Source organism: Mercenaria mercenaria, chromosome 7 (genome assembly GCF_021730395.1).
Source record: "Mercenaria mercenaria strain notata chromosome 7, MADL_Memer_1, whole genome shotgun sequence".
NCBI classification, from domain to species: Eukaryota; Metazoa; Mollusca; class Bivalvia; order Venerida; family Veneridae; genus Mercenaria; species Mercenaria mercenaria.
The window spans coordinates 75,119,797-75,696,512 of record NC_069367.1 but is presented as its reverse complement, the minus strand read 5'-3'; the positions used below and the strand labels follow the sequence as shown (position 1 = coordinate 75,696,512).

Genomic DNA, 576,716 nt, shown 5'->3' with positions numbered 1-576,716 from the left:
TAGTTTCTCATTTTAAAACATTTTTAGCACAAATTTAATATAATCTGTAATCATGTATAATGTCACTAGCGGAATTTTTCCATAAGTTTCCATCTTTAATAATTTTTAGATGATGATATTAAACGGCTTCTATTACATATTTCATAAATGACTGCAGTGCCATCTGCTGCCTTAACGATTTACCGTATATCCCAATAAACGCCCACGGGATGAAATGGTGTTTGTGTTTTACAGGCCAAATTAAAACATTATTTTAAGTTTTTGTAAGCTGTAAATCGAAATTTCAGAAATGAATTTTAACAACTGCTACCGGAAATAGATCTGATAACTCTGACATAGTTAAAATAATAATTTTGACTTTGGAAGAGGGGGTATATTGGGGAATATGGTAAGACTCTTACCTATTTATTTATACTCACACTGAAAGATCGAAAATAGGAAGAAGCTACCGTTTCCCTTTAACATTTTATGCTTGAAAATGATACTCTATAGATTTTTTCTATCAGTCTGTAAATTAGTTAATAAAATGAACGAACAAGCGTTGACATAAATATGACACCATACAATGTACGAATTAAAACTAAAGGTTAACTTTTGACATGGAAACTTCAAAATCTGTTCCGCCACGGTAGCCCAGTGTTAGAGCGCCCGCTTCGAGTGAGGGAAGTCATAGGGGTCGTTCCCTTCCCGCGTCATACCAAAGACGTAAAAAAATGGTAATTGTAGCGACCTCGCTTGGCTTTCAGCATTTAGAGGAGTCAGCTAGGTGTAAATATAATGTGACTTGGTGGAATATCACGATGGGTTCCAGTGAGGCAGCACTGCTACAAGCAGACGCCGTCGTTTATATGACTGAAACATTGTTGTAAAGGACGCTAAATCTGACTACACATACCATACACTCATGATGAAGACATTCCTATTTTTCTCTAAATGTCTTTGCCTGTATAGCAGTAAATCGTGCTGCATTGTAGTAATCCAGTTGTCTTAGTTATCGTGTTTGATGCAATACTTTCAGAGAGTTAATTTGCATATCTTTAATTGTTTATTTAAGAGGAGCGTTTAGAATATTTATTGCCTCTGAATCATAGCAATAAAATACTTATTAAATATAGAAGACAGGGATTGGCAAGGTATTTTTGTTTTGTCCACATGTGATACCTGGCATAGTATTGATATAAATAAACACAGAAAATGGGAAGACCATAAACTACTTGGGTACGCCTTTTATACGTCCACGAAATGTGATTAAAGACAAAGTGGGGGTGGCGTCCACTAAATTTGTCCGATTTCTAACTTCAGCAGTTCTCATACAATATTCCCCAAACTTTGCCACAATGTTTATGGGCATAAAAGTAGTATAACAATTGTTTGTTTTGGCGTTATTTGACTCCATTTAACCTTTAGTCTTTGGTACAGATTAACCAATGCCGAACAATTTAAAACCCACAAGTTTCAAACCAACTAAAAAGTTTTAAACACATATAATATAATGAGTTTACAGAATAAAATATATTGTTTGAAAGAAAGAAAATTTACTGATAATATAAATCCTCACTATGTTACAGCAAAAAACGGGAAAAGAATGATAATGGCTACCTGTTCGTCTTGTGGAAAAATGAAATCAAAGTTTGTTAAAAGTACTATCACAGCAGGTAATTTAGATATTCATAAAGCAATGTTACCTTTATTACCTAAGAAAGGTGTAACACTCCCAGGATATAATTATTGTGGACCAGGAAATCCTTTAGATAACGGACCTCCTGTCAACGAACTGGATGCAGTATGTATGGACCATGACTTTTGCTATGACAGCGGTGTAAAAAAGGGTACATGCGACAAAAAAATGCTTTCCAACTTAAATAAAACTAAATCAAAAACATTTGGAGAAAAGACTGCAAAACATTTAGTTGTAAAACCTGTAATTAAAACGAAATACAAACTTGGACTGGGACATAAGTCAAAAAACGGGAAAAGGGGGTAAAGTATACCCCCGGAATCACTACAGAGCCGGTAACTCTGCTCTACCGCTGGAGCGATGAATTAGCAGAAGAATTACACAAACCAATTAAAAGAAAATTTAGGAAACGAAGAGTGATAGTTAATGATATTGATGATACTTGGTCAGCTGATTTAGTTGACATGCAAGCTTTTTCAAAATACAATAAAGGAGTAAAGTACTTGTTAACCGTTATTGATATATTCAGTAAATATGCTTGGGTTATTCCATTAAAGAATAAAACTGGAGAATCTGTTACTGAAGCATTTAATAAAATAGTTTCAGAAGATAGAATTCAGGGACGAAAGTCCCCGAAGACTGCAAGGATTCCAACAAATTTATGGGTAGATGAAGGAAAAGAATTTTATAATAAAAAGTTTGGATCATTTTTGAATAAAAATAAAAATAACATGTACCATACATTTAACGAAGGAAAGGCTGTAGTTATTGAAAGATTTAATAGAAGTTTAAAAAGAATAATGTGGAAATATTTTACAGCAAATAATACTTATAGTTATTTAGATAATTTGCAGGATATGGTTGATAAATATAACAAAACAAAACATTCTAGTATAAAAATGACACCAACCGAAGCTAGTAAAAACTTAAATAAAGGTGCTGTTTACTTTAATTTATATGGTCGTTTAAAGATACCAAAGAGTAAAGCAAAATTTAAAATTGGTGATCGAGTTCGCTTAAGTAAACTAAAAAGACATTTTGAAAAAGGATATACACCAAACTGGACAGAGGAAATATTTATAATTTATGGAATTAATAATACAAATCCCAAAACATACACTATTAAAGATTTAAATGATGAAATAATTCAAGGTTCATTTTATGAACAAGAACTTTTACCTACTACACAAGAGGTTTTTAGAATAGAAAAAGTTATTAGACGAGACTATAAGAAAAAACAAGCTTTAGTAAAATGGAAAGGTTACAATGAAAAATTTAATAGTTGGGTACCATTTAGTGAATTGGAAGAAATTTAAATTAAAAAATATTAATATTAATTATATAAATGAGTAATAATAATCTAATTTCTAATAATAATGGAATAGAAACAATAGATCAATTAATTATTCACTTAACTAAACTAGCTGCTGCTTACAGAAAAAGTTATAAATTTTGTGGGAGAGTAAGTACTGGGTTATATATTACAGCAGGTATCTTTGGTTGCTCAGCTGCATTAGCACTTGTTCCAGCTATTCCTATATTTGTAGCAGTTGCTGGCGCTGTTCCAACAATAATTACCATATTTACTAATAGACTAAAACTTGACGACAAGAAATTTATTTTAAAAGTACATCATCACAAAATAAAACAACTTATAACAAAAGCACAGATTGGAAAAGTAAATAAAGAAGAAGAGAAAAAAGTTATTCAGGATTTTTTTACAATACTATTAGAAATGCAGAAAGAAAAAATTATTCAACACCTCTTGAAATGCATATGAAGGAATTTAAACTTAACGGATATAAAAGTAAAAAAGAAGAAGAGTTGTATTAAAGGTTAATAAAGATTATTAAAGATTATTAAAGATTTTTTCTATAAGTGTTTTATATAAATGAGAAAAATTATATCAGTTGAAGGTAATATTGCATCAGGAAAAAGTACGTTTTTAGATATTATTAAAGAATATAATCCTACTTTTAATATAATTCCAGAACCAATTCACGAATGGCAAAATGTTATGGATCCACGTGCAACCGAAGGCTCTAGCTTCGCAAGCGGAAATTCATATAACCTTTTTGAACTTGCTGCTCAAGAACCTTCCAAATATTTATTTCCTTTTCAGCTAACAACTTTAAACAGTCATATAAAAATGTTACCTTTTGCTAAACAGTTTGATGGTGTTTCTGTCCTTGAACGTTGTTATTTAACTAACAGTAACGTTTTTACAAAACAACATCACGACAACGGTGTTATAAATGATCCCGAGTGGGCAGTATACAATCTTTTCTTAACTGATCATATTATAAAACCATACGGAAAAAACCCAATTGATGGATTTGTTTATGTTAAAACCGACCCAGAAATATGTTTTAAAAGACTTCAAAAAAGAAACAGAACGGAAGAAAATAGAGTTGGTTTAGATTATTTAGAAAAACTACATAAATTACACGAAGAATGGTTAAACAGAATGTCTCAAGAAGGTATTACAATTTTAACAGTTGATAACAATTTAGAAAAAATGACTTTAAAATCTTATTCAAAAGATATAGATAATATAAACAAATTTCTCAAATCAATATAATTTCTTTAGGTGCGTTTTTAAAGATTTTTTTCTATAAGTATATTATATATAGATGGTTAATAGAAAGGTAGATAGAATGATTATGCCAAAATTATCTAGCACTTTAGGAGAAATAATGAATCCAGACAAAAATTCATATAAGAAAGTTTTTAAAAGAAGAAATGTTATTAAATCAAAACTTAATCAAATAGTTAGCGATGAATATAAAAATCATGTCATTGATAAATTACAAAATGTTATAGATCCTTATCTTTTAAAAAATAATTTATTTGAATGGAACTGTGGTTGTCTATTAACTGAAGAAGAAAATGCTGAAAGATTATGTGATTGTCCCAGACCAAATAATATTCGAAACAATCCTAAAAAAGTTATTGCAACCGATTGTGACACTAATGAAGAAAAAACATATAAAAGCACTTATGCAGCATCCAAAGACCTTAATATTAATTCAGGGTTAATAACAATGTGCTGCAAAGGAAAAAACCAAGTTAAAAGTGGAATATCAAAAACCAGCAGAAAAAGATATAAATTTGAATATTTTAATTCATCTTAAACTTTATTTATTTTATTATTTTTTTAATCCTTTTTTCCTTAGTGATTTTTTTTTCTAAATATAATATACAGATGGAAATTGAGAGATCTACAAAACAATATTATAAGAAATTTGAAATTAAAATTACATATAGACAAGATCCAAAGAATCAATTATATTTAACTATAAACAACTCTTATGAAATACTTAAATCTGAACTTAAAACTTTAAAAGGTATAAAAATAAACGTTGTTTTAAAATTAACTTTTGTAAAAATGAGTGCAACAGATACAATATATAAATCAGCTTATTTTCAATCAAAGGCTTTAGAAATTATTAATACAGATGAAATAAAAAAAAAATTCGTCAAGCTTTTGATGAAATAATAAATAGAATTGGTAATTGGATTTCTGAAGGAAGCGGCTGGAGAATAGAGTCAGTTGATGCTCATTATATAAATAGATATAAGTATAGTCCACTGGCTGCTTCAAGTTATTTAGAGTTACCAAAGAAATTACAACATCCAATGAAAGGATTAATAAATATAAAGAATGATGATAACGAATGTTTTAGATGGTGTCATTTAGCTTACAAATTTCATGTTGAAAAAGATCCTCAAAAAAATTCAAAATATAAAAAGCATATAAACGATCTTGATTAAACTGGAATTAAATTTCCTGTTACATTAAATCAAATACCTAAAATTGAAGTTTTAAATGATATATCATTTAATATATTTGGTTATGAAGAACCTACGGGAATTTATCCATTGTACATATCAAAATATCAATACGAAGAACACTGTGATATGTTATTAATTAATAAAGATAAGATAAATGGCGACTGTAAATCACCAGAGACCCCAGTCCAACATTATGTTTGGATAAAAGACTTTAATAGATTAACGAATAACAAAACAAAAAAAAAACAAACAAGAAACATTTTTGTAGATCTTGCCTGCAACACTTTACCCAAGAAAGAATATTAAATGAACACATACCAAACTGTTCAACTATTAATGGTACTCAAGGTGTAAAAATGCCAAAAGAGGGAAGTAAAGTACAATTTAAAAATTATCATAAAGGTTTAGCAGTACCTTTTGTAATTTATGCTGATTTTGAATCAATAACTAAAAAAGTTTTAACTGCTTTACCATCAACTGAATCTTCATTAACTGAACCATATCAAAATCATATAGATTGTGGTTACGGCTATAAAGTTGTTTGTTGTTATGATAACAGTTATACTAAATCAACCCAGATTTACAGAGGTCCTAACGCAGTTTATTAGTTTATTGAAAAAAATGCTTGAGGAAGAGGAATATTGTAAAGAAATATTTAAAGAACATTTTAATAAAGATTTGAGAATGTCTAAAAAAGACGAAATTGAATTTAAAAAACAAAAACGTTTTGTCATATCTGTGAAAAAGAATATATAGAAGATTCAATCAAAGTACGTGATCATTGTCATATAACAGGAAAATTCAGAGGAAGTGCTCACTCAGAATGTAATATTAATTTTAGACTAACACACAAAATTCCTGTTATTTTTCATAATTTAAGAGGTTATGACGGTCATTTTATTATGCAACAAATAGGAAAATTCAAAAAAGAAATCAATGTTATTCCTAACAATATGGAAAGATATATGGCATTTATGATTTCTGACTTGGTCTTTATTGATTCATTCCAGTTTATGTCTCAATCATTGGATAACTTAGTAAAAAATATTCCAGAATTTAAATACACATCAACTGAATTTGATAAAATATTGAATTATTAAAAACAAAAGGTGTTTATCCATATGATTACATGGATTCATTTAAAAAATTCAAAGAAACAAAATTACCTTCTAAAGAAGATTTTTATTCAATTTTAAATGAAACACACATATCTGACAACGAATATGAACATGCTAAAAAAGTTTGGAATAAATTTAAAATTAAAACAATGGGAGAATATCATGATCTATATTTAAAAACTGACGTATTACTTTTAGCTGATGTATTCGAAAATTTTAGAAAACTATGTTTAGAGTACTACAAATTAGATCCTTGTCATTATTTTAGTAGCCCTGGTTTAGCTTGGGATGCAATGTTAAAAATGACTGGAATTAAGTTAGATTTAATAACTGGTATTGGTATGTATCTTTTTATTGAAAAGGGACTGAGAGGAGGAATAAGTTATATTTCAAACAGATACAGTAAAGCAAACAATAAATATATGAAAGATTATGATCCTAAACTTGACAGCAAATACATTATGTACCTTGACGCCAATAACCTTTACGGTTGGGCCATGTGTCAACCTTTACCCTCTGGAAACTTTAAATTTATATCCGAAAAACAATTCAAGAAATTAATTGCAAAAGATAAAACTAACTTTATAGTTGAATGTGATCTTGAATATCCAAAAGAATTACATAACGATTATCCTTTAGCTCCTGAAAAAATTAAAATACCAGACGAATGGCTTTCCAATTATAGTAAAAATATTAAAACAGAATTTGAAATAGGAAAAAGTAATGTAAAAAAAATAATTCCAACTTTAATGAAAAAACAAAATTATGTAGTTCATTATAAAAATCTTGAACAATATACACAATTAGGGTTAAAAGTAACAAAAATACACAAAATATTAACTTTTGACGAAAGTCCTTGGTTAAAAAAATATATTGATTTTAATACTCAAAAAAGATCTAAAGCAAAAAATTCATTTGAAAAGGACTTTTTTAAGTTAATGAACAACTCTGTATTCGGTAAGACGATGGAAAATTTACGCAAGAGGGTTAATATTAAATTAACTCATGATGAAAACCTTTTATTAAAATATATAGCCAAACCTTCATTTGTTAGTTCAACGATGTTTAACAAGAATTTGTTTGGTATTCATAGAATAAAAGAAAGTTTGTTATTAAACATACCTTGTTATGTTGGAATGTGCATTCTAGATTTATCAAAATATTTAATTTATGATTTTCATTATAATTATATTAAGGAAAAGTACGAGGGTAATTGTAAATTACTATTCACTGACACTGATTCATTATGTTATGAAATAAAAACCAAAGATGCATATGAGGATTTTTAAAAGGACAAAGATTTATTTGATAATAGTGATTACGATAACAACTCAAAATTTTATTTCGACAATAATAAAAAAGTAATTGGAAAATTTAAAGATGAAGCTGCCGGCATTCCCATTGTTGAATTTGTCGGATTAAGAAGTAAAATGTATTCATATTTATTAGAAAACGAAGTAAATGTTAAAAAATTTAAAGGAATTAAAAAACTTGTTGTTAAGAAAACAATAGTTCATAAAAATTACAAAAATACTTTGTTTAATTCAACCCAAACTAATCACACCTTTAAAGTTATTCGTTCTGATAAACACAATCTTTCCAGTTATGTTATAAATAAAACATCTTTAGCATGTTATGACGATAAAAGATATATTCTTGATAATGGTATTGATACATTAGCTTATTCTTAAATTAACTCTTAAACTAACTCTTGAAATTAATTCTTAAATTAACACTTAGATTATAGAACCATAAATTGTTAACTGAATATTCATAACGTTTAAAGAATTAATATAAATAACAACATTTATTTTAAATTTATTAGCATAATTAATAGAAATAGATTCATTTTTTCTGTTATTTTTTACATTATAACTTTGAAGAATTACATTTTCTTTATTTTTTAGTTGTAATTTAGCTTCTCCTTTATCTAATTTAATTGCATCAACAAGAATAATTAAAATGCAATTAAAATTAATTCTTACATTATTACCATTTTGAACTAAACCAGGACTAGCATTTACAGTTTTCCATTGAAATAATCCACTACCGGTATCTTGAGTATAACATGTTAGAAACAATGGAGGTTTTGTTATTAATTGTCTTTCTATTTGTTTTTCTATTTTATTTACTTTTTCATTTATATTATTAAATATTCCCATTATATTAATTATTCCAGTTAAATAAAAACACAGTAATTAATAAAAACTAAAGATTAACTCAAAAGTTTGTTTCTATCATAACATGCATATTGATCCGATATGTAGAATCTGATGTAACTATCCGTCAAAAGCGTAAAATTTATTTCTGTAGATGATGAACTGTCATAAGGATGAATGTCAAACATTGTCCCTTGTTTTAGATAAACTTTAATTTTTTTCTTATACATAGATATTGTTTTGTCCGATCCAATGTCAAAGTCCTCGGCTACTATATTTACATTATCGGTAAATATACTAAGAAATGAATCAAAGCCAGCATTCCACCACCTATATATAAAATACGATACTGGGCTTTTCCTCAGTTCATCTTTAAACCCAGCCCCCACTAATAAAATCTTAATATCTATTATATAAATTCTGTTTTTTTTTCGACTATAAACACACCTTTTAAAAGTATATCTGGTAAAGCTATTTTATGTTTTTGGTTTATGCGTATAAAATCTTTACAATCTACGATATTTCCAGATCCTAACTGAAATGCATTTAAATAGTTCAGACCGGACATATTTTCATATGTTGAATGTATTCAGGCACCCAGACGGTCAAAATACTTTTTCATTTTTATGTATTCATGAAGACTGTATTTAAACCTTGGATCTGTTTCATAAAAAACTGTTATATTCAAAAAGAAACACTTCATGTTTTACTTTTTCTATTTCTTTTCCAATTCTTCTCTATCTTTTCTATCTTTCTTTTTAAGTTTAAGAATTATTTCAGCTAAATCATCAAGTCGTTTTGATGTAGCAACTTCAAAAGCAGATAGATTGTCAACAACACCCTTTGTTCTAGCTAATTGTGTTTCTTGTTTTAGAAAAACATTTTTTACTTTTGTAATTTCTTGGGTATTAGTAGAAATTTCTTGAGTATTAGCAGTGATTGATTCTCCTTGTTTAGTTGATATTTCAACTACAGAGTCCAGATCATTTATTATTTTTATAATTTTATTATTGAATTCGCTAATATCTTTTTCTAACATTTCTGTAAGTGTACTTAATTCCGCGTCCTTTAAATTGTGGCGTGTGTCAACAGTACTAATCAAGTTCCGAAGTTGTTTCTTAAAATTTTCTAGCTGATCATTAATTCTGTTAATTGCTTTAGCATTAGCAGTAATTGATTCTCCTTGTTTAACTGATTTTTCAACTACAAAGTCCAGTTCATTTTTATGTTTTTCAACTTTAGCATTAAATTCATTAATATCTTCTTGTAATTTTTTTGTAATATTACTTAAGTCTGCATACTTTAAATTATGACGGTTGTCAACAGTACTAATCCAAATTCGAATTTGTTTTTTAAAGTCATCTATTTTAGAATTGAGCTCTTTTTTAAGGTTATCTAATGCTGTGTCATGATCATCACCTCTTTGTGAAGCTGCCTTTTCCAGTTCAGATTTATATTCTGCAAGTTAATTTGAAAATGTATCAAGTAAATCTTGATTCCCTTTTATCATTTCAGTATTTAGTTTATTTACTTCTGCTTTGATTTCTAACTGATACATATTTTGTAACTTTTTCTCAGCTTCAATAATCTTGTCTTTTAGTTCTTCATGTTTAATCATACTATCTTTTAATTCCATATGTTGCTTGTGTAAAATGTTTAAATTGACTCTAAATACTTCTTTTATGTTGTCATCTGTCAAATCAGATTTCTCTTCAAGTTCTTTAATAGAATCAACTATAGCTTTCATTTCTTCTCCGAGTTTACCTTGTAATTGAACTATTAATAATGAATTGTTTTTTAAGTCTTTTGTTAAATCTTCAATATTCTTTACTTCTTCTAATGTCTGTTTTATACTTTTAATATCTTCAAGATTATAGTCATCTATTACACTTTGAACTTTTTTATACATAAACCGTCTTGAAACTGCATCGTTGGGTTTATCTGGATCTCCTAGGTTGATTATTTCATTACCTCCCATATCTAATGCTCTGTTCATTGTGTTATCAAGTTCCTTATTTCTGTGAAGATATGATTCCGTTTCCTTTTTAATTTTTTTGAATTGTTTTTTAGTAGCATAATCACTTAAATCAATATCAAATTTAACTTTACTTATACTTTCAGGTTCACTTATTTGTTCTATATTATTAAAAACTCCCATTATATATTACCAGTAAAGTTTTTTCTAAAAAACTTCCTTGGTTTGTCAATATATAAGAAATCATATTTTTGATTTGTTGCATTAGCAAAAGATTTAGGGTTAATATTTTGTTCATTACAAATCATATCATTTTCTCGTTTACCTGGGCTTTCAAATAAAATATAATGTGAACAGTTAATACGGATATCTTTTGGTGTTTTATAGTAAGACTGACTTAAATAAATAACATTACAGTTTTTGTGACGTCCTTGAATAAAGTATTTTGTTATTTCATTCTGAACCTTTTTATCTTCACATACAAAATCATCAAATATTACTACTTTTTGTTTTTCTGATTCAAGATTCTCACAAGGTTCAATTTGGTTGAAATCGGCCGAATATTTAAGTATTTCATTTGGATCTACTTTAAATTTTTTTGCAATTTGACTTAATTGGTTAATTAAATCTTGATATTTAGATTGTTCTAGTTTTTTAGCATATAAGTATAATTTATCATAATATATAAGAGGTTTTCGAAGTATATGCATTAATGTATTTGTTTTTCCAGATCCAGAAGATCCACATATTAACATTCTAAAACATGAATCTGGCATAAAAGGATAATGTTGTTTAAAGTTATTAGATTTATCATTTTTTGTATCATAATTTGGAATTTCCATTTATATATAATAATACAATATCTTACATTATTTTACATTATCTTACATTATCTTACGTTATTATATAAATGCAATCAAAACTAAATGAAATAAGAATAAGAAAAAACTTAGTCGGGCAAAAGATGAGAGCTCTTAGAGAAGAAATAATGAAAGAAAAAATTAAGAAAGCTACAAATCGGGATATGTACACTGAAATTTATAAGCCAATTACTAAAGGAATAGAAAGTCAAAAAGAACAATTATCAAGTCAGTTAAAAGCATTACCTGGAATAAAACAACAATTAGCGTTATTAGATAATGAAATAAAAGACATACAAACATACCAAGGTTTACCACGGCTATTCCAAGAACCGTTACCATCATTACCGGACTCCTCTGAACGTGTTAAAAATCTTGAAAAAATATTGGCAGATTATGAAAATAAAATAAGAAAAGAACAAGCTTTAAAACCAACTTCCACATCAATAGATTGGGGAGATGAACCTGTCGGATGGGTTCCTCAAGATGAACTTAAAAGATTAGAAGATTATGGAAGAGAAAAGATGGAAATAACTGAAACATCTGATGACACAACTGAAGAATTTGAGGCAAATTTAGATATAAATATCGATAAAAATGTATTATCAGATTGGAACTTACCTGTATTATCAGAGTTAGCAATAAACAAAGATAAAGATGATTGGATAAAAACAAGAAAAGAGGTTACCGAAAAATTAAAGAAATGTACCCGTAGAATAAATGAACACAGTAAAAAAATCCAGATGAAATAGTTGAATTTACAAATGCAGAACCTATGGCTGCAGGTCAGTATGTTTCGGAGTTAGAATTAGACAGAAAAAATCTTAAAAGATATGGTGAACGCTTATCAAAAATGATTAATGACTCAGAGGTATTTGGAAAAGGAATAAGATATCATAACCCATATAAAGTTTCACCAAATGGTCAATATGGAAATTTAATTATTGATCTTAATAAACTTTATGGTCAAAACAAATTAATTGCTAAAGATAGAATAACTGGAAAAGAAGTAATAAACACTAACGTAGATAATGATTTGATTGATTTGATTAATAAAAGATATAACAATCATTAAAAACATTCAATTCATTCTAGAAAAATATTTAAAGAATTAACAGAAAAATCAGGATTACCTATAAATAAAAGATCTATGAAATTTAAAAAAGTAATTAGAGGACAAGGTTATGACGTTTGTCCATGTAATCCGGAAAAATTGGTTAATAAGTTGGAGTTAATTTGTGGTTCAATTAATGCTGGAAATAATAATGAAGAACTAAAAAATGAAGGTATTAGAATAATTGATGAACTATTAAAGATGAATTCACTCTTACCAAAAAAACATGAAATGTTATATAAAAATTATATTTCTTGAATTTAAATTTTAATTATATATAAATGGAACAAAAAATAGTATTAAGTTCTGAAACAGTTAAAGATAATTACAAAAATACTCCGAGTGATTTTACAATCAGATTTAGTCGTTCTTTAATTTTAGATAAAAATAAAACTTATGTTCTTGGTTTGGATAGTATTAACACTATGACCTATTCTTGGCATAAAATTAGTGATGAATATGACAATAAAAAAATTCGTTATAATAATGGTAAGGATTGGAAAAAAAATATTTTTACAAATGGTTCTTACAGTTACACAGATATTAATAATTATATTAGGGAAACATTAATAAGTAATGGTGATTATGAATTTAATAAATCAGACATTGCTCCAATAAGTTTGGAATTTGATTTAAGTAGTTTTAAGATTTTGATTTCAATTAAAGATAATTTTATGTTGGATTTAGAAAAATCAAATTTTCATACATTGCTTGGATTTGAGAAAAAAATTGTAAACAAAACTGAATGGGGAACTACAACACCAAATATAACTAACTCTGTGGATACAATTTACATTCATTGTGATCTTATTGATAATTCACTTGTTGATGGTAATTTCAGTGATATTATTTATGCTTTAAGTACTGCAGATTTAACAAGAGCTTATCCATTTACAAAAGAACCACAAAGAGTTGGATATTCTGAAATTAATAAATATATTATAAATTCAATTAGAATATATATTACAGATGTATTTGGTAGAATAATTAATTTTAATGAGGTTGAAACAAGTTTTACACTAATTTTAAAAGAAATTAATTAATTATGAAATTATAAATTTTAGTTTTATATAATGTACAAAAAAGTTTATGACAAAAATAAAGGAATATTTATTTATGTTGATGCTCAGACCGAAGAAGAAATTATACGCGGAACAGGTATCTTTGACACTTTAACGAAATTGCTTTCAAGTTCAGCCGCATCTTCAATTAGCACAGCTGGAAAAAAAAGCTTTGGAAACAGCAGGAAAAGCAGCACTTGAAAGTGGAACAAAAAAGGTTGGAACAGAAGTTGGAAATTCGGCTGCTGATAAAATTATTGAAAAATTTAAAAAGAAACCTGCTCCGGCAGTTGGTAATTTAATTGCCAAGGAATTACAAGAAAAGAATAACAGTAAAAATAATGATAAAGAGGAGGATATTCATATGAGAATGAATAGAATATTGTCAGGATCTGGGACTTCAGCTCAGCATAAACGTATTAACAAATTAATTTATAAAAAATAAAATAATATATAATATATACATGTTTAGAACAAAACAATATTGTGAAAGATACGAACTAACTCCTATTCAATTAGATACAGCTTTAATATCTGTCTTGGGAAATAAAGTTAAGCAACAAAAAAAAACGGATATCACTTTACAATTAATGATAGAAGTTCATATTTTGATTGGTTTAATGGTTATTTTGAAGTAAGTTTTAAAGTAAATAAGCTTGCTAATGGTAATAATTATGGTGCTGGTGGAGATGATAATCAAATTGCTTTAATTAATAATGCAGTTTCATTAATTGATCAGTTAGTGGTTAAACAAAATGGAAAAATTGTATATGATTGTAATAATTTATATAAGGTAGTAAATGTAAAGAGTTTGGTTGAACTATCTGATGATTATGCAAGAACAACTGGAACAAACGAATATATTTAATTAGATACTACTGATACTGCCGAAAGCAGGAATGATCAAGCTGGATATAATAGTGGTTTTGCTTCTAGGAAGACAGCAACCGAAGGTGGTAATGGGGTAAATGCTAAGATTCCATTAAATAATTATTCATTTTTTCAGGGTTTAGAAACTAATATTTTACCTCCAAGTCAAATTCAAATAACACTGCAGTTGACAGATGATGATGAATTAATTTTTAGAGCTAATGCTGCTGATGCTGGCAGAGTAATTGTAACAAAATTAATTCTATGGGTTCCACGTTTGATTTTCAATGAATTTGGACTTAATTTAATTTCTGAAAGATTTACAAAAGCAAGATGGTCATATCTTCGGGAAATGATGACGCAATCAACTGATACACAACAGATTAATACAACTTTTAGAATAACAGCTGGTGTAACAAAACCACAACATGTATTTGTTTATTTACAACGACCTGATAAAAGTAATGCACAAAGACAGAATCCACATTTATTAGATACATTTAAACTTAATGATTTAGATATAAATTGCACTTTGAATTCCTGTCGTCTTGAAGTTGGTAATGGTGTTTTTTATCCAGAAACAGAATACACAAGTATATCAAGAATATATGATGATGTAATTAATTATTATTATAAACAAAATAATAAGACTACTGGAAGTCTACTAAATAGATCAAACTTTAATAATTATTTTGGATTTGTTCATTTTAACTTGGAATATAAAAAGGAAGTAATAACAGAAGATCCTAAACAAATTACATTAACAATTAAATTAAATACACTTCCCACTGCAAGATATCGAATTTACGCAATTGTATTGTATGAGGAAACAGTTGAAATAAATACTATTGGAAATGAACTTGTTTTTGTTTAAATAAAATAAATATAAATTATATATAATGGTATCAAATTATATTGAATATAAAGTTAATCTTACAGATGGACAAAAGAAAAATTTAGCACAAGCTTATAATAATAAAATTCCACATACTTTTAGATTAAAACATGAACAATTACGTGGAAACTTTCCTTTACTTTTAACAAAAACACAAATTAATCAAATTGAAAAGTCTATTAGAAATAACAAGGGATTAGAAATTACAATTTCAAAAAAGACAAATGTCCAGTCAAGGTCAAAATGGTGGAATTTTAGGAGCTTTGGCTGGTTTGTTAGGAAAAACAATTCTTCCAATGGCAGCGAAAATAGTTCCAAAAATATTAGCCCCTCTAGGCGTCGGCGCTTTGTCTGGGCTTGCCAGTACTGGTGTTAGTAAAATACTTGGAAATGGTATGATATCAGTAGCTAATGATAAGAAAAATGTTATATCACCATATCTTACACCTAATCAAAGAAAGCAACTAGTAGGATCTGGAGTGATTAAATTAACACAAAAACAAAAACAAGACGGTGGGTTCCTGGGTATGCTGGCTGCTAGTCTAGGGATACCTTTGATTACATCTTTGTTAAGTGGTAAGGGACATGGCCAGGGTTTACAGATTGATTCACAACGGAGACCTTACAGACGAATTCCTATATTAAAAAAAAATAAAATTTATAAACAAACCTATTTCTAACTTTGAAATTGAACAATGGGTAAAACAATTAAAAATTAAAAACTTTAGGGGTGTATTTAGTAGAAATAATTTATTAAATTTATTAAAATCAAAAGCAAAGGATGAGTGTGGAGTTATAAATTTGGACGACTCTGCTGGACCTGGAACACATTGGGTTTGTTACTTAAATAATATGTACTTTGATTCATTTGGACTTCCTCCACCAAAAGAAGTAATTAAATATATACCTGGGGTCAAGTATAACAACATACAATATCAAGACAAAACAAGTACACTCTGTGCATACTATTGTTTATTTTTCATAAAAATGTTACAAGATGGTATAAACATTTATGATTTATTGTATAAAATACTAAAAGTTAACAATCAAAGAGTAAATGAACAAACAATTAAACTTTATTATAAATTATTTTAATAAAATGAGTTAAAATGTATTAAAATGTATCAAGAACGTAATATTCTTTACTACTAACAAAATATTTCATAAGCGTTATATTCCATACTACTCCCAAAAGCGTATACGTGACGTATAAGTGACGTGCGTTTACAGTGTAAACGTTACTATAAATAAAGGTATGGATATATAGAAATTCGACTAATGTTAAAAATAAACTTGAACGGAAGTGACGTGCGTTTACAGTGTAAACGTTACTATAAATAAAAGTATAGATATATAGAAATTCCACTAATGTTAAAAATAAAATTGAACATGGTATACGGAAGTGACGTGCGTTTACAGTGTAAACGTTACTATAAATAAATGTGAACATTGTACATGGAAATTCCACTAATGTTAAAAATACTTGAACGGAAGTGACGTGCGTTTACAGTGTAAACGTTACTATAAATAAATGTGTACATTATACTTGGAATCCTTATATAGATTCCTACTGTTAAAAGCTGATTTTGTTACCAATTCAACTCTGTACATATTTCTTCAATTAGTTTCCTGTTTTTGATTAAAGTTCCAGTGTTTAAAGCACACTTCAATAAATTCTTATGTTTCTCAATTAATTCATAAACTAAAGCCAGGTTTCGACAGTAGGAATCTGTGTAATGTACACCTCTAAGATGAAAATAAAGTCCCAGATCACAATCCTTTGGGCAAACTGATTTTAAATCTTTAATAATAAATCCAATCTGATGTATACAATAAACAATATTCCGTTTGTTTCTGTATATCTGCTTGTCTAAATTTCTAATGCTTTCAATAGATTTGTCCTCGCTTGAAATATCCACATTAAAATTTTCTAAAACCTCCTCTTGTCCGAATGATTTCGTAATTTCTTCTTTAAGCTTTTCTTTTAACGTACTCCTTGTTTGTCGCTTTGTTGGCTTACATGTATCAACCAGTTTCTTGTAATATTTTGAACTGAATGTTGTAGCCCATTCTTGACATACAAAATCGTCTTTGTAATTATCTTTTAAATGGGTTGTTAATTCCGTCAAATCTTTTAACAGGTCTGCTGTTGTATTTTTATCCCTAAAACGAAACACAATCTAAAGAATTACATAAGTATAAGCAGGTAAAAATAAATTTATCTCTAAGAAACACAAAATAATATTTCTAAAGTTAGTGAATGAGATCCGTCAAAGATCTGCTAAAGCTTGAACATAGTGGCGTAAATGTGTTTTGAAAAGTAACTTACATTGTAATCGTTTTCCTTGTTTCTGTTCTATCGTTGTATGTATTATAAGTCAGCAATATAAAGTAGCAAAGAATGTTCTGGTGTTAATCAGTTAGGTTTGTGCTGCAAAATACGACCATTTTTCAGAAAATATCACGTAAATCCCATATAACATTTTCAGATAATACGTCAGTTATTTATAACCAGATTTTCCGAAAATACGATAAAACGAAAGTAAAGGAAATATGTCAGTTATTTATAACCAGGTTTTCCGAAAATACAAGAAAACGAAAGTAAAGTAAATATGTCAGTTATTTATAACCGGGTTTTCCGAAAATACGGGAAAACGAAAGTAAAGTTAAAACCTGTGGATTTTTAATTGTCCAGCATTGGTTAATCTGTACCAAAGACTAAAGGTTAAATGGGGTCAAATAACGCCAAAACAAACAATCGTTATACTACTCATAAATTCTCAGTCATGTTTGATAATCAGCTGAATCCTCTGGGTCTCTCTGGAGTTATAGCTCTTGAATTACTCAAAATTGCCAACGTTAATAGTGTCCGGTCTCTAGCTGGAGAAGTCAATATCCAATGGTCACGAAACTAAGTCATAATGCTTATGGACATGATATCATGGCCAAAATCGATCGTTGTACAGATTTTACAGATTATAACTGTCCGCAATCTTATATATGCTTTCACTGCTCGTCATATATGTATGTATGCCTGTTACTTAATGATGGGCCAATAGTCTTATAACTCTCTATTAGTCGAAATTGATAAACTTGACAACCAATCTGCTCAATAAAAGTCAAAAGTAATTTGCTGTGTAGGGCTTATATATGACAGTTTGCCACTCTTGTTTATGCTAAATATTTTCCATTTAACTGTCTCTAAATACACAAAGCGACATAAATGTGTAAATGCCATGTTTTAAAATGAAAAAAAAAGAACACATTTGAATATAGCCGCACTTTCGAAACTGATTCTGTCAATACATAAAAATTAACCATACATTCCTAACCGAATCTGTCTCTATGTAAATAATTTAGGAATATAACAGAACAGAATAGTTCTATTTATTTCAGTAATATACTTGTATCATACTGAAATAAGCCAACATACATACATATATATCTTAATATTTGTTCCTTAAAATCTCCAAGACATAACTCCTTGCGATAACTCGTTTTAATTTTCATTTAGTATTATCTATATTTATAAATTATGTAAAGCAGATGTCTTTAAGATGGAATCACTTGATAGTAGCAATTATTGCAAAACTCTAAACATACCTGTATGAGTAAAATAATTACGTTTAGTGAACTTTGTGCATACGTCTTTTTTGTAAACATTTTTGTGCAATAGAAATTGGTATCGATACCTATATTCTTTATATCGTTATAAATGAAATCTCTAGGCCTATATCGTAGAAAATTTTGCTTTGCACACAACCCCATCGCGATCAAAGTTTGATAAACACAAAATTTTGACTTTTTCCAACATCGATATAATCAACTTATATTGAATTCATAAATTCAAACATTGTTGGTGAGATCTACAAATAAATTGAAAAATATATAATAAATAACTTCTGTTCATCAAATGTTCATTAACTATGGAAAAATCCTTCAAACTTAACGCTTCGTCATGCTTTACATTACACACCATCACTACATCAGTAGACTGCATAGATGTGTAAAGTAGACACAAACATTTTTTTAAAGTTTTAATGTAAGATTTAAAGTTAGCATGTCAACTTTCTCTACTCAAATTAATTTGAAAAACGATATTGTATTTTTTTAAATATTGTTTGCATATCATTTTCAGGGATTAAGTCGCGGCGTGTAAACTTACTTTGAGTCAAATACGCGTAATAATACAATAATAAGGAACGTCAATGCAGTCGCGTATCAAGAGAGGTAGCACTTACTACAAGTTAAAGTAAAGTTAGGTTGAAAAATGATATTTTTAATAAAAATGCAGATGAAAAGATTTCATAAGTCTAGGACCTTTCGACTTCGGCCAAAATTGATTCGGGATCCATAATTTGCTTACGTTGGACCCGCAACAGCATATTCAAAACGTTCACCAACAGCGCGTGCTCACGAGAATCTCCTTGTTTGTACACGTTTTTTCTCTGTTTGTGCATGGTCGAAATCGGCAAAAAACAAAGGTTTTATGCTTGAATGCGGATTTGTTCATTTGATAAGATATTGAGATATACGAGGAACATTCTGAAAGTAATGATAATCTTGCTGGAAAACGGTACACAGTCTGTGTACAGATTTTGATTTTAGCTTGTCCCTTCAAAGTATTCGCCTTTGACTTTGACGCACTTCCACAGTTGAGAAATCCAAGAGATGAATGTTGCAGGGTAGTCACCCCTTGATATCGTCTTAAGTTATTGCAAATACCACTCCCAAGTGCTTTATTCGATGAATATTTGCGCCCAGTCAGCTGGGCAAGAGGAAAAAGTCACAAGGACTTAGATTGATGAATAAGCGGGATGATATATTTGTACCACTTTTTCATCTCTCAGAAACTTTTAAACGATGGCACTATTGTGAGCACCGTCATCATTATGGATCAAATAGATACCACGAAAACTAGTCCTTATACGCATTATTTTTGTGTTTTCATTTTACTGCTTTCAGTATTTTGTCTCTGTGTTCGAATTTGTACAACAGTACCCATTGAGTTAAAGAAGATGGAATACAAAACCTTTTGACACATTTAGTTATTTTTGTAATTACTGAACTACGGTGACCTTTTTTTGCAGCCACTGTCTATTGTCAACGCGACGCTGCAGCTCATAAAAAGTATATCCGGATCTCCTTGTGACATTGTGCGATCATCTAAATCGCAGTTTCTTTAGCAAATTTGACACTATCGGCTTTTTGCTATTTGGTTAATGTTTGAGGCACCCATCGGACACAATCCGTTCTTAAACCCAAGTGCTTGGTGATAATCTTATTATTCCTCCCCGTTTACATTCATATATCAAAGAAAAGACTCTATCTCGGACACCGTGTGTCTGGCGTCTTTTTAAATCAGACGTCTTACAGCAGCACTGTTTTTGACGTCACTGCTGTTTTGCGCCTGCCTTGACGAGCCCTGCCTTTAAGGACTGCCTAACCATTTTTGAATTTATGTACCCCTCTGTAAACAGTTTTCTCTGATACTGCAGACTTCACTGAGTATCTGTCGTGCAGTTATTTCTAAACAACAACGTACTTTAAGGGATATGCCATTTTGAAATATATAAATCGGGTGGGTGTGGTACATGACATTATTTCTGAGAATTACGAAGTAGCTGTAAAACAAACTTTATTCCAGTGTGACCGTGACAATATGTTAAAACCATAAAGTTTAATCAAAAGACCAAAGAGAGAAAAGTTATTAATGAAGTATTTTGGTATCACAACTTTCGGAACAAGTATTTCGTATGATCAGACCTAAATGCGTAAACTGTATCCGTATAAATGAGTTGAGGCTATTTGTCTGTTTCCAGATGTCTCGGGTAAAATTTTCCATTTGTGCACATGCTTTAACACATAAAATTAGTCTGAATAAAAATTTGCGAATTAAGGAGTGTGAACATTTTTTCAAGACGTTGGGGTCACAACATTTTTGTTTATAGTATGCGCAGTAGAAAAAAGCATGTGTGTAACTATTCGGTGGGGGCATAGATTTGGCTTATTCTGTCCGTCAGAGAAATTTTGTGTTACACATATCGCCACAAAGAATCAAACGACAGTCATGATATTGTATAGGCACTATATTGGCATTATTTTCTACTTGATCTATATAAAATTTGGTCAGAATATTTGTATTTATGAAGTCTACATCTATTTGAATATTGCCTTATCTGGGGTTAAAAACAAGGGCACTTTTTCAAATCAAAGAAAAATGTCGTTAACAATCTAGAGAGCTAGTGGTATACGTTTGACCCAGTTTCAAACTCGTCCGACATTTTGTTTAGACAAACATTATGACCAAGTTGCAATACAATAGAGCAAGCATTGTGATTTCTGGAATGTTGAAAGCGAAATTGTTTGCGTCGGACGACGTCGACGGACACATAACTACCACAGTAGCTCACCTTTACCACTTTTGGCGATATGTGTAACACAAATTTTCTTTGGCCGACAGACGGACGGATGGATAGAAAAAGCCAATTTTTACCCTCACCGCAAAGTTGTTGCATAATATGACAGACCTTATCATTATTATGGGCATGTTTTCCTGTTGCACATCATTTTACTTAATTATGTTGAGATGGTACCCTGGTGTCCACAGTCCACTTCGTCTTTATTCGCAAATGTCAATTAGCAAATGTCTATCAAGGTATGGTGTGCGAGAAATGTCTAAGCTCTTACGTTCAGGTAGCAGGGCACACTTCGAATTTTGGCCCCCATCAATATTTGTTATAAATAGAACTTTGTGATTTTGGATGTCTGTAAATTAAGGTGAGAGATAATGATTATTAATTCTTTAGAAAATTTATACAGCCGATACATGTAAAATTCTGATGTCAGTTGGAAAACTAACTGCTGGTAGCTTTGTATGATCAATGAGACACCTTTTCGCGGAAAAATTCAAATCATGGAAGGGTTCTGTGCTTGTTGATTGATACTCAGGAACATTTTCGCTATTTTGTGAAAAAAACGAGCTGGATGGGCCCCCATTCCGTTTATATCCTGGCGTTAAGTAAGGACTATTAAATTGAGAAATGCAATAAAATTAGGCATTGTTCTTGCAGCGGGATCATTGCAGGCTGTTCAAAAAGTGCAAAATTGATGATTTTGGCATGCTATTTTTCATGGATGGTGAAAACCTTTCGTTTTGATAACTTTCTTTATTCTTGTATGAGAATACTGATCTTGCCATTAATTAAAAGCACAAAACATGCACGCAATTTATAAAATGGCCACCCTGATTCTGCTCATAAGGGAAGTACAATATTGCGACTCGCTACATGTAAGACCGTCCGTGCCCAAAATTTTCGCATCTAAGTGTACCCTGCTACCTCAACGCATTTACACGGATTTTACCGCTCAGACAAATATACACATAACTTGACCTAAAAAGTACAATAAAAGAAAGAGCAGTATTAATTTTGAAAAATGTACTTACAGGCATATGCCTGATAATTCACATCAAAAATTCTGACCGTTTTAAAAGCTGCATTTTCAAGTACATGTACTGGTTCGAGTCGTAAATTCGGCCACTTTTTGCGGTTTTTCATAAATATTTCTTTCGTTATACAATTGATTTGTACAAAATTTCTACCATATGTGCTGTGATACAAGCAACATTGATTGTTATCATAAACGGCCGTTTAAAGTATGGTAAACAATAAATCGCGCTTAAAATAACAGACAGGTTTAGCCTCCACATTTTACCTTCTAAAGGTTGTAAATATTCGGCCACATTTTAAGCATAAAGTTGATTATATTTTCAACATTTTCTTTGAAATAAATTGATGCTACAGCCAAAATTGTTCTTTTTTCAACAAACTGCAATCAATTTTCAATAGCACACCTCACGGGAAATATTTGCCAACAGAGATTTAAAAAGCGCCTGTCATCCTTCTCACACCAGCATGACGTAGTTTAATTTTTACGTCACTGTTTATCACACATTCTAGCATAAAACTGCTTTTTTGTCACTTTACTGGGTTGTTTCAACAGGAGACTAAAGAGAATCTTGCGCTCACGTGCTGTTATAACACCTTTTTATATTATGCGCGTTCCGTGGCAAAGCATAAACGTATTACGGCCCCAAAACGGATAATTCAAAGGAAATGACGTCAACGTGAAAAACCAACGTAGACATTGAAATTCAATGACGTTGAGGGACAATATATTCATTTTCTTGGTTTTAACGCGTGTTATGCTAGTTAGCGCATGTTCTTTTCGTGTTATAAAGTTTAGATATGAATTAACCCTTGCCGGGCCTCAGCATAAACAAGCGCGTGCGATGACGTCACGTGACCCGCGAGACAAAATATTTGCTATTTAGAGTAGACAACTTTAGGGAAGGACAACTTTTTTCTACTCACCTCAACTTGTTATTTTTTGCCGACTTTGTTGCTAGCGCAAGTGCTTGTGATGACACAGATGCGTTCTAAAGCATCTGGCTCGAAAAAAAGCTTTAAAGTGGGAGGTCGAATATTTAAGACCTGGCCGAATTTACGACTCGAACCAGTAACTGCAATTTTCCACTTGGATAGATAAAGCATTTTTACAATAGATACAGACGGATTTCAGAAGTAATTGTCGCGGTAACAAAACATCGATTTCACTTCCTTAACCTCACTTGTGCTAGAGAATGCTACAACCTGCTAAACTTCAAAGTTTCAGAAAAATATTATTATATTCATTAGGCACTTTCGCTTTAATTTAAAAGGTAAAAGAAACTTGGAGACTTGATAAAAACTGAATAAAATATATACGATAATTCAAGTGAAATAATACCAATTTGCAACGTTTCGGACAAATAGTGAGAAAGTCAACGTCAAGTGCATATTATTTAGCATGGATGGTTTTACAATGTGAATACATGTCATTTACATTTAATTCCATAAGTGCATATAAATTAAACTAGGAAGAGCTTTCTCATAATGATTTTTTCATTGAAACATATAAAAACTGAAAACTGTATCGCGTAGACGTTGTATTGAAAGGAGGTAAAATATGGGTAAAATCTAGGTAAACCATTGACAAACTAGAGAGAAAACATGTTTGTTTTACAAGTATCAAAACTCTCGTGAAAATATTACATGTACACAATGGTGTTCACTCGATGAAATATATCTTTAGCTTGAAATGAAACATTCCAATATATTCTGTATGTCAAGATATTTGAATAGAAACAAAGATAAAAACGGAAACAAAGTTTATTTACTTGTTTAATTGTGTCAGGTGATGGTGAATATTCTAGCTTTTGTTGAAATTAAAGTTTCACACGAACAGCAATTGCATTTCTTTCAAACGAACAACATAAAACAGAATAATAGAAAGTTTTAATTTCAGTTATGTTCTAGCGTGTCACGAAATGTACAAAATTTGGAATCATGCACGATATCTCCTTAGCTTCTGAAAATACTGGTTTCCTTGTTTCATGATGCAAGTTAGATATGGTAAAGCATTTTCACAAAGTTATCCCATAACTCATGAAAGAAATTGTGATATATTGCAATGTACTCACTGTTGATAGTAAATGTGAATTTCAGGTAGTTCGATAGTTGCTTGAAATATTATAAACGAAACTTTTGAATAAATTGAAATATTAAAACAGCCTTAAAAGGATTAAACCTTAAGATCATCCAAGAACACATTTTTTAAAATTATATTCTAACAAGTATCAGGACATCGTTTTTAACCTTCTTGTCACATGAACAGGCGTAAATTGGTCTATTCTGTGTCTTTATTTTTTTTTTAAGTAGTAGACTTTAATAATCAATGTTGTTTCTGTCAACATAAGTAATACCTGCCATAAACAAAAGTATCAAAGTAACTGTTCATTTCATGGAAATGATCGAAGTGTGATTTTTAATGTTGTCGTTGCAGAACATATAAACGTGACCTGTTAAAACACGTGCTGTTTTTGTTTAAGAAGAAACAGATAAAGTAATTGTTTGTTTATGTACTAACGTTCTAGTAACCTTTGACACTATGTTGAGGACAGAGCAGGTTTGTTCTATATGGCGGTATGATGTTAAAAGACCAATCTAGTGACCAACTTTTCCCCTTCACATGAACTTAAAAAAATCATTCTAATAATATGGGACTACATGATGACAGGGGTATAATTTAGGCCTTTGTGTTTACAACTTCATCGGCAAACTTATTCAGTCAATCTATTTTTAATCCCCCGCCGTGGCGGAGGGATTATAGGAATGGTCTGCGTCCGTCCGTCCGTCCTTCCGTCCGTAACAAAATGGTGTCCGGTCCATATCTCCTAAACCCCTTGAAGGATTTTCATGAAACTTGGGTCAAATGATCACCTCATCAAGGCGATGTGTAGAACCCACGAGTCAGCCTTGCCGGTCAAGGTCAAGGTCACAACTCAAGGTCAAAGGTTTGAGCCTGCCATTTTGTGTCCGCTCTATATCTCATAAACCCCTTGAAGGAATTTTATAACACTTGGGTCAAATGATCACATCATCAAGACGATGTGCAGAACCCATAAGGCAGCCATGCTGGCTCAAGGTCAAGGTCACAACTTATGGTCAAAGCTTTTGAGCCTTCCATTTTGTGTCCGCTCTATATCTTCTAAACTCCTTGAAGGATTTTCATGAAACTTGGGTCAAATGATCACCTCACCAAGACGATATGCAGAATCTATGAGTCAGCCTTGTCGGCTCAAGGTCAAGGTCACAACTCAAGGTCAAAGGTTTGAGCCTTCCATTTTGTGTCCGCTCTATATCTCCTAAACTCCTTGAAGGAATTTTATCAAACTTGGGTCAAATGATCACCTCATCAAGACGATGTGCAGAACCCATGAATTAGTCATGCCGGCTCAAGGTCAAGGTCACAACTTAGGGTCAAATGTTTGAGCCTTCCATTTTGTGTCCGCTTTATATCTCCTAAACTCCTTGAAGGATTTTCATCAAACTTGGGTCAAACGATCACCTCATCAAGGCAATTTGCAGAACTTATGAGTCAGCCATGTCGGCTCAAGGTCAAGGTCACAACTGAAGGTCAAATGTTTGAGCCTTCCATTTCGTGTTAGCTCTATATCTCCTAAACCCCTTGAAGGAATTTTATAAAACTTGGGTAAAATAATTACCTCATCAAAACGATGTGCAGAAATTATGAGTCAACCATGCCAGCTCAAGGTCAAGGTCACAACTTAGGGTCGAAGGTTTGAGCCTTCCATTTTGTGTCCACTCTGTATCTCCTAAACCCCTTGAAGGATTTTCATCAAACTTGGGTCAAATGATCACCTCATCAAGAACTCATGAGTCAGCCATGTCAACTCAAGGTCAAGGTCACAACTGAAGGTCAAAGGTTTCAGCTCTATATCTCCTAAACCCCTTGAAGGATTTTCATGAAACTTGGGTCAAATGATCACCTCATCAAGACGTTGTGCAGAATTCATGAGTCAGCCTTGTCGGTTCAAGATCAAGGTCACAACTCAAGGTCAAAGGTTTGAGCCTGCCATTTTGTGTCCGCTTTGTGTCTCATAAACCCCTTGAAGGAATTTTATAAAACTTGGATCAAATGATCACCTCATCAAGACGATGTGCAGAACCCATAAGTCAGCCATGCTGGCTCAAGGTCAAGGTCACAACTTAGGGTCAAAGCTTTTGAGCCTTCCATTTTGTGTCCGCTCTATATCTCCTAAACTCCTTGAAGGATTTTCATGAACCTTGGAACAAATGATCACCTCACCAAGACGATGTGCAGAATCCATAAATCAGCCTTGTCGGCTCAAGGTCAAGGTCACAACTCAAGGTCAAAGGTTTGAACCTTCCATTTTGTGTCCGCTCTATATCTCCTAAACTCCTTGAAGGAATTTTATCAAACTTGGGTCAAATGATCACCTCATCAAGACGATGTGCAGAACCCATGAGTCAGTCATGCTGGCTCAAGGTCAAAGTCACAACTTAGGGTCAAATGTTTGAGCCTTCCATTTTGTGTCCGCTCTATATCTCCTAAACTCCTTGAAGGATTTTCATCAAACTTGGGTCAAACAATCACCTCATCAAGGCAATTTGCAGAACTTATGAGTCAGCCATGTCGGCTCAAGGTCAAGGTCACAACTGAAGGTCAAATGTTTGAGTCTTCCATTTCGTGTCAGCTCTATATCTCCTAAACCCCTTGAAGGAATTTTATAAAACTTGGGTAAAATGATAACCTCATCAAAACGATGTGCAGAAATTATGAGTCAACCATGCCAGCTCAAGGTCAAGGTCACAACTAAGGGTCGAAGGTTTGAGCCTTCCATTTTGTGTCCACTCTGTATCTCCTAAACCCCTTGAAGGATTTTCATGAAACTTGGGTCAAATGATCACCTCATCAAGACGTTGTGCAGAATTCATGAGTCAGCCATGTCAGTTCAAGGTCAAGGTCACAGCTAAAATCAAAGGTTTACCCTTTCACTATCCATAGCAGTGGCGGGGGATTTAGCTGTCTTTCAGACTGCCTTGTCAATATAGTTTTAGAAACATAAATAAATAACTAAGCTTACCATGTTGAAACAAAATGTGGTCCATACTCAACTTAATACATCGAACACTGTGCATATTGCTACATTCTTTCAACAAAATGTTTAGACATTAAACACATTGTCTTGGTCTAATATATGTCACTGTCAATTTGTTACTCACAGTTATTTTCATGCACATAATGTATAATAAACGCCATGGAAATACAAAAGAACAGAACTGGACAGAATTTTATTCCAGACTTGTACAGTCTACGTACAGTATAAATAGTAATCGTAATCACGTGAAAATGAATATATGAATTAAAAGACACACAACACTAACATTGTACAGGTACTGAAGCTGAACAATTATTACTCCATTGGGGATTCAAAATTGCCTTTCTTAATGACACGGCTTAACTTATTCGATAAATTTATACATAGAGGGTTTATTTCAATTATCGTTTACGTATATCTTGAAAAATTTGACATATATCCGTATACAAAATTATATTCATCCTCTAAACCTAAAAGCTTTATCATCTCGCCTTATAGGTAATTCCAATTCCTTTTTACCCGTTTTTGGTAAAAACAAGGATCATTATTATCGATTTGTATCGGAGGTTTTAGCCACCCAATTATACGTTGTATTCCTGTACTTTTATTTGGCCATGCATACCATGTAATTGTAATACCATGTGCATAAACTAATATGGACAACAAAGTGTATGTCTGTCTGGCTGACTGACAGTATCTCTGTGCGCCTGGTACGTTATTACTCGCAAACCTTCCAGATTGTATTCTAAGGGGATACGCAGAGACTCTCAATCGACAAAAATAAACTATAATTCCGTGGTAGTATATCAAGGTAATTCTCATAGCAAAGAACAGATGTACTATGATTATAGTAACTATGGACTGTACTTCTATCTAATGTACCAGCCCTATTTCTTGAAAGTATCTACAACTTGAAAAACGTAATGAAACAATTTGGCGGCCACAAAGTGATCTTATTAAAAGCATATGAAAAACCATAGTCACTTAACAACTTTTGACATTTGACATCCAGTTTTTAGTACCTCCATTACAATTATCTAGGTCTTCTTTATACAAAGTTGATAAAATGGTGTTTTTCTAATTTCGTACTTACACCAATATTTAATAAATCTAACATAACTTTATATACACAACGGGTATCGACCAAGCTCACCGCAAACAGCTGCTTAGCAGGTATTTGTTCTAACATTCAATAATCTTTTACAAAATTTTCGATGTATTCCTTCCAATTCCTTAGACTAAGTATAACCCCATATTTCAGTCGTAAATATTTTTGACAAGCAACTAACCAGTAATTAGACATTTGCGAATTAAGTGGACTGTGGACACCTAGAACGATCGGTTGTTAAAGGGGACCATCTACATGCCTGATAAACAACAGAGCTACCTCTTTCAGAGGTATACGGTAAGTAGCTTTGTCGCAACTTCCGAGAAAGCTCTGTGTTGCATTAGCAGTTTTGAGCAGTGTTGAATGTAACAGGATAGTAGTTATGTCCAGTTACGAGATACAATACAATTATCACATTTTTATATTTATACAGCATTTGTATAATACATATTGCTTATATTTTCTTATATTTATTTTGCTTGTTTTGTATTTAGTGCCGTTTTAACCAGTACTTCTGGATTCAGCACTAGTACTCACTTGTTCTCGGTAAGTTACTATAAAAAAAACAAAGACAAATATCAAACAGGGAATGCCACGTACCAAAAACGCAGGCTCTCCAAAACGAAACCCACAGCACGCAGACGCGTACACCACAATCACACACACACACACATACACATACACGCACGCACACACAAAGCCAACACATAAGGACAAAACGAACAAACAAAGGAACACAGTGGGGCACCGCCTTGGAACGGTCAGTGGCAAAAAAACACCACTGGGGAGCTTAAACCGGTTTATGGTGCGCACCAAACCTCACTCTTACTCCCACCATGTTTCAAAAACACGGGACTGTGTAAATAAAAGTTATCCCCTCCAGGTGAATCTCTAACACACGTAATGGAAACAAAAAGGCATGGCATGTAAAACACAAAAATGCTCGTGTATAAATATATAAAAAGCAAACCTTTAGAACCAAAAGTTCTGCATATTAGTCATTGTGTCAGAGATAGAAGACAAACGATTTCAGACACACTGTGAAATAGTCAGGGGGATCAGACTCAAAGCTCATGAATAATAGATCTGCACTTTCACTATTGACCTAAGCAGGCGGGCTATATTTTCTTAGAATCGGCATGTGCTACTTTTTCTATAAAATAAATTCAGTTACAGAAAATGTAATACGTGAAATTATCTTGTAAAAAGCAAGGGTTGCCTGTATTTTTAAGACGCCAACTTTAGTGGAAGTGGCTCTGAAACTTGTTAACACTACGTATTACACTTGTAAAATCATATCTGAATATAATGATACCCTAATTACTTTTCGTTGAGGACACGACCAGTTTGTTTGTACGTACAAGGGTCTTCTTTGATTTGACATAGCGATCTAGGTTTTGAACCCAGATTACCCATATTCGAACTTTTTCTAGATTTTATCAAGGCAACCACTCTTTCTAAATTTTATAAATATCCAGTGCAAAATGCAGCCCCTATTGCGTACACACGGTTTTCCTTTGATTTCACCAGGTGACCTAGTTTTATACCCAAGATGACCCACATTTGAATTTTGTCTAGATTTTATCCGGACAAACATTCTGATCAAAATTCACGAAGATCCAGAGTAAAATGCAGTCCCTATTGACCTAGTTCTTTACCCAAGATGACTCATATTCAAAGCGGACCTAGATTTCAACAAAGCCATTATTCTGACAAAATTTCATGAAAATCAATTGAAAAATACAGCCTCTATCGCATTTGAAAAGCTTTCCTTTGATTTGACCGGTTGACCTAGTTTTTGATTCCAGATGACCCATATTCAATCTTGACCTAGATTTTATCCAGACAAACATTCTGATCAAATTTCATGAAGATAGAGTGTAAAAACTCTTTGATTTGACCTAGCTTTTGACCCCAGGTAACAAATTTTCTAACTTGCATACACAAGCTAAATGTTGACAGACAGACAGACGACAGACGACGGACATCGAGCTATCACAATAACTCTTCTGAACGCAGGTGAGCTAAAACTTTAAGAGAATATACTACTATTCAAAATTTACAATTAAAGCCTTATGAAAAGTCTTTATCAAAACAATACTTGGCAAATTCATACATATGTAAATCCAATAGAACAGTGACTTAATATTATTTCAAAAATGGTCAACCCAAAGTAAATATTGTAAACTTTTCAATATAACATTAAAAATATGAACACAGAGTCTGTCAATGTAACACAGAGCTATCTCCTCGGCGGCATGACTATCTCCTTCACGACAGAGCTGTCTCTCACAATAAAAAGTGAATATTTTTACTCACAAACCATTTTTGGTATATATTTTATTTCCAAATGCATTGTATACTTCACAGCTATCTCACGCCTACTAGGTTTGCTTCTTAATATTCGTTAAAATGCAAATATTTGACAATGAAAATACTTTCATGACGAAACGGCCAAATTCACTGCTAAGTCAGCTTGCTGGTAAACATCACCACGACCACAAATTAAGAATAAATTAGCAAACTTTAAGTTCTCTGTAAAGTTAAATCATATTTACATCGCCTACCATTCCCCGATTTTTGATATTCGATACAATGCTTGTAAAAATGCAAAAATATGATGACATTCATCTTTGTTGATGCTCTTTTATCGCGACGTGCTCTAGCTCGGAAGTTGCGACAGAGCGATTTACCGTATACCTCTGAAAGAGGTAGCTCTGTTGTTTACCAGGCGTGATCTAGGCATAATTTAATCAAATGTGTTGTAGGAAAAAAGCATGCCCATAATGGCGATGAGGCCTGGCTTATTACGCCACCACTTTGTGATATGGATAGAGATTTTGCTTTGTCTTCCCGTCCGTCCGTCTTCCCGTGGGAGAAAACTTGTGTTACACATATCGCAAAAGGTATTTGACCTACCGTCATTACACTTTACTAAAATGTTCCTTTACATTAGGAATTGTGTACTCTTGCATAAAAACTACTTTTTTCACTGGAACATGGCCCATGTATTAACGGGAGAAAAACCGTGTGCAAACAAGGCAGTTTGCGTGCTGTTAATACATGATTTTTATTTTTGAAATGCTTTGTCAGGGATGTATTTGTATTTCTGCGCAGACTGACATCTGGTATCTGCGTTTTGATACTTCCATAATATTCTCTTCTTGTAGCATAAAAGATGCAATCTAATCCATAGTATGTTTTGCTGTATCAGTTACCAAAACCAAATGCACTACCCCTAAAATGTACGTACTCGCTCCACCCTTTGTTTACACCCACTTTTAAAAGTCGGAGTCGATTCATTTTTTGTTGATAACTGTGAAAGTATAAGAACTGCGTGTAACTTGCGCAATTGTTTCTTTTTAGGAATCATTTTAATGATTTTTGTAAGTTTCAGTCGGAATGTTTTTGTCTAATTTCGCGAAAAATTGGAATAAAACATTTAAAAGCTTGTCACTACGTTCGTACTCATTCGTACTCTAAATATGTTTGTACTCAAAATAATTGGAATGTAAAGTTATTACTTTTGAAATTGTGTTCCTGTTTACCAAATTTTTAAGTGATATGTAAAAAGATGCCTAATATTATGTTTGTAATAATGACAGATTAAAAAAATTGGTTAAAAACAGTCATTACATGCTTTTGGAAGTGTGGTTGATTTCTGGGCCCTGGTTATGGATATTTAAAACATGTTTACCGTTTCCAAGAACAACAGAATGGTAATAAAACATGTACCGGAATCGTAAAGTCATCACATATGAAAACAATGCATTTAGTCGTCGTGTAATGTTTTTTAATGCAAGAATAGTGACAATACACGTTTGTTTTGTGTATTGTTTTGTGTGACCTTCGCGGTCTCGGTCTCGGTCACAAACAATCCCGCGGGTTTCTACAGATGTTAATACACGAAAAAAAACATGTATTATCCCTACATTTGAGCCAAAGTGATCAAGGTAGGCAACAATTCCACTTTGAACACTACCGAGATCAGAACACTTGCCATAGAACTAATTTGTCATAGTGACCTAGTTTTTGATCCCAGAAAACGCAATATTCAAATTGATCTAGACTTCTTGAAGACAATTTTTTTAGTACATTCGCAAATAAAGTAGAAAATATTGCCCCTATAGCGCTAAGACGGTTTTTCTATGATTTAACATAGTTGTTGACTCATGCAAACAGTTTAGTCTCTAGACTGTTATTGTCCGTAAGTATTGACCTGGTACTCATGAATATTCCGTATGTTTCCGTAAATTATTATAATAGTGATATAACTATTGAAAAACCAATACCACGAATACATGATATTGGGCTGTAACCTCTAGAGTGTTGAAATGAAATTGTACACAGTGCTGCCGCAATAGTTCATCTTGAGTACTTTGTGCTAAGATGTGCTAATCACTCGGATGCGCAATTTCTATAACATTCCTATGCAATTTCATGACGGTCCCATGATTTCAATACTTTTACACAAACTTTATCTGACGGACAGACGGACAGACGAATAGACGAAGCCAAATCTATATCCTCACCTCATAGTGGAGGCATAATAACTATCACTGTTTTGGCATGTTTCCAAACCGCACATAATAGAATCAAATTATTTTGAGATGGCCCCTTTAAAAATCTATCATTCTAGGTGTTCTATAACAATGTCATTAGTATTCAGGATGCTAGCGCCAGACATAAAATCGATCATGCATATCTTATTGGCAATATGTCGACCAAAACAAGCTGTGAAATTTAATTTCTATGGCAATAAAATGGAGGTAAGTCAGAAGGAGCGTAGAAAGTTTGACGGAAAAAAACATCGAAAATCTCACCTACAGTTCTGACAACCTTGCGCCTAGTCTAGTACAAAAATTGCTGCCCCGCTTATCTTCCACATCACAAGAGTAATCGGTCGGCATTAAATTTCCTTCATTGAGTGTACGCACGCATTGAATGTACACTATTAAAATCATGTTTAACCTTAGGTAGCAGTTGGTAGTTTCCAGCCTTAGATGCGAATTGCCAGAGTCAAAATCTTAAAAATAAAGGTAAGTGTCAAAACTGAAGGTCCTGTTTTCATTCAAAATGATATTCAATGCGGATTTTGTGCTTTGGTGCTGTGTAAAGGACATTTAAAAAGACGTCTGACAAGTATTCAGCCGACCTGAACGGAATTAGTGTCCTGAAGTTGGTCAGATGCGAAACTGCGAATGTTGATTGCTGGCTCTATGTGCAAATGTCAAAACAACAGAGGCTTAATTCAAGAAGGAGTACTGAAAAAAGTAATCGGTTGACAGATACTTTTGTTATGCAGAATAGGTACAGGAGAGGCTTGTGTTCAAGGCACTGTGCATTGTTGGACTCCTGCTTTTCCCCTAACTTTTTGCCACAAGGCCATATACAGATCAGCTCACGCGGAAAACCCATTCTACTCGATCCTCGGAGGATGGCCAAAACGACCAAAGCTCCGACTCGAAGTTTCTTCGAGTCAGCCATTTTCCGTCAAGGAATTTCGCTATATGACTCCGAGGATTTATGCGAAGTCACTCGAAGGAAATCCTCGAAGTGACTCGAGATGAAATCCAATTGGCGGAATACACACCTATATCGGTTTCTTTTGTTTTCGAGTCACTTGACGGAATTCCTTCAAGTGACTCCGAGACGAATAATTAATTACCTATACAAATTTAAATGGGCATTAGAGTAACTTCGAGGACAGATTTCAGATTAATCGGAGCAGGGTGATTATATTTTACATAGTGATAAGCGAAATAACTTAGTATTTGTAAATAAAAATAATACTGTAGTATTTTTATCCTACTTTAAAATAAACCATTTTTTCTCTTTTATGATATTTTATCACTTTTTGAGTGGATACGGTAGTAGTATTTTTTATCCTATTTATAATTCCTTCCAAATGAATTTGTTAAAGAAAGACCATTTTCATGATGAAAATTAATCATTTCCCCTATAATTTTCATTAATTAATAAAGGTCACGTTTCTTTCACAGCCATTATCTAAATGTTTATCTAGTCTTATATAGTTTCTAATTTAGTCCATTTTACATCAATATCAATTTATTTCTTAATCTAATTTGCACTGTCAGAAACTATTTCAATATAATATTTAACAAATCACTATTTTTTAACGGCAGTTATTTGAAATTTTGTTTAGTTTTATATAATTCTTAATACTTCATACTCATCTCAGTGTTGTTATATTTTCTGGTCCTTCGGGATCATTGATTTCAACTCATTTAGATTTGAAGATTGAATACTGCTTAAGCCGGTGCTAGGGGGCGTGGGCAGTGTCATTACTGCTCATGAACAGACTCAATCAAACCGAGTCTGCAATTTTCACTGTTTGCATTGTTTTCGGTGCTTCCGAAAGATCTACTTTCCAGATTTTATTAACAGTTTACATTTCTAGCGGGCGTATTTTTAAAGTTTATCTAGTTATAAATTATTCATAATTTAGTGCATTTTCGTGACTTTATTTCTAAATTAAATTCGCAAAGTCATAAATTATTTCTATATCGAAATTTAATAAAGCAGTTTCCTTTAACTTTGGAAATTTGTTTAATTATATATGATTAATAATTTAGTCCGTTCTACATCAATTTACTTCTAAATCTAATTCGCATGTATTTCAATATTATACTAAACAATTACTTGAAGCGGGTGTTATTTTAAAGTTTATCTATCTATAAATTATTCTTAATTAATTGCATAAATTATTACACGACCTTTTTCCTAAATTTAATTCGCAAAGTAAGAAATTATTTAATATAAAAATTTAACAAATCACTTGCCTTTAATGGCAGTGATTTGAAAGTTTGCTTAATTTCGTATGATTAATAATTTAGTTTATTATACATAAATATACGTCTTTCTTAATCTAATTCGCATGGTCAGAAACTATTTCATTATCAAAATTCACAACAGTTTCATACATCCAATTAAAAGAACAAGCTAATTATATAAAAACAATCCGTCCAAGTAAGGAAATACTGACTCGAAGTTTCGTCAAATCATCTCGCGGCACTCGAAATGACCGATTTATTGTTTATTACAGACTCGTAGTCGTGGGGAGTTGCCATAAAATACCGGAAATCATTATAGTGTTACCTGTATGATTTCGACTCGGAGTTCCGTCAAGCAATTTCTCGGAGTGACTCGACGAAATTCCGCTAAAGTAATAAAACTATAACAGTCGGTACTCCTAGTCAGAATTAGGCAGTACTCGAAGGAATTCCTCGCTATGCAAGATTTTTCCTTCGAGGAAAAACGGGAAGTGGGTTTTCCGTGTGAGCTGATCTGTATGGCAATATTTTGGAAAATTTGTCCATATTTTCGCGAACCTATGATTCACTATTAGCTACCTATGGACTACAGAATAAATGGCAAATATTTCTATTGGATTTTAAGAAAGCATACAAATACATGATAGCTATATATCAAATCACATTATTTAGTTGATTTCTGCTTAATCGAAGGAAGACGGTCTCCGGCCGGCTTGCGAAAAGTCCCAAAACTGGCGTCTGCTACCTTAGTCAGTATACGTGTGTACATCCAATAGGTACGATTTAATACTGGTGAAGAGTAATCATCCGAGGACCAATGAAGTAGATATTCAGGTGATTCCCACGAATAATAGCAGACTCGGTTTGATTGAGTCTGTTCATGAGAGGTTATGAAATGTGCAACACCTCTCACGCCCCCTAGCACCGGCTTAAGCATAACATATTGAAATTTCAACAAAACCAATATGTGACATGATATCGAATTATGTATTTTTAGACCTCTACTCATTTTTAAAAGTCACAAAAATAAGCAAAAGCTAGTCTTATAACATAAACGGTCACTTAACACTCCAAATACAAAAAAGGAGCTGAAAAAATGGTCTCTTAATGCATGCGGTCTCTTAATAAGACGTGATCGCTCGAGCGAGTCTGACTGTATTATCAAGTATTAAGTATTGCTGGATAAAGAAATCATGTTGCTTTTTTGGCAGGACTTTCCTGGATTATAAATAAATTCGTTTGTTTGTTCATTTTAGACATTTATATGTATTTCTGTGTATTTCTATATTTTTCTTGGTTCGCTGTATGCTAACAAAGGATATTATAGATCTACTAAACTTTCACAAGAGCAGTCAAGTGCCGTGTGGCGGCCGTTAAAATTTTACCTATTACTGAGCGTAGTTATTTATTGCCCTTTGGGGATATGAAATTCATCCAACGTTATATTATTATTTATAATCGAGTTCCGTTTATGGTGTTGCACTAATTATAACCTCTCATAAACAGACAGTATTAGAATATCAGCACATAGTCTACGTATAGAAACTGGTAGATATTGCATAAAAGGATACAGCGGTATGAAAGTCTATGTCAATTATGTAACTAAGAAGAAATCGAGGATGAGTATCATTTTATTTTAGTAATTTCTAGTCACCATGAACTTTGCATAAAATTTATTACGTTATTATTACATCAGACTAGACCAAGTTTGTGCAAATTATTTGAATTATTGCTGTCAAACAATAAATCTGGTCTTGTAAATTTAGGTAAATACATTAGTCTAGTTAGCAAACAGACAAACTAGTAGCTCCGGATGGTATTGTAGTTGCTATTGCTGAGTCGTCAACCATGGGAAACCTACGTCTGTCGCGGATAACGCCATGGTGTAGGGGACATTATGTGTTGCATGCTGTGCAACACAGTGTATGTTGCCATGGTCTGAATGCGACCCTCTTCTGGTGGCTTGGCATCTCTGCATTTGGCGGTTACATAGCTCATTTACAATTACTCAGTTCATTGTCAGTTTTGAACTTTGATCAATATTGTAATTTGTATTTTAGTTATAATGCCTAAACAAGGTCAAATGGGATGGGTGTCAATTTGTTTTGTTCTTTAAATAATAGATTCTGTGTTGTTACTATGCACAAAGTCACTATAAAACGAATTGTTTACTTCTAAGGCTGTATTTTATACATCCTTAGAGCAATTGTTATTCTTAATGCATGTATTAATAATTGGTGAAAAGTTTATCAGGTATTTTTGGTAAAGTATAACCTATATAATATGTACAACGTATGATAGCATACCGTCATGTATGATATAACAACATCTGTTAGATGTGCGATCGTCTATTCTCCACACACAAAATATGATCACATTATGCTTTATGTTTATTTCATCTACTTTAGATGAGTTTGTCATGTGACCATGAAATTATCATATTTGAAATTGTATGTACGTAACGAGATACTGTATATGTATAACTTACTGAAATAAAATCATGTTCTGTTCTGTTCTGTTCATAAGGTTCCAGGGTCGTCCCACTGGACCAGCAACTATAAGCAGTGATCGGCGATCACGGTACATAAGGAAAATGAAAGTGGTTTCTGATACATGTCGCCAAAAGTCCATATCCATTACAAGCGATACATAACAGTGGCACCGACTCCTATGCGAGTCATGAGGATAAAGTACATAGGATGTGTATCGATGGAACAAGCTATATCAATCCGTTAATTCAATGATAATGGGCAGGGGGTGGAGAAGAGAGAGAATTTGTCCTCAAGAAGCGTACCATGACAAGTACACCAGACTGCAGAGGGGTGGACCTACCCCGCCTTCAGTCCGCCTTAATAACATAAATAAGAGACTCGCATACAAGATAAATCATCCCAATCTTAAAATGTATCCGGAACAATGCCAACAAAAATATTGTAGCAGTCTGCACTTTAATCTGTTCCAAAGACCAAGAAAAAAGTCTTGTTTTAAGTCCAAATATGTAATGTGTATTACCCGCAAAATCTCTAAAACGACAATCAAGTAATATATAAATGTTACGTACTTTAAAAAATGGAAAATGTTTTCACCTGGTTTAAAATATCGATTTTTTTACATTTAGTATACGTTCACACAGCAATGAAAATTACAAATGTGTATGAAACAGTGATAGAAAAGAAGAATTTGTTGAAAAATTGGTATCTGGTGATGTTTTAAAAACTGTTTTGATGAACATATTAATATGGCTAATTCCTCAAATGGTATTAATTCAGCTGAATTTCCTAATATTATTGAAGGGGTGGCATCCCCACTGTTTAAAGCAATTTGAAGCTCCCTAGTAGACATTGTCGGCTTAAGATGATGTGGACAATGAACTGTGAATGCGCTGTAAATCCAGGGGGTCTTCTCAAAACATAATTGTATTTTGTTCACTGTTATAGTAGCTAACAGTTCATAACGTCATTCAAGTATCATATAAACAGACTGTATAAAACTGAGTCTGGGTTATGTTTTATGCTTGTGTAGGAGGTAATTATTGGATAATTTAAATGAATATCACTAGCGGGTCCAGAGGGGTGCATCCGGCGCGTGCCCCCTCTAAAATCTCCGGAGCATAGGTTATTTGTCTTCTGGTCTGGGTAAAATAAGTGCAAAATATACATTTTTCTTGCTCGCTACGCTCAGGTACATAATTTGTCTTTTGTTCTGACTGAAAAATATAAAATATGGATTTTTTCTCGCTAGCTAAGCTCGAATACGTAGCTTGTCTTTTGTTCTGGGTGCAAAATAAAAAGAAAATATGCATTTTTTCTCTATCACATTGTTAATTTGTCTTCTGTTCTGGGTGAAAAATATGCATTTTTTCCCACTCGCTATGCTCACACATATAAAGTCGGACAAAGTTTGCACGAGCTCCTATCACGCTCTTTACAATTTTTATGTTAAAAAGTCCTAGGTAAACCCTCCCCATAAAAATCCACAGAAATTGGACTAAGTAATTCCGAAATACTTGCGAAGAGTAAGTCTGACAACTGATAAAACATGACTATAGTTTGCATGTTATTTGTATTGATTTTGTCGCAAAACCTGTCATTTGTCAATACCAAATAAAGTACCTCAGAACGCCCAGAATGCACCAGATGGATCCATTGTTTTCAAACTTTTCCGGGGAGCATGCCCCAATCCTCCGATCCCCCTACTTGCTCTATACTACAAATATTTTACGCCCCCTCTTACACCAAATCCTGTAACCGCCCCTGAATATTAGTACAGGAATGTTTTCATAAGACATTAGAAGAGATACTGTAACCAAGCACGAGTAAAGTGTTTTATCAAGAGCTCTCCAAATTATACATGTACTTCATAAGATTTCTTTAAAAGAAAATATAGAAAATCTACATAAGTTTCCCATTTCATTTGGTACATTTTTTTTCTGCCTTCATCAGATGTGCGTCCATCAGTCCGTTTTCACATAGCCTGATTTAGCTTCTCAAAATCCTCTGTTAGGATTTAAACGGAACTTCACAGAAATGATGTTTATTTTATACTAACTGATGAAATACTGTGTTTTATCAGTGAGATATAATCCATACCACTCACTGATATCACTCACTGTAAATGCCGATCTGCTTGTACATTGTGTATGAATTATAAGTTATTTGTTTAAAACATGATGAAAATTGTAGCCGCACTTTGTTCTTTACAGTATATTTCTTCAAATTATTTTACTAAATGAGAATTTCATAACGTTATGCAGCAAAAAGTAAAATAAAATGGAACTTTATGCTGTGTGCTTCTTTCTAACATCACAACATGTCTGACGTCATGTCTGTTTACGCGAGATATATTCCATATTCACGAAAAACAAACATATATATCGTCTATGTATAAAGCCTTGTTGTGCGTATCCTCGGACATTTATGAGGACTTAGGGTCCCTTAAATTTATTTTTTTTGAATAAAATTTGTCCGCCGAAACGCTTTATAATTAGCAGGATTTGAATACAATTTCATTGGAATGATCCGTAATAAATTCTAGCTGAACATGTATTGCAGGGTTTATATTTAAATGATCTTGTGCTAAGTAATGGCCCTTTGATTACCATATATAAAGTCTATGAAGAGATTTCTGTAATTCATCTTCAAACCTTCTGACCAGATTTCATTGAAGCTTTAAGGGATTTGCTGAAATAATATGTGCATATCGTTGATATACCGCTCGAAATATTTTTCCGGAGTTATGTTCATTATTGACTTTACTGCAGTGAAAAACAATTGTTTGGACTACTTCTCCTAATATACTGTTTGAGTGATTTGACTGAAACGTCTTAGGAATCGTTAAATTTCTAATTTTTCACAACTTACAGATTTTATGTTGAATGATTATAACAAATTTATTGTATTTCGTTAGGCCTAAAAGATCTCGATTTCCGGTAACATGCTCAAAAGAAATTAGGGTAGGTAGGTCGGATTTTTTTTTTTTATCAAGGGAGTCTTTTCGGAAATTATTTTTTGTGTAGAAAAAATGAATACAAATTAGGGGTTTGTGTCATTAGAGCATCAGGAAGTTGATTTCTAACATCACTGACCATGTGTAAAGCATAGAAAGTGCAGTTCGGCAACTTTTTGTCAAAAAGTTGAAAAAATTATTCTCCAAGGTCATAAAACATTTAGGGTCGGGCCAAAATTTTAAGGTAGGTCGGGATACCGGAAACAAACATTTTTTTTCTTTACGCCGCCTTATTTGAGTTAGAAATTCCTTTTTCATCATTTTGGGAACGCCATCAACACCAGTGGAATTAGGAAAATGCTCTTAGAAATTGTTTTATTTGAGAAAATTTGCAAATAAACAATATCTAAGTAAAGATATTTTTGTGTAAAATATTAATGGATTGCATTTCAGAAATTGTTCAACAGTATAACTGTTGTTTTAATGACCTAAATATACATACAAATAAAAAAAAATAAACTATTTTAAAACGGCAAAATTCCTAAAATGTAACACTCGGTTGAGTTAAATTCAGAACTGAAAAAAAAATAGTTTCTATGCTTTGAGATTACCTCTTTTTACTGGGGGCAGATTTATAGGGTATAAACACTGCTTGAATTTTTTGTCAACGCTTCAACGGTTTCAATGATAGTAGAAAGTGCTTGGTATAAAGCCTTGTTGAGCATATCATTGGAACGTACGCTCAAAATTATGTTTGCGGAGTTATTATTCTGAATTTGAAAAGAAAATGTTTTGAAACGCTTCCTAGACAGTCCGCATTCGATGTTCACAGTCAGACTTCACATAAACCGCCAATGTCTATTAACAGTGATTTTGAGATATGTATGAATAATAATTGTAAATTGTATACAGAAGAATGTTATTAAAAAAAGGCTTGCATTTTAAAAACAATGTATTTATAGACGAGGTAAGTCAGACCTGAAAAGAAGAAATATGGTATACGCAATATTATGTCGTGTATACGTAAACGATTGAAGAGAAACAGAAAAAACTAACCAAGGCAAAACATAAAAATGTTAAATTATATTGGAGTATGCTTAAGAAATGTGCAGGTATATGACAAGTTAGCCTAGCTCCCTGGCTGCATGGTTATTTTTTTATATAAGTACTGGAAACATTTTATAAGAAAATTTTAAGCTCTACTTCCCTCTTAATGAAGAAAACTGATATATGTAAATAAGAATAAACACAGGGACGGGAACCAGTCTAATGACAAGTTAACATATGTTTATGTTGATGTATTTGTCTGTTTAATAACAATCCTGATGATCACTTTTTCAAACCAGATGAGGATGTTTTATATTTTACTGAAAGATGTGAGCAAAACGGTTTTAATATTATGTTTCTCGAACTTAATATTCCAATATAGAATAATTGTCAGTCAGCTAAAAGGAATAAAAGTCATGGCCATGATAAATATATAAATAAGTCACCTTTCTTGTTCACACTTTGTAACAAAACTTTTGAGACAGGATATTTTCCTGGGTGTTGTTGAGAAGGATTTGTTGTGCCATTACACAAGAAATACAGTATTAATGATGAAAGTAATTATAAAGGAATTGCAGCAATACATGCAAGTGTAAAAGTAAATTGTTAACTCGTATCTTAGATAATAGGTTGTCCGACTGGGCTGCAAAATTATGGTGTTTATAGATCAAATCAAACCCTTTTTATGTCAACAATGGGAACAACTGATAATATTTTTGTATTACAAGGTCTAATTATTTGTATGTAAAAGAGAGATAAAGAACTCTTTCCTGTGCCTTTGATATTTTAGTAAGGCATTCGATCACTTGGTTAGAGTGAAGTAGTGATGCTTAGTGTCATATAGGTGAATGCTCATTTTCCTTTCTTTTTGCAATGTTTTTAAATGATATAACAGAAAGTATTTTCATAAATAATGGATATGAAGGTATAATTTACACATGTTTATTATATGCTGACTATATGCTGACGATATTTATATATCTGCAAGTAGCAGTCAAGAAGTACAAAATCATGGGATCAGTATTGTTCCTGCCACTCAACTGTACTGTCTCTAGTCCAGACAACGCCTAGATCCTATCAATAGGTCCACGTATGACAGTACTGGTTTACCCCCGGAAAGCGGTCCCAGAAGCGACTCGATCCGCACTTTCAGTTTCAACCAAGCCCCTATAAGTAAATACTTAAAAAAATCTACATTTAGATAAACAAAAAATTCAGAATTTCCCAATGCCCCAAAACGACTACATCTATGTCTATTGACCTCACTTCAAAAAAAGGACAGTGTTTTTATCATCTAAATAGATAACCTTGTTCTCCTTTTAGCATTACATAATCTTCAAAACAAGTAAAACGGTAAGACGTTAAATGCAATATTAACTTTAATTATTTAGATGGAATAAATTCAATATTGTGGGAGTCTATAATTTAACAATTTGACATTTGACATTTTTGTGCGTAAAAGTACTAATTAAAACATATTACCGACAACTTAGGTCCACACATTACATGCCACATTTTAGTACATTGGAGTCATAAAGAGTAAAGTATTCAGACATTTTCCAATGCTCATGGCATTAATTACCATCATGAGATTTACAAGAAGATATCGTTTTTAAAATAGTCATTGACGTAGGGGTGCTTTTCTTTAGCTAAGTTCGAATACGTAGCTTGTCTTTTGTTCTGGGTGCAAAATAAAAAGAAAATATGCATTTTTTCTCTATCACATTGTTAATTTGTCTTCTGTTCTGGGTGAAAAATATGCATTTTTTCCCACTCGCTATGCTCACACATATAAAGTCGGACAAAGTTTGCACGAGCTCCTATCACGCTCTTTACAATTTTTATGTTAAAAAGTCCTAGGTAAACCCTCCCCATAAAAATCCACAGAAATTGGACTAAGTAATTCCGAAATACTTGCGAAGAGTAAGTCTGACAACTGATAAAACATGACTATAGTTTGCATGTTATTTGTATTGATTTTGTCGCAAAACCTGTCATTTGTCAATACCAAATAAAGTACCTCAGAACACCCAGAATGCACCAGATGGATCCATTGTTTTCAAACTTTTCCGGGGAGCATGCCCCCAACCCCCGATCCCCCTACTTGCTCTATACTACAAATATTTTACGCCCCCTCTTACACCAAATCCTGTAACCGCCCCTGAATATTAGTATAGGAATGTTTTCATAAGACATTAGAAGAGATACTGTAACCAAGCACGAGTAAAGTGTTTTATCAAGAGCTCTCCAAATTATACATGTACTTCATAAGATTTCTTTAAAAGAAAATATAGAAAATCTACATAAGTTTCCCAGTTCATTTGGTACATTTTTTTTCTGCCTTCATCAGATGTGCATCCATCAGTCCGTTTTCACATAGCCTGATTTAGCTTCTCAAAATCCTCTGTTAGGATTTAAACGGAACTTCACAGAAATGATATTTATTTTATACTAACTGATGAAATACTGTGTTTTATCAGTGAGATATAATCCATACCACTCACTGATATCACTCACTGTAAATGCCGATCTGCTTGTACATTGTGTATGAATTATAAGTTATTTGTTTAAAACATGATGAAAATTGTAGCCGCACTTTGTTCTTTACAGTATATTTCTTCAAATTATTTTACTAAATGAGAATTTCATAACGTTATGCAGCAAAAAGTAAAATAAAATGGAACTTTATGCTGTGTGCTTCTTTCTAACATCACAACATGTCTGACGTCATGTCTGTTTACGCGAGATATATTCCATATTCACGAAAAACAAACATATATATCGTCTATGTATAAAGCCTTGTTGTGCGTATCCTCGGACATTTATGAGGACTTAGGGTCCCTTAAATTTATTTTTTTGAATAAAATTTGTCCGAAAGGCTTTATAATTAGCAGGATTTGAATACAATTTCATTGGAATGATCCGTAATAAATTCTAGCTGAACATGTATTGCAGGGTTTATATTTAAATGATCTTGTGCTAAGTAATGGCCCTTTGATTACCATATATAAAGTCTATGAAGAGATTTCTGTAATTCATCTTCAAACCTTCTGACCAGATTTCATTGAAGCTTTAAGGGATTTGCTGAAATAATATGTGCATATCGTTGATATACCGCTCGAAATATTTTTCCGGAGTTATGTTCATTATTGACTTTACTGCAGTGAAAAACAATTGTTTGGACTACTTCTCCTAATATACTGTTTGAGTGATTTGACTGAAACGTCTTAGGAATCGTTAAATTTCTAATTTTTCACAACTTACAGATTTTATGTTGAATGATTATAACAAATTTATTGTATTTCGTTAGGCCTAAAAGATCTCGATTTCCGGTAACATGCTCAAAAGAAATTAGGGTAGGTAGGTCGGATTTTTTTTTTTTTTTTTTTTTTTATCAAGGGAGTCTTTTCGGAAATTATTTTTTGTGTAGAAAAAATGAATACAAATTAGGGGTTTGTGTCATTAGAGCATCAGGAAGTTGATTTCTAACATCACTGACCATGTGTAAAGCATAGAAAGTGCAGTTCGGCAACTTTTTGTCAAAAAGTTGAAAAAATTATTCTCCAAGGTCATAAAACATTTAGGGTCGGGCCAAAATTTTAAGGTAGGTCGGGATACCGGAAACAAACATTTTTTTTTTCTTTACGCCGCCTTATTTGACTTAGAAATTCCTTTTTCATCATTTTGGGAACGCCATCAACACCAGTGGAATTAGGAAAATGCTCTTAGAAATTGTTTTATTTGAGAAAATTTGCAAATAAACAATATCTAAGTAAAGATATTTTTGTGTAAAATATTAATGGATTGTATTTCAGAAATTGTTCAACAGTATAACTGTTGTTTTAATGACCTAAATATACATACAAATCAGAAAAAAAAACTATTTTAAAACGGCAAAATTTCTAAAATGTAACACTCGGTTGAGTTAAATTCAGAACTGAAAAAAAAATAGTTTCTATGCTTTGAGATTACCTCTTTTTACTGGGGGCAGATTTATAGGGTATAAACACTGCTTGAATTTTTTGTCAACGCTTCAACGGTTTCAATGATAGTAGAAAGTGCTTGGTATAAAGCCTTGTTGAGCATATCATTGGCACGTACGCTCGAAATTATGTTTGCGGAGTTATTATTCTGAATTTGAAAAGAAAATGTTTTGAAACGTTCCCTAGACAGTCCGCATTCTATGTTCACAGTCAGACTTCACATAAACCGCCAATGTCTATTAACAGTGATTTTGAGATATGTATGAATAATAATTTTAAATTGTATACAGAAGAATGTTATAAAAAAGGCTTGCATTTTAAAAACAATGTATTTATAGACGAGATAAGTCAGACCTGAAAAGAAGAAATATGGTATACGCAATATTATGTCGTGTATACGTAAACGATTGAAGAGAAACAGAAAAAACTAACCAAGGCAAAACATAAAAATGTTAAATTATATTGGAGTATGCTTAAGAAATGTGCAGGTATATGACAAGTTAGCCTAGCTCCCTAGCTGCATGGTTATTTTTTTATATAAGTACTGGAAACTTTTTATAAGAAAATTTTAAGCTCTACTTCCCTCTTAATGAAGAAAACTGATATATGTAAATAAGAATAAACACAGGGATGGGAGCCAGTCTAATGACAAGTCAACATATGTTTATGTTGATGTATTTGTCTGTTTAATAACAATCCTGATGATCACTTTTTCAAACCAGATGAGGATGTTTTATATTTTACTGAAAGATGTGAGCAGAACGGTTTTAATATTATGTTTCTCGAACTTAATATTCCAATAGAGAATAATTGTCAGTCAGCTAAAAGGAATAAAAGTCATGGCCATGATAAATATATAAATAAGTCACCTTTCTTGTTCACACTTTGTAACAAAACTTTCGAGACAGGATATTTTCCTGGGTGTTGTTGAGAAGGATTTGTTGTGCCATTACACAAGAAATACAGTATTAATGATGAAAGTAATTATAAAGGAATTACATCAATACATGCAAGTGTAATAGTAAATTGTTAACTCGTATCTTAAATAATAGGTTGTCCGACTGGGCTGCAAAATTATGGTGTTTATAGATCAAATCAAACCCTTTTTATGTCAACAATGGGAACAACTGATAATATTTTTGTATTACAAGGTCTAATTATTTGTATGTAAAAGAGAGATAAAGAACTCTTTCCTGTGCCTTTGATATTTTAGTAAGGCATTCGATCACTTGGTTAGAGTGAAGTAGTGATGCTTAGTGTCATATAGGTGAATGCTCATTTTCCTTTCTTTTTGCAATGTTTTTAAATGATATAACAGAAAGTATTTTCATAAATAATGGATATGAAGGTATAATTTACACATGGCTATTATATGCTGACTATATGCTGACGATATTTATATATCTGCAAGTAGCAGTCAAGAAGTACAAAATCATGGGATCAGTATTGTTCCTGCCACTCAACTGTACTGTCTCTAGTCCAAACAACGCCTAGATCCTATCAATACGTCCACATATGACAGTACTGGTTTACCCCCGGAAAGCGGTCCCAGAAGCGACTAGATCCGCACTTTCAGTTTCAACCAAGCCCCTATAAGTAAATACTTAAAAAAAAATCTACATTTAGATAAACAAAAAATTCAGAATTTCCCAATGCCCCAAAACGACTACATCTATGTCTCTTGACCTCACTTCGAAAACAGGACAGTGTTTTTATCATCTAAATAGATAACATTGTTCTCCTTTTAGCATTACATAATCTTCAAAACAAGTAAAACGGTAAGACGTTAAATGCAATATTAACTTTAATTATTTAGATGGAATAAATTCAATATTGTGGGAGTCTATAATTTAACAATTTGACATTTGACATTTTTGTGCGTAAAAGTACTAATTAAAACATATTACCGACAACTTAGGTCCACATATTACATGCCACATTTTAGTACATTGGAGTCATAAAGAGTAAAGTATTCAGACATTTTCCAATGCTCATGGCATTAATTACCATCATGAGATTTACAAGAAGATATCGTTTTTAAAATAGTCATTGACGTAGGGGTGCTTTTCTTTAAGCGGGGTTGGGCGCAAGGGAGAAGGGTGACTTGCAACCTATCCCAAAATTTCCTGAAAAGATTAGAATAAAGTCGTTCTTCTCATTGTTGTCTCACTACTCTACGATTTTAAAGATGATGCCCTCATAACATGCTTGTCTTGTGGCATGGATGATGCCCTAATAACATACTTGTCCTGTGGCCAGTCTGTGGCCTGGATGATGCCCTCATAACATACTTATCCTGTGGCCAGCTTGTGACCTGGATAATTGGATTTTCCTGGAAGTCGGCGCTTCTGTACAGTATATTATTTTACATTCCAAACATAACAAAAAGTTACTGTAGACTGCATATAAAAACAAACGTGTCCTGAAGCATAATCCAAAACCCTACATCACTTTCAAATCAGTTGTCGATCTCTCGACGTGGTTCGGCATCCGATAGCTTCTTACCTCTTACTTCTCGTTTATATTTTCAATGTCTTTTTATAACTTTTCTTCCTAATTCAGGTTAAAAAATATTTGAATGTCACCATGTATCAGCTATTACTGCTTCCGTTCCACCTTTTGTTCTCAATTACAAACCCGGTGTCTGGATTTGACATAAACGATCCCGCAACAAACCTTGACTACTTCGTTCGAACCAGTGGAAACAAGAACCCAAACATCAACACTCTCGTTTCTTTCAATGGCACAGTGTTTTCGAGACAGCCGAACCAGATATTGCAGAAACTGGTGAACTTTGAAGGTTATAACATCAACCGTAAAATCTGGATTCCAAAGGGAAAGGGCGGATACAGGTCCTTATCCCTGGAATTTGTTGTTTACCGTGACCCTGCTACCATGGAGATCTTGAAAGTTTTTATTAATCCGATTACCTCGCAACCTAATGAGGTATTTTTTGTGGCAAACAATCCGGTGAATGGCATGTTAGACTTAGGGAATATCATTCCAGCTAAAATAATCCCAACGGGTATTGTGGATTTTGATCTAGATATAATTCTTGAATATCCAAATACACTTGATCGAGTATATTACGCTCCGTATTCTGCCGGACCAATTTATGACGCAGCTGAACTGTTCACATATTTTTCGAACGTTACGCTGCTTTCGACGGCGAAGGACATAAGCGTCGGAATGACCGGAACTTGGATTCGGAAATTCCAGTTTCTACCCTGGATGAATATGTCAAACTCGCCCGGAATTCTATATTACACAACACTCGCTTGGTCTTGCCATGATGGATTTTTGTGTGTTGCTGACGATATAAAGGAACTTGTCAGGCAACAGTATTCTCAGTTTATTGATGCGCCAAAAACGTTTGAAGTACCGAATGAAACTTCTTGGACACAGTTTAAAAAGGTAATTGACAGCAGACGACGACGAGGTCTACCGGAAATAATTTTACCGGAATTGGATTGTCGAGTCGCGGGCACATAGGGCGTTGGGCGATTGTTGATTGCAGCAAACTTCATTTTTTTTCCTTTTTTGTTTATTTCTTCTTTTACCCTTCCCGTTTCAAAAATCTCATAATATGTCATCTCGAAAATATACATACACACATACTCAAAATTTTGACCAACGCCATTAATTCTTACACACTCAAGGAAACGAATTCATATAAGTCGAAGACTTGTTTTCGAATCCTATGTATAATTTGCTTATATGTATCTATCTGTATGTATGCATGTATATACTCATTGTAATCGAAATAAATACTGTTTAAACCAAACGAGTATTGACGACAAAATACTGGTTAAAACTAAAACATACCAAAAACATAATTCTAGATACGGTCTACAAAAATGCTGTCGAACAATATTATAAACATAAAACAAAAAGTTGGGTGTACAACGTAAAGGCCTTGCTAGATGAATATGCATTCTCAGAAGTATGGCTGTACCCTGATAACGTTGACACCAAGTTTTTTCTCCAAGTTTTTAAAATAGAGTAATTGACTGTTTTAAGCAACAATGGATTTAAGACTTAAAAAGAAATAATACATCAAATACCCTATACGTACATATAAAAAGTGACTTAAAAATTAAATCACATTTGGAAATTATCTGTCAAAACAGTTTAAAATCATTACTTACAAAAGATTTCAGCGCATAATTTGCGAATCGAAAAAGATAGATACGGTCGAAACAGAATCCCAAGAAATGAACGTACATGTGTTTTATGCAATACTAACGATATAGAAGATGAATTTCATTTTGCGCTCAAATGCGAAATCTTCTCCGATATACGCCAAGACCATATATAATAATATTATCGAGTACGTCCGAGCATGTTCAAATTTGTCGAACTACTTAAATGTGATAAAAAAATCCACCATAATCAGACTCGCTAAATTCTTAAAACTTGCGACGACACGAAGAAATAATTTAATATCAACTCATACCACGATTAAATAGCACCCTAATTCCTTAAGTATCTTGTATATTGATGCTGCTAACATAATATGTCTTTATTTTTCTGTTGTTTTTTTTTTCAGTAAAATGTATAACATGTACAATGCTCACTTTTTGATTGTTTAATTTGTGTAAGACATAATTTGATAACTTACTAGAAACATACATGCTTTAGGATATATCCATTTTGCTAACATTAATGCCTTTATATTTTTCCCGTATTTTTCTCCTTCAGATACATGTATAACATGTACATGTACACTCATTGATTGTTAAATTTGTGTAAAGCTAAATTTGATAGCTTATTAGAATCATACATGTTTTAATGTATATTTATGCTGCTAACAATAATATCATTATTTCCTTTATTTTCATCTTCAGGTACATGTATAATCTCATTCTCCTGTTAACAGTACCTTATCTACCTGTATTTATTTTCTTTTTTCACTTTTTTCCAGTAGAATAAATAATAACAACCATTATGTGACCAACCATATATAACTTTTACAGTAGTGTACGCCTGTAAGGTGCAGAAGCAGTATTTCGTAACAAATAGAAGCTTTTTGTAAACGTATGACACATCTTTGTCTTCAGGTATTATTATATATATATATATCTATATATATCTATATATATATATATATATATATATTTTTTTTTTTTTTTTTTTTTTTTTTTTTTTTTAATCTAAATTGAGGATTAGAAGTGGAAATACACCTTCATATTCAAGGTATATTTTTAGGTTTCTGAAGTCCGTGCTCTATTTCAGTACATTGCAGGGACTTTCCGAGCAAAAATATCAATTAATGAATCTTAATAGACTTGTAAGTAGGTCGCGTCAACACGATTTAGACAAAAAATAAATCTTACTGACTGGACGATGTGACTGAATGGTGAATAAATGGTGCGTCGTTTTCACTACATTATCGTATGTTATGCTCGCATAGCCATGGTGTGTAAAATTTACAATAACTCAATAGTTTTCTTTATGTTTGCTTCGAAAAATATAAATTCAAACTGATGGTTTAGAGGTTTGTGTTGCGTAATTAACTAAATGCTGTTTTGTCCATAAAAAAATAACAACGATTTTGTTATTAAGGCTAAAATACAACACATTTAATGTATTAATTAGCCTACACTAATAATGCAGTAATAATGTTCTCCAGGCTATGAAGTACACGAACACATTAAGTCGTAAAATGCAATTAACAATAGCGATATTCTAATGTTAGGATATTTGACTTTAATGGAAACAAGAAATGTCTTTGAAAAGACAAACGGCGTAGAGGTAATAATGTTTGGCGCATGAAAAATCCAGAATTAAACAGAATGTACAGACAGAAAATATTTGGATATGCATATATACGAACACATTATTCATTTGCATATATTCCATCTAAGCAGCAAATTTAAATTATCAAGAGATATCCTTTCAGTGATAGAAGGTCAAAATGATTTGACGTCCTGTGCTGATTCTGAAATAATTTCGTGTTGGGTCAGAATCCCCCATAAGTAACCCACTAGCACAATATGTCGACCAGCGTACAACTAGTTGGACTGGAAAAGGCTAAAGCAGTTGACATGAAAATAAAACCCTAGCTTTTAAATCACTAGTGACCCCCATAACTCTAATTACTTGATTAAAGTCTCAGTTTAAAAAAAAAACTTAAAGCAAAAAATCAAACATTTGCAGATTGGGATACCTTCAATAAATGTTGAAATCATTTTTCATTTGGGTAAAGTAATAGGTAAATACTTACATAATATATGATGGAATACTGATTTTTAAATTTAATTTGCATATTGTTGTTGTTTGCATAGTCATTATTTTCATGAAATTAAAAAAAGAATCAGCTGACCTACTGGCCTCCATTGGTGTTGTTATTGTGTTTGTCTGCACTTGCCAGAGCGAGGCTCCAGTGGGGAAAGACCCCTGGTGTCAAATTATGTAGGGAATAACTCAGTTTCGTGAAATAATAACAAAGAATTGTTAAATTTCCTGCTTTATTTTCACGACGAGCATGAATTTGCCGTGTGTGCGAAACCGCGTACAGTCCGACACCGGGTACACTGACTCTGCAGTTACAACCAGCAACCACTCATTCATCCATAAGCGAGGTACGCAACGGGGGAAGAAGTTTACTTTCGATTTCGCTAGCGGTGATAAATTACTAAAAACTTTAAATTAGAATATATCGTTTTAGTTTAGGGTAACAAAACTGCTAAATATGTCCCATTTAATATGTGCCTTCTAATAATCAATGTCATTTAAGACTTAATAAATGGTTTATCTTCTCAGCGCGCACCTGTTCCGTGTACCGATTACTACAGAATCTAGGTCAAAATCCATGTTATTCAGCAAACGCCGAAAAAACTCCATCTTACGCCCCGGGATGTAAGATTGCTCTCGTACTGTAATTGACGTAGAAAAAACAACATATTTGAGCAAATTGGTACATAAATTGCTTTCACGTAAAACCGGATAAAAATCAAATACCGCAATAGTAACACTTTGTTCTTTATGGTATATTTCTCCATTCGCAAAAATACTTTAAGAAAAGAATGACGTTTCCCTGCAGATGATAAACAAAACCGGAATGTTTACGTTGTTGATTGCCTTTCTAACGTTATGACGCAGTTCTGTTTCCCGCAGTTCTGCTTACGCTGCTGTAAGAAAAAAACACTATAAATCACTCGTTCAATTTTATTTGTACTAACATTTGTTCAATATGAAGCATGTCACTGGCTCAGGGTGTAGATAGGAATATCCGGTTTAAGGAACCTCCATTACTGGCCATGAACAGACTCAATCAAACCGAGTCTGCAATTCTCACTGTTTGCATTGTTCTCGATGCTTCCGAGAGATCTAATTTCCAGATTTTATTTTCAACTACAGTTAGTGAAAGAGTCTTATATTGTCAAACGACAGAACTATGTTTTTGTTTTGAATTTGCGGTTTCATCTACATTAAGGTAATTTGCGTCAACAGACTTGATATACGCCTCACCAGACTTGATATAACCAAGGTCTTTAGCTGGAACATTTTGAACCTTTGATCCTGAACGACGCATCGAAACTATCGCAACTCTGTGTTCTGCTTGAGAAAAGGTGTGCACTTTCTTCCCATGCAAAAGTTCGCAGAAAACTGTTCGAAATGTACTGCCGAAAAAATAATAAACGAAAACATTAACTGCCAAAGAGAGATAATATATCAATTGGGAAACCGATTGCATCGTCAAATCTAAAGGCCCTGCTAAGCCTCTTTTGTTTTCGATAAACGCTGTTACCATAAGTCGTAAGCGTACAGCATGTGACGGCATGTTCAGAATAAAGAATACAAGCGTCACTGCAAGCAGCATTGTAGTCACCTTTGTCATTGGTCTTGAATACCTCCTTTTTCCCGGCGTAGAACTTAACCGCCGTCGGATTGTACAAGATGTGATCGCAATCTGTGTCATCAAGACTGACATGATCAGAGATGGAAAAACTAGTGTAAGTAAACTGTCTGCGTATACCATAATTTTGATAAAACCATAATGTTTTTCTTCAGGCATACATTCTTTATTCATTGTCCACAGTGGAAAGTTATAACTACACAAAACACAGACAAATAAAATTATCACGGCATATTTTGCGTTCGATGCTTTGCAAAGGCTTTTTACCATGTAAGGTTTACATATCCTTATGTAGTTTTCAAAAGTTACGAATACAACCAGCCAAACAGATATACATCCGAATATGTAAGTCAAAAATATTATAGACTGACATATTCCCTTAACTTTACTTAGTCGAAGGTCAAGCACTGAGGAAATCCAAACAACCAGAAGTGTTAGAATAAATCCATTGTCGCTGAAACTTCGTACCGCTAGATAAAGACTGCACGATTTTTTACGCATTGACTTTTGCAGAAATACTACAAATGAATACGTATTGCCAATCAGTCCCAATATGCATACAAAAGGCACTGTCAGTCGTTCCGCAAGAGTTATTGCACTGATTGAACTGTCAAAACTGTCGTTTTGTGATGAACCATTAGTCTCTCCTGACTCAGCTGTCTCGTTATCTATGGAAAACATCTTATCAGTAATAATTTGTACCTGAAAAAAAAATCTAGGCATCAACAAGACAGAGCACTTTATTTACGTTTTATGAGCCTAAGCAAATTTTTTATTTCATTTGACAATTAAGAATATGAAGTTTCAGAAAAACAATTTCTTAGATGTCAAAGCGGGTGAGATCACAAAATTTAAAGATGGTCGCCAATATGGCCGCCATAGCTTTTTAAATCCGTTTATTTACAATCCTAATAATATTCATATGAAATCAAATATATACACTTTATGTATCCAGTGCATGCATTACAACAGGTTATTTTGTATAGCAATATCATACGTAAACGTATTACAAATCATCTGCCAGTGGTGGGGCTATAACATATCGTTGTCTCCACCTTAAAGAAGTCCAGAAAACTAGTGTTTCACAAACGAACACTGTTTAGTATTTGCAAATCATTGTTTGCCGACCTATGTCAAAGTTAACTAGGATGTCAAATAAACACCGTGTCAAAACATCGTTGAAAACAAGGTTTTATAAATGTAGATTTTCTTAACAAAAATGAAAACTAAATAAGAAAAATTCGACAAATATTAAAATGAACGAAAACGAAAGTTTGTTAATCTTTTGTCTATAAGGTAATGAGTTACAATGAATTGAAAACAAATAAATTGATTCCAAAACTATCTTATCATTCAATAATTGTAAAGCAAATTCTATAATAATTGTTCCCATATCTTATAAAGCGTTATTGTCCCTGGTTTGCACAATTAAATTACGGTTGTCATTTCTAATTCTATAGCCGGTTTATACTTTCATTTTTTATTTGAACCATAACCAGACTAGTTTAGAAGTTCACATTTGGTCATATCAAAGTAATATTGGGATAATGCAAGCTAAAGAAATGTTCGGCCTGTTGGTTATATGTAAACAAACATATTTTTCTGCTTAGCATGACATATCTGGCAAGAAACTGTACCCTATGTTCGAGTAGAGGTATGCTACAGAGACATAAAGTTACCACGACGTTATTCCATGTACGCTTTTGAAATGACAAATATTGACAGGTTGTGTAAGTGTAAAAAATCGTAAAAATTGTACTATTTTTACCCATTTTAGGCATTATTTATAAACTAAGCTCATAAATTGAAATAAAAGGACAAAGACATTTGGGGAAAAAATTCTATGCAATAAAACAATTCTTATAATAAATGTTATAAATTTGAATACAGAACGGTTTCCTTTTGTAAATAAATTGAAATTTGATAAACTATGACGGCCATATTGAAAATTTGGTGATTCCACCCGCTTTGGCAACTACGAAATGGTTTTACTGAAACTTCATATTATTGGCTGTCAAATGAAATAAAAAGTTTGCTTGGGCTTAGAAACGTAATTTTTGGTGCCCTATCTCTCGGACTATTAGAAAGTATATTAACCTTTATCTTTATGTTTTGGAAAAGTATTTTAAATCTCTAAAAGACAACAGAAAACTGAACATAGTTCTAATGACTACAAGAAGATGTTAGTCACTGAAAGGAATAAGATAGCTTGCCCATCATTAATTTATGACCAGACTACAGCTAGTTGTGACCGCTGTACTAAGAGTAATTTTTTAAATATTTTTGATCAGCATTTAGACTATATTATCTGCTTGAGCGAAACGAGTCAGTTTTATGGGTCACCTTAATTGTCAACAAAAAAACTTGACATTTATAGAAATGTCTGTACCGAAACTTTTGTAGCAGACAATGAATTGTTTACGTACTTTCCATACTCCAAATAAAATGTTCTATGTGTAGCTGAACGTTTCACGAAGAAAATGTCAAGACATTGTTGAAAAATATTTCAAGTGAAATGTTTGCATTGAAGTAAAAAATATATTGATATCAATATAAATAACAAAAAGTAGTAAATTGTGTACATGTATGTTTTCCTCAACATTTTATGCACATTTAAAATTGTTCTAACTGCATTGCATACTTATTAACATTAAATTTTTCATAATTATTGTGCTACCAGTTAAATGTTTATAAAAATGTGTGTTCTTTAAAAATACTCTCGATTCTTGGAAAACGCGTTCAAAATTTGACAAATGCTTTAAAACTTCCCGAGTGGTCTGAGAATATATTATCACATGACGCACACTATGGGCATACAGGGAAATCTAAATGTAAGTCGCAGGCTATTTTGCTATAAATGTATATCTAACACAATGTTTATCAATATGAAATTCTTTCATTTTCCTGCTGAATTGAGTTGAAGTGTTGGCCATTTATCATGCACGTCATAGATTGCCAACACTGAACGTAGCCAGGTCACGCATTTGTCATTAATAACATTAGATATATCATATACGGCCATAACAAACAAAAAAAGAGCAACCTTTTGGCCTTTTTGAATTTTCAGTATTTCGTTTCCATACTCATGAGTAGTTGGCTTGTTATAACTAGCCTAGAGTTACCAGTATTGGTGGGGATAAGGATTCATCTCTTATGCATTTATCTAAACTTGGGTTAAACATATTAAAATGAACTTATTATGATTGTGCATCCTCAAGAGATCAAATTATTTAAAACCAGCTTTCAGTTTCAAATCAGAGCCTTTTTAATATCACGACCCCTTTAAACAGTATGTCTAAATACCGTCACCTGAATCAGTGTACTCACAATCCATATGGTTAAGTGATATTAAAATGGAGAAGTATGTCCAAAACATTAAAGGTGTCATAAAATGCAAACATTCTTATGAAAATGAATATATTTACTGGTATTTGTAATATTTGTATCAAGTAAGGTTAACCATAGCACTGGCAGTGGAAACCACCATGCAGCAGTACAAGGTGTGGATGATGGTGACATCCTGTGTAGAAACATTGTCCCAATTGAGTGAATACAAATGAGATGCAACTATTCAACTGCAATCTTTCCATTTTTGGCCGAAATATAAGATTCATTTACATCCACATATAAAACAAATGGAGTACTTTTTACAAGGAAAATATATAAGAAGATGAAATTTTGGGAATACCCTGTATGCTAATTCTGGGTAATGCATATTATTTTACCATATATTTATAATTTCGGCAGATGTTGAAACTACATTCTACAAATCATTGTTTCAATTGGTTAAAACGTGTGGAAAGTGGAAGAGATTTTGTAACAGTGGTAAAAGGTAATAAGAAATTCATGAAAATTTACACATGGGTATCTTACATCATCATCACTTTTTATTTAAGACACATTTTGCAAAGTTTGACAGCTGTGATGTAGTTAGTAAGTTTACACAACCAGTGCAAAAACTTATTATGTCATACGACTCCCTGTTCAAACAAAGCGCATGCATAAACAAAATACACCAATTCTGGTGCCCGACTAATTCAGGTAACTGTACGATACAGTAAAAAAAAATAACTTTATTTAAAGAGGATAACATATGGTCCTCTCACACAATACCGTAAAAGAATGCTATCCTTATTTTGTAACTTACACAGTAAAGTGAAAGACATGAATTAAAATTCTACCCTTAGTTTGTAACATAGACAGTGAAGTGAAAGAAATGAATTAAAAATTAATCTTTTGTGACATAAACAGTATGTAGTATAATGAAAACAGTTATATCAGGCAATATCAGGAAATGAAATTACATACAAGTGGTTAATAACTAAATGTTATTTGCAATCGGTGAACCAAAACACTTATGTGAGAAAAGTACGGGAAAGCATTGGATAACATTTAGAAAGCAATAATTGTGTTATTATGTCTGCATGAAATTTAACAAATGTAAAATTAGAAATAGACTGAATAATATATAACAATACATCGTATAAAATGTGAACACTGCAAAAGCGAGAAACACATAAATAAAAAGTAAAATAGAAAATGTTGTGGGAAATTGGTCATATGAATTACACATAACTTAACAGGTAAGGATAGAATGCACGAAAGCAATGCCACTAAGTAAAATTTAGTGAGAAACAAGCGAAAGAAAATGTGCAGAAAAACATGAATATAACTTTTTTATAAATGTAGATAAAAAAGCACGAATGATACAATGTCTGAGAACTCATGAATGGGAAGAATGAGCAGTATATTGTGGATGGTGCTGGTCAGAGACATGGAATGCGCAAATCCGGAAAATGGAAACGAACAAAATTAACAGCGCCTTTCCCGCTGATAATCTTACCCCTATCGTCGGATACGACTGCTTAAAGCCTTACATGATAGGCCCAGACGGGCTGCATATAGAGGTTCAAAGCCCCTAGTTATTACTGCCATCACTTATTATCAAAAAATACCACATACTATCCAACGAGTCTACAATACATAAAGAGCATGTACCAGCAAATATGGAAAATATTTAAATTAGAATGAAAGAGAGATTGCCTACATAGTTTCATTTAAAAGATACAGTTTAAGATGCTTTTTATCTTGTGATGATTTTACATGCCTGCCATATAAGACATAGTTTCCCATACCGAGGGTCAGTGTGGAATGAAAACTGAGCGTAAGTAACAAAATAAAGTTCAGTTTTTTACCTTTCACACAATCTTAATATTGACATCTTCTTGAATGACAATAATTATAGCCAAAAAACTTTAAAAATAAATGTTATCAATTATTTTTACACATATTTTATGTTACAGTTCCAGTACTTCTTTTTTTTCTAGATACATTTAAAGTATAAAATAATGCCCTGATTTTTTGTAAAGCTTTAGAACCAAGTTCTTCTTAAAAGAGAAGACAAGCAAAAATTATTATTTTAAAAGTATAGGTTACATAAGAATATACATTGCCAACACTATACTCATTAAATGATAAAATAAATGAATAAACCCTGCAAACTTACTTTTTGTAAAATTCTTATCCCTACCCAAAACACAGTGAAACACTAGCGCCGAAGTCTACCGTTACAACACTAAAGGTAATATCAATAATCTGCCCTCTGTATTTGAATTTTATCAGCATCGTTTAATATCGTTAAGAAAGCATTACTTAATCAAAACACGGAGAGTACTGCGTGGGCGGTACTTGGCTTTTTTACCAGTTTCGGCTGATCCTAGTTGGAGCAAGCTTTCATTTTTAGAAATTGTATATTGTGTAGGATATCACGTTTATGAAAATCAGTGGTGAAAATTGTGAGCAGAGAATGTAAAAGCAAATTTAATTGTCTCAAAAATTTGTAGATGAACAGGATCTGTCCATAAATCTATTCGATATTTTAGTAACATTTGTGAAAAGATCTTTTGGAAGCATAGAACGCAACCAAGCAACATAATAACTTACTCTATTGGATTAGGTCTGTTCATGGGAGGTAATCAAATGTGCAACAACACTCACGCAAGCTCCAGTTTAAGCGGAAATGTATTATAGTAAAAATGAAAGTACTTTATGATCCAAAAGGCCAAGAAAATATAACAACACTAAGTCCAAGTACGGGGAGACTTTTTTCAGCCGCTGTATGGCACTTGGAGACTGCTGTTGAGATAGTTTATAAAATCTGTGAAAAGATCTTCTGGAAACAAAGAACGCAACCTAGCAACAAAGCTAGCGGCCCCTAAAACAAATTTGAGAGACGACCTTATATTGATGCTACAGACCAAGATTAATAATGATCCATCTTGCGGTTCATGAGAAGAAGTTGTTTAAAGTTATTTTAGTTTTAGCTTTTGCTGCTCCTCAAAGGTGCCAAGTTGATCCATTTAAACAAGCTTGATAGAGTCCATGCCAGAATGCTACTGACCAAATTTTGTGTAATTCTGACTAGTAATTCCAAAGAAAAAGATATTATGTTAAAATATTGACGCATGACTATCTATCTATCATATTTTCTCACCCTGAACAAGTGCAAGTGAGCCAAAAATGGAACGAGATACTTGAAAAGCTTTAATTGTGCACCTATTCTACCGTAAAAAGATGATATCGTCAGATTCACTATTCGATTATTTGCTTAAAACAACAGAACTCCGTACAGAACGTGTGGCGAAACAAATCAGCAAAACTTTAAATGCCTTATAATATACAGGGTCAAAATGAAGACATCAAAGTTTTCCGGGTCCAAATGAAGGACACCGTGTCTCCAGGAAGAAATGGTATTACTGCTGAATGGTATGTAAAACTTTGGTATATTATTATATGAGATTTCTCAGAAGTTGAGGCGGAAATGTTATAAAATTATTCGTTATAAAGGTTTATGTATAAAGGCATTTTTTTCACTCATATGTATATATAAACATGCTCAATGAATATGGGCAAACATATTTCCAGTGAGAAGAAATATCGTGGACGAAAATACACAATATTCAGAAAACAGCTTTTTGGGCTATATCTTTCTCCGATTTAAACACTATTATAGTAGAAACTAAGTGGCATATCTTGAAAAGAAGGTGTCACAGAATATGAAAAAATACACTTGAGCGAAAAATATGTATATCTGTCTATCAAAAATTCTGTGTTAAGGCAGTTTTTTTATGGATAACTGACAAATCTTTCCTTTTTGTGTTAAAGAAATATTTTTCATTTACTCAAAAGTCTATACGGTCATTATATTATCACTTGCTTTTTCGTTTCGAGTAAGAGGTATACAAATATGACTACCGACAACAAGTTTTCAAGATGTTGTTTTTCTAGTTTGATGACTTAATTGTTATAGTATGTTTTAATCTCAAAAATATAAGAAAACAAAAGGCGTTACTCCCAAATAAAAAAAAAAAACAACCAAAAAACTTACATAATCAAGTAAGATAACTCTTGGTTGCTTGGTGACAAATATCTAAATTATAACTTTTTTCACTGGTTTTGCGTACATATTATTATCTTAGCCATAATAAAATTTGAATTTGTACTTAATTGTAATAGTCTTGTGTAATTCTTGTCTGACTGTTATGAATGTTAAATCCATTGTTAGATTTAACCGGTGCTAGGGGAAATGAGGGGTGTTGCACATTTTATTACCTCTCATGAACAGACTCAATCAAACCGAGTCTGCTAATATTCTTTTTTGGTTGCATTTTATGCTTCCAATGGATCTTTATATAGATTTTATTGCTACTAGAGCTAAAAATAGAAATACCTTTAAATGACGTCTTCTCATGAACTGCTTGATGGATCTTTATCAAACTTGGTTTGTATCATCATTGTAAGGTTTTCTCCAAAATTTGTTCAGTGGTGGTGTTTGGACCTTTTAGGGGCTGCCAGATTTAAAAATAGAAAAAAAAAAGCCTTTAAATGACTTCTGATGAACAGATGGCTTGATCTTCATCGACCTGACCTGTAGCATTATTGTAAGGTCCTCTCTAAAGTTTGTTCAAATGGGGGCACTTGGCCTCTTTTAGGGACCGATAGAGCTAATAATAAAACAAACCTTTCAATGACTTCTTCTCATGACCCGCTTGATTGATTTTCATCAAACTTAGCTTGTAATATCATCAGAATAGTTCTGCTTGGCCCCTTTTAGGAGAAACCAGAACTAAAATTTAAAAAAAAAACACTTTGCATCATGAGGTTTGTTCTAATGGTCACGCATTTTTGGGCGCCACAGCAAAATATAGAGAAAACAACTTTACATATTTTTAATGTACTGCTTAAAGACTTTTCACTAAACCTGGTTGGAATCAAGGTTAGATAGTTAAGGTTCTATTCATGTTTGATTTAAACATATTTTATTCCTTCCTTTTAATGACAACATATACAATGTACATATACAAAACATACACAAAACATTTAAGGAAAGGTTAAAGGGTTGGACCACAAGATCATCTAACATTAGTAATTCGGTCCGTCCCCGAAGGTATATTTAAAGGAAATTTATATTATTGATTGCATTGCATTGTCATGAAAAAAAAATGACAAAATTTATTTGGAAGAGAACGAAGCTAAGCGAAATGAATAACAATAATGTTGAAAAAGAAGTAAAAATGACCTAACTGTAGAAATTAAGAGAAAGCGAGATAAATGGAAAGATAGGAAGAGGGAGAGTTCGAAGTCCTGGGTCATAACTGGGGGAGGTACAATTGCGTAAAGCTAATAATTTAGCAGCAATCAGATATCTTAACGAAAACGATACATACCTTATGCTTGACATATTTTTGTGCTTCTAGAAATATTAGTGAATTTTCTTCTTCAGTATAATTTTCATCTCCAAACAAAAGAGTACGCGTATTCAGTGGATGAAAATACGCGTGGCGTTAAAAAGCTGTATTATTTGTAAAGCATAATATCTGCATTTAAAGAGAAAATGTTCAATAGCATGACCGCAGTCACATGCAGCATAGTCTCTAAAATGATTTCTATATAAATCAGCATTAAAATTACTGCATTTATTACGTATTTGATCATAGAAAACCGAGTACAGGCTTTCGCCAATGCAAAAGTATGTGGGTACAAAAGGAGGTTTGTATTTTAATTTAAGTTTTGATTTCAAAATATTGATTGTGGATGAATTTCTTATATCGGATACTATTCCATAAAGAAGAAGCTGATGGAATAAACTAATTAGCAAAAATTTGCGTACGACGAGCAACAGTTATATAAGCATCCCTGTTTCTCAGAAGATAGGGCACATCATTGGCAACTGTCAGGAATTAAATTTAATAGGTAGTCCGGTAAGGTACGTTGTTTGGCTTTATACATGGTAACAAGTTTTTGAATGTTTCATCTATCTGACAGAGATACCCAACCAATTTCGTTAAGATCCTATTCATGTGAAATACCTAGGCCCATTTGGGCTACTTTTCTATATTTTCATCTTTGGTTTTACCACGTATCAGACTACCTGCAATGATAGTTCCGTATCTTGACATACGATTTATCAAAACTTTGTCTAGCATTTCATGCGGGGCGTCCTTAATTGTGACATTTGTAATGATATTGTCAACATCACTGATTGCTGCATGTCGATTCTGCAGTATGATACTATCTAGTATTACTTTGTTTTTGCTTCAGTAATTGCAGCTGTGATAATGCATTCTTTCTCCTTTATTTAAATAGATTTTATATCCGCCACATTGATCGACTTTTTCACTGCTGTCATTAAATCATTGCGAGAAAGTCTTCTGATATATTTAGTCGAAAATTGTACAGACAAAGGCCTTGACAACAGACCCGACTTGTTGTATTTCTCCTGGCGCGAAGTAATCTTCGAATGGAGCACTTTATTAGAGTCTATCTCTATCTACTTCAAGCTGAAGGTTCGTGAAAATACAATTCTAGGCATAAACCTTTACCACTGCATAGCTTTTAATCCAATATATAAGTCTATGGCCACCATAAAAATTTGAAATCTCGAGTCCCACAGTTCTCTTTAAAAAAAAAACTATGCCGCCACGACAAGACCTATAAGTCTCTTTCAAGTAGGTTTGTTAATTAGGAAAGCTTTTGTGAAGTTTCAGTCCACACTATATATGTGTTACAGAGAAACTTTCCACAGCTAGTTGCATGTAAAACTTAAATCGAATTATCCAAGTCGATTTTTTTAAATTTACATGAAGTTCAAACAAGAGTTATTTGTTAACTGGAAAGCATAATGTTTAGATATAATACCATTCTGACGTAACACTTGGTAATTGTAATGAAAACTTTAACCAAATTTAAGTCGAAAAAGGATCATAATTTACATTTTATTCAGCTTAGTGTTGTTTTATTTTCTGGTCCTTTGAGATCATGGATAACATTCATTACAATATGATTCCGTTCAAGCAGGTGCTAGAGCTGAAGGATTGCATTACCTCTCATGAACAGGCTCATACCGAATCTACTATTATGTTGCTTGGTAGCATTCTATGCTTCCAAAGGATCTTTTCACAAATTTTATTAATGACTAGAAAGCTTTTAGGGAAGTTTCATTTCAATATTATTATTGTGGTTGTTTCTTCGATACAGCTTGATAATAAGTAATTGCCAAATATTTCTGTTAGAACAGTGGCCAAACATTACATTAAATTCAAGAAAGGTCTATCATATTAATATATTTTTGTAGGTCACTAGGAAGCCATGATTGAATTTTCAGTCCATAACATGTAGTGTTTTCGGAGATAGAGTTTGATGTCTAGTTACACCACATGGTTTTACTCAAATTTTCTGAGTAAACAAGACGACAATGAATGTATTGTACCGCTTATCTCACCTACTTCATTTCAAATCACGCAATTTTCAATCTGACCTAGATTTCATTAAGACAAACGTTCCGACAAATTTTCAGTATTTGTATATCAGGCAGAAAATGCGGCATTTAGGTTGTTAATAAGGCTGTACTATTACTTCACCAAGTAACCTAGTTGTTCCCCTAGATCAAATAATTTCTAACATAACCATCAGTCATGTTAGATGTTATAAATGCAATCATTCTGTTTCACTGAGATCAGATAAAAAATTGGCCACTGCAGTCTAATCTTATTTTGAGGACTCTGGGAGTAACCCTACTCCACCCAATACCAACAAAATGGCGGAAAGTAATAAGAAGCCTACTAACGCTGACATTGTCAAAAGTTTTGAGAACATTAATAATAGATAAGGAGCCGTTGAGAAGAAACTCGGGGGACTTGGTAAGTTAGAGAAGCGGATAGATACGTTTGAAAAGATATGAGGAGCCTGTGGGTCGCGATAGACGAGCGGGGCAAGCGAGTGGACGAGCGTGTGGCCAAGGTGGAAGACAAAGTAGACGGGACAGATATCGGGGCGGGGCTGATGGCTAACCGGATTTCGGATCTTGAGAAAGAGAGGGACTCTTTAAGGGACGATGTTGTGTATTTGAAATCGCAATTCAATTCGCAACAATCTTGTATTTACCGGGATACCTGAAGACGGGGGCCATGAGTCATTCGAGGTAACGGAGAGGAAATTATGGGACCACATCCATACGGTGTTGAAGGTTGCCAAGGAAACCGCTCAGGGTATCCGGTTTGAGCGGGTTCATCGCTCCCCGAGCGCGCCGACTCCTGGAAAGACCAGATCCATTGTGGCCAAGTTCACTTATTTTCAGGATAGGGAGCTTGTGAGCAGGCAGTATAAGGAACTTATAAGTACCAAGTACAATGTGTTTTAACAGTTTCCCCCGGAAGTGGTTGCAAAGCGAAAGAGGCTTGTCCCCAAGATGAAAGAAGCACGGAGGCAAGACAAGAAGGAGTGGATCGCGTATGATACGCTCTACATCGACGGTGTGGCCGTGAAGGAATAGGGACACGTTGAGGGTGAGCTGTCTGTGCTTTCCTGGAAGGTACAGGGACTTTTCTGGTCATAAACAGTAGTGTACCAATTTTGTAAATATTATTTCATCCCATGATATTTGTTTTCTCTTTGAAACATGGTCTTGTTCTAAAAGTAATGTTAACCTGAATGGTTACATTTCACATAATATATATAGAAGGTTTCAGCATAGAAATGCGCGAAGAAATAGCGGTGGTGTTTTAATTTATTATAAAAAACATTTAAAAGATGGTATAACGATTGTTAGAAATGATTTTGACACTATTACTTGGCTACAATTAGACAAAGAGCTCTTTCATATTGAAAATGATATATACATGTGTGGTGCTTATATATGGGGTGAGGATTCCCCCGCATACAATACGTTCAATGTTGATCTATTTGATTTGTTGGAAACTGATATATCTACTTTTGAAGAGCTTGGGAAAGTCCTTGTTTTTGGTGATTTAAATAGTCGTGTTGGCAATAAGCGCGATTTTATAACGCATGATAATTTTAAATCTTTAACTGATGATGTAGATTATGAGCCAGATATTTCCTCTGTCAGGGCCTCAGTCGACACCAGATTAAATCATTATGGTATTAAATTATTAGATATTTGTAAATCTACATGTTTACGTATTGTGAATGGTCTAGTAGGTAATACTGATAAATACACTTATTTTTCCCATAACGGATCATCGGTTATTGACTACCTATTAGCGCATGAGCGCAATTTTTCATTGTTAAAATATTTTACAATAGGTTCATTAATGAGTGGAGTGATTACGCTCCGTTACATTTTTCATTACATTGTAATAATAATACACCTGACCCTTATAGCTATTCTGATGTCAAATATAGATGGGATAATAATTTTAAAGCCCAATTTAGGGCTGGAATTATATCTATGTTAACTTACCACATTTCAATACTGTTGTAAATGATATTGATTGTACTAATAAGGAATCCGTTAACAAGGTTGTGAATTCTTTTACAAATATTGTAAGTAGTGTAGCGGACCCTTTATTCTCCAAACGTTGTACTTTTAAAGATGTACCCGTATTTGACAACGATTCATGTATAAAAAAATGCAGAATGGTTTGATGCAGACTGTGTTAATGATCGAACTCATTATTTAGATGCCTTGAAGTTGTATAATGTTAGCAAAAATGACAATAGTCGTACTGAGTTATGTCATAAGAAAAAAGTGTATAAGGACCTAGTACGCAAAAAGAAAAATCAACGTTATAGAATTAAAATGCAGGAAATTGAAAATCTTAAAAAGCAGAAACCAAAAGATTTCTGGAAATATTTTAAATCAAAAACAAAAACTGTTAAAAATGATATTTCACTAGATGAGTTTAAAATGTTTTTTGAAAATATTAGTAACAATATTGTTAATTGTACCAATGGTGAGGCTGAATCATTTTGTGATAATAATGACTTTAGTCGGCCTAATACTGTATATCCTGAATTAGATGATGCTATTAAATCATTAAAGCGTGGCAAACTTACTGGAAATGATTGTATGTTGAATGAATATTTTATTGAATGTGCAGATATTTTAACTTCTCATATTTGTGATGTATTTAATTGTATTTTGAACTCTGGTTATTACCCTGATAAGTGGACAGAAGGCATTATTGTACCTCTGCATAAAAAAGGCTGTACAAATGATGTTAATAATTATAGGGGGATTACTTTAGTTAGCTGTTTTTCAAAACTGTTCACGACTATACTAAATAGACGCATCGGGCTTCTATGTGAGAGTAATAATATTATTTCGGACGCCCACTTCGGATTTCGAAAGGGTCGTTCAACAGTTGACGCTATATTTTTATTGATGTCATTGGTTCAAAAACATATAAAAGAAAATAAAAGATTGTATGTTGTATACGTCGATATGTTGAAATGTTTTGATACTATTTATAGAAATGCGCTATATTTACAGGTGCATAAATATGGTATTCAAGGCAAATTATTAAATATTATTAGAGATATGTATCAAAATGTCAAATCATGTGTGAAACAATGTTCATCATACTCCGATTATTTTCGATATGCTTTTGGCCTATGTCAAGGGGAGGTAATGTCCCCGATATTGTTTTCTCTATTTGTCGAAGACCTATATAGCTAGATATTTACAAGATAGCTTAAATTCCGGTTTAAATATAGACGATGTTATTTTTATAATGATGATATTTGCCGACGATATGGCCATAATAGGAAAATCACCTACAGAAGTACAGCATCATTTGGACCTGCTTTATTCATACTGCAATACTTGGGGACTTAAAGTTAATACAGAAACTAGAATGTGTCTGTAGGACACAGGGTGTGCCCCCATTGGTATATTTGTCACAAATAAGGGGCAATTATTCAAATGTTTGCAGTCTTAATGGGGTATAGCCTCAACAAATATTTTATGAAAAGGATTCATTATTCTAGGCCCTATACTTTTTGAGCTATGAGCATCACAAACAAAAAATCCACTATTTTGGCTATTTCAAGGGCCAAAACTCTGTAATAAGCAGTAAGATTCTCAAGATGAATGTCAAGTGTGCAAGGTCACATCACAATAAAGACTCCAGCAAGGTTTCCTGAATTTACATCTAATACTTTTTGAGCTAGGCACATAATTAGGTGAAAAAGTGCATATTTTTACTATTTCAGGGGACATAACTTTAAAAACAGGGGGTGGAGTCAAATTAGAGGTGTGCAAGTTTATATCATGATAAAGACTTATGCATGTTTTCAACCATTTATATTAAATACTTTTTGAGCTAGGTGCGTCACAAGGTGAAAATGTACATTTTTGACTATTTCGGGGGCCATAACTCTAAAAATAGGAGGCGGACCCAAATGAAATATAGAAGGTGCGCAAGTTCATATCATGATTAAGACTCTTGCAAGGTTTCATGAATCTCTATCAAACACTTTTTGAGCTATGCGTGTCACAAGGTAAAAATGTGCATTTTTTGACTATTTCAGGGGCCATAACTCTGAAAGTAGGGGTCGGAGCCAGACGAAAAATAGGAGGTGCGCAAGTTCATATCATGATAAAGACTCATGCAAGGTTTCATCAATTTATATCAAATACTTTTCGAGCTAGGCGCGTCACGAACTTCGGACGGACGGACGGACATTCTAACGAAACGGTATTTATGTGTCACCCCCATTGTTCTCTCTATTGTTCTATCAGTCACATAAAAAGAAAAAAGTCACATAAACAGAACGGAATGAATGACATCAAAGAGAATTTACCGTTATGCAGTCACTTAACCATCATTTCGCGGGCACGGACGCACGCACGGACGGACGCACGGACAAGACCAAATCTATATGCCTCCGCCACTCATGGGGGCACAAAAACTAAAATTATGGTTTTTCGTAAGCGAGGGCGTTTGTTGCCTTATGAAAACTGGACCTACGATGGCCATCACATCGAGGTTGTAGACGGTTTTAATTATTTGGGTACAGTGTTTAATTACACTGGTAATTATGCACTAAACCAAGAATATTTAATCGGTAGAGCACTTAAAGCTTTAAATACATTATCAAATAAATGTAAAGAATATGATCTGAATCCACATATTATGTGCCAATAATTTGATGCCTTTGTAGGTTCTATATCATGTTATTCATGTAAAGTATGGGGCTATACCAAATCAAAAGAAATAAAACGAATACATCTCAAATTTTGTAAACGGTTATTGTAGGGATAATACACGTTTTTTGTGTATTAACGTCTGCAGAAGCCCGCGGGATTGTTTGTGACCGAAACATGTATTAACAGCACGTGAATTGCCTTGTTTGCACACGATTTTTCTCCCGTTTATACATGGGCGGATCCAGTGAAAAAAGTAGTTTTTATGCAAGAATACAAGTTAAAATTAACACATGTTCAGCTTTTGTTTATGGGGAACTCGGTAGATATCCATTATAAATTAGTAGATATGTACGGATTATTAAGTACTGGTTAAAATTATCAAGAACAAATAATATATTGTTAAAAGTTGCATATATGCAAGCACTAGAAGATAGTAATAAAGGATATTGTAATTGGGTTACTAATGTTAGAAAATTATTAACTGATTATGGTTTTGCAGATATATTTGACGATGTACATAATGTAAACATTGATGTATTTGTGCAAGTATTTAAATGTAGAGTTATAGATACATTTAAACAGGAATGGTTTGCGTCCTTAAGCAATAGTACTGTTCTTGATATGTATAAAGTATTTAAAAATGAATTTCAGTATGAAAAATATTTGAACATGTTACCAAAGAAGATTCGTTTGTATTTTTGTAAGTTGCGTGTGTCTGCCCATTCATTAAGGATCCAAACAGGCAGATATGCAAGAAACAATACCCCACGTTATGAGCGTTATTGTATATTTTGTAACCGACTTGATATTGAAGATGAGTATCATTTTGTGTGTTATATTGTTATTAAGCGTTATTATTATATTCACCCATCTGTGTTCAAATATCATCAACTTTTAAACTCTGTTAATAAATTTGAGTTGATAAAGCTACGCAATTATATCAAGGAATCATTATGTATTCGTAATGCTATTTTAAACAATCCTAATTAATAATTATGTTCATCCTCTGTTACCATATCATAGACTTCTAGTTACACGTTATTATCATAAGTATGTACATGTACATGTTCATATTTCCTCTATCGTATGACTAAACTTTTCATTTGTATGTTACACTATTACCATGTATATACACGTGACATGTTAAAAAATGTTTAAAGATGTGTTTAGACGATGTACTTATGCATAAGTCTTAATAAAAGTCTGTTCTGTTCTGTTCTTATCAAATATTTTCTGTGATATGACTAGTTGCTTCTTTACTTCAGATGACCCAGTTGCAGATTTGACCTAGATATCTTGACGATTTGGAAGAAAATGTGCACTCTAGAGTGCTAACAAGGTTTTTTCTATGATTTGACTAGTGACTTTTGAATTCAGATTGTCCTGTTTCAAGTTTGATCCGGGTATTGTCAGACAAACATTCGGACTAAGTTTTATGATCAAGCAGAAGACGTGGACCTTAGATTGTTAAGAATTTTTTTTTATTATTTGACCTTTTGGATTAGTTTAGATAATCCAGTTTAAGTCTTTCACAAAGGTTCACAGAAAAGAAAACATTTTGAAAATGTTTTATCAAAATCAGGAACAATGTTTACAAGGGTTTTACTATTTGATCTAGTTGCGTATTTTCCCCAGTATTAAACTTGTCCAATATTTTACAGTGGTAATTATTTTCCCCAAGTTTCATTAAGATTGGATAAAAAGTATAACTTCTAGAATGTTAACATTAGAAATGTTGATGACGCATCACAACAGCGAACATACTAGCTGACCTCCAGCGATCTGTACCCAGTCCAGCTAAAAGGACCATGATTTACACTAAATTTCACACATAGTTATCTATCTTGGTTATTCCAGTAGGTTTGATGCCTTGTGTAAAGTATCAATTCAATACCCGCAATTATTACTAAGATATAGCCTTGCTTGCTAACTTGAACCAAAGTGTGATGACGACTTTGACATCATACATACAGGAAGCTTTCTCGATATTCCGAATAATCGAGCTAAAACTGTCGAGTTTTTTATATAGGTATCTTTGTGATTAAAACACTCGAATAGACAGATAGTCACATTTACACATACTACAAATGAAACCCTCAGTTTCAGTTGAATATAGAGCAAGCGGTGTAATGATATTATGATAGGCACACGTTATATCACTTGGCAAAATGCCACTTGACACCTATCAGGCAGTGTCTTCACTTTCTCAATGGCGCTCTGTATATGTAAGTTTTTTGTTTGATTAATTAAGTTTCAGAAACGCATAGAATGTTTTTACATCACTGATATCATTTTACCATACATATTTATATTTTTTATAGTAGTTGCACGTTTTGTCACAAAAGCATGCATTGGTCATATTGATGAAAACACAGTGGGACACTATCTTGGAACAAGTGGCAGAAACAAGACTTGGAAGTTAAAATCCCTTAACGTAACTTACTCTGAAGTTACAGGTTAGCGTAAATAAGTCACCCGAGCCCATGTGCAATGGCTATAAATAAGTTCATGCTTCAAGAGAGATTTGGAATTTTAAAAAGTCCAAGCCATGGTTTCAACCTTTCACTTATTCATATATACTGTCACGTGCTATAACCTAATAACTCCATCAACTGCGCCACGTTTCCAACTACAATTATAATTATTCAAATTAGTAAATTTTCAGTAAAACGTGCATTCAGGTTAACATAAAATATAAAAGCACAGTATTTGTTACAGCAATCAGTAGAAAGTGATTTTTTAATATTTGACAATAAATATAGCTTGAACACATTGTTTAAAGGCTGAAAATTAAAATGTTATTTGCAAGAAAACTGAAATGTAAAAATATAACGATAACGAAAACTGATCGTTTAGCAAAATACTGTCTAATCCTGTATGTCATTAACTTCATTTCGTGACACACGTGAGGAGGCGTAATAGTGCGGTAATTGATATCGGTATGTAACGACACTCACAGAATATAATGCTCCATCAAGTTCCGCTTTCAAATAGTAAAGATTATTAATAAAGGAAAGATTAATTTGAGTTAATTAATGAAATAAGGTACTGTGATAGAAACTCCTCCTCTTAGATTATATTTGTGATCTGTTATAGATGAACTACAAAATAATTGTATTCTTTTGTGTCTCCATGACGGTAATTAAATACGATTTGCATTTTAAAAAATGAGAAATTATGCAAGTATATGTTTACAAATTGAAGAGGCATAGATATCAAGCTAAGACAATGTATTTAGTGTCGAAAAATGTAATGGAATTCATGAAGCAGTACGCGGAGTACTTGATGTATTAAGTTAAGTTTAAACCACACTTTCTTGTGAGATAGTTATTTATCTGGTTTTGAAAACTATATGAAAATGGTATTTGACCGAACAAGGTAGCAGACGGAGTTGTGAAAATATATTAATTCAGGAACAGCCTAAACTGGTCGCCTGTCATCTTCTAGCATAACTGTATTATACCTGAATTTCATGAAGTTTTTGTGTGAAAAAGTAGGTCATTATGTTGTAATAGGTCCTTAAGGACGCGCCACAAAATAACTGTATTCCTTTGTATTTTCATGATGGTAATTATACATGATTTGCATGATAAAAATGAGAAATAAAAGTATCTAGTTACAACCTGTACATTAGGCCAAGAAAATGTGTTTAACGGGTAAACATCTTTTTAATGAATATAGCAGTATGTACAGTATTTGATGTATTAAGACGAGTTAAGCCCACATATTGTTTCTACAAGGTAGGATTGTTGTTTACTTATAATTTTTAAAAAAAACTATACTGAAAAGAGACTGGCTTATTATGTTTGGGAGGGCCTGAATTTTCCACCTGTCATCTGGTAGTATAGCTGTAATATGAAATAAGGCACTGCCTCAATCAGGAATCGATCCGACTTCAACTCATCCTATAACATTTGAAAAGAACTGTCTAATGAAGGACCGAAGTACACATTTTTCAAGCCGATTTGATATATCGCATGTTACCGTAGAGGGATCGATCCCGATTTTCGTCGCTTCGCGCAGGATCGATTCCCGATCAATTTAAAGGTAGATTTTGGAATAAAAACAGCACTGCCCATATTTGTACTGATGTGCAAGACGTTGCGGTTTAGACAAGTTATGTGGACGCTTATTAGGCACAAGGAAAAGGCGAATTCTTCCAAAAAATCCAAAGTCAAATGCTCTGAGAACTATAAAATTCACTCATATTATTATTAAATCATGTTTGTTTGTTTTTTCGATTAAAGTGAGTGGCTAGTTTAATGGTCAAATTTGGTTACCATAGCAACCATGCACATATGCAATTATATGAGGTATAATACTGAAACTGAATACACTATACTTCAAACCAGAGCCAAATTTGATATATCAAAATTTATTAAGAAAATTAATCTTGAAACCACTAAGATCTGTACACAATGCCCAGAAATACTTACAATTTACTAAAAAGATAAATACTAGCTTACACATTGGTGTCAGTAGTTTAAAATTATGTAGAATATAATAATACATACACATCTATTCAATTACTTAGATAGAATTTAATCAATAATCAGAATGCCATTTTGTCATTTAATAGTTTCTGATATGTGATTCAAAGTATGAATTTCAACTTCAGTGACCGCATCACAGTGGTTTCACAAATACAGTATGAAGCATGGCAAAAGGGAATATCTATAGTACAGTACAACTGAGAATATATTTCAAATAACTAGGAAATAACAATTAAAAGCACTAGTAAAGTAATAAAATATATACATGACATGTTCCTTTCAATATTTATTTTATCAAATGTGTCTGTGATATCAGCTACTGAAATCGCTACTGCTGAACACATGTTTATAAACACAAAACTTGTGATACACTGTAAGAGTCACCAGTTGATTCTGACAGCAGGCATATACATACCAATAGTCTCCTGATGTTCATACATACAATAAGCCAGAATCAAAATCTCTCAGTCTTTTATTATACAGCACATTCACTGTCCGAGTGCTATAAAATTATAAAGCTTTAAAGTCGATATTGCCTTATTAACCGAACCTTCTTCGAATTTCATGGATTCAGTTCATCCCCTACGTCAAAAGACATAATTCACCATCGTGTTGTGGAAAAGTTGGGACAACGATTTTATGAAAAGAAAAGCTTCATCATAACATATCGGCATTAAAAATTATTAAACACGGGTGAATTTAGACTAGAATACCGAATGTTAAACATCCTTTCATCGTATATATGCCAGCAGATAATAACCTAGAGACTTAAAAAAGAAACCCTCACTGATTTACAAGTTATATTCCTTCTGTTGTACAAGAGGAAAGTTATCTTAGCTGGCGATTTCAAAACAACAGAAAGTATATGAGGAATCTTTCAAAATATCTGCAGCTTTATTTACCCTTCATGCAAAACTATTTACCAATTTAAAACAAATGAGTGAAATAAGAATTGCTTTTAAGACCGGTCGTAGAAATGTAGCGGTGTGTGTTACCATTGCAGCGGCTGATGAAGCATGTGAAGTTCGTAAACTAAGATTTAAAAAAAAATGATTTTAAACGGAAACAGCTGCATATTTTGCTATGAAACTTTACAGACATTATGGCTATAATACAGGTTAAACAAAATGATGTTGCTATCAATTAAACTGGCTAAAATTTGGTGCACTGGTTAAACCAATATTAGAGACACATCTTCCCAGTACCAGAAACATTGAAATTTGGTGCACACATGCAAAATTACATTATTGGCACGCGCATATCTATTATTTCATTTTGTAATGTTTTTTTCTTAAAATTTAGATTATTTTAACCTTTTTGATACTGTTACTTATTTTTAAGCCAAATTCTCTATCCAAAAGGACAGAAAAGGAAGCCATATTTATTGTTATCCACTTGGTTTGTCTTTTCTTTCACATTTGATCATAGTACACTCAAAAAATACTTTAACAGGTATCTTTGAAATCGATTTTATCTAATTCAGGGAATGAATGCTTCGTTGTATTTAACATTGTGATGATTTTGTATTTTGATGCATGTTGCAAGATTGTTTTACCTGTAAGTGTTTTCGGTCACTGAAATAAAAGTGCAAAAAATCCTTAAGTCACATGCCGGTTATTTGATATTACAATATCTACAGAAATAAATAGATAAAAAGTTGTTACTTTGGAAACAACATTTACTGGAGCATTTTGAAATGTAAATTTTCAAATTACCTCCATATAATAAGTTTAAAATTCCATTAATTTACAGCGAGAATTGTTTGTGAGAATAAATATTTTACTAAAGATAATTTTATCAGTTAATTATCAAATCTTATTTAAATTATTATAGCTTGACATAAAAACTAAAGGAAAGTGACCTTTAAGCAACTGCTCTTTCTGCACCAACAATTTGATTTGGAAATGTTTGCTTTCATTTAGTTTGGTGGAATACATCCAGATGTTGCAAACGAATGCCAGAAATGAACACTCAGACTGGATAAATTATGCTTTGATTTATACTTTATTTTAGGGGTGAGTCACTTTTTATTTTCCTGTCACGCGGTTAATATCCCATTTTTGGGGGCAATGCCCCCAGATTTAACAAACCGTCTTTCAATTTTCTTGTCGAGCTTATGACCAACCTGACAACACACTAAAAACAAGTTCCAAAGCATTTACCAAACATAACTTTAATACTGCATTTTGCAATTATATTTTTGATCCAGATATGATTAAATAGATCTACACATTTTATATTTACAACAGTATCTGAAGAAAACTAAACTGCATTATAAATATAAATTATAATAGATCTACTTAAGCGTAAGAATAATAAAGACGCTTGATTTGATCACGTGATCGGTTCTGAAACTGACACTTGTTTTGATCATGTGACCTATTCTGAAATCCAATAACTAGTTTCAATACGCTCAAAAAATGTGTTCTTGATTCTGCGTGAAAATAGCAACTACTAAGGAATTGCAACGCCACTGATAAGCCGATATATTATTGATTTTTTCATCGCCGTGCCTCGACACCGTTGTGGATGTGTATTATGGAGAAACTTTATCAGTTTGCGGCGATCACTACCGTTTTTTAGTAGGCGAATCTATAAATATGTGGCAACATCCTATAGATCCCGATTCCGATCTGTTAAAATATCTTTTCCGTGCAGGTGTTATTTCTAAAATATTATTTCAGAAAATACAGTGCTGAAATGAAATACTTTTCACATGTCTAAGAAAATTTTTTCAAGAGATATGTTATTTATAAAAATTAATACTATATAAATAATAATAATAAAAAAAAAATAAAAACAGTGTTTTACTTGAAATAGAATAGGCAGAAAAAATTCATTACTTATTCGTTAGTTTGAATTTATGACTTATTTGGTTAGGGGAAATTAATTTGACAGTTTGATCTTTTATAATTATCATATTATCGAGTCTAATAATCGGCCGTAGATTTTTTCTCTCATTGTTTAAATTCGTAAAATCAACTATGAACAGATTACTTCTGTTTTACACCAACTATTAAGAACATTTTAAAGCTTAAAGGCATATTTATGTACTAAGTCGGACCGTCCTTATTCGTGATTGTATATTATGTACAATTATATATTTTGATCTCGAAATCAGCTGTAAATCGTTAATCAAAATGTCTTGTCCACACAAGTTGCATAAAAATGAATTGAATTTCATATAGTTACTGAAATTTAATACACAATTGCACGGTGTATATCCATATCGGCGGACTCTTTGCGAAATATGCTTTATCGGCGGTTTCTTGCGTCGGCACCGGCGATTCTTTGCTATAAACAGGTTGGCAGTTATAAAAAGTCAGACATACACACCAAATGAATTAAGCTATAATGTTTTCAGATAGTCATTAGCATAGAGCCTCGCTGTGCGTAATGCAGAGAGCCTGTCTGTGCATCACAAAAAGAAGAAAAAAACTGGTATGCAGAGAGACCGCCGGTGCCACGACAAAACCGAAAGTAAGGGGTTTTGAAAAATTCCATTTACATTTCGGCATATTTATCTTTATTATTTGGAAGAATATTGATAAATGAATACAAATAGTGAGCTTGATATGTACGATATCAAAGCAAAAACTGGTTAAAGACTGTGGAAAAAGTCGGGCTAGTGTTCCATGTCAGTACACCATCAACAAATTTCATCGAGTTGCGGGCAAAATCGCTGATAATTAAAAAGTAAACACTATAAAACATAGAAAAGACAGTCTAATGTTCCGTGCTCTAGTTATTTTTGAGCAGCATACCTATGATCATGGATGGCAGCTCGATTCTTCGCCTCCCATATTAACCTGGGCACTGTTTATAGCAAAAAATAATCCATAGAGATGCTGTCAAAAGTTATGGCATCAGAATCTTGCGGGCATGCATTCATTTCAATAGCAACCACCACGCCACCGCAAATCAGGGGAGATATTTTTTTTACTTTTTCCAGAAGTCCGACCTCACTATAGGGCCAATAGAAACGCGCTTATTCTGGAAAAGTACAGCATTTCCCAAACTGAACATGTGCCCGTTTTTTTTTAGTCTAAAGATCAGAACATTATATATATGACGTGTTTAACATATAATGTTCGGGAAATCCTTGAAAAAGGACCGAAGAAAAATTCATTCCAAGAGTTTTATATCAAGAAACGCCATATACGCTGATCAAATGGTATTTATCTGCAAGAAAAATTATCGTTTAACGTAAAGAGTGCGCTAAATACCGTAATAATTGCGCGTACATATACGTATTTTATCATTTTTCAGACCGACTAATTTTTGCTATGGGAGGTAATCAGCCATTCCGCGATGACTTGCCACAGGTGACCGTTATATTTTGGCCTCATTTTCTTGGTAATTATCCATGTAGATGTACATTTATGTTACCAGTTTAATGTATTTCATCTATCTGAGGGTGCAAATGGTTTCTGATGGTGATATTCGAAGGCTGAACCACTAGAAATCTTGTTCTTTTTCCACGGGCGTTTCGTATCCTAATTTACTCGAACCTAACTGTATACGCCGGTTCGGTAGGTTCATTGATACAAATGTATGACGAATCACGGTTTTCATAGTGTTTAATGTATTTCTTATATTATGATATTGATAGACTGAAATACAGGTGTATATTAAATAGCCTAAAATTGAAACAGACAATGTTATTTTTATCAACAAACATAACAAACAATATGAATAATAATAGCATCATATATCATGTATGTTTTTAAGAAAACAGTTACTGAATATTAGCAATAGTTGGAATGGAAAAAGGTAGATCTATAAAAAATATTTTTACAGATGTTTGTGTGTTAACTTATGACGACTTCTTATTAAAATGATGATTATTTGTAACAAAAAACATTCCTGACTTTTTTAATTGATAAGTATTGTACACATTAGAAAACAGAGCCTAGTTTTTTTTTCAATGTCAGTTCAAGGAAATCCTGTTACTTTAAACTTTCACATATTGGAATATTTTGACTTTCTTTCCAAACTTTCATAAAGTGTTACAAAATTTAAATTTGCCTGTTTCTGTTAGACTGTCAAGAACACGTGATGTCAGGACATAGAGTGCAAACAGAAGTATTGAAGAAATTGAAATACATTGTATAGCTTTATCTTTTACATTTTATCAAACCTGGCAATGAAAGGTTTTTGTTTGTCGATGAACAACTGCTATTGAACAAGACTAGATTTTTTATCTTTACCTTTTGAACAAAATAAAGAAGTGTATTGAACACAAAATTAATAACTTTTATTGTTGTGCACTGTTAAAGTTGTGACCACTCCAGTTCTTGCCACACACAAGTGCATTACATAATGCCTGCATGTACTTCCCTGACATGAATTGGTTACATCAAGTCTTGGAACTGCAAAGCATTGCCCCCATCAGTCCTGTCAGTACTTTGATTAGGATATATTATCAACACTGGTATGTTACCAAGTACACTTCATAGTATTTAATATAGTCCGCATTGGTGGTAATCAAAGGGATATAAGCTTGAAAAATTAAAGGTAAAGACAAATAATTAATCTGATTTACCGCATTTCTGATAATTCTGTCATATAGTAACAGTATCATTCTCTGAAAGCCGTTACTTTCTACGAAGAAAATTTCTTTCATAAGGATGAAAATTAAGTCTTTGAGAAGCATAGAATGCAACCAAGCAAAATGATTGCAAACTCGGTTTGACTGAGTCTGTTCATGAGAAAACCTATAGCAACACTGAATCCATTTTAATGTGCAAAGCTAGAGAAAACAAGTTTTAACTTTTAATAAAGTTGTTATAATACAATAACTCGGAAAAAAGCCTGACGTCCATCCGTCATTTTGTCGTAAAGCTGTATTTAAATAATTGTATGTATCAGAAGTATCAGAATGATTTTATTTCCATGAAATGATGGGGGACATGTCGATCTGGGTGTTAAAGGTAGTGGTGCCGTATAGGGGACGTGTCGATCTGGGTGTTAAAGGTTGTGGTGTCGTATGGGGGACGTTTCGATCTGGGTGTTCAATGTAGTGGTGCCGTATAGGGGACATGTTGATCTGGGTGTTAAAAACAGTAGTGCCGTATAGGGGACGTGTCGAACTGGGTGTTAAAGGTAGTGGTGCCGTATGTGGGACGTGTCGACCTGGGTGTTAAAGGTAGTGGTGCCGTATGGGAGACATGTCGATCAGGGTGTTAAAGGTAGTGGTGCCGTATGGGGGACATGTCGATTTGGGTGTTAAAGTTAGTGGTGCCGTATGGGGGACGTGTCGATCTGGGTGTTAAAGGTAGTGGTGCCATATGTGGGACGTGTGCATCTGGGTGTTAAAGGTAATGGTGCCGTATAGGGGACGTGTCGATCTGGGTGTTAAAAATAGTGGTGCCGTATAGGGAACGTGTCGCTCTGGGTGTTAAAGATAGTGGTGCCGTATGAGGGACATGTCGATCTGGGTGTTAAAGGTAGTGGTGCCGTATGGGAGACGTGTCGATCTGGGTTTTAAAGGTAGTTTTGCCGTATGGGAGACATGTCGATCTGGGTGTTAAAGGTAGTGGCGCGGTATGGGGGACGTGTCGATTTGGGTGTTAAAGTTAGTGGTGCCGTATGGGGGACGTGTTGATCTGGGTGTTAAAGATAGTAATGCCGTATGAGTAGTAAAGTAATTGTTTGTGCGAAGTCAATCTAACCTCATTTGACCTTTTGACCCTTGGTCAGGACTGGTCAATGCCGGCCAATTTAAAATCCACAGGTTTTAAACCCAATTAAAAGTTTTTAAAGTTAAATTTAAATACATATGATATAGATGAGTTTACAGAATAAAATATATTGTTTGAAAGAAAGAAGATTTACTGATAATATAAACCCCCATTATGTTATAACAAAAAATGGGAGAAAAATGATAAAAGCTACCTGTCCATCTTGTGGAAAGATGAAATCAAAGTTTGTTAAAAGTACAGGGGGTAATTTAGATATTCACAAAGCAATGTTACCTTTATTACCTCAGAAAGGTTTAACACTTCCAGGATATAATTATTGTGGGCCAGGAAATCCCCTAGATAATGGACCCCCTGTCAATGAACTGGATGCAGTATGTATGGACCATGATTTTTGCTTGCCCAGCGATGAAAAAAAGGGTACATGTGAAAAGAAAATTTTTCCCAATTTTAATAAAAAAAAATTTAAAAACATTTGGAAAAAAGTTTGCAAAACATTTATTTGGGAAACCTAAAATTAAAAAACGAAATACCCCTTTGGATTGGGAAAAAAAAAAAAGTAAAAAAAGGGGGAAAAGGGGGGTAGAGTTACCCCGGTTTTCACTGCAAAAGCCGGAACTCTGAGTACCGCTGGGGGCGATTCTTTTACCCGGAAAATTAAAAAACCAATTAAAAAAAATTTAGGAAACGAAGAGTGATAGTTAATGATTTTGGATGTTTCCTTGGGTCAGCTGATTTAGTGCCTTGCAAGCTTTTTAAAAATTTTTAAAAAAAAAGGATTCCCAAAAACTTTTTAAAACCTTTTATTGATATTTTAAAGAAAATTTGTTTGGGGGGTTTTTTTTATTCCTTAAAAGAAAAAAAAACTGGAAAACTGTTACTAAAGTTTTTAAAAAATAATTTTAGAAAACGTTTCCATTAAATTTTGGGGGATTGGGGAAAAAGAATTTTATAAAAAAGTTTGAATCTTTTTTGAATAAAAAAAATTTTTAATTTTATATCTTTTTAAGGAATGAAAGGCCTGAAGTAATAGAAAAAATTTTATAGATTTTAAAAAAGGAAAAAAGGGGGAAATTTTTTACGCAAAAATTACTTAAAATTATTTAGATTTTTTGCAGGATATGGTCGAAAAATATAACAAAACAAAACATTCTATTTAAAAAAATGACCCCAACCGAACCATTTTAAAAATTTAAATTTAAAGGTACTTTTTTTACTTTAATTTATATGGTGTTTTAAAAAGATATCAAAGAGAAAAGAAAAATTTAAAAATTTGGTGTCGGTTCTTTTAAAACCCAAACTTAAAGCCCTTTTTGAAAAAGGATATACCCCAAAATTTGGGACAGGGGAAAATATTTTTTAATTTATAAAATTAAAAATTAAAACCCCCAGAACCTACTTTTAAGATTTAAATGAGAAAAAATTCAAGGTTCATTTTATGACAAGATTTTTAAACCTACTACCACAAAAAATTTTTTTTGAATGGAAAAAATTATTAAGGGGACTAAAAGGGAAAAAACCCGCTTTAGTAAAAGGGAAAGGGGTTTATTAAAAAATTTTAAATTTAGTTGGGTCCATTTAGCGATTTTGAAAAAATTTTTTTTTTTAGAAATAAAAATTTTAATTATAAAAATGAGCATAAAATTTAATTTCTAATTTTAATGGAATAGAAACTAGAAAATTAATTTTTCATTTAAAACAAAACTAGTGCTGTTCCCAGAAAAGTTTTTTAAATTTTTGGGGGGAAAGGGGGTAATTTCGGGGTTTTATATATTACAGCAGGTGTTTTTGGGGTTGCTCAGCTGCATTGGGCACTTTTTCCCAGCTTTTCCTTATTTGTGCAGTTGTGGTGTTTTTCCATCAGAAAATTTTCCTTTTTACTAAAAACCCAAAAACTTGACGAAAAGGGTTTTTTTTTAAAAACAAAATAAATAACAAAATAAAAAAAACTTAAAACAAAAGCAGGGGGATTGGAAAAAAAATTTAAGAAGACCCAAATAAAGTTATTCAGGTTATTTTTAAAATACTTTTAAAAAAATGCGAAAAAAAAAATTATTCAACCCCTCTTAAATTGCCCGGAAGGGAAATTTAAAAATTTAAAACGGATAAAAATAAAAAGAAAAAGGGTTTTGTTTTCCCTTTTAAATTAAAGTTTTTTTCTTTTAGAAATTTTAAAAAATGAAAAAAAATTATACCCGTTGAAGGTAATTTTGCTTCAGGAAAAATTTCTTTTTTTTTAGTATTTTTTTTAAAGAATAAACCCTTAATTTTAATTTTTTTCCCAAAACCCAATTTCCAAATGGCAAAATGTTAGGGACCCACGTGAAACCCGGGTTTAATTTCGCAAGTTATAATTCCTTAAAACCCTTTTTTAAAACCTTGTTTGCCAAAACCTTCCAAATTTTTTATTTCCTTTTCATTTAACAACTTTAAACGTCATATAAAAATGTTATCTTCTGCAAAAACAGTTTGGGGTGTTTTTTTTTCCCGGGGGTCCTTCCGTTTAATAACAGTAACTTTTTTTCCCAAAAACAACACCCCGGGCAAACGGTTTTTATAAATGCCCCGAGTGGGCAGTTTTACAATTTTTTCCCTTAATGATCATTTAAAAAACCATAGGGAAAAAAAACCCAATTAAGGGTTTTTGTTTTGTTAAAACCAAACCCAAAAAATTTTTTTTAAAGACTTCAAAAAAGAAACCAAAAAGGGAAGAAAACAAAGTTTGGTTTGTTATTTAAAAAAACTACAAAAAAATTACACGAAGAAGGGTTTTAAACAGAATGTTTCAAAGGTTTTAAAAATTTTTTAACGGTTGATAAAAATTTAGAAAAAAGGGATTTTAAAAAAATCTTTTTTAAAAGTTTGGGATAATAAAAACAAACCTCAAATCAATATAATTTTTTGGTTTTTTTTTAAAAAGATTTTTTTTTTTATATTTTATATAAGATGGTTAATAAAAGGGAAAGATAGAATGATTTTTTAAAAATTTGTTTTGCATTTAGGAGAAAAAAATAAATCCAAAAAAAAATTCATATAAAAATTTTTAAAAAAAGGAAATGTTTTTTAAATCAAACTTAAATCAAATTTTTTTAGCGATGAAAAAAAAAATCTTTTTCCTTGGAAAAATTTACAAATTTATAGATCCTTATCTTTTAAAAAAAAATTTTTTTTTGAATGGGCCCTGGGGTTTTGTCTTTTAAATGAAGAAAAAAATTGATAAAAGATTATGTGATTGCCCCTGCCCCAAATAATTATCAAAACAACCCAAAAAAAATTTTATTGAAACCCGACTGGGGTTTACTAATAAAGGAAAAAATATATAAAAGACTTACAAGATTTAAAAAATTTTGGGTATTAATGCGGGGTTTAAAAAAATGTTTTTGGGGGGGGGGAAAACCGGAAAAATTGGGGAAAATATAAAAAGTTAATGGAAAAAGATAAAAATTTTAAAATATTTTTTATTTTTTTTAAAAGATAAAAAAAAACTTTATTTTTTTTATTATTTTTTTAAATTTTTTTTTTTAATTTTTTTTTTTAATTTTTTTTTTGTTGAAGTTTTTTTCAAAATAATAAATATATAGTTTGGAAAATCGAAGTTCTTCAAAAAAAATTTATAAAAAATTTTGAAAAAAAATTTTCATAAAAAAACAAGATCCAAAAAATCAATTTATTTACCTAAAAAACGATCTTATGAAATTTTAAAATTTCTGAATTTAAAACTTCAAAAGGTATAAAAAAAAAATGTTGTTTAAAAATAACTTTTGCAAAATGGAAAAAAACTGATACCAATTTTAAATCCTTTTTTCCAATTTAAAAGGTTTAAAAATTTTTAAACCCAAACGAAATAAAAAAAACCTTCCATCAACCCCTTTTGATGAAATAAAAAATAAAATTGGGAAAATTGGTTTTCTGTTTAATGGTGGAGAATGACCCATTTGATGCTCTTTATTTAAATGGGTTTAAAAGTATATTCCATTGGCTGTTTCCCTTTTTATTTAAAATTAAAAAAACCTTTCCCAAATTAAATGAAGGATTAAAAAATATAAAAAAATGTTTGGAATAATGAATGTTTTAGGGGTTTGTCTTTTAGCTTAAAAATTTTCCCTGTAACAAAGAAATTTTGGGAAAGATTTTAAAATTAAAAAAAAACCATAAAACGATTTTGATTTTTAGGGTAATTAAATTTCCTGTTACATTAATTCAAACCCAAATAAGAAGTTTTAAATGTTTTTTCCCCCTTTTTTAATATTTTGGTTTAAGAAGAAAAATTGTATTTTCCATTGTACATATAAAATATAAATACAAAAAACTGTGACTTGTTTGCTAATTACAAATGATAAAAAAAATGATAAAAAAAATGAAAAAATTTAACCCTTGATGTTGACTGAAACCCCCAAAGAATTGTAGTCCCCCCCTTAAAGGGTTTGGGATAAAAGACTTTTTTGTTTATTGAATAACAAAAAAAAAAATCAAACAAGAAACTTTTTGTAGTTTCTTGCTCCCTTTGCTGTTTCAAAAAGAATTTTAAATAAAAATTTTAAAAAATTTGGGTTTCGCTTTTAAAGGGAAACCAAGGTTGAAAAAATTGCCAAAAGAGGGAAGAAAAGTAAAATTTTAAAAAATTATCAAAAAGGGTTTTTGCAGTACCTTTTGTTAATTTAGGCTGTTTTTTTAAATTTCAAAAAACTAAAAAATTTTAAAATCTTTCCATAAACCTAATTTCAAAAAATGAACCATATAAAAATCATATGGGTTTGGGGTTTCGGTAAAAAGTTTTTTTGTTGTTTTTTACATAATTTTTACTAAACCAAAACCCCAAGTTTTTATGAGGTCCTAATGCATTTATAATTTTAAATTGAAAAAATTTGTTTGGGGAATATGAATATTGTAAAAAAATTTTAAAAGGGAACATTTTAACAAAAAATTTTGAATGTCTAAAAAGAGGGAAATTTAAATTTTAAAAAAACAAATTTTTTGTAATATCTTGAAAAAAAAATATATAGAAGGGAAGTCCCCCGAAACTGTTCTTTTTCCCATTTATAAAAAAAATTCAGGGGGAAGTGCTCACTCAAATGTAATTTTTTTTTTTTAAACTAACACAAAAAATTTTCCGTTTTTTTTTCAAAATTTAAAAGGGGTTTAAATGGGGGGCATTTTTTATCCCAACAAATGGGAAATTTTAAAAAAAATTAATGTTTTTTCCTCTAGGGAAAGTTATATGGCATTTATGATTTTGGGGGGCCCTTTAGGGTTAATTCCATTTTATGTCTCAATCATTGGATTTTATAAAAATTTTCCAAAAATTTAAATATTATTCTCAAAATTTTTGATTGTAAAAGGGGGTTAAAAATTATTAAGAAAAAGGTGTTTTCCCAAGGGATTTTTTGGGGTTCTTTTTAAAAAATTCAAAAAAAAAAAAATTAAACCTTCTAAAGAAGGGTTTTATTAAATTTTAAAATGAAAACCCATTATCTGAAAAACGAATTTTAACTTGCAAAAAATTGTTTGGAAAAAATTTTAAAATTAAAACAATGGGGAATATCATTTTTCTTTTTTAAAAAAAATTTTGAGTATTACTTTTAGTGATGAAATTCAAAAATTTTGGGAAAACTATTTTAGAGTATTTCCATTTTTGTCCTTGTCATTTTTTTTGTAGCCCGGGTTTGTTTTGGGATGCAATTTAAAAATGCTGGAATTAAGTTGTTTTTAATAACTGATTTTGGGGTATGTATTTTTTTTTATTAAAAAGGGGGAACTGAGGGGATAATATTTTTTTAAAACAGATACAGTAAAAAAACCCAATAAAAATATGAAGGTTTAATTCAAAAAAAGAAAGAAAAATTATTATGTACCTCGACGCCAAAAACCTTTCGGTTGGGCTTTGTTTAAAACCTTTGCCTCTGGAAACTTTAAATTTATTTCCGAAAAAAAACAATTTAAAAAATTAATTTGCAAAAGGTAAAATAACTTTATAGTTAAAATGTTATCTTAAAATTTTATCCAAAAGAAATTAAAAAAAAAACCCTTAACTTTTAAATCCTTTAGCTCCTAAAAAAATTTAAAAAATACCAGATCAATGGCTTTTGTTTATGTAGAATATTAAAACAAAATTTTGAAATAGGAAAAATTAATGTAAAGAATTGGGGCCCAATTTTTAATGAAAAAACAAAATTATTTTTTCTTTTAAAAATCTTAAAACTATATACAAAATTGGGGTTTAAAATTTCCCAAAAAACAAAAAATATTAATTTTTGACGAAAGCCTTTGGGTTTAAAAAAGTATATTGTTTTTAATACTCAAAAAAGACCCTAAAGAAAAAAATTCTTTTTAAAAGGATTTTTTTTTAAATTTAAATTGAAAATTTGTTTTCCCGGTTTTAAGACGGGGAAATTTACGAAAGGGGGTTTAAAAATTTTAATTAACTCATGTTTTAAAAATATTTTATTTAAATCCCAAAACCCAAAACCCTTCTTGGTTAGTTAAAAAATTTTTAATCTCCCCCCTGTTTGGTATTCATAGAATAAAAGAAAGTTTGTTTTTAAACAGACCTTGTTATTTTGGGGTTTGTGCTTTCTAGATTTATCAAAATTTAAAGGTTTGATTTCATTAAAAATTACATTAAAAAAAATACGGGTATTGTAAATTATTATTCCCTGACACTTTTTTTCATTATTTTTATTAAAATTAAAAACCCAAAGATCCGTTTAAAATTTTTTTAAAAGGGAAAGATTTTTTTTGTTAATAGTGACCCCCGTTAAAAACTAAAAATTTTTTATTTCGATTATAAAAAAAAAGTAATTGGAAAATTTAAAGATGGCTGTTTGGTTTTGTTTTTTGTTGATTTGTTGGTTAAAAAGGGAAAAATTGTTTTCATTTTTAAAAAATTTTAAAAAAATTAAAAAGGGAAAAAAAACCTTAAAAAATAAAAAGGGAAATTAAAAAATTTGGTTTTTTAAGAAAACAATATTTTCAAAAAATTAAAAAGATACTTTGTTATTAACCCCAAAATTTAAACAACCTTTAAAGTTTTCGTTCCCCGATAAACCAATCTTTCCAGTTATGTTTAAATAAAAAAATCTTTATTTTTTATTTGATAAAAAATATTTTTTTTAAATTGGGTTTGGGTACATTTGTTTTCTTTTAAATTTTTTTTTAAGTTTTTTTTAAAGTTTTTATTAAGTTTTTTTTAAATTATTGGAACCAAAAAAGTTAACCCGAATTTTTTTAACGTTTAAAGAATTTTAAAATAAAAAACCCTCATTTTTTTAAATTTTTTTTGGGATAAAAATTTTAAAATAGAAATTTATTTTTTTTTGTTATTTTTTTCATCGTAATTGAAGAATTTCATTTTTTTTTTTTTTGTTGTAAATTTTGCTTCTCCTTTTTCTAATTTAAGGGATCAAAAAAGAATAATTAAAATGCAATTAAAAATTAAATTTTTAATTTTTTACCCTTTTTAACTAAAAACCCGGATTGCTTTACAGTTTTCCCTTGAAAAAATCCAAAATCATTTTCCCTTTAGTATAAAAATTTTAAAAAAAATGGGGTTTTCTTTTTTAAATTTTCTTTCTATTTTAATTTTCTTTTTCATTTATATTAAATTTAATTTCCCAATTTATTTAAATTTTTCCGTTAAATTTAAAATTCCCTTTTTTTTTAAAATAATTTATAATATTTGTTCCCTGACTCTTTGTTTAATTTTTTTGTGTTTTTTCCCAAAAAAATTACAAAGGGATTTAAACTTGTAACTTTTAATTAAAAATAAAAAAATTTTAATTTCCCCCAAAACCTATTGTTTTTTTCTTTATTTTTGAAAAAATTGGTTTTATTTTACATTTGGTATACACTGAATTCATTCTTTTGGGGGGGAAGTTTCCCCCAAAAGGGTTTTAAAGTATAATATTAAAAAAAAAAAACAAACCCCAAAGTTTCCCGGGCCCAAAAAAATCGTCCAAATTTATAAGCCACATTTGTCCTTTTCTTTTTTTTTAAAAATTAAATTTTTATAAATTTCCCTAAAGTTTTTAATTTTTTTTGGGTTTACCCTTTTTTCAATTTTTTAAAGGTTTTATATTGGGTTTTTTTATAAATTTTATTTTTTTTTTCTAAATTTTTGGGAAATTTGTCTGTAAGGTCTCCGTTTTAAACAATCTGTAGTCCCCTTTTCCCCCTTAACAAGATGTTTTTAAACAAAAGGGATTTCCCGACTAGCAGCCAAAATACCAAAAGCCCACGTCTTGTTTTTGTTTTTGTGTTAATTTAAACACTCCAGTTCCCAAATTTTTTTTTTGATTAGGTTTTTAGTTTTGGTGATATTATATTTTCTTTATTAGTAATGAAATATTTTCCCTTTCCCAAATCTTTTCCCAACCCAGTCCCCCCTTCTAGCCCCCCCAAAAAAACCCAATGCCAGAGGGGCTAAAAAAATTTTTTTTGTATTTTTTCTGCCATTGGAAAAATTGGTTTTTTCCCCAAAAACCAGCTAAAGCTCTAAAAAACCACCATTTTGACCTTTATGGTAATTTGTTTCTTTGAAAATTGGAAAATTTTTAATCCTTTTTATTTTCAAGAGCTTTTTTTTAAATTTTATTATTTTTTTTTTTTTTTTTAAAAGTAAAGGGGAAGTTTCCCCGTAATTTTTCCTTCATGTTTTTAAAACTTTAAAATATGTGGGAATTTTTTTTTTTTTAAACTTGTGCTAAATTTTTCTTTTGTCCTCTGTTTTAAAGGGTTAAATTTTTTTTAATTAATTTGTGCATTTTTAAATTTAATTTTTTTTAATTTATTTTATTTTATTTAAACAATAAAAAAGTTTTATTTTTCCCAAAAGGGATTTATTTCAAATGTTTCCCTTTATACAAAACAATTGGTAAACACGAATTTTTAGCTGCTGGTGGGGAAAATTTAATTTAGCTGTTAATGTAATATTCTTTTTGGGGGTCCTTTTGTAGGTTTCTTCCCTTTTTTTATTCCCAAGTTAAAAAGGGAAAAAATCCAAATAAAACTATTAAGTTTTATCTATTTGCAGACCCTTTCCCGTATCTTATTATTTTGTTTGAAAAATTAATTAATTTCATCACATATATTCTTGTATTTTCTTGTAATTCTGTTTCTGGTTTAAAAACACCATTTCCAAAAATTTAAGACGACCAAAAAAAAACTCAAAATGCAATTTTCATTTGCTGATTAAATTTTAAATGTATCTAATTAAAAAAGGATTATGTTCTTGGGGAATTTTTTGGTTTTTTTATTAAAACCAGCCCTTATTCTAAAGGTTTTTTTGTTTGTTGTGTATAAATTGTTGTGTCCCCCATTTCCCTAAAAGGTTTTGACCAAACGGGGTTTTTTTTAAAACTTTAGTAAATAAATTTGAAACAAAAAACCCCAAAATTTAATTTTAAAATTTAAACGTGGAAAACCCAAAATTAATTTTTTTACAAATTTCCTGGCCCGGGTTTAGCACATTAGCCTTTAAAAAAAAAATTTATCATCATCTGTCAGTGCAGTTTTATTTTTAATTTGACCCGGGGGTAAAATATTTTCTTTCTTAAAAAAAAAAACCCTGAAAAAAAAAAGAAAAATTATTTAATGGAATTTGCATTTCCTCTTTACACAATTGGGTTAAAAACTTCCCAGAAGCAAAACCCGATTATCATCAGCAGCAGCGTAGCAGTTGTATCAAATAAAAAAAATTATTTTTCCAGTTGATTTTTGCTTAAACTTCAATAGTTCAACCCCAAAATCTTTAAATTTATTACTTTTTAAAATTTTTTACATCCTAACAATTTTTTCCCTTTTTTTTAACCCTTTAATGATCAATTTTAAAGAAGTGCATTATTTTTTTTAGAGCAAATTTTATCTCCCTCAGATTTTTATTACCTTTTGCAAAACTTATTTACTTTAAAACTTTCTTCAAATAACCCTTAAACCAATCAAAAAAGGGAAATTCTAAAACATTTTAATTTTGTATACCCTTTTTTGTTTTTTTTTTTTTTTTAAAAATTTTTTCCCGGACAGATATTTAAAACTGTATCTAATTGATAGGGGTTTTTAAATTTATATCTTTTTGCAAAAATTCTTTTGTTCTAAAAATTTTATTTAATATATTTTTTTTTTTTTAATTTTAAAATTAAAACTTTTTTTTTTTATAATTTAAACTGTTAATTCGTTTTTTTTGGCTGAAGTTCCAGCCGAGCTAAAGGTTTCCCAGATCCTGACAAATTTCTATTTTTTCTTTATATGAAAATCCTTTCCCCATTTTTTTATTTTTATTTTTTTTAAATTTTTAAATTTTTTTTATTATTTTTTCTGTTATTCTTTTCTTTTAATTCCCTTTCAATTAAAATTTCCAACCCGCCCGGGGCAAAGGTTTTCTTTTAAATTTTTCAACAATTTTACTGCAGCTTTTTTTTCCCCAAATTCTTTCCCCAACCTTTTTTGGTTTCCCCTTTTTAAGTGTGCTTTTCCTCCCGTTTTTTAAAACTTTTTTTTAGCTGTGCTAATTGAAAATTTCAACTGCTTGAAAGCAATTTTTGTTTAAAGTGTCAAAGATCCCCGTTCCGTGTATGATTTTCTTCCCCCTGTGTGAGCATCCAAAAATAAATAAAAAATTCCTTTAATTTTTTTCATAAATTTTTTTTTACATTTTTAAAACCCAAATTTTTTAAAAAAAGTTTTTTTTAAATTTAGTTTTAATTAATTTTTTTTTAAAAATTTTGGGGTAAAACTTGTTTTTAAACCCCATTAAAATTAATTTTCTACCAAATATCTGTTAAATATTTCTAAATTTAAAATTTTTATTTTAATTTTTTTTCAGAATTAAACCCCCTCTTTGTGGTTTTTTGTAAAAAGGGTTAAACTCTTTTTAAATCTGCAGTACTTAAAGCATAGATTAAAATTTGCTGAAAATTTCCATCAACAGTGAATTATCAAAAAGATCCCCAATTAATGGAAAAATTTTATTTCCCCGAGTTAGTTTTATTTGGTGTTGTAGTTCCCCTTTTAGTTTTGGGCTAATTTTTTTTCTCAAAACCCCTAATGTATGAAAAATTTTATTTTTCCAAAACCAACATAAAATTAAACTGTAATTGAAATTTAAAACCCTTTAAAAAACTTAAATCAAAATTCCCCAAAATTATTGGACAAATTTTTGATTTTTCCCCAAATTTAAATCACCATGATTTTTTAAAAGTTTCCCTAATTAATTATTAATTTGTGTTTAAATTAAGAACCATTTGTAAAAAAGATTTTTTCCCTTCTTTCCTTTTGATAACGAATTCTTTTTTTTGTCATATTCATCACTAATATTTTGGGCCCAAAAGTAGGTCATAGTGTTTTAAAACTATCCAAAACCCAAAAACAAAGTTTTTTTTTTTTTCTAAAATTAAAAAAACACCCAAATCTGATTGTAAAATCATCGGTTTATTTTTATTTTTCCTTTTTTGTTTCCCGAACCCTTTAAAACTATTTTTTTTTCCATTTATATATTTAAGAAAAAAAAAATTTTTTTTTAAAATTTCATGTTGTTTTGGTAAAAAGAAATTTTTTTTTTGTTCTCAAATTTTTCAAAAACCTTCATTTTTTATTTTTTCATTTTTATTCCAGCATTAATTGGGAAACCCCAAAAATTAAAAACAAGCATTAAAAAATTCTTTTGGGTTTTAAAGGACAAACGTCAAAAATTGTCCCCAAAATTTTTTTTTAAATTTCATAGATCTTTTATTGATAGTAAACCCCCCGACTTTTTTGTTTTAATTTTTTTAAATATTTTTATTGAAATTGTTTTCTTTTTCTTTTTGTTTTTATCTTTTTTTAAACAATTTAATTAAATCATCATCTACTTTGTGTTTAAATTTCTTCTTTTTTCCCCGTTATTCTATCCCTTTGCAATTAATTTTTTTGACCAAAAAATTTTTTTTAAGTTTTAAAAATTAAATTACCCTATGGGCCATTTTTGGGGAAATTTATAGGGTTTTTGGGTTTTTTATTTTTTAAAAATATTTTTTTTTTGGAGCTAAATTAAAAATATTTCAAAACCCTTTTTTTTTACTTTAACCCTTCGTTTTGTTTATGTTTTTTAAATTTTTTTGTTATTTCCGTTTTTGGATTTTTTTGATCTTTATTTTTTCTACTATCAGACCGTTTTTGCTTCACAATATTCTAGTAAAATTACCTTTTTTATTTTGGACGTGTCTTCCCCCCTAAAAAATTTTATTAGGATTAGATTCACTGCAGTAAAAAAATCAAACATTTTTAGACGGTTTTTGGGAAATCCAAATTCTTTTTTAAAAAATTTAGGATTTCCAAAAAACCCGGCCCCTTTAAAAAAAAAAATTTTTCATGTATTTTTTTTCCCCCAATTTTTTAAATTCCCTCCAAAGGTCTTCCTTTTTAGGGGGACTCTGTAAATTTTATTGGGGTTTTTGGAAAAGTGTGGGCCCCTGGTATGTTTTTATGTCTTTTTATTTCTTTACCTAAAAACGCTAATTTTTTTTATTCCCGGTAATGCTTTTAACTGAATTGATAATTTTTTTCCTTTTTTTTTTTCTATTTTTTCAGTAATTTTGGGTTATAAATTTTAGTATAAAATATCCCCATTTGGGAGGCTTTTCTTATTTTTTCCTTTATTATTTCTTCCTAAGATTTTTCATCTTTTTCCCCCCTAAATTTTTTTTTTATTTTCATTTCCCTTAAATTTTTATTGCATTTATATAAAAAAAAGTTTAAAAATGTTTAAAAAATGTAAAAAAATGTAAGGGTAGAAAATATTGAAAAATGTAATTTTTATAAATGGGAAATTCCAAAATTTTGATAAAAAATGATAAATCCAAAAACTTTAAACAAATTTTAAACCTTTTAAAGCCAGATTCATGTTTTAGAATGTTAATATGGGGGATCGTCGGATCTGGAAAACAAATACTTAATGCATTTTACTTCTAAAATCTTATATATTTTTATAAAATTTTACTTAAAATTATTTAAAACCCAGAATTAATTAAAAAAAATTTAAATTAACAAATTAAACCAAAATTTCAAAAAAAAATTAAATTAGATCCAAATAAATACTTGAATATTCAACCGATCCCGACCCCAAAATTTAAATTGGAGAACCTTGAAACAGAAAAAAAAGTAGTAATATTTGAGATTTGTATGTGGGAAAATAAAAAGGGGTTTAAAATGAATAACCCAAAATTCCTTTTTTTCAAGGGCGCCACAAAACTTTTGTGTTAAAATTTTTTTAAGGTTTATTTAAATATAAAAAAACCAAAGGGTTTCGGATTTAAATGTTCCCCCTTATATTTTTTTTTGAAAGCCGGGGAAAATGGAAAATAATAGGATTTTGATGAACAAAAAAATAGATCCCTGATACTTTTGCTAATGCACAAATTCCCCCCAAAAAATGATTTTTTTTTTATATTGAAAAACCAAGGAAGGTTTTAAAAAAACCTTTACTGGTTTAAAATATAATTAAATTTTTTAATTGGGTTTTTAAAAGATTAAACAAAATTTTTTTAAAACCCGACAGTATTTTGTAAAATTTAAAAAATTTTTATATTGATTTAAATGATTATGCTTTCTAAAAAACAATACAAAAAAACTTAGAAAGGCAAAGGAAAACATAAACTTCAAAAAGAAATAAGGAACTTGGGAAAAACAATGAACAGAGCATTTGATTTTGGGAGGTAATAAAAATTAAAATAGGAAAACCAGTTAAATTTCCCCCGTTTTGTTTCAAGACGATTTATTTTAAAAAAAATTCAAAAAGGGAATAGTGCTATAATTTGAAGCATCAAAACTATAAAAAAGGGAAATTAGAAGAGAAAAAGAAAATTTTTGAAGAATTACCAAAATTTTTAAAAAAAATTTTTTATTAAAAGTTTAATTACAAAAGGTTTAAAATTAAGAAAAATGAAAGCTAAGGTTTATTCTATTAAAAAACCCTTTAAAAGAAACTGATTTTTTTTTACAGATACAACAAAAAAAATTTTTCGATTTTTTTAAACATTTTTTCACCCCAAATTCCCAAGGGAAATTTAAAAAAAGTATGATTAACTGAAGAACCCAAAAAAAGAAAGATTATTGGGAAACCGAGAAAAAGTTACAAAAAATGTACAGTTAGAAAACAGAACCGGATAAATAAAATAAATACTGAAAATGAAAATAAGCATAAAAAATTTTTTAGAATTAAATTTCAAATAAACTTGAGAATTTTAAAAATTTTTTTTTTAAAAAAAGGGAAATTCACAAAGAGGGGATGATCTTTAACAGCATTAGATAACCCTTTAAAAAAAAAATTAATTCAAAAAAAGATGACTTTAAAAAACCAAAATTTGAAATTGGGTTAGTATTGTGACCCCCGTCCCTAATTTTAAAGTATGCAGAAATTAAAATAATTTCAAAAAATTTACAAATGATTTAATGATTTAAGCCCAAGTTGAAGAAAATAAAAAAGAACCCTTTGGGCTTTGGGAGTTGAAACAATCAGTTTTAAAAAAGGAGAGGGTTTAAATTCTGCTAATACTGAACAATTAACATAATTAATAAACAGTAAAAAATTTTAGGGGAAAAAAAACTTGGAAACATGATTAATTTAAGGGCCCCATGACATACAAAATAAAGGGAAGGAAAATTAAGTAAACTTAAAGGGTTTAAATTAAAAAAAAGATATTAATAAAATTTTTAAAAATAAAATTTTAAAGATAATTTAAAGATAAAATTTAAAAAAAATAAAATTTATTTGGACTCTTGTTGAAATAAACACTAAACCGGGAATTTTTCACCCCGCTAATACTCAAGTAATTATGCAATACTAAAGCAATAACCGCTTTTTTTTCGGGGAAATTACCCAATACCCAAGAAAATTTCCCAAAATTAAAAAAAGTTTTTTTAAAACAAAAAAACACAATTAGCTAGAACAAAAAATTAAATGTTTTACAAACTATCTGTTCTGAAGTTGCCCCAAAAAAAACGACTTGATATTTAGCTAAAAATTCTTTTAAAATTAAAAAAAAAGAAAAGGAAAATTTGAAGAAGGCTAGAGGGGAAATGGGGCATGAAGTGTTTCTCTTTGAATATATAATAAACACCTTAGATTATGTAAAAAAGAAAAAATATTAAACCGCGTGGTGCCCCGGATTATTCCAAAAATTATTAATATGACGGGCTGGGGAAATATTTAAATGCATTTTAAAATTTTAACCCGGAATTATTGTAGATTATGAAGATTTTTTAAAAAACAAAACCCCGAAAATAAATTATTTGCCAAGAAAGTGATTTTTAGTGGTGTTTTTTAAAAATTAAAAATCCGGAATGTATATAAAAGATTTAAGATTTTTTTTAAAGGGGGCCAGGCCCCCGGTGAACCAAAAAAACCCATTTTAAAGCCCAAAATAATTTTTTTATTTGAAATGGAAGTGAATATATAAAAAATTTTTTTTGGGGATATATGATGTTTTTGATAATTTTAAATATCACTGAGGACTTTTTTCACTGATCAGGGTTTAAAAATTTTTTGTATTAAAAAAAAAATTAAAATTTATCTAAAACAAGGGGCAGGATTTGTTTTTCTTTTCCCCTTTACGATTTTGGATCTACAGAAGGGAACTTTTCGTTTGGCGGATTTTTTCATCAAATTCTTTTTTATTCGGTTTAACCAAAAGGACATTTATTGAATTTTATAACCCGGGGGGGAAGTTAATAACATACAATACAAAAACAAAAAAAACCTTTTTTGGTTTTATTGTTTATTTTTCATTAAAATGTTTCAAATGGGAAAAAACATTTTGATTTATTTTAAAAAAACCCGAATAAACAATTTAAAAAATTTTGAACAAACAATTTAAAATTATTTTAAAAAAAAAAAGGGGTTAAAAAGTATCAAAAAAATATTTTTTTACTACTTTTAAAAAAGCAACCCAAAACGTTATATTTCCCTTCTACTCCAAAGCGTATATTCAATCATGCATATGGCCTAAGGATACTCAAACGGTTTGGTGATTTCAACAACATCAAAATATCATAAAATTAAAATCATGTGTATGTTTTGGGTTAAACCTAGGGGTTTTGGGGATTTTCATAACCCCCCCTTTAAAAAAAATTTTATGATTTCAAACATGGCCCTACGATTATGGTTAAAAATCCTATGGGGGGGGGTTTTTTAAAAACCTTTAAAGTTTATGATATTCAACCATGCGGGAACATTGGGATAAAACCCCATGGTTGAGTGATTTTAACAAAATAAAATATTATGTATTCAACCATGTTAAAGGGTTTAAAATTCTTTTCTTGAAGTCTTCCGATGATTTTTTGTGTTTAAAAAGTTTTGTTGTCTTTATAAAAATCTTGGATTTTTTTTCCCTTTTTTAAATTCGTTTTTGGCTAAATAATATTTTGTAGGGAAATTTTGAATTAAACCCCCCCCCCCCCCATAAAAAAAAACAAAAAAAAATTTAAAAACCCCCTTTAACATTCTTATTTTACAACGTTTAAAAAGAAATTTTAAAAAAAAACTGGTAAAGAAATTAAACAATAATTATTTTTTAAGTTGTTAAAAAAACCCCCTCGGTTTGCCCCGGGTGAGGGGTCCGCTTCAAAGGGGGGAGGTCGTGGGGTTTAATCCCCCGGCCCCGGTTTTTTCCCCAAAAACGTTAAAAAAGGGGAAAAAGCCTTCCGGGCCTTGCCTCAGCATTATGGGGATAGTGTAGGACGGTTGGGGGGATCATGCCAAAGTGTCTACGGGTGATATTCCCGTGAGGCAAACAAAATAAAGTTGGGCATTGGGGGGTCACTGCTACAACAGACACTTTGTTTTTATGATGGAAAAATTTTTGAAAAAAACGTTAAAAACCCGAACCCCACACAAAGCTTTTTAAAAAAATAAAAAAAAAATAAAATAAAACTTACATTTCAGTTGTTTAAATTCCACTTTTTTCGTTATAATACTTAAAACAGTAAAGAATGTTATGTGTATTGATAAAACTAGTCGTAACCGGCTGATGCAATATTGCGAAATACTATAATGGAAACCCAATATCTGTTTACCGGAGGCTAAAACTATTTTGTAAATTGTTTTTCGGTCCGGGTGTAAAGTTTTTATTAAGGCTTTTTTAAGATATTTTGAAAGTTAAATATGTATTTTCTCAGTACTTTATGGAAGTTAAAAGCTCCCAGGGACTTACGTTCATCAAACCGAAGGTTTTCACAATGAGTTGTCAAAACCTGTGGATTTTAAATTGGCCGGCATTGACCAGTCCTGACCAAGGGTCAAAAGGTCAAATGAGGTTAGATTGACTTCGCACAAACAATTACTTTACTACTCGTATGGAGGACGTGTCGATCTGGGTGTTAAAGGTAGTGGTGCCGTATGGGAGACATGTCGACTTGGGTGCTAAAGGTAGTGGTGCCGTATGGGAGACATGTCGATCGGGGTGTTAAAGGTAGTGGTGCCATTTGGGGACGTGTCGATCTGGGTGTTAAAGGTAGTGCTGCCGTATGGGAGACATGTCGATCAGGGTGTTAAAGGTAGTGGTGCCGTATGGGGGACATGTCGATTTGGGTGTTAAAGTTAGTGGTGCCGTATGGGGACGTGCCGATCTGGGTGTTAAAGGTAGTGGTGCCGTATGGGAGACGTGTCGATCTGGGTGTTAAAGGTAGTGGTGCCGTATGGAAGACGTGTCGATCTGGGTGTTAAAGTTAGTGGTGTCGTATGTGGGACGTGTGGATCTGGGTTTTAAAGGTTGTGGTGCCGTATGGGGGACGTGTCTATCTGGGTGTTAAAGGAAGTGGTACCGTATGTAGGACGTGTGCATCTGGGTGTTAAAGGTAATGGTGCCATATAGGGGACGTGTCGGTCTGGGTGTTAAAGATTGTGATACCGTATGGGGGACATGTCGATCTGGGTGTTAAAGATAGTGGTGCCGTATAGGGAACGTGTCGATCTGGGTGTTAAAGGTAGTGGTGCCGTATGGGAGACGTGTCGATCTGGGTTTTAAAGGTAGTTTTGCCGTATGGGAGACATGTCGATCTGGGTGTTAAAGGTAGTGGTGCGGTATGGGGGACGTGTCGATTTGGGTGTTAAAGTTAGTGGTGCCGTATGGGGGACGTGTTGATCTGGGTGTTAAAGATAGTGGTGCCGTATCGGGGACGTGTCGATCTGGGTGTTAAAGGTAGTGGTGCCGTATAGGGGACGTGTCGATCTGGGTGTTAAAGGTTGTGGTGCCTCATTGGGGACGTGTCGATCTGGGTGTTAAAGGTTTAGGTGCCGTATGGGAGGCGTGTCGATCTGGGTGTTAAAGGAAGAGGTGCCGTATGGGAGACTTGTCGATCTGGGTGTTAAAGTTAGTGGTGCCGTATGTGGGACGTGTGGATCTAGGTGTTAAAGGTAGTGGTGCCGTATGGTAGACGTGTCTATCTGGGTGTTAAAGGTAGTGGTGCCGTATAGGGGACGTGTCGATCTGGGTGTTAAAGGTTGTGGTGCCGTATTGGGGACGTGTCGATCTGGGTGTTAAAGGTATAGGTGCCGTATGGGAGGCGTGTCGATCTGGGTGTTAAAGGTAGTGGTGCCGTATGGGAGAGGTGTCGATCTGGGTGTTAAAGTTAGTGGTGCCGTATGTGGGACGTGTGGATCTAGGTGTTAAAGGTAGTGGTGCCGTATGGTAGACGTGTCTATCTGGGTGTTAAAGGTTGTGGTGCCGTATGTGGGACGTGTGCATCTGGGTGTTAAAGGTAATGGTGCCGTATAGGGGACGTGTCGATCTGGGTGTTAAAAATAGTGGTGCCGTATAGGGAACGTGTCGCTCTGGGTGTTAAAGATAGTGGTGCCGTATGAGGGACATGTCGATCTGGGTGGTAAAGGTAGTGGTGCCGTATGGGGGACATGTCGATCTTGGTGTTAAAGGTAGTGGTGCAATACTGATGACAATCGGCAATATGTCAAATAAAGGATAAAAAGCTAGATCTTTATTTTGTTTATATAAGTAAATAAGGTGTAGAAAACTCGAAAGTCGAGAATGATTGGGTATCAAAAAAATCTTTTTATACAAGGTAGGGGGCATTTACATAGTTTTCACTCAGTCGTACCGGTTTTTTTTTTTTTTTTTTTTTTTTTTTTTTTTTTTTTTTTTTTTTTTCGAAGTTGCTGATATTGTATATCTTAAGAACAAAAGAATGGAGTTTAATAAGGATAAGAAACATTTATTCTTTTCATAGTTGGCCCCGAGTATAGAATGGGGAAGTTGTTGTCTTCTCATTTAGTTTTCATTATGTAATGTGTGATTCAAACATTATGTATAATACGTATGAAAAATATTCAGCGGTTTAGCACATTGCGCTCTGTGTGAATGCATCGTGACTTTGCTAACATTATATAATAAATTGCTAAAATTATGTAATAAACAAGACGACCGCAATCAACTCATTCTCACATACCAGAGACTCCCTAATTGATTCTGTGATGACTGAGAATTCAGTCAATTATTCCAAGGGTCCATAACTCTTATATAATATAAATAAAATGCTTTATTGCTTCTATACATACAAGTATTTCATATAATAGTGTATGCTCATTGGATGCATGAAATAGCATAAAAAGGCGAAAACAGTGGCATGCTTTATGTGTTAAACAAGTGCGGCATGCAACATTTTACACAACTTCCCAGTATCAGAAACCTTGAAATGTTTAGAATTTAGCAATATCGACAAACCCAGTTTTATTATGGTTTATTTGAAGAACATAATTTTTTTGTTAATATATTTTTAACATTATATTCATGGGTGTTTATTAGCATCATGTTAGAAGTAAAGGCAGCTAATAACAATCAAACGAACTAAACGAAAAATGACGTACTGCCGAACTTGAACATTTGATTTGTAACTATTTCTGTCTTTTACTCAGGGGATTTGTCAGTCGCTTCATACAGATATTCAACATTACATGACGTCATCATTCGCCCAGAACTTCAGGACACTATGTGAAGTTTTGTATGCTTTCTTTTACTACAGAATAGAGCAGATACAGAACAGAGAAATGGGAATAGGACAACGCAGAACCGCGAACAAATCCGCATGTTATGAACGTCGTCGCAGCTCATCGTCCCTTCGTCAGATTCCGATAGGGGTAAAATTACGTATCTGGCTAATGAATATTAATGGGAAACAAAGATATTTACATATATTTTAAAACGGGGTGAAATAATAAGGAAACGCTGTTTAAAGAGTAAATGCATAATTTCTAAACGCACAAGTAAATTACACTCATCCAGTTTTACCTATGCCTTGAAATATCAGAATCGCGTGACTTGAAATTGCATCTTATATTCATACCAAATTATACTTATATTCTGTTTGGGGAAAAAAGCCTAAACGGAATTTTTGGATTGCTAGAAGTTGTTCTGGTTATGCCTTTACTTTAAACGTACCTGTTCCGATATCTATTTTAAAATACGAATATCAAACCAGTTAGAAAGGTATTACAACGAAAGAAAATGCAGGATAATCATTGACTTTGTCTAGTGCAAACGTTCAGGTCTTTCCTGTCGATAATAAGCTGTAGCTTAAAGCTCATGTCTCTTCTTTCCATCAAACCACTCAAATCGCTCGAAGTATGCATCCTTACTTTCCTCGAACTTTGAGAATCTTGGTAGCAATGTTTTGGATTTCAGACGGTCAGTACTTTTATCATCTCCCAAAGCCCCGGCTTCAGCCTTTATTTTAAGCATTCCCAACTCCTGTTCTTTCACAGCTTGAATTCTTCCTCTTTGAAAGCTCGTTCTTCTTTCAAACGGTTAGTCTGAAGAAATATTTTCTCCTTTGCCGATTAAATACAAGTTGTATTAAAAATAACCGTGCAATGGTTTGTTTGTTCCTAATTTTACCAAATCAAGGGGGAAAACCTGACCTATAGTGGTCTGTATTAATTTTAAGTTTTATGAAGATCCATCAATGGGTTACTTTGGAAACTGATGGATTTTTAAACAATTAAAGGGCAATTACTCTACAGTCACTGAAGACATCCTGATAAAAGATGTGCAAGCACCACCGCTCTATAGTGACCCATATTTGTATTAAATTTCATGAAGATCCATTAATTGTGGGAATGTACTGGTTGTAAAACAATTGAAGGGCAATAACTCTGGTTTATGAAATGATCCTGAAAAAATTGTGCGTGCACCACCTCCCTATATTGATCGAACTACATTTATGTAAAGTTTCATGAAGATCCATCAATAGGTTACTTAGATACAGTCAAAAGTCCCTATATTGTACCGAATTAAGGGATAAACCCTGTTTATTTCCTGAGTAGGGATAACACTATGTGTAAACGAGTGTCATGTGCTAGTTAATAATTACGCAAGGTTTTTGTGATTCTAGTTAAAATACTTCTTGAATTTTAAGCTTATTTTATTTTTTCAACAAATCAAGGAAAAATCTGCTTCACTGGGTCAAGGGGATATATTCAACATGTGAACAAAGGTCATGTGTTATTCTATGATTATATGAGATCTGCTGATTCTAGCTTAATTCTTTTCGAATTATAAGAATTTTCATTTTTCAAACAAATCAGGGGCGAATATTTCTGCTTTTACTAGGTTCAAGGAAGGGTGTGGGGGGAGTACTTTTTTTAGCCATAAGCATTTACAATTTCGGACGCACGGACGTACAGCCGGATGGACAACGCAAAATTGTTCAGTCCCACTATCGTTGAAATAACCTGAACTATGTTTTGAATTCAACACTTACCAGAGATTTTTGTTACAGTCACATATTGTTATATGTCTTAAAACAGCAGGCATTGTGTAATTTTTCCTGCAGACAACTCGTAATTCATGTTTTATTATTTTTTCAGACTTTTATCAAAACGTGAAGAGTCATTTATACAGCTATGTAATATTTATTCAACACTACTTCTTTAAAGTTAAAAGCTTTTTGTTCAGCGTAGATAGTCGACAAAAGACTCCACCTGGAATGGCTGGAAGAACTTACTTCCAGTCGAGCTCGCTGCAGATGTTTTGTTTACCTGTATGCCAATACTGCTGGAAACAGTATAAAACAAGTAATTAAGTCATCCAGCACTGAACATAATTCGGGGTATCAACAGCAATCGGGAAACGAACCCAGATCACTGGCATCAAAGTCCAACCGGCTGAACACTGCGCCACTGAGTTTAGTGTTATGACGTGACCCTATATCCTGTCATCTGCTCTGACACTGCATAAATTTCTTACGTGCCTGACGTTCGAGTCTTAAAAGGCTACATCTAATTATTCAAAAAAATTTATGCAAGAAGATTTTCCTAATATGTAAAGTTGGGCACATTTCTTAATTTGATAAAAGAAACCACGTGTCCAAACTTTTAATAAAGAGTGAATTTTGGTTCACCACGGTTGTCGTTTAACATGCAAACAGTAGTAGTGAAAACATTATTTGGACACATATTGATCACAAAATCAAACTAACGCAATGCTTGTTGTTGACTTCGAAAAAGCGTTCGATAGTATAAGTCATAAATTTGTCTTTGATTCACTAACATCCTTCAACTTCGGACCTTTGCTATTACAGTGGATTAAATTATTTTACAATGATATGCAAAGCTGTATAACCAACAATGGCCACCTTTCGGAATTTTTTAAAATAGAACGTGGAGTTCGTCAAGGGTGCCCCTTATCTTCTTACCTATTTATAGTCATTATCGAGATACTTTCCATAGCAATAACAAAGAATAAGGATATAACAGGCATAATAATTAATGGAACTGAATTTAAAGAATCACTCTTTTCAAATCAGAGTTATAGGGATTGTTTCTCCTGGTGTAGACTTTGATAGATAATAGCTTTTTAAGGTTTCAAATCAATAGCTTTGATAGTAACAGAGATATTTGACTTTATCAAAAACTTTAACCGACGGCGACGACAACAACGGGGCGAGTGCAATAGCTCTACTTCTTCTTCGAAAAGTCGAGCTAAAATATCTATTTTCTATTAAAAATTATTGTATTACAATAAAACTTCACTGTTTTACAATATTTACAGCAAGACCATAAAACATTTGTCAAACCTATGTGTAGAGAATATTGTTTCTCAACTGTAACACCAAGTAACAAGTTTGAGCTATACATTTTACCATATCATTGTTGGAGAACAAAAACACTATTTTCTCATCATCTGTAAGATTATTAAAATTTGGTTCAACTTCTGAAGCAGTAGATAAAAATTCTAGTCTTAAGACTGAGTAAGTATCACAATACAACATAGCATGTGCTTCATTTTCTACTGATGATCTACAAAATGCACAACTGGAAAATTTTCATACCGCCCCGTCTCAATACGAAGTGGGGCCACACCACATCGAAATTTCGCATAAGCACTTTTATGTTTCTTAGGTATAAACATCCCTATATAAGGTTTCAGTTCATAATTTTGTTTAAATAACTTGTAGGTCCTTAGCTTATTGCCACCTCTAACACTTGTTCCTCTATCATTATTCAGAGAATTAAACCAGTCAGTCTTATATACAGACATCAATGTATTCTCAATCTTATCACAGAAATATTTAGAAGACATACGATCACAATCCTTATATAAACCTGGTAAATTTACCTATGTATATATTTGTGAAAACCATATTGCCAGTTTTTACAATTATTACTACTTTTATTTCAACAAGCTTTAAAAATTATTATTAATCATTATTCATTCTACTAAACCTATGCCATTGCTGAGGGATTACTCTCCGCTGCCTTATATGTGGTGGAAGCCATGCTAATTCACCATATAGGGCAGTATTAGGGGTATACTTTCCAACTCCTATGAAGAAACGCGAAGCTCTTTTTTGTACAGCGTTAATACAAGAGAAAGTCCTGTTACCCCACACAGATGCGCCGTGTGAAACAATTGGCCAATATTAAACCATTGAGTCATATAATTTTTAAAAACATTATATGGCATAAATCTCAAAGCTTTTGACTTAACAATCAACAAACCTAACGCTCTACTAGCACTTTGTGCTACGCACTTAGCAGTTTTTTTGAGAGCTAGATGTTCATCAAAAAGAAGGTCCAAATATGTGTACTTGCCAATTATTTCCAAAGAATGTTCACCACATGTAAAATGTGATCTCTCAGTAGAGACAAATTTAAAATGGACAACCTTGCTCTTCTGAGGATTAACAAACATACTATTCCTATTACACCACTGTGACAAAACATCAAGCATACTTTGAAGATCTTGCTCATTTTCAGCAATCAATACAACGTCATCTGCGTACAACAATATACAGACTCGTTCATTGCCAACCTGGACCCCTTTTCCTAGTGATTTGATCTGTACTACTAGGTCGTTGATAGATAGATTAAACAAAAGAGGTGATAGCGTACAACCTTGACGGAGTCCACAATGAACATCGAACCAGTATGTATAGAGTCCATTCAATCTTATACATGAAGATACTGACTGATACTGACTGATACAAGGACTGTATTGCTTTATACATATTTCCATGGATACCTAACCTTGAAAGCTTTTGCCATAAATTATCTCTATTAATAAATATATCGGTATTCATGTCTTTTGTTGTTTCTAAATGTCAAATATAAATTTCAAATCTTTATTTATCTGTGTTAATGAAGATATTCAAATTGTCCACCCAAATTATTCACAATACTTTTTTCACTTTAACTATTCATCCAAATTGTTCACTCCAACTGATCACCGAAACTAGTTCACTTTAACTTTCATTCATTAATATCATCGGTAAATTCTAAATATTTTAAAGAAACGTTTTAATCGAAAGCTGTGGGTTATTTGGTAACTGTAAATGTAAAGAATTTCAAATATGAGAAAAAACGGGGAAATCACGTCGGGTAGTCAACTAGGCGGCTATATGTCCAGCTGCAGGGTACCTGCGATTATTCGCTCAAATTGTTAAATGTAATCGTTAAAAATCATCCTAATTGTACACCCAAATTGTTCACTTCAACTATTCACCGTAACTATTCCCCCAAATTATTCACCCGTATTGTTTGTCTAATTATTCATTCAATTGTTCACCCTAGTTTATTAGTAGACTTATTCAACCGGTCATTTTCCCAAAAATTGGATGGAAGGTATTATAGTACCAGTGTTATAAAAGGGAGACGACAGTTAAATGTTGGCAATTTTAGAGGTATTACGTTAATAAGTACATTAGCCAAATTATTTAGCTCAGTGATCAATAAACGACTGTACGAATGGAGTGACAGAAATAATGTTATTTCAGATGCCCAGTTCGGTTTTAAGAAGGGCTATTATACAGTTGATGCAATATTTGCTTTACAATCGTTAATTGAACATTATATGAATAATGGAAAACGTTTATATTGCGGGTTCATAGATATGTGTAAGTGTTTTGATTCCGTATATAGAAATGCACTTTGGTATAAACTGTATAAAATTGGTATAAACGGGAAAATGTTAAAAATTGTGCGCTCAATGTATGACCAAGTAAGATGCCAAATCAAACACTGTGAACAATACTCTGACTTTATGGACATTGCTTTTGGTTTAAAGCAAGGTGAAATATGTTCGCCACTGTTTTATTCATTATTTATTGAAGATATTGAATTATTTTTTCAATGTAATGCGAATAATGTATTGTCATTAAAAGATATAACTCTTATTTTATTGTTGTACGCAGATGATATGGCTCTGCTGGCGGGAACACCGGAGGAATTAGAAGATAGTTTTAATGTTTTAAAATCATATTGTGATAAGTGGGGATTAAAAGTAAATATAGATAAAACTAAGATTATATTTTTTCGTAAACGGGGCAACTTACGAAGAAATGAAGTCTGGTTTTACGAGGGGAAAATATTAGAGGTAGTGAATGAGTTCAATTACTTCGGTGTTGTATTTAGTTGTTTTGGAGGTTTCAGTAGCAACCAGCAAATGCTGTCTGGAAAAGCTTTAAAGGCTATGAATATAATTTTGCATAATCTGAGAATGTTTGATTTTTTATTAAACACATCTTGTCAATTGTTTGATTCTTTTATTACATCTATTTTAAACTATATGTGAAATATGGGGATATACGAAACCGAAGGAAATTGAAAGAATACATTTGAAATTTTGTAAGAGAATTTTAAATGTTAAATTATCAACAAGCAATGAAGCCGTGTATGGGGAGCTTGGAAGGTATCCATTGTACATAAGTAGGTTTATAAGAATATTGAAATATTGGTTTAAAGTATTGTATTCTGAAAGCTGTCTATTCCTGTATATATGATGATTGTTGTAAAAATAAGAAAAATTGGTTGACTAATGTTAAAAACTTATTATATAAACACGGTTATGGGTATGTATGGGAAAACCCCTATTGTGTTGATCATAAAAGTTTTGTTAGTGTGTTTAAACCTAAGTTAACTGATCGTTTTCAACAAGAGCGGTTTCAAGGTATAGATAACAGCTCGGTACTGACGGTTTACAAGGCTATTAAAAACACTTTTGAGTATGAACAATACTTAAATGTTATAAAGAATAATAAAAATAGAATGTTGTTAACTAGGTTGCTGGTTTCAGCACATTGTCTAAGAATAGAAAGTGCGAGATATGGCCGAAATAGGTCAGAAAGAAATGAACGAATTTGTCAGATATGTGAAAATGGTAGTATACAAGATGAGTATCATTTTATTTTTATTTGTGATAATTGTAAAGGTATAAGAAAAACTGTTTTACCGCAATATTATATAAGAAGATCTAGCATGTTTAAATTCGTTGAAATGTTGATATGTAATAAGAGAAAGATGTTATACAATTTGTTTACATATGTTGAAAATGCTTTTGTTGTGCGTGAAAATTGTTAAAGAAATATACAAATGTAGTAAAAGAGAATTTTTATAAAAAATGTGGATGCAGTTTGTTTATATATCAACCTCTATTATTAATAACTATATATTTTGACCTTGTATTTGTATTAGTGACTATGTTTATTGGATGAGAAACTGTAAAGTTTAAATCCTAAATAAAATGTTCTGTTCTGTTCTTTACATAGGGGGTTCTCGTCCAATGTTTACCATGATTGTCTTTATTGCTCCGGAGTTTTATTATAATGGAAACTTAATTGAAATTGTTACCAACTTCACATATCTATTGTTTTTACATTTTACTTTAAATAAGTTTTTATATAAATTTACGTATCGGGCCCGAATTGAATTTATTTGATACATTAATTGCCTCAATATTGAATTATGGAAATGAAGTTATGGGTTTAAGTTCCAGTCAGTCTATTGTTACGGTCGCTTACGCAAAGCTTGTAAGTTTAAAACCAATCTCTGACAATTGCGTCAGAGAGTCGACTCTTTGGCTCAGTGGTTAGAGCCTTGGCCTTCCACCCGTGCGACCCGGGTTGGAATCCCACCTCAGGCACTTGAGATGTTTCTACATAGAATTCTATCCTCTTCAATTTCTATTACGCACTTAAGTATGTGTACATATGCAATATTGTAAAAAAAGTCTTAGGTGTTAATAAAACAAATCAAAATGATTTTATATATGGAGGGCTAGGTAGACACTTGTGATGGGCTGATAGCCTTATGGAATAAATTAGGAAGCTCTCTTTAACCCTTAAATTAGTCGAAATTGATAGACTTGACAACCCGTCTGCTCAATAATTAGAGTATTTTAAAAGTCAAAAGTAATTTGCTGTGGCGGGCTTATATTGTGACATTTTTCCACTCTTGTTTATGTTAATATTTTCCATTTAACTGTCTCTAAAGACACAAAGCGACATAAATGTCTCCATCCCATGTTTTCAGATGAAAAAAAAAATCACATTTGAATATAGCCACAATTTCGAAACTGATTCTGTCAATATACAAAAATTAGCCATACATTCGTAACCGAATCTGTCTATATGTAAATAATTTAGGAATAGAATAAAACAGAATAGTTCTATTTATTTCATTAATATATACTTGTATCTTACTGAAACAAACAAACGTACATACATACATATATATAATATTTGTTCCTTAAAATTTCTAAGACATAACATTAAATTCCTTGCGATAACTCGTTTCTCTTAAGCATACCTGTATGTGTACAATAATAACACTTAATGAACTTTGTACGTATGTCTTTATAAAGTGTACATTTCAGAACAAACTGACAATCAAGTTCACTTTTATTAATATCACATAACTGAGGTTAGAGTCCATGTACGAAACGTTGCGAATTGTTCCATTCCTGTGGGTTTTTTTCATGATACTAGTAGGATATTTAGATACGAGGACCATTCTAAAAATAAAGACAATCGTGCTGGAATACGGTACACAGTCTGTGTACAGATTTTGATTTTAGCTTATCCCTTCAAAGTATTCGCCTTTGACTTTCCTCAGAGATGAATGCTGCAGAGTAGTCTCCCCTTGATATGGTCTTAAGTAATTGCAAATACAACTCCACGTGCTTCGTTCGATAAATATTTGCGCCCAGTCAGCATCTTTTTTAACTTTGGAAAGAGGAAAAAGTCACAAGGACTAAGATTGATTTGTACCACTTTTTCATCTCTCAGAAACTTTTAAACGATAACACTTTTATGAGCCCCGTCATTGTCATAGATCAAATGCAGACCGCGAAGACCAGTCCTTGTACGCATTATTTTTCTGTTTTCATTTTACTGCTTTCAGTATTTTGTCTCTATATTCGAATTTGTACAACAGTACCCACTGAGTTAAAGAAGATGGAATACAAAACCTTTTGACACATTTAGTTCTTTTTGTAATTACTGGTCTACGGTCGCCTTTTTGCAGCCACTGTCTGTTGTCAACGCGACGCTGCGGCTCATAAAAGTATATCAAGATCTCCTGTTAGGAGTTGTGACATTGTGCTATTATCTAAATCGCAGAACTTTTTCAGCGTTTCTTTAGCACATTTGGTTAATGTTTGAGGCACCGATCACGCACAATTCATTCTTAAACCCAAGTGCTTGGTGAGAATCCCCGTTGACATTCCAAGACGCTATTTCGGACACCGTGTGTCTGGCGTCTTTTTCAATCAGGCGTCTTACAGCAGCACTGTTTTTGACGTCACTGCTGTTTTGCGCCTGCCTTGACGAGCCCTGTCTTTAAGGACTGCCTGACCATTTTTAAATTTATGTACCCACCTGTAAACAGTTTTCTCTGATACTGCAGACTTCCCATATGCAGTATGCATCTCACTGAGTATCTGCCGTGCAGTTATTACTAAACAACAACGTACTTTAAGGGCTATGCCATTTTGAAATATATAAATATATTTCTGAGAAATACGAAGTCGCTGAAAAACAAACTTTATTCCAGTGTGACTGTGACAATACGTTAAAACCACGAAGTATAATCAAAAGACTAAAGAGGGAAAAGTTATTGACGAAGTATTTTGGTATCACAATTTTCGGTACAAGTATTTCGCATCATCAGACCTAAACTATATCCGTATAAATGAGCTGAGCGCTATTTTTCTGTTTCCATTTGTTATTCCCTGAAGAACTCATTTCAGCTACACAGGTGTCAGTAAAATTTTCCATTTGTGCACATGCTTTAACACATAAAATTAGTCTGAATAAACATTTGCGAATTAAGACGAAGTGGAGTGTGAATATTTTTTTCAAGAGGTGGGAGTCACAACATGTTTTGTTTAAATTATGTGCGGTAGAAAAAAGCGATGATAAGGTTTCCTTCTTCTATTATGCCACCACTATGCGGTGGGGCATAGATTTGGCTTATTCTGTTCGTCTGTCCGTCAGAGAAATTTTATGTTACACATATCGCCAAAAGAATCGGACGACCGTCATGTATAGGCACTATATTGGCATTATTTTCTACTTGATCTATATAAAATTTGGTCAGAATATTTGTGTTTATGAAGTCTAGATCTATTTGAATATTGCCTTATCTGGGATTAAAAGCAATGTAACATTTTCAAATCAAAGAAAAATGTCGTAAACAATCTAGAGAGCTAGTGGTATACTTTTTACCCAGTTTCAAACTCGTCCGACATTTTGTTAAGACAAACTATGACCAAGTTGCAATATAATTGGGCCAGCATTGTGGTTTCTGGAATGTTGAAAGCGAAATTGTTTACGTCGGACGACGACGACGGACGACGGACACAGGACGACCACACTAGCTCACCTTTACCACATTGTCTCAGTTGCACAACTTCTAATTTTGAAGAACATTCTAGTAAGTGTAACGATAGCAGGTCAAATACTTTTGGCGATATGTGTAACACAAATGTTCTTGTGTGGACAGATGGACGGACGGATAGACAAAGACAATTTTTACCCTCATCGCAAAGTTGTTGCATAACAAGGCATGTTTTTCCCATCGCACATCGTATTATTTAATTAGGTTGGGATGGTCCCCTTGAAATAACTATCGTTATAGGTATCCACAGTCCACTTCGTCTAAATTCGCAAATGTCTATTATAGTTATGGTGTGCGAGAAAGGTCTAACCACTTTACGGCTCAGATAAATATGCACTTAATTTAACCAAAAGTCTGCAAGTACAACAAAAGAAATAGCAGCATTAATTTTGAAAAATGTACTTACAATCGTATGCCTGATAATTGACATCGAGAATTCTGGCCGTTTAAAAAGCTGTATTTTAAAAATACTGCAATTTTCCACTTCAATGGAAAGATTAAGCATTCTTACAATAGATATAGACGGATTTCAGAAGTAATTGTCGCGGTAACAAACATCAATTTCACTTCCTTAACCACACTTTTCCTTGAGAATGCTACAACCTGCAAAACTTCAAAGTTTCAGTTAAATATTATATCTATTAAGCACTTTCGCTTTAATTTAAAGAGTAAAAGAAACTAGCAGTCTTTGATAAAAACCGAATCAAATGTATATGATAATTCAAGTGAAATAATACCAATTTGCAACGTTTCGGACATGTTAAACAGTGAGTAAGTCAACATCAAGTACGTATTATTTAGCATGGATGATTTTACACTGTGAATACATGTCATTTACATTTACTTCCATAAATACATATAAACTACACTAGGAAGAACTTTCTTATATTGATATTTTCATTGAAACATATTAAAACTGAAACATATATCTGATAATTGCATAGTGACAGTACAAGTATGACGCAAGCATTGTATTGAAAGGAGGTACAAATAGGTAAAATTTAGGTAAACCATTGAAAAACTAAAAAGAAACATGTTTATTTTACATGTATCAAACCTCTCGTGAAAATATTACATGTGCACAATGGTGTTCACTCGATGAAATATATCTTAATCTTGAAAAGAAACATTCCAATATCTTCTGTATGTCAAGTTATTTGAATAAAAACAAAGAGAAAACGGAAACAAAGTTTATTTACTTAATTCATTGTGTCAGGTGATGGTGAATGTTCTAGCTTTTGTTTTGATTAAAGTTTTACACGAACGGCAATTGTATTTCTTTCAAAAGAACAACATAAAATGAAATAATAGAAAGTTTTAATTTCAGTTATGTTCCAGCGTGTCACGAAATTTACAAAATTTTGTATTATGCACGATATCTCCTTAGTTTCTGAATATAATGGTTTTGCAAAAAAAACCTTGTTTCGTAGTGCAAGTTAAATATGGTAAAGTATATTCAGAAATTTAGGTTTAGTAATTGTTATTTTAAATTAAATTACTTATTGGTGGGTACATAGATTATCCCACGTACAACAGCAAGAAACAACTTTACAAAACTGATATCGACGTCACTGCTGAAACATTTTCACCCATATACAAATTATCCCATAACTCATGACAGAAATTGTGATATATTGCCATGTACTCACTATTGATAGTAAATGTGAATTTCAGGAAGTTCATATGCAGGCTAAAAGATTATAAACGAAACTTCTGAATTTACTGAAATACTAGAACAGCCTTAAAAGGATTGAACCTTAAAATCATCCACGAACTTTTTTTAATTAATTATATGCTAACAAGTATCAAGACATCGTTTTTAACCTTCTTGTCACATGAACAAGCATAAATTGGTCAATTCTGTGTCTTTTTTATTTTCTAAGTAATAGACTTAAATATTCAATGTTGTTCCTGTCAACATAAATAATACCCTCCATAAACAAAAATATCAATGTAACTGTTTTAATTTCATGGAAATGATCGAAGTATGATTTTTAATGTTGTCGATGCAGAACATATATACGAGACCTGTTCACACACGTGTTGTTTTTGTCTAAGAAGAAACAGATAAAGTAATTGTTTATTTATTGTACTAACGTTCTAGTAACATTTGACACTATGTTGAGGCCAGAGCAGGTTTGTGATATATGGCGGTATAATGTTAAAAAGACCCATCACAACCCAGTGACCAACTTTTTCTCTTCACATGAACTTAATGAAAATCATTCTGATAATATGGGACTACATGATGACAGGTGTATAATTTAGGCCTTGTGTCTTTACAACTTCATCTGCAAACTTATTCAGTCAATCTATTTTCAATATAGTTTTAGAAACATAGATAAATAACAAATCTTACCGTGTAGAAAAAAAAATGTGGTCCATACTCAACATAATACATCAAACACTGTGCATATTGCTACATTCTTTCAATAAATGTATAGACATTAAACACATTGTCTTGGTCTAATATATGTCACTGTCAGTTTTTCATGCAAATCATGCATAATTAACGTCATGGAAATACAAAAGAACAGAACAGAAAAGAACCGAATTTCATTCCAGACTTATACATAAGTACTCGTCTTGTCTACATGCAATATAATAATAATCGTAATCACATGAATATGTAGAGAGCAAATGAATATATAAAACAAAACACACAAAACACGCACATTGTACAGGTACTGAAGCTGAACAATTATTTATGTATACTCTGTTGAGAATTCAAACTTTCCTTTCTTAATGACACGGCTCCTTTAATATATTTGGACATATTTATCAAGACAGTTCTGTTTTGACTCTTAAAAAATTCAATAAATTTATACATAGATGGTTTATTTCAATTATCGTTTACGTATAACTTGAAAACTTGGACATATACCGTATAGGAGAGATAGTGTTTGTATACAAATTCTATTTTTAGAACTGATAAGACAATGATCGGGTGGGCAGAAGCCGACCGTCCATGTTTTTTTGTAAACAGTGATGTTTTTCTAACGGTCTAAACTTTCTTAAAACACAAATTACATAAATAATTTTTTGATCAATGGAAAGGTTATAAAACAAGCAATTTATTGATTACTTTTAATTGTTATTTCGAAATAAAATGGATTAATTATGAACGCTTAACTTACACTGTTTTTCTAAAGGTTGTGAAAATCACTACGCCGCTTTTAAAATTATATGTCATTTAAAACGGTTATTCATTGAAAAAAGATATTTGGATACAAAAATATGAAGATTGTTAGTATTTCAAATCTTTTTGAATTTTGAAAATCCGTAAATGAGCAAAAAAGTTATTAAAAATTAAAAATTCTGATTCAGTACGCAAACGGTGTTAAAATCATTTGTTTTGCCAACCATCAGATAAACAGATGTTAACGCGTGACGTCACGGCGATCTCTCCTATAACGGGTTATTTTTACTGCTGTAAAAGTTTACGGATTTGGGGTAAAAACACATGATTTTATTTTATGCGATTTTAAAATTTACGAAATCACAAGATCTACCAGTTTACTTGACTTTATGTGGCGAATTTATACGAGGTAAATATTTACGTACAAAATTATATTCGACCTCTAAACCTCGCAATAATCTCGCCTTAAGGTGAATTCCAATTCCTTTTTATCTGTACTTTCCGTTTTTGGTAAAAACAAGTATCACAATAATTGTGTTTAACCTCACCAATTATACGTTGTATTCTTGTACTTCTATTTGATTTGATCATGTTGTTATACCATGTAATTGTTATACCATGTAATTGTAATGCCATGTGTATAACCTGATATGGATAATAAAGTTTATGTCTGTCTGTCTGTCCGTCTGTCTGACAGTATCTCTGTTCGCGTGGTATGTTATTACTCACTAACCTCCCAGATTGTATTCTAAGGGGATGCACAGAGACTCTCAATCGACAAAAATAAACTCTATAATTTCGTGGTAATATATCAAGGTAATTCACATAGCAAATAACAGATTTACTATAAGTATAGTTACTAAATACTGTACTTCGATCCAATGTACCTGCCCATTCTTGCTTGAAAGTATCTACAACCTTAAAAACGTAAGGTCCACAAAGTTATCTTTATTAAAAACGTCTGAAAAACCATTGTCGCTTAACAACTTTTGACATCGGACACCCAGTTTTTACCACCTCCATTACAATTTATCTAAGCCTTCTTTAAACAAAGTTGCTAAAATGATTTTTTTTTTAATTTCTCACTTTACACCAATATTTAATATCTCTAACATGATATATACAACGGGTATCGACCAAGCTCACCGTAATCAGCTGCTTAGCAAGTATTTATTCTAACATTCAATAATCTTTTACAAAATTTTCGATGTATTCTTTCCAGTTCCTTAGACTAAGTATAACCACATATTTCAGATCCGTATTTTACAATAGAGCCAACAAAAGCATCGAATAACTGGCATAAAGTCTTTGGTTTTAAACCAAATTTCTTACAATTATAAAATAAGGTATCTAAGGCTTTCAACGCTTTACCTATCAAATACACTTGGTTTAATACAAAATTACCTGTATCATTAAAAACAGTACCAAGGTAGTTAAAATCATTCACAACAGGTCCAGTGTTCTGCGGGTAATAATCGCCCAGGCTTACCAAAAGCATTACTTTTGTTTCTGTTTTGTTGACTGCGGCAGTATATGTGTAAAATCCAAATGTTTTTGTACTAGTAGTTCAGAAGGAGACTTGCCTAAAATGGCCATATCATCAGCAATAAGTAATATAATTAAAACAATATCATCAAATAAAAGACCAGAGTCCATAATACTTTGTAAATACAATTCTAAGTCCTCTACGAAGAGAGGAGATAACCTCCCCTTACCTTAATCCAACAGCATAATGAAAGTAATCAGAATAACTAGAACAAGATTCCACACAAGATTTAACTTTTTGATACATATCCTGTATAATTTTAAGCATTTTTTTCTTTGTATACCCATTTTGTTCATTTTCAACCACATGGCAATTCTATAAATGCTATTAAAACATTTCATCGTATCGACAAAAACAACATACAACCGTTTATTTTCATTGGGATACTTTTGTATTAAAGACGTAAGTACAAATATAACATCTATTGTAAACAGCCCTTTCCGAAAACCAAACTGAGCATCTGAGACAATATTGTTACTGTCACAAAATGATTCAGTTCGAATATTAAGTACAGTCGTAAATAATTTTGACAAGAAACTAACCAGTGTTATACCGCTGTAATTAGACATTTGCGAATTAAATGGACTGTGGACATCTAGAACGATCGATTATTAAAAGGGAACCATCTCGACATAATTTAATCATATAATGCGTGGTAGGAAAAAAGCATGCCCATAATGGCGATGAGGTCTGGCTTATCATGCCACCACTTTGTGATATGGGATATAGATTTTGTTTTTTTTGCTTTTCTACCCGTGGCAGAAAACTTGTGTTACACATATCGCCAAAGGTATTTGACTTACCGTCATTACACTTTACTTAAATGTTCCTTTACATTAGGAATTGTGTATTTGAGAAAAGTGGTCAAGGCGGGCAACAATTCCACTTTGAACACTCCAGAGATCAGAATTCTTGCCCAATCGTATTGTGGCTTTGTCAGAACTTTTGTCTTAACAGAATGTCGGATGAGTTTGTCACTGGGTCTAGCTGGTTAACAAAGCTTTCTTTAATTTGTCATGGTGACCTAGTTTTTAATCCCAGAAAACGCAATATTCAAATTGATCTTGACTTCATGAAGACAAATTTGCTATGTACATTTACAAATAAAGTAGAAAATGTTGCCTATAGCGCTAAGACGGCTTTTCTATGATTTCCTTTAGTTGTTGACTCAAGATAACCTAGTTTTGAACTTGACCCACACTTCAAAAAAATACAAACTTTCTGACCATTTTTATGTAGATCGGGTAGACAATAGGCAATAAGAGTGTTAAGAATATTTTTCTATGATATGATTTAGTTACCTGCTGTTCTGACTAAGTCTCGTGCAGAAAATATGGCATCTAGGGTGTTAAGAATTTATTTCGATGATTTAACTTATCGACCTACTTTTTTACACCGAAAAATTTCAAACATTACCTAGACTTGATTAATGCAAACATTATGACTATGTTTCATGCAAACAGTTTAGTCTCTAGACTGTTATTGTCCGTAAGTATTGACCTGGTACTCATGAATATTCCGTATGTTTCCGTAAATTATTATAATAGTGATATAACCAATACCACGAATACATGATATTGGGCTGTAACCTCTAGAGTGTTAACAATGAAATTGTACACAGTGCTACCACAATAGCTCACATTGAGTACTTTGTGCTAAGATGTGCTTAAAACTAGGGTGCGCAATTTCAATAACATTCCTATGCAATTTCATGACGGTCCCATGTCTTCAATAATTTTACACCAGTTTTATTGGACGGACGGACGAAGAGACAAAGCCGAATCTATATCCTCACCTCATAGTGGAGGCATAATAACTATACCTTATCGCCGTTTTTCGCATGTTTTCAAACCGCACATAATAGAATCAAATTATTTTGAGATGGCCCCTTCGATCATTCAAGGTGTTCACATTCCGCTTCGTCTTAATTCGCAGATGTCTGATAAGAACATATCTGTTTATATGCAATGGATAATGTCCAAGTTCGCCATAGGTTGCAGCGTTATATGCACTCTGTGGCAAAGCCGAGTATGGGTTTACAACTTCAAGCCGATTTTTCGAGATCTTAAGATTTTGACAAACCCCGATTTGAACATGCATATTTTACAGTAGAGCCTACAAACGAATCGAACAGTTGAAGAGATACAAATGGAGTTATATCATATTTGTTTATATACTTAATTAAAACATACGTAACCTGTAAAGATTTGCCAGCAGTTACAATACATTCAATACCAAGAAACGAACTAGTATAGTTAAAAACATCCCTGAATAATTGAAACTATTTACATCTTCTAAAGGTTCATTATTATAATAACTCTTCGCAATCTGATCGGTCCGCTCTTTTGAGAAGCAACATTACAGCTTTTGTTTAAGCAGTATTTATTCTAGGCCACTAGTAACAGCAATATTCGCAACCTCTCTAACATTTACCGACTCAGAATATTTTCTATTGAAGGCGGCTGTCATAATTATTTCTTAAGATACTTGTTTACACATGTCGCAGGTGGCATTAAATCTAAGTCCCTCGTAATTTAATATTGAACAGTGAACTTAACTAGCTTAATTGGCTTAATTGGCTATTAACCAATTACCAAGATGAACACTGTTGACTGGCGGCTGTTTCCTATTGAACCCCGTACCACTCAGACAGACCCTTATTTATTGTTACGTTCTATATCAATATCATTAGTATTCAGGATTCTAGTGCCAGATATAAAATCGATGTCATACTTGGACATAAAAACCATCGAAAATCTCACTTACAGTGCTGACAACCTTACGCCTAGTCTAGTATAAAAATTGCTGCCTCGCTGTTGCCATATACGTTATCTTCAGTTCCGCATCACAAGAGAAATCGGTCGGTATTAAATCTCCTGCATTGAGTTACGCATGCATTGAATGTACAATATTAAAATTAAGAAATAATAAGTTCCCAAACGTGGTTTATCGTAGAATAACCCGCGTTTTGAGATCTTATGCGTAAGAATATATCATTAAGGCCGTAGGCCTGAGTGATATATTGTTTCGCACAAGAACGAAAAACTCGGGTTATTCTACAATAAATCACACTTGGGAACTTATTATTTAGATTCTAACACGACAAACTAGTATTAAAAGTGTTAGAAAAAATGGTAACTACTTTTTACGACCGTGCTACGCGCCTGGATCGGATGACGTCATTGCACGCGAGTGGTTTATTGCAGAATAACCCGAGATAGATTTTGCTCTACATGTATGTAGGTTATTTGCTGGTCCTGTTAGAATTATGTTTAACCTAGCCCTAACCTTTAGTCAGTATATTGTACACTCAATACGTGTGTACATACAATAGGGACGATTTAATATTGGTGAAGAGAAATAATCTGAGCACCAATGAAGTGGATATTCAGCGTGATGATCAAGCAACGTTCCTTCGATCTTTTTTTGCAATGAGTATTACATTACATTCATGACATTTCTCATACTATTTAGTAAGAATAACATATTGAAATTTCAACACAATCAATCAGTGACATGATATCGTTTTATTTAGTGTTAGACCTCTGCCCATTTTTAAAAGTCACAAAAATAAACAAAAAGTGGTCTCATAACAAAAACGCTCTCTTAATACTTTAAATACAAAAAGGGAGCTGAAAAAGTGGTCTCTTAATGGATGCGGTCTCTTAATAGAAGTGATCGCTCAAGCGAGTCTGACTGTATGATCAAGTCACATTTCTAAGATATTGCTGGATAAAGAAATCATTTTGCTTTTGTCAGGACTTTCCTGGATTATAAATAAATTCGTTTGTTTGTTCATTTTAGACATTTATATGTATTTCTGTGTATTTCTATATTTTTCTTGGTTCGCTGTATGCTAACAAAGGATATTACAGATTTATTAAACTTTCACAACAGCAGTCAAGTGCCGTGTGGCGGCCGTTAAAATTTTACCTATTACTGAGCGTTGTTATTTATTGCTCATAATCGAGTTCCGTGTATGGTGTTGCACTAATCATTGCCTCCCATAAACATCAATATTGTAATTTGTGTTTTAGTTATAATGCCTAAACAAGGCCAAATGGGTTGGGTGTCAATTTATTTTTAAATAATAGATTCTGTGTTGTGACAATGCACAAAAGTCACTATAAAACAAATTATTTACTTCTATATTTTATACATCCTTAGTGCAATTGTTATTCTTAATACATGTATAAATAATTGGTAAAAAGTTTATCAGTGATTTTTGGTACATTATAACCTGTATAATGTGTACAACGTATGATAGCATACCGGTCATGTATGATATAACAACATCTGTTAGATGTTCGATCGTCTATTCTCCACACACAAAATATGATCACATTATGCTTTATGTTTATTTTATCTACTTTAGATTGTATGAGTTTGTCATGTGACCAAGAAATTATTATATTTGAAATTGTATGTACGTAACGAGATACTGTATATGTATAACTTACTGAAATAAAATCCTGTTCTGTTCATAAGGTTTCAGGGTCGTCCCACTGGACCAGCAACTATAAGCAGTGATCGGCGATCACGGTAGATAAAGAAAATGAAAGTGGTTTTTGATACATGTCTCCAAAAGTACATAGCCATTACAAGCGATACATAACAGTGGCAACGACTCCTATGCGAGTCATGAGGATAAAGTACACAGGATGTGCATCAGTGGAACAACCCCTATCAATCCGCTAATTCAATGATAAAGGGCAGGAGGGAGAATTTGTGCTCAAGAAGCGTACCATGACAAGTACATCAGACTCTGTAGGGATGGACCTACCCCGCCTTCAGTCCGTAACAATGCCAACAAAAACATTGTAGCAGTCTGCACTTTAATGTGTTCTGAAGACCAAGAAAAACAGACTTGTTTTAAGTCCAAATGTGTAACGAGCATTACCCGCAAAAATCACTAAAACGAAAATCAAGTAATATATAAATGTTACGTACTTAAAAAAATGAAAATGTTAAAATATCATTTTTTAGCTCGCCTATACGAAGTATATAGAGAGCTATCCTACTAAACTCGTGGTCGGCGTCGGCGTCCTTCCGCGTCCCCACCTTGGTTAAAGTTGTTTTTACTCTTCCTCTTTTTTCTCCTTATCTCTGTAATTACTGGATGGATTTGTTTCAAACTTAAAATAGTTATTCCTCATCATCACCCACATCATATGGCATAAGGACCATAACTCTCACACCAATATTTCATGAATAATCCCCACTTTTTACTTAGAATTTCAGGTTAAAGTTTTGATGCACTTCCACTCTATCTTAGTTATTACTAAATGGATTTGGTTCAAACATAAAATAGTTGTTCAACATCATCACTCACATCATATGACACAAGAGCCATAACTTTTGCACCAATATTTCATGAATTATCTCCCCTTTCTTTTTAGAATTTCAGATTAAAGTTTTGGTGCACTTTCACTCTATCTCAATTATTACTAAATGAATTTGATTCAAACTTAAAATAGTTGTTCCTCATCATCACCCACATCATATGAGACACGGTGCATAACTCTGGCACCAATTTTTCAAGAATTATGCCTCCTTTCACTTAGAATTTAACTTTAATTTTGATGCATTTTCACTATATCTCAATTATTACTAAATGGATTTGATTCAAGTTTGAAGTAGTTGTTCCACATCATCACCCACATCATATGACACAAGGTGCATAACTCTTGCACCAATATTTTATGAATTATGCCCCCTTTTGGCTTAGAATTATACTTATTTAGAGTTTTGATACACTTTATCTTTATCTCTCTTGTAACTTAATATTTGTGACACAGACTCAAGCTATTTTGCAATATCTTCATCCACCATTGGAGCCATTAAACACTCCAGTGACTGCTCCAGCTTCCTCAGATGTGCCCAATTTCACTATCCAGCATCGAAATAGTCGGGCGCGCTTTCTTCTGTGACAGCTCTTGTTTCCATTTAGTATGCGTTCACGCCGAAATGAAAATTACAAAAGTGTATGAAACAGTGATAGAAAAGAAGAAATTGTTGAAAAATTATTGGTATCTGGTGATGTTTTAAAAAAACTGCATTGTTTTGATGAGCATATTAATACGGCTAATTCTTCAAATGGTATTAATACAACTGAATTTTCTAATATTATTGAAGGGGTGACATCCCCACTGTTTAAAGCAATTTGAAGCTCCCTGGTAACAGTGATTTTGAGATATGTATGAATAATAGTTGTAAATTGTATACAGAAGAATGTTATGAAAAAGGCTTGCATTTTAAAAACGATGTTTAATACTTATAGACCTGAAAAGAAGAAATATGGTAAACGCAATATGTGTCGTGTATACGTAACTGTATATTCGAGTACGATTGAAGAGAAACAGAAAAAAAAACTAACCGAGGCAAAACATAAAAATGTTAAATTATATTGGGGTTGTGCAGGTTTATGACAAGTTAACATATGTTTATGTTGATGTATTTGTCTGTTTATTAACAATCCTGATGATCTCTTTTTCAGACCAGATGAGGATGTTTTGTATTTTACTGAAAGATGTGAACAGATCGGCTTTAATATTATGTTTCACGCACTTAATATTCCAATAGAGAATAACTGTCAATCAGCTAAAAGGAATAAAAGTCATGGTCCTGATAAATACATAAATAAGTCACCTTTCTTGTTCACACTACGTAACAAATTTTTCCAGACAGAGTATTTTCCTGGGTGTTGTTGAGAAGGGTTTGTTGTGCCATTACACAAGAAATACAGTATTAATGATGAAAGTAATTATAAAGGAATTACATCAATACATGTAAATGTTAACTCGTATCTTAGATAATAGGTTGTCTGATTGGGCTGAAAATTATGGTGTTTATAGCCAAAATCAAGCCCTTTTTAGGTCAATAATGGGAACAACTGATAATATTTTTGTATTACATGGTCTAATTATTTGTATGTAAAAGATAGATAAACAATTCTTTCCTGTGCCTTTATTGATATTTAGTAAGGCATTCGATTACGTAGTTAGAGTGAAATATTGTAATAAATTAAGTGATCAGTTGGAATGTATGCTTAGTGTCATACAAGGTGAATGCTTATTTTCCTTTCTTTTCGCATTTTTTAAATGATATGATAGATATGTATTTTCATAAATAATGGATATGAAGGTATAATTTACACATGTTTATTATATGCTGACGATATTTATATACATGTATCTGCAAGTAGCAGTCAAGAATTACAAAATCACGGGATCAGTATTGTTCCTGCCACTCAACTGTGCTGTCTCTAGTCCAGACAACGCCGAGATCATATCAATACCTCCGCATATGACAGTACTGGTCTTCTCCCGGAAAGCGGTCTCAGAGGCGACTCAATGCGCATTTTCAGTTTCAACCAAGCCGAAATAAGTAAATACTTAAAAATCTACATTTAGTTAAACTAAAAATTCAAAATTTCTCAATGCCCAAAAACGACTACATCTATGTCTATTGACCTCACTTCGAAAACAGGACAGTTCTTTTATCATCTGAAGAGATAACCTAATTGTTCTCATTTTAACTTTACAGAGTCTTCAAAAGCAAATAAAACGGTAAGATGTTTAATACAATATTAACTTTAATTAGTACGATGGAATAAATTAAGTTTTGTGGGAATCTATAATTTAACAATTCTCAATTTGACATTTTTGTGCGTTAAAGTGCTAAACATATTAACATCATTAGATTTACAAGAAGATACCGTTTTTAAAATGGTAATATTTTTCATGGCGACCAACACAAGACAAAACTGTCATTGACGTAGAGGTGTTTTTCTTAAAGTGGGAAGTTGGTCACAAGGGAGAGGGGTGACTTGCAAACCTTTCCCGGAATTTCCTTCAAAGATTAAAACAAAGTAGTTCTTCTCATTGTTGTCCCTCTACTCTACGATTTTAAAGATGATGCCCTCATAACATACTTGTTTTGTGGCCAGTTTGTGGCCTGGATGATGCCCTAATAACATACTTGTCTTGTGGCCAGTTTGTGGCCTGGATGATGCCCTAATAACATACTTGTCTTGTGGCCAGTTTGTGGCCTGGATGATGCCCTAATAACATACTTGTCTTGTGGCCAGTTTGTGGCCTGGATAATGCCCTAATAACATACTTGTCTTGTGGCCAGTTTGTGGCCTGGATGATGCCCTAATAACATACTTGTCTTGTGGCCAGTTTGTGGCCTGGATAATGCCCTAATAACATACTTGGCCAGGTTTTGTGGCCATGGTGATGCCCTAATAACATACTTGGCCAGTTTGTGGCCTGGATAATGCCCTAATAACATACTTGTCTTGTGGCCAGTTTGTGGCCTGGATAATGCCCTAATAACATACTTGTCTTGTGGCCAGTTTGTGGCCTGGATAATGCCCTAATAACATACTTGTCTTGTGGCCAGTTTGTGGCCTGGATGATGCCCTAATAACATACTTGGCCAGTTTGTGGCCTGGATAATTGGTTATTATCTGTACAGTATATTATTTTACATTCCAGACATAATAAAAAAATACTGTAGACCGCTTAGAAAGAAATACTTGTGTCCCGAAGCAGAAGCCAAAACCCTACATCACTTTCGAGTATGATGTCCATCTCTCGTCGTGGTTCGGAATCCGATAGCTTCTTACCTCTTACTTCTCGTTTATATTTTCAATGTCTTTTTATAACGTTTCTTCCTGTTTCAGGTTACAAAAATATTTGAAATGTCACCATGTATCAGTTATTACTGCTTCCGTTCCACCTTTTGTTCTCAATTACAAACCACGTGTCTGGATTTGACATAAACGATCCCGCAACAAACCTTGACTACTTCGTGCGAACCAGCGGAAACAAGAACCCAAACATCAGCACTCTCGTTTATTTCAATGGCACGGTGTTTTCGAGACAGCCGAACCAGATATTGCAGAAACTGATGAACTTTGAAGGTTATAACATCAACCGTAAAATCTGGAGTCCAAACGGAAAGGGCGGGTACAGGTCCTTATCTCTGGAATTTGTTGTCTACCGTGACCCTGTTACCATGGAGATCTTGAAAGTTTTTATTAATCCGATTACCTCGCAACCTAATGAGGTATTTTTTGTGGCAAATAATCCTGTGAATGGCATGTTAGACTTAGGGAATATCATTCCAGCTAAAATAATCCCAACGGGTATTGTGAATTTTGATCTAGATATAATTCTTGAATATCCAAATGCACTTGATCCAGTATATTACGCTCCGTATTCTGCCGGTCCAGTTTATGACGCAGCTGAACTGTTCACATATTTTTCGAATGTTACGCTGCTTTCGACGGTGAAGGACATAAGCGTCGGAATGACCGGAACTTGGATTCGGAAATCCCAGTTTCTACCCTGGATGAATATGTCAAACTCGCCCGGAAATCTATATTACACAACACTCGCTTGGACTTGCCATGATGGATTTTCGTGTGTTGCTGACGATATAAAGGACCTAGTCATGCAACAGTATTCTCAGTTTATTGATGCTCCAAAAACGTTTGAAATACCGAATGAAACTTCTTGGACACAGTTTAAAAAGGTAATTGATAGCAGACGACGACGAGGTCTACCGGAAATAATTTTACCGGAAGTGAATACTAAAGCAAACTTAACCTTCCATCAAACGAGTATTGACGACAGGGTGAAAAACTTTTTTAAACAGGAGCAGTCGTTACATCTTCTATTTAACGGTTCTGTTTATTCTGAAATAACTGGAAAAGAAAATAAGCAACTTTTTGGCGTTATCGGTGATATATTTGTAGGCGTTGTTGACATTTCTGCACCCAAGAACTTTCAAATTGTCCTCAGCGCAACCGGGAGCTTTACTGATCCAGTCACGAAGAATGTTATCCAAAATTGGACAAATCCTTTCACAAATGCTACCACAATTGTCCCTAATATAAAGTTTTCGGTTTCGAAAACGGTTCCTGTTGACTTTGTATATACAATTGACATACCGTATAGAAAGAGCGTAGGACTAATTGTTGCTCATTCGGAGACTTCCGACAATACACTGAAGGGAACAAGCAGTGAGAACTGGATTGTAAATATAGTTGATTTGATTTTCGGATATTCTGAACTAGAAAAGGATCCATCAGAAAGTTTTGTTTACGGAACTTTCGGATCCTTTTCGTCATGGCCTGTCTGGATGGGTATGGGAAGTTTACCTGGAAACTTAGTAACAAAGGCTACCGTATACAGAATTTGTGATTAGCAGTATTGCACGTCTACTGGTCATCAGCAAAGACTTGAATACTACATTTACATGTTATTAATCAGTAGTGTGTTATACGAATTCAATAATATACAACAAGTTTATACATAAAGTTTTGATGTTCATATATCGAACTGCGACTCTTGGTCACATGTTTTAGTCAGAAATGATAAGAAAATCGTTTTAAAATTGTTAAATTGTTAAAGTGTATACTGGCTTCTGGAAGGCTTTAGGCCATTCTAAATGCCACCTATTTATCTTCTATATACAGAAGAAGTTTATATCAAGTTAACAATGTGTTTTCAAGAAGGCAAGTCCTCCCAAGTTTAAGATCAAGTTAAGGAATAGATATTTTAATGTTTGTATATTATATATTAAGTATTTTACAGAATGTTCTGGTATACCTAATAAAATGAAGATAATTCCCGGTGGTTAATTTTTGGCGGTATTCCCTTTCATATAAAATAAGTAAAGAACCAACTGACTCAGTGTTTATATCTAAATACTATATTTTTTAGAAAGTTCATCTTTTTAAAAAATTTGCTGAAACGGCGCCGCACTTTATATTTGAAAGTCGCCATGGCGGTTCGTCAAAATGAAACCGCCACAATGATTTATGAAATAAAAAGCCTAAATTACATTAGATAGTGTTTAACAGATATAATGTATGCATATCCTAGAATTCGCAAATATAGAAGCATTTATACACTAAAAGCTATTATGACATATCAATCGTCTTAATCTCTGCCAGTATTGAAATGCGTTGTCTCCATTTTGTGGCTCGCCGTCTCCAAACGATTAACTTCAATGTCTTCTTTTTATGAAGATTAACGGGAACAAAAACAGTCCGCTAACACTAAAACAAACAGCAGCCATTACGAATGACCATGTATACGTATCGTGTCTTTCCTTTAGCCATGCTGAAAATGAAGTACATTCTATATAAACCACAGATTATTTATTTTAAATACATTAACTTTCGTGCATTCAAAAAATCAATAGATTGTGTCGCACTAGAAACAGGAACGTCTCCATTTAGAAGAGTCCAGGTAGATCGTGATGACGCTCTAACTGTACAAATCAAATCGTCTTAGTGGTCCAGCTTTGCACTTGAACTGGAAAACCTACGTTTTTGTTATAGATTACGAGTTTCATGAAAATATCGTGCAAAATATATCCAGATTCCAAAGTCGCCAAAACCTATTTAGCTCGCCCTCTTAGCTCAGGAGGGAAAACGTAGATCTTCAGGTCGCGGGATTGTTAGTTCAATCCCCGGGCGAGGCGTGTTTTCTCCGTGATGGTTTGATTAAACACACTGTGTTTGAAATCATTCGTCCTCCGCCCGTGATTCATGTTAGGAAGTTGGCAGTTACTTTGTACTGGTACAGGAACACTGTTAAGATTATCTGCCAACCTTTACATAACTGAAACAGTGTCGAAGAAAAGGTGTTCAATCTAAAACAAACATACGTTTCCCGTTGAAGTTTCCCTGTAAATCATTTGTGTATCTCTTGTAGGTCACTAATTGTAAGGCTGAGGCTAATTATTTTCATAATTGATTCAGTTTTCGATAAAACAGCTCATGTAGTATTCATATTTATAATTTGGTCATTTTTTCCTCAGTTATTTTTTTTCGCCCACTTCCGTAGAAGTTGACGTGCAAGGAACTATGTTTTACTAACTGAATGATACAAGAATGATACAAGAATGAATCCTTTATAGTCCTGCAAAGTTTTATGGAAACCTATCGTCTGGGAGATACTAACTTTTTATCAAGTTTAGTCATATACACATATAGCTAAGAAAAGCGAACAAACACCTGAAATTAGAGCGTGCGTTGAAGCATGCTTTTCTTTGGAAATACCTGTAAAGCAGATACTCAGTGAACAGTGTACTTCATACTGGGAAGACTGTAGTATCAGAGAAAACTGTTTACAAGTAGGTTCGTAAATTTAAAGATAGTCAGGCAGTCTTTAAAGATAGGGCTCGTCCTGACTGGCAAAATAAAAGCAGTGACGTCAGAGAGCAACGCTGCTGTAAGACGGCTGACTGGTGAAAACGCCAGGTACAGGGTGTCCGAGATAGCGTCTATTTTGGCTTGTCAGCGGTGAGAACTCGTGGAATACTCACCAGACACTTGGGTCTAAGAAAGGGTGCCTCATATGTTAACCGAGGAGCAAAAGTCCAATAGGACAGGAAGTTCTCAAATTTAAACTCTCGCGCAATGACACAGCTCCTAACAGTGCGTGGAAGTCAAGTGCGAATACTTTTAAACTAAATTTAAACTGTGTGTTGTATTCCGGCAAGATTTTCATTATTTTTAGAATGGCCCCCGTAATAAATTTATTCTAATATGACCAATCTGTTTAATTTTATTAATACACGATAACGTTGACGTCACGCCGACCTACTTGTATCGTCCGAGGAATAGTGCTAGTTTCTTTGTTCTTAAGACATATTAGGATCGAATATTTTTTTTATTATCTTAAACACTCCAAATTGGTTGAATACGATAAGCAAAAAGCAGTTGGGCTCTTGTGAAATCATTCTGCCTGACATGTAACCTCATTGTCATCTTTAAATTAATTAAAGCACACTTTAGCTAGATACCGTTTTTAATTTTGACACAGTTTCAAACTTTATTTAGCTGTTTAAGACAAACTTATCTACATTACAGTACTGACAACTTTTGTAAATATGATATACATTGCTATGAACTAAATTAATCACTTTTTTTGTAACAGTTAATCTCATGTTGTTCCTCTTTTATCATTTCCTATGCTTTTTAGGTTCAGGAAAATTGTAAATGACAAGCTGAATTTAAGAGATATGATACTGATCTGGTGGAGTATCTCTTCATTTGGGAAAATATGGTTATTTTAATCAAAATCTTGAGAGCTCTAAAACAGATGTGTTTCACATAGCACAGCTTACTTTCCCAGGCTGCCGTTTTAGGGTCATTCTCGTACTGCAGATTACACTTGCTGTGTAAACCTGTTTATGGATAAAATTATGTTCTTGCATTGTCACACACAGGTAATGGAGGAATTTCCTGCCGATTTTCTCAGCTATCTGTATTACCTTGTCAGTTTTTCAAGGTAGGTAATTATTACAAAAATCAGGAACTAACTACATTCTTTATATAAAATGTCATACCTGCTACTGGAATACCAATCACGTATCCAAAACCGCATATCCAGTAACTGAGGTAATATGCGGCTAGGTTGTAATCTTCGGATACTATTTCATTGATAACATGTCTTCTCAAGAAATAGAAAACGGCTGAAATTTAAAACAAAAGTTGAAGTAAATGTTATTTAAATAGCAAAAAACTAGTTCTGCAAACAAGGATCTGTGTTTTCAAACCGCAAAATTATACCCAAAGGTGTATGACCAAAGATGCTAGTTATTGAGGCTTTTAGTTTGAAGGTGAATGTTTTATTAGGGTCAAAGTCATCTCTCTATATAAAGGTCAGCTTGTATGTCTTGCCACAATGATTGTTGAGCGTGAATATGAAAAATACAATCTGGTTCGTAAGGACGGACGAACGAACAAACGGATGGGCAGTCAAATGTGTCCGGGGGAATAAAATCTTTTTATATGAGACTTTGAATTTGAGTAAATAAAATTTTATTTGTTAACTTGACAATGTAAAATACTGATTTTTTCATCTCAACCAGCTTTACTGTTTTCAATATGGCCAAACTTAAACGACATGGGTACTGTAAAGAGATAAATAATACAATACTGAGTTACATGGAAATTCAACACTCTGTCTCAAACTATCTTTTATCTGTCAACAGCGTATGGGGTAAAAGTGCCCAAAAAATGTTGCCAAAATTCTGAAATCTTACCGCAAAATATACCAAAGAGAAATGCGCTAAGGACCAAAACTCCATAAGTTGTGAAATAATGTACAAAGCCTATGACCAAGCCAGATAACAACATTGAAATGAAAACAAGCACTGTAGATCTACGTTCGAGTTTGTCTGCAAGAATCCGCCTGATAAACCCAGCAAAGATTATACCGACACAAGATCCAAGACCGAGTAATGATAATGTCCACTCTGCTTTGGAGTTGGAATATCCTGTAAAAATAAAATATTTTGGGTTAAACAGTATTTTATTGATACAATTATAATTGTTACAGTAAATTTGTTAAATGTACAAACACAGAGGATTGAGTAGAAAGCTATAAGCTTTTTTAGAAACTCTCTCCCTAAAAAGTAAAATATTTTGTGAACAATGATATTGTTGGAAAATTATGAAAATCATATTTCTATGGACCTGTCTGATAAGTTAATAAATTAGGGTAGTCTATAATACTGTATACCTGTTTTCACTTACTTAAATCTTCAAAAGTTTTATCGTTTTTGTTGTAATTAGAAACTAAATATTTTTAAAGGTATTTTCAATCTCTACGCAGATAAATCAATACTGATCATGCAGCTTGTAACTACTAGAAGAGAAAGGTTACTATGAAGAACAAAATGGTCACAGCTTTCATCAACTATTAACGGCAGTCTGCATGGCGACGTTCAAAGTCTACACATACTTGGATTCAGTGTTGTTATATTTTCTGTTCCTTTGATACCATGGAATCCATTCAATATCTATGTCATAGAATTCCGCTAAAGCCAGAACTAGGAGGTTTGAGGGGTGTTGCACGTTCCATAACTTCTCAATAACAGACTCAGTTAAACCGAGTGTGCTATAATTGTTACTTGGTTGCATTTTATGCTTCCAAATGATTTTACAGATTTTATTTTAGCAGAAGTAACCACTATACTCATAAGTTTCCATGTTTGCGGTTACCGTGTCACAGACTGTTTCAACTGTGTTACTTCTTTTGGATGGTTAAATGATGTAACCTTCTCTTACTGCATATACAAGGCTAGCAAATCAATTTGGTAATTTATACCAAATTCTGTTACATCGAATCTATTTGTCCGTTTTTATATGTGTTGGATTTGAATATTTTAATTTCTTTTAACGTTTTGAGTCGCAAACTCATAAGATAAAATTAAAAATACATGTATATAAATTATGTTGTACTAAAACGTGTAACATCTCTGAAATGAGCCATATCTAACTTGAACAAAAGAACAAATTACATAGATAAACTACCCCTTTCAATTGCTGAAACATTAGTATAAAGGAACTTACCATACTCTCTGGACACGTCAGGGTAGAAACAGATTGGAATTCCAAATCCAACTGAAAACAAAACTGACCCAATCAAATAAAGAATAATTTTTGCGTCACACAACATTTTGCCATCGTCAACACCTACAATAACATTTAGCAAAGGCTTTGTCGTATCTTCTTTACTTTCTGCTACTGGTTCATCCGGCTGCGTTGTGTCCTCAATTTCAGCAGTAACTTCAACAGGTTCTTCAGGAACAGGTTTATTTTCTTTTGCTTTCTCTTTTGGCGGTTCTTCTTCATCTTCAGTAGATGAGTCTTCCTCCAGTTCGGCGGACATAGCGTTATCAAATCTGATTGGTGAAGTTATGGGTATGATTATAGTTTCTTCTGTAGTTTTATATCTTGGAGCTCTGTGTCCATTTATTTTCTTTTTCTCGTCTTTGGGTATTTCTTCATCTTCAGGTTCCTCTTCACTCGGAGAACTTTGGCCTGCTGCTTCTAAGTCCATATTTTTGTCTTCAACAGGATTTACCATTTGTTTGTACGTGTTCTTATCTCTATCGAGAATAACATTTTTCACAAGTGGTTTAAATAGTAATCCACACACAATACAGTTCAGCATTAAAGCTGATAGAATCAAAAAGGTTCCGAAGAAGGAGTATGTATCTAAAAGAGCTCTTGTTACTAATGGAAGTATGAATACACCGACTGGAAAACCACATGACGCCAAAGTCAATGCGATCGTTCCGCCCTGCTGAAAATAGTCCTCAACCGCTACGAATGTAGCGATTGAAATCATTCCGTAACCACAGCCTGAAAGAAAATTATTTCACTTTTAACAACCGAAGTTAAACGTAGTTTGTAACGCAAACGACTAACTTGATATTAACGTGCTAATATCATTTATTTTCTACTGATGCCGGATGTTGTTTATTACAAAACAATGGCGTTGATCCTCCGGACTGGTATATTACTTAACCAAAGAGATAACCTCTGTCCTCACTGTGTATCCGGCAATCTGGTACATGTGTGGAATTTATCAGTTACTTAAAAAAAGACATACATTTGTTCGGTAATGTTACACACCACCAATGAAATGGACAAATTTATCACGACGAATTAGCTTACCTACTAGCACTCCAAAAAAGACGTAGTAATAATGAATAGAAGGTGCAAAACATCCTAAAAGCAGCCCAATGAATGCGATGACAGCACCAATTACTGTCACGAATCTGTATCCTAGCTTCAGTGCCATTGCCCTCGAAAACGGTGCTGAAAAGATAGCATTGGTAGTTAATTGGTCATGACATATCCTTTTTTGAGAATTGCTGTGATAAACCACATTGCTTCACCCTATTCCGCTCCAATCCCATATACACAGTCGTTTTCGAGAATGTGGGGTTAGCATTGTAAATTAAGGGATACAATAATTTAAAAGTAGTATTTTCTGCAGCTTATTAACAACATGGCTGGCTTGATTTAGAATCTACAGGTGATAGATTGCATTTTACTTAAATGGGTTTATCTGCGTATATAACAAGGTTAGCTTTTTGTAAAAGCTAGTTGAGACTGAAAGATCTTTAAAGAACATTATACTGGTATACGATCAAGCAGTTACAAAGAAATGGAAATAAATTTCGTTTAGAAAGAGTCTCTTTGGGTTTATCTATTGCAACGGCTATTTAGTTTATTAAAATCGCATAATTATTGCGAACTAATTTTTTTCTCCATTTAAAATCAAGCAAGATTTCGCTTTGTTTCGCTTCCTCTGATTGACCAACGGTTTTATTTAGACTTAATGATTGGATTTTGATCAGTTCATTTCTGTAATTCTGGTTTTAATCTAGTCGGATTCGATCAGTATTTTTTCTTTGGTCAGACCATGTCAAAATATAATTAAGTCTTCTAAATACGGACAATTTTTCGTTCAAATTACATTTTGCATTTATAGTTCACTGAAGTTATGTAGAAATTGAAGAGGATTTTCGGAAACATATTTGACGTTTACAAATTACTTTAAAATTTCTTTTTATTGTTTAAATATTGTACAAAGTTTATGATACCTTCGTTAGAAAATAAAAAGCCAAGTCTCTAGACTGTAAAACATAATTATAAACAAGCCAACGACGAAGGATTCGAAAGTCGCAAAAATGAAATTCGTTTTGACAGCTCAAACGACACTAGTTCTCAGCTTGCCACTGCAGCTGCAATTGCTCGTACAGATAGCAAGGTAAAACAGTCTCAGTGGGATTCTATTCGTTGTTTTATACAGAAATCCTGTCTTAATATAATGTTGAACCCTGTAGGGATTGAGGAATACAATTAATTTCGAACTGAAGGGATATTCTTATATTTAAATGAATCAGTGACTTTAATATTGTAAACTTTGTTAAAATGATGTGACCTTTTCAAATAATATTTGTCAACAAACCATAAATAATTTCCAAATAATTTTCACGAATCTGTTTTTGTCTGTTTGCGGTCAAGTTGAAGAGTCTACACTGAGTGTAATATAAGCAATGTAACATTTCGAAGCAAAATAAAACCACAGTATCTCACACAAATATTCTTTAAACACTTTGAATAGTTACAATATAAAAATAAATATACTTTTTACATGATTGATGGGACAGGATAAAATCTATTTACATTTGTATTGATGAGGGGGAAGTTTACTGAAGCGTCAGAAAACACTGATTCGTTTGTTACTTATACTTATAGTATTAATCATTTAGGATAGAGTTCGATATAAACACGTGTGATAGGAGTGAAATAACTACTTTTAACTTAATAGGGAGAGCACTTGTCTACGGATCACGGGCTCGTGAGTTCGATCCCCGGGCGAGGTGTATGTTCTCCGTGGCGATTTATAAGGGGAAGTTGTTAGTGCTGGTACAGACTCCAAGAATACTGTTTGGGTTAACTGTCTACCGTTATGTAACGGCGCTAAATCAAAAACAAACAATAGATAGCTGCGTTCACCCGTACCTAATTAATAACAATCAGCAAACTTGTTTATATTGATTTGCTCAGCTGACACATTAATTTAAATCATTAAACAAGACATAAGTTTAAAACTCGAAAATGCATCATTTAATGTAAGGATTCAAAAATTATTATAAACAGTGATAAAAACAAAGTTTTTATTCCAAACATCATATATATGATTTTGATATCTATAGTATTACCGCTGTCAAACAAGCCAAATATGAACTGAAGTATTTGTTTCTTTTGATGAATTCAACGCCGCGTTTAGACAACAGTTGAATCAGAAACGTTGGTTAGTTAACCTTACCAAAGTCAGGGAGTCCTCATATCAGCAGTATTAAAATGATCTTAGACGTGTCGTCACGTAGAACATGCCCTACACATGGAAGTCGAAACGATTACTATGAGCATACGTAGCAATTACTATGAGCATACGTAGCAATTACTATAAGCATATACAGCAATAACTATGAGCATACGTAGCAATTACTATAAGCATATACAGCAATTACTATGAGCATACGTAGCAATTACTATAAGCATATACAGCAATTACTATGAGCATACGTAGCAATTACTTTAAGCATATACAGCAATTACTATGAGCATACGTAGCAATTACTATAAGCATATACAGCAATTACTATGAGTATACGTAGCAATTACTATAAGCATACGTAGCAATTACTTTAAGCATATACAGCAATTACTATGAGCATACGTAGCAATTACTTTAAGCATATACAGCAATTACTATGAGCATACGTAGCAATTACTATAAGCATATACAGCAATTACTATGAGCATACGTAGCAATTACTATAAGCATACGTAGCAATTACTATGAGTATACGTAGCAATTACTATAAGCATATAAAGCAATTACTATGAGCATACGTAGCAATTACTATAAGCATACGTAGCAATTACTATGAGTATACGTAGCAATTACTATAAGCATATGTAGCAATTACTATAAGCATACGTAGCAATTACTATAAGCATATACAGCAATTACTATGAGTATACGTAGCAATTACTATAAGCATATACAGCAATTACTATAAGCATACGTAGCAATTACTATAAGCATACGTAGCAATTACTATAAGCATACGTAGCAATTACTATGAGTATACGTAGCAATTACTATAAGCATATACAGCAATTACTATAAGCATACGTAGCAATTACTATAAGCATACGTAGCAATTACTATAAGCATACGTAGCAATTACTATGAGTATACGTAGCAATTACTATAAGCATATACAGCAATTACTATGAGCATACGTAGCAATTACTATAAGCATACACAGCAATTACTATAAGCATACGTAGCAATTACTATGAGTATACGTAGCAATTACTATAAGCATACACAGCAATTACTATAAGCATATGTAGCAATTACTATAAGCATACGTAGCAATTACTATGAGCATACGTAGCAATTACTATAAGCATATACAGCAATTACTATGAGCATACGTAGCAATTACTATAAGCATACACAGCAATTACTATGAGTATACGTAGCAATTACTATAAGCATATACAGCTATTACTATGAGTATACGTAGCAATTACTATAAGCATACGTAGTAATTACTATAAGCATATACAGCAATTACTATGAGTATACGTAGCAATAACTATAAGCATACGTAGCAAAAAAATTACTATCAGCATATACAGCAATTACTATGAGTATACGTAGCAATTACTATAAGCATACGTAGCAATTACTATAAGCACACATAGCAATTACTATGAGCATACACAGTTATTACTATGAGCATACACAGCAATTACTATAAGCATACGTAGCAATTACTATAAGCATACGTAGCAATTGCTATGAGCATACACAGTTATTACTATGAGCATACACAGCAATTACTATAAGCATACGTAGCAATTACTATAAGCATACGTAGCAATTACTATGAGCATACACAGTTATTACTATGAGCATACACAGCAATTACTATGAGCATACGTAGCAATTACTATAAGCATACGTAGCAATTACTATAAGCATACGTAGCAATTACTATAAGCATACGTAGCAATTACTATGAGCATACACAGTTATTACTATGAGCATACACAGCAATTACTATAAGCATACGTAGCAATTACTATGAGCATACACAGTTATTACTATGAGCATACACAGCAATTACTATGAGCATACACAACAATTACTATAAGCATACGTAGCAATTACTATAAGCATATGTAGTAATTACTATGAGCATACACAGCAATTACTATGAGCATACACAACAATTACTATAAGCATACGTAGCAATTACTATAAGCATACGTAGCAATTACTATAAGCATATGTAGCAATTATTATGAGCATACACAGTTATTACTATGAGCATACACAGCAATTACTATAAGCATACGTAGCAATTACTATAAGCATACGTAGCAATTACTATGAGCATACACAGTTATTACTATGAGCATACACAGCAATTACTATAAGCATACGTAGCAATTACTATAAGCATACGTAGCAATTACTATGAGCATACACAGTTATTACTATGAGCATACACAGCAATTACTATGAGCATACACAGCAATTACTATAAGCATACGTAGCAATTACTATAAGCATACGTAGCAATTACTATGAGCATACACAGTTATTACTATGAGCATACACAGCAATTACTATGAGCATACGTAGCAATTACTATAAGCATACGTAGCAATTACTATAAGCATACACAGTTATTACTATGAGCATACACAGTTATTACTATGAGCATACACAGTTATTACTATGAGCATACACAGCAATTACTATAAGCATACGTAGCAATTACTATGAGCATACACAGTTATTACTATGAGCATACACAGCAATTACTATGAGCATACACAGTTATTACTATGAGCATACACATCAATTACTATCAATTACTATGAGCATACACAGCAATAACTATGAGCATACCCATCAATTACTATGAGCATACCTCGCGATTACTATGAGCATACCCATCAATTACTATGAGCATACCTCGCGATTACTATGAGCATACACATCAATTACTATGAGCATACACAGAAATTACTATGAGCATATACATCAATTACTATGAGCATACACAGCAATTACTATGAGCATACACAGCAAGCATACCTAGCGATTACTATGAGCATTCACAACAGTTACTGTGCACATACGCTGCGATAACTATGAGCATATACAGTAATTACTACGAGCATACCTCGCGATTACTATGAGCATACACAGTAATTACTATGAGCATACCCATCAATTACTATGAGCATACACATCAATTACTATGAGCATACACATCAGTTACTATGAGCATACACATCAATTACTATGAGCATACACAGTTATTACTATGAGCATACACAGCAATTACTATGAGCATACACAGCAATTGCTATGAGCATACCCAGCGATTACTATGAGCATACACAGCAATTACTATGAGCATACACAGCAATTATTATGAGCATACACATCAATTGCTATGAGCATACACAGCAATTACTATGAGCATACACAGCAATTACTATGAGCATACACAGCAAGCATACCCAGCGATTACTATGAGCATTCACAACAGTTACTATGCGCATACGCTGCCATTACTATGAGCATATACAGTTATTACTACGAGCATACCTCGCGATTACTATGAGCATACACAGTAATTACTATGAGCATACCCATCAATTACTATGAGCATACACATCAGTTACTATGAGCATACACATGAATTACTTTGAGCATACACAGTTATTACTATGAGCATACACAGCAATTACTATGAGCACACACAGCAATTGCTATGAGCATACCCAGCGATTACTATGAGCATACACAGCAATTACTATGAGCATACACAGCAAGCATACCCAGCGATTACTATGAGCATTCACAACAGTTACTATGAGCATACGCTGCGATTACTATGAGCATATACAGTAATTACTACGAGCATACCTAGCGATTACTATGAGGATACGCAGCGATTACTATGAGCATATGCAGCAATTACTACGAGCATATGCAGCAATTACTACGAGCTTGCGCATCAATTGCTATGAACATATGCAGCAGTTTTAAGGGAACAACTGCAAAATACTACGAGCATATGCAGCAATTTCAACGAGAATGTACAACAACAACTACGAGCATTCGCACCAATTACTACGAAAACATGCAGAAATGTCTATGAACTTTTATTCTTTATCTTATAGCACATATTAAACACATACCCACAAAACAGAAACAAGCAAACGCTATGGCACCAATGACAGCAGTTTCCAGAGCCTCAGTTTCCAATCGATCTATAAAATCTGTGTACAGTATACCAAAGCTGAACACAATACCTCCAGCTAGAAGGTTGGCAAGAAACGCCCCAAACAGAACCATCCATGACCAGTTTTTGTCAACTACAAATATTGTAAAGAAAACGTTTTATGGAAAGTAATGTGATATTTGTAAAGTTACACAAATATGTTGACAGTGCAACTGCTGCTGAACTACACATTCATTCAATTTTGTGATATACATGTGCACTGAGGAGATAAATTTACTTAATAGAAGTATTCTCTCTAAACACGGATTGTCTATAATTATCACACGAATTGAAGTACAATACAGTTTACCTACCTTCTCTAAATATTTCTTTAAAAATATCGTCATTTTAATCATCCCATATAAAAACAAGAGCCTTCGGGAAGTGTTATAGCTCAGATTTTCTAAGTACAAGAGCCTTCGGGAAGTGTTATAGCTCAGATTTTCTAAGCACAAAAAGGGCCATATACTTCTGACAAAATGAAACCTAATGATGATAAACAAGTGTGCAAAGTTTTAAAGCTGTAGCTCTTTTAGGTTTTGAGAAAAGGAGGACCTGAACAAAAATTTTAACCAAGGAACTCAAATTTTCTAAGTACAAAAAAGGGCCATAATTCTGACAAAATGCATATCAGAGTTATAATTCTTGGCTTAAATAGTCACCTAACGATGATAAACCAGTGTGCAAAGTTTCCAAGATGTAACTCATTTAGGTTTTGAGAAAAAGTGTACCTATATAACAAAAATTTTAGCCAATGCCCATGCGGACGATCAAGTGACGACAAAACCTCGTAGATTTTTAAAAGAAATAACAGACGAGCTAAAAATTAATAAATACCCAATCTCGCACAAAAATATCATATGAACAGCATTTATGCGCGTATCAGCAGTGCACATTCGAATGAGTATAATCGTCTGTAAAAGATGTATATTAAAATATCTGAAAAATGCTGAACAGAGTCTTGTCACGATTGATAGATAAAACGCAAAGAATTTAAAAGTAAATCGGTTTCATATGATTTACTCTCATTTATCAAATATGTTACAAACTAACCCGTAATGTAAAGGTGCAAAATTAACATGAATTCATTACCATGCTACGTTAAAATCATAACAAATCTTGCGTTTAATTCGAATGAAAATACCATACAGTCTGTAATATGCCAGAAATTCATTGGAAAAGAGCTACCTACTCAGCTACCATATTAATGGAAGTCGGCGGAAGGCCATGACGTGCGTTGAAACAAATTACTTTTAGCGTTTCTGTCTGATTAAAAAAAAAATATATTTTATATGTGGATCATCTTTTTTTCTTTTTGTAATGTTACTTTTTCTGTCCTCTTTTCGAAATAAACTGAGCTTTTACGTTCTCAAACTATCTCTTCAAATAAAGTGTTAGAACTTTTACAGAACTAACATCATACTTTTATCTACAGAGGTAGCTGTAAAAACTGCAACATTTTGTAGCATTGTCACGTTAACTGGCATATCTTTCATTCTAACAAAGTAGAAGATAAAGCTCTGCGCACATTCTGTGATAAACAACGGTTGACATAGCATAATGGCGTCAATTATGACGCCAAATTGTCGCATGACGCCCGGTTCATTGCTACTCGGAAAAATAAGTAAAACATTGTTTTTCAAGGTATTTCAATGAACATGTAAGAACGAAATTATCAAGGTCTTCGTGTGGTTTATCGTCTAATTTACCAATGTTCATAGTTCAGATGATTAGATATTTAATCCCTCATGGTTCAATTCTTGCGCATCTGAATTCAGTGATAAATTAGACGACAAGCCAACCGAATGCCTTGATTATTTGTTAATTAAACAACAGAGACTTCTCACTGTCCATTAATTAGTTACCCACAGCTGACCCACCCCCACCCATTCTACTTCCCTTATTGTTCATTCTCGGGAGTCAGCTGAGAAAAAGGAAGTGTTTTTGAATGTTATGAGGATGTGCAAACTGTCATAAATCGAAACAAGGACAAAGGCCCGAAAAGAATCACCAAATTGCACAACCGGGACGCGTTTTACTAGGCATAGACAAAGAACTTAGGAGCAAGGTGTTTCACGACATATTCATTTTTGTCTATTCTTACGCTGCGGTGAACACAAATAAGATGGATTTCTCATAAACTGAGCTAAGGACACCTTTTACAGTTGATACAAATAATACCCTATGAAAGAAATGCGTTTCAAAGTTCATACTCAGGAAAGAACTTAGGATGAAAAGTATGAACTTTTGTGAAACGGTTGAGGAATGGTTCTGATCGAACAGGCGCGTCGTGAATGCGAGTACAGTAGACAATAGAACTTAGTACCAGCGCAAAACAATGTATTACTTGTATGTTCCTCCATTGACAATAACTTAGAAGACAAAATAGACTGAAGTTCTTTGACGCAATTGTAAAGTAAGAACTGCGTTATGATAATGCAGGTAAAACCTTTGTTAATTTTTATATCTAAGATTCATCTACTTAGGCGATATTGGAACAGATAGTGGGCGTCTACGTTGCTTGTGTCCAACGTTTCCTACCTTTAACAATCGATTTAATACCGTGTAAATACACTTTCTATTGAATAAGAACGTACGTTTCTGAACTAGATATAGCATCCAATTCCAGTAAGTTTCAGAATTGTATTAGAAATATTTAGTTCCATATATTCTGACAGTAAGCACTGCCTTTGTGTTTATCAAAATTACGTAGCAAATTGTGTCCGTACCTGCCTGTTATTAAAATTGATAAAGCGTACTCATTCTCTGCTTTAGAACAACCAGTCCAATCTCAGTGCCTTGAAAATTCATGTCTGCATCATCAAAACATTTTAGAACATATTTTGGCATAGATTTCATATATAAAAAGAAAACGCTGGCAAAATTCATTTAAATCATTTCTAAATGAAAATACACATACCTGAATCCATTTTGTATATCCGGGACGATTTAATGATTGTTTCAAAGGTTTATATAACGTAAAAACGATGTTTTCAATATACAGTGATACTTCATGGTTGAATTTGCCCATTAAGATAAAACTGCAGAGCCTAAACACCTCCGCATTTTGCACATGACCAGTTAAGCTAGCGATGTAAAATCTCATTCATAAAAGGTTCAATAAGCTGGCTGATATTCGGGTGTAAGGATGCATTAAGGGGACGCATACTTTGAAATTAGAAAAAAAGTGGGTGGGGTTTGATAAAATTTACCTGCAAAAAAGTACAAGGTTTTGGTACATAAAATGGATACTGTTTCAACTGTTATAAGTACACAAAGGATTGCTCACAAAAATAAAGATGAGAAAACTAAAACAAGAAAGTTACTGTTGAATTACATAAGACTTATTGTGTACATTCAAAGTCAACAATTAAGACTTTTTGGTGTGAAAATAATAGTGCTTCACCTTGTCCAAACATTTATCAGTGTCCTACAGATTCTAATTTAAAGAAAGAATGTGAAATATGGTCACTGTCTTGCTTTTCATTTCGCATATGTAAGCTAAAACACATTATTTAGTTTGTTTACAAAGTAGTGCATAAGAAAAGATACGGTGGTCAAGGAATGCCACATTCCAAAACTAAAAGAATATATTCCCCTTAATACATTAAACATTTATCATTACAGAAGTCTAGTGGCTTACAATAAGGACCTAGAAATGTTGCCATTATTAATTCATGAACTACAATGCACTTAAATATCAAAACACATTCAACAAACTTTTGAAAATGTATTGTCTTAAAAATCCCTAAAATAAGGTATGAAATTTGGTTGAGAGGTCCAATCAATGTGTATATGTGCAAAAGTAGCATTCTAATCTTGTTCACAAAAGTTACTAATACACAGCAGGCATGTCAATGATCAAAACTGGACGAATATACAGTTATCCTCACTTTAATGTCATTTATAATTTGTCCTTGAATTCTCCACCATACTTTTCATAACTCTGTTTGCACGAGTTGCACGAGAATGCTGTCATTCACGTAAAAAAATGGGGTCAAATAAGTTGTAAATGCAATATCATCTAAACGTAATTAATGGATTATGCAGTTCAAGATAAACTTTATCTCATAACATAACGAACATGTATAATGTTGTAACAACAATTTTACTTACACTGATTTAAGTAGCAGTCGGTTTATAAGTGACTTTATTGATTCATTTTGTGTTTTGTTATTGTTGTCAAAAAGTATAACGGAAGTGCCTCACAACTGAAGCGGAAACCAGTTTGATGCGCAAAGTAGTCCAATGTAAGTAATATTTTTTGACAAATGCCCATAGAAATTAATAATTTTCTAATATTAATAACGAATATCTGAATAGGATTCATTATTTGATATGAAATTATAATCATCGACATGTTTTTTTTAAAAATCGTACACATGCTGACACCTAAGTTGTCTCCCGTTGTTTATTAGAGTTACCTTTCGTCCGGCGCAGTAATACATTTGCAGTGAATCGCCGAGAAGTCGTGGGAAAATTAAAAACCATGTAAATAAACTAAAATTAACCACCTTTTCAAGATGAATTTCAAGTGATCGCCATTATGCATTTAACCCGCCTGACCTGTGTAGCATCTTAGATATCTGTTCTAAGGTATTCATTGTGTAGAATGTCATGCTATGCCCTTGCAATGCTAATCCCACTCTGATTGTTTTTGTTTACATTTTTATCAATGAGAAATATGGCGTCCATCCCGAGCTGAAATGACGTGGCGTTAAATTTTTACATGTTTAAGCAAACCTGGTGTGTTAGAAAGAAAATCTCATCCCTTCAACATTATTTGGAACACTGTTATTGTAAAAAACCTGTTTTTTCCTTATACAAAAGCTTAATATTTTGTGTTGAATGTACTTTCACAAAGACCTCTATTTTCCTATTACATTCATAGTACCACATCCTTATCCACAAAATACTGATTATTACAGGGGTCCATCAGTATTATATCAGTTTAGGAATATGTATTTTATTTTCCCACCATCGATTTCTTGAATATGCGCCCCTTCCGTATTTCTGTATGAACCGTGAATGTAGCAATATGCGTCCCCTTAAATGGTGTGAAACTGGGATTTAAAGAAAAATGTTGGGAGACAAGATATTTTTGTTTAAAAACGTAAGTAAAAGCAAAAACAATATAATAAATAAAAACCCCGTGAACGAAACGGAATGAACCAGCTCTGTATCAGGCCTGCCTGACTGAATTTCATCTAAACTTTGCCATGACTTCCCATCATCAGCAAAAACTAAATGCTCGCTCCTTGTTGTTGCATCTGTATTTAAAGGTGATAATGTAGACAAGCGTATTACATTATGATGCAGATGAAGTGCACATTTATAATGTGAATGTAATAGGAATATTATGCGGATGAACAATTCTATACAGACTGGCGTGATTAGTTTAGTGTGATACAGTATAACAAGAACCTAGATGGTTCCCAAGAGGTACACAAAGACACGTTTGTACTTTTACTTTGCAAGTTTGCTATGTTTGTCAGAAACATGATTTTGAGTATTTTCCCTGCTTTTTTCAACAATTCACATGCCAAACATTTCAGAATTGCCGTATATTTATTGAGGAAGACTTGTGGTATAATGGTTTAAAAAATCCATTATACCAAATACTTCTTAGGCATTCTTTTTTGATAGCTTTTTCGGTCAATAGTTAGTCATGTACCTTAGAATATATTTCGCATTCCTTTTCACACTTAGCTTTACGGTCTAGAAATTAGTCATGTGCATTAAATGACAGGTTACATTTTATCGCCCAGCTAATGCATTGTCCAGCAATGCATGTTTCAAAATTACTAATTGTTTTGACAACTGACTAACTGGATAAATGACAGGGTAATTATAAACACCCGGTCATTTCTTTTATAAGCAGAAGTTTTGAGACAAAACTTCAGTATCATTCTGGTACTCAGTTAGGTTAGATGCGTATGTTCGATACTAGCAAAATGAATTACATGTAGTTAGATAAAGACCGAGGCAATTAACATTGAAGTAATTATGTCGAAGAATAGAAGTTCTGTTAGCAACTGAGAAAATGTTAGAGAATTACGAAGAAAGACATTGATGTAAATATTATCTTAGAATTAGTACAATATTAAATAGTAGTTATCATAGAGAACAGAGTTGTTGTTGTTGTTGATAGTAGAGTGAACGTTAGACCCTGTTACACCACAGACTGTAGTGTCTGTAAAATTTAATTAAAAGTTGATCTGTTTGGGGCTGCATTGAAAATCAGGATAAACTCTACGTTCGACAGAGATTATCACATGCCACCTCCATCATCAAGAAACCGCTGCTGGTCGCTACGCTCCTTCTCTCTTCGGTTTCTTAAAGCCACAACATCTATCCGATACACTGAAGGCAGTGTCAAGCCGGTGCGTCACGCTGAATGCCGAATGCTAAATGCCAGATACACTAAATGCTAACTGCAAGATGCTAATTTTCAATTAACAAAGGCAAAGTCTACTAATTACAAACTAAAAGAAAAAAAAAACACTAAACGTAAGACATGTATTAAATCGTGATATTATAATGAAAACAATACAGAAAGAGAGGGAGATGTTACACCATGAAAATACAAAACAAAGTAAAGTAGGAAACCTTCTGGTGCTTCTAGCATTGTTACTTCGCTAGTCCAATTATTAGGTATATAATTTACTTCACTATATCTACAGTGATCACTGTTTCGAGAGTTCCCTGTAACTCAAGACATATTCTTAGACATGGTAATCATATCTTGCAGATATGAATTAACAAGTCCAGTCATTAGCAGGCCCATGATCAATTTTTCAACAGCGTTTTTGACACTTCAGATAGTATAAATATACGTTCTCTTTAGGACAAAATCAGACGGCACTACGTTCTTATTCAAACGATGCTGCTGGATAAAATCACGCAGCGTTTGATTTTTACTTTAATTTTAACTGCTGCTGAGCAGATTTCAGGAACTTATTCTTCAAAAATTTCAGCAGTTACCGATTACGGATATGGATCTAGACTTCAGGCGGGTACTAATTTGGCAAACGATTTGGAAACTTTAAGAGAAATTTACGGACGATATGGTCCGGGAAAGCGCACGTCTGCTTCTGATAACTTACAAACAGATATGACACAATGGAAACGTACAGACACTGACTTTGGCTATGGATCACGACTCCAAGCTGCTGAGAATATCGCTAATTTGTGGGATCAGCTTGGACTGTTCAGTGAAAACGGACCCGGAAAACGAAGTGATATTCATGAAACAAATAAAAACGGACTTACGAAGCGCCCGACAACTGATTTTGGTTACGGGTCAAGGTCACAGGTGGCAAACAATGCCGCAAAAGATATATTGCGAGGAGATTTGTTTGGAATACACGGTCCTGGAAAACGGAACAACGATTTCGTTGGGGTTAGAGACAGTCCGAACTATGATATAATAAAACGAACAACATCTGATTACGGATATGGAACAAGAGTGCTAGCAGCCGAAAACATGGCGAAGGCAGCTTCTAATCAAGGGCTATATGGAGTTTATGGCCCAGGTAAAAGAAATTCCTATTCCGCAAAATATTCGCAAGTTCCATTATCTAACTATGACTATCTCAATGAATTGAGGAATATCGATACAGATTTTGGTTATGGTTCGAGAAGACATTTTGCTGAAAATCTGGCAAAAATAGCAGGGAAAAAAGACATCTTTGGGATACATGGACCAGGAAAACGTTCAAGTTGAAACTTTGACAGGCGTGCTTTGAGTGGCAGCATGAACAATGATAGTGCACACAGACCGAAAATCAGTTAGCAAGGGATGCAGTTACCTTAAAAACTAGTTTTGTTCATTTAGTTCGGGCTTTTAAGTAGATGGACATTTTAAAAATGAGTTAAAGTTTCTTGTAGTGAACAACACATTTATATACGAGCTATGTATTGTGCGATAACCATGCTCTAATTAAACCGAAGTATTTCATATTTGTCTTCTTTATCAGCTTTCACAAATTCGCATTTATATTAGTAATTTGCTTTATTTTAGTCATGACTTTAGACAAAATGCATAATTTGGAGTTGCTTTATTTACATAATAACTGTTAATCTTATACTATCAAAACAAGAGAGTATACAAATATAGAAAAAACGCATATAATAAACAACAAGAGACTTCTTGTTTGAGCTTTTAAGGATTTTTCTCCTTAATAAAAAGATACACGATGTGTCTTTTATCTTTATCATCATGATTTCATTCCTCAATTATTTATCTAGAATTTGTAAGCATTTTAGCAGGGGACACTGGCTCCGTTGCTGATATTTGTTTTGCCACATTGCTAATCAAAGAAAGTAATCTTTTTTCAGTTTAGAAACCATGTATGTCATGTTTTGATCGTTGTGTAACCTTATTTTCATTAATTACATGTTGCGCATATCTTATATAATCAAATTAATCTCTCCAAATTGAATTTTGATACTCGAGTAAGTAACTACAATATAAACGTTGTTATTCAGGAGGAAATAGAATACAAATGTAAGTCAATAAATTTTTACAGCTTTCTTGTAATTTTCTAATTAGTTGTAGACTGAATTATTCATTGATGTGGCTTCAAGACAGAAAAAGGCCCAAAAGTTAGCTGGCTATTACAACCTATGATATAATTCTTATATCCTGTAACCTGAAAACAAAGAACATGCAATCAGACAGTTTTGAAACAGAAGTGATCCTGTTCGTGTAATGTAGGATTACTTCATGTTTGATTACTTCGAACACGTGTTATACTATAGTACTATGGTGGGCTATCTACATATAAAAATCTTGAAACGATGAAAGTACGATGCCAAGATGTTGAAAAGTCGAAACAACATAGGTTCAAATAAAAAAAAATCGATGGTGAAAAGTCATAATTATTTCCTAGTGTCAATTTTTTACCATCGTGTTTTCGTTGTGTAACGATTACTGAATGCATAAAACGATTACTGAATGCATAAAGGGAAGTAATTGCATTAATATGCAAATTTGTAAACCTGTCAATTGTCATTGGAGTAAAATGACAGTATATAAGCACATCAAATCACCTTTGGTGATGAGCTAGCTTTTCACTGACGGGATTTGTGTGGCACTAAAACGTTACAAATGGTGGCCAGTGTGGGGGATGAAGTCAACTACCGGACTGGAGTTGCCTTACCCATGAATTTCCTAGGCCAAATCTCGGGACGAGATTTCTCGGAGGGGAAAGTAATGTAACGATTACTGAATGCATAAAACGATTACTGAATGCATAAAGGGAAGTAATTGCATTAATATGCAAATTTGTAAACCTGTCAATTGTCATTGGAGTAAAATGACAGTATATATGCACATTAAATCACCTTTGGTGATGAGCTAGCTTTTCACCGACGGGATTTGTGTGGCACTAAAACGTTACAGTTGTTTCGTGATTTAGACATTTAACCATCGTAGTTCGGACTTTTAACGTGGTGGACCCATCGTTTCACCGCCTTCCTGTCACTCATGCGCAGCGACGTTACGTTAGATACTGCGATTTTGTCCAATTTCGCGCATGTAATTATTGAAAATTACCCTCGTATTAAAAACTGGAAAAATTGTAATGTTTATAATTTATAGATGTTTTAAAAAAACACTAGTTCTTGATAAACTTGGCAAAACGTGACGAGAACAGGAATGTCGCAAGCCGCTTTGTATCTGTGTTATATGCCGCAACACCAGTTAAGAAACATACTAACAGTTTATTATTTTCTTCAAAAGTAAAATAAACAACGATTAACTACATGCATGTCTTGTAAACAACAGAGTCACAATTTAGACGACTTCCGGGAGTGAACACGTTTTTTATCACGCACATATTTTATTGAATTTTTAACTTTTTATATGATTGCACAGAGTTTTTACAGCACAGAAACAGTGTACAGGTGTTCCTCCAAAAGTCCAGAATAGGATTAGGACAATTATCCCTTTGGAAAATTCCCGCCATTGACGATCAGCTGGTCGATCAGCTGGTATATTACAAACTGGTTATATATGCATTACCATTAAGTAGGCAGTGTATTGGACTATATAATTTCGCTGAGACCCAATATTAGAGCCAAAGCAAAGTGTTAAACGGGCTCATTACAATAAAACTAACTTTTTAAAGTGCTAGTGTCAGACATTTGTCACACGTTTTCGCGATATCAGCTATACTTGAACTGTGTTTCTTGAAACCTAGATGCTGTATATTTAGAATACTGACAATTATCCATAGTGATATAGCTGTTATTCAACAGTGAATCTTAAAATTTTATAAACTTTTTTAACCACAAGTACATGTGGCAGGCTTTTAAAAGCATTTAAGTCTTTTAGTGATTTTAACTGTAAATATATGTAACAGAAGACTACCAACCTCAGCAAAATAGTTGATAAATTTTAATCAGCTTTTTATTAATCGGGTCTTACAACTTTTAATATTTACTGTCTTGCTTTACGCCTTCCACATATAAGATTGCTGATAATGGAGAATGATTCACAAATGAGCCGTGCCATGGGAAAATCAACATAGTGGGTTTGCGACCAGCATGGATCCAGACCAGCCTGCGCATCCGCGCAGTCTGGTCAGGATCCATGCTGTTCGCTTTTAAAGCCTATTGGAATTGGAGAAACTGTTAGCGAACAGCATGGATCCTGACCAGAAGTCGAAGAGTGAAAGTTTCGAGGGAACCGTACAGTATACACAAAGCAGTAGCGTCAATGTACAACGTAAAACAAAGAAGCTAGATTACGAAATAAATGCAAAAAAGACTCTTAAGCAAAAACAAGAAGCAACTAGCAGAGATATACAGTGTGATGTAGAATTCAAAAATGGGACAGTAGTAATAACTTTTTCGGCAGCAGCTTATGAATTATTTAAAAAGGCAATCTATCATCACTTGAATTCATCAACAACTGTAACATATACAGTTCATACCAAACTTAGCTATAGTAGTGTTATAGGTGCAGATGCAGTCACTGAAGAGTCCGTCTCAGTCCGACGGAATACTTGAGGAAGACAATTATACAAAATTAATATGTTTCACGGGTATAAGTATCTTGAATTCATTGCCACTCTCATAGAACTTTGCAAAGACATGAATTGTAGTGAATCAATAAAATCTATGGACAAAGAAATATTTGAAAAATGTGGTACAGTAATAAATTCTATGTTTGAAAAGAAAATCTGCAAAAAAACATCAAATGAGAAACTTAGAAAAGATCGGTGTTACACAGTTAGACAAGAGGACCATGATGGTCCTGAATCGCTCACCTATCTCCACATGACCCAGTGTTCAACTGAGTATGACATCGTTATTTCTATTATTTGACATAGTGACCTAGTTTTTGAGCACATGTGACCTAGATATCATCAAGATAAAAAATTCTGACCAATTTTCATGAAGATCCATTCAAAAACATGGCCTCTAGAGAGGTCACAAGGTTTTTCTATTATTTGACCTAATGACCTAGTTTTTGAAGGCACGTGACCCACTTTTAAACTTGACCTAGATATCATCAAGGTGAACATTCTCACCAATTTTCATGAAGATCTCGTGAAAAATATGGCCTCTAGAGAGGTCACAAGGTTTTTCTATTTTTCGACCTACTGACCTAGTTTTTGAAAGCACATGACCCAGTTACGAACCTGACCTAGATGTCATCAAGCTGAACATTCTCACCAATTTTCATGAAGATCCATTGAGAAATATGGCCTCTAGAGAGGTCACAAGGTTTTTTCTATTTTTAGACTTACTGACCTAGTTTTTGACCCCACGTGACCCAGTTTTGAATCTGACTTAGATATCATCAAGATGAACATTCTGACCAATAATCATGAAGATCTCATGAAAAATATGGCCTCTACAGAGGTCACAAGGTTTTTCTATTTTTAGATCGACTGACCTAGTTTTTAATCCCACGTGACCCAGTTTCGAACTCGACCTAGATATCATCAAGGTGAACATTCTGACCAATTTTCATGAAGATCCATTGAGAAATATGGCCACTAGAGAGGTCACAAGGTTTTTCTATTTTTAGATCTACTGACCTAGTTTTTGACCCCACATGACCCAGTTTCGAACTTGACCTAGATATCATCAAGGTGAACATTCTGACCAATATTCATGAAGATCTCATGAAAAATATGGTCTCTTAGAGAGGTCACAAGGTTTTTCTATTTTTAGATCTACTGACCTAGTTTTTAACCCCACGTGACCCAGTTTCGAACTTGACCTAGATATTATCAAGATGAACATTCTGACCAATTTTCATGAAGATGCATTGAGAAATATTGCCTCTAGAGAGGTCACAAGGTTTTTCTATTTTTAGACCTAATGACCTAGTTTTTGACCCTACGTGACCCAGTTTCAAACTTGACCTAGATATCATCAAGATAAACATTCTGACTAATATTCATGAAGATCTCATGAAAAATATGGCCTCTAGAGAGGTCACAAGGTTTTTCTATTTTTAGACCTACTGACCTAGTTTTTGACCCCACGTGACCCAGTTTCGAACTTGACCTAGATATCATCAAGGTGAACATTCTGACCAATTTTCATGAAGATCTTGTGAAATATATGGCCTCTAGAGAGGTCACAAGGTTTTTCTATTTTTAGACCTACTGACCTAGTTTTTGATGGCACGTGACCCAGTTTCGAACTTGACCTAGATATCATCAAGATGAACATTCTGACCAACTTTCATAAAGATCCCATGAAAAATGTGACCTCTAGAGTGGTCACAAGCAAAAGTTTACGGACGCACGGACGCACTGACGCACGGACGACAGACGACGGACACCGCGCGATCACAAAAGCTCACCTTGTCACTTTGTGACAGGTGAGCTAAAAAACAAATACATACCTAGAGCACAGTACTAGTAATGTTGACAATGAAACTTCAAAAAGAGAATCATCAGAACTACAGGTGGATCAATAGAAGGGATCCTGAGATATTTGTTGTTGTTATTATTGGCCACCTGTAGTTGGACAGAAACCGGCTTCAAGGTTCAAACGCCTGTGACCTTGACCTTTCACTTATTGACTCCAAACACTGTAGATGTCATTTACTTTATTTACTTTATAAGCCCAGTCATGCTACCAAGTTTAAAGGTTCTGGGTCAAGTGGTTCTCAAGTTATTGGACAGAAACCGGTTTCAAGGTTCAAGCGCCTGTGACCTTGACCCTTTCACTTATTGACTCTAAACACTGTAGGTGTCATCTACTTTATAAGCCCAGTCATGCTACCATGTTTAAAAGTTCTGGGTCAAGTGGTTCTCAAGTTATTGGACAGACACCGGCTTCAAGGTTCTAACGCCTGTGACCTTGACCTTTATCCCCAAAATCTGTAGGAGTCGTCTTCTTCTAGCTAAATCATGCTATCAAGTTTGAATGTTCTAGGCCAAGTGGTTCTCAAGTTATTGAGTGGAAACGGTTTTGAAGGTTCAAGCGCCTGTGACCTTGACCTTTCACTTATTGACTCCAAACACTGTAGTGTCATCTACTTTATAAGCCCAGTCATGCTACCAAGTTTAAAGGTTCTGTGTCAAGCGGTTCTCAAGTTATTGGACAGAAACCAGCTTCAAGTTTCAGGCACCTGTGACCTTGACCTTTCACTTATTGACTACAAACACTGTAGGTGTCATTTACTTTATAAGCCCAATCCTGCTACCAAGTTTAAAGGTTCTGGGTCAAGTGGTTCTCAAGTTATTGGACAGAAACCGGTTTCAAGGTTCAGGCACTTGTGACCATGACCTTTAAACACAAAAACTACAGGGGTCATCTACTTCATAAGCCCAAGCACGCTACCAAGTTTTAAGGTTCTTGGTCAAATGGTGCTCAAGTTATTGGGCAGAAACCATTACTTCTACCAACATACAGGTAGATGGACACACCGTCTGACAGGTGCAAAGCAATATACCTTGCTTCTTTGAAGAGGGCTGGGGAGTGGGGCAGAACTAGAGCTTAATACCTCAGACGCCACTTAGATACAGCGTATTTGGCCTTGATCTTGACCTTGAATATAATTGGCCTTGGCTGTGCTCTCTGCATGTTGTCTTGATGATGTCAACAAATATTGACCATGGACTGAATGACCTGGGTTGTACACACGGCATGGTCTTGATGAGGTACAAATTCTAGTTTCATGAGTAAGACACAATTAGAGCTAACCGTTCTTTGACTTCTAAATGTGACCTTGATCTTGGACCTAGTGACCTGGGTTGTGACTCTTTATATCATCTTGAGGTTAAAATTGATGCTAATTTTTATGACATTCTTTCCAGTGGTTTTGAATATAGGGTGGGCATAAATTTGAGCGGTTTGATTTTTTACTTCTGGGATACTGACTTTGAATGTAGTGACCTGGTTTATGCACTCTGTATGTCATCTTGATACGGTTAACAATAATGCTAATATATGAAAATCGTTTCAGTGGTTAAAACAATTTAGAGGAGACACAAACTTAAGCTATATCATGTTTGACCTCCAAGGGTGACCTTGATCTTGTACCTAGTGACTTGGATGTTCGCTCTGCAAATTGTCTTGATGAAGTAAATATTTGTTATTTTTATGAAAATCTTCCAAGTGGTTTAGAAGATATGGAGCAAACACACAAAGTTGATTTCTTTGACCTCCAAGTATCACCTTGACTTTTGACCTCCACATGTCACATTGACCTTTGACCTAATGACCTGGGTTGTTTGCCCTACATATCATCTCAGTGAAGTAAATATTTGATGCTATGTTTATGAAAATCTTCCAAGTGGTTAAGAAGATATGGAGCTCATAAAAAGTTAAGCTATTTGACTTTTGACCTCCAAGTGTGACCTTGACCTTGGACTTAATGGGCTGGGTTTTGCACTCTGCACATCGTTCTGATGAGGTTAAAAACTGGTGCAAGTTTTATGAAAATCTTCCAGGCAGTAAAGAAGATGAGGAGAGGACTAACAGACACATAGGGACATGCTTGAATCCAATATAACTGTATCTGGGCCTATAATAACAGACATAAAGTGAAAGTGCATCAAAACATGGATGCCAGCACCAAGGTGAGTAGGATAGCTCTGTATATACTTCCTATAGTAAGAACAAATCACCCTAAATGATATTGCCAAAACTGGATCATCATATAGGTATTTCATGAAAATTAGGTTATCATAGTCATGTTTCATGAAAGTAAATATTTCATGAAAATTAGGTCAGGTAAAATAAGGAGAAACTATAAATGCAGCTTAATATTTTTATTGATAGAATATATATCTCATTTTGACCTACAAATACAGGTGTAACACAGAAAAATTCAGCGTACAGATGTCAGCATTAATAACAAACATTACAACACTGTAAATTTCAGCAACATCAGAAAAAAACTTACCATTGCAACAATTCAGCAAATATCTAATATAACAGTGAATAACAGAAAAAAAAAGATTTCTATCAATTCAGATTTACAGTTCCAACAATTACATGTTTCACAACAACTATTGTTTCTTCTTTTTCCAAGGAAAAGTGCCGCAAAATATGAACACCCTCTTCTCAACAGTAATTTTAAAAAAGCTGACCATGCAGCATATATTTGGTTTCCGTGGCAACAAAATGGCATTTTTTAAGATATTCTGATTGCTCTTTTTTTATAAGAAATTCCAGGACATAAAATAAATATCATTCAATTATCCAACATGAAATCTACAGTACAGGCAAGATTATTACAGCACTTGAAGTTGTCCTGGAATTTATATTTTGTATTCATACATTCTGATGATATTTACTTCGGACCAATACAAGTGTTCAAAGCCCAGTAACAAGGCCATTATGGTATCAAAGTCTGACATATGGGTCCATCTGTAGTTGTGGAATAACATTACATATTTATTATTGAAAAAGTAAGTTCATTTGAACTTGACATAAATATGACTGTTTACATTTTTACCAAGAACATTAAATAAATCAATCTGATTGTTACGGTCACATGTTTGATTTGACAATATCTTATCCATTTTCAATACTTCATATTCAATAAAAAAAAATGAGTTATTGCAAAATTTTGCTCACAAAAGTCTCATCTTTCATTTTGCTTTACTTTACTGTAAGACAGTATAAATACATTAAGGATCTATTAATGAAATACACAGACTTTTCTTTAAATGTAGAAATAGGACATTCAGAGAAATGGCATCTAGAAAAAAAATCTTGACAAGATGTAAATGACAAAATAAAATATGTTTGTATATATGTTGTGTGATAAAAGAATGAAACAAACACAACACATGCAAAGCTTCAAAGCCACCTGCAACTCTGGGCAAATTAACAGCACCCCCACCCCCACCCCCACCCCCACACCCCATCACTTAAAAACAAAATCTGAACAAATTTATAATTATCTATAAAATAGAATATGGGTTCATCGTAATAACAGATAAAATTGCAATTTTTTCCAAAAATGTTTAATAACTGCAAGAAACCAGACAATACCAAATTTATGCATGAACTAATTCACATAGACAAAACAACTTGGTCATCACTAGGAGAAAGATTATGAGACTATTAAGTGTAATAAAGTAGTCCATGAAAAAACACCAAGAAACATTGCTACCAACACTGCTAATTTTACCCCAATTACAAAAAAGACTTTCTTCAAATCTATTTCAATGATAACACCATTGACCAGTTTAAACCAGTTCCCCTATCAAAACAAAAGGAAGGTTATTTTCAAAATAATATAATTTATAATATTGTCTATTTACATATATGTATTCATCATAGAATAAATATACCATATATTGCACATGCTTAAACTGGCCCTCATCCCACATGTTACAAAAAAACTTGTATAAATCTGAATTTTGTTAAAGCTAGATGTCTTAAATTATCATTAGTACTAGTAGAAAAAAATGTGTGTGTTTCTGTCTGTCATATTGACACAAGTGTTATGCCAGAAAGTGTCTCTAAGAAGATCCTTTGGCAGCATAGAAATAACAGCAGACTGGGTTTTTATTTGTTCATGGGAGGTAATAAAATGTACAATACACATGGCACAAGCACCAACCATTGTGGAACTCTAAAATAAGAAATATATTGAATGGACTCCATTTTTCCAAAGGAGCAAAAAATGTTACAACAGTGAGCCCATGTACAGGGGGACATTTTACTGCTGTCCCCAGCACAGTCTAGCGTACAGAGCAATATAACTAAAATAATCCCATTGCATCATAAATATCCAATCTAAGGAAATTTTGTTTTGCAAAACAGACTTTGAATTCAGTGACACACATAATTTATCACCTCAGTGCAGAAACTGGACAACTGATCCTATATGTGGATGCAGTTTTCTGCTATTTTGCCTTGCAATGATGAATTATGGTTCATTAATACTAGCTTGAACAGAATTCATTTCACACAAGCTTTATTGTAAGCAATTGTCACAACAATATGAACATTCTCTCCACTCCCATGTCATGGTTAATGATAAACAAAGATTTATTTCACCGAACTGTCTTACAGACAAGATAAAAGATTATCAACACTGTACAGGGAATATGCAACACAATTCATTCTATTTATAGATACAAGAACATAATTTATAATTTCCTTAATAACTTATCTGTTTGTTTTATTGTGTTGAATGCAATTTTTAACAGTATGTCAGTAATACATGGCCGTTGGTAACCCTATCTAATATACCTGGTTAGCTTAAGCTGTTCTTTGCAAGTAACTAACAACTTCCCCATGTAAAACAGCCGGTGTGGATGAATGACCTTAAATATAATTTCTTCAGTCAATCTTAAAGAACAGAAGACTTATCCAATTTTGAACCTTTTATTATTTTCTTTCTGGTCAATAATTTAAGCTTATACTGATCATGTAGTTGCATGTAAAAAACCTGCTTAGCAACTACCCCCCAAAAAATATATAATTTAAAATACATTCTCACACTTTTTCTTCTATATTACACCTGTATGGTCAAACAATACCTATTTATCCTTAAAGACATATTTTGGCATAGGACCTTAAACAAAAAAATACATAAAATATGACTACCTAAAGACAGCAGGCTATCTGTGCAACAGATCTTTACTAAATGTTTCAACTTCATAAATATATAATCACCTTGTAAGTTTTACTTAAAAAATTAATTGACAGAATCCTAACTGATAATTGGTTAATTTATCAAAGAAAGTGTCTCACTGACCAGGTCATCACCCAACAAGACATTTCACTCTCTGTTCTTATGAGTTTCATATCTGTTCTATTTTAAAGATCTTTCTGGAGAATGCAACTACCTTTCAATTTGTATTTGATTGAAAACTCATTCTGTCTTTACCTGCTGGTAAAAATAAATTGAAAATTACAGCTGCACTTGGTATGAAAATCAACGTAATATGTTCTTGGTCTATAACACAAAACACAAGCTTGCCTGTAAATCATAATCCTTTATCACCATTAATATAAATAGTACAGATTAATCAATCCAACAACCCCCTGGTTCAAAACTGTGTGCAGTAATGAACACTACAAAGCAGTCCACCGATATTTAGCAGCCAACCTGTATTCAGCAGATATTCACATTACTGCACACCTGCAAAACTGCAGAAGCATTCTGTCTTGTTCTCTACTTTTCATATTATAACTATATACACAATCAAACCTGGGTACAGAGACAATCTCAGGTGGAAAACTGGATAAATGGCCTTTATTCAGAAGATTTTTTTTCCAAGTATCATACAGTGAAAAGTGTTAACGGCACCAACCTCCAGGTTTTGGCTAAAAATGATTTGAAATTGAAATTTTGTCATATTATGAACACTTGAGTATGAGGTTTTGTTTCTAAACTACCTTAAAAATGCCAAACCAAGAAAATAAAGAACATGCCCGAGTTGCGGGCCACAGCAGCAATGAAATTTTTCCTGCCTTTCTGACCAATACTTCACGGAGAAATGGGTACTTACAGATTGTTAAATATATAGATTTATAACTAAGGCAGTTAACTCCAGAACCCTGTGGACATTATTCTGAACTTGGCCAACAGAAGGGTTGCAAATCTGAGACTGACTGAACTGTGTCTCAACAGTGACTTCAAAAGTTTGAAATAGAAAAAGTCAAAAACCACCTGTCCCCCAACATGGCATAAATGAAATGTTGCAGGCTCGGACTGAAGTCTTCTTTACAACTAATAAAAATGGTTAAGTATTACCTTGAAAAAGAAGCTCAGGTTGTCAATATTAATTATACTACACCTACTGTTAAAGATGCCTTTGTGAACATCTCTCTTTAAGGACAGGTATTTTCCTTCCAATTAAGTAACATTCTTAGTAAAATTACCTACATACAACATACACATTATGCCTTAGGTTGAGAGGTTTCACTGTACTGACAGTAACTGCTCCAACAGTCAGACTGATACAGTATAACCTGTGTTAAAGACACCTGGTATTTTCAAACTCTTGCAACTTTGGAACCAGAGCCTGAATGTTTCTACCTCTTTAGGAAAACTGCCTTTGATATAACAGTCTTCACAGCATTGTTCATTTCCAGGGTTTATATACCTATGATGAATTAAACATCACCACAGAAGTATGGACATACAAGATTTACCAACATGTAACAGTCTTTAATAGGGTACACACTCTGATAAAAGTCGTAAACATGGAAGACAAATTGTGGCAAGGTTTTGGGGACAAATTTGTGGACATTGAGTTTTAGAAACATACATATTCATTAAAGGACATAATGGTTCTATTTGTTTTGTTTTTTTTTAATCTGGAACAAGACAATACAGGCCAAATGGTGAATTTCCAACCCCTGCAGGAACTAATTCTGTTTAAAATGGGCACTGGGCAGAATCATCAACATTCTAAAAGCAAGCTGGATTACTTCCTCACAAGCAGAGCATGAATCCACAGAAATGAGGGAAAGTGCTTCAAAATCAGGATTTTATTTTTGATGAACAGATTTGCAGACATGCAGTTTTTGTGATGGTTAGATATGTAAACACAGATATCCTGCTACCTTATACAGATAATTCCTTAACAAAGACAAAGAAGAAAAACTTGCTTTGTACATAACAATTTGATAAAGTGAAAATAAGAAGATTAAAACAAACAAACAAAAAAACTCACAATAAAATGCCAATTATTTGATTGTTATTATGCAATATAATGCAAGTTTTAAATTAAAGACTGCATGCAAAACACAGATATTTTGGTCCAGAGATATGAAATAATTCAGTTTACGAAAGCAGACTTTTAAAGTATTTATCCTATCTTGTGATGTTCTTGTTTCAAGTGGGAGTTTACTATGAACATCGTATTATCTTCTAGATAATTTTTAACAAGTTCAGGTTCTAAATCTACAGTTTTGCACTTAATCAGGCACTTGTTTAAATATAACCAGAGCCAATTTAATTTGAAACTGCACTCCAAATGCAAACCTGATCAAATTAACATTTTTTTTTAACACAGGAGACTAAAGCTGAGGCTCTACAACTGGCCTAACAGAAACACTTACATTTCTATGATCAGTTTGTCGGACATAGTTTCTTTACAGTAAACTGTTCATTTTAGCAGCTTTTTTATATACATCGGACAATATAGATAATAACATCCAAATTTTGTGTAAAGATAGTACGATGACTAACGATGAGTCACCATTAAGGTCGCATGTTTCCATTTGTTCTCTGCAAACTACAGATATTATACGCAAGAACAATAAAATTAACTTTCAATCCTCATATTCAACATCAACAATCTAATCTGCTCTAACAGACTAATTTAAATGTGGCATTTTTATAATACTTAAAATTCCTTTTATGTCTCATCTCAAACACATTTACCAAAACATTACTTTTTAAGAAGGTAAGATAATAGTCAATTAATATTTTGGCCAGAATTCTGGAAGTATTTTGAAACGTCAGTAGTCAATTAAACTGCCAGACATCAAGATGATAGTTATATCTTAGTCTTTCTGTTGTTTCAATTCTTTCAATTTTACTAAAGTACATCGCTTAAAAAATTTGCCCACTACTTTTATCTGTACAATCACAATCTGTACCAAATTATAACAACAAATTAATAATGTTAAGTCTGGATTAACATTCAATAAAACAAATACTTCTACTTCAAGACCTTTATTCTTTTATTCTGTCCCTATATATCATAGCTTCACTGCAGACCTATTGTATCTTCTTCATTTAACTACAGTTAAAGTAGTCTTGTGCTGAGACAACAAAACCATCTTTTATTAAACACCTTGTCACTGTTACAAACTTACTTCCCATCCCACAGGGTTATCTAAAATAATTTGAAATAATGTACTTCAAAATAAAATAATAAATCGATAAAATAAAAAAACATTTCCGTCAATTTGAGTAACTTTATTACAGTACTTTAAGCATAAAATATATGACTAGTAAACACCCATTATCAGTTTACAAAGTGCATGAACTTGAACAGTCAAAAGAAAAAAAAGACAGAAAAAATTAGATATAAGATACATATCTGTACACGTTTTTTTTCCTCATATAATTAGTTTTACACATAGCATTTCACATATATATATATATGATATATAAATGTCACATTTAAGATAATATAGAAATGTATAACAGTGACACATATCGTACAAGAATAGTTGTTTTTTTGTATCACATTAATAAAGCGTGTAGCAATTACGAGACAGCTAAAACATTATATATATATATACATATATTATAGATATATATAATTATATATAGTAACTTTTAATATATTTCACAAGACAATCATATGTACATAAAAAGTCCAATTTCATTGAATCTGGAAGAATATTGGTAAAAGTAGACCCATTTCATTGTATACGTATTCTTGACTGAAAACCAAGAGAACCATCATGGCTAAGTCGCTCACCTAACTTAGACTCGAAAAAAGCCTTTTACCAAGTTCAGTGAACGTCCTTAAAGTGACCCGCAAGCTGAGGCTGAAAGGTATTTCTGTTTCTAAGTATGGTAGCCCCCTAATGCAGTCAACTGCAGCAATTCAAAACAAACCGGAGTTCGATGAAAGGTAACTTCAGATCAAAAAGTTTGAAAGTAGAAATGTTGGCAATCAAGACAGAGACACCAGAGCATCCAACAATACTAAAAGCACCCCCTGAACCCATGGTTCAGTTGAGCTAAAAATAAACTTTAAGTTTAATGCAATGTTGTCAAAACTACATTTTATATGAAACTGTATGCTACAATTATTATTGTTTATATAACTAAAGGTAAATTGACAGAAAACCCATGTAACTAACAATTAAATGCCATCTCATAATAGAATATAATACCTCTACTTCTGTACTCATAACCAAAAAACAAAAAAGAATTCTTCCTAAAAATAATATATCTTTTTCAATGATATCCATAACCCACTTTGTTTTCTCAACTTTTCTTCCAATTTATCTCTAGCGTACAATTATTACAAGATTTTGCTTACCCATATTGAAAAATATTTTGTCTTTTTTTTTTATTTTGTGTTGTAATTGCAAAAGAACATGGCAGTACTTTTTCTTAGGCCTATCCTAGGTAAAACTGATCTGAAAAATTTCAAATTTAAACTCCGAATAAGTACACAGCAGTATAACCTAAAAAATTTGTGCATCTTTTTCTAAAGTGTTTAGGCAATACCTTACATCCTTAAAATGTCAATTAATTTGGGCAGAATCTTGGTAATGGAAATGAAAACCTCGAAAAAAAAATTTCACCCTAAATCATAATGATGTATATATATTTTTCAGACAGTGAATCCAATCTCTGAAATACAACAAACGTTATATCTGTAAATATTTATACTCTCATTCAAAAAATGTCCAACTACATCAAACTAAAATGGCGAATTTTTCAAAACTTAAAAATGTTTAACAGACAGGCCAGACTGAGAAATGGAAAAAAGCTATCTGAAAATGACTTTTTTAAATCTCCAGGCAAAATAGGGCATGCTGATATAATACTATCTATACCGGTTATGCAGAAATTTCATTGCTTGGTTAGCCGAACCAAACTTGTATTATTATTTTCTCATAAATGCTTGTAGCAATTAACAGAATACCCCTCCAACATAGTCTTAACGAGTTAACAATAATTGCAATGTAACAAACCAATTTCTCACAGAAAAAATAAATATGGTTTAGGCAAAAATGTCCTTACTCCCCCGAAATAACAACAAATAAAAAAATAAATAAAGTCAGATCTAAAAAGGTGATTCTGGTCCGAAAAAAACCCACAACAACAACAATAATCCACAAATTCATAAAAGGATGTGGATACGATATTAATAATGCAAGCCATTTTAACCTTGGTCTATCTCTTCTATATACAACTTTCCTTGCCATAAATTAAATTTTAAACTAATAAGCAATATTACAATCTGTAAAATAAACCAGAATGCTTTACCAATGAATGAGAATGTGTCTTTCAGTAATAAATGAAGTCAGTCCTGTAACTATGCAATTTCATGCAATACAACAGTAAGATGGGTGATTTCCCCCACATTTTGATATGTGCATCTATAGCCAGATGCAGTCACAGTCGTGTGTATATTGTATACTGTTGTGAAGACAATCTTCATTTAAAGATATACCAAATGCCATTAAAAGTTTGATATAAATATGTTTGATGTTTGGTAGACGTTACATGTTTTACAGGGTATCATAATTTGTTACTGTCATGACAACCAGATCTATTACTGGTCTTGTTATTTATGACAGGGACTTGAAAAAGATAGTTAAAGCATTATGGAGTAAACAGAAAATTTGCTAATGATTCACTAATCAAACAACAGCATAATCAGAACTTGCATTTTACTTGGTGTTGAAAATTTAAGTAAAAAAAGAGCCTAGGAGGGGAAGAGAGTAGACTTAACTGAGCCGCGCCATGAGAAAACCAACATAGTGGGTTTGCGACCAGCATGGATCCAGACCAGCCTGCGCATCTGCGCAGTCTGGTCAGGCTCCATGCTGTTCGCTTTTAAAGCCTATTGGAATTGGAGAAACTGTTAGCGAACAGCATGGAGCCTGACCAGACTGCGCGTATGCGCAGGCTGGTCTGGATCCATGCTGTTCGCAAACCCACTATGTTGGTTTTCTCATGGCGCGGCTCAACTGTTACGTGGTTTTATATCTGTGCTCATTTTAATAACATGGTTTTGTTTGAATATGGTTGGCAATTACTTGATGGTACCTGGTTCTGAGAGTGAATCCCTCTTGTAAATAGATTATATTACAGCAGAACAGTCAATTGCAAGTCCATAGGTAAAAACACAGACTTTAACAAAAGCTTAGAGATAAAAGACAAACGGTAAATATGATCTAAGACAATACATTTTATTTTATTTTAATCCATAAAAAAGTCTTCCAGAAAGCAAAGTGTTTGTAATGTACATAATATAATCTCATTTTGTTTTTGAATTCTCTCCCTTGTGACTTTTTTAAAGAATGTCATCTCATAGCAATAACAATACTGTTTTCATATCTTATTTCATTTGCTTTTTATTAAATGCAATATTCCATCAACATTTCAGATATGTAATGGAAGTCAGTGATTGTGACCACTATTGCTGGTGTACCCATACTGACAAGTTTTCCTACAGTAAGTTACAACTTATGCGCATTAGTTGGACGTGCAGGAAGAATTACTTCAGACACAGGGATAATCATCACGGAGAACGTAATTCATAGATTTCTAGTCTAGTGATCTCCTGACTAACAGGCTAGCACATTTTTATTAAAATCTTTTATCCATTCTGTATCTATTGTGGGTAACATAATTATGTTATAATTTATTGTTTTGAATAAAGGCTACAAGGTTGAAAATTCGAAAACAAGAGCTGATTTTATATTGTATGTAAACATTTAGCTCCCATTATTGTAAATGCTGCATGTCTGAAAAAAAAATGTGTTAACTTAAAAAGAAAAGATTTCCTGAAAAGTGAATATCATGCAGTATATATATATAAATATTTGAAAAATAATATTAAGAGAAAACGGCCCCCAAATTTTCTTACAGAAAATGTGAATATACAGTCAAAAATTAATCCCTCCAAAAAATAGAACAATTAATACTCATGCACTTAGATAATACAATTTAGCAAATAACAGTTAAAGCACCTGGCCCGCAGTTTGTATAAGAATATTTGGCAATTAAAATTGTAAATACTTAATACGCATGATGATACCTCCCAAATCCCTTTAGAAAAACACTTAAATAAATGAATTTATATAAATATACACAAATGTCACAAGTGTGTTAAATGTTTCTTGTTTCTTTTAAAATTAAGAAAAATATTCACTTTACCCCAAACCCAAATCTACGCGCCAGTCACTTTAACCAAAACATAACATTTAAAACTTTTCCTTTAAATTACTTTACCCAAGGCTAAGCAATAATGACATTTACTCGTATCAACAGCTGAATACCATATTACAATACTTTATACATTAAAAAGACAACCACAAGGTAATGATCTATACTCAGCTATTAGGTTACTGGATAGAATCACAATCAGAAGAAGATACATGAAAATGTGGGCAATAAAATAACAGGCCCAAATGATGACTTAAAACCTTGGACCAGCCATAAATTTCTTATATGTAGAGGAACACAAAGGCATGATGTGCTTTATGTTGATCAACTTCAAAAAAGGGAGGTAAGTGTAAAATTCTTATCAACTACCTCCCACACTGAATTATTTCCCCCTGACACAGAGAGAACAATGACAACACAAGATTTGCAGCAAGCAAAACTGAGACTTGTATAAAAATGCAACAGGTTTTTTCTCTATATATTCCAGTTTGACAAAATCAAAAACAGAATTCCAATTCTTAAATATTATGGCAAATTGTTTGTTCCAAATCCATGTATGTAAATTCAACACATAAAAAACATGTGACATTACTAACAGCAGTTCACATTTTCCTTTGACAATAATGGATACAGTGTTCAAGTCAAAGCGCCTATCATCATTACAGTTAACAAAGTGTAATATATTATTGCTAAACCACTACTTGTTATAGTGCCTTACAACCTTAACAGATTCGCTTTTCTATTATCTTTAATATTTATATCTGGAATTATCCAGTATCATCATGTTTTTAACCTTTTATACTGCAATGTGACTTTAAAGGAAGAGAAAACCCTACTGCATGTTGCAAGTTACTTGTTCCCACATTTTTTTCTCCTTTTCTATTGCAATGTAATATTTAAGGAGAAGAAATTCCCTCATTTTACTATCTTTCTACACTGCAATGTGATCTTTAAGGAAGAGAAATGCCACATTTTTTATCCTTTTACACTGAAATGTGATCTTTAAGGACGAGAAAACACTTTCGCTTGTTGCTAGGTCTCATGATTGTATATATAGCATTACTGTCTCTTCTTATTTTCAATAATACATCGTCATTGTGCCTGCACATAGACAAAGATCTTAAGGGGAAAATAAAATTCACGAAAGAAAAAAGAAAATTTTAAATGCCGAGAAAAAAACGAACAATATGATCACAACATTAGTACAGAATGCCAGCTCTGCTAATTATATCCTTATGGTTTATATTCTCTGCTCCCCACTTCACTATCACACTTCGTCCCTCAGGTTTCCAGATCCAGATGTATAAGACAAAAATGACTGAGCTATATACGCTATTAACACTGCAACAACCATAATGCCTGCGACAAAAATGAACGCAAGCTGTTGGTCCGTTAATTGTTTACGTTCTGATACTTTTGTCTCCGCAACTTGTGAAATGATGTTTTTGACAGGTTCTGGACTAGCAGTGGAGAAATTCTGGCCAGGACTAAATGCCCCATTTATTTCACTGTCATCACTGAATTGTCTGATCGCGCAAACACGAACGTGATAGTCTGATTTACACTGTAGATTATCAAGGCTATAGCACGTCTCTGCTCCTTTATAAACCTGCAAAAACAAAATACATGAATTAAATTCTAAATGCTTCAAAGCTGGAAAATGTAAATGTAGAGAAAACAAGAGCTGTCTCCATAGGATGACACATGCCCCCGATGGCACTTTGAATGAATAGTTATGGCCGATGTTAGAGTTTAGGACCTTTGACCTATGGACCTGGGTCTTGCGCACGACACGTCGTCTTACTGTGGTACACATTCATGCCCAATAATTTTAAAATCCATGCATGAATGACAAAGATATGGACCGGACACGCCCATCAATGCACTATCATGAAATATGACCTTTAACGTCTAAGTGTGACCTTGACCTTTGAGCTACGGACCTGGGTCTTGCGCGTGACACGTCGTCTTCCTGTGGTACACATTCATGCCAAGTTATTTGAAAATTCATCCATGGATGACAAAGATATGGACCGGACACGAATGTACTATCATGAAAAATGACCTTTAACGTCTAAGTGTGACCTTGACCTTTGAGCTACGGACCTGGGTCTTGCGCGCGACATGTCGTCTTACTGTGGTACACATTCATGCCAAGTTATTTGAAAATCCATCCATCGATGACAAAGATATGGACCAGACACGAAAATTGCGGACAGACTGACAGACCGACAGATGGTTCAAAAACTATATGCCTCCCTTCGGGGGCATAAAAAAATCATGACCATGACAAACTCACCACTTCCAAGATGAATGCAAGAATTTTGAAAATTAATCATTACCATTTTATAAAGGAGTAACTGTAATAATAATCTTAAAAGAAATGAATTGTGATAAACTCATGATTTTTAAAACTGAATAATTGATAAACTTGTGATTTATTCTTCAATTTACAGTTATCATAAATCTTGATATACAGTCAAACCTATCTATAAAGACCACCCTTGGGAGAGCCAAAATGTGGTCTTCATTGGGAGGTGGTCTTTATTCACAGGTTAATATAAACTGTAAATATTAAAATGGGAAACAGCACATGTGGTCTTTAGAGACAGGTGGTCTCTGTTCAGAGGTGGTCTTTAACACAGGTTTGACTGTAGTACAATACATTTCTATTATCTAAATAATACTCTGACCTATAATGTAAATAAATGACTGCCTCATTTTAAGATATTTATTTACAAACATTTACCGCAAGAAAACTGATATGCCTGTCACTGGGTAATGACATCTTTTTTGTATATCTAACAGTTTTCACTTACTGAATGTCAGTCAATAGTCAAAACATTTTGGCAAACATCCAAATGCTAACAGATTTCACTATTGACCAGCAAGGCATTCTGTAAGCATTACGTGTCGTCAGAAATAAATTTCAAAGATTCTTTCCTCATTTTCTGACTTTACCCTAGCATATGTACTCTGAACTATGGATTAGTCAATAGCAAAACACTATGGATCAGTAAATTATACTGGGAGTTATCTAACAGCCTTAAATATGCTTCTTTGTGCTATCTGTGTCACTTGTTTTTGCTTGCTATCATTAATTCAAGTTTTACTCAATATTTTTACCGAAGCAACTACGCAAACGTTTTTGCAATGAAGCAAGCCTTTCACATACCTGTCTGTATTCATGGTCTCGACTCTGTAACTGCAGGGCATACACGATCCTATCATCTCCCATAGGTTTACATGCCTGCCATTCTACCATGCAACTTGTTAATGTTATGTTCTCGACTTTTGGTGCTGGAAAAATCAAAAACAGGCACATTCTATGAAATTCAGCACATTCTTAGCAAAAAAAATTTCTCGGTTAATAACAGTAACAGCACTTAATAATTACATCCTGTGTTCTGCTCATAAAGAAGTATATAAAAACCTCATAAAAGCCCACGAAATCTAGTAATCAAGACACTGTGTTATGAACTACTGAAATTCCATGAATCTGAAATTTTTCAAACCAAAGAAGCTTTACAGGTTTTACAAGCTCAAATATGGTAGGTAGCTTAGATATTACATTATCAACTAGAATGTGTCTGTAGGACACAGGGTGTGCTCCCACTGGTACATTTATCACAAATAAGGGGCAATAATTCAATGTTTGCAGTCTTAAGGGGGTACAGCCTCAACAAACATTTTATAAAAAGGATTCATTATCCTAGGCCATATACCTTTTGAGCTATGAGCATCACAAACAAAAAATCCACTATTTTGGCTATTTCAGGGCCATAACTCTGTAATAAGATTCTCAAGAGGAATGCCAAGTGTGCAAGGTCACATCATGATAAAGACTCATGCAAGGTTTCATGAATTTACATCAAATACTTTATGAGCTAGGCACGTCATTAGGTGAAAATGTGCATTTTTGATTATTTCAGGGGCCATAACTTTAACAAGAGGACCATGATGGTCCTGAAATGCTCACCTCTTCCCACATGACCCAGTTTTGAGTATGACATCATTTTTTCTATTATTTGACATAGTGACCTAGTTTTTGAGCTCATGTGACCCAGTTTTGAACTTGACCTAGATATCATCAAGATAAAAATTCTGACCAATTTTCATGGAGATCCATTGAAAAATATGGCCTATAGAGAGGTCACAAGGTTTTTCTATTATTTGACCTTTTGACCTAGTTTTCGAAGGTACGTGACACTGTTTTGAACTTGACCTAGATATCATCAAGGTGAACATTCTCACTAATTTTCATGAAGACCACGTGAAAAATATGGCCTCTAGAGAGGTAACAATGTTTTTCTATTTTTATACCTACTGGCCTAGTTTTTGACCGCACATGACCCAGTTTAGAAACTGATTTAGATATCATCATGGTGAACATTCAGACCAATCTTCATGAAGATCCATTGAAAAATATGGCCTCTAGAGAGGTCAAAAGATTTTTCTAATTTTAGACCTAATGACCTAGTTTTTGACTGCAGTTGACCCAGTTTCAAACTTGACCTAGATATCATCAAGATAAACATTCAGGCCAACTTTCATACAGATCCCATGAAAAGTATGGCCTCTAGAGAGGTCCAAAGTTTTTTTATTATTTGACCTACTGACCTATTTTTTGAAGGCATGTGACCCAGTTTCAAACTTGACCTAGATATCATCAAGGAGAACATTCTGACAAATTTTCATGAAGATCCATTCAAGGGTATGGTCTCTAGAGAGGTCACAAGGTTTTTCTACTTGAAGACCTACTGACCTAGTTTTTGATCGCAGTTGACCCAGTTTCAAACTTGACCTATATATCATCAAGATAAACATTCACACCAACTTTCATACAGATCCCATGAAAAATATGGCCTCTAGAGAGGTCACAAGGTTTTTTTCATTATTTGACCTACTGACCTACTTTTTGGCGGCATGTGACCCACTTTCGAACTTGAACTAGATATCATCAAGATGAACATTCTGACCAATTTTTATGAAGATCCATACACAAGTATGGCCTCTAGAAAGGTCACAAGGTTTTTCTTTTTTTTAGACCTACTGACCTAGGTTTTTGATTGCATGTGACCCAGTTTCAAACTTGACCTAGATATTATCAAGATGAACATTCAGACCAACTTTCATACAAATCCCATGAAAAATATTGCCTTTAGAGAGGTCACAAGGTTTTTCTATTATTTGACATACTGACCTAGTTTTTGAAGGCACGTGACCCAGTTTCGAACTTGACCTAGATATCATCAAGGTGAACATTCTGACTAATTTTCATGAAGATCTTGAAAAATATATGGCCTCTAGAGAGGTCACAAGGTTTTTCTACTTTAAGACCTACTGACCTAGTTTTTGATCGCAGTTGACCCAGTTTCAAACTTGACCTATATATCATCAAGATAAACATTCACACCAGCTTTCATACAGATCCCATGAAAAATATGGCCTCTAGAGAGATCACAAGGGTTTTTTCATTATTTGACCTACTGACCTACTTTTTGATAGCACGTGACCTACTTTCGAACTTGAACTAGATATCATCAAGATGAACATTCTGACCAATTTTTATGAAGATCCATACACAAGTATGGCCTCTAGAGAGGTCACAAGGTTTTTCTTTTTTTAGACCTACTGACCTAGTTTTTGATTGCATGTGACCCAGTTTCAAACTTGACCTAGATATCATCAAGATGAACATTCAGACCAACTTTCATACAGATCCCATGAAAAATATGGCCTTTAGAGAGGTCACAAGGTTTTTCTATTATTTGACATACTGACCTAGTTTTTGAAGGCACGTGACCCAGTTTCGAACTTGACCTAGATATCATCAAGGTGAACATTCTGACTAATTTTCATGAAGATCTTGAAAAATATATGGCCTCTAGAGGGGTCACAAGGTTTTTCTATTTTTAGACCTACTGACCTAGTTTTTGAAGGCACGTGACCCAATTTCAAACTTGACCTAGATATCATCAAGGTGAACATTCTGAACAATTTTCATAAAGACCCCATGAAAAATGTGACCTCTAGAGTGGTCACAAGCAAAAGTTTACGCACGGACGACAGACGCTGCAGGATCACAAAAGCTCACCTTGTCACCTTGTGACAGGTGAGCTAAAAATAGGGGGTGGAGCCAGCCAAAAAATAGGAGATATGCAATGTAAGTTTTCATCACTTTACATCAAATACTTTTTGAGTCAGGCATGTCACAAGGTGAAAATGTGCATTTTGACTATTTCAGGGGCCATAACTCTGAAATTATGGGGTGGAAGCAGATGAAAAATAGGAGGTGCGCAAGTTCATATCACGATAAAGACTTATGAAAGGTTTAATCAATTTATATGAAATACTTTTTGAGCTAGGCACGTCACAAGGTGAAAATGTGCATTTTGACTATTTCAGGGCCAATAATGCTAGAAATAGGAGGCAGAACCAGACGAAAAATAGATGTGCAAGTTTATATCACGATAAAGACTCACGCAAGGTTTCGTCAATCTATATTAAATACTGTTTGAGCAAGGCTCGTCACAAGGTGAAAATGTGCATTTTTTACTATTTCAGGGGTCATAACTCTGGAAATAGGGGGTGGAGCCAGATGAAAAATAGGTGTGCAAGTTCATATCATGGTTAAGACTCATGCAAGATTTCATCAATCTATATCAAATACTTTTTGAGCTAGGCGCATCACAAGGTGAAAATGTGCATTTTTGACTATTTCAGGGGCTATAACTCTGGAAATATGGGGTGGAGCGAGACGAAAAATAGAAGGTGCGCAAGTTCATATCATGATAAAGACTCATGCAAGGTTTCATCAATTTATATAAAATACTTTTTGAGCTAGACGCATCACAAACTTCGGACGGACAAATGGTTGCACGGACGGACATGACCAAATCTATATGCCCCCACCACTCATTGCCGGTGGTAAACGGCAAACAATCCTGTGTACAAATAAGTGTACAGTTAAACTTTGTTCGCTTAAACTTGATGGGACCAGCAAAATTTGTTCCAGTTATTCATAGTTCGAGCCATTGAAGAATATACATTATACAGGGACTTTGCTAGGACCTGATATGTGTTCAATTTAGGAGCGGTGCTCGAATGATCAAAGTTCGAGTGAACGAAGTTTAACTGTATATTATTTACAGTTGGTCTTTATTCCTAAACCATTTTAAACTCTTTACAGCTAAGTGATCTCTATTCAAAGGTGGTCTCTGGTACAGATTTGACTGCACGTAACAACCTTAAAAACAAGTTCCTTGTATGCATAGTTTCAGCTTTCTATGGATCAAGCTAGCAAAGAGGAGATTACTCTCTATGGAAGTATGTTTGGGATATTAAGCAATTTTTCAATCCTACAATGAAATGTCTCCTTTATCAGAGTACAATGCCCAGATATCTTCAGCTGTGGCCCTAGAATATCATGCCATAAACAAATTATACCTTACCCAATCATTTTCTAATGACAAGCGACTGATTCTAAAACTATCTTGTTAAGGTGATGTGAAAAGTGAGGAAGCTAGCAGTACCAGTCTTGGTACAACTGGGCTAGGGTCGAAATCCCATATCAGGAACTGAAACTTTACCTTTTAATGCTGGTGGTGGTGCTGTAGTTGTGGAGAATGTGTAAGTTTCTGAATATGGTCCGCTACCTGCATCATTACTGGCATAAATTCGGAAATCATAATTTGTCATCTCCGACAGACGATTTACCTTATACGTAAATGCCTGACCTTTGTATACCTCTTGGAAACTGAAATGAAGTAACCATGTTTTGTATATTTAACAGGTTGAGTTTTTCTGCCGATTTTACAGCCAATTTCATAGTTTACATTGGGCTGTACTGCCAGAACAAGTTTCCTACACTGACTCAAACTTGGCTGATCTGTTACATACAAGATCTGAAACTGAGGCTTTGAAGAAGAGAAAATACAGACTTTGTATATAACCTGCACAGAATTTATTAACTACTGAAATTACTACTAATAACAGCATAAAATTTATTTATTTTGTTGGGTTCAACGTCGCACTGACACAATTATAGGTCATATGGAAACTTTCCAGCTTTGATGGTAGAAGAAGACCCCAGGTGCCCCTGCATGCATTATTTCATCACGAGCAGGCACAAGGGTAGAACCACCGACCTTCCGTAAGCAGCTGGATACAGCATAAAAAGGTAAGAGTTAAATTATTTAATTTCATGGGCAAAACATTTTGTGGTTTTGGTCGACAAGATACTAGTACAAATGTAGTTGTTGAAATTGGACATGAATTTGTGAATTTCAACTTTTTTGGGATGAAATGACTTGAATTTCATCCATTTGCTGAGATCTAATTTCACAGACTGACACAGCCATGAAATGATGAAGTATCAATATTACATACAACCTGACTATGATGTTGCATGCATGACAGTCTACAAAGCAACTTGTCCTACCCAAAAAGTTTTCTAATTTTTACAGGCCAGTGAGAATTTTCTTAATGTTAATACTGTGATACAAACACTTACTTTCCGTCTTCTCGATCCATTTCCAGCGTGTAGGTAATGAGATCATTATTCCGACCTTCACCCCATTTCAATTTCATACTATTATGTGATGCTCCACAGCATTCTAATTTTGGTGGTCGGGGTGGTAATGCACGAGTTGTGAACTTCACTGGAGAGCTAAATGCACCTACACCTATACCATTTACTGCTTGAATACGAACCCTGAAAAAAGACAGGTCATGTGTTTTACCCATAATCCTTCCTAGAAATCATTTCATTTGTATACTGTGGATTTTAAATCATACATTGTTTATTAAAAAGAACTGAAAAGTCTGACTAGGTCAAACTACATTATGCTCCCACTGTAAGCAGGATGACAAATGAGACATTATTTCCCTTGCTTTTTTTGTTCGAAGCCTGGCTATCTCAAGGAAAATTGCTCAACACCTAAAAGGAAGCACATAAATCCTGTCTAAAACAAACTTATCCTAATATAACTGACAATCCTGTATAAGGAAAGTATACAAAATCACACAAGGATACAAGATTTTCAAGACTTTCTGTTCTAAAAGTAGCAACTGTATTTTTGCTTTTAAGGTAGTTCTGCACGTTAGGATCAAATTTTTTTCTACAATGTAGAATTTGATTAAACTCTGATTTTTCAAAACTTGCGAATATTCTAAGAAAATTCAGCAAATAAAAAAGACAGGGTTGTGTGGTTGATTTTTTGCTAGACTGATTTGAAAAATTTCGCCCTCACGCAATTTTTCATAATGGGAGTCTATGGGGAAAAACGCAATTTTCATAACATTTTTTTGAATAGAAATTTTTCTACAATGTAGATTTTAATGAAACTTCTCACAGTCGTAAATAAACATATGGCCTATAATATGGTGAAATAAAATGTATAGGTCTGTGTGCTTATTTTTGAGATATTTGGCTATGATTAAAGTAAACCGCCTATTTCAAGCTAATTTTAAGACATTATTTTGAATTATTTAACGTGTGAGATGTTTTAATATCACATTTTAACTTTAGAAAGATAGTAACAGTGCCATTTTAATACATTTACTCACGGGTTGTCCTTAACTCATAAACTGATTTTCGTTTCCGTATGCCGAATCCAGGCATTATTCTACGATTTCCGGATAAATGATGTTACGCCATCACTTCCGGTTTATCAAACGTGCAGAACTACCTTAAGGGGAAGTTTTCAGTCTGTTATATAATATTTCTACTCTAAGGCTTACATCTATAATCAAGTAGAGCAAAATAGCATCCTAGACTGAGGAGCAAAATAAATCTAGAGTTTGGAGTTAGCCTAAAAACTTAAAGACTATGACTGGTTGTTTCTGAACACAACCTTAACAAGAGCTGTCCGTAAGACAGCGCGCTCGACTTTTTTCAGTGCTTGACTCTGAATTAGAGCTTTGCCAGTAACAAAAATTCCAAGTTAAAAAGGGGCATAATTCTGTAAAAATTCAAATCAGAGTTATGGGAATTGTGTCTCCTGGTGTAGACTTTGATAGTAAATAACTATTTTGAATTTCAAGTCAAAAGCTTTAATAGTAACAGAGAAATTTGACTTTATCAAAAATTTTAACAAAAAAATCTAAGTTAAAAAGGGGCATAATTCTGTCAAAATTTAATCAGAGTTGTGGGGATTGTTTCTTCTGGTGTAGATTTTAATGGTAAATAAGAATTTTAAGTTTCAAATCAATAGCCTTGACAGTAACAGAGATATTTGACTCTATCAAAAAACTTTAACCAAAAATTCTAAGTTAAAAAGGGGCATAATTCTGTCAAAATTCAATCAGAGTTATGGGGATTGTTTCTCCTGGTGTAAACTTTGATAGTAAATATCTATTTTAAGTTTCAAGTCAATAGCTTTGATAGTAACAAAGATATTTGACTTTATCAAAAACTTTAACCAACGCCGACGCCGGGGTGAGTGCAACAGCTCTACATTTTCTTCGAAAAGTCGAGCTAAAAAGGACCAATATATAACTTTGAAAATCTATGCTAATATATATTTCTGGTTATCATATCAGGATTTTATGGGAAGCATTTTGACATGAATTTTAGGTGAAAATCGATATATGAATTTTGTACAATAAACATGTTTAACCCTTACCATGCTGGACACTGCCTTTGTGACCATTATAGATCATGATCAACCTGCACATCTGTGCAGTCTGATCATGACCTGCACTGTTTGCTATTTAGCCAGTATGTTTTTGGTAAGCACCCCTTTTAACAGTTAATGGTACAGTCCAAATTGAAAGCTGGACAAGTTCATATTAGAAATTTAGCATGGTATGGGTTAAGATAAACTGAACTCACTTGTAAGTTGTTTCTGGAGTTAACTCCTCTAGTGTATATTCCGTTACAGCACTAACACATATTAATTGTTTTTCTCCAATGTCTATATTATACGCATAAATTTCGCTTCCATTGTCATGTGGCTCTTTCCATATGAGTTGAACACTTGTGGCTGCAGAGGATGCACGTATTGAAATGACCGCCGAAGGGCTGGAAGGCGGAGTCTGGCATGTTGCCACTGGGCTGTACAGTCCGTGCCCCGCGCTATTTATTGCTTGGACCCTAAATGCGTAACAAGTTGCAGGATTTAAACCCTTTACTTCAAAGCTGGTATTTGGACCAAAGTACAACTGAAAAAAAAATGTAAAAGAATAGTAAGTCTTCATACCATAAACCATATTCTGAGAATTTTAAATCTATTTACCTGTTGGAAATATTGTACCACATTTATAAAGCACTGTCTTCATGCACATTTAGATGTTCAAAAGTGCTTAAAATGAAATGCTGAAATGTAAAAATTAAATGCTTTAATAATATTTAGCATAAACAATAATCATGAAGATACAGAGTAGGGAACCAGTTATAATTACCTGGAAAAAAGAATTTCCAAAAATATTCCCTATCTTATATTAAACATAAAACGTCATATACAAGTACTGACCTGTGAGAATTCTTGGTCAGATTTTAACTGCCATTCTAACCTATAGTCTGTTATTGTAGCACCATTATTTACAGGCCCCTCCCACTGCATGAGAGCACTGTGCGCTGACCGGCACATGCACAACGGCATCTTGGGAGGGTCTGGTACACCAGCACCGCTCACCACTTCCAGAGGCTCAGACCATGGTCCACCCTGATTATAAAAAAGAGAGACACATGTGATCAGTCAGAACAGTAAATCTTTAAACATTTAATCTTGTGCTGTATCAAAAAGTTTGTTTTTTATGGTGATGACATTTTCCACAGGTTTTTCTAGTCTCAAACCAGCAAAAACCTGATTCTCTACACATAGCTGGACACCATCTTGCATGAATATTGAAGAATGAATGATCAGGGCCAGGTTTTGCTACAGAAGTCCATAGTATAATCACTGGAAAATTCTAAGCAGATACATAATGAATAGTGACAGTCAGGCTAAAATTGGAACCCTGATATTTGGCCTTTTATGAAGAAATGTTGGTTTTTTATTTTGCAAATTTTCACATACTATAACAGTCAATACCATCTAATTTTTAAGAACATTGTGTATACCAGTTATGTATAATAGTGTGACTGATTGATTGATTTATTTATTTGGGTTTTGCAGTGCACCAACACAGTATAGGTTATATGGCACCAAACAGGAATACAAATTTTGGTTCCACACCTCATTTACATCGAAATAAAAACATGAGGTATGGAATCAAAATTTGCATACCTGCTGGAATCACAGAATTACAGCAAAACCAAGTGTTAAGACCCTATTAGACTCCTCTAATGTCCTAATGTTTTGCAAAACTGCATGCCATGTGTGTGTCAGTGGGAATAGATGTGGGGGGGGGGGGGGGGGGGTGAGGGCACCCAGTATACTCCATTCATGGTCTGGTTTTGGATCTCAAAAATGATTGAACTGTTTTCATCTGGATAAAAAAATAATCTCAGATTCTCCATGGCCCCAGGTTACAGAAACAAAGTTTTAAGACATGTCTCAACATACTGGCATTTGAACAGGTAATTCTCAAAATACTGGCATCTGATTGGCTAATTCTCCTCCATAAGTTCATCTTATTAAAGTGTTTACAGACAAACTAAAACAACCAATTTTACATCCCTGAGCTCCAGACAGGAATTTTCAAAAATCTGTTGAGATAAAATCAAAGAAATTTCAATGCTCTTACATAATATCATATTTCAAGTATATTTCACATCTGTTAGATATATCATATGTACTTTAAGATATTATCATATAATTGCATTCATACAGTTATACACAAAAAGACTGAGAGAACAACATGTACTGACTGCTTGTTAATACCGGAGATTGTACAATAAAAGAATGCAACCTTGTCATTGGTCAATTTTAAGACTGAGCACAGAATTACCCAATCAGATGCCTGAGGTCTGAGATTTCCAAGTCAGTCATAAAGCTGAGGCCTTGAACGAACACGATAACAAGACCTGCTTGTGGACAGCAATGCTGGGCTATTCAACAGCCTTGTCAACTGAATAAACAGAAGTCGAAAAAGGGGCATAATTTTGTAATAAAGCAAAATACAGTTAAGGAACCTGCGCAGTGTCAGTGAATAAAAGTGTGAAGTTTCATTCCATTCTCACATGATTGTGCTTACTGAGATACCTGCTTACATAACTTAAAATTTGGACGCCGACACAGACGCCGATGCATGGGTCTAACAGCTCTACCTACTCTTCAAATATTCCAACTACAAATGGAAGACAGAGTAGAGTAAAAGTGAAAACTTCCAAAACTGTTGATTTCACCTACACAAACCACTTCCAATATGACATGTATGGTATCCAGACCCAGACCTGCTGGTGAAAAAATGAGAGAAGCAGACAGTGCATCAATTCACAGTAACAGGAAGACACTGTTACATTTCAATTATTCTGCAATTCTGTTTCTGCTCCAAACACATACATACATTCATTATTTCTGTAGATGTTTTACAAACCTGACCACAGCTGTGCAAAAAAGTTTTCTGTTTAAGCTTGAAATCTCTCAGTTCAGGGTGAAAGTAAATATATCAAAATTTGTCTGCAATTTACTGAGAAATGAAGCTTACAAGGAAGTAGGACACACTTCTGTTTCCATGGTTGCTAGACAGGATATTACCACAAACAGGCCATAAAACTACAGAATAATGATTAACAGTTGAAAACATGACAGATACATCCTTTAAAAAAAAAATTCCAGTCACGTTAACATCAAAATTTTATCTCTTGAATACAGAGGACATAATTCCCGCTACACAGAATATCTGTTCATTTAACTAGTAAATACTGAAGTCTTTCAACTGACGAGAAAAAAGGAAGTATGCACTGATCCATCATGTTTAAAATATATATATATATTCTGTACCTACAAAAAATTTCAAAATTTGAATCAAAATATGTGAATAGCTTTTTTTCTCAAAGGCTCAATCTTTGTTATATTTCAATAGTATTTTCAGCTTTTCATTGTACACTAGATCAGAAACAGTCAAAGTGTGTATAAATTATAGAGAACCAATATAAGATATTTCCGACTTACCAAACAGGAAGATGTGAAAGACTAACGTTATTAGAACAAGAATGGTCATTAAAACTGAAAATCTATTTTAGCTTATGAAATAGCTTATTTGAAATATAGCTATTTCATCTGTAACAATATATTAGATGTAAATATGCAGCTTACTTCCTACTAAATTCCATGTTGAAATATCTGATGTTATGATAAATTGGAGTATAATGAATGATACAGGGTCCTTAGGTTAATATTCATGTTGGCAATTTTATCATCCATAATAATTATTTCAACCATGGATTCACCAGGTGAGAAAAGGAAAAGGCTGGGCAATGAAAAGATATACAAACTGATTTGTATTGTAAAGTAAAGACTTAATGCAATATTCTGAAATAAATTTCTTGGTCCCTCGAATATCGTAACAAGTATGGTTCACTTTATGTAGTTTTGCAACATTTACAAGTCACCTGCCTTCACTTTAGAATATAGCATTATATAAAACCTTGAATATCGGCTCAAACAGTTTTTCCACCTCTCAACATAGTCTAGAAAACTACAATCCAACCTTTCAAAAACTGCTGATGACAACACCGCAATAAAATCTGCACAATTTACAAGTTATCAGCTAATTAGCCAGAATAACATGTTGCACAAGAGAAAAGCTGTGGAAAACGTAGGACTATATTGCTGTATTAGTTTTAGCTTACCCCTGCTCTATTGAAAGCTCGAACTTGGAAGAGGTAGGGTCGTCCGGGAGACAGCCCCGCTACGATACAATCAAGGTCACGACCTTTGTAGACTTCTCGACTTGTGTTGTCAGGAAGAATCATCTGGGCCGCAAACTCTGTGACCTGGGCACCGCCATTATTATCTGGATATGCTGTTTTCAAGAAATAAAAAAATCATCATTACTCAATTTGTTCAAAGGTAAATACTGACCAACACTGACTATAAGATCAGCTACACAAAAACCCCTCTAAATCGAAGTCTCTGCAGTTACAGACAAAACAACTGACATGATGGATTTTACTTGCAACATGTCAACTTGTTTTAACAGTCATTTGTGCCAACTTATTTTAAAATCTGACCATGCACATCAAAGTTATAAACCACTATTGATTTTCCGAAAACGCATGCACACAGACAGGAGAAACACTATAAGCCCTATCTCTACTATTAATATTAATGAATGAGACATGAAAAAGTCTTACCCCATCTAAGATGTAATGATGTAGCTTTAGGTTTGCCCTGAAGTTTCGGGACTGAACACTGGCCTGGTGGTACCGACTGAGTTGTTGCAATACAAACTTCGGAAAACTGAAAAACAAAACACACTATCAGAGAACTTGAAGACTTGCCCAATAAGGCTCTAACCTCAGCTTATTTATATTAAATCAGTATCAATTAAATAATCTTAAATAGATAGCCAAGCTTTCTTCCCATCAAGAGAAAGAAGAATTCTGTACTTTTATCAACTAATAATGAAATTGACATGATTTTTAGGTACGACAGTCACTACCAATTATAAAAGATTACAATTAACACTTCAATAAAACAAGAGCTGTCTGCTGACAGCCAGCTCGACTATCCGAAGCATTGATAGAAGTATAGGGTCAAAATATTAACAGAGGTTTTCTGACAAAAGAAAAAGAATAGATAAGACAAACAATGTACCTGCATTTGTGGATTTGGATAAGTCTTGCACTATATGGCAATGTGTGACCATGATGGTAAGCAAGTGTTCAAAGTTTCAAAGCCATATATAAAACAGTTCAGACAAAATATGGAATGGTATGCGAAACTTAACTAATTTCTATGTCAAAAAAGGGCCATAACTGAGCTAAAGTCCTAGTCCTAGTTATGTGGACTAGCCTGTATATGTAACTATGATGGTAAACAAATGGTCAAAGTTTCAAAGCCGTATGATAAACAGGTTAGGTAAAATATGAACTGGTATGAAAATTTTAACTGATTTCCAAGTCCAAAAAGGGCAATATTTCAGCCAAAATAGTTGACCGAATTATGTACTCTTGCATACAGATGGGAATCATGACAATAAACAAGTGTTCAAAGTTTCAAAGCCACATGTCAAATAGTTTTGACAAAACATGGAGTGGTACAAGACAAAACATGGAGTGGTACAAAAATTGTACCAATTTCCAAGTCCAAAAAAGTCCATTATTCAGCCAAAATAGTTGACAGAGTTATGTACTTTTACCCATAGATAGAGACTGATATAATAAACAAGTGATAAAAGTTTCAGAGCGATATGTCAAACACTTTACACAAAATGTAAACTGGTACGAAAAACTTAACCAAGATTTCTAAGTTAAAAGGGGCCATAATTCAGCCAAAATCCTTGATGGAGTTAGGTCCTCTTGCCTAAAAGTGGACATGGTGATGGTACACAAATGTTTAAAATTTTCAAAGCTTTATCTCATAAGACTTTGACAAAATATGGACTGGTACGAAAAACTTAACCAAGGTGTGATGCCGATGCTGATGCCGACGCAGACACCAAGGTGAGTAGGATAACTCTACTTATTCTTCAAATAGTCGAGCTAAAAACAAAAATCACCATAACATATTAAATATTTCACTTAGAAAGAAAAAAATGAGGAAAAAAGAATTATATTCTACTGCAATGTCATATAGTTTTCTAAACTGATCTACATACACCAAGTTAGCACAATCGTTTAAATGACATACATATGTCAAATTATGTTGCAAAGTAACTTTTTCTATATACTTACGTCACTGCGACCTCCAACACTACATGCCGCTACTCGCACCCTGTACGTATGACCTGGGATCAGCTCATAGCATGTATGTTCCCTTTCTGTACCCTCAAATACCATCTCATACCCTGAAATACAAACCAAATAATTGCTTATTTGAACATCTATTTTTATAATCATTTTTGTTTAGACAGTCAAACAATAACAGCTGTCTGAGGACAGCAACCCTTGACTATTTTACAGTCTTGTCAATTGAATGAAAAAAAAAGTGTAAAAAAGCAAAATAGATTTATGGAACTTGTGCAATGTAAGTCAGGTCATTGCAGGAATAAGTGTGCGAATTTTCAATCCATTTCCACAAGTGGTTACTGAGATACCACCTTACAAACAAAAAATTAATCACATCGAGACGACAACACAGACGCCAACGAATGGGTGAGTCTAATAGCTGTATCTGTTCTAAGAGCAGTCAATCCAAAAACTGACAGCTTCCCTGATACAGGTGTACAGTCATTCTTTGTAGAAAACACATTCCAATCAAACACAGGAAATGACATATATATTTCAAGACAGGTGTTCAATTCTCGAATCTTACAAAAACCATGCATCTCAATCAAAGTAATCATCTATCTGCCCATTTTATTACATATAAATCTATTTTACCAGGAAATACAGATGCTGTCTGGTATTTTGAGACAACCATACAGTTCTTGTGCACATTTCAATCAAAGTGATTTTGTGTCAGAACATTTCATCACCTGTAAATTTGTATACCAGGAAATACAGATGCAGCCTGCATATTGAGACAAGGGTACAGTTACCCCACATATTTCAATCAAAGTAATTATCTATGTGAACACTTCATTTCATTACCAGGAAAGTGAAATATGCTATTTTGAGACTGGTGTAAAGTTCATTTTGTCAATATCAAAACACCAATCAGGTAAAATCATTACAATCATATATTGAGTATTTTCAGTGACTCATTAATCATCGTGCCATTTGCGCATAAAATATGATCATTCTTTTTCAGTTCCTGTTACTGTTGACATCATTCAGTATATTTTATTGTATGCATTCCAACACAGTTCATGTCACATGGTCTCTTTCTGACTTTTAATGGTTGAGGAAGACCCTAGAGGCCCTTCAAGCCATTATTTCATAAATGACAGAAATTTAAATAAAATTGTGTCCACAAATTAAATAAAATATTTACAGCTCTTTCTACCCCTACATAAATAAATACCCAAATTCTGTAGAACCTGTTTTTTGTGCCCACACATGTAGATAACTATAGAAATTCAATAACTATAATTCTTTGTACTTTACAGAAATTCAACTACTTAACTACAGTTCTTTGTGCCCACACATTTAAGATTGGGATCTCTATCTAGAGTTCTTTTTGCCTACAGACAAAATAAAGACAGAGTTTACATAACTACAGTACCTTGTATCTACATATCTGAGACTGCGTTTTGTAACTACAGTTCTTTGTGCCCACATAAAATGAGGACATATTTACTAACTACAGTTCCTTCAGATAGTTCTGTTTTGTTTAAAGCCACACTGACACAATTATATATCATATGGCAACTTTCCAGATTTACACTTTGGAGAAAAACTCCCGGATACCACTCTGGGCATTATTTCTGGGGCAGGTGAGCACCTGAGTAGAACTACCAACCTTCAGGAAGCCAGCAAAATAGCTTCATCACATGATAAAAATTGAAACCCCAAATGATGTTTAAATCCAACAGCAATGAGGGGTAATTTATCCTCAATTGCATTTTAACCACTTCTATGTGCCCTCAGATAAAATGGACAGAGATTTAATAACTACTGTTCCTTCTATCTACACAATGTAAGATAATTTTTATACTTAAGTTCTTTGTGCCCATGGATAAAATAAAGACAAATTCTGTAACTACAGTTCTTTGTGCCATACATTTAAGATGAGGTTCTATTACTATATAACTACAGTTCTTTATGCCTGCAGATACTGAAATAACATTTCTGTTTTGTATTTGTTGATTAGCACAATTTAAGTTCTAATGGCAACAGCTCCAGCTTTTGACGATGAACGATCGCTAAGGAGGTTTACTTGTATGAGGATGTGTTTAGTTAGAGAGAGGTTATTCCTTCTAGCAGCCATCACTTACACAAAATAGACATGTATTTATTACTGGTCACATAGTTCAGACAACAGACTTTTAAACCCTAACTTATAAATCCTCCAAAATGCAATACATTACAACCTTCTATCTACATAACATCATTAACAAACCAATTCAGTTAACTAAAAATTGGCTACAAATTGAAGAAAGCATAAAGCATGACTACATGCATGTATTTGAGCCGTGCCATGAGAAAACCAACATAGTGGGTATGCGACCAGCATGGATCCAGACCAGCCTGCGCATCCGCGCAGTCTGGTCAGGCTCCATGCTGTTCGCTTTTAAAGCCTATTGGAATTGGAGAAACTGTTAGCGAACAGCATGGATCCTGACCAGACTGCGCGGATGCGCAGGCTGGTCTGGATCCATGCTGGTCGCATACCCACTATGTTGGTTTTCCCATGGCGCGGCTCATTTAAAGTAAGCTAACCCTTTTTTTAACCACACATTTATCCCAAATACTGAACCCACTTTTTAACTTACCAATATTTCTATCTATATAAAAAACAAAAACCTAATGTATTCAAATGCACCTTCATTGTTTCAAAATGAAATTTGTCATGTAACAGAGACAATGTAAAGGTAATAAATTAGTGAACATTGCATTTTTTTAGTTTTGCTTCTTATTGTAAAGTCTGGACTCTGATCATAAAATACATTGTTATGTTAATTCATTAAGCAAAACATTTCCTTTTTCCCTGAAGCAATGGGTCAGACTAGAGCCGTATTTCATTGCCTATAGCTATGGGTCAGACAACTGTTGTTCGTGCAATAATTAATTACATCATTTGCATACCATTAAAAACATGTATGGTGAAAAACAGATTAACAGCAATTATTTACAACTTAATACATCACAGTTTTCTCAAAAGCAATACAGCACTTAGGTACAAAGGCCTTCACATTTGTACCTTGTATTTTTCAGTAGTTAACAACTATTTTTACATTTGTCTGTGTTTATATTGATTTAATGCCATTTGATCTTAGAAAATTAAAGACTTTACAGTGTTTAAGATTGTTCAACCTCTATACTGAAATAAAAACTTTCAAAACCAGACAGATGTAAGATTCACCTGAGTTACTGATACGAGTTTTTGGAAACAATCCACAAATTGCTCCTATGTTTTATATTACTATCATATCAACATGAAAATTTAGGTTCTACAATATACTATGCTATAAGTACTTGGATTCCACTAAATAACAGGCTTATGAAAAGAAACAAAAAGTAATGTAGACTACATATGGAGAAGGTGGGTTTAGCAATAAATACAAATTAAGAATCAATGAAGAATGCAGAATTGACATAACTCACAGCTAAAAGAAAGGGATAAATTTAGACTTAATAAACAAAACTGGTCAGGAAGGCGGGGTAGAAATAATATTTGTTAATGAAAGGGTTTGTAAAGAAGGTTGGTGGAGAACATTTACAACAAATCTACATTTATTTAAATAAATACCTGATCCTAGTAAGAAAGCATCACATAAATAAAATGCTTTTTTTACATATGAAGTTTAAAATTTGTTTTACTGTAGTATTTCGGTTATATAACAGTGGTTGTCAACTAACCTAACCAGTGGTCACTCATTTCTGTACTGATAGAAACTTCTCTGCAAGTAACTGACAATATCTCCACATGAGTAAAAGGTGGAGGGTGAAAGTTTTGCTGTCACTGACAGCATTTCCCTAGTCCTGGGATCATATCTAACCTGGTAATCTTGGATAAAATGTCTGATAGTTGTAACTGTCTTTCTTTTTAAAGCAATGCAATGCAATTTTCCATAAAGTGATTTAGAAGATACAGATCAAACACAAATTTAAGCTGTTTCATCTTTGACCTCTATGTGTGACCTTGACCTTGGACTTAGATCATACACTCGCCAAGTTCCCTTGATGAGCTTAAGCACTGATGCTAGTTTATTGAAAATCTTCCCTGCAGTTATGACCATATGGAGCAGAAATGAAGTTAAGCTATTTGCCTTTGACCTCAGTGTGACCTTGAACTTACTAACCTGGGTTGTGCACTTTGCACATTGTCTTTTATGAGGCTGTCTTTTATGAGGTAAATAATTCATACCAGTTTCATGAAAATCTTCCCACAATTTTTAGTACATGGAGTGGACATTTATTTATGCATATTTTATCTTCGACCTCTAAGTGTAACCTTGACCCTGGAACTAGTAACCTAGGTTTTAATGTTTTAATGATTGATAAAATGTTGATGATGAAAATCTTCCAGGAGGTTTAGAAGATATGGACACAAATTAATGAATGATGGGTCCCACCGAGTGTAATACAGTCCAATTTATTTGGTATCTGGAAATATAATAAATGTATTTTGTTCTAAGAGGTGTGCATGGAACTCTCATTTACAACCAGTTGTACACACACAATTTCAGACACAGCACATGATCAAAGCTTTACATCACTAATAATGTTGATTACATCTTATATACCTCAGATAACAGTGAGTAGATATAAAAGATCATACATTTAATTTTTTTCAAAAACAGATTTCAATTGTAAAATTTATGTTTTTCTAAGTAAGGAAATGCAAGTTTCATAGACAGGAGGAATTATACTCTTAAGTAAAACTGGTAAAAAACTCCATACAGATATTTCAATGATTATGATGTAAGTTGCCCTTTAACATTACTTATAAACTAAAAGGTAATACTGTGCAGTGGTCCCTTTTTAAGATGACAATACACAAATGAGATCTAGTTTACCTTTGCCATCATCTAACTCTACAATGTACTTTGTGATCTCTGCTCCACCTTCATCTTTTGGAGGATCTGGAAAATATAACACAAATGTTTCAGTTAACATTTTTCTTTAGTATTTCATTATTATTACAAAATATTTCATCCAAATGACATGGACTTTAAGGTTTTGCCCCTAATGGCTATTTGGTCATGGCATGACTTAGTGGATTTCAAATTTAAGGTTTAACATCTAAGTACAGCGCAATAGTGACAGTCTCTATATATATCACTGATGGCACTGCTGCAATCATCTTGTATTTTTTGTTTTAAGTCAAGTCAACACAGTTGGGCCATAGAGTGACTTTCCAGATTTAATGGATGGGGAAGACCGCAGGTCCCTCTAGGCAGGGTATTAGCGGGCTTCTGAATGGAACCACTGACCACAAGCTAGATAGCCAGATGGCTTCTTTGCGTACTACCCAAGGTAAGTTCAAACCCACAGAGATAAGGGGTAAATAATTCACAGCCTGCAACCTTAACCACTTGGCCGCTGTGACCAACTGTTGTGCTAAGCATGCACTGTCACATCTCCATTTTACAGGAATAACAATTAAGAAACATTCTAACATTCTTAGCTCTCAGACAAGATTTCTTGTTTCAGTTTTATATAGCCTCAATGTGCACTCTGGAAAAATTTCCCAAAGTTTTATTTACCAGCTTTACTGCAATCTGTGAGAAAATGAATGCATGAAAGCCGAAAACATGCAAAACATCTGCAGCCTATGAAGCTAGATTTTAAGATATGCAAGTAGTGAGATACCACAAATATTTTCTAGAAAATATGTAAACAAATTGTGCACATTTGTGAGAAGTTTTTTCCACTTAAAATTCTAAACTTCACCTTGCTAGAAACATGTAAACAAGTTCGTTGGATGTAGGTTATAATGCCATATGTCAGCACTCTGTTTACTTGTTTATTATGGATCTAACATCTCTTATAAGAAATATTTCAAAACTGTACAACACTGAAGTTTCTAAAAGCATAACCAATCATCTCATCTCTGAAAGCATAACCAACCATTATATCTCTAAAAGTATAACCAACCGAAAAGAATCAAAAAGCATAACTAACCACAGTATCTAAAAGTATAACCAATCATGATGTCTCTAAAAGCATAACCAACCATGATGTCTCTAAAAGCATAACCAACCACAATGTCTCTAAAAGTATAACCAATCATGATGTCTTTAAAAGCATAACAAATCATGATGCCTCTAAGAGCATAACAAACCATGATGTCTCTAAAAGCATTACCAACCATGATGTCTCTAAAAGCATTACCAACCATGACGTCTCTAAAAGCACTACCAACCATGATGTCCCTAAAAGCATAACCAACCATGATGTCTCTAAAAGCGTAACCAACCACGATGTCTCTAAAAGCATAACCAACCATGATGTCTCTAAAAACATTACCAACCATGATGTCTCTAAAAACATAACCAACCATGTCTCTAAAAGCACAACCAACCATAATGTTCCTAAAAGCATTACCAACCATGATGTCTCTAAAAACATAACCAGCCATGTCTCTAAAAGCACAACCAACCATAATGTTCCTAAAAGCATTACCAACCATGATGTCTCTAAAAACATTACCAACCATGTCTCTAAAAGCACAACCAACCATAATGTTCCTAAAAGCATAACAAACCATGATGTCTTTAAAAGCATTACCAACCATGATGTCCCTAAAAGCATAACCAACCATGTCTCTAAAAGCACAACCAACCATGATGTTCCTAAAAGCATAACAAACCATGATGTCTCTAAAAGCATAACAAACCATGATGTCTTTAAAAGCATTACCAACCATGATGTCTCTAAAAGAATAACCAATCAAGATTAACATTCTGACCATCAACACAGTCTTAAAAAGCATAAATGACCACAAAGTCTCTGAAATCATAATCAAACATGAAGTCTCTAAAAACATAACTAACCACAATGTATCGGAAAGCATAACCAACCATGAAGTCTCTGAAATCATAACCAACAACAAGGTCTGAAAAAAAACCACTAAGTAATCATGGAGTCTCTAAAAGAATAACCAACTACAAAGCTCAAAGTTTGAAAAGCAGATATGTTAACTATCAAACGTTGAAATTCAAGTTATGTAAAAAAAAATTACTAAGCCTACAGCAGGTGATGAGCAGCCAGCATCTCTTGTTCTCAGGAAATACAGGACAACTCCCCAACAAACAAATCACAGGATCATTTTAAGATTCTTTCAAGCTTTCAGTGATATGCTAGAGATTTAACTTATATTAGGTAAACATGTTTTTATTCTCTGCTGTATTAAAACTTTCCATCAATGTACTAAATCTGTATGTCTAGCTCTGCAATTAACTTCTGTATGATGCCTGATAACATTTTCTTTAAACAGCTATAAATAAAGGAGTGCTTGACTTTACAAGAGCTGGCAGAGGACAGCAATGCTCCACTGTTCAACAGCCTTGTCAATTGAAATGATATTAAAAGTTGAAAAAGGGGCATAATTTTTCAAAAATGCAATACATAGTTATGGAACCTATGGAATGCATGTCAGCTCAACACAGTGGACAAGTGTGTCAAGTTTTAATCCATTCCCACTGAGCTACCAGCTTATATACAAAACTAAACTTAACCAAAAATTACTAATCGAATAAGGGTCATAATTTTGTAAAAGAAAAAAAAAGAAAAAAAAAACAGAGTTATAGAACCAGTGCAATGTAAGTCAGTTTATCACAGTAAGTGTGGAGTTTCAATCCTTTCCAACAAGTTGTTACTGAGATACCAGCTTACATACAAAAAACACTGACATGGACACCGATGCATGCATGAGTCCAATAGCTGTACCTATTCTTCAAATAGTTGAGCTAAAATTTAAAGAGCCACAAAAAAGGCCATAATGGAGTCTGCTAATAACATGACAGGAACAATTTCCTCATTGTTACAGTAATTAGTATAAACTAATTAGTGTGGAGCTCGGGTTGAAATCCCTTGACAAATTAAACCTGGTTAATCTAAAAACATTTGCTTGGACTACAAAATGAAGATTCAGCCTTAAGTATATTAATCATTCAAATGACTTACCCCAAGTTATTCTGAAAAAATGTGGGTGAATTTTCCCTTTTATCTGTGGTTTGCTAGGGGGGTCAGGTCGAGCAGGAAGGGTTTTATATGCAACAATATCACTCCATTTACTTGAACCTTCTTCATTCCGTGCAGCTAACTGTAAACAGAAACAGCACAACATTAATTTTATTTTAACAAAATTCGTAAGTTCAATTATATACTTCCAAGTAAAGAAAACAGATATACGTATATTTTTAACATATACTTTTATCTGTTTACTTCTCTGATTACATATGTAGCCTATTGCTGGTTTAGATATGTATAGATTTACCTTCAACCTATTTATTTTACATAGGTTATAAAGAAAATTATACTACTTGTGTTGTTAACTACAATGAGGGTTGCTTTCTCAATTATGCCTTGGTAAAGGACTAGGTAGCAGGCATTCAAATTCAGGGATTTCTGGCTTGCACTAAGGCCTGGGTAAAGGACTAGGGAACAAGCAGTCAAATTCTGGGATTTTTGGCCTTCACTCTGCCAGGAGAACAGGCCTTGGTAAAGGACTGGGTAGCAGGCAAACAAGTTCTGGGATCAGGCCTTGGTAAAGGACTGGGTAGTAGGAAGACAAATTCTGGGATCAGGCCTCGGTAAAGGACTGGGTAGTAGGCAGACAAATTCTGGGTAGCAGGCAGACAAATTCTGGGATCAGGCCTTGGTAAAGGACTGGGTAGTAGGAAGACAAATTCTGGGATCAGGCTTCGGTAAAGGACTGGGTAGCAGACAGACAAATTCTGGGTAGCAGGCAGACAAATTCTGGGATCAGGCCTTGGTAAAGGACTAGGTAGCAGGCAGACAAATTCTGGGTAGCAGGCAGACAAATTCTGGGATCAGGCCTTGGTAAAGGACTGGGTAGCAGGCAGACAAATTCTGGGAGCAGGCAGGCAAATTCTGGGATCAGGCCTTGGTAAAGGACTGGGTAGCAGCAGACAAATTCTGGGATCAGGCCTTGGTAAAGGACTGGGTAGCAGGCAAACAAGTTCTGGGCAGCAGGCAGACAAATTCTGGGATCAGGCCTTGGTAAAGGACTGGGTTGCAGGCAGAAAAATTCTGGGTAGCAGGCAGACAAATTCTGGGATCAGGCCTTGGTAAAGGACTGGGTAGCAGGAAGACAAATTCTGGGATCAGGCCTCGGTAAAGGACTGAGTAGCAGGAAGACAAATTCTGGGATCAGGCCTTGGTAAAGGACTGGGTAACAGGCAGACAAATTCTGGGATTTCTTGTCTGCACTCACCTTTGTAAAGGAATGGGGAGCAAGCAGTCAGCAGTCAAATAATGGTCTTATCTTACTTGAGCAGAAGAGTTTGCTCTTCCCCTGTACTACCAAGCCTCCCACAGACAGATTCATATAAGAATTACATTATAGATTTTTCTATATATTTGAGTTGCCAATTTGTTTACAAAATGGCTGTAAATTTTAGTTCTGCAACTTCATCGTAGTCTGCATTTTCTTGTGGTGAAGTATTCCCCTGAATTATTGGACAAATTTTAGCAGTTATCTTATACAAGAATTGAAATTTCAACTTTGTTATTGATTATTGATTAAATCACATGTAAGACATGAGGCTGAATGCTGATTTCACAATTAGATATAATTACGAATGTGAAAGGAAGATTCTAATCTTCAGAGATACACAAAACACTGGTAAAGAACTGATGAAAATGAATTAGGGAGATCTACTAAATTTAATTGTATGTACAGAGTAACACAATTCCTAGGAACACTGGTATAGATAGGTTAGGCTCAAAGCATAAAACTCTTTACTTATACTATTTGTTTGTTTGTTTTGTTGGGTTTCATCTCAGAGCAATATAAATTAGATCATAAATTGATCAGGTTAAGGCTACAGGAACCCCTCTGAACATTATTTCAGGAATGGGAGGGCATTCAGGAAGAACCACTGACCTCCCCTGACCTAGCTGAATGGCTTCCCTTTGCGACAACAGATCAAACACAGGATAAATGAACCACTTAGCCTCTGAAGATCATCTTCAATTTTTAAAGTTCTTGTCCAGTTAGCTCCATAGGTACAGCATAGTACACTGAATCTACAGGTCCTTTGTTCAATTCCCGAACCAGACAAAATACTCTCCACGACAATCTGACACAAATAATCTCTGAAGTCGTTTGTCTTTAACCTCAGATTCATGTGGAGAAGTTGTCAGTTATTTGCAATGAAGTACGAAGTCAAGAAACTTTCAGTCAAGAAACTTTAGTTAACTTATCTGACCTATTGTTTGCAGTTACATTCGAGTTAAAATCACATCGGCATAATATAGTTCATGTAGTGACTTTCAATCCCAGCTGCCACTCCAGATGTTGTTTCTGGCACATGGGCAGAACCATCCAACTTCCCCTATCTAGCTGGACAGCTTTCTTGCATGATGAGCAAACTGATTGAAACTTACCCTAAATTTGTATTCTTTATTTCTTCTTAAGCCATTTATTCTATGTGAAAGCAGTGGACCATTGTAAACTGGGATGAAACCATGACCCTGCAGTAAAGAAACATCATTATAACACTGATATACCACTGTAATGGAAATAAACGGAAAGTTTCTCAAGAGGTAATACAGATACTGTAAAATCATTTAATTTCGTGGGTATGAAATTTCGTGGTTTTGGTCAAAACAGCAATTTCGTGGGGATATGAATTCGTGGATTTTAACTTTTGTACAAAAAATGAATGGGAATTTTACTTTTTTGATGGGATTAAATTTCGTTGATTGACTCAACCACGAAATCCACCAAAATTAGTCCCCCACGAATATTAATGATTTCACAGTAACAGAGAACAGACATGCTGTGATTTCATACTTGTAAATACATATGTTGTAAAATCTCTATAGTATCCATAACATCTGCTAAAATCTGTCTGATAAATTTTGCAGAGTTGCACACTTCAAGAAATTCTGCATCATCTGAGATTTAAGATTTCAGTTTTACAAGTATATATTTGAACATGTATAGCTAAAAAGTGTGAATATAGCAATGTTTAGAATTTTGGAACTTATGACACATATTAATGTAAAGAAAGCCTGAGCTTTCAGCTTTAGCATGAGCTGATACATCACAACACAAGCATGAGCTTTCAGCTGTAGTCGAAGCTGAAATATCAAAACACAAGCCTGAGCTTTTAGCTTCAGCATGAGCTGAAATATCACAACACAAGCCTTAGCTTTTACCTTTAGCATGAGCTGAATTATCACCACACAAGCCTGAACTTTTAGCTTTAGCATGAGCTGAAATATCACAACACAAGCATGAGCTTTCAGCTTTAGCATGAGCTGAAATATCACAAGCCTGAGCTTTTAGCTTTAGCATGAGCTGAAATATCACACCACAAGCCTGAGCTTTCAGCTTTAGCATGAGCGGAAATATCACAACACAAGCCTAAGCTTTTAGCTTTAGCATGAGCTGAAATATCACAACACAAGCATGAGCTTTCAGCTTTAGCATGAGCTGATACATCACAACACAAGCTTGAGCTTTCAGGTTAGTCTGAGCTTAAATATCACAACACAAGCCCAAGCTGTCAGCTTTACTCTGAGCTTATATATCACAACACAAGCCTCAGCTTTCAGCTTTAGCATGAGCTTATAATATTGTATCAAAACACTACCTTGTACTTTCAATATCACAACACAAACTGAAGCTTTCAGCTTTAGCATCAGCTGATATAATATTATCAAAACACTACCTTGTGCTTTAAATATCACAATACAAACTGGAGCATTCAGTTTTAGCATCAGCTGATATACAAAAACACTATGTTGTGCTTTTAATATCACAATACAAACTGAAGCATTCAGCTGAAATATCAAAACACTACGTTGTGCTTTCAGTATCACAACACGAACTGTAACATCAGCTGATATATCAAAACACTACGTTGTGCTTTCAGTACCACAACACGAACTGTAACATCAGCTGATATATCAAAACACTACGTTGTGCTTTCAGTATCACAACACAAACTGTAACATCAGCTGATATATCAAAACACTACGTTGTGCTTTCAGTATCACAACACAAACTGTAACATCAGCTGATATATCAAAACACTATGTTGTGCTTTCAGTATCACAACACAAACTGGAGCTTTCAGCTGTAGCATCAGCTGATACATGAATGTTTCATTTATATCTGACAGCTGATCAAGCAATTATAGATTTTCAATCAATGACAGCCCTACTTTAAACACCTCAATGTGTACTGCATATAAACATAATGAGGTTTCCCAGTATTTTACAGGAATTACTTCAAAACTTAAGAAAATCAATCCATTATTATCCTATGTACCGACTGTTAATTAAAGTTTAAATAACAAAGGGCTGAAATTAGGAAAATAATGTCTACAGTGATTATGTCTTCAAAATTATCGTTAGATCAGAAAACAGTAAGGTTAAAATAATTGGATCAATAGTCAGGCTGTTCAATACAGAGGCAATATACACAGCTGTTGTTTGAATTCATCTATTGCATTTTTTTAAGTCACACTAACAATGTTTAGGTCAAACACCTTTCAGCATTAAAGGTGAAGGAAGATCACGAGTGTCCTACTGGGCATTATTTCAGTTGGAGTCCAGAAATTGGGTAGAACCAGTTCTTCTAAAAACCAGCTGGATAAATTCCTCGCACGATCACCCAAGTATGGCTTGAATCAGAGTTGTGGGCCAAGTGATCTGGTCATTGACTATAACTACCCATACATAGAGGCCCCTTAAACCTGACTGCATAGAAATTTCTTACAGCATAGGTATACTGTAAATTAAAATCATGCCTGGAATTCAGTAAAACCCTAAGTCTGAAAATCTACACAATAAAGACCAAACTCTCCTTATTAAATAAGAGTTATATAGGGGAATGCTGGCAGTCAAAAGCTTGAAATAAGTATCAGTCCTGAAAAGTCCCAGATTTACTTACTTCACGTAAATGAAAATGACCTACTACACAATACTATCATACTTACAGAAAACTGGTCGTCGATTTGTAGGGCAAATTCATCATCATTTGGCCTCTTGATCCATGATATGACTAGTTCTGTGACATAACATTCTGACAACATTGGAGGGTCTGGTTGAGAAGGGGCAGACCCACTTGTACAGAAACTTACTGGTTCACTGTATTCACTGGAATTTGTAAAAAGTCAACGGTTGTAAACCCTGTTCCAAATGTTTAAAAAGTCAGCAATTACATGCTTTTGTCACAAACACATAAAGTACTTAAATTTCGTAACTCGGTACTATTCCAAAAATACTTTAAAATTTAAGACATCATTTTTGCTGGGTTTAGCTGGCACAGTGGTGGCTTTTCCAGCTTTTGACCTGAAGTGTTCCTTCACACATTACTTGTGGCATGGACTGGTGCCTACGTAGAACCATAACTTAATGCAAGCCAGCTGTATGGCTTGCCCATATGAAGTCTTGTACTACAAGGTTTAAAGCAAGGGATTCAATATGAAGACCTTTACTTGAGCAGACATTAGATTTAAACTAAAGTAAAAAAACAATTGTAGAAATGAATTTTGTTTTGTATAAGGAACATATAATATACATGTCAGCTTTCACACTCACAAATTAAACAAGTACTCTAATTAAACATTTGTAAACAGTGCCAAATATGAGCTCTTCTTATATTCAAAACCTTTATCCAACTCGGAGACAATTTCTATCTCATTAAAAATAACACTTTCAACTTTAAAATACCTATAAACAAGAGGACCATGATGGTCCTGAATCGCTCACCTCTTCCCACATGATCCAGTTTTGAGTATGACGTCGTTTTTTCTATTATTTGACATAGTGACCTAGTTTTTGAGCTCATGTGACCCAGTTTTGAACCTGACCTAGATATTATCAAGATAAAAATTCTGATCAATTTTCATGAAGATCCATTGAAAAATATGGTCTCTAGGAGAGGTCACAAGGTTTTTCTATTATTTGACCTATTGACCTAGTTTTTTAAGGCATGTGACCCAGTTTCAAACTTGACCTAGATATCATCAAGGTGAACATTCTGACCAATTTTCATGAAGATCCATTCAAGGGCATGGCCTCTAGAGAGGTCACAAGGTTTTTCTATTTCAAGACCTACTGACCTAGTTTTTGATCGCAGTTGACCCAGTTTCCAACTTGACCTAAATATCACCAAGATAAACATTCAGACCAACTTTCTTACAGATCCCATGAAAAATATGGCCTCTAGAGAGGTCACAACGTTTTTTCATTATTTGACCTACTGACCTACTTTTTGATGGCAGTTGACCCACTTTCGAACTTGATCTAGATATCATCAAAATGAACATTCTGACCAATTTTTATGGAGATCCATTCACAAGTATGGCCTCTAGAGAGGTCACAAGGTTTTTCTATTTTTAGACCTACTGACCTAGATTTTGACCGCACATGACCCTGTTTCGAACTTGACCTAGATATCATCAAGATGAACATTCAGACCAACTTTCATGAAGATCCATTGAAAAATATGGCCTTTAGAGAGGTCACTAATGACCTAGTTTTTTAAGGCACGTGACCCAGTTTCGAACTTGACCTAGAACTCAGAGACATTCAGACAAATCATACGATCCATGAGATATGCTTAGAGAGTCACAAGTTTCTATTTGACCTAGACTATTTTTGCCATGACCAACTTTCGAACCTGATCTAGTATCATCAGCGAACATTGACAATTATGAGATCTCAATATATGGCCTAGAGAGTCACAAGGTTTTTCTATTTTTGACCTACTGACCTAGTTTTTGACCGCACGTGACCCAGTTTCAACCTGACCCAGATATCATCAAGTGAACATTCACCAACTTTCATACAGATCCATGAAAAATATGGCCTCTAGAGAGGCCACAAGGTTTTTCTATTATTTGACCTACTGACCTAGTTTTTGACGGCTCGTGACCCACTTTCGAACTTGATCTAGATAGGGCTGTCATTGATTGGGTCTTTGGCATATCGACGATACTGATATATCGGAAGACAAATATCGACGATACATCGATATATCGATTATTAAGTTAGATTAAAAACCTGTTTGTTCATGGGCATGCTATGTACCTTCTTGTTAATGTTATGTTTAGTTTTATTGCCTACTTTTTATATTACTGTTTGATTGTGTTGTATTTGTATCTGTGAAATAAATAAAATAAATGAAAATTAATGAAATCTTTTATAGATCTTCATTGTGCCTTCACTCCTCTTTTGCATTTATCCTACTTTACAACCTAGTGAACTATAATACCAGGCACTGGAGTCGGGTTTCAAACAGCTAAAATTCTGCATTTTCTTCCACAGATATCTATTTATTTATTAAATTAATTAATTTATTTATTTACCATGTTTTTATTTATTTTTAGCCTGTTTCATACCCTGTCTAATTTTTACCTTGCACTTACATTCGGTACTGGCATCACGTGTTTTTGTTTTTTGTTTTGTTTTTTTTTTTTTGGTTTTCTTTTTTAACTTTTGCCCACGTTTTCGATGGGCCTCAAATGTGTAGTGTTTGGCTGTTTGTTTGTTGTACTGAAAGACATGTTTAAGCAACACCTTGTGTTTCTACGAACCCAAACAAAGCTTTTCTTTCCGTCTTTCGACTCTTTTTCCACTATTTAAGCCAGCGACGGCTTCCTCTTCGGCCATTTTTGATTGTTATTGTTACGGACACTAGCTAAATTCTGTACCTTTCTACTGAGTGATCAGCTATACGCGAACAAGTAAAAAGCCGAGATTGACGTAGAAACAGTATATACACTATGTTTTTACATGCACAAACAACGAAGCGACCTTTCAAGACAGGACAACGTAACTTTTTGCAAATAGATTCTGAAGTTGAGCCCTTTTTACTTCTACCCATATAGGTAGTGCCGGCTAGTGGGAAAAGACTGCTACGGTACAAGTTTAGACATGACCTTTTTTGACAACTTCCGTTACTTACGGCACATTTTTGCAGGCAGAAAAAGTTGTTTTAGAGGGTCTGAGTGTTTATCTTGACAGTTGTTTTTTCTCTCTGTAAAATATCGATTTTTGAAAATGGGAATGGATAATCGATCGACCAAAAAATATCGTTGATACATCGATATCGTTTCTATCGATGACAGCCCTAGATCTAGATATCATCAAGATGAACATTCTGACCAATTTTCATGAAGATCTTACGAAATATATGGGCTCTAGAGAGGCCACAAGGTTTTTCTATTTTTAGACCTACTGACCTAGTTTTTGATGGCACGTGACCCAGTTTCGAACTTGACCTAGATATCATCAAGGTGAACATTCTGACCAATTTTCATGAAGATCTTGTGAAATATATGGCCTCTAGAGAGGTCACAAGGTTTTTCTATTTTTAGATCTACTGACCTAGTTTTTGATCGCACGTGACCCAGTTTCGAACTTGACCTAGATATCATCAAGGTGAACATTCTGACCAACTTTCATAAAGATCCCGTGAAAAATGTGACCTCAAGAGTGGTCACAAGCAAAAGTTTACGCACGCACGCACGAACGCACAGACGACGGACGCTGCGTGATCACAAAAGCTCACCTTGTCACTATGTGACAGGTGAGCTAAAAACTGAAAAGTTTAAAATCAAGCCTACTCCAGACTTATTTCTCATCTGTTATTACTTCATTTTATTCATACCTTTTTCCAGTGTTATTTATTGCTGCTAAACGAAAGGTATATTTTGTGGCCGCTGTTAATTTTGACACTCTATATTGTTTCTGTACTCCATTATAAACTTCTACAAAATTGCCCGTTGAATCGCCAACCTCTGACTCCAAGACATATGCAGATATTTTGGAACCATTTTCATTTGGTGACTGTAAGAGATAATCAGACAATTTATCTAAAATAATCTACAAAAATTAGTGACCAAACTAGGCATATTTCTGTATGCCTGTCATAACATAAACTTGAAAAAAAATTAAAGTGTCTTCTTGAAAACTTTAATAAAATGAAACAAGATCAATGACAGACTGTTTTTCTATAAATCAATTGTGGTCTTTTACATCTTCCGCAGCCTTTGATACAGTGAAAATTATGACCTGTCTAGCTAAAAAGCTGCCATTATTACTGAAAAGACAAGAGACTCAAATATTCCCCATGCAATTTGTTTTGGCTAGTCTGCAACTTACTACATATGTCATGTAGATGGTAAATGGCTAATGACAGAATTGGATCCTGGTATAATGTGAACTAACGCCAATGAAGGATAGACAGTTTCAAGATGGCTGAATATGACCACTCAGAAACTGAGGCAACCGGATTTGAATGATGATCAGATCTAAATAAACCATGCCCAGACAACTACCACATCCATAAACCCAACTTGCAAGTATAAAACAGACATTCTGAAATCACAGTGTTAAACAACTACATCTAATTTTCCCCTCCTTATAAATTTTTAAGCCTTGCCGTAATGAAACATTTCCAGTAAAATTGCATCACTATGATCATCATTCAATACATGCCAACAAAAGCATTTATAAAATGAACACTTCCTGATTTCCTTCCAGACACAAACAAGCGATTATAAAAAAATTGTTTATCATTGTTATATCTTAAACAACAGAGGTGAAGCTCCGCCTAATATCTCATCAATACTCTTGGAAACAAATTTTATATAAACTTCTATGATAGCGCTTTGTCTTCAAAATCCCTGACAATAAGGAAGGATGCGTCTTGCTTTTATGGCTTTAACATAAAAAATATCTTCTGCTTTAAGTGTCTGCAGTTACCAGATGAAGCGAGGAACATTTAGCTGAGAATGGAGAAATTTCCACAGCTTAAGTTTCAATTCTAATTTATACTCGGACAAATTTAATGTTGAGAACAGACAACACCTAACCAGAAAGAAACTGCTCTCCAAACTTTGCTTAAAACTGGACCACTAAATATCATGTCAGACTCGTAACCCTAAGTATAAGTCAAATTCTCTATATACCAAACTTAACAGGGAGGTGTTTATATACTTTACCTATAAACTTGCCTGCTATGCACTACTCAAGCATCTATTACTTATTTCACAGATGATGTAATGTTTTTGACTTCCCCTGAAGAACTTCGGGTAGGGGTGATCAGATCTTCTTTTTTGTTTTGGGTTTAATGCCGTTTTTCAACAGCATTTCAGGCAGTGAACCTAACCAGTGTTCCTGGATTCTGTACCAGTACAAACCTGTTCTCCGCAAGTAACTGCCAATTTCCCCACATGAATGAGAGGTGGAGGACAAATGATTGCAGACACAGTCTTTTATCAAACCGTCACGGAGAACATACACCCCACCCAGGGAGTGAACTGACGACCCCGCAATCCGCAGATTTGCCCTCTACTGAACTAAGAAGGCGGGCTTGAGATCTTCTAATAGCCACTACTTTACATCCCCATTACTCCATGTTTAAAGGCAGTAATACTTACATTCCACTTGAGATGGAGGTAAGTTTTTGATTTTTGCTGCAGTTTTGGGTGTTGGGGTTGGTCTGGTTCACAGGGACTGGTTTTAAAACTGATTGCTTCCGTTGGAGACCCCCGTAAGTCGTCTAATATCGTACAAACTCTGAAAATGAATGAGAATAAACAATATAGATGGATTCTTCAGATTAAGAAATAATATATCTCATCCAGTGATTTGTCGTTGATATTATTCATGAGCAAATCACTAAATGAGATATATTATTTCGATTCTAACAAGTTACCAAGAATTTTTAAGTATATCCTTGACGACGCCCATCAAATATTTGCCTGATTTTTGTTGGTTTCTTTTCCAAAGCGTTGCTATGCCGTTTGGCAGTATGACGTAATAATTATGATGTCAGAACAGTGAATTGTTGTAAAATACAGAGTTTTTAGCCTTCTTTGTTTAATAGGAAAACAAATCGGGTCGTGTTAGAATTAAAGTTAGAACATTTAGTAACTAGCCCTGTCAAACTTTTAGGGTCCTTATACCTGGTTTACCATCCACCTTACAACCAATTACTCAGAATTTAAATTTTCCAGTATTTTGTGGTTTAATACCATAGGGTGGTGATTTTCAAACTTTCACTATGAAGGAAACCCTCAGAAAACCCTTCCTGACATGGACAAAAGACTGTCCTTGCCAAAGGTATCTTTCTCACATGCCATAATCCTACATTCCAAACTTAACCATCCAGACCACAGAATATATTGTAGCCCTGAAGGTGTGCTAGCAGAGACATCAATTGTTAAGTGTATCCAGTAGTTTTAAAGAAATATTCACACTCTCTACTAATGGACTTTGTTGCTTTTTGGATACCAGTGTACCAAGAAGGTAATTATAACATATGTCCATTAAGAGCAAATAAAAAAACCTTTTATACCCACTTCATGTCCAAAAATTCTATAAAAACTATTTTTCTCTGTTTGCTGTAAAATTTACCAAGGACTTTATTACATAACCATGCATCAAAGATATGAATAATACAAAGGGCATCTCAAATCTGATACCTATATTCCATTAACACAAAATAAATTTGAGCATAACGCACAGCATTGCATATATATTATGTTACCATCCACTTTAAAATGTCAGAAGTCTGCTCCGAATATAACATCATCCCATTTTGTATTTTCTGGCCATGCCAGATTAAGCAGGAGGGAATTTAGCCCTGTATTTAGGAAGATTTCCATTAGTTATTTCATTTGCCATCTCAGTAGACCTTAAATTCCCAGATGACCTTTTCTAACAATTTCATCTGACCCTTGTCTCTAAAACAAAGTCTGTCCACCTCTTTCAAACAGAGGAAAATCAGAAGAGTTCCAAATGAAGTCATTGCAGAAACAACAATGCTAACTGTATACACAAATGGAATCTGAACCCATGAAATATCTACTATCCTATATATTACTTACTTTAAATGGTATTCTGTGGCTGGTTTTAGGTCTTTTAAGGTTATCTCTGTGGCATCACCACTGAAAAATAAAGAAAAGAAATTAATATATATATACATATAATACCTCATCTGCGTACTTTCTTCTTTAATACATGTGACTTAATACGGTCCATCAAACAGCAGACAGTAGCATCTGGCTCCAGTGTTATATAAGTGAGTTTGGAGACCAGTCCAGAATGTTCTTGTCTTTGGTTAATTTCAAATTTGAATCCAGATCAACCAATCAGAAGCTGGAGAGGTAAGACTGGTCTTAAAACTCAAGTTTTATAACCATTGACCAACAACTACAGGCCTGTAACATGGATTTTTTTCCGTAACTATATGCAATTTATGGACTGGATAGTCCGGCTAAAAATGTGATTCAGACACAAGATTGTTGACCAGTTTTATGAATAAAGTCACAATAGAAAAGCTAATAGGTCCACCAAGTACTACATGAAAACAAAAGGTATCAATCGTAAACACAAGGATGCATATTCTACACATTTTGCATACCTGGCATAAACAACTCCTTACGTGAAATTTGCAATTTAAACAATTTTCTTGCACAGTTTGCGTAATTTTAAAATATTTCATTGATGGCAATTATGCACAATGTCAAGTACCTGTCATATTAAAATATGGTAATAATTAGACAGATTTCTTTTGCTTACTTACGTTTATGTCATGAAATTCGTGCTTTAGGTTTCCTCTTTGATATAAATGTAAGAGGTGTTTTGGCAAACCTCTAGTTTACTAAGTGCAATCATGGACTGAAGTACAGTGCAATCATGGACTGAAGAAGTGCAATCATGGACTGAAGTACCATCTATAAACCCTATCTCAGACAGAAATTACAGAGATGTAGCCTATATTTTGGGAGAACCCAATCATATAAGATCATTTCTGCCCTTTCCGAGGGAAAATTCTTTGCAGTTCTTCCAAAGGAAAAAGGCCCTTCTCCCTTTTTTCAAAATGATGACAGAGGGAATTTACATACGCAAGCATAAATTATAGTTGGAAAAAACGTCTAATAATTTTGCCGCCTCTCCAAGTTATTCTGTAATATTCACAATGTGCTAGGTGTTTAAGACTCCATTTGAGGCTATTACTTTTCTCAATTTGCTCTGAGGCCCCGCCACTTACCCCATTACCCAATTAACAGGTATGAAGAAATTGATTTATCCAGAAATGCAAACTATGGCAACAGGGGTACCTTTCCAGGGAGGTGTGCAACACCAAGCTAAATACTTTGTACAACATACCTGTATACAAGTTTATATTTGCCATCACGGCCTTTTTCACACAACATTAGTTCATAATTGAACTCCCCGGCGTCTATTTCATATTCTTTTGTGTCTACTTCAGGTGCTGAAAGCTGTATTAAAGCACTTCGAGACTCAATGTCTGTCACCTGCAAGAATGTTAGAACTTTATAAACAATTGTCTATAAGATACAGGATTAGAATGTCTATACTTAATGTGAAATTTGGAATCAATCAATAGGTAAGATTTCAAAAGAAGAAATATTACATGTGAATGATTAAAGTGAACCCCTACTGTTTATCTATGCTTCTTACTAAAGGAATATTTATGAAATGGAATACAGTCGAACTTTGTTCGCTCAAAATCAATGGGACTGTCAAAATTTGTTTGAATTACTGGCAGTTCAAACTACCAAACAATATACATTATATAGGGGTGTTGTTGCGACCTGAGGATGAGTTCCAGCGAAGGCTGGTGCTCGAATCATCTGAGTTTGAGAGAATGAAGTTCGACCGTATGTGTCAAATAATCAGAAATTCTCTCTTTAAACACAGAAAAGACAAACATGTTTTGATAACATTCTCAACACCATGCAATATTAGTATGAGTACATGTAGGCTTTATTTTAATAAACCTGTGAGGTGTCAAAGTTCACAACATCACAATTTACATCCAACTTTTACCTGTATTTGCATACACATTAAAATTACAGAACAGTTTAATACAGAGGCTTTTATGACAAGTTTTTCAATGAATTATTAAAATATTAAAGTGAAATATCTCTTGAATTTTTCAACCTTACACTTAAACAAATGTGTGACACAAATTTTTAAGGCCTTATTATGCATAGTTTTACAAAGTCTAAGACCATACCTCTGTTAAAATTCTAAACAGAACATCAGGTGCACAACTTCATTATGCTATATAACAATCCCCTAATGTTTCATGACCCTATGCCTTCGATTAAGTCAAGAGCCATAACTCTGGACTGGCTGAGTGAAATTCAAAACAAGACTCCAGGTACACACAACTACACATGCTAAATGATACTCATATAAGGTTTAACGACTCTTTAAGTCAAATACTTTTTGGGATACATTGGACAAAAACTTTAAGGGCCTTTTATGTATATATTTCATCAATTTATGGACCATAACTCTGGTCTAGCAGAGTGAAATCCCACTCTGGTTCACAAATTCACATGCAGATTAACAATCCTATCAGGTTTGATGACACAAGGTTAAATTCTTTTTGAGCCATGTGTGACACAAATTGGGACAGAAGGTCAGGCATACAGACAAGAGCCCCGCACCTATCCCCAATAAAATTTTGAGGCAAAAATAACCCCTTAGCTGGCAGATTACAAACATAAAAATAAAATGCCTTGAGCAGAAACATAAGTTTACTGAAGGTAACATGTTTTCCTTTCTCTTAAGTCAAAAGCATACCATGCTTCTAACCAACTCTCCATGCCTTTTTTTCATATGAGGTTTTTGACTTTGAAAGTATCAAATATTAAAACATGAAAATATCACATCAAGATATCTTGAAGGTTTTCAAGTGACTAAAAACTAGTGGTAGTGATATAAAATAAAGGAGTTGGTTAGTTTTTACACAGTTTAATTGGCTTTGGAAAGAGATGATTTTAAGCATCTATACAATTTGCACTGCAAGTCCAGTCTCAACGCTTTAAAGATTTAACCAGTTTGATGACCAATCTCAAACCTCCAGCATCACACTGGATGGAAGTAAGCACTATCTTCTTATGACCAATGGCTGCTGTCTTCAGACTGGCCCTCAAACACTGATTTTGTAGTTTTATATTTTTTGAGTTCCATTCCTCTACATTTTAACCCGCAGTAAGGCACCTTACAGTCTCAAAGTCACTTTCATAATGCTCTATCTCAAAATTAATATGAAATCAGCCACTACCAATTGAATGGGAAAACCAAATCATATATGTTCCTCATAATTGATCTTTTTGATATTTTTGGCAAAGCCTAATTGCTCTGGCCGGCATTTCATTCATGAAACAAGAGCTCGTCGAACACGAAATGCCCACCTTGATGCATTCAGTAATTGCACATGGAACAGAAATTATATGCTCACTGTAAACAAAAGTAAGATCAAAGTTCATTTCAGTACACAAAACTATGCTCGTGGTTCAAATTTGAAGGCTGTAGCTTGAGAAATGTGAAAGTACGTCACTAGGTCAAAATCAAGGTCAAATTTTATTTTGGAACAAAAAACTATGCATGTGGTCCAAATTTGAAGCCTGTACATTCAAAAATGTGAAAGTAGGTCACTAGGTCAATAACAAGGTCAAAGTTTTTTTCGGTACACAAACCTATGCATGTGGTCCAAATTTGAAGGCTGTAGCTACAGAAATGTGAAAGTAGGTCACTAGGTCAAGATCAAGGTCAACTCATGTCAAGGTTCATCTTGTCACTCAAAACTATACATGTGGTCCAAATTTAAATGATGTAAGTTATGGACATGAAGATTCTAAGTTTTTCCCTATATAAGTCTATATGAACCATATGGCCCCTGGGGTGGGGCCATATTTGACCCTAGAGGGATAATTTGAACAAACTTGGTAGAGAACCACTAAATGATGCTACATTACAGAATATCAAAGCCATAGTCTTTGTGGTTTGGACAAGAAGATTTTCAAAGTTTTTCCCTATAATATAAGTCTATGTAAACCATGTGAACCCTAGGGTGGAGCCATATTTGACCCTAGGGGAATAATTTGAACAATCTTAGTAGAGGACCACTAGATGATGTCATATACAAAATATCAAAGCCCTAGGCCCTGTGGTTATGGACAAGAGGTTTTTCAAAGTTTTTTCCTATATAAGTCTACATAAACCATGTGACCCCCGGGGTGGGGCCATATTTGACCCCAGGGAAATAATCTGAACAATCTTGGTAGAGGACCACTAGATTTTGCTACATACCAAATATCAAAGCCCTAGGCCCTATGGTTTTGGACAAGAAGATCAGAAAACGTCTAACTGTTCCTGGCCAATGTGACCTTGACCTTTGACCTAATGACCTCAAAATCAATAGGGGTCATCTGCTGGTCATGGCCAACCTAACTATCAAATTTCCTGACACTAGGCCCAAGCGTTCTTGAGTTATTGCCTGGAAACCATTTTACTGTTCCTGGTCACTGTGAGCTTGACCTTTGACATACTGACCTCAAAATCAATAGGGGTCATCTGCTGGTCATGACCAACCTCCCTATCAACTTTCGTGACCCTAGGCCAAAGCGTTCCTGAGTTATCATCCGGAAACCGTTTTACTGTTCAGGGTCACTGTGACCTTAGTCTTTAACATACTGACCTCAAAATCAACAGGGGTCATCTGCTGGTCATTACCAACTTCCCTATCAACTTTCATGACCCTAGGCCCAAGTGTTCTTGAGTTATCATCCGGAAACCATTTTACTATTCAGGGTCACTGTGACCTTGACCTTTGACATACAGACCTCAAAATCAATAGGAGTCATCTGCTGGTGATGACCAACCTCCCTATCAACTTTCATGATCCTAGGCCCAAGCGTTCTTGAGTTATCATCCGGAAACGGATTGGTCTACATTCCGACCGACCGACATCTGCAAAACAATATACCCCTCCTTCTTCGAAGGGGGGCATAATTAAGGAAGAATGGAAAATCTTCTGAAATAATAAAATGCACGTAATATTTTTTTATTTGTATAATTGTAGCAGCAGAAAAATAATGCAAAATGTAAAATCTTGTGTTGACAAGTTAAAGATAGTTTTGATCTTATGTGTTTTTATTTCAAGTCTTTATAATGGTTTTCACAACAACTGACATTTTTCACGCGAGTAACACAACGCGTAACATAATGACGTTAGCTGAATAAGCATGATGTCATTTGATGCTTGCATCAAGGAGTGAGCAATTTTGTTCTATTTCCTTTCAAATATGTACCAGTAAAATATTTTTATCAATTAAATGTGAGCCAGTCTCCTAGGATTTTTGTCGGATAAATATAATAATTTGTTCTTATTTATTAATGGAATGATGCCTGCTTTTCACTGCGAAGTAGTGTTGATGCTGGTAGTAACATCACTAACAACAACAAAACGATAACAACAACATTAAAACTGTGCTTAAGTAGAAAATATTTTCAAGTCCGACGGAATATATGTTATACTTTTGACATATATATATGAATACATTAACTATAGATGGAAAACTGTTTGGGTTTTCCCAGACGAAATCAGCGAACTGGAAAACATAAACATATCACTTCAAACCAAACGAGACTGAAGAAATTACCACTTCAAATCAAGGAGCATTATCTAAAAGAAAGGTTCAAACCATCCTCAGTATCTGTGAGAGGCACTCCATGCTAAGGAGACTGAAGACACAAATATTACCTTAACCCAGCATAAAGGTCGACAACTGACCTTAGGGGTTGGCATTTTGGATAATTGCAATTGTATGGCACGTCTTTCCTCCTCGATCTCCGAGTGATTTTCTGCTGAATGTGATTGGTTAATGCTGTTGGTTGGTGGAGATTCTGTGTCATTTGTGCCTAAAAATAGATTAACGATACTATCATATAAACAGCAACACTATATTATATGCTGGGTGATAATTTTTATGGATTTCATGGATGTACAAATCCACAAATTCCCAACAAACAGATGAAATTCACATATAACAGCTGTTTAGGAATGTAGAGAAATATTATGTCTATGAAATAAAACCATTTCACCCTAGTTTAGTCTAATTAATTTCACTTCAGGTGTAGACAAACTTGTTATGAACTATGTTAATGCTCCTTGAATGTTTCCCTGACTTTCTAAGCAGTGCTTGTTGTTTATGTAGTGAACTTGTAATGACAATGTAAAACATTTCTGTGAGTTTACCTATTCTTGCATGCTATTTTGTCATTTTTTGTTCATTAATACCATCAGATGGCTTTCAGTTACACCTGGAGAATGCCAGAGTATATAATCAAACTGAAACTACCGACTGTAGTTATGTGTCGACCACCCTAAGTAAAGAATCCTAGAGATTCCAACCAAATTAGTACTGTATACCCCTAAGCCGCAAATATGTATTTCACATACAGCAAAACACTGCTTTCTAGAGCGCTGAAGGCTCAAGCTCTTAGGCTCGCTCCAGCAATACAAGCAGTCCCTGGCCGTTTTCTATTTGGATCGCATATTCAAGCATTTTCTCTTGAGACACTGACTGGTGTTTTACTGTAGAGTATATCTTCTTTGTTTACCTTTTTATGTCACTCTCACATAATTCTGTTAACATAGCAACCATATTCAGCTGTAGTGTCTCATATTAGCTGAGAAATCAGACAGTATAAGTACACATGTACTTAAAATCCTAATTTCTGCCCAATTAACTGGGGGGGGGGAGTTCCAGACACACTCTTTGATTTATGACAATGCCTTTTTATCTTTTAATATATTATGTCTGTGAGAAAGAACAAAGACTTTCAGTTTACTTAGATGTTTTGTAATGCTTTGTTAATATTGTAAACAGCTAGACATTTTAAAGGTAGACTTCATGGAAGTTATAAAAATATGTCAATGCAACTAACAGCAGTCAGATGCTTTAAATTAAACAGAAACAGAACAGTCCCATTCGTTTGGTGACTTTGCAGCTTTGAACAAGCAAGACCGCTAAAGGCCTTTTTCTCCCGATAAAAGTATCTCCAATAAGCAGAGGCATTCCAAATTTTTTTAAAAAGTGAATCTTTTTTTGATTGCCAAATAATCATCACTATACTTAACAAAATCATGTTCTGATAAATTCAGGGCACGTAACTCTAGACACAATGGTCCTTTTTGGCCTACAAGAAATTACTGCCACATATACATTCGGTCAAAGTTCGATCAGAATTGCTGCAGAAAGGTAGATGCTAGACAATAAGAAATCAAGAAAGCTCAAAAAGCAATTTGTGCTCAGGTGAGCTAAAATCGTTAGTAGATCATCATTTCCTGTCAGATTAAACATCTTTTAAAAATTGTGCCAGAGACCACAGAGATCTTTCAGAGATTGGCTCCACTCCAGTTTGGGTACTACACACCTCACAGATGGCTGGAAATATGCCATGTTTACATAGGCTTTACTCTTCTTTGATGCCGAAAATGAAGAAAAAAAGCTTTATAACAGCAGAACAATTATGTTAATTGCACAAATATTGCATGAGCCACGAGATTTACAGGAAATTTCCCTGAATCAAAATCCTTTCTCACAGACTGTTATTCTTATAACCATAACAATGAGAATAAATATATCATATTTTAATCTTCGAGTAAGCCTACAGGTAACTCTAAGACTTGTTCATTCATTATTTATTCAGGATGCAATTTCCTGGTAGTAAATATTTTCTTAAGTCAGTTTTTTAACTTTCACAATGATGGCAGCTTTCCAGCAAAAAATATGCCAAGTAATGTGAAAACAACAAAAGTGAGTTTGAACCTCACTTGGGTTTTCATGCAAGAAAGACAACTAGCTGGTAGCAAAGGTCTTTGGTCAACACAATCCTGCTCAACTTGACTAAAACTAGAAGTATGTCCATAGGACACAGATGCCATCACTATGTAATGTCAGGACACGGAGGTGTAAATCCTGTTAGGCCTTTTGACAATAGAGCATGTATACTGCAGTTATGGACTGGAAAAAATTAGGACAGTATCTATTTATTCCACAGTTACAGACAAAACAAAAGATAAAGTAAAATCTTTGATCATGTGACCTTGACCTTTGAGCTAGGGTCAAGATCTTAAACATAACAGATCATCTTGTAATGGTGGATGTTTCTGCCAAGTTGAATATAAATATCCATCTATTCATACAAAAGTTCTTGTCACATGTTATGTAATTTTTTTTTTCATTTTTATGTGTGATCTTGACATTTAAAGGGTAGAGGTCATTCATGTGACACCATCTTGTTTTTGTACCATGATATCTGTATATCCATGCATGCATAAACTGTCTCCATAGGATGACACATGCCCCCGATGGCACTTTGAATGAATAGGTATGGCCGATGTTAGAGTTTAGGCCCTTTGACCTACGGACCTGGGTCTTGCGCGCGACATGTCGTCTTACTGTGGTACACGTCCATGCCAAGATATTTGAAAATCCATCCATGGATGACAAAGATATGGACCGGACACGAAAATTGCGGAAAGACTGACAGACCGACAGAAAATTGCGGACAGACTGACAGACGGTTCAAAAACTATATGCCTCCCTTCGGGGGCATAAAAAGTTATAAAGCGGCCAAAAAAAATCACCTCTATGTTTAACCTTAAAGTTAGGAGCATGGGTTTTAAATAAGACTTTTGCACCCCTGTACCCCATCCAGGCTCCCCATTTTTTAATGGTGGTGGCATAAAAAAATAGTATTATCTGCTTATGCCATGACAGAATGGTGCTTTGTTTCAAACCCTCAACTTCAATGTTTTCAGATATTCTGCAGCAGAACTGCTAACTCATGTACTGCTGTGGAAACAACATACATTAATGCACTACTAACATGTATTTTTTTCAATTCTCAAAACAAATAATTGTAATCAATATGGCACTTGCAAGTAGTAAACAAATGAGTAAAAATTGATAATTTGCATTAAGTCATCATGATTCAACTGGTGATGATTTAATTTCCATTATTTATTCAAGGGACTGGTCCCAAGATAAATGTCAAAATAAACAATACAGAAATATCAACATCATAAATCAATATTATCTAACTGAATATTATTTGTACATTATTTAAGTGATAATAATTACATAGTTAAATACAATCTACTAGATAACACCAAGTTTTTACTATGTGACTAACACTTGGAGAGCTTGCAGACTCCTAAATCTCACTGAAACTACTTGTTTTTTTTGTTTTAAATTACCATTTTCTGCTAATGGGACTAATGTTACAGGAAATTAGCACAGGCCATATGGCTCCACTTAGATCATTTTTTTAATTAAAATTAATGATGTTTTAAAACAGGTTTTATTTTTTCTAAGCTGTTGTTTGCAAAAAGCAGCAGGTTTTGGTGGCTTGGCACTCTTTAAAAAACAAGTGCCAAGCAACCTGTATGGCCTAGTTAGCATCCAAGTTAATAGTTGTTTAAATTAGATTAAAGTCTCTTGTGTTCATTACATCCCCTAGTCATACAATCAACATTACAATGGTGGAAACAATTACTAAGTTTTACTCAGTAATTATATATACCGGTAGATAAGGCCAGAGAAAATAAATGTTTAGATTCTCATCTGAATTTTGGAAAAAAAATGGGGCAGGTGAGCACTTTTTAATTTGGAAATATGGGAGACCTGAGGTCAATTTGACATTAATCAGATTTAGAGTATCGCTGTATTGATAATTCTAGTATTTGTTGCTATGTCTTTGAATTACTTGTATATATAAAACTCTTGAAAGAATTAATTTCATGTCATAAACTTTAATCTTACTTATAATGTGATAGTAAACTTTTTATTCTCATTGCTGATTGTACCCTGTAAGAAAAAATCTACGCGACAAATAAATATTTGTCTGTTCAGTGTATTTGCAAATTCAAAAGATTTAGTTCTGTTGAAGAACAACCAAGGACTGTAAAGGTAACTCTGTCATTCCTGCTGCTGAGCACGTGCTAAAAGCTATGCCCGGGGAATCAATAATGATGCTATCGATCTTCAACCTTAAACATACAAAATGCGTTGAATTTAGTAGTTTGACTCTTGAAAAAGCTTCTAATGCTTCTTAATTAAATGCACTTGCAAACGTAAAACATATTTAAGTCCTATCTACAAATGTATGAAACCAATACCGCGGTAGTACGGCCTACCTTGCACGTGAAGATGGCTGAGGCAAAAGTCCGTGTTAAACACAACTGATATATTGAAATCCAGATATTTAATTCTAATCAATAAAAATCACTCACAATCAAATAAAAATAAGAAAATTCGTTGGCTTTACCTTTATCTAAGTTTCTGAAATCGAAAGTAGGTTGTCTCACTGCAGTTTTTTCATGAATATTTCTCTTAATTTATTTTAATAAGAGGTAATGTCATGGAAAACTTTAATATCAGATACTGTCAAATGCTGCTGACCTGTCTTGCACCATCACAATATGTCAAATGTATTCTTTAAACCGGAAAATTGGGCAATGTTCATGAAAGTGTATCAGTATCCGGATATAAAATTTCGAATATCAAAATGATTTTGGCGAGCAAAAAATTTCGGGGCAGAGGTTTTCAGATAGGGGCGGGCAGGGATGAGAATCTAAAAACTAATTTTCTATTGCCTAACTTGCCTACATTGGAATTACATACATTAAACAGGGCATAATTTAATCAGACTTGTAGCAAGAGTTATAGTACCTAGGTCATTGCCTAGACAGCTTATTCAGTTATGGTGTAACAATGCAATTTTTAGCTTGCCAAGGGTCTACACTCCCCCATCCCTTAATTAACTGATAAATGCCTAGAAACATTTGTGGTTATCTGCCCTTCTTTTGTACCTTGTTTCTTTCTTATACGTGGTGGTCCCCTATAATTATTGTATTCACCCTCTCGTATTTTCTTTCTCATTCTTTGCCTCTGTCTGTTCGCTCGTTCGTCCATTGAATTCAATGGCGGACTTGGACCTGAAAGTAAAGGAGACAAAAAAAAATAGAGTACTGGTAAAAAGCCATATATAGCTAAGGTTAAGCTGTTAAAACAATTTCCTACAACAAATACATTTTGATCTGATTTTTGACTTCAATAGGACACTGGTATCTATACTCTGCCCTGATCAGTGCAATCAAGTGTTCATTCCTAATGGTACCAATATCATTTTATGAGCATAAGGGAAGTCTTTGATTCAAGGGTAACAAACAGAATGAATAATTAAAGCCATAATATTTCACTTAATTTCTGCATGCATGTACATGTAAAGCAGCAGTCTAAATCATAGACATATAGGGACAGCGTGATAACTTTAGAGGGATGGCAACATAATAATTATGACAAATTCTGCATGCAGTTTCATTTTTTTTTCAAGTGTTCCAGAGAAATTGTGTGCATTCATACCCATATCTATCTTCTACACTGCCTTTAACAAAACATTTGATCAGTCTATTTGACTATTCTTAATTTAATTGAATTACTTATATTTCAGTTTTAAGTATATTTTACCTCAAAGCAATAAAAACAAATTATCATTAAAATCTACAAATTCCCAGGTATATTTTAAAACCGAAAGTGGGTGGGGTGAACAAGTATCAAATTAACACACCTGTGTATCAAGATTAAACTTAGCAATTTTATAATTCATTCATTTCAAATTTCAATGCACTGAAAACTACTTTCGAAAAAACTGTCTTACCAACCTGTTGAAAAGAAAGTGTTATCAAAAATTCCTAAAACCCTGTATTTATCTCTACAATACTTCAATTTAATGTGCAATACTGTGTATATTTACCTCAGTATAGAAGGTCAAGGACAGATGACAACGTGTACAATTTATTGATATCTATCTATACATGTAACAAATGACTTTTTCTTGTCTACAGTTTTCCTATAAATAGTATAGACAATTAAAACGGTAGACAAAAGCTAAGATTTTCATTAAAACTGACTGAATGTTAATATGTTATTTAAAAGTTATAATCCTCTTTATAATCATCAGGGACAAAATATCCAAGGTAAAATACAATGTATTGTTCAGTTAAAGGCATTGACCTCCATATTTTGGCTAAAAATATCTTTCTTTAAAATTGAAGTTTGGTCATATCATGAACATTAGAATATGAGTTTTTGTTTCTAAACTATCTTAAAAATGCCAATTCAAGAGAAAGAAAAGATGCCCGCGTCGGGAATTGAACCTATAATTTTGTCAGTGTGATGTTTAAACCCAATGACTAAAACACAGTATATTTAGAAAGTGGATGACTAAATTTGAAACTGACATATTCAGCAAAACTGCCAGTCTTTCCATAATATTCCTCTTAACCTAAATAAGTTCATACTGATTTAACATTTACATTTAAGCTGTCTGCACTTCTATTCAGAAATATCAAATTGTCAGACATGAAAATTACTGGCATACAAATGAATGAAAATTAATATGATTTTATATAATAAACTTCTTGTTACACCATTAAGATTTTTTTTGTGTCAGTCATTCCCCAATTGCCTATAACAAAAAAAAATCCTTTCAGTAAACATCCTGGATGTTAACCCTTGAATTCAAGCCTCTGCAAATTATGCCTATTGTTTGTTTTTTAAATACTTTTTTACCAGTTGAATCCTAAAATGTCAAAGCTTGCCAGTTTCTGACACCGGTTTACCTTTTAACATAATTTTTATGTTTTAATATACATCATAATAATTCAAAATTACAGTCAACAAAATATGCATTTATGTAAACGACACGCAATAAATCTAGCAAAACTATCATCATAGAAGATATAATAGCAGAAAGGAATTTATGCATGTACTGGTTTCAACTTTTACTTAAAGATATCCAATGTTAATATTTCAAAACGATATTTTATCTTTAGATATTTACTTCACATGAAGAAAATCTTCATCAAATGTATTTAACTTTATAAGATATATAAATTAACTGGGTATATAGAGCTACATGCATACTGAAGTTCTAAATTAAAAAGGGGCATAACTTTGACTAAAGATGCCAAAGACATAATAAATTATATGATTTGGTCTAGTGATTTTTGAGAAACCTGATTACATACAAAACCTTAGCCAAGTTATTTCTGAAAAAATGAAAACTAGAGTTAGGTAACCTGTCCTGTGAGGTCATGTCATAACTCCAAATACATGTGTGAAGTTTGCAAGCATTCGACTAAGTAATTTAAAAAAAACCTGCTTACATGTAAAACTTTTCTTGATATGGACATGGGAGAAAACACTGACAAAAACGTGACAAGAATTAGCTCTACTATCTGACAAGAGATCACAGAGTGATCTTGGCGCCCACCAATGTGCCATTTTTGAGTGTTCCAAATTTCAAGACTTACTGACTAGCTCAAGGTCAAATTTCATTTCCTTACACAACACTGTGCATGTGGTCCAAATTCAAAAGCTGTAGCTTGAGAAATGTGAAAGTAGGTCACTAGATCAATTTCAAGGACAAAGTTCTTTGTACACAAAACTATGCATGTGCATCAAGTTTGAAGGCTGTAGTTTGAGAAATTTGAAAGTAGGTCACTAGGTCAATCTTAAGGTCACAGTTTATTTTGGTACAAAAAACTATGCAAGTGGTCCAAATTTGAAGGCTGTAGCTTGAAAAATGTGAAAGTAGGTCACTAGGTCAATGTCAAAGTTTGTTTCGGTACACAATCCTATGCATGTGGTCTAAATTTGAAGCCTGTAGCTACAGAAATGTGAAAGTAGGTCACTAGGTCAATCTTAAGGTCAAAGTTCATTTCGGTACATAAAACTAAGCAAGTGGTCCAAATTTGAAGGCTGTAGCTTGAGAAATGTGAAAGTAGGTCACTAGGTCAAAATCAAGGTCAAATTTTATTTCGGAACACAGAACTATGCATTTGGTCCAAATTTGAAGCCTGTACCTTCAAAAATGTGAAAGTAGGTCACTAGGTCAATGTAAAGGTCAAAGTTTGTTTCGGTACACAAAACTATGCAAGTGGTCCAAATTTGAAGGCTGTAGCTTGAGAAATGTGAAAGTAGGTCACTAGGTCAAAATCAATGTCAAAATTTTTTCGGAACACAGAACTATGCATGTGGTCCAAATTTGAAGCCTGTACCTTCAAACATGTGAAAGTAGGTCACTAGGTCAATCTTAAGGTCACAGTTTATTTTGGTACAAAAAACTATGCAAGTGGTCCAAATTTGAAGGCTGTATCTTGAGAAATGTGAAAGTAGGTCACTAGGTCAATGTCAAAGTTTGTTTCGGTACACAATCCTATGCATGTGGTCTAAATTTGAAACCTGTAGCTACAGAAATGTGAAAGTAGGTCACTAGGTCAATCTTAAGGTCAAAATTCATTTCGGTACACAAAACTAAGGAAGTGGTCTAAATTTGAAGGCTGTAGCTTGAGAAATGTGAAAGTAGGTCACTAGGTCAAAATCAAGGTCAAATTTTCTTTCGGAACACAGAACTATGCATGTGGTCCAAATTTGAAGCCTGTACCTTCAAAAATGTGAAAGTAGGTCACTAGGTCAATGTAAAGGTCAAAGTTTGTTTCGGTACACAAAACTATGCAAGTGGTCCAAATTTGAAGGCTGTAGCTCGAGAAATGTGAAAGTAGGTCACTAGGTCAAAATCAATGTCAAATTTTTTTCGGAACACAGAACTATGCATGTGGTCCAAATTTGAAGCCTGTACCTTCAAACATGTGAAAGTAGGTCACTAGGTCAATGTAAAGGTCAAAGTTTGTTTCGGTACACAAAACTAAGCATGTGGTCCAAATTTGAAGGCTGTAGCTTGAGAAATGTGAAAGTAGGTCACTAGGTCAAAATCAAGGTCAAATTTCATTTCGGAACACAAAACTATGCACGTGGTCCAAATTTGAAGCTTGTACCTTCAAAAATGTGAAAGTAGGTCACTAGGTCAATGTCAAGGTCAAAGTTTTTTCAGTGCTCAAAACTATGCACATGGTCCAAATTTGAAGGCTGTAGCTACAGAAATGTGAAAGTAGGTCACTAGGTCAATACCAAGGTCAACTCATGTCAAGGTTCATCTTGCCACTCAAAACCATACATGTGGTCCAAATTTGAATATTGTAGGTTACTGACAAGAAGATTTTAAAAGCTTTTCCCTATATAAGTCTATATGAACCATGTGACCCCCAGGGCAGGGCCATATTTGACCCTAGGGGGATAATTTGACCAAACTTGGTAGAGAACCACTAGATGATGCTACATAACAAATATCAAAGCCCTAGGTTTTGTGGTTTGGGCAAGAAGATATTCAAAGTTTTTCCCTATATAAGTCTATGTAAACCATGTGACCCCCGGGGCGGGGCCATATTTGACCCTAGGGGGATAATTTTAAAAAGCTTAGTAGAAGACCACTTAATGATGTCACATACAAAATATCAAAGCCCTAGGCCCTATGGTTTTGAACAAGAGGTTTTTCAAAGTTTTTCCCTATATAAGTCTATATAAACCATGTGACCCCCGGGGCGGGGCCATATTTGACCCCGGGGAAATAATTTGAATCATCTTGGTAGAGGACCACTAGATGATGCTTCATACCAAATATCAAAGCCCTAGGCTCTGTGGTTTTGGACAAGAAGATTTTCAAAGTTTTTCCCTATATAAATCTATGTAAATTATAGAAATAAACAAAGGGCCATAACTCACTAAAAAATTGTTGAACCAGTCTGATTTTCAGGGGGACACAACTAGAGTACCAATACATCATTCTGACAAAGTTTGGTCAAAATGCCCCTGGTAGTTTCTGAGGAGATGCGATAACGAGAAATTGTTAACGGAAGGACGGACGGACGGACGGACGGAAGGACGTCGGACCACGGACGCAGAGTGATTTGAATAGCCCACCATCTGATGATGGCGGGCTAAAAATGTTCTAATTGTCCAGCTAATGAAGTATATGCAGTAACTGACATATTCTCAAATATAAAATTTTGGTCTAGTATACCTTTAAATACATACTGAAATGGGTGTTAAGGGGGCACATACAATCTTAATTCTGAATTTGGGTAAGTAGGTTGGAACAATTTTTTTGGGGGATTTTTATTTTATTAAGTGAGACTTTTCGGGAATTATTTTTGTGTCAAAAAATAAATACAAATAAGGGGGTTATGCCATTAGAGCATCAGTAAGTTGATTTCTAACATCACTGACCATGTTTAAAGCATAGAAAGTGCAGTTTTGCAGCTTTTTGTTAGAAAATTGAAAAAATATTCTCCAAGTCCATAAAAACATTTAGGGGTCGGGCCAAAAATTTAGGGTAGGTCGGGATACCGGAAATGAAGATTTTTTTTTTTTAAGCCTTAGCAGACTTGTCAATATGGGACAGTTTATTTATTTATATGTTTTAAGTTGCAATATGACACATTTCATGTCATATGGCAGACCTCAGATAATGTAGGAATTATTTCATGAATAGGGGAAGGGATCAGTACCTCAGTAGAAAAAACTTCCTTCCACAAGCTACCTGAATGCCATCCGAAGCAGGAAAGGAACCCACAGAGGTAAGGGGCAACTAACTCTAGATCAGCAGCATTAAAACCACTCAGTCAGAGAGACTTCAACAGTAGGCAGAATATGTCTGAGATTTTCATTAAATATCAGACTCCTAAAGGTCTAAAGGAGCGATGTATGTATAATAGTGCAGCATTCAGTCTGATATGAGGATTTTTTCTTTTTAATCAACGACATAGTATTACATGATCCAAACAATCGTAACAATTAGAAATACTTATATTAGTGTTTTATAATAATGCATAAAATTTATTTGCATTACTGTCATTTCACTCTATACTTTTGGAAGGAATTGTTTTTCAAATGAAAACTTAATTACCACAATAAATCTATTTCTAATTTAGTTTTGGGTATACAAATTAAATCTTTTCGCCCACATTTTCTATATACAGAAAATAACACAATATCACTGACAAGAAATTATTCCTTAAATGACGGATACTGTGCTAAGATTTAATCTAAAGAATCAAATGACAGTCTTAATTTGCCACAGTTTAATGTAAAAGACATATTATCCCTCAGTACAGAACTGTTGTAACTGTATCTAAATATAGAAGCTGAATAATTTTGCACTGAAACAGCAATATTTAGTTTATTTTTATATATGCCCAATGTTTTTTCTACCAAAGAAAATCACTCTCAGGGTTTTTTGTATGTTTCATTTTCTAGATCAAGACAATTTATTGTTAAGAATTGCATATTACAATCTCAGGCTACGTGTGTATCGTATATGTGTAGTACATCAGTATTAAGTGACACTTTGATATTACCCCTTAAAACATGTTTGATGGTCCTTGATAATTATCTAACAAGCCTTATCACATATTTAAATTTCATAACCGGTCACCGTGGCCCAGTGGTTAAGGCGTCCGCCTCGGGATCGGGAAGTCGAAGGTTCGGGCCCAATGGGGAGCGTTGTTCCGGGGGTTGGTTTGTCATGGGACTCAATCCAAAAAGGCTGGTTCCCGAGCCGCGAGCTAGTTAAATGAATGGTTACTGACTTCTATCCGCATGGCGCCTGGCATAGTGGTACGAGTTGGGAGGTAATTGGTACGCACAATAAAGGTGTCTCATAAGCCAAACTGGCTGGCCCTTTCAATAGGGGTGACACTATAATAAACAAGACCTTTACCTTTACCTTTACCTTATTTACTTAAGACCTATTAGCAACTTGTACTAAAATTAAACTGAGTCTGCCAAACCATTTAATCTATGACGGAACTGGATATACATTTAGTCTATGATGGGAGACATCCATTTAGTCTATGATTCCGCCAGACATCCCAATTAATCTCTGTGAGGGGGCTGGACATCCCCATTATCTCCATGATGAGGCTTGACATTCCCATTCATCTCTGTGATGGGACTATATATCCCCATTACCTCTGTGATGGGGCTTGACATCCCCATTATCTCCATGATGAGGCTTGACATTCCCATTAATCTCTGTAATGGGACCGTATATCCCCATTATCACTGTGTCAGAGCTGGGGCTTGACACCCCCATTATCTCCATGATGAGGCTTGACATTTCCATTAATCTCTGTGACGTGGCTGGACACCCCTATTATCTCTGTGACAGGGCTGGACATCCCCTTTATCTCTGTGACGTGGCTAGACATCCCCATTACCTCAACATCCCAATTATCTCTGTGACAGGCCTGGACATCCCCATTATCTCTGTGACGTGGCTGGACACCCTTATTAGCTCTGTGACAGGGCTTAACATCCCCGTTATCTCAGTGACCCCATTACCTCTGTGACTGGGCTGGACATCCCCATTATCTCTGTGACTGGGCTAGACATCCCCATTATCTCTACATCCCCATTATCTCTGTGACAGGGCTAGAAATCCCCATTACATTATCTCTACATCCCCATTATCTCTGTGACCCCATTATCTCTGTGACAGGGCTACATCCCCATTACCTCTACATCCCCATTATCTCTGTGACAGGCCTGGACATCCCCATTACCTCTACATCCCCATTATCTCTGTGATGGGCCTGGACATCCCCATTACCTTTACATCCCCATTATCTCTGTGACAGGGCTAGACATCCCCATTACCTCTACATCCCCATTATCTCTGTGACAGGCTTGGACATCCCTATTATCTCTGTGACGTGGCTGGACACCCCTATTAGCTCTGTGACAGGGCTTAACATCTCTGTTATCTCAGTGACCCCATTATCTCTGTGACTGGGCTGGACATCCCCATTATCTCTGTGCCGGCACTGGACATCCCCTTTATCTCAGTGATGTGGCTTGATATTTCCATTATTTCTGTGATGGGGCTGGACATCCCTATTACCTTTGTGACCGGGTTGGACATTCCCATTATCTCTGTGATGGGCTGGACATCCCCAGTATCTCTGTGACGGGGCTGGACATCCCCAGTACCTCTGTGACGGAGCTGGACATTCCCAGTATCTCTGTGATGGGCTGGACATCCCCAGCATCTCTGTGATGGGGCTGGACATCCCTATTATCTCTGTGATGGGGCTGGACATCCCTGTTATCTCTGTGATGGGGCTGGACATCCCCATTATCTCTGTGATGGGGCTTGATATTCCCATTATCTCTGCGATGGGGCTGGACATCCCTATTATCTCTGAAATGTGGGTTAGCCCCCCCCCCCCCCTCCCCCATTATCTCTGCGACTGGGATGTACACATTGGTTAACTTTGTGATTGAGGCTGCAGGTCACACAGTTATCTTCACACTGGGGCTAGATGATCCCTAATATCTGTTAACTGCAGTGTTTATATGACTAAATGCTTTAATCAGTATCCACAAGAAAATAACACAAATAATAAGCTAGCCAGACAGCAAAATGATGATCTCTAGGAAGTCTGTAGAAAGACCTGTTAACATTAACAAGCCTGTCTGGAGATATATAGCTGCAAGGTATTGGTTAAGTACATACACTGTTCTTTTTTCCCCTTTTCTCAAGAGAAAATGTCTGATAGTAAAAATCAGTCTGCAAGATATTGATTTATATTTGTCTGTCCTTGGAAAAGTATATTTTCCTTTTTCTCTCAGACAATTATATATCAGACTGTTGCATATATTTTTGCAGTAAGATTTTCCATACTGGACAAAACACTCGGCTATCTGTCTATATAGCTAGCTGTCTATTGTAAAAGTGCAATTCTCACCATGTCGCCAAGAGGCCAGTACTCATATTACATTATGATTTTGTAACTTCGACTGTAATTATACTGCCAACAGTCAAGAGTCAGGGCAATGAATTTGAATTGATTTGTAGAAATCAGTGAATATATTTGCAGTAAATAATGATCAGTAAATGAGGGCTTATGGGTATTCAGAACTTCACTATTGTGTGATTCAAATCCTCATCCTAGTTGGACTTACCCAGTCAATTTAACGCTGACGATCAAGCGACAGCAATTCCTTGCAGATTTTTTTTTAAAAATCAGACAAACTAAAACGTAAGTGCTGCTGTTTTTCTAAAGGTTAATTCTGACAATAGTTAGGTTTTGATATAAAATTATTCAAAATAAAATAAGTAGCAATGTAAGACTTCAGTTCATTTTCAGCGAATTATGAAAATTAAGCACACAGGTCTACTCAGTTGGCCAAATGACTGAAAACCAGTAAGAAGTTTCATAAAATCTACCATGTGGAACTTTTTCTATATTAAAAGTGTGAGCCTATTGTGAAAACTGACTGTAGAACTAATATTTTCATAAATCTGTTAAACCAAGACAAGCACCCATCCTATCTATTTTACTTGCTGAATTTCCTTTGGATAAAAATGATGCTTTGAAAAAATATGATTTTATAACATCTACAATGTAGAACAATACCTGCTTCAAAGGTGCAGAACTACCTAAGTTAAGCTTAGCTTTTCCTATAATTAATATTCTAATCATAGTATTTTCAGGTATTATTATTATACCAGATTTATATAGCGCCCTTTTCATGATAAACACGTTCAAAGGCGCTTTACATATAGCAAACGCAGCCACAGGTGGGAGACACTCAAGAGCATCTCAGAAATTTCCAGTTCCTGAAACGGGATCCTGGACCTCTGGATTGGCAGTCAAGTGCGTTACCACTAGGCCACCAGCCCACCTATGCAAATCATGTGCAGATATTGAGGAAGTAAAATGACAGGATTACTTACTGACCTGGTTGTTATCCATAGACCAATAAAATGCCAAAATAATTAAGTATAGTATTGATTTACTACCATAGTGACCTTACAATGACCACAACAAGGAAAAATTATCTATATATGAACAGATTACTGCCTACACAGGTCAGTAAATTAGCTTCAGTTACTTTTATAACAAGGACATACTATGATTTGTTCTACTTTCCCAATATTTGACATAACTAAGGCACTTATGCAACATTTTCTTACACTCTCAACTCGCAACTTATCAAAAATGCTCATTTCTCAACAGTCTTGTTATCGCATTAAAAACTTTTTCTTCCTTTCCGTTTTTTTTTTTTTTTAAACTTTAACTGCCGAAGCAAAATTCCATCCCAGCTCTGACTGTTTTACGAAGGAGAGGGCAAAATTTTAAACAAGAGGCCTAAGTCGCTCACCTGAAGAGGACCGTAACCATCTGAATATGCTTCTAACTAGGTTTGGTGAAAATCCTATAAGCAGGTCAGTCAAAAAAGGGTTTTTTTTGGAGGCAGACCAAGTCTGATGAAGATCCATTAAGAGAAGAAATCATTTAAAGGTTTTTCTTTTTTTTTAGCTCTACCTAAAAGGGGCCAAGTGCCCCCATTTTAACAAATTTTGGAATGGACATTAAAGTCATGCTACAGGCCAAGTCTGATCAAGATCCAGCCAGCAGTTCATTAGAAGGAGTCAATTAAAGGCCTTTTTCTATATTTAATTCTAGTGGCCCCTGAAAGAGCCAGACAACACCTCTGAACATTACAATGATGCTACAAACCTTGTTTGATGAAGATCCATCAAGCTGTTCATGAGAACATTTAAAGGCATTTCTATTTTATGCTCTAGCTGCCCCTAAAAAGGGACAAGTGCCCCAAATAAAACAATTTTGTAAGGACCTTATAATGATGGTGCAGGCAAGGTTTCACGAAGACACATCAGGTAGTTTATGAGAAAATGTTATTTAAAGGCATTTCTATTTTTAACTCTAGCAGCCTTTAAAAGGGACCAAGTGTTCCCAATTGAAAAATTTGGTGATGAGGATCTATCTAGCCGTTCATGAGAAAAAGTCACTAAAAGGCAATACTATTTGAAGCCCTAGCGACCGCTAAAAGGGGTGAAGCACCCCTAACTGAACAAATTTATGAGAAGACCTTGTAATAATGCTACAGGCCAGATGAAGATCCACTGAGTGGTTCATGAGCAGTAGTCATTTAAAGGTATTTTACTTTTAGCCTTAGCAACCCCTAAAGGGGCCAAATGCCCCCACTTGAAAAACTTGAGCGGGGACATTATAATGATCCTGCATACCAAATCTGATGAAAATCCATCTAGCCATTCATTAGAAGAAGTCATTTAAAGGTATTTCTAACTTTAGCTCTAGCAGCCCCTAAAAGGAGCCAAGTGTCCCCAATTGAAAAATTTTGGTGAAGGATTCATCAAGCAGTTCATGAAAAGTAGTCTTTTGAAGGCATTTCTATTTTTAGTTCTAGCGGCCCCTAACAGGGGTTGACTGCCCCCATTTGTAAAAGTTTGGGAGTGGACCTTATAATGATGCTACAGACCAAGTTTGATGAAAATCCAATAAGGGGTTCATATTAAGAAGAAGTCTTTAAATATTTAAGTTTAGTTTGGGCCAAGTGCCCAAATTTGATCAAACTTCAAAGAGATCTTATAATGATGCTACAGACAAAGTCTAGCGATTCATGAGAAGAGGTCATTTAAAGGTATTTAAATTTTGGCTCTAGTGGCGCTTCCATCTAAACAAATCCTTTGGGAGAGGACATGATACAACAGACCAAATTTGATGTAGATCCATCAAGGTTCTTCAAAAAAACGTCATTTAAAGGTATTTCTAATTTTGGCTCTAGCAGTCCCTAAAAGGGGTCAAGTGCCCCCATCTGAACTTTTGAACAAACTTGGGAGAGGACCTTATAATGATGCTGCAGACCAAGTTTGATGAAGATCCATCAAGCCGTTCATGAGAAGATTTTTAAAGCTTTTTCTATTTTTAGCTCTGGTGGCCCCTAAAGGATGCCAAGGTAAACCACTGAACAAACTTGATAGAGGTCCCTGCCAGGATACTTCTAACTTTGGTGAAATTCTGACCAGTAGTTTCAGAGGAGGAGATGTTTAAGTAAAACTGATGACACAGGATGATGGAAGCAGGACGATGGATGCCAGAGTATCCACCTACCCTAATTGCTCACCCTGAACAAAGCTCAGATGAGCTAAAAATGGAATAGCTTCAAAGGTTATCTCCTATGAACAGAACCTGCATTCATTGGTTTCTCAATAACAAGGCAATGTTTGTAAACAGATATGAGCAATCTAGCATTAATTGCATTCCACATTTGGGGTCAATTTAATTCATTCAAACAGCTTTTATATAGCTTTCTTGAAGGGAACACAATCATGTTTGTTATATTACCTTGTGGATGAACTGGACCATGGTTATTACACGTTTGTGGTGGTGGAGTGCCATGTTGATGTTGCATGTGAGGTTGGGCTCCCCGTGCCCCCGGGGTTGGCGCGCCGCTGTGATGACTGTGATGGTGTGGCGATGGATACTGTGGGTGGCTGGAGTAGTGTCCGCCATAAGGCGGGTAATACTGTGGGGCATTGTTTGGTCCACCCTGAAATAACAAATGAATCAAGTAAAATGTCAAAAGTAACTTAAGCATTTCATCATTGTTCACCATTGTGACCAATTGCTGCAAAACAACATATATTATAATTATACAATAACAACATCTCAGCACTGATACATTAGTTTCATGAGTGAAACAGCTGTTGTAACTTTAAGATAGCTTTCTAACAAAATTATGTAACATCACTAGTGTTATTTCTAGAGCTCAAAAAGGGCAGGGTGCTGCCAAAAAGGGGCAGGGTGCTGTCCGAAAGGGGCAGGGTGCCCTTTTAGATGTGAAAGTTACCATAGCAGTAGTTGCATTTCTAGATGTCTATAATTAATATGTATTCCATTTATCTTTATTGCACACTTAAAAGAAATGTCACAGAATAAAGTGCTAAATCTTCCCAAAACTAGTTACAAAGTTTACAAAGGCTTTTTACTTACTTTATAGTTTAGGTTTTTCTCTTAAAAAAGTCACCAAGAATGTCAACTTATTCATATGAATGTGAAATAGTGGAGGGCCTTAATATAAGCTTAATCTTGAAACCAAGATCATGTTGTAAACAACATAGTTAAAGGCCTGTTTCAGGTCACATTGTAAACTGATAATTATCAAAAGTCCTAATGTATTAATCAGGTCTTTCATCAATATTTCATTAACAGAAAAGTGCTATTACAGTAAGGTTAAAGTTTACTAAATTGCATATCCAAAATATACTATCCGGATACTGGTACACTTTCGGAATGTTGTCTGAAAGTAGTTTTTACTCAGTTTAAATGACCCACTTGGGTAAACCAGAGATAGTTCCACATATTTTGATGTTTCTCATCATAAAAAATACACCGACTGTCTGCTTTTTTGAAGGAAATATGGAAAAATTGCATACGACATCGGGAGTAATAAGACTCGTGAACGGACATTCTAAACTTTCTTTTACTTTCGATGATCATTAAAATGTGTGCATTTTTGAGTTTAAATTACAGTAGAATTAAACGGCATTGATATATACTTGTTATACTAAACGACGGTCTAATTTAAATTTTGCCCAAAGAAATCTAGGGCACTTTTCACGTGCTCGGTAATCAGCTGGCCATTTACGCACGCTTTTTTGACATTTCACAGGATCCATACTCTTTATCAATTTGTTTTAACACTTCATTGATTCTCATTACCTGTGTGCACTCGCCGTGACGTAATTTGCTGATCAAAAAATCGTCGAGGCATGTCAACAGGGAATTTGGCGGGATTTAGCATAAGATCAAAGGCAACAGGGCACATTTTATGGGCAGCGTGGCGGCAGTAAAAAAGGGCAGGGCGGGGCGCCCCGCTGCGTCACTCTAGAAATAACACTACATCACACACCAAGTCATTAGGTCACAATGTTTGAAAAAAAAATCAAGATATTTTTTAAACTTTTTTATTTAGTGGGACCTTTGTTCTTGTAGGTATTTATATTCATCTATTATTAAAGAATATGGATAGGAATTTCCAGTCATTTATATAATACACATTCATACACCTCCAAGTATGATAATCCCACTATAGCTGAAATGATGACAAATCAAAAGAAAAGCTAGTTTAATAACACTTTAGAGGTCACATTTATGACCATATCTTAATGAAACTTGGTCAGAATGTTAATCTTGGTTATCTGATCTTTAGGTTCATACGTCAGGTGTTCATACGTCAGGTGAGTGATACAGGGCCTTCAGGGCCCTCAAGTTTCAGTCTTTTAGTAAAAATGCTCTGTTCTAATTCATCAAAATATGACAAGATATGTTGTTTTTTAAAAAAAATCTATTTCATAATGTCCTACATAAATGTTAGGCAGAAAATATCAGATTTATATAGGATTTTAAATTACCAGTAGGCAGCAGGATGTACAAGAATAAATTTCTAAATAAAATTTGTAAGCAAATTACCATTATTTTCTCCTATAACAAAATTTTCGTGGCAAATAGTGTCAGAATAATTTATTTTGGGCGTAGGAGAATAGACGCTGGGTAGTCGCAAATAATGACATTCTACTTTTAGTGTTAACATTGCTATATACAGGCAAACTTCCGTCTCTCGAACGCAGATAATTCGAACACTGTCCTTTACTCGAAATTATCGTGAGGTTTCAAAAAATCCCTGTATAATGTAAATTGTTCAAACTATACTGATAACTCGGAACAAATTTTGCCTTTCCCCTTGTGTTCAAGTGAATGAAGTTTGACTGTAGGTTTAGAGCATAAATAGGGAGGAACACACTGACTGACAGATGAAAACAGTTTCAGTTATAACCTTACAGATCTCTTTAGCAGTATTTTTGCAAAAAATTCCTTTTTAGCTCATCTGAACTTTCTTTAGGGTGAGCTATTAGTATAGGTGGATTGTCCGGCGTCCATTGTCTGGCGTCCTGCGTCAACATTTTTATAAAGTTTGAATAATCTCAGGAGTTATCTCCTCACAGTGATCCAGACACGTGAAGATATATAATAAACATGAAGAGTGTCTTATTTTATGTAAAGTTTATTTCACAAGTGAAGTAATGCTGTATTGACTCACAGTTTTATTGTATTAAATGGAAACATAAGGATCTAATTATTAGAGACTTTTTCAGCTACACCACGGAAGCATATTTTTGACCAAATATTACTTCAGTATAATCTACAGAAACATGATTCAGAATCTAGCTGATTTCAGTTTTGGGTAAATAAAATGCACCCCCATTGTCACAGAAAAATGTATAGTATATAGACTGGCTCAGTTGGTTACATTGAGTCATAAAAATGTAAATATTTTAACGAAAATAATAATCATTCTAAGTCTCGGAGCTCTGCAGTCTAGGTGAGACACTAGAGGTGTGGTGATGTCATACTGGTATGAGTATGCATACATTCTGAACATAGCAAGCTTTTCAAAAAGTACCCCATTCAGACACATTTTACTGACACCGGGCTGATCAGTCCTAGTAACATTCTTCTTTATTCTGAGCGCTAAGCGAGGAAGCTACTACTACCATTTTCCACATCTTTGGTATGACGTGGCAAGGGAGCGAACCCATGACCACCTGCACTGGAAGCAGGCACTTTACAACTAAGTTTCCATGGTGAATGGCAGCCATCTTGCATGTGCAATTTTGAAGGAAGTACAGAAGCACATACAGGATGTCATATACAGAATTTGTTAGGCAGAAGTCATGATGACTGATAATAAAACTCTCATTAAATACATCAAGTTTGCAGCTATGCATTCTTCTAGGACAACTGTTGTCTGATGGCTAAATGGAAAGTCACAATCTCAGTGGGACATTAACACTATAAGTACTTTGTTTCATCACTGGCTTCTCCAGCTGTCATCATTTCAGCTATAGTGGGATTATCATACTTGGAGGTGTATGAATGTGTATTATATAAATGACTGGACCTAGTTTTGACCCCACATGACCCAGATTCGAACTTGACCTAAAGATTATCAAGGCTAACATTCTGACCAAGATTCATGAAGATACAGTCATAAATGTCACCTCTAGAGAGTGTACAAGTTTTTCCTTTGCTTCTTTGACCTAGTTTTTGATCCCACATGATCCAGATTCGAACTTGACCTAGAGGTCATCAATACAAACATTCTGACCAAGTTTCATCAATATTGGGCCAAAATTGTGACCTCTAGAGTGTTAACAAGCTTTCCCTTTGATTTGACCTGGTGACCTAGTTTTTGACCCCAGATGACCCAATATCAAATATGTCCACGATTTTATTGAGGATAACATTCTGACCTAGTTTCATTAAGATTGGGCCAAAATTGTGACCTCTAGAGTGTTAACAAGCTTTTCCTTTGATCTGACCTGGTGACCTAGTTTTTAACCCCAGATAACCCAATATCAAACTCATCCAAGATTTTATTGAGGGTAACATTCTGACCAATTTTCATATAGATTGGGCTAAAATTGTGACCTCTAGTGTGTTGTTGACGACGGACGACTGACGACGACGGACACAGGGCGATCACAAAAGCTCACCTTGAGCACTTTGTGCTCAGGTGAGCTAAAAAGAGGAAATAATTGCTACAAATTAAATAATGTCCATATATAAACATTTTCATAATGCAGGTTCATAACATGAACCTGCAATGACTTTCAATCAAAATGCAATCATTCATTCTAAAGGACAGAATATGGTGTCTTTTTACTTTGACCTATTTTGAATGAAAGTTTCTGGAAACAAAATGTTTCATTAATGAAACCATTAAGACAGGTAATAAAATCAATATATAGTTTTCTATTAATAGATCTATTGACCAAGTTTGTTAAAAGGTCAAGGTCAGAATCGTCTAATACCAGTATAACTGTTATATTGTTTCCTAATGCAATGCATGCAACAATTCAGGAGGGACTAGTACTGAAGAAGAAATAGGAAGATGTTGATGTTGTTGATGATGTTATTGTCAATGATGATGATGATGAAAAAACCTTTATGTACAAAATCCCACAAATTGAAATGTCACCTATTTCTTTTTTTTTTAGTTTTAATAGAAATTAAAATAAAATTTTTACAAAAATGTCAGTAAAAATGATTACTTCCCTCCATAACCTTACCTTACTGTAGAAGAACTGGAAATAAAAAATATACCTTGTTTTTCTAAACATTGACTACCTGACAAATACTATCTGGAAGAATGCTTATATCTATCTCTGTTTCATTCAATCATAAACTTCCCACCAAGTTTGAAACATTCAACAGTAATTTATCAAAATGTCAGTGTATTTTAGTGTGTCAGATTTTAGACATAGTATCAACAAAGATTATATCAAGAGCACCTCCTTGCAGGTGCAGACACTCCTCTGATATTTTATTCTCTCTATAGTAGATTTTCTAAGTCCAAAAGGGGCCATAATTCTTGCAAAAAGCAATGTAGAGTTACGGTACTTGCTGTGCAGTCAGCTTTTAAAGGCAAATAGCTGCTCCAAGCTTTAAAGCAAATTAGCTTTGACCGTTTAGGAGAAAGATTGACTTAAACTCAAAACTTAACCAAGAAATCTGATGTTTTCTAAGTCCAAAAGGGGCCATAATTCTTGCAAAAAGCAGGATGAAGTTATGTTTCTTGCTGTAAATTTAAGAGTCAGCTATAAATGGTGAACAAGTGTTGTAAGTTTTAAAGCGAAAACTTTGATAGTTTGGGAGAAAAGCTGACCTAAACATAAAACTTAACCAGGCAAAGGTGATGCATTATTACGCCGATGCCGATCAAGTGATGACAATAACTTACCTTTTTTTTCAAAAAATCAGATAAGCTAAAAACCAGTCTGGTGACATTACACTTAAGTCTTCCATTACTGATCATAAACTGACTACACCACAGTAAACCTAACTTCTGACCAACAGACGCTTAATTCAAAGGGGTCTTCTGTCTGATGCAGTAAGTTGCAATAAAAATAATGTGTGGGGTTTGGCCTTACGAGTCTAAACTTAAAGACAGGCCTTTTCTTAATCTCAAATTTTCACTAATCAAAGCGTTTCCAACAGGCAGTGTTAAATTTTCGTAACCAAAGTTTTTCACACAAAACAGAACATGATGTTTGTGGTAACTCTGTTCAAACAAGAGCTCGTAGAACACGAAATGCTCCCCTTTATGCATTTAGTGATTGAACAATAAGAACCAGAAATTATTTGGTCACTGTGCACTGGACCTCAAATCAATAGTTATGGGTCATCTACCAGTCATACTACTTCTACTGTTCTGGGTCAATGTGACCTTGACCTTTGACTTACTGTCCTCGAAATCAATAGGGGTCATCTGCTGGTCATGATCAACCTCCATCCTAAGTTTTATAATCCTAGGCCTAAGCGTTCTCAAGTTATCATCCAGAAATGGTTTAATTGTTCCTGGTCACTGTGACCTTGACCATTGACCTACTGGCTTCAAAATCAACTGGGGTCATCTGCTGGTCATGATCAACTTCCCTATTAAGATTGGTGATCCTAGGCCCAAGCGTTCTCAAGTTATTGCCTGGAAACAATTTTACCGTTTCAGGTCACTGTGATCTTGAACTTTGACCTACTGTCCTCAAAATCATTAGGGATAATCTGCTGGTCATGATCAACCTCCATATTAAGATTCGTGATCCTAGGCCAAAACATTCTCAAGTTATCGTCCAGAAATGTTTTTACTGTTTCAGGTCACTGTGACCTTGAACTTTGACCTACTGACCTCAAAATCAATAGGGGTCATCTGCTGGTCATGCTCAACCTTCCTAAAAAGTTTTGTGATCCTAGGCCCAAGCGTTTTTAAGTTATCATCCAGAAACGGTTTAACTGTTCTGGGTCACTGTGACCTGGACCTTTGACCTACTGATTTCAAAATCAATATGGGTCATCTGCTGGTCATGATCAACCATCATGATCCTAGACCCAAGCATTCTCAAGTTATCATCCAGAAACGGTTTAATTGTTCCGAGTTACCCTGACCTGTGACCTACTGATCTCGTAATCAATAGGGGCCATCTGCTGGTCATGCTGAACCTCCCTATTAAGATTCGTGATCCTTGGCCCAAGCGTTCTCAAGTTATCGTCCGAAAACAGTTTAACTGTTCCTGGTCACTGTGACCGTGACCTTTGACCTACTGATCTCAAAATCTATAGGGGTCATCTGCTGATCATGAACAACCTCCCTATCAACTTCCATGATCCTAGGCCCATGCGTTCTTGAGTTATCATCCGGAAACCACTTAACTGTTTCAGGTCACTGTGACCTTGACCTTTGACCTACTGATTTCAAAATCAACAGGGGTCATCTGCTGGTCATGACCAACCTCCCTATCCTAGGCCCATTAGCATCCTTGAGTTATCATCCGGAAACCGACTGGTCTACGGACAGACCGATCGATATCTGCAAAACAATATACCCCTCCTTCTTTGAAGTGGGGGCATAATAAGTTGCCCCTTACCATTGTGGATTCAAACTCTGATCAGGGTCATATAAGTATTTCATGCAAGGAATCAGTTAGGTGACACATCGAAGTTGACACAATGGTGTTACTGACCAGGCAAGAAAAATGCCCTGAGTGACACCAGGCCTGTGTTCTCCTCTATTACTATAAAGGTGAAAAGCTGATAGGACTTAAAACTGCATCAGGTCTGACATAAAAACCAACAAAAAAAACCCAACAATTCTGCATCTGCAATTGTAACTACACAAGGTACAACTCTGACTCACTTCTGTAAATACAGTCAACTAATACACAGATTAGAAGACTAATTGGTTTTTTGACTTAGTTAGTGCCAGGTACTTATGGAAATCTGGGTTACTTGCCAGACATCATGTCCATTAACCTAATTCCCATCTTGTCAAAGCTTCCAGGTCAATATATAATTAAGCTGACTTAACACAACTATTTCTTGCCTATATTTTGTACTACTGACTATTGTTCTGTTGGGTTATAAGCCAAACCAACGATATCACTTCCCAGTTTTGGATTGAGGAAGAACAACAAAGTGCCCCTATAACATTCTATCACAGAACAGTAAGTTGCATTTCCATGGATGTATTAATAATGCACAGAAAAACGCAATTAATTTCAGTAATGATTGTGACCAAATATGTTTTATACAAAATACAAGTCAGTATTTATTGGAAATATAATTATCTAATTAGGAAAAGACATTTTATGGCACATGTTACTTAGCCACATATCTACTTAGAAAAAACAATGCAAACCCATACACATTTAACCCTTTGTCATGTATTTGCAGAATATATTCTAAATATTTGTTTTCTCAGAAACTATATTCCAAGTGATTGCAAAGTATTTGCATCAGACTTTTGCAAACAGTCTGCAAAACGTATCACACTGAAGCAAAGGGTTTGCAAATAAACACTTAGATAAATTACAGACTGCAAAGGTTTTGCAAATAAATACTTTATTATATTAGCAGACAGCAAAGCATCTGCAAACAAACACTTAGCTCATTTCCTTAGCAAAGGTATTGCAAATAAACACTTTGTACAGAAATGAAAGAGCAAAACATTTGCAAATAGTTAACATAGATGAATTTGCTTTCCTGGTAGACTCTAGGTACAGGAAGTAATTAACCATTCTGTTTTCTGATTGGTCTATATTCAAATGGCAGGATTTTTGAAAATATTGTGAGGAAATGTTTACACATCAGTTAGTAGAAATATTTTGGTGATGCAAACTTGTGTTAAACAGATTATTTATATAATATTCTAATTATTTTTTCTGGATATACATTGTTGAATAAGGATAATGCAATATCATGTTGTTAAGCAATAAGACTTCCAAGAACCAGAGAATATTGCAGCATGTAGAAAGGTAATGTTAATCAATGATAGTTATATAAAACACTTTTTACTCAAGCAATTGTTGAAACGTACATTATTACATGATTTTAGTTATTGTTACTGAATGACCACTGAAATGATTGACTTTTAATATTTATTTAAACTGCAAAATTTTAATGGTTTTGTGAATTTACATCTGTTTTTCAGATTTGAACCTCAGAAATTCATTTTATGCTGTTTGTTACGTATTTGCGAATACTTTGCATATTATTTGCATGCAAGTTGCAAATACTTTGCTATCACTTTGCGATTACTTTGCTATCAGTTTGCGATTTATTTGCCGAAGTTTCAGCTGCAAATTGTAAATTGTTTGCGAAGTATTTGCATTCTGTGTGCGTTGTGTATATTTGCAAAAGCTTTGCAGAATAGTTGCACGTTTTGTTCCATTTCTACTCGTCTGTGGAATATATTCAGCAATCATGTGCTGCAACTGTTCTGCAAAGGTTATGGCAAATATTTGGCAAAAATAAAAAGTATATTCTGCAAAGGCCCTGCTTTTGCATGGGAAGTGAAAGAATTAAGACATTGTGCATTATATACATTTCCTGGAAATCAGAGCTTAAGAAAGACTTGAAACAACTCTCAGTACTTATTGCACTTTTTGAGTACTGTATAACTTTACATAGTAACAATTAATACTCATCTAATCAGTTTGCTCTACTTCTAGGCAGCTAGAGTCACAGATCAACAAAAAAAAATTACATGATAATATCAGTTATAACATCATAATATTAAAAATTTACCGTCATTGGGCTTCCCATCATGCCTGGTGGTTGCGGAGACAATATCACATGTGTTAAAATTCCATTCTCGTCTACAATTTGTTGTACCATGTGACCAGGAGGTACCTGCATCGGCATGGGTAGCGGAGGACCATTATTGGAAACCATTCTTACAGTTGCAGGACCTAAAATGAACAACAGAATAAACTGTACAAGCAATTCTAGAGCTACAATGTAGATAAACAAGCAGCACTGTACTATTCAAGAAGACTTGTCATAAACAAGAGGGCCATAATGGCCCTATATCGCTCACCTGTTATCATTGCACTTGAGGACAAGAAGGTCCTCAGAAAAAATATCTAAGTCCAAAGGACAGGAACAACAAAGGAAAGAAATTTAACCAAAAAGTAAAAAAACATTCTTACAAGGTACAGATATGTCAAAATACACGTAAAAATTGGAGGTACCATCCATGCTGTACCACAGAAAAGTGGTCTCGGTTTTTCCCTACGGCCAATAATAAAAAAGTTACTAAAAATAAGCTATTTATATTAACGTAAAAGGGAAGTAATTAAAAAGAAAATTATTGTAAGTGAACAAAAGAAGGATCTGCCAAATAAATCTGTTGACATAAATGAAATTTCAGATCAGTATCTTCGTTACGTAATTACGGAGATATACCCATTTTAATTCGAAACAAGAGATCACAGAGTGATCTTGGCGCCCACCAATGTGCCATTTTTGAGTGTTCCAAATTTCAAGACTTACTGACTAGCTCAAGGTCAAATTTCATTTTCGTACACAACACAAATCTATGCATGTGGTCCAAATTTGAAGCCTGTACCTTCAAAAATGTGAAAGTAGGTCACTAGGTCAATGCCAAGGTCAAAGTTTGTTTCGGTACACAAAACTATGCATGTGGTCCTAAATTTGAAGCCTGTAGCTACAGAAATGTGAAAGTAGGTCACTAGGTCAATCTTAAGGTCAAAGTTCATTTTGGTACCCAAAACTATGCAAGTGGTCCAAATTTGAAGGCTGTAGCTTGAGAAATGTAAAACTAGGTCACTAGGTCAAAATCCAGGTCAAATTTTACTTCGGAATACAAAACTATGCATGTGGTCCAAATTTGAAGCCTGTACCTTCAAAAATGTGAAAGTAGGTCACTAGGTCAATGTAAAGGTCAAAGTTTGTTTCGGTACACAAAACTATGCATGTGGTCCAAATTTGAAGGCTGTAGCTTGAGAAATGTAAAAGTAGGTCACTAGGTCAAAATCAAGGTCAAATATTATTTCGGAATACAAAACTATGCATGTGGTCCAAATTTGAAGCCTGTACCTTAAAAATGTGAAAGTAGATCACTAGGTCAATGTAAAGGTCAAAGGTCATTTCAGTACACAAAACTATGCAAGTGGTCCAAATCTGAAGGCTGTAGCTTGAGAAATGTAAAAGTAGGTCACTAGGTCAAAATTAAGGTCAAATTTTATTTCAGAATACAAAACTATGCATGTGGTCCAAATTTGAAGCCTGTACCTTCAAAAATGTGAAAGTAGGTCACTAGGTCAATGTCAAGGTCAAAGTTTTTTTTGGTACACAAAACTATGCATGTAGTCCAAATTTGAAGGCTGTAGCTTGAGAAATGTGAAAGTAGGTCACTAGGTCAAAATCAATGTCAAATTTCATTTTGAAACACGAAACTATACATATGGTCCAAATTTGATGCCTGTACCTTCAAAAATGTGAAAGTAGGTCACTAGGTCAAAATAAAGGTCAAAGTTTTTTCCAGTGCACAAAATTATGCATGTGGTCCAAATTTGAAAGCTGTAGCTACAGAAATGTGAAAGTAGGTCACTAGGTCAAAATCAAGGTCAACTCATGTCAAGGTTCATCTTGCCACTCAAAAGTATACATGTGGTCCAAGTTTGAATGTTGTAGTTACTGACAAGAACGTTTTAAAAGCTTTTCCCTATATAAGTCTATATGAACCAATTGACCCCCGGGGCGGGGCCATATTTAACCCTAGGAGGATAATTTGAACAAACTTGGTAGAGAACCACTAGATGATGCTACATTACAAGTATCAAAGCCCTAGGCTTTGTGGTTTGGACAAGAAGATTTTCAAAGTTTTTCCCTATATAAGTCTATGTAAACCATATGACCCCCAGGGCGGGGCCATATTTGACCCTAGGGGTATAATTTGATCAATCTTAGTTGAAGACCACTAGATGATGTCACATACAAAATATCAAAGCCCTAGGCCCTGTGGTTTTGGACAAGAGGTTATTCAAAGTTTTTCCCTATATAAGTCTATATAAACCATGTGACCCCCAGGGCGGGGCCATATTTGACCCCAGAGAAATAATTTGAATCACCTTGGTAGAGGACCACTAGATGATGCTTCATACCAAATATCAAAGCCCTAGGCTCTGTGGTTTTGGACAAGAAGGTTTTCAAAGTTTTTCCCTATATAAATCTATATAAATTATAGAAATAAACAAAGGGCCATAACTCACTCATAAATTGTTGAACCAGTCTGATTTTCAGGGGGACACAACTAGGGTACCAATACATCATTCTGACAAAGTTTGGTCAAAATCCCCCAAGTAGTTTCTGAGGAGATGCGATAACGAGAAATTGTTAACGGACGGACGGACGGACGGACGGACGGACGGACGGAATGACGGACGGACGGACCACGGACGCAGAGTGATTTTAATAGCCCACCATCTGATGATGGTGGGCTAATAAAGGGAGGTAATTTGACATAAAATCAGTCCATAGTTATCTACCCTGATTGACTCAGTCCAACTAATGATAAATGAAATTTCAAATAAGTCCTATCAGTACTTACTGATATAAATCCATTTTGACTACAATCAGGGGAGGTAATCAGATATAAAATAACTCTGGAACCTAAGATTGGATCTGATTTGTCACGGAATCCAAGATTTATTGTTGTTGAAGATATTTTGGAAGTTTGTATCAAATAAAACCATAAATGAAGTCTCTATATGGCTGCAAAAGCCAAAATAGCTAATTTTGGACCTTCAAGGGGCCATAACTCTGGAACCCATGATGGAATCTGGCCAGTTCAAGAAAGGAACCAAGATCTTGTGGTGATACAAGTTGTGCGCAAGTTTGGTTAAAATCAAATCATAAACGAAGTTGCTATTGTGCAGACAAGGTCAAAATAGCTAATTTTGGCCCTTTCAGGGGCCATAACTCTGGAACCCCTTAAGGGATCTGGCTGGTTCAACAATGGAACTGAGATCTTATGGCAACACAAGTTTTGTGCAAGTTTGATTATATTCAAATCATAAATGAAGCTGCTATTGTGCAGACAATGTCAAAATAGCTAATTCTGGCCCTTTCAGGGGCCATAACTCTGGAACCCATAATGAAATCTAGCCAGTTCAAGAAAGGAACCAAGATCTTATAGTGATACAAGTTGTGTGCCAGTTTGGTAAAAATCAAATCATAAATAAAGTTGCTATTGTGCAGACAAGGTCAAAATAGCTGATTTTGGCCCTTTCAGGGGCCACAACTCTGGAACTCATAATGGGATCTGGCCAGTTCAAGAAAGGAACCGAGATCTTATGGTGATACAAGTTGTGTGCAAGTTTGGTTAAAATAAAATCATAAATGAAACCACTATCGTGCAGACAAGAAATTGTTGACGGACGCACGGACTGACGGACACACGACGGATGAAGGGTGATCACAAAAGCTCACCTTGTCACTATGTGACAGGTGAGCTAAAAATCAAAATAACTGCAACATTTTCATTAAGGTAATGGACCAGAAATGATAACCGACAATTTCCGTGTGATTGTGTATTCTCTGTATGAATGAATTTCGGCATCCTTTGGATGTAACAGGTTATCAATTTTCATACTGTAGAATGCTGAAATCACCTACAGATACATAAATGAATGGAAATCCTCCAAAGGGGGCATAAAAATAAAACGGTGGAGTAAAATAAATGATATATGGTCACATGCACCTAAGTACTGTTACGTAATGATCACTGAAATCATAAACATAATGGCAGCAACTCTTTTACTTACAATATTTCAACAATGGAAACATTACCCAGACGAAATGATGACCACGGTTTTTGATGGTTGTTTTAATGTGGTCAACCATCAAAATACCATGGTGAAAACATGGTCAGGAGCATGGTTGGCCATGGTCGATTATGGTCAGATCAGATTGGCCATGGTCAACCATGGTCAGAAAAGACAATCAACAGTTAGACCATGGTCTACCGTGGTCAACTTTTTTCAACCATGGTCATGTTAGTAATTTCACACTTATCAAGTTTTACAATGCACCAAAGACACCTGACTGCTAGTTATAGAATAGTCTTCCTGCATTTATAGACTGATTCAAAGGTAAACTTTCATAGTCTGACTATAATTTGTTGTCATCTTAGCAATTTTTTGACAAATAAATGACTGACTGCAAAAATAGATATAGACTGCAATTGTCATGTATTTTCACGACCCTTCCAAATTCATATTTATACAATTAATTACTTATCTGTCTTGGTGAAATATTTTGATATATTTTAAACAAACCTTCAACATGAATGTTTACAATCTGTAAAGGGCAAAACATATATTGTTTCAAATATACTGATTTTGAAATATATCAAAATAGTGTATTTTGATTTCTGCAGTGGTTACTAAGTTTTTTTTTTTTTTTTTTTTTTTTTTTTTTTTTTTCGGGGGCCTCCGTGGCCGAGTGGTTAAGGTCGCTGACTTCAAATCACTTGCCCCTCATCGATGTGGGTTCGAGCCTCACTCGGGGCGTTGAATTCTTCATGTGAGGAAGCCATCCAGCTGGCTTACGGAAGGTCGGTGGTTCTACCCAGGTACCCGCTCATGATGAAATAATAAACGGAGGGGCACCTGGGGTCTTCCTCCACCATCAAAGCTGGAAAGTTGCCATATGACCTATCATGTGTCGGTGCGACGTTAAATCCAACAAAAAAAAAACAAAAAAAAAAAAAGTTTTTTTTTCACATAATATACCCAAATTTTCAGTATATTTACATAAGTAACAACATGGAGGAAACGGTCTCTCAGAATTTGGAAATTTTCTCCAATATTTTATGGAACATTTAGTTTCTTTTATCAAAATTTAGCAACCGACAATGTTCCATTATAAACAATATGAGTGATCATGTTCCCTCCGTATTGCATGCTTCTTTAAAATGTAAAAAAATCACGAGTCGATACATCAACAAATAAAAAATGAATTAAATTTTAGTAGACATACATACACTTGATTTTATTTCTGTCCATTTTAAAGCTCATGTGAGGACTGATTCTCACCATGAGAATTTGAGCTTTTGTGTTTGCTAGTTGTCCGTCAGGTATCCCTTAAGACTGATCCCTGTGTATATGGACTACCATGGTAGTTCATGGTCATGACCAGGGTTGACTATGTTTTGACCATGGTCAACCACATTTTGTTAAATGGCAGTGGTAGTTCATGGTCATATGACCTTCATTTCACCTGGGGACCATGGTCAAAAACACTGGTCAACCATGGTGAAAAATCATGGTGGACCGTGGTTTTTGACCATGGTCTGATACCACATTTTATGACTGTGGTGCCAATTACCACAGCCATGGTCAACCATGGTAATAAACCATCAATTTCGACTGGGAACTCTTGACAGGACTGCAAACTTGTCCTCTGCACTACTAAATCGTGGGCTGAGCGCGAAACTATTGTAACTGTATATAAATAAAGAACAAGATACAATAGTTTCGCGCTCAGCCCTTGAAATGTATTCAGACACTTCACAGATCTTACACTGAATTGGCATTAAATTTTACCTTGTAATAAAATCATTTTTCCAGCACATATCCTCTGTAAAAAAGGTTCATGAACTTCATGAATTTATTCATGAATAAATATTCATGAGAGTCCAAATTTATATTTCATGAATTTCTATATTCATGAACTTGTTCATGAATTTAAAATAATACATGAACAAGTTCATGAATATTGAAATTATGAAACATAAATTTTGATTATCATGAACTCAATATTCATGAACTCAATATTAATGAACTTGTTCATGAATTAAAAATCATACATGAATTTAATTCATGAACTAGTTCATGAATATTAAAATTCATGAAACATAAATTTTGATTTTCATGAATATTTATTCATGAACTATTAAGTTCATGTACTTATTCATGAACAAATTCATGAACTAGTCAAGAAAACCTGGTAGGAGTGTAACACTATGAAACCTGAGAGATCTGCATGTAATGGAATTCTTTTAACAATTTCGGTAGAGCTTGATACAAGAAAAAAAACCTGTAGGTCAAAGTTTTTTTGTTCAGTTAGCCTGGCCAGAGACTGTCTTTTTTAGTCTCTGCTGAGTCACTGTGACAATGACATTTTCCACCCCCAACAATAAAACAGTAAACTAGAGTGTGATTGGGAGCATAATAAGAAGTAAACAATTGCTGTATAAAATACAAAACATTAAGTTAAACAATGTATAATTTACTTTAATCTCAAGACTGAAATTCAGATACTAGCTTTTGCTTCAAGGTCATGAAAACTTGTGACATTTTAAAAGGATTTTATTTTTTTTAAATGAATTATTTATGACAACACCATAATTACTTATTTGATTTTCAGTATATTCATGTTCCTTTTAAACCATTCCTAACTGTAGTATGATAATTATTTCCTTCTTATTTGCTGCACAAACTTCTCAAAAATTGCTGAATCACATGTGCAAAAAAATTCCCAGCATGCAACAAAATAATGGAAACTGATCATGTGACATTATGAATTTAATGTTCAAGAACATTCATGAAAAGTTCACGAACTTATCCATTTATTGTAAAAGGAAATAAACCTAAGTTTTATGTTTAATGAATGAACAGTTCAGAAACTCACAATTGGGTTCAAGAACTGGTTACACTGAAATAGAAAAAGGTTATGAATTTTAGTACTTTCAATGAACCTGTGTTCATGAACAATTTTGGTTCTTAGTCTTAGTCTAGACCAACAGTAACTGTTCAGGAACTGGTAAAGTTCTATAAGTTCTTGAACTTTTGCAGCTTTTGAACCAATGTTCAAGAACTATCATTGTTCTAGAATCACAGTCTTCAAGAACTGTTATGCTGGTTCAAGAACAGTTCTCTAAGTTCTTCAGAACTTCTTGAATGTTCAAGAACTTAATACTAGTTCTAGAACATTTTTACAGGGTCATAACCCTGTAGTTCCTCAATCAAAATTTCAATCATTATCTGAATTTCATTTTCAAGTTCATGTATTTCTTAAATCATTTAATGGATTTTCTAAAATGTTCATGAACTACATTTACAAGTTCATGACATGAAAGTAATATTCTTGAACTTGAGACTTCATGAATATAAGTTAGTGAACTTTTCCTTGTAGTTCATAAACTCTTTTGATAATTCATGAAATAATTCAATTCTTACAAATTCATGAAGTTCATGAACCTTTTTCACAGGGGATACAGACTAACTTCAAACCATCTTCAATTTTCAGATGTCTGACTCATTTATTCATTTGCAAAAAAAAAAATGTCTGCTATTTCACGAAACAAAATACCCTTTAAATTACAGTTATAAGAAATGACAAATATTTTTTAAAAAAGTATAAATACAATAACCCAATCATAAAATAGAGCTATTATTCATATCCATCTGACCTACTTAAGAGATAACAAAACCCTTCAAAAACCGCAATTAACTGTGCATAAATCTGCCATAAACCTGAAAAGGCGAAAGTAAATTAGCCACTTACACTTGTAGTCCTATATATTTGTTTATTAATATTCTGAATTACCACTCAAATTTTTTATTGCAAACTACAAATTAATTATTGTTAGTGGATTTAATATACAACAAGTGCCTAGGGGGTTTTAAGAGGGGTTTTAAACTTGACTATATCACACATTCATGCAAAAGTCATGCATTTTAACACATTTAGTAGCAGATCATTGTAACAATACTCTTACCCTAACCCGTGACGTTTTTTGCTATCTTTTACAGCCGAATACAGGCTATTTCCCCCAGCCAAAATCAGCTATATTTTCCCCTAAAATTGTTATATTTTCCCTTTATTAGCCATCATATTTTCCCCTTGGAATTTAAAGAAAATGTTACGTAATATGCTACGAAAGTCGAAAGTCAGCCTATATATTTTCAAACCCAACTACCCCCCATCTTTTATAAAGCTTCCGTACATCTCTGCTGAACTTTACACTATTTTATTTCTGAGAAACCATCAAAAATGAAAAAGAACCATCTATACAGAACTGGGTAAAAACATGAGTTTATACGCATGTATTTTCTAATAATTATCCTGTGTCTCAAAAGTCTAAAACGACTGAAATTTCAAATCTGTTTGATCTGAGTTGAAAGTAAGTAACGCTGTTCTGCATATACAAGACCTACCAAATACAGTAATTACAACCACAAACTGTTAAGAATATGCAGTAAATTGTGGTTTACCACACAAACACTCCCATAAATTATGTACATCCTCTATAAAAGTCCAACAAAAATGCAAAAATCAACTTTGCACTGGATCATCCACTAGATATGTAATACACACAGTACAAACCAGAGACATCCCACATAATTTTTATCACATAATTTCTCTTACTGTTCATTAATCAGTATGAGAGAATGGATTTGAACTATCCATGCCATAAACAGTATACAACAAATTCGAAAGTAAGAACATTGTTAAAATCAATATATTCCCAGGGAAAACAAGAGCTGTTGGGAGGACATCAGCACAGAACTATTCAACAGCCTTGTCAAAAGACTAAAACGGGGCATGATTTCACAAAAAATGCAAAGTATGGAACCTGTGCGCTGCACATCAATCCATCACAGTGGACAAGTGTGTGAAGTTTCAATCCATTCCCAGAAGTGTCCTGCTCTCTGCAAAGGACTTCAGACACATTCATCATGAAAAAAACATTCACCTTTAACCCTTACCCTGCTAAATTTCTAAGATGGACTGGTCAATCATTCAATTTGGGCAGCATCACTTATTATTTAAAGGGGTGTTCACTGAAAATTTACTGACAGAAAAGCGAACAGTGCAGACCATGCACTAGTCGCAGTCGCAAAATCACTTGCTGCCAGGGTTAATTTACAGTCTTAATTTTGTAGTCATTTCAGTGCATCAAGTGTGCATGTAAAAACCTTCTGACAATCACATTAAACTGTTACCAGGTCAGGAACATGAATTTCGTTTATTTGCTGACACGAAATGTGTTTTTAGTCTGTTATAGCAAACTATGTCAAGTGCGTGTTCACATTCAGTCACTGAATTTGACAGCTGGAGTTTATGCTAACACGTTTTTGACAGAAATATATCCCCAGGAGCCTTACAGATGCTATTTGTAAAAACTCCTACAATGTTGACAAACGTGACAATTTAACATTCTGGGTCATATACAATATTATCCTGTATCAGAGGACCAACAAGAAATCTGAAATTTTGTTATATTTTATATAATTGTCAAACTGACACTGTTTAAGACTCTCCAGCTTTATAATACAGAAAGAACCAGGGTGCCCCTCCCATAAATTTCATTCATCTAGCAGACCTCCTCAAATGATAACCTGCTGTAGGGCATGAACCCACACAGTTATATAGTGATTCAAAGCCATTGAACTCTGCCCCAAAGGCTCTACTACAAAGCAATACAAAACCTATCTGCAATAAAATATATTTTTTAATCTCCCAAAGAATGAGCTGTGTCAGCAGGATAAAATGACATATTACATAAAAACATGAACAGAAATGTTGATAACTTTCTAAACTGGCAATTTTCTTGTGTAAATAAAACTGTAAACAATATGACTCCAAACAAGGCCAAGTGTAAGATATACTCTGGCTTGTTTACATTTTCTATCCATTATCTTCAATTCAATCTTCCTGGGCTCATGGGAATTTATTTCATTCATTTCTTCTACTCCTATAATTTGTCATGCAAACTTGTTACTTCTGCTAAAGTTAGAGCAGAAAAACTTGACTTACTATTTTAGTAGCTAACTACTTGTCAATAAATATTGAAAAAAAATCCCAAAAAATATTTAGGAGTGATAACAACTTCAGCTAGCAGTTACGTAATTTGAATGAAACCCTATTAGTCAATCTGGAAATGTCGTCAGCCAAGTAACTTGACTAGTAATTTTGATATGTCAATTTGGCTGGTTAACAAGTAGAAACAACTGACCATGACCTTTTCAGCACATTTTCTAAAATCGTAGACCTGAAATAGGGTTTGTTATAGTTCATAACCAACAGAAGTATTACTATATATGTTAACTTATAATTCATACTGTTAGTTATGAAAAAAAAATCCTTACAGTACAGATTTCAATTATGCACATACCTAACATCTGTCATATTTCAGGACCAGAAATTAACAAAAATTATTCCAAACCCATCATCAAAGTAAACAGCTTCTTACTGCAAACAACAGGAAAAACTTGTCTCTTTTCCAAACCTTGCCTGTACTTTTTTGTCAGAGGTAGGGGAGAGTACTGCACTTCGAAAGACAATAAAAGAGCCATAAATACGATAGACACAGCATGGTTTTCTCTAGGTTTGAAAAAAAAAAAAGAAATGATGTAGCAGCTGGAATTTAGTCAAGAATTTTCGGAAACTTTCTTGAAAAGAACAATCAAGTAAATTGTTCAGTCAGGAAAATAACAATCAATTATTGATGCATACTTGAAAGTTTTGGCCAAGGCTGCCTTTTAAGATTGATCTTTTGTGTTAGAGGCCATAACTCTTTTGCATTCTTTACTACAACAGCTGTGAGAGAAGTATTTGCAACAATTGACAGCCATTTCACATACTCTGTTATATACTGAATTATGATATGACACTACAAAATGCAGATGGCTGCCAAAATATTTGTACTTAACTGTAATATATACCACTGGGGTAATTGGGGCAATGGGATCTCCAGAAAAAAAGTCTGGAATGTCATCAGGCAGCAGAGCCCTCTTCATCACCAAAGAAAACACGATGATGATGATGATGATGATGATGATGATGACTCTGGTATGCTGAAATTTTGTAAATGCCAGGTAATTTTAGTTACACTGCAATTTAGGCCTGCAGAAGTGTTTGTCCTACTGACCAAATTTCAAAATAAACAATATCCCAGTAATATACACTGTCTGTAATAATACCGTGTTCACACTAGCAGAACGGTTTTATTTTTATTAGGCACTAATTGGCTATAATTGGTATTTGACATTCAAAACCCATCAAAATATAATCTAGTTTGCGTCCACACTTGGCAAAGAAATGTGGTTTAAATATATACATGTATTGTTGGAAGTTAACAAATATCTCGCAATAAGCAAAAAGGTTACAAAGAATTGAGGCTAACAGAAACAAGAAGGGGTCATCAATATTTAAACATCTGTGTTCATCTAAGAATTTCAGTTCATTCCATCGATTGTCCATTTTGAGCGTCAGCATGACTCCATATCGCAATTTAATGTTTTTGTTTCAACAACAGTCCAATTACTTTTGCCAGCCACAGCATCAGTTGTTTGATACAAAAGAGAAACACATGGTATTCTTCCTCCAAGAGGTAAGATCTGTGGATTTGGGATTGTAAAACCAGTTATAACCCACATTTGCGTTCACATTTGTAAAATAATGTAGCATTACTTTTTAATGTAGTATTAAAACCACCTCCCGAGGTAGTTTTAATGCTACATTACAGAAACCACTTGACCTTTAAAAAATTCATGTTTTACACCACATATAGTGTGGACGCAAACGAGTTTAAAAAATAAACCCAAGTTAATGTAGGATTAAAAACGTAGTCTGAACACGGTATAAATCTACTTTAGATGATACCCTGACACAATTTATCAATTTAGCTATAGGCAACCTTGATATCATTTTCTAAGATATGAACTTCGATACCCTTATATTATGTTCCAAACAAAGTGTAAAGAAACAGATACATAAAATTTAATCAAAAATAAGAACTATTCAAATCTATACATTCTTACAAAGAAATACAGTCAAACACCTCCAAAAGAAGACCAACGTCTATAAACCTGCCTTTGGGAGTCACCTTCTAGTATTTGACCATACAATCACGACCAATGTCCATTGTAATTGATACAGGAGAACACCTGTATGTAGACACTGGTATGACAGGAGAACACCTGTATGTAGAGACTGGTATGACAGGAGAACACCTGTATGTAGAGACTGGTATGACGGGAGAACACCTGTAAGCAGAGACTGGTATGACAGGAGAACACCTGTAAACAGAGACTGGTATGACAGGAGAACACCTGCAAACAGAGACTGGTATGACAGGAGAACACCTGTATGTAGAGACTGGTATGACAGGAGAACACCTGTATGAAGAGACTGGTATGACAGGAGAACATCTGACAGCAGAGACTGGAATGACTGGAGAACATCTGACAGCAGAGACTGGAATGACTGGAGAACACCTGTCAGCAGAGACTGGTATGACAGGAGAACACCTGTATGTAGAGACTGGTATGACAGGAGAACACCTGTATGTAGAGACTGGTATGACAGGAGAACATCTGACAGCAGAGACTGGAATGACTGGAGAACACCTGTCAGCAGAGACTGGTATGACAGGAGAACACCTGTCAGCAGAGTCTGGTATGACAGGAGAACACCTGTTAGAAGAGACTGGTATGACTGGGGAACACCTGTAAGCAGAGACTGGTATGACAGGAGAACACCTGTAAACAGAGACTGGTATGACAGGAGAACACCTGCAAACAGAGACTGGTATGACAGGAGAACACCTGTATGTAGAGACTGGTATGACAGGAGAACACCTGTATGAAGAGACTGGTATGACAGGAGAACATCTGACAGCAGAGACTGGAATGACTGGAGAACACCTGTCAGCAGAGACTGGTATGACAGGAGAACACCTGTCAGCAGAGTCTGGTATGACAGGAGAACACCTGTTAGAAGAGACTGGTATGACTGGGGAACACCTGTAAGCAGAGACTGGTATGACAGGAGAACACCTGTCAGCACAGACTGGTATGACATGAGAACACCTGTAAGCAGAGACTGGTATGACAAGAGAACACCTGTAAGCACAGACTGGTATGACAGGAGAACACCTGTCATCACAGACTGGTGTGACAGGAGAACACCTGTAAGCAGAGACTGGTATGACAGGAGTACACCTGTCAGCACAGACTGGTATGACAGGAGAACACCTGTAAGCACAGACTGGTATGTCAGGAGAACACATGTCAGCACAGACTGGTATGACAGGAGAACACCTGTAAACAGAGACTGGTATGACAGGAGAACACCTGTCAGCACAGACTGGAATGACAGGAAAACAACTATTAGCAAAGACTGGTATGACACCTGTAAGCAAAGACTGGTATGACACCTGTAAGCTGAGACTGGTATGACAGGAGAACACCTGTCAGCAGAGACTGGCATGACAGGAGAACACTAGTCAGCACAGACTGGTATTACTGGAGAACATCTGACAGCACAGACTGGAATGACAGGAAAACAACTATTAGCAAAGACTGGTACGACACCTATAAGCAGAGACTGGTATGACACCTGTAAGCTGAGACTGGTATGACAGGAGAACACCTGTCAGCAGAGACTGGCATGACAGGAGAACACCTGTCAGCACAGACTGGTATTACTGGAGAACATCTGACAGCAGAGACTGGAATGACTGGAGAACACCTGTCAGCAGAGGCTGGTAAGACAGGAGAACACCTGTCAGCAGAGTCTGGTATGACAGGAGAACACCTGTCAGAAGAGACTGGTATGACTGGGGAATACCTGTCAGCAGAGACTGGTATGACTGGGAAATACCTGTAAGCAGAGACTGGTATGACAGGAGAACACCTGTCAGCAGAGACTGGTATGACAGGAGAATACCTGTAAGCAGAGACTGGTATGACAGGAGAAAACCTGTCAGCAGAGACTGGTATGACAGGAGAAAACCTGTCAGCAGAGACTGGTATGACAGGAGAAAACCTGTCAGCAGAGACTGGTATGACAGGAGAACACCTGTCAGAAGAGACTGGCACGACTGGGGAAAACCTGTCAGCAGAGACTGGTATGACAGGAGAACACCTGTCAGCAGAGACAGGTATGACAAGGAGAAGACTTGACAGCAGAGACTGGTATGACAGGAGAACATCTGTCAGTAGAGACTGGTATGACTGGAGAACACCAGACAGCAGAGACTGGTATGACAGAAGAACACAATTGTCAGCAGAGATTGGTATGACTGGAGGACACCCGTCAGCAGAGACTGGTATGACTGGAGGACACCTGTCAGCAAAGACTGGTATGACAGGAGAACACCTGTCAGCTAAGACTGGTATGACCGCAGAACACCTATCAGCAAAGACTGGTATAACCGGAGAACACATGTCAGCAAAGATTTGTATGACCGGAGTACATTTTGTCAGCAAAGACTGGTATGACTGGAGAACACCTATCAGCAAAGACTGGTATAACTGAAGAACACATGTCAGCAAAGACTGGTTTGACTGTTACTGTTTTTTAATGGATTTATTTTGTCAGAAACAAAAATAAACAGAGAAGTAAAGTAGGTCATTGTACCAATTCATCATCTTAAATGATAATTAAAAACCATGAACTCATTCATCAAGAAGATACATTTAAATCCACTTTATTGACAAAACGTTTTAAGTTTAATTACCAAAGAGGTCTTGTTTCTATAAAACCTAGGTGTACAAAAAATCGTTTCCTTCCAAATTACCAAATATGGAGAAAATTCAGAATTGCTTAAATACAATAATTATTAAGGTTAAATGCATCTTTGGCTAACTCTCAGAAATAACAAGAGCTCTCCGTAAGACAGCATGCTTGACTTTTCTCAGTGCTTGTTTATTTATTTATTTCGATGGGTTTAACGTTGCACCAACAAGTTATAGGTCATACGGCGATTTCCAGCTTTAATGGTGGAGGAAGACCTGAGGTGCCCCTTTATGCATTATTTCATCACAATCAGAGTTACAGGGATTGTTTCTTCTGGTGTAGCCTTTGATGATAAATAACTATTTAAAGTTTCAAGTCAAAAGCTTTGAAAGTAACAGAGATACTGGACACTATATAAAGCTGTAACCAAAACATCCTAAGTTAAAAAGGGGCATACTCTGTCAAAATCCAAATCAGAGTTATGGGGATTGTCTCTCCTGGTGTAGACTTTGATAGGAAATAACTTAAGTTTCAAGTCAAAAGCTTTGATAGTAACAGAGATATTTGACTTTATCAAAAACTTTAACGTTGCCGCTTTAAATTGTCCACAGGTTAGAGTGCAAATAATGTAGTTGTGTCTGTCAGAAATGAACTTTGTGATCTTAAAAACAAGGAGGTCTCTGAAAACAGGTGGTCAATAACACAACCTGGCAGTATTGTTCGTAAGTATTGACCTGGCACTCATGAATATTCCGTATATTTCCGTAAATTAATTTTCGGTGTCCGAACATAAATAGCGATATCACTAAATATTACATATATCGTTCTTAACTGATAAACTGTCACATGTGCAGGTAGTTGTATGGACAAATCGTTTACCTGTCAATACCACAATATCGGGATTGTGGGTTCGAGTCCTACGTCTGGTCATACTTTTTTTCCCTCAGATTTTATATGCAGACTTACTCTTCATTTAATCAAACGTACCTTGATGTTTATGGTTCATTTATTAAGAATAATCATATTTTCCCTTTGTAAAAAAGTGGAATAAAATTGTTTTAAAAGTATCTTAGATAAAAAAAAGACAAATTACCTGTCGCCAGCGTTCCAAAAAAAGAGTAAAAAAGTACAACAAGAGAAAGCAACTAAAGTTCATAAAATATGATACATAAAATAATGTAAACGATAACATTACAGTACAAGAATTGAAAAGAAGAGATCTATTCAGTAAGTGATTTCGAACCCGTGGTAACGTGCATGGAAGTCAGACACCTTACCTCTACGCCAGCGTGTCATCGATTAGCTTTACATGTTACTTTAGTAATATGGATACTTTCAGGATACTAATATTGCGTAATTTAACGAAGACGCCCGAAAATATTGGCGAAGATTAATGAGTGCCAGGTCAATACTTACGGACAATTACACTATCAGTTGGTCACATATATTTTGTATTGTATTCACAACACTCACAGAATCAAATACATGTCAAACATTGAAATTTATCTACATGCAGAGATAATATGGAATAAAACACATAAATCTTTATGCTCATATTTGCATAAATTACTCACTTGCAACAAAAATGACAAGAATCCCTCAACTGATGGGTATCTATAGCTGCAGGAGGCTGCCATTCATGGGTTTCAAATTTTCACTTTTATCAACATGAAAATAGGAGAATTTTGCAATTAAGTGCACCTCAAGTTACAAAGGTAGGGGATATCACTGCTGCACTGAAATGCCTTGTAATTTACATTCCACGCATAGTAAACACATTCAGTTCAGATGAAATCATTATGTTTTCTGACAAATGCCATTTTTCTACCTAATTATGCCTACAAAATATATAGAATACAATGCCTACCCATCAATTTTCTGAAAAGATGAAATAAATGGCGCCTGTGTTTTAAGGTGGTGGGCAGATCCAAGTTAATAGTATGTTTTTTATTGCACTGTTTGGTCAGCTAACTACTTGTTCTTCACAATTCTAACTGAAACAATTGCCCTGATGAAACACTTATAAAGACTCAAGCTGTGCCTTGTACTGAGAATTGTACAGTTATGACTGCCAGATGATTCAGGTACCTCAAGTAAAATGATATTTACCTTTCAGACCAAGATTTGCGATCGATCACTACATATGCGAGACTGCCGTCACCATATTCAGCTGCTTCACAATTACAGAACCCCCTACTTCAAAATTTAAAAAAATTATGTCCATTTTCGTATATTTTCTTCCTGATTCTGCATCTCTAACATGCCATATCAAAATGGAGGCACATTCAGGTATTGCCCTTCATCAAATTAAAGGCATAGTTATACAAGCGCTGTTTGTAAAACATATATACCCCCAATGATAGGTTATCACATTTTCAGTCCTGTGGTCACTATGACCTTGACATTTGACCTTCTAACCCCCAAAACAATAGGGGTCATCTACTTCATAAGCCTAATCATGCTATCAAATTTGTATGTTCTGCAAAATGGGTCAAGTGGTTCTCAAGTTACTGAGCAGAAATAGTTTCCATGAATGTTCAGGTCCCAGTGTCCTTGACTTTTGACTTACTGACCCTAAAATATATCAAAGGGGAAATAAATGTGTACAGTCATTTTTTTTTCCAGTCCAGAGTGTAAAAAAAGTGGTCACATGTTTTTTTGATAAATCAGGGGCAAAAAACTAATTAATACACGATGCTCTGCCTACTGCCATACTTCCGTTTGCGGCGGCGAAAAATATTGAAAATCACCAGGATTTTGATTGACAAGCGGCAGAACTTTCAAACTCGAGATTTCCACGGTCTAGTCTGCGCATAAGGGATTTTTGTGCGGGTCAGATACGAGGTTTTCTCAATTTTCGCCGGTCTTCTTGATCTTTTTTGGCGGTCGGGGGGTAAAAAATTATGGTCGGTTGGGTGACCAGAATCAAGACTTTTTTTTTTTTAGGCCTTATAATTTTCATCTTTTTTCTTGCTTCTGGGGGGTGTATAAATAATATAACCTGTATCAGAAGTTACAATAACTGTTATGAACATAGAAAAACTTTTATCCAAACATTCACAAACATATCACATTTCTCTTTTTTCAGTGTTAATATTTTGTACAAGAAATTTACATTATGAGTTTGTGCTTTAACACGAACCCCAACTGTTTAAAATGTAACAAATGAAGAACACCTGTTTAAAGTGCTGTCTATTTTGGTAAAATATGATATTCATGATTATACCTATGAATCTAAATAATGAACTTGATAAATGCAGCTGACTTTAGTCAGGTAACAGATTTGTGCTAAACAAGTGATCTTTTACCATTAAATTTGTGTTCATTTAGACTGCTAAAAATTGTTCAGGCAGTGTTCAGTCTATGTTCAGAAATATTCAGACATGTTTCAGAAATATTCAGAAAAATATTTTCATGAGAGTTAGCACTTAATAAAAGTCAGATTTCTGCTGGTGTTTTTTTATTTATTTAATTTTCAAACCATCAAGATCACATAGTTACTTTATAGCAAAAGTAGAATTTTGATAAACATACTTTGCCTAAGGAACAATATAAGACATATATTGTATTATCTTAGTTAAAGATTTGCATTTATAACTATGAAAGTTATTTAACTGAAATTTAATTCATTAGAAATGCAAGCTTGAAATATCATTATTACCTCCCTTTGCTTACCAAGCCAATTAGGCTTAAAATTTGTCTTTTGGTTTAGATTGTTGAAATACCCTGATCTATCAAAATTAATGCAAATGTAAAACTAGAAATTATACCGAACTGAAAAGAAATACTCAGCTTTTTGAATAATTTCAAACAAAGGGGGGAAATTACAAAATGTTATAAAAATCAATAAAACTAATATAGGGATGTAACACTATAAAAAAGGGTCTATCTGTTCCTTAAATGACCATCTTTAAACAATATAAAACAACTAAGTACTGAAACAAAATCCTACTGAGAATCATCAAGACAGATTCCTGAGAGTTGAGACTGGGTATTATTAGTTAACTAATCATGAAATAATACATAAATTTGATATAAAAGATCAACTATTATGTACCCAAAATCAGCATAAAACAGTTACAGACTGAACCTAGGTTGTACATTCCTGACTTTGCAATGAAGGTTTCTCTTGTTTTCATCTAACCTGTAGTACTAACAGTTTCTCTGCAAGGCATGTAACCCCCTACAAACAGTACCTCTGTGAGGCAATGTAACCCCCTACAAACAGTACCTCTGTGAGGCAATGTAACCCCCTACAAACAGTACCTCTGTAAGGCAATGTAACCTCTTCAAACAGTACCTCTGTAAGGCAATGTAACCTCCCTACAAACAGTACCTCTGTAAGGCAATGTAACCCCCTACAAACAGTACCTCTGTAAGGCAATGTAACCTCTACAAACAGTACCTCTGTAAGGCAATGTAACCTCTACAAACAGTACCTCTGTAAGGCAATGTAACCCCCCCTAAAGGTACCCCTGCAGAGCAATGTAACTTCCCTGTAACCTCCCCAATAGTGCCTCTGCAGGACAATGTAACCTCTACAAACAGTAACCTTTGCAGGGCAATGAAACCTCTACAATCAGTACCTCTGCATGACCATATAACCTCCCTACAAACAGTATCTCTACAGGGCAATGTAACCTCCCTACAAAAAGTACCTGTGCTGGGCAATGAAACCTCTTTAATCAGTACCTTTGCAGGGCAATGAAACCTCTACAATCAGTACCTCTGCAGGGCAATGAAACCTCTACAATCAGTACCTCTGCAGGGCAATGAAACTTCCCTACAAATGTTTCACCAAGCTAATCTTATAAACTCTCTTAATTTAAACAACCTTGATTTGTACAACAAGCAAACATCAATTTTCTCTGTGGTGTTGCTCTGCTCAGGTTACACTGTATCTAAAGCTGGAGGATGTTTTGATGTGTGGGAGGTGGGGTGGCAATATCAAGAACAGTTGGCATTATATAGAAAAAGTTACATTTTGATGATCAAAACACCTTGCAGAGCAAAAATGCTGTGTGCAGTTAAAATTGCAAGTCGAAGGAAGTGCAGTGTATGTTATTAATTAATGTTCTAATAATTAAGCTACTGTTAATGGTTAATTATAAGCTTTTAGACCAGCAGTGCAATAACAATTTTATCAAAGGGAAAGATAAAGTAGGTAAAATTTATGTTTCCTTTCAGGTAGATCAAAGCAATAACTGACAGCCAATGATATTCTGCAGAAGTTCATGTCCTTCATTTGTACACATGACTTGATTTTTGCTTTTAAATTTGTATATATATTAAATTTAATGCTGACAATGGTCAAATTCAGATTTATCAACAATAAATACTTAAACTTGGATTTTATAAAATTCATTTACACTGACCTATTTATTTTTTGGTTTGCATGTATATATCTGACACAATTTACAGATCCTTTAATTCATGGGTGGAGACTTTCCCTACTAATTTGTTGATAAAACAAAAGATGTCATAACAAATTCCCTAGTGACTGACCCTAAATGTATAGAACAGCTGGCTTTTCTGATCATCATGTTCAACATTTGTGTAAAGTTTCATTGGAATCACTTGTGCCGAGACAATTGAGCTGACATTATATAAATATCATATGGCAGCGTGTGTGACATTGATATTGTCAACCCGAGGGCAGAATGTCACCCGAGGCGAAAGCCGAGTGGTGACATTCTGTTTCGAGGGTTGACAATATCAATGTCACATACGCTGTCATATGATATTTATTTTATTATAACGAACAAAATTAAGCATATAATAATGTTTTAAAAATGTTTTTAATTCATCTCATTCAATAGTTTCATCTTTAGCCCGGTAATCAACTGTGTACACATTAAATAGTGACGTCATTACAATATGACATTTTGTACAAGGGAGGCAATCATTTGGCCATTAAATTGAAGCAGTTATTTGCCCTTATATGACATTCAAAATATCAGCGCGGTCACATGACCTGACAGTCACTTTCGCTTGGTCACGTGTCAAAAAGGTTGAAAATGTTTCTGACAGTCAAAATATTTCTTTTTCGGGTAATGGGATTTTACCATTGTAGACAAAAGTGAAGTATAATAATAGTAAATACCTAAGCTATGATGTATCCATCCTATTTATAACATATAGTCAGCTCAATTTACTGATGAAAGTGTTTGACATTTCTGATGTAAAGTGTTTTACATTTTCTGTCTCCAGTTTTCTAAAATTACTCACAAACAATCATGTTTTCTGCAAAAAATAGTAACGGTTTACATTAATTTCAGTGTTGACTGTTACTACATGCAATTACTTTTATGACATTGTTTTTCTGTGTGTTACAAGTTTTGTTTTCTCTTCAAAGAAGGTAGAAAATTTGATCTTACCCCTTAATGTGCCCCTGTGGACCTCATATGCAATCCCTAGCTCTGTCTCTATAATAAGTCTTTATACCAAGTTTCAATGTAATCAGTCATGCCTTATTAAAGTTATTCCCCAGGCGAAATAATGACCATGGTTGACCATGATTACCACGTTTTTTGATAGTTGACCATGTTTAAACGTGGTCAACCATCATATTACCATGGTGAAAATATGGTCAGGAGCACAGTCGGCCATGGTTGACCATGGTGAGATAAGATTGGTCGTGGTCGACCAAGGTCAGAAAAGGTGATCAATAGTTTGACCATGGTCTAGCATGGTCAACTTTTTTTAACCATGGTTGAACATGGACTTCAATGCTCATGTTAGTAATTTTCACATTTATCAAGTTTTACAATGCACCAAAAACTGCATTTTGGCTCCAAAAGTTTTCCTAGTTATAGAATAGTTTTCCTGCATTTATAGACAGATTCAAAGGTAAACTTTGTTGTCATATTAGCAATTTTATGACAAATAAATGACTTGACATGCAAAAATAGATGTAGACTGCAATTGTCATGCATTTTCACGACCCTTTCAAATTCATATTTATACAGTTTTTGATAGTCAATAATCACCACGGTGGACCTTGGTCGACCATGGTTGACTGTGGTCCACAGCCATGGTCTGATACCATGTTTTATGACTGTGGTGCCAATTACCACAGCCATGGCCAACCATGATAAACCATTGTACCATGGCCATGAACTACCATGGTAAACCATTGAATTACCATGGTATAAAACTGTCAATTTCGACTAGGTCTGCAGAAACTAAAGTTTGATGCTGTTTGCCTGCCTGCCCAAAACACATTCGCAAATTTAATATAAACTCCCTATAGAAAATTTTCTCTGGATTTCCAGTGGAATGCCACTGGTCTTTCAGCTGAATTCCACTGGAATCCAGCGGTAAAATTGTCCGGTATTTCAATGGAATCTATATTATAACATTTATTGTATCAGATGATTCAATAAATATAATCAGGCGACAGGCTATATATCTGAGATTTTACTAACCCAGAGATAAAAATAGGTATAATGTGAACAAGTTTCAAGATAACATTTGAAAAAATAATCTAAGTATTATTATTTTACATTACAGAGAAATTTCATAGGAATGCCACTGGTCAGTTGAAATCCAGTGGTATTGGTTCCAGTGAAACTCAATGCCAGTGGACTCCACTGGAATTCCAGTGGACTCCGCTAGAACTCCACTGTCAGTGGAATGCCAGTGACGATACCACTAGAAATTCCAGTGGAATAACCATAAACTCATGCTTCCAGTGGAATTCCACTGGAAACCACCGGAAACCGCTGGTATTCCAATGACTTTTTTCTATAGGGCTGGAGTTTATTTTTTAAAACCTGGTTAATTAAATCATTTCTGTATGTCATAGCTTTAAACATCACAGCAGTGCAATGGTTTTGGCAAATCTTTGCTTTCAGTTGGGAGTCTGATGCATGGGAACTACAACACAATTTTTTATGACCAAAGGTTACTATTTCCAATTCAACACTTTAAACTACATTTGCAAGACAAAAAATGACTGTCTGAATTTATCATTTTAACAGCAGACTAGATTTATGTACCAGGTGAGGTTTTTAAGTTCAGTGACCTCTAACATGAGGGTATTAATTACAAGGCTATAAAATATATTTTTTATCAAAGTAAACAACAGAAGACCATTATATCAAAAGTAAACACACATGACATAAAGTAGCACTGTCTGACAACATACAAGTACCATTTGACAACTTGTAAATAAATAACATAGTGAGTCACTGTAAGAAAACCAAACTTGCCCAAGGTTCAAGCATATCATATCACAACCACAAAGGAATACTTGTAACATGCAGTATCAGTGTAAAAATGACTGCACCCTGTGCATACAAGTAATCTCAAAATTTCATTTATCATTTCCTTTTAACATGCTGTATAAGGAAACCAATTACAGAGGTAGAGAGGTGATTTTTAGACACTTGATTGATATGATAAATATCGGATATTATTCATAACTTATCATTATTTTTCATTACCGTATTTAAACTATTAAATGTGACTGTCCTACTTCCAAGGCTTCTTAATTTTTGAAACAAACTAGACATAATTTTGGATACTGTAACATCTAGACATAAATTTCACATAAAGAATTGCTGATAAAGTAATGTGTTCACAGGAGAGAGATGTCCCAGCTATGTGATGTTACTGGACACACAAGTGAGTTAATTGTGACACTTTGGTAGTAAGAGACACATCAACTACTATAAAGGCGAAAGGTATATGAATGTTTATAAGGATGACCTTGACCTTTTAGCTAATGGTTTATCTCTCACACAACACAATGTCTAGTTATGGTGAATATTAGTGTCTAGTTACTAAAGACCAGACTGAAATATTTACTTCAATGTGTGACCTTGGCCTTTAAGGTAGGTGGATGCATTTCCAACATAACACAACATCATTTTACGATAAATGTTTGTGTCAAGGTATTTCAACATCAATTCATGCACAAGAAATTACAGAGCTGTCTGTAAGACAGCACATGCTCGACTTTTCTCAGTGCTTGACTCTGAATTTGAGCTCTGCCTGTAAAATATTTATAAAACTTTAACCAAAAAATTCTAAGTTAAAAAGGGGTATAACTCTGTCAAAATTCAAATGGGGATTGTTTCTCCTGGTGAAGACTTTGATAGTAAATAACTATTTTAAGTTTAGAGTCAAAAGCTTTGATTATGTAACAGAGATATTTAACTTTATAAAAACTTGAACCAAATAATTCTTAGTTAAAAAGGGGTATAACTCTGTCAAAATTCAAATCAGAGTTATGAGGATTGTTTATCCTGGTGTAGACTTTGATAGTTAATAACTATTTCAAGCGTCAAGTTAATAGCTTTAATAGTAAAAGATAACTTTAACCAACAGCAACGTCAACACAGACACTGGAGCGAGTGCAAATTATGATCTTAAATATTTGAGCTCTAAGTGTGATCTTGACCTTCAAGGTACAGCTCTGTGTCTTGCATGCAACACATTGTGTAAATTTCACATGACGTAATATTTAAACATAATTTTCAGATGATGTTATATTTAAAAATTTGGACATTAATTTCAGATAGACACAATCAATCATAAAATCAAGATGATGTAACACTCGGACATAAATTTTGAGTGCTGTAACAAAATTGTAAAGAAATTGCAACCAGAAATAATTCTGTCTGAAAGAACAGCACACATAAATAACATCAGAAAAATAATATCATACAGCCTTCAATTGAATCTGCATGGTGACATGATTATGCTTACTTTTAAGATATCATTGATAATAACTGTCACAGTTTAAGTAAGACAAGCATTCAACTTTTGCTGTTACCTACTGCAAGTCACCAAAAAAAAAACATAACATCAAAGGGTAACACCTGTATTTGATGTACAATGGTCTATTGAATGTTATCTCTTGATGGCAAGATTGATTGATAGATAGTTAATTTTTGTGCAAACAGGGACTTCCTTTACAATTCAGAAAAATGATGCTTCACAGGCCTCCAAACTTTAATGACAAATTAGTGTCAGTCACTGGGGTTCATCCACATTTTTTCTCACAATTTAAAGTTTGCAATTTAAATTATGCATATACAGTCATCCTGCATTGCAATGACATTTATAACAATGGAGAATTCTCTTGCCAGGAATACTTGTCTGGGATCGATTTGGCAAAAAATGTGTTACACCACAAAGCTTATGCTCACTGGAAACTGCATCTTATTACTAAGTTATAGAGAAAGAGCACAATTCCATCTGTGTTAGCAAAAAAAATAATTTGTTACACAGAGGACACTAGTACATCATTTAAGTGGGGGTGTTGTCTGTTTCTTGTTGAGAGCAATATAAGGCAACAGGTAACTGACTGCCATTCTGAAACGTGTACTCTCCTAAAAAAACAACAACAGACAAAGATCTAAAATACATTTCAGAAAAAGATGGACCTTTGCTTGAAAGGTCATTTTGTATATTTCTTTAAATAACTGAGTGTCTATTTTGAACTAATATAGCCATAAATACTAGTACACCACCAGATCATACTAAAACACCAACAGTACAGAGCATATTGTAGACTGGAGGACTTGCACTCTGTGATAAAAACAAGCAATGCCACACACACAGATTATAGACAATTACTGGCATACGCCCCAAAAAATACAACTTGAAAGTACTCATAGATCCTCATTTTTAGTGCTCTAAGTATCTACAAAACACCTGTCATTCTATTTTTTTTTTTTTTTCGTTTTAGATCAGAAATGTCAATATTACAATTAGGTCAGAAACTAAAATTGTTAGTGTTGTAGTTAGTAAATAGATATTGTATTGACAAAAGTTAACTTTCAATTTTTTTAGATAATTCAATTAATGTTAACAGTCTGGTAAACACCTGCATGACCAATAATCATCTGATGCACTCAGCATGCTAGACATTGAGTTGCTTGTTAACCTTTAGCCTGCTGTCCGCAAGTGATTCTGCCTTTGCGACCAGTGCAGACCAGATCAGCCTGCACATCCGTGCAGGCTGATCATGGTCTGCACTGTTCGCTATTCAGTCAGTAAGTTTTCAGTGAACACCCCTTCGAATAACAAGAGGGCAATGATGGCCCTATATCGCTCACCTCTAATCATTGCACTTGAGGACAAGAAGGTCCTCAGAAAAAAATATCTAAGTCCAAAGGACAGGAACAACAAAGGAAAGAAATTTAACCAAAAAGAAAAAAAAAATTCTTACAAAGTACAGATATGTCAAAATACACCTAAAAATTGGAGGTACCATCTATGTTGTACCACAGAAAAGTGGTCTCGGTTTTTCCCTACGGCCAATAATAAAAAAGTTACTAAAAATAAGCTATTTATATTAACGTAAAAGGGAAGTAATTAAAAAGAAAATTATTGTAAGTGAACAAAAGAAGGATCTGCCAAATAAATCTGTTGACATGAATGAAATTTCAGATCAGTATCTTCATTAGTTACGGAGATATACCCATTTTAATTTGAAATAAAGGGAGGTAATTTGACATAAAATCAGTCCATAGTTATCTACCCTGATTGACTCAGTCCAACTAATGATAATAATGAAATTTCAAATAAGTCCTATAAGTACTTACTGATATAAATCCATTTTGACTACAATCAGGGGAGGTAATCAGATATAAAATAACTCTGGAACCTACAAATGGATCTGATTTGTCATGGAATCCAAGATGAAGTCTCTATATGGCTGTAAAAGCCAAAATAGCTAATTTTGGACCTTCAAGGGGCCTAACTCTGGAACCCATGATGGAATCTGGCCAGTTCAAGAAAGGAACCAAGATCTTGTGGTGATACAAGTTGTGTGCAAGTTTGGTTAAAATCAAATCATAAATGAAGTTGCTATTGTGCAGACAAGGTCAAAATAGCTAATTTTGGCCCTTTTAGGGGCCATAACTCTGGAACCCATATAGGAATCTAGCCAGTTCAAGAAAGGAACCAAGATCTTATAGTGATACAAGTTGTGTGCAAGTTTGGTTAAAATCAAATCATAAATGAATTTTGCTGCTATTGTGCAGACAAGGTCAAAAAAGCTAATTCTGGTCCTTTCAGGGGCCATAACTCTGGAACCCATAATGGGATCTGGCCAGTTCAAGAAAGGAACCAAGATCTTATGGTGATATAAGTTGTGTGCCAGTTTGGTAAAAATCAAATCATAAATAAAGCTGCTATTGTGCAGACAAGGTCAAAATAGCTGATTTTGGCCCTTTCAGGGGCCATAACTCTGGAACCCATAACGGGATCTGGCCAGTTCAAGAAAGGAACCAAGATCTTATGGTGATACAAGTTGTGTGCAAGTTTGGTTAAAATAAAATCATAAATGAAACCACTATCGTGCAGACAAGAAATTGTTGACGAACGCACGGACGCACGGACACACGACGGACGAAGGGTGATCACAAAAGCTCACCTTGTCACTATGTGACAGGTGAGCTAATAATTGGTATTGCCGAAACTGAATGATGGACCAGTCCATTTTAGAAATTTAACAGGGTAAAGGTTAAGTAAAACTATCAATGGTAAAATACTATAAAACTCTGCTACTAGGAATAACTGCAGTTCAGCACTTTTTTACAGTAAGTAATGACTTTATTTATAGTGGATGACATATTTGGCAGAGCCAATTTTGGTCCAGGATAAGAATTATTATGTACAGTTGTCTTAATTTACAGACAGCTGCTAATGCTGGTGATGCTGATTTAAGTTGCTGCTGCTGCTGATGAAGATGATGATGATGATGACGAAAGCTACCCACTTGTTGCTGATGATAACACTAATTAATTTGCCGTTGTATATAGTAATGATGATGATCAGAGTTAGGTAACTGCTGTGATAAAGGCAGTATAAAGCTGCTGCTGACACTGATTACAAGACAAATGGTGGACCATAATGATATTTTAGCACAAAAACAAGACAATGACCTGAGGGAAGGACCACATTATACCAGCTGTGTCTTAATTATCTACCTCTATAGACCTATAAGTGAAAATAGACAGAAGGAAATAGCCTTAGGGAGATGATTTATGACAAGGGCAAATTCTTGCATGTCATTAGTACAAGTGATTTAGTGGCCCAGTGAGGTCAAACAGACTCTATTGAAGTTAACAGACAGCAGTTTATATGCCTCATAAAAGTAATTTTCCTTCATCAACATTCAGTTACATGTGTAGAACAACATGTCCAAAGGGAATTGCTTTGTTGTCCAGCTTAATTTTTTTACCAATTTTGTTGCCATCCTGTGTTCTTCCTATATATATTAACTTTAAAGTACACAGGTTACATCTTTACACTTCTTTCATATCATAACAATTGTACTTTGAATCCCCTGAACAAAACTTAATGTTTTACAAGAGATATTAATGACATTTTTAACATCTTTATAAGTTACATTAATAAGAGCTATGGGTGGTGTCCTAGATTCAATACAAATATAACAAGCCTGCTCTCCACAAGTGCTTATAGCCAATTTCCCCACTGGAATTAAAGTGGGGTCTTTAAAAAGCACTTGGTTTCAGCTTGAATATTTTCTTAAATCCTGACATTGCAAAACTATTGCCATTTGATATTTTTCTCAAAAATGTTATTTAAAGCTAAAAGAATTCACAGCAGCTGTAACATTTTATACACACCATTAACATCTTCAACCAAGAATTTAACAAGTGCACAAAACATGCAAAATAACTCATAAGTTCATCAAGATAAGTAATTACCTCTCATGTTTGTAGTGCTGTTAACTTCCAGCCTTTTTCATTTCCATATTGGATATTTACATACATATGGCCTTAAGTCGTAGCGGTGACGTGTACCTACGCTGATCTTTTTCTGTTCAGCTTATTAACCAATACACTGAAACAGCTGACGTGGTATTTACAACGTACAGTAAATAAAAAATATATGCACGAATATGTGACCAGTTCTATATTTTAGATATAATTTTATTATGAAATTCATTAAAATAACATTAAGTCATTATTTTATCAGAGTGTCCTTACCTTTCTATAGTTTATTACTTATCTTGAAATAATTATAGCTAAAACATATGTGCATTTGATTTGGTCTGCTACTTCAAAAGATATTCCAGACAGAATTTGATATGGTAATAATTTAATTAGTAAGTGTTAATTAGTATCAGAAAGTAATAAGCCACTGGAGTAGACAAGTACTGGTCAGGTTTTAATGTATGCATGTGTGATATGATTGGTTGAAATATGATGCATGTGTGATGTGATTGGTTGAAGTATGAAGTGGGCGTGAATGAAAATGTTGCAGAGTTTGGAGGGAAAGTTGAAAGAAGTCAGTTTGGAATTTGAGTTAGATTTAGGTTTTTGTTTTAGGCACTGGAAAGTCAAAATTAGTCAAAATTTATATTTTAATATTTTAGGCAAGAAATAACTTTGAGAATGATAAATTATTATGTACTATGAATTGATAAATTGGAGTTATTGAAAAGTCATATAACATTATTATTTAGAATGGAATAAAAGAATATTATAACTCTACCACTTGTTTAATAGTAGCTAATTTCCCCGAGAAAATGGACCCCGGTTACAAATAAATAACACAGACCAAAAATGTCAAATGTCTTCTTCATAATTGAAATCCTACATTTAAGACTTGATACACCCTTGTTAATTGCAAAATGCATAGTCAAAATTCATGCACTGATAACTCTGACCCCTTGTATGTATAGTCTTTTGTACAGTGTCACATCTCATATACAGTTGTATAAGGTCATCTTCTATACAGCTGCAGGTCTTTTGCAAATTAACCCTTATGTGAACTATCAAGTCTTATACATATACAGCAGCATGTTAATATGTATAGCAGCGTGTTATATGTATAGCAGTGTCTTATATGTAAAGCAGCATGTTATATGTACAGCAGCATGTTATATGTATAACAGCATGTTATATATTTATAGAAGCATGTTATATTTATAGCAGCATGTTATATGTACAGCAGCATGTTAAATGTACAACATCAGGTTATATGTATAGCAGCATATTATATTTATAAAAACATGTTTTATTTATAGCAGCATGTTATATGAACTGCAGCATGTTATATGAACTGCAGCACGTTATATGTACAGCAGCAAGTTATATGGATAGCAGCATGTTATATGTTTAACAGCATGTTATATTTACAGCAGCGTGTTATATGAACTGCAGCATGTTCTATGTACTGCAGCAAGTTATATATACTGCGGCATGTTATATGTACAGCAGCATGTTATATGTACAGAAGCATGTTATATGTATAACAACATGTTGTATGTACAGCAGCATGTTATATTTACAGCAGCATGTTATATGTACTGCAGCAAGTTATATGTATAACAACATGTTGTATGTACAGCAGCATGTTATATTTACAGCAGCATGTTATATGAACTGCAGCATGTTATATGTACTGCAGCATGTTGTATGTACAGAAGCATGTTATATGTTCTGCAGCATGTTATATGAATGGCATCATGTTATCTGTACTGCAACATTTATATGACTGCAGCATGTTATATGTACTGCAGCATATTATATGAACTGCAGCATGTTATATGTACTGCAGCATGTTGTATGTACAGAAGCATGTTATATGTTCTGCAGCATGTTATATGAATCGCATAATGTTATATGTACTGCAACATTTATATGACTGCAGCATGTTATATGTACTGCAGCAAGTTATATGTATAACAACATGTGGTATGTACAGCAGCATGTCATATTTACAGCAGCATGTTATATGTACTGCAGCAAGTTATATGTATAACAACATGTGGTATGTACAGCAGCATGTCATATTTACAGCAGCATGTTATATGTACTGCAGCAAGTTATATGTATAACAACATGTTGTATGTAAAGAAGCATTCTATATTTTTATCATAGATTATACATGAAGAAGATTTTTTTTCCAGTGGCAGTGGAGGAAGAGGAGAATTGATCTGCACTTAAATCTTTTGTCTTTTGCTATGATATAATGCTATTGGCTGTTGTAAGATTAGGAAGCTAACATGTTTTTGGTTAGGCACAAAGGAACATATTACAGTTAAAATGATATCTGAACTAATTAAAAATTGAAAGCAAAAATCAAATATTTTACCTGATATGTCAGTTCTACTATATCCCATATTTGTATATCCATTAGTATACGCGTTATTATATCCATAGCCGTTAAATCCCATTTGAGAATAACCGTTAGTTCCGTAACCCGTGTTATATCCTGAATATTCCTCTATACACACACAACTACACATCACAGACGCAGTGGGGTCGTACACTTCCCAATCAGTTGTGCACTTCATCTGTTTTAGCATAACTTCCTCAACCATTTGTTTTTGTTTCAGTCCCCCATCATGTGTGACATTAGGAAAATCACTATTCTGCGAATAACTCCTTTCGTATGCCTGTGTTAACATCCAATTCTTTCAATTTCTTATGTAACTGCACAGATGCCAAACAAATTTCCTAACAACATTGATTTTTCTTGAATGTTCTCTTTTAAAGTGATAACAATTTCTGAAGTTTTCCTATCGTAATTTCTATATATTTAATCCAACTTAAAACACTTGTTTCTCACAAATTCACAAACTTTTTTCTATTTTACTAAGATTTTTGCAAGAAAATCAAATCACGTCTTCTACTTTAATTATTCAATTCTGCAGTAAAACAAGACATTACAGTTTTCACAAACAGCCCAGTTATATTAATAAACAGTGTAAGCTGAATGCTTATTTGCATATATCTGAGCTAATTTGCATATAAATTCATAAGTTCTTGATGTATATAAACACAAGACAAATTGTCATCAATCACAAAGATTCCTGTCAAAACACAAAGTCACATTACATTCTTTACCAGTCAATTAATGGCAAGTTACTGTCAAACTTGACAAATATGTAACCAACACTTAGGCCCTTCATACTGACAATAAAAAAAGAAACATTTTACAGGATTCCTCTATTCCCTTATATCAAACCCTACCAAGACAATATCTCTCTAACAGCATGGAAATCATTGTACTTTTCTTTATTCCTTTCACTATATTTTCTGACTTCTTTCCATTAAGTAAATCCTATTTATAATAATGCATAATGTACAAACAACTTCCACACAATTACCTAAATTTACATATAGTTTTCCACTCAATACCAAAACAACTTCCTTGTATTAGTTAAAATTCATTAGCTGGTATATGCATGCTTGTCAAAAGCAACATCCACAGTCATGCCCTCATCCCTATTTGAACCATCCCTTTTCTACTCTAAAGCAGAAGTAAAACTAACAAGTTAAACATTTTTTTACAAACTTAACATATCCAAAAACTTCCTCGCCAAAATACCAGTTTGCACCTATGTCAAACATTCGATCCTCTCTTAATGCATCAAAAAGTCTGAACAAAATAGTGGAAATTATGCTCCAAGACATTTAAGTCTTAGAATCATGCATGCTAACTCACAAAGTTGCAACATCACAACTTTACACATTTGTCACTGAAATCAAAACATGTGCTGTTCCAACCAAGTTTGACCAAAAGCATACAAGTTATATTCAAAAATCAAAACACTTTGGTTTGACAAATCGATCATGTAAACCAAACAGGCAATGTACTAAATTTTACTTGGATTAGGCATTTCCCAGAGTCATACCCATATTGCTGTTTCAGATACTTTCCCTAGATCATCAAAATTTTATGAAATAAAGAAACAGCTTGAGTACATTCCTAAATAATCTTCAAGAAAACCATAGTAATTATTGTCCCCTAAAAAGTAATTAAAATCCAAGTTTTCAAGAGAAATAAACTTTTGCGAAATACTTAAAAATGCAAAAATTAGTGAAAATTTATCCCTTGTAAACAAGTCTGATTTTTAAGTAATAATGAACGCTGAAACCTTGAATGCATAAAAATGCTGAATGAGCAATTTAGCTGGTTGGTATTCCATTTTAATGCGTCTCTGTATCTCTACTTTATAAAAGACAAATTTTATATCCTAAAGTTCTAGAAACTAAAGTTTCTGCAAGTTACAACATTCCTTCAAATATTCTCATGAAAATTCTTAAACAATAATATTCCAGGTTCACCATCCGTAATGAAATATGCCATCTGCTAAAACCAGCGAACACATCACAAATTATATTCCATTAAATTCCTCCAAATATAACAGCAACATAAATAAAATCAGGATAACTCAACACAAAAATAAATCTGTCATATGAATAAGTACATTCACAAAATACTTCTTTTCTATAAATATAAAGACTTCACTCCCATCAGAATGCATAATTGCAAAACAAGACACACAGCTTGCAGAGCTGTTTTCTAAAAACATCCAAAATGCATCTCTAAGGACTATAATGCCTCTAAGAAATCTATAAGTTTGCTCAACAGTATAGGCCGCTAATATGTAAATCCTTGTTGTATCTCTATCAAATAAACAACAGCAGATTACTTGCATGATAAAGATAATGATGATGAAGAAGTGATGCAGTATATCATAAGTAATGATTATTCATTATTTCATCAACTTAAAGTTCTTTATATAAAATTTATAAATTTATTTGTTAAAATTGCGGGTATTGTTGGATTATTAACACCATTTTCAGACCTTTAAGTTATATACTATTGTCGAACCATTTAACGTGCATAGCATTTTCAAATCTTATAGTTATATAAATTATCATAGTCACAATTACGTATGCTGACTGGTCAATGTGCAATGAGGTCAAATCTAAGCTTTTATTACAAAACGGGTTGTAACAAAGCTCAGTCAAATCTTTAAGATACATAATGTCTTATGAGTTCTACAAGCTCCAACCATATTTTTGCTACAATCTTTTTTCGATGTAGATGTATATTTTAATGAAACTTCTTCAAATACTGACAATAAAAATGTATGGGTCTGTGTGATTAAGATTGTCAGATCTGGACATAGACATGCTGTCAGTAATAATAGAACATGCAAGTTTATAGCCACTATGTTTAACCAGATAAGAAACAATTTCTTTCAATAACCTGAAATTAACAAACCCTTTAAGTCTTAAACCCTAAACCCTAACCCTAACACAGCAAAAAACAAACATAATACCCACCAACATCCTAATATCTTATAAAAGAATCTTATATAAAACATCTATGTTATGACTGTTTTGAAAAAAAAAAACAAAAAAAAAACATTATAAGCTTAAGTGCTAAATATATTGCATTCTCCTGATAATGTAAGGCCTTGTTTGTTACCAGGTTTATCACTGTACGGTAATTGCTAAAAATATTTATCATATCTGCAAAACAACATTTAATAATGAATGTCATTTCATATCAACAAGTTTATGAAGTATAATGTCTGCTAGACCTAATAATTTTACAAAAATGTGAAAACACCAAGTTTCTGTTAACTGTTTCTCTTAAATATATCAGTCAAAACTGTACCATTTTGAGCTGCTGAGATACAAGCTCAGTATATGTTATAACAAAACCATCAAATACTTGTAAAACAGTCAAGGTGCTCCATTGTACGAAGTTTAGATACATTTGTATTAGACTTTTGACCTCCAAGTGTGACTTTGACCTTTGACCAATAGACCTGGGTTATGTACCCTGCACATGTCCAGATGGGGTAGTTTCAATAAAATCTTCCTTAATTGCAAAGATATTCAAGCACTTTGACCTTTGACCTCCAAGTGTGACCTTGAACTTGAACCTAGTGACCAAGGTTGTGAGGTAAACAACTGATGTTAGTTTTATGAAAATCTTCCACTGTTAAGACAATATGGAGTGGACACAAAGTTATGCTACTTGACATTTGACCTCCAAGTGTAACCTTGACCTTTGGCCTAGTTATCTGTGTTGTTTGCTGTGTATGTCATCCTCTTGGGGTTAAGAAATGATGCTAGTTATATAAAAGTCTTCCAAGAGGTATATAAAGAAGATATGAAGCCGACAGTAAGTAATTTTCACCTTCAACCTTTAAATGTGACCTTCACCTTGGATCTAGTCACCTGTAGATACATATAAAATTAGTAAAAACTATACCCGGTGTTTGACGTGTGGTTCCTCTTTACTTTCACTTATAAACAAGTTATTTTTATGAAAATCTTTCAAGTGGTTTAGACAATATGGAGCAGGCATTGACCTTTGACCTCTTAGCTTGACCTTTAAACCTTATAGACTTAGTGACCCAGGTTAGGTGCTCTGCACACTGTCTTGGTGAGGTTAACAAATGAGGCTTCTTTTATGAAAATCTTCCTAGCAGCCAAGAAGATAGAGAGAGGACAACAGGGATAGATCAACCAACTGACCGACATTCATCAGACTCCAATATAGCCCCCATATACTCTGTATCTGTGATTATAAAAACAGAGTAAACAAAATTCTTCAAACTCACTGTTCGGCTGAGAGAAGCTGACAAGAAACACTAAACTTTCTTTAAAACAACACAATCATCATATCAGTGTCTCCCCAAACTCTCATGAGAAACCTGTCTTCCTACATTGTGCTTTAATCAGCAAAAAATCTTGAAATCTTTGAAATTTTCTTTTTATAGACAAATATATCACTTCTTGCCATTTGTTAACCAAAATTTTCGTGAAGACACAGAAAACTTAACAAGTCTGTGTTCAAGAGCTACATCTGTCTAAAGCAAAACAAAATAATGACAGTATGATTTTGTAAATCTGTATGGTTTCCTCACATGAAGAATTCAACGCCCCGAGCAAGGCTCGAACTCTCATTGATGAAGAGCAAGTGATTTGAAGTCAGCGACCTTTAAACCACTCCACCATAGAGGCCCCCTGCTTTATTAAGCCTCATTATCCCAAAAGGATAACTGAAAGATGGGGAACAGAAATAAAGGAGTCTTCCACAGGTCTGACCTTAGCTTACAGGAACAAATATTTAAAGTTTGAATCAAATTCACTTAATAATTGCGAGAGAGTGAAAGAACATCAAAACTTTAACCCAAACTTTTAGTAAAAAGGGGATATAATTCAATCAATATTGGTGAAAGAATTATTGCTCTTGTGTCATTTTGATATGGATGATGATTGTATTTGAGTGTAATTTAGTAATGACAGTGCAGATATGGATGGCCGGGACCAGACCACTAGTCAGCTCTGCTTACACTTCATATATTATAGTCCTGCTAAAAATCCGGCATTTTGATGGTTTGGAAATATGAAGCAAAAGTACAAGCAAAAAAATCATAAGACAACTCCCCTGTAAATCAGTTTCTTCAACAGCAATTTACTGTGTCTGGCTTATTCTGAAACTATGCCAAAACTTCATCAAAATGTTCACAAACTGAGTCACAGACATTGCTGACACCTGATTGGATACTTGATTGTACATGCTGGCATCTGATTGGCTAAAACTATATGTCATGAACTTTTTAACCTCCTTACTTTTTCTAACAGTTTCTGCATTAAATCCATCATCAGTGGTTATTGAAATAACATTAAAATATTAGTCCTGACCTGGGAAATAACAACACTGATGACATGAATTATGCTGCCTGATCATTGCAGAAAAGGGTTTCAATAGATAGGTTAATGACAACTTATCTACTTGATCATCTGAATTATATTGCAGGTACCTTTGTCTGTCATTATTATTACTTTGAACAAAGTTGTCCAACCTCTTTCATTTAATATTCACTAATAGCTTACCTAAATATTGAACCAAGCTCTGATTATCATTTCAGCTTCAATACTGATGCCACATGAAAAGGTGTACCAGACCCCTTTAAGCCGGGTTCCAATCCCAACCTCTTTGATGATCATTTGAATCTTTTCACATACAGCCAGGGACTGAGGCAACACTATAATAAAGCTGAGACTATTGAAACACTTCAAAAAATCTGAACAAACTGAGGCACAGCTACCATTTTTTATTTCTCCATGTGCCTTAGCAAACTACATACACATCAAAACAGAATAATATAATAATATCATATTCACTTATAAATCTTAGTCTCCCTAAAAAAGACAGTATAATTGCATCAAGAATATTGTTGTGCCCCTAAGCCGAGTTTAAATACGCCCACATCCCATAATGACATTTTGCTGAGTTTTGCTGAAACTTCAGACAAACAAGAAAGACACTTTGCAAATTTTCAATTAGTGGTTTGTAATTATAGTCTTAAATTTAAAGCCCTGGAGCAGCAGTATATTCTTAGAAACTATAATGCGGGTGAAATTCAACTGGTTTCACATGGAACTCATGCAAATGTGATAAACGCATCACTTAGATTATATACAACATCCAATGATTTAAACAGATGACGCTTGTGGGCAAACAATTCCCCCCTAGTTTTCAATACAATTGCTTTCTATATTTATTCATTAAAATATTTAAATCAAAACAAAATAAACAACAAAGATAACCATATTTTATTGTTTTTATTTGCAAGATAACAGAAGTGGACAATAATGCTCTCCTCCATGGAGGTAAAATTTATAACCAGTGTCAATGTAAACTCTACTTTCGCTTTCAATCTACCCCCAAATTGACCAAAAGTTTTTTTCCCAGAAATTTGGGCTAAAATTGGGGGTGATAGGGAGAGAGGAGTTTTCTATGGTATATTAGTACATAAATATGCTTCTTTAAAAATCGAAACAACGAACAGTGGCCCAGGTAATCTTCACATCAACTTTTGTTATTTACATGGTTTAAAAGACACTAACTGACTAACTCACTTTATTAGCATAACAAAGTTGTTCATACTGCTGGAAATAACACTTTTTATCATTTCCATTACTTGTGTTCTGAATTTGACTGCTGCTCTGATTACAATCAAGAGGGCCAAGATGGCCCTAGGTCGCTCACCTGAGTAACACACCATAACAGTGTAAACATGTTACCTAGTGATTTCATGGAGACAAAAATATTCTGACCCAATTTTCATTAAGATTGGACAAAAAAACGTGGCCCCTTCAGTGTAAACAAGCATTTTCTTTGATTTGACCTAGTGACCTAGATTTTTTACCCAACATGACCCAGATTTGAACTTGTCCATTTCATGAAAATAAACATACTGACAAAGTTTCGGGAAGGTTGGAGCATAAAAGTGGTCTCTAGAATGTTCACAAGCTTTTCTTTTGATCTGACCGGGTGACCTAGTTTTTTGACCCTACATGACCAAGATTGAACTTGACCTAGAGGTCATCAAGACAAACATTCTGACCAACTCTCATGAGTTTGAAACTTAAATTGTGGTCTCTTGAATGTTAACAAGATTTTCATTTGAGCTGGCCTACTGACCTATTTTGTGACCCAACATGACCCAGATTAGAACTTGAACTAGAGATCATCAAGACAAACATTCTTATTAAGTTTCATAAAGACTGAGTCACAACTGTGGCCTACAGAGTGTTCACAAGCTTTTCCTTTTATTTGACCTGGTGACCTAGTTTTTGACTCCACATGACCCAGTTTCGAAACTGATCTAGAGATCATCAAGATAAACATTCTGACCAAGTTTCATAAAGATTGAGTCACAACTGTGGCCTCTAGTGTGTTCACAAGCTTTTCCTTTTATTTGACCGGGTGACCTAGTTTTTGAACCCACATGACCCAGATTCAAACTTGACCTAGAGGTCATCAAGAGAAGCATTCTAACCAAGTTTCATAAAGATTGTGTCACAACTGTAGACTCTAGAGTGGTCAGAAGATTTTCTTATGATCTGACCTACTGACCTAGTTTTTGACCCCACATGACCCAGTTTTGAATTTGACCTAGAGATTTCAAGACAATTAAACATTCTAACCAAGTTTCATAAAGATTGGGTCACAACTGTGGCGCCTCTAAGTGTGTTCACAAGGCAAATGTTGGCGCATGACAGACGCCAGACAATGACCAGTCACAATACCTCACCTTGAGCATTTCGTGCTAAGGTGAGCTAAAAATACCGAAAACAAAATCTTCACAAGTATTACAGATCTAGAGTATTTACAAATCATTTTGTCATTCAGTTTTTTCATTCAGTATATAATAAATTCATTTTTTATTGGCACAAAAATCTTCTGCAAGTATTATAAAGTAATTTAATGATTCACAGACTTTCAGTTTCTCCCATATTTCCACATTTCTCAGCCTTATCAGTAAACATCTTTATGTATCAAGTATTATTTTGCATCAACCATCAAATACTTGGAAACCTCTGTTTTAAGATCTTTCATTGGATGACAGAGAACAGGACTGGCTCATAATTATCCAATTATATCCCTAGATTTTCAATTTGAACTGGATAGGGGCAATCCTTGTGAAAAACCCTGCAACTACGAAGAATAAACAAACAGAAATGAAAAAAAAATATTACAGGTAATGATATATAACACCAGATCTACTGTAAATTAACAGACAGACAGAATAGTTAAGTGCATTCTATCAAAACAATCCCTCTTTCCTCCTATCACTTAATTCTCCTTATCTCTAGTCCATCTTGACAAGGAATTAGTGTAAATATCTCTTATAGATTAACCTCCCTTTAATCTCTGATTATCTCCCTTTATCAATTAGCTATATAACATCATTACGGAATGCTTGACTTTGCACCTTGTAATGCTATCTCTATGGAAATCTTTTGGCATCATAAATGTCTAAGTGGATTATACTGAAAACGTGGTTCTATAACAGGTGGTTCCAGAATTTATGTAACACTCTTTTTCTTTCTAGAACATCACAAATTCCACAAAAAAATACTTCCTCAAAGTCCATGCACATACATTATGTTTTAATTCTGTAGGCCTAATGAAGACGAAGATGACCTTCATAAAGTAACAATCTTAATTCCAAAGTTATAAAAACACACTAGGAATATATTCCAAGATCATGATGAGAATCAGGGACTGTCAGAATCATATAAACCAAGGGCTCTTGGTTACAACCACAAATCGACACTAACAGTGGTCCCCTAACCTACTGGCAGCTGATTTTCAGGGGGTCCAGTAAATCCTGAAAGCTGACAGATCCAGTCCCCTACCACTCCCCTACTGGACTAATAAAAATTCAAAAGTTTAAGTAACCTGCATCCACTGGATATTGAAAGTTGGTGGTCCTTTGGATCACTATGAAATCTGAGGACAAGAATCAGTATCAGTCAAGCCTGTATATAAATTTATACCAAAGGGTACCTGTCATATTATCTATAATTTAAGAGTTACATCCCCTGTATAAAATGCTGCAGGATAGAACACAGAGACATGTAAGCAGCCAACAAAAGGCTGAGAAATATTATCTGCTAAAGTTCTTTCCCCTGTCTATTTGCTGCTGCTGAGGGAACTGTGTCAGAGATGGGGCAACTCTGACACAGTGTTACTTCCCTTTATCACTGCAGAATATAGACACTGTCTGCCACCATGCATAAAATCCATTATTATCTTGAATTTTGTTGTTTAAAGTTTATATGGACATCTGATTGCTAGACAGTATTCCTGCCAAAAGGTTAATGGCTATTATTCCATTACACTAAGTGCCTATGAAGCCTATTCCATGGAACTTTCTCATGAGTGGCTAAATACATCTGCAAACCTCAGCTGTGAGGACACTGAACTGAGTCCAGAAAAAGAGAAACTGGGAAACTGCTGGCAAATTGTGGAGACAACTTACTCAGACATACACCATTACAAACACTCAGTGGTTCAATGACTCCTAAGATGGTCTCAGACTATAATAAACTTGACTGGATCAGTAAATGCCATCTTTTATGTCTAACATGGACACATTATGCATCATTCTTGTCATGTACTTCAACAGACTACAGTCAGTCTGCCATTGTGACACCCAAGTTTTCTTTGAAACAGTTTTTCTTATAAGGATATATGGGAAGAAATTTCAATTTTCTGATCATTGTTATACCAATTCAGCAAAAAAAAAACTGAAAGCATACAAATGCAGTGTGAACTCACAATAACATACTTTTTCCCTACCTGTCAGGTTTGACCTGAATCTGTATCAAGTAATGAGTAATAATAATTTATCCTAGATCCAAATAATGAGCCAGGTAAGTAGAAAAGCAATTAACATCAAGCCCAAAATTCAGTTTCTACCAGGTGTAGAAATATTTCTTCACACAGTAAAGGATATAGCACACCATGATATTCCTACATCAGCCACCTCAAATATTACCCAGAAATAGGCCTCACTTGTAAAAAATATATTCAAATCCAATTATGAAAATATATTCAACAAACTGCAGCCACAATAGCACATTTTATGATTCAAATTGTGTCATTACACGATCACTAATAATACATCAAGGTTACTTCAACACATAGCCAAACCACATAGCCATGATTGATCCAATCCAGATAATTAACACATATAGCCATTATGAGTCATAAATCAATAATGCATATAGTCAAAACTGCATCACATATTACTCAATAAAAAGAACAGAATCTTTCTTTTTTAATTTCAAACTTCACTAATTCACTAACTGCAACAAATCTTTCCAATTTTTAGCTGACACTGTGTAGATTAAATAGAAACAGAAGTATACCAGGAAAACAATTCACCGTGAACTTGCTCTAATTCAAAGAGAAAATAGTTCTGAGAAAAACAGCAGTATTCCAGGATACAGAGATCAGAGCACTGCTCACCTATGTCTGTTCAACTACTCATCAGCCAGACATAATAATTCCACAGGTTGTTGTACCTTACATTTCCACACTGGAAACAGTTTTCACCTTAAAATCCAGAAATCAAAAGTTAATGCACAAGCTGCTGTAATTGTGCAAGGCTCAAATAAATACTGTCTGATTATCGTCCCTGTCTAGCCACAATTAAACTAGAAGATGCTTTTGAAGAAAAGCGCATGTCCCCCGTAATGCATAGTCATATCGGCAAGAAGTCAATAGTGGACAGGAGCGAAAGTCAAAAAGACACTGATGGTTGGCTGCAATAGGGATCATCTACTTGGCATGTCCAATCATCCCACTAAGTTCCAACATTCTAGGCCTAGATGTTCTCAAGTTATGAATTGGAAATAGTTTTCCATGTTCAGGCCCCTGTGACCTTGACCTTTAATAGAGTGATCTCAAAATCAATAGGTGTCATCTACTCTGCATGATCAATCATCCTATGAAGTTTCAACATTCTGGGTCAAGTGGTCCTCAAGTTATTGATCGGAAATGGTTTTCCATGTTCAGGCCACTGTGACCTTGACCTTTAACAGAGTAACCCCAAAATCAATAGGGGTCATTTACTCTGCATGTCCAATCATCCTATGAAGTTACAACATTCTGGGTTAGGTGGTCCTCAAGTTATTGATCGGAAATGGTTTTCCATGTTCAGGTCCCTGTGACTTTGACCTTTAACAGAGTGACCCCAAAATCAATAGGTGTCATCTACTCCAGATGTCCAATCATCCTATGAAGTTTCAACATTCTAGGTTAAGTGGTCCTCAAGTTATTGATCGGAAATAGTTTTCCATGTTCAGGCCCCTGTGACCTTGACCTTTGATGGAGTGACCCCAAAAATAATAGGGGTGTTCTACTCCATAAGCCCTGCCACCCTGTGAAGTTTGAAGGTTCTATGTCAAATGGTTCTTCAGTCATTGATCAGAAATGAAGTGTGACGGACGAACGGACAGGGCAAAACCAATATGTCTCCCCCAGTTAGGGAAGACATAATAACAATTCGAACTATTAATACTGACATAAACACTATTGCATAGAATATCTATCTAATTTCAGTTTTCTTATACATGTTATCATCAATTATCAGAAATAACAAGAGCTGTGATAGTAACAGAGATATTTGACTTTACCACCTAAGATAAAAAGGGGCATGACTCTGTCAAAATTCAAATCAGAGTTATGGGGATTGTTTCTCCTGGTGTAGACTTTGATAGTAAATAACTATTTCAAGTTTCAAGTCAAAAGCTTTGATAGACTAACAAAGATATTTAACTTTATCAGAAATGTTAACGAAAAAGTTCTAAGTTAAAAAGGGGCATTACTCTGTCAAAATTCAAATTGTTTCTCCTGGTTTAGATTTTGATAGTAAATAACTATTTTAAGTTTCAAGTCAACAGCTTTGATAGTAACAGAGATCAAAAATTTAATCAACAACGCCATCGCTGGGGCGAGTGCAATAGCTCTACTTTTTCTTCGAAAATGTCCTTGACTGTGAACATGACAAAATGATACCTCAAAGTCCTGGTCTTTCCCATGGACCGAATTTCTTTAAACTTTGTATACTGAATGCAAATTAAGACTAAAACAGAAATATAGATTAAAATGCACAGTGAGTTCCATTGTCTTAATCTTGAATTATCTGCCCTTGAAAATTGGATTTTTAGTATTTTCTGATATTCAAGGGCAGACAATTCAAGATCAAGCACCGGTACCTATGATTTTTAATACATATTTCCGTTTTAAACTTGATTCTCAGTCAGTACATAAAGTTGAAAGAAATTCTGTCTGTAGGAAAAATTTTGCCTATATACATATAGAAAATTCAGCAAGCCATAATTAGGACTAATTGAAGCTTACTCAAGCCTGGGTCATCACAATTTTCCAGTGTTCTAACAGGTTGGTATATACACAAAGTGTTCTAAGAATGTATAGGTAAAATCCTTTTCCCACCTGTCTGTTATTGTAATGGTAGACTATAGGAACACATCCTGGAGTAGCAGCTGATATTCTGATTAATTCATAACACTGTTCATTTTACAAATTTCTGGTATAAATGAAACAAGAGAGCCACGGAGGCAGTAAATCACCCACCCAAGTACAACTGCAAAGTTTGGCTTTGAATGTGTATACAAAGTTTCTCTTTGTTCCGACCTAAGTAACCTAGATTTTAATCTAAATGTCCTAGTTTTGAACTTGACCCATATATCTTAGAAAACATTCTGAAGGTTTCATGAAGATCAGATAAAAATTGTAGGCTCTAGAGATATTCAATGCCGGGCCGTCCTTTATTATAACAGGTTCAAACTGCAGAAATTCATTTAACTTTTATAAAATATATAAAATAGAGCTAAAGTCACAGTTAAATGTCTTGCAGTAACCACTGATTGTTAATTACAAAAAAATTCCAGTTTTCTACTGGTAGTACACATTTATACTGTGTTTAGCTATAGTCATATAATATATGACTTATTATATATTATTATATTATATGCAATTTTAAACCTAATGCGTTACTACTGTTAATCTTATTTTTCCATAAATGATATGTATAAACTATTCACATTTTCAAATATGAAATCTGGTTCCAGTATATACCTTTAAAAATGTTCTAGAATGATTTGACCTAGTACCCTAGTTACTCATACAAGAAGATCCAGTTTCAAACTTGACCAAATTTTCATAAAGAAAGATTAAGACTCATCAAACAGTTCATGAGAAGAAATCATTTAATTATTAAAGATTTTTTTACATTATCATATATATATATAGCTCTGGCAGACCTGAAAAGGGGTCAAACTAAATCATTTAAACAATACAAGCAAATTCAGTAAATTAGTGTCCCCCCGGTAAAGAAGGTGTTTTTTGAATGAGGGAAGTGTATACTGAAAGATATTCTATTTCCAGATATACACAAGTTATCATACGAAAGAACCGTGCAATGGTTTCCTATTTTTTACGAAATCAAGGGGAAAACCTCTCCTCTATAGTTATCTGTAAGTTTCATGAAGATCCATCAGTGGATTACTTTGTTTTGTGGGAATTTATGAATTTTTACAACAATTAAAGGGCAATAACTCTGCAGTTACTAAAGCTTGTCTGATGAAAGATATGCATGCACCACCACCCTTAGTGATCTATATTTGCTTTAAATTTCAGGAAGATCCATCATTGAGTTACTTTGTTACAATTGTAAAACAATCAAAGGACAACTCTGGTTAATGAAGAGATGATGAAAAACTGCGTGTGCACCACTGCCCTTTAGTGATCTATATAGTTGTGTAAAATTACATGAAGATCCGTCAATAGGTTACTTAGATACAGTTTTTTACCAAATCAAGGGGGAAAAACTCTGCTTTTACTGGATAAAGGGTGATAATACTATATGTGAGGAAAGGCCATGTGCTAATTAATAATTATTATGTAAGGTTTGGTGAATGTAGCTGAAACACTTTTGAATTATTGTTGAGGCCCACATGGAAATGTGTAGCCTCCTTAAATAAAGTCTTTACTTACTTACTTACTTACTTACTAATTATAAGCTTTTTCATTTTTTTAAACCAAATCAAGGGGAAAATCTCTGCTTTTACTCAGTAAAGGAAGATAATACTATATGTGAGCAAAGGTCATGTGCTACTTAATAAATATGTAAGGTTTGGTGATTCTAGCTGAAATGCTTTTTGAATTATAAGCCTTTTCAACTTTTTTTCAAAACCAAATCAAGGGGAAAAACTCTGCTTTTATTCTGTAAAAGGGGATAATACTAGGTGTGAGCAAAGGTCATGTGCAAATTAATAATTATGTGAGGTTTGGTGATTCTAGCTGAAATGCTTTTTGAATTATAAGCCTTTTCAACTTTTTTAAAAACCAAATCAAGGGGAAAACTCTGCTTTTACTCTGTAAAAGGGGATAATACTAGGTGTGAGCAAAGGTCATGTGCAAATTAATAATTATGTGAGGTTTGGTGATTCTAGCTGGAATACATTTTGAACTATAAGCCTTTTTTCCAAAATAAACAAGAGCCATGTTAGACATGGCCAATACCCCCGCCAGGCATATTATAATTGAAGGCTAAAGTTCCTGGCAAGTTAGTGTCTGAAAGTATTCAAAAGCTTTGAAGAACCGTTTAGTTGTGGTCCACATCAGGGATTTTAAAGATGTGGAAGAAAGAATTATTTAGCGGTGAGGTGGCTTACTGCTAAATTTTATTAATTTTCATGAACAGTATAGCTATGATGTTTTTCTATATGGCTACTGTAAAAAGAAGGAATGGAAAGCTAACAGGGAACAAGAGTGCCAGAATGTCAAAATATATGCCAGTCACAGCAAATTTCTTTTTTCTAGCAGCTGTATTTGCAAAATTAATGGAATTTTAGTTTTGTGGTTGTTTAGTAATCATTGTAAGTCTTTTGTTTTTCTAAGTCCACAAAAAACTCCTTACCAGGTAGTTATCTTAAAATACACCTAAAATTGGAAAGTAACATCCATGTTGTACCACAGAAAAGTGGTCTTGTTTTTTCCCTATGGTCAATTATAAAAATGTTAAACATAAGATATTTATAGTAACAACTAAGGGAAGTTAACCTCTATAAAAAAAAAAAAAAATTGTAAGTCCACACAAAAGTCTTTACTAGGTAAAGATTGGTCCAAATACACCTCAAAATTGGATGTAACATGCATGTTGTACTACAGAAAAGTGGTCTCGATTTTTCCCTACGACTAGTAATGAAAAAGTTACAATAAAAGCTATTTAAAGTAACAACAAAGGGAAGTAATTCTAAAGAAGGGAACTGCGCATGACACTTCGTCTCATGCTGATGTATAATTGTGCCAAGTTACATCAAAATCCCTCCATGCATGAAAAAGAAATGCTTCAGACAAAGTCATTCTTGTATCTGACCTTTGGCCTCTAAGTGTGACCTTGACCTTAGACCTAGCGACCTGGATCTTGCGCATGACAATCTGTCTCGTGGTGGTGAACATTTGTGCCAAGTTATATCAAAATCCTTCTATGCATGAAGAAGAAGTGCTCCAGACAAGGTTTTCATTCTTGTATCCTTTGACCTCTAAGTGTGACCTTGACCTTAGAACTAGGGACCTGGTTCTTGCGCATGACACTTCACCTCGTGGTGGTGAACATTTGTGTCAAGATATATCAAAATCCCTCCATGCATGAAAAAGATATGCTCCGGATAATTTTTTTAAAGAAAATATGATAAAGGGGAATAACTCTAAAAAATAGGCAAGGCAGAGTTATTGTTCTTGCACACTGCACTTCCTCGCAATGTGTTCTATCAGTGTATGAAGTTTGAAAAAAAATCCCTCTAATACTTTTGGAGTTATGCTCCGGACAAAATTTTTTAAGAAAATATGATAAAGGGGAATAACTCAAAAAATAGGCAAGGTAGTTATTGTTCTTGCACACTGCACTTCCCCCCAATGTGTTCTATCAATGTATGAAGTTTGAAGAAAATCCCTCCAAAACTTTTGGAGTTATGCTCCGGACAAATTTTTTAAGAAAATATGATAAAGGGGAATAACTCAAAAAATAGGCAAGGTAGAGTTATTGTTCTTGCACACTGCACTTCCTCCCAATGTGTTCTATCAGTGTATGAAGTTTGAAGAAAATCCCTCCACTACTTTTGGAGTTATGCTCCGGACAAAGATCGTTGCGGACGGACGGACGGACGGACGCACGCACGGAGAGCATTTCTAATATCCCCTTCGCCTTTGGCGGGGGGATAATCAAAGGTAAAAATCTGCTTTTACTGGGCCAAGGGATATATATTATGTGTGAGCAAAAAGGTCACATGCTAATAGATAATTATGTGAGGTTTGGTGATTCTAGCTAAAATATTTTTTTAATTATGAACATTTTCTTTTTTTTTCAAACAAATCAAGAGGAAAAACTCTGCTTTTACTAAGCCCTGGGGGACAAGCTTATGCACTTTGAATTATAAGCATTTTCAACTTCAGATGGACGGACAGACTACGTACTTCTGGTGTGCTAAAAAGGGGCACAGTTTTGTAAATTGCCCTATGAGATCAACTTATGATGTTGCAGACGTATCTAAGTTTGAAAGCATTTGACCTAATTATTAGAACTTGTTTAAATGCAAAGTCTTGACCAAAATTTCTATGTTAAAGTGTGGCATCATTTTGAAAAACAAGAGGGCCATGAAGACCCTGTATCGCTCACCTGACCTATTGACCTAAAGATCATCAAGATTAACATTCTGACCAAGTTTCATTAAGATATGGTCATAAATGTGGCCTCTAAAGTGTTTACTAGCTTTTCCTTTGATTTGACCCGGTGACCTAGTTTATGAACCTACATGACCCAGATTCGAACCTGACCTAAAGATCATCCAGATTAACATTCTGACTAAGTTTCATGAAGATACAGTCATAAATGTGACCTCTAGAGTGTTAACAAGCTTTTCCTTTGCTTTGACCCAATGACCTAGTTTTTGACCCCACATGACCAAGATTTGAACTTGACCTTAAGATCATCAAGATTAACATTCTGACCAAGTTTCATGAAGATACAGTCACAAATGTGGCCTCTAGAGTGTTAACAAGCTTTTCCTTTGATCTGACCTAGCGACCTAGTTTTTTATCCCACCTGACCCGGATTTGAACATGACCTATAGATCATCAAGATTAACATTCTGACCAAGTTTCATTAAGATATGGTCCTAAATGTGGCCTCTACAGTGTTAACTAGCTTTTCCTTTGATTTGACCTGGTGACCTAGTTTTTGATCCTACATGTCCCAGATTCAAATTGGACCTTGAGATCATCAAGATTAACATTCTGACCAGGTTTCATGAAGATACAGTCATAAATGTGGCCTCTACAGTGTTAATAAGCTTTTCCTTTGATTTGACCTGGTGACCTAGTTTTTGACCCCTGATGACCCAATATCGAACTCGTCCAAGATTTTATTGAGGGTAACATTCTGACCAAGTTACATTAAGATTGGGCAAAAACTGTAACCTCTGGAGTGTTAATAAGCTTTTCCATTGATTTGACCTGGTGACCTTGTTTTTAATCCCAGATGACCCGATATCGAACTTATCCAATATTTTATTCAGGATAACATTCTGACCAAGTTTCATTAAGATTGGGCTAAAATTGTGACCTCTAGAGTGTTAACAAGCTTTTCCTTTGATTTGACCTGGTGACCTAGTTTTTGAACCCAGATGGTCCAATATTGAACTCAACAAAGATTTTATTGAGGGTAACATTCTGATCAAGTTTCATTAAATTTGGGCCAAAATTGTGACCTCTAGAGTGTTAACAAGCTTTCCCTTTGATTTGAACTGGTGACCTATTTTTTGACCCCAGATGACCCAATATCCAATTCATCCAATATTTCATTGACAGTAAAATTCTGACCAAGTTTCATTAAGACTGGGCCAAAAATGTGACCTCTAGAGTATTAACAGTCAAATTGTTGACGACGACGACGGACGGACGACGGACGGACGACGGACGGACGACTGACGGACGACGACGGACGACGGACACAGGGTGATCACAAAAGCTATGTTCATTGCCCTGTGAGGTCATCTTATAAATTATGTCAGAGAGTTTTACAGAAACCTACCTGCACACAAGACTTGTGACGCTGATGTTGACAAAAGGGTGACACCAACAGCTCAAACAGATTAGCTAGAAAAGAGCCGCATAGCTGTGACCCCAGTGAAATTCACATTAAATTTTAGTCAATCTCACGACTGAGCTGCTAACACCTTAACCATTACAGTAACTTCCCCATTTAAGATCTTCTAATGCATTGTTCCTTTTTGGTACAAGTCTGAAGACCTTGTACAACAAAATTCCAGACAGATTCAGTTGACCTTGGTTAAGATATAAACATTCTTTTTTTCTTACCTACTTTCAATGCAGATTACCTAAATATGAACTTTATAAACATATCAGCTTTTTATCAAGGGAGGTAATTCACAAAACACCGAAGGAAACTAAGGGAGGTTATTCTGTTTGATTAAGTGTCAATTTAAAACCCATTCAAGATTTTTTTGTTATTTTCCCATGTCTGGAATTTTGGCCAATGAATGACAACCCAGAAGGTCTAGGCAATGAATGGAAAACTGACACAACTCACTTAACTTAAAATACAGCTAAAAGCAGTTTTCCACAAAACTACAAGATTACAATCTCTAATGTCTGGATCAAAAAAGAAAGTTCAGCAAATTTTCAGTTTAAATATGTAGATCTTATATATAAACTGGGTTTTGAGGTCAATTTGAAACACATGCTACTGGCTGATTATACCACAGTCTATGTGTTTAATACTTCTGCACTTTAAAAATACTTTAAATTACTTCAACCCCAATCTGCTTGTAAGTATAAACATCCATTGGAATAATTCTAAATTTAAGTTAAGGAATTGTTCTGTGTTCAAGTGATTGTGATTTTTAAATTATTGATGGTGGAAGAAGACAACAGGCGCCCCTCGGGCTGGGTAGAACCACAAAGCAAGCTCGATAACTTTCTCATATGACAAAAAAAACAGCAGGGCTCAAACCACAGAGGCATATGGCAAGTAAGTTGAGGTCAGTGACCGTTATAAATCGGCCATAAAGGCCCTACAAAGTGAAAACAAGAGCTGTCTCCGTAGGATGGCACTTTGAATGAATAGTTATGGCCGATGTTAGAGTTTAGGACCTTTGACCTACGGAGCTGGGTCTTGCGCGCGACACATCATCTTACTGTGTCACACATTCATGCATAGTTATTTTAAAATCCATGCATGGATGACAAAGATATGGACAGGACATGCCCATCAATGCACTATCATGAAAAATGATCTTTAACGTCTAAGTGTGACCTTGACCTTTGAGCTACGGACCTGGGTCTTGCGTGTGACACGTCGTCTTATTGTGGTACACATTCATGCCAAGTTATTTGAAAATCCATCCATCGATGACAAAGATATGGACCGGACACGCCCATCAATGCACTATCCTTTAACATCTAAGTGTGACCTTGACCTTTGAGCTACGAACCTGGGTCTTGCCCAGGACACGTCGTCTTACTTAATGCCAAGTTATTTGAAAATCCATCCATCGATGACAAAGATATGGACCGGACACGCCCATCAATGCACTATCCTTTAATGTCTAAGTGTGACCTTGACCTTTGAGCTACGGACCTGGGTCTTGCGCACCGCACGTCGTTTTACTGTGGTACACATTCATGCCAAGTTATTTGAAAATCCATCCATCGATGACAAAGATATGGACCGGACACGCCCATCAATGCACTGTCCTTTAACGTCTAAGTGTGACCTTGACCTTTGAGGACGGACCTGGGTCTTGCGCACTGCATGTCGTCTTACTGTGGTACACATTCATGCCAAGTTATTTGAAAATCCATCTATTGATGACAAAGATATGGACCGGACACGCCCATCAATGCACTATCCTTTAGCGTCTAAGTGTGACCTTGACCTTTGAGCTACGGACCTGGGTCTTGCGCACTGCACGTCGTCTTAATGTGGTACACATTCATGCCAAGTTATTTGAAAATCCATCCATCGATGACAAAGATATGGACCGGACACGAAAATTGCGGACAGACCGACAGACCGACAGACGGTTCAAAAACTATATGCCTCCCTTCGGGGGCATAAAAAAAGTGCATATTCATTTCTGTAAAATTCATTTATGGTGGGCCATTGGTCTTGTGGTAACAAGCTTGACTGTAAATCCAGAGGTCTGTGTGAATCCCGGTCCAAGGCTCCAAGCACTGGAAATTTCTGAGATGCTCTTGAGTGTCTCCCACCTAACTAAGAGGCCTGTGCTGGTTCTTCCAAGGAAAGACGGCTTCGCATGTAGTGCTATACTCCAGGCACGTAAAAGAACCAGACTGTCTATTTGCAAAGAGCTTGGCTAAGTTAGCCAGACAGGCCTGTATCTAATGATTTTTCTCTATCTGTTCTGGGGGCTTCATCTCACTCTGTCCCTCTAGTCAGATTGCTCTGTGTCTGTACTAGTAGAGGATGAATTTCGCGCCCTGTGTAGCTGCGTTTGCTATACGTAAAGCGCCTTTGAACGTGGAGCGGAAATAATTTTTACTTGACCTTCAATAGTGACCTTGACCTTCTAGCATAAGTCATGTATGTGCATTATCTACATATTGCCCTCTATACACATACCAAATTTTATGAACCTAGCTTTAATACTTTCCAAATAATTGCAGGATCCAGATTTGCAGATGGACAGACAATATTATGGACGGAGGGCATTCCTTAGCAGTCCCCTCCAGTGAAAGGATAGGGCACTAAAAACATTTTCAAAGACATTTAAAGGGTCTCAATGGCTTTATTTTCAATGTGGCTGCCACATTGTTACAAGTATAAACTGTATTACTACACTTTTATTTTATAGTTATCTTACATATTTGTCAGAAGTTGGAATGTTTGATCATGATCAACATATTAGAAAATATTACCAAATTCAATTTTAATATTACACCCTATTACCCCCCTTTATCGCTATAATACATTATGTACAACACTGAAAGCAGTATGTTTCTAATCACACAATTATGCATAAATTCTCCATTTGGACAGAGCGCTGCTTTGTCAGTTTTTAACACAAAATTTCAAGTACTATGAAACTTTAAGTAGGACCGAAATGATATGCTACCATCACGATACGATACGTATCATGAATCAGAGCTTCGATACGGTATGTATCACGATATAGATGCTGTTACTATAAATAGTAAATATTTTCTTTCATTTTGACTTCTACCTTTCTAAAAATGTATATATACACTTCCATTTACTAATTAATTCAATAATTTATGATTACTACATTTGTAAATGGACTGCATCAATGATCTGGTGAAAAGAAAACAACATAATATTTGTATTACATAACATAATTATGATATGAGTATGAGGTACAGTATGCACATGAAACAGAATGTCATATAAAAAGTCTCAATTTATGCATAATATTATTATACAATGTTTAAAATCTGAATAATGCATATATTTTGAATGTATTGGAAGATTTTTAAACTTTATTTTTAAATAAAAACTTATTTACAACTATATGCCCACGGGCAACATGTCGAGCCCGCCAGCTGTCAAAAGGACTAGGAGTTGCACATGACACCCTGTCTCACTGAGGCAAACATTTATGCCAAATAAAAAACGATTGCACAGAGTCATTATTGAATTTAACCTTTGACCTCCAAGTGTGACCTTGACCTTTGAGATAGGAACCTGCGGTTTGTGCATGACACTCTGTCTCACTGAGGTTAACATTAATGCCAAATATAAACGAGATTGATCCATGCATGCCAAAGTTATGGTCCGGACAAACAAATCCAGACGGACGCATGCACGCACATACACCGAACAGCCATCTGGACAACTATGTCTTCGCTTCCGCAAGCGGGCTTGACAAAAATGACTTGTATTGTGTTGAAACAGACTAAGCCATGATATGATACAATACGGGCACTGCGTTTCACAATACAACCGTATCGCGATGTACGGTTTCAGCCCTAACTTCAAGATACACACTGTAAACATAAATAACTTCAAGAAACTATGATATTCTTAATTATTCTTTATACGGCTGTAATGTATATATTTGTACACAACAACACCTTTCTCTTTAATCAAAGAAATAAGCTGCATTTGATATTCCTCTTAAATTACTGATAAAATCAAATGCCAAGAAAATAATCAACAGAATTGTATATATCAATTTTTCAATCAGTGTTCTAAGATGTAAATTTATAACATGATACACAAATAGTAACGAAAATCAAAGCAATTAAAACCATCTAATGTCACCTTTTAGTAAAATGTTCCTTAATTAAATTCCTTAAAATAATTACAGCGTTTGAATTAAAACAAGCTACTCCAAATTAGCTTCAGATGCAATTAATCTCACATAAAAAACAAATAAGGAGGTTTCTGTATAAAACTTATGTACTATATTGAATATACGTGTTTAATTACTAGCCTACAGGCACAGTGTGTACAATAATAGCCGCATAAGTCACGAAAATACTTTTCCTCATGAATGAAATAGAAACATTCATCCTTAAAAACTATGCAAAATTTATGTTTAGTTTCTCAGACCCTGTGACGTTTTTGTTGTCATTTTCCTATTTCAAAGAAATATCACGTTAACATCTCAACCTGAATAGGTATAAATTTATTACATCCCTTATACAGAAGGCATTATTTCATTACTTCCCCTGGAAAATAGTATTAGGTTATTTAACATTGTTCTGTACAATACTGAGATATAATTGGACGAGTACCCAGCTGAGAAAACCATATTGGATGCGCCGCTAGGCGAGTTCAATATGGTTTTCTCAGCTGGGTACCAGTCCAAATATATCTCGTATTGTACAGTGCAATGTTAAATAACCTTTTTATTCTATATCTATTTTATCTTACTATAATAATAGTTTAAACAAGAGCACCGCCTTGCGGGTGCTGACGCTCATCTGATTTTTTTTGTGTAATAGAAATATTGTCCTACCCATGATTTTCTAAGTCTAAAAAGGGCCATCATTCTTGCAAAAAGCAGGATAGAGTTATGTTTCTTGATGTAGAGTGTCCACTTATGATGGTGAAAAACTGTTGCAAGTTTTAAAGCAATAGCTTTGATAGTTTATGAGAAAAGTTGACTTAAACATAATACTCAACCAAGAAAATGATTTTCTAAGTCCAAAAGGGGCAATAATTATTGCAAAAAGCAGGATGGAGTTATGTTGCTTGCTGTACAGGGTCAGCTTATGATGGTGAACAAGTGTTGCAAGTTTCAAAGCAATAGCTTTGATAGTTTAAGAGAAAAACTTGACCTAAACATAAAACTTAACCAAGAAATCTGATATTTTCTAAGTCCAAAAGGGGCCATAAATCTTGCAAAAAGCAGGACAGAGTTATGTTTCTTGCTATACAGGGTCAACTTATGATGATGAACAAGTGTTGCAAGTTTTAAAGCAATAGCTTTGATAGTTTAGGATAAAAGCTGACCTAAACATAAAACTTAACCAAGAAAACTGATTTATTAAGTCCAAAAGGGGCCATAAATCTTGCAAAAAGCAAGATGGAGTTATGTTTCTTGATGTACAGGGTCTGCTTATGATGGTGAAAAAGTATTCCAAGTTTCAAAGCAATAGCTTTGATAGTTTAGGAGAAAAGTTGACCTAAACATAAAACTTAACCAAGAAATCTGACATTTTCTAAGTACAAAAGGGGCCATAAATCTTGCAAAAAGCAAGATGGAGTTATGTTTCTTGCTATACAGGGTCAGCTTATGATGGTGAACAAGTATTCCAAGTTTCAAAGCAATAGCTTTGATAGTTTAGGAGAAAAGCTGACCTAAACATAAAACTTAACCAGGCAACGCCGACGCAGACGCCGACGCCGACGCCGACGCCGACGCCGACAACCGCTCAAGTGATGACAATAACTCATCATTTTTTTTTCAAAAAATCAGATGAGCTAATTAAAAATGTTTCACTGAATATTGTATTCCTGCCATTTCTAGTTTTCTTCCCAGCTTGGTATGAGTGCAAATATATATTATACAGAACAATGTTAGACCTTAAATAACCTTTTTCATTCTATATTTATTTCACCTCATAAGTAATATATGTATTTCATTGAATGTTGTTTTTTCTGCGTATCATCATTAAACAAGAGGGCCATGAAGGCCCTGTATTGCTCACCTGACCTACTGACCTAAAGATCATCAAGATTAACATTCTGACCAAGTTTCATTAAGATATGGTCATAAATGTGGTCTCTAAAGTGTTAACTAGCTTTTCCATTGATTTGACCCCGTGACCTAGTTTCTGACCCAACATGACCCAGATTCGAACTTGACCTAAAGATCATCAAGTTTAACATTCTGACTAAGTTTCATGAAGATGAAGTCATAAATGTGGCCTCTAGAGTGTTAACAAGCTTTTCCTTTGATTTGACCTTGTGACCTAGTTTTTGATCCAGCATGACCCAGATTCGTTCTTGCACTAAAGATCATCAAGTTTAACATTCTGACTAAATTTCTGGAAGATAGAGTCATAAATGTGGCCTCTAGAGTGTTAACAAGCTTTTCCTTTGATTTGACCCCGTGAGCTAGTTTCTGACCCAACATGACCCAGATTCGAACTTGACCTAAAGATCATCAAGTTTAACATTCTGACTAAGTTTCATGAAGATAAAGTCATAAATGTGGCCTCTAGAGTGTTAACAAGCTTTTCCTTTGATTTGACCTAGTGACCTAGTTTTTGATCCAACATGACCCAGATTCGTTCTTGCCCTAAAGATCATCAAGTTTAACATTCTGACTAAATTTCAGGAAGTTAGAGTCATAAATGTGGCCTCTATAGTGTTAACAAGCTTTTCCTTTGATTTGACCCCGTGACCTAGTTTTTGACCCAACATGACCCAGATTCGAACTTTTCCTAAAGATCATCAAGTTTAACATTCTGACTAAGTTTCATGAAGATAAAGTCATAAATGTGGCCTCTAGAGTGTTAAAAAGCTTTTCCTTTGATTTGACCTAGTGACCTAGTTTTTGACCCCAGCTGACCCAGATTTAAACTTGACCTAAAGATCATCAAGATTAAGATTCTGACCAAGTTTCATTAAGATACGGTCATAAATGTGGCCTCTACAGTGTTAACTAGCTTTTCCTTTGATTTGACTGTGTGACCTAGTTTTTAATCCTACATGACCCAGATTCGAACTGGATCTTAAGATCATCAATATTAACATTCTGACCAAGTATCATGAAGATATAGTCATAAATGCGGCCTCTACAGTGTTAACAAGCTTTTCCTTTGATTTGACCTGGTGACCTAGTTTTTTACCCCAGATGACCCAATACCAAACTCGACCAAGACTTTATTGAAGGTAACATTCTGACCAAGTTTCATTAAGATAGGGCCAAAATTGTGACCTCTAGAGTGTTAACATGCTTTTCCTTTGATTTGACCTGGTGACCTAGTTTTTGACCTCAGCTGACCCAGATTTAAACTTGACCTAAAGATCATCAAGATTAAGATCCTGACTAAGTTTCATTAAGATATGGTCATAAATGTGGCCTCTACTGTGTTAACTAGCTTTTCCTTTGATTTGACTGGGTGACCTAGTTTTTGAGCCTACATGACCCAGATTCGAACTGGACCTTAAGATCATCAAGTTTAACATTCTGACCAAGTATCATGAAGATATAGTCATAAATGCGGCCTCTACAGTGTTAACAAGCTTTTCCTTTGATTTGACCTGGTGACCTAGTTTTTGACCCTAGATGACCCAATATCAAACTCGACCAAGACTTTATTAAGGATAACATTCTGACCAAGTTTCATTAAGGTATGGCTAAAATTGTGACCTCTAGAGTGTTACAAGCTTTTCCTTTGATTTGACCTTGTGACCTAGTTTTTGACCCCAGGTGACCCAGTATTGAACCTGTCCAAGATTTTATTAAGGGTAACATTCTGACCAAGTTTCATTAAGATTGGGCCAAAAATGTGACCTCTAGAGTGTTAACAAGCTTTTCCTTTGATTTGACCTTGTGACCTAGTTTTTGACCCCAGATGATCCAATATCGAACTCGTCCAAGATTTTATTGGGGGTAACATTCTGACCAAGTTTCATTAAGATTGGGCCAAAATTGTGACCTCTACAGTGTTAACAAGCTTTTCCTTTGATTTGACCTGGTGACCTAGTTTTTGACCCCAGCTGACCCAATATCAAACTCATCCAAGATTTTATTGAGGGTAACATTCTGACTAAGTTTCATTAAGATTGGGGCAAAAATGTGACCTTTAGAGTGTTAACAGTCAAACTGTTGAAGACGGACGGACGGACGACGACGGACGACGGACACAGGGTGATCACTAAAGCTCACCTTTGAGCACTTCGTGCTCAGGTGAGCTAAAAAAGTATATGGTGCAACCTCCCTACAACAGCCATTTGGCGATTTGGGTGGTAATAATACTTGGCTGAGATATTATACCCACAAACAATGTCAGCGAGTTTGGTGAAGATCGGATGAAAACTGTTCGACTTAAAAGAGCGGACAAGGCTAAATTCCCCGTTTTTCGAGTAATTCAAGGACTATAATCAAAGAGTGCCTGGTACAATTTAGCTGGTTATCGAAACTGGCCGAGATGTAATGCTCACAAACATTGTCAGCAAGTTAGTGAAGATCCGACGAAAACTGAATTATACAGCAGACATGTTTTGGATGCTGACCGCCCGTCCGTTGCCATTCACAATCTTCTCCATTTTGTTTCTTAACCGTTAAATAAAAACGTCTGCTGAGGCTATTCAGACAGTCAGGGCTGATACCAATTTCTAGGTTTCGTCCGGAACAGCTTCTTTAAGCGACTTTTCAAATATTCCAACATCTGATGATCCTTTTTACTGTATTTTGAAGTTTTTGATTATTAACAAACGTTTTAATATCTAAATCAGATGGCATTGTTATCCCTTGAATCGTTTTTAGGCTGGCGATATTCGCCAGACTATTATAACCATATATCGAGTTTCTGTAAAGTTCAACAGGTGCTGAGACTGACAACACAAAATATAATTTCATGGGCAATTCAAATAGTCCGCCACGTTAATCAGTTTTGCCATAGAGTTGTATAAAGATTGTTAACCTTACCTTTTTCAATAGATCTACTTGCACAAACATGTTATAATAATGTTTATTTTTCTAACGGTAAATACTTGAAAGATAACATTAGAAAATATTACATAATGATGGTAAATTAATTCGCCTCCATGAATGAAATGTCCGTATGAATGGAACTAACTCAACGTTGACTGCTTCATTATAGATTATGACCTCGGTCTATAAGGAGCTAAGTAAACAAACGCTGGTTCTGAGAAACCATCGTCGATATGAATTATACTGTGCATTATTCGACGAACTGACATAACGTGGAAAATAATAAATATGAAATATCAATTAAAATGAACTTATATTGATATGAGTTATGTCAGGTCTTATATTTGGGGCTTAAGTTTTAAGAAACTATTCTTTCAGATCATTTGGTAAAGGTACTAAGGGACGTAATCGCTGCGTGATTGCCACAGTAACGTGATAAGAAACAAATGACCACATTATACCTGTTTTTAGGCTATTTTTATACTAAATTCGTTTTAAACATTCTGACGAATACTGAAAGATATAATGTAAAAAGCGCTTTGTCACCAATTTGCTTTAAGGGTGGGGGTGTAGATCAGGGTTCTCGGAAACGCCGAAATCGGCGTCCTTGTACGCATAATTGGTCCCGGTATACGCGTGTTTATTGCAGCTCGAGAGTCCCCGGACGCACGTTTCTGCAGTGAGACGCAGGGAAAATTAATTGATTACATAAATTGAGAATACACAAGGTTTGACTCGAGAGCAAAATATGTGGGCGGAGTTACTCGCTTGTCACCGATAGCCGCGTATAGCCAATCAGCGTTGCCAGTTTCCACTTCACCGCGAGACAGATCAACTCGAATACATGTGATTGTCGGTGTGATTGCATGGGTGACAATTTCTAATTGCTAACGACAGATTACGTAGTGTTTGAAGTAACTCCGATTGTTTTCTCACGTACTAATTACCAATTTTAAAGAACTTTTTAGAATCTTTTTTAAAAAATGATAATTAGGCTTAATTATGAATGTCTGAGTAATTTTAAGATGCTGTCGATGCCGGTCTTAGTAACGTGATTATTTTTCTGCAAAATCGCTGATGTTATTTGAGGAAGCATTTATTAATATGTTGATCATAGGCATACTGTGCATTCTTGTATTTTAGACACGTTGTGCTCTTAAAGAGTATTAAAATAAAAGTAGTAATTGTTTATATATTTTGTTTTCACCGTATGTTTATATACGTTTCCATTCTGAAATAAAAATGTAAAGAAAAAATTATCAGGACCTATTTTTGTGCAACTTGATATTTTCACAAGGGGGATTTTGTCCAACTTGAAAACTTCACTGGGGGATTTTTTCCAGGAAGATCAGAAACAGCAGGGATGTGGGGGTGGGGGGAGGGGGATGTTGTCCAGGGGTGATTTTTTCTTACATTAAATTTTGAATACATGTGACCTATTTTATCTTTACCTTTTTACCACACCTTAACAATATTTGTGTGAAGAATTGTGTTTACAAAATGTCTGTCGGCCTACACTTAATTTGACAAGTAACATAGAGGCCTGTGTTTTGACGAAACATTTAAGTCTGTCCGTCAGTCTAGTCAGTAGTTGGGACTGCAACTTTTTCAGCTTTGGGAGTCCCAGGACTGCAACTTGAAATTGCTATTGAGAACCCTGGTAGATGTAGCGAGTTTTGTTTAAACACACGTTTTCAACTTTTTTCAGGTTATATTAAGATAGTGGACCTGTATTGGTAATGTTTAACAATTGCACTAACTTGATACAGTTCTGAAGTTAACATATTTCGCACTGTGATTCATCTTTAAATGACTTTTACCGTGTCGTTGTTGTTTGTTTGTTTGTTTTTTATTTGTTAATTTTGTTTAAGTTATGTCTTTTTTTCCTCCAGCTGAAACAGAGACAAATTTCAAAGGGATAGCCATTGTGCAAAACGATCACAGAGAATTCATTTTACCAAATATTTTTCTAAATGAAACATCAAAATATTGCGTAACAATTATAAAACACAAAATAAAATTGGCGATAACAATTTTTCTGCGAAGCCTCGAGTAAAAGGATTTAATCGGAAAGAAATTAAGCTCCAACTTTTGAAAATTATAACCTTGCTCTATGCATTCATAAAGAACCATAGGGCAGAAGTAAAACCTACCTACCTACATTTATTCAAAACTTTGTAAAAATAAATGCAAAATCAAGAACTTTTACAAATGTAATTAAGTATTTTTCAAAAATGTCTAAACATTCACCCTTCAGGTCAAATTCATTTGAAACAGCAAGAAATGACTAAGAAATGGCTAATCAAATAAAACATTTTGCTTTTGTACGACAGATCAATGATAATATGTCTTAAAAAAAATAACAGTTTATCTTACTCGAAAAAAGAAAAAAAAAATGAAGTTTGGTCCTAGTAGCGTTTGAACCTACGCCCTCCCGAAAAATTAGTTAAAGTAATCTCATGGTAGGAATTGAATATTCTTCAAAAAAGATTCATTATTACGGGTACGTCAATTTTCATAACCATCGTATTAAGGAAGCAACATGACTAGACAATAATCATTAACAGTCCGGTTTATAGCGGGGTTCGAGCCCAAAATTTAGCTCATACCGACAAGAAAATCGCCCATTTGATCAATGTTCATACATTCACATATAATGTGTGTGTTGGGTGGGGGATTGCATATCGAAATATAGATGTTGTGTTTGTTACCTTTGTATTTTATCTGATATTATGTCCCTCAATGTTTATTATCGCTTATTATCGCTTCGTAAGAAACATATTTAAACGGTTACGGCATGCCAATTGTCCAATAGTAACGTTAACACAGGTTTACGGTAAAAAAAGTAGAATTAACAATTACAGATAAACAAGGGTTTTCGAACGTAAAACCAGATTTTTCTAATACTTACCCATATTTTCGGGCGAAAACACGCCCATGAACCCAGGTTTCAACTAGGTTTTTCAATTGAACTTTGAATTTCGGCCATTACTTTAAGTTCACGAGCGTGAACCTATGTTTACGGAAGTAAACCAGGGTTCTCGGGTGTAAACCATAGCTTGCGAACGTGAACATATGCTAACGATCGAAAACTTAGGTTTACGACCGTGAACATGGGTTTACAACCGTAAACATAGGTTAACGCTGGTGAACATAGGATAATGACCAAAAATCATAGTTTTGTTCGAGAAACCAAGGTTTTCGAAATTAAACCTACGTTCACGTTCATAAAGTATGGTTCACGCTCGTAAACCCAAGTTCATGGTCGTAAACATAGGTTCACGTCCGTATACAATGGTTCTCGGCAATCAGATTATCCAACAATTACATTCTATGACGAAAAACTATGATTATCGAATACTAACATAAATTTACGAGCGAACACACAGTATAACGGGCTTAAACTATAGTTTACTCTCTTGGACCCATGTTTACGTCCGATAAACTAGGTTTCTCGATTGAACTTTAACTTGGATGCACAAGTTAATCAAGATCACAACAATACCCTATGCTCGCCTTAGTTTAATATGGAAAACCCATAATATCTAAGATTTTGCAAACATCTTTCCCGCACAGTTTTCATTCAGTGTTTTGTGGTAGCCAGCCTTTCTGTACTTTCAGTACTTTGATTGTGTGTTGTAAACAAAACAAACTCAAATTAAATCCAGATTTCAAGACGCATAATCAAACTGTACATGTACATAGAGCGCCTACTTAATCCGATTTACATTCGGAACATTTTCACGCGTTTCGGGCTTTATCGTATGTTTAACATGGGACTGTTGAACCGTCCAAATACAGAAAATACAGGATTTTTTTGTATGCGCGTGCGTCCAAATACAAAAAATACAGGATTTTTGTACGCATGTGCATCAAAATACCGTAATATATTGTACGGTCACGTGTTGCAAATGAACGTTTGCAATCAGATAGATAAAATAGGTATAGAATAATAGTATCTCTTTTACTTCTCTTTGTTTTTCCAATAATGTATTTCAACATTTTACACTTTTTTACTTTGACAGTTTTAAACCACCACTGGATTCCAGGGTTATTTAGCAGAAAATAGCCCAGTACTATTTTGTGTGGCCTAAATGTCTTAATTCTGCAAATTGACCACAATCCGAAGCCAGTCCAGGGAATGCTGTTCTTACATATTATAATGTACAATAAAAAAACTAAAATGAACATTAATATATATATATATATAGTAACACCCTTTCTTATGAAAGAAATACAAGCCAGACATATTTTTAATTCGAGGCCTCAAGAGTTCGAAAGCTTCAACAAAATGTACTGTCCATGTTCATACACCATCTTCATTTTACACAAGCACTAGTGCAAACAAATGCCAACAACACTGTCTGAAACTTTATTAGAAATGGTGAATACTGCCTTGGACAAAATATTTTCAGCAATTAATAGGAACTAAAACCACCTTACAAATACAGTCTCATGTAAACAAGCAACTGAACAGACAATCCACATGGAAAGAGACTCAGTCATACATACATAGAGAAAGATACAACTAATTCCACAGACAAATCAACATATTTTGTGTTATTGAACTTGCATAACCACAAGTGAATACTCCTGTGCAACAAATTAATCCCATGTATTGACACTTCAGTCCAACAATTAGCTATTTTCTTAGTATTCAAGATACTGCACTTTCAGATATATTCTAACTCTAATCATATCCACTCACTTCTACCTTCTAACCACATTTTCTCCGGTTTCATAACTATGTTCTATCTCCATTGGCACCAGAGTTCATTTTCTGCAAGTTCATTTTCTGTTGTACAGAAGTAAACAAACCAATCAATAATGTCCGATAGAAATGAACTGTCTGCTTGGACAGAATAACGTAAGTGCATACAAATATTGCAGTATGTGTACATGTTTTCCAGCCGACCAAACTGTCGCTTCAATATAAGACCATGAAATTACCACAAAACTAACCAAATAAACAATAGAATATTCATAAGATAATAGAACTCGCCTCTGAAATTTGATCAAAAATTGATTTTCCATTTACATACAAGTATTCAATGTCAAGCTGACAGAAGTTCTTATAGGAAAATATGTATTACAAAGATCCAAACAAAAGTTTTGTAAATGCCTAAAAAACAATGGTCCAATATGGTTTCCTCACCTCAACAAGAGATCACAGAGTGATCTTGGCGCCCACCAATGTGCCATTTTTGAGTGTTCCAAATTTCAAGACTTATTGACTAGCTCAAGGTCAAATTTTCATTTCCGTACACAACACTGTGCATGTGGTCCAAATTCGAAAGCTGTAGCTTGAGAAATGTGAAAGTAGGTCACTTGATCAATTTCAAGGACAAAGTTCTTTGTACACAAAACTATGCAAGTGGTCCAAATTTGAAGGCTGTAGCTTGAGAAATGTGAAAGTAGGTCTCTAGGTCAAAATCAAGGTCAAATTTCACTTCAGAACACAAATCTATGCATGTGGTCCAAATTTGAAGCCCGCACCTTCAAAAATGTGAAAGTAGGTCACTAGGTCAATGTCAAGGTCAAAGTTTGTTGCGGTACACAATCCTATGCATGTGGTCTAAATTTGAAGCCTGTAGCTATAGAAATGTGAAAGTAGGTCACTAGGTCAATCTTAAGGTCAAAGTTCATTTCGGTACACAAAACTATGCAAGTGGTCCAAATTTGAAGGCTGTAGCTTGAGAAATGTAAAAGTAGGTCACTAGGTCAAAATCAAGGTCAAATTTTATTTCAGAACACAGAACTATGCATGTGGTCTAAATTTGAAGCCTGTACCTTTAAAAATGTGAAAGTAGGTCACTAGGTCAATGTAAAGGTCAAAGTTTGTTTCGGCACACAAAACTATGCAAGTGGTCCAAATTTGAAGGCTGTAGCACGAGAAATGTGAAAGTAGGTCACTAGGTCAAAATCAAGGTCAAATTCCATTTCCGAACACGAAACTATGCATGTGGTCCAAATTTGAAGCCTGTACCTTCAAAAATGTGAAAGTAGGTCACTAGGTCAATGTCAAGGTCAAAGTTTTTTTCAGTGCAAAAAACTATGCATGTGGTCCAAATTTGAAGGCTGTAGCTACAGAAATGTTAAAGTAGGTAGGTCACTAGGTCAAAGTCAAGGTAAACTCATGTCAAGGTTCATCTTGCCACTCAAAAATATACATGTGGTCCAAATTTGAATGTTGTAGTTATTGACAAGAAGATTTTAAAAGCTTTTCCCTATATAACTCTATATGAACCATGTGAACCCCCGGGCGGGGCCATATTTGACCCTAGGGCGATAATTTGAACAAACTTGGTAGAGAACCACTAGATGATGCTACATTACAAATATCAAAGCCCTAGGCTTTGTGGTTTGGACAAGAAGATTTTCAAAGTTTTTCCCTATATAGGTCTATGTAAACCATATGACCCTCAGGGCGGGGCCATATTTGACCCTAGGGGGATAATTTAAACAATCTTAGTTGAAGACCACTAGATGATGTCACATACAAAATATCAAAGCCCTAGGCCCTGTGGTTTTGGACAAGAGGTTTTTCAAAGTTTTTCCCTATATAAATCTATATTAACCATGTGACCCCCGGGGCGGGGCCATATTTAACCCAGGGAAATAATTTGAATCATCTTGGTAGAGGACCACTAGATGATGCTTCATACCAAATATCAAAGCCCTAGGCTCTGTGGTTTTGGACAAGAAGATTTTCAAAGTTTTTCCCTATATAAATCTATGTAAATTATAGAAATAAACAAAGGGCCATAACTCACTCATAAACTCTTGAACCAGTCTGATTTTCAGAGGGACACAACAAGGGTACCAATACATCATTCTGACTAAGTTTGGTCAAAATCCCCCCAGTAGTTTCTGAGGAGATGCGATAACGAGAAATTGTTAACGGACGGACGGAATGACGGACAGACGGACCACGGACGCAGAGTGATTTGAATAGCCCACCATCTGATGATGGTGGGCTAATAAAAACAGTATTGTATTGAAATTTCCAAAAAAAATTGATAAAGTAATGTTATAGTGGGGGCTCCAGAGTGCTTTTATGAAGTTTTGGGAAAGCCTTTCTTATGCTAAAACTCACAGCTATCATTCAGAGCAATTTACAACCCTAAAGATGCTTTGATATAAGAAAAGTAAAATCTTTTGAAATGACCTTTGGCATTCAAAAGATCTTGACCTTGACCCTAGTGACTTGGGTTCTGCACTCAGCATGTTGTCTTCATGTTTACTATTCATGCTGTTCTTTTAATGAAAACCCTTCCAGCGGTACAGAAGATAAAGAGCCAACATAAATTTAAGCTGTTTCAGATTTGACCTTTATGAATGACCTTGACCCTGGATTTTATGATGTGGCTGTGCACCCAGCTTGGTCACTGGATGAGGTTTATAATAACAGTTGCTGCTAATTTTATAATTTCATTCTAGTTTTTAAGAATATGCGGAGTGGACAAAAATTTAAACTATTTTATCTTGGGCCTCTAGGTGTGACCTTGACCTTGGACTTAGTGACCCAGGTCATATGCTCTGCACACTGTCTGATGAGGAAGACGTGCTGGTTTTACGAAAACCTATCAAGACAAGATATTAGAGGATATGGAGCAGATATAAAATAAAGCTATTTGACCTTTGACCTGTATGTGTGACATTGACCATGGGCCAAGAGAACTGGGTTGTGGGCTAAAAGGTCTTGATGAGATAACTAAATGATGTTAGTTTTATTAAAATCTTCACAGCCATTTAAAAGACATAAAAGATAGAAGATACAGAACGGACATAAATTTAGGCCATATGACCTTTGACCTTTAAGTTAGATCTTAGTTTTGGAACTATGTTCTCTTGATGAGGTTAATAACTGATGTTGGTCTAAAAAAATAATATAAAGAGTCTAAAAAGATACAGAGTGGACAAAATGTTGAGCAATTTGACCTTCGACCTCAAAGTGTGATCTTGACTGAAGGCTGCGGTGTCTGTCCACTAAACATAATGTCTTCGTGAGGTAAACAACTTACAGTCTAGTTTTATCAAAATACTCCAAGAGGTTTAGAAAGTACCAAGCAGAAACAAAGTTAAGCTATTTGACCTTTGACCTCCAAGTATGACATTGGAACTAACGACCTGGTTTGTATCTGGAGGTATAACAGCATTCATAGTCTGGCAAGGCTAAGTGACCTTCTTCGTGACCTGTACCTTAATATAGACATTAGCTTAATCAATAAATAAATTCAAGGGAGACTTGGACAATACTGACATTTTGGGTCCTACTAACACTCATTGCTTTGAGACCTGTAAGTATGCCAGCATAAATGAATAATCTACCTTTAAATAGATTAAATTTGCTAAAATTCCATTAATATGCATAATTTTGTTAAAATACTTTCTATTTACTTCTGAATTTCATACACCTTTATTTTTTAAAAGTTGCATCTCACTTATTTCATTACTGAGATATCTTCCCTCATTATGCATACTTTCTATTTAAAAATTACCTCCCTTTAATATGCATATAAGTTGTTTACATACTCAGTAACCTCAGTGCATAAAGGATTTAAAGAGCAGTAATTTGCAAAAGAAGATCCTTATTTTCCTATTTTTAAAATTTGCACAATTTCGTGTAGTACAAGTGATTTAATCACACTTGATACATTCTGCATGGGTCAGTTTTCATATTTATACTCCAAAGATGGCAAATTTTGAAAATCGAAACAGAAAGTATGGATATGCTGTGAAGACATGATAAAATATGCCCCATTTTTATGGTAGAAGACCATCAACGATTGGCAGTTCAACCCCTTTTTTTGTTTCATTTTTTATTAATTTATGATAGAACTTTCATGAAAAGTAGGTGTAAGAAAAAGTGATGTTTTATAAAGATACAACAAGAGGGCCAAGATGGCCCTAGGTCGCTCACCTAAGAAACATACCATAACAGTGTAAACATGTCTGACCTAGTGATTTCATGGAAACAAATATTCTGACCAATTTTCATTAAGATTGGACCAAAAATATGGTCTCTTGAGTGCAAACAAGTATTTTCTTTGATCTGACCTAGTGACCTAGTTTTTGAACCAACATGATCCAGATTCATGCTTGTGCAAGATTCCATAAAAACAAACATTCTGATTAAGTTTTGGGAAGATTGGAGCTAAAAAGTGGCCTCTAGTGTATACAAGCTTTTCCTTTGATTTGACGAAGTGACCTAGATTTTGGCCCCACGTGACCCAGATTCGAAATCATCCAAGACTTTATGATAAAAAACATTCTGACCAAGTTTTATGAAGATAGAATTAAAAATGTGGCCCCTAGAGTGTAAACAAGCTTATTCTTTGATTTGCCTGGTGACCTGGTTTTTAACCCCATGTGACCCAGATAAAATAATTTGAAATTCATGCAGACAAACATTCTGACAAAGTTAAATGCATTTAAAATCAAAAATGCCCCTATTGCATACACAAGGTTATTCTTTTATTTTAACAGGTGACCTAATTTTTGACCCCAAATGACCCAGATTCGAAACTGGGCCAAAGATTACTAAGATATACATTTTGACCAAATTTCATGAAGATATGGTAATAACGTGGCTGTGTTATAAAGCTTTTCCTTTGATTTGACTGGATGACCTAGTTGTTGAGCCAACATGAACCAGATTCAAACTTGACCTAGAAGTCATTAAGACAAACATTGTGATCAAATTTCATGAAGATCCAGTGTAAAATGCAGTCCCTATTGCATACACAAGGTTTTTCCTTGATTTGAACTAGTGACCTTGTTTTTGACCCTAGATGACCTATATTCGTACTATACCTAGATTTGATCAAGGCAATCATTCTGACAAAATTTCAATTGAAAAATACAGCCACTATCGCATACACAAGGTTTTTCTTTGATTTGACCTAGTGTCCTAGTCTTTGACCCCAGATGACCCGTATTCGAACTTGACCTAGATTTTATCAAGGCAATCAGTCTGACCAAATTTTATGAATATCTAGTGTAAAATGCAGCCCCTATTGCCTACACAAGGTTTTTCTTTAATTTGACCAGGTGACCTAGTTTTTTATCCTAGATGACCCATATTCGAACTTGACCTAGCTTTCATCCAGACAAACATTCTGATTAAATTTCATAAAGATCAAGTGTAAAATGCAGTCCCTGTTGCATACACAAGGTTTTTCTTTAATATGACCTAGGGACCTAATTTTTGACCCCTGATGATCCATATTCGAATTTGACCTAGATATTATCAAGGCAATCATTCTGACCAAATTTCAGGAAGATCAATTGAAAATTACAGCCTCTATCGCATACACAAGGTTTTTCTTTGATTTGACCTAGTGACCTAGTTTTTGAACCCAGATGACCCATATTCCAACTTGAATTAGATTTCATCAAAGCAATCATTCTGACCAAATTTCATGAAGATCAATTGAAAAATACAGCCTCTATCGCATTCACAAGCTAAATGTTGACAAGACGACGGACATCGAGCGATCACAATAACTCGCATGAGCATATGTGAGCTAAAAAAATTTTTATGTGAAACAAAAGAAGGATCTGAATTAGTGACCTTTAACCTCATATTAATTTTCCTTTTTTAATAGTTAAGCAGGGCTTTTTCCACCTGCCATTCCCAATGCCAAATTATGCTCCATTTTTCCCAATCTGGAGCAAAAAATTCCCAATCCAAAGAAAAATTTCCCAACTGAAATCAGTTATTTTTTTGTTATTCAAAGATAATTCTTGCTAAGTAAGTTTTGTTTGCCAATGAAATCAAACAAAATGTTGGAAAAACCAACTTGTTTCTATTTTTAGTAACATCACCGTCTGCAACCTCGGCAAAAATTACAAGATTTTGCTAAAAAATGTATGATTTGTAGGCAAAAACCTTTCAAAATGCATGAAAACATCAATATTAGTTGAATCAAGTACCCAAAACATGTTGACAGCTAGTTTTTATACCATTAAAATCAATTGTCACATACTTTCATGACCCAGTTTTTTTCACTTGAACATACATGCACTTTGCCACACTACTTTTTGGAAAATTCAGTTATAATTGTGGTGAAAACAAACTGTAAACAAAAGTTTAAACAGGACAAATGAGGAGTTACTGTATTTTTTGGGGGGCAATATTGGAACAATTCTGAAAACATAAATTCTCAAAATTTAACAAGGGAATACTTTAAAATTATAATTTATTTGAATGTCTACCAGTAAAACTTGAAACTGAAGATTTAAACTAATATAATTATAATATTATGTTAAAAATTCACTTGATCTGTCGATACATTTTCCCAATTTTGACAATTTACCGTGTTAAAAATTCCCAATTTGACCAGGGGCCTTTTCCCCCAAAACCCTAGAAAAAGCCCTGGTTCAGCCAACTGTCAAGAAAGTATCTAGTCTTCATTTTAAATTATAAAGTGTAGAGTATCAAGCATTTTGCAAATACCTTTAAAGAGTTATGCAGAAGTGTTCTCTTGGAAACTCATTCAGAACTGTTTTTCAATTATACAAACATTCAAGAATAACACAGAAACTAGAACATCTGAAATAAACATTCACAAAAGGTCACAATAAAAACTCACAACCTAGAAATGAAAAGTTTAAACCTTTTATCAAAGATTGTAGTTTCTCATGAAAATCGGCATTTAAAATCCACTTAATTTCAACAAGCTCACTCTGTTTCCCACATAAAATTTCAAAAACACAGACACTTCGGCAAAACTAATGTTACCAGTTCACAAACAACAAGAAACATTCCTCCAAGCTAAACAAATCATTTAAAACACATATAATTGGTCACGATATATTCAAAATATGGTAAAGGAGACACAAAAATATACAGTCTGAACAGGATGGTTGTATAACCTATACCTACATACTCTACTTATCACATGATTCTATAGTATATACATAAAGCAGAGGCGAATACCAGAGGAGAGGTCAGGCTCTCTTTAATGAGGTCAACAGGTTTACTGCATGACCGATCCATTATACACTACTGACCACAATAATATATTAAAAACAAAATATGATAAGATAAAGAAATGACATATTAAACTAGTGAACTAGTGTATAAAATTTACAAAATGAACCAGTTATGTTTTATCAAAGACTTTAGAAACGATAATGGTGTCGACCATGATGAAGACAATGACAATGATGATAAATCTGATGTTGTTGAACTGATGATGATTGTTGTGAACCACAAGGACGATGATGATCCAAGATATTATTACATAGATTTTAATGTTTTGTTCTTTAATACTATTATTTGGTTTGTTAAAAGCCTCCACAGGGTCAATACGATAAAGTGTGTGTGTGTTGAGGGGGGGGGCGGCGGTTATTACGTACACATGTCTGTGGAGGGTCATGTCTGGGGGGAGGACAGGACCACATGACCACCTTTTAATTAACCAATGAAACTGTTAGAATATTACATCTTAATGAAGGTAAAATAAAACTTTCTTACACCCACCTATCTGCCAGAAATTTTACCAACCAAAGATAATTTGCTTCATTAAAACTAGACCAAAAAATTCATTCAAAAATCATGTTGATAATGATGGTAGCAGATGCAACTGACTAGAATTATATGAATAATTACTCCCCTTTGATAAACATAACTTTACATAATTACAATTCATCAGCCATGAAATTAGCGGGCAACACTTGTTTATCAAACATGTAAATGATAACATCAAAAGATCAGCCATAAACTATTTCTTTCACATTAAAATTAATGAAAAGTACAAAAACAGAAAATGCTGATTGTAAGATAAAATATGCTTACTGCAATTTTAAGTTAATAGTTATAATGTAAATATTGGCTTTCTGGCTTTCTTAAAGTTCAGCTGGCTGGCTTGATGGCTTGCTGGCTTGCTGGCTGGCTCACTCACTGGCAGACTGACTCACTCACTGACACTCACTGGCTGGCCCAGGCTGGCCCAGGCTGGCTGGCACTCACTTGATCAATGACTCACTCACTGACTTAGGGGACTAAATGCACTGAGTTCTATTATAAGGTCAAACATATTAAATCACTGATTAGCTCCATCTTCATGGTTTGACATCCACTTGAATAGTAAGTTTTGCTCAAAACCCTGGATTTTATGCCCATGGTTATTAAAATGATTTCACAGAACAATCTGACACAGATCAATGTCTCCATATAGCAAGAAATGCATAAATAATGAGACATCCTGAATTACAGGCAGCCTCTGTAACTCTCTTACTCACAACCATTTTAATGCCAAAACCAGACCTATATACCATAATGACAGTTTTACTGTGTGTCTGTTATGAATAAGGACCATAATAAAAACTCTCTAATTCACAGCAAGCCATTTAGGATCTGATAAAACCTATTATGACCTCGTTCTCGTGTCCAGCAATCAATTGTCATTCAGTTAGTTCATCTACCTGTAGCCTTGACTTTTGATATTTACAATTCATATGTCATATTGGGTCATATAGCCGGTTAGCTCAGTCGGTAGGCCACTATAGAGAAGGTTGCAGTTACTTAGCCTCAAGATTCATGTCAATTTATAAAAATTCAGAAAAAGATTTCATTAGCAGACACAAAAGAAAGAATTTTTCTAAGTTTTTAAGACTTCTTCATCTATAAAAACAGTCTTACAGTCAATAAAGTATATGCATTAGTCATACTACTGAAATTTGATAAAAAATAGAAGGAACTTAGCTGTACTTTATATCACGCACTTTCATCATTTTCCATGCCTCCTATCAACTGTTTTAAAAGCAGAAACAAACATGTATAACCTCTCCTAACAGCATCTGCCATTAAATTCACTTTGAATGAAAACTTCTACTGAGCAACAACCTCTTTACAACATTCACATTTCAGTTTTGCCACAGTTGTCCCCCCTTATATAAACTCTGAGACGATGAAGTTTAACTACAAACTGAAAACCCAGTACTGGTATATAATAGTATATGATCTCCAGGATATCCACCAGTGACCTGATACTTTGTCTACAACATCAAAATGGTATTAAAGCTTCAGGGAAAATGTCGAAAATGTAAAATGAAAACAGCAACAAATAATTGGCTGAACTTTGTTTTTGTCTTTCCAAGTGTCAGGTTCCGACTCCAATTAATTATAAGTGACATTATAAGTGATCACATGTGACTTGGTTTCTATGAATGAAAATGTTTTTTATTATTTCAAGGACAACTGAATCATGTGTAAACATATCTTATAAATTATACATTAGTGCATGATGCATGCATATAAAACCCCATAGGTTGGTTGAAATATTTTTAGAATGTAAAGGTCATGGGAAGCAAACAAAATGGTGAGTCAAAATAAATGGTTCAATACTATAATGTTTTTCTGTTCCAAGTTGATGGGTGGGGTTGCAATGTGGAAGTGTTCAGTATTTCCATCTGTTCACCTTACTCCTCATACCAACATCATCTGTCAGAAAACCTATGTGGAGAACCAATGAAGTGTGAAAATGTTCTGTTAAAAATACAAGACCTTTACACCTTCCCACCATAATTCAATGCAGATCACCATTCCTAGGCTTGTGATGCTAGTTAACCATGTAGGAACACACACAGAAGAGGCTGAAAATCTTATTTAATATAAAAAAAATAGAACAGGTCAAGTGCCAATCTGAATGAGGCTACAAACCATTGGTTTAATGAAGATCCACTAAGCAGTTCAAGGGAGATAATCATTCATAAATACATCTATTTTTAGCTCTAGTGGCCCCTTAAAAGTGCCAAGTGCAAGCACTTGAAAAAGATTTAACAAAGATCTTTATAAGTATGCTACAGACCAAGTTTGCTGCAGATCTATCAAGCTCTCAAGCTCTTCATGAGAAGTTGTTTAAAGGTATTTCTAATTTTTTTTTAGCTCTAGGTGCCCCCAAAACGTGGTAAAGTGCCCCCACTGACCAAAATGAAGAGAGGACCTTATAACGATACCACATACCAACTTTGATGAAGATCTATCAAGCAGTTTATGAGAAGATATGTTTAAAGGCATATCTATTTCTAGTTCTAGCATCCCAGAAAAGTGCCTCTGTTTGAAAATGGGAGAAACATTATAATGATGCTTCAAACCAAGTTTGATAAGATCCATGAAGCTGATCGCGAAGTTGTTTAAGGTTTTTTTTCATTTTTAGCTCTAGTTGTCCCTAATTTGGCCAAGTGCACCCATTTGAACAAACTTGGGAAGAGACCTTATAATGATGTGGAAGACTAAGTGTGATGAAGAGTGATTCAACTGTTCACGACAGTTGTTTGAATGTATTTCTATTTTTATTTTTCTCTTCTAGCAGCCCCTAAAAGGAGTCACATGTTTTTCGAACAAGTCAAATTCACAGCAACCTGATTTAAAGTTATTATAGGTTGTAGATTTAATATAAATTGATTAAAATGAACATTTTTATTTTCGCATATTTCTAAACACGTCAATTAATTACAGCTTATCATCAATCAGAGTGATTAACTCTTCAATAGATGACATCACTTGGTATATTCACATCAAGACAATCACAATTTCAATGCCTCATTTGTCACTTTGTACCTTATCACAATTTCTTTTTCATGTGTAGTTTCTGACAATTATTTTTATTTGACATTCCACGAATTTCGCTAACAGGAAATGCACTGAATCATAATAGCTGCGGTCTATTTTGCACCATGTTCTGCTTATGTGGTTATGACCTCATCTCAATGAGCCCACCAAGTTCCTAGAACTAATATATCTCCAAACTACTTCTGTTCCAACAGAAGGCAAACATTGATCATAATTTTTGCCCTTTATAAAACTCACTTAAAAAATTCACTGAGACTTTTTTGTTATTACTTTTCCGCTTTCCTAGTTTAGTCCTGGTTATAACCTGAACAATACAGAGAATGAGATTTCAAGACACTCATGTACTGAAAATTGTCAAAAATCAATTAAATTGTTTGTTTTAATATAAATCTACATATCTTTAATTTGCAATTACATTTTGAACATCTTACTAGTATTTAACTGCAATATTCTGAATTTTGACATAAAGACTAAAAGTTGTACTAAATTACCAATGCAAGTACGAATAACTATCACTAAAACAAACCAGTTTTGGCATAATTTCACTGTAAGTTAAATACAGCAGACTGTATTTAAAACAGATGTCTGTTCCTGAAACTAGACATGTTCTTAAACAATTTGGCAGACATAATCTTTTAATTGAAGGGAGGCAACTCTTAACCACAGTGAAACAATCCATACATTAAATTGATCCATGTTGTTTCAGGTTGGGTTTTTTCGGCAGGTTTTTCAATCATTATCTAAGGTTTTGGTTCACAGAAAACCAGATGCTCCTCGTGGTGCCATTATTTCATTAAAATACTCGGATGGCAGAAGCCGCCTTACTGAGATCCTGCCAGGAACATATTTAAGAACAATGCATGGAAGACTAAATCTAAAACTTGGATGATATCTCATTGACAAAGCTTGCCAAATAGTCTACTTTCTAGACCATCACTGGGTCACACTAAAACTGAGTGTGCCACTGGCATAGTGACTTATATGAACAAACGAAGTAATGAATCCTTACTCTCTGTGATGTTGGAAGAGGGAGCATTTATACAGGGCTATAATATTGCCCCATTAATGCAAAAAGTACTACCATGAGCTGCTAATTATAAAGAAGGTTATGGTACCGTTCTGCATTAATGTGGCAAATTATGGTGGTACTTGTTTATCCTCACAATATGCCTATGTTCACTTAATAGCAAAGCAATGCAGTTCTGTTACCCGGGCTACCAAGGTCCCTTAAAAACTGTTATCATTCTGTATTACAAGACACAACATTTTGTGACTTTTCAAAGGGCCACAACATCTAAACCAGGCAAGGTACATGTATGTCCTGACAATATGCACAAGTTCAATTCATACCAATACCTTTCTGAAAGTTTCGGTGAGATCTGTTGACAACTTTAAGATGAGTTATTCTTACAGTGCTCACATTGGTATTGCACAATATAATACAGCAATCTGGAAAAGTTTAATGGACAAAGTGTCTATATTTTATTTTTGCAGAGTAATTATAAAGGAGTTCTAAGCACTCAGCAAAGAAGACATGGCACTAACCCATGTACCCACTGTCTTATCTTCTTTGTAGGAGGCATAAAAAACTGAACTCAAAACTCTACAGAAAAAAGATCTTTGACCTTTGATAGAAAGCTATCTTTTTGTTTATAACCCATATAGCCTCATGCAAAACAAACAACACACCACATGCAAAAAATCTAGCATGTAGGTTTTTCAGCCTGATCCATCTTGTTTTGATGTATTTTAGATGAAGAAAGATAGACAAAATTGTAAATCATGCAGAAAGATATCTGACATTTAAGAACTGATCAGTAATGGATAAGGAATCTGGCAATCTTGATAAGATAATTGTGCTGACCTATTTCACATGTACTTTACATATTTTAACATTTATTTCAGTCTCTTTCCGATGAGACCTTACAAAAAATTTTCTTTACTCTACAACTTGCTTAATTTTATTACAATTTCATGCAATCTAAAAATGACATAACATCCAGGAAAGACTCATGACAGAAAACAGTGTTAAGTTGGAGACCAGTCTCAAAACTCAAGTATTTGATTGGCTGCTTCCAACCTCCGTCTTCGGCGGAGGATAAATATTAAGCACAGAGCCTCATTAAAACTCTCATTTTAAAACTCTCATTTTAAGTCATCAAAACTAGCCTTCAATTTCTCTTTGATTCATCATGGGGCTTTAAAACAAACAGATATTCAATAGTCATTGTGGTAACATAAACCTTCCAAAACAATGATCAAGGGCAGGTAAGTTAATGAAGCATATAATCAGAATGTTTGTTTAATTATCACTATAAACAATCACACATGTCTGCTTAATGTGACTCCCTTCTTTCGGCCAACAACCTACCCACTGATCTAGTTCACATTCCTGTAAAATATGGCACTTTTCTGTCCTAGAATCATGTCCAGGGTAAAGAACATAGATGTTAAAGTTTGAAATAATTGTATGTTCTGAAGCATTATACAAGGCCTCAACTTGACAGATTTTATGGCTGCACCAATCAAGCAAATTAAATCCCAGCAAAAAAATAAGACTTGTCTTTCCAGTTTGAAATCCACAAATGAAATGGATAAGATGATCAAAACCACTAAAGTTTAAGCGACACTCATCTGTCATCCTTAAATTTCATGGGCTAAAACTGCTATTTCTGGAGAACACGAACTTGTGCATTTAAAATTTTTACCTACTGATAAAACAGAAAATCTGTTTATATTTTCTGCAAGAAATTCCCAATGAAAAAAATGATCAGATGTTCTGAATCACTACTGCAAAAAGTTGAAGTCTGGTCTGTGGTGAAAGAGTTTGTTCTACTGTTTGAAAGTCTACATGCACTTTTAAACAAAACACTACAAAGAAATGATTCACATGTACAGAAAATGAAGCTGGATAATCCATGCTGAACAATATTCATGCTATTTACATAATGCATGAATAAATTCCCTGTTAAAGTTCAAATTTCATTATCTAAAAAAGCATCCAAAAACATCACACAATCCATCATAATCAAAACAACGAGAAACAAAAACAAAAAAAATCTTTTTGAAGAGCAATTTCTACTTGTCTCTTGGTGTTTTTATTTCTATCTACATTAGATTTTCTTCTAGTTAAGGATAAACAAATCAAATTATTTTCAATTTAACATGAACAGAAGTCGTATTTTTGCTTCCATTTTTACTGCCAGGGTTAGTTTTGAGCAATTATTTTCCCCCCTCTGGGTTGTTGTTGTTGAAACAGAACTTGTTCCAAGGGAGGCTAAGCTCTTTGCTGAAAGAGAATTAAGCAATCTCCCAATTAGCTCCCTTGGGTATAATATAAACATTGTGATATCCCTGCCTGGCATGATTCCCCCAGCTGCCTCTTAAAGAATGTGACTAAACTTTTGGACACAGCATATGTTCAAATAACAACCTGCCATATCACAAATATTTAATATTTCACACAGGCTAGTTAAACTAAAGCACATGTCTAAAGATTTTTAAAAGGTCTATAAATTCACACAATGCCATAGAAATAAAGCTTACCTTGTATATGTTGTAGCTGGTCATCAACTCTGACAGTGAATGTCTCTCCTGGACTGATGTGCACATGAACTACATGTTGCTGGTGCCCAGTACCCTGGTTTCCGTTACTCACTGCACCAGTGTTGGGGCTAGGAGTACTGGCTCCAGACTGTGGAGGCGTAACTGGTGAAGCACTTTGATGATTTGGTGATGCTGCTCCAGGAAGCTGATGTGGGGGATTTGGATGACAAGGTCCAACTGGTGGCCCTGCAGGTACAAATCCTGCCATTGTTGCCATCGGCATGGCAGTTGTGGTCCCATGGGGAACTGACGGTCCCATAACACCAGCAGGAGTACCAGTAGAGGTAAAAGTCATTTGGCCATCTGGTTGCATTGTCATCGACATCGTGACGTGATTGCTGTCAGATATTGTGGAGGTTAGCGTTACCGGTACCTGTTGGATATCCGAATAGAACTGGTTTCCTGACGGGGCTTCCATGCCATCTGAATTAATTCCGTTATCGTGCACTGAATTCTGGGAACCTACGGTTTCATCAGAAACCAAACTAGTGTCTGTATTCACATTTTCCATTGATTCTTCAGACGTAGTGTTCATGTTTGAATCAACATGATTCTCTTTAGCATTGATAGCTGCTTCTATGCAATTTGCCGAAGTTTTGTCCTCTGCTGAATTAAGTCTCATATTTTTTGACTTCTCGTTCACAGTGTTAATTGATGAATATTCAGTATCAGTTTCTATTCCGGATTCTCCGTTGGTTAAACTTTCAACGTCATCACACCCGTTTTCTTTTGCAATTGTACTTTCTTCAATAACTGGCTGCTCGCTAGTAGACATCTTGCTGTCAGAGCAACATTTTTCTATTCATAGTCTATCATCTGAAAATAGAGAGCAAATCTATATAAGTAGAACAGGTACCTGTTTCACTATCTTTACTGAGTAATCATAACAAAATATTACAGGCAGGGATAAGATTCAAATTCATAACAAAAATGACCACAGCGTTGCATTTAGTAACACATATAACAATCACATATGTACCTGCTACATATTTAGCAGGGGTATATACCCAAGATAAAAATCAAATGCAGTTACATATTTTTAAGCCCCCACATTTATTTGGAGGATATATAGTGTTGCTGCTGTCCGTATGTCAATATGTACGTCCGTATGTCCCAAAATCTTGTGTGTCCAACTCCTCCGACACTATAAACCTGATTTGCTTCAAACTTTCAAAGATGAACAAGCTTGATGTGCAGATGACCATAAAGAAAGGAACTTTTGCTGTGACTTTCTTTACTGCAGTTATGGCCCACTGATAGTTTTGCTATATAGAACAGAAAGAAAAATCTTGTGTGTCTAACTCTTAAAACACTATTGAAAGGATATGCATGAACATTTCACAGATGAAGGACCTTGATGTGAAGATGATCATAAATAATGGACTTTTTTCTGTCGCTACTTTTCCTAGAATTATGGCCCTTTCTTAATTTCACAACATAGGCTATAGTGGAGGAAGTTGGTGTGTTCAACTCCTCATACAGTTTTTGAAAGTGCACAGATGCACAACCTTATCTGAATAAAATTTGCTTCGAACTTTTATTAAAACATCCTTCATGTGAAGATAGTCTGTTCTTAAAAATTTCTGCTATTAGGAGGATGGCGCAGTACGTGGGGGCATGCGTGTCCTATGGACACAACTCTAGTTTTACAAGTCATTCATCTTCCATCTCAAATTTGGGTGGGGAAGTTGTCTGTTACATGGAGGGCGGGGAAGTTGTCTGTTACATGGGTAAGTTAGTATATGTACTGGCAAGGATTCTGGGAACACTTAATTGGTGAACTTAACATCATTGCAAAACTGCAACACTGTTGTACAGTAGCATGTTTTATACCAAACAACTGCAACACTGATGTACAGTAGCATGTTTTATACCAAACAATAACTGCAACACTGACGTACAGTAGCATGTTTTATACCAAACAGTAACTGCAACACTGACGTACAGTAGCATGTTTTATACCAAACAATAACTGCAACACTGACGTACAGTAGCATGTTTTATACCAAACAATAACAGCAAGTCTGACGTACAGTAGCATGTTTTATACCAAACAATAACTGCAACACTGACATACAGTAGCATGTTTTATACCAAACAATAACTGCAACTCTGACGTACAGTAGCATGTTTTATACCAAACAAAAACTGCAACACTGACATACAGTAGCATGTTTTATACCAAACAATAACAGCAACTCTGATGTACAGTAGCATGTTTTATACCAAACAATAACTGCACTTCTGACATACAGTAGCATGTTTTATACCTAACAAAAACTGCAACACTGATGTACAGTAGCATGTTTTATACCAAACATTAATTTTCATTGAACTTGTACTGTGTTGATTTTACAGGTGTAGCCTGATATTAGGTAGAATGAGTTTTTTCAAAGAATGTCAAAGGACCTCGGACATTTTCCTATTCAGATTGCCTATCCGATTAAGGAAAACGAGACATAGGGATAGACTTCTGAAATTGCATAGTTATGATAGTTGAAGACCATTTCTTGATAAATGCGACTTCATTTTACAAGTTTATGAACAAAAAAGAAGACTTTGTAGACATTTCTCATTCTCTTTTCTATTAAAAAATATGAACATAAATCATTTTTACGTTTTAAACATCTTTCCTACCAGTGACGCAACAAAATAGTTCACATGCCTTTGTAAATAATTATTATATACGTATGCTGCAAAAATGGCACTTGATCACGGGTGGGAAAGTGTTTAAAATTGAAAAAAAACTACGTACAGGGTGTCAGCAAATAAATTTTTACATAAATATTTGACACTTATTGCATGTGTTTCCTAAACCTCACATATACATACAGCTTTATTCATTTTTGTAAATATTTCAAGCACAGAAAACACTAAACTAAATAAATAGGGGACATACAAAGTGAAGCTAGAAAGCAGACAGATCCTTATAAGTATATCTTATGAATTTTTCAATCAGATCTGTTACCTCTTGACAGTCTAAGTCCGTCGATTGAGTGTTATCAGGACTGAGACAACTGCATCTGTCATAAGTCAAGAACCAAGCAAGTGGCATCGACATATTACATAATTATGTGTCTTCAACGTAAACATGACAAAGAAATACAGACGAACTTTTATGGGAATAGTGCCACTTAGGTGCATTTTTTTTACCTTTTGTAGGACACAGTTGAAGCGAACCTAGAATGCATTTTAAGAGCAACATTTTGCGTTTATTCGATCCTGCATCCTATACCCTAACAAAAACTACACCAGACACCATCTCATTAACTAACCTAATTGCTTCCAGAACTTACACTGACACCCATAGAACTAATACTGACTCGCCCATAACTAACATTGACACCCCCAGAATTAACATCAATTCGCTCACACGTCTGAAACTTATTTCGAAGCCAACCGAAATACTAGTAAGGACCTGAAAGAACAGACACCCCAAGAATATCTATATAAATGTTGATACTAGCTAGTGAAGTTCCACTGATATAAAATGCTAAAAGTAAGGCATCCCTGAACCCACAGTGGAATAGGCAGTCTCCTGCACCCCTCCGTTTCAACTGAAAAACGCCAACTACGCCAATGTATGGCCAGCTACACCACTGCATGTATTCAATAATAATCCTCCACATAATGCCCGGTCAGTATTGTACTAATAAACTTTGATAATGTGGCAGTTGACCTCAATACAATCGACACTGTTTATTTTCCAGTACAGGTAAATCCAATAACTGCTTTACAATAGATCTATGACGGATTATCTTTGAACACCGCTGGACTTATTGGACTCAACTGCCGCATTATCAAAGCTTATTAGTACATGTGTATAAATACAGTACAGCAATACAGTCTAACCTGTCTTAAGCAGCCAGCCAAGGGAAGCAGACAATTTGGCCGCTTAAGCCAGGTGACCGCTGATCGGAGGTGCAGCCAGTATATGTATTTTTCAGACTTCTGACCAGTCTATAGCCTTTAGGCCCATTTCTTTTTGGGTTTTCTATTATTATTTTACCAGGATACAATGACGTGCATTTGCCTTCGCAATACGAATGGTATTCTTAGCAATCTAAAACTCCGGCGTGGTTTTTTTACTACAAAAATTGTTACAGACAATTTCCCAACTTCAAAACAAGTTTGTTTACAATTTTCGCCATTTTGGTAAGGGAAGCTACTCTCGGCGCTTATTGTCTACGTTAAATCTAAGATTGCCGTTACGTTCCGTAAAAGATAAGAGTGGTTTATATTTTTTTTTTCAAACACAATTAATTTCGTATACATTTAATAGTATTTTGATGACAAAAGTATAAAAAATCACAAATATTATGCTACTAATTAGTTATCGAGTATTATCTTTAACCGAGGTCAAACTGTGAACAACAAATTTGACACGAGGTGACACGTTAATTGCCGATAATTACTGGCCATTTGATCATAACAAAAGGGGATTACACATTTGGTTATCAGTTTTAATTGAGAAGCTCATGTCATTTTGTCGTTCTTGTGGTGAAGTCACGCGAAACTTAGCAACCACGTGCTTCTCAAAATCGGGTATCTTCGGCGATTATTGCCTAAAAATAATTGGATCTGGAAGAAAAATGGCCGCTGAAAGGGGTCAAATACGGCGGTCGGGAGGCAATTTCGGTGGCCGCTGGCCGCGGACGGCAGGTGGCCGCTGAATAAAGTGATAAAATAGAGGAAAATCCGTCGGGGGCGTCATAAAATGGCCGCTGAATGGAGGTGACCGCTGATCGGAGGTGACCGTTAGTACAGGTTAGACTGTAGATGTATAGAAAACAAACAACAGGATATGATCAATGCATCAGTGTTATCATGGGCACTCGGGTGGAAATAACTGAAGTACAGTTAGGGACCAAATGTTTTGTTCCACTTTTATTTTTTCCGTTTCGTTTATTTTGAAAAATGTCAATAAAACTGATAATCTGTATGGTATCAGTTTATTTATTGTGTTAAAATATTTCATAGTAGACATACCTTAAATACCAATGCTTATTTTAACTAAAAATACACATTTTAAATTTTTAAAAAATATGACCCTTAGTTACAAACTGTTCGAATTTCAAGAAAACGAATATAAAATAAAACTATTTTTTGTGACAGTTTGATAGGAATATAACTTATTTATCAGTATTTGAAGCTGTTATATAAAACTATCAGCTACTGCAGTCAAGAAATAGCACTGAACTTAAGGCAAAATCCCTAGCATAATGTCCGATGTACTTGTGAAATTATACATCTTAAAGCTCTGATCTTTTTATATCTTATATCTACAGCAAAATGGTTATCTTATATTTTTATCACAATACAGACCAGCTTGATTCTCTTAAAAATTGCAATATACTTAAAAATTTTATGAAAAATAGAGATATATTAAAAGAGTAACATTTTTTATTATAAGAAATTAAAAACTTTACCTTAAAAGTTTCATACAGCCAGTGTTTTTTTTTTTTAGGTGTATAGTTTGTATATATGAAAACACCTGTCTATGGCAGATAACAGAAGTTTGTCATTGGCAAAAATGGTTTATCTCTCTTCAAAATGCCTTTCAGTTGGTTCAATACAGCTAAAAACAGGGTAAATTTCAACTTCAAATGATCCTATACCACTATCTTTTCACTAAAATGGCAAAACTAAAAGAATTTTAGGTCAACTTGAGATTCTTTCTTTACCTTTGAACGTTTTGTACAAAGTAAACTTTTTGCATACCTTGTGGCATTTCATTATGAGATCCTCCGTGGCTAAGTATTTAGGATTGCTTCGAATGTCCTGCCCCTCACCCCTATGCAGTCAGCTGGTACCACACTACTCTGACTGTGCAGTCAACTTGTACCACACTGATGTGACTGTGCAGTCACCTGGTACCACACTGTTGTGACTGCGCAGTCACCTGGTACCACACTGATGTTTCTGTGCAGTCACCAGGTACCATGTTGCTAAGACTGTGCAGTCACCTGGTACCATGCTGCTAAGACTGTGCAGTCAGCTGGTACTACACTGCAGTGACTGTGCAGTCAGCTGGTACTATACTGCTGTGACTTTGCAGTCAGCTGATACCACACTGCTGTGACTGTGCAGTCAGCTGGTACCACTCTGCTGCAACTGTGCAAGTCAACTTGTACCACACTGCTGAGACTGTTCAGTCATCTAGTACTAACTGCTGTGACTGTACAGTCAACTTATACCACACTGCTGTGACTGTTCAGTCAACTTGTACCACACTGCTGTGACTATGCAGTCAACTGGTGCCACACTGCTGTGTCTGTGCAGTCAACTGATGCCAACCTGCTGTGACTGTGGAGTCAGCTGGTACCACACTGCTGTGACTGTTCAGTCAACTTGTACCACACTGCTGTGACTATGCAGTCAACTGGTGCCACACTGCTGTGTCTGTGCAGTCAACTGATGCCAACCTGCTGTGACTGTGGAGTCAGCTGGTACCACATTGCTGTGACTGTGCAGTCAAGAAGTGCCACACTGCTCTGAATGTGCAGTCAGCTGGTACCTCACTGCTTGGATTGTGCAGTCACCTGGTACCACACTGCTATGACTGTGCAGCGAACTGGTGTCACACCGCTTTATTCAGTAAAATGGTGACAAACTGCTACAAGGTTGGCTGGCTGGCATTAATTTTCTACAAGCCAGCTATAGCTTCTTCACATATAAACATTCTACAAGTGGGCTTTCCACCCCATACAGGTCAGGTGCAAGTGATTCAAGGCCTTAGAGGTCCCCTTAATTCAAGTGTAAATTCAGCCAAAATTCAAACAAACCTTTTACTAAGCCAACATACATTGTTACATAAACAGAAAATTCAATGAAGAAATCAAATGTTCATTTTGAAATAAAACTTTGTGGAAACATATGGTACTTTTAAATATTTTTGTGTGTGTGTGTGAAACACTTCCTATAAATATTTTTTTAAAAATTCCAGTATTATTTAAGCGTAATACAACAAAAGAAAAATTTATCTATTAAAAATCAAATGCTACATACAATTCATTTTCATTATATATATTCATTTTTTTTAAAAAGTAGTCCAGAATCTGTACATCAAAATTCTTTACATATATACCTTCATCACTGACTGCACTTCATAATCCTTGTTCTCAGTATCATAAAATATCATTATACAAGTGTTTTATGTTCATTTTATTACTTTATCATGGCCGTCTACTGCTACCATACCTCATTATAATGACATAACGGAAATTAAATTTCATGAAAAGCTATTTTTGAAGACAAGGTGTGCAAGGCTTTCCCGAAAAAAAAATGTAATTTGCATGATATGCATTTCTAACTTCAAAGATTTTTTTCGAAAATACGACAACATTTAGCTTCCTGTTAAAACAGGGAATAACACCTTTAGTTTCTTGTGCTTCTCTAACCTTACCTTTTTTGGTTAAAACAATATCTGATAAGCTTAACAAGTTAATAGAGCATGTTTAAGAGTAAAAAGCCGAGGCCAAGGAAAACAAGTACCGAATGAATTTAAATAAACATTTTTACATTTCCTGAAATTCTAAAGTGTTTTTGACTAATTCACACCCGAAACTCATTTAGACCTAGCACACCAAACCTAGACTTCCCTACCTCATACCGACCCAGACTCATCCCAAAGACTTGACCTCATCCTGACACAGACTGGCCATTTCTAAAAGCTTTACCTGATTATCCTTGTACCGCAGCAGAATGTAGAATGAGTATAGTGTGGGTTATGATATATCTACGTACTGTATTTATAAATGTAACCGATTCTCATTTTCCCCCGATATTACAATGGTTTCGCCAATGATTAATTATAATAATGCGCTTATACTGTAACTGATTGTATCAGAAAACCAAGTGCATATATGGCTTAAACTGCGCATGCACTTTGCGTGGGTGCAATCTAATAAAGTTTGTAAAAGGGGAAATACCATAAATATCGGCTGATAAGTAGTCAAATGAAGACTACTATCTATAATTAGTATGGATTTTTTCCTTTATTCTAAAAATAAACACTTTCGCTTTATTTACATCAAAATACACTGACTTGTCAAAGTGCTGAAAGGCTTTTGTTATATATTGTGGCAGTCCAATGGGTTCTGTATAATATTATAATTATAATTAAACACATTACATTACCAATAACTTGAACTTTCAATTCAAGAAACTTTCAGATCTGAATCACTACATTCTAGCAACAAGAGCTGTCTGAATACAGTGCGCTCCACTATTTGAAGCCAGCTTCCACCTAATACCTGGCAGCTTACAAACAAAAGTATAACCAAAATTTTCTGAGTAGAAAAAGGGGCCATAACTTTACTAACATGTAAGCCAGAGTCATCCTATGATGTCTAAGATGAGTGGAGAATCTGAAAACATTTGGACAAGTAATTCCTGAGAAATATGCTTACATGCAACAGTCACAAATTTTTCTATGTTAAAAAAAGGGGCATAATTTTGATAAAATAAAAGCTAGAGTTACATTACTTACCATATGAGGTCATCTCATGATGCCGAGGACAATGTGCCAAGTTTTAAAGCATTTCTGAGAAACCCGTTTACATACAAAATTTTAACCTGAAATCCTAAGTAACCAAGAGGACCATGATTGTCCTGAATCGCTCAACTGTCCCCACATGACCCAGTTTTGAACTAAGTATGACGTCGTTTTTTCTTTATTTGACATAGTGACCTAGTTTTTGAGCTCATGTGACCCAGTTTTGAACTTGACCTAGATATCATCAAGATAAAAATTCTGACCAATTTTCATGAAGATCTATTGAAAAATATGGCCTCTAGAGAGGTCACAAAGTTTTTCTATTATTTGACCTAATGACCTAGTTTTTGAAGGCACATGACCCAGTTCTGAACCCGACCTATATATCATCAAGGTGAACATTGTCACCAATTTTCATGAAGATCTCATGAAAAATATGGCCTCTAGAGAGGTCACAAGGTTTTTCTACCTATACCTACTGACCTAGTTTTTGACCACACTTGACCCAGTTTTGAACTTTACCTAAGATACCATCAAGGTGAACATTCAGACCAATTTTCATGAAGATCCATTGAAAAGTATGGCCTCTAGACAGGTCAAAAAGTTTTTCTATTTTTAGACCTACTAACCTAGTTTTTGATCGCAATTGACCCAGTTTCAAACTTGACCTAGATATCATCAAGATGAACATTCAGACCAACTTTCATACAGATCCCATCAAAAATATGGCCTCTAATCAGGTCACAAGGTTTTTTTATTATTTGACCTACTGACCTAGTTATTGAAGGTACGTGATCCAGTTTCAAACCTGACCTAGATATCATCAAGTTGAACATTCTGACCAATTTTCATGAAGATCCATTCAAAGGTATGGCCTCTAGAGAGGTCACAAGGTTTTTCTATTTTTAGACCTACTGACCTAGTTTTTGATTGCAGTTGACCCAGTTTTGAACTTGACCTAGATATCATCAAGATGAACATTCTGACCAACTTTCATACAGATCCAATGAAAAATATGGCCTCTAGAGGGGTCACAAGGTTTTTTTATTATTTGACCTACTGACCTAGTTTTTGAAGGCACGTGACCCAGTTTCAAACTTGAACTAGATATCATCAAGGTGAGCATTCTGACTAACTTTCATGAAGATCCATTGAAAAGTATGGCCTCTAGAGAGGTCACAAGGTTTTTCTATTTTAAGATCTACTGACCTAGTTTTTGAACGCACCTGACCCAGTTTTGAACTTGACCTAGATATCATCAAGATGAACATTCTGACCAACTTTAATAAAGATCCCATGAAAAATGTGACCTCTAGAGTCGTCACAAGCAAAAGTTTACGGAGGGACGCTACGCGATCACAAAAGCTCACCTTTCACTTTGTGACATGTGAGCTAACAAGGGTAAAATTTTGAAAAATAAACTCTAGAGTTATGTAACTTGTCCTGGGAGGTCATTTAATGATGCTGAAGATATGTGTGATGCTTGAAAGCATTTGGCCCAGTAGTTTCTGAGAAACATGCAAACCTTTAACCTAAAATTTTAATGAAATATAACCTTATTATGGGAGCCATATTAAATTCCTATGGCAGTTTTGTAGACAGCTAGGACAAACAAGTGCGGACCAACTGAATGACAGGCAGACAGAAAAGTGCAATCCTATAGTCCCTAAACCTACTCTCATAGACCAATAGCCAGAGTGATAATAGCCTTTCAAACAATCACTTATACATGAAAACTACACATCATTCTGCATTTCATAAATGTGTCTGGTACATTTACAGTTTTGCACTATTGGCCAATCTGAAAACACTCAGCATTCTCCCAGAAATGTCTCCCATATGTGTCTGTTACATTACAAATAAAACTATACTCTGTGCCTAAACTTACTTCCCAACTGTTGTTTTACTGACCAACATCTGATTCAAGTTAAAACAATGAACAATAAACCAATTTAAACTATTTCCTGTCATTTTTGATGTTTGTTTCACAGAATGAGATAATTCTCAGACATTACATATTGATTTTCATGCGAGACATGAATTCATGACTAAAAATACTTTATTTCTAGCCAACACATGCATGCCACAAGAGACCCTTAACCTGATCTATTGCTATTAACAATTAAAGCGTAACATTGTCAGATTTCATGACATTTAAAATGCCAAGTCTCCAGCCAGTCCTTTCAGCAATTATACAGCATGAATGTGACTCCCACACGTTTAATGACGACACTGCAGAGTAATCTTCAGGATTCATTGATCAACCTTAGGCAACAGGAGAAAACTGTTCCACCGACACTGAGAGGCGGCGACTAAGATTTATTGGAAATGCATTCTATTTTATCGCCTACAAAGTAATTCCGATTTACATCCAAAAATATCTCATTCATATATTGAACAGGTAACGAGATTTCAAAAATAGATTTAATTTCTCCTGCAGCAGCTGAGACCTGCTCTATGAATAATTTTTTCTGCCTGTCTCAAAACTATATTGCAAGACAAGATTCTTTTAAGTCTTCATTTGCAAGAAGGAAGTCACATGCATGTTCATGCATCCAATTCGTGCAAACAGCTTGAAACTGTTTGGGAGGCCATAAATAATATAGAGTTATTGAATGACTTGCCGGTCAACGGTCAAAACTATCTGTCCATGGTCCAAATCAAGGAGAGCACAGATTAACGGATCGCGGAGTTGTGAGTTTGATCCCAAGACAATACTTACTTAATACATGGCATGAGAACTTAACAGATTTACTCCAGAACTCAGTTATCATCTGGTTTTTCCAAGATTCATGCACGCGCTGTGGGTACAATCAAACCATTCTATAAATAGATTGCGCTATGTAGCATTGAAATATGTCAAAATATTAAAGCCATACACAAACACAAATTAAACCTTATTTTATAAATCCAATACATAATGACGTTAACATATCTGTCTTTAGTAAAAAGTATCAGTTTGGCTTGTCAATTCAAAGAAATATTTGATGTATTAAAGGTTAAACTTTAATAGTTTATATAACAAATCAGCGATATTTGTACCTACAGTGATTTGGGAAAACCCAATTCCGGATGATGCTATTCTAAGACTTTTTTATGGTGAATTTAGTCCAGAAAACATGTGCTGAATAATTCAAGGGAGGATGGACTGAATATTTATATAAGCAGTCATGTAACAATGACTGACAATTATTGTTAATTGATATATAGTCAGCCCCTTATTTCTGATAAGGCCTAAAAAAAAAAAGTACTGTTTCTGGTCCCCAGACCGACCGTAATACTAAAGACGTAGACCAAATATTTTTCAGCCCCAAAAGATCAATCTACGAAAAAAAACATGGCGCCACAGATTTTGACCTGCGAAAATTGAGAAAAACTTGTATCAGACCCGCACAAAAAATGCCCCGTGCGTCGGCTATGCCCGCGGAAATTTTCTTTGATGCATCTGAAGTTTGAAAGTTCTGCCCCTTGTAAATCAAAATCCTGGTGATTTTCAATATTGTTTGCCGCCACAAACGGAAGTATGGCAGTAGGCTATATTAATTAGCTGCTGAGAGATGTCTGTCACGCCATGTGCCAACACTCGTGTTTGTATTTAGTACAATAATGTCCGTCATTATCAAAGGCGTTGATTGATCAATGTGTACATCTTTTCGAAAACAATACAGATTGTACCAAACTTATAGATTACCTGTTTACAGATCGGGCTCTGAATGAAAAGTGAGAGTATGTATAAGGCACGAAACAACACTAAATCTGGCCGCTAACTGAGCGATTTGTTTACTCGCTGAAAATCCCAGCGAAAAACAAGTACTGTTACTTACTTAAATTATTTGTTGAAATTATCACTCAACATAATATGCTGAATGTGTGCCTTTATCCCTGGTGACAACCACTGACTGTAATTTTTTAATCAGCCAGTTAACGTACATAACTTAGTAACATGCAAATTAGCACTTGATTGTCATTGTCGCAATTTCTTTAATCCATTAGTAGGGGTGACTATTGTGGCCAATTTTGACTATTGCAATACCATTGATATTGCTGAAAAACTATTGCGATACTATTCTATTGCAGGTTACTATTGGGATACTATTGCAATAGTTATCGGCCACCATGTTTTATACAGTAAAACTACCAACTGGCATTTATTACACAGTGTAAGACACGGCACTGTTTATAATTGCTGTTAATACACATTGAGATGTTTGTATAACTGAAATGGACAGAAATAAATCTAACATTAAATATTTTTAACATTTTTCTATTTCTTGCCTTCCTTGGCTTTGAAACAATAAGTAAAACAATAAACCTATGCAAGGTATACTCAAACAAATCAGTCATTTTGTTGTGAATGTCAATGTGTTTAATAACCCAAAACATCTAAAAAGACGAAAATTGACGGATCGGACCTAGATGTACCAGCACTAGAATTTAAATGAAGGGCCCTACCGAACCATTTGCTATATCATACAAGTAGCCTACTTTGTCCATGTCCATAGTACTTTTTCTCATTTAAGATTAACAGGTTATTTAGATATATTTAATCAAAGATTCTAAGAAACTAAATTTATTAATTATCTCCCAGACTTCTCAGTCCTTTAAGGTAGTTTAATTCCGTGAGGGTAATTATTGCACTGGAGACGTAAACATTTTCCGAGGCGCAAATGAAAGCTGGCTCTGTTTCTTGATTTATAAATTATTAATTATTTCTGGATTTACTAAAATTTCAAAACTATCGAAACTATCGATTGTTGAAGGAACTATCGGCGATTGTTATTGGATCGTGGCTTTTCTATCGATGCATACTATCGGGACACTCAGTATCACAATGCATCGATATTTCGATGTATCGTTACACCCCTATCCATTAGACAGTCAAAAGTCGCACATCAGCGATTGAACATGTGTGCATCAAACAAACAGTCACAATTCCTTTAATCCGTAAGATAATTGGGTTTCATGCACACACACACACACACTATAAACAACGAGTTTCGTCACATTTTTTAATTACACTCTTATTGATAAACACTGCAGAAGCCTTACACATTAGAATTTTTTTTGACAGTCTAGTGGGCGGAGTGAACGCTTCAGGCACAAGTTGAGACAACATTGTGTATTCGCTTTGTTGTTGGTTTGAAATTTTGCGGGTGAAGTTGATTTTGAAGCAAAGTCGGAATCAAGTGACAAGTGACAATGACCTTTGACCTACTGACCTCAAAATCAATAGGGGTCATCTGCTGGTCATGATAAACCTCCATATCAAGTTTCGTGATCCTAGGCCCTAGCATTCTCAATTTATCGTCCGGAAACATTTTAACTGTTCCAGGTCACTGTGACCTTGACCCTTGACCTACTGACCTCAAAATCAATAGGGGTCATCTGCTGGTCATGATCAACCTCCCTATTACGTTTCTAGATCCTAAGCCCAAGTGTTCTTAAGTTATCGTCTGGAAACGGATTTACTGTTCCAGGCCCATTTGTCCTTGACCTTTGGCCTACTGACCTCAAAATCAATAGGGGTCATCTGCTGGTCATGATAAACCTCCCTATCAACTTTCATGATCCTAGGCCAAAGCGTTCTTGAGTTATCATCCGGAAACTGTTAAACTGTTCAGGGTCACTGTGACCTTGACCTTTGACCTACTGATCTCAAAATCAATAGGAGTCATCTGCTGGTTATGACCAACCATCCTATGGACTTTCATGATCCTAAGCCCAAGCGTTCTTGAGTTATCATCCGGAAACGGAATGGTCTATATACCGACTGACCGACCGACATATTCAAAACAATATACCCCTCCTTCTTTGAAGGGGGGCATAATAAAGTTGCGACGGTCTATATTAAGATTGATTGTAATGTTTTTGGTATCATTTTGAAGCTAAAACACTGAATTAGTTAAATATGTACATGAATATAGAAACTACTGAGCAGACAGATTTCTAACAGAATTGGCTGAGCTGAACTTTGGGCAATCATAACAGGATCATTTTATATACTACGAGCTAATCAAACCCACAGGCATGAAATAATCAAATAAATGTGACAAGTAAGGGAAGTTATTGTTTATCCTGTATTTCTTCATACTCCATAGCAAGTGACATGTACAAGTGGTTTACTGCAGAAAAAAAAAGTATCCCGACCTATTTTTTTTTTACCCCGTGACAGGAAACAAGACTTTTTTTTGGCCTAAAGCCAATCATTTCTGTATGGTGTCAAAGTGAATTAAAATGACTTTCTGAACACTGTTTTCTTTCTTCTTAGGTACCAAGGAGTTCACTCAATACATGATTAAAACAGAGCTGCTAGTGGATGTGAGGGGTGCTGCAGATTTCATAGCAGACTCAATCAAACTCGAGTCTAGCTAGTATTACTTTATCTTGCTTGAGTCTGCTATTATTTTATCGTTCTATGCATTTCTCAGCCTAAGTAAGTTCTCTCAGCCTTAGTGAGTAAATTTCTCTCAACCTTTGTAACTTCCTCTCAGCCTTAGTAAGTTTCTCTCAACCTTAGTGATTAAGTTTCTCCCTCAGCCTTTGTAACGTCCTCTCAGCCTTTGTAACGTCCTCTCAGCCTTTGTAACGTCCTCTCAGCCTTAGTAAGTTTCTCTCAACCTTAGTGATTAAGTTTCTCCCTCAGCCTTGGTAACGTCCTCTCAGCCTTTGTAACGTCCTCTCAGCCTTTGTAACGTCCTCTCAGCCTTTGTAAGTTTCTCTCAACCTTAGTGATTAAGTTTCTCTCTCAGCCTTTGTAACGTCCTCTCAGCCTTTGTAACGTCCTCTCAGCCTTTGTAAGTTTCTCTCAACCTTAGTGATTAAGTTTCTCTGTCAGCCTTTGTAACGTCCTCTCAGCCTTAGTAAGTTTCTCTCAACCTTCATGTGTAAGAAACCCTTAACCTTAGTATGTTTTTCTCAACCTTAGTGATTAAGTTTTTCTCTCAGCCTTTGTAACTTCCACTCAGCCTTATTAGAGATTTTCAGCTTACTTCGACGCGTACTGCGGACTGGGTACTTACTATAGGGGTTTTCTTGAATTGTATATGAGGAAATTATGTGTAAATGAACAATGGCATACTTAGCATCTGGTTCTAATGCCTTAATACTGTTTCCATTTAAAATATCTGAAAAAAAAGACAGTAATAAGATTTATCAATATCCATTTTACTGTATATAAATTACCGATATATTTTGTCTTACAAGCATTCTTAACAGCATGGGCGCATTTTTAGATTTTTTTTTACCCTTTTACCTTTTATATCGCCCTTTGATTAATGTATCAATTCAAATCTTTCGACTACTGTATTTATGAACAAGGAGCTAGAGGATATGTATCGCAAACTTGTTCTTTTCTATTTGAAGTGCTGCAACTTATTGATATGCTTGCTGCCAATTTCGTGAGGTTCTAGCCAATATTCGTTAGCAGTGAAAACGGCTGCTGAGTCAACGATCAACATACCCTATTATCCAGGATTTGAACCAATGACCTCCTGGTGAGGAGACAGACACTCTTCCCCTGTGCCGCAAGAGGTTCACCTATTTTAGATCAGGCAACAAAGTTTCATTATCAAACCCAGCTGAGACTCAAAATGTTTTGAAAACAGATGTCCAGGAATTGAAATTGAATCTTCATGCGCAGATCCAGAGGGGGGGACGGGGGATCCGGACCCCGCTGGAAAATCAATAAAAAAAAAACGAAAAGAAAAGAAGAAGGAAAGAAAATGGTTTTTCAAAAAGGCAACATTAGGACTGCATTCAAAGTGTATGTGGCTGCTGCTACATACGACCTTGACGTAATTCATATTTATGTTAGACCTATCTCAAAGAAACAAAGAATTTTACCTTTTAGAAAACTTAATTTTATCATTTTTTCCAAAATTTAACAGGTGAGCTCATAAAAATATGAACATAAGGGGTATATTGTATATAAAACTGCAGTGGAAAAGGTGTTCTTAAATGCTCCTAAAATGCCCCAGAATGCAGGAAATGAAGCACTGAATTTCAAAATTCTGCAGGGGGGCATGCCCCAGGACCCCCCTAGTTGGTCACCTACTTTTCTAATTCAGCCTGTTCAACAAAATATTTTTGGCAACCCTGTACTTGTAAACGGTTAACATCCACAAATACACACACGTAAAATATTTAGTGTATAGAGACACATGTTTGTCATAGTGAGGGTGTGGTTGGACCCCCTCTGAGAAAATTGGCTAGATCCGCGCATGAATCCTGGCGTGACCTCAGTCATCGAGATCGTGATTATTTTTCAAAATCTGATATCACATTATGTTAATACGAAGTGGTTATAAATGACCGCCTCGGTAGCCTAGTGGTAGAGCGTCTGCTTCGAGTGCGGGAGGTCGTGGGTTCGATCCCCGGCCGCGTCATACCAAAGACATAAAAAATGGTACTAGTAGCTTCCTCGCTTGGCGATCAGCATTGAGAGGATAGTGCTAGGACTGGTCAGTCCGGTGTCAGTATAATGTGACTGGGTGGGGTATCATGCCATGTGTCTACGGCATGATATTCCAGTGAGGCAGCACTATAAAGTTGGGCATTGTGCTCACTGCTACAAGTAGACACCGTCATTTATATGACTGAAAAATTGTTGAAAAAGACGTTAAACCCGAACACACACATACGAAGTAGTTATTCTTTTTTCATTTTTTCGAATATCATGATAAATAACTAATTCAGGATGTTGTCGCTAAATTATGGTAATGTCTCGGATCTCATTTCGACGGGGATGTAAGATACATGTATGAGAAATCCAGGTATGTTTAGACAAAGTGTTGAACTAAATCATTCAAAATATTTTTATTAAAACTTCTATTTTTTTCTACAATTATCAAAACTTATGAAAACAATGACTTTTTCCATACAGAAGTCTACCACAACACAGTATTTATACTGCAACAAAAATTAAACAGAAGTTCATTTTATTCACAATGTTTAATTATTTTTTTCACACTAATATTCTGTACTGCTTTTTTTCTCATCTTCTGACTAGGAAAAACACGTCTAGGAATCGTATGGAGGGACACAAACTTAAACCAAATTGTTTTAAAGGAATCGCCATTATCTTCAAATCCATGTTTCAAGTTGTACTTTTTTAATGCATGAACATATTAAGGTGAAGTATTATGGTAGTACCATGGGTTCGAAACTTCTCATGTTGTGTCGTTCGAGACGCGAAGATAGGTAACGCCAGAAATGTCTCAATATAAAAATAAAATAAAAATAAAAATAAAAGGCAAGTAAAAATACGACAGAGTATTTAGCCGAATCTAGAGGCATCTTACTTGTAGACATTTATGGAGCCGAATCGTTAAAATATATCGAGAGCTAAATAAACAGTAGAATATGACACCTGAAAATTTCAAATGTATATGTATTGTATTAGAAGATAATTATAACACAATACACTAATCTCTACAATGAAGGCAAAAGTTACTACACATAGGTAAAAGAAACATAATTATATACCATAGGTATGTTTACTTTTTTGCGAACCTTTAAATATTTTGAGAAAACCCCTACTCTAAGTACACAGTCTGCTGTCCGCAGTCCGCGTCGGAGTAAGTAGTAAGTTTCTCTCAACCTTAGTGCAGTGTCAGTAACCTTTCTCTAACTGTAGTGAGTAACATGTGAAGATTACCAAAATTTAATACAACAAGGTGTCTTCATCAGAATTATACAGCATAACTGAATCAAAATTTATGACCCTCAAAATGATGACAAGGGAGACAAACTGCTATATCATATGAAAAACTTCTGAATTAACCCTAACAGCCTGCTAAATTTCTGAAATGGACTGGTCTATCATTCAATTTGGGCAGTACCACTTATTATTCAAAGGGAATATTGTTCACTGAAAATTTACTGACTGAATAGCTAACAGCGCAGACCATGATCAGCATGCACAGATATCTTGCTTTACTGGCCGCAAAGGCAGAATCACTTGCCGACAGCAGGCTAAAGGTTAAAGACAGGAAGTGTTTCAGACCTGGAGACTGTAACAAACATACTAACCTACTTGAGATCACTATGTACAGTTTATGCCTCCCATGAGACCCATCTGGGGGCATAAAAACGACACTTCTCATGTCAATGAAAACAATAAGATTAAATATGGCTTTAAGATTTCAACTGACAAAACCATTTTTTGAATATAAAACCAAGTTTGTAATACATTACCATACAACAGTTTAATTTATCATTTCAAAGTAACAATAAAATTAGCAATGTCAATAAAAGTGTTACCTCTCTGACATACCATTTGCAAAATCTCATTTTTTTGTTTTCCATATAAAGTCACAATGCAACACATACACGTATCACAGGACAGATTTAACAGCGTATCACAGACAGTTAATTTCAAAGATGAACAGATGTTCATGATGTGGTAAACGTGTTAACAATCTATATTCAACATGTATGAAAAAATATTGACATGCTATTTGAACAAACTGTATTTGGACATGTACACTATAATAATGAACACGTTGTGTGTGTTAACATTTCATACTGATCATGTACTGAATGAGCAGGTTGCTGCAAGCACGTTGAAGGGGTCATGTCTCCAGATGAATTGCAATGTAAAATAAATATAAGAAATCATAAATCAGTATTATTTAACCTTTAGCCTCCTAAATTTATACAATGGACCAATTCATCATTCAATTTGGGTAATACCATTTATTATTTGAAGAGGTGTTCATTGAAAATTTACTGACTGAATAGCCAACAGTGCAGACCATGATCAGCCTGCACATCTGTCTGCACTGGTCAGAAAGGCAGAAACACTTGCCCCCAACAGGCTAAAGGTTATGTAGATATTTTATTTTCTGATTCTATTTCGACAGAAGCAAAGTAATTTCATTAAAAGTTCAACAACAATGTATTACTTAATGAAAGTGAACTAAATTCCAACATATTTTACATACAACAGAAGTTTCTTTGACTTAATTATCTTATTTTTACTAAAAAGCAGAGATTTTCAAAGTTTCCTTTATATAAGCATAATTATAGTATATACATCTCACAGTCAAGGGCATCACCATATCTGATCCCGGGGCAATAATTTTAAAAATTACAGTAGAGTGTCTGACACTCAGGTATCACAAGCCTCTAGCTATTATTGCTTCAGAGAAGAAGATTAGCTAACAAGAGCTCAGAGTCAGGTCAGAGTTATGGGACTTGATGCTATCAATTAGTTTTATAACCCCGAAGACACATGTGAAGTTTCAATTCAATATCTGCATTAGTTTTGGAATAGTAACTTGCATGTAAAACTTTAACCAGCATTTTCTTAGTCCAAAAAGGGGCATAATTTGCCCAAAATACATGTTAGAGTTATGGGACTTGACCAAGTGAGGTTGGTAATTGATCTAGAAAAAGAAAAATAAGTTTCAAATCTATATGCCTTTAAGTAATAGCTGTATGTACTTGCACACAAAACTTTAACCAGGATTTTCTAAGTCCAAAAGGGGGCATAATTTGGCCAAAATGCAGGTCAGAGTTATGGGACTTGATGCTATCAATTAGTTTTATAACACCAAAGACACATGTGAAGTTTCAATTCAATATCTGCATTAGTTTTGGAGATAGTAACTTGCATGTAAAAGTTTAACCAGGATTTTCTAAGTCCAAAAGGGGGCAAAATTTGCTCAAAATACATGTCAGAGTTATGGGACTTGACCCAGTGAGGTTGGTAATTGACCTAGAAAAAGAAACAAGAGGACCATGATGGTCCTGAATCGCTCACCTGTTCCCACATGACCCAGTTTTGAGTATGATGTGGTTTTTTCTATTATTTGAAATAGTGACCTAGTTTTTGAGCTCATGTGACCCAGTTTTAAACTTGACCTAGATATTATCAAGATAAAAATTCTGACCAATTTTCATGAAGATCCATTGAAAAATATGGCTTCTAGAGAGGTCACAAGGTTTTTCTATTATTTGACCTATTGACCTAGTTTTCTAAGGTACGTGACCCTGTTTTGAATTTTATTTAGATATCATCAAGGTGAACATTCTCACTAACTTTCATGAAGATCTCATGAAAAATATGGCCTCTAGAGAGGTCACAAGGTTTTTCTATTTTTATAACTACTGGCCTAGTTTTTGACCGCACGTGACCCAGTTTCAAAACTGACCTAGATATCATCAAGATATCATCAAGGTGAACATTGTGACCAATTTTCATGAAGATCCATTCAAAAGTATGGCCTCTAGAGAGGTCACAAGGTTTTTCTATTTCAAGACCTACTGACCTAGTTTCTGATCGCAGTTGACCCAGTTTCAAATCTGACCTATATATCATCAAGATAAACATTCAGACCAACTTTCATACAGATCCCATGACAGATATGGCCTCTAGAGAGGTCACAACGTTTTTTCATTATTTTACCTACTGACCTAGTTTTTGACGGCACATGACCCACTTTCGAACCTGATCTAGATATCATCAAGATGAACATTCTGACCAATTTGTATGGAGATCCATTCACAAGTATGGCCTCTAGAGATGTCACATGGATTTTCTATTTTCAGACCTACTGACCTAGTTTTTGACCGCACATGACCCAGTTTCGAACTTGACCTAGATATCATCAAGATGAACATTCAGACCAACTTTCATACAGATCCCATGAAAAATATGGCCTTTAGAGAGGTCACAAGGTTTTTCTATCATTTGACCTACTGACCTAGTTTTTGAGGCACGTGACCCACATTCGAACTTGACCTAGATATTACCAAGGTGAACATTCTGACCAATTTTCATGAAGATCTTGTGAAATATATGGCCTCTAGAGAGGTCACAAGGTTTTTCTATTTTTAGACCTACTGACCTAGTTTTAGATCGCACGCGACCCAGTTTCGAACCTGACCTAGATATCATCAAGGTGAACATTCTGACCAATTTTCATAAAGACCCCATGAAAAATGTGACCTCTTGAGTGGTCACAAGCATAAGTTTATGCACGGACGCACGCACGCACGGACGACGGAAGCTGCGCGATCACAAAAGCTCACCTTGTCACTTTGTGACAGGTGAGCTAAAAATAAGTTTCAAAGCTATATGCCTTCAAATGTTAGCCGTATGTACTTGCATACAAAATTTTAACCAAGGTGTGACGCCGACGCCGATGCCAGGGTGAGTAGAATAGCTACTAGACTATTCTTCAAATAGTCAAGCTAAAAAGGGGGATAATTCATGAAATATTGGTGCAAAAGTTATGGCCCTTGTGTCATACGATGTGAGTGATGATGTGGAACAACTATTTTAAGTTTGAATCAAATTCTCTCTGTAATATAGTGAAAATGCATCAAAATTAACCTTAAATTCTAAGTGAAAGGGGGCATAATTCATGAAAAATTGCTGCTAGAGTTATGGACCTTGTGTCATATGATGTGGATGATGATGTGAAACAACTATTTAAAATCTGAATCAAATTCATGTAGTAATAACTGAATTAGAGTGAAAGTGCACCAAAACTTTAACCTGAAAAAAGGTGTGTGTGTTCGGGTTTAACATCTTTTTCAACAATTTTTCAGTCATATAAACGACAGTGTCTACTTGTAGCAGTGAGCACAATGCCCAACTTTAAAGTGCTGCTTCACTGGAATATCACGCCGTAGACACATGACATGATACCCAACCCAGTCACATTATACTGACATCGGGCTGACCAGTCCTAGCACTATCCTCCTAATGCTGAGCGCCAAGAGAGGAAGCTACTAGTACCATTTTTTATGTCTTTGGTATGACGCGGTCAGGGATCGAACCCACGACCTCCAGCACTCGAAGCTCTTGTGCCATTTGATGTGGGTGATTATGAGGAATAACTATCTTAAATCTGAAACAAATCCATCAAGTAATTACAGAGATAAAGAGCAAGTGCATCAAAACTTGAACCAAAGTGCAGAAACACGGAAGGACACCAACATCGACGTCAGGTCGAGTAGGACAGCTCTCCATACTTCGTATAGTCCAGCTAAAAATAGGTGCTAAAGTTCATATCATGATAAAGTCACAAACTTTTTTCAGATGGACGGACAAGACTAAATCTATATGCCCCCTCCACTCAGTGGTGGAGGCATAAAAACCAAATTTCTCATTGTATCCACCTTGTCAGAATTGACTTTTCTTTCTCTCAATGAACTAACTTAACTTAACCATAAAATCCACTCATTTTTTTGGCTATTAAACATTCTATTTTTACATCATATAACTGACACACTGCTACTTCAAATATGGAACAAAAACAGCTAAACAATGATCTAATGAGTTATGTATCAAAGCATAAAACTTGTTTAACTAGAAAAGAACACTTCAGTGTCTTGGCAAGCATACTAATACAATTTAAAAATTCACAAATTGTCCAGTTACTGCACCAGCCAAAAAAAAACAAAGAGAAAAATCTGTAGAAAAAAAATGTTTGTTTTACATATGTCTGGAAAATGAACCTTCAATAATTACATTCACAATGATTACACCACCATTTTTGCAACACAATATATACCAAAGAATGAACAATTATCACTGTACTAATTGGTAATGTTTATCTCGTTAAATTCATTAAGTGGCAGGACAGAAATAGCAACAAAACAGCTGGGAGTTAGTTAATGACGATTTCACTACAACATCATCAGCATCGCTTAATCGATAAATTTATAATCTCATTTGGTCTGTGACACTCTGCCTTTATAATTTCCGTTACTAGGTTTGTCACAAATAATGGTATCATACAATTTTCAAGCTCCGATTGTGTATTTCGTCAATAACATGATTTTACTATGCAAATAACCAATAACTGTGAGCCTCTCCTCAAGTTAGGCTGGCACCATGTCTGTTTGAACAGTCAGGGATCTGTAAGCATGTCCACCACAACTGTTTTTATACAGTTAAAATAAACAATCCTGTAAAACCATTATTATTCATTGGTGATTAATTAATGTTTTAGTTACAATATAAACAAGTGACTACCCATTAAAAAATATAGAAAGCTGTTATTACCCTTTAGAAATTTTAAAATACACTTTGAACACAAAACCAGGAGGTAAAATTCCCTTTGAAACAAAAACTCTTTGACTGAAAATCTTATCTTGAGCTCTGAATTGCTTGACTTTTTTGTCATGGCCATGCATTTGCTTCCAGTTTTGAACAATCTTTTTCTCAAATTACAATCATTTTACTCAGGATTATGTCATTCAAAACAAAAGGAAATTATCATATTTGAAAAAAAATGCAAGTGGGTGAATTTTATTCATTTTTCTCGAATATGAAATCTTTGATGAACTACTAAGCAATTTGGCATGGCCCTACTTATGAAATCTTACAGAAATTTGAAACTCCGAAGATGTTACTTCCCTTAGTAGCAGTCGATATTTCCACAGTGTTTTATTTAAATACTCAAAGCCATTAATTGTCTCAGATAGGACTTCAGACGTACTGACAGAAAGACAGGTGGATAATGCTAAAACTATATCCCTCCAAGTTCAGCAGGGGATAAAAAGCTGAAAAGGGTCATAATTGTGAAAATGTAAATACAGTTACTCTAAGTGACAATAGACACACCTATTATTCCCAGTTACATACCTCTTCTTTTGTTAGACAGAGGTCTATATTTTTCTGAAAGACCTCTTTGAACAAAAGAATTCTCACGCAGAGGTCTGGCTTTTCTGACCCAGACCTCAGCTTGTGAAAAAGGTGATGAAAAAGCATCTATTAAACACATAAATATGTTTCAATAACATGATTTTTATGGTGATATTATCGTTATTGATCATGATTACCTATAAAATAGTCACTAGTAAATAAACAGATTTTCAAGAAAAACATGCATAATTTAACATTTCTTGTTATTAAATGCACCTTACATGCATGTATGATTAAAATCAGAAAAAAAATCCTAATTTCCACATAAAGCTGTAAAAGATGAGAGGAAAAATATGTATGTAAAATCGGAATAATAAGTGAAAATAAAGAATAACCGCCCTACCATTGAGGCAGACAAACAAGATTTACAATTCACCATTCTCCAGCATATTCCACTCAAAACATCATTTTCACTTGAATAAATTTGAAAAAGCAATAGAGATCCTGTTAATATTATAGGCAAGGGATGGTTGCAGTTTGTGCCTTTTCCTCGATGTGTTTTATAATTATGAGCATCTCCTATACTGCACACGTAATACTCCATACAATTTTTAAAACATTTAGGGATATATCTTTAAAAAAACAAGAGGGCCAAGATGGCCCTAGGTCGCTCACCTGAGAAACACACCATAACACACCATAACAGCTAGTGTAAACATGTTTGACCTAATGATTTCATGGAAAAAAAATATTCTGACCAATTATCATTAAAATTGGAGCAAAAATTCTTGAATATAAATAAGTATTTTCTTTGATTTGACATAGTGACCTAGTTTTTGACCCCAGACTACCCATATTCGAACTTGACCTAGATTTCATCAAGCCAACCATTCTGACTAAATTTTATGAAATCCAGTGTAAAATGCAGTCCCTATCGCATACACAAGGTTTTTCTTTGATTTAACCTAGTGACCTACTTTTTGACCCAGATGACCCATAATTGAACTTGACCTAGATTACATCAAGGCAATCATTCTGACCAAATTTCATGAAGATTAATTGAAAAATATAGCCTCTATCACATACAGAAGGGTTTTCTTTGATCTGACCTAGTGACCTACTTTTTGAGTCCGATGACCCATAATCAAACTCAACGTAGATTAATCAAGGCAATCATTCTGAGAAAATTTCATGAATATCAATTGAAAAATACAGCCTCTATCGCATACATAAGGTTTTTCTTTAATTTTACCTAGTGACCTAGTTTTTGACCTCAGATGACCCATATTCTAACTCGACCTAGATTTCATCAAGGCAATCATTCTGACTTTATTTCAGGAAGATCAATCGAAAAATATAGCCTCTATCGCATACACAATGTTTTTCTTAGATTTGACCTAGTGACCTAGTTTTTGACCCAAGATGACCCATATTCAAATTTGGCCTATAGTTCATCAATGCAATCATTCTGACCAAATGTCATGAAGATCAATTGAAAAATACAGCCTCTATAGCATACACAAGGTTTTTTTTTTTATTTGACCTAGTGACCTACTTTTTGACCCCAGATGACCCATTTTCGAACTCGGCCTAGATTTCATCAAGGCAATCATTCTGACCAATATTCATGAAGATTAATTGAAAAATACAGCCTCTATCGCATACACAAGGTTTTTCTTTGATTTGACCTAGTGACCTAGTTCTTGACCCGAGATGACCCATTTTCGAACTCGGCCTAGATTTCATCAAGGTTATCATTCTGACCAATATTCATAAAGATTAATTGAAAAATACAGCCTCTATTGCATACACAAGGTTTTTCTTTGATTTGACCTAGTGACCTAGTTTTTGACCCGAGATGACCCATTTTCGAACTCAGCCTAGATTTAATCAAGGTTATCATTCTGACCAATATTCATGAAGATTAATTGAAAAATACAGCCTCTATCGCATACACAAGGGTTTTCTTTGATTTAACCTAGTGACCTAGTTTTTGACCCCAGATGACCCATTTTCTAACTCGGCCTAAATTTCATCAAGGTTATCATTCTGACCAATATTCATGAAGATTTATTGAAAAATACAGCCTCTATCGCATACACAAGGTTTTTCTTTGATTTGACCTAGTGACCTAGTTTTTGAACCCAGATGACCCATTTTCGAACTCGGCCTAGACTTCATCAAGGTAATCATTCTGACCAAATTTCATGAAGATCAGTTGAACAAGAGCTGTCTGTAAGACAGCCAAGCTCGACTATTCGAAATATTGTCCCAGAAGCAGGAAAATATTACCCAAAAAGGTTAAATATCAAAAGAGTTTTAAGTTCAAAAGGGGGAATAATTTGACCAAAATGCATATCAGTTATGGGACTTGCTGCTCTTAACTAGTTTTATAACCTCGAAGGCACATGTGAACTTTCAATTCAATATCTGCATTAGTTTTGGAGATTGAAACTTGCATGTCAAACGTTAACCAGAATTTTCAAAGTCCAAAAGGAGGCATAATTTGCTCAAAATACATGCCAGAGTTATGGGACTTGATCCAGTGAGGTTAGTAATTGATCTAGAAAAAGAAAAAATAAGTTTAAAATCTATATGTCTTTTAGAAATAGCTGTATGTACTTGCACGCAAAACTTTAACCAGAATTTGCTAAGTCAAAAGGGGGCATAATTTGGCCAAAATGAAGGTCAGAGTTATGGGATTTGCTGCTTTCAACTAGTTTTATAACCCCGAAGACACATGGGAAGTTTCAAATCAATATCTGCATTAGTTTTGGAGATAATAACTTGCATGTAAAACTTTAACCAAAATTTTTTAAGTCTAAAAGGGGGCATAATTTGCTCGAAAAACACGTCAGAGTTACGGGACTTGACCCAGTGAGGTTGGTAAGTGATCTAGAAAAAGACAAAATAAGTTTCAAATCTATATGCCTTTTAGAAATAGCTGTATGTACTTGCACGCAAAACTTTAACCAGAATTTTCTAAGTCTAAAAGGGGGCATAATTTGGCCAAAATGAAGGTCAGAGTTATGGGACTTGCTGCTATCAACTAGTTTTATAACCCCGAAGACACATGTGAAGTTTCAAATCATTATCTGCATTAGTTTTGGAGAAAGTCACTTGCATGTAAAACTTCAACCAAAATTTTCTAAGTCTAAAAGGGGGCATAATTTGCTCAAAATACATGTCAGAGTTATGGGTCTTGACCCAGTGAGGTTGGTAATTGATCTAGAAAAAGAAAAAATAAGTTTCAAATCTATATGCTTTTTAGAAATAGCTGTATGTACTTGCACGCAAAACTTTAACCAGAATTTTCTAAGTCCAAAAGGGGGCATAATTTGGCCAAAATGAAGGTCAGAGTTATGGGACTTGCTGCTATCAACTAGTTTTATAACCCCGAAGACACATGTGAAGTTTCAAATCAATATCTGCATTAGTTTTGGAGATAGTAACTTGCATGTAAAACTTTAACCAAAATTTTCTAAGTCCAAAAGGGAGCATAATTTGCTCAAACTACATGTCAGAGTTATGGGACTTGACCCAGAGAGGTTGGTAATTGACCTAGAAAAAGACAAGAGATCACAGAGTGATCTTGGCGCCCACCAATGTGCCATTTTTGAGTGTTCCAAATTTCAAGACTTATTGACTAGCTCAAGGTCCAATTTCATTTCCGTACACAACACTGTGCATGTGGTCCAAATTCGAAAGCTGTAGGTGAAAGTAGGTCACTAGATCAATTTCAAGGACAAAGTTCTTTGTACACAAAACTATGCATGTGCATCAAGTTTGAAGGCTGTAGCTTGAGAAATTTGAAAGTAGGTCACAAGGTCAATCTTGAGGTCAAAGTTTATTTCGGTACACAAAACTATTCAAGTGGTCCAAATTTGAAGGCTGTAGCTTGAGAAATGTGAAAGTAGGTCACTAGGTCAAAATCATGGTCAAATTTCACTTCACAACACAAATCTATGCATGTGGTCCAACTTTGAAGCCTGTATCTTCAAAAATGTGAAAGTAGGTCACTAGGTCAATGTCAAGGTCAAAGTTTGTTTTGGTACACAATCCTATGCATGTGGTCTAAATTTGAAGCCTGTAGCTACAGAAATGTGAAAGTAGGTCACTAGGTCAATCTTAAGGTCAAAGTTCATTCCGGTACACAAAACTATGCAAGTGGTCCAAATTTGAAGGCTGTAGCTTGAGAAATGTGAAAGTAGGTCACTAGGTCAAAATCAAGGTAAAATTTTATTTCGAAATACAGAACTATGCATGTGGTCCAAATTTGAAGCCTGTACCTTCAAAAATGTGAAAGTAGGTCACTAGGTCAATGTAAAGGTCAAAGTTTTTTTCGGTACACAAAACCATGCATGTGGTCCAAATTTGAAGGCTGTAGCTTGAGAAATGTGAAAGTAGGTCACTAGGTCAAAATTAAGGTCAAATTGTATTTCAGAATACTGAACTATGCATGTGGTCCAAATTTGAAGCCTGTACCTTCAAAAATGTGAAAGTAGGTCACTAAGTCAATGTAAAGGTCAAAGTTTGTTTCGGTACATAAAACCATGCATGTGGTCCAAATTTGAAGGCTGTAGCTTGAGAAATGTGAAAGTAGGTCACTGGGTCAAAATCAAGGTCAAATTTCATTTCGGAACACAAAACTATGCATGTGGTCCAAATTTGAAGCCTGTACCTTCAAAAATGAGAAAGTAGGTCACTAGGTCAATGTCAAGGTCAAAGTTTTTTTCAGTGCACAAAACTATGCATGTGGTCCAAATTTTTCAGGTTGTAGCTACAGAAATGTGAAAGTAGGTCACTAGGTCAAAATCAAGGTCAACTCATGTCAAGGTTCATCTTGCCACTCAAAACCATACATGTGGTCCAAATTTGAATGTTGTAGGTTATTGACAAGAAGTTTTTAAAAGCTTTTCCCTATATATGTCTATATGAACCATGTGACCCCCAGGGCGGGGCCATATTTGACCCTAGGGGGATAATTTTAACAAACTTGGTAGAGAACCACTAGATGGTGCTACATTACAAATATCAAAGCCCTAGGCTTTGTGGTTTGGACAAGAAGATTTTCAAAGTTTTTCCCTATATAAGTCTATGTAAACCATGTGACCCCGGGGCGGGGCCATATTTGACCCTAGGGGGATAATTTGAACAAACTTAGTAGAAAACCACTAGATGATGTCACATATAAAATATCAAAGCCCTAGGCCCTGTGGTTTTGGACAAGAGGTTTTTCAAAGTTTTTCCCTATATAAGTCTATATAAACCATGTGACCCCCGGGGCGGGGCCATATTAGACCCCAGGGAAATAATTTGAATCTTCTTGGTAGAGGACCACTAGATGATGCTTCATACCAAATATCAAAGCCCTAGGCTCTGTGGTTTTGGACAAGAATATTTTTAAAGTTTTTCCCTATATAAATCTATGTAAATTATAGAAATAAACAAAGGGCCATAACTTACTAAAAAATTGTTGAACCAGTCGGATTTTCAGGGGGACACAACTAGGGTACCAATACATCATTCTGACAAAGTTTGGTCAAAATCCCCTTGGTAGTTTCTGAGGAGATGCGATAACAAGAAATTGTTAACGGAAGGACGGACGGACGGACGGACGGAAGGACGCCGGACCACGGACGCAGAGTGATTTGAATAGCCCACCATCTGATGATGGTGGACTAAAAAAATAAGTTTCAAAGCTATATGCCTTTAATTGATGGCTGTATGTACTTGCATGCAAAAACTTAACCAAGGTGTGACGCCGACGCCGACGCCAGGGTGAGTAGAATAGCTAGACTATTCTTCGAATAGTCGAGCTAAAAATACAGCCTCTATCGCATACACAAGCTAAATGTTGACAGACAGACAGAAGACAGACGCCGGACATCGAGCGATCAGAAAAACTCACCTGAGCATTGCTCAGGTGAGCTAAAAATGTTCAGCTGCATTTATGATATGTTGCCACTGCACATACTCTCATTTGCTTCTTTAAATGTGTGACAGTTAACAGTTCATACAGTTTTCTGGTTATTTTAAGGATGATCGGATATATTTCAAAACTTCGGTACCTGGCAACCTTTCAACAACCTTCTTGCCTGGACATGTAGACAATTTGCAAGCTTTTTACGAAAAGAGAATAAAAACGTTGTTCTTTCAAGTAGACAGCCAACACACTATGTGAAGACATTTTCACGATCTCATGACCTTTGACCTATACATGTGATATTGATCTTTGTTTTACGGGCCTGAGTCTTACACACGGCACGTCAGATCAATGTCAACCATAAATGACGAACTTCTGGCAAGGAGGACTGATGGACGGAACTGCGGAATTTTTGTCACCAAAACCAGTCATTGACCGGTAGGAGCGGAACAATATCAACATTTCAGCAAAAAAATCATATCGACTTTTCTGAAATGAAAATTAGTGTCTCAGAAAAGGGGCATCTTGAAAACCAAGATTCCCACGTATAAAAAAATACCATAACTTTACGAATAAATATATTTTTCTTACAGTAACATTAATTCCTTATCTGTATGTATTCTGTGTCCGGAAAATCTTTCTGTCTTCAAGCTCATTATATAGATCTAATCCATTCGATAAAATTTCGTCAGAACCGTAACGCTAGACATTTTGAGAAGGAATGATGGTATGAAAGTCGGATATCAACCTCGTACATCGGCTTTTCTCTGTAGGAAAGACCTGCGCATGGGCTTCTCGAAACACCTCGAGTGCTTTGCGCTCTCGATGTTCACAAGAAGCACGTGCACATGACTTTCCTACAGAGAAAGCCCGTACTCGGCCGATATCCTATACTGAAAATCGGCAGTGTTATTTTTAAAAATCAACAATGACATATGACACAGCTGTTCAAATGTCAATAAATACAAGCAGTACAGTATCTTAGTAAACTTCCATCACATGGCCGGTTTTGCTTGAATTTTTATCCATGTTAATTGATCTTTTTATAATTATACTGTTTGCAAAAATTTCATTCATAAACCATGATTTTGGTGCTGAGGTAATTCTGTAAATGTCTGGTCTGCAATGGTTAACAACAGGTGGTGACAGGATACTAAAGGGAAAGAAACTAAATGATTTTTTTTGGGGGGGTGGGGGGGGTGGATGTAATGTAGATTGTTGCAGTCTGCACATCTTCTCATCACCACCTGCCTATAACTCTCAATACCTTTAATATTTTTTAAGTTATGCTCCAGACACGAAATATGACCTTTGAGCTCAATTTTTGACCTTGACATTAAACATAGAGACCTGGCCCTCATTTCACAAAAAAATAAGTAGTTATTTAGATAAGTCTGTTATTTCAAATTGTGTTTTTGCTTTAATGTTGATTTTTCCTATATTAAACAATGTATTTATAGCTAAATTATCCTATGGTTAATAGTATTTGTCTGCAGTCTTTATTTCAGTCATGCAAATATGATATTTCTATTTAAGCATGATATAACGAACTCAAGTATCTGCTTAAGTATTTTTTTTATTTCTATATTTTGTTTTCTGTAAAATTCAGAATTGTTGTGTTTTAATCTATGAAATAGTCATATACGGTTCTGATACAGATGAAAACCTCAACACTGAAGACACATAAAGGGCAAAAACAAGCATTTACTTACAAATGTATGTTTCTTTTTGTGAAATTGGACCAGGTTCATGTTCTCTGCACATTGTCTCATTACCACCAACCAACATGCCAAGTTTGAAGTCAATATCTTGAATGGTTAGTAAGTTACACTGTATGATCCGTACACAAAATATGATGGACAGATCTGATTTTTTAGTTCAATTTTAAACCTTGACCTTTGGCCTACTGACCTGCTTCATGTGCTCTGCACATTGTCTCATTACCACCTACCTACATGCCGAGTTTGAAGTCAATACCTTGAATGGTTAGTAAGTTACACTGTATGATCCGTACACAAAATATGATGGACAGTTTGAAGTCAATACCTTGCATGGTTATTTAGTTATGCTCCGGACACAAAATATGATGGGAAGTTTTGACCTTTAGCTCAATTTGTGACCGTGAGCTTTAACCTAGAGAGCTGGTTCAAGCACTCTACACATCATCTCATCACCATCTACCTATATGCCTATATAAGTTTAAAGTTAATACCTTTAATGATTATAAAGTTAATCTCAGGACATGTATTATGACGGACGCACAGATGCACATGCAATCACAGAATTCCTCCTGCTTTTCCAAAATGGCCCTATAAAAAGAAGGTCTGTACTGACAGACAATTGTCTAGTCTTGTGGCATGGATCCATACCTCTATATAATTCCATTTATCTATAACAAATATAACTTTATTTGTCAGAAAATGACAATGCGAATGTTTCAAAAGAAAGCAATCTTTGTTTCTATAACAAAGACGACAATGTCATTTTGATTTAATTGACATGGCCACTGTGTCAAAACATATTAGTGAACTTTAAACAATATTTATTTAAATATATTATACACCAGTGATTTTTTTTCATTTTTTCAAAACAACCTGTGGCTTTCTGAAAATGGAATATATAGTAGCAACCACACCTTAATTTTTAAAATTCCTTTAACTTTGTTGGAAATCATTCTATTGTAAAGATCTCTTGGAGAGCTTTTCAGCACTGTTTTTATTTTTTAGATATCTCAAAAAATAAAAAAGTTATGGCAATTTATTTACCCTAATTTTACGCAAATATTAAGAATTTTTTCACTATATAATTACTATCTTTCGCACCGCGACGATGGCACCGAATAACGGAATCAGAGTGTTAAGAATTTAGAAAAAATGCCATATCTTTTTTGTTATTTGAGATATCTTAATGAAATTTGGAAAACACATAGATCTTGAAGTGCTGCATTTTAATAAGTATTTAACATTCAAATAGTTCTGTAATGAAGAACAAAGAAATAATCACAAAATGCATGTTCAGTTGAATGTAATATCTTTTTTTTTTTCGAATATCACTTCATTGCATTACACAGCATATATACAAGAAACTAACACATGTAATAAATTAATTTGAAGATACAACTTCATACATTTCATCACAGTTTGAAGTTTAACTTGCAATAAATAACAACTGATTCTGCCTGGTGGCATTTGTTGTAGAAATATGTACAGGCTGTCAGAAAAAATACTTCTGAAATTATTTTTTTTGAAAGCTGATCAATTCATTTTACAATGCTTGAGATTAAGACTTCAGGGAAACATATTTACAAATATAATCATTTACATGAATGAAGAGCAATGCTTTTCTCAAACAAACAAAACTTGTTATTTTACTCTTAATTAAGACACACATTTAGACATTCTGAGCAGTTTCTGCTTTCTAAAAGTGTAAATTTTTGAATTCATCATACAAATTTGCAATCTCAGATGTTTCTGAAATATTCAATTGTCTACCAGAGTTCATACAGTCAGGGATAAAACCAGTCTTTAAAACAAAAGCCAGATCAACAGTTTGTATGTCCGCTCTTGAAGGCCACATGAAATGACCAGTCTTCCTTGTTGGAGTCATGAATTTAACAACTAGCATTTGTTCCTACTTAACACCAGTCACAATACCGGGATACCAAGCATCCTGGTAGGCAACTGCCACATAGTCATTTTCTTTGATATTTTCAGGAGGGGATATATGTTGTAAGTCACTGTCTTTGTTTGGGGGATTAATTTTGGGTTTCTTACTACGGGAATTTTCACTGGCAACTTTGCGTTTCTTATTTTTGGGGACAGGTTCCTTTGTCATTTCATCATGGATTTCTCGAAGAATACTGTTATCATGTTCTCTATGTTTCACACGCAGTTCCTTTCCTCCCTTTCTAGAAAATTTCATTAGCAGTTTCAGTTTTTCCTCTGGCATTTTCTCGAGCCAGTTCATCATAGGCTCCCTATTTCATTTCAGTAATTGCACAGAGGAGTGGTGGTGAAATGAAGCATTAGGTCTCCGCTTTTGACTGCTATCCAAGTCACCGAAATGGTGCTCACAACCTAGGTTGGTCACATAGGCATAACCAGTGCGTTTCATTTCCTCGACAGTAGGAGCTTTATGGAATGAACCGCCAGGGAGAAAGTCAACTAATTGTTTTTCCACAGTCCTTTTCATTGCTTTGGCTACTAGGGAAACTGAAGTGAACAGGATATCGCGAAACTCATTTTCAGGTATCTGACTCAATGGCTCTGCAAAGATCTTACCATGATGAATGTCTCTAATTTTATGATTGTCTTCACAACTCCAGTGTTCATTTAATTTAAGGATTGTTGTCGGGTCCTTGCAACAAAGATCAAGGTAATCCTGAAGCTCTGTAATCTCCGTGTAAAGTTGTACATATGGAACACAACTACTTGTGACCAAGTTCCAGTAAGGACCAGTAATTTTCAAGTAGAACAGACCAAGGCATTGAATAATGGTCATTACTGGCAAGGACTGAAGGTCTGCAAGTACTGACTTTAGTTTCAAATTGGGAGTTTTCACAGTCTTTAAAACTTCAATGAAGTCTTGTCTGTGCAGGAAAACCTCTGCTGCGGTCTGGAACAATGCATTAAACCGGTTGTCTTTGTAGTTGCCTACTGTTGACTTTATACCTTTAGCAGCACAGTGCGCTTCCCAAAGGTCACGTACCCCATGGTGGTCTCCGGAAGGTCCAAACACATCAGAAACTGTTTGCAGTGTCCTTTCGACAGCTGTTCCTTTTGTATTCCAAAACTTGAATACAGAAAGTCCATCACGGCCAAGTTTACCACCTGATGATGCTAGTGTTGTCTCATACTCTTTCAAATCCATGCAAACATATCTGTGGAAACCTAACAACACATGCGCCATGCAATGGAAATGGAGTACCTGATGCTTGAATTATATTTCTTAACAAAATAATTATTTAAAACAACCACCCCTTGAAAACCAGTGAATTCTGGATGGATTATAGGCTTATCAGTGGTTGCTATATATAGCATAGTAAACCACAAAAAGTAGGAAAATACAAATCATTTGATTTTCATGATAACAGGCACAGTACCTATTTGCAAGAACTGATGCCAATGTCCTTATATGAATTTGGCACCTGATGAGAAGTAAACATAGTTAGTTTGATATAATTATCAGTCCGTAACATAGCTGGACCAGTCATGAATTTGAAGGAACATTGGGGTAAATGGGGTTAAAAATATATAAACCCCAACTTTCATAAAATTATTCACTATAGCATATTGTTGAACTTTTTTTTTTTCAATTCCAATGGGAAAATATGGCCTGCTTTAACAGAAAATATATCGTAGATACCCATGTGTAATGCGTACATGTGTATAATGCGCACCCCTGATTTAAGCCAAAAACCCTGAGAAAAAACATTTTTGATCAATTCAGAGGCAGATGGAAAACGAAAGTAGAGTTTACATCAACACGGTGAAAATTTAACCTCCGCAGCAGAGCGCAGCATCGGTCTCGCAGTGCTATTGACTTTTGTTTTCTCGAAAATACAACTAAAAAATATTGTTATATTTATTTCGTTGTTTCTTTTTTTTTTAAATAAATATTTTGAATAAACAGAAGCAACTGTTTTCAATATTTCAGATGGTATCTTTTAAAATGACATGAGCTTCTCTGAATTCAGACTGATAACAAAAGGTTTAATCATCTTTTGTTACCACCAAATGGCCAGTAATTATCGGCAATTAGCTTGACAGCTCTCGTCAATTTTGTTGTTTACAGTTTCAGGGATCGAATTTAGTGGTCACTAACTCACAAATTCAAGTAAGAATCAAAATATGCGAGTAGGAATCATGGCACTCGAATATTTTCGTGATCACGTTCGAAAATCATGGAATTTGTTCAAACTGTCCTTTGCTCTTTAAAAACTCCTTTGGAGTTTTGTTAATTTACCGATAATCACGTGACCGCTTGTAGAGACTTGTCGCTTTATACAAATGTAATTATCGGATATCCAAGGTTTAGATGATATTTGTTTTCCTTTTGGTTGGTGATTCGCAACTGCGTAAATGGAGAGGAAAATAACAAGTTTCTTCATGAAAACAAGAGGACCATGATGGACCTGAATCGCTCACCTGTCCCCACATGACACAGTTTTGAACTGAACATGACGTCGTTTTTTCTATTATTTGACATAGTGACCTAGTTTTTGAGCTCATGTGACCCAATTTTGAACTTGACCTAGATATCATCAACATGAAAATTCTGACCAATTTTCATGAAGATCCATTGAAAAATATGGCCTCTAGAGAGGTCACAAGGTTTTTCTATTATTTGACCTAATGCCCTAGTTTTTGAAGGCACATGACCCAGTTTTGAATATGACCTACATATCATCAAAGTGAACATTCTCACCAATTTTCATGAAGATCTCATGAAAAATATGGCCTCTAGAGAGGTCACAAGGTTTTTCTATTTTTATACCTACTGACCTAGTTTTTGACCGTAGTTGACCCAGTTTCGAACCTGACCTACATATCAAGATGAACATTCAGACCAACTTTCATACAGATCCCATGAAAAATATGGCCTCTAGAGAGGTCCCAAGTTTTTTTATTATTTGACCTACTGACCTAGTTTTTGAAAACACGTGACCCAGTTTTGTTCTTGACTTAGATATCATCAAGGTGAACATTCTGACTAATTTTCATGAAGGTCCATTGAAAAGTATGGCCTCTAGAGAGGTCACAAGGTTCTTTTTATTATTTGACCTACTGACCTAGTTTTCAAAGGCACATGACCCAGTTTCGAACTTGGCCTTGATATCATCAAGGTGAACATTCTGACTAACTTTCATGAAGATCCTTGAAAAGCATGGCCTCTAGAGAGGTCACAAGATTTTTCTATTTTTAGATCTACTGACCTAGTTTTGGACCGCATGTGACCCAGTTTCGAAATTGACCTAGATATCATCAAGATGAACATTCTGACCAACTTTCATAAAGTTCCCATGAAAAATGTGACCTCTAGAGTGGTCACAAGCAAAAGTTTACGGACGGACGTACGCACGCACGGACGACAGACGCTGTGCAATCACAAAAGCTCACCTTGTCACTTTGTGACATGTGAGCTAAAAAAGGCTGAGGAGACCGAAATGCTAGCAACACTACAAGCAGTGACTTGAAAGAACCTAAAACTTCCGAGTCCAGCCGAAAGCCCAATGAATCATTGAGTACTTTGGTTTGTTTTGTACTTCCGAAACCAGAAAGTCCCGGCCTGTCCGAACCCGATGTACTCAGTAAGTACTATCAGCATGTGGAGTTTGAAGGTCCTGGGTGAAGTGGTTCGCGAGTAAAGTGCCTTCATGCAAAAAGTTAACGTTGGCCCATGTGACCTTGACCTTTGACCTGGTGACCCCAAAGTAAGTAGGGGTGGTGTACTCAGTAAGTACTATCAGCAGGTGAAGTTTGAAGGTCCTGGGTGCAGTGGTTCGCGAGTAAAGTGCCTTCATGCAAAAAGTTAACGTTGGCCCCTGTGACCTTCACCTTTGACCTAGTGACCCCAAAGTCAGTAGGGTGGTGTACTCAATAAGTACTATCAGCATGTGAAGCTTGAAGGTCCTGGGCACCATGGTTCGCGAGTAAAGTGCCTTCATGCAAAAAGTTAACATTGACCCGTGACCTTGACCTTTGACCTGGTGACCCCAAAGTCAGTAGGGGTGATGTACTCACTATGTACTATCAGCATGTGAAGTTTGAAGGTCCTGGGTGCAGTGGTTCGAGAGTAAAGTGCCTTCGTGCAAAAAGTTAACGTTGTGATGAACGAACGAACTAACGAATGGAAGGACAGTTGAAAACTAATATGCCTCCCTTTGGGGGCATAAAAAATCACAGTATACATACACACATTTTCATTGAAACAATACATCAACAGGACAAAGAAGTAAGTCAAAAGACTTTTGTATATCTCTCTCCTGGAACATATTATTCGGACAGCAGCTGTTGTGTCTTTTAGAAATTATTGAATGGCCACCATGTAAATAGTCATTCTGCAACAAACTTTACATCACATGATCAATTCAGTGTATATCTTGTGGATGGGCACTTTGAGTTAACATAAGGGCATACACGAAAACTCAGCATGCTCAGTGTAAAAGAAGGCAGCTGTCACAACTTTAAACAAGAGGGCCAAGATTGCCCTAGGTCGCTCACCCCTGTAACACACCATAACAGTGTAAACAAGTTTGACCTAGTGACCCAGTTTTTGATACCACATCGTGACAAGACCCAGTTTCATACTCGTCTGAGTTTTCAAGGAGATAAACATTCTGACCAACTTTCATGACGACTGGAGCAAAAATGTGGCCTCTAGATTGTAAACAAGATTTTTCTTCAATTTGGCCTAGTGACCTTGTCTTTTTCCCAACCGTCCCAATTTTTAACTTGTCCAAAATTTCATGGACCAAAAATGTGGACTGAGTGGAAACAAGCATTTTCTTTGATCTGACCTAATGACCTAGTTTTTGGTCAAACATGACCCAGATTAAAAGCCGTCCATGATTTTATGAAAACATTCTGACAAAGTTCCGTGAAGATTGGAGCAAAATAAGTGGCCTCTAGAATGTAAACAAGCTTTTTCTTTGACTTTACCAAGTGATCTAGTTTTTGACCATACATGACCCAGATTCGAAATCATATAAGGCTTCATGATACCAAACATTCTAAGTTTTATGAAGACTGAATAAAAAATGTGGCCCCCTAGAGTGTAAACAAGCTTTTTCTTTGATTTGACCTTGTGACCTAGTTTTTGACCCCAGGTGAGACAGCTGAAAATTCATCCGAGATTTCATGGAAACAAACATTCTGAACAAGTTTCATGTACATCAGATGAAAAATGCAGCTCCTACTGCATACACAAGGTTTATATTCGATTTGACCAGGTGACCTAGTTTTTTACCCCAGATGACCCACATTCGAACCGGACCTAAAATTTCATCAACAAGATCATTCTGATCGAATTTCACGAATATCCATTGAAAAATGCAGCTCCTATTGCACATAGTTTTTCTTTGATTTGACCAGGTGACCTAGATTTTGACCCCAGATGATCTATATTCGAACTTTATCTAGATTTCAGCAAGACAAACATTCTGATTGATTCTCATGAGTTTCAAACTTAAAATGTGGTCTCTAGAGCGTTAACAACATTATCCTTTAATCTGACCTAGTGACCTAGTTTTTGACCCCACATAACCCAGATTTTAACTTGGCCTAAAGATCATCAAGATAAACATTCTTACCAAGTTTCATGAAGATTGAGTCATAAATGTGGCTTCTAGAGTATTAACAAGCTGTTCCTTTAATTTGACCGGGTGATCTAGTTTCTGACCCCACATGACCCAGTTTCGAACTTGACCTACAGGTCATCAAGACAAACATTCTAAACCAATTCTCATGAGTTTCAAACTTAAAATGTGGTCTCTAGAGTGTCAACAAGATTTTCTTTTGATCTGACCCAGTGACATAGTTTTTGACCCCACACAATCCAGATTCGAACTTGGCCTGAAGATCATCAAGATTAACATTTTGACCAAGTTTCATGAAGACAGAGTCATAATTGTGGCTTTTCCTTTAATTTGAACGGGTGACCTAGTTTTAGAATCCACATGACCCAGATTCGAACTTGGCCTAAAAATCACCCAGATAAACATTCTGACCAAGTCTCTTAAAGATTGGGTCATAACTGTGGCCTCTGGAGTGTTAACAAGGCAAATGTTGACGCATGGCAGACAATGACCAGTCACAATAGCTCGCCTTGGCGAGCTAGAATTGCCACTAATTATGTTTTAATACTGGTCATTGAAGTCAAATGTCACATATTTTCACAACCCGATTTTTTCCGCTCAAAGGCAGACACTTTTTACTGTTTGGAAAATGCAGTAAATCGAGTTCGGAGAGAGCAAGTTTATACTTTCGGGTTATATAAATTTCAGGGCAATTACAAAAAAAATGCTGAGCTACCAGAAAAAAATAATCTGGTAGCCTACCAGCATTATTATAAATTTGTCCGACACTGCAACTATAAAATATCAGATCATAAAATAAGTCATCCCCATAAGCCGAACAAGTAAGGCTATGGTAGTCAGAAATACAGTTTCTCATTAGAGTTAGTACACAGATTTTGCATATTAGCGCAGGTTAAATAAACAAAGTGGGTTAAAACATAACTATGTCATGGTATACTGTAGGACTTGAATATTAATTTATATTAAAATGGGGAGAAAATGTGCAGCCAGAACGGGACTTGATCCCAGGGCCTTGGATTTCCCTGCTTCAGATGCTCTATATTTCGCCACCATTTTGAAATTCATCCTCGATTTTGTCACCAAATGTCACAGGTTGAGCATATGTGCAGCCACACGAGAATTGAACCCGGGGGGCTCAGAATACCATTCCGATGTTGTACAGACTGAGCTACCTGACCACCTACACACTTTCTCCCCATTCTAATATTCAAGTTCTTCACCATGACAACTAAATGGATTTGGCAATCTCAAATAATAATAAACTCAGTTATGGAAGCCAAAAACCATACAGATAATTAAATTCATACCGCAGACACTGCTTAAGATACCTGAAAATGTCCCAATGCCTTGAAAAAAGCATATCCAACTTTTCGGTAAATTGTATTCCTATTGTAATTTAAATGAAACTACAATGGAACTAAATAAACATACACAAACGGTTATGTCCCTTGCAAAATATTCATGAATTTGTGCCATACGTGGTCAAAATTTTTACAATGTTGATGAAAGCATTCCTTAACAACACTGCTACTGCAATGCAATTTGTGCAGATATACTCACATAATAATTAGTCTCCTTATTTACCCAGAACTGTAACTCAATAATCTCCGAATAACGTATAAATCGTTAAAATTTGACGTAATCCTTGTTCCATCTAGACATCATCCGCCATTTTGAATATTTTGAAGGAAATGTCAATGCAGCATTGTGGGAAAAATTAAAGTGACAGTTCTGGAGGCGTCATGTGGGGAAATTAATTTTCTACCGCAGCTACAGCTGCGCATAGATAATTAGTACAGATGTTTATAACAAATGTACTAAATTAATCATTGCATTCTATTGAATATTGAAAGGGAAGTCACTTGAATCAACTCAATAATCAATCGCTTATCATGATAATGTATATAATTTCATAGGGAATTATAAAATGGAAAGAAAAGATAGGAACAAATATGGAGGTGGGCTTATCACCTATATAAGGGATGACCTCACATTTAGAAGGGGGTAAGACTACGAATGCCAACAAATTGAATCCATGTGCTTTGAATCGTAAATGGGATATTTTAGGTGCATATAAACCTCCAAATACAAAACATAGTGTCTTTATGGAGAATATTACTTTTCCACTAGACAAATTGTTTTTAACCTACGACCATAATTATATCTTATCATTAGGTGATTTTAGTTTTGACTCCCTTCTCCTTCTTCTTGGCGTTCACCGACTACACCGTCACCCCTTATCCAGCGATGTAGGATGCCGTCTTCTTCAGGTCCACCATCTTGCCTTGCACTTTGATCCTCATTTGGTTGCTGTTTTTCCTTTGGTTCTCCAGACGTGGACATCTCTGCAGAATCTGCTCAGAAGTTTGTTGTTCCGGGCCACAGGGGTACAGTGTAGGAGACAATTTTAACTTTGTGCACATGTGGGCATTTAACCTGTTCTGTCCTGTGCGAAGCCTAAAGATGATGACTTGTTCCCATCTGTCTAGTAGGTGATAGTCATCCTTGATTGGCATTGGCTTTGTCAGTGCTTTGATCATTGTCACCTTCTCCTCATGAGTAATGGCATTTTGTGGCTGGTTCTCTGTAGCTACAAATTTGGCAAATCTGTCTGCATTCTCATTTCCAGGCACACCACAATGTGCAGGTATCCATTGAAGGGACACAACTCTTGGTTTGCATAGGATGAAAAGTGTACTGGAGATGGATGGTTGTTTGGAATTTTCCAAAGCTTTGTGAACTGATAGAGCATCCGTGAAGATAACCACGTTGGGACAGCTCTCTGGAGACTCCACAATGAGTTTAGAAGCCTGTTTAATGGCCTCCACCTCTGCTCAATAGTTGGTACAGTGTACTTTTTGTCTCTTCCCGAGGTGTGCAGTATGAAGATGCCAGCTCCTCCGTCTTTTATTGCAGCTGAGGCTGAGCCGTCTGTGCACACATGTGTCAATTTCCCTGGCGGGTATGTGTCTTGGATCATTGCCTGCGTAAAGGATAGCTTAGCCATTTCATCTGAAATACCAGGGGGAAGACCAGGAACGGTGGTATGTATAGTCAGGTTGGATTGGTCATGTTTCCACAGTTCTGGTAAATCTTGAATAGCGAAAGAAGTAGTGGGTTGTCCAAGATGCTCTGCAAAGGTTTTGTTGGACTTCCTGGCTTCGTGCACAAAGCTGCCTCTTTTCAGACGATTTTTTTAAGCCCTCATGGTATATATGGCCAGTTTTTGAATTTTCCTACAGCATCTACTATTTTTGTGACCAGTAACAAACCTTTATTATTCTAGTAACAGAAAGTCACAAAAACTGGTTTTTGAAAACTATCTGAAATTTGTAGATTTTTGACAAAACCTCTGATTTTATTTTTTTGGTAACATAGGTAACAAAAGGTTACACTTCCCTATATAACTCTAGAAACAAAAAAGTCACAAACAGTCACATACTGAAATTTATTTTTATTTGACAAAACCTCTGATTTTATTTTCTTAGTAACATAGGTAACAAACGGTAACATCCCTATATAAGTATAGTAACAAAAAAAGTCACATACAGTCACAAATTGAAATTCAATGATTTTTGACAAAACCTCTGATTCTATTTTCTTAGTAACATAGGTAACAAGAGGTAACATCCCTATATAACTCTAGTAACAAAAGAGTCACACAGAGTCACATACTGAAATTCATTGATTTTTGACAAAACCTCTGATTCTATTTTCTTAGTAACATAGGTAACAAAAGGTAACATCACTATATAACTCTAGTAACAAAAAAGTCACAAACAGTCATAAACTGAAATTCATTGATTTTTGACAAAACCTCATATCTACCTCATGGGGTGGTCTGGCAGGTATTGGTATTTGCTGGTTTATACTAAAGTTTTGGACTCTCTTCTCTCTTGGAAAGTGGAGGGATGGCAGTAACGTCTTCCATGGCCTTAATGGGTGTTGATTTCAGTGATCCGGTGATGATTCTGAGAGCCTGATTTTGCACCTTGTCTAACCTCTGCTGATTTGTCATAGCCGTTGTCATCCAAGCTGATGAGCCATACTCTAGGAGGGCTCTGATGGTCCAAAGATTCACTGTCTTGAGTATGTTTTCGTGTGCTCCCCAGTTTGTACCAGCAAGTTTCCGTAGAATCGGAAGCATTTTCCGGGCCTTGCTTTCTGCATTGGTAAGGTGTGCTTCCATGTTAGGCGCTTTTCAAACGTTACTCCATGATATGTTGCCTCCTCCACTTCTGTAAGTGGGGTGTCACAAATCCCAATATTGCCATCAGCTGTCTGCTTTGGTGACAATGAAAATAATGTTGACCTGAACACGCCATTGTGTTCTGCCCAGGCTGTGAGTCTGTCTGTAGCTTCTTGCATCCTGTACTTCGCATTTGTTGCAAATTCCACTGAGCACCAAAGCACCAAAATTAATCATCCGCGTAGAGAGCAGTTTTGACTCCTCTCGGGAGTTCAGCCACCAGATCGTTGGTGAAGAGAAGAAAGAGAGTAGGAGAGAATACTCCTCCTTGGGGAACTCCATATCTCTGCATAAACTTCTGACTAGAGGTTCCATCAAGGTTAACTCTTGCCCTTCGGTTGAAGAGATAGGACTTTATCCATCTGTACATGGTGCCACCAACAACATTCCTCTGTAGTTTCACCAGAAGACCATCCCACCATACCTTGTCAAACCCTCTCTGGAGGTCTACCCCATGTTACTAGTGTAACCTTTTTTTAACCTGGAAGGCATTTTCGATTTCTCGTGCAAGGTATGTTGTTTGATCCTCTGTTGAACGGAATGACCTGAAGCCAGCCTGTTGGTGGACCAAGATAATACTGACTTCCAGGTACCACTTGATGCGTTGGTTTATGATGCTTTCATGGTCTTTCCCACTGTGCTGTGAGATTGATATGGCGATAGCTGGCTGCTTTCTTCTTGTCCTATCCGTGCCATGATCGCCTCCCTCCAGACCTGTGGAAGTTTTCCCTCCTTCCAGCTCAGGTTAAAGACATCTAGAACTGTTTTGGTAGCAAAACTTCCCATATGGGTCAGCATTTCATTGGTGATGTGGTCTGGTCCTGGTGATTCCTTTGCCTTGAGCTTCTTCAGTGCTGTCAGTAGCTCATTTAGTGTGAGGCTTGCTTCCATCACTTCTTCCTTGAACTTTTTGGTTCTCCCCCCCTCTCTCTCTCTCTCTCTCTCTCTCTCTCTCTCTCTCTCTCTCTCTCTCTTCCCTTTTAACTTCTCTTTTCCGTCCAATGTTGACTGAGACGTTGCTTACTTTCTTGTCGTTTTCAGTTAACGTATTTGCAGCCTGTTTTCCAGTCAGCAGAGAACCATTTTGTTCTACAGATGTTAGTGCCTCTTTCGCATCCACCTTCATCATTCAATTGCTGTGTAAGTTTCCAGAGCTTTATACTGTCTCTTTCTAAGTTGAGTGTGGTAGTATTTTCTTTCCAGCTCTCTCTTTTGGCCTGGATCTTGGCTCTCAGAAACTTGGCCCTTGCCTTTTGGAGTTTTATGTTTTTGGTTTGGGACGATTGTGTTTCAGCCTCTCGTCTGGCTTCTGACAACTCCTCCTGAAGACCCTATAGATCGTTGTACCAGTATGGCTTGTAATCTCTCCTGGAACCTCTAGGAATACATATTTTTAGCTGCCTGGCTGCATTTGAAGTCCTGTGTTGATGTCTCTGCCTTTAGTACGAATTTGTTTCCAGATTTCATCTGTAAGCTCTCTGTATCTTTTCCAGTCAGCCTTTGGTGACTTCCGGTTATCTTCCCCTCTACGGAATGAAGTATATTATATCCACCTCAATCCCCGACCACCACCCCTAGAGTGTCTTAAACTTATAGATATTGAATTATGACATCCAGAAAGGTTTCTAAATCAACGTATTTTTTACCTCCCATTATTATTTTTGTTCATTCCGTAATCAGAGGGGAAGATTCCCGGATATTGCCGATCAGTAGTAGAATTGGAGTGCCAACGTCTGGAATAGAAGGTATCCTGATCGTCGGGGTTGTTAATCACAACTCGTTAAATGACCAATAAACCACGAAACAATACCAAGAAAAGTAGGGGTCATGTATCGCCTTAGAGTGATTTTTGTCTGACAGGTCAACACTATGGAATATCTTTCAAACTGACAGCTAAAACACATGAGTAATAAGGGTTGTTTACATTTCTATAAATGCAAAACACCTCCTTGAAAATGCTACCAAAATGTCAAGTTTAGCTCCACAATAAAATAAAAACAGAAACTGGCTTACATAAAATATGAAAATGCCACTTTAACTGGGGAAAAATTGAGGATATTTCTTCTTTCCGCCATTAATATCCGTGTACTGCTTGATTACCTATTTAGTACTATTTGACCTAGATGTAATTCTCACGAATAGCACGAGCTTAAAGGTGGTCAATCACATTTAAACAACATTTAAAGACATTTTTTACTTTTTGTATATTCTGGTAGAGAATTATTTAAGGAACAAAAAGACCGATTACATAGAGTTAGATTCCTATTTGAAATGTATATTTTATTATTTTTATAAAATTTTGTAACTACTCCCCTTTAATATGAAAGTATATAAAAAGCTGGGTATTTCTTTTTATTTCGATACAATGTCTAGTTTTACATTTGCATTTGATAGACATATCAACTATTGAACAATCTGAACCAAAATGCAAGTTTAAAAGCTGTGTGTAGCTTCTGAATTCATTTATTTCCAATCTATCTTGGTTGCTAGGCAAAGGGAGGTAATAATAATTTTTCAAACTTGCGTTTCTAATGAATTCCATCTAAATACATAATTTTTAATGCAAATATTTTACAAATATATTACAATATGTCTAATATTTATACATTTCCTTAGGCAAAGTATGTTTATCAAATTTATACTTATGATAAAATAACTCTATCTTGGTTTGGCAACCAGGATAGGAAAATGAAATTTTAAAAATACCTCCAGTGAAAATCTAATTTGTATTAAGTGTTAAGTGAACATAAATGAGTGTAAATGATCAGATGCTAAAGTTTCGAACAAATCCGTTACATGGCCAAAATCTGATTATCCACCTTTAATTTGTAGCACTGCAAACCTCTCAACAACAAATTTGTAAATTCCATATAATTTTCGAGCAACAAGCTTTTAACAAAGATTTATCATATTTCATGTAGCTCACGTTTTTGATGATGTAGATGATATTTATTGGACAAACAATATTTTATAACAAGAAGTTAGTGAACATGCTCCAATAAAACAAACCAAAGTCAAGAAGAAATCCCCTCCATTTATGAATGGAGAACTTACACGGGCTATCTATATTAAAAAAAAAAAAAAAAAGCTTAGAAACTCATTCTTTGAATGAAAACCAAGGGAAATTGGGAGAAATCTAGGAAACAAAGGCACTCGGTAACTAAATAAAAAAGAACACCATCAATGCAGGTATATTTTTCGTGAAAGATGTGGTGGGGGAGGGGGAGGGGACAAAATCTAAGCATTTCTGGTCGACTATCAAACCTTTTCTATCAAATAAAATTGCCTCTAAAACGATGCCCATATCCTTTAGTCTGCTTGTGGAAAATGAGTCTACCTTTGCGACCAGTGCAGACCATGATCAGCATGTACATGAAGTGGTACTGCCCAAAAGGAATGATGGACCAGCCCATTTTAGAAATTTAGCAAGGTAAAGGATATTATACTTAATGAAAATGATAAACTTTTTACAGATAACCAATACCAATAATTACCAATTACCAATAATCAAAACATTAAACTTCTGAATTTAAACCAGTATCTGTCGCAGCTGTGCATAGGGTTCTGCAGAATGCAGATGGCAAGAAAGCCACTGGCATTGATAATATACCGCCAAAAATAATTAAAGCCGGAGCAGAATCACTTGCAGAACCTATCAAATGTATTATTAACAATTGCTTTGAAAAACTAAATTCCCTAATGCTCAGATATTGGCTCAAGTTACAGCAACCTTTCAAAGAAGATTACCCTTTTCAGAAAAAAAAACAACTTGTTGCTCATTTTGAAACAATTTTCCATAACTTTTTAGCAGCATTTAGATCATTTAGATCAAAATTTGGTGTTAAGACTTATTGGAGACTGGAAAAGTGATTTTGACAGAAATGAGTATGTAGCAGCCATACGCATGGACCTGTCCAAAGCATTAGACTGCCTTAATCACGACTTAATTGTATTAAAACTCAAGGCCTATAGAATATCAGATGCAGCTGCAGAGTTGATGCAGAACTACTTGCCAGATCGCAAACAAAGAATTAAACTTGGAAAATCTTGCAGTGATTGGATGATCATAAATAAAGGAGTTCCTCAAAGGTCAATCCTAGGTCCTCTTATTTCTAATATTTTTGAAAATTACCCATGTATGTACAAGCACTTATATCTGTTAACTCATCATATTACTCTTTCAAGAATGTAAATACGCTAGAAGTTCCAAGGGTTAGAACTGAAGCATACGGTAAGAAAAGCGTTCGGTTTGAAGCCGCCAAGGTCATGAATAGTTTCCCGAACAAGCTGAGGACAACAACTGACTTCGGTGAGTTCAGACGGCTGATTCATTCAGACTTGGAGTGGCTTCAAATACAAATGTTCTCTGTGTCTTAAGTGTTTTTTGATAGCTTTTGTGTACTCTGTACTTGTTTTAATTTCTAGCATCTATCAGTTGCTTGTTTATAGTATGCTCATCAGTGTTTCAGTTGCTTTCCCTTTTGTTGCTGCTCCATGTTTCTTTTTCTTTTCTTTGCATATTTTTATCTGCTTGAAAGATGTTAATAGTTATGCAATTTTTTATCATTTTATTATTTACTATGTGCATATGTTTGCATCAGAATAGCTGTTGCTGATGCGGACATATCCCTTACTTTAAGTTACTGTAGATATAATAGGGTTTTTGTTACAAATCGGTCTCAACTATATGTCTATTAGACAGCACTCACTTGTGGTTTTTGTTAGATTCCTATTTACTTTAGTTTATCTTGTTTTTAACCATTGATTGTGATTAGTAATGTAACCTGGTTTTATCCCTCATTCTTAGCATGTATATAAATTTGCATTAGCTTTTATCATCTGCTTATAGTATACAGTAGTTTGAAGATTTAGAAGTTTTCGTAATTTGCTTTATATATTTTTCTTATACTGAACCAGCCTCCTTTGTGCTTTAATGCTAACAATTTATCATTAATTTTATGCTTCTTAGCTTTAAATAACCTTGTGCTTTTTCTTGTCCATTTTAGTTTGTTTGTTTGTATTGTTATAGAATAATCATGTTATGTCGGAAAATAGCTTGTATTAGCTAATGTTTGCATGTTTGTTATAACCGACGCTAAATGAAGATTATCTTATATTATCTTAACACAGGCACGATCGAGTTATCTGACATGGTAGTCCCAAATTGTGACTCTTGTAACCTCCGCTGACGGTCCGCTGAAAATGAAATGAAAGTAAAAATTATGTCACGATTTGGACTAAGGACTTTAAATGAAAACATATGACCTATTTTATATATGCTCAGTACATCTAGAAACGCAACGTTTTTACCCTAGATTTTTCATACTTTCCTCTATAATTTCCTTGTGCATGTGTATATCTGAATTATACCAATGGTCCAAATTCACGTTTGAACAAGCACACAGTTAATAACGTGTAAAACCACCATTTGCATTTACCAATGCAAGATATCATCGGTTTAAGAAATATTGACTGTAGACCCAAGTGTTGCATTTCTAGATGTACTCAGTATATCATAAAGACGAAGCTGATATTTCACTTTTTGGTTTGCTCTGTGGTGAAACAGGTCCTTGCATCAGTCTGTTTATCATCATCATTTATAGTAATGGCAAACGTTCAATACTGATACATTATAGCCATATTATATTTCTTTTTAATATCTATCAGAACACAGTTTCTCTATCCGCGAAGAACTGAACAGAGACGAGTCTACTGGCCATGATAAGCATCCGCAATCAAACCCAAACTATCTACCCACATGATGATAATAAATGGGTGCTGAAGGATTCGTCACACTCTAACTTAATTGTCAGTACAAAGCAGCGAGTGATTTTGTCTACCTAGATTTATATAGAAGTTCAGTGTAAAGGTATATACACTAGCCGTCACTCAAGATACAGTTATTCTATATAGCCAATTAAAATATGAATAACACGGCCTCATACCCGACAGTACTGTGGGGAGACATTATAATGCTGCAATTACCCTAGTCCTTGGGCTACACACCATTCAGAAAGGATAGATCTTGTTCCAAATGTGGTAGTGTCTTTATTTTAGTCGACCAAACTTTAATCGTTGCAAACAACCAGAACTGGGCACTGAATTTGAAATACTATGGATGAAACTGTAAATGGCCAAGAGAAAGCAAGTTTATATTTCTGCATTTTACCGTCCGATGTAGAGCTGATCAGTTAAGACTATCTTTAATAAAGACTTCAGTGTTGTTATATTGTCTGATCTTTTGGAATCATGGAGTCCATTCAACATATGTGTATTAGAGTTCCGCTTAAGCCGGTGCTAACCTCTCATGAACAGACTCGATCAGACCGAGTCTGCTATTATTCTTCTTGGTTGCATTATTTGCTTCCAAAGGATCTTTTTACAGATTTTATTTATTTAGAAAAAAAGGTTTTAAAAAGTAACGTGACGGGATCATACTCATACCACCAAACACAGCTGTAGGCATGCACCCTTAAATATGGGAACGTTTAAATCTTCTTGATGTTTTCATTTTGGTCCAACTGCTAAGAGACAGCACTAAACTAGCTATTATTAAAATCAAATAATACTCTTACTGACACCAGCTGTCCTCTTCCATGCATCTCAAATCATGACATTTTTGGTAAAACAAAAAGCAAATTAACATACGCCAAGAGAAATGCATTTTACGGAAGCAAACTGCAGTGAATTCAGAACAAGACAGGCAGAAGTTTATGAGTTTAAAACTGTGAAGGACACCTGGGCTAGTTTTAAAAATCCCCTCAGGTAGATCATATCAACATTTATTCCAACTAAACATATCAGTGAAAAGGAAACAAAAAAATTCACATTGACACAAACCTTATTCTCCGCAAAAATTATTCTTACTAAAAAAATGCCAGTCAAGTCACACAATGCAGCACCCCGATACTAGACAATTCCAGTTGTTCCCTGAAATATGGTAACACCAGCAAAGTAAGTATTCTTAATAGCCAAATTCAGACTGTATTCACTCCACTAAATCCCCTGTCATTCGGACAGTTTTTTTTTATTTGCATATTATCAGGGACAAATTTGGGGATTTTAAAGTCCGCCATAATTCTAAGAATTAGACATTGCTCTATGTCAGACATCTCTGTATGTCTAAATGATATTCTCAAACTGTTGTCAAATCTTAAATCAGATAAAGCTGCAAGTCCTGGGAATATCAAACCAAATGTCCCTCAGAGAGCGCCGCTCACGTGAAGCGAACTTCCTCCCATTGGTAAAAGATCTAATTAGAGCCTTTGTTGTAGGTCAGCAATCAAGCCTTATTCTCATTGATTTTAGCAAGGATTTTGACAAAAGAAGCAACACTAGACTATTTTACGAACTTAATAGCACGGTATCAGAGTATCTACTTTTGACTGGAATCGCTTCTTGATAGGCATAACTAGATCAGAATTTATAAGAAAATAAACTAGGTTTAACTCATTTTGAGCGCCACAAAAGAAGAATGAGAAGACAGTTGAAGTCCTGTGACATATGGTGTGCTGCAAGGGTCTGCCATCGGGTCTTTTCTATTTCTTTTATCTAATTAATGACTTACCAGATTCGACTCTTTACCGATGACACTGCTGTTTAACTTACACAACCTACTGCAGCCAACTACACCATGATCCTGACATATTACAGAAAAAGAAAATAAATGTAAAGTGCATGTAAACATATAATACAACATTATTATATATTGTATGACCAGATCCTTGACACCCTAACAAATCAAACGACGTTTCTCACAACACAAAACAGAACAACCAAACTAACAAGAGCTCAAAGTAATGGGTATAATACGCCCATTTACATGGCAGTAAAACTGGCATCGGCAATTGGCAGAACTAAACAAACTGAAATTGAAATACCTGCGAATGTATTCTTTTTTGTTGTTTCTTTTTGGTATTATATTTGGTTGGATAAATAAATTTGACAGCTGCGCACGCAGCGTGTAAACAGATGTGAAAGGTTACATTATTTTACGTCTAAATTGATTTATTCGGCTGTTTTACAATTAGAAACAGATTTAAGAAGAAAAGGTGAATGTAAATTTATCTTGTGTAAGTCGAGGTAAAGATCCAGTCTGTTTACAATGCATCCTTAAAATGATCATACTGTGATTTATTCGGATGGTTCAAAAATTTGGATAAGATTCATTTAACAGGTTGGGGAAGGTATTTAATTCAGCTAATTTAGCTATTTACAGCTAATATAGCTACAAATTGCTTAAAAGTGAACAAAAGAAATGTATATTTTTCTCACCTTTGCTCATATTTTTAACACGGGCATTCTGTCACTGTGTCCATCTATTCCACACAATTTTTTACACAGAATTGATCAATCAAGTACAACATTCCCGATGCAGTTATTTTTAATTGCTTTGTTTAATTGGAGAATTAAGAACAGTTGTGTCAGTAACCACAATAGCCTGTATTAAACACCTAGAATGACTTTAAGGCCAACCTGTTTATTTATGCCTACTTCTTGTCAATTCGACCCTTACTGTGGTTTCGATCCCTTAGCATTTTCTGAAATAACGCAAGAGACGCATCTGACATCAGCCAAGTACCGGTTACGTTCGATACGTCGAAGATTCACCTAAGCGTAAAACGCGAATTTATCACTCAACATGCGCAAAAAGTAGATAAATCATCAAACAAATGGTTGCCACAGTATTCATAATTTTAACATGTCCAAAACATTGCGGAATGATACTAATTTCACTTGGGTAATGATTACATTTTACTCGGACTTTATCATAGACTCCCTGTGTAAAATCCCAAACTTTCAACTAAAATAAAAGTATTAAATTGATATAATATTTCAATGAAACTTCAAAGTTTTGTTGTTTGTAGCATCATCTGGGGCATGTGCAGTGAGAAATCTTAATTTGATTTCTAAAATAGTGTGATATTTATTTCTAAAGTCACTATATGTTCATTGTAAATATACTTTGTTATACCCAAGTGGAAACTGGCAGGTACTCGAAAATGCAGCTGTCTGATTGGTCAATTAGAACCCCTAATGTACTGTGATGTCATGATAAAGTTATGAATATATTCGACCTTAATTTCATCTAAATTCCCGATTATTTGCCTTTAAATCGTTGTAGTTTCCATTTAATTTTCGCTAAACTTCCTTCCATGCAACCGGACTCTTGCAGGTGTGTATTGATTTTTCAGCCGGTAGTTGCTTCCCTTTCAAAAACCCGTATTTTACCGTTAAATTCATACTTACTGGTCCGCCATTTTTAATGCAAAATGAGGCGAGCGGCTGACGATTTCGCGGGTTGTTGGGTCATGCAATTGTCCGCGCACCTGCTATTTTGACTCTAAATTTCTTGATTTTGCTTTGAATCTTATTTAATAATACATTTTGTTGCATAATGCCAGTATTTTTGATTTTTCAACCAAGTAATTGGTGTCTTATAGAGGGTCAAACGAAATAAGGCTGCAGTGCCTAAAACTAATTTCTTCGTCCAGAAACTAATCATCCAGTTGACATGTGTTTTTAAAAAGTTACACTTTCCAGTTTGTACATCGTTATTTTACAATTCTACATACAAGTGGCTTCAGCGTGGAATGAACAAAGTGAACTGTGCGGTAAATACTAATTTTTCACATTAAACAAGACTTTCTACACATATGCATTCAGAGGGTGCGAATTAACAAGAAAGCTTTTTAGTGATTCAGACCGATGACATGGTTGGTTTTATGTATGCATAATTTATATTTTTTATATTTCTTTGTGTTTTAAGCTATTTATATCTTTGGAGGAATGCCCAAAATATACTTTGACCTAATTTTGACCCTCGCACATGTCTTTGTTAATGCGCATGTGCAGAATGAAGTGTTAAGGGGATCGAAACTATAGCATAACAGGCTATGTGTCAGTCCCCCATAGTTTTTTTTAGTGGGGTAGGGTAGGGCACTTGGAGATGCCTTTGTCCGTCCGTATTTGTGTCATTCATATCAGAAAAGTATTTGACAAGATTGACCCAGTCATCAAACTGAAGATTGTTATTCAGCAAGGGACATTGTGCCCCAGGGATTTAAATTTGGATCTCACACAGCCAGACTAGAGTTATGGCCCTTGATAAAGTAAAAAATAATCATAAAAAGGGCCTAAGTTTGTGTAGCATGTATCCTGAAAAGTATTTGACCCAGGATTGGCACATGCTGAGAAAAATGTGCAGTTGGTCCGGGGCTCAAACCTGGGACCCCTCGCTTACAGGGCGAGTGCTGTATCCACTGACTGTACCGGCTGCCTGACACATCTTCTCCCCTAACGTGACCAAGTCCGTACCGTGACATACACCCCCACAAATTGGAAATTCCTCCTCGAATTCCGGAGGTACAAAATATTGCAGTGGTCCCTCGTTGGACGCCAAATGTCACAGGCTGAGAAAAATCAAGGGCTCAAACCTGGGACCCCTTGCTTACAGGGCAAGTGCTCTACCGACTGAGCTAACAGGCTGCCTGACACATCTTCTCGCCTAGCGTGACCAAGTCAGTACCGTGACAGAATTATGAAACATAAAACAGGTCCCAGAAAAGTCACAAATTAGCTATAAAGCTTAATCTGGCCATATGTAGCTAGAAATAGCTATAATACCAATAACAGTTGTTTAATATACGATATGTCTATATCAAATATCAGACTGTTGTTATTATTCCGTCCAAATAGTTTATGAGACAAAAAACAATCACAAAGAACAGAGATCTATCATCTATACAGTTTCATTTTCAATACATGTTATGAATTTCTGCGATAAATCTTTACTAAATTTGTCTTATGCAGTCGTAAGACTGACCAAGCAAGCATGCCACAGTCCCTCGTTGGGCACCAATGTAATGATGATTTTCACAAGTTAAACATTTTTATGCCCCCGGCATCTACTGATGCGGGAGGCATATAGTGATTGTCCTGTCCGTTCGTCCGAGCACACGATTGGTACCTTAGGTGGTAGGAGGTGTGGCTTAGGACAATAGATATCCTTTGTATTCATTCCGTAACCTCTTAATTCTTTTGTTCCTTAAGTGGTCATTCTATTGTTTTCAAACAATGGAATGACCACCTAATACACCAATTGTATCCGTCCGTACGAGGTTAACCAAATGGGACCGTTTTGTCTAGCATCAATACCCCTAACTAGAATGACTTGATACTAATGCAGATGTAACCATTGACCATTCCTCATCTTCAAACATCACCTGACCTCAGTTTGACCTTGACCTCGTTTTGGACTTGGGATGCTTTGTATGGGCCATTTCTTGGTTAACCAAATGGGACCGTTTCGTCTAGCATCAATACCCCTAACTAGAATGACTTGATACTAATGCAGATGTAACCATTGACCATTCCTCATCTTCAAACATCACCTGACCTCAGTTTGACCTTGACCTCGTTTTGGACTTGGGATGCTTTGTATGGGCCATTTCTTGGTTAACCAAATGGGACTGTTTCGTCTAGCATCAATACCCCTTACTAGAATGACTTGATACTAATGCAGATGTAACCTGTGACCATTCCTCATTTTCAAACATCACCTGACCTGAGTTTGACCTTGACCTCGTTTTGGACTTAGGTTGCTTTATATCGACAAGGATGCCACCGGGGGCAACAAGCGTTTATTGAACGCAGCTTCTTGTTCAATGATTTATCGAAAAATACTGCTGCATTTATTGAAAACGTGATTGCAAAGAACTAGGTTTTGTGTTATAGTCTTTCATCTTGTGGACTATTTGAAAGCAATTATGACCATTTTGTATTTGATTTTCACATATTTTTCTTTATTGTTATTGGTTTCGTAACTAATTCTAGCTATATATATTCTAGCTATATAGCTAATTTGTGACTTTTCTGGGACCTATTCAAGTAATATTATTCAGCATGTGAAGTTGTGCACCTGGGGTTTTGTTAGAGATATCACACAGCAAGACCAGAGTCATTGCCTTTGACTTAGTTAAAGGTATGCATAAAGTGGCCTAAAAGTTTGTGTCACTTATATCTCAAAAAGTATTTAACCTAGGGTCATGAAACATCATAGAAATATTATTCAGCATGTGAGGTTGAGCATCTGTGCTTTTGTTCCAGATTTCTGTCTGTCAGACCAGATTTATGGCCCTTGATTGTCCAAAATATGCATCAAATGGATACAAGTTTGTGTCTGAAAAAGTACTTGATGCAAGAAGATTCTACAAGTTCCAGTACAAGCATCTGGGTTTCTGTTTGTGATTTCACTAAGCCAGACCAGAACTTAGTGAAAAATACACATAAAGTGCTTAGAGTTTGTGTTGCATATATCTTAAGAAATATTTCACCAAGTCATGAAACCATGTAGGGATGTTATCCAGCATGTGAATTTGTGCTTCTTAGTTTTTTTTATTATTTGTTGCAGTTTGATTACTCATTTGTGCATCTAATTAAGAATTGATTATTTCGGATTCACTTATACTACAGGTTTTAACCTTTACCCTGCTAAATTTCTTAAATGGACTGTTCTATCATTCAATTTAGGAAGTACTACTTGTTTATCAAAAGGGTGTCAAAGAAAATTTATTGACTGAATAGTGAACAGTGCAGACCATGATCAGCCTGGGTTTGCACTGGTCACAAAGGCAGAATCACTTGCTGACAGCAGGCTAAAGGTTAATACACATTAGAATTATTTGAGTTGCGTACTTTACAAATTGAATTTAGTATTTTTGCAAATAACCAGCTTCTCTGTTAGTAAGTGCATTTGCAATTCATGAATGAGTTTGACATAACCGTTTGCCCCTTTAATTGTTACAGTGGAACCTTCAGTTTATTAGTTACAGATGAACTTATTTATACATATATAAAATCTGCTCATAATTTATATAAACATGATTTTCACCAAAATGTTTTCCTTCATTAGATGAAAGATGCTTGAATTACACGTATGAAGAAAAATTGGCAGGATGCCAAAAGTTGTGTTCCCTTGTGACTTTGAACACTGGTGGCGTGTTAAAGACAAACTGCATCAGCTAAAGGAAGATTGTCTTCAGAGGGTGGGTACATTGTAATGATTGTCTGCAGTAAAAGCAGAAATTTTCACGAGATTCGGTGTTAAAAGAATTAATTCTACAGTGCTATGGTTGAAATCATGGCAGCTCAGTAGATGGGCTAAAGCTAAAAAGGGACTGAATATAAATTGGAAGGGCATAAATTTTAAAAGTGGATTGTTCTAGGAAAGAAAAAAATGAATAGTATTCTAGATATGAATGTGGAATTGGGTATCTAAGAAGTATTTTCTTTTTTTAAGTCTCTTTTCTATAGAATATTTACTTCAGAGTACAATCAGTTTTACTATAGAATTTTATTTTCTAAATTTTACTTTTCAGGAAGATTTTGATGTGCAAGCTATTGCTGAAGCCCATCAAATAGTTGTAGATGTTAATCAGGGTGTCTTTATAACAGAACATGTCAACTGGGGAGAAACTGTGTACTATGGTCTAGTTAAATATTTCCGTAAACATGCAACTGTTGAAGAAAGGAGACAGTTTGTTAAGATTACATTTCCATCGATCATTGACCTTGGATTAGACATTGAGGCTCTGCATCCAACAGATGGGATTGATATAAATGAACAGCAAAAAGGTAAATGAATATACAAAAATTGTATCATCACCTTTCCTTCAGGAGTTATTTACAGCAAGTTTTTTTTTTTTCAAATTCTTTCTGAGCAGTCATGAACTTTGGTAATTTAGTATAAACTTTAAAATGAATAGCTTACTTCTTGTTTTGACTTCTCAAGTTATCTCAGTGATAAAAAAGGTTTGAGATATGTAGCCAGATACAGCAAGTGTAATAGAATAAGTGCTCCTTGTGACAAATTCACCAGAGTCACTGCAATAACAGTGATTTTTGTCGAGCCCGCTTGCGGAAGCGAAGACATAGTTGTCCAAATGGCTGTTCAGTGTATGTGCGTGCGTGTGTGCGTCCGTCCAGATTTGTTTGTCCGGACCATAACTTTGACATGCATGGAGCAATCTTGTTTATATTTGGCATGAATGTTGACCTCAGTGTCAAGCGCAAACCCCAGGTTCCTATCCCAAAGGTCAAGGTCACACTTACAGGTCAAATTCAAAAATGACTTTGTCCGGAGCATTTCTTCTTCATGCATGGAGGGATTTTGATGTAACTTGGCACAATTGTTCACCATCATGAGACAGAGTGTCATGCGCAAGAACCAGGTCCCTAGGTCTAAGGTCAAGGTCACACTTAGAGGTCAAAGGATACAAGAATGACAACTCTGTCCGGAGCATTTCTTCTTCATGCGTGGAGGGATTTTGATGTACTTGGCACAAATGTTCACCATCATGAGACGGAGTGTCGTGCGCAAGAATCAGGTCCCTAGGTCAAGGTCACACTTAGAGGTCAAAAGTCAGATACAAGAATGACTTTGTCTGGAGCATTTCTTTTTGATGCATAGAGGGATTTTAATGTAACTTGGCACAATTGTTCATCATCATGAGACGGAGTGTCGTGCGCAAGAACCAGGTCCCTAGGTCTAAGGTCAAGGTCACACTTAGAGGTCAAAAGTCAGATACAAGAAACTGTGTCACTTGCAGTCAAAAACTAGGTCAGTAGGTCTAAAAATAGAAAAACCTTGTGACCTCTCTAGAGGCCATATTTTTCAATGGATCTTCAGGAAAATTGGTCAGAATGTTTACCTTGATGATATCTAGGTCAAGTTTGAAACTGGGTTATGTGGAGTTAAAAACTAGGTCAGTAGATCTAAAAATAGAAAAACCTTGTGACCTCTGTAGAGGCCATATTTTTCATGAGGTCTTCATGAATATTGGTCAGAATGTTCACCTTGATGATATCTAGGTCAGGTTCGAAACTGGGTCACGTGGGGTCAAAAACAGGTCAGTAGGTCTAAAAATAGAAAAACCTTGTGACCTCTCTAGAGGCCATATTTCTCAATGGATCTTCATGAAAATTGGTGAGAATGTTCAGCTTGATGATATCTAGGTCAGATTTGTAACTGGGTCATGTGCGGTCAAAAACTAGGTCAGTAGGTCGAAAAACAGAAAAACCTTGTGACCTCTCTAGAGGCCATATTTTTCAGGAGATCTTCATGAAAATTGGTGAGAATGTCACCTTGATAATATCTAGGTCAAGTTTAAATGTGGGTCACGTGCCTTCAAAAACTATATCATTAGGTCAAATAATAGAAAAACCTTGTGACCTCTCTAGAGGCCATATTTTCAATGGATCTTCATGAAAATTGGTCAGAATTTTTTATCTTGATGATATCTAGGTCACATGTGCTCAAAAACTAGGTCACTGTGTCAAATAATAGAAATAACGACGTCATACTCAGTGTACGAAATTCAGATTTGAATCCAATAGCCCGTTCGGGCTACCAGATTAAAAATTTTCCAGGCCCGACACCAATTTCACTAGCCCGAACTTTAACACCTTAAAATACATAATTTTTGCACCATATAACATTTTGTTTTACAGACATCTCTATGCATGTTTGAAGTAATAAAAAAGACATACAGTACATGTTTGCCATGTTTTTGAAAAATTTTAACTCGAAATACTCCAGTCCAGATCAGCATCGTCAGAGTCCAAAAGCATCGGACATGACACTCCTTGCCAAAACGAAATCTAAACTGTTATGCCCGATTTTTTAGGATCCGCACTCGCCAATTACTGCAACTCGGACTGTTGACAATTTGTAAGATGTAATATCGAGTGCTGAATACACATTTACACACACGCTGATAGCATAATTTAAGCTCCGCCTACTGCAGGTACTTGTGAGATTTTCGCGAGAGGTGTGAAAGCTAATCAAATTATCCGTTACGCTAGAGGTGATTGTATTCAGCCAATTAGCGCTGCGGTTACGTCTTTGACACTGTGTTTGATTGCCAACACGTAAGAGTGCAAAACCAATAATTCCATAAGCGTTTCTCAGTCTGGAAAATCACGATGCAGTACTCGTTTAATTAGCATGTTTTTTTAAACAAATGAGGAAAATTCGGTAGCCCAGTCGGGCTTGTACCTGTGGAAAATCGGTAGCCCGAGCTGAAATTTGGTAGCCACGGGCTGTCGGACTACCATGAATTTCGAACACTGCATACTCAGTTCAACACTGGGTCATGTGGATAGGTGAGCGATTCAGGACCATCATGGTCCTCTTGTTTATTACTGGTCGTAGGTAAAAATCAAGACCACTTTTCTGTAGTACAACATGCATGTTACATCCAATTTTCAGGTGTTTTTTGACCTATCTCTACTGGTGAGGATTTTTGTGTGAACTTAGAACTTGTTTTAGCTCACCTGTCACATAGTGACAAGGTGAGCTTTTGTGATCACCCTTCGTCCGTTGTCAGTCCGTGCGTGCGTGCTTCAACAATTTCTTGTCTGCACGATAGTGGTTTCATTTATGATTTTATTTTAACCAAACTTGCACACAACTTGTATCACCATAAGATCTCGGTTCCTTTCTTGAACTGGCCAGATCCCATGATGGGTTCCAGAGTTATGGCCCCTGAAAGGGCCAAAATTAGCTATTTTGACCTTGTCTGCACAGTAGCAGCTTTATTTATGATTTGATTTTTACCAAACTGGCGCACAACTTGTATCACCATAAGATCTTGGCTCCTTTCTTGAACTGGACAGATTCCTTTATGGGTTCCAGAGTTATGGCCCCTGAAAGGGCCAGAATTAGCTATTTTGACCTTGTCTGCACAATAGCAGCTTCATTTATGATTTGATTTTAACCAAACTGGCATACAACTTGTATCACCATAAGATCTTGGTTCCTGTCTTGAACTGGCGAGATTCCATTATGGGTTCCAGAGTTATGGCCCCTGAAAGGGCCAAAATTAGCTATTTTGACCTTGTCTGCACAATAGCAATTTCATTTATGATTTGATTTTAACCAAACTTGCACACAACTTTTATCACCACAAGATCTTGGTTCCTTTCTTGAACTGGCCAGATTCCATCATGAGTTCCAGAGTTAAGGCGCCTTAAAGGTCCAAAATTGGCTATTTTGGTTTTTGCAGCTATATAGAGACTTCATTTATGGTTTTATTTGATACAAACTTCCAAAATATCTTCAACAACAATAAGTCTTGGAATACATGACAAATTAGATCCAATCGTAGGTTCCAGAGTTATTTTATATCTGATTACCTCCCCTGATTGTAGTCAAAATGATTTAATATCAGTAAGTACTTTTAGGACTTATTTGAAATTTCATTATTGTCATTAGTTGGACTGAGCCAGTCAGAGTAGATAACTATGGACTGATTTTATGTCGAATTACCTCCCTTTATTTCAAATTAAAATGGGTATATCTCCGTAACTAATGAAAATACTGATCTGAAATTTCATTTATGTCAACAGATTTATTTGGCAGATCCTTCTTTTGTTCACTTACAATAATTTTTTTTTAAATTACTTCCCTTTCACGTTACTATAAATAGCTTATTTTAAGTAACTTTTTTATTATTGGCCGTAGGGAAAAACTGAGACCACTTTTCTGTGGTACAACATGGATGGTACCTCCAATTTTTACGTGTATTTTGACATATCTGTACCTTGTAAGAATTTTTTTTCTTTTTGGTTAAATTTCTTCCCTTTGTTGTTACTGTTCTTTGGACTTAGATATTTTTCTGAGGACCTTCTTGTCCTCAAGTGCAATGATAACAGGTGAGCGATATAGGGCCATCATGGCCCTTTTGTTTGGCATAAATGTTTGCCTCAGTGAGACAAGCAGTGTTATGTACAACTCCCAGTCCTTTTGACAGCTGGCGGGCTCGACATGTTGCCCATGGGCATCTAGTTATCTACTACTCTTTTATAGTGTTCAGTTGCTTGTAACAGGTTAGTTATTGCCATAACTATGGAATACTGCCATGCAATATTGTTATCATCATATAGATGTAATGAGTACTAGTAATATATATTTCAATAAGATGTTTAAGACAAATGCACAAACTTGTACCAGATCAGACACAGTTTTGAATTCTGGTATAACATCTTAAATATCAGAAATTTGTTCGAAGTTAGCATTTAGATTTAAATGTTAGTTTTTCTGCTCAGAACATTTGTAGGTTACTGTAGACTCATATCTTATCAAGATTAAAATTTTGCTGTATCAAAGTAAATAATTGTGATATATGGCCATTTTTGTCGAGCCCGCTTGCGGAAGTGAAGACATAGTTGTCCAAATGGCTGTTCGGTGTATGTCCGTGCGTCTGTCCGGATTTGTTTGTCCGGACCATAACTTTGACATGCATGGAGCAATCTTGTTTATATTTGGCATGAATGTTAACCTTAGTGAGCGGGTTGCGTGCAACCAGGTCCTATCCAAGGTCAGTCACCTTACAGGTCAAGGTCAAATCAAATGATGTCCGAGCATTCTCTCATGCATGAGGATTTGAGTAACTGGCACATTGTTCCCATCTGGAGGAGTGCGTGCAAGAACCAGGTCCCTAGGTCTAAGGTCAAGGTCACACTTAGAGGTCAAAGGATACAAGAATGACAACTCTGTCCGGAGCATTTCTTCTTCATGCATAGAGGGATTTTGATGTAACTTGGCACAAATGTTCACCACCATGAGACGGAGTGTCGTGCGCAAGAACCAGGTCCCTAGGTCTAAGGTCAAGGTCACACTTAGAGGTCAAAAGTCAGATACAAGAATGACTTTGTCTGGAGCATTTCTTTTTGATGCATAGAGGGATTTTAATGTAACTTGGCACAATTGTTCATCATCATGAGACGGAGTGTCGAGTGCAAGATCCTACTTCCCTTTGTTGTTACTATAAATAGCAGATATTCGTAACTTTTTTATTACTGGTCGTAGGGAAAAATCAAGACCACCTTTCTGTAGTACAACATGCATTTTACATCCAATTTTCATGTGTTTTTTTAGCTCACCTGTCACAAAGTGAAAAGGTGAGCTTTTGTGATCGCGCGGTGTCCGTCGTCCGTCCGTGCGTCCGTAAACTTTTGCTGGTGACCACTCTAGAGGTCACATTTTTCATGGGATCTTTATGAAAGTTGGTCAGAATGTTTATCTTGATGATATCTAGGTCAAGTTCGAAACTGGGTCACGTGCCATCAAAAAGAAGGTCAGTAGGTCTAAAAATAGAAAAACCTTGTGACCTCTCTAGAGGCCATATATTTCACAAGATCTTCATGAAAATTGGTCAGAACGTTCACCTTGATGATATCTAGGTCAAGTTCGAAACTGGGTCACATGCCGTCAAAAACTAGGTCAGTAGGTCTAAAAATAGAAAAACCTTGTGACCTCTCTAGAGGCCATATATTTCAGAAGATCTTCATGAAAATTGGTCAGAACGTTCACCTTGATGATATCTAGGTCAAGTTCGAAACTGGGTCACGTGCCATCAAAACTAGGTCAGTAGGTCTAAAAATAGAAAAACCTTGTGACCTCTCTGGAGGACACATATTACACAAGATCTTCATGAAAATTGGTCAGAACATTTACCTTGATGATGTCTAGGTCAAATTCGAAATTGGGTCACGTGCCATCAAAATCTAGGTCAGTAGGTCTAAAAATAGAAAAACCTTGTGACCTCTCTGGAGGACACATATAACACAAGATCTTCATGAAAATTGGTCAGAACGTTCACCTTGATGATGTCTAGGTCAAGTTCGAAATTTGGTCACATGCCATCAAAATCTAGGTCAGTAGGTCAAATAATAGAAAAACCTTGTGACCTCTTTAAAGGCCATATTTTTCATGGGATCTGTATAATATTTATCGAATGTTCATCTTGATGTTATCTAGTCAAGTTGAAACTTGGTTTACGTGCCGTCAAAACAGGTCAGTAGGTCTAAAAATAGGAACTTGTGACCTCTCTAGAGGTCCATTATTTACAAATCTTCATGAAATTGGTCAGAATGTTTACCTTGATGATATCTAGGTCAATTTTGAAACTGGGTCATGTGCCATCAAAAACTAGGTCAGTAGGTCTAAAAATAGAAAAACCTTGTGACCTCTCTAGAGGCCATATATTTCACAAGATCTTCATGAAAATTGGTCAGAACGTTCACCTTGATGATATCTAGGTCAAGTTCGAAACTGGGTCACATGCCTTCAAAAACTAGGTCAGTAGGTCTAAAAATAGAAAAACCTTGTGACCTCTCTAGAGGCCATATATTTCAGAAGATCTTCATGAAAATTGGTCAGAACGTTCACCTTGATGATATCTAGGTCAAGTTCGAAACTGGGTCACGTGCCATCAAAACTAGGTCAGTAGGTCTAAAAATAGAAAAACCTTGTGACCTCTCTGGAGGACACATATTACACAAGATCTTCATGAAAATTGGTCAGAACATTTACCTTGATGATGTCTAGGTCAAATTCGAAATTGGGTCACGTGCCATCAAAATCTAGGTCAGTAGGTCTAAAAATAGAAAAACCTTGTGACCTCTCTGGAGGACACATATAACACAAGATCTTCATGAAAATTGGTCAGAACGTTCACCTTGATGATGTCTAGGTCAAGTTCGAAATTGGGTCACATGCCATCAAAATCTAGGTCAGTAGGTCAAATAATAGAAAAACCTTGTGACCTCTTTAAAGGCCATATTTTTCATGGGATCTGTATGAAAGTTGGTCTGAATGTTCATCTTGATGATATCTAGGTCAAGTTCGAAACTTGGTCACGTGCCGTCAAAAACAAGGTCAGTAGGTCTAAAAATAGGAAAACCTTGTGACCTCTCTAGAGGCCATATATTTCACAAAATCTTCATGAAAATTGGTCAGAATGTTTACCTTGATGATATCTAGGTCAATTTTGAAACTGGGTCATGTGCCATCAAAAACTAGGTCAGTAGGTCTAAAAATAGAAAAACCTTGTGACCTATCTAGAGGCCATATATTTCACAAGATCTTCATGAAAATTTGTCAGAACGTTCACCTTGATGATATCAAGATCAGATTCGAAACTGGGTCACATGCCATCAAAATCTAGGTCAGTAGGTCAAATAATAGAAAAACCCTCTGACCTCTCTAAAGGCCATATTTTTCATGGGATCTGTATGAAAGTTGGTCTGAATGTTCATCTTGATGATATCTAGGTCAAGTTTAAAACTGGGTCACATGCGGTCAAAAACTAGGTCAGTAGGTCTAAAAATAGAAAAACCTTGTGACCTCTCTGGAGGCCAAATATTTCATGAGATCTTCATGAAAATTGGTCAGAATGTTCACCTTGATGATATCAAGGTCAAGTTCGAAATTGGGTCACATGCCATCAAAAACTAGGTCAGTAGGTCAAATAATAGAAAAACCTTGTGACCTCTCTAGAGACCATATTTTTCATGGGATCTGTATGAAAGTTGGTCTGAATGTTCATCTTGATGATATCCAGGACATGTTTGAAAGTGGGTCACGTTTCGTCAAAAACTAGGTCAGTAGGTCAAATAATACAAAAACCTTGTGACCTCTCTAAAGGCCATATTTTTCATGGGATCTGTATGAAAGTTGGTCTGAATGTTCATCTTGATGATATCTAGGTCAATTTTGAAACTGGGTCATGTGCCATCAAAAACTAGGTCAGTAGGTCTAAAAATAGAAAAACCTTGTGACCTATCTAGAGGCCATACTTGTGAATGGATCTCCATAAAAATTGGTCAGAATGTTCACCTTGATGATATCTAGGTCAGGTTTGAAACTGGGTCACGTGCCTTAAAAAAACTAGGTCAGTAGGGCAAAATAATAAAATTGAAAGCAACTTCATGTCTGTTAAAGTTGTAATTTCCTCTCTAGAGGCCATTACTTTCATGGATCTGTGATGAAAATTGATTGAATGTTCATCTGGATTAGATTATCTAGGTCACTTGAAAACTAGGCAGTGACGTCACTGCGGTCAAAAACTATGTCCAGTAGGTTAAAATTATGAAAACTTGTGACCTCTCTAGAGGCCATATTTTTCAATGGATCTTATGAAAATTAGAGAATGTTCACCTGAGATATCTAGGTAAGTTTAAACGGTCAGTCTTCGAAAACTAGGTCAATAGGTCAAAAATAGAAAAACCTTGTGACCTCTCTAGAGACCATATTTTTCATGAATTCATGAAAATGTGTCAGAATTTTTATCTTGAATAATATCTAGGTCAAGTTCAAACTAGGTCACATAGTCAAAAACTAGGTCACTATGTCAAATAAAAGAAAAAACGACGTCATACTCAAAACTGGGTCATGTGGGAAGAGGTGAGAGATTCAGGACCATCATGGTCCTCTTGTTTACCTATCTCTACTGGTGAGGATTTTTGTGTGGACTTAGAATTTTTTTTTTTTTTTTTTTTTTTAAGATTTACGTTCCTTTGTTGTTACTTTAAATAACTTATATTGTAACTTTTTGCAATCTCTTTTTTATTTGGCATAAATGTTTGCCTCAATGAGACAAGGAGTGTCATGTGCAACTCCCAGTCCTTTTGGCAGCTGGCGGGCTCGACATGTTGTCCGTGGGCATCTAGTTTAAATCATAAAAGGCTACGGTATTTATATCAATACTTGCACTTTGTCGAATATTTATATTCACGAATATTTACAGGTAATTAATCTCTTCCAAAAGTTTATGATTTTACAGTGAATATATAAATATATATATTGCCTTACAGGAGAAACAAGAGAAATTGATAGAAATCTGTGCTGTTCTATCGTGGCATGTGGATTCCTGTGTTTGTTTCCGGCAGAAAACAGGGGCTGGGGAACAAAACTTAACCAGATCAACTTTAACAAGTTCTTTGCCAATTTACCCATGTAAGTATAACTGTGAAAGTGTTGGTGTATACGGTACAATTTTACTATTTATTAACCCATACCCTGCTAAACTTCTATAATAAACTTGTCCATCTTTCAATTTGGACAGGACCATTAACTTTTAAAAGGGGTGCTTACTGAAAAGACACTGACTGGATGGCGAACAGTGCAAATCTTGATTAGACTGTTATCTAACTATATCACAAAATGGAATATAGGGCATAGGGTTAGCACATCTATTGTTTATTTCGGTTTGCATTCCAGTTTCCACTTTTCAGTTAAAGTCCTTGGTCGCCTCTTCCACTTTTCATATTCTTGATAATACTTCCTTTGATAGCTGTCATCTATAGGCCATTTCAGACTCTTTCATGCCTTCATTTAACCTACACATCCTGTTGGTGTATTGGCATTATTGATTACATAGTAAATAAACCATGTATGCTGCTTGGTTATAGCATATACTGGTAATTTTAACTAGTTGATTAAAGTGATGTCATGCATATTAATTAGACAGATGCAATAGGCTGAACACCACTAAATCCAGCTGTTCTTTATTTCATATAAAATCCACTCACTTCATAACGGTGTTTCGACATTTTCTAGCATATCAGATTTTCAGAGACTTATATTCCCATAAAGAGCTAGATCGCTACTTTAGAAAAACAAAAAGAAAAGGGGGTGTGAACTTTTATATAAGAAAACTACAGTTCGTTAAATACAACCCGCTGAATTTACTACTTTTCGCTTCTTTCAATTTCTCTTTTCGTGACATTAAATTATTACGCCGCCATTTTTATCTAGCATGCGATAGGAACATGCCGATTTCATTACAATGCAAAGTGATACATACTGAAACGCGGTAGGGTAAAAGTAAGCACGTTGCTGCCGAGAAAATGCACTAGGAAAGGAAAAAAGATTAGTACTATTTATATTTGGACTACTTGTGACTAGACCTGCGGAGTCTTACATTCTATTTGGTAGTGATCAGCCTATAAGAGAAAATTTTTGTCTGATTTTTCCATGAATTTGCATTCATTCTCAAGGTACACCTATTTCACAATGATTCTGCTTTGTTTTGGTGCAAAATATTGAGAAAATGTAGAGAAATAACCATTCATTACAGGTCACCCCCATCCCCAAAAATATGCAAAATTTAGCCCTGTGCAAGCAATATTTCAATTAATTTTACCTTATTCGTGGAATTTACATTTACCATCCATTTAATCGTTACGATGTTTGTCATTTTCATTCAGAAACATGCTAATTTCAATATTATTTAGACAAATGAAGTGCTAAAATGCGAGAAAAGACATTTACTAGGTCCTAAAACGAACCAAAATAGTGCCACTGGTCGAAAATTCGATCTAAATTCCAAAAACACAAGAAATTTAAGCGTTTTCAGCCATTTGTTACCGTTTTACATCATAAAGAATAGATTAATGGCATTTCCATTCATTTTCGAGGGCTTTCAGAAAATAACATGTATTGCCCCTTATAGGCTGAACACCACTAAATCCAGCTGTTCTTTATTTCATATAAAATCCACTCACTTCATAACGGTGTTTCGACATTTTCTAGCATATCAGATTTTCAGAGACTTATATTCCCATAAAGAGCTAGATCGCTACTTTAGAAAAACAAAAAGAAAAGGGGGTGTTAACTTTTATATAAGAAAACTACAGTTCGTTAAATACAACCCGCTGAATTTACTACTTTTCGCTTCTTTCAATTTCTCTTTTCGTGACATTAAATTCTTACGCCGCCATTTTTATCTAGCATGCGATAGGAACATGCCGATTTCATTACAATGCAAAGTGATATATACTGAAACGCGGTAGGGTAAAAGTAAGCACGTTGCTGCCGAGAAAATGCACTAGGAAAGGAAAAAAGATTAGTACTATTTATATTTGGACTACTTGTGACTAGACCTGCGGAGTCTTACATTCTATTTGGTAGTGATCAGCCTTTAAAACTAAACTCTCAAAAACCAAGTATATTGAGTTTTTGAAGAATCATAAGCCATTTGCCATCTTGGAGAATTTCTTGTTAGAGTGACTAGATCATCTTAAAATCTAGTCACCATGTGCGATTGGGCAAAAACCTGACCTTGTTTGGGATTTTACTGCCTATGACCAGAGTTATAAATTATGTCTCTTGACTAAATCATAAATATGCATGAAGGACCAAAAAGTTTGTGGCATCCCCAAAAAGAATTTGTTCTAGGGTCATGAAATGTTATAGAGATGTTATTCAGCTTGTGAAGTTGTGCACCTAGGGTTTTGTTTTGGATTTCACCCAGCCAGATCAGAGTTATGACCATTGACTTTGTCAGAAAAGCCTAAAGATTGTGTTGCACATGTCTCTGAAAGTATCTGATCTTGAGTCATCAAATATTATAGGAATGTTATTCACTATGTGAAATTGTGAACTTGGGGTTTTATTTGGGATTTACACTCCCAAACCTGTGTTCTTTTAGATTCTTCTAGCTTGTGTTTGTTGATTATGTATTGTAGCATCATCCTTCCATTTCCCTCTCCATCAGATGTCACCCACAACACAAGGATATATGAAAGATTACTTCAAAGTACTGTTATGACCATGAAGATTAGTGTGGTTACCATTGTCCTTTGGACACACATGTAGTTAATATCTGTTGTTTATATAGCCAAAATGTGCTTGATTTCAGACCTTCACAGAATGCGAAGTTGAGATGCATTCTTCACTTCTTTGAGAGGGTGACGGCTGAGAGGAACAGACTGCACGGGGCACTTCTGTTTACAAGACAGGTGTGTACCAAAGTCATTGTTACTGGTTAAATTTTTTCGGACCTTAAATTTCATCTTAAGTTTTTGGAACCAGTTTGATTTGCTGAACAGCAAAAAGTCACTCTTATTCTATGCTTACTTTTTAGCTGGACTATAAACGAAGTATGGCGACTTGTCCTACTCGACCCGGCATTGGCGTCGTTCCGCGTCCGCACTTTGGTTAAAGTTTTGAAGCACTTTCTCTTTATCTTTGTAATTACTTGATGGATTTGTTCCAAACTTAAAATAGTTATTCCTTATCATCACCCACATCAAATGGCACAAGGGCCATAACTCTTGCACCAATATTTCATGAATTATCCCCCCTTTTGACTTAGAATTTCAGGTTAAAGTTTTGGTGCACTTTCACTCTAGCTCAGTTATTACAAACTGGATTTGATTCAGATTTAAAATAATTGTTTGACGTCATCACCCACATCATATAATTCAAGGTTGATAACTCTGGAACCAGTTTTCCATGAATTATGCCCCATTTATACTTAGAATTTCAGGTTAATGTTTTGGTGCACTTTCACTGTATCTCAGTTATTTCTAAATGGATTTGATTCCAACTTAAAATAGTTGTTCCACATCATCACTCATATCATATGACACAAGGGTCATAACTCTTTCAGACTTATAATATATTAAATAATTGTTCAGCATCATCATTCACATCATATGACACAAGGGCCATAACTCTTGCATCAATATTTCATGAATTATCCCCCTTTTTACTTAGAATTTCACGGTAAAGTTTTGGTGTAGTTTCATTCTACCTCAGTTATACCTAAATGGACTTGATTCAAACTTAAAGTTAAAGTTTTGATTACTTTATCTTTATCTCTCTTATTACTTAATATTTTGACACAAACATAAGTTATTGTCCAATACCTTCATCCACACTGGAGTCATTAAACACTCCAGTGACTGCTCCAGCTTCCTCATATGTGCCCATTTTCACTATCCAGCTTCAAAATAGTCGAGCACGCTGTCTTCTGTGACAGCTCTTGTTATATCCAGCCACCTGTTACTGTCCAGTATTTTTCTATATGGAACATTGGTTGTTGCATATACAAGGATGCAAATGTCTGTGTTAACTTGATAAAAAAAGCCATTAACAGTTGACACCATCTGCATAAAATCTAACGTCAATAAAAGCATAATGCAAAATTCATTAAGTTGTATTGAGGGAGTTTTGCATGTCTATATTGTTTTTCTTTTGTCTTTGTACTGAGAATAAAAAAATAAGCATAGAAGAAAGAGACTATCCATCAAAGAAACATAAATATATTAGACTTGTCTATCGGCTTGTCAAGTATGTTTTTTTCAAACAGGTGCACATTCATATATATCTCAGTATTTTACATCTGACAAGAGAAAATGGTATTTTTAATGGTATGAGAAACATTAACATATTATTGACAAGAGAAACTGGAATATATTAAGGATATGAGATACTGGTATAATGTTTAATGACATGTGAAACCAGTATATATTTAATGAGTGAAACCAGTATATATTTAATGACATGAGAAACTGGTATATATTTAATGACATGAGAAACTGGTATATATTTAATGACATGTGAAACCAGTATATATTTAATGACATGTGAAACCAGTATATATTTAATGACATGTGAAACTGGTATATATTTAATGACATGTGAAACCAGTATATATTTAATGACATGTGAAACCGGTATATATTTAATGACATGAGAAACTGGTGTATATTTAATGACATGTGAAACCGGTATATATTTAATGACATGTGAAACTGGTATATATTTAATGACATGAGAAACTGGTATATATTAAATGACATGTGAAACCAGTATATATTTAATGACATGTGAAACCGGTATATATTTAATGACATGAGAAACTGGTATATATTTAATGACATGTGAAATCGGTATATGTTGATGACACAAGAAACTGGTATATGTTAATTATACAAAAAAATGGTATGTATTGATGATACATGAAAATGGCATCTGCAAATGACACTGTTTAACATGAGAAACTGGTGTGTATTTAATGGCATGAGAAACTTGTATATGTTAATGACACGAGAAGCTGGTATTTAATAATGATGCCAGAAACAGCTTACAGTAAAGAGGCAATAGAAATGCAATTAAACAATGAATTACTCTTTACTTGCTTTTTGTCAGGTTATCAAAAAAGAAGAGTTACCTACCTTGGACACATGGCTTAACTGTAATTCAGATCTCTGCCATGTTGACGTACGACCTGATGGGTTAATAGAGGATGCTGGCTGTAACACTGTTGAGGTTTGTTTTTTATGCCCCCGAAGGGACTTTGGAGGCATATAGTTTTTGAACTGTCTGTCCGTCTGTCCGCAATTTTTGTGTCCGGTCCATATCTTTGACATCCATGGATAGATTTTCAAATAACTTGGCATGAATGTGTACCACAGTAAGACGACGTGTCGCGCGCAAGACCCAGGTCCGTAGCTCAGAGGTCAAGGTCACACTTAGACAAAAGTCATTTTTAATGATAGTGCATTATGGGCGTGTCCAGTCCATATTTTGTCATCTGATGGATTTTCAGGTAACTACGCATAAATGTGTGGCACAGTAAGACGACGGTCTGCCACAGACCCAGGTGTAGCTCAAAGGTCCAAGGTCACACTTAGACGTTAAAGGTCATATTTCATGAATAGTGCATGATGGGCGTGTCGGTCCAATCTTGTCATTCATGCAGTGATTTTAAAATTTTAGGGCATGATGTTACCACAGTTAAGACGAGTGTCGTGCGCAAGACCAGGTCCGTAGCTCCAAAGTCAGTCACAACTTAGATGTTAAGGTCATATTCATATAGTGCAATGATGGGCGTGTCGTCCATATCTTTGTCATTCATGCATGGATTTTAAAATAACTACACATGAATGTGTGGCACAGTAAGACGACATGTCACGCGCAAGACCCAGGTCTATAGGTCAAAGGTCCTTAACTCTAACATCGGCCATAACTATTCATTCAAAGTGCCATCTTTACTTGTTTAAAATTATGCATAAAAGGTCATAAAAGATCTTAAAACATATTTGACCTACGGTCATGAAACATAGTAGTAATATTATTCAGCATGTGAAATTGGGCACCTAGGGTTTTGTTTGGGACATCTGTTGGTTAGACCAGAGTTATAAACCTTGGTTGTCAAAAATATGCATACAGGGCATGCAAGTTTGCATCATGTTTATCTCTAAAAGTATTTGACAAAGTCATAAAACAGTAGATGATTGTTATTGCACACCTGTCACCTCATGTTCTGTTTGAGATTTCAGTCAGCCAAACTAGAGTTATGGTCCTTGACTTAATGAAAATACTCATTAATTGCTTAAAAGTTTGGGTTGTATATATCTTAAAATCCTTTAACCCATGTAGGAATAATAGTCAACATGTGAATTTGTGCACCTGAGTTTTGTTTTGGGTTTCACTCTGCAAGGGCAAAGTTATGGCCTGTGAATTAGTCAGAAATTTGCATTAAGGGCATAAAAGTTTGTGCCCCATGTATTGCAAAATGTGCTTGATCTAGAGTCATTAAATAGTAAAGGATTGTTATATAGCATGTGAAGTTGTGCACCTGGTGTTTTGTTTGGGATTTCTCTTGGCTAAACCAGAGTTATAGTCCTTTACTTAGTGAAAAATACACAAAGGCCTATAAAGTTGTGTTGCATATATCTTGGAAAAATATTTCACCTATAGTCATGAAACCATGTACAATGACAGGAAGTGGGGGCACAAGTATCCTATGGACACATATCTTATTTGTTTTTAAGTTTAATTGTTTATATTAGACAATGACTGGCCTTTTTAATAATTTGATAACTTCATGTCTCATGTATTTAATATAGTTACGTTGTGTTTGTTGTATGTGTAAAATTAGAGTGAAGTAGGCATGTTTAAAATACATATGATAAGTTGAAATAAACCAAATAAGTTGTATACTTCGTACTACTGTATTCCAGTCATTTATTATCAGTTAACTGTGCTCTCAGATTTCTGATCTCTACATGTAAGTTACAACTTCTTTACTTGAACACTTGAAGAGAATGGGTGACATTTGTTATAAGACAGACAAAGAGAACACATGCTGTCATAGTTATGTTTGTGATGCTCTTGTTCAGGACAAATTGAAGTATCAAAAAAGGTTCCAAGAGACCAGTCTGTCAATGTTTCCGTGTCATAAGTAAATTTCAAGCATGTGCTCAGAAACAGACAATCAGAATTAAGTTATGAGACTGGCATCCAACACCTGCTTTGTAACAGGACTCGTATTGATTTAAAGCAGCATGCCTCCAGATTTGGTTAAAAAATAATCTTCCTTTCAAATTAACATTTGGTCGTATTATGAATGTTAGAATATGAATTTTTGTTTCTAAAATATTTTAAAAATTTCAAATCAAGAAAAAAAGATGACCGCGTCGGGAATCGAACCCCGGACCGCCGCGGCAATAAAGACATTTTCCCGTCATCTTAACCAATAGCGCTATAGCTGAAGTAGTGAATAATGACTTCAAAATATAAATATTTATAATCGAGACAGTTTACCTGGAGTAAAAGCGTGACAAACACTTTTCGATTTTCATCGTAAAAAGTAGTAAAAATAGCAAATTCTCATGTGTTTCCGTAACATAAAGTTTGTCAGTAATTAAGTTTTAAAGCCGTAAGAAATATAGCATTTATTTCAAGATATCTAAAAAAATATATTTTTTTTGTTGTCGAACAATCTGGAGGCATGCCGCTTTAAAGAAACACTTCATATTTCATTTAACTAAACTGATATTTCTACATACTTCAAAGAAGTATAAATCGTTTCTATTCTCGTTTTCAAAACTTCCTATATTTGTTTCAGGTTGATTTTGCAAATCGGTACATTGGAGGCGGAGTACTCAGTAGGGGACGAGTGCAAGAAGAAATCCGCTTCACAGTATGTCCAGAGTTAATAGTATCCTTGCTCTTTATGGAGGTAATGGAGGAAAATGAGGCCATTATCATACAAGGTTATGAGCAGTTTTCTGCAGTTCAGGGTTATGCCTCGGATTTGAGATTTGCTGGAGATCACAGGGATAAGGCTGAGGTAATTGTTAAAAACTATGGGGAAAACACATGCTTTTAGCTCACCTGAGCACAAAGTGCTCTGGTTAAGCTATTGTGATCACTCGTCCCGTCCGCACATACTGGAGGATAGTTACGTTGCTAGGAGAACAATAGATAACAGTAATTTTATTCATTCTGTTTTCTTTTATGTGACTAAAATGGCTAAAATTAACAGTTAAGGGAACAAAAGAGTAGCCACATGGCTACTGTACTATACAGACATCAGTCTGTCCACACTTCTCTACTTAAGACTTTCCTCTGAAACTACTGGTCAGAACTGCACAAAACTTGGTCAATAGTGTTTTTGCATTGCCTTCTATCAAGTTTATTCCAATGTTTTAGCTTGGTCCTGAAGGGGCTGCCAGAGCTAAATATAGAAAGACTTAAATAACTTCTTGTCATGAACTGCTTGGCAGATCTTCATCAAACTTGGTCTCTAGCATCATTACATGGTTTTCTCCCACTAATGTTCGGTTGGGGCTGCTAGGGCTAAAAAAAGTGACTTCTTCTCATGAAACACTTAATGGATCTTCATCACACTTGGCCTGTTGTGTTATTATAAGGTTGTCTCCCAGTTTTGTTTAAATTTGGTGCTTGGCCTCTTGTAGGAGGTCACAAGTGCTAAAACTAGAAATACTTTTAAACAATGTCTTCTCATGAACTGCTGGTTGGATCTGTATCAGACTTGGTCTGTAGCATAATTTCAAGGTCACCTCCAAATTTTTTTCAAGCGAGCACTTGGACCCTTCCAGGGCCAACTAGAGTTGAAAATAGAAATACCTATAAAGAACTTCTTTTTAATGATGAGTCTTTGCCAAACTTAGTCTGTAGCATCATTGATCCTCTTCAAATGAGAGCACTTGGCCCACTTTTAGGTGCTACTAAAGTAGAGGTAAATATAGAAATACCTTTTAATTTTTGTTTTTCCTCATGAACTGCTTCATGCCGATAACCATTATATTTCAAAACACCCTCCGTTTGCTCCAGTTGTATGTGTGTATTTTTTAAAGACTTAAGAAGCATGAAGTGTTTGAACTTACATCTGTCACAATAACTTATGTAATCAGCTAATACTGTCTCTGGAAATTTCCACACCTGGAGCATATTTTGTTCCTCTTCCAGAGTTGCTCACTCTCTTAAGTTATGGAACTTGCATGAGCATCTAGGGCCATCATGGCCCACTTGTTTATGTTATAATGTCTGCAGAATCCTGAGGCACTGATGTCTGTCCTTGCCTGTTGTTAGAGTAGGCAATCGAACTAAAAACAAAAACTTCAAAAAGGCACTACCTATTTTAGACATTTTTGTAGTTAGCTTTCATCAAAGTTCATATTCTGAAAAAGAGTTATTTCAACTGAAAAAAATGATACTGGGTAAAATATTTGGAAAAAATGGAGACAACTTCATTAAGACTTTATTGCAGCTTAGGTGATTATTGACCTATTACCTCATGCAAACCATGCACTTTTTAGCTCACCTGTCACATAGTGACGAGGTGAGCTTTTGTGATCACCCTTCGTCCGCCGTCCATCGTGTGTCCGTGCGTGCGTGCGTCAACAATTTCTTGTCTGCACAATAATAGTTTCATTTATGATTTTATTTTCACCAAACTTGCACACAACATGTATCACCATAAGATCTCGGTTCCTTTCTTGAACTGGCCAGATCCCATGATGGGTTCCAGAGTTACGGCCCCTGAAAGGACCAAAATCAGCTATTTTGACCTTGTCTGCACAATAGCAGCTTTATTTATGATTTGATTTTTACGAAACTGGCACACAATTTGTTTCACCATAAGATCTTGGTTCCTTTCTTGAACTGGCCAGATTCCATTATGGGTTCCAGAGTTATGGCCCCTGAAAGGACCAGAATTAGCTATTTTGCCCTTGTCTGCACAATAGCAGCTTCATTTATGATTTGATTTTAATCAAACTTGCACAAAACTTGTGTTGCCATAAGATCTTAGTTCCTTTGTTGAACCGGCCAGTTCCCCTAATGGGTTCCAGAGTTATGGCCCCTGAAAGGGCCAAAATTAGCTATTTTGACCTTGTCTGCACAATAGCAACTTTATTTATGATTTGATTTTAACCAAACTTGCACACAACTTGTATCACCACAAGATCTTGGTTCCTTTTTTAAACTGGCCAGATTCCATCATGGGTTCCAGAGTTAAGGCCCCTTAAAAGTCCAAAATTGGCTATTTTGGCTTTTGCAGCCATATAGAGACTTCATTTATGGTTTTTTTTGATACAAACTTCCAAAATATCTTCAACAACAATAAATCTTGGATTCCATGAGAAATCAGATCCAATCGTAGGTTCCAGAGTTATTTTATATCTGATTACCTCCCCTGATTGTAGTCAGAATGGATTTATATCAGAAAGTACTTATAGGACTTATTTGAAATTTCATTATTGTCATTAGTTGGACCGAGCCAATCAGGGTAGATAACTATGGACTGATTTTATGTCAAATTACCTCCCTTTATTTCAAATTAAAATGGGTATATCTTTGTAACTAATGAAGATACTGATCTGAAATTTCATTTGTGTCAACAGATTTATTTGGCAGATCCTTCATTAAATTTTGTTAACTTACAATAATTTTCTTTTGAATTACTTCCCTTTTACATTACTATAAATAGCTTATTTTTAGTAACTTTTTAGCTCACCTGTCACAAAGTGACAAGGTGAGCTTTTGTGATCGCGCAGCGTCCGTCGTCTGTCGTCCGTCCGTCCGCGGTAAACTTTTGCTTGTGACCACTCTAGAGGTCACATTTTTCATCGGATCTTTATGAAAATTGGTCAGAATGTTCACCTTGATGATATCTAGGTCAAGTTCGAAACTGGGTCACATGTGGTCAAAAACTAGGTCAGTATGTCTAAAAATAGAAAAACCTTGTGACCTCTCTAGAGGCCATATATTTCACAAGATCTTCATGAAAATTGGTCAGAATGTTCACCTTGATGATATCTAGGTCAAGTTCGAAACTGGGTTGCGTGCCGTCAAAAACTAGGTCAGTAGGTCAAATAATAGAAAAACCTTGTGACCACTCTGTAGGTCACATTTTTCATGGGGTCTTTATGAAAATTGGTCAGAATGTTCACCTCGGTGATATCTAGGTCAAGTTCGAAACTGGGTCATGTGCGGTCAAAAACTAGGTCAGTAGGTCTAAAAAAGAAAAACCTTGTGACCTTTCTAGAGGCCATATATTTCACAAGATCTTCATGAAAATTGGTCAGAATGTTCACCTTGATGATATCTAGGTCAAGTTCGAAACTGGGTTACGTGCCATCAAAAACTAGGTCAGTAGGTCAAATAATAGAAAAACCTTGTGACCACTTTAGAGGTCGCATTTTTCATGGGGTCTTTATGAAAATTGGTCAGAATGTTCACCTTGATGATATCTAAGTCAAGTTCGAAACTGGGTCACGTGCCATCAAAAACTAGGTCAGTAGGTCAAATAATAGAAAAACCTTGTGACCTCTCTGAAGGCCATATTTTTCATGGGTTCTGTATGAAAGTTGGTCTGAATGTTCACCTTGATGATATCTAGGTCAGGTTTGAAACTGGGTCACGTGCGGTCAAAAACTAGGTCAGTAGGTCTAAAAATAGAAAACTTGTGACCTCTTTAGAGGCCATACTTTTGAATGGATCTTCATAAAAATTGGTCAGAATGTTCATCCTGATGATATCTAGGTCAAATTCGAAACTGGGTCACGTGCCCTCTAAAAGTAGGTCAGTAGGTCAAATAATGAAAAACCCTTGTGACCTCTCTAGAGGCCATATTTTTCATGGGATATGTATGAAAGTTGGTCTGACTGTTCATCTTGATGATATATAGGTCAAGTTTAAAACTGGGTCAGCTGCGGTCAAAAACTAGGTCAGTAGGTCTAAAATCAGAAAAATCTTTTGACCTCTCTAGAGGCCATATTTTTCAATAGATCTTCGTGAAAATTGGTCTGAATGTTCACCTTGATGGTATCTAGGTCAGTTTCGAAACTGGGTCAAATGCGGTCAAAAACTAGGCCAGTAGGTATAAAAATAGAAAAACCTTGTGACCTCTCTAGAGGCCATATTTTTCATGAGATCTTCATGAAAATTAGTGAGAATGTTCACCTAGATGATATCTAGGTCAAGTTCTAAACAGGGTCAGGTACCTTTGAAAACTAGGTCAATAGGTCAAATAATAGAAAAATCTTGTGACCTCTCTAGAGGCCATATTTTTCAATGGATCTTCATGAAAATTGGTCAGAATTTTTATCTTAATGATATCTAGATCAGATTCAAAACTGGGTCACATGAGCTCAAAAACTAGGTCACTATATCAAATAATAGAAAAAACGACGTCATACTCAAAACTGGGTCATGTGGGAACAGGTGAGCGATTCAGGACCATCATGGTCCTCTTGTTTATTATTGGCTGTAGGGAAAAACCGAGACCACTTTTCTGTGGTACAACGTGGATGGTACCTCCAATTTTTAGGTGTATTTTGACATATCTGTACCTTGTAAGAATTTTGTTTTTCTTTTTGGTTAAATTTCTTTCCGTTGTTGTTCCTGTCCTTTGGACTTAGATATTTTTTCTGAGGACCTTCTTGTCCTCAAGTTCAATGATAACAGGTGAGCGATATAGGGCCATCATGGCCCTCTTGTTACCTCTAGGCATGAAAAAAGCATGCATAATTGCTACAACAGTCAGCAGTCTGAAAAAAGAACTATGTAAAGATCAAATCAGTTAAATGCCCTGGGGAAAGTGTGATATTTTTGTGGTGAAATTTGTCAACAAACAGACATTTTTTTTAAAAAATCTACAGAATTGCACAAGGTAAAATATACTGAAAAAGCTGCTGCTGGAAAGAGGGCAATCTCTGCTAACCATATATATGCGTCAAAGTGTGGGAAAAATATCTAGAAATGTATGAGAAAATCAAAGAAAACAATTTAAGGACTGCTACCTGCATGACTGTGTTATTCTGTATAGCATGTAACATAGATAGATTACTTTTCCATTGCACTGGTATAACATAGACAGGATTAGGATTGACAAACGGTGTTCACTTAACAATTTGACTCTATAAACAGATTGTTTCCCTTGTGTAAAGAGAGTTTAGGGTAAGTTTCCAAGAAGAGAGCATTAGCTTATCTTGAAGGATTCTGCAGATGCTATACGAAGGAACATGCGTTAATGCTATTCTAGCAAAAAAAAAAAATGCAGAATGCTTTAATTAAATGAATATAATTTTAACAAAGTTCATTTTGTCTTAAACTTATTTTGATTAATTTTCTAAGAGTTAATTCTGTTCAACTTCAACTTTGTGTGTAAGCACAGGGATCCTTGAGTAACTGAAAACAAGTACATACAATGTAGTGAACCATTTTAGAAACTGATAAAAGCATTAGCAGTTGTTTTTCAGATTGACGAACATGGGAATTTGAAGAATATGCTGTGTGCAATAGATGCCGTGTCATACAGACATGAAAGTAAAACTACATGCCAGTACCAGGATCAGAATGTGCTGAGAGATCTAAATAAGGCTTTTACAGGTTTTTATTACATATTTTTAGCTCGACTATTCGAAGAATAGTCTAGCTATTCTACTCACCCTGGCGTCGGCGTCGGCGTCGGCGTCGGCGTCGGCGTCGGCGTCACACCTTGGTTAAGTTTTTGCATGCAAGTACATACAGCTATCATTTAAAGGCATATAGCTTTGAAACTTATTTATTCTTTTTCTAGGTCAATTACCAACCTCACTGGGTCAAGTTCCATAACTCTAACATGTATTTTGAGCAAATTATGCCCCCTTTTGGACTTAGAAAATTCTGGTTAAAGTTTTACATGCAAGTTACTATCTCCAAAACTAATGCAGATATTGAATTGAAACTTCACATGTGTCTTCGGGGTTATAAAACTAGTTGATAGCACCAAGTCCCATAACTCTGACCTTCATTTTGGCTGAATTATGCCCCCTTTTGGACTTAGAAAATTCTGCTTAAAGTTTTGCGTGCAAGTACATACAGCTATTACTAAAAGGCATATAGATTTGAAACTTATTTTTTCTTTTTCTAGATCAATTACCTACCTCACTGGGTCAAGTCCCATAACTCTAGACATGTATTTTGGCCAAATTATGCCCCCTTTTGACTTAAAAATTCTGGTTAAAGTTTGCGTGCAAGTACATACAGCTATTTACTAAAAGACATATAGATTGAAACTATTTTCCTTTTCTGGATCAATTACCTACCTCACTGGGTCATTACCTGAACTCTGAATGTATTTTGGTAAATTTTGCCTCCTTCTTTGGACTTAGAAAATCTGGTAAAGTTTTACATGCAATGTAACTATCTCCAAAACTACTCAGATAAAAATTGAAACTTGCACAATCAGTCTTCGGTTATAAAAACTAGTTGATACACCAATCATAAGCTCTGGAATGTGAATTTTTGGGAAATTTGCCCCTTTTTTTCGAATTAGAAAATATCGGGTAAAGTTTTGCGTGCAAGTAACATACAGCTAATTTACCAAAAGGGAATAAGCTTTGAAACTTATTTTATTCTTTTTCTGGGTCAATTTTACCAACCTAACTGGGTCAACGTTCCATAACTCTATAAACATTATTTTTGACAAAATTATGAGCTTTTGGACTTAGAAAATTCTGGTTAAAGTTATACAATGCAATGTTATCTATCCCCAAAATAATGCAGATATTGAATTGAAAACTTAACAATGTTTTTCGGGTTTAAACTATTGATAGATCAAGTCCATAACTCTGATATGTATTTTTGAACAAATTATGTCCCCTTTTCGAACTTAAAACTTTTTGATATTTAACATTTTGGGTAATATTTCCTGCTTCTGTGACAATATTTCGAATAGTCGAGCTTGGCTGTCTTACGGACAGCTATTTTTGGATTTGAGAAGAATGTTGAAAGCTTGTTACCTACAATGTTTCATTTTATAGCATTGACTTATCAGGCAGCAGCATCTAATCGGTTAATTTCAAGGAATGTTGAAATTGACCAATGAAAGGTCTATATTCTAAGGCTTGTCTCCAAACTCAATTTTATAACCTAGGACACTGGTGAAGGTAATTCTGCACATTGCAAACAAATATTTTTGTCTGATGAAGGATTTAATTAAACCATATTTGTTTTTCAAATCATCATTTATGTGAAGGAAATTCAGTCAATAAAAAGGATAGGGTGCTGTACCTGATTTTTTGTTAGACCAAATTGTAAAATTTGGTTCTCCAGTCAGTATTCTCAATGAGCTTTTACAGCAACTTCATACTTTTAGTATCTGTTTTGCCTAATAGAAGAAGTCCCACAATGTAAATTTTGAGGAAACTTATATATTTTAGATTTACCTATTTCCAGTCATATTGTCAAATAAAATGTATAGGTCCTTGTAAATATTTCACAATTCACCGAATACAAATTGAAGTTATTACATTGCTGTACATTTTTCTATTGTTGAATGATTTTTACATCAAAATCTGTCTGCTGTTAAAATTAACCTTAGGTAGTAGCACTGACTGTTAACAAAACACATGATGTAACAGATTCCTGGCAATATATATGCTATCTGTATAATGGCTGCCAGTCTTTATTCAAGGTTTTCTAGATGAAAGATATTATTCAGTTACTTTTGGTTAATCCAACATGCACAACTACCTAAAAGGTTATAAACGAGTTTAGAGTCCAGTCTCAGATACAATCTTGCCATTGATATGTACTTCAAAATTGCTAAAGTCAGATAAGCTAAGATTGAATAAGTACCAGAATTATGATATTTGACATAAATCCCTGAAATATTGTAATAAAGTAAAAATGAAAATTTTTGATTGTGGATTTTGTTCTTAAATTCAAAGTGTCCAGTCTGAATTCAGAGTACAGTCTGAAAACTATCTCACATGATATGTTGTTTTAAAATTGTTCAATAGAAACATTGTATTTTCAGATTAATTAGAGTATTTAAGACTGATCTTCCTACACTGATTTATCTGGAGGTGTTTCCCTCTTAACACTTGCCATTCAAGACTTTATCATTACCATTCAATGTACAGTATATGTAATTATATAAATTATGAAGTTGATACTCTGCAAATTTGTTTTCATTTCATGGGACTAATTTTCATGGATTATTTGCCAAGAAACAGTGAAACCCCTATCAGTTTATCTCTAAAATTTAAAATCCATGAAATCATGTTCCCATGAAATGGCCATTGTAGCTGAAACCACAGTTTTATGCCAGTGAAATTTAATGACTTCAGAGTATGAAAAAATATTCATAATGTATGCTTTACTCTCCAGGGTTTAACACACCTTTTATACTTCCTCCTGGTGTGTGTGCTAGAAGTTTGAGTGAGGAAAGTTACGTCACTGCCAAGGAGAGTGAAGATAGCGAAACAGAAAGTGATGGAGAACAAGGTTCGTATTAGACCCAGTAGATACCTTTCGAGGAGCCTCCATAGTTGAGTGATTATATGTATTAACTTGCGCATTTTGTCATTTGAGGACGTCATACAACTGGCTTGTAAGTGCATGACTGTCTGAAAAGTATACAGAGCTGAACACTGGCGTTGAGGCAGTGTGGCTTTAGTTGTCTGTGTGATTTAAACCTTAATCCATTTTGCACCCTAAAATATGTTGCTTCTGAATTCATGTTAAAGGGAGGAAAGGCAGTGTTGTTCTTTTTTTAATTCTGTCTGCTAGGATTTCTTAAATCGTTCAAAGAAGTGAAAGAATTTTCAAAATCAGTTTAAAAATGAGACAGTTTTGAGCATTTAAATATTTGATCAAAATGGTGGCCATTTTGTTTACATGGCAACAGAAAACGAAATGGCAGATTTATTGAATTTCTAGATACATATTTGAACTGAATTTACTTCTTTCTGTGATAATTTCTCTACTTTTTTCAGCTATAATGAAAGACATTAGCTTGCTTTTCATTTTACACTCAAGAAACATGAAATTTATATAATCAAAAGGTTATTTGCTATACAAAAAATTCAGCAGTATGTAATGACGTCATAAACACATTAAAATGGCTGCCTGCATGATCAATCATTTTCTTAAATTTTAACTTGCGATATCTTTTTCAATAGTGGACTGATTTTAAAAAATCTTTCAGCCTTATGAACGGTATGATAATGGCTTTCATATGAAATTAACTTATTTTCAGGTATTCCTTGCCCTTTAAGGATCTGATCGAGCTGTCAATATTTATAACATGAATAATTGTTTTGGGTTTTTTTGTTCTTTATAAATTTGAACTTACAGTTAAATGCATATATTTAAGGATGTAGTATAACTTGTCACCAGGGTAGATTCAAATTTATTGAAAAGTAGCATTTCATTGTACTTACTTAAAGTATTTCAATTAACTGCTGAATTGAGTTTTTGCTTGTCCTTTCCAGTAATTTCTTTTCCATGTTTGAAGTAAATGACCTATTTTGTGTTAAGAAGATCTGTATGTTACTTGATAAAGGTATTTAAATTGTGTGGTCTATATGTTACCTGGCAAATGTTTTTAGCTCACCTGTCACAAAGTGACAAGGTGAGCTTTTGTGATTGCGCAGCGTCCGTCGTCCGTGCGTGCGTAAACTTTTGCTTGTGACCACTCTACAGGTCACATTTTTCATGGGGTCTTTATGAAAATTGGTCAGAATATTCACCTTGATGATATCTAGGTCAAGTTCGAAACTGGGTCACGTGCAGTCAAAAACTAGATCAGTAGGTCTAAAAATAGAAAAAACTTGTGACCTCTCTAGAGGCCATATTTTTCACAAGATCTTCATGAAAATTGGTCTGAACGTTCATCTTGATGATATCTAGGTCAAGTTCAAAACTGGGTCACGTACCATCAAAAACTAGGTCAGTAGGTCAAATAATAGAAAATCCTTGTGACCTCTCTGGAGGTCATATTTTTCATGAGATCTTCATGAAAATTGATCAGAATGTTCATCTTGATGATATCTAGGTCAGGTTCGAAACCGGGTCAATTGCGGTCAAAAACTAGGTCAGTAGGTCAAATAATAGAAAATCCTTGTGACCTCTCTAGAGGTCATATTTTTCAATGGATCTGCATGAAAATTGGTTAGAATGCTCATCTTGATGATATTTAGGTCAAGTTCAAAACTGGGTCACGTCCGATCCAAAACTAGGTCAGTAGGTCAAATAATAGAAAAACCTTGTGACTGCTGTAGAGGCCATATTTTTCATAGGATCTGCATGAAAATTGGTCAGAATGTTCATCTTGAGGTATCTAGGTCAGGTTCGAAATTCGGTCAACTGCAGTCCAAAATAGGTCAGTAGATCTAAAAATAGAAAATTCTTGTGACCTCCCTAGAGGCCATATTTTTCATAGGATCTTCATGAAAATTGGTCAGCATGTTCACCTTGATGATATCTAAGTCGAGTTTGAAACTGGGTCACGTGCTGTCCAAAACTAGGTCTTTAGGTCAAATAATAGAAAAACCTTGTGACCTCTCTGGAGGTCATTTTTTTCATGGGATCTGTATGAAAATTGGTCAGAATGTTCATCTTGATGATATGTAGGTCAAGTTTGAAACCGGGTCAACTGCGGTCAGAAACTAGGTCACTAGGTCTCAACATAGAAAGACCTTTTGACCTCTCTAGAGGCCATATTTTTCAATGTATCTTCATGAAAATTGGTCAGAATTTTTATCTTGATGATATCTAGGTCAAGTTCAGAAGTAGGTCACATGAGCTCAAAAACTAGGTCACTATGTCAAATAGAAAAAAGACGTCATACTCAGTTCATGTGGGGGCAGGTGAGCTATTCAGGACCATCATGGTCCTCTTGTTAAATTGTGTGGTCAATATGTTACCTGATAAAGGTTTTTAAATTGTGTGGATTATGTGTTACCTGATAAAGGTTTTTAGCTCACCTGTCACAAAGTGACAAGGTGAGCTTTTGTGATCGTGCGGTGTCCGTCGTCCGTCCGTCCGTGCGTGCGTGCGTGCGTCCGTAAACTTTTGCTTGTGACCACTCTAGAGGTCACATTTTTCTTGTGATCTTTATGAAAGTTGGTCAGAATGTTCATCTTGATGATATCTAGGTCAAGTTCGAAACTGGTTAACGTACCATCAAAAACTAGGTCAGTAGGTCTAAAAATAGAAAAACCTTGTGACCTCTCTAGAGGCCATATATTTCACAAGATCTTCATGAAGATTGGTCAGAATGTTCACCTTGATGATATCTAGGTCAGGTTCGAAAGTGGATCACGTGCCATCAAAAACTAGGTCAGTAGGTCTAAAAATAGAAAAAGCTTGTGACCTCTCTAGAGGCCATATATTTCACAAGATCTTCATGAAAATTGGTCAGAAAGTTCATCGTGATGACATCTAGGTCAAGTTCGAAACTGGGTCATGTGCCTTCAAAAACTAGGTCAGTAGGACAAATAATAGAAAAACCTTGTGACCTCTCTAAAGGCCATATTTTTCATGGGATCTGTATGAAAATGGTCTGAATGTTCATCTTGTTGATATCTAGGCCAAGTTTGAAACTGGGTCACATGCGATCAAAAACTAGGTCAGTAGGTCTAAAAATAGAAAAACCTTGTGACCTCTCTAGAGGCCATATATTTCATGAGATCTTCATGAAGATTGGTCAGAATGTTCACCTTGATGATATCTAGGTCAAGTTCGAAAGTAGGTCACATGCCATCAAAAACTAGGTCAGTAGGTCAAATAATAGAAAAACCTTGTGACCTCTCTAGAGGCCATATTTTTCATGGGATCTGTATGAAAGTTGGTCTGAATGTTCATCTTGATGATATCTAGGTCAAGTTCGAAAGTAGGTCACATGCCATCAAAAACTAGGTCAGTAGGTCAAATAATAGAAAAACCTTGTGACCTCTCTAGAGGCCATATTTTTCATGGGATCTGTATGAAAGTTGGTCTGAATGTTCATCTTGATGATATCTAGGTCAAGTTCGAAAGTGGGTCACGTGCCTTCAAAAACTAGGTCAGTAGGTCAAATAATAGAAAAACCTTGTGACCTCTCTAAAGGCCATATTTTTCATGGGATCTGTATGAAAATTGGTCTGAATGTTCATCTTGATGATATCTAGGTCAAGTTCGAAACAGGGTCATGTGCGGTCAAAAACTAGGTCAGTAGGTCTAAAAATAGAAAAACCTTGTGACCTCTCTAGAGGCCATACTTGTGAATGGATCTCCATAAAAATTGGTCAGAATGTTCACCTTGATGAAATCTAGGTCAAGTTTGAAACTGGGTCACATGCCTTAAAAACTAGGTCAGTAGGTCAAATAATCATAAAACCTTGTGACCTCTCTAGAGGCCATACTTTTCATGGGATCTGTATGAAAGTTGGTCTGAATGTTCATCTTGATAATATCTAGATCAAATTTGAAACTGGGTCAACTGCGGTCAAAAACTAGGTCAGTAGGTCTAAGATTATTGAAATCTTTTGACCTCTCTAGAGGCCATATTTTTTAATGGATCTTCATGAAAATTGATCTGAATGTTCACCTTGATGATATCTAGTTCAGTTTCGAAACTGGGTCACATGCGGTCAAAAACTAGGCCAGTAGGTATAAAAATAGAAAAACCTTGTGACCTCCCTAGAGGCCATATTTTTCATGAGATCTTCATGAAAATTAGTGAGAATGTTCACCTAGATGATATATAGGTAAAGTTCAAAACAGGGTCACGTACCTTCGAAAACTAGCTCAATAGGTCAATTAATAGAAAAACCTTGTGACCTCGCTAGAGACCATATTTTTCAATGGATCTTCATGAAAATTGGTCAGAATTTTTATCTTGATAATATCTAGGTCAAGTTCAAAACTGGGACACATGAGCTCAAAAACTAGGTCACTATGTCAAATAATAGAAAAAACGACGTTATACTCAAAACTGGGTCATGTGGGAACAGGTGAGCGATTCAGGACCATCATGGTCCTCTTGTTAAATTGTGTGGTCTATATGTTACCTGATAAAGGTATTGAAATTGTGTGGTCTATATGTTACCTGATAAAGGTATTGAAATTGTGTGGTCTATATGTTACTTGATAAAGGTTTTTAATTTGAATTTTCTTTTACAGAGTTACTACATAGGCAACAGATTGATATATTTGTTGAAGAGCTTCTTCAAGGAGCAATCACTCTTGCTTTAACTGATGCAACCAAAGTTATCTCTAGCAGAGAAGAGCGGCATGAACTGCCACCCAGTGGTGGTGAACACTACTTTCACAGACAATCAAGCATGGATCATTTGGAGGTGAACTTTAGAGACTGGTATGCAAATTACCGACGCAGGAGTTCCAATCTGAGTGATCTCAGCTCTCGTCGTAGCAGTTACGATTTAGCCTCACGCAGAAGCAGCGCTTGTAGTGCCAGAGGTTATAGTTCAGAATACAGTTCTGAGTTTGAAGAGTATTATGACAATTTTCAGCAACAGGAACAAAAATATAAATATCATACCATTAAAGAAGAAGTGGGCACATCAGTTGTTAGTGAATTTGCCTCATCATTAGCCGCAAGTTTACTCAGACAAGGAGCTGAAGAAGCATCAGGATTCGTGCCATGTGAATTCCATGGCAGTCGACCCAGTTATAACATTCAGCGACCTTTACCAGTAAGGGTATCAACGGCAAGTTTGTCAACTTTAGATTCTGTAGAAAATGAAGACGCTATTGTAAGAGAAGATTGTATTAGACAATACGTTGATAACATGTTTGAAACTATTTGGCCATTTAGTGACAATCATCTAGAATGTGAAGGTGAAATACTTCCGTGTGTAGAAATCAAACAAAGGATTTTGGAAAATAGGAATGAGGGTTTAAACTTTATTGAAACTAGTGAACAGAAAGAAGAACAGATAGATGATGGAGATAATTTTGAAATAGAAGAGAAAAAAGTTTCAACTGATGTAATAGATGAAAATGATGAAGGTCTGTTATTAGCAGTGGCAGATCGGATTGTTGCCATAGCCTTTCAAGAGGCATTGTTTGAATATCAATATTTAATGTGTAGTTTTGATAAGGGCAACACACTTCATATATCAAGTGTTTCTGAGAGTAGCCAATCAGATCATTCCATTGATACCAAGGACCAACCAGAATTAAGCTCATCTGAAAGTAGCCAGTCAAAGAACAAGAAAAGTTTCAATTCAGATTTAGATCCAGCTTTTAAGGTAGCTGAAAAAATGCTATCTGGACTTTTTAGTAAGAAAGAATCTGAATTACCCACAAACCTTAGCCCACAAACAATGGTATTGGAGAACCAAAGCAATATTCCTAAACAAGACATCTGTGATACTAATTTATTGGTTGTAGATAGTACCTCTCCCAGGTCACATTCCAGTAGTTCTGATGACAGTGAGCTCTCGGCTTCAAAAAGGCGGGAAATGTTTAGTAGGATAGCTGATAAAGTTTCAGTTGGTGGTCTAACCACAAAAATTGATAGCGAAGATAAACAGTCATCCATTGATGTTGCAGCTAGTTCTTTAAATCAATCTTCTGACTCTTCACAAAGTGATTCTAGCGTAGGTAGACAATTGTTACCAACCCATCCAGCACACTGTGATTATAAAGAACTGTCTAGTCAATTGAAGTCACACAGCCCTACAAATTGGGGTGGCGAGTTCCGAAATAAGTCGAGCAGTAGTGAGTCCAAGTCATCGGATTCAAAATCATCGGACATTGCAATAAAGCCAGTTGGTAATGAAATTAAAACTTCAAGTTTGCTTTCCCCGAAAAAGTATCCCATTTCCACCAGTAATTCTGAAAGAAGGTCGGTGCATTCTTCGTTTTCACAGAAATCAGTTGATAGTAACGATCGAAATAAATTATTAGATTCAAGATCATCTGTTCGTAGAGAATTTCCAAATGTGGAAGCTGCTAGCCAAGACTTAAGTTTGCTAGCCCCAGGATCTCGTAGTGGGTCGAAAAATCAGACAGGGACCAAAGTTAATAAATTACATCACCTGACACCACAGCATGCAAGACTAGTGATGAAACCAGGTCATTACTTTGTCACAGGCAATAAAAAGAATTATGATCAATTTGCAAACAGTCTTTCCCGTGATCTGTTGACAAATGCTTTTCTTCAAGTTCAAGAACATAATGAGCCAGTGGCATATCCTCGCCGAAGTAGCGAGCCAATGCAGATATCCAATGGTGCAGCACTGCAGCGATACGAACATTCTTTCCATACGGTAAATGGAAAGAGGAGCCAGAAAAGCAAAACAGATGAAGATATCCCTTTATTTAAAGATGACTGGATACAACAGTATAACTCTAAATCTTCTAGTGGTTTTAGAGATCCAGTTTTATCAAGGTGGGTATAGTTATTTTCTTGCTTGACTATTGGAAGAATAGTAAAAGATAACTTATATACATATCTTAGTTAAGTTGTGCATGCCACATCATATCTTGACCATTGTATATATTGGATTGAAATGCACAAGGCATCCTCTCTGTAAACTGCACTTACATAACCAAGTTAGAGAACTCTTGGTTGAAATTTATGCAAATTATGGCCCCTGTTTGACTTGCAAGTTGGCGTCACAGCTGTAAAAATGTTTTAATTTGTAATAAACTTGATTATGCTAGTCTTGTGAAGTACTGGCTTTTGTTCTACTTAGAATTTTCTTATTGTCAAGCTCACTGTCTCACACACAGCTTTTGTGTTGTAAGCTAAAAGTAAGAGACTATAGGGTCTGAGGGTCTTGAGTTACTACTAACCCCTGCCTTCAGTTCTGTAAATTTAAAAATAATATGGTATTATTTTCATGATCTATCTACACTGCAAGTTCTAAAAGGGTGTGAAAGTTTCCATGCATTTCAGTTTGTTTTCCAGCTTAATGACAATATTTTCAATATTATCCCACACGCTACCCTTTATTCACCAAGCACTAGCCAGTGTTTCAATTGAAGCCAATCGTTTTGTTTTTTTTATTGTCGGGCCCGCTGGCGGTGAGCTCGACTTAGTCGCCTCTTTTGGCAGTTTGGTGTATGTGCATTCGTGCGTCTGATTTTGTCCGGACCATAACTTTGACATGCATGGACCAATCTTGTTTATATTTGGCGTGAATGTTTACTTCAATGAGAAGGCGTGTCATGCGCAAACCCCATGTTCCTATCTCAAAGGTCAAGGTCACAGTTGGAGGTTAAAGGTCAAATTGAAGTTTGTCTGGAGCATTTCTTCTTCATGCATGGTGGGATTTTGATGTAACTTGGCATGAATGTTCACCATTATGTGACAGAGTGTCATGCACAAGAATCAGGTCCCTAGGTCTGAGGTTGGCGGGCTCAACATTCTGTCTGGGCATGCTTGTTTTCAATGGGATTCAAATAAGATTAGTGCAAATGTCTCATAAAATCATATGACCCGGAGGTAAAATGTCTAGAATAAAATAGTAAAAAGGCTATCAATAAAAGCTGACATGACAGACATACAAAAATAGAATAACATACATTGTAAAAGTTAAATACACCAAACAACATTAATAACAAGAGACCCTATCCCATGACTGCATGTATTTGTATTAAACAGCAATTTTAAAAATCCATCGCTCTACTGAATAACATACTTGTAGTAAAACGTAGAACCAAAGCGGTATACCCAGAATTCACACATTCACTGAAAACGTTTCCCACTTAATAAGGACAACAGAATCTGATGTAATTCTGTCTGATTCATTTTGTAAGATAGACTTGTTTATGGTAATTTTCATTTGGAGATAAGGCAATCTCTTGTCGATCTAACACTGGATCTGTAACGCAATAGAATAAGTATCATTTATGTCTGACACAAGAAAAGCATGTTATAGTAGATTGTGTATTTGTTATTCCTTTGAGAGTCTATTTATTAGATATGTCATAATAAACCACAAAAATCACCAATATTTGGTTTTGTTAGAGATTTCATTCTGCCAGACCAGAGTTATGGCCCTTGACTTTGTAAAAAATATGCATGAAAGACCATAAAAATTTGTGTCACAAGAATCTTAAAACATATTTGACCTAGGGTCAAGAAACATAATAGAAAAATTATTCAGCATGTGACTGCCTCGATAGCCAAGTGGTAGAGCTAGTGGTAGAGCGTCCGCTGCATATGTGGGAGGTCGTTGGTTCAATTCTCAGCTGCGTCATACCAAAGACATGAAAAATGGTCCCGGTAGCTCCCTTGCTTGGCGCTCAGTATCAAAAGGGAAACTGGCTCCTCTTCTCTCATACCATCGTGGCGATGGATTCCATCAGAAATGAGGTTTTTCGAGAGTGATTAATATTTATAAGTTGTAGAACTTGTTTCACAGTCGACCTAAAAGAATTTAGTATAAAAATAAGTTGTGCACCTAAGGTCTTGTTTGGGATTTCTTTCAATCAGACCAGAGTTATGGCCCTTGATTAAGTCAAATATATACATAAAAGCATACAAGTTTGTGTCACATCTCAGAAGTCATAAAACTTTAGGTGATTCTTTTATAGCATGTGAAGTTGTGCACCAAGTCTTCTGTTTGGAATTAAATTTCACTCAACCAGACCAGAGTTATGGTCCTTCACTTAGTGAAAATATGCATAAAGTGCTTAAAAGTTTGTTCTGCATATATCTAAAAAATATTTTACCTAGAGTCATGAAACCATGTAGGAATATTATCCAGCATAATATTATAGCTTTGTTTATTTGAGTTTGTTTTTGGATTTCTCTTTGCAAGACCAGAATTTTGGCCATTGACTTAGTCAAAAATATGCATTAAGGACACTTAAGGTTGTGTCCCATGTATCTTAAAATGTACTTTACAGAGAGTCATCAAATATCAGAGAATTGTTTCATAGTTGGTGAAGTTGTACACCTGCTGTTTGGGATTTCACTCAGCCAGGCCTCCGTGGCCGAGTGGTTAATGTCGCTGGCTTCAAATCACTTGCCCCTCATCGATGTGGGTTCGAGCCTCACTTGGGGCGTTGAATTCTTCATGTGAGGAAGCCATCCAGCTGGCTTACGGAAGGTCGGTGGTTCTACCCAGGTGCCCGCTCGTGATGAAATAATGCACAGAGGGGCACCTGGGGTCTTCCTCCATCATTAAAGCTGGAAAGTCGCCATATGACCTATCATGTGTCGGTGCGACGTTAAATCCAACAACAACAAAAAAAGACCAGAATTATGGCCCTTGACTTAGTGAAAATACACATACAGTGCTTAAGTTTGTGCTGCAAGTGCATATATCTTAAAAAATATTTCGACTCCGAGTCATGAAACCATGTACATTGACAGGAGGTTGGAGCACCTGTGTCCTATGGACACACATCTAGTTTGATTAATATGTATTGGTTTGTTTTTGCAGATTTGCTGAAGAGCTTATGAAGGCAAATGTCTCTGTGCCGCCACTACAACTTCCTGTTGCCGGGGACAACACCAGCATCAGTGGTTCCAGTCACTCGGTTTGTAGCACAATCAGCTCATTCAGAGACCCACTGTTGGCATCATTTGAAGAGGAACTCATAAACTCTGCTGATAAAAAGTCCGCTAAAACTCAGACTTCGTGGTCAAGGGCACGAGGCTCAATGTGTTCACCAAGACTTAGTGGAAATAGTAATAGTTCAAGTAGTAGAGAAAGCAAAAAACAACTTGGCGTTAGCATGTCCATGGATAGTGAAACAAGTTACATGTCAAATAAATCCAGTAATGCCCTACCAAAAACAGTGTCTGAATATGCTGAAACTTTATCTAGAAGAATTTTTTGTGAAGCATTGACAATCATTTATAGAGCATCGTCAAGTTCTGGCGATTCTGATCAAGAGGAAGTTCCAATTTATATGGAATTGTACAGTGATATGTTGGCAACAAGCATTTTAAAGTCAGCAGTGCAGACTCAGATGATGGGCCCTGATTGGTTCGATCAGAGCAAAGTGGTCACGTGGTCCGAGGAAACTGAATGTGTACATTATAATGAAGCGGACAATTTGGAAAGTCCCGATCAAGATAGTGGCAGAGACAGGTAAGTTTAAAATTTATTTTTCAGAAACATGGTATTATCCTCACTCACATACTGCCAAGCGGCCATACTTAGCAGAGATGCTGTATAGTAAGGGGCTTATCACAAACAGATCTTTGTAAGTGATGATTTTTGTACGAAGACCGCCTTTCGAAAATTTGTAAGCAAATACAGAAATACATTAAACCAGAGAAAAAAATCTAAAACTCAAGTATTAAATTTCAGTACTATGAAAAGAAAAATGTATGGATTTAACAGAAACTTAGCTGTTGTAAAATAACTACAAAGCCAAAAACATACAGAGTTGTTCATTCTTCATCAATGGGTAAAATTTTAGGTCGGTGCTATAAAGTCAGGAATTTTATAAACTTTTACAATTTGAAACAGACTTTCAGGTATTTTTTCTTGAAATAGATCTGTGAGTCATCTACTTTTTAGCTAGACTTTTTGAAGAAAATGTGGAGCTATTGTACTCGCCCCAGCGTAGCCATCGCTGTTGGTTAAAGTTTTTGATAAAGTCAAATATCTCTGTTACTATCAAAGCTTTTGACTTGAAACTTACAATAGTTATTTAAACAATCCCCATAACTCTGATTTGAATTTTGACAGTTTTGTCCCTTTTTAGCTCACCTGAGCAATGCTCAGGTGAGTTTTTCTGATCGCTCGATGTCCGGCGTCCGTCGTCCGTCGTCTGTCGTCTGTCGTCCGTCGTCTGTCAACATTTAGCTTGTGTATGCGATAGAGGCTGTATTTTTCAATTAATCTTCATGAATACTGGTCAGAATGATAACCTTGATGAAATCTAGGCCGAGTTCGAAAATGGGTCATCTCGGGTCAAAAACTAGGTCACTAGGTCAAATCAAAGAAAAACCTTGTGTATGCGATAGAGACTGTATTTTTATATTAATCTTCATGAATATTGGTCAGAATGATAACCTTGATAAAATCTAGGCCGAGTTCGAAAATGGGTCATCTCGGGTCAAAAACTAGGTCACTAGGTCAAATCAAAGAAAAACCTTGTGTATGCGATAGAGGCTGTATTTTTCAATTATTCTTCATGAATATTGGTCAGAATGATAACCTTGATTAAATCTAGGCTGAGTTCGAAAATGGGTCATCTCGGGTTAAAAACTAGGTCACTAGGTCAAATCAAAGAAAAACCTTGTGTATGCAATAGAGGCTGTATTTTTCAATTGATCTTCATGAATATTGGTCAGAATGATTGCCTTGATGAAATCTAGGCCAAGTTCGAAAATGGGTCATCTCAGGTCAAAAACTAGGTCACTAGGTCAAATCAGAGAAAAACCTTGTGTATGCGATAGAGGCGGTATTTTTCAATTGATCTTCATGAATTTTGGTCAGAATGATTACTTTGATGAAATCTAGGCCGAGTTCGAAAATAGGTCATCTCGGGTCAAAAACTAGGTCACTAGGTCAAATTAAGGAAAAAACCTTGTGTATGCGATAGAGGCTGTATTTTTCAACTGATCTTCATGAATATTGGTCAAAATGATTGCCTTGATGAAATCTAGGCCAAGTTCGAAATTGGGTCATCTCGGGTCAAAAACTAGGTCACTAGGTCAAATCAAAGAAAAACCTTGTGTATGCGATAGAGGCTGTATTTTTCAATTATTCTTCATGAATATTGGTCAGAATGATAACCTTGATGAAATCTAGGCCGAGTTCGAAAATGGGTCATCTCGGGTTTAAAACTAGGTCAGTAGGTCAAATCAAAGAAAAACCTTGTGTATGCGATAGAGGCTGTATTTTTCAATTGATCTTCATGAATATTGGTCAGAATGATTGCCTTGATGAAATCTAGGCCGAGTTCGAAAATGGGTCATCTCGGGTCAAAAACTAGGTCACTAGGTCAAATCAGAGAAAAACGTTGTGTATGCGATAGAGGCGGTATTTTTCAATTGATCTTCATGAATTTTGGTCAGAATGATTACCTTGATGAAATCTAGGCGGAGTTGGAAAATGGGTCATCTGGGGTCAAAAACTAGGTCACTAGGTCAAATTAAGGAAAAACCTTGTGTATGCGATAGAGGCTGTATTTTTCAACTGATCTTCATGAAATTTAGCCAGAATAATTACCTTGATAAAATCTAGGCGGAGTTCGAAAATGGGTCATCTGGGGTCAAAAACTAGGTCACTAGGTCAAATCGAAGAAAAACATTGTGTATGCAATAGAGGATGTAGTTTTCAGTTGATCTTCATGAAATTTGGTCAGAGTGATTGCCTTGATGAAATCTAGGTCGAGTTTGAATATGGGTTATCTGAGGTCAAAAACTAGGTCACTAGGTCAAATTAAAGAAAAATTTTGTGTATGCGATAGAGACTGTTTTTTTTTCAATTGATTTTTATGAAATTTGGTCAGGATGATTGCCTTAATGAAATCTAGGTCGAATTTGAATATGGGTCATCTGAGGTCAAAAACAAGGTCACTTGGTCAAATCAAACACAAAATTTGTGTATGTGATAGAGGCTGTATTTTTCAATTGATCTTCATGAATTTTGGTCAGAATGGTTGCCTTGATAAAATCTAGGTCGAGTTTGAACATGGGTCATCTAGGGTCAAAAACTAGGCCATATCTAAGAAAATGCTTGTTTTATCGCAAGAGACCAATTTTTTGGTCCAATCTTAATGAAAATTGGTCAGAATATTTGTTTCCATGAAATCACTAGGTCAAACATGTTTTACACTGTTATGGTGTGTTTCTTAGGTGAGCGACCTAGGGCCATCTTGGCCCTCTTGTTAAATTAGAATGTTTTGGTTAAAGTTTTAATGGCAAAGCTCTAATTCAGAGTCGGGCACTGAGAAAAGTCAAGCGTGCTGTCTTCTGGACAGGTCTTGATGTAAATATGGCTGTTTCTATTTGATATGTTGGGGAACATACGTGTAATGACGAGATGTGCTGGATTTGCATTATACTAATGCTGAATATTTATACGAGGTGAGGGACCTCGTGAGTATATATCGAAAATTAAACCCTCTCGCCAAAATTTCTGCTTTTAGTGTAGTTTGTTTAACTGAAGCACTGTTTACAAAAAATTTTAACCCCTATTTAACAGACAGTAATTATGTCTCCCCCAGGAGACATATTGTTTTTGCCCTGTCCGTCCGTCCGTCCGTCCGTACGTCACACTTCATTTCCGAGCAATAACTGGAGAACCATTTGACCTAGAACCTTCAAACTTCATAGGGTTATAGGGCTGCTGGAGTAGACGACCCCTATTGTTTTTGGGGTCACTCCATTAAAGGTCAAGGTCACAGGGGCCTGAACATTGAAAACCATTTCCGATCAATAACTAGAGAACCACTTGACCCAGAATGTTGAAACTTCATAGGATGATTGGTCATGAAGAGTAGATGACCCCTATTGATTTTGGGGTCACTCCGTCAAAGTTCAAGGTCACAGGGGCCTGAACATTGAAAACCATTTCCGATCAATAACTAGAGAACCACTTGACCCAGAATGTTGAAACTTCATAGGATGATTGGTCATGAAGAGTAAATGACCCCTATTGATTTTGGGGTCACTCTGTCAAAGGTCAAGGTCACAGGGGCCTGAACATTGAAAACCATTTCCAATCAATAACTAGAGAACCACCTGACCCAGAATGTTGAAACTTGATAGGATGATTTGGCATAAAAAGTAGATGACTCTTATTGATTATGGGATTACTCCGTCAAAGGTCAAGGTCACAGGGGCCTGAACATTGAAAACCATTTCTGATCAATAACTAGAGAACCACTTGACCCAGAATGTTGAAACTTCATAGGATGATTGTACATGCAAAGTAGATGACCTCTATTGATTTTGGGGTCACTCCATTAAAGGTCAAGGTCACAGGGGCCTGAACATTGAAAACCATTTCCGGTCAGTAACTTGAGAACCACTTGACCCAGAATGTTGAAACTTAATAGGATGGTTGGTCATAAAGAGTAGATGACCCCTAACGATTTTGGGGTCACTCTGTGAAAGGTCAAGGTCACAGGGGCCTGCACATTGAAAACCATTTCCGGTCAGTAACTTGAGAACCACTTGACCCAGAATGATGAAACTTCGTAGGATGATTGGTCATGCAGAGTAGATGAACCCTAACGATTTTAGGGTCACTCTGTTAAAAGTCAAGGCCACAGGGGCCTGAACATGGAAAACCAGGGCCTCCTCTGGGTTTTTCATACTTGTCGCCAACCTTTTCGCCAATTTGAAAAAGTTGGAGCCACTTTAGAGCCATTTTTGAGCCAAAGTTCTGAGCCACTTTTATTTCTTTTAGTTGGCTGTCATAGTGTGCATAGAGAAATAAAATATTGTAAATAATTTCATTAGGAATAATAACAACTTTGGAAGGTGTATTAGTTTATTATAGAAGTAAATTCAATTTGTAGTTGGATAAAAAATGACACAAATCATTCTCTAATTTAAGAATCATATCTATCCATGTCAGAATTACCAATATTTCAGGACTCATTTATTTTCGGAAAGGAAAATTCGGATTTTTTTCTATTCTAAAAGGTTGAGTTGAACACTCTTCTAATGATTTTTAAGAAGCCACGTTAGCAAGTGATATCTTCCAGTTTCTGAAGAAATTAACCAGGTCCAGGATGCAAATTGAGGCCGATGTGTTTTAATTTTCGGATCCATCCTTAAAATCTTTTATGAAAACTGAGGAATCAAAAATTATCTTGCTAAAAAGTAACAAATTAAATGTATCTTTCGTACTTATTTAAAATTCGTCAGTCATACAACTGCATGCCACAAACATGACAATCTTTTTTTTTGTAAAAAATCGCAACACATAAAGTACACCGTAATCGGCGTTAATTTTGGTGAATTCTCGGCAGAGGTCAAACATACAAGCTGGCAGATGTTTTGATTACTGATTAATCTTCAATTCACACATTATTACGCAATTATCTTCTCAAAGTGTCAACCAGCTTCAATAGTCGAATTGTCAAATACACCGCCTAGACTGGTTATCGATTTTATTCACTACCAGCGTCTAGGTAAACACGTGTATCGGGAACCAATTCTTGGGCCGCTTATATCACTACGGAAAAAACAAATGCCGAGGAAAAAAACTATGCGCCACTTATTTTCGCCAGTTCACAAAATTTAGCGCCAAATTCTTAAAATTATCGCAAATGGCGACATTGGCGATCGGCAGCGGAGGCCCTGGAAAACCATTTCCAATCAATAACTTGAGAACCTCTCGACCCAGAATATTGAAACTTCATAGGATGATTGTTCATGCAGAGTAAATGACCCTTATTGTTTTTGGGGTCACTCCGTTAAAGGTCAAGGTCACAGGGGCCTGAACATTGATAACCAGTTCGGATCAATAACTTGAGAACCACTTGACCCAGAATGTTGAAACTTCATAGGATGATTGAACATGCAGAGTAGATGACCCCTTTTGATTTTGGGGTCAGTCTATTAAAGGTCAAGGTCACAGTGGCCTGTTCATGTAAAATCATTTTTTGGAAATAACTTGAGAACCACTTGACCTACAATGTTGAAACTTAATAGGATGATTGGACATGCAGAGTACATGACCCCTATTTATTATGCCCACCTTTGAAAAAGGAGGGGTATATTGTTTTGCAGATGTCGGTCGGTCGGTCGGAATGTAAACCTATCCGTTTCCGGATGATAACTCAAGAACGCTTGGGCCTAGGATCATGAAAGTTGATAGGGAGGTTGGTCATCACCAGTAGATGACCCCTATTGATTTTGAGGTCTGTATGTCAAAGGTCAAGGTCACAGTGACCCTGAATAGTAAAACGGTTTCCGGATGATAACTCAAGAACACTTGGGCCTAGGATCATGAAAGTTGATAGGGAGGTTGGTCATGACCAGCAGATGACCCCTATTGATTTTGAGGTCAGTATGTTAAAGGTCAAGGTCACAGTGACCCTGAACAGTAAAACAGTTTCCGGATGATAAATCAAGAACGCTTAGGCCTAGGATCACGAAAGTTGATAGGGAGGTTGGTCATGACCAGCAGGTGACCCCTATTGATTTTGAGGTCAGTATGTCAAAGGTCAAGGTCACAGTGACCAGGAACAGTAAAATGGTTTCCAGGCAATAACTCAAGAACGCTTGGGTCTAGTGTCAGGAAAATTGATAGTTAGGTTGGCCATGACCAGCAGATGACCCCTATTGATTTTGAGGTCAGTATGTTAAAGGTCAAGGTCACAGTGACCCTGAACAGTAAAACAGTTTCTGGATGATAACTCAAGAACGCTTAGGCCTAGGATCACGAAAGTTGATAGGGAGGTTGGTCATGACCAGCAGGTGACCCCTATTGATTTTCAGGTCATTAGGTCAAAGGTCAAGGTCACATTGGCCAGGAACAGTTAAATGGTTTCTGATCTTCTTGTCCAAAACCATAGGGCCTAGGGCTTTGATATTTGGTATGTAGCAAAATCTAGTGGTCCCCTACCAAGATTGTTCAGATTATTTCCCTGGGGTCAAATATGGCCCCACCCCTAGGGTCACATGGTTTATATAGCCTTATATAGGAAAAAGCTTTGAAAAACCTCTTGTCCAAAACCACAGGGCCTAGGGCTTTGATATTTTGTATATGACATCATCTAGTGATCCTCTACTAAGATTATTCAAATTATTCCCCAAGGGTCAAATATGGCTCCGCCCTGTGGGTCACATGGTTTACATATACTTATTTACAGTGTGCATATAATTTCTGTTCCTTGTGCAATAACTAAATGCATCAAGGGGGGCATTTCGTGTTCGACGAGCTCTTGTTTTGAGGTCACTTGAACAAAGGTCAGGATCACAGGAGCCTGAACAGTGACTTGAGAACCACTAGGCCACGAGTGTTGAAATTTAGCAGGATGACTGGACATGCCAAGTAGATGATCCCTATTGCAGCCAACCATCAGTGTCTCTTTGACTTCCGCTCCTGACCCCTATTGACTTCTTGCCTATAGGACTTTGCATTGGGGGAGACATGCGCTTTTTTACAAAAGCATTTTCTAGTTATTTATTGAATTTGTTGTTTATGATATCATGGTTTGAAGTTGCTTAAACATTCTAGGACTGAAAGTTGTTCAGAGTCAGTTAGAAGTTCTGGAGAGTTTGAAGATGCTTTAGACATTCCATATCAACGTTTGGAGGAGTTTGCTGACGTTCTTGCCTCCAAAGTTCTCATCAACTCAGTGGCAATATCAAGACGAGAATATATGTGTTCATTGAGGGGGTATGTGACTACAACAATATTTTAAACATTTTATGATTTAGATCATATTTAAAATTGTATGTAGCTTGATAAAAAAACAGAAGTTGCAGCAAATCTCAGATGACAAAGACAATGTTAAGGCTGTCATTATTTCTCATGGTATAAATTGATTGGTGATTTTTGTCACAGTTCTAGAAACATGGTGAAAGTAATGATAAGATATGTAATCTTTATTTTTTGTCACACTGATAATGGATAATACATTGATAAAAATATGGTTTATAACCATGTGATGATTTTTTTGTGGCTTCCACCACTGCACAAATTACTGACGTTGCAAATATAAGCTATTTTAGCTGGTGCCGTGAACTGAACCTGCATGAATGGTTGTCCCCATGTTACTATGGCAACAGCTTGTCTTGTTATTTACATTTATGGTATTATAATACAGAGGCAGTATGGACGACCTATTGCTACAGGCAACTGGGGTTGTGGTGCATTCGGAGGCGATCCTCATTTGAAGTCACTTTTACAGTGGATGGCAGCCAGTTATGCAGGATGTCCCTGTTTGTTGTACTATACTTTCCGAAATCCACACATGGACAAGGTATGACATAGTTAAATCAATCAAACACTTCCTCTGTTAGCTGCTCATAGCATCATGTACCTTCACTGGGATCAGCTATGTGACAGAGGGGTGGGAATTTGCTTTACTAGCCTTTGAGGTAGTTACATAATTGACATGCTGCTGAAAAATAATGAATGAAACCAGATATATGAAAATATATAGCAGATATAATTTAGGCAAACTAAATTAACCATTTTAGAGATAGTTCAAACTATTAACCCTTGTTAGGACAAATAGTGTATTGGTTTGATATTTTATGCTATTAAGATATGAATGAAGAAATGTGCTCAGGTTTTGCATTGAAGACAATGTAATAATACTCTGTGAAAGTATGAGTGCACATTGCTTTTTCTTGATTCAAAGCTAGTTATTGTTTTATGATATTATCATTTAAACTTTGAAATTATGTGTATGTTATTTTACCCACATTAATTGAAGTAAAGTTTTTAACATGACAATACACATTTAAAGTTTCATTACACACTCGATGCAAAAATAGCATATCAATCAGAAAATAATATTGGCTCCCTTTATTCTGTATCAATAGTCAAGTTTATGAGATAATGTACTAGCAGAAAACTAGATATCCCTGGAACCCTGTAAGGCTTAGTGATAACTGGTAACTGATTTTCTCTAGAGAGTAGCCTTAAAACCAGTCTGTCTAATAGATTCTGATCAGTTTTATTGCTTCCCCTTAAATGCATACAATAGTTCATGCCCTTGTTTTTTCCTGAAATCAGGGAGTGGTGGAACCAGTGCTCAGCATATTTCTCATTTACCGAGAAAGATTTCGTTTGATTTGTAAACCATTTGGGGACTGGTAGCAACCTTAATCACAACAAAAACAGATTTTATTCAAATTGTCTTTATTATTGAGATGATTAATTTTAAACTTTTCTCTCTTCTTTTTTTCCCAGTTGCAAGAAGTTGTTAGTACAGTTATAGAACGTGGCTGGGATGTTTCCAAACTGATGCAGGTGGTGAGACGCTACTGTATTATTGCACAGAACGAACTCGACGAACAGGGATTTATTTCACGAGAATTATTTGATATTATTTTGCAGGGTGAAATATTCCCTGGAGTGTGAAACAAAAATTTTGGACATCAACATGTGCAATGCAGTACATGCATTTATCTATTTTAAGGTAGTGAATTTGTTTTGACAATTGGCATTTTCTGATTTATTTTATACATGTACTGACTATGTGATTTTCCTGTTTTCTGGTTGGTTCAGAAAGCCATGTGCCACTTGGAATTAATTTAATTGCAAAAAAAAAATTGTACCACTAAATAGAATACGAAAAGACCAAACAGAATGGACAGAAACTGCCGAGTGTTACTACAGGTCCGCTACCTTAAGACCATTTAATTTCTTGTTAGTATGTGTTGCTTTGTAGAAAATCCAAGATTTTTTAGATTCTAAATTTCACTTTATAGAAAAATAATGCACAAATTATTTTACAACTTTTTAAATTTTCAAAAATTAAATTTTACTTTATATTTCTTTAAAAGTTCGGTATTTATTAACAGTGTTTCAGTACAGTGGTGTTGGAGACATATTGATTTACTCCTGTCTATTTGTCTGTCACAAAGCTTGTCCGGGCTCTAAGTTGAACATTTCTCACCCAATCTTCACCAAACTTTAACAAAATGTGTTTGCCAATAAGTCCTCGGCCAAGTTCGATAACTAGCCAAAATGGCACAGGCACATCGGAATTATGGCCCTTAAACATAATTACCGATACACAGTTGTAGACTGGTTACTCCAACTCCAACAGATACCAATAGGCTGCAAACAGTATATAAAGACAGGCTTACTATTCAGATGATTAGGCAGTCATGGGAGACATGCGCTTTTCTCAAAAGCAGCTCTAGTTTCATTCATGATTTTCAAACATTGAAAGCAATTCTTTCACACAGTGTTTGTGAAATTAGTCTTTTGAAAAATTGATAAAATTTTGTTTTGCATAAATGACCTTTGGCATAAACATATTTACATATTTATTATCACATGTTTAGTGAATTGTTGAAATATGCCAGAGAAATATATCAGGATCTGTTAATTTTAGAATGAAAAATATATTCAATACTTTTAATATATTTTCCTTGTTACAAAATTGGTAAAATTAAACAATTGAAAAGAAAAAATGAAATGAAACTGCACAGTTTGGAATAGGGTAGATACAGAAATATAGCTACATATAAACATCTGTGCACATTATGTAACCAACAAGGAATTGAAGATGAATTCCATTTTACCTTGGAATGCCCTGTCTACAGTGATTTTCGTGTGCTGTTTATATAGAGGTACAGACCTAGAATGTTTAAATTCATTCAATTATTAATATCTAAGAATAGAGAGATTTACCTCTAAATATTGTCACAGATTACATATAATTACATTTTCAATTTGTGTAAAAAATACACAAGAAATTCATGACCATTTATTGACTGATTATTTATTGTGCTACATGCCAATTTTATTTTAGTCTGTTAAAAGTGTTCAGGAAATCAGAAAAATTATTATTAGGTAAAATAAGAAAGCAGTTTCATACAGATTTAGTGTTTTGGATATTAATTGATTTGATAAAACGAGTTAGTTTATGCTAATGGTCTACAAGTCAAAGATTTTAACCAGACTATTTCCTTGCATAAAAATTATGCAAACTAATTATTTTCTGTTGTGATATTTCACATCAAATCTGTTTAAGATTTCAATCTTAAAATTAGCCTTCTTAACATTTGTTATATTTAAAACACATGGACAATTTTAGACTACTGTTTGGAGAAAAACAAGTGCAAGGGTAAAAAGTACAACAAAAATATACCGGTAACTAGAAATTTAACAGACAGTAAGGAAGATTATGATGGTTCATTGGTTTGATGCAGTTGTGTTACTTATGTAGCTGTAGCTACTACATCTGTGAGCAAAGAGAATGGTAATTATTAGTTACTGTAAAGTCAGATGTTTTGGGGATGTTAAAAGTACTGGTAGGCTATATCAAAAATTGGACTTTGTCAGCAAAATTTAATATTCATTATACTGCCATCTTTTGAAAAATGACCACTTATTTGTGTATATTATTGCACTTCAGACAGTATTTTTTTTTTGCAAATAAAGTGGACACATCAAAGGACATTGCTTATTTGTGTATATTATTGCACTTCAGACAGTATTTTTTTTTTCCAAATAAAGTGGACACATCAAAGAACAGATTGTACCAGCTTATTATTAACATAGTCGCCATTGGATTGTCTTTCAGAACTAGTAAAATTGTCAGTTTCACAAAAATGATTGGATTAATGGAAAGTGTAAAAAATGGAGAGAACTAGTCCTTTGTGAATATTTCTAATATGGAAGTACTTTCATTATAGCTTGTAGATCTTCATTGTTTAAATTGCTGTGTTTTTTGTCTTTCTGTACAATTATGTTTTGTTTCCTCATTTCTCCTAAAATGCAATATTATATATGTTAATGAGTATTACAAGTCTAATTTTTTGTACATTTATATGTTTATTAATTAAGAAAATGTAAAATTAACGTTGATTAGGGTATTAACAGACGAAAGATCATTGCTTCAAATCACTAACTCTTTAAGGTTCTTATAAGTTCACTTTCATCCTTAAGCCACAGGAATGCTTGTCATTTCTAATGAAAAGATCGGTCAGGTTTATATCATATGACTTTTCCCAAGCCAAACAAAATATAGGACCTCAAAAAGGTATTACCAGTCAAGTCTAGGTATTATTTGACAATACAAACATTCCTGATTAAATACTATCAAATTAAGTTACCGGTACACATATGTAGCAAAGTTTTTGGTTGTAAAGCAGTTTCCAGAGATTCGTCTTACCTTTCTGCACAAAAGTAATAGGCTGCAAATTAAATATGACTTATTAATCGACTTGTCCAATAACCAGCTTGATGTTTAGATATGCTTAATATACATCCAAAAATTGGGGGAATTAAGTCAGGTTACTCAAATGAATTTTTCAGAAATTTAGTGTTTCATATTTCATATTTTTTGTAAACTGTTTGACATATGGCATTTAAACTTTTATCACTTGTTTATTATTAGAGTCTCTACCTGTAGGCAAGAGTACATAACTCTGTCAAATAGTTTGGCTGAATTATGGCCCTTTTTAGACTTGGAAATTAAATTGGTTCAGTTTTTGTTCATGTGCATGTTTTGTCAAACTATTTGACATGTGGCTTTGAAACTTTAAACACTTGTTTATTATAACAGTCTCTATCACTAGGCAAGAGTACATAACTCTACCAAGTATTTTGGCTGAATTATGGCCCTTTTTGGACTTGGAAATTGGTTCAGTTTTCTTACAAGTCCATGTTTTGTCAAAACTATTTGACATGTCACTTTGAAACTTTAAACATTATTTTTATTTTAACAGTCTCTGTAGGCAAGAGTACATTACTCTGCCAAATATTTTTGTTAAATTATGGCCCTTTTTGGACTTGGAAATTGGTTCAGTTTTTCATACAAGTCAATGTTTGTCAAAACTATTTGACGCGTGGCTTTGAAAGTCAAGGGTATTAAACTATGGCAGATATTTGGCGGAATTTTGGCGCATTTTGAACTTGCAGATTGGTTCAGTTTTCTTACAAGTCCATGTTTTTTGTAAACTGTTTGACTTTGGCTTTGAACTTTTATCACTTATTTATTATGCCCCCCTTCGAAGAAGGAGGGGTATATTGTTTTGCAGATGTCGGTCGGTCTGTATGTAGACCAATCTGTTTCCAGATGATAACTCAAGAATGCTTGGGCCTAGAATCATGAAAGTTGATAGAGAGGTTGATCATCACCAGCAGATGACCCGTATTGATTTTGAGATCTGTATGTCAAAGGTCAAGGTCACAGTGACCCTGATTAGTAAAACGGTTTCCGGATGATAACGCAAGAACGCTTGGGCCTAGGATCATGAAAGTTGATAGGAAGGTTGGTCATCACCAGCAGATGACCCCTATTTATTTTGAGGCCAGTATGTCAAAGGTCAAGGTCACAGTGACCCTGAACAGTAAAACGGTTTCCGGATGGTAACTCAAGAATGCTTGGGCCTAGGATCGTGATTATTGATAGGGAGGTTGGTCATGACCAGCAGATGACCCCTATTGATTTTGAAAGGTCAAGGTCACAGTGACCAGGAACAGTAAAATGGTTTCCGGGCAATAACTCAAGAACGCTTAGGCCTATTGTCAAGAAAATTGATAGTGAGGTTGGTCATGACCAGTAGATGACCCATATTGATTTTGAGGTCATTAGGTCAAAGGTCAAGGTCATATTTGCCTGGAACAGTTAAACAGTTTCTGATATTCTTGTCCAAAACCACAGGGCCTAGGGCTTTGATATTTGGTATGTAGCAAAATCTAGTGGTCCTCTACCAAGATTGTTAAGATTATTTCCCTGGGGTCAAATAAGGCCCCACCCCGGGAGTCACATGGTTAATATAGACTTATATAGGAAAAAACTTTGAAAAACCTCTTGTACAAAACCACAGGTTTAGGGCTTTGATATTTTGTATATGACATCGTCTAGTGGTCCTCTACTAAGATTGTCCAAATTATTCCTCTAGGGTCAAATATGGCCCCGCCCTGGGGGTCGCATGGTTTACATAGACTTAATAGGGAAAAACTTTGAAAATCTTCCTGTCCAAACCACAAAGACTAGGGCTTTGATATTTGTAATGTAGCATCATCTGGTGGTTTTCTACCAAGTTTGTTCAAATTATCCCTCTGGGGTCAAATATGGACCACCCCGGGGGTCACATGGTTCATATAGACTTATATAGGGAAAAACTTAGAATCTTCATGTCTATAACATGAACCTTGACATGAGTTGACCTTGATCTTGACCTAGTGACCTACTTTCACATTTCTGTAGCTACAGCCTTTGTGTACCATAACAAACTTTGACCTTGTTATTGACCTAGTGACCTACTTACACATTTTTGAAGGTACAGGCTTCAAATTTGGACCACATGCATAGTTTTGTGTTCCGAAATAAAATTTGACCTTGGTTTTGACCTAGTGACCTACTTTCACATTTCTCAAGCTACAAATTCAAATTTGGACCTTATGCATAGCTTTGTTTACCGAAATGAACTTTGACATTGATTTTTACATAGTATCTGCTTTCACATTTCTCAGGCTACAGCCTCCAGATTTGAAGCATGTGCATAGTTCTGTCTTCTGAAATGAACTTTGACCTTGAAATTGATCTAGTGACCTATTTTCACATTTCTCAAGCCACAGCTTTCAAATTTGGACCACATGCACAATGTTTTGTACCGAAATGAAATTTAACCTTGATTTTGATCTTGAGCTAGTCTTGAAATTTAGAACATTAAAAAATGGCTCAGTGATCGGTGCCAAGATCACTCTGTGATCTCTTGTTAGGTTAATAGGTTAAAGGTCAAGGTCAGATTGGACCAGAACAGTAGAACTTTTGTTTACAGTGAGCTTATAATTTTTGTTCCTTGTGCAATTACTGAATGCATCAAGGGGGGCATTTCGTGTTCGACGAGCTCTTGTTATAAAGTCTAAAGTTTGAAAGCAATCTTCTCAATAAGCAAGGCAATATTTTACAGGGATATACAGGTGGTAAAGTGGATGGAAACATTTAACACCTTACGATTATTGTAATGATTTTTCTTGCATATTGACATAAATAGTTTAACAGATAGACTATTTTTTACTTTGACATCATGTAAACTTGACATATGTTTGTCACGTTTTGGTAAAATTCCTATAAAATACTGTTTTCTACATTTCATTTTCAAGTTCCCTTTATTTTTGCTAAGACAAAGTAAAATAAATCTTGATGGTTAAATTCTACATCAGATAATTTGCAATGCTTTTGTAATTTAATATAGTCATAAAGTAATGCTTGTAGCAAGATTTAAATTCCCCCTTCCAAGTGTGAATAAAACATGGATGTATTTCAAGGATTTATAATTGTTTATCCCTGTAAAGATAATACAGGTTAAAATGTTTTCAAAATTTGACACATTTCTACTGTAACAGTAGTTTTAATGTGTATTTTATAAAAAGTTATTTATATGTATTGTGTTATTTGTTTGTGCAAATGATTTTATAAACATTTGTGTTATTTTTACCTATAGCAGTATTTCTTTACTAGATGAGTCACCATCCTAATTATACCCTCACAAAACGAAGTTTGGGTGTGTATAAAGGAGTGAGCTTGTCGGTTGGTCGTTCTGTCGGTCCGTTGGTTTTCATGGTTTCCGGACGATAACTCATGAAAGGCTTGACAGATTTAAATAATTTTTGGTACAAGGATGTAACATCAGAAGATACAGGTCAAGTTCGACTTTGGGGTCAGTAGGTCAAAGGTCAAGGTCACGGTGACTTGGAACAGTTAAACAGTTTCCGGATGATAACTTCAGAACGCTTGGGTCTAGGATCATATTTTTTGTACACAGATGTAACCTGATAAAATACAGGTCAAATTCGACTTTAGGGTCAGTAGGTCAAAGGTCAAGGTCACAGTGATCCTGAACAGTAATACAGTTTCCGGATGATAACTTGAGAACGCTTGGGATTTTGTACATGGGTGTAATATCATGAAATACAGGTCAAGTTCTACTTTGAGGTCAGTAGGTCAAAGGTCACAGTGACTCGAAACAGTTATATGGTTTCTGGTTGATAACTTGAGAACTGTTGGGTCTAGGATCTTAATTGTTTGTACACGGATGTAACTTGATAAAATAGAAGTCAAGTTCGACTTTGAAGTTAGTAGGTCAAAGGTCAAGGTCACAATGACATGAAACAGTTAACCAGTTTCCGGATGATAACTTGAGAATGCTTGGGCCTAGGATCATGAAAATTGATAGGGAGTTTGGTTATGACCAGCTGATGACCCCTTATGATTTTGAGGTCAGTAGGTCACAGGTCAAGGTCACAGCGACCTGGAACATTAAAAATGGTTTTTGGACAATAACTTCAGAATACTTCGGACTAGGATCACGGAACTTCATAGTGAGGTTGGTCATGACCAGCAGATGACCTGTATTGATTTTGAGGTCAGTAGGTCAAAGGTCAAACAAGTTCTGCTTTAAAATTGGCTTAGTTCTGTGTGACAAGGCTATATTGTGGGGGTATAATTCGTCACTCATGTGACAACTCTAGTTTGAGTAATTTTAGAAAGGGAGCTATTGATATGCGAGTCTTAAGTGAATGTTACATTCTTATGTGATTTATGTAACATACATAATATAAGCATAACATAAGCATATTACAAGCATAACAAGATATGTAACATATGTGCAATATGTTACATAAATATTTGTATTAAATGTGTTGTTTCTTTTGTACTTTTTGTGTGCATATGTAATGTAAGTTTCATTGGTGTGTTAAGTTTGTTATGTTATACATATTGCAGTATTTCTAGATAGAACCTTGAAGTCTCTTCTCCATTTTGTCAAAATTGATAATAGATAAAGTGCTGTAGTCATTGTTTGTGCTTAACCTTTAGCTTGCTGGTGGCAAGTGATTTTGCCTTTGCAACCAGTCCAGACCAAGATCAGTGTACTTTTCGCTATTTTCAGTGAATACCCCTTTGAATAATAAGTGGTACTGCCCAAATTGAATGATAGACCAGTCCATTTTAGAAATGTAGCAGGGTAAAGGTTAAGGAGCACACAATAGTTTATAATACACCTCCAGATTTATGCTTCTTTCTCAAAATAGTGCTTTCGTTTTTGTTAGTAATTGTTAATGTAAAAGGAAGATGAACTAAGTATTTATTTACAAAAGCTCTCATGCAGTGTTTGTTAATTATGTATATTTTATATTACACAATTGAAGAGTTTAATTTTAACACAAGCAAAAATTGTGTCAATATTTTTCACCTCCTTGAAAATTACTCAATCCTGGCAATAAAAAAAAACAAATGAAATTATTAAGTTGTTATCTTTTTGAGTGAAATGTTACAAAACCAGTGCACCTTACTCACCAAAAGCTTGTCATGACAAAAGCCTTTACATATTCAGCTTTAGTACAGACACAATTTTGCATTAAGAGTCTTTTATTGTTAAACTACTTACAAATACAAGTCGGAATCCTGATGATAGTTGAATGTGACAGAGCAAAACTATACATCTGTAGAACAAACAAATTTGAAACTTTCCAGGAATGTTTGTAATACAACCATTGCAAGGAACATACTTTATAAACAAAAAGAATTGTTAGTTTCATTTTGTTTAATATGGTTTTGCAAAAGTTTCTCTAAACAGTGTTCCTGGGCTCATTACTAGTATTAACTTGCTATTTCCAAACCTTATATGAATTAGAAGTGGATAACTCATGACTCTACCAACCTTTGAATTCTTTTGCCCATAAACCAAACCCACAGGAGAAAATACTTGGTCCCTGCACAGCTGGAACCCATGATATATATCAGTGACATTTTAGTATGCTGATTTTTGTTATAATTTAATGGAAACTGTTTTGTCTCTAGAGGTCACTATGCTGTCACTTGACCTTTGAACTACTGAGCCCTAAAAACAATAGACATCATCTTCTAACCAGAGGCAATTGTCCTATGAATTTTTGACAAATGTAGGTCAAAGTGTTCTCTAGTTATTGAGCAGAAACTTTTTTTGACTTAAAGGGGGATGTTGCTAGCGGTTGGTGGTCATAGCATGTGGCTTATTATCAGGTTATTATGAATCATCGGTTCTTATGTTTTATTACCCAGTGACTACTGGAAGCAAACATGATCATCCATTTCCAGCTTGACCATCTGGCCTGCAGTGATTATCTATCAGTCAGAAATATGTATTATACATGTATACTATATATTTGCAATGAAAAACAAAAGTACATTGATATACTAACTGGTCAAAGTAGCCGGTATGTACCCAGCCAAAATGCATGTGATCAAGGACCACACTGTTCACTAATATGCCAGATATTTATTTTATGCATTTCAAGAACAATATCTACAGAGACGAATAGTTAGGTTTTTATCAGAAATAGTTGTTCTCATTATTGTTTACTCGATTGTTTATTCATTTTTTTTTTCAATTACCCTGTTTTGAAAATATAATTCAAAACTGACTGGCAGAGTTGTCATTAATAATCAAGTGCATGTAATCCTGTAGTTAATACAGCTACAAGTATAAAATGTGAAATTTCCTCTTTTGAGGTGCATAATGACACTATTTTGTGAGAAAGAATATGTGATTGTTACATTAGTCTTTTACATTTTCAAGTATAGTTCAGAACATTTTAATTATATAGTATAACTGTAATTTACCAGACTCTGAGTGTGGAATGTGGCTCTCAGTTTAAATAATTATATCTAGATACATCATTACTAGAAAACCAGGCCAAAAAAGGTACCAAATTTTATTTTCAATACACTTACAACATTTCTATAGGTCTTTCTTATCTACATTTGCAATCTTAGACAAATAATAGCGCATTTTGTATATTTGAAATTTGAGTGTTGAATGAAAGTATTTGTTGTAACCCGGGCTACATTTTTTCAAGTTTCATACCAACACATTACATGGTTTCCACTTTTTGTGTACAATGTATTGAAATCATTCTATGTATTATATCGTGAGGATTTTATACTGCAAATTTATTCTAAAATAAGATTCATAAGAACTCACTTAATTATAAAGATACAAAACGTGCCGTCATAATATTATAAAAGGGAATACCAAGTAATGTTGAATTATTAACATGGACACGAAATCAAATGTCAAAGGTTGAACTGCCCCATCTCATCCTCAACAAGAGTGCCAGAATGTCACAATATACGCCCGTCACAGCAAATTTCTTTACACTAGCACCTGTATTTGCAAATGGAATTTTAATTTTCTAGTTGTTTACAATGTTTTTTTTTTAGAAATTATTGTAAGTCCACAAAAAAAATCCTTACCAGATAGAGGTACCTCAAAATACACCCAAAATTTGAAAGTAACATCAATGTTGTACCACAGAAAAGTGGTCTTGGTTTTTCCCTACGGTCAGTTATAAAAAAGTTACAATGTAAGTTATTTATAGTAACAACTAAGGGAAATTAATCTTTAAGGAGAAAATAAAAAAAAAAAATCAAAAAAAAAATTACAAGTCCACACAGGTAGAGATAGCTCAAAATATACCTCAGAATTGGATGTAACATGCATGTTGTACTACAGAAAAGTGGTCTCGATTTTTCCCTACGACTTGTAATGAAAAAGTTACAATATAAGCTATTTATAATAACAGCAAAGGGAAGTAATTCAAAAGAAGGGACCAGTGCATGACACTCCGTCTCATGATGGTGTACAATTGTGCCAAGTTACATCAAAATCCCTCCATGCATGAAGTAGAAATGCTCTGGACAAAGTCATTCTTGTATCTGACCTTTGGCCTCTAAGTGTGACCTTGACCTTAGACCTAGGGACCTGGTTCTTGCGCATGACACTCCGTCTCATGCTTGTGAACATTTGTGCCAAGTTGTATCAAAATCCCTCAATGCATGAAGAAGAAATGCTCCGGACAAAGTTTTCATTCTTGTATCCTTGACCTCTAAGTGTGACCTTGACCTTACCCCTAGGGACCTGGTTCTTGCGCAAGACACTCCGTCTCATGATGGTGAACAATTGTGCCTAGCTACATCAAAGTCCTTTCATGCATGAAGAAGATATGCTCTGGACAAAGTTTTCATTATTGTATCCTTTGACCTCTAAGTGTGACCTTGACCTTAGACCTAGGGACCTGGTTCTTGCGCATGACACTCCCTGTCGTTATGGTGAACAACTGTGCCAAGCTACATCAAAATCCTTCCATGCATGAAGAAGATATGCTCAGGACAAAGTCATTCTTGAATTTTTCATTCTTGTATCCTTTGGCCTCTAAGTGTGACCTTGACGGATAAAGTCATTCTAGAATTTGACCTTTGACCTCTAAGTGTGACCTTAGACCTAGGGACCTGGTTCTTGCGCATGACACTCCGTCTCATGATGATGAACAACTGTGCCAAGTTTCATCAAAATCCCTCCATGCATGTAGAAGATATGCTCCGGACAAGGTCTGTGGACGCCGCCTGCCCGCCCGCCCATCCACCCGCCAGGGGCGATCCCATAATACGTCCCGTTTTTCAAACGGGCGTATAAAAATGTATGTCAACTTACGATCTAGTACGAAATTTAATTTAACTTAAAAAGTCGTATATACGGAACATTTTCAGACAGTGCACATACCATTTACGATTTGATATTAACCAGAGTATACATATAGTAATCTCATAATTAATTAATATAATTAATCATTGATTACATCATGCTATTTTTAGCTCACCTGTCACAAAGTGACAAGGTGAGCTTTTGTGATCACGCGGTGTCCGTCGTCCGTCCGTGCATGCGTGCCTGCGTCCGTCCGTAAACTTTTGCTTGTGACCACTCTAGAGGTCACATTTTTCATGGGATCTTTATGAAAGTTGGTCAGAATGTTCATCTTGATGATATCTAGGTCAAGTTTGAAACTGGGTCACGTGCCATCAAAAACTAGGTCAGTAGGTCCAAAAATAGAAAAACCTTGTGACCTCTCTAGAGGCCATATATTTCACAAGATCTTCATGAAACTTGGTCAGAATGTTCACCTTGATGATATCTAGGTCAAGTTCGAAACTGGGTCACGTGCGGTCAAAAACTAGGTCAGTAGGTCTAAAAATAGAAAAACCTTGTGACCTCTCTAGAGGCCATATATTTCACAAGATCTTCATGAAAATTGGTCAGAATGTTCACCTTGATAATATCTAGGTCAAGTTCGAAACTGTGTCACGTGCGGTAAAAAACTAGGTCAGTAGGTCTAAAAATAGTAAAACCTTGTGACCTCTCTAGAGGCCATATATTTCATGAGATCTTCATGAAAATTGGTCAGAATGTTCACCTTGATGATATCTAGGTCAAGTTCGAAAGTGGGTCACGTGCGGTCAAAAACTAGGTCAGTAGGTCAAATAATAGAAAAACCTTGTGACCTCTCTAGAGGCCATATTTTTCATGGGATCTGTATGAAAATTGGTCTGAATGTTCACCTTGATAATATCTAGGTCAAGTTCGAAACTGGGTCATGTGCGGTAAAAAACTAGGTCAGTAGGTCTAAAAATAGTAAAACCTTGTGACCTCTCTAGAGGCCATATATTTCATGAGATCTTCATGAAAATTGGTCAGAATGTTCACCTTGATGATATCTAGGTCAAGTTCGAAAGTGGGTCATGTGCGGTCAAAAACTAGGTCAGTAGGTCAAATAATAGAAAAACCTTGTGACCTCTCTAGAGGCCATATTTTTCATGGGATCTGTATGAAAATTGGTCTGAATGTTCATCTTGATGATATCTAGGTCAAGTTTGAAACTGGGTCACGTGCCATCAAAAACTAGGTCAGTAGGTCCAAAAATAGAAAAACCTTGTGACCTCTCTAGAGGCCATATATTTCACAAGATCTTCATGAAACTTGGTCAGAATGTTCACCTTGATGATATCTAGGTCAAGTTCGAAACTGGGTCACGTGACGTCAAAAACTAGGTCAGTAGGTCTAAAAATAGAAAAACCTTGTGACCTCTCTAGAGGCCATATATTTCACAAGATCTTCATGAAAATTGGTCAGAATGTTCACCTTGATGATATCTAGGTCAAGTTCGAAACTGGGTCACGTGCCTTCAAAAACTATGTCAGTAGGTCAAATAATAGAAAAACCTAGTGACCTCTCTAGAGGTCATATTTTTCATGGGATCTGTATGAAAGTTGGTCTGAATGTTCATCTTGATGATATCTAGGTCAAGTTCGAAACTGGGTCATGTGCGGTAAAAAACTAGGTCAGTAGGTCTAAAAATAGTAAAACCTTGTGACCTCTCTAGAGGCCATATATTTCATGAGATCTTCATGAAAATTGATCAGAATGTTCACCTTGATGATATCTAGGTCAAGTTCGAAAGTGGGTCACGTGCGGTCAAAAACTAGGTCAGTAGGTCAAATAATAGAAAAACCTTGTGACCTCTCTAGAGGCCATATTTTTCATGGGACCTGTATGAAAACTGGTCTGAATGTTCATCTTGATGATATCTAGGTCAAGTTTGAAACTGGGTCAAGTGCCATCAAAAACTAGGTCAGTAAGTCTAAAAATAGAAAAACCTTGTGACCTCTCTAGAGACCATACTTGTGAATGGATCTCCATAAAAATTGGTCAGAATGTTCACCTTGATGATATCTAGGTCAAGTTTGAAACTGGGTCACGTGCCGTAAAAAACTAGGTCACTAAGTCAAATGATAAAAAAACCTTGTGACCTCTCTAGAGGCCATACTTTTCAAGGGATCTGTATGAAAGTTGGTCTGAATGTTCATCTTGATGATATCTAGGTCAGGTTTGAAACTGGGTCAACTGCGGTCAAAAACTAGGTCAGTAGGTCTAAAATTATTAAAATCTTTTGACCTCTCTTAGAGACCATATTTTTCAATGGATCTTCATGAAAATTGGTCAGAATTTTTATCTTGATAATATCTAGGTCAAGTTCAAAACTGGGTCACATGAGCTCAAAAACTAGGTCACTATGTCAAATAATAGAAAAAACGACGTCATACTCAAAACTGGGTCATGTGGAAAGAGGTGAGCGATTCAGGACCATCATGGTCCTCTTGTTATGAAATGCATCCATAATAGATTGAACTATAACTAACTTGGTGCGTGCATTTTGTTTCAGTAATTATATACGTTTGACTGTGACTACACGACATCAAAGAATTGATAGCGAGACTGGCATTGCAAAAAAAAAAAAATACTACAGCAGCAAAAAGCATCATTTTCACAATCTCTTTTTTATCTTGAAAAAAGAAAATACTGATCCAAACACTAAAACACATGTGATGGTAATTAATATGCAAAATAAATATATCTGGTTGACCACTGAGTATCCAATTTGCAGATGACTATTAATTATTGACATGCTGAAGTGCTAATATGTTTCCCTGGGAAATGAACATCCCCTTGCTGTGATCTTGACATTTGACCTACTGACCATCAAATTAATTGTATTTATTTATTTGTTATTTATTTGGGTTTTACGGCACACCAACACAGTACAGGTTATATGGTGCCAAACAGGACTATAAATTTTGTACAAAATACTGTCGAATGAATTGTGACCACATGCAATATCATCCTATAAAGTTTGATGAATGTAGGCCAAAGAATGATTGCAGATATATTATCCAAACTATGGTAGCAATATTAGACACAGTTGTTATTTTTATTTTTCCGAACAAAAAACATGTACACTGTTGTCTGTGTAACTATGTCAGATATTTGGCTGAATTTTGGCCTGTTTTGGACTTGGAAATCAGTTAAAGGCCTAGATCCAGTACTATATAAGTGTTCCCCCCCACCACCCCACTCCAAATCCAGTAAACAATTCCCATCTTATCTGCTGCTTATTTGCAATTATGTAACAGTAGCTAATTAGAGGGCAATAACACAACAGGAGTCCCCACTAGACCAAGAAGATGTTGGCGCTAATTATCTATTACACTACAATTTAGTTCCTTGCTGAGCTTCTTTCAGAATTCTAAGAGAGGTAACACCACAGACACCCAGTCATTACTATTTCACATGTGTACGTTTTTCATGCTTTACCTTGGGGAGGGGCGGGGGGGGCACATTGGGTTTTCAATCATAGAAAACAGTTAATAAAATTTTCACATTTTTAGCTTGACTATTCAAAGAACAGTCTAGCTATTCTACTCACCCTGGTGTCGCCATGGTTAAAGTTTTGCATGCAAGTACATATGGCTATCATTTAAAGGCATATAGCTTTTCTTTTTCTAGGTCAATTATCAACCTCACTGGATCAAGTCCCATAACTCTGACATGTATTTTGAGCAAATGTTGCCCCCGTTTGGACTAAGAAAATCCTGATTAAAGTTTTACATGCAAGTTACTATCTCCAAAACTAATGCAGATATTGAATTAAAACTTCACGTGTCTTCGGGGTTATAAAACTAGTTGATAGCATCAAGTCCCATAACTCTGACCTGCATTTTGGCAAAATTATGCCCCCTTTTGGACTTAGAAAATCCTGGTTAAAGTTTTGTGTGCAAGTACATACAGCTATTACTTAAAGGCATATAGATTTGAAACTTATTTTTTCTTTTTCTAGATCAATTACCAACCTCACTGGGTCAAGTCCCATAACTCTGACATGTATTTTGGGCTAATTATGCCCCTTTTTGGACTTAGAAAATCCTGGTTAAAGTTTTACATGCACTTAGTTACTATCTCCAAAACTAATACAGATATTGAATTGAAACTTCACGTGTGTCTTCGGGATTTTAAAACTAGTTGATAGCATCAAGTCCCATAACTCTGACCTGCATTTTGGTCAAATTATGCCCCCATTTGAACTTAAAACTTCTGATTAAAGTTTTGCATGCAAGTTACTCCAAAACTAATGCAGATACTGGATTGAAACTCAATAGACATTTTAACATTTAGGGTAATATTTTCCTGCTTCTGGGACAATATTTCGAATAGTCAAGCAGACAGCTCTTGTTTATATGCCTGTATTGAAAAAAAAAAACAGAGGTATTATGCGATGGCACATGCATCTGTCAGTCCGTCCATTATAATTCATGTCCGTAGCCTAACTTTATAACTATTAAAGGTATTCACTTAAAAATTGGCATATAAGTGATGGAGATGAGACAATGTGCAGAGCACTTTGATCAGCTCTGTAGGTCAAAGGTCAAGGTCACTAATAAAGCTAAAAGTTCAAAACTGTCCATATTTTGTGTCTGGAGCATTGGCATGTAGGTAGGTGGCGATGAGACATAGTGGCAGCCGAGTCACTGCAGCCATAGGTTAGGTAGAACACCAATAAATTTTTGAAGCTAGCTAGGTTAAACTTAGTGATGCATAGCCTGGACTGTTGCCAACAAAACCCAGGAAAGTAGGGGAAATCCGGAGAAATATGGATGATTCCAGTGTACGCAAACTGCTTACGTCACTGCAAGTTTGGGATTAAACCCCAAACCTCATTGGATGTAGTATATGGTTCAATCAGAACAACTCTACAGAAATCCGTAAAATGCGCATTGGCTATAGTTATGGTCCGAGATATTGCATATAAAAGAATAATTAAAAATGATCAATTCCGGGGTAATACAGACACGAAAGGCATGACAAGAACATCGGGGTGGGAAAACTCAGACATACAAACTTTTTTAAAAAAAGTAAATATTTACAACAGTTACTGTTTTTATTAAGCTACAACATCACACGTTCCTTCTTTATTTCATATAAGGCGTAAAAAAAAAAATTGTTTGTTTCCGGTATCCCGACCTACCCTAAATTTTTGGCCCGACCCTAAATGTTTTTATGGCCTTGGAGAATATTTTTTTAACTTTTTGACAAAAAAGTTGCAAAACTGAACTTTTTATGCTTTATACATGGCCAGTGATGTTAGAAATCAATTTACTGATGCGCTAAAGGCATAACGCCCTTATTTGTATTCATTTTTTTGACACAAAAATAATTTCCGAAAAGTCTCCCTTAATAAAAAAAAGAAAAGAAAAAATTCCGACCTACCTACCCTGATTTTTTTTAGCATGTTACCGGAAACCGGTAGGGATAGAGTGCGAAATGGACTCCATTTCTCGAAATGGTTTTTACGTCTACGAAATGTGGAGTTTTATTATTTAGATTACGACTTTGATTTTAAATAGAATCTTATATCTGTATTTTCTTAAATGAGTATAATAGAAGGGAGTTAAACCTACATGAATTATTTCTTTTAGGCCTAAACAATTCATTTTCAGTACTTTAGAGCATTTCAATGATATGAAAACCATACATGGTCATTTAGTATGATATGTTTTGTTATTAAAAAAGAAAAAAAAATTGACATGTTATTTGACAAGTTTCAATTTTTATCCCCGCTCAACTTAGAAGAGGTTTACTAAGATCTATCGCATCTGTAGACGACAGCGATGATCGTAAAATATTCGTCTGTATTTTACCGATGTCCGGAATTTCCCGTCCAAGACAACCAGGAAGAAGTGGAGTTTGTAAATAAAACATCAGATATCCGCATATTTACCAGATGACAGTCACAGCTTGGATGAAAGGTAATGCTGAGTGACCAAAGGCACGACAAATTGTAAGGAATTAACTCCGATATGGAGCAAAATAACGATAAAACTACAGGCACGAGATCGGACATGTGTCCGTGACGAAAAAAAATGGTTGTAGCCTGAAACGTCGGTATATAAGGCCACTTCTAACATCCTTGCTGTTGGTATAACCCTTTAGCGACGTGGTTAGAGTGTCCACATTCAGGTCACGAGGTCCGGGATTCGATCCTCGGTAGAGTCTGTGGTATTTTACCGGTACTACAAATTATCAGGCTGGTAACATTGCCCGATCGGGCTTATGATACAAAAAGTAAATTACTTGACAAATAATGCAAGATATTCTTCTAAACTTCGTATGCTATACAAGATAAGCAAAGAACTTCAGTTGCTTCAGTTTATTATAATTCCTTCCCTTTTTAGATTTTATGATGCATTAATTTGAAGTCCAACAAAGTTGCTAATGTAATTTAATGCAATGTTTAAACGAAAACTTAACAAATGCTTCAGGTCAAACTTGTGCGCCAATACCTTTATTCTATATATTTAGGGTAAATACTTTGTTTCTAGTGCAGATGTATGAGCAATTTTTTTAGGACTAACATTTCTCTATAATGTTGTAAGTGAAAGCAGAGTAAAATGTTTACATTCATGTACTAGCGCAATAATTTAGAGCATTAGAAAGCCATTTAACCCTTTTTTGTTTTAAACTTAGCATTAGAACATTGTTTTTTTGGACTTCAAAGATTATGCGCCATAAAAATTTGAAAATTTAGGGGAAATAATTCTACCAAAACTGAAGGCAACCAAGTTATTTTTATTCTAATTTGTATCATTTGTTATGCTTAACAAATGGACCAAGTTTGAAAGAAATATCTTCATTATTTTTCAAGAAATATTACTTTTTGTGTCATAAGCCCGATCGGGCAATGTTACCAGCCTGATTATAGTGACAACAATGATTGACAGATTCGTGCATTTTACTAATAGGTTCTGTCAAAGAAGTATAAAACACAGAATTGCAACAAGAGATAATCTTGCGTAAGCTCTTATCCGCGCGTAATAAACCGAAACCGGTCCAATTTTCAAATGACAACTGTTGATTTCTCAGACTTCCAATCATAAATTCATTCCTTCCCCGTGTAGAAAATACAACATTAAAAAACACCATGCAAGTGTGGTTACATGATAATTTAATATGAAGTTTCTGAAAATCTTGAACAACAAGCTTCAAGACTTCAGTATTAAGCAGCAACCAATATTTTTAGTAAAGCCACTCATCCACAGTTTGGGGTAATAATTTTCAACATGTTCATTTCCATCAATCATATTTCCATATGCAGGTGATTCAAGAACTCTACCATCTGGATCGCAGGAGATTTTAACCTTCCTGATATCAACTGGTCATCAAACACCATCTGTGGACATCAATATCGAAAGTCTATCAATGACCAATTTCTTCTTCTTGAACCGGATCTTGACCTTGCCCAAGTAGTAGACTTCCCCACACGTGGACATCAACTACATCTGGCAACACTTCAAGGACGACTGCCAGCATATCATTGATGATGAGGTCCCCTCACGCATGACATCTTCCAGATTTAATCAGCCCTGGATCAATAGGGATGTACGCCGTGCCACAAGGTTGAAGAAACACTTGTTCAAACGTGCCAAGAGGACCAATGATCCTGCCACATGGGCAAAATACCAGAACATTAAACGTAGAACACAGCACCTATGCCGTTCAACCCATGACAAACACATCTCTGACATGCTGACTGACGACCACAAAAACCCGAATTCTTTCTGGAGCTACATAAATTCCAGAAAGAAAGACAGTTTTGGCGTGTCCCCTCTAAAGAAAGTGATGCGAAACAGAAAGCAGAGATACTGAATGACCAGTTCTCGTCGGTCTTCACAAATGAAGACAAAATTAATCTAGCCGTCCAACTCTGTCACCCATTACCATTCCCACAGTCATTGCCATACATGTAGAGCCAAAGGTTGTCCAAAAGCTTCTGCACAATCTGAAGCCACATAAGGCAGCAGGGCCAGACAAGATCCCCACCAGCTTTGAAGCTAGCATCAGAAGAACTCGCCCCAGGACTAGCTAAACTGTTCCAGTTATCGATTGATCTCGGTAAAATTCCAGACGACTGGAAAACAGCTACAGTATCGCCTGTCTTCAAGAAAGGAAACCGCTCTTCTGCACCCAACTATCGCCCTATCTCTTTGACTTCTGTCTCCTGTAAAATTCTCGAACACATCATCTTCAGCAACATCATGTCACACTTCGATGGTCATTACATTCTCACTGACTGTCAGCATGGCTTCAGGAAGAGACGTTCTTGCGACACCCAACTAATCAACACCATCAACAACCTCGCCAAAGGCTTAGACAACAACGAACAAATTGATGTTATCTTACTAGACTTTTCCAAAGCCTTTGATAAGGTGCCCCATTCTCGACTTCTCCAGAAACTAGACCATTATGGCATTCGCGGTAACATCCATGCCTGGATCGAGGACTTTCTGTGGTCCAGAACTCAACAAGGCAAGGGCACTTGTTCCTCTATCTCTCCTGTCACTTTTGGCGTCCCCCAGGGCAGTGTTCTTGGGCCTCTACTCTTTTTGGCCTATGTAAATGACAGCACCGGTCTATTTGCCGATGATTCCATGTTGTACAAGAACATCCGGTCTCAGGATGATAGACACCAGCTTCAAGCGGATCTTGATAGTCTCAGTACTTGGGAGAAAGACTGGCAGATGGACTTCAATCCAGAGAAGTGTGAATTCATCCACATTACAAAGAAGAGAAACCCTATCATCACAACCTATAGTCTACATGGAACAAACCTGAAAACTACACCTAGTGCGAAGTATCTTGGCGTCACTCTTTCAGACGACCTCTTCTGGAAAAAACATGTCGACAATATCTCCAAGAAAGCATATTCAACCATGTCTTTTCTCCGTAGAAACATCCATTCCAGTCCAGTCAGTGCTAAAGCCAATGCATACAAGACCTATGTCCACCCTACTGTGGAATATGCTTCACCAGTTTGGTGTCCTTTCTCCAAAAATCACATCCAACAACTTGAAATGGTTCAGGGAAGAGCTGCTAGATTTGTGTTCAACAACTATGCTCGGATTAGCAGTGTCACCAGCATGTTACAAGACCTGAAATGGAACACACTTCAACACCGGCGAAACATTGCAAGAACAACCATGTTCTTCAAAATCTTACACAACTTAGTCTACATCACGCCATACCCACCACTTGTTCCTGCCAGATCCACCAGAGGGCACAACCAACGTCTTTGCCAAATCCGAGCTCGCACATCGACCTACCAGTATAGCTTCTATCCTGCTACTGTCATTCTTTGGAACTCACTGCCTCAAGTCGCTGTTGACCAGACAACCCTGGAAGGCTTCAAGTCAGTCTTGGCCAGCCAGTACAACAACTAAACTCCAACTACCGTTTTACCAGTTTTTAACTCGATGTACATAGAGAACTCTTACTACGCGGGCCAAACTAGAAACTTGACAGTACTGGTACTATAAGGATTCCCCATCATACCAGACTACAGCGTTGTGTATACATTGAATGTTGACCAAGTAATGCGTGTATGGACAGGCCGTACAGCTTGCAAGGCTGGCATCTTAATGTACTACACATGCTGCATCTTCTCCAATGTAAATACTCACAGATAGCTTTATGCCAGTCCAGCTGTACAAAGACACTTTTACTCCGGGCCATTAAACACTAAAAAATGATAAAGTTGGTGAAAATAAAAGTTAGATATTGGTTAAAATGCAAGAAAAATGTAAATTTTCTGTATTATTTCAAAATTGTTGCTACAGTTTACTATCCCCAATCATCCTATTTCCGACCGCCACCTATTTTCGACCATCCGAGACTTTGGATGATAAAAATCTTTATAAGCCAAATTTATATGTTGCAATTGTTTCATTGTTTACAGTGAAGACGGAACAAGTTAGATACCTACTTTCACTCAGTTTTGGTACTTGGAAATATATTTAAATTCCTTTCATGTAGCAGTACCATGTTTTCAGGAGGTTTTTCTTATTACCAAAAAAACCAGCATGTTTCCTTGGCTACTACCTATTCTTACTTAAACCAGTATCCATTATTTATATATCTTTTGCACTAAATGTATACTCCTTAAACCATGTTTCCTTAAAAAATTATGAAGTGTACTATACAAAATTATTTTGACATTATATACAATCCTGATTCAAGTTTCAAGTTTATTTAATAAGTTCTCAGTTTGTATACATACAAAAACATGAGATAAATACAAGATTTCACAAAAAACATTACATATAGTCACGCAAATATGAGGGCAACACATTGACATTGTTCTAATTGAGGAAACTATTTATAGATATTCAAACATCATTACAAGGTTAAAAATAGGTCAGATTATGTCATTCAAAGAAGCGTGTCGCTAAGTGTAATTGAAGTAGACACTTTCTTGCTTGACCATTTATTCGTAACGGGATAACCATTTCACGGCTACTAAATGCTAGCGCCACCACCAAATTGTGGTGATCAGGAAAAGAGCTATCGATATTTCCGTGGTGCAGCTGTCGCCTGTTTCTACTTGTAAACACGTGAGTAAAATATATATTTTATCTTATATTTTTATTGATAGAACTTTTTTTGAAAATCGGAGAATGTAGTTCCGTGTAACAACACTTTTACAACAGGTTGGCTGTAATTTCATTAAAATAATATGCAAATTGTAGTGTCAGGAGCTATTTTCCTGAATCTGACAGTAGCACATTTTCATATCGACTAGTATTCGAACACCATTCCGATAAATAGACACAATGTAAAAACATACCTGCACATGCAAATGGTGTAGAAATGATAAATAATTATATACGCACACACCATGAATAATAGAATTAGAGTTAGAAGAAATATGCGAGGATTTTTTAGAAGTGGTGGCGCTATAACTCTAGTGGTGGCGCTATACAGTAGTGGTGGCGCTGTTACGGCATTCAATAATACGAACTGCTGACGCATCCGGACCAAAACAAACACCAATATTCTCTAACTGATAATTTTCTTGCACGGAATCATGTTATTATGAAAGAAAAACACGGTCATAGTTTGTTTACCTTTATAAAAACATTCTCTATCCAAGAAAAAAACAACAACAAAATACTCACAGACTCTTGGGACTCTTTGTAGTCAAAGTAAATATTTTCCTTTGTTTAAAGTAGAATTATTTCTTACCTTTAAATTTTGTACTTAAATACAAACGTAAGTGGACTTTAAATTCAGGTCAAGAAAAATAGTAGCAATACCTTTATTTCAAACAAAGATTTGTGTCCAGGAAATAATTTGAAGATGTGTAGTGTAGAATTTATTTTTTATATTAAGATTCTGAAAGTTACTTCCCTTTGTTTTTATACGTCGTTTGCATGTCATTGTAAACAAAAGACCTTACTTTCACAATTCTTTCTGAAAAGTGAGTACAGTACATTTTCAATTCCAATCGATTAAATATGATTAATCAATAGAGTTTAGATGTACAATCTGAATCCATTTACATGTAGATTATTTTTCGATCATATAGAGGTTACTACATGTAGTTTGTTGAGTAACATAATTTGGGTATAGTGTGGGATAGGTTGATAACATCGATTATTGTAAAAATTTCCGTGGCTTGCAGACAGACATTTTCATATGTTAAAATTGAATATATTAGGCACTAATCATATACAACAGCGCCACCACTACTGTATAACGCCACCACTTGAGTGATAGCCCCACCACTTTCTAAAATAGTTGTGTTTTAACTTTTTACTGTGTTTTTTCGTAATTCTTTGGTGTGTGGGAACACGTGCAATTCATTTCTACACCATTTGCATGCGCAGATATGTTCTTACAGTTGTCTATTCATGGGAATGGTGTTCACATACTGGCCGATATGAAAATATGCCATTGTCAGATTCGGGAGAAAAGCTCCTGACACCACAATTTGCATATTATTTTAATGAAACTACAGCCAACCTGTAGTAAAAGTGTTGTTACACCGAACTGCATTCTCCGATTTTCGAAAAAAGATCTATCAATAAAAATATAAGATAAAATATAAATTTTACTCACGTGTTTACAAGTAGAAACGGGCGATAGCTGCACCACGGAAATGTCGATAGCTCTTTTCCTTATCACCACAATTTGGTGGTGGCGCTAGCGTTTAGTAGCCGTGCATTTATTCATAATGGAATTACACGTGAGGATTTAAAGAGATAAACGCTTATAATGATCTTACTACTTACTACTGATGCCTGTCCTTGCACCAGCTTTCTTCATTTTCTGAGAATTTTTAATATTCGTAGGGTCAACAGTAATGTAATACTTTGTCATCTGTGACAGCTATCAATGTAGCAGATGTGACACCTTGGTTCTCTGGAGTTACTGAGCACATGATATCAGGCTTGTGCCTAATTATAATTATGATTAATAAACAAATTTGAAATAATTGAAAGTAATTAATAATTGAGACAAAAGTCAATTAAAGTATTTGACCAATAGTTGTCCATTAACTCTATTTATTCTTAATTATTGTGCCTCATCTGTTAGTGCACAGGTGAAGTTTCACACTGTAAAGCAGTCATAGTTTATACCTATTGTGCTCTAAATAAGGTGTCAACACCTTTTGTATTCTTCCATCACTTACAGCTTTAAGGTGTATTTCTGGTCTGTAATAACTTTAATTGTGGTTGCTACACAAAAGCTGTCATTTCATTATTTTTCTTTAGAAAATATTGTATTGATAAAATAATGTAACAGTATCTGATAGTAATTTCGCTCTTACCTTTTTTTAGCTCACCAGAGCACAAAGTGCTCAAGGTGAGCTATTGTGACCGGTCATTGTCCCGCGTCCGCCGTGCGTCATTCATCAACATTTTCCTTGTGAACACTCTAGAGGCCACATTTGTGACCCAATCTTTATGAAACTTGGTCAGAATGTTATTCTTGATGATCTCTAGGTCAAGTTCGAAACTGGGTCATGTGGGGTCAAAAACTAGGTCAGTAGGCCAGATCAAAGGAAAATCTTGTGAACACTCAGTTTTGACTCAATCTATATGAAACTTGGTCAGAATGTTTGTCTTGATGATCTTTAGGTTAATTTCGAAACTGGGTTATTTGGGATCAAAAACTAGGCCAGTAGGCCAGATCAACTCTGGTGAGCGATTTAGGGCCATTATGGCCCTCTTGTTTAATCTATTGAAAAAATAACAGGGAAACAAGTTTTTGTTTTTGTGTAGTACTGTTTACCAATATAAAATGATTTTATATAACTGAAAAGTGATTTCTGAGTGAATACAGTAGTGTCACCTCATATAGTACAGAGGCCAACTTGTAGGAAACGCATTATTAGTCTTGTTTGCTTAGGCACACCATGAACTTGGCTGCATTGAAACGTTTTATTTTGCCGAACCGAAAGATACCAGTGGAAATTTTAAGGCATTTGATGAAAATTAATTATAATTAATTACTTGTCCTGAATAATTGTAATTAATTAATTATTTTATAAAATAATTAGGCTCAACCCTGCATGATATTGTTCTTTAGATAATGCACTAACTTTTGTCTGCCATTTACTTTACCGGTACCACCTGTAATCAAGCTGCCAATTCAGGCAAGTGTACCTGCAGTATATCGATCTGCTATGTTGGTTTTGATGTTTGTTACTACACTTGATTTGTGAATGTTCTATGTTTGCCATGGTGAAATGAAAATGCAGTAAAAATGTTGTGCGGTTTCTTTTTGTTGGAGCGAAAATACCACACATGGTCGGATTTAGGTTGTGAATTTCCAGCATGACTTCCTGTAACTGACGACTTTCAAAATTACAGATCATGCCAGGGATCCAGTACTAAACTTGAAACTTAAATGGTATGTTTTATAGCACTTATGAAGAAGATTTGGACTTGTATGTGAACAAAACTGGACAGAAAACTTGTTAAGTGGTTGGAAACTGGTTGTGCCGGGATACCTTCTGCACAATATTTTTGCCTATTTATAAGAATATCTTGCAAAAATCTTATGTCAATAAGTTTGTACCACTATATACTTATATTGGAGTCACTTTTGTCAGTGTCAAGGTTGCTTATCTCAAAATAGAAAAATGGTTTCTGCTCAGTAATTTCAGTTTGGAATGAGGTAACTTGATTTATCTGCTGAGTTTGAAAGTTCCTGTATGGCTCAGTGTTGGGCTGGAGAGATCTTTTCTGCTGTGGACCTAAAAATGGAAAAATGGTTCATGCTCAATATCTTCAGTTTTGGTACACCTGTTGTCAGCAAACTTTGTGTGTAGGTAGCTTTTATCAAAGACAGAGGTTGGGAACATATTTAGGAGTCACTCAGGTCAAGCTGTTACTAAAAATAGGAAATTGTTTCCACGGAATAATTTGATTAATCTGCATACTATGGTGCAGTGGGCTAAAGCATTGGTCTAGTGTACCTTTTATAATGTTGAATGAACAGGTCACAGTTCAACTCCTGGTTTGGACCTTACTCAGCCATAGGGTCAAGATAATACTAATGACATAAGTCAGGAATTACATATAGCAATGACACATCAACGTTTGTTATATCTGTACTTTTGAATGGCATGATTGCATGCAGTCAAATATGTAGTAATAGAATAAGACCCTTTTTAAACAAAACCTGTTGTCTTGATGCAAAGTTTGAAAATCTGGTTTTTCGTGGAATGTCCATATTTCTTGTTTTCAATTTTATTTTAAGGCCCCCATATAGGGTGACCCCATTTATTTACCTTCGACAAGTATAACATATTAACATACTGTACAGCATAAACATGAAATATGATGAAGAAAAAGACAGTAAATTATTGAAAAATGACCCTCTCCAACCCCTTCCAGAATCCAGAATGTGTTCTTGTTAAACATTTCATCTCCTGTTTCTTAAGCAGTCTTTGGCACGTGTTGAGATTCTTTGGTAAGTTTGATAATTTAATACATCAGTTTATTTGTGATCAAGTTGTATACTTTAAAAACATATTTGAAATATTCATGCCTTTATCCATCAATTTTCATTTCAATACAACTTATATCTCAGAAACTTTGAAATTCTTCTGGAATGTCTGGCCAGATTTCAGTATAAGGAAGGCAGTTATTTCTGTAAAAATTACACAAAAGTATCTGCTACTCTGAGGTAGGTGATTTCCAGGTAATTGAGCTGTGAAATTCTGGCTAAGGCGTAAAAAAAAATTGTTTGTTTCCGGTATCCCGACCTACCCTAAATTTTTGGACTGACCCTAAATGTTTTTATGGCCTTGGAGAATATTTTTTTCAACTTTTTAACAAAAAGATGCAAAACTGCACTTTTTATGCTTTAAACATGGCCAGTGATGTTAGAAATCCACTTACTGATGCTCCAAAGGCATAACCCCCTTATTTGTAATCATTTTTTGACAAAAAAATATTTTCAGAAAAGTCTCCCTTAATAAAAAAAAATTCCAAAAAAAAAAAAAAATTCCGACCTACCCACCCTAATTTTTTTGAGCATGTTACCTGAAACAAAGAATTTTTTTTTAGGCCTAACAATCCAGGACCATCATGTTTATCTTGTTAAAACATTTTCATTTACTGTTTCTGTGAAAAGTTGTAAATTGCCTGATGTCTGACTCTTCTCAATTGTCTGGATGCAGTGCTGTTCTAATTTTGATAGAAAGAAGCTCTTGTTGTTTTACAGAAAATATTTGGGAGAAAAAACTTGTCCAAACAAGCATATGTCATTTCCCCTTTTACACTACTTAAGGTGAAAAAAGTCAGTATTTTACAATGCAAAAAATATTTGTAAATTTTCCCATTCAGTTTTATACTATCGTAGCTTATTACTCATTTTGTACACAAAACAAATTTAAAATGACGAGTCTGTAAAAAGAATAAAGCTACAAAGAGAAGAAGCATTTCATTTGAAAGTCGATCCTTGAGTTTTTACTGCGTAGTTATTAGATATTATTTAACTGAAAAATACACTCAAATGAAGTCTTTCTGTTTCAAATGACTTTTTTCTTGTAACAGACATGTATTTCGTAGTATCAGTTACAGCCTTGTAATACCACTTGAACTTTACTATTATTGTTTAGTGCGTATGAGGAAGCGTTTAATTTAGCATCTGTGGCATGATTTGTGTCAGCCAATCAGAATCCTAAATGAAAAATGATATGTAATGCATTTTATTGAAAAACGCATAATCACTTTTGTTGAGAATTCAGCAATAAATTCTGTGTCAGAAATTAGTGTTATTTGAAAAGAGGATTAAAAAAGTTATTTAATAACATTAATATTTTACTAATTTTGAAGAGATTGTGTTAAAGCTGTATATTTGACTTATTGCCATTTGGAAGAAGATCAAGTGTGACAGATTAATGTGTTAATTGTTGTGTTGTAGTCAGGGACAAGGTAATATTTGTCTTTTGATAGTGCTTAATAAATGGTTGTTCTAATGTGTGCATGTAGGCTGATCTTGGTCTGCACTGTTCACTATTCAGTCAGTAAATTTTCAGTGAACACCCCTTTGATTGATAAGTGGTACCGTCTGAATGAAATGATGGATCAGTTCATTTTAGAAATTAGCAGGGTAAAGGTTAAAAGTGGTAAACATGTCAGTAATTTTCAAACTAACAGTCATTCTTTTTACATGATAGAACAGTATAAATCCCGCACAATAACTCAAACGATAACATGTTTGATAATTATGAGTTTTCTTCATTAAAATGTTTCAATACGGAAAATATTTTTGTATAACATTGCAGTACGCACTTAACTTCTATAAGTTCAACAATGCATGAGAACCATAACAATCAAATGATAATATAAACATGCTGTTGTTTAAATTATGTGTAGGAGTACTAACTTCCCCGCATGTGTGTATGTGTGTATTCAATTAACTTTCTAGTACCAGTATGATTCATTGTCTTGAAATGAGGACATTTGATATTACATGGTCATAGGCAGTTGAACAATTTTTTTCACAAAATAGAAAAATGCAGTACAATTTAGTTAAAAAGAAACCAGTAAGAATAAATATAATTTAAGAAAACAAGAAAAAATCCTTTGAGCTTTTGTGAAAGGATTACTCATCTACATGACAGTGTGTCTAACTGTGTTGCAAAGAGATATCTTTAATTTAAGGTAAATAACAGCACCTGATAAGGAAAAAATATATACAGTGCATTCGCGATGCTATGAATCGCAATTTAACGAAATACCGGTATACTACGAAAAGGTGCTGTGGTCCCGGCTGCTTTCCTTCTTATTTCTAGGTAACAAAAGTCGCGGTTTTACGAAAATGCAATTTTACGAAAAATGCGCTCCTACGAACGTATTGTGATCCCCTTCAAGTCTGTTTTCAAATGGTTTTAGTTGCGATTTTACGAATGTATCGTCTAAGTTTTCACACCTTCCATAACGGCGTGAAAATGCTTTAGAGTGGAAAGTGTCACTGTCATTTAGCTGGGTGTAAACAGTGATTAAAGTGTGAAAACTTAGTAATTAAATTCAAAACACATATGCTGTAGGGTTAGTTAGTTATTCTCCTATAACTGTCCGATCGGATGGCATACAAGACACACTTGCTTATACGTCTCAAGGAATCACTGCGATTTTTTTTCTCGTGCAACAATGTACCCTGTATATGTTTTATGTACAGTGAATTGAAAGTGAAGAAAAAAACAACCCGTTCTACATTCTACATACCATCTAAGTTTAGATTCAAGTAAGATTTGTAGTAAACCCCGATGTACATATAAAATTGGTATACATGTACTCCGATACGCAAATCACATGTAAAAATATCACGAGTTACGACGTTTAGATATTAAGGTGTTGTATAGCGAAATTTCCTATGCTACGCTCGAACGAAAATGCGATATTACGAAAAAATCGGGCTGTCCCTTGACTTTTCGTAGGATCGCGATTGTACTGTAATATAATAATTATATTAAATGATTCCTGTGATGTGGCTAAAAAAAGATCTGCATTCAGTTAGACAACCTCTCAGGCTCTGTAGCTAACCTGCATTGTAACCTAGCTGCATTGTGAGACAAACACAATTTTGATGATTTTTTTATAAGCCCGTTATACACCCGTCTCTGAAAGAGCAGGGCGTAGTATGTTAACATGCGTGGCGGCGGAATTACTGGAAATCTGCGAATTTAGCCTTGTCCGCTCTCTAAGTCGAAGAGAGTTTTCATCCGATCTTTACCAAACTTGCTGACAATGTTTTTGGGCATAATATCTCGGCCAAGTTCGATAACCAGACAAATCGCCCCAGGCACTCTTGGATTATAGCCCTTGAATTACTTTAAAAACAGCGAATTTAGCCTTGTCCGTTCTCTAAGTCAAACAGTTTTCATCCAATCTTCACCAAACTTGCTGACAATATTTGTGGGCATAATATCTCGGCCAAGTAAGATAACCACCCAGATCGCCCCAGACACTCTTGGATTATGCCCCTTGAATTAGGCCCAGTTCGATGACGGGCGAATTTGTGACAGTCTGGCACTCTTGTCTAGGAAATAAAATCAAAAGTTTAGGGCTTAGATCATGGCTCAGTGGTATAGGTGTCTGTTGACTCCAGAGGTGAAAGTTTCTTCTGGTCCTCAAAGCCATAACTATGAATTATTTGTAAAAAGTTCAAGTTACTCAAAGGAAGTGAGACATAATTGTGCTGATGTGGTCCATGTAGTCATTTTCTGATCAAGAAATGACACCTTCATGCTGTCCCTGGTATGTTTGAAGACTCAGCAACATTCACACTATTACTGTCTAAAGTGAATGTGAAACAAGAAATATCTTTAAAAAAGATGGTTGGCGAATTGTAATAAGGAAAGAAGTTTATGAAATTTTCATCTAACATTTTTCAAATTGCAAAACTAAACACTGCACTTTTACAATTTAAATGGTTCTCTTTTAATTTTTCACAAAGGTTTGGTAGGGTTGCAATTTTGTTTCGTTTATCCTTAAACGTATAATTACAGCAGTAGTTTGATGATGATTCATCAAGCGGTTCATGAGAAGAGGTTCATGAGACGCTGTCTAAAGGCATTTCTAGTTTTAGTACTAGCAGCCCCTAAAAGGGGTCAAATGTCCCAACTGAACAAAGTTGGCTGCGGGCCTAATAAAGATGCTACAAATCAAATTTGATGAGAATTATCAATACATGAGAAAAAATCAAAGGATTTTTATGCCCCCGAAGGGAGGCATATAGTTTTTGAACCGTCTGTGTCGGTCTGTCAGTCTGTCAGTCTGTCCGCAATTTTCGTGTCCGGTCCATATCTTTGTCATCGATGGATGGATTTTCAAATAACTTGGCATGAATGTGTACCACAGTAAGACGACGTGTCGCGCGCAAGACCCAGGTCCGTAGCTCAAAGGTCAAGGTCACACTTAGACATTAAAGGATAGTGCATTGATGGGCATGTCCGGTCCATATCTTTGTCATCGATGGATGGATTTTCAAATAACTTGGCATGAATGTGTACCACAGTAAGGCGACGTGTCACGCGCAAGACCCAGGTCCGTAGCTCAAAGGTCAAGGTCACACTTAGACATTAAAGGATAGTGCATTGATGGGCGTGTCCGGTCCATATCTTTGTCATCGATGGATGGATTTTCAAATAACTTGGCATGAATGTGTACCACAGTAAGACGACGTGTCGCGCGCAAGACCTAGGTCCGTAGCTCAAAGGTCAAGGTCACACTTAGACATTAAAGGATAGTGCATTGATGGGCGTGTCCGGTCCATATCTTTGTCAACCATGGATGGATTTTCAAATAACTTGGCATGAATGTCTACCACAGTAAGACGACGTGTCGCACGCAAGACCCAGGTCTGTAGCTCAAAGGTCAAGGTCACACTTAGACGTTAAAGGTCATTTTTCATGATAGTGCATTGATGGGCGTGTCCGGTCCATATCTTTGTCATTCATGCATAGATTTTAAAATAACTACGCATGAATGTGTGGTACAGTAAGACGACGTGTCGCGCGCAAGACCCAGCTCCGTAGGTCAAAGGTCCTAAACTCTAACATCGGCCATAACTACTCATTCAAAGTGCCATCGGGGGCATATGTCATCCTATGGAGACAGCTCTTGTTTATTTTTAGCTATATAGCGGCCCGTAAAATAGGCCATCTGATCCTGCTTTAACAAATGCATATTCGCTATTCATGAATCTTTGGACAATGATGTCACACCTATAAAAAAGTGAAGTTATCAAGTAGTTTGATTTGCAAACTGAAGTTACGTGGCATGGGTCAGTCAAGGTCACAAATTCGTTCTTATAACGGCATTCGCTGAAAAATACATTTAAAACATACAATCAAGTGAAGAGGAAGTGGGGTTTTGTTTAGTACATGTTATATCTTAATCCAAGCTTCTTGGTATTTCCTGGAAGAAAATGTCAGAATGAGGTAAACAAGTGCATGGTAATTATTGGCCATTTGTAACAACATTTAAGAAAACAAATTTGGGTAAGGCAGATTTTTTTTTCTTTGTAAAATAATATTTTCTGTATTTCTGCTTTCAGATAATTTGCCAGTCTGAGCCATACAACCAAACAGCCACTTAAATACACTGTCAATTGGAGCAATACAGCTAAATTTTGCCAAGCCACAAATCCATTGAGCACCACAGACGATTTGAGTCAGATTTAAGCCAAAAGTCTAGGACAAGATGGAAGACATGGAAATATTCCATCATATAGATCAGTGGTAAGTCTCACTACTCAGTTTCTTGAGGAGTATTTTGATTGATTTGTATCTAATGTTTGGACCATGGAATCAAGCCGTTTAAGTTCACCAGAGCACAACATGCAAAAATAGAAAAAATGGTCAAATCAAATCTTTGAAATGTTCCTTGGATGAACCTCTAGTAAAACTGTTTAAATTATTATGATTTGTCAAATAACATGGTTGCCAAGGGGTATGGTCATTCTTCCCAGTATGTATATATTGGAAACTTAAAAGAATCTTCTTGTCAAAAACTGCTAGCCTACTTTTAAACATAGTTTCACACAAATAATCCAAGAGTATCCTGCTACCAAGATTGTTCAGTTTGATTCTGATTCTTCAAAATCATGGCTGCAAGTTAGTGTAGTCAGTTTATTAGAGTTTTATTGATTTATCATATTTTACAGTGTTTACACTACTTCCTGTATACATTTAGGTTAAACTTTACTAAACCTCACAAGCATAATTGCGCATATTATCTTCATGATCTGATTAAAAGATTTGCAGCAACCATGACCCATGGTTTCTCGTATTCTTTGAACTGTGCTACTTCTCCTATACCACTGGTTTGAATTCCATCAAACTTATCTCTGCCAAGCCAAGTTTTGTTTATTGTTTGAATGATATGGCTCATTGACTACCTAATTTAAAGATAATTATTCAAATATTCCTTTAATAACCTTTTACAAAGAAAGTTCATACTATTCCATTTTATTAAAAGCTAAAAACCGAAACATTTCGAAAGAAAACTTGAAAGCCATTGGTCCCGTTTATGTTTCTTGGGTGACCCTCCCAAGACAGTTCAGATTATTCTGTTCATCCAAAGAAAAAAATATCTTCTTATTGTGACCAGTTTTCCCTGTATGTATGCTGTATGAAACTTAAAAGTCTTCCTGTCAGAAACTTAAGGCCTAATTAGCTCGACTTTTCGAAGAAAATGTAGAGCTATTGCACTCGCCCCGGCGTCAGCATTGCCATTGGTTAAAGTTTTTGATAAAGTAAAATATCTCTGTTACTATCAAAGCTATTGACTTGAAACTTAAATTAGTTATTTACTATCAAAGTCTACACCAGGAGAAACAATCCCCATAACTCTGATTTGAATGTTGACAGAATTATGCCCCTTTTTAACGTAGAATTTTTAATCCCCCGCCGTGGCGGAGGGATTATAGGAATGGTCTGCGTCCGTCCTTCCGTCCGTCCTTCCGTCCGTAACAAAATCGTGTCCGGTCCATATCTCCTAAACCCCTTGAAGGATTTTCATGAAACTTGGGTCAAATGATCACCTCATCAAGACGATGTGCAGAACCCATGAATCAGCGTTGTCGGTTCAAGGTCATGGTCACAACTCAAGGTCAAAGGTTTGAGCCTGCCATTTTGTGTCCGCTCTATATCTCCTAAACCCCTTGAAGGAATTTTATAAAACTTGGGTCAAATGATCACCTCATCAAGACGATGTGCAGAACCCATGAGTCAGCCATGCCGGCTCAAGGTCAAGGTCACAACTCAAGATCAAAGGTTTGAGCCTTCCATTTTGTGTCCGCTCTATATCTCTTAAACCCCTTGAAGGAATTTTATAAAACCTGGGTCAAATGATCACCTCATCAAGACGATGTGCAGAACCCATGAGTCAGTCATGCCGGCTCAAGGTCAAGGTCACAACTTAGGGTCAAAGGTTTGAGCCTTCCATTTTGTGTCCGCTCTATATCTCCTAAACCCCTTGAAGGATTTTCATCAAACTTGGGTCAAACGATCACCTCATCAAGGCGATGTGCAGAACTTATGAGTCAGCCATGTCGGCTCAAGGTCAAGGTCACAACTGAAGGTCAAAGGTTTGAGCCTTCCATTTCGTGTCCGCTCTATATCTCCTAAACCCCTTGAAGGAATTTTATAAAACTTGGGTCAAATGATTACCTCATCAGAACGATGTGCAGAAATTATGAGTCAACCATGCCAGCTCAAGGTCAAGGTCACAACTAAGGGTCGAAGGTTTGAGCCTTCCATTTGGTGTCCACTCTGTATCTCCTTAACCCCTTGAAGGATTTTCATCAAACTTGGGTCAAATGATCACCTCATCAAGAACTCATGAGTCAGCCATGTCAACTCAAGGTCAAGGTCACAACTGGAGGTCAAAGGTTTCATCTCTGTATCTCCTAAACCCCTTGAAGGATTTTCATGAAACTTTGATCAAATGATCACCTCATCCAGATGTTGTGCAGAATTCATGAGTCAGCCATGTCAGTTCAAGGTCAAGGTCACAGCTAAAATCAAAGGTTTACCCTTTCACTATCTATAGCAGTGGCGGGGGATTTAGCTGTCTTTCAGACTGCCTTGTTAGTTAAAGTTTTTGATAAACAATCCCCATAACTCTGGTTTGAATTTTGACAGAATTATGCCCCTTTTAACTTAGATTTTTTTGTTAAATTTTTTGATAAAGTCAAATATCTCTGTTACTATTAAAGCTTTTGACTTGAAACTCAAAATAGTTATTTACTATCAAAGTCTACACCAGGAGACACAATTCTCATAACTATAATTTGAATTTTAACAGAGTTATGCCCCTTTTTAACTTGGATTTTTAGCTCATCTGTCACATAGTGACAAGGTGAGCTTTTGTGATCACCCTTCGTCCGTCGTCCGTCGTCTGTGCATCCGTCAATGCGTGTGTGCGTCAACAATTCCGTGTCTGCACGATAGTGGTTTCGTTTATGATTTTATTTTAACCAAACTTGCACACAACTTGTATCACCATAAGATCTCGGTTCCTTTCTTGAACTGGCCAGATCCCACTATGGGTTCCAGAGTTATGGCCCCTGCACGATAGCAGCTTTATTTATGATTTGATTTTTACCAAACTGGCACACAACTTGTATCACCATAAGATCGCGGTTCCTTTCTTGAACTGGCCAGATCCCACTATGGGTTCCAGAGTTATGGCCCCTGAAAGGACCAAAATTAGCTATTTTGACCTTGTCTGCACAACAGCAGCTTTATTTATGATTTGATTTTTACCAAACTGGCACACAACTTGTATCACCATAAGATCTCAGTTCCTTTCTTGAACTGGCCAGATCCCACTATGGGTTCAAGAGTTATGGCCCCTGAAAGGGCCAAAATTAGCTATTATGACCTTGTCTGCACAATAGCAGCTTTATTTATGATTTGATTTTTATCAAACTGGCACACAACTTGTATCACCATAAGATCTTGGTTCCTTTCTTAAACTGGCGAGATTCCATTATGGGTTCCAGAGTTATGGCCCCTGAAAGGGCCAGAATTAGCTATTTTTACCTTGTCTGCACAATAGCAACTTCATTTATGATTTGAATTTAATCAAACTTGCACAAAACTTGTGTCACCATAAGATCAGGGCCCACGCTGTCGTCGCGAGTGGCGAAAATGAAAAAAAATGTTCGTAATTTGGACCGCCATTTTGTTTCAGACGTTCTAAATCGTAACCTCCGAGAATGTAAAAAAAACAGTTGACTGGTTCCAATAACTTTACCTTATAAAATTAACTTATTTCGGGATAGTACTACCCAGTCTGCGTTTACTTTACATATAACACTGTGTAATAAACATCTTGACACCCGAAAAGATGCAATTTGCAATCAATTAGCAACCGATTATCGGGTTAAAATAATCTTTTTGTTTTGTTGTCATTACGGCAGATTAAATGACTGATGCCTTTAATTTCCATGGATCAAATAATTAATAAACAAATCGGCAAAATAATGAATGGTTTGATGAAGTTTTTAACGTTGTCGCCACCGTCAGTATCTTAGTCACAGGCACGGGTCCAGTGTATTTTTTGTTTAATATAAAAATCCTTTTTTTTCACACAAATATACTTTTTATATGTTGGTCAAATGAGAAAAAAAATGATGACAAAAAATCCGGTCACAACATCATACACGACACTGTGACCGGATTTTTGTCATCATTTTTTTTTTCATTTGACTAACATATAGAAAGCATATTTGTGTGAAAAAAGGTTGTTTTTTTATATTAATCCAAAAAAAAAAAAAAAAAAAAAAAAAATCAACTGGACCCGTGTCTGTGATCTTAGTAAGTAATTAGTAAAGGTGTTTGCCAAGTTTTTTGAATGTCTTTAAAAGTTAGGAATGGATTTGAAATGTAATCCTGTATCAGGGTAGATTTCTCGGAAGCACAGAGCACCAAAAACACAGCCCCCGGGCCATGCATTTACATAGTAGGCCCACAACAAAAAGAAGCTGTAATGGAAAAATATTTCAGACAGGTTGCTTCAAACATCCAACAACATTTTAAAATACAAAACTTGCTTAAGAGGTATACCCACTTTCATTCAAAAGTCCCCCTATATAGCTAGAATATCACCATTTGCTTATGGGAAGTAACAAAAATTTTCAACGCGCCGCGGGAAGGGAAACCTCTCCAGCACCCTTCCTACCGTTCCCGAGAAAAAAGGTGGCTCCAACTTTTTTCAGCCCAGTGTGGGCCCTGATAAGATCTTGAGTCCTTAGTTGAACCGGCCAGATCCCATAATGGGTTCCAAAGTTATGGCCCCTGAAAGGGCCAAAATTAGCTATTTTGACCTTGTCTGCACAATAGCAGCTTCATTTATGATTCGATTTTAACCAAACTTGTACACAACTTGTATCACCACAAGATCTTGGTTCCTTTCTTGAACTGGTCAGAGTTCTTTATAGGTTCCAGAGTTATGGCCCCTTAAAGGTCCAAAATTGGCTATTTTGGCTTTTGCAGCCATATAGAGACTTCATTTATGGTTTTATTTGATACAAACTTCCAAAATAACTTCAACAACAATAATTCTTGGATTCCATGACAAATCAGATACAAGCGTAGGTTCAGAGTTATTTTATATCTGATTACCTCCCCTGATTGTAATCAAAATCGATTTATATCAGTAAGTACTTATAGGACTTATTTGAAGTTTCATTATTGTCATTATTGGACTGAGCCAATCATGGTAGATAACTATGGACTGATTTTATGTCAAATTACCTCCCTTTATTTCAAATTAAAATGGGTATATCTCCGTAACTAATGAAGATACTGATCTGAAATTTCATTTATGTCAACAGATTTATTCGGCAGATCCTTTTTTTGTTCACTTACAATAAAAAAAAATTTCAATTACTTCCCTTTTACTTTACTATAAATAGCTTATTTTTAGTAACTTTTTTGTTATTGGCCGTAGGGAAAAACCACTTTTCTGTGGTACAACATGGATGGTACCTCCAATTTTTAGGTGTATTTTGACATATCTGTACCTTGTAAGATTTTTTTTTCTTTTTGGTTAGATTTCTTCCCTTTGTTGTTACTGTTCTTTGGACTTAGATATTTTTTCTGAGGACCTTCTTGTCCTCAAGTGCAATGATAACAGGTGAGCGATATAGGGCCATCATGGCCCTCTTGTTTTTTTTTACTGGCAAATTCAGAGTCAAGCACTGAGAAAAGTCGAGCGCGCTGTCTTACGGACAGCTCTTGTTTTGAAATACTTTCACAGGGATGTTTTGAGTGACCCTCTTAATACTGTTAGACTGGTTTTGAAATAATTTTAAGGTGACCATTTATGAAAAAAAATATTTATATTCTTGTTTATTAAAAACATGACTAACAGAGCTAAAAATAGAAAAAGGTTTTCAGATGCCATCTCCTCCCTAACCTACGGAAGCATGGAGGAGACATCGGATTTTTATGTCTCCCACCACACAGTGGTGTGGGAGACATATATTGATTTACTCCAGTCTGTGTGTGTGTCTGTCTGTCTGTCACAAAGTTTGTCCGCACTCTAAGTGGAACATTTCTCATCCGATTTTCACCAAACTTAAACAAAATGGGTTTGACCATAAGACCTCGACCAAGTTCGATAACTAGCCAAATCGGTCCAGGCGTCTTGGAGTTATGGCCCTTGAATTACCAAAAATCGGCCTTTTTACTCTTGTCCGCACTCTAATTTGAACATTTCTCATCCAATCTTCACCAAACTTGAACAAAATGTGTTTGAACATGAGACCTCAGCCAAGTTCGATAACTAGCCAAATCAGTCCAGGCATTTTGGAGTTACGGCCCTTGAATTATCAAAATATTGGCCTTTTTACCCTTGTCTGCACTCTAAGTCAAACATTTCTCATCTGATCTTCACCAAATTTGAAAAAATGTGTTTGACCATGAGACCTCGGCCAAGTTCGATAACTAACCAAATCGGTCCAGGCATTTTGGAGTTACGGCCCTTGAATTACCGAAAAATCTGCCTTTTTACACTTGTTCGCTCTCTAAGTCGAACATTTCTCATCCGATCTTCACCAAACCTGAACAAAATGTGTTTGGCCATAAGACCTTAGCCATGTTTGATAACTAGCCAAATCCGCATAGGCACTTTCGATTTATGGCCCTTGAATTACTGATTGGATCCACTCATCCAGACCATCTAATTGGATCCACTCGTCTAAACTATCTAGAGAAAATAGACATTTTTCATAGGGGCAGTTGTTGGAGACATGCGCTTTTCTCAAAAGCATCTCTAGTTTTATTTTAATTTATGTCGTGGCTACGAGATGAAACTAAGAAAAAAAAACGAAAAACAAAAAATGTTATGTCGTGGCCAAGAGATATAACTAAGAAAAAAACAAAAAACAATTTCTTTGTTCGTGGCCAAGTAATATAACTAAGAAAAAAACAAAAAACAATTTTTGCTAATTTGTGGCCACGAAATATAAGTAAGAAAAAAAACAAAAAATGATTTTTGCTAATTCGTGGCCACGAAATATAATTAAGAAAACAACAGAAAAACAATTTTTGGCTAATTAGTGGCCACGAAATATAACTAAGAAAAAAAAATTCTTTTTGCTAATTCGTGGCCACAAAATATAAGTAAGAAAAAAACGAAATACTGTTTTTATATTTCGTGGCCACAAATTAGCAAAAATCGTTTTTCATTTTTTTCTTACTTTATATTTCATGGCCACGAATTAGTAAAAATCGTTTTTCGTTTTTAGCTCACCTGTCACATCATGACAAGGTGAGCTTTTGTGATCACCCTTCGTCCGTCGTCCGTCGTGTGTGCATCCGTGCGTCCGTCAACAATTTCTTGTCTGCACGATAGTGGTTTCATTTATGATTTTGTTTTAACCAAACTTACACACAACTTGTATCACCATAAGATCTCGGTTCCTTTCTTGAACTGGCCAGATCCCATTATTGGTTCCAGAGTTATGGCCCCTGAAAGGGCCAAAATCAGCTATTTTGACCTTGCCTGCACAGTAGCAGCTTTATTTATGATTTGATTTTTACCAAACTGGCACACAACTTGTATCACCATAAGATCTTGGTTCCTTTCTTGAACTGGTCAGATTCCATTATGGGTTCCAGAGTTATGGCCCCTGAAAGGACCAGAATTAGCTATTTTGCCCTTGTCTGCACAATAGCAGCTTCATTTATGATTTGAATTTAATCAAACTTGCACAAAACTTGTGTTGCCATAAGATCTCAGTTCCTTTGTTGAACCGGCCAGATCCCCTAATGGGTTCCAGAGTTATGGCCCCTGAAAGGGCCAAAATTAGCTATTTTGACCTTGTCTGCACAATAGCAACTTCATTTATGATTTGATTTTAACCAAACTTGCACACAACTTGTATCACCACAAGATCTTGGTTCCTTTCTTAAACTGGACAGATTCCATCATGGGTTCCAGAGTTATGGCCCATTAAATGTCCAAAATTGGCTATTTTGGCTTTTGCAGCCATATAGAGACTTCATTTATGGTTTTATTTGATACAAACTTCCAAAATATCTTCAACAACAATAAATCTTGGATTCCATGACAAATCAGATCCATTCGTAGTTTCCAGAGTTATTTTTATATCTGATTACCTCCCCTGATTGTAGTCAAAATGGATTTTTATCAGTAAGTACTTACAGGACTTATTTGAAATTTCATTATTGTCATTAGTTGGACCGAGCCAATCAGGGTAGATAACTATGGACTGATTTTATGTCCAATTACCTCCCTTTATTATTAAAATTAAAATGGGTATATTTCCATAACTAATGAAGATACTGATCTGAAATTTCATTTATGTCAACAGATTTATTCGGCAGATCCTTCTTTTGTTAACTTACAATAAATTTCTTTTGAATTACTTCCCTTTTACGTTACTATAAATAGCCTATTTTTAGTAACTTTTTTATTATTGGCCGTAGGGAAAAACCGAGACCACTTTTCTGTGGTACAACATGAATGGTACCTCCAATTTTTAGGTGTATTTTGACATATCTGTACCTTGTAAGAATTTTTCTTTTTGGTTAGATTTCTTTCCTTTGTTGTTCCTGTCCTTTGGACTTAGATATTTTTTCTGAGGACCTTCTTGTCCTCAAGTGCAATGATAACAGGTGAGCGATATAGGGCCATCATGGCCCTCTTGTTTTCTTAGTTATAACTCGTGGCCACGAGATAGTTTAGAATAAAAAAATCCGATGTCCCCTCCATGCTTCCATACTAACCACTGGTAAAATTTTGAAATAATTTCATAGAAATATTAGTATCTCAGGGTAACAATGTACAAAAATTAAGGGCCGTGTCAATTCTTTGTAGATGGTCACATTGAAAATATTTTAAAACCAGACCCATGTACTAAGTTATCTCTGCATGACACTATGGAAAGCTCTGAATCTGCAGGCCAGCATTTGAAAGTGTTTCTTTTTACATGTAGAGCTGTTGGAGCTGTGAAATTATCATGTGATATTGGGAAAAGAGTTTTTTGTCTGTGTAGCAGTTTCCCATATACTGCATGTATCCCAAGTTAATTAGTAGCATTGTCATTGGTAATGCTGATTTCCCTGCATAATGATGATAATTATATGTTGTAGAGATAGTTTAGATTTGCAGTTATTTCATTGTCTGAATCAATACCTTCTGTGCTGGTTATTACAACGGCACTTTCTTCAGTCCATGGGGCCTTTCCTAGTTTGAACATAAGTTTGGTTTTAAAATTACAAGCTACTCAACTAGATTTTGACTATTATAATCTGCACCACAGAAAAATTTTTATAAAACATATTATTCTTTGTGTTATACAGGACACCTGGAAGTTCTGTTTTACCAAGCATACCTAATGAAGAACAGATAGGAAGTGTACAGAAGGTATGTTTAATGTTAAATTAGTGTAGTGAACTTTTCTTTAGGGCTGAACTTCTGTTGATTTCAAGTCTTAAAGTTGTAAAAAAAGGTTTTGGGGCCAATATAACAGTGAAATCCAGGAATATTTCACACAAATAGATGTTTCACAAAAAAAAACAATATGGAAAAAGACTAATCATACAATTTCTGTTTATGACCGTACAAAGAAAGTATTAAGGGATATAAAGGAGTTACGTTTGTTCTTCTGGTCGGTCTGTCACTAGTTAAAAACACTTTTAAAGTATTTTTAAAGGGACTCCAATGAATCTTCATACACATAATCACTCTAAAGTGTAGATGTACAGGACATTTTTAGCTTGACTATTCAAAGAATAGTAGAGCTATTGGACTCGCCCGTGCGTCCGCGTCCCGATTTGGTTAAGTTTTTGTATGTAAGCTGGTATCTCAGTAACTACTTGTGGGAATGGATTGAAACTTTACACACTTATTCACTGTGATAAACTGACTTACACTGCACAGGTTCCATAACTCTATTTTGCTTTTCTACAAAATTATGCCCCTTTTTCGACTTAAACATTTTTGGTAAAGGTTTTGTATGTAAGCTGGTATCTCAGTATCCACTAATGGGAATGGATTGAAACTTCACATACTTGTTTACTGTCATGATCTGAGATGTAATGCACAGGTCCCATAACTCTACTTTGCATTTTTACAAAATTATGCCCCTTTTTCGACTTAGAAATTTTTGGTTAAGGTTTTGTATGTAAGTTGGTTAAGGTTTTGTATGTAAGCTGGTATCTCAGTACTCACTAATGGGAATGGATTGAAACTTCAGACACTTGTCCACTGTCATAAGCTGATATGCACTGTGCAGGTTCCATAACCCTGTTTTGCATTTTTACAAGATTATTCCCCTTTTTAGCTCACCTGTCACATAGTGACAAGGTGAGCTTTTGTGATCACGCATCGTCCGTCGTCCGTGCATCCGTCCGTCCGTCCGTAAACTTTTGCTTGTGACCACTCTAGAGGTCACATTTTTCGTGGGATCTTTATGAAAATTGGTCAGAATGCTTATCTTCATGATATCTAGGTCAAGTTCGAAACTGGGTCACGTGCCATCAAAAACTAGGTCAGTAGGTCTAAAAATAGAAAAACCTTGTGACCTCTCTAGAGGCCATATATTTCACAAGATCTTCATGAAAATTATTCAGAATGTTCACCTTGATGATATCTAGGTCAAGTTCGAAACTTGGTCACGTGCCATCAAGAACTAGGTCAGTAGGTCTAAAAATAGAAAAACCTTGTGACCTCTCTGGAGGCCATATATTTCACAAGATCTTCATGAAAATTGGTCAGAACGTTCACCTTGATGATATCTAGGTCAAGTTCGAAACTGGGTCAGGTGCCTTCAAAAAATAGGTCAATAGGTCAAATAATAGAAAAACCTTGTGACCTCTCTAAAGGCCAAATTTTTCATGGGATCTGTATGAAAATTGGTCTTAATGTTCATCTTGATGATATCTAGGTCCAGTTCGAAACTGGGTCACGTGTGGTCAAAAACTAGGTCAGTAGGTCTAAAGATAGAAAAACCTTGTGACCTCTCTAGAGGCCATATATTTCATGAGATCTTCATGAAAATTGGTCAGAATGTTCACCTTGATGATATCTAGGTCAAGTTCGAAACTGAGTCACGTGCCATCAAAAACTAGGTCAGTAGGTCAAATAATAGAAAAACCTTGTGACCTCTCTAGAGGCCATATTTTTCATGGGATCTGTATGAAAGTTGGTCTGAATGTTCATCTTGAGGATATCTAGGTCAAGTTAGAAAGTGGGTCACGTGCCACAAAAACTAGGTCAGTAGGTCAAATAATAGAAAAACCTTGTGACCTCTCTAATGGCCATATTTTTCATGGGATCTATATGAAAGTTGGTCTGAATGTTCATCTTGATGATATCTAGGTCAGGTTCGAAACAGGGTCATGTATGGTCAAAAACTAGGTCAGTAGGTCTAAAAATAGAAAAACCTTGTGGCCTCTCTAGAGGCCATACTTGTGAATGGATCTCCATAAAAATTGGTCAGAATGTTCATCTTGATGATATCTAGGTCAAGTTTGAAAGTGGGTCACGTGCCGTCAAAAAGTAGGTCAGTAGGTCAAATAATGAAAAAACGTTGTGACCTCTCTAGAGGCCATATTTTTCATGGGACCTGTATGAAAGTTGGTCTGAATGTATATCTTGATGATATATAGGTCAAGTTTGAAACTGGGTCAACTGCAATCAAAAACTAGGTAAGTAGGTCTTGAAATAGAAAAACCTTGTGACCTCTAGAGGCCATACCCTTGAATGGATCTTCATGAAAATTGGTCAGAATGTTCACCTTGATGATATCTAGGTCAGATTTGAACTGGGTCACATGCCGTAAAAAACTAGGTCAGTAGGTCAAATGATAAAAAAACCTGGTGACCTCTCTAGTGGCCTTACTTTTCATGGGATCTGTATGAAAGTTGGTCTGAATGTTGATCTTAATGATATCTAGGTCAAGTTTGAAACTGGGTCAGCTGCGGTCAAAAACTAGGTCAGTAGGTCTTAAATTAGAAAAATCTTTTGACCTCTCTAGAGGCCATATTTTTCAATGGATCTTCATGAAAATTAGTGAGAATGTTCACCTTGATGATATCTAGTTAAAATTCAAAACAGGATCACGTACCTTCGAAAACTAGGTCAATAGGTCAAATAATAGAAAAACCTTGTGACCTCTCTAGAGACCATATTTTTCAATGGATCTTCATGAAAATTGGTCAGAATTTTTATCTTGATAATATCTAGGTCAGTTTCAAAACTGGGTCACATGAGCTCAAAAACTAGGTCACTATGTCAAATAATAGAAAAAACGATGTCATACTCAAAACTGGGTCATGTGGTAAGAGGTGAGCGATTCAGGACCATCATGGTCCTCTTGTTTGACTTGTCTTCATTCAGTTGACAAGGCTGTTGAATAGTCGAGCGTTGCTGTCCTCCGACAGCTCTTGTTATTCTAAATGTTTACAGCAGTTTTCTGGCACCACAATAAAGCAGAAGTTACAGGCTGACCAGTGTACCGGTACGTTTTCTGAGTTGGGACTTGACAAACAGAAGAAATCTTTGCAGACAAAGGTCCTGCCAGGAGATGTAGGAGGGAATTTGAATTCTACAGTGCTGCCTCCTGAATTATTGAATGATATCCTGAGCCTAAGAGAAGGTATGCTCCTTAAAGGGACAAATGTTTATAATGAGTCTTTTCTGTTGTTTTTAGCTCGACTATTCATAGAATAGTAGAGCTATTGGACTCGCCCATGCGTCTGCGTCCGCGTCGGCGTTGGCGTCCGCATCCGCGTCCGCGTCCCGATTTTGGTTAAGGTTTTGTATGTAAGCTGGTATCTCAGTAACCACTTGTGGGAATGGATTGAAACTTCCCACACTTATTCACTGTGACAAACTGACTTACATTGCACAGGTTCCATAACTCTATTTTGCTTTTTTTACAAAATTATGCCCCTTTTTCGACTTAGAAATTTTTGGTTAAGGTTTTGTATGTAAGCTGGTAACTCAGTAACCAATTGTGGGAATGGATTGAAACTTCACACACTTATTCACTGTGATGAACTGACCTACATTGCACAGGTTCCATAACTCTTTTTTGCTTTTTTACAAAATTATGCCCCTTTTTCGACTTAGAAATTTTTGGTTAAGGTTTTGTATGTAAGCTAGTATCTCAGTACTTACTAATGGGAATGGATTGAAACTTCAAATACTTGTTCACTGTCATGATCTGACATGCACTAAGCAAGTCCCATAACTCTACTCTTTTTTTTTTCAAAATTATGTAAGCTGGTATCTCAGTATCCACAAATTGGAAAGGATTGAAACTTCACACACTTGTTCACTGTCGTGATATGACATGCAGTACAGAGGTTCAATACCTCTACTTTGCATTTTACAAAATTATGCCCCTTTTTCAACTTTTGTATTCATTCAATTGACAAGGCTGTTGAATAGTCGAGCGTTGCTGTCCTCCGACAGCTCTTGTTTTTTAGCTCTCCTGTCACATAGTGACAAGGTGAGCTTTTGTGATCACCCTTCGTCCGTCGTGTGTCCGTGCGTCCGTCAACAATTTCTTATCTGCACGATAGTGGTTTCATTTATGATTTTATTTTAACCAAACTTGCACACAACTTGTATCACCATAAGATCATGGTTCCTTTCTTGAACTGGCCAGATCCCGTTATGGGTTCCAGAGTTATGGCCCCTGAAAGGGCCAAAATTAGCTATTCTGACCTTGTCTGCACAATAGCAGCTTTATTTATGATTTGATTTTTACCAAACTGGCACACAACTTGTATCACCATAAGATCTTAGTTCCTTTCTTGAACTGGCCAGATTCCATTATGGGTTCCAGAGTTATGGCCACTGAAAAGGCCGAAATTAGCTATTTTGACCTTGTCTGCACAATAGCAGCTTCATTTATGATTTTATTTTAACCAGACTTGCACACAACTTGTATCACCATAAGATCTTGGTTCCTTTCTTGAACTTGCGAGATTCCATTTTGGGTTCCAGAGTTATGGCCCCTGAAAGGGCCAAAATTAGCTATTTTGACCTTGTCTGCACAATAGCAGCTTCATTTATGATTTGATTTTAACCAAACTTGCACACAACTTGTATCATATTAAGATCTTGGTTCCTTTCTTGAACTGGCCAGATTCCATCATGGGTTCCAGAGTTATGGCCCCTGATAGGGTCAGAATTAGCTATTTTGACCTTGTCGCACAATAGCAGCTTCATTTATGGTTTGAATTGAATCAAACTTGCACACAACTTGTATCACCATAAGATCTCGGTTCCTTTCTTGAACAGGCCAGATCCCATAATGGGTTCCAGAGTTATGGCCCCTGAAAGGGCCAAAATTAGCTATTTTGACCTTGTCTGCACAATAGCAGTTTCATTTATGATTTGATTTTAACCAAACTTGCACACAGCTTGTATCTCATTAAGATCTGGGTTCCTTTTTATATGCCCGAAGGGACGTATTATGTTATTGCCTTGGTGTCCGTCTGTCTGTCTGTTGGTTAGCAATTTCCCTTCCGCTCTGTAACTCTTGAACCCCTTGAAGGATTTCAAAGAAACTTGACACAAATGTTCACCTGATTGAAACGACGTGCAGAGTGCATGTTTCGGATGGCTCACTTCAAGGTCAAGGTCACACTTAGGGGTCAAAGGTCATATGACTTTGTTTTTTGTAATTGCCTGCATTTGCATGCATTCAGTGCTTTTTTTTATTGCAGATTCCCTTCTGTGTTCACTTACATAATTTTTTTTGTTCTCCTCTTATGTTACTATAATACTTTGTCTTAAGTGAATGATACAGATGAGCGTATTTCAGCATTATGCCCTCTTTTATGATAATGTAAATCAGTAACTTGAATGAACTAGCCGGATTCGTTTACCCTAATGCATCATACCAAGGTAGAAACTAGTCACTTCAAGACAATCGAAAGAACTGTACAGTATCTGGATAGTCATTGGTTTTTTTTTCAAGTTTTATAGCTTCTGAATGATATTTAACAAAGACTAACAATATAAATGAATTTGTAATAGTCTAATGTGGACGTTCATATGTTCGAAAATGGTTCATTGGTTTACTATAACAATAAGGCCTCCATTATTTCATATTCACATGAGAACTTGTAATCCTTGGTGTACTTTTTCATTGTAAACGTTATAATAACCAGCAGATGATCCCTTTGATTTGAGATCAGTAGGGTCAAGGCAAGGCACGTGACCCTGAACGTAAACATTTCGGTCGATAATCAAGAAGCTGGCCTAGGATCATGAAAGTGATAGGAATGGTTGTGCATGAGCCGTAGTGTCCCTATTGACTTTAGGTCAGTGGTCAAAGGCAATTCACAGTGACGAACAGTAACGTTTCCGGATTAACTCAAGACGCTGGGTATTAGGATCAAAATATAGGAGGTCAGTAGGTAAGATCAAGGTCAAGGACCAAACTGTTAATGGTTTCTGGTGATAACTCAGAATGCTTTGGCTAGATATGAAGATGAAAGGAGTGGTCAGACCAGCAGAACCCCTATGATTTGTGGTCAATAGCCAAAGGTCAAATTACATGACCGGAAGTTAAACGGTTTCGTATGATAACTCTAGAATGCTTTGGCTAGAATCATGAAGTTGATAGAGAGGTTAACATGACAATGACCCAATTGATTTTAAGGTCATTAGGTCAAAACAGGTCACTAGGTCAAATCAAGAAAAACCGTTTCGGACGATAACTAGATACTTTGGCTTAGATCTCGAAATCTTACAAAGGAGCTTGGCATATTCTAGCAGTTGAACCATAGGATTTTGAGGTCAATAGGTCAAGGTCACATACCCGACAGTAAAACTTTTGTGTACATGACAATAGGATTCTTTCTTGTCAATTATGATTGCATAGGGAGATTTGGTTCTAGAGTGTGCTTGAGGAATCAGTCGATACAGAAATGGAAATCATTTCTGGTCAATAACTAGACACAGTAAATTGAACTAGAAATCTTGATAATCGATTGAGATTATAATTCAGTTAGATTTCCTATGAAATTTGTCGGGGTCAATCCTGATCAAATCAGGTCACAGGTGTTGACATATAAGTTTCATCTGAGTGAGAACACTGTACTTGGCAAATTTAGAAAACTATCTGTATGTATGAGCTGCAGCTTGACTCTACTGATTTTGGGTCATTCTGATAAAAGGTGAAGTAACAGGGTCACATAGGTCAAAACGTTTCATCTAATAACTAGTGATATCCACTAGAGCCCAGAATTTTGTCAAACTTATGAATGATTGTGACATGCAATATTGATTCCATTCAGCAACCATCAGGTCAAACATTTTTCACTCCGTCTTATTGATTTGCTTTGCTATGATTGGTGAGCGACCTAGGCATTTGCCTCTTTTTAAGGCTTTTATTATGCTCACCTGTCACAGAATGTGACAGGGAGGCTTATGTGATTGCCCTGTCCGTTCGTTCCGTTCGTCCGTCGTCCTACGAGTTAACATGGACGTTTCGCTTAGCACACTCCGCTTAGGCCAAGTTTTTTCATTGGTTTTTACTGAAGTTTGGCAGAAAATGTTGACAGAGGAGGGAAATTAATCAATTAAAAGAGGCAGTGTAAAATATTACTAAAACAAATAGAATATTAGTGATCACTTCAAGTGTTGCCTGAAAGGATTTTACAATCTTCATGAATAGCATTTAAATGTATTCACAAGACAATTACATCTGTGTTTAACTTTTTATTACCTGAACAAAAAATAGATATATTCAAAAATTAACAAAATTCACCTCTTGGGCATGTATATTTCCTTGTCATAACATCTCCGGTATTAAACTTGATTGATTGAATAGCATATGTTCAAGTCTGATCGTGGTTCATTTGCCTGTGCAACTTATTTATCAAAACTAGTCAGACAGTCTTATTTAATAATTTAAAATTACTTTGTGTATAAGTACACTGAAAGCAATTTTATAGTCAATGGTGATTTCCAGATAAATGGTCTGGAAGACCATGTACTCCTTGGCATCATCTCAGGCAAATTGAATCTGGGTAGTGGCCTTCAAAAACTCAGTCCAGCTAGGTATATTTTTCACCATGATGACCAGTGGCTCAATCTCACATTTTCATGGGTCGTGATTCAAAGTGGCCCTCTATTTATTGATATTCAGGTCAAGTAAAATGAGCGTGAAAAATAAGTAGTAAAGGTCCTAAAAAGATAATGTATGCACTGATATAAGATAAATTCCTCCATCAGGAACTTGTCATATAATGTAATGTACTTCATAGATATCATAGGTTTTATCCTTATAAGGGTCTTCTCAGATGCTTTAAAATAGTCAGTATCCAAAAATAGACTTAAAAGTTTTTTTCACCTTCTGCCAAACCAGACTGTTTTTGATCCAATCAAATGCCTGAGCCCTTATCTCTGTTAATAAAAGGCCCCAATTCGAAATGGATGACTCTTTGGCACTGTTGTCTATAACTAGTCATCATGTAAAAATAAAGCAAAGGCTGTCATTCACTTCTAATAGGCCGCTGTATTACCCTTGAGGTATAATCTATGCATTTAACATTTATGAGACACCGTTATGACCGTAACTTTACAAACTGTGTTTCGTTGTTTAATTGTCATATCTAATCAAAACAAACTTCTGCCTTTTCCATGGCATAAACGTTCAAGGACAATCTTAAATGTTTTGTTAAGTATCGGATGATATCTAGCAATTTGATATACACTGACGGTAATGCGTACAATAACATATGTCGTGTCTCAAATGAGCAAAAATCGTTGTTGACCGAATACTTATGCAATTTTTGAAATGTCATTTCATCGAAAATGACGAAATGGTCGCTGATGATATCTGGAGTTACGAAAAATGAGGTCATCTGGCCGTAAAAATAGCAGAGTATACTAAATACGAATAAACCTGTGACCATCCTCTCAGACTCAGCCTCATTTTTTCATGAGTACTTCATGAAATTTATGAAGAATGTCACCTTGATGAATCTAGTTAAAATTCAAAACAGGGTCACATACCTTCGAAAACTAGGTCAATAGGTCAAATAATAGAAAAACCTTGTGACCTCTCTAGAGACCATATTTTTCAATGGATCTTCATGAAAATTGGTCAGAATTTTTATCTTGATAATATCTAGGTCAAGTTCAAAACTGGGTCACATGAGCTCAAAAACTAGGTCACTATGTCAAATAATAGAAAAAACGACGTCATACTCAAAACTTGGTCATGTGGGAAGAGGTGAGCGATTCAGGACCATCATGGTCCTCTTGTTTGTGTATATTGCTCTGCATTTGCGTTGCATTGCAGTGCTCTTGTTTTTATTTGGCAGATCCTTCTTTTGTTCACTTACAATAATTTTTTTTTAGTTACTTCCCTTTATGTTACTATAAATATCTTCTTGTCCTTAAGTGCAATGATAACAGGTGAGCGATATAGGGCCATTATGGCCCTCTTGTTTATGATAAGTAACATCAGAATTTAAGGAACTACCGGTATCTCTGGTTTACCCTAATGCATCAAGTAAACCAAGTAGAAAACACTTTCAGAGGACATTCCGAAAGTGTACCAGTATCTGGATAGTTCATTTTGGATTTTTTTTTCCAGAGTTTTATAGCACTTTTCTGTGAATGAAATAATTAACAAAAGACCTAATTAATATAAAATGAATTTTGATAAATATTAGTTTACAATGTGACGTTTTCATTATGTTGTAACATGTTGCATGGTTTTAAGCTTATATACATATAAAGGCCTCCATTATTTCATATTCACATGAGTAAGTTGACATCCTTGGTGACATTTTCTGTTGATAGGAAGGTTGATAATAACCAGCAGATGACCCCTGTTGATTTTGAGATCAGTAGGTCAAAGGTCAAGGTCACAGTGACCCTGAACAGTTAAACAGTTTCCGGACGATAACTCAAGAACGCTTGGGCCTAGGATCATGAAAGTTGATAGGAAGGTTGGTCATGACCAGCAGATGATCCCTATTGACTTTGAGGTCAGTAGGTCAAAGGTCAAGGTCACAGTGACCCGGAACAGTTAAACGGTTTCCGGATGATAACTCAAGAACGCTTGGGTATAGGATCATGAAAGTTGATAGGGAGGGTCAGTAGGTAAAGATCAAGGTCACAGTGACCCAGAACAGTTAAATGGTTTCTGGATGATAACTCAAGAATGCTTTGGCCTAGGATTATGAAAGATGAAAGGGAGGTTGGTCATGACCAGCAGATGACCCCTATTGATTTTGTGGTCAGTAGACCAAAGGTCAAATTCACATTGACCCGGACAGTTAAACGGTTTCCGGATGATAACTCTAGAATGCTTTGGCCTAGAATCATGAAAGTTGATAGAGAGGTTAAACATGACCAGCAGATGACCCCTATTGATTTTAAGGTCATTAGGTCAAAGGTCAAGGTCACATTGACCCGGAACAGTTCAACCGTTTCCGGACGATAACTTAAGAATACTTTGGCTTAGGATCTCGAATCTTAATAGGGAGCTTGGTCATTTCCAGCAGGTGACCCCTAGTGATTTTGAGGTCAATAGGTCAAGGTCACATTGACCCAGAACAGTAGAACTTTTGTGTACAGTGACCAAATAATTTCTGTTCCTTGTGCAATTACTGAATGCATCAAGGGGAGCATTTCGTGTTCTACGAGCTCTTGTTAAGGTCAAGGTCGCAGCAGACAGAAAATGGAAATCCATTTCTGGTCAATAACTTTAGAACCATTTGACCTAGAACCTTCAAACGTCATAGGATGATAGAACTTACAGAGTAGATAACTCCTATTGATTTTGGGGTCAATCCATCAAAGGTCAAGGTCACAGGGGGCTTGACATAAAAAAGTTTTTCCAATCAGTTACTTGAGAACCACTTTACCAAGAATGTTGAAACTTAATTTGATGATTGGACATGCAGAGCATATGACTCCTACTGATTTTGGGGTCATTTGATCAAAGGTGAAGGTCACAGGGGGCTGAACATGGAAAACCGTTTCCAATTCATAACTCGAGAACCACTAGGCCCAGAATGTTGAAACTTAGTGGGATGATTTGACATGCCAAGTAGATGATCCCTATTGCAGCCAACCATCAGTGTCTCTTTGACTTTCACTCCTGTCCTCTATTGACTTCTTGCCTATATGACTATGCATTGGGGGAGACATGACTGTGCTTTTTTACAAAGGCATCTTCTAGTTATGCCCCCGGCATCTACTGATGCGGGAGGCATATAGTGATTGCCCTGTCCGTTCGTTCGTTCGTCCGTCTGTCCATACGAGGTTAACCAAATGGGACCGTTTCGTCTAGCATCAGTACCGCTTAGGCCAGAGTTTTTTTATTTTTTGTTACTCGGATTTTGGGCAGAAAAATGTTGACAGGAGGAGGGAAAAAAATAAAAATAAAAAGGCAGTAAAATTACTAAAACAACAGACGATATTAGTGATCACTTCAAATGTGTTGCCTGAAAGGATTTTAACACTTCTTTAATACGCATTTAACATGTAATACAAAGACAATTACCATTCTGTGTTTAACTTTTTTATTATCTTGAACAAAAAATTGATGATTTCAAAAACTTTAACAAAATCACTCTTTGGGCATGGGTACTATTTGCCCTTGGTCATAACATCTCCCACGAGTATTAAATTGATGATTGAATAGCAATTTTCAATGGTCTGATCGGCTGGTTTCATTTTTAGCATGTGCATACTTTTATTTTTAATTCATAAACTTTTCTGACCAAGATCTTTATTTAATACATTTTAATATTTATTTGTTGTGTTATAAGTCACACTGACACAATTTTATAGGTCATATGGTGACTTTCCAGACTTAAATGGTGCTGGAAGACCCCATGTACTCCTCTGGGCATCATCTCAGGCAAGAATTGGCATCTGGGTAGATGGCCTACCTTCCGTCAGCCAGCTGGATATCTTTTTCACATGATGACCTGAGTGGGGCTCAATCTCACAGTGGTCAGGGGCCAGTGATTCAAAGTCGGGCCACTCTTTATTTTATATTCGATGGCCAGAAAATGACTGAAAGAATAAGTAGCTAGATAGGTCCCTGAAAAGGATATGTATGCAATGGAATATATAGATAAATACCTCCAATCAGGCAACTTGTAATATATATGTATGTCTTCATAAGCATATCACAGGGTTTTATCCCCTTCATAACAGGGTCCTTCCCTCAGAAAATATCTTTTAAATTATGCAGTTTTCCCCAAAAACTGACTTTACATAAGGTTTTTTATTCCCCTTTGCCCAAACACCGAGCTGTTTTTGCTCCAAATCACAAGCCTGGGCCCCTTTTCCTCCTGGTTAATAAAACCCCCAAAATCTGAAATGGATGACTCCTTTGGCAGCACTTTGTTGCTCCTATACATCATTCTCATGTAAATATATAACTGCCAAAGGCATGTCAAATTCACATTCAATGTTGCCGCTGTTATTTACGTCGGGTAAATCTATGCTTTTCTAACATTTTGAGACACCGTTACTGACCGTAACCTTTACAGAACTTGTTTTTCGTTGTTTATTGTCTATATACTAGATCACAAACCAAATATTCTGCTTTTCCATCGCGCATAAATCGTTCAAAGACAATCTTAAATTTCACTCGTTTTTGTTTAAGTACGGGAGACGCTTCCATTTGAGCGGAAATTGCGCCTATATGACACTGACGGATAATGCGCTGACGAATATCGACATTGTCGTCGTCGTCAGAATGCAGCAAAACATCGATCGTCGCCCGAAAATAATTTTGAAATTTTTGAAATTTCAATTTTTATTTTTTTCGAAAATGACGGAAAATAGGGTCGGCGGGTCTGAGTAACGAAAAATCAAAGAACTCTGGCCTTACAAGAAAGAATTGATACTAAAACAGATGTAACCTGTGACCATTCCTCATCTTCAGACATCACCTGACCTCAGTTTGACCTTGACCTCGGTTTTGACTTAGGTTGCTTTGTATCGACAAGAATGCCACCGGGGGCATCAAGCATTGAATGCAGCTCCTTGTTATTATCTAATGTCAGGCATTTAACCTAACCAGTTTTTCTGGATTCTGTACCAGTACTAACTTGTTCTCCACAAGTAACTGCCAACTTTCCCATATCAATCAAAAGTGGGGGACAAATGATTTCAGATGATGTCTTTTATCAATTGTCATACACCTTGCCCAGGGTTTAAACTCAGACTCTGCAATTCATAGATCTGGGTTTTCCAATTGAGCTAAGTAGGCAGACTCTTTTCTCTTATACAAGCTTAAAAATCTTCCTGTTTGATATTGTCTCTTAGTATCTTATATCATCATTCTTATGTCCATCATCATTCTTACACCCCCCCCCCCCCCACACACACACACACACATTACCCACTGTATTTATTTAGTAGAATCTTTTAAAATATTCTTGTCCGTAAACACTGGCACTATTTCAAAATAATTTCACAGACAGTTACCTTGCATATTAATCTACTAAAGCTGTTCAAGCAAGCAGATTAACTAGGTGAGTGATCTAGGGCAGTCATGGCCTTCTTGTTTGAAACATACCTTGTGATGTAGATTCTTTAATGTACAGAATCCATGTACAGGTAGGTAAATTGCAGCCACTGATGGTACTAACTAGATACCTTTGTCTGAATCAGTGTTAAGGTAGTTCTGCACGTTTGGATCAAATTTTTTTCTACAATGTAGAATTTGATTAAACTCTGATTTTTAAAAACTTCAGAATATACCTAGAAAATTCAGCAAATAAAAAAGATAGGGTCGTGTGCTTGATTTTTTTGCTAGACTGATTTGAAAAATAGGGATCTTGTGGAATATTTTATAATGGGAGTCTATGGGAAAATCATAACTTTCATAACATTTTCGCGGATAGAAATGTTTCTACAATGTAGATTATGATGAAACTTCTCACAGTGGTAAATAAAGACATGGCCTATAATTTGATGAAATAAAATGTATAGGTCCATGTGCTTATTTCTGAGATATTTGACCATGATTAAAGTAAACCGGACATTTCATGCTAATTTTAAGACATTATTTTGAATTATTTAACGTGTGATATGTTTTAATATCATATTTTGACTTTAAGAATATAGCAACAGTGCCATTGTAATAAATTTACTCACAGGTTGTGATTAATTCATAAAATGATTTTCATTTCCATACGCCGAATCAGGGCTCACACTGGTCTCCAAAAAATAATAGCCAACTTTTTAACCTATGAAAAATTAATAGCCAAAACTGATGCAGATCTTTGTGTGCAATTTCCATAAAAATAATCAAAGTACTGAAAGTACAGAAAGTCCCTGGCTGTACATTTTCCAGGTTCACCCTGGAAATGATGCTGGAAATACCTGGTATTACATGGTAATCCATGGAAATCCCTGGTAAATGATGACTTTTCCATATTCTGTTACATGAAATGTGGTATAATTTCCATGTAATGCGGAATTTTATTTCCAGCCTTTTCTAGCATAGGCTGGACTATGATGGAAAGAGGCTGGACAACAGAGGTAAAAGGCTGGAAACCTCTGGAAATGATTCCATGGCAACATGGAAAGTGGAACTTAGTAATTTTTAAGGCTGGAAAAATATGGCAAAAACTTTGAAATTTTACAGACCACCATGGAAAGAACTTAGTTATTTTTTAATCAAAATAACTGAGGAATAAATTTAAAATGCTTCTTTTTCAGTCCAGGGTGGTAAAGGCTGATCATGACTATTGCAAGCTTGCAGAAAGCTTACGCAAGCTTGCGTCTTTTAACATACATGTACAGAGTTCTGCAAGCTTGCGATAGCTTTGCAAGCTTGCGCAAGCTTTTTCTGTTAAAGCTGGACTTAGAAAATTTCATGCCAGTTGTAAGGTGGGAAGCAGTTAAAAATTCTAAGTTGAGAAACATGGAAAAAATCTATAAAAATCATTATTTGATGATGATTTATTTTTATTTTAACATATTATTATTCAGATTAAATGACATGAAACAAAGAATCTAAATATCAGGTAAATATTTATTTTTCCTATATATGTCTATATAAGGGCATGTCACACTAAATACCAAAACTATCAATTTGTCTGTAGCATGCACAATATAAATAAGACAATAAAATATGACAAAAAATATCTTTTAACACTTTTTTATACATTTTATGTTGAGAATGTCTGAATTGATCATACAGAGAAAACTGTACAAGTGTACAGTCATGTAACTTTTACTCAGTAGCAAAGCTGCCATTTTTAGAGGATGGGTTTAGTTATATATAATCTGACATTTTTTTTTTCAAATTTTTCTGTCCAGAAAGAGGAAATCAGCTGAAAAAGGAAAAATCACATCCTTGAAATTTTAAACTAATACTAAAATTTATTGAAATATCATGCTTTTTTCTCCTAGAAAACAACAGCTGCAGCAACAGTAATTGCATGAAATAGTACAATTCTTTTCACCAATTCATTAAAAGTTACCTGGCAAAGGGATTCCTAGATAAGTGATAAATCATTTGGGTCTATTAATCTACTACAGTGTATGTATATTGCTTGTCTCACTACAGGAGATTATCTCATGCAGACTGATAAGATCTGGCATGCTTTATATTTAGAAACTCATAACAAGAAATCAACCAATGAAAATAAGTCAGGGAACTACTTCTGGGGGCTGTACATGTACCACAAAAAGTAATCCATAGTTTTTTTCTGTTTTATATCAGAGTAATCTTGTATATGAGTATGTGATTGAATGGAATAAAATCTTCCTCTAGTACAAAAATATTTTAACATCATAGATGTATCATTACCTTCATTAGCTGACTGTAAATGGCACATTTGCCCAAGAATATCAAAATTTCAAATATATTTGGATTCAAAAATATGAAGATCGTTAGTATTTCAAATCTTTTTGAATTTTGAAAATCCATAAATGAGCAAAAAAGTTATTAAAAATTAAAAATTCTGATTCAACACGCAAACGGTGTTAAAAACATTTGTTTTGCCAACCACCAGATAAACAGATGTTAACGAGTGACGTCACAGCGATCTCTCCTATAGAGTAAAAATTTGGGAGAGTGTTTCCCTAAATATTTTACTATGTGCAGCTTATTTCATCTTGGAAGTTAACAATAATTTACAGAATGCACCAGGTGAGTTCATAAAATTTATTTATTTTCGAACAGTAATCTAGATTACCTTTAACAGTGTCAAAACTAGAACAATGGATTCTAACAGGAAGCAGGTGGTTTAGTTTTCTCCGTGTAATGCAACAAATGATTTTTACTTCATGTCAATTTGTTCCACTGCAACTATTATGCAGCTGCAATTTCTAATTTATCATGCTTTTAATTTATAAGAAGGAAAATTGGATATTCTTTTTAAATGAAAATATCAAATGAAGCAAAAAAAAAAAAAAATAAGGCCAGAAGAGTTATCTCCACAGGTGGCACTACTGAGTAAACAATGCTACCAGTCTGCTGACTACAATATTACACAGTATATTCAGGGAATATTTGGTTTAAATCAATGTTTTTTACCTGTTATTATATGAAAATTATTTTTTAACAGGAAGAAATGTTTATGGATAATTTAGTTATTATTATAGATCATTATACCCTTTATTGAAACAGCAGAGCATTATATCGAAAATTTAGGAAAAATACACATATTAAGCAGCTTTTTGTTATTTATAGGTACTTTTATTGTAACTTTTTCTTTTGTTAATTCTGATATCTTTAACTATATTTATCTCTTAGTCTAATTCTTTTCAATATTAATATGATTTTCAAATTTTCAACAAAAAAAAAGTATTATCTTTAATAATGGGAATTGCATGTCTAGTCCAAGACTATTATAACTTTTTAGAATTTTTATTTTTAGAATTGTGATTAGAGCCAGTCTATAATTATCTAAGGTCCAATATCATATGATAATATTAAAATCTGTAAATTAGACTGGCATTTGTCACAATAACATAAATTTTTAAAAATCACATTTTTTTCAATTTTTTGACAAGTTCTTTATTATCAGTCTTGCGGCTAGTCTAGTCTAGTCCACCTACTTATGATAGTCTTTGTCTAATATTTACCCATTTCAACAAAATAAACTGGAATGTACAAGTAAATAAAATTTCTATGTTCAAGGTTAAATGTAAAGATTTAGGTTTTCCCTTTAGGAGTGTTACAGAATATTGACATATATTATATTTGCAATGTTCAGGGAGATTATGTGAGCCTATCATACTTTAACTTATGGATAATATATCAAACTTTCCATGACATTGAATAAAAGGCTAATACATATACACATCATTTTTATTACAAAATTTGCAAAGGCGTATTTTATTTACTTTCAAGTAACTTTTTTTTATTACGAGGTGCAGTGAATAATGCATATATTATTCATAATTTGTAATTTTAAATGTGTGCCAAATTTAAAAATTGTTTTACATAATCTTATGCAAAATTTGTTTAATAAGCACTTATTTATACTTGTAAAACAGCTTTTACATATTGTTACATGCTAAATTACATAATATATAAATAGCTTCTCCAACTGCTATGAAGCAAAAAAAAAAAAAAAATAAACAGTACTGTCAACTGATGAATGCATCAGAGACATTTTTGGCCTCATTATTCATCCCAATGTACAGTTTCAATTTTAGATCATTATACCCAATAATAAACTATGAAAAATTATGGACATCTAAGTGTTAAATTAAATCTATTTTTCAGGTATAGCATCATATGTGTATATAAAGTATCAGCACACATGAATGAATTGAGACATGTTTAGTGACCCAATGTATTGTGTTCAAAGGCTCCATCCAACAGTTCAAAGACATGTAAGTATATTGGCATTATATATTACTATAGTAATATACCAGTACACACATTACCATAGTTCTAGGTCAATTGACAATTTTCCCCAAACATGACTGAATGTATCAACCGATTTCCAGCAGGACCCATAGCAGGTTTTATAATTATTCCCCTTGTATCAAGCCCAGACCAATATTATTATATATAATGGTTAAAAAGTACCAAATTAAGTAATCACTTGGCAGTCAACACAACTTGGTATGTCAGTGCAGGTAACTGGTAGAAATAAAACTTGTTACTATCTATACAATAAGAGCAATGCATAAGTCCAACCTATTAATCACTAACCCAAAACACTGAAAATATCTCTCTGCCTTCATTGGAACCTTATTCTACCAACATTTGAAATCAAATTGAGAAATAAAGCTTCGTGAAAATGCAACAAGTAATGTTATTACTTGCTTAAATCTGCAGTGTTGCTTGTATCATAAAGATGCACTAACTTTGAATACCATGTAAGATATTAATTTTATTTTAAAACTGTGAACTATGGACAATACTAATGAAGAAACTGATTTAATGGTTTAATATCTAGTGATTCATTATTTCAACAGGTCATAGCAGTGGAGCAAATGGTGGCAAATGATGGCTTTGTGGTGGTTACTGAAAAACTGTGGCAATCTACATTGGTGGTGGCAAACACTGACAGAAAATTTCTGGACCAGCAGTGACATCAAGTTGAAAATAATGACATATTTTACACTGTACTGAAGATGTAATTGCGAAAATTATTTAAGAAATAATATATCTCATTCAGTGATTTGTCACTGAATAAATCATTGTTTGGAGTTCAGATGCGAAGGAATTATATCACGAGGGCGCAACATTACTGAAAGGATTTTCTTCAAACTTTCGCAAGTGAACAATCTTGACGGGTAGATACAACTACAATTACATTGCATCCAAAATCAGTGGCACAGAAACCGGTAGGGGACTATGTAATTGCCTTGCAATACTTCAGCAGCTTGTTGTTTTATATGTGCAACCTGTAAATGATTATTGTTGTGTTTTATAAAGTTAAGAAGTCCTAGATGAAATTTTTAGTTTTTGATTTTAGCCTCACCTATGGACATGCACTGCTTAGGGGAGCTCATTTGTGATCATCCTTTGTCCAAGACCGTGAATCAAACCTACAACCTGCTGCACACAACATTTTCATTTAGGATATAATCATATGGGATATAACTTTTTGCTATTTCAGGGCCCTTAGAACTAGGCTGGAATATTTTCCAGGTTATACCAGGCTCATTTTCCAGCATTCCCTGGAAAATTTACCATGGTAAAACATGGAACATTTTCCAGCCTAATCCAGGCTATGCTGGAAAATGTTCCAGGCTTTTCCAGACTTAGGTTAAAAAACGGTCCGAATACTCCAGGTTCATGGAAAAGCAGGAATTTTATTCCAGGCAGCCTGGAAGATGTTCCAGATTTTACCATGGTATATTTTCCAGGGATGCTGGCATATCATGGTACATATTCCAGCCTTGGCTTTTTCAAATTTTCCGCATTGATAATTTGGTTAGGCTGGAAAAGGCTGGAAACTTAGTCCGAATACTCCAGGCTATTTTTAGCTCGACTATTCATAGAATAGTAGAGATATTGGACTTGCCCATGCGTCGGCGTCCGCGTCGGCGTCCGCGTCCCGATTTGGTTAAGTTTTTGTATGTAAGCTGGTATCTCAGCAACCACTTGTGGGAATGGATTGAAACTTCACACACTTATTCACTGTGATAAACTGACTTACATTGCACAGGTTCCATAACTCTGTTTTGCTTTTTTACAAAATTATGCCCCTTTTTTGACTTAAAAATTTTTGGTTAAGGTTTTGTATGTAAGCTGGTATCTCAGTACTCACTAATGGGAATGGATTGAAACTTCACACACTTATTTACTGTGATAAACTGACTTACATTGCACAGGTTCCATAACTCTATTTAGCTTTTTTACAAAATTATGCCCCTTTTTCGACTTAGAATTTTTTGGTTAAGGTTTTGTATGTAAGCTGGTATTTCAGTACTCACTAATGGGAATGGATTGAAACTTCACACACTTGTTCACTGTCATGATCTGACATGCACAAAGCAGGTCCCATAACTTTATTTTGCTTTTTTACAAAATTATGCCCCTTTTTCAGCATAGAAATTTTTGGTTAAGTTTTTGTATGTAAGCTGGTATCTCAGTATCCACTAATGGGAAAGGATTGAAACTTCACACACTTGTTCACTGTCATGATATGACATGCAGTGCAAAGGGTCAATAACTCAACTTTGCATTTTACAAAATTATGCCCCTTTTTGAACTTAGGAGTTTTTGGGTTAAATTCTTGTATGTAAGCTGGTATCTCAGTACCCACTAATGGGAATGGATTGAAACTTCATACACTTGTCCACTGTCATGAGCTGATAAGCACTATGCAGGTTCCATAACCCTATTTTACTTTTTTACTAAATTATGCCCCTTTTTCGACTTTCTTATTCATTCAAGCGACAAGGCTGTTAAATAGTCGAGCGTTGCTGTCCTCCGACAGCTCTTGTTTTCCATGGATTTCCATGGTAAACCCTGGAACTATTTCACCCGGGTCTGGCTACCACAAAACACTGAATGAAAACTGTGCGGGAAAGATGTTTGCAAAATCTTAGATATTATGGGTTTTCCATATTAAACTAAGGCGAGCATAGGGTATTGTTGTGATCTTGATTAACTTGTGCATCCAAGTTAAAGTTCAATCGAGAAACCTAGTTTATCGGACGTAAACATGGGTCCAAGAGAGTAAACTATAGTTTAAGCCCGTTATTCTGTGTGTTCGCTCAAAAATTTATGTTAGTATTCGATAATCAAATTTTTTCGACAAAGAATGTAATTGTTGGATAATTTGATTGCCGAGAACCATTGTATATGGACGTGGACCTATGTTTACGACCATGAACTTGGTTTACGAGCGTGAACCATAGTTTATGAACGTGAACGTAGGTTTAAGGTGGAGCGATACCTTATTCATCAAATATGACATTCCTTCTGATTTTGATGAAACTTGGTCCAACTATAGCGCTATGGTTCCTTTTTTGTTTTTCAGTCGTCTTGGCAACAATAAATAATCAGTGATGACTCACGAACGTCGCAACGTAGGGCGCCAAAATGCCCAAAATCCGCCGTATTAGGTCTTCTAAAATATCTAATCAAGATTTAAAATAAGCGAAACTTCACAATATGATACTTTATCTAATTTACATACGGACTAGTGTGTTTTTAAGTGGTATCGCACCACATTACCACGGACATTTATAATTTTATTGAGCAACCCATTTCCTTCTGATATAAAATTTTGACAAAAAATCGGCAGATATACGCAAAATTGACATCTTTAAAAAAACTACAAGCCCATTAAAAGTCTGATTTTCAGCACAAGCGATCTTTTTGCAAATGAAATTACAAATGAAAAAGGGAACTTTACGTTTTCAGTTTTTCACAATATTGTGTTGAAGACAAACTGTCCTTCCGATTTTTTCACTTTTCCCTAACGTTAGTCGAATTTTTAGATGCTGCACGACTACTTAAAACAGGCGTACAGATTCATCGCGCAATTCCACACAAAATCATATGTTGATAAATCAATGCTACCGATTTCATTATCCAATGCCGACGGAATTGTTACATCGTTATCATCCATATTATGGACATATCTGCCTCAGGTATGTTGATATATTTGTCAAGCACTAGCCGATTCGGAAACCTTTTTTTCACAGCAAAATGTGTAAATCTCTAAGAAAACCAACAGTATAATATTCCCAGAAGTCATTCTCGTCTACAATTATGTGAAGTCACTAATGTTGCATACAATTATATTTACTACAGAGTTACGCAAATCTTTTCTCTTCTAATACGTGGCTTAACATGTATTTGAACTATATTTTTTCAGTTAAATCGCTTATGCATCACTGCAAAGTTAAACTGTAAAAAAATCGCGAACATCGGTTTCTTTAAAATACCTGCATGCTTACATGTATGTGATTTGCAATATGAATTTATTTTCTGTTAGTTTCCAGTCATATTTTGCCCCCCTCCCCCACCCAGATTAATGTAAATAATAGACAGACCTACCATAAAGAAGTGAATTTTTGCAGTTAGAAGTATTAATGACAAAGACAGCATCGTAAAAAATAAAACTTTTTTAAAAACCTATATTACGCTGAAGTTTATTTTAAAACAAAAATGTGACATGCGAAATATTTCACATCTTTTCCTAAATATAACCAGTTTTACATTATTTCCATTATAGGTTAAACAGTATGTAGACAAAAAAGATACTTTCACGTTTAGCCATTTAAAGGCACTGGCCTCCAGATTTTCGCTTGAAGTTCAGTCATGATTTGACCATTAGAACACGATTTTTTGTTTCTGATCTGTCTTAAACTACCAAATCAAGAGAGTAGTTTTAAAACCTTAAGAAACATAGCAATAATTTTATATATATATGCTTTTTCTTTTCTTTTTTGTTGTCGTAAGATCTAGAGGTCAATGCCCTTTAAAGAAGTTTACTAAAACATATACTGCGTGAAATCATTAAAAAAGTTAAAGTTTCTTATTTAACGTGGGTAGTCGACGAAGGTCCCCACCTGGGATGGATGGAACAACTTATTTCCAGCCGAGCCCACGGCAGGTGTCATATTTACCTCCCCAGCATCCAGTCTAGGCCGATACTGCTGGAAACAGTACCAATTTAAGCATATCAACCAGCACTGAACACTAGTCGGGATATCAGCCGCGACCGGGAATCGAACCCGGACCGCTGGCGTTGTAGTCCAACCTGCTAACCACTGCGCCACTTATTTGATGAACGGATGACTGAATTTCCATAAATCATGACTGTTAAAATAAATCACAAGTCTTGTCGGCGTCAGGGCATGAAGACATGGTACATGTATGGTTTAATGACACAACATGATTCTTCCGATACATGTACCATATTTCAGTAGAAACTGTGCTAGATCACTATATACATTTTCGTACACTGTTCAAAAGATGTAAACGTCAAGCTGGAAACGTAACTGAAATTCGGCTTGAATATGCGTAAATATCGGGTCTTCTTGACAGATAGGGAAGCAGACGTTATTTGTATTTTGGCGGGAAAACAGCATGTGCCTTCCAGGATATTCCTTCGGTAATGACTGAATGCTTATGGAAAATTACGTTTTGGTGTTATATTTCTGCGTCAACATTGTGTTGAAGCTTTTATGTTATTGTTAATAAAATGCTCTACAACCAAATAAGAATGCATGCTTAAGAGCTTGAATTTATATCGTGTCTGTTCGTCCGTCACAGGCGCTTATGATTTTTTTATTTGAGTATTTAATATTATATTCGTGGTTTCAAAAATAAGAAAGGATGTTAACGTTTAAACACTAACAGATATGTAATGGCAATTGTTTCACTTGTTCTGGTGACTCACTTCTTGAAGTGCTGGGTTGGAAGCTGTAAACGAACATGTTTTACGGGTGAGCTTATAATAAATCAGATGGGTGGGGTTTAGACATTTTTCCATTCTAACTGCAAATTTTCAAAGCGGAATGAAGCAGTTTGGTGACTCTGAGATGCTTTTGAGATGTAGAAAGGGGAAACGGTAAATTCCACAGACTCTTTCCATGTTTCGATTTTTGTACATTTAGTTATTGTAGGTGGTGGGACTTAGTAGAAAATTCATAATTATAGGTAGTGGAGGTGAAGGAAAATCAAAAATCATGGGAAGTGGGGTTGGAGGATAATAAAAAAGTATGAGTGGTGTTTTTTTTTTTCTTTATTTTTTTTTTATCAAAAAGTGCCTTCCGACCCACCCATACAATTAATTCTGGAACTGTTCTTATAACATTCACTTACTTTTATCAACTACGCACGATATGATATCAAAGTTTACAATTAATTTACCCTTTGTTATATTTGCTTATTATGTGATCTCCTCGTAGAACGAAGAACAAACACATGTATAGATATCAAATTGCTATGGCGCGCTTTACGTACAAGGCATCTAACGTCAAAACGTTGAGTTGTACATCCAAAAATCAGAAGGACAGTTTGTCTTCAACAAAGTATTGCGAAAAACTGAAAACGTAAAGTTCCCTTTTTTATTTGATATTTCACTTTTGCCGAAATTCAGACTTTTAATGGGCCTGTAGATTTTTAAGGATGTAATTTTCGCGTATATTTGACGATTTTTTGTCAAAATTTTATATAAGAAGGAACATGGTTTGCTTTATCAAATGATAAATGTTCGTTGTAATATGGTGCGATATCACTTCCACACAAGCTAGTCCTAATATAAATTAAATAAAGTGTTAAAATTTACAGTTTCACTGATTTTAAATCATAATTAGGCATTTTAGAGGACTCAAAATGGCAGTATTTCGACATTTTGGCGCCCTTAGTTGTGACGTCCATGACGTCATCACTGATAACGCATTGTTGCCAAGACGACGGAAAAATAGTTAAGAACCATAGTGCTACAGTTGGACAAAGTTTCATCAAAATCGGAGGGAATGCCATATTTGATGATTAAGGTATCGACCCACCTTAAGTTCGAAAAACGTGGTTTCTCGAACAAGATTATGGTTTTTGGTCATTATCCTATGTTCACCAGCGTTAACCTATGTTTACGGTTGTAAACCCATGTTCACGGTCATAAACCTAAGTTCTCGATCGTTAACATATGTTCACGTTCGTAAGCTATGGTTTACACCCGAGAATCCTGGTATACTCCCGTAAACGTAGGTTCACGCTCGTGAACTTAAAATAACGGCCGAAATTCAAAGTTCAATTGAAAAACCTAGTTGAAACCTGGGTTCACGGGCGTGTTTTCGCCCGAAAATATGGGTAAGTATTAGAAAAACCTGGTTTTACGTTCGAAAACCCTTGTTTATCTGTAATTGTTAATTCTACTTTTTTTACCTTAAACCTAGGTTAACGCTATTATTGGACAACTGGCGTGCCATAACCGTTTATATATGTTTCTTACGAAGCGATAATAAACATTGAGGGACATAATATCAGATAAAATATAAAGGTAACAAACACAACATCTATATTTCGATATGCAATCCCCCCACCCAACACACACATTATGTGTGAATGTGTGAACATTGATCAAATGGGGCGATTTTCTTGTCGGTATGAGGGAAATTTTGGGCTCGAACCCCGCTATAAACCTGACTGTTAATGATCATTGTCTAGTCATGTTGCTTCCTTAATATGGTGGTTAGGAAAATTGACGTACCCGTAATAATGTATTTTTTGAAGAGTATTCAATTCCTACTATGAGATTACTTTAACTAATTTTTCAGGAGAGCGTAGGTTCAACCCCTACTAGGACCAAACTTAGTTCATTATTTTTCTTTTTTCGAGTAAGATAAACTGTTGTTTTTTAAGACATATTATCATTGATCTCTCGTACAAAAGCGGAAATGTTTTATTTGATTAGTCATTTCTTGCTGTTTCAAATGAATTTGACCTGAAGGGTGAATGTTTAGACATCTTTGAAAAATACTTAATTACATTTGTAAAAGTTCTTGATTTTGCATTTATTTTTACAAAGTTTGGAATAAATGTAGGTAGGTTGGTTCTACTTCTGCCCTATGGTTCTTTATGAATGCATAGAGCAAGGCCATAATTTTCTAAAGTTGGAGCTTAATTTTTTTCCGATTAAATCCTTTTACTCGAGGCTCCCCAGAAAAATTGTTATCGCCAATTTTATTTTGTGTTTTTTTATTGTTACGCTATATTTTGAGGTTTCATTTAGAAAAATATTTGGTAAAATGAATTCTCTGTGATCGTTTTGCACAACGGCTATCACTTTGAAATTTGTCTCTGTTTCAGCTGGAGGAAAAAAAGACATAACTTAAACAAAATTTACAAATAAAGAACAAACAAACAAACAACAACACGGTAAAAGTCATTTAAAGATGAATCACAGTGCGAAATATGTTAACTTCAGGACTGTATCAAGTTAGTGCAATTGTTACACATTACCAATACGGGTCCACTATCTTAATATAACCTGAAAAAAAGTTGAAAACGTGTGTTTAAACAAAACTCGCTACATCTACACCCCCACCCTTAAAGCAAATTGGTGACAAAGCGCTTTTTACATTATATCTTTCAGTATTCGTCAGAATGTTTAAAACGAATTTAGTATAAAAATAACCTAAAAACAGGTATAATGTGGTCATTTGTTTCTTATCACGTTACTGTGGCAATCACGCAGCGATTACGTCCCTTAGTACCTATGACAAATGATCTGAAAGAATAGATTCTTAAAACTTAAGCCCTAAATATAAGACCTGACATAACTCATATCACTATAAGTTCATTTTAATTGATATTTCATATTTCTTATTATCCACGTTATGTCAGGTTGTCGGATAATGTGCAGTATAATTCATATCGATGATTGTTTCTCGGAACCAGCGTTTGTTTACTTAGCTCCTTATAGACCGAGGTCATAATCTATAACGAAGCGGTCACCGTTGAGTTAGTTCCATTCATACGGACATTTCATTCGTGGAGGCGAATTAATTTACCATCATTATGTAATATTTTCTAATGTTATCTTTCAAGTATTTACCGTTAGAAAAATAAAACATTATTATAACATGTTTGCACAAGTAGATCTATTGAAACAGGTAAGTTTAACAATCTTTATACAACTCTATGGCGAAACTGATTAACGTGGTGGACTATTTGAATTGCGCATGAAATTATGTTTTGTGTTGTCAGTCTCAGCACCTGTTGAACTTTACAGAAACTCGATATGGTTATAATAGTCTGGCGAATATCGCCAGCCTAAAAATGATAAATTTTAACACAAATATTTTCTTAATTGCTTTATAAAGTAGTAGGCCCCAACAGCAGGGTGTGGGAAGTGGGGATTCTGGGAAATTAACTCTTAATATTGATGGCATTTACAAGACACATATTTAGTTTGTGTAAGGCAGCTGAAATGGTTGATACTGACTGACATTATGGACTGGGCAATGGCGCAATTTGCCCCATTCATGCACACACAGTATGGATACAGTTGCACACAATGGAAAGTTTACCAAGTCTTTGAGTATCATTCATGTTTATACTTTTTCTTTATACATATCAAAAGTGTTTTCATGATTCTTTTGACCATAACTGCACTTAAATTGCTCGAAAAGTACAAAACAATCAGGTCGTGAAAATACGTGATATTTGGCATCTATGCATACTATTGGATTACAGCTTTTGGTCAACAAGTTTTTGATTCTTTATTCAATAAATGTACTAATTTTTCAAGTGTTTTAGAATGTATTTACTTACGCTAATTACAGTATGCAAGCAAATTTATTTGTTGACTTTTTTAGTCTGCCCGTATCGGCCATGTTTCTGAAAATAGAAACAGGACTGGGTTTCCCGATGATTTTTATGCCCCCGAAGGGAGGCATATAGTTTTTGAACCGTCTGTCTGTCGGTCTGTCAGTCTGTCGGTCTGTTGGTCTGTCCGCATTTTTCGTGTCCGGTCCATATCTTTGTCATCGATGGATGGATTTTCAAATAACTTGGCATGAATGTGTACCACAGTAAGACGACGTGTCGCGCGCAAGACCCAGGTCCGTAGCTCAAAGGTCAAGGTCACACTTAGACATTAAAGGATAGTGCATTGATGGGCGTGTCCGGTCCATATCTTTGTCATCAATGGATGGATTTTCAAATAACTTGGCATGAATGTGTACCACAGTAAGACGATGTGTCGCGCGCAAGACCCAGGTCCGTATCTCAAAGGTCAAGGTCACACTTAGACATTAAGGGATAGTGCATTGATGGGCGTGTCCGGTCCATATCTTTGTCATCGATGGATGGATTTTCAAATAACTTGGCATGAATGTGTACCACAGTAAGACGACGTGTCATGCGCAAGACCCAGGTCCGTAGCTCAAAGGTCAAGGTCACACTTAGATGTTAAAGGTCTTTTTTCATGATAGTGCATTGATGGGCGTCTCCGGTCCATATCTTTGTCATTCATGCATGGATTTTAAAATAACTACGCATGAATGTGTGACACAGTAAGACGACGTGTTGCGCGCAAGACCCAGCTCCGTAGGTCAAAGGTCCTAAACTCGAACATCGGCCATAACTATTCATTTAAAGTGCCATCGGGGGCATGTGTCATCCTATGGAGACAGCTCTTGTTTTTATTAATGTGCAAAACAAACATTTATTATGCCAGAATTGTCTTGATACAAAAATAGACTATTAAAATATCTGTAATATTTCAACAAATTCGTGTTCTTTACAAATTCTGAAAATTCGAAAAAAAAGAAGATTTTTTTCCGCTTCAGACAATATTTCATTTCAGATTAAAAACACGTTTAAGATCTAACCTAGATCCTGATTAAAGATATTTTGAAATCATCGACAGTAAGGTCAGTTCATAATATGTTTTTAAAGATAATTTAATTAGCGGTAACTATTGATGGCAATTTAATTTTTCATCAGGAAACTGCCCGTACAAATTGGTTTAATTGTCGTCTGCTGAATATAGAGTTGAAGAAAATTGGCATTTTAAAATGTTCCAAAAAAGTAGCCTGCCAGTTCAGTCTGATTGATAGCTAGATAAGTAAGATTAACTTCCGGTATAATCGATTTAATTATCGTCTGCATCCTACCGCCTTAGGCAATGTTATCGGCATAGTTGACACATGTTTGAATACACCAGGTAATAAACTGTCCGCTCTATCGATTTTCTACACTAGCAGACCGCGGGTTACTGTCTCACTTGGCATAATTATTTATGTAGCTATTAAATAAAATAATCGCCAGTTCCTGCCGCCAAAATGAAAAAATATTTGCCATTTAAATAAAATAATCGCAAATGGCGATTATGGCGACTGACAGCGTGAGCCCTGCCGAATCCAGTCTTTATTCTACATTTTCAGGAAAAATGACGTTACACCATCACTTCTGGTTTATCAAACATGCAGAACTACCTTAAAATGAACACTTTTGTCTTTCTCCCTTAACAGGACAGTTCCTATGTGACCTAAGTTATGTTGATGTGAAATTCATAGTATGATAATGAGAAAATACCTTTTGTAGATTATCCAGAGGAAGGTTGTATTGTCAACCTTGGCAGAAAAGCAGATCTAATACACGGACAGAGAAAACAGAACAAAGGCAGCCATCAGTCTGAAACACACCAAAAAACATTTTCTGAAGATATTGCAAAATTTAAAACTTTTGAGTCTGCTGTTGACAATGTTTTTGAAGGAGTGGTATTCCATGATGATAACAGTAAGGATTTCAGTGTAAGGAAAGAGAAGAGTTGTCAAGGATCAGATAAAATCCCTTTGGAAGAAGGCAGTAATGATGTCTCAGTTCTTGAATTGTCAAGGAAATCTTCTATTGCTAAAGGGTGTGCTTTCAATGATAAAGGAAATGCTTCCTTCCCTGAAGGCAGTGCTTCTTTTCCTGAAGGCAGTGCTTCCCCAGGTAAAGTCAGTATAGGAGAGTTACAAAGTCCTGCTAAGCGTGCAGTTAATAAAATATTAGAAAAACATTTTGCATCGAAAGGGAAAATTCTTTGCCCTTTAGATCTTCAGGGGACCAGTGGTTATACTGGTATCACAAATACAATATCAGTTTCTGAGTTAAGACAAGCAGCACAGTATCATGGCTGTACTAATGATATATTGTTTTTCTCTAACCATGACCCTCCCAATACTAATGGGCCCCATACACAATCAAACTCATCAGGAATAGGTGAGACTTTTGAACAATGGAAACTAGCTGAACCTGATGGACTAGGCAACCTTGCTAAACAAGGCCATAGGCCTACCTACTTATCCACCGCAAAAATTACCATCAGATATCCAAAACCTGTCTAATGTCAAAATGCCTCGTACACTTCCATTAGAGAAAGCATTAAGTCAGTCCCCTATTATGCTCAGCCAAGATGGAGCTTCCCAGTCCTATTCTGGAGGTTCTGTTTCAGAGCTGGCAGATTGGTCAATGCCTATCAGTGGAAAGGATTTGCCTGGGGCTATCCAAAATATTTGTACCCAGTCAAGCCTGGACATACCAGCCCAATCTGAGCCACCAGATCTAACACATTATACATGCAGCACAGAGCTTAAACATGCACTTCAGATGAAATTTCTGCCATTTAAACATTATGGCCAAACAGGGCCAAATAACCAGGTAAATGGTGGGGCTACTTGTGGTCAAAGATACCATCCCTACACTAAACATGAATCTGCATCAACTGAACAGTTTCAGGAGTCATTGCCAAACCTTCCAGAATTTATGGAAAGCATTTCCAAGTAGGCACAATGTTGTTGAACTAAAGTAAGATTAATTGTCTGGGCTTATTTGAATAGAATGTTGTAGAACATGAACCTAGGAGATTCAAGAATGTTTACTAGCATATAGTATATTAAACAATAAAGAACATAATAATTGAAAATGATTATAAACTCAATACTATCTGTTACAGCATTTTTCCTCAAGATTTGGCAGGGAAATTTTCATTTATGCTAACTAAGATATCCTAACAGATAAACAGTAGCCCATCAACAAATACAGACACAACTGAAATTTCTAAACCTTTTTGATGTCCAAAACGCCTGACATTTCACAATGGAAAGTACCATATCAAAATCATTTTGTGACAATGAAGACAAAGCTAACCAAGATATTTTAAAACTTTAAAGTGTTCCTACTACATTGGATTTCTTTAGACTGAAAAATTGTTGAAAAAGACGCTATGCCTGGACACACAATTACCTTATATTGAGGAGAAATTAAGGAAAAATATTCTGGTAAAGTCAAATCAAGCCATTCAAACAGTAGGTGATTAATTCCTTTCTGGAATGAGGCAAAACAGAGCAATTTTTGCAAATAAAATATATGAACTTTTGTATGCAGTGCTTATTATGTCATCTGTTTCATTTGCACCAACTGTTTGAAGGGCAGAGGTAGAACATATTGGAGCATCCATTAGCATTCTGGTCTGCACAGTGAATGGAGTAGGCCCATAGGTATTTTACCTGGAAAGGAAATATTCTCTCCATATTAAAATGTAAAAAAAATCTATGAATTGTATGATTATTTTGCTTTACCATCATACATGTGAAAAGTATTAAGCTGTGACTATATCTTAAATTTATTTAAAATTATTGAAAGACATGAAATAAATAGATAATTTGTTTGTTATGGTAAACTGAAACTAGCGTCTAGATTTTATATTCTCACTGGCAGTACTAACATTCACAAAACTATTTCAATGATGTTCATTCAGTGAGAAATATTTTTGTATTGCACTGAAACAGAAAAATATGATGTGTATTGTTAACAGTTTGTTTTGCTGTAATGAATGTTAATCAAATTAATAACATACCAGCTACTTGATGAATTTAATTTTCTAATGAACTTTTTATTGTTTTTTATATTATGTACACAGAACAAAGTTTGGTGATTATATCGTTCCTTATGTATGCATTCAGATTAGATGAACACATTTGTCCTCCAAAAGAACAAATATGTCATCTGTAAGAACAAAAATACCATATGTAGGAACATTGTGCATATATATATATATATTATGTCTTGTTACATGTTTTAGGTGCTTCAAAAGCACATTATTGGCTTCTGTTAATGAGTTTGTTAGTATTTGTGATTGTCATTAATAACTGCTTTTGTTTGTAGTGTCAGGCTTATCATTGTCACAGCTCATTTATTGGCTGAAGGTTTTGGAAAGTAAGTTAATTTCTATAAATGTTTAGCTCACCTGAGCAGGAGGTGCTCAGGTTGAGCTGTTTTGATCACTCAATGTCTGTCTGTTGATCATATGATCATAAGAGGCGACTAATAGGGTCTTAACACTTGGTTTTGCAGTAACTCTGTGATTCCAGCAGATATGCAAATTTTGATTCCATACCTCATGTTTTTATTTCGATGTAAATGAGATGTGGAGCCAAAATTTGTAGTGCTGTTAGGCGCAGTATAACCTGTACTGTGTTGGTTCGCCGTAAAACCCAAATAAATACAGTAAAACACCGCTCGCTCGCGGTCGCAAGGGGATGAGCAAAATGCTCGAGTTATCCATGGTTTCGAGCGACCAAAACATTGACCATCATACAAAGAAAACTAAAGTGTCATCGGGACCGTTTGCAGAGTAAACGGTGATGCTTAATAATAACAAACTTGTGACATTTGCAAAAACAAACGTATTAATACAAACGTTATCTATTGATAGATGTCTCAATATGTAATTTGTAAATGATACATGTGAAGAAACAACTAAGACTTTTTTATTCATCAACAAGTGCATATCATAATTATCGTCTCAATTTTATGAAAAGGCTATATTATTTCCTTCATTTGCAAGCAAACAACTGCTGATTAAAATACTAAGATCTCATAACTATCTTCTCGATCCCGCAGAAAAGATGCGTTAGTAATCAGTAATTGTTCGATATTTAATCAATAAAACTTTTCTTTAAGCTTTTATTAATAATTAATCTCATCATAAGATCCAATACACCGACAAACAAACATTTAAGATAGTCTGGGAATAGACTACGCAATTCTCACGGTGTGTGAAAATGTTTAATTAACCGATACAATCTGACCACCGAAGGTGTGAAACATTTTGACACCTCTGCTTGAGTTAGCCAGAAGCAACAAAGAGTAAATTAATACACAGGGACCAGGTGTCATGCTCGAGCGATCGAGTTATCGATGCTCGACCCAGCCATGGTAATATCACATAGAAAATAGAAGGAAATTGGCCGGGACCACATGAATTGCTCGAGCGAGCCCGGGTGCTCGAGTCATCGATGCTCGAGCGAGCGGTGTTTCACTGTAAATAAACTGTCCAAACATGTCTTCAGATGACATCTCTGAAACTACTGGTCAGAATTGCCCCAAACTTTATGGAATGCCGCACGTGTCTTACGTCAGGACATTTCATTATTGTCATGTCAAAGTGTGGTGTTAACTTGTAAAAACAGTGTGATCTTGTCTACAGAGCGTGTTACTATCTTAAAATGCCAGAAAAGATCAAAGGATGCTTTAACAAGATAACATAGCCTTTTAACAAAAGAAGACACTGTTGTGACAAGTTAACACCACTCTTTGACATGATAACATGCCTAGTTATCATAATAAGATACTATTTGGACAAGTTTACATCACACTTTGACATGATAACATAGCTTTTTAACATAAAAAACATGCTTGGTAGACGAGATCACAAGATCTTTTGAGAAAAAGAAAAAAACAAATTAAAAGATAAAAGGTAAGGGTAGATTTCCCGGAAGTACAGAGCACCCCAAACACAGCCATAGAGCCATGCATCGCAAAGTAGCCCAACAGTAAGAAGAAGCTGTAACGGAAAAATATTTTAGACGGGTTGCTTCAAAAATCCAACATCAAATACATTTTAATTATATGCGAAATGCAGAAAAAAAGGGGTAGGGGTAAGGGGTAGATAAAACGGTCGGGTGTTGGGGGGAAGTGGAGCAAGGATGAATATTCAACGGGGAAAGCCACATTCCTTAAACGCAGTCCCATACATCCTAAACCACAGCAGTGCAGACACACACGTACAAAAGGCACACACACACAGATAAACAAACAAACAATATAGTTAGCATAATAGAACACTAAGTTGGACAAGCTTTAACATTATAACATAGCATTTTCACATAATAAGAATGGAGCCTTTTAACATAATAGAGTTGTAAGTAGATAAGATGACATGACACTTAAACAAGATAACATAAATTATAGTTTAAACATAATAGCATGCTCGGTAGATAAAATCAAACGGTATCTTAACAAGAAAACATAGATTTTTAACATAATAACAAGTTCTGTTGTCAAGATCACACGATACAATAAAACACAGCTTTTAGCTGCAGACAAGATCACACTTTGGCATGATAACATTGCTTCTCAGACATAACATAGCTTTTTAACATAATAAGATTTTTTTTCAAGTTAACATCACACTCTGACATGATAACATGAAATGTCTTGACATAAAAGACAGTTGTGATGTTCCATAAAATTAGGTAAGTAGCATCTTGGCATGGTGTTAGCTTGGCCTCTTTTAGGGGCCACCAGAGCTAAAATAGAAAAACCTGTAAATGACTTCTTCTCATGAACTGCTTAGACCTGGTCTGTTGCATCATTATATGGTATTCTGCTAAATTTCATTAATTTGGGCACGTGGTCCCTTTTAATGGCTGCTAGAGCTAAAAATAGAAAAAATGGCCTGTAGCGTCATTATTAAGTCCTCTAACAAATTTATTTTTCCCCCCGCCAAAGGCGAAGGGGATATTAGAAATGCTCTCCGTCCGTGCGTGCGTGCGTCCGTCCGCAATGATCTTTGTCCGGAGCATAACTCCAAAAGTACTGGAGGGATTTTCTTCAAACTTCATACACTAATAGAACACATTGGGAGGAAGTGCAGTGAGCAAGAACAATAACTCTACCTTGCCTATTTTTTGAGTTATTCCCCTTTATCTTATTTTCTTAAAAAAAATTTGTCCGGAGCATAACTCCAAAAGTACTGGAGGCATTTTCTTCAAACTTTATACACTGATAGAACACATTTGGAGGAAGTGCAGTGTGCAAGAACAATAACTCTACCTTGCCTATTTTTTTGAGTTATTCCCCTTTATCTTATTTTCTTAAAAAATGTTGTCCGGAACATAACTCCAAAAGTACTGGAGGGATTTTCTTCAAACTTCATACACTGATAGAACACATTGGGAGAAAGTGCAATGTGCAAGAACAATAACTCTACCTTGCCTATTTTTTGAGTTATTCCCCTTTATCTTATTTTCTTAAAATATTTTGTCCGGAGCATATTTTCTTCATGCATGGAGGGATTTTGATATAACTTGGCACAAATGTTCACCACCACAAGACGGAGTGTCATGCGCAAGATCCAGATCCCTAGGTCTAAGGTCAAGGTCACACTTAGAGGCCAAAGGTCAGATACAAGAATGACTTTGTCCGAAGCATTTTTTCTTCATGCATGGAGGGATTTTGATGTAACTTGGCACAATTATACACCATCATGAGATGAAGTGTCATGCGCAGTTCCCTTCTTTAGAATTACTTCCCTTTGTTGGTACTTTAAATAGCTTTTATTGTAACTTTTTCATCACTAGTCCTAGGGAAAAATCGAGACCACTTTTCTGTAGTACAACATGCATGCTGCATCCAGTTTTGAGGTGTACTTTGACCAATCTCTACCTGGTAAAGATTTTTGTGTGGACTTACAATTTTTTTATGCCCCCGAAGGGAGGCATATAGTTTTTGAACCGTCTGTCGGTCTGTCAGTCTGTCCGCAATTTTCGTGTCCGGTCCATATCTTTGTCATCGATGGATGGATTTTCAAATAACTTGGCATGAATGTGTACCACAGTAAGACGACGTGTCGCGCGCAAGACCCAGGTCCGTAGCTCAAAGGTCAAGGTCACACTAAGACATTAAAGGAGAGTGCATTGATGGGCGTGTCCGGTCCATATCTTTGTCATCGATGGATGGATTTTCAAATAACTTGGCATGAATGTGTACCACAGTAAGACGACGTGTCGCGCACAAGACCCAGGTCCGTAGCTCAAAGGTCAAGGTCACACTTAGACATTAAAGGATAGTGCATTGATGGGTGTCCGGTCCATATCTTTGTCATCGATGGATGGATTTTCAAATAACTTGGCATGAATGTGTACCACAGTAAGACGACGTGTCGCGCGCAAGACCCAGGTCCGTAGCTCAAAGGTCAAGGTCACACTTAGACATTAAAGGATAGTGCATTGATGGGCGTGTCCGATCCATATCTTTGTCAACCATGGATGGATTTTCAAATAACTTGGCATGAATGTGTACCACAGTAAGACGACGTGTCGCGCGCAAGACCCAGGTCCGTAGCTCAAAGGTCAAGGTCACACTTAGACGTTAAAGGTCATTTTTCATGATAGTGCATTGATGGGCGTGTCCGGTCCATATCTTTGTCATTCATGCATGGATTTTAAAATAACTACGCATGAATGTGTGGCACAGTAAGACGACGTGTCGCGCGCAAGACCCAGCTTCGTAGGTCAAAGGTCCTAAACTCTAACATCGGCCATAACTACTCATTCAAAGTGCCATCGGGGGCATATGTCATCCTATGGAGACAGCTCTTGTTTTTTTTTTGTTTTTTTTTAAGATTAACTTCCCTTAGTTGTTACTATAAATAACTTATATTGTAACATTTTTATAATTGACCGTAGGGAAAAAACAAGACCACTTTTCTGTGGTACAACATAGACGTTACTTTCCAATTTTAGGTGTATTTTAAGGTATCTCTACCTGGTAAGGAGTTTTTTTTGTGGACTTAGAAAAACAAAAGACTTACAATGGTTACTAAACAACCACAAAATTAAAATTCCATTTGCAAATACAGCTGCTAGAGTAAAGAAATTTGCTGTGACGGGCATATATTGTGACATTCTGGCACTCTTGTTCCCTGTTAGCTTTCCATTCCTTCTTTTTACAGTAGCCATATAGAAAAACATCATAGCTATACTGTTCATGAAAATTAATAAAATTTAGCAGTAAACCACCTCACCACTGACTTATTCTGTCTTCCACTCTTTAAAACCCCTGATGTGGACCACAGCTAAACGGTCCTTCAAAACTTTCCCCAAAATTAATACTTTCAGACACTAACTTGCCAGGAGCTTTAGCCTTCAATTATAATATGCCCGGCGGGGGGATTAGCCATGTCTAACATGGCTCTTGTTTAAATGGGGGAGCTTCGCCCTTTGTAGGGGCCTCTAGAGCGAAAAATGAAATGCTCAATGAATGTTCATCAGACTTGATCTGTAGCATTATTGTAAGGTCCTCTTCTGAGTATATTAAAATGAAGTAGCTTGGCTACCATTAGAGACCACTAGAGCTAAAAATAGAAATACCTTAAGCAGCTTTTTCTCATGAACCCTAGATGGATCTTCATCAGACTTGGTCTGTAGCATCATTAGAAGGTCCTCTCAAAATTTGGTTTAGATGGGGGTGGGGTGGGGGGGGCACCTAGTCCATTTGAGGGGCCACTAGAACTAAATATAGAAATGTGGCTAAACTTCTCTTTTGAACTGCTGGATAACCATTTTAAAGAGACCTTCCAAAACACCCGCAGCCTGCTCCAATTATCTGAGCTTTACTTCCACCCAATTTTAAAGACCAAAGAAGCATATAATGTTTGAATTGTTATAAATCTTCTGTCACACTGATTTTTGTAATAAACTTTTACTGCCTCGGGAACGTTTAACTCCTAGAGCATATTATGGAGCCTTTCCAAAGTTGCACATTCTTTCCCCTGTTTAAGCTGTAAAACTCAGGACAGCGATCTAGGGCCATCATGGCTCCCTTGTTCACATGATACTTCTGACAAGTTTTGAAATATACTGGTATGTATATTTCAGAAAGATTGGCCAGACAGAAAATAGTATGAAAGGATTAGGATTTTTTTTCGTGTACATGTGAAACGTTTGCATGTTGATGATAAAGAAGAGAAATTTTTAGTATTTTAGGGGGGAAATTATAATTTCTTGATACCATATTTTGAGGATTTGGAATTATGTCTACTGACAGGAAACATCATTTGTAAAATTTTATGATAATGGAAAATTGTATCATTAGCAGCCATTTATATATCTGCATGTAAGTCGGCTGTTTGATAAGGAAGAAAAAATTACATGTTAGATATTCTCTTTCTAGAAACTTAACTGTTAGTAAGTAAAATTTTAGTAAGTAAAATGTGTCTGAAGATCCTTTGGGAGCATAGAAAGCAACCAAGCAAAATAATAGCTGACTCAGTTTGACCAAAGAACTATAAAATACACAGAATGGCAACTGGCTGTAATCTCGCTTGATCTCGTGTCAGAGCGCGAATCGGCGTTATCTTAGTAAAAACAAACATCGGCGAGCATGGAGTTAAATTTGAACCTTTAAAACTACATTTAAAATACATGTTAGCTTCTAAAACAACATTAGTTTAATGTGAAATAGTCTTAAGACACAAAGTACACGTTTCTTGCCATCAAAAGAAATGTGGTCATACGGTGATAATTAATTTACCGATGAATAATTATTGCTTTCGCATACAAAATGGCACGTGGAGAAAGCGCCACTTCTGGTAAACGGGATCTCATTCAGTTATCACGGGATGTTGGCGAGATTTGCTCTATATGCCTTTCAAGTTGCCGATCTATTTATTTTTATAGCTCTTTGGTTTGACGAAGTCTGTCATGAGAGTAATGGAAATTGCAACATCCCTCATGCCCGAGCTCTAGCAGAACACTATTTTAAAGATATTGAATGAAACATAAAAGGAACCAAATCATGTCTAGCATTTTAGGTTTAAGAAATTGTCATAAGCTTTCATGGGAGATACATTACTGATTTAAATTTGAACAGAGTTCAGAATGTGGACAATTTTAAGACACTTCTTATCGTATCTACATTTGAATGGTCCTGTTCAAATTAAACAACATTGGATATTGCACAGCAGATATAAGACCAGTATTTTACAATTACCCCTAAACGAGACTGTTTGAATTAATGTGAAAATCTGTAACATTCTTTATTGCTTGCACAGTTATCAATGTTTATGATGTTTGTTTTTGTTGTTCTTTTCTATATTTAAAATGGGATAAATAATTCATATTTTGAAAATGAATTGATATACCAGGTACATGTTAGCCATATAAAAGTCAAACTGGCTCAGTTACTGGCACCGGCAGAGAGTATATTATATTATTATAATATTAATAAAACACAGCACATAATGCAAACTACTGTGAAATCATTTAATTTCATGGGCATGAAATTTTTGTGGTTTTGGTCAAAACAGCAGTTTCGTGGGAATATGAATTCGTGGATTACAACTTTTGAACTTTAAGTAAATGGGAATTTTACTTGTTCATTGGGATTTAATTTCGTGGATTGACTCAACCACAAAATCCAGGAAAATTAGTCCCCCAGGAATATTAATGATTTCACAGTATACTTGTCTAGTTTTTATGGTTAAGTTCTCTGAAGAAGTTCACAACTGCTGAACGAAACTTGATAGGGAAGATGTCTAACCAGCAAAAGAGCACGTCCTCCATGACTCACACCCGGTCATATCATACTGATAAGTACATGTAGTTTATTGCTGTTAGTTAGTCTTTGGAAAGCCATAGAGTTTGTTCGTAATTACTTGTCTGTGTTGTGAAATAAATTATTATCTCACAAAAAAGTGTTTACCTTCCTGTACTTGTTTTGAGTTCAATGTTTTCTAAATTAGACTTGAATCTGCTGGACTTTCCAATTTTATAGTGGTATATAGAAATATTATACTAGTGTGTTGATCTGGGCATCTGGATCATGTCCAATTGGTTCTTTATATCAGTTATTTTATATCAATGGAACTTGAAGGAGGAGGGTGATACAAAAACTAACAGAACTATTGAGTTCAGGTCAATACACTACTATATTTTTTATATGCCCATTTTGGAAAAACAAGTCATGTTATGATAAGCGTGTGTGTCTGTCTATCCATCATATGGTGTCTGTAGCATTAACTCAATAACCATTCAAGGTATCAACTTTTAACTTGGCGTGTAAGTAGATAGTGGTGACACAATGGCAGAGCTTATGAACCAGTTTGGTATGTGAAAGGTCACAAATTGAACTTAAATGTCAGATTTGAAGCTCATATTTGTACCCCCCAAACAACGAAGTTGTAAGTGGGGTATACTGGTTTCAGGTTGTCCGTCTGTCCGTAGACACAATCCTGTGTGCACCATCTCTCCTCATCCCCTTGATACAGTTTAATGAAACTTCATACAAGTGATCAGTAGCAACAGTAATTGTGCATGGTACATGTTAGGCTCTTTCAGAAAAAAAAGTTTGCAGAGTTACGGGACTGTTTTTTGTTACTTTACTATATACATAGAGTCTGCATATGCAATTTTGTGTGCGCTAAATCTCCTGAACCCATGCACACAATTTAATGAAACTTCACACAAGTGATCAGTAGTAACCCTAGTTGTGCATGGTGCATGTAAAGTTCTTTCAGAAAATAAATTTGCACAGTTATGGGACTTTGTTTTTTGTTAATATACCATATACATACAGTCTGCATATGCAATCTTGTGCGCGCTTAATTTCCTGAACTCTAGCACACAATTTAATGAAACTTCACACAACTGATCAGTACCAACCCTAGTTGTGCAAGATGCATGTTACTTTCTTTTAGATACATATTCTGCAGAGTCATGGGACATTGTTTTTTGTTACTATACTATATACATAGAGTCTGCATATGCAATCTTGTGTGCCTAATCTCCCGAACCATTGCACACAATTTAATGAAACTTCACACAAGTGATCAGTACCAACCTTATTTGTGCATGGTCATGTTAGGTTCTTTCAGGAAAATGTTCTGCAGAGTTATGGAACTTTGATTTTTAGCTCACCTGAGCACGAAGTGCTCAAAGGTGAGCTTTTGTGATCGCCCTGTGTCCATCATCCGTCCGTCGTCAACAATTTGACTGTTAACACTCTAGAGGTCACATTTTTGGCCCAATCTTAATGAAACTTGGTCAGAATGTTACCCTCAATAAAATCTTGGACGAGTTCGATATTGGGTCATCTGGGGTCAAAAACTAGGTCACCAGGTCAAATTAAAGGAAAAGCTTGTTAACACTCTAGAGGTCACAATTTTGGCCCAATCTTAATGAAACTTGGTCAGAATGTTACCCTCAATAAAATCTTGGACGAGTTCGATAATGGGTAATCTGGGGTCAAAAACTAGGTCACCAGGTCAAATCAAAGGAAAAGCTTGTTAACACTCTAGAGGTCACATTTTTGGCCCAATCTTAATGAAACTTGGTCAGAATGTTACCCTCAATATAATCTTGGACGAGTTCGATATTGGGTTACTTGGGGTCAAAAACTAGGTCACCAGGTCAAATTAAAGGAAAAGCTTGTTAACACTCTAGAGGTCACAGTTTTGGCCCAATCTTAATAAAATTTGATCAGAGTGTTATCCTCAATAAAGTCTTGGACAAGTTCGATATTGGGTCATCTGGGTCATATGGGTTCAAAAACTAGGTCACCAGGTCAAATCAAAGGAAAAGCTTGTTAACACTGTAGAGGCCGCATTTATGACTGTATCTTCATAAAACTTGGTCTGAATGTTAATATTGATGATCTTAAGGTCCAATTTGAATCTGGGTCATGTAGGATCAAAAACTAGGTCACCCGGTTCAATCAAAGGAAAAGCTAGTTTACACTGTAGAGGCCACATTTATGATCATATCTTAATGAAACTTGGTCAAAATTTTAATCTTGATAATCTATAGCTCAAGTTCAAATCTGGGTTAGGTGGGGTCGAAAACTAGGTCACCAGGTCAAATCAAAAGAAAAGCTTGTTAACACTCTAGAGGCCATATTGATGCCTGTATCTTCATGAAACTTAGTCAGAATGTTAAACTTGATGATCTTTAGGACAATTTCGAATCTAGGTCATGTCAGGTCAAAAACTAGGTCACCAGGTCAAATCAAAGGAAAAGTTAGTTAACACTTTAGAGGCCACATTTATGACCATATCTTAATGAAACTTGATGATCTTTAGGTCAAGTTCGAATCTGGGTCATGTCGAGTCAAAAACTAGGTCACGGGGTCAAATAAAAGGAATAGCTAATTAACACTTTAAAGGCCACCATATCTTAATGAAACTTGGTCAGAATGTTAATCTTGATGATCTTTAGGTCAATAGGTCAGGTGAGCGATACAGGGCCTTCATGGCCCTCTTGTTGTTACTATACTATATACATAGAGTCTATACATACAGTCCACATAATTATGCAATTTTGTGTGCGTCAAATTGCAATGTACAATGTCAGTGCATGCCGGGGGTACATTCATCACCTTCAGTGATAGCTCTAGTTCTTGTCTGGAGCATTATTAAACTTTGTAACTGTTCAAGGTATTGACTGTAAACTTGGCACAAAGTTAGGTGGCAATGAAACAATATTGAGAGCACATGAACCAGGTCAGTAGGTCAAAGGTTAAGGTCAAAGCTGGAGCTCAAAGGTCAAATTTGGCGATATTGTGTGTATGGAGCATTACTTGATAACTATTTAAAGTATTAGCTTTACTAATATGGACGATTGCTCCAGCCTCTTCCCCTCTTCCAACCCCCCACCCTACCACACCAAAACAATATTTTCACGTTTTTGTGCCTTGGTATTTAAAAGCAAGAAGCAGGTCTGTAGGTCAGAGGTGAAGGTTCCAGCAACGTCGAATTTGTCGACCATATTTTGTGTCTAGAGCCTAACTTAATAACCATTCAAGGTATCAACTTCAAGCTTGGCATGTAGGTAGATAGAAATGAAACTATGAGCGCGTGAACTTGGTCGGTAGGTCAATATCACAAATTGAGGTTAAGATCTAGGATCCTTTGTATTTTGTGTCCAGAGCACAATTATAAAACTAAACTTAAAATAAAAGTTGGTGGTGATGGCGTGATTGAGTACAACAATCTACCTTATTCACTCCCCAACCTTCTCACACACATTAACACCATCACAACTACTAAAAACATGCTTTAAAATTTTGCTGTTCCTCCACCAATCTAGAACTTTTAGCGTATATTGACCTGCTTTGCTGAGCTCTTGTATAAAAATACTCAGGTACCTACAAACTAAGATGATAAATGGGTGGTCAACGCGCAATCCAACTCCCTCAAAATACGCTTAAAATGGGTTGGGCGACAGTGGGTGATCATCAATACCTAACACTTACCTGGATTGACCAGTCCTTTCCTCAGGCTTCTTTGGTATTTCAGTATCTTCGATTGTGGTCAGATCATGATCCCATTCTTCTCGAAATAATTTTGGCAATCTTCGATACAATTATGATAAAACATCGTGTATGTGAAATATCTGGTTGTGATTTATGATTTGGTCCTTTCATCACAAAATCTCTAGACACAATCTGCATGAAAGGTGAAAAAGGTATGGAATCAACGGAAGTCCCAGTTTTTGACTACTCATGTGACCATTGGCAAAGACCATGTGATACCATAAAATCTTACCACCATAATTCACTTAAATAATTTTATTGTCATATGTCAATTTTGACTCCAGTTAGTAAGAGGAAACTATTTTGTTATTTTTGATAATGACAGCCTTGTCTTAACTTAGTAATACCATATGAAATCCCAAGCTCCCTCTCCACGGAAGTTACCTATATACCAAGTTTCATATGTCATTCCTAACTCAAGCTATTAAGAGGAAACTGTTTTTCTAGTTTTAGTAATGGTGACCTTGACCTTGATCCTACTAACCCCCTTAACAATCCTTAAGACTTTTTCCTTGCAAACTGTGTACAGATAAAGTTTCATTGCAATTGGTCACTTTTTACTCGAGTTACTAAGCAGAAACTGTTTTACTAGTTTTAGCCATGATGACCATGACCTTGGCCTTAGTGACCCCATATGCAATCCCAAACTCACTCTCTCTGCATTAAATTGTGAGCATGAAATCGCTCTTTTCGATTCTTTATCATCTGACTGTTAATTGTATTAACTGTGTTAGCCCTTTTACAGTTGGACACTACGCTTTCCTCTTTGATTGTGTCTGACGGAATAGGTGGAGGACTCTATGATTAGTAGTTCTTAAATCCCACCAGGACTGGGCTATTATGATTTCCATCTTCTGGCCTGTTTCGTCAGGCCCTAATGTTTCCCTTGTTGCTCTGTCTTCTGCAAAGGCATTGAGTACATACGTTTTGGGTTCTTAAGGATTGCATTTTTAGCTCACCTGTCATAAAGTGACAAGGTGAGCTTTTGTGATCGCGCAGCGTCCGTTGTCCGTCGTCCGTCCGTCCGTGCGTGCGTGCGTCCGTAAACTTTTGCTTGTGACCACTCTAGAGGTCACATTTTTCATGGGATCTTTATGAAAGTTGGTCAGAATGTTCACCTTGATGATATCTAGGTCAGGTTCGAAACTGGGTCACGTGCCATCAAAAACTAGGTCAGTAGGTCTAAAAATAGAAAAACCTTGTGACCTCTCTAGAGGCCATATATTTCACAAGATCTTCATGAAAATTGGTCAGAATGTTCACCTTGATGATATCTAGGTCAGGTTCGAAACTGGGTCACGTGGGGTCAAAAACTAGGTCAGTAGGTCTAAAAATAGAAAAACCTTGTGACCTCTCTAGAGGCCATATTTTTCATGAGATCTTCATGAATATTGGTCAGAATGTTCACCTTGATGATATCTAGGTCAAGTTCGAAACTGGATCACGTGGGGTCAAAAACTAGGTCATTAGGTCTAAAAATAGAAAAACCTTGTGACCTCTCTAGAGGCCATATTTCTCAATGGATCTTCATGAAAATTGGTCAGAATGTTCAGCTTGATGATATCTAGGTCAAGTTCGAAACTGGGTCACATGGGGGTAAAAACTAGGTCAGTAGATCTAAAAATAGAAAAACCTTGTGACCTCTCTAGAGGCCATATTTTTCATGAGATCTTCATGAATATTGGTCAGAATGTTCACCTTGATGATATCTAGGTCAAGTTCGAAACTGGATCACGTGGGGTCAAAAACTAAGTCATTAGGTCTAAAAATAGAAAAACCTTGTGACCTCTCTAGAGGCCATATTTCTCAATGGATCTTCATGAAAATTGGTCAGAATGTTCAGCTTGATGACATCTAGGTCAAGTTCGAAACTGGGTCACATGGGGGTAAAAACTAGGTCAGTAGATCTAAAAATAGAAAAACCTTGTGACCTCTCTAGAGGCCATATTTTTCATGAGATCTTCATGAATGTTGGTCAGAATGTTCACCTTGATGATATCTAGGTCAAGTTCGATACTGGGTCATGTGGGATCAAAAACTAGGTCAGTAGGTCTAAAAATAGAAAAACCTTGTGACCTCTCTAGAGGCCATATTTCTCAATGGATCTTCATGAAAATTGGTCAGAATGTTCACCTTGATGATATCTAGGTCAAGTTCGAAACTGGGTCACGTGCGGTCAAAAACTAGGTCAGTAGGTCTAAAAATAGAAAAACCTTGTGACCTCTCTAGAGGCCATATTTTTCAATGGATCTTCATGAAAATTGGTCAGAATGTTTACCTTGATGATATCTAGATCAAATTCGAAACTGGGTCACGTGGGGTTAAAAACTAGGTCAGTAGATCTAAAAATAGAAAAACCTTGTGACCTCTCTAGAGGCCATATTTTTCATGAGATCTTCATGAATATTGGTTAGAGTGTTCACCTTGATGATATATAGGTCAGGTTCGAAACTGGGTCAAGTGGGGTCAAAAACTAGGTCAGTAGGTCTAAAAATAGAAAAACCTTGTGACCTCTCTAGAGGCCATATTTCTCAATGGATCTTCATGAAAATTGGTGAGAATGTTCAGCTTGATGATATCTAGGTCAGGTTCGTAACTGGGTCATGTGCGGTCAAAAACTAGGCCAGTAGGTCGAAAAATAGAAAAACCTTGTGACCTCTCTAGAGGCCATATTTTTCACGAGATCTTCATGAAAATTGGTGAGAATGTTCACCTTGATGATATCTAGGTCAAATTTAAAAGTGGGTCACGTGCCTTCAAAAACTAGGTCATTAGGTCAAATAATAGAAAAACCTTGTGACTTCTCTAGAGGCCATATTTTTCAATGGATCTTCATGAAAATTGGTCAGAATTTTTTATCTTGATGATATCTAGGTCACATGTGCTCAAAATCTAGGTCACTATGTCAAAAAATAGAAATAACAACATCATACTCAGTTCAACACTGGGTCATGTGGGGATAGGTGAGCGATTCAGGATCATCATGGTCCTCTTGTTATATATACATGTATATATACAAGAGCATTTTTGTATTTTACATTACATGCCTTCTGTTGCCTTTACATACTGGTATGTTAGGGTTTCACCTGGCGGGGATAACTTTTATTTACACTGTCTTGTGACTTTGGAACATGGTGGGGGTAAGAGTGAGGTTAGGCAGGGTTTCCTCTGGGTCAGTTTCACCTTGCGCCAACAAATTCACCAATCAGGAAAAGTTTGCGCCAGTGGCTCTCAAGTTGGAGCCAGTAGTCTGTGATGGGCCACATACCATTTTCTTTTTCAATCTCTTTTTCATTTGATTCTTTACAGTAACCATGCAATTTGCTCTTGAACCAGTCTATCTTAATATCACATTGAATCAAAAATAGTTTTTAATCTTCTCAACCATTTTCAAGAACATTTTCTAAACAAAAGTAATTGCTCAATCTTTAAAATTATCCCTTTATATAGTTTGCCACTTTTAATTATCTCCCTTTAATTTTCATTTTCACTAAATAGATGTTTTTAAAACATGAATATTTATCTCTTTATTCTTTTAACTTTTTATTTCAAAATTTATTTAGGTCATTTATCAAAAACAATGTTGTTTTATATTATTTTATAACTTTTGAAAAGCTTTTCAAAATGCTTAAGTTTCATTATATATATAACTAAATTTCTATTTCCTTTCATACATACTAATGTATAGCGAAAATACCACCTACAGGTATTATTAGCACTTTTGAAGCTATGGGGTTGAGCTTTTAAAAATTATCCCCCTGTATCAATGCTTTATGATGGGCACGTAAAAGAACCAAAAGAACTGCTGTAGTTCATTTGTATCTCAAAAATTCTTCGATTGAAATTATACGACCGCGACTGAAACTTACGAACGTGTAGATTTATTCAACAATCTTTTGATCACGCTTTGACCTGTCATTTATTTCCGGCATTTTCTCCGTCTCGATTACTTCGGCGAATCGGATTGTCATTAAAAATAACCTGTAAATTTATCTCGAGTTTTTTGCATCATAAAAAAGATGGTGCATTAGACGAAGCACGCAGCTAATATTTCGTTTCATTTGCTTTCGTATAAGTAGGCGGGGCTAAATTTTGCGAATCAGATTGACTGATAATCGTTCATGCGTGGAGGAACGCTCTAGTGACTCGGCTAAGTTTTAAATTATGCCCCGAGGTGTATATCGATATTGACACGTTGTGTATTGTCTTCGTGTAGTGTTAAATACCGGATAATTCGTTATTGCGCCCTTGAGAAAGATCAGAAGATCAGATCGACGATTATCTTGTAGGCGCCAATGAAATTCGCCAATTGAAGATTTTTAGTGCCAGAATTTACATTTTGTCGCCATTGGCGACCCACAGCGGGAACCCTGGTTAGGTGCACCATAAACCAGTTTAAACTCCCCAGTGGTGGTTTTGCCACTGACCGTTCCAAGGCGGTGCCACACTGTGTTCCTGTATTAAATTTTGTTTGTTTTGTCCTTGTGTGTTTATTTTGTGTGTGTGTGTGTGTAGTGTGCGAGTGTTGTTCGTGTGTGCCTTTGGGGAGGCTGGGTTTTTGGAACGTGGCTTTCCCTGTTGGATATTCTTCCTTGTTTTTATTCAACCATTTTTACTAATTTTCACGACAATTATTATCGGAAGCATTCACATTGTTTTGACATTAAAAGGATGGGAATTTTGTTCTACAAAGCAGCATGAATGCATTTGTTGAGTTAGATAGTGTATACAGCTGGAATTTTTGCTTAGAATAATCTTGTGTTTCAGATTTATTTGGGCTTTAAAATTTAATTTAAACTACTGTATTTATCATCAGAGTAATGTCCTGTTGCATAATTGTGCCTAAATTCATTTAATGCTTTAATTAATTAAATTTCAGGCATTAATATGCTTGACTGTATGAGCTTGTGTGTGAAAATATATTTAACTAAAATTGAATAAAAAAATATAATTTAAAAGATTTTGGCTATAATATAAGCTCACATTAGAGAGAAATGTTTTTGGCAAGCTATTGTGACCAACCCATGTCTGTCATCAAACTTTCATTCTAATTAAAGCTTGTCATATTTTGAAATGAAAATTCTCTTTATTTCTGCAGCTTTTCCGCATTCTGGTTAATTGCTGTGGGTTTCTGTGGCTCAATACTTCTCATTGCGCCCCTATTGGATGTTTTGCACACTTTTGTACCATGTAGCCTAGATTACACTATTGTATGCACAGTGCATGCATACATCCAACGCAGAAGTATTAAGTGATTTCCCTATTTCTGAAATATACAAAGATTCGCAACCTGATTTTGCTCCCCATTTCCGCATTTTTTTCTGCATTCTGGTTTTTGCTGCAGATTTCTGGGGTTCAGTACTCTGCATTTATTATGCGTTAATTGCGGAAATAATTCTGCGAAGAAATTTTAGCTAATGGTTAATATCCAGCATTGTTTGTCATGAGTAACTTTTCTTTGACAGTATTCAGGATTACGCCTGGTCTGTTTTACGCCCGTTATTTTTGTACACCTGGTATGTTTTACGCCTGTAATCTGTTATGCCTGGTTCATAGGTATATTTATCAAAGAACCAAGCGTAAACCAAGCATAAATTGAGACGTAATATGCAAATGAGTACGTCAGGAAAAAAGAAAAAAAACAGGCATACTCATTTACATATTACGCCTCAATTTACACCTGGTTTACGCTTGGTTTACGCCTGGTTTATGCTTGGTTTACGCTTGGTTCTTTGATTCCTTTGATATTGCAGTTACGCCTGGTTCTTGTAAAAGTTTACGCCTGGTTTCCGTGGAACAGGCGTCACACTTCGTACGGGATGCTACCAACACACCAATTATCATTGCCATATGTCCCTCTCAATTCTAATTACTGAGCATAAATATTTCTTTAGTAACGGTGACCTTGACCTTGACCCTTGTAACCCCATATACAATCCCAAGCTCTCTCTCCTGATGCAAGCTACCTACAAACTAATTGTTGAGTTGACTGTCTGCCCAACAATATTCACCAGACTAAAAGCCAGGCTTTTTAGCTCGACTATACGAAGTATAAGGAGAGCTATCCTACTCGCCCCGGCGTCGGCGTCTTTCCGCGTCCCCACCTTGGTTAAAGTTTTGGTGCACTTTCTCTTTTTTCAACTTATCTCTGTAATTACTTGATGGATTTGATTCAAACTTGAAATACTTATTCCTCATCATCATCCACATCATCTGACATAAGGGTCATAACTCTGGCACCAATATTTCATGGATTATCTCCCCTTTTCACTTAGATTTTCAGGTTAAAGTTTTTATGCACTTTCACTCTATCTCTGTTATTACTGAATGGATTTGATTCAAACTTAAAATAATTGTTCAACATCATCACCCACATCATATGACACAAGGTGCATAACTCTGGCACCATTTTTTCATGAATTATGCCCCCTTTTTACTTTGAATTTCAGGTTAAAGTTCTGGTGCATTTTTACTCTACCTCTGTTATTACTGAATGAATTTGATTCAAACTTAAAATAGTTGTTCAGCATCATCACCCACATCATATGACACAAGATGCATAACTCTGGCCCAATTTTTCATTAATGATTCCCCTTTTTACTTAGAATTTCAGGTTAAAGTTTTATGCACTGTCACTCTATCTCTGTTATTACTGAATGGATCTGATTCAAACTTAAACAATTGTTCAACATCATTACCCTTATCATATGACACAAGGTGCATAACTCTGGGACCAATTTTTCATGAATTATTTCCCCTTTTTACTTAGAATTTTAGGTTAAAGTTTTGATGCACTTTCACTCTGTCTCTGTTATTACTGAATGGATTTGATTCAAACTTAAAATAGTTGTTCAACATCATCACCCACACCATATGACACAAGGTGCATAACTCTGGCACCAATATTTAATGAATTATGCCCCTTTTTGCTTAGGATATACTTATATAGTGTTTTGATACATTTTATCTTTACCTCTCTTATAACTTTATGTTGATATTTTTGACATAGACTCAGGCTATTGTGCAATATCTTCATCCACAATTGGAGTCATTAAACACTCCAGTGACAGCTCTAGTTTCCTCAGATGTGCCCAGTTTCACTATCCAGCATTGAAATAGTCGAGCGCACTGTCTCCTGTGACAGCTCTTGTTTAAATCCTGGTTAAAAGAAATAAAGGAAACTGTTAAAAGTATTTGGTAATTTTATTCTGGTCTCATTAGACTCACTTTTATAACCTTTGACATTGGTTACTATGGAATACCACGATATGATCATATCGCCAGTTAAAAAGTGATTTTCCTAAAATCTGCTCAAATACTAATAAATGTATGTTACTGACAGAATCATTTGTGTAAAATGAGATATTAAACATTTTTATAGGTAGCAGAACACAAAAAAAACTAACTCTATATCCCATGGCCTCCAGGATTTTATAATTTATAGGGTTTAAATTCAAAATTGTATGGAAGTTGTTCACTTTCACAGGACCTCCTATTAGCTGTCCACAATGGCTGAAAAGAAAAATCAAATTAAGTTGATTTTTTTTTTATCATGCAACAAATATGCAACACGGCCAGGAATAAAGCCAAAGCAATAAAAATTTATACTTTTCAACTGATCCAAGCTAGAGCAACCAGAAAAGGAATAAAGCCAGAGTCCTTAAAATCTATACTTTTTCAAACAGCTACAGCAACCAGACCAGGAAAAAAGCCAGTGTCACAGCAACCAGACCAGGAGTAAAGCCAAAGTCCTTGAAATTTATACTTTTCAACTGACCCAACCTACAGCAACCAGACCAGGAATAAAGACAGTGTCCTTGAAATTTATACTTTTCAAGTTAAAAAAGTTAAACTTCTTATCTTGAAGTTTGGTCTAATGGTAACCCAGTTTTGGGCCATATCACAGCCAAATATAGAAAAAACTTTTAAAGAACTTTTCTTTTAATGAATTTCTTAGAGGATGTTCACCAAACTTGGTCAGAGCAAGGTCAGGCGATCAAGGTCCTCTTCAGGTGAGTGGCTCAGGCCCATTTGGGCTTCTTGTTATGTGTCTGCAAACATGTGATAACCAACTTGATTTTCTGATATTCAATGATTTGTGATGTTTAGTACTTTCATTTTTAGCTCGACTTTTCGAAGAAAAAGTAGAGTTATTGCACTCGCCCCAGCGTCGGCGTCAGTGTCGCCGTTGGTTAAAGTTTTTGATAAAGTCAAATATCTCTGTTACTATCAAAGCTATTGACTTGAAACTTAAAATGGTTATTTACTATCAAAGTTTATACCAGGAGAAACAATCCCCATAACTCTGATTTGAATTTTGACAGAATTATGCCCCTTTTTAACTTAGAATATTTTTTTAAAAAATTTATAAAGTCAAATATCTCTGTTACTGTGAAAGCTTTTTATTTGAAACTCAAAATAGTTGATTACAGTCAAAGTCTACACCAGGAGACACAATTCCCATAACTCTGATTTGAATTTTGACAGAATTATGCCCCTTTTTAACTTAGTATTTTTGGTTAAAGATTTCGATAAAGTCAAATATCTCTGTTACTATCAAAGCTTTTGACTTGAAACTTAAAATACTTATTTACCATCACAGTCTACACCAGGAGAAACAACCCCCATAACTCTGATTTGAATTTTGACAGAATTATGCCCCTTTTTAACTTAGAATTTTTTGTTAAAAGTCAAATATTTCTGTTACTATTAAAGCTTTTGACTTGAAACTCTAAACAGTTATTTACTATCAAAGTCTACACCAGAAGACACAATTCCCATAACTCTGATTATAATTTTGACAGTGTTATGTCCCTTTTTAACTTGGGATTTTTTTTACTGGCAAAGCTCTAATTCAGAGTCAAGCACTGAGAAAAGTCGAGCGCGCTGTCTTACGGCGACTCTTGTTCATTTTCTTTCATTTCTGACAATTAAATCCCACATAAAGAGATAAAACCGGAAACTTTAAATAATAAAACAACACTTGAAAAACTGCACGATGTTGAGTGCTTATATAACACCAGACTTGATTTCATCATCTTTATCTATCTATCTATCTATCTATCTATCTATATAATAATGTCAACTCCTCTTTCGAGTGTTAGGCCAGAGTTTTTTTATCTTTCGTTTTATGGGAGATTTTTGAAAAATGAGCAGGGGGAGGAGGGAATTAAAATAAAAATAAAAAGCTTGAAAGTGAGCATCTCAGAAAAAAATAAAAATAAAATAGAATTTTTTAAGATTTTTTTTATTTTGATGAACTTTCGTTTCAAGTTTTGTTTACTTGCGTTTGTGTCCAATATTTAATATTGTGATGTATTGTTATGTTTTAAGACTATAAAAGCCATTTATACAGGATGAACATTGAATAAAATTTTCATGCATGCTTGTGAATAAACTGCTTCAGGCACTGTAACTCACACTGGCAAGTCTTTAAAATTCAGAAAGCTTGTTTTACTTAATTTAAGTGGAAGACAAAAATTATTTTATCTGTTACAACAGCCACAGTAAATTTCAGTGACAGCAAGTAGAGACTAAACACGTCTGGTATAAAGTGGCTTAATTAGTAGTGTAGTAGTTTTGGTGGTTTGGTTTGCTTGCATCTTCTGCTGTGTAACCTCTGCTTTTTATACATAATATTTACTTATTGTATCTTTCACCAATATCATCTTTAATGAGCTAACTTTACAGTTTATGCCAGCTCATAATATACTGGATTTTATCAGCAAAATAAAGTATTTAATAACTTTGAATAACAGTCACAGTGCAGAGGGCAAGATTTTTTTTTCAGTGATGAAAAACGAAAGATAATCTAGCAAAAAGTAATCTGAAAATTTACCTCATTTAACTCTGTGATTTGCACCTTTTTATAATACACTTAGTGCAAGTACTGAAGTTGCTTCTGTAATTTGCACCTTTTTATACTACACTAAGTTCAAGTACTGAAGTTGCATCACTTTTTGTCAAAATATGTCTCCAATAAAAAGTATTCTTTATTATTCTTTATACACTTATGAATTCTATCGAAGTTACAAAAGAAATGGACCATCTGTCTGAGATTTTGCCAACACTACCAGCTGCTTTATGCCAGACAGTCCCAAGCCTGTGTAAAGTGTGAGGGGTCACCATTGAAATAAAAATGTAAAAACAATCTGCTGTTACAAACATTTATTTGTTCTGCAAACAACTAATGTTTTGAATAAAATTTAATGTCAAAGCACCTTTGATATTGTATTACCTTTCTATGGCAAACTTGTAAGTTGAATCTATTGAAAACAAAATGTGAGTAAGACAATCTTTAGACAATTTAATACTTTTAATACTGTCACTTTTATGAAAGGAGTATTATGTACAATAGTATTATTTCCCGAAAAATATATACTAATCCCCAATGATAACGTGATTCCCGCCGAAACGCGAGGACGAGTCTAATTCATGATAACTGATGAAATAACCATTCATAATACTTGCACATTACTTGACAAGCAAATATTAGTATTTCTTTCATTTCAAATATCCAGTAAAAGTATATGGCAACATAGCTCAGTGGGATAAAATGCAGACAATAATTGGGTGTAAGCAGATCGTTTTGTGGGTTCGAATCCTCACGAGGGTTTGTTTTTTGTTTTGTTTTTTCAGATTTTTGTTTTTGTTTTTCCTATTCGTTTTCATTTTTGCTTCCGTATTTTTGTTTCTTTCTTTGATGGTTTATTGTCGAGCACGCTTGCGGTGAGCTCGATATAGTCGCCACTTTCAGTGTATGTGCGTGCGTGCGTCTGTCCGATTTTGTCCGGACAATAACTTTGACATGCATGGACCAATCTTGTTTAGAGTTCGCATTAATATTTATCTCAATGAGAAGGCGTGTCATGCGCAAACTCCATGTTCCTATCTCAAAGGTCAAATTGAAGTTTGTCCAGAGCATTTCTCCTTCAGGCATGGTAGGATTTTGATGTAACTTGGCATGAATGTTCACCATTATAAGACGGAGTGTCATGCGTAAGAAGCAGGTCAAAGGTCAAGGTTGCACTTAGAGGTCAAATGTGCTGGTGGGCTCGACATTCTGCCTGTGGGCATACTTGTATTTGTATATATGTCTTTATATAACACACTAGTAAGTTCATTATTTGCATGGCTACGTGCATGCATTTAATCAATATCATCTTTGTAGTGTAATAAACTCAAAAACTATTCTGATCTGCAATATCGCCTTTAGATACCTCTCTGTCGTGTTGTCACAGAGCTCATGAAGGAATCTTAATTTTTATGCAAAGGTGAAATAAAATTTAAAAAGAAATAAATGTTGATGCTGAGTTTCGAACCCACATGGCAAAAGACCTGTTGAATATGGACTGTATGCTTTACCACTGAGCTAATTCGTAACTGGTACAAAACCTGGAAATATTTAGATTGTAACATTTTAGGAAAATGTTGAATTCCCTATGTTCCATTTTAATCTATTTATAGTCATGTTTGTAAATATCAAGTTATCGTTGGGGCATAGTATTTTGAAAAGTGTCTAAAAAATTTGGACACAATCATCGTCCATCCACCCGTGTAGAAAGAGAAAAAAAAACGTTAAAGATTATCGGTAATTATTCAGTGATAAACCAAGTAACGTTGACCTTGTTTTCATGATCAATTTACACCCCCTCTAAGAGCTAAAAGAAGTGTGTCAGTATCTTGACATCTGAAGCGGAGATCAAAGCGGTATTTTTGCTCGAGATTGTCATGGCATTACGTCATGTTTTCGCGCCATGTGACACATCACTGTCTGATCGTACCGCATCGGTTCTTAAAATTGCTGAGAAATAGAAATCAATAAAAAAATTCTTCTTTAATTTGTTATCAAAAGCGAATATGCTATATCCCGTATAAAAGGTAAATGTCTCAAACGATAGTTACTATAGTGGATATCCTACCTCTGTGACCTATTTGCCCTCAAGGAATTTACATTATTGTTTGACAAGAAAAACTTTTAAATTGTTGGTCAAAAAATACATGTACAAAGATTCATTTAAAACTTATTAAAAACCGCAGTGACATCACATTGCTTTATTTTAAAATCGCATTTCTTCTTACGTTCACGAGGTCACGTAACCTATTCTGCCGCACTAACAGAAATCTGTTTGCCAAAAATCGTCTTACTCCATGTATTGTAATCGCAGCCGCTTTTTCATTATTTAAGATTTTTTTATTCTGTTTTTTGTACTTTCTGGTCAAAAGTCTGAATTTTAAGCCCATATAGTATTCATCATTTATTTACTTTTAGAAAGAAATAAGTAACTAAGATCGCGCTGTTTGAATTTTTACAAATGATTATATGAAAATTCGACCGTTTTTATAGAATTTTGCCTACATTTCTGTCGATATCTTATTAAAATCATTATAGAATTCAAAAAGTATTATTTCTCAAGGGGTGTTGAAAACTTGAAGCGAAAATATTAAAAAATGAATGCACTACGCACGGTTTTTGTGTACGTGTCGATGTAAATTAGATGTTACGATAGGTCACACGTGCTTGTGGAATGGAAAATTACCGGCATGACGTTTTGATATCTTTATCTGTTTCCAGTCAATCCAGGTAGCGACTGAACCATCTCAAAGTTTGTTGACGTTTTGTAGATGTAAATTCTGAATTTTGGTAAAGTAAGGGCGTAATAAAAAACCACTCGCCCGATCGGTCGAGTACACAGCGAGGTCCACTCGTCCTACTCAGACTTAACTCGCCAATGCGAGCAGGCGAGTGGAATTTTACCATAGGCACCCGATTTTTTGGGCTACGCTCCTGCACCGCAGAGCGCGCGCGCGCCGACATATATCGTACCATGTCATGCACTGTAATTCAACCTACCTATATAAAAGGTGAAAAGTCCACAAATCTCCCGTTTAAGAAATGGCATATTTTCTCCTGTTACTTAAAAAAACTATATAGGTAGGTTGAATTACAGTGCATGAGATGGTACGAGATATGTCGGCGCGCGCGCGCTCTGCGGTGCAGGAGCGTAGCCCAAAAAATCGGGTGCCTATGAATTTTACACCCTGTTAATGCCGATAAATGTACGGCAAAACACGATATTTTGCACGCGTTATACTCCCTTCCTGTGAAATTACGTCCAGGTGAAAATACACTAATTTTATTTTCTTTGGGGCTGTAAACAACCGACCGGCGGAAAAAATAAAATAAAACTCGGGAAAATGAATTTTAATTTTATTCTACTTTTGCAATATTTAGGACCGGCGCTCCCGTAAAACGAAAAATAAAAAACTCTGGCCTTATAGACATGGGGTGCGCATCGACTTTAGGCATATTAGAGCTATTTAAGTTTCTTAAACTTATCCATGATCATGTAGATCTATTTCCCTCTGGCAGATAGTCCTACCTATGAATAGGACTGTTGTGGGAAAAACTTATCTGAATGTGAAATAGTTGTCAAATACACATTAAAAATGTTTTGAGTCTATTAAAATAAATTCAAATGCACTTAAACAGAAATTTAGATAAACTATCATACATCATGAAAAACTCTTCAATAAAAATACATTGCACTTCCTTTAACCGGACAGTTAGTTCATTGTTACTTTTAACTGCATGGTCTGGTGTCATATCCTATAGATAAATACAAAGCCAGTCAAGTTAGGGTTATTATTTGATTGTTCTCTAAATAGCAATTAGTTTTGTTTGATCATTGTGATTTTCACGAGGTGTTTTTATTATGAGACGCAAGGTGGGGTCCAATATTTTTATTTTCTTTCTGCATTTTGTAATTCAACTGGGCAGTCAGTCAGGTTTCAGCAGAAAAGTAGAAAAAATCTTTTTAAAAAACATATTTTCAATTGATATGCATTTTTTCCTTAAGCATAGAAGTTCTGATTTTGCAGAAAATAAGGTCTTAAATTGCACTCGCGTTTCGCTACCTGTAAAATTCGACCCATATTATATATGATATTAAAAAAAAGAGAAAATACCTTTAAGTCAAAAGTATTTTAGCTAGAATCTCTGAACCTCACATAATTACCAATAAGCACATGACCTTTGCTCACGTTTAGTATTATCCCCATTGACCAAGTGAAAGCAGAGTTTTTTTCTCTTGATTTTTGACTATCCAAGTAACCAAATAGGAGAGATCGTGTTTGTATACAAGTTCTATTTTTAGAACTGATAAGACAGTGATCGGGTGGGCAGAAGCCGACCGTCCATGTTTTTTGTAAACAGTGATGTTTTTCTAACGGTCTAAAGTTTCTTAAAACACAAATTACATAAATAATTTTTTGATCAATGGAAAGGTTATAAAACAAGCAATTTATTGATTACTTTTAATTGTTATTTCAAAATAAAATGGATTAATTATGAACGCTTAACTTACACTGCTTTTCTAAAGGTTGTGAAAATCACTACGCCGCTTTTAAAATTATATGTCATTTAAAACGGTTATTCATTGAAAAAAGGTATTTGGATACAAAAATATGAAGATTGTTTGTATTTCAAATCTTTTTGAATTTTGAAAATCCATAAATGAGCAAAAAAGTTATTAAAAATTAAAAATTCTGATTCAATACGCAAACGGTGTTAAAATCATTTGTTTTGCCAACCACCAGATAAACAGATGTTAACGCGTGACGTCACGGCGATCTCTCCTATTATGATATAAGTTACCTAATCGATGGATCTCCGTGAAACTTTACGTATTTATAGATCACTGTAGGGCATTTGTGCACACTTTTTGTCAGGATCACTACAAGAGTTATTGCTCTTTAATAAGGCTTTATTTATTTTACAATCCATAAATTCACACATTAAATTACAAAGTAGTCCATGGATGGATCTTCCTGAAGTTTAACACAATATAGATCAATATAGGGCAGTGGCACATGCTCGTCTTTCATCAGGATCTCTTCAGATGTTACAGAATTATTGCCCTTTAGTTGTTTTAAAATGCATGAATATCCACAAAACAAAGTTATCCATTGATGGATCTTTACGAAATTTAACACAAATTTAGATCACGTAAGGGCAGAGTTTTCACCTTGATTTGGTAAAAAATCGGGGGTTCCATTTGACCCGGGACCCCGGGTCCAGACCCTGGAGATTTTCAAAAGACGCTCAAAGGACCCGCCATGATACTTGCCTGTGCGTCACTTGAGACCCGGGGGCATTTTCCTTAATCCTTTCTCTTATCATTCATTTCCTACAATAAACCTGGATCCACATTCTAAATAAACACTCGCGGTCATACACTAATAATGATATGCGTGACGTAAGCAGTAAGGTATTGAAGGTGGAGTTAAACCACTGTTGACAGGCGATCATAAGGCAGGACTTGTCTAATGACAGCAGTAAATTTCCAATTTCTAATTGGCGAAAATGGTCCGAAGCTACATTTGTTACAAGATGTGAAAAATTGATAATCTAGCTGTGTAATAAACAACATCCGTTATTATAAGGAGGGGAGCCAAATTGCAACAATTTTATTTGATTAGGCAGTCAGTTGGCGATAATTAGATTACAGTTACTGAATAAAAATTCGATAATTATAATCATTACTTTATGTGCTTGATAAGATTTTAAAAGCGGTGCCGGCTGTTACGATTTAGCATTTTTTTATTGTTACCAAGTCTTAGTTTGGAGGGGAAAATGCTTTAAATAAACAGAAATTGTAAGTTTTGAATAGCTATGATGAAAGAAAATAAATTAAAAACAGGTATTTTATCAAGAATTTATGTGCTAACTTTCATTTTCCATATTTGTTACCAGTTTTCATGACCGTGATTTTCGGACATATCTGTCCTTTCTAACAACATTTTCTAGTGCATTCTTTATAACTAGTCAAAAAAAGCCTACATTTAAGAAAAATATGACAACTGTAGCAAAATCAACTAATATTCTGAGGCATTTTTGATAATATAACATGCAAAGGCATCAAACCACACCCTTCAATAACAAAAACAACCTTTCCTGCAGGGGATATAAATTCACTTAATTTTCTTTTCTTGACTTTTGTCTCTGTTGTTGATTTTTTATTTGTCATTTTTAGCTCAATTTTTCAAAGAATAATTAGAGCTAAATTGCACTCGCCCAAGCGTCGGCGTAGGCGTTGCCATTCAATGGTTAAAATTTTTGATAAAGTCAAATATCTCTGCTACTATCAACTATTGACTTGAAACTTAAAATGGTTATTTACTATCAAAGTCTACACCAGGAGAAATAGTTCCCATAACTCTGATTTCAATTTTGACATAGTTATACCCCTTTTTAACTTTAATATAACTTTTTGGTTAAAGTTTGATAAAGGTTTTTCTAGCAAAGCTCTAATTCAGAGTCAAGCACTGAGAAAAGTCGAGCGCGCTGTCGTCAGACAGCTCTTGTTAACTCGCCAGTCACATAGCACTTGACAAGGTGAGCTGTTTTGATCGCCCTTTGTCTGTGACCCGTCGTCCGTCCGTTCACAATTTCTTCTGAACACGTTAGAGACCACATTTTACAATCTATTTTAATCAAACTTGCACACAACTTGTATTGGCATAGTATCTTGGTTCCTTTTATAAAACTGGCCAGATTCCATCATGGGTTCCAGAGTTATGGTCCCTTAAAGGGCCAAACTTTGCTATTTTGGCTTTGCAGCCATATAGAGACTTCATTTTACAAATTGATATATTGAAGATTACAGAATTGATGTTATATCCTTTATCTTTCAGAGTGGTTAACAGGACAAGATGGGAATTTTTGGTACTGATGTTGTGAAATACAAAAACCAGGACTACAGCAAGTTGAAGAAAGAATGCCAAGCAAAGGGAGATTTATTTTTTGATCCGGAGTTTCCAGCTCAGGATAAAGCCTTGTTTTTTACCAGTGGTAAATTGACAGGTGTGACTTGGAAAAGACCCAAGGTAAACAAAGCCTAAAAATTGGAGTATTTAGTACATAAAGCAGCTTGCTCCATCACAGAAGTCGTAACTGTCAGAGATGATAATAGATGGTACTAAGTTACAGTTAGTTATAGCTCAGAAACCATTACATATTGCATTGACACAGTGCTTCCTAGTCATCAGACCAACTGAAATAACCAAATAACTTAATTCTTCAAGCCTTAGTTGATTAAAAGGACAAGATGGGGATTTTTGGTACAAATTGAAGAAAGAATGCCAGGCAAAGGGAGATTTATTTTTAGCTCACCTGTCATGAAGTGACAAGGTGAGCTATTATGACCGCTTGATGTCCATCGTCCGTTGTACGTCAATAATTTCTAAAAAAATCTTCCTCGTGAAAACCACTGGGCAGAATTACACCAAACTTCACAGGAATGATCCTTGGGTGGCCCTCTTTCAAAATTGTTCAAAGAATTGAATTCCATTTAGAATTCTGGTTGCCATGGCAACAGAAAGGAAAAACTTTAAAAATCTTCTTGTCCAAAACCACAGAGCCTAGGGCTTTGATAGCTGGTGTGTAGCATAATCTAGTGGTCCTCTACCAAAATTTTTCAAATTATCCTCCTAGGGTCAAATATGGCCCCGCCCCGGGGGTCACATGGTTTATATAGACTTATATAGGGAAAACTTTGAAAATCTTCTTGTACAAAACCACATGGCCTAGGGCTTTGATATTTGGTATGTAGCATCATCTAGTGGTCCTCTGCCAAGTTTATTCAAATTATCCCTCTAGGGTCAAATATGGCCCCGCCCCGGGGATCCCAAATTTTACATAGACTTATATAGGCAAAAAAGTTTAAAAATCTTCTTGTCTGGAACCACAACACTTAGACCTTTGATATTTGGTTTGTAGCATTGTCTTATGGTCTTCAACCAAAATTGTTCAAATTGTACCCCTTGGGGAAAAGAGGCCCTGCCCTGGGGGTCCCAAGTTTTATATAGACTTGTATAGGAAAAAGCTTTAAAAATCTTGTCTGAAACCATAGGACCTAGGCTTTTGATATTTGGTATGATGCATTGTCTAGTAGTCCTCTACAAAATTGTTCAAATTATGTCCTGGGGTTAAAAGAGGCCCCGCCCTGGGGTCACTTAGTTATTATGTGAGTTATATAGGAAAAATACTTAAAACATCATCTGATCCTATTTCCAAGACAGTTTAATTATAATTACCTGATGACCCCAAGTAATATGATGTCACTTTACTGTGACCTTGACCTACTGACCTACTTTCTTGTTTTTTAAGATACAGCCTTGAAATTTTGATGACATACACAGTTTTGCACACAAATCGTAAAACTGAATTTCATTGACCATGAATGTGACCTACTGATTTAATATTTTATCATCAGTTTTACATTTGAAACATGTAGCTCATATTACTCAGTAGAGCGATCCAGGGTCATCATGACCCTCTTGTTTAAGTTGATTAACTTAAAAGGCATGTTTTTTACTTGGAAGATTTGGTTAAAGCTGTATCTCAGGAACAACTCTGTTTATTTGATTGAAACTTCACACAATATTTTTCAGTCATCAAATCTACTGGAATAATCAAGATACATTGCTCTTGGTTTAATTTAATGAAAATTATTGCCCTTTTTATACGCCCGTCTCTGAACGAGTGGGGCGTATTATGTGAACATCTGCGGCGGCGGGCGGGTGGTCTTCGTCCAAAGCATGTCCGCTCTCTAAGTCGAACAGGTTTCATCAAATCTTCACCAAACTTGCTGACAATGTTTGTGGGCATAATATCTCGGCCAAGATCAGTAACCAGCAAAATTGTCCCAGGCACTGTTGGATTATGGCCCTTGAATTGCTCGTAAAACAGCGAATTTAGCCTTGTCCGCTCTCTAAGTCAAACAGGTTTCATCCGATCTTCACCAAACTTGCTGACAATGTTTGTGGGCATAATATTTCGGCCAAGATCGATAAGCAGCCAAATCGCCCCAGGCACTCTTGGATTATGGCCCTTGAATTACTCGAAAAACTGCAAATTAGCCTTGTCCACTCTCTAAGTCGAACAGTTTTCATTCGATCTTCACCAGACTTGCTGACAATGTTTGTGGGCATAATATCTTGACCAGGTTCGATAACTAGCCAAATTGCCCTAGGCATTCTTGGATTATGGCCCTTGAATTACTCGAAAAACTGCAAATTTACCCTTGTCCGCTCTTAAGTCGAACAGTTTTCATCCGATCTTCACCAAACTTGCTGACAGTGTTTGTGGGCAAATATCTCAGCCAAGTTCGATAACCAGCCAAATTGTCCCAGACACTATTGGATTATGGCTCTTGAATTACTCGAAAAACTGCGGATTTAGCCTTGTCCGCACTCTTTTTAAGTCAAACTTTTTTGCATCCGATCTTCACCAAACTTGCTGACGATGCTTGTGGGCATAATGTCTCAGCCAAGTATGATAACCACCCAAAGCGCCCCAGACATTCTTGGATTATGCCCCTTGAATTAGGCCAAGTTCGATGATGGGCGTATTTTGTGACAGTCTGGCACTCTTCTTTCAATTTAGAAAAAAACGTTATTTACTTACAATTTTTGGCTGCCTGTTTCATAATAAATATGACATCAAAGACCGGAATTAATAATACCTGTGTTAAGGGTTACTTGGAGTTTAGGTCCTTGTATTAATTCAAATTAAGAAAAATTGCAGTTAGTCTGCTCAATAAATGTAATTTGCTGAGGCGGTTGTATATTGTAACATTTTTATACATTTATTCTTTTCTATTTTTTTTTTTAAAACAAACTGTTATAAGCAGATTCACTTAAACTTGTTTCTATTCAACAAGAAAACTTTTGATAAAAGTAAATTAATCAAGGAACAATGCAAATTAGGTGCGGGACTAAATATTAGGGTTTGGAGGTCTGCCTTGATACAGGTATTTTTCTTTCTGGCCTAATAATAATAGTAATGTTAATATTATGAATAGGAACATTAATGTACATGTATGTGCAATCATGATTTATCAATGATTGTTAAAAAAGATAAAACAACACAGTCATGTAATATTACCATTGACACATTTTTTATTCTACTACAGACTAATACAAAAAAAAAAAAGAAAAATTATAAAATTACATAAGATTGATTCTGTTGATATTTAAATTATAGGAGTAATAACAGTGATGCAGTTGTGGAAATCTTAATTAAAACTAAGTTTCTGGAATCTCAATATCTTATATTTTTAATTTTCCAGGATATTTGTGAGAATCCTAAGCTGTTCGTGGCAGGCACAAGTTCCGGCGATGTAACGCAAGGACGTCTCGGTAACTGTTGGTTTGTAGCAGCATCTTCCTGCCTGGCGCTGCACAAGGAACTGTGTAACCAGGTAATTCCTTCAGATCAGGAATGGGATGAAAACAACCCTGATGAATACTGTGGAATTTTTCGCTTTAAACTCTGGCGTTACGGAAAATGGACGGAAGTTGTTATTGACGACCAGTTGCCTACAATTAATGGAGAGCTGGTGTTCATACACTCCCAGGCAAAGAATGAGTTCTGGAGTGCATTGCTTGAAAAGGCATATGCCAAGTAAGTTTGTACTGGATTATTGTACCCCCCGACAACAAAGTTGTAAGGGGGGGTATACTGGTTTCAGGTTGTCTGTCTGTCTGTCTGTCTGTCTGTCCGTCTCGCCGTCTGTCCGTAGACGCAATCTTGTGCGCACCATCTCTCCTTATCCCCTTGACAGAATTTAATGAAACTTCACACAAGTGATCAGTACCAACAGTAGTTGTGCATGGGGCATGTTAGGTTCTTTTATAAAAAAAATTTGCAGAGTTATGGGACTTTGTTTTTTTGTTACTATACTATATACATAGACACAATCTTGTGCGCACCATCTCTCCTCATCCCCTTGACACGATTTAATGAAATTTCACACAAGTGATCAGTAACAACAGTAGTTGTGCATGGGACATGTTAGGTTCTTTCAGAAAATTTTTTTGCAGAGTTATGGGACTTTGTTTTTTTGTTACTATACTATATACATAAACACAATCTTGTGCGCACCATCTCTCCTCATCCCCTTGACACAATTTAATGAAACTTCGCACAAGTGATCAGTAACAACAGTAGTTGTGCATGGGGCATGTTAGGTTCTTTCAGCGACAAAAATTGCAGAGTTATGGGACTTCGTTTCTTGTTAACATACTATGTACATACAGTCTGCATATGCAATCTTGTGCGTGACTAATCTACCAAACCCTTGCACACAATTTATTGAAACTTCACACAAGTGATCAGTACCAACCCTAGTTGTGCATGGTGCATGTTACATTCTTTTAGATAAATATTCTGCATAGTTATAGGACTTTGTTTTTTGTTACTATACTGTATACATACAGTCTATATACATACAGTCCACTAATTATGCAATCTTGTGTGAGTCAAATTGCAATGTACTGTGTCAGTGCATGCGGGGGGTACATTCATCACCTTTAGTGATAGCTCTAGTTATATACAGTGCATTCGCGGTGCTACGAATCGTAATTTAACAAAATACCGGTATACTACGAAAAGGTGTTGTGGTCCCGGCTGCTTTCCTTCTTATTTCTATGTTACAAAGTCGCGGTTTTACGAAAATGGAATTTAACGAAAAATGCGCTCCTACGAATGTATTTTTATGCCCTTTAAGCCTGTTTTCAACTTGTTTTAGTTGCAATTTTACGAATACCTGTATCGTCTAAGTTTTCATACCTTTTATAATGGCATGAAAAACGCTTTAGAGTGGAAAGTGTCACGATCAATTATCTGGGCGTAAACAGTAATTAAAGTGTGAAAACTTAGTAATTAAATTCGAAACACATATGCTGTGTTAGTGGTTATTTTTTCTTCTCTAACTATCAGATTGGATGGCATATATCAGTCACACTTGTTTCGATATCTATATGTCTAAAACAATCACTACATAAACATATAAAAATATTTAAGTCCTGATCGTCTGTAAATTGTCGTTTTATTATTCCAAACAATTCAGTGAAGGTTAGCTGAATCGGTAAAGGCAATTGTTATTTTTGTTCTCATGCAACAATGTACCCTGTATATGTTTTATTTACATTGAATAAAAAGTGAAGAAAAACAAAACAACCCGTTTTACATTTCAGATTCGAATAAGATTTGTAGTAGACCAAGATGTACATATAAAATTTGTATACATGTACATGTACTCCGATACGAAAATAAGATGTTTGAATATCACGGGTTACAACGTGTAGATATCAAGGTGCTGTGTAGCGAAATTTCCTATGCTGCGCTCGAACGAAAATGCGATATTACGAAAAAAATGCTCGGTCCCTTGGCTTTTTGTAGGATCGCGATTGTACTGTATTACCAAGTTTAATTTAAATGGAGTATCTGCTTCAGAAAACTGATAATTCTCAGTCCTTTGCTTCAAGGACAATGTTGTTGAATATGAAGAAATAAGGTTTACAGGTCTGTACATCATTTTTAATTGGAGTAAGAGATCCTTCTACATTTAAGGGATCAGCATTGTATAACATTGCTGAAGCTGGATCAAGATATAAGATGTTTGTTATATTTTAATTTTTTAAATTGTGCAAAATAGGATTGCAGTTTCAAGTAATGAGTTATTTTGAAATTTGATTTACAGGTTGTTTGGCTGCTATGAATGTTTGGATGGTGGAGATTTGGGCGAGGCCCTTGAGGATTTCACTGGTGGAGTTTCGGAACAGTTGAACATGGCTGACATTGGAGTTGTGGATAATCCAGAAGAGCAGACCAAGTTCTTTGAGCGACTGAAGAAAGAAGTGGACAGAAAATCATTATTGGCTGCATCAATACCTGTATGTGTCATAAAGTTGATGTTTTTAAATTTCTCATGTTGCCAATTTTTGTTTCTGTAACGATAATGATGATTATCGACTGTCATTCTGAGATCTTAATCTTATGAGAATATTATCCACTTGTGATGAATCCTAAAAAGAGTTTGTAATTGTAAGGGTGAAGTAGTTGTGGTTTTAAACCCAGCTTTGGTGTAAACTTTGTCCATGTGAGAAAGCTATCCTGAAGTGAAGGGATATAGATTTGGTGTTGTCCATGCAGCTGTTTTGAAATATAATGCTTATGATTCATAAAGTGTTATAGCTAAAATTACAAAACATCACATAATTACTTCTGTATAGCTCATGACCTTTGCTCACATATAGTATTATCCTAAGTAAAGGCAGAACAAGAAGTCAATTACTTAAAGTATTCAAGAATGAAACCTTTATCACATTTGGCAGGGGATACCATTTCATTGAATTTGCTTGTTTTTCCTAGTACTTTCTGACTTGTGCCGGAATTAATGGCTGGCAGCTAGGTTCGCACATGAAGTCTTCCTTCATCATTAAGTTGGGAGGTCACCATTATTTATCTAAATTGAGTCTATGTGAGTTAAAGCAAGACCAAAAATTAAATTGCAGGCAGAATCTAGTGAAGAAATGGAAGCATCTACAGCTATGGGTCTGGTGAAAGGTCATGCCTATGGTATAACTGCTGTGAAAAACATCAGTCTGGAGTCTGGAATGTTCAGCTTCCTTAACAAGAATAAAATTCAGATGATTCGACTGAGAAATCCCTGGGGTCAGGGAGAATGGACAGGCGCTTTCAGTGATAAGTATGTACTTTTCAAGTTTGTATCTCTAGTTAGTTTGCTTAAAAACAACTGCTCTTTGGAATTTTTCAGTCTTATAGCATCTTATTTGTCCATTTTCATAGTAGCCTGCCAGACAAGCTTACTAAGTAGAACACAAAAGTATGAATTGAGAGGTCACAAGTTTGATCACTGGGGTCAGCATAATTATAGTCTCAGTAAGAGTTTAAGAAATAAAAGTTTGTCACTGTCCACCTCTGACACATGTGGGAAAGTTGTCAGTTTCTTGCTGAGAATGTTTCAGTGTTTGTATATAAGCCTGGAACAAGGGCTAAGTTAAATAAATGATATTCCCTCCCTGAAATACCTTAAAAACATTGTTAAATCCACAAACAAACAAAAAAAGTGTTATCATAGCTTTCATGTAGACCTCTAGTTAAGCAAATCTAAAATATCCAACATTCTGATTTTGAATCACTGCATTGACAGTATTGGTACCTCAGAAAGGTATACAGAAGTATATAACTTTAACTACAAAATCAATGAATGACTGATGAAATGTTTGTTTTTTAGTGATCCAGAATGGAATAAAATCCCTATAGGTGAGAGAGAAAAGGCAGGAATTGTGTTTGAAGAAGATGGAGAATTCTGGTATGTCTACAACCAACTTGATAAAATAAGTCTCTTGAAGAGTAATAAGTATTGTAAAAATAGAATATTTACAGAAGACATGAGTTACAGTATTGACTTTAAAGTGCACTTTGTATTTCCCTTGCAACCATGTTTTAAAGCTGACTCTTGTAGGTTATGTTGAATTTCTCTCTTCATTAAATATCCTTGATCTAGCTTTTTTTAAGGCAACTTAGTAAACATTGTAGGTGAAAAGTTTCTTCTCCCAAAAATCTAAATAATGTAGGTACTGCAAAAATAACCACAAACATCTTGCAAAACTATTTGCTGAACGGAGTAAACCGTTGCAACACTTTCGAAATAATGGAGAACGCATTCTTCCTGCTTTTTTACCTTGACTGGTATGTAGAATTTATTGTTGCTCAATTTACCATTTTTTGAATGTCATATATACATTCTGTGACAAACTTGGTGAACATGTTGAAAAATTTCACCCAAACTGGGGGCTAGCAACTTTTTTGATACAAAGTTCATATTCCATTATCTGATTAATGTAATTCAAATTAAAAATGGAAACTGCTGAAAGGGTAAAAAGAAGGGTGTGTGTGTAAGTCATGTTTGGGACTATATACAAAAAGCTTCTGTCATTCTGTATGATGGATGGTTTCCCGTTACAAGGAAAATGAAATGCAATACTTACATTTATAGGATGAATTTCGATGATTTCTGCCACCATTTTGTGAATGTGTCTTACTGTCGAGTAGTTAATACATCAATGTTCAGCTTGTCTAAGACCTGGCATGAAGGGATAGCTCACAGTGCCTGGAAAACACCTGACCTTGCTGGAGGCTGCCTTAATAACAAGGAAACCTTCCTAAAGAATCCTCAGGTATGTATTATATTGAACAGTGCAGTCTCTATAGAATGAGGAAGACTGAAATGTGTTTGTTGTACAGAGGGCGTTGCTCTAGAGAGGTAAATGTACAAAGACTTATCTAATAGAAAAAAGTATTTGCTTTTGTAGGGAGTTGTTTACTCATCAGAGGTATTGTAAACAGTATTTCTGCTTCACTTATTTTGTAGAGTAGTTTCCTGTGGTATTGGAATTGTGCTTTCCAAACAGTAAAAACATTTGGCTTCTTAACATTTATGATTTTAATCCTGCCCCATTTGAGAAGAGGAATATTGCTTAGAATCTGAGATAGACTGGCCTGTGTGCTAATCTCAGTATGGAGAACACTAGACTATTACGTGTTATCCACCCATTTGTCATGTAGAGAAATTGTATGCTTCACATGTGTGTCACTTGGAGAAGTTGCCTATTACCTACACACAGCAAGTTAGGTAATGGAACAGAGACTTAAAACACTAAAAACATTGTCTAGCTGCAGTATCTTAATTGAAATATTGTTGAACTTTTCTGTTGGTTCAAGTTTGTCTTGAGTCATCGTTTGATGATGCCAGTTGACCTGTGGACGGTTCTACCCAGATGATGGTTTGTCTTTGAGGTAATGCTCCAGGAGGCCTAAGGGGTCTTCCTCCACCATTTAGCTGGACATGCACTGACCTGAACTGTGTGTGATACCAACAGACCTATTGAAACATGATTAATGACTAAATCCAATTTTCCAGAAATTAAATTAAACAAACTTCTGTGTATTACAATTGACAGTTTGTGTTTTCCATCACTGATGATGAGGATGATTGTATGATGCAGCTGATGCAGAAAAGTGAGAGAAGTCAGCAGGGGAGTGGAAATACCACCATAGGGTTTACTATTATGAAGGTAATGGAACTTATTCATGGAAATGACTAATTTGCTGATAAATCATGGTGCTGTTCAATCATGAACAGGTGGAATATGGCATGATCATCAACAAAGCTTTTTATGGACAAATTCTAATGACTTTTAACAAAAGTTCCAAAATAAGCTGACTCTGGTGTTGTGTAACTGTTAGTACAACAGAATTGCCACTTGCAACTATTAATGTGCTTGTTAAATGATTTATTTTTGGAAAAAATGTGAGACCAGTCCTTTGCAGCATTATTTTTAAAGTTTGATGAAATACTTGTTATTTTATTGCTAGAAAGTGAAAAAGTTTGGTCTATTTTATCAGTAATTGATACCGGTATATCTGATTTCATAATGATTTGTAGTCAGTAACACAGAGGTGTCAGTATTTATATACTATTTGTGTGTTAGGAATATTTTATTATTTGTAGGTTGAGGAAAACCGTCATCATCGGATTCATGACCACACATACCAGGAAGTCATTAAGAATACAGTGTTCCGAGACAGTCGCTCCATCTTCCAGAAGCTGAAGCTTGATAAAGGACGTTACTTGGTTTTAGCATGTACTTTCGATCCAGCCATTCAGCAAGAGTTTCTCTTCAGAATATACACTGGGGCAGCAAATGAATTCAAGTAAGAAATAGATTATTTTATGCCCCCATTCTCCCACCCACTGTTGAAGTAGAATGGATATATTCTTGCTTTAGTTGGTTTGTCAGTTAGTGGGTGTCGGTGACCTTGAGATTGAAAACAGAGTCCGATTAGTTAATGGCATCGGGTCAAAGGCCATTTTCACACACAGACCAGCATCCTTGTTCCATGTTCACAACACGTCTTTCTGTTTTAGTTGAGTATTAAAATTTTGATAGCAATTTTACTAGAACTTCAAATTAATTCCCAATAAGGCTGACCTTCAGTACTGAATTGTCATGATTATGTCTCCCACCACACAGTGGTGTGGGAGACAGTTTGATTTACTCCAGTCTGTGTGTGTGTCTGTGTGTGTGTCTGTCTGTCTGTCACAAAGCTTGTCCGCACTCTAAGTCAAATATTTCTCATCCAATTTTCACCAGACTTAAACAAAATGTGTTTGACCATAAGAGCTAGGCTAAATTTGATAACTAGCCAAATCGGTCCAGGCGTCTTAGAGTTATGGCCCTTGAATTACCAAAAATCGGCCTTTTTACTCTTGTCTGCACTCTAATTCGAACATTTCTCATCCAATCTTCACCAAACTTGAACAAAATGTGTTTGACCATGAGACCTCGGCCAAGTTCGATAACTAGCCAAATCGGTCCAGGCATTTTGGAGTTACGGCCCTTGAATTATCGAAAAATTGGCAGTTTTACTCTTGTCCGCACTAAGTCGAACATTTCTCATCCGATCTTCACCAAACTTGAACAAAATGTGTTTGACCATGATACCTCAGCCAGGTTTGATAACTAGCCAAATCGGTCTAGGCATTTTGGAGTTACGGCCCTTGAATTACCGAAAAATCGGCCTTTTTACTCTTGTCCGCTCTCTAAATCCAACATTTCTCATCCGATCTTCACCAAACTTGAACAAAATGCGTTTGGCCATAAGACCTTAACCAAGGTCGATAACTAGCCAAATCTACCCAAGCACTTTTGATTTATGGCCCTTGAATTACTGATTGGATCCACTCATCCAGACCATATAATTGGATCCACTCGTCTAAACCATCTAAAGAAACTAGACATTTTTCATAGGGGCAGTTGTGGGAGACATGCGCTTTTCTCAAAAGCATCTCTAGTTAACATTTGATTTTAAACATTCAGTTTACATATGAATGACAAAGTTTCATTATCAAACTCATCTTAGACTGCAATTTTTTTTATCACGGGGCCTGGTAAAGATCTGCTATCATGAAGGAATAAGTGTTTTACAGTGGTTGTTTTTTTTTTTTTTTTGTTCTGCTCTATGAGATTGCTGGTAAGTGCCCTACTAGTTAGGAACTACAGGATTGTGTTTTTCCTGTCTGCTATAGATTTCAGCTGTTTTGTCAAAGAATTTTTGTACCCCCCCTCAACAAAGTTGTAAGTGGGGGTATACTGGTTTCAGGTTGTCTGTCTGTCCATCTGTCTGTCCGTCCGTAGACACAGTTTTGTGCGCAACATATGTCCTCATCCCCTTGACACAATTTAATGAAACTTCACACAAGTAATCAGTAACAACAGTAGTTGTGCATGGGGCATGTTAGGTTCTTTCAGAAAAAAAAATTGCAGAGTTACGGGACTTTGTTTTTTGTTACTATACTATATACATAGACAATCTTTTGCGCGCCATGTCTCCTCATCCCCTTGACACAATTTAATGAAACTTTACACAAGTGATTAGTAACAACAGTAGTTGTGCATGGGACATGTAAGGTTATTTCAGAAAAAAAAATTGCAGAGTTACGGGACTTTGTTTTTTGTTACTATACTATATACATAGACACAATCTTGTGCGCACCATCTCTCATCATCCCCTTGACACAGTTTAATGAAACTTCACACAAATGATCACTAACAACAGTAGTTGTGCATGGGACATGTTAGATTCTTTCAGAAATTTGCAGAGTTACGGGACTTTGTTTTTTGTTACTATACTATATACATAGACACAATCTTGTGCGCACCATCTCTCCTCATCCCCTTGACACAGTTTAATGAAACTTCACACAAGTGATCAGTAACAACAGTAGTTGTGCATGGGCATGTTAGGTTCTTTCAACGACAAAAATTGCAGAGTTATGGGACTTTGTTTCTTGTTAACATACTATGTACATACAGTCTGCATATGCAATCTTGTGTGCGCCTAATCTTCCGAACCCTTGCACACAATTTAATGAAACTTCACACAAGTGATCAGTACCAACCCTAGTTGTGCATGGTGCATGTTACGTTCTTTTAGATAAATATCCTGCATAGTTATGGGACTTTTTTTTTGTTACTATACTGTATACATACAGTCTATATACATACAGTCCACATAATTATGCAATCTTGTGTGCATCAAATTGCAATGTACTGTGTCAGTGCATGCGGGGGGTACATTCATAACCTTTAGTGATAGCTCTAGTTATATCACTTGGCACAAATAGTCCCTGTTGTGAGATGAGCCATATGCAATGCCTAACCTACCATAAAGGTCAAGATCACACTTGGAGGTAAAAAATGAAATACGTAATTTTTCTTGTCCAGTCATGAACTTTGACTTGCACAGATTGATATTCAAATAACTTTGCACAAACATTTATCATAACAAGACAATGCATCATTATGCAAAACCCAGACCCTTAGCTCAAATGTTAATGTCACACTTCGAGGGGGGGCGATGGTCTAGTGGTAACACGCTTGACTGCCAATCCAGAGGTCCGGGGTTCGAATCACAGTCCAGGTACTGGAAATTTCTGAGATGCTCTTGAGTGTCTCCCACCTAACTAAGAGGCCTGTACTGGTTCTTCCCAGGAAAGACGGCTTTGCATGTATCGGTGCTATACACCGGGCATGTTAAAGAACAGACTGTCTATTTGCAAAGAGCTAGGCTAAGTTAGCCGGACAGTCCTGTGTCTGCATATCTGTATCTGTTCTGGGGGCTTTATCTCACTCTGTCTCTCTGGTCAGATCGCTCTGTGTCTGTACTAGTAGAGGATGAATTTCGCGCTCTGTGTGGCTGCGTTTGCCATATGTAAAGCACCTTTGAACGTGTTTATCTTGAAAAGGGCGCTATATAAATCTGGTATGATAATAATAATCTAGTGTTGAGAAGATGTATCATGCACATCTCCCAGACCCCTAGATCAAAGGTCAAGGTCTTTTGGAGGTCAAGGTTAACAAAGTCTGTTTCATGTCTGCTTAATAACTCTGCTATATTCCAAGAGATTTTAGTATCTCTTGACAAATGTTCCCCATAATGAGTTGACTTGTCATGGGCAACACCCAGACACTAGCTCAAAAGGTCAATGTTGCACTTGGAGGCCAAAAGTTAACAGGGTCTGTGTTTTGTCCTCTCAATAACTTTTAGTATGACTTGAAATCACTTGCCTACCTCAGCATTGATTCCTTTCCTGTTAGGAAGTCATGCAGCTGATTTACAGAATGTTGGTGGTTGTACCCAGGTGCCCGTCTATTCCTGAAACAATGCCTCTAGAGGCACCTGAGGTCTTCCTTCTCCATCAAAAGCTTGAATATTGATGTTTGTTCTATAATGTTGGTTTGATGTTAAACTTAACACACCAAAAAAATAAGGAAACAAAACAAGTCTGTATAAAGTAGGGGGAGAGATCACATTTCAGTAGTGCACTCCAAAACATCATTGATGTATCTGAAATATCAACTTTAGTGTTGAACTAACAGGAAACACTTTCAAGCTTAGATAGAAATGTGGTTTCTGATTACACTATTATTGTTTTACCATAGGGAGTTGCATCATGACAAACCACAGAGAAGTTTCTGGAACTGCTGTGCTAAACAACCAGTCATGCTTACACAGGTTAAAGTTCTCAAAGCTGAAGGTTTGGAGAAACAGGAGAGAGATGGTTAGTACTTTTCTACGTAAGGTAGTTCTGTATGTTTGGAAAAAAAATTGAGTCATGGTTTAAAATAAATTATTTCCATAACATAGAATAAGTCCTGGATCTGTCATACAAAGTATAAATCGTACCATATGTATATATATATACGTAGCCTTGTGTTAATTGATAAAACTGGTAATGTAACTATCTTTCTAAAGATAAAATGGAGCCTCCATGGCGGAGTGGTTAAGGTTGCTGACTTCCAATCACTTGCCCCTCATCGAAGTGGCTTCAAGCCTCTCTTTGGGCATTGCATTCTTCATGTGAGGAAGCCATCCAGCTAGCTTACGGAAGGTTGGTGGTTCTACCTACGTACCCGCTCATGATGAAATAATGCACGGAGGGCACCTGGGGTCTTCCTCCACCATCAAAGCTGGAAAGTCACCATATGACCTACAAATGTGTCGGTGCGACGTTAAACCTAAAAAAAAAAAATGAAATAGAATGTTGACACCTGAAATAGTTCCAAATAAAGGCATAAAATCAGCTTGATATTTGATATCTTGTATCTTGTAAATCGAAACATATGTTGTACAACTTTTTGTTCCAATAGCCTGCAGATACGATTTTTTTTTATCATTACAACAACTTTCAGGTGCTGATCCATACTGTATCATCAAATGTGAAGGACAGAAGGTGACTACAAGTGTGAAAAATGACACATGTAATCCTGAATGGAAGCAGGGAGCCATCTTCTTCAGAAAAAATCCTCTCAAAAATCCCATCAAAGTCCAGGTTTGTACATTTAACTTTGGTGCTTTTTACTTGTAACACCATATTATGGTAACTTAAAGCACTTGCTTGTTTTTCAGCCAATATTTGACTGCAGTTGATATTACTAGGGAAGTTAGTTCTTTTTAAAAATGCTGAATATATCTCTAAAGTGTTTACTCCAAGTAAGAATATTAATCATTTGAAATTGTAACAGATATTCTGGGACACCCTGTACCTGAATGTAGTAACAGTTTAATAACAATATATATAATTATTAGAATTATATATTTTATACAGGGCATAATTTGATAGAAACCTTATTTCTGACACATTGCATTCTTACAAGGTCAGTCTACATTCTGATAAGAAAGTGTCTTGTAGTTATAAGGGTAAATAAGGTCAAGCCTAACTATGGTCAGTACTGTGAAATCATTTCTGATTTCATGTTATTTGGCGAAAATAACTTTTAGTGGACATGAATTGATGAAGTCAACTTTGTATGATGAAATGATTGGAACTTGTGTTTTTTCATTGGGATTGATTCAGCCACAGATTCCACAAAAAGTAGTTCTGGAATATTAATGATCATCAGTAGTAATTATTTTAAGGCAACTTGTTCCATTCTGGCCAGCTAAACTGGAAAGTTTGCTATTAGGAGTATAGTTTTAACCCGACTGCAAATGTAGTACAGTCAGATTTTCATCTTTCTGTCATAACAGATAATACAGCTAGTGTTGCATCAGAAATATATTGTTTATTTTTTAGATCTGGAATAGCAACATTTTGAAGGATACATACATGGGCAAGCATCTGTTCATCAGTGCTGATGAATGCACGCGGTCTATCCAGTCTGTCGGGCTTGTTGGGCGCGGCAAGCAAGGAGACCAGATTAGGTCTGGTAAACTCATCGTTGAGATAACACAGACAAAGACTCTTGATGCCATATAGATAAACAGTTTATATCCTAAGAAATAGAATCCAAGGTTATAAAACTTGAGTTTAGGAGACCAGTCTCAAAATGTAACCTTGCCATTGGTCAATTTCAAGTTTATGTTTAGGAGTAACCAGTCAGGTGTAACCAGTCAGATGTTCCATTTTCGAGATATGTTTCCAAACTCATGTATTGTAACTATGGCTTCCAAGTGTAGTGATTGATTCAAAAACATAGATCTGACAAGTACCTTTGAAGAAAATCTGAATGTTTTATCTAATATTTATAGTTGTAGTGATTTTATTTAAATTTTTATGGAGCGGATGCAATATGCATAGATCTGACATGTATTGATAGATGAAGAGCTAAATATTGTGTATATTTAATGGACTTTGGTATAGTTTCTAAGGAATACTGGTGTACAAATAGTCAAAATTCTATGTTGAAATGTATTTAAAAAAAAACAATGCAGGATAAAATCATGTAAAAAATTCAAATAGTTGTGACTATTTGGTGTTATTTAGAATAAAATTGATATCAGAATTGTGATTGGACGTTCAAATGGGCAAAACTTAGATCTAAAGTTCAATGCACTTTAATGTAAGTTCTGTTCCTTTTAATTGATTCAAACTGTAAGAAGTACAAGTACTGTTATACAAGTATATCTTTGGTTTGGGCATTCATTAGACATGGTGCTAGGTATCTAGTTAAATCCTTACAATTTTAACATATTAAGGCTATAATTCATAAAATTCTGACATGTCTGTTTAGTATTTATAAGAACATCTTACACCAAAAATACGAATTACAAAAGTTTTGCAAGGAAAGTATGCATTGTATCAAACAAGTACAGTTAAGCTACAAATTGCAATATTTTAGCTTTTTTGGTCATAAAATGGTGAAATATGCAATTTAAGGTATCCCACCAAACTTAATATTATTGATAAATTTAAAACAAAAAATATTTTTGAAAATCATGTGGAAAGTCTTGTTACATGATACACAGATAAAGTAGTTACCTTCATTTCATTGTCTGGAAGCTGACATTTAGGTACAGTGTATATATTCTACAAAACAAATGATAGCTCAAGTAGTTACATGGTGGTAGTATGGTGCATTATTAGCTTTTCATATAACATGTAATTATACACTTGTATTAAATATTCAGTTTGTTATGGGTTCAATGGTGTTCAGCCTTCGTTACAAGCATGTACAAATAAAGTATGTTTATATGTATATTTTCAAGTAAACATTTATCAGTTTGGATTGAATCCATTTGGTTTGAAACACGGCTCCTATCTTTTATATACCTTCCTTTATAGAACTTAAGATAATTTGTTTTGTATGTCTGTGAGATATATACTGACAGCTATTTGGCTTCTCGTGTGATTTTGTTAATACTCAGTACTCTAGATTTGATATTATTTATACTGTCTTGATAAACTTGGATACATTTGCTTTTTTAAAATATTTCCATATTGATTATGACATCAGTTTTGTCATTTAAAGTAAGTAATCCTTTTAAATTTTATTTGTCATTTTATTATTTTTTTTTTACATAAAATTTGTTATATTAAAATTTGAGATGTTCTGCTTGGCTTTAGCTGTCATTTAACATGTTTTTAAAGCTTTTTTTATCATAATAATATTTATATAAATTTGTAAGTAATATCAGATCTAAAGTATATTTCTTTCTTCATTTGATACATTTTTATTTGATTTTGTTTATTTAAAGGTTTTGATGTTGACCATTTTTCATTTTCAAAAAAGTCACAAAATTTCAGTGAAGTTCAGATATTTTTCTACTGTCAGTTTTCTTAGCTGTAAAATAGTATCTGCGTCTCATTTTTCATTGAGAAAATTATAATTTATACTGTTGAATGCCAAGATATTGCCATAGTTTATACACGAAAAAGAAACATAAATTGCATAAACATACTACATATTGCATTATGCATATAGTCTTTCTAAGCTCATATTAAAATGATAATAAGGTCAAATATTATATATTTTCTCTCATGTAGCACCTTAAGGCTAAAATAGAGCATGTTCCTTTGTTTTCTTAATGTAAACAACTTATTGCCTGCATCAAACTTCAAACTATCTTTTCAGAAATTTTACATCGTTAGTAAACATTAATAACGTTAAAGATTAAAGAACCAGTTTATATATGTATATCAAAATGAATCCACAGTTGTCTACAGGTATTCACTGATTACTCCTCCAGAATTAGGCTAATAATGCGAGAATCTTAGTCCCCACTCTTGTACACACATCCTTAATTTCAATAGAATGTGATGTGGTATTTCATATGCATTTTTTTTGTAAGAGATGATATGATCATTAATAGATTTTTGTTCATATTTACATTAATGACTGTAATATCGACATACAAGTTTTGCTGTAGGCAGAATACATTGTTTGTGATGGTGAGATATAATGTACTACATTGAGTGTAGTCATCCCTTTGGCCAGTATCATTTAATGTGGAAATCCAGATTTGTGATGTGACAGTCGTTGAAATTGACAAGTTCAAACATTCTTTTAAATAGAACAGAAAGTTCAGTTTCTTTTGAAATTGTTGAAAATCGAGTAAAATAAAATAAAATCACAAAATTTAATGTGTACTGATAGCAAACAGTACACATGTGCCATTTGACAAATGTTAGTAGATTTCTTAGCAAGCAAGTTATATGTGTAGAGAACAAAGAAATAAAACACTAAATGTAGAGGAGGGAACATGTGTGAAAGAAATTTTTCTTGTATTTTTGCAAAACATGGTACAGATATTTTTTTTTAGAAATATTGTGATAGAAACAAATGATACATGTATGTACAGATTAAAGAGACTTAAAAGCTGTTTCAGTTTATAATGTATAAGTAAGAGAATTTTACAGGGTATTGATAAGAAACCATGGAAATATGAGTTTTAATGTCAGTGAACGAGTATTAACCATTGTTGTGCTGGTGCTGTATTGAAAATTTTATATCTCTGTGTACTGTGATTGAAAAAGTGCTCAATATGATTTGGATTGCATATTGTGGCATTGCTCATAGAAACATGTGATTTACATTCGAACTAATTACAGGTGCAGTCACTTCTACTGTTTTTGTCCTGTCTTGAAATTTGCTTTTTGATCATAGTTTGAAAATTCAGAAATAATTGGGAATGTCTATTCTGAATGTAATGTAGGGTTTTATTATTGTAAATAAGTTTTGCTGAAGGGTTCCTGCTTTATTCTCATACTGTTGGGGTTTTCCACAACAGGTTGTTGCTAAGCTTAAGATGATTACATATTGCTGTATCTATATAAGGTAATCAGAGGACAGTGTAAATTGTGAATTATATGCAATATTATACAGTTTTATAAGCTCTTTGGTATGGAGTTAAGAATTGTGTGTTATAGTTCTATGACAGATTCAGTTGCAATGATTTTTGAAGGTCAATGCATGCAGTTGTACATCACAACATCAACAGTTTTAAAAGAATTGACAACAATTAAAAAAAGATCAAAATTATTTTTCAGTGTTAGTTTGTGGTTAGAACACAATTTGAAAAAAAAACAAAAAAACTTTTTTTTTACTTTTTATTTACATTCCAAAAACAAAATAAAAAGTATTTTTCAGGCAAAAAATGGCTTTTATCTGGAGTCCTACCACTTGAATACTTGTGTGAATGTTGGCAGACTCGACAAACTTGCAGTTAATAATAAATGAGCTATTAGTTTCAGATGTTGTATCAAGTACCCAGTTCTGATCAGAGTTTATCATTTTGTTGACATAAAAAAGCCTTACAATATGCCTTAACATCTCATGAAAGTTGTGATCATATTGGCTGAAACTCCAAATAGAATTTTTTACATTTTCTGCACTCAACATTTGATTGGTTGAGTACAACTGGTAGTCTCTATTGTAATATTGTCGTATCTTGCCTCCTGCTTATTTCTTGCTGTTCTGTTGGTCAGTTGATGTCACTAGAAAAATGAATAGGTTCCATATACACATACTTTTACAAGCAAGGGTTATTTCCCCTATTTCTGTTTTTTTTTTTATTTGTTTCCCAGATTTAATTCTTTTTTTTTTACAGATTTTTTTTTGGGGAGGAGGGGGGTGGTGGAGGGGGAAGAGTACACATGCATGAACAGGAAAGTAAATTAATTGTAATTGATTAAAAAGAATTACCACTGTTGTGATTTTTATACGCTTGCCTGAAAGACGGGACATGTTATGGTTGGGTGGTCAGGCAGGCAGAATCCACAAATTTTGTCCAGAGCATTTCTTCATGCATGGAGGGATTTTAATGTAACTTGGCACAAATGTTCATCACGAGATGGAGTGTCATGCGCAGAACCAGGTTGCTAGGTCTAAGGTCAATGTCACACAGGTCAAAGGTCAAATTTAAGAATTACTTTGTCCGGAGCATTTCTTCTTGCATGGAGGGATTTTGATGTAAATTGGCACTACTGTTCACCATCATGACATGGAGTGTCATGTGCAAGAACCAGGTCCATCGGTCTAAGGTAAAGGTCACACTTAAGGTCAGATGTCAGATACAAGAATGACAAATTTGTCTGAAGCATTTCTTCTTCATGCATGGAGGGATTTTGATGTAACTTGGCCAAATCGTCACCACCATGGGACAGAGAGTCCTGTGCAAGAACTAGGTCTAAGGCCATATTAGAATCAAAATAATTTATAGTAAAAGAGTGTTTTAACACTATTTATACACTCAGGCGGTAATACATCGTACAAATAATTTCACTAGGCTGCGCCCTCATGAAATTATTACGCCCGACGTATAACCGCCCATCATGCATAAATAGTGTTAAAACACTCTTGCTATAAATTGTTTCTTAAATATAACCTTTGTAAAGATATTGTGGTGCAATTATACATCTTCCATTTCATTTCAGTTTTAAAACTGCATTTCTGTCAGAGTTTGAAATAGATACCAGTGTGTGTATAAATGCAGAAAAAGCAGTTTTTGAAAGTTTCAATATTATTTCTGTTCTTGGCATTTGTCCAATTTTATTGGTTCATAATTTCGTCTTTCATTGGTTTCATATTGTATGTATATTTTTTGTTTTCTTTATCTGAGTACCGGTATGTCTGTTTTATTCCTGTTCATTTTTTCTTTGTTTATACATGCTTTTGCATGAAAATGGTTATTTTTTTCATTTTTCAAGTAAAGTTTTCTTTATTTTGTTATTTATATTTGTGTTTACGAAACTTGAATCAAAAGTAAGGTGATTTGATATATGTGTCCAGTATAATACAGGATAGGGAGATTGAGTTGTCAAATATTGAGCATCTGAGGATAAAAATGGGGTAGAAAAATTTCATAAGACACATAAATCCATATATTTGAAAATTAAAATTCAGGTTGTACAAGAACAAATTAGATGTGTGCAGCTGAATTGTATGGAATTAACAATATATTTAACTTTGACACCTCAGTCACTTGTTGCATAAAAAAAGAAATGGCTATACACATACCAGTAGCCTTACAAAAATGATGGTACAACAACCCTATTGTGTTTGGAAATGAAAGTGTTTGGGTTTTTAAATAAATCTGTTTGGTTTTGATGTACATAGGATTTTGTGGCATTAAGAGTAGCAGATTTAGCTGTTTGTATAGAGGGAATGGCATCGTGTGCTTTAGTTTGAACAACTTGCGTTCGCTCAGTTAAATATGTCTTACTCAGATCTTTTCGATTTTTATCTCGATGACTGGCAGCTTTTTTACATGGTAACATTTTTAATGGGAATGTTAGTTTTATTTGATCAGATTTTTCGCACTTTTGAAATGCAGTACTGAAGTAAATGTTTTCAAGTAATTTTTGCAGTTTTTGATTTTGTATTTTTTGGACAACTTATCTAAAGCACTGTATTGCTCAGATTTATGAGATGTATAAGATTGAATGCCTGTAAACAGGAATAGTTTTATTTGGTTTTAACAGACAAACAATAGAATTTGAAAATGTGCAAAATCTATAGGGGCATAGGGCTTCCAGGTGTTAAAACCTTACAAGAGCTGCCAATATCTATATAACACCAAAAAGCTGAATCTGTATAATTTAATATTCTATGTGTATACTGATAAAGTACAACTAAATTTGTTTTATTTTACACACAAAAAATTCTGGTAACTTAACTGGTAAAGAAAGTTATTTACAGATTGATTACAAATGAATTGGCCAAGAACTCAAAAAATTTCTCTGGTTTTACTGTTCATTTATTATCGTCTGACAAATCAAAATAGATCTCGTTTATTAATTGAGAAAAAAAGCATAAATCTTAAGGTGTACCCTTTTAAAAGTAGATAAAGAATAAAAGGTGTTTTTTTTGTTGAATATGTTATTAAGCAGCTGAAGGATTATTAAGATCATTAAGTATCTGTACACATAGTTAGTATTTAGTTTGGCTGTAGGGGAACTGTACTGCACACTGCTATTTTGTTATCTGCTTTTATATATTGTATAATTTATTTAGGTCCCATACCTTTGCAATTTATTTGATATAATGCTTTGTTTTAATGCATATAAGCATATTTAAAGTGTTCACATTATATATATATTTTATGAAATAAAAATTCTTGCTTGCATTCCAAGTGTCTTTATGATTTGTGATCTATGTCAGTGTGCATTGTTTTCCTTCTTTCTTGAAATATTTAATGTTGAATTTGATAATGAAAGCTTGGATGTCCAGCAAACTATTTGAGAGTAATAGGTGGATAGGGACTGGCGATCCCTACTTGGACAAAGAAATCTACCATATTTGTCAACATCAGTGAACATGTTTCCGATCTTAACACACTGCGTTTAAATCTGTGAATAAAAACCACCTACCAGTAAAGTCCACTTTTTGTTTCTCTCAAGGATGGTCAATATAGACCAGTTTAGAGTGTATGCCAATAATGTGTGGGGTTTCTCTCCTTGTTTGAACAGTGGACAGACAAAAGCCTTGGTCCAGTCTAGTGAAATGATGTATTGAAAAATAGCTAAAATCAGAACACTAACAACTTTAGCCCTGATATAAGTCTTAAGACTTTTACTGGTCAAATACGGTCTGGTCCTGCTGCTTCGTCATGGTTTGGATGATTCCACCGCTGGTGTGATTGAAACTGTGATATCAAACTTCGTTGGCACAATTCACGGTAATTCCACGAATAGTCCACAATGTAAATGATTTCACGTGTTTTGTGATTTCGTGATATGGCAATTAAAAAATTAAGGAAAACCGGAGATACAACAACTTTTACAACTACGACAAATCGTTAGAACATCCACAACCACAAATTAAGACAGGTTTTTATGAGGAAGAAGACGCCTAGATGCCAATCCGTGTAATATTTCAGGCATGAGTGGGCACTTGGGTAGAACTACACCCTGGATGGCTTGCTCACATTAACAAGAGCTGTCACGGGAGACAGCGTGCTCGACTATTTCGATGCTGGATAGTGAAACTATAGGCACATCTGTTTAGCACCAAAGTGTTTATTGTCACTGGAGTGTTTAATGACTCCAATGGTGGATGAATATAAAATTATTTATACGACGTATTACCGTCCGAGTGTATAAATAGTGTTAAAACACGGTTTTGCGATAAATCATTTCGATTCTAATATGCTCTTAATCGAAAACAGCTAGTAGATAAAATATAGTAGTACTCTTTCTTGGCCACAACGGGAACATTGACGTCATCGCACGTTAACGTGACGTCATTCTAGCGTAAGCGTGTTTTAACAGAAACAAGCATATTATAATGTATTTTATTTACGTAAACTTTTGTCATAGCCTACAATATAAATTTAGATCTATACATATAAAGTTTATCATTTAACCACTTCTATGCCAAGGGCCGATTTCGGGCCGATGTTGTTTACTACGTTGGGTGCCAAGGGCCGATTTGTGCCGATCTGAACTGAACAATTACGCCGTTCATTTGATGTAGGTGTAATTATTTCCAAGCGAAGACATATATGTTTCTATGGAAATGAAACAAACAATCTTACTGGCATATTATGACGTCATTTTTCGAGTTGACGTTACTTTAAAGACGTTAACGTAACAACAATTCCCACCGATTTGGGTGTTATCATTTGTTTATGTACCCGTCAGATTATATACCTAATTAAATAGATTAGGATAATTAGGACGATATCTTCAAAATATTTTCAATCTTATTTTTTGAAGATGACGGAACATAGTTTTTGTGATTCACTTCCCTTTCATGACTCTTTGAAATACAAACAAGTAACGTTCACATGTTTAGACAACGATCATTCACAATTTGCACACGTGATTCCCGAGTAGAGGGAAACTTGTACTCACTTTGCTGGGTTAATATTGAAAGAGTAGTTCTTTTGGCTCACGTTATAGGGACAAAAAAGTAACAGCACAGTGCGTGAACTTTTATTTGTAAAATGAGAGAACGGAATGTCCTTTCTTGCATTCTAGACTGGATTTTCCCGTGCTTTTGCCGGTGCTGGAAAACCCTTCTTGCAAACCAGACAGGAATTTCCCGTGTTTTTGTCGGTGCTAAACACTCTTCTTGCATGCCAGGCAGGATTTTCCCGTGCTTTTGCCGGTGCTGGAAAACCCCTTCTTGCATACCAGACAGGAATTTCCCGTGTTTTTGTCTCTGCTAAACACTCTTCTTGCATGCCAGGCAGGATTTTCCCGTGCTTTTGCCGGTGCTGGAAAACCCCTTCTTGCATACCAGACAGGAATTTCCCGTGTTTTTGTCGGTGCTAAACACTCTTCTTGCATGCCAGGCAGGATTTTCCCGTGTTTTTGTCGGCGCTAAACACTTCTTGCATGCCAGGCAGGAATGTCCCGTGTTTTTGTCGGTGCTAAACACTTCTTGCATGCCAGGCAGGATTTTCCCGTGTTTTTATCGCTGCTAAACACTCTTCTTGCATACCAGACAGGATTTCCCGTGTTTTTGTCGGTGCTAAACACTCTTCTTGCATGCCAGGCAGGATTTTCCCGTGTTTTTGTCGCTGCTAAACACTCTTCTTGCATACCAGACAGGATTTTCTCGTGTTTTTGTCGGTGCTAAACACTTCTTGCATGCCAGGCAGGATTTTCCCGTCGCTGCTAAACACTCTTCTTGCATACCAGACAAGATTTTCTCGTGTTTTTGTCGGTGCTAAACACTCTTCTTGCATGCCAGGCAGGATTTTCCCGTGTTTCTGTCGGTGCTAAACACTCTTCTTGCATGCCAGGCAGGATTTTCCCGTGTTTTTGTCGGTGCTAAACACTCTTCTTGCATGCCAGACAGGATTTTCCCGTGTTTTTGTCGGTGCTAAACACTTCTTGCATGCCAGGCAGGATTTTCCCGTCGCTGCTAAACACTCTTCTTGCATACCAGACAAGATTTTCTCGTGTTTTTGTCGGTGCTAAACACTCTTCTTGCATGCCAGGCAGGATTTTCCCGTGTTTCTGTCGGTGCTAAACACTCTTCTTGCAAGCCACGCAGGATTTTCCCGTGCTTTTGTCGGTGCTAAACACTCTTCTTGCATACCAGACAGGAATTTCCCGTGTTTTTATCGGTGCTAAACACTCTTCTTGCATTCCAGGCAGGATTTTCCCGTGTTTTTGTCGGTGCTAAAGACTTCTTGCATGCCAGGCAGAATTTTCCCGTGTTTTTGTCGGTGCTAAACACTCTTCTTGCATACTAGACAGGATTTTCCCGTGTTTTTGTCGGTGCTAAACACTCTTCTTGCATGCCAGGCAGGATTTTCCCGTGTTTTTTGTCGGTGCTAAACACTCTTCTTGCATACCAGACAGGAATTTCCCGTGTGTTTATCAGTTCTAAACACTCTTCTTGCATGCCACGCAGGATTTTCCCGTGTTTTTGTCGGTGCTAAACACTCTTCTTGCATACCAGACAGGAATTTCCCGTGTTTTTGTCGTTGCTAAACACTCTTCTTGCATGCCAGGCAGGATTTTCCCGTGTTTTTGTCGTTGCTAAACACTTCTTGCATACCAGGCAGGATTTTCCCGTGTTTTTGTCGTTGCTAAAGACTTCTTGCATGCCAGGCAGGACTTTCCCGTGTTTTTTGTCGGTGCTAAACACTCTTTTTGCATACCAGACAGGAATTTCCCGTGTGTTTATCGGTTCTAAACACTCTTCTTGCATGCCAGGCTGGATTTTCCCGTGTTTTTGTCGTTGCTAAACACTTCTTGCATGCCAGGCAGGATTTTCCCGTGTTTTTGTCGCTGCTATACACTCTTCTTGCATACCAGACAGGATTTTCTCGTGTTTTTTCGGTGCTAAACACTCTTCTTGCATGCCAGGCAGAATCTTCCTGTGTTTTTGCAGATGCTGGAAAAACTCATCTTACACTCCGGGGTGTAAGATGACTCACGTGATGAAATTTATGAATGAATGCGTAAATTCATACGCTAGTATAATAAATGTATTTTCAGTTATATTTCTATTAGTTTAAGAATATGGTATGCAAGAAAAAGAGTCTATCATTATTAGAAGGTGCTGATGGAAATATCTGGCTCTCGGGTAAGTGTTTCGCGGTAATTCGGCAGACCATGGTTACCACCTAACCAGTTACTATCGAGTCAGATATTTCCATTCGCACCTTAAACCAGGTGTTATAGTATTACAGAGTTTAGTAGGCTTCATGTCATGGAGTTTTGTATACTTCATGTCATGGAGTTTGGTAGGTATCATGTCAATGAGTTTGGTAGGCATCATGTCATGGAGTTTGGTATACTTTGTGTCATGAAGTTTGGTAGGCTTCATGTCATTGAGTTTTGTAGGCTTCTTGTCATGGAGTTTTGTATACTTCATGTCATGGAGTCTGGTAGGCTTTACGCCACGGAGTTTGGTACGCTTCATGTCTCGGTGTTTGGTATTCTTCATGTCATAGAGTTTGGTAGGCTTCATTTCATGGAGTTTGGTTTGTTTTAGGTCGCAGAGTAATGTAGGCTTCATGTCACGGAGTTGTTTGTTTCATGTTACGGAGTTTGGTATGCTTCATGTCACGGAGTTTGGTATGTTTCATGTCACGTAGTTTGGTAGGCTTTATGTCACTGAGTATGGTATATTTCATGTCACGGAGTTTGGTATACTTCATGTCACGGAGTTTGGTATGTTTCATGTCACGTAGTTTGGTAGGCTTTATGACATGAAGTTTGGCAGGCTTCATGTCACTGAGTATGGTCTATTTCATGTCACGGAGTTTGGTATGCTTCATGTCACGGAGTTTGGTGTGTTTCATGTCACGTAGTTTGGTAGGCTTTATGACATGAAGTTTGGCAGGCTTCATGTCACTGAGTATGGTATATTTCATGTCGCGGAGTTTGGTATGTCTCATGTCGTGGAGTTTGGTAGGTATCATGTCATTGTGTTTGGTAGGTTTCATGTCCTGAAGTTTGGTAAGCTTTATGCCACGGATTTTGGTAAGCTTTATGTCATGGAGTTTGGTAGGCAACATGTCAGTCAAAGAGTTTGGTATGCTTCTTATCATGGAGATTGGTATACTTCAAGTCATGGAGTTTGGTAGGCTTCATGTCACACAGTCTGGTATGCTTCATGTCATGGAATCTGGTATGCTTCATTTAATGGAATTTGGTAGGCTTCATGTCAAAGAGTATGGTGGGCTTCATGTCATGAAGTTTGGTATGACTCATGTCGTGGAGTTTGGTAGGTATCATGTCCTTGAGTTTGGTACGTTTCATGTCCTGAAGTTTGGTAGGCAACATGTCACGGAGTTTGGTATGCTTCATGTCACGGATTTTGGTAAGCTTTATGTCATGGAGTTTGGTAGGCAACATGTCAGTCACGGAATTTGGTATGCTTCTTATCATGGAGATTGGTATGGTTCATGTCATGGAGTTTGGTAGGCTTCATGTCACAGTGTTTGGAAGATTTCATGTCACAGTTTTTGGTATGCTTCATGTAACTGAATAAGATGTGTCCCATGTCCCAGAGTTTGGTAGGCTTCATGTCATGGAGTTTGGTATGTCTCATATCGTGGAGTTTGGTAGGTATCATTTTATTGAGATTGATAGGTTTCATGTCCTACAGTTTGGTAGGCAACATGTCACGGAGTTTCGTATGCTTCATGTCACAGAATTTGGTAGGCTTCATGTCATGGAGTTTTGTAGGGAACATATCAAGGAGTTTGGTGGACTTCATGTCATGGAGTTTGGTAGGCTTCATGTCACGGAGTTTGGTATGCTTCATGTCACGGAATTTGGTAGGTTCCATGTCACAGAGTTTGGTAGACAACATGTCACGGTGTTTGGTAGGCTTGATGTCATGGAGTTTGGTAGGCTTCATGTCATGGAGTTTTGTAGGCTTCATGTCACGGAGTTTGGTATACTTCATGTCATGGAGTTTGGCAGGCTTCATGTCACAGAGTTTGGTATGCTTCATGTCACGGAGTTTGGTATGCTTCATGTCATGGAGTTTGGTATGACTCATGTCGTGGAGTTTGGTAGGTATCATGTCATTGAGTTTGGTAGGTTTCATGTCCTGAAGTTTGGTAGGCAACCTGTCACGGAGTTTGGTATGCTTCATGTCACGGATTTTTGTAAGCTTCATGTCACGGAGTTTTGTAGGCTTCATGTCACAGAGTTTGGTAGGCTTCATGTCATGGAGTATGGTAGGCTTCATGGCACGGAGTTTGGTATGTTTCATATCGCGGAGTTTGATAGCAACAATCCAGTGAAGGGTAACATTCTCGAACTTGCAAGAGTCGTAATGTGAAAACTGATTGTTCTTTTACGTTTAATCCTCTTCGCACCATGAGGCATAGGGCTTTCACCACTTGACGCCATCTTAGTCAGTCTTGGGCAATTGCTTTGGCCTCTTTTACATGGGGGGTTTCAGTCGAAAGAATGTCTGACTATGTTGTCAGGGCCTCTGCGGAGCATGTGGCCGATCCATCTCCATTTCCTTTGCCTGATGATGGTGGCTATCGGTGTTTGTTTTGTTCTCCTCCAGAGTTCCCTGTTGGGGATGGTCTCTGACCAACGGATTCGGAGAATCTGTCTGAGGCAGGTGTATACGAATATCTGTAGTTTGTTGTCTAGCTGTTTGGTGTGGCGCCATGTTTCAGAACCATAAAACAGGACGGACAGTACATTGGAGTTGAATAGCTTGAGCTTAGTTGAGTGGCGTATATTTCTGTTCTTCCAGATTCGCATCAGGGTAGCGAATGCCTGTCTAGCTTTTCTGATTCTGGATCTGATGTCCTCCTCTGTTACCCCTGTTGTGCCTACAACACTTCCCAGATACGTGAAGTTGGCCACCTCTTCTTCCGGACTCCTATCAATATCTATGGGGTTAGTCTGTGCTGCGTTGATTCGCATGCATTTGGTTTTCTTGGAGTTGATTGTCAGTCCTGTAGTTTGTGCCGTCTGATGTAGATGCGTCGTTTTTTTGTTGGATGTGCCGGAACGTATGGGACAGAAGACAGATGTCATCCGCAAAGTCCAGATCTTCAAGCTTTTTGATGAAGGTCCATTGTAGACCTCTTGGTTCGTTCATCGTGGTCTTCAGTACCCAGTCTATAGAAGGAAGATCGTGGGTGAGAGCAGACAACACTGGCGTACTCCAATAGTAACGTTGAATGAGAAAATGAGGTCGGGGTTGTGCACGACGTGACAGTTCATGCCTTCGTAAAAACTGCTGATGATATTGATAATCTTCCCTGGTATGCCGTAATGCTTCATTATCCTCCAGATAACTCTCTTATCAATCATGTTGAAAGCTTTCTGGAAGTCAATGAAGTTCATGTAGGTGGTTGCCGTTTGCCATTCCAGGGATTGTTCAATGATGATTCGCAGTGTTGCGATTTGGTCTGTACACGTTTCTCCTGGCCTAAACCCTGCCTGCTCGTCCCTTAGCCTGATATCTATGGCCTCTTCATCCGTTCCAAGAGTACCCTAGCAAGGACTAATAGGACATGTTCCGTTGCCTTTGATAGTCTTCCGTGATTTTGACAAGTAAGACTTTTGTATTATTGAAGTTTCGAATATTTTGCATTCCGTTTACATATATTGATAAATTCGAAATGGGTTTTCTAGCCTATGGATTGGCCATATATCTGCTGCATTTGGTTACGATAATATGTCTATTTTGTCAAACTTCCAAGTATGACATATTCAATATATCCAAATTTACTGATTTCATTATGGTAATTGCATAATAACTAGATTTAATTCTATGGGTCATGCTTTTTGATAACATAGTTTATCAAATGTATTAGGTATATTGGGTATAATTAGATAGAAACAAAATATTGAGAGGTAACGCTAAATGATAGTGCGGTCCTTAAATACAGAAAAAAAATAGAATGGTTCAGTTTAAAAAGTTGTTTTGACATTTATTAGAATAATAGTTATCACCCCTGGTTACAATTTATCCCGTTTGTCTGTTACCAGAATTAATTATAAATTCCCTGTGTAATCACTTTGACTGGCGTGCTGTCATCATTGTGTATGTATTTACTTAATTCTTCCTATTACATTTTGTTTCCTTTGATAAAAATGTGTATACATTATTGAAACATTCTGTAAATAAAACTAGCAAGAAAATTCACCTTGCTTAAATGACAGGGGTTCAAATTTTGACTTCCTTGAAACCACAACCCGTGTCATTTTCGTCGGATCGGGATGTTACACAATTCATATATCCAGATTCACTTCTTACCTATACTTGTAAAACTGAACATATTTGTCAATAAGGTACAATTAAGTTTTATAAATAAAGTCTATATGAAGATGCTTTGGAAACAAAACGCAACCAAGCAAAATAATAGCAGACTCGGTTTGATTGAGATAATAGAAAGTGCAACATCCCTCAAGCCCCCTAGCACCGGCTTATGCGGATCTCTATTACAGTGATATTTTTTGAATGAACTAAATGATCGCAAAGGACCAGAAAATATAACAACACTGAATCCAACTATGGAAACCATTCTGTTCTGCAAGACAACATGTTTTAACTCTTTATCTATTAGTTATCCGATCAATTTGGCAAACCTTGCGCATAAATACCCACATCATAGCTCTGATACTGTACCATTATATATGTAATTGTTTTAACCATTAACATGTGGGTACATGTTACACTACTTGGCATTGTATTTACTTAATTCCTCCTATCTTATTCTATACACTTACCGTATTCCTAAGGATTCTTTCCGTTGAAAAAAAAAAGATGTATTCATTGTTTAATATCCCCAGAACTAGCAAGAAAAAACACTCATCTTTTCTAAAATGGGAATGTTAGGGGTTCATATTTCTTTTATAAGCATCTGTGTCATTTTCGTAATTGCAAATTTTGCGTCGGATCGGGTTGTCAGTAAGAGGGCAAGACAAGTCTTATAACCAGCTTTGCTGGATACCTATACTTTAAATGGAACAAACATGGCACGGATATTTGTTTGGGATTTTAGTATCTCTCACACTAAATAAAGCCGAGTCTGGTTATTGTGTTTTTTTTTCTAGATTTGCTGATGTAATATATAGACTTTATATGTGGATCAATGCAAACGAAACAGAACTGTATGGTAACCACGTGTCCCTCTGGGCATTACTGATGCACAGGTGTACTGAATGCACAGGTGAGCATCTTGGCAGAAACACCAACCATCTGCAAGTCAGCTTGACTGCTATCTTACATAACGAATTTGTGACAGTTGTTCCCGCACCAATGTTAGCTATCATGTAGTTAAATAATTGCATATGAAAGCCATAACGGTATTTGTACTTTTTGAGGTGAGTAAATATATCACGCTCAGAGTATTCGGTGTCAAGTAATTTTCAATGTCTTCAAGCACGTATCCGACACACATCCGCTTACGTACTACAATGTGTTACCAAAATATATTATTTTCTATTAGGGAACAAAACTGTTACAATTAATAGTAGTGTAAATCAAGTCATTACTTCGCACAAAACTGCAGAGACATGACAGAATCGGCATAGTCAAAACCGCCAAATGCAAGAGAAGTTACTTTAAACTATTTTTCATTTCCCATTTTTATGAATTACATCACTTCTGCATGATATTTGTATTAAAAGAAATTCTAAAACTATTCACACCAAGTGATGTTTGGCATAATATGATCGACAATGGAACCGGCTCAATTTTCGTTAAGTTTACCCGCTATTTACCCGCAGAGAAGACGACTAAAGTTTTGTTTCCTTATTTACTTTCTCGCCTTCTTCCAAATGCACTAATAAAATTTAATATACAAAGATTTCGAAAAAATACATTGATTTCAGCTTGTTTTGGCGCATTTGAAAACGACTTGTACAGATCTGTTTGATTGACGTTCCCACGTGTGTAAACGTATTTCCTTCGTCTGAGATATCAAATATGTTTTTTATCACTTCGTAATACATAAAGTATTTCAAATTACTAAACTATGCCAGCGACGCTAGTTCATTTCACTAGACGTTCCGACTGTGTTAAATGATGGGTGAACTGTTTCCAGACCAAATGTTAAGGACGGACACCTTAACCTCTGCTGGTCGAGAAAATACGTTCTGTATTCACCCCGCACGCGTATATCGCGGGTTCTTTCGTCGATTATCCTCGTAATATAAGAACCATCAAAAGGTTTCATTTGATGTATGTACAAATTGTACATTTACATCACTGACGCAACACAGCTTCTTTGATTTACTTATTTCGGTTAACCTATAATAGCAAAAAATGTTAATGTTGTTTACCTCATTTTGTGAGAAAAAAACTCCTGATAGAGATAATTTGTGTTTCACGTAACCCTGACATTTTCAGAAATTACGAAACCGGGTCATTTATATCAATTATTGCTGTGAAGCGTTATTCAAATTAACCCTGTTCCTGTATCATCAGCTTTTTTAGATAGACCTTTTATATCGCAAAATAACCATTTATAATAGTAGTTCCGCTTTAAAAATCGGAGCTAGTGTCCGTGAGGGGGCCCGATGTGCACTTTTCATTTCATAAATATCTTTTTTTATGAATACATTTGTTTGACAAACCTTAAAACCAAGTTTGCTATCGGTTTGCTTCGTTGTGTTATGCTTCCAAAGGAGGATCCTCTTCTAGGCGTGTACAGTAGTTATGTGCTAGTCATGATTTAATTGTAGTTTATAATATTTGTTCTTATATTCAGAAATTATATATTATTAAAAGCAACTAGAGATTGTTTTTCACGAAAAACGGATGTCTCCCATCACTTGCCACGATGCCACAAATCGAAGGGAAATCACTGAACCATAACAGTCCGACTATATATCCAACTAGGCTCGGAAGTGGTAACTACTGTGAAGTTTGGTGGAATTCCAACTAGTGGTATCGGAGAAGTAGCACACATCAACGAATCTGACAAATCAAAATCAAGGGCCATGACTACGCTGCATATCATTTAATCAGAACATGAAGCACAATTATGCGTCACACTAATCACTCGTGAGCTTTGGTGAAATTCAGCCAAAGTATATACAGCAAGTAGTAAAATATGACAAATCGAGCGCCTGGAACATGCTGATGATTTGTATAGTTACGCTTGGCACTGATAATTCCCGTAACATTTGGTGGAGATCTGCCTGATGGTGTAAGAAGTTGCCAAAATATCATAAAATTTTATATATGAAGACCATAACTCCCCTGAAAATCACTGGACCGGGACATTCTGAAAGTAAGGTTTATACGTCTTGCCACTGATCACTCCTTTAAGGTGTGGTGGAAATCCGCATAATTATATATGAGAAGTGGCTAAAACATAATAAATTTGACGAATCAAGGGCCAAAACTTTGCTGAAAAACTCTGAACCAGACCATGCCCATGAAATGCACAACTAGGTTTGGCAATGATCACTTTTGTGATGTTTCGTGTAAATCGTCATGGTGGTATCGGATCAGTTGTTTGGAAAGGTAAAATACAACAAAATTTAGGGTCATAACTCTACTGAATATCACTAAGCTGAACCGGAACATGCCGACAACATTCATAATGAGGCTTGGCTCTGATCACTCCTGAAAGGTTTGGTGGAAATCTGCCAAATGATAAAAGAGAAGTGGTCAAAACAAAATAAAACTTGATAAATCAAGGGCCATAACTCCGCTGAAAATCATCAAATGCTGACGAGTTGCACAACTAGGCTTGGCAATATTCACTCTTGTGAAGTTTGGTGTAAGTCCGTCAGATGGTGCCGGAGGAATCACTTGGAAATACAGACGGACAGACAGACAGACAGATAAACTGACAACACTAGATCAATATGTATTCCCCAATACATGTGGAAGACATAACAAAGTTAACAATAACACTTTTATTTTGGCAGACTCTTAAATAGCTGCAAACTCTGACCTAGAACCAGTACGAATGCTTGCAGATCCGCAAAATTTAGGTTATCAGTTAAAACTATTAAGTTCTAAAAATAGTACCTGAAAGTACACACTGACATACTGCTTTCGCTTTCAGAAAATAAGATATATATTTTTTTCGGGTATACTAACTTGTCTTGTACATTCCTTGCACCGACTTTTCTTTTCTGAAAATAACACTTTAAGCGTGTAAATAAAGAATCCATTTTGTTATATAACTGGACCTGCCTTAGCGACCACTTATGTTGTATTGCTACAAAAAGCTAGGAAGCTAATTTCCCAAACTGACTTATTGTTCTAATTCCTATTTGTCTAAGCAGCCACCTGCCTTAAGCAGACATATTGTGACGCCCCCTTGTATTGGTTGGCTTCCTTAGACAGGTTTGACTGTAAATGTCGATCTCGAGTATTTAATCAGATAAAAACGGACATTTCTCTTGATTTTACAGTTTAAAATATATATTTTGACTAATATCATTAATGAACAAACGATTGTGATACAATACATATTCCATTATCAAGGCATCAATTCCATTGTCAGGCTAATTAACATGTATAGCAAGTGACCGCGAATTGCAGTAGCCATACAGAAGTTCCCTACCGGTATTAAACTTTGTTAGTGTTAGTCCCTTGGGGTTGTTGGCAACAGTGTTATGACTAAAAATGCTTCAACGCATTTAGGAGCTAAGAAACAAAATTTATTTTTACTTAAATTTCAAAAGTGACATTGACCAACAAGCATAGATCATAAAGTGAACACCATTTGTAAAACATAACAATTTATTTCATCGTTGATAAAAATAAAAACAATCAGATAACAGAATGATAACAACAAATCATACACAACAATTGCCATTTATCAAAATAAAATACATTGTACATGCATAGCACCCTTATACACTATTCTTACAGATTGTACTCAGTAATGAAATAGGTATTTCTGGAATAGCATAGACGACATAATTTAATTATATGTATATCCATGAGATAATTAGAGGTTAACATATCCATAATATAGGTTAACACATCGGAATATGGACACACCATATTTATTTGTATAATACCTATTTAGATTTAATAGACATATGCATTGACCAATGGGTACGTATATGGTTCGTATGGGTTTTCTTTTTATATTTTTTTACGTAAAGCGCATTTTTGCGTTCTACATACCATGTCTTGTGTTTACCATGGCGTAACTGTATTGTTATTTATTGTATGTAACTTTGAGACATTTTGAGCATAAGAGTGACGTTTGAAGCATCATCATCCGTTTAAACTCCCTAATTACGCACAGGCGGAGTACCACTGAGTTCCCTTTTTTGTTCATTTCTTCCTCGTCGCCTGTTTTACTTTGTGTATAACCATTATGTCTATCATGTACATATATCCATACCAATCCTGCTATAGAATTGTACAGGGGTTGCGTTGTTCGTACGTTGCCTAATCTATTTAGACGTTTTTATTACACGTAATAACATTCTTACATTTTGTGTAAATAAGATCTGTAAACAGTCTAACTGGTTAAGACAATGTGTGTATGTGTACCTACATGGCAGTCAAAGATGCTGACCACGTTTCCACCAAAATACACTCAAGTCTACTACATTTCAATCATACCAAACACATGCGTCCTAAAAGCACCGGACAAGAAATCAGACTTAAATCGTATGTAAAATGTTGCTGTTTCTCTTAGCGGTACCTCTACTAACTTCTGAACATACAATGTCTGGTCAAAACTGCCATGGACTGGGCAGCCCTGCTTTGTGTTAGATACAATAGCAGTGGTACTTCCTTTATCAACCATAACATCATACTCAAACAGTCTGAAAGAAAAAAATGTGCTTCTGGCATAATATTTTCATTTGATTTTTGAGCAATATGTAAGTTTAAACCTGCAATATTAGGTGAATATCATATAATCTGGACTATATGTAATCAGAAACATTAGGTACTTTCAAGCCCGAAACAACGACAATCCAATCAAACGATATGCCGACATTTTACCAAATGTCAACTCAAACACTTCTTTTCTAGAAAGCGGACTAGTATTAAGTATTGCAGAACATTCCAACTAATAACAAATAACTGACAATTCAAACGACAGCTGAATTAAGAACAGCAATAAAAAGGAAACAGAAGTTTATAGTTGTTCATTTCTTACCTCATGTTTATTTTCAAGCACATTTTGGTTTATACTCACTCATTTCCGGTACAATTGTTTTTCGAAAACTTAATCTTTGTGTACAGAAAGTATGTCCCACCGCCCATTACATGAATTCCTTTGTTTTTGTTATATGCCATTATGTTGCCATTTGATACATCTTTCTTCCATTCAACCTGACCTCTTATAACTACAAAACAAGATAATCAACTATTTAAAATCTTACATTAAAACTTCTAGGTATAAATGACTCTTTCTATATTTCGTTTATCATTTTGAACAAATAGCAACAACTATAATGATATCGACAGGTATAAAGATATCGAAAAATATAACTGTCTGTAATAAAGATTTTAGTTGTAGTATTTCTGATAAAGATATTCTACACTTTATCCGTAATAACGAATTTAGCAGTGCTCGTATGATACAAAGATTTTCAAGATTATATTTTACTAGCGTCTATATCTTACAAAGATATTCAAGACTATGTCTATAATAACGATTTTAGCAGTGCTCGTATGATACAAAGATTTTCAAGATTATATTTTACTAGCGTCTATATCTTATAAAGATATTCAAGACTATGTCTATAATAACGATTTTAGCAGTGCTCGTATGATACAAAGATTTTCAAGATTATATTTTACTAGCGTCTATATCTTACAAAGATATTCAAGACTATATCTATAATAACGATTTTAGCAGTGCTCGTATTATACAAAGAATTTCAAGATTATATTTTACTAGCGTCTATATCTTATAAAGATATTTAAGACTATATCTATATAGTTCATTTTGAACAAATAGCAACAACTATAATGACAGAAATGCTACAACTAAAAGGGGCAATAATTCTTGCAAAAAGCAGGATGGAGTTATGCTTCTTGTTGTACAGGGTAGGCTTATGATGGTGAACAAGTGTTGCAAGTTTCAAAGCAATAGCTTTGATAGTTTAGGAGAAAAGCTGACAGGATTGAGTTAAGTTTCTTGCTGTACAGGGTCAGCCTATGATGGTGAACAAGTGTTGTAAGTTTCAAAGCAATACCTTTGATAGTTTAGGAGAAAAGCTGACCTAAACATAAAACTTAACCAGGCAACGCCGACACCGACGCCAGCGCCGATCAAGTGATGGCAATAACTCATCTTTTTTTTCTCCAAAAAATCAGATGAGCTAAAAATGAAATAAATTGGCTGAAAAAACTTTTTCTTTTTAATTCTTAGTTTTCTTTTTCGCATATGCACGGAATTTAATTAAAGTCAGTTTTAGTTATTCGAGGTTATTTCCTACTTTCGTTTTTTTTTGCATGTTTTATACGAGGTTATTTCCTACTTTCGTTTTGAGTATCAGTATGTTTCATTTCGAGGTTATTTCCTACTTTCGTTTTGAGTATCAGTATATTTTATTCGAAGTTATTTCCTACTTTCGTTTTGGGCATGTTTTATTAGAGGTTTTGGGTTATACAGTAGTAAATAAATTTGCTGTATGTTCTATATAACACAAGCAAATTCGATGAATTAGTATCCCCCGCCGAAAGGGTTTGTGGTGAGGAATGGCAAAAAATATATCCAGCAAAAAGTTAAGGATGACGTTATTAAGAAACAAATCATTTCATTAGTCAAAATCATTTTAACAGAAAATTAATGTTGTTTTCTTCTTTTTTTTTGTGTGTGCGTAGGGTGTGTGTGTGTGTGGTGGGGGGGGGGGGGGGGCGGGGGGGGGGGTGGGGAAGCGGGGGGTGACCTTATGGGGTCACAACACTACAAAACTTCACATGTTGATTATAAATATTGATGGAAAATTAAAAATTAAAAAAAAATGGGGTGGGGGATGCATGATCGGTGGGGATGACTGAGTGGAGAGTGAGGTGGGGGAACGGTACAACTTTGCATGTTGATAAATATCCATGGAAGGTTTGAAAAAAAATTAAAAAGGATTGATTTTGTGCGTGTGTGGGTTGGGGGGTGTGGGGGTGGGGGTGGAGGTTTGGAGTATAATAAATGTTCATGGAAAAGAATGAAAGATGTTTAATGGAATCCTACTAACTGGTTGGTTTGTTATGTACAAATCTGTGGATTTTTAAACAATTAAAGGGCAATAACTCTAAGGGAAATTGAATCAAAAAAAGAGCTTGACGGGCATCATCGCATGATCGCAGTATGCTGGTTCATGTTTATTTCAAGTTTTATGAAATTCTACCTGCTAATTACTAAGAAATGGCTGCGGACGTACATTTTTGGGCATTTTCTATTAAATCAAGGGCAATAACTCTTAAGGGAAATTGACCAATCCAAAAAAAAACTTGACGGGCATCATCGCAGTATGTTGGTTCATGTTTATATCAAGTTCATGAAATTCTACCTCCTAGTTACTGAAAAATGGCTGCGGACGGACGCACGCATGCACGGACGGACAACGCCATTTCAATACCCCCTCCGATTTCATCAGTGGGGGATAATTAGTAATCTCCTGAGAGCTGTAACACATAGCCAGGCCCATTCTAAAAATGATTACTAGCCTTATGTTCTTAAATGACCTATAGACCACAAGAGAAGTAGGAGTCATGTACCCTCTAAGAGAGACTTTTGTCTGACAGACAGGTCGACACTAGCGAATATCTTCAAAACTGACAGCTAAAATGTGGGTATGAACACATGTATAATAAGTTTTTTTTTACATTTCTTTAAATGCAAAACATCTCATTGAAAATGCTACCAAAATATCAGGTAAAAGTCCACAATGAAATAAAAACAGGATCTGGCTTACATAAAACATGAAAAAAATCCACTTTAACAGCGGAAAAATGGAGGATTCTTTCTTTCCGCCATTATCCGACCAGCCGGAAGTACTGCTTGATTACCTATCTAGTACTATTGTAAAAAAGTTGCTGTCTATAAAAGTGTCAGTTTCATTTGTGTAGTAACAATAGCTTAACTGCAAGAAACATACCAAGTTTAAGTAATTTTTTCAAGGTTTTATGGCATTTTCAGTGATGCGTATCATTGCGACAATTTTACAAAAATACGAGTAGTTGCCGCGACATAACTTTTAACCGCTTCTCCTAAATGGAGCTTATTTTTGTCCTATTCTTCTGTTTTGTACTAAAATTTACAAGCAAATAACACTTAAACACTGTTAACTATACAAACTGATAGCTATGAATGTGTAATATTTTGGCTCTGAATATCTTTTTTACAGCAAATTGCAATGAAATATTCATTTTCTACCAAAATCTGACAAAATAACACAATTAAACATGTATCTGCATAAATTTTAATTTTGGCCAATGTTGTTGTTGTAGTAGGGTATACAGTAGTAAATAAATTTTCTATATTTCTATATAAAATTAGCAATCTTCTGAGATCTGTAGCACATAGCCATGCCCGTTAAAAAGGATTACTAGCCTTATGTTAAATGACCTATAAACCACAAAAACACCAAGAAAAGTAGGGGTCATGTATCTTCTAAAAGAGATTTTTTATCGTATCATTTTGTCAACATTCCGTCATCGGCTCATCCTGTGGCGATGAGGCGAATGCAGTAAGTACTCTTTGTCTTCAAATGACATTACATACATTTTTTTTTACCTTTTCGGACTTTTCTGGGAAAAAATCGCCAATCAATCGTCAAATAAGAATATTTTGCTAAATACGGTCTGGTATTTTATCAATATTGCTAGAACTTATCAAAGCGGGTTTTTATATTTTTGTACAAATTGTCTTGTCGAACTAGTTTAAAATAAGGTAAGTGTGAAGTTGGTATGTTCTAAATGCGTTTAAGCCACCTGCTTTCTTTACGTAGGATACTTGTCGCTCAAAGCGCTGGCCCTATTTTCTATTTGCTTTTTGTCCGTATTGTTTCATATATGTATATTGTCTTGTTTGTTGGTTATGTTACTCCCCTTTCCTTCAACACCACCCCTTTATGAAAACTCTTTCTTATGCCACACTTTTTGCACAAACATAGGTATGCAAAGACTATAAATTCTGTTCAAAGAAATTTTCTTGAGTGTAAAACCTAACTGTGTGTCTAAGTGCAACAGAAGTAATAACAGAAAAGAACATTGTAGACAATATAAATAAAGTCGTTGGTAAGCGTTCAAAAACCTTAACGTCGTAATAATAGATTAATACACAGTTTGTTATGATTGGATTGGCCTTGTGTAGACATTGGAATAACATATTGTGATTTTTCAACATGTGATATTCTTTCTTTCATGGAAGTACTATTTTATTATCTGATTTTTGTATTAATAGCTTATTATTTATAGTAACTATGTCAGTATGATCTAAATGATATACACATGTATTCAATATTACAATAACATTCGAATTTAATACTCGAGGTAGACTTAAAACTTATTAATATACGAATACAATATGAGGGATCTTCGAAAAGTTGATACTGGCCTCATAACTGCCAAACACGAGTTCAATAATCAGCTTTAATAAGTCTAATAAGTATAATGATAGATAGTTTCTGACAAAAATGATTATTAGAATGTCACATTTAAGTGTCAGATGAATCAGATCTCAAATATAATTTGTGTTCGCATGCTCGTCGTGTTTAACTTCTTGAATTTAAATCTCTTAAAATGCAAACTTGAACTGCATTATTACTCTTGTAAGCCTGTGACCAATTATGTTTAGTGTCGATCAACATAAAACATTTTTAATACAGCTCTTTGAACTAACATTATATCAATTTTTTTTTTTCGATGACTTAATAAAATTAAAACATAAACAGTTAACATTTTAAACTACCGATTACTATTATGCTGAACAAAGCATAATGAAGTTGCAGTGCATGTGTTGTTTTTTTCAAAAAATGAATTGATAAAATATCGGTTTTTATCAGGCCACAACATACCTTTTACAAACTTATATTAAAATGACACAAATATTATGACACGTCAAATGGGATGTCAAGTATGAAGCTTAGAATTAATATACATGTATTCTAGATTGCTTACAGCTTCCTATTAATTGCAAAGAAGAGCGTTTCCTGTTGATGTTTATCAGCTGGTTATTGACTTCAACTGCCGTCCTCTGGAAACCTCCCGGCTTGATGTTGGATCCGTTTGGTTGCAACGCGATCACTGCATCTTCCAGTTTATCAATACCTAGAACATTATATTGTGGTTCGTTTTACAGTCATACATTAATATTTAACATAGACAGCACATAAACATTTTAAGCATATTTTTTACTTGATTTCACATTTATGTTAATCGAATGTAGATCTACAAAAACGACGGAATACTTAACATTTCTTACTTAATTTTATCATCACACACAGGAAATGTTTTATATGCATATAAATATGTGTAGGTCTCTATGTACAAACTACCTTCTGATGAGTAGAAATTAGAATTACTACTCTCGATTCAAAGATGAAATGAGCCGCGCCATGAGAAAACCAACAGTGTCGTTTGCGACTAGCATGGATCCAGACCAGCCTGCGCATCCGCGAAGTCTGGTCAGGATCCATGCTGTTCGCTTTCAAAGCCTATTGCAATTAGGGAAACCGTTAGCGAACAGCATGCGCAGGCTAGTCTGGATCCATGCTGGTCGCAATCGCACTATGTTAGTTTTCTCATGGCGCGGCTCAAATACAATGACGAAACTAAGTCACTTACTTTTCCAAACTTTCTGTATATTTGTGTCGCATTTTTCTAATTTCTGTAAAAAAATCATGGAATTTTAATGTGCCAGTCTGAAGAAGTATTGATTTATTTCATACAAAGCTCCAATTAATGTCACATTCTTTTTTGTTGGGCAATACAAAATTGCACCTTAGAGACATTCACTGTATTTCTGCTTATTATTGATAAAAAATGCACTGCAATCTCATTTTATTATATTTACCTTGCATTACGCAGATGCAGTGGATACAAAGCAATATACTTTCAAGTTCCTCGTCATTGTCAATAATAATCAGGTACATTTGTATCATTATTATAGAGTTATTATTAGATTTTCATATTAAAACATTTTCTTTCTTAGTTTATGTAGAAATAAACATTGTATTTTCCACATGCGACAAAAACAGTGAGAGATTCAAGTTGAATAGAGGTTTCTTAGATAAGAATCGCGGTTTAGTGAAAAGCCTCAGCTTTTACTTTGCTATGTTAAATATAGAATAATGTTTGTATTCGTATATAAAAATGCATCAATGAAAATTACTCAACTAGATCTACATTTCATTCTTTACATTTACAGTGTTGAACTCCCCTTAAAATTGGGAAACTTTACAAGTTTCTATGGAAGCCCTGGAGGGACAATTGATTTCCGTACTTCCCACTTTTGCACTTCTCACTTCCAACTTCTTGACTTCCTAATTCCAACTTCTAACTTACACACTTCTGACTTCTAACTTCCGCTTTCTGACTTTCGACTTCTGATTTCCAACTTCCACACTTCTTACTTCCGACTTCTTGACTTCTTACTTCCTTCATCTAACTTCTAAATTCCGCACTTCTAACTTCCAACTTCCTGACTTTCGACTTCTGATTTCCAACTTCCACACTTCTTACTTCCGACTTTTTGATTTTTTATTTCCCTCTTCTAACTTCCGCACTTCTGACTTCTAACTTCCGCACTTCTGACTTCTAACTTCCTGACTTTCTACTTCTGATTTCCAACTTCCACACTTCTTACTTCCGACTTCTTGACTTCTTACTTCCCTCTTCTAACTTCCGCACTTCTGACTTCTAACTTCCACACTTCTGACTTCTAACTTCCTGACTTCCAACTTCCGCACTTCTGATTTCCAACTTTCCCAGTTTGGAAGTCGGAAGTAAGAAGTGTAGAAGTAAGAAGTCAGGAGTGCGAAAGTTAGAAGTCAAAACTGCAAAAGTTAGAATAAGGAAGTAAGAAGTCAAAAAGTCGGAAGTAAGAAGTTTGGAAGTTGGAAATCAGAAGTCGAAAGTCAGGAAGTTGGAAGTTAGAAGTGCGGAATTTAGAAGTTAGATGAAGGAAGTAAGAAGTCAAGAAGTCGGAAGTAAGAAGTGTGGAATATACGATTGTATATACGGCATTTTCGAAAAGTTATTTACCGCGCGAGAAAAGCAAATTTATTTGTTTAGATCTAGGATGATAAATGGATATTTGTACACATAACGAAATACCAACAATAAGGCCTAAACACAAATGGAGGGACAAGGTGGTACCTATAATAAACGCGGGATCTAACATCATTCTATATAGTATATGTAGCAACCTCACTGCACACGGTGTTATTATCATATCTGTGTACCGTATAATGATATACAAAAATTAATATTTTTCAGCTGGCTCTAGAATTACATCGTATATGGGCGATTTTAATCTGTAGTCATTTTGTACGGAAATAAAGAGGTTTTGAAAACTCGTTTGATATCACTATAGTATTGTTTTTGTAAATCGCAAGTGAATTTCAAAAGGAAACAAATTCTAATTTCTTAAAATAGTTCGAAAAAAAATGTTATTATGTATGAAACATTTTTTAAAAATCAAAATTAGTAAGAACACGTTATATATCCTTGGTTACAAACACTGTAATATATCATGCAGCCGAAAGAATGCACATAATAAATTTACTAAACAATGTCGCATTTAAAATTTAGGATGTTTTAGAAATATACCCTACTCTCACTACAGTTCATTCAATGTCTCTAAAACGGAGTACTTACATCGTTCATATGACGACAATCGTCACAGGACGCGTGTTGCCGTATTATTGCCTTTGCACGTGGGGAATCCAGTTTCTCGAGCACTAATTCTTCCATAGCAGCATCAAGTGATATTTTGTCTGACGTGACATGGCCGTATCCAAAACGTAGTGACATGGACATGACAGACACGGCACAAATAATCAAAATGATGTTCAAAACTGCCAAAGTCAAGAAACTTTTCCTTAAACTTTTGTAATTCTTACGAAATTTCACAATATCAGCATATTCAGTTTCAAAGAATTTCCTGAAATCTTCGCTTCGAATTAAGTCCCGCACTGCGTATTCGCTTTCACTTCTTATAAGTAATGGCACCGACTCTGAAAGATGCACATTTCTCCGCTGACACTCAACATCTGAGGTTTCATCAGATAAATCCGTTTGTTCTGTACTTCCAGATGCGTTCGTTGCATTTGAGCTCTCACTTGTGAGTCGAGAATGTGTATACATATCTTCATTTGAGATATCAAATGTATTTTGAGATCAATAATAAATGTTTCTATTAAGGTGAAATGTTTTGCACCTCATGTAGACCTTATTGGAATTTTCTTTAATTGCTCGTCACTGATTTTTTTTTTTAACTTTAAAAAGAAGTAGTGAAAAACCTTTACCGCTTTTGCTACAATATAGCAGAGCTGTTGGTGGTAAATCCTGAAAATAGAAGAGATATTATTATTTCACCGAGTGAACGTAACCTAGAAATTTATGAAACTAAATATATCAGGTCAGGGTCATGTCAGGCTTTTTTTGTATAAGTGCGCACTCAATGGAACGTTTTACAAGAAAATGAATGTATAGTTCGTTTTTGAGGTCAGCGATATTTTGAAACAGTCCGTTATATATTTAGCTAATGTTCTTCAGTACGATATGAACTCGCAAACGTCAAAATAAAACTATATAGTGTTTATCATATTATGATTTATGAGCAGTTTTGCAAGCTCGTCTGAAAATAAACTTTTCATTGCTAATAAACTTTTCATTGTAAATGTGAAAACATGAATAAAATGTGTTAGTTTGATATATGATACATGTAAAACCGTTGTGCGTTTTAAATATTTAACTAATATTTGTATCATCATTTTCATCTGCCATTGCATGACTTTTATGCGGACAAATGAATTTGTAAAATGCATTTTGACTTTCTAGCAAACTGCAATGTGACTTATTAAAGGGTTACGTCTTATTCACCATTCAGTAAATCGATATATATTTTTTTAGAAACAAATGTGTCGAAACACAATTTAAAAATTAAGTTTTGAAATTTTAATAACAAATGCTAAAAACTAGACAAAACTGCATTTTTGTACAAGCATAAACTTTTACACAACTGGCATTTCGGTAGTTAGTGTGCAATACTTTTAGCACAATGAGCACGAAAAGTGCCTACCTGTGAAATTAAGTCCGCAACATTTGAAAGTAATAAGTGATCATTATAATTCATAAATACACAACTTGATTGCAACTATAAATATCATATTCAGTTACGCAGCTCTGATTTCGTCTTACTAAGGTTGTTAACATTTTCCGAAAATCTAGGCCAGGATTAAATGATATCAGAAAAAGCGGTTAATATATACCTTGATAAATTAAAGGGCTATAAATAGTCAGCTAGAAGGAAGTATATTAGAAATTAAATTTAAACAGAAGATAAATCCGTAAATGACTTGTTGTTTTTTTCAGTCAAACTTCTGTTGTTGTTTTTTTTATAAATTATACAAATAATCTATTGGAATGGGTTTAATTGAATTAGGGGATATTGGATGGTAATCAGATGGAAGCAAGAGAGGACAAATAATCCACTACCGTATTTAAATACATGGTCCATTAAAACAATTTACAGTTTTTTTTCTTTGTTTGTTTTGTTGTTTTTTTGATCCAGCGAATCTCTAAATTGTGGCTTCATTTTGCAAGATCCAGATATAAACCATACATAGTTCTAAATGACTCCGAGGGTCTTTAAATGATATTTTTGAAATATCTGTCATAAATTCAATTTTGTAGCCAAAAATGTATTTCTTATTGTAAAAATCGGGCAAAATCACAATTTTGAATTCTTTATTTATTTATTTTTTTTTTTGAAATTTTGCAAAATGTTGCTGCTATGCTAACTCATATATTCTGATATTAGTAAATTCACTTGACCATGGATGCTCCCTAATTAGAACCTAGTTCAAGGGGCAACGTGCTTGGTTTGGATAGAAACTATATAAGTCACAAGCAGAAAATGATATATGAAGCTGCATGCTATTTATTTTTTACATTTCTGATATAAGAAATAATGATTGATGAATTATGTCAAATATTAGCCATTTAAAAAACGGGTTACCACTTAAATTCGTCTAATGAAATTCAGGAAACAAAAACATGTCTCTTTTACAAACATGATATGCTCTTCAACGCGGCCATAATGTGGGCGACATATTATTATCTTGTATGTTAAAGATACGAGTTAGTAAAATTTTGAAACGGACCTGTTGATTTATCTTTTATATTCTGCATTTAATAGTATTAAGAAAGAAATTTCAGGATTAAACTATTTTCTTTCATATTAATTGTCCTCTTAAAACTTACCTTGAGGCGCAAAAGTATCCTAAAAGATGCTCGATCTTTGACAGGAAGGTGTTATAGGTAATCACAGGAAGTTTTCTGCAATTAATGCTATTTACAACGTTACTGAAAACGGCAAATAATTATTGAGCAAATTGTTGTTTAAAAGTTGAAAAAAAATGGGTATATATACATGCGGGTCGTGAAACTTCTGACGAAAGACTGTCCAAGATGGAGGTAAAATTTCAGACGCTCAATTTGGAATTAAGGAAAGGTCGATGTACTGTTGATGCCATGTTTATATGTATGCTTTGTGGATTTGAAAAAATGTTTTGACAGCATTTATAGAAATGCATTTAAGAAACAATTTATAGCAAAAGAGTGTTTTAACACTATTAATGCACGATGGGCGGTTATACGTCGGGCGTAATAATTTCACGAGGGCGCAGAATATGGTTTCTAATATTCTTGCCTCTGTTAAAACACTCTTACACTAGAATGACGTCACATTGACGTGCGGTGACGTCAACGTTTTTGTTGCGACCAAAAATGAGCGCTTCTATATTTTATCTACTGTTTTAGATTAAGGGCATATTAGAATCGAAATAATGTATAGCACAAGCGTGTTTTAACACTATTTATACACTCGGGTGGTGATACGTCGTTCAAATAATTTCACTCGGGCTGCGCCCTCGTGAAATTGTTACGCCCGACGTATAACCACCCATCGTGCATAAATAGTGTTAAAGCACTCTTTTGCTATAGATGATTTCTTAAATAAACTGTACAAAACTGTTATTACGAGTGATTAGAGATATGTACAGCAAAGTGAAATCATGTGTCATGCCGTGAATTCCCAGTCAAAATTACCACTTTAGATTTTTGCAGTAGAGAACTGTGGCAAGTCTATATCTGCATGTAGTTTTCGTGTGGCTATCGGTGTGTAACATTAACGTATTCGCATTGACCGTTTATTATAGGCTATATAGCATTTATTTTTATCCTTCGGTATTTAACAAATTAGAAGAGTTATAGACCCACCAATACCTAGTGGTCTACTTTTTCCTCCCACATGAACTTTGTGCAAATAATTCTGGTAATACTGGTATCATACAACTATTCTACAAGATGACAGGTGGACAAGCTCAGTCCGGTTTTCATAACTTCATCTGCAAACTTACTCAGTCATTTTCTTCTCAATATAGTTTTATAAAAAAAAATAGAATAATAACTATCTTACACTGTACATAGAAACAAAGCGTGATCTAAACTCACCTTAATACGTGGAGTACCGTGCATACTACTACATTAATTGAATAATATATTTAGTAATACATTGTCTTAGCCTTATTTATTTACTTCACAACAGCGGATGTTAAGTGCTGTGTGGCGGCCGTAAAAAGTCGCCCCGACTTCATCTCAGCCCCTTTTCCCTCTCTACATCTTTCTTTCGGTAGGTTGGGATAAGTACTTTACTTGGGGAATTAGGTTTTCTGTCTCACACTTGTCACACACCCGACTGTCAACTACTAATTTCTTATTTTATGCCCATAGACTTGTATTTTTACTTGCATGTACCAATATAATATGCTTATCTTTTTTTTATGCTATGCTTTAACCATGTACTTTTTTTTTTACAGCCTTTTTTAATAGTTATATTATTTTTACATATGTTTGTCGGGAAATAGCTTTAAGCTAATGTTTTTGTTATATATAGTATCCGACGTTAAATAAAGTTTCTTGTATCTTCTTGTATCTTGTATCTTGTTGTTATATTTTCTGGTCCTTCGGGATCATTGATTTCAACTCATTTAGATTTGAAGATTGAATACTGCTTAAGCCGGTGCTAGGGGGCGTGGGCAGTGTTGCATTTTCCGTTACTGCTCATGAACAGACTCAATCAAACCGAGTCTGCAATTTTCACTGTTTGCATTGTTTTGGTGCTTCCGAGGGATCTACTTTCCAGATTTTATTTATATCTGTTACTGTCAAACTGTAATTAGACACTTGTTATTTCTCATTTCTCCATACAAAAATGTATATTTACAATTGTGGAACAATCTGACTGAAGTACTTGATCTTCTAAACGAAGATCCGAGAAGGACCCATTCTTAATCGTCTTCTGTATATTTTTGATTTCCAGAATTGCTATTTTTATTTTTGCAAATCTATTTTTTTTATTTTAACCAATCAGACGACTTGTTCGAATGTCAAAGATTAAGAAAAAAGTGTAGGCTGTCAGGGACTCGAATCTGGGACCAGTCGCTTACAGAGCAAATGCTCTACCGACAGAGCTAACGCTTTACCGACAAAGCTAACCGGCTATCTGACACTTTACGTCATAAAAATGTAACTATCAAAAATCCAGTCTAAATATAGATGTTTTATTCTTACAAAATGTTGTAAGTAAGCCTTCTGCCTGGCTAAAGGAATGGTCGTCAGAACGAGGTTATCAATAGCGCGTCTTCATATCCTAAGTATAGCGTAATAGGAGATGTACTTTAGTCAGACAGCATTATGGAAATACAAAAGGTTACAGTTAGTTAGTGGTGTGTCTTTAAGGTAACTTGACAATAGCCACTACTGACCTTGACATTTTAAAGGGATAAGTTCAAATATATATAACTCTCAAAGTTAGAATCGAAGCTCAAACAAGAGATGGCACTAAATTAGTGACAAACGCCCCCGAGGTTTGTCCAAGAATGCTACAGTTCGATGCGCAAAATATGCCAGAATAGTTAAGGTATGACTAATATTTCGACAAGAGAAAAAAATTCTCCGAAAGTAACCTTGACCTTAGAACTAGGGTCTGGGTCTTGAGCATGACACACTAACTCATCATAGGGGAAAATTGTGACAAGTAATGTTTGATGATGGCAGAGTTATTGACTGGACAAGAAACATAAATGTAAACTTTTTAATCTAAGTTTGACTCTGACTTTGAAACTAGAGATTTTGGACTTGCGTCTGATACGTCATTTCAATATAGGGAACGTTTATGCCATGTAATTTTAAAATGTCTTCATCGACGGAATAGGTATGGAACTGACAAGAAACACACCATGTAAACCGTTAACCTCTAAATGTGACATCGACCGTGGAGCTAGTGGTCTAGTTGTTTTGCACGACACGTTTTCTCGTTATCGGGGAATATTTCAGCTAATTAATTTCGAAATTTCTTGATTAATGACAGAGTTACGAAACGGATATGAAACAGACCCCTTTAACCTTTCACTTGACTTCTAAGTGTAAACTTGATCTTGGAGCTGGCATGTTCTAATCTCTGGCCTGGCCTGGCCCGATGAGCCCAATTTTCGACTGGGCCGGGCCAGGCCCAGGCCATAGATTTCAATTTTGTTAAAGGTGAAAGTGATTTCTACAGCATCTTTAAAATCTGACATTTGAATTTGTTAATTGAAGAATATGTTTGGATATTTCAGACATTATATAAATATATTTTGAATTCCTACTCAGCAAAATTATACACCTGGGAATAAGCCTGTAGCTAACAAAACTATTAAGTCTAATTTAAAGGGGATTCCTGGATTAAATGTTACGACTATTATCAGGGGATCTCCACCTCAATTCACCCTTGACTGGTGTCGTGGTTTTACCCAAATTGAATATTAAACCTATCTGCATGTATTTTTTTATCTATTGAGGGTTATTTAGTATTGTCCGAAACTATTAAATTGTCACTCAAAATATTCCGTATGCTTCCGTAAATAAATTTTCGGTGCTAAAACTTAAATAAAAATATAAATATTGAAAACCAAATAAAATATAAACATATCTTTATCACCAGGTCGTAAATGCAGATTATAGTTGTGCTGACAAAAAGTTCAGCTACCAATCTCGGGGATGTGAGTTCGAGACACCTGTTAGACCATTTTCATTTTATTTCAAATATCATCTGTACACTTAGAATGCAGGAAAACTGTCACACTTAGCGTGATTTATTGTTCATTTATTGAAAGAAATACACAAGTTTTTGACATTCTTCTACGTACAATTTATTACCAAGAGTGTCAGATATAGCTGACAAAATGTTATAAGAATAAAAACAGTATCGATAAAATGACATTATATCGATTAATGAAAACAGTCTAAATTGAAATCGAACCCATGGTAACGTGCTTGCAAGTCGGAGAACTTATCACTACGCCACTGTGCCATTGGTAAACTTTGCAGGTTATTTTGTTCAATTCCGATATTTTCAGGTTACAAATATGGTGTAAAATAAAGAAAACGCCCGAAAATAATGGCGAAGATTAACGAGTGCCACCTGTCAAACTTACGGACAGCAACTGTTATCCCTGTTCCGGGATCTGGGATAATATGTAGGGAAGTGATAAATAAATTTTGTAGTCTAGGTTATATACTGAATATTTTTTGTAAGACTGCTTTTATATTGTTCTAAATCATGATGAGAAAAAAATCCTACAAAGTTTTATGAAACAGGCTCAAGAGCATCTTTTAGCGTTGAAATATATCAGTTAGAAATAACATAAACACAATGATAAATATTTTTGTAATATATAACATAACAACATATCACATACTAAAAATGATTTACATGCATGTATTAATCCAGAATAAAAATTAGGTTGCTTAACATATCAACCACTAGTTCTCCACTGGCAATGAAGATGGTCCACAAAGATGAAAAGACTCTGAATGGCAGTTATTGGGGATGTGTTGTGGATGAAGTCTTGATGAGTAAGAAACAATATTGAGAAACACAGTCAAGTAAAAGTAAAAAATGTCAAAGTAAAAATATAAAACAGGACTCATCTAAAAAAAAAAACTTTAATAACTGCAACAAAATGGGAGGGAGTTGTGAAGGGACATTTAGAGACTAAGTGAAAACCATTACTTCCTTCCGAATAGACAGATGAACAGACAAATGCTGGCGCCAGTAGTGGGATGGGGGAGGGTTTCAGCTCTGTAAGCTCTCGTGACTTTATCACAGGAAGTGAAAAGAAAACTTAGATGCTGATTAATTTTTGTGTTAGAAAACTATCAAATAATCTAAAATGCCAACACCAGGACCACTTATAAGAGGCCCCACAGTGAATATTATTTTTATTACTCATCCATAAATTGAACGTCAGCTTGATTAAACCAAACACACAATAAAAGTTCAACTGAACAGTTAAGATTATTATTATTATTATTATACCAGATTTATATAGCGCCCTTTTCATGATAAACACGTTCAAAGGCGCTTTACAGCAACTGCAGCCACACAGGGCGCGAAATCATCCTCTACTAGTACAGACACAGAGCGATCTGACCAGAGGGACAGAGTGAGACAAAGCCCCCACAGAGAGATCAGAAATCAGATACAGGCTTGTCCGGCTAACTTAGCCTAGCTCGTTGCGAATAGACAGCCTGGTTCGTTAACGTGCCCAGTGTATAGCACTGATACACGCAAGGATTGCCTGGGTTCCTGACCAGTACACCTCTAGCTGGGTGGGAAACACTGAAAAGCGTTTCTGAAAATTCCCGAGTAGCTGCCGGGGATCGAACCCCGACCTCAGGATTGGAAGGCCAGTGTGCAAACCACTGAGCTATCCGTCCACTTGATGTCAGCTAAGGATAGTAGGGACACAACCTGTAATTACAATTCCCAAAGAGATGCATTCACTGCATGCAAATATTCAGCTATATTGTATCAGGTAAACTTATTAATGAAATTATCCATTAGTTTTAAAACTAAGTGTTATAGTTGACTTTAAGTAATTTGATTACAGAAAAAACCTGGTAGTTATCATTTAGTTACACCATTTCTTCAGTGCAAATCCCTATTTCAAATAAGATGAATGAAGGCTAATTAATGATTCTCCAGAGGACTGGTTTCTCATTCTGTTTGACCTGCAGCAAGTAAACAATACAGGTTAATACTGCCTGCTACTGTAATTGCATATTTAGATTTTATGCCATTAATTTCTATATGTACAATAAAATCTAGCCTGGCCTGGCCTGGCCCGGTCCAGTCGAAAATTGGCTCATCGGGCCAGGCCAGGCCAGGCCAGAGATTAGAACATGCCCTTGGAGCTAGGGGTCTGGGTCTTGCGCGTAATCATTTTGTGGGGTCGAATCTACGTGAGCTTTTTTTTTCATGTTTTGTCTTTGTGTGTGTGTGTTATTTTTCGTTTTCATTTTTATTCCCGTAGGTTTGTTTCTTTCTTTCATGGTTTGTGTTTGTATGTATGCCTTTTAGGCTTTATATAAATCAACAGTACATGTATGTTTATTATTTGCATGGCTTAAATGCATGCATTTAGTCAATATCATCTTTGATATAATGGTAAACTCTTCTGAACTGCCATATCGGCTTATGATACTTCTCTGTTGTGTTGTCACATAGTTCATGAAGGAATCTAAATGTTTACGAGAAAAAAAATAATGTCGATGGTGAGTTTCGAACCAACACGGCAAAAGATCTGTTTAACATGGACTGTATGCTTTACCACTGAGCTAATTTGCAATTGGTACAAAATCTAGAAATATTTAGATTGTAACATGATTAATGACTGAGTTACGAACCGGATATGAAACAGACCCTTTTAACCTTTCACTTGACTTCTAAGTGTAAACTTGATCTTGGGGCTAGGGGTCTGGGTCTTGCGCGTAACACATTGCCTCCTTATGGTAAACATTTATGCCAAGTTGTTTCAAAACCCCCTCATGGATAACAGAGTTATATATCGGACACGTAAAGATCTATTATAATATGACTTCTAAATATTACCTTGACCTTGGAGCAAGGGATCTGGGTCTTGCGCGTGACACATTGTCTGATTATAGTTACCATTTATGTCAAGATATTTCAAAATCCCTCCATGGATAGCAGAAATATGGATCGGACACAAAAATAATCCTGTTAACATTTGAACACGAAGTCTGACCTTGACTTTGGAGTAGGGTTCTCATTTTGATAAACATTTATGCTAAGTACTTTTAAAAACCTCTTGATGAATGACAAAGTTACGATCCTGACACAAAACAGACTGTTTGACTTCTAAGTGTGACCTTGACCTTGTAGAAAGGGGTCTTAGTGTTACACATGAAACGTCGTCTCATTAAGGTTAATATATTTTATGCCAAACTATTTCAAAATTCCTTCATGGATGACAGAATTACAGCCCGGACAAGAATTTACAAAGTTACGGTCGGACGGACGGACAACGCGATTTTAATATGGCCACCTTCGGGGGCATTAAAATCAAAGAACATACTGTAGTGTAAATAAAAAGTTATTTGCTGAAACAGCTTTAAAGGATATAAGGATGTTATCATTAAATAAAATCCTAAAATTATCAAATGTTTTTTTTTTTTTTAATTCTTGAAATAGATATATACTTATTTAATAATCACTTAATAACAACATAATATATTAGGCCCTAACAAAATCTGAAAAAATAGATCCCTCAGAAGCAACGAGGACAAAACAAATAGTAAATATTGCAGACTCGATTTGACTGATATAGAGTTTTACTTGTACGCCAGTCAGCAGTGTACATGTATTTAGATAATTTACAACCATGCTTTGCACGGGATGAATTTGTTACCATGCTTTGCACGGAATGTCATGGATCAGAGGGATAGACTGGCTATATTCATCACTAAAACCCGGCAAACTGTATGAAATCTAAAGTGGTAGTATATTCATGGCATGTAAAACAATGTAATACATACTCAGATTATTTTGAATGCGCAATCGGCTTGCGTCAAGGGGAGATAACCTCACCTGTATTATTTTCTCTATTATAGAAGATCTAGAGTTATTCCTACAAGATAATGTTGATTCTGGTCTTCTTATAGATGACATCATATTAAACGTGTTACTGTTTGCTGATGACATGGCCATTTTAGGCAACAGCCCGGAAGACCTGCAATATATACTGAACAGCAAAAGAAACTATCCAGTTTTATAACTGGGGTAATTTTTATTTAAAAACTTCAATTTATAAATCACTTATGTTTTTCATATCACATTACACTTGAAGAACTTCACGTGTAAAATTTAAAAAAAAATTAATCAACCGTGAAGTCAGTAGTCCCACAATAGCCGTTTTGCACGATATTCACGTACGCCTGTAATTAACAATTTTCTTTGTGAAAATTTATTGTCATTGCAAATATTGATAATCGGCTAACTCGAAAAACAACATAAAGTTTAAAAAATATTGTTGGTTGCACCGCACGAATGAATCAAATTTAGCGCGAGTGCCCAGTTGGGATATTACAACGCACAGAATATATAGCCTTTCAAACGGCTATTGTGGGACTACTGACTTCACGGTTGATTGATTTTTAAAAATGTATCAAGCGAAGATCTTCAAGTTTAATTTTGGTATGAAGAAACAATTCAAATTTGAAAAATTATTTTTTTTTATTTCAAAATATACCAGTTATACATCTGGATAGTTTCTTTTGCTGTTCAGTATAGTTTAGACCTTTTATACACTTACCGCACTACTTGGGGCTTAGAAGTTAATACTGACAAAACCAAAATCGTGGTGTTTAGAAAAAGAGGAGGTTTACTCCCAAATGAATGTTGGTCCTATAATGGTAACGTTATCTAAGTTACCAATGATTTTTACTATCTTGGAACAGTATTTAATCATACTGGCAACTTTTCGTTGAACCAGGAACATTTAATCGGTAAAGCTTTAAAAGCTCTAAATACTTTGCTATTCAACTGTAGTAAGATTATAATTAAACCTAAAATACTATGTCAATTGTTTGATGCTTTTGTAGGATCAATCCTTTGCTACGGCGCCGAAATATGGGGATTTTCCAAATCCAAACCAATAGAAAGAGTTCACTTAAAATTTTGCAAGATACTACTTAAAGTTAGACAAAATACTTGTACCGCCGGGGTATATGGTGAACTTGGACGGTACTCAATGTATGTGTTGAGACACTTTAAAATCATAAAGTACTGGTGTAAAATACTAAAGACTGATAACTTTTTATTACAAACAATGTATAAGCAAGGATTTGAGGATTGTGAAAAATGTCGTATTAACTGGGTATCGAAAGTTAAGAACTTATTGAATGAATATGGTTTTACTTATGTTTTTTTATGATCATAACAACTTAAATGTTCAGGTGTTTCAGTCTCTGTTTAAACAGCGTGTTATTGATTGTTTTATTCAGCAGTGGCATGTGTCTGTTGAAAGTAGTCCTGTTCTGGAAACATATAAGTATTTTAAGAAGCAGTTTAACTATGAAGATTATTTAGATGTATTAAATTGCGGCTCTAGACTTATAGACTAAGTTAAGAATAAGATTCTGATTTGTCAAAACATTATTCTATATATCTGAAAATTGTGTTTTTGATTTGTGGAAGTCGACAAAATGGTTCTTCTTAATAAGTAGCCTTATTTTTTAATACATAACGATTTGTCAAGAAAACATTCACTCAAACATTATATGTACAATAGACTGGTGAACATAGAAAGTAGTATTAATTAGGTCAAGAATGTGTATTATTTGTTGTTGCCTGTTGTTCTTTAGTTTTCGAAACGCTATGACATACTGTAATCCAAAGACCGACACGCAGAGGTACATCCAAGATGGTATACATGTGTAGCTTTTGAATTCTGAAACTTTCTAGAACAGTTCTCACTTATATGCCAATCCTGCTAGAGCAAATCATAATTCTCATTTAATTTATCTATTAAGCCTCACAATTTATCAACTGTACACAAAAAACTTGAAACCTAGCAAACTGTCATGGGAGGTGAGCAAATTTAAAATCTTGGCGATCTGATTACTTGGAGAATGATCTTGGAATTTAACTTTTGAGGTGTTGAATGTTTGGAGTTGAACTTTTCTGTGTGGTGTGCCTGCAGTAAGTGCATTCTGATACTGTACGATGTGCATTGCCTGTAGTCGTCTGGTTTTACAATATGATTTTTATATCCTTCTAATTTACGCTTGATAATTCTTTTGATTTACTAATTTATCGCCACAATTTAGCAATTCTTGGAAATATGCTTCAACTTACAATTATAGAAAAAAAACTTGACACATAGCAAACATACATAATATTGGAGTTGAACTATTGGAGATCTGATTACTTAGAGCATAGCATTTGATACCCTGGCAAGCAGTAGGACCACAATGACACTTTTGTTTGTTTTATCTTTCTTGAATGATAAGCGCAGTTTGGAAACAAGGGAAGCGCATTTATGTACACAATGAGTTTGTAGTTTCTGTTGAATAAACATTGTTTGGAAACGCAAATATGGTATAGGTAGACAGCAGGAAATACAAACTTCACTTTAACTTTACCAAACAGCTTCGACTAACCTTTTGAAGCATATAACGTAGCTTAAAACATCAGCAGACATTCTTCTTACAAACAAGCATAAATAAAGCTGATATTTGACATGAAAATAGGTTTTACTAGTCGGGAAAAATCTATTTATATGGACTAAATTCGAGTAGATCATGGTGGCATATCCGGCGAATGACTATCTTCATGCCTTAAATACCAGCTCCTATGAAAGTGAAGGTTACATACACGCTTCTTTTCTTACTAGCTCGATAAGTAAACGTCGGACTTCAATATTTTACGATTTTGACATTTCATATAGTCTGATGTTTTATCCAAGTTTTTATAAATTTCCCGGTAGACCTTTCCGCAAAATATCTTGCGGAAGGTTTTACAAGTTCGCGGTGGAAGTGACTAAAATGTGATAGGTAAATACCAACAACTGACAAAGAAAACCTATTTTACACATCCATTGAACATACAGTCCTACTGAAATTAGCGAAGACCTGTCCTCACTTTGAAAGTGAAATTTACATCCATTCGCTTTTGCATCACAACACGAAACTGACCAATTTTCTTTATTATAAAAAATGATTTTAGACGCAAAGAATTCTCATTGTCAGATTTTATAAAAAAAATGCGGCCCGTTGCTAAGTTATTGTCTGTGTAGTGTGCATATGATTATAGCTGATGGGTGTAACCAGCATTTATTGGTTGTGTTAAATTAAAATTTATTTCATTAAGTTATGAGTTCATATAAAAGCAGTTTAAAAATCTAGTCTACATGCATTCGACGGTACAAGTGCGTTAAATAATGGCCGCAGAATTTTTTTACAAGTGCGTTGTATTATTCATGATATTTAATTAAATTACGCTAGAATAGTCTGTGCTATGTGTCGGGGAAGTAATTCCTGGCGCAGTTTAAATTACGGTAAACCAATATATCACGTGTTTGAGAGTTTTCCTACATTACACTTCAATAAAATAAGGTTGGAATTTTTGCTATGTAAATGGCTGTCATTTAATTAAACTTGACACAGGGACATGTTGAACGTCCAAATATTAAAAGGCGCCCTATGCAAGTTTAATGTTATTGAACTAACTTCTTACCAGAACCACATGTTTTTCGAAAGGTTTCAACTTTTCTGTGCTTTCAGCGCTTTGATTTATCACGGGGCCTGGTAAAGATCTGGTATCATGAAGGAATAAGTGTTTTACAGTAGTTTTTTTTGTTCTGCTCTATGAGATTGCTGATTAGTGCCCTACTGGCTAGCAACTACAGGATTGTGCTTTTCCTGTCTGCTATAGATTTCAGCTGTTTTGTCAAAGGATTTTTATATCACTTGGCACAAATAGTCCCTGTTGTGAGATGAGCCATATGCAATGCCTAACCTACCTTAAAGGTCAAGATCACACTTGGAGGTAAAAAATGAAATACGTATTTTTTCTTGTCCAGTCATGAACTTTGACTGGCACAGATTGATATTCAAATAACTTTGCACAAACATTTATCATAACAAGACAATGCACCATTATGCGAAACCCAGACCCTTAGCTCAAAGGTTAATGTCACACTTGGAGGTGGGCCGGTGGTCTAGTGGTAACACGCTTGACTGCCAATCCAGAGGTCCGGGGTTCGAATCACTGTCCAGGCACTGGAAATTTCTGAGATGCTCTTGAGTGTCTCCCACCTAACTAAGAGGCCTGTACTGGTTCTTCCCAGGAAAAACGGCTTTGCTTGTATCGGTGCTATACACCGGGCACATTAAAGAACCAGACTGTCTATTCGCAAACAGCGAATTCTCTGTCTGTTCTGGGGGCTTTATCTCACTATGTCCCTCTGGTCAGATCGCTCTGTGTCTGTACTAGTAGAGGATGAATTTCGTGCCCTGTGTGGCTGCGTTTGCTATATGTAAAGCGCCTTTGAACGTTTTTATCATGAAAAGGGCGCTATATAAATCAGGTATAATAATAATAATTATAATAATATGTTAACAGTGTCTGTTTTGTATCCACTCCATAACTGTGCCGTCCATCACAAGATTTTATTTGTGGCACAAAGTCTCCAAGTGATGAGAAGATGTGTCATGCGCATCTCCCAGACCCCTAGATCAAAGGTCAAGGTCTTTTGGGGGTCAAGGTTAACAAAGTCTGTTTCATGTCTGCTTAATAACTCTGCTATAGTCCAAGAGATTTTAGTATCTCTTGACAAATGTTCCCCATAATGAGTTGACTTTTCAAAGGCAACACCCAGACTCTAGCTCAAAAGGTCAATGTTGCACTTGGAGGCCAAAAGTTAACAGGGTCTGTCTTTTGTCCTCTCAATAACTTTTAATATGACTTGAAATCACTTGCCCATCACAGCATTGATTCCTTTCCTGTTAGGAAGTCATGCAGCTGATTTACAGAAGGTTGGTGGTTGTACTCAGGTGTCCGCCTATTCCTGAAACAAGGCCTTTAGAGGCACCTGCGGTCTTCCTCCTCCATCAAAAGCTTGAATATTGATGTTTGATCTATAATAGTGTTGGTTTGATGTTAAACTTAACACACCAAAAAATAAGGAAACAAAACAAGTCTGTATAAAGTAGGGGGAGAGATCACATTTCAGTAGTGCACTCCAAAACATCATTGATGTATCTGAAATATCAACTTTAGTGTTGAACTAATGGGAAACACTTTCAAGCTTAGATAGAAATGTGGTTTCTGATTACACTATTATTGTTTTACCATAGGGAGTTGCATCATGACAAACCACAGAGAAGTTTCTGGAACTGCTGTGCTAAACAACCAGTCATGCTTACACAGGTTAAAGTTCTCAAAGCTGAAGGTTTGGAGAAACAGGAGAGAGATGGTTAGTACTTTTCTGCTTACGGTAGTTCTGTATGTTTGGAAAAAAACTTGAGTCATGGCTTAAAATAATTAATATGGATAACACCATATTAATTAAGTCCGTGACCTGTCATACATAGCATAAATCGAACCATATATACATACCCTTGTGTTAATTGATAAAATTCGCAATGTTACTATCTTACTAAAGATAAGATATAATGAAAAAGAATGTTGACACCTGAAGTAGTTCTAAATAAAGGCATAAAATACACTTGTAAATCCTGGGGAAGTAAACATTTTATTAAATCATATGATAGAAAATTATTTTTTGTAAATTTACATCGAAACATATATTGTATATCTTTTTATATTGGAAAGCGTCATCAAAGTTGTGATTTTCCAATAGCCTCCAAATATGATTATTTGTTATCATTACAACATTTTTCAGGTGCTGATCCATACTGTATCATCAAATGTGAAGGACAGAAGGTGACTACAAGTGTAAAAAATGACACATGTAATCCTGAAATGGAAGGAAGGAGCCATCTTCTTCAGAAAAAATCCGTTCAAAAATCCCATCAAAGCCCAGGTTTGTACTTTCAATTGTGATTCTTTTATCACATGACATCATGTTATGGTAAACTTAAAATTTACTGCAGATACTGAAATATAAAAGATATTATTAGAGAAGAGAGGTCTGTTTGAATATGCTGAACATGTCACTGAAATAATAAATATACAGGAATGTAGTAACGGTTTAGTAATAATATGTATAATAATTATTAGAATCAAATATTTTAGACCGAGCATAGTTTAACAGAAACTTTAGTTCTAACACATTGCATATTCCTACAAGGTCAGTCCATTCTGAATAATTGCTTATTTCAAGTTTTGTGGTTAAAATAGCTATTTTTTGTGGACATAAATTGGTAGAAGTCAACTTTGTATTATGAGGTGAATGGGACTTGTGATTTTTCCTTGGGATTTAATTTTGTTAATTGATTCAGCCACAAATTAAAACAAAAATGTAGTTCTGGAATATTAATGATCAGCAATAATTATTTTAAGGCAGCTTGTTTCATTCTAGCCAGCTCAATAGGAAATTTTGCTATTAGGACTGACAACAAATGTAGTTCAGTCAGATTTTCATTTTTTCAGAGAAGATAATACAGCTAGTGTTGCATCAGAAATATATTGTTTATTTTTTAGATCTGGAATAGCAACATTTTGAAGGATACATACATTGAAAATCATGTGGAAAGTCCTGTTACATGATACATGGATAAAGTAGTTACCTTCATTTCATTGTCTGGAAGCTGACATTTAGGTACAGTGTATATATTCTACAAAACAAATGATAGCTCAAGTAGTTACATGGTGGTAGTATGGTGCATTATTAGCTTTTCATATAACATGTAATTATACACTTTTAGTAAATATTCAATTTGTTATGGGTTTAATGGTGTTCAGCCTTCGTTACAAGCATGTACAAATAACGTATGTTTATATGTATATTTTCAAGTAAACATTTATCAGTTTGGATTGAATCCATTTGGTTTGAAACACGGCTCCTTTCTTTTATATACCTTCCTTTATAGAACTTAAGGTAATTTGTTTTCTTTGTCAGTAAGATATATACTGACAGCTATTTGCTATTCATGTGATTATGTTAATACTCAGTACTCTAGATTTGATATCATTTATACTGTCTTGATAAACTTGGATACATTTGCTTTTTAAAAATATTTCCATATTGATTATGACATCAATTTTGTCATTTAAAGTAAGTAATCCTTTTAAATTTTATTTGTCATTTTATTTTATTTTTTGACATTAAATTTGTTATATTAAAATTTGAGATTTTCCGCTTGCTTTAGCTGTCATTTAACATGTTGTTATTTTTTCAGGATGGTGGTTAAGTGCACCCTGGCCAGAACGCCGAGCGAATGCCTCTGGCTCTGGAAGATACTAACTGTGTAAATCATAACATGAACTGGTCATGACATGAACTGATCATGACATGAACTGTGTATTTTGTATAAACCGATTAAACTATTTTATATACCTACATGTGAAAATATTTCTAAGTGCTATACCTACTATATGAAAAGAGAAATTTATGTGGAAACAAACAAAAAGTGAAAAGTATTTTTATCAAATTGTGCATATATGAACTATCACATAAACAGATACTATTAAATGTTCCATAACACGAATTATGTGTCAACAAGCATATAACAATGAGACTAAAACATATTGATACTGCTCATATTCATGAAACTATTGCATTAATATGTAGACATTTTATTCTGAAAAAGGTACAAATATGATACTTTTTATCATGTTATAACATTTATTGTCTAAGACTGAAATTCTGTCCTGCATATCTATAGGTTTGGATTTTATAAAAAGACAAGTGTGTAAAATGTTTCAATGCATAGCACCATTTAAAAATGAAAAAGTCCTGTAAACAAGTCTTTTCTTTCGCTTTTCGCATTTTTAACTAAAAAAGACTAGTTTCATAAAGGAATTATAAATTTATTCTTCGACCAATTCCTACGTTTGTTCTTTCTTTACTTGGTAATTGAATTAAAGGGCAAAACGTGGATCTTTGGAAATCTGACATCCCTTGATTTGGACGTTTGTCAACTGTCAAAATATTGAGGGCAGTAATGTTTACGGAATAACACAATCACTCTAAAGGTATACGACCTATGTTTATGCACCACTGATAAATAATTCTTCCAACTCACCACTACTGTTAACATTGAATTAAATAGAAAACAGGGATGTTCAATCATTATACCTAGTTTCTTTTTGTTTCTGTTTTTTTTTTTTTTTTTTGTACTGCGTAATATTGAATTACACGTAGTATTTTTGTTTTGAGATATAAGTTTGATAAAAAGTAGCACAGTGTCCAGTATTCTATGTTTTCTCCAATTGCTAATACTAGCTCTATGATGCATTTCAGCTAACAAAATACATGTGGTATCTACGGTTAAATCTGTATTTTATTGACAAACTAAACTCGCTTTAAATATTTAAAATATGTTCATGTGATAAATTGTAAATGATCATAAGTATTCTGTATGTGACAAAATACAAAAAAACATGGGTATATACCTTTAACAGGTGAAATGAAAATCACCAGTGCATTACTGATCATGTTCAAAATAGACTATTTTTAACACAAGGTCAGTTATAAATGAATAGTTGGTAGCTAATTATAGATCTGGAAAACCTACAAAAGTAAGATAATTTAATTTTAAGTATGTAATAAATCTTGGTAGTTGAACTGTCCCGACAGGATTTTTGTGTTAGAAAACATATTTATTCATGAAGTGTTTTACTTATTCAAATGATATTGAGCTAGGTCTATCTGTATATACATGTAGATAGAGGCAGCAGTCTCGAATCGGCACTATGTAACATAGTATCCAGAAGATATTAACTAGGTATTTGAGGGTGAGGTTCCATAAACGGTCAGAACGGCATGGCAGTGTGGCCACCTGTTTATTAGTACGCTTCCGTGTTTGTCAGTAACTATTTTTGTCTTTCAACTGCCCTGATCTTGAAATACTGAATAAGAATCTATATAATGTTTGAAGGTTTTTGAACAATTACACTTCTATATATTAAACTATGCATAACTTCCATGTTTGGTCAGTAACTATAGTTGTCTTCAACCGCCCTGATTATGAAATACTGAATATAAATCTATATAATGTTTGAAGGTTTTGAACAATTACACTCATATATATATCAAACTATGCATAACTTGTTCCTTTTTGCATATACATCATGTGTTTTTACCACCTTTGGCAATAAGCTTCATAAGTTTCATGTCAGTGTATTAAAATATTTTTGTTAAAAGCAGTGATACAAATAAGAATGTTTTCAAAAAATGATAACGAAACGTAGAATATTTTATCGGTATTTTTTCTTTCTTAAGCTGAAATAGAATTCTAAGATCACATGTCATAATTATATGAATGTTGCCTCTGTTAAAAAGTATGTTTTGTATTTTTGTGTTTTTTTGTGCGTGTTATGTGTTTTTGTTTTTATTTTTCTAAATGTAATTTGCATTTATCTTACGTAGAAATAACTTTCAGCTATAGAAAAAAATGTTGATAGTTCTCGCTATATATGTATTTTTGTGGGTTTTTTTGTGCGTATTGTGTGTTTCTGTTTTTATTTTTCTAAATGTAATTTGAATTTATCTTACGTAGAAATAACTTTCAGCTATAGAAAAAAATGTTGATAGTTCTCGCTATATATAAGCTCACTACTTAAAAAATTGGTACCCTTGACGTCTTTTCAAAATATGTTTTCCACTAAAAACAAATTCAGTGTTAGGAAAATGATCGTTTCCATGTTAAGTAAGGTTTTAGTAGCACTACTAAATAGTTCATGGCATCCGTAATTAGCTCAATGAATGTTAGGGGTTTAGGAAATTCAAATAAAAGAAATCAAGTATTCCAATGGTTAAAATCTCAAAAATTCTCAATATGTCTTCTTCAGGAAACACATTTACCAGATAACAGAAGTACATTCTGGCAATCTGATTGGAATGGTGAATCTTACTTCAGCGGAAATAGTTCCAATAGCAAAGGAGTCGCTATTTTACTCAATATAGAAGAATCACATAATATAATTAGTTTCAAAGAAATAGTTAAAGGACGACTTATTGCCTTAGAATTAAATTATAAGGACCAAGATATAACAATAATTAATATATATATGGCCCAAATAAAGATGACGTCAACTTTTTTAAATCTCTTGAAGAGTTTTTAATTGAAAATAATGACAAAAACTTTATCATTGGGGGAGATTTTAATAGAGTATTAG

The 576,716-nt window shown here is 35.1% G+C and overlaps 8 protein-coding genes and 1 long non-coding RNA gene across 23 annotated transcripts; 6 read left to right on the top strand and 3 right to left on the bottom strand.

The window, feature by feature from the left end:
* Nucleotides 1-122,698: 122,698 nt before the first annotated feature.
* Nucleotides 122,699-126,409, top strand: LOC123553893 (uncharacterized). The gene is made up of 3 exons (XM_045343614.2): nucleotides 122,699-122,830; nucleotides 123,313-123,335; nucleotides 124,457-126,409. Exon 3 carries the CDS (start codon nucleotides 124,483-124,485, stop codon nucleotides 125,983-125,985), a length of 1,503 nt encoding a protein of 500 aa, XP_045199549.2. The 5' UTR covers nucleotides 122,699-122,830; nucleotides 123,313-123,335; nucleotides 124,457-124,482; the 3' UTR covers nucleotides 125,986-126,409.
* On the bottom strand, nucleotides 126,027-141,552 carry LOC123553894 (monocarboxylate transporter 12-B-like). 2 transcript variants are annotated; one of them, XM_045343615.2, is made up of 7 exons: nucleotides 141,410-141,552; nucleotides 138,407-138,583; nucleotides 132,263-132,406; nucleotides 131,153-131,947; nucleotides 129,841-130,074; nucleotides 129,142-129,267; nucleotides 126,027-126,905 (listed from the first exon to the last, which is right to left on the bottom strand). In XM_045343615.2, exons 1-7 carry the CDS (start codon nucleotides 141,417-141,419, stop codon nucleotides 126,790-126,792), a joined length of 1,602 nt encoding a protein of 533 aa, XP_045199550.2. In that variant the 5' UTR covers nucleotides 141,420-141,552; the 3' UTR covers nucleotides 126,027-126,789. The 2 variants fall into 2 exon arrangements, with proteins under 2 accessions (XP_045199550.2, XP_045199551.2); XM_045343616.2 differs by lacking the exon at nucleotides 138,407-138,583.
* Nucleotides 141,553-153,722: 12,170 nt separating this feature from the next.
* Nucleotides 153,723-351,161, bottom strand: LOC123553895 (fibronectin type-III domain-containing protein 3A-like). Of its 8 annotated transcripts, none has more exons than XM_045343621.2 (23): nucleotides 351,047-351,161; nucleotides 310,087-310,962; nucleotides 232,897-233,060; nucleotides 223,603-223,807; nucleotides 211,336-211,461; nucleotides 206,218-206,375; nucleotides 201,804-201,952; nucleotides 200,519-200,578; nucleotides 199,067-199,205; nucleotides 197,293-197,471; nucleotides 193,613-193,772; nucleotides 191,049-191,135; nucleotides 188,601-188,739; nucleotides 185,489-185,554; nucleotides 180,600-180,712; nucleotides 179,058-179,163; nucleotides 178,554-178,726; nucleotides 175,288-175,479; nucleotides 174,648-174,976; nucleotides 172,326-172,526; nucleotides 171,403-171,569; nucleotides 166,986-167,110; nucleotides 153,723-165,419 (listed from the first exon to the last, which is right to left on the bottom strand). In XM_045343621.2, exons 2-23 carry the CDS (start codon nucleotides 310,919-310,921, stop codon nucleotides 165,078-165,080), a joined length of 4,215 nt encoding a protein of 1,404 aa, XP_045199556.2. In that variant the 5' UTR covers nucleotides 310,922-310,962; nucleotides 351,047-351,161; the 3' UTR covers nucleotides 153,723-165,077. The 8 variants fall into 8 exon arrangements, with proteins under 8 accessions (XP_045199556.2, XP_053404658.1, XP_053404657.1 ...); XM_053548683.1 differs by lacking the exon at nucleotides 351,047-351,161 and adding an exon at nucleotides 328,917-328,931; XM_053548682.1 differs by lacking the exon at nucleotides 351,047-351,161 and adding an exon at nucleotides 317,826-317,924.
* Nucleotides 351,162-361,670: 10,509 nt separating this feature from the next.
* On the top strand, nucleotides 361,671-420,225 carry LOC123553897 (uncharacterized). 3 transcript variants are annotated; one of them, XM_053548678.1, is made up of 14 exons: nucleotides 361,671-361,786; nucleotides 366,649-366,781; nucleotides 367,115-367,370; nucleotides 376,395-376,536; nucleotides 379,223-379,322; nucleotides 381,520-381,639; nucleotides 384,224-384,448; nucleotides 389,886-390,015; nucleotides 392,782-392,898; nucleotides 397,561-399,796; nucleotides 402,804-403,457; nucleotides 410,523-410,684; nucleotides 411,117-411,270; nucleotides 412,209-420,225. In XM_053548678.1, the coding sequence occupies exons 2-14, from the start codon at nucleotides 366,692-366,694 to the stop codon at nucleotides 412,377-412,379; spliced, it is 4,557 nt and encodes a 1,518-aa protein (XP_053404653.1). In that variant the 5' UTR covers nucleotides 361,671-361,786; nucleotides 366,649-366,691; the 3' UTR covers nucleotides 412,380-420,225. The 3 variants fall into 3 exon arrangements, with proteins under 3 accessions (XP_053404653.1, XP_053404652.1, XP_053404654.1); XM_053548677.1 differs by having other exon boundaries at nucleotides 361,697-361,817; XM_053548679.1 differs by having other exon boundaries at nucleotides 361,698-361,807.
* A 9,093-nt stretch (nucleotides 420,226-429,318) lies between these two features.
* LOC123553899 (uncharacterized) lies at nucleotides 429,319-487,090 on the top strand. 5 transcript variants are annotated; one of them, XM_045343635.2, is made up of 5 exons: nucleotides 429,319-429,438; nucleotides 444,044-444,227; nucleotides 453,330-453,393; nucleotides 456,442-456,628; nucleotides 481,973-487,090. In XM_045343635.2, the coding sequence occupies exons 2-5, from the start codon at nucleotides 444,190-444,192 to the stop codon at nucleotides 482,758-482,760; spliced, it is 1,077 nt and encodes a 358-aa protein (XP_045199570.2). In that variant the 5' UTR covers nucleotides 429,319-429,438; nucleotides 444,044-444,189; the 3' UTR covers nucleotides 482,761-487,090. The 5 variants fall into 5 exon arrangements, with proteins under 5 accessions (XP_045199570.2, XP_045199566.2, XP_045199568.2 ...); XM_045343631.2 differs by having other exon boundaries at nucleotides 456,439-456,628; XM_045343633.2 differs by having other exon boundaries at nucleotides 429,321-429,470; nucleotides 456,439-456,628.
* Nucleotides 468,015-475,062, top strand: LOC123553900 (uncharacterized). Its single transcript, XR_006686909.2, has 2 exons — nucleotides 468,015-470,832; nucleotides 471,424-475,062. It is a non-coding gene; the product is annotated as an uncharacterized LOC123553900 (long non-coding RNA).
* A 22,464-nt stretch (nucleotides 487,091-509,554) lies between the features above and the next one.
* LOC123553901 (calpain-5-like) lies at nucleotides 509,555-534,569 on the top strand. Its single transcript, XM_045343637.2, has 12 exons — nucleotides 509,555-509,676; nucleotides 512,483-512,674; nucleotides 515,920-516,254; nucleotides 518,335-518,527; nucleotides 519,149-519,342; nucleotides 519,892-519,969; nucleotides 520,657-520,837; nucleotides 521,621-521,734; nucleotides 522,172-522,374; nucleotides 526,166-526,284; nucleotides 526,916-527,055; nucleotides 527,800-534,569. Exons 2-12 carry the CDS (start codon nucleotides 512,501-512,503, stop codon nucleotides 527,980-527,982), a joined length of 1,914 nt encoding a protein of 637 aa, XP_045199572.2. The 5' UTR covers nucleotides 509,555-509,676; nucleotides 512,483-512,500; the 3' UTR covers nucleotides 527,983-534,569.
* Nucleotides 534,570-539,424: 4,855 nt separating this feature from the next.
* LOC128558346 (dynein heavy chain-like) lies at nucleotides 539,425-540,703 on the top strand. The gene is made up of 2 exons (XM_053547280.1): nucleotides 539,425-539,731; nucleotides 539,922-540,703. Exons 1-2 carry the CDS (start codon nucleotides 539,425-539,427, stop codon nucleotides 540,701-540,703), a joined length of 1,089 nt encoding a protein of 362 aa, XP_053403255.1.
* Nucleotides 540,704-547,084: 6,381 nt separating this feature from the next.
* LOC128558673 (uncharacterized) lies at nucleotides 547,085-557,741 on the bottom strand. The gene is made up of 6 exons (XM_053548676.1): nucleotides 557,583-557,741; nucleotides 556,157-556,846; nucleotides 554,123-554,165; nucleotides 553,457-553,606; nucleotides 548,526-548,676; nucleotides 547,085-548,148 (listed from the first exon to the last, which is right to left on the bottom strand). Exons 2-6 carry the CDS (start codon nucleotides 556,643-556,645, stop codon nucleotides 547,926-547,928), a joined length of 1,056 nt encoding a protein of 351 aa, XP_053404651.1. The 5' UTR covers nucleotides 556,646-556,846; nucleotides 557,583-557,741; the 3' UTR covers nucleotides 547,085-547,925.
* Between the last annotated feature and the right edge of the window lie 18,975 nt (nucleotides 557,742-576,716).

What these genes read in the sequence shown, in the direction of transcription:
- LOC123553893 (XM_045343614.2), top strand. Translation starts at nt 124,483, where the DNA reads ATGTATCAGTTATTACTGCTTCCGTTCCACCTTTTGTTCTCAATTACA.
- LOC123553894 (XM_045343615.2), bottom strand. An exon ending in TGACGTGTCCAGAGAGTATG is followed by an intron (nt 130,075 to 131,152) that starts GTAAGTTCCTTT and finishes TTATTTTTACAG; the next exon opens with GATATTCCAACTCCAAAGCA. An exon ending in TCTCTTTGGTATATTTTGCG is followed by an intron (nt 129,268 to 129,840) that starts GTAAGATTTCAG and finishes TTTAAATTTCAG; the next exon opens with CCGTTTTCTATTTCTTGAGA.
- LOC128558346 (XM_053547280.1), top strand. Translation starts at nt 539,425, where the DNA reads ATGTCAGTCAAAGAGTTTGGTATGCTTCTTATCATGGAGATTGGTATA. An exon ending in GCTTCATGTCACGGATTTTG is followed by an intron (nt 539,732 to 539,921) that starts GTAAGCTTTATG and finishes CCCATGTCCCAG; the next exon opens with AGTTTGGTAGGCTTCATGTC.
- LOC123553895 (XM_045343621.2), bottom strand. Translation starts at nt 310,921, where the DNA reads ATGTCTACTAGCGAGCAGCCAGTTATTGAAGAAAGTACAATTGCAAAA. An exon ending in AAATCGACGACCAGTTTTCT is followed by an intron (nt 191,136 to 193,612) that starts GTAAGTATGATA and finishes TCTTTACTGCAG; the next exon opens with GGTCATGGTTTCATCCCAGT. An exon ending in ATCATTACATCTTAGATGGG is followed by an intron (nt 178,727 to 179,057) that starts GTAAGACTTTTT and finishes TCTTGAAAACAG; the next exon opens with CATATCCAGATAATAATGGC.
- LOC128558673 (XM_053548676.1), bottom strand. Translation starts at nt 556,645, where the DNA reads ATGTATACACATTCTCGACTCACAAGTGAGAGCTCAAATGCAACGAAC. An exon ending in TATACAGAAAGTTTGGAAAA is followed by an intron (nt 553,607 to 554,122) that starts GTAAGTGACTTA and finishes ATAATGTTCTAG; the next exon opens with GTATTGATAAACTGGAAGAT. An exon ending in TTTGCAATTAATAGGAAGCT is followed by an intron (nt 548,677 to 553,456) that starts GTAAGCAATCTA and finishes CTTGTTTTGTAG; the next exon opens with TTATAAGAGGTCAGGTTGAA.
- LOC123553901 (XM_045343637.2), top strand. Translation starts at nt 512,501, where the DNA reads ATGGGAATTTTTGGTACTGATGTTGTGAAATACAAAAACCAGGACTAC. An exon ending in GAAGAAGATGGAGAATTCTG is followed by an intron (nt 519,970 to 520,656) that starts GTATGTCTACAA and finishes TTACATTTATAG; the next exon opens with GATGAATTTCGATGATTTCT. An exon ending in AAAATCCCATCAAAGTCCAG is followed by an intron (nt 527,056 to 527,799) that starts GTTTGTACATTT and finishes TTTATTTTTTAG; the next exon opens with ATCTGGAATAGCAACATTTT.
- LOC123553897 (XM_053548678.1), top strand. Translation starts at nt 366,692, where the DNA reads ATGCCAAAAGTTGTGTTCCCTTGTGACTTTGAACACTGGTGGCGTGTT. An exon ending in TATATGTGTTCATTGAGGGG is followed by an intron (nt 410,685 to 411,116) that starts GTATGTGACTAC and finishes TATAATACAGAG; the next exon opens with GCAGTATGGACGACCTATTG. An exon ending in GAAATCCACACATGGACAAG is followed by an intron (nt 411,271 to 412,208) that starts GTATGACATAGT and finishes TTTTTTTCCCAG; the next exon opens with TTGCAAGAAGTTGTTAGTAC.
- LOC123553899 (XM_045343631.2), top strand. Translation starts at nt 444,190, where the DNA reads ATGGAAGACATGGAAATATTCCATCATATAGATCAGTG. An exon ending in AGATAGGAAGTGTACAGAAG is followed by an intron (nt 453,394 to 456,438) that starts GTATGTTTAATG and finishes AAATGTTTACAG; the next exon opens with CAGTTTTCTGGCACCACAAT. An exon ending in TATCCTGAGCCTAAGAGAAG is followed by an intron (nt 456,629 to 481,972) that starts GTATGCTCCTTA and finishes TACCTTTTGTAG; the next exon opens with ATTATCCAGAGGAAGGTTGT.